The sequence below is a fragment of the Caretta caretta genome, chromosome 14, assembly GCF_965140235.1.
Source record: "Caretta caretta isolate rCarCar2 chromosome 14, rCarCar1.hap1, whole genome shotgun sequence".
Taxonomy (NCBI): Eukaryota; Metazoa; Chordata; order Testudines; family Cheloniidae; genus Caretta; species Caretta caretta.
Genome location: NC_134219.1, coordinates 22326231 through 22897392, shown reverse-complemented (window position 1 = coordinate 22897392; position 571162 = coordinate 22326231). Strand labels below are relative to the sequence as shown.

At 51.7% G+C, this 571162-nt stretch overlaps 7 protein-coding genes and 1 non-coding gene across 25 annotated transcripts in view; 6 read left to right on the top strand and 2 right to left on the bottom strand.

Moving 5' to 3' along the window:
- The window catches only part of STX8 (syntaxin 8), a 176156-nt gene extending 167326 nt beyond the window's left edge, over positions 1-8830 (bottom strand). For 2 of the 3 annotated variants that reach the window (XM_048817480.1, XM_048817478.1), the window contains exon 1: positions 8675-8830. In XM_048817480.1, coding sequence (XP_048673437.1) covers positions 8675-8691 — 17 coding nt within the window. In that variant the 5' untranslated portion in view covers positions 8692-8830. The remainder of the gene's footprint in view (positions 1-8674) is intronic. The other variant, XM_048817479.2, reaches the window with a different exon arrangement.
- Positions 8831-25885: 17055 nt separating this feature from the next.
- On the top strand, positions 25886-47379 carry LOC125621096 (TBC1 domain family member 24-like). Of its 2 annotated transcripts, none has more exons than XM_075119361.1 (7): positions 25886-25970; positions 30426-31461; positions 33366-33524; positions 41286-41349; positions 42455-42550; positions 44696-44978; positions 45729-47379. In XM_075119361.1, the coding sequence occupies exons 2-7, from the start codon at positions 30536-30538 to the stop codon at positions 45872-45874; spliced, it is 1674 nt and encodes a 557-aa protein (XP_074975462.1). In that variant the 5' UTR covers positions 25886-25970; positions 30426-30535; the 3' UTR covers positions 45875-47379. The 2 variants fall into 2 exon arrangements, with proteins under 2 accessions (XP_074975462.1, XP_048673527.1); XM_048817570.2 differs by having other exon boundaries at positions 25968-26142.
- A 4000-nt stretch (positions 47380-51379) lies between these two features.
- On the top strand, positions 51380-82657 carry CFAP52 (cilia and flagella associated protein 52). The gene is made up of 14 exons (XM_048817571.2): positions 51380-51512; positions 53720-53919; positions 55118-55254; positions 57689-57817; positions 60874-60973; positions 61315-61431; positions 71657-71757; positions 73011-73181; positions 77348-77496; positions 78177-78322; positions 79165-79316; positions 79777-79879; positions 80892-81003; positions 82118-82657. Exons 1-14 carry the CDS (start codon positions 51440-51442, stop codon positions 82291-82293), a joined length of 1866 nt encoding a protein of 621 aa, XP_048673528.1. The 5' UTR covers positions 51380-51439; the 3' UTR covers positions 82294-82657.
- Positions 82658-105924: 23267 nt separating this feature from the next.
- On the top strand, positions 105925-317864 carry USP43 (ubiquitin specific peptidase 43). The gene is made up of 15 exons (XM_048817556.2): positions 105925-106827; positions 138553-138693; positions 171951-172057; positions 224890-224982; positions 247043-247178; positions 247710-247854; positions 262952-263114; positions 269364-269475; positions 298681-298784; positions 307789-307866; positions 309037-309166; positions 309767-310115; positions 311360-311518; positions 313637-313795; positions 316129-317864. Exons 1-15 carry the CDS (start codon positions 106240-106242, stop codon positions 317247-317249), a joined length of 3585 nt encoding a protein of 1194 aa, XP_048673513.2. The 5' UTR covers positions 105925-106239; the 3' UTR covers positions 317250-317864.
- LOC125621906 (U6 spliceosomal RNA) lies at positions 166670-166774 on the top strand. Its single transcript, XR_007352618.1, has one exon. It is a non-coding gene; the product is annotated as a U6 spliceosomal RNA (small nuclear RNA).
- A 3039-nt stretch (positions 317865-320903) lies between the features above and the next one.
- Positions 320904-336353, top strand: LOC125621105 (testis-expressed protein 47-like). Of its 4 annotated transcripts, none has more exons than XM_048817586.2 (8): positions 320905-321068; positions 328323-328395; positions 329468-329571; positions 330486-330550; positions 331631-331835; positions 332155-332311; positions 335600-335633; positions 336085-336353. In XM_048817586.2, exons 1-8 carry the CDS (start codon positions 320952-320954, stop codon positions 336086-336088), a joined length of 759 nt encoding a protein of 252 aa, XP_048673543.2. In that variant the 5' UTR covers positions 320905-320951; the 3' UTR covers positions 336089-336353. The 4 variants fall into 4 exon arrangements, with proteins under 4 accessions (XP_048673544.2, XP_048673543.2, XP_048673542.2 ...); XM_048817585.2 differs by having other exon boundaries at positions 320906-321068; positions 335600-335656; XM_048817588.2 differs by lacking the exon at positions 320905-321068 and adding an exon at positions 323935-324339 and having other exon boundaries at positions 335600-335656.
- Positions 336354-345215: 8862 nt separating this feature from the next.
- Positions 345216-502781, bottom strand: ARHGAP44 (Rho GTPase activating protein 44). Of its 12 annotated transcripts, XM_048817562.2 has the most exons (24): positions 502435-502779; positions 408278-408317; positions 401334-401438; positions 400183-400259; positions 399231-399342; positions 397991-398067; positions 392013-392130; positions 384569-384649; positions 382846-382914; positions 382249-382330; positions 378668-378795; positions 375447-375558; positions 373072-373153; positions 370536-370616; positions 368193-368306; positions 365644-365735; positions 364531-364711; positions 362623-362640; positions 361316-361537; positions 358068-358508; positions 356762-356910; positions 353670-354047; positions 352140-352191; positions 347048-347169 (listed from the first exon to the last, which is right to left on the bottom strand). In XM_048817562.2, exons 1-23 carry the CDS (start codon positions 502485-502487, stop codon positions 352184-352186), a joined length of 2820 nt encoding a protein of 939 aa, XP_048673519.1. In that variant the 5' UTR covers positions 502488-502779; the 3' UTR covers positions 347048-347169; positions 352140-352183. The 12 variants fall into 12 exon arrangements, with proteins under 12 accessions (XP_048673521.1, XP_048673515.1, XP_048673516.1 ...); XM_048817564.2 differs by lacking the exon at positions 352140-352191 and having other exon boundaries at positions 345216-347169; positions 353994-354047; positions 502435-502781; XM_048817558.2 differs by lacking the exon at positions 352140-352191 and having other exon boundaries at positions 345216-347169; positions 502435-502774.
- Positions 502782-555351: 52570 nt separating this feature from the next.
- LOC125621101 (cytochrome P450 2G1-like) lies at positions 555352-565341 on the top strand. The gene is made up of 9 exons (XM_048817583.2): positions 555352-555528; positions 555777-555939; positions 556873-557022; positions 558495-558655; positions 559246-559422; positions 560198-560339; positions 561166-561353; positions 562177-562318; positions 564909-565341. Exons 1-9 carry the CDS (start codon positions 555352-555354, stop codon positions 565088-565090), a joined length of 1482 nt encoding a protein of 493 aa, XP_048673540.2. The 3' UTR covers positions 565091-565341.
- Positions 565342-571162: the final 5821 nt, after the last annotated feature.

Here is a 571162-nt window from a genome sequence, read left to right as displayed (position 1 = left end):
TTGCAAGCAGTTAGAATCACTAGAGATCCCAAGATACAGTGGGAAACACCCCACTGCCACAAGCCTCAGAGAGTTAGTTCATCAAATTACTAAAAGCAACCACCCTATTGCAGGGACACCAAACACCCATCCCCTCAGGGATTTCTAATGCACCCATCCCAGTGAGGACAGGACAGCACTGAATCCGTGCATGTTAAAGTCTCAGCAAGGGATTTAAATGAACAGTGTCAGGATGCTGTGCTATACAGATTCAGTAATGTGAGGTTGGCTAATCACAGGGACATGAAAACTTTGCTCAACCAAGGGCCACAGTGGTAGCTTGTGAGGAGAATCAGGCCTACACCTAATTTACATAAAACAAAGCAGACTGAAGCCTCTTTCATTGTCATGGAAATTTTACAGAGAGGGGATAGGTGCAAGCACTGGGTGAGCCATGCATCAAGGCGGCGCATCTCATACCCTTGGAAAACACAGACGCTGTAAGTCTAACACTGACGGCACAGGCACTCGCTATTTTTCCCCTTGTGGGTGCTCCACCCCCGTTACGCCCCAAGGCCCTGCCCCTGCTCCTCCCACGAGCCCCCACCCTCAGTCTGCCTCTTCCCATCCCTGCTCCGCCCCCTCCCCCACTCCACCTCTTGCCAAGGCCCCTCCCGCGAGCCCACCACTCACTCCTCTCCACCTCCCGCAAGCGCCTCCCGCCAGCCGAACAGCTGATCAGCAGCCAGCTCTGGGTCCCGCAGAACAGCTGCAGCGGCTAGCCACTGGGCCGGAACCACTGTGGCTGGTGGGTGCTGAGCATCCCCTATTTTTTTCCATGGGTGCTTGAGCTCCAGAGCACCCACAGAGTCAGAGCCTATGGCTGGGAGCATTTCCCATTACCGGTAGACAGACCTATGCTAGCTTTGCTCCAGCTGGTGCACAAAAGTTAGTTCTGTGGCTACAGCGGCTCAGGCTAGTCATTCAAGTAAATCACACTCAACCCCCGGGTACATATTTGGGTGGCTCGCCCTAGCTACAGCCTGTTCCGCCACAGCCACATGATTTTAGCACACTAACACATCTGTCTACTCCAGAGGTGGGCAAACTACAGCCCGCGGGACCCTCCTGCCCGGCCCCTGAGCTCCTGGCCCAGGAGGCTTGCCCCCGGCCCCTCCCCTGCTGTTCCCCCTCCCCCGCAGCCTCAGCTCACCGCACGGCCGGCACAATGCTCTGGGCGATGGGGCTGGGAGCTCCTAGGGCAGCGCAGCTGCAGAGCCCGGCCTGACCCGGTCTCTGTGCTGCCAGTGGCGTGGCTGGCTCCAGCCAGGCGGCTCAGCTGTAGAACCGCCAGCCACCAGTGCTCCAGGCAGCGCACTAAGGGGGCAGGGGGCGTTGGATAGAGGGCAGGGGAGTTGAATGGGGGCAGGGGTCCCAGAGGGCAGTCAGGAATGAGAGGAGGGGTTGGATGGGGCAGCAGAGGACAGGGAGTGGTGGATGTGGTAGGAGTCCCGGGGGGTTTGGATGGGGTCGGGGCAAACCTGGCTGTTTGGGGAGGCACAGTCTCCCCTAATAGGCCCTCCACACAATTTTGAAAACCTGATGTGGCCCTCAGACCAAAAAGTTTGCCTGCCCCTGGTCTACCCACACAGTGAAGCACAATCCCAGCTGCAGTGCTGAAGTCTCCAAGGGTAGCTGGGGGGGAGGGGGGGGACACGCTCCCACTGCAGAACTCTGAATGCATCCAATGAAGTGAGCTGTGGCTCACGAAAGCTTATGCTCATATAAATTTGTTAGTCTCCAAGGTGCCACAAGTCCTCCTTTTCTTTTTGTAGAACTCTGAGGACACCCTGGTTTCACGGGGTGCAAAAAGCCTTCACACTTTCCTCCAATCATTAAAGACACCCGTTGCTGACACAGAAGAAAGTCAATGATAGCCCCCAGCTAGTTATTTTGTTTGATATTTACAGTGCTGGTTTGCATTGTTGAGGCAGATAAGCCTTTGTTGAGCCCAAAGATACAGTTACAAAAATATAATGTAAAGTAAATTATACACTGACCAGTAGCCTTATGGTATGAGTCACCGATTCCTGCCATGACAATGCTAAAAAGCTAAGTTAGGAGTGAGTCACAGTAATAACTATTAATGTTAGCTCTTCTAATTTAAGAAAACACAGCAACACAGAGTCAGGGCTATTTTTTTTTTTTTTTTTTTTTTTTTTTTTAAAGATTATGGATGGTCCCATAGGGAAGGGGATCATTAAGAATTTTTACACATGTATCCTCATTCCTTCAAGCTAAGATGCATCTTGGGTGTGGCAATTATCGCATAATGAAATGAAGGCAGTCTGACAGGTTTGGTCACAGAGACCCCCTGGGATTGTCACCCAATGTGCTGAATTTACCTCTGAGCCCGTTTTGCCTGCCAGCTTGGAACTCCAGAACCCTGCCTTGTTGAGCCAGACATGCTAGCCTGCTGCAGCACAGACCCAGGGTCTGAACCATGTCCCCAAAGCTGCAGACTTTAACCAAAAACTGCTCAGCAAGTCACCTATCTTCAGCACCCAGACACCCACTTCCCAATGGGATCCAAACCCCAAATAAATCCGTTTTACTCTGTATAAAGCGTATACAGGGTAAACTCATAAATTGTCCGCCCTCTATAACACTGATAGAGAGATATGCACAGCTGTTTGCTCCCCCAGGTATTAATCACTTACTCTGGGTTTATCAATAAACAAAAGTGATTTTATTAAGTATAAAAAGTAGGATTTAAGTGGTTCCAAGTAATAACAGACAGAACAAAGTAAGTTACCAAGCAAAACAAAACAACACAACACAAGTCTAAGCCTAATATATTAAGAAACTGTTTACAGGTAAATCTCACCCTCAGAGATGTTCCAATAATCTTCTTTCACAGACTAATCTGGGCTCAATCCTTTCCCCAGTACAGTTCCTAGTTCCAGCAGGCATCTTAGGTGAAAAACAGGGGCTCTCTCATGACTGGGACCCCCTTTGTCCTGCTCCACCCCCTTTTATAACTTTGGCAAAGGCGGGAATCCTCTGTCTCTCTCTCTGGGCTCCCACCCCTCCTTCTAAATGGAAAAGCACCAGCTTTAAGATGGATTCCAGTATCAGGTGACATGTTCACATGTCCTCGGAGACCCCCTCCATTCTTCCAGGGATGGCCCACATGAATACAGTGGAGGCTTGCAGGTAAACAAAGCCATTTACAGTCAATTGTCCTAATCACTGGGAGCCATCAAGATTCTAAACTACCATTAATGGCCCACACTTTGCATGATTACAATAGGACCTCAGAGTCATACTTCATATTCCTAGTTTCAGATACAAGAATGATCCTATTTGTATGAATCTATGAACACACTCAGTAGATTATAAGCTTTGTAATGATACCTTACAAGAGACCTTTTGCATAAAGCATATTCCAGTTACATCATATTCACACTTATAAACATATTTTTATAAAGCATATGGACTGCAACGTCACAGGGGGCTCCATGCCGTAACTTGAAAAAGAAGTAAAGAGGGAAGGCCCCGCCTCAAAAGGTTAATCATGACTGGAAAGTACCCAGAGCAACTCTGTAATTAGCTAATTTACTTCAAAAGTCTAATTCCTGATTTATGGCATTTCTTTCTTGCCCATCACTAATATTAAAACTTTGCACATGTATTGCACTTTTCATTCAAGGAGCTCCGAGTACTATGAAAACATTCATAAATTTAGCTTCAAAACCTCCCCTGTTCCCACCTGTGAAGTATCCCTTGTCTTACTGTACAGATAAGGATGCAAATTATTGGGCTCAACACAGTGGTAGCTAGGTAACTTTTAATGGCCTACCATACCCCACGTGGTGTGACTAGACGATCTAATGGTCCCTTCTGCCCTGAATTCTATGAACCTATGAAATAAAGAAGCACAGAGTTGAAGGAATATGCCCAAAATCACCTTAAATCCATGGCAAAACTGAAAACACTAGACTCAGTCCTGTGCTTTAGCCTCAAGACCATCCTTCCACTCCATCAAATCTCTTTGCTGCTAGAAAACAGAAGTACCTTAAAAGTAAAGTAAGCAAAATCCAGTCCTCCATCGCCCCTGGCAGCCACACTGACTTTAGTACGTTTTGTGGTACAACGAAGGCCAGAAATTGGCTCTAGTGAATAGGACATTGGACTACCCTGAGCCCTGCCATTTACCCATTGTCTTCTACTGGCCAGTATACTTACACTCTGTGCCTCAGTTTCCCCATCTATAAACTGGGGATAGTGATGTTTTCTCTTTTGTAATGTGTTTTGAAATCTATGGCTAAAGTTGCTATAAGTGACAAGCATTATCATTCATTTTAAACATAAAAAGAGGAAAGGATGAGTCCATCACTCTCAATATCCTACTGCCTAAGTTGTTGACACCCTCTACTGTACAACTGCCTAGATTCCCCAGGAAACAAAGAGAAACAGAATAAAATAAATATTTTGCCATAAAAATTCTGCAGTGCAGAACTTCACAGGATTCTTTTTGTGCATAAGGAGCTAAAAGCTGAAGGAACTGTTTGAATAATATATCGACAACTATATTTTTCCATCATCTAAATCTTTTAAGTGTTTCAATTTAAATCCTTTTATTTGAAAAAAAAAAAAACCCACTCAGATGCACCTGTGACACTCTGTACCTGAGAGTGGCACCGTGGAATCCCCATATTCCCCATTGTCATATAATTATATGTTTTGTACAAAGTATGCCTTCTGAAGCATTTTAAAAGTCTTGATCTGTTGAACATTAATATCCTGTTGGATTGTATGTGCTATCATTGTATGGGAAGTTATGACGTTTTGCTACGAGTGTGTTACTGAAATATTTTGTGAGGTTAGGAACACCCACAACCAGCCTTCTAGGTACAACAAAGGAGTAGCAAGACCTGCTGATGGCCCATTAAAGGGAATCCAACTTTCCCAGAGGCCATCCCAGAAGACTTCTCAGACAGAACACATAGACAATGGAGACTGCTTGACCAATGGGGGCGAACCCTCGTGTGACAAGCATAGATCTTTCCAGCAAGCTATAAAAGAGGAGAAGTGACATCATCACTGGACCTCTCTTCCCATCTCACCCCCACCTCAACAGGTATCTGGAGGACAAAGACTTTGAACAGGGGAGGATGGTCCCAGACTGGAAAAAGAATCCCAGGATCTGAGGATCTGTAACCTGCTTGTACCATCTGTCAGGGTGTGACACTGCTTGATTCAAATCCTGTTTCGTTTGCAGAACTCAGACTTAATTTATTTTTATAACTTAAGTAACCAACTTTGATCTTTACGCTAGTTACTTATATTCACTTAAAATCTATCTTTCTGAACTTAATAAATCTGTTTTATATTTTACCTAAAATAGCGTGTTTTGGTTGAAGTGCTTGGGAAATCTCAGCTCAGTTTACAAATGCTAGTGTGTGTCCTCTCTACATTGATGGATGGGTGGACTCAGTAATGAACTTACACTGTCAGGCTTATGACCAGAGCAAGACGGTACAGTTCGAGGTGCAAGGCTAGAGAGCTGGGGGGGAATTTGCTGGAGCCTCTCTGTTATTGGTTCATGAGCGGCTGGCAAAGCATTCAAGTAACTCAGCTGGACGTGTCCCTGCCTATGGAGGTCTGTGTAAATGCAGTACCTGCCAGAGGTTTGATGTGGCTTAACAACAGCACCACAGCATAAGAGGGATACCCCAGGTTGATGAGACCAGGTTGCACCCCAGGAACCCCATCACAGTACCGTTATACCTAGAAGTTCAATAATAAAATTTAGTAATACCAATATATTTGCATGCTGATCTAAATATACTAAGTTTATAAAAGTAACTGATCAATAGTTTAAGACTAATCCAATAGACGAGACTAAATAGATGCAATTTGGGTGCCAAAAAAGCAAAAGTAAACTAAGTTATAGCCATGTACCTACTGCACAATTATACCGTTATATCTAGAAGTTCAATAATAAAATTTAGTAATACCAATATATTTGCATGCTGATCTAAATATACTAAGTTTATAAAAGTAACTGATCAATAGTTTAAGACTAATCCAATAGACGAGACTAAATAGATGCAATTTGGGTGCCAAAAAAGCAAAAGTAAACTAAGTTATAGCCATGTACCTACTGCACAATTATAAGAAGCACACACTATTAAATATTTAATACTCAATTTTCATTAACGGATTCACAGATTCCAAGGCTGTAATCATGAAAGATTCTTTGTTACACTGGTCATAGAATTTCCCCAAAATAATTCCTACAGCATATATTTTAGAAAAACATCCTGTCTTGATTTAAAAATGCTCAGTGACAGAGAATACACCACAACCCTTGGTAAATTGTTCAAATGATTAATTACACTCACTGTCAAAAATGTAAACCTCATTTAAAAATGTCTAGCTTCTAATTGCAGCCAATGGATCATGTTAGACTTATCTCTGCTAGATTGAAGAGCCCATTAAGTATTTGTTCCCCACATAGATATTTACAGACTGCAATCAAGCCACACCTTCTCTTTGTTAACCTTCTCTTTGTTAACCTAACTAGACTGAGCTCCTTGCGTCTATCACTATAAGGCATGTTTTCTAATCCTTTAACCATTCTCATGGCTCTTTTCTGAACCCTCTCCGATTTATCAACATCCTTCCTAAATTGTTAGCCACAGAACAGGACACAGTACTCCAGCAGTGGTTGCACCAGTGCCAAATATAGAGGGAAGGTAACTTCTCTACTCCTACTTGAGATTCCCTTGTTCATACATCCCAGGATTCCATTAGCTCTATTTGGCTACAGTGTCACATTGGGAGCTCATGTTCAGCTTATTACCATGACTATTCCCAAATCTTTTTCAGAGTCCCTGCTTCCCAGGATTGAGTCCCTATCCTCTAAGTATAGCCCGCATTCTTTGTTCCTTAGTGTATACATTTAGCTGTATTAAAACATATACTCTTTGCCCGCACCCAGTTTACCAAGGGATTCAAGTGGTCCTGAATCAGTGACCTGTCCTCTTCATTATTTACCACTCATACGATTTCAGTGCCATCTGCAAACTTTGTAAGTGATGACTTTATGTTTTCTTCCCGGTCATTGATAAAGATGTTAACTAGAGTAGGGCCAAGAACCGATCCCTGAGGGACCCCTTGGGAAACAGATCCACTTGCTGATTATTCCCCATTTACGGTTACATTTTGAGACCTATCAGTTAGCCAATTTTTAATCCATTCCTAGTCAAATACCTTACAGAACTCTATTACCTTTATCGATCAAACCTGAAACCTCATTCAAAAAGGTATCAAGTTAGTTTGACAAGATCTATTTTCCATAAACCTATGTAGATTTGCTTTAATTACAGTATCCTCCCTTAATTCTTCATTAACCAAGACTACCGAGGTACATACATTTTAACTAAACAGAGTTCCTAAAGAGAAAAGAAAAGGAGTACTTGTGGCACCTTAGAGACTAACCAATTTATCTGAGCATAAGCTTTCGTGAGCTACAGCTCACTTTTGCAAATACAGACTAACACGGCTGCTACTATGATTCCTAAAGAGAGCAACTTAAATAGAAATCACATATATAGAGAGACCATTATCTGATAGTCTAATAAGCAAGTAAGGCAAAGTGAAATGCTGTGAGCTTTACCTATAATAAAGTAAAATGGGAATAATAGCTACCTACCTATCACCCAGCACCAAGGTATTTAGTGGTTTTATTTTTTTGTAAAGTTGCTTAAAGAGGAAACTGCTGTATAGGAATTATGAACTGATATTTGTACTTAATCTTCCAAAGTTCTATTACATATATTTATAACAAACTTTTTTATATCTGCTGTTATCCTTTCATCACCCACAGAAATACACGATACCCATCCAACCAAGTCAACTGAACAATGCTAAGACCGTATATTTGTTTCAGTATTTTACACTACGCTTTTGTTTATGAACAGAAGCATCAGTCAGGATCCAAGTCTATTAAGTAAACGTCACCATGGACCTAAATGCTTGGGAGAGGTTGTTAGGAGGGCCAATAGTTTCAATTTTCCTTAAGAGCATTATGGGCCCAGTTTTCAAAAGAGCTCAGCCCCCAACCTACCTCCAACAGGATGAGTTCTTTTGAAAATCTGGCCCACCATGTGACTAAGGGGAAAGGTATAATGTTCACTGTGACCCGAATTCTGACTAGCCGTTCACTTCCCAAGGCGAACGCCTGCACTAACCAAACAGCCCCGACTTGGATAGGCAGCTCTTTGGGCGGTGGGGCGCATTTGTTCTGGGTTTGTACAGCACCTAGCGCAGGGGGTCCTGCTCTGGGACCGGGCCCCTGCAATAATACAGCCCCCTCCAAAAAAACCCGCCCTGACCCTGCCGGCAGCGCGGCCTGGGCGCTAGCTCCGGCAGCCCGGGGGCAAGGCCAGTGTCACGGACACCAAGCCTAGGAAGGGGGATGGGAGGAGAGGGGTCCCCCCAGGAAATCCGGGCCTGCCCCGTAAGGCCCCGCAGAGCCCGTCGGGGTGGGGGGGGGCGGATGTGGGGCTGTCCCCCCGGGGGTCTCTCCCCAGAGCTGGGGACCTGGCCTCGCTTCGCGGGGGGGCCGCAGGTGTCGCACACCAAAGGCTCGGGGGGGAGGGGGCGCGGCCCCCCACCCGCTCACCAGGGGTCCGGAGCCATCGCTGCGCCGCGGCCCGCCCCCGCTCTTCCGCCGGCCGGGGCTGCTGAGTCCGGAGCCGGGCTCCGGGCGCTTCCGGGCTAGGCCAGCTGACTACGGCGCGCGCAGGGACTCAGAACGGGACGGAGAGGAAGGCGATCTACATCCGGGTCCTGCCCGAGAGGAGGCGGCATCAGACAAGCCCTGCCCCTCAGGCAGCCAGGGGTGGGAGGCTGGTCGCATACCCCCGGCGGGGGGGGGGGGGGGGCTGCACCTGCCCTGGGAGGGCAGATCACACAACCCCCGGCGCGGGGGGCTTCACTGGGTCGCGGGGCGGGGGCCAGGTCACACAGGCAAGGGGCAGCGTCAGGCGTACCACCTTGTCGCAGCCACACAGGTGCCTCTTCTGTACATTTCTGCCTCCAGCTACCTGGTGCCGGTTAAACCGTGTCGCTTGTGTACTCCCACTGCATGCACCCGATGAAGTGGGCTGTAGCTCAGGAAAGCTTGCGCTCAAATAAATTGGTTAGTCTCCAAGGTGCCACAAGTCCTCCTGTTCTTTTTACTCCCCTACAGACACCAGGTGCCGAGGGGGCGCGGCTTACCAGCTGGCACCTGCAGCCTACTTTCCTTCTTCACTGGCATGAAACACAGAGAGGCAGCTGGCCTCGGGCCTGCTGCTAGGCTGTCACAGTCTTGTGTCCCAGATCCCCTCAGGGTCTGCCAGGTATAACGGTTCCTTTAAATCAGGTATTTTACACACCGCGCCATCTACTGGCCAAATAGTGCAATACAGTTTAACAATCCCTTATAGGCTGCCTGTATCCTAGGCTTTTTCTTTGTTGCTTCACTCCGTCAGCTCCCTTGATTGTAGCAATGTTGAAAGGGCTATGCTGGATGACCCTACTGGGCACTGTGTCATCTGGCCCCGTTCAGAGTTGGTCTGCACAACACAAAGCTTTGAAAATGCACTTGTCTTTGTCTACACTCTCTGTCCCACCATTGCCACAATCTCTGGAGCTGAACTGGGAGTGGAAAAATTTAGCAAAAAGTTCCTACTATCGACAAGTTTCAGAGTAGCAGCCGTGTTAGTCTGTATTCGCAAAAAGAAAAGGAGGACTTGTGGCACCTTAGAGACTAACCAATTTATTTGAGCATAAGCTTTCGTGAGCTACAGCTCACTTCATCGGATGCATAATGTGGAAAATACAGTGAGGAGATTTATGTACACACAGACCATGAAAAAATGGGTGTTTATCATACACAAGTGTAACACTGACAAGTGTTTATCATCGACAAGTGTAACACTTGGTCGGTGGTGGACAGGATCTAACTTGGGACCTCTGGAGCTTAGTACATGAGCTAAAAACCAGCTGGCTGTTAAGCAAACTCATTTTATCTTTCTCTCTAAGTGGTCTCAGTGCCACTACATTGGACAGAACTCCACACCCTGTAGGTGTGTGGGTTACACAAGCACTTAGAGATCATTTCATTTTTCATGTGATCCTGTAGCATGGGAGTTAGATGAAGTGATTGAGCTAACAGCCCTCAGGTTAAATGAGAACAGTTTGGGACAGTGAAACTAGACTAGTTAATTTCACATTTGATTTTAGCCCTTTTCACTGGCTGGTTCTCTTGAAGTGTCGTTCTTTCGTTCTTTCTTATATTTGTACCCATTGCTACAATAGCAGAGTATCTACCAAGAGTAAAAACTGATGACAATATTTCTTCCTTCCCTGCTGGCAAGAAGCAGGATTAAATTAGTTTTTAAGAGCAGGAGGGGACTAAAATATAAAAGCATGAGAGGGAGGAAAGCTTGGCTGAAGAAGTGAGGTTTGCATTTAGCCCCAGATGCCACAAGGTTAGTGGAGAAAAGCTTGAAAAGGTGACCCCCCCCCCCCCGAGGGCTCAAAAACCAGAAGGCAAATAAAAAGATTCCTTTCTTTTAATCTCATATTTTTTTAAACCATCTCAATAGTTTTGGCGGCCTGACTCATGGTATTTGAAGGCTTGGGATTGGCAGTCCTGGAGCTGCAGAGCGGGAATTGGTCTGTCAGGTAGCCAGGGCCCATATCAGGAGGGCTTCACATATTAGGACAGAGACCTTCAAGTGGACTCTGTGCTGAGTGAAGAATCAGCATAGACAGCAGCAAAGCAGGGAGATGCATGCCATTAACATGCAATGGCAAGCAGGTGGGCCACTTGCATTCTGAACGGGCTGGAGTTTCGCCAGGGCATAGGGCTCCATTCCTAAATACAGACATCTGCAACAGTCAAGCCTAGACATAATCGAAGTACAGATGCCTGAGTCAAACAGGCTGGGGCTAGGGGCACCATTTAGTAGGGGGGGCAGGGAATGGCTCTAGGGTCACCCCTCCTCCGAGTTTCATGGGGGGGTCTATTCACCCTAGCGCCAGACTGAACTCTTAACCTCAACAGCTTGACTGTGATATGTGATGAGTTTGGAAGCTGGGAGCAGCACAGCCTTTGTGGCAGGGAGTTTGTTTATAAACAAAAAGAAAAGGAGTACTTGTGGCACCTTAGAGACTAACCAATTTAGTCTCTAAGGTGCCACATGTACTCCTTTTCTTTTTGCGAAGAATACAGACTAACACGGCTGTTACTCTGAAACCTGTTTATAAACAGAGGCAGGGTGATTAAGATAACAAAAGGCTTATCATTAAAGTAAATTGATGATCCTGAAAGCACTGCCAGGCACTTCAGTTAAAAGATAGGAAACAAAGGGTAGGAATAAAAGGTGAGACTGGAGAGAGGTAAATAGTGGTGTCCGTCCCCCCCTCCGTCCCCCCCCCCCCCCCCGGTCTGTACTGGGCCCAGTCCTATTCAACATATTCATAAATGATCTGGAAAAAGGGGTACGCAGTGAGGTGGTAAAATTTGCAGATGATGCAAAATTACTCAAGACTGTTAAGTCCAAAGCAGACTGCGAAGAGTTACAAAGGGATCTCACAAAACTGGCAACACGAGGGTAGAACCAATTCAATGTTGATAAATGCAAAGTAATGCACTTGGCAAAATATAATCCCAACTGTACACACAAAATGATGGGGTCTAAATTAGTTGAACCCATAAAAAAGAGATCCTGGAGTCATTGTGGAGAGTTCTCTGAAAACACCTGCTCAATGTGCAGTGGCAATTTAAAAAGCAACAGAATGTTGGGAATCATTACGAAAGAGATAGATAATAAGAGAAAAATATTGTATTGCCTCTATATAAATACACGGTACACCAACATATTGACTAGTGCATGCAGATTTGGTTACCCCATCTCAAAAAAGATACATTGGATTTGGAAAAGGTACAGAGAAGGGCAACAGAAATTATTAGGGGTACAGAATACTTTCTGTATGAGGCGAGATTAAAAAGACAGGGACTTTACAGCTTGGAAAAGAAATGACTAAGGGGGGATATGAGAGAGGTCTATAAAATCATGAATGGTGTAGAAAAATGGAATAAGGAAACGTTATTTACTCCTTCACATAACACAAGAACTAGGGGTCACCAGAGGAAATTAATAGGCTGCAGATTTAAAACAAACCAAAAAAAGTATTTCTTCACAGTCAACATGTGGAACTCTTTGCCAGGGGATGTTGTGAAGGCCAAAACTGTAACAGGTTTCCAATAAGAACTAGATAAGTTCATGGAGGATAGGTCCAGCAATGGCTATTAGCCAGGATGGGCAGGGATCCAATACCATGTTCTGCATCTCCCTTGCCTTTGTTTGCCAGAAGCTGGGAGTGGGCAACAGGGCAACTTGATGATGACCTGTTCTGTTCATTCCCCCTGGGACACCTGACATTGGCCACTGTTGGAAGACAGGATGCTGGGCTAGGTGGACCATTGGTCTTATCCAGTATGGCCATTCTGATGTTCTTATATAGAACCCAGATGTATCTGCTCTCTGCTGTTTCCCACTAGACCCCACTCTCTTCCCAGAGCTGGGATAGAACCCAGGAGTCCCAACGGGGTCTCTCTCTCCACAGAGTTAGTAATAAAGTAAGAATATAAATTAAGATTTTAAACCTAACCAGTGTCCCTTAAGTGACTTGCCACAAGATGTCAGAACATGTTCTTAGAGCTGAGTGGGTCTAATATTTATTTAATTTTCTTTCTTTTATAAAGGAATTAGATACAGGGCTCCTGTCAGCTAATTGCTAAGTTATCTGCCAAAAAACTAGAGTTTTCAAGTGCCTAAGTAGCCCCAGGAATCCTGGTTAAAGTTGCCCTCCCCCCCACCAAAATCTGAAATGGCACAGCCTTCTGGCCAGCCACAGATGGGAGTGGGTGGCTTTGCACAGTGTACGTGCACGAAGCGGCAGTGTTTGTGTTGCAAACATTGCTAGGGCATGTTTATTTCTTTAATAAAGCTGTTTCCACTTCATTATTTTTTAATTTAATGGAAATACTCCTAACAAAACTTACTGATCTTTTTGTGTAAAAGGCCACCTTTCACCTGGCTCTTGGCCCTAGGGTTTGTGGAACAAATGTATCCATTTAATTGTTGCTTTTAAATTTATATGCTCCTATGTAATCTTCAAAAACTACTTTACATTAGATTGTAAGCGCTTGGGGGAAGAGACTGTCTCTTCTCAGCTATCTGTACAGCAATATAGCATGGGGAGTCCTGATGCTGTTTAGAGCTTCTGAATGCTATTATGATAATATAGAGAAACCTTCTTTTGTTCTGTTATAAAGGGGCAAATATAGGAAGAAGCAAAGAAACAGATAGAGGCAAATAAATGAGCAATTGTTCCATATTTATGTAATTTTTCAGGCTGTGTCCTTCAGTGAGTTGATAACGTCTAGTGTCTGACCGACTTACTGCTCTGAGTGGGAGAGTATGAATGTTCCAAGCTCTTTGAGGAAGTTCTGAATCCAGCATTTACAGAGCTGTGAAATAGGCTTTTATACTTGAAAGAATCAAGCTGTATTCCCCATATAAACAGTTACATCAATCGAAAGAACTACTGAAATCCCCTATTCATTACAGTGGCTTGGTCAGAGTCAGTGAAATAGATTTTACCAGTTAAGACGACTCTGCATGAGAGTAAGCATCCATGTGCAGACCGTGGTCCTTAATTGTTTGTGTGACATTACTCTTTTCTGTCAAACAGCTGCCATGTCCACCCCAGAGGTGGCTGCATTCAGTGACACTAAACTTATCACTACCTCATGGCCGTATTACTACCTCATCTCTAGATACAGGTTATGTTTATAAAATGGCGTGGCATCCTTTGAGATGAGAGGTGTGATAGGAAAGGTTATTTATTATTATTGTTACTATTAACTAAATAATGCTGGCTCAGATCATTTACAGTTGACCAGTTTTCTCCATATACCTCTGCACACCCCAGCAGGCCATGTGAGCACAAGGACGACCAGAGGTTACCAGCTTGGTCATGATGGATCGCAGCTTTAGATGGTCTTGTTTCTCTTTAAAATGCACATGCCTTGTAAAGGAGCACCGTTAGAGCTGGTGGGGAAAAATCCTTGTTGTGCTCAGCCCCAGCTCACAGTCACTCCTACCATGATGAATCTACATTGTATGTCTGTCAGTTTACAGAAGACCCCTATCTCCTGAAGCTCCTTGGAGGCAGGAATTGTGTCTTCCTCAGGGTGTTGTAGTGGGCTTCTTGGCTTCAGCCAGCCTGTCTCACCTTGATCCTATCACACAGGCAACAAGTTAATGTTTACTTGTTTGACCTCCTGATCTTATGATAATAATCTCCATTAATATAATATTTTGGCATCCAGGCCTGTAGGGCCTCTAAACAATGTACCACAAACAGTATTTGCAGAAGGGCAACACCTATTCAGCGACAGCTCCGTGAGCTGGCAAATCTTCTGACTTTGCCAGCTGACAGTCCCCTCACCCAACCATGCCCCTCCAGTTGTACTCTGTCTGTCTGTCTGTCTCTCTCTCTCTCTTTCTCACACACACACACAACACACACAAACACACTACTCTTTCTCGCTCTCTCTCTCTCTCTCTCACACACACACACACACACACACACACACACACACACACACAACACCCCTCCAGTCCCCCCCATTCCCTTCCCAAATCCCCCCAGCTTCTCTTCTGCAGGTCCTTAGCTGGTGCTCCATTTGTGAATTGCAGACCAGGCTGACACTGCTCTCTCTGCCCCCACAGCATACCCCGTGACAGTATTTCTCCTCCCACAAGGCCACATATTCTCCAATAACCATGCTCCCCAAGGTGTGCTCCTCTAGATTTGAAATGCATAGGTGTTTTGACCGGATATGGAGGGCACTGGCAGGGCTGGACTATGAGGAAGTCAGGACATAGCTGAATGTTGACATGATAAATATTTTGGATGTGGGTGCCCACTAGGGGGACATACATAGGCTAAGCCAAGTGAGCCTACACAGTAAAACGAGGCAGTTTTGCCAGGCCTTCTTAGAGCCAATTCCTTTCCAATCCGCTGGAGTCAAATAAGAATAAAGTGGGGAATTTATCATGCAAGATCTGCTAGGCACATTTTTCCCCCTGTACGATTGCTGCAAACATATCCAGATATTTATATATGGATTGATGCTCCAGAAGCTGCTGGGGGACATTGATAGCAATGCTTTATTGTCCTCATAATACCAGCTTATTATTGCAGTATTTCTGCAAGTTATGACAAAGAGATGTTTCCTGTCATCATATTTACAAACTCCCGGCAACTCCTGTTGCTCTCTGAGTAAATGTTGCTGCTTGGTGCTCATGCCTTTGCGGTCAGGTCCTGCTGTGTGCTCTGCACCTGACCCCACCTCACTCCACTGAATGAAAGTGATTGTGATGGGGGTGTCCACCCCACACAGGACTGGAAGGGATTAAGGTGGCCAGGTCGGCCTGTTAACTCCACAGGCTGCACTTGGAAGATGAGCCAGGGAACAAGGAATTGATTGCAAGCAGGCTTAGCTGGGCAAGAGGAGGCAAGGCCCATAAAGCCAGGAAGCTGGCAACAGATAGGGGCAGCCGTCACTCCCTGGGAGGAGGGTTTGGAGCTGCTATTCCCAGAGAAGGGCGGGGGAGAGCCAGGAGTGATAGGAAGCAATCTAGAGAAGGAGCAGTGAGGGTTGGGAGAGGAAAGCCCAGAACTGCAGGACTGGCACCCAGAGTAGAGAGCAGATCTGGGTTCCCCTACCAGCCACTGAGGGAGTGGCACCTGCAGCAGTGAATGGGAAAACTGCCTGGGGCTGCTGAAGGAAAGACTTTGATATACGCTGGAAGGAGGGAACGCTGAATGGCCTGGCCGGAGGATTGAGTCATGAAGAGGATGCTGCAGTTCTTGGAGTGAGAGAGGGACTACAGACCAGCGGCAGAGATGGAGTGATGGTGTACAGCCGTGGGAAGGGGCAACAACCCCCAGAGCGGCCAGGAGGAAGCGCCGGACTAGTGGTGAGTGGAGCACCCTGTGACAGTGATTCTCCTCCATAAACAGAGGAATGCTCCATCGCCCGTTTGATGCTGGCTGACCAGGTCACGCTACAGTGTATTCAGGTCAATTCACTTGTGTAGTTCAAGTAGTGGTTAGATGTATAAAAGTGTATTGGGTATTTAAACTTCATGAAAACTAATGGGATGTTCTTCACATTGTTTTCATTTGTGTTCTTGTATAATGTAATAGCAAACATTTACATTGTAAATACCCATGTAACAAAACAACTCACCAGACCTGGAGGAAGCTTTGGGGAATGCACGGCTGTTACTCTGAAACCTTTCTCAGAAGACAGGTTTCAGAGTAACAGCCGTGTTAGTCTGTATTCGCAAAAAGAAAAGGAGTACTTGTGGCACCTTAGAGACTAACCAATTTATTTGAGCATGAGCTTTCGTGAGCTACAGCTCACTTCATCGGATGCATACCACGGAAGAACACTTCAATCTCACTGGTCACGCAATCACAGACATGAAGGTCGCTATCTTAAAACAAAAAAACTTCAAATCCAGACTCCAGTGAGAAACTGCTGAATTGGAATTAATTTGCAAATTGGATACTATTAATTTAGGCTTAAATAGAGACTGGGAGTGGCTAAGTCATTATGCAAGGTAGCCTATTTCCTCTTGTTTTTTCCTACCCCCCCCCCAGATGTTCTGGTTTAACTTGGATTTAAACTTGGAGAGTGGTCAGTTTGGATGAGCTATTACCAGCAGGAGAGTGAGTTTGTGTGTGTATGGGGGTGGGGGGGATGTGAGAAAACCTGGATTTGTGCAGGAAATAGCCCAACTTGATTATCATGCACATTGTGTAAAGAGTTGTCACTTTGGATGGGCTATCACCAGCAGGAGAGTGAATTTGTGTGGGGGGGTGGAGGGTGAGAAAACCTGGATTTGTGCTGGAAATGGCCCAACCTGATGATCACTTTAGATAAGCTATTACCAGCAGGACAGTGGGGTGGGAGGAGGTATTGTTTCATATTCTCTGTGTGTATATATAAAGTCTGCTGCAGTTTCCACGGTATGCATCCGATGAAGTGAGCTGTAGCTCACGAAAGCTCATGCTCAAATAAATTGGTTAGTCTCTAAGGTGCCACAAGTCCTCCTTTTCTTTCTCAGAAGAGGCGCTAATTCCAAAGCAAATGGGTCATTGTGGTGATGACCTGAGATCAGAAACTCAAAGTGCATTCCTCACTCAACACCATCAAAGGAAAAACCCGTATGGGTAAAGACACTCTTGGCTGGCTCTCTGTGTAAAGGAGCTATAAATATGGATTCAAGAAATAATCCATCATCTCTGGACTGTTCGGATTCTAACAGGGCAGAATAACTGAACTAGAAGATGGACATCCCCAGAGTTATTCTGGGTAGTCCTGAGAGACTTTTGGAAAACTGGCAGTTTATTACATCACTGCTTTTACTACTTGGACTTACAAACTGTGACTCACCTGTTAATATATTTTACCTGTTTTATCCTCTCAATAACTCTCGTTTTCTTTTCTTAGCCTAATAAACCTATCATTAGTTTACTAAAGAATTAGCTGCCAGCATTGTCTTTGGTGTAAGATCTGGAGTACCTATTGATTTGGGGTGAGTGACTGGTCTCTTGGGACAAGGAGAAACCTGATGTGCTGTGATTTTGGGTTTAAGTGACCTTTTATCACAACATTCTGTTTGTCTGGGTGGCAAGATAGACTGGCGAGTCTAAAGGGATTGTCTGTGACTCCATGGTAAGACCTGGAGTTCACATTTTATTATCGGCTTGGTGAAATCTAATTATAGAACATACCACCAGTTTGGGATGTCTGCCCTTTTCTGACAGTCTGCCCTGAAATAATGACAGGTTTCAGAGTAGCAGCCATGTTAGTCTGTATTCACAAAAAGAAAAGGAGGACTTGTGGCACCTTAGAGACTAACCAATTTATTTGAGCATGAGCTTTCATGAGCTACAGCTCACTTCATCGGATGCGCCCGATGAAAGCTTATGCTCACGAAAACTTATGCTCAAATAAATTGGTTAGTCTCTAAGGTACCACAAGTCCTCCTTTTCTTTTTGCCCTGAAATAGGCACTCACAGTTGTGAGCCACTCCAGACAGTGTGACAAGTGGAACTCATGAGGTGAGAGCAGAAGAATGATGTCCTTGTGCACTCTGAGGTAAACTCTGCAGTCCTACCGGAGAGGGGAAAACTTAGCTAGGGTGACCTCTGGCCCCATACCGAATGTGGCAGGCTGCAGGGAGAGGAGAATGGCAGATCTGCAGCAACTGTAGTGACTTCAGAACAAGCTGCAGTAAGAGAACGGTATTGATCCTCAGAGATGCTCCTCAGGGTGTTTGAGGCACAACCCTATTTTGGGTTATGGGGTCAGATCCTGGACCTCCGTGGATTCACACCCGCTAAAGATGTACAGTGAAATCCTGGCTCCATGAAATAGTGACGAATACTCCCATTGATTTCAGTGGGCCAGAATTTCACCCCCATCTCTTTAAGGAATGCCCAGGCCTTGCTCCAGACCCCTGTACAAGGGTGAATTTCACCCTTAATCCTTCACCCTTACCTCCCAGCAAGGAAGGTAAACCAAAGACTAACTGAATTCTCTAAGTCCCTAACTACAGACTTTGATATTCACTGGTGGGGAAATGCATCCAAAGGGCTTAGGTGGAATTCACTGTGCAGACGTGGTTGTCTGGCTCACTGCCCCCAAAATGGACCCAGCTGAGGGGTCCTGTTCTCTGCACCTGCAAACTCTGTTTTAGACCATGTTCCTGTCGTCTAATAAACCTCTGTTTTACTGGCTGGCTGAGAGTCACGTCTGACTGCGGAGTTGGGGTGCAGGACCCTTTGGCTTCCCCAAGACCCCGCCTGGGCGGACTCGCTGGGGGAAGCGCACGGAGGGGCAGAGGATGCTGAATGCTCTGAGGTCAGACCCAGGAAGGTGGAAGCTGTGTGAACTGTGTGTCCTGAAGACAGGCTGCTCACAGAAAGGAAACTTCCCCAGAGTCCTGACTGGCTTCATAGGGAGCAGTTCCAGAGCATCGCCCAGGGACTCCGTGACAGGGGGTTTCAGGGGTGAGTGACAACAATGATTAAAGGCCTGAAAAAACTCTAATGGGATGAGGGATTGCAAAGATGGTGAATAAAAGGGGACATGACAGAGGTATACAAAATAGTGAGTGGCATGGAGAAAGGAGAGCAGGAACTTCTGTTTACCATTTCTCTCATAATAGAAGAATGGAATTGGAAGACAGCAAATATAAAACTTATTAAAGGAATTTCTTACAGAAAGCATAATTAGCCTGTAGAACTCAAAGCAGACTGCTAAGAATTACAAAAGGATCTCACAAAACTGCGTGATTGGGCAATAAAATGGCAGATTAAATTCAATGTTGATAAATGCACATACGAAAACATAATCCCAACTATACATACAAAATAATGGGGTCTAAATTAGCCGTTACCACTCCAGAGAGAGATCTGGCAGTCACTGTGGAGAGTTCTCTGAAAACATCCAGTCAAGGTGCAGCACAATCAAAAAAGCTAGCAGAATGTTAGGAACCATTAGGAAAGGGCTAGCTCATAAACCAGTAAATGTCATAGTGTGACTATATAAATCCATGGTATGTCAACATCTTGAATACTGCAGGCAGTTCTGGTCACCCCATCTCAAAAGAGATATATTAGAAATTGAAGAGGAGGTACAGAGAAGGGCAACAAAAAAAGCTTAGGGTTATGGAACAGCTTCCGTATGAGGAGAGATTAAAAAACGGGACTGTTCAATTTAGAAAACGAGACAACGAAGGGGGGATATGACAGAGGTCTGTAGAATTATGACTGGTGTGGAGAGAGTGAATAAGGAAGTGTTATTTATCCAGTCACATAACATTTGGGATAAGAAAAGCACAATCATAGATGTAAGCTACCTACCAAATGACTGTGCTTAAAGTGAAGCTTCTCCTATGGGCAGGTTATTAGATAATGATCCATTATGGGGCTTCTTGCACCTTCCCTTAAGCATGTGGTGCATGCTGGCAATTTCCTGCAGTATCCTCAATAAACTTTACTGAATTAAGCTAAACCTTATTGAATAAAGTTTAATATCTTTGGATCCATTGTATTAAAAATGTAGCTGTTTGTGTTCTCCTAGGATTGTAGGTAACTTTTCTAGGAGAGGTTTCAGAGTAGCAGCCGTGTTAGTCTGTATCCGCAAAAAGAAAAGGAGTACTTGTGGCACCTTAGAGACTAACCAATTTATTTGAGTATAGTGAGCTGTAGCTCACGAAAGCTTAGGCTCAAATAAATTTGTTAGTCTCTAAGGTGCCACAAGTACTCTTGTTCTTTTTTCTAGGAGAGTGACTAATGTAAACCTTGGGGGAAATGTTGGGAACTTCAAAGAACTGTTTGGTACAATACGTGTGAAATGGAAAATACAAATTCTCCCCTCTGAAGCCAGCCTTTTGAAGCTACATCTGGGGAGAGAGATCCATTGTCTACCAATTAGCTGCTTCTGGAAACTCCTGATCAAAGCCGCCCTCCCCCCAACTGTATAAAGGAAGGACTGAAATGTTCATGAGAGTGCTCATTCTCAGTTGTGGCTGTCATGAACCTATAAGCACAAGAGACCCCTGGAGGGGTGGGGGGCTGAAGTATTCATCTGCCAGAACCCATGGTGGAGACAGTAGGAGGGGTCTCTGCTAGACTTATTAGCATGCGGGTAGGTTCTCTTAGTGTCTTTAGTATGTTTTCTCTGTAGTGCATTTACCTATAGAATAAATGTGCTTGCAGAAGAAGTGGTGCATGGTAACTTACGACCGTGGCAATTGCACAGTTAACCACCCCTGAGGAGATAGGCAAAGCAGGCCTGCTCTGACATTGCTGGGGAAGTCGCAGTAGAATTGGGGCGCTGTGCCAGCTGGAGATATCCTGGTTAGAAGGGCATGAGACACATGACAGCCAGGGGAGCAAGAAGCCTGAGCGTGGGTGCCCTTACTGGACTATAGCAGGGGAATACAGATGCAGCAGTCTGAACTGTGACAGTGACCACTACCAGAGGCAGGATATCAAATGCAGGGCTGAGTAATTCTGGCAGTTCATTGGTCCTCTCATAGGTCTACGTCGGGAAAGAGAAAGCAGCGAGTGCCTTCCCACCTCTCAAGCCTCATGCCATACTAAATGAGAAAAGCAATGGACAGGGCTATTACCCCAAGTTGGCTTACACTCCCTCCCCACACACACTTCCAGCCCTAGTTTGTTATAAACCTCCTTGGATTATAAAGCTAATCAAACTGACCCTCAACCTGTGCACTTTGGTTCTCAACCTTTCCATGTCCACAAGGCCCAGCATGGCAAAAAAAAAAAAAATCAACCCACAACTACCCAACCCACGGGTCTTGCAGCTGCAAAGGCTCATGGGATTTAGGTCACCAAAGACACAATGGAAGGAGTTTGGGTGCAGTATGCTAAGCAGTTAGGGTTGCCAACTTTCTAATTGCACAAAACCAAACACCCTTGCCCCGCCTCCTGCCCTGTCCCCGCTAGCTACAGCTCCCCTCCCTCCATCACTCACTCTCTCTCACCCTCACTCACTTTCTCTGGCTGGGGCAGGTGGTTGGGGTGAGGGCTCCAGCTGAGGTGCGGGCTCTGGGGTGGGTGTGGGGATGAGGGAGCCTGCCTTAGCCCTGCTGACCAGACTTTTAACAGCCCAGTCAGCACCCCCTTTTCGACCAGGTGTTCTGTTGACAACCAGATGCCTGGCAATCCTAGAAGGAGTTCTGGGGGTAGGGCTGCTTCTGGACTGGGTGCTGGTTGTGGTTGCTTTCCCCCTCTCATGATGCTGCTCCTGGAGACAGTAAATCCTGCTCCACAGCCTCTAAAAGTGCTGCTTCCTCTGCCCTGGAACTGAGGGGGGTCTTCGGTGGGGTTGACAGCTTAGGGACAAAATCAGGGAGCGGGGTCAGGGCAGCAGCAGAAGCAGGAAGGAAATGGCTGCTTCCTTCTCCTCCCTAGCTCTGGCTGAGTTCGAGTGACTGCAGCATCCTGCCAATATTTTTTTCTCAACCCCGGGGTTGCAACCCACTGGGCGCCCTCCTCATGCCAGACTTGGGAGTCGCTCCCCCTGGGCTGAGAAACACTGGTATGCTCAGTGCCATTGACAGCAAAATAGCCTGTCCCGAGGCAGCCACTGGGCTCCACTAGCCTGTCCCTCCAAATTCTCTTTGCTTTCTTTACATGTCTGAATTCCTTGGCAAATGGGATGAAGACAGGTTTGATTCTTTTCTGTGCACATCTGACATGCAGTAACCATGAAACATTTATTGCGTTCAGCTGCACATCTCATCTGGAGGGAATGGGGTCTCTACATATTTAATTTTTTTCCATTAAAAACTCATGAAACAATGATCCCTTTCTCACAAGTCCCTAATCAGCTTCCATTTCCCACCTCCGGGTGGACTGTTTTGTTTCATCTAGAAGAAGGAAGGGAATCTTTCCCCCATCTCCTTCATGCTGGTTGTCAATGGTGCGGAAGAAAGTTGATGAAATGTCCTGATAGTGCCAAACAAGAGCAAGGCAGCAGGGGGCAATACATACCTAGAAAGAAAGCAGCATAGGACATTTCAGATGTACTTAGACTCTGACCATGGGTGAGCATGTGGTGTCTGCAGGTCTATAAAGAGAAATATAGGAGAATGAGACTAGTTCAGGATCTAGTCAAGCTGTATCCTCCCTGTACTGTTGTATGGCTGCGAAACATGAACACTACACCGCTCTGACTAAGCAAAGCTGGAGGCTTTACACACAGAATGCCAATGTTGTATATTGGGCATAAAGTGGAATGACTTCATCTGTAATGCAGATGTTTATGGTTGCTCCGATCTACAGACTATTGGGGCTATTGTCTGCAGATCGTGCCTTGCGCTTTTCAGCCATGTTGTGAGAATGCCGCACGACATTCCAGCGAATGCTGGTCTCCGGCTGGCTTGCAACATCTGGGATAAAATTCCACCAACCGAGGGGTGGAGGCGCCCCAGCAGACCTCCTATTACATGGGTTCATAAAGACTGCTCCAAGCTTGGACTCTTGGGCTGTCAAGCCCTTCCGCCGCACAGGAACAGACCAAATGGCGAATGATCGCTACATCTGACCATTTGGCTAAGCGTTGAAGAAGAAGACTAGTTAGGGAAAAGTGTACAGGAAATAAACAGAGCCTCAGGAGCCTGCTGCTATGAAAGGCTGGAGGTAAGGATTTAAGGCTCAGGAGAGAAGACCCCAAAATCTTTGGCAGAGTGCCTGAATGATGAGAGTGAAACCAAGTGCTGGCATGAAGAATAGAGGTCCAATATAAGACTGCTACCAGCAATGTATGAGGAGGGGTGGACTTCATTTGCCATTCTGAACAGCATTTCTTTAAGCTCTTAGAGGAAGTCCTTGAGATAAAAATAAGACACTTACAGAAACATCTGATCAGAGCATGACCTAAATACATTAGACAGATAGATAGACACTGCAAATTCAGGATTAAATGCGAAAGGAACAAAGAAGGAAAGATCAGCTGTTGCTGTCATTAGTGAATTAAGGTTACTTGAGTGAAGGATTTCTGTATTTTCAAAAATGTGACTTGCTTTTAAGTTTAACCTTAACTCTGAATTTCCTAGGTTTCTAATGTTTGTTTTTTGATCCTTTCCATGTTCTTGTCAAGTATTTTCCCCCTTTAAACTGTTGAGCTATACTCTTAACCTTAACAATGTTTTTTGAATATATGTAGAGTTTGGAATTCTGTAAAGCATTTTATGGCTTTATAAATCAATCAGTAATAACGTGAGCTGGAACAAACCGGAAAATGATAATGCATTGGAAATGTGCCTGGAATTACTATGCTTTTGTGCTTGTAATATAACAGCTGTTAGCACCTTCCAACATGAAAGGCCAGACTCTGGCACCCTTTCTCAAGCTGGGCAGTAACATGGCTACACTGGAAACTTCAAAGCGCTGTCGTGGGAACGCTCCCACGGCAGCGCTTTGAAGTGCAAGTGAGGTCGCTCGCGAGCGCTGGGAGACAGCTCTCCTAGCGCTCCTGGTAATCCACCTCCACAAGGGGATTAGCTCTGAGTGCTTGAAGCCTGTTTACACTAGCGCTTTAAAGCGCTCAGACTTGCTGCGCTGGGGGGGGGGGGGGGGGGTGATTTTTCATACCCCTGAGCCAGCAAGTTTGAGCGCTATAAAATGTAAGTGTAGCCAAGCCCTTACTCTGCAAATACCTTCAGCCCATTGAAATAATGGGATCTGTGCATGTGTTAAGTGACTACTTGGCATGACAGGTTTCAGAGGAACAGCCGTGTTAGTCTGTATTCACAAAAAGAAAAGGAGTACTTGTGGCACCTTAGAGACTAACCAATTTATTTGAGCATGAGCTTTCGTGAGCCACAGCTCACTTCATCACTTGGCATGAGTCAGGGTAGCACAATTATGCCTTAAGACACAGGACACAGTAAAGGGCAGGCATTGTGCTGCTCCAGGACAACCCCAGGGAAGGAATAATTCCCTCCTTGTTCCAGGGGATAGAATTGAGCATAAGGATTACACTGTATAGAACTGAGATGGAAAAGACCTACAAGGTCATCAGATCCGCCCTCTTCAGGGGCTGTGTACACTCAGGAGAGCAGAGGAGATATCAGATATTACCCTGGTACCAGAATCCTTAGCCCAAGGCCAAGCCAATGTGCAGGAACAGAGCCCGACAGCAGAAGTGGGTGAACCCCTTTTACTGATACTGGTGTTCCCTGGAGCGGTGAGAGTATTCTCTTGACATGAAGATAAAGGATCAATTCTCCACTGCCCTGCACCATGTGTGCTCGTTCACACCAGTACAAAGTGGGTGCTCCACAAGGGTGCAATGAGAATGGTAGCATCTTACACAGGTGTAAATGACTTTATAAGGTGCAGGGCAACAGAGCATTTGGCCCTGAGGAAAATGCTGTGGCAGTTCTTCTCCGAGGCCTTGCCCCAGCTAGGGCAAAACTGAATCCAAGGTAAACCCCACCCAGCTAATACGGCTTAAAGGTGTTCAGCTGCATTTACACTATGTCCCATGTGGTGTTTCAAATGAGGTTAGCTGACATGATTTTAAATAACACCTAATGTCCTTGTCTAGGCAAGGCCTCAATGGCCCCGGTGCACTTACTGACAAAGCGTTGCTTTCATGTTATTCAAGCCAGAATTGCATTTCAGCATGGGTCCTATTGATCAAAAGCTCCTCCCTCAGCTCAACAAAGCGGCACATCTGTAAGTGACTATAATTTTGTTTTTCCTCTTTGCATCCTTGCAACCTGCCGGTGAGCCACGTGACATTTGCTGTACACATGATTCTATTTCGGTCTTCAACAAGAACCAAACAGTCCAGCAGGAAGTGGCTGGAAATTATTTTTTTGTGTTTATGTTTCATCAGGTCAAGGACAGATAGTCACTAGAGGACACACATTGAGCAATCCCCACCCCCGCCTCTCTGTTTTGCACACGGCTCTAGTTTTCTGGTGACACTGAAGTAAGGAATAAATTGAAGAACAAGAAAATAAAGTTTACCCTTGGGGGAAAATGATTGGGTTTAATGATCCTGCTGCTGTTTCGATCATTATCTCTCCCTGTTGCTTATTTACATCCCATCCTGTCACTAGACACGAGGTCTGGGCTAGGAAGGGGCTGGTGGAACTTTTTAACAGCTCCACCCCTTGTATTGTTTACATCAAATAAGTGTTCGGGGCGGGTGGGGGTCGCTAACCCTACGAGGACTCAGGTGCAATAAATTCAGCGTGGGACCAAGCCCAGCGGAAGCTGCTTGCTAGGTGAGTTATAATTTCACACATAATCCCAGAGAGATGTTACAGGTTGGGCTGGGCCTGTCTGGCTCCCCAAGGGGTGCTGCAGAAGATTTCCTTTTGGATCAGCTGGGAGAGAGGAGCAGGTCCTACTTGGCCCTGGTGAGCTCAGGGGGAGGTGATATGGAAGCCACACAAGGTAAGGCCACTCCTGAGAGGGAGCCACGTCCTTCTAGACAGACAAGTACAGCAGCTGGTAGAGAACTGGTACAAAAAGGATGCATTTGATCTCTTTTAACCATGCGAGTGCTGCATTATGTGCGAGGTCTGTTGGGCCCGGCTAACCCCCCTCTAGTGCTCTGCCATGTTTCTGCTATGTTTCACTGCGATGCTGGCTTTATAGAGACACGCTGGTGCTTTGAAGGACGTGCTTCATTGCTAACAGGCTAAAATCAAGCAGAGATATTTTATAACAGGTATGGGTGAACTAGTCTGACCCAAATGAGAACCAAGGGAGTGGATGGCTCAAGGGACTGTAAATGGGAGACGGGGCTCTGCACCTCTAGGTCTCTGGCTTGGATCTATACTGACAGACAGAAATCTGGCTATCATCTGACAGTTGCTCAGTGACGTGTGTGAAATGAGTTGGTGGACCTCTGTCTAATCAAAATCAACACAACAGCCTATCACAATCTGCTCTTACTGTCCCCACAGAGTAGACCATGGAGACTGAACTCTCCTTTGCCCCAGGTCTGGGATGGGGCATACTGCTGGGAACGACTGGGTGCAATAGGACAGGGACGCTTGCACTACAGCTGCCCATGCTATACCCACTGAAGCCTGGTTAGTGGTCCCAACATTTCCATTTCCTCTTGTCACTGCACATCAGGGTTTCTGGCCAGTGACTAGGGCTGAAATGTTCATCTATTTTCCTGTGGCTAGCTGAGCACTGGGAAGTACTGGTGATCCAGAAGGGTCTGGTCTCATGAAACTCCCTCTGGAGCTTCCCAGCATTAGTTTGTTCTTGAATATAGATATATTGAATCAAAATAAACCTTGTGAGTTGAATATATCCTGCTCCTAAAATTACCGCCAGCCTTCAGTTATACTGTCTCTGTTGGAAGGACAGCGAACTCAGATTATATCATAGATTGGGTCCCATTTTCACTGGGAGCCATTACTCTACGTATGCTGGTTACATATTGGCTTGTGCTACTGTAGATGTCTTGAAAGGTAAACATTAGAAAATCTAGCATCCACACAAACAACCAGTGCCTGCTTTTGAGTAGAATTATACCTAAATTTGCTATACACTGCAATATAAGAGCAAAGCAGTCATGCATATAATCCCTATGGAAAAACCCACCCCCAGCCCAGAATGCACTGGAAGACTTGATATTTGGGGACAGCTGTTCCCCCTGCATGCATGTATTTGTACCAAGTGTCACCATTTTTGTGCATTATGAAATGCAAATGCTGCCGTTGGCCTGGTATATTATTCACAAGCTACATGTGTAAGATTAATAAGGAAATTGCTGACTACTCACAAGGGCAGAAAGCCAGCTAATTCTTTGGGTGGATTGGCCGGGGCAGAATTTCCTCTGGAGCGAGTTTTTAAAATCAGACTTTTCCATTTTTAAAGTCTCTGCTTCAGAATAGGTGTTTCTCCCACACTGAACCTATGAACCCACTGTCTTTCTTTCACCCACACACACCCTATTCAGTCCGAGTGGCTGTTTATATGGGAGATTGATCAGTACAGCAGTCAAACCTACAGCAGGTACAATTTGGACTGGAGTGGGAGTCTGTAGTCTTGTACACTTGCTGTACACATACACAGTCTGAAAGCAGCACATCCAGAACACACTTGGTGAATGCAGTATATTCCATACCAAAGACTCGTCCCTGCCACGGCTGGGCCCAGCCATTGTAAGTAGAGAATTAATGTGTTCTGCTAATCAACTATCCTTGCAATTAATAAATTTCTAGCGAAACTCATCCACCTGGAGTGCATTAGCATCCCATCATAGTTGAGCTCTCTTTACAGCTCTAGGGGAAATGTTTCACAAGGTTCTTCTCTGACGTGCTCATTTTTGGCCAGTCTCAGGGTTAGGATAAACAGATAGACACTGTATAAATTTGTTGAAATAAAGAACACATGGGGATCTCCTCAGATGAGTGATCCAGAGAGAGTTCCCTGCCTACAGGTGGCTTTTCCCCTCTTTTGGCTAATGCACAGATCCAGTGCAAAGCCAGACTCATGTGGATTTGAGACCTGTAGCAGGGAGGGAGGAAACGAGGGGCTTCCTTTCTAACATGAGGAGTTTTCCCCAAGATCTTGGTGATCTGTTCAAATTGAAGTTCAGGCTGGCTCCGGTGTAAAAGAAAAAAGACTCACGGACACCATGTTTACAAAATGCTGTGTATAAGCAGTAAACAGTGAACCAAATAACGACACACCTGAATAGGGGCAGAGAAGGACTCCTTTTCCAGCACCCCCTGTCCCCACATGTTCTCTCCTGAAGTGCCTGGAAGCAGAGCGCAGATTGGCAGGAGTTTCCAGCCTCAGAGTAGGACACAGTGACTTCTAGGTGCCAATAATTCAGGGATTCGTAGTCAGGTGTCAGGGTTCCTACAAGGCAGGACACTTTTCATGGGCTTCTGCGGGATTTAGGGGGAGAGGAAGCAGGCCATATAGTTTGGCCCCCTAGCAGGTTTTTGGTGGGTTTCACTCTGCTCCATTGATGCTGGTGGGGGCGCGTACATGACCCTGCATGGTGCCAGGCTCAGTGACAACACTCAGTCAACAATAAAGAATAACAAGCTGAATGAAAACTGTAGAGCATGTGGTTGAGCTGCCATTGTCGTGGAATCAATGTGGTCCAGTAACCTGCCTCTTGGCTGCTTAAAAGGTCCCTGGGAGGAGGCACCCACTGTGTATTGTATTTGATGGCAGTTCAATGCTGCTGCTGCTCCAGAGCAGGCTCTTTCCAGAGATCCGATGGGGTTCACAGACCAAAGCATGCACCTTTGGTGGCGAATTCCGCCCCCAGCTCAGAGCCTGATTACACAGAACCCCGAGCTGGGAAGGGAAGCCAAGAATCCTCTCCCAAACCATGAGCGACACCACAGTGATTTCAGCAGCTGCCACGATGGTCTCAGGATTGCAGTGGCTCTGGTTGCAATGCCCTGCTCCCACTGCCCTAGGGGGAATAGATGGTGGATAGGTAGGGTCCTCTCTGCCACCCCATCTCCCGAGCAAAGCTATATGCTCACTCCCAGAATGCCCTTCTCCACTGCTCTGTGGAACTGAGCAAGTCCTGCTGCGTTCAGGATCTTCCCTGGCTAAGAAGGCAGGAAGGAGAGTGTCGGGCGAGAAGGAGGAGGACTAACATTTCCTCCACACTTACTCAAGCATTATCCAACAATAGACTCTCTTTGGGGACCAGCAGCCAGGCCCCTAACTCTGAACGGGTCACCTGTCTGGTTTGAGCAAGCTGTACAGCCTATTGTTTGCACTCCTCTGCTTTTGCCTGGCTTTACGTCAGCAGCATTGCGATTTGGATCCAGAAGCTGCACAGCCTTAATTCAATCCATCTCTGGTAACATAAGCAGGGGATGGACTGGTCCAGTCTGCTTGAAAGCTCACAGCATCCTGAACTGTCTGGTACTGCATTTTTGCCCAACAGGGCACAATTCTTTAGTATTCCCCACCAGATAAAAATACAGCCATTCACCAGACACATGAAGAGGCGAGGTGGGAGAGGGGACTGGAGAGGAAGCTGTTAGTGTCTCTGAGTGGTACAGAATCTGCAACAGGCATGAGGTATATCCACTGTGATCTGAACTTGTAGCATATTGTTCTGTTCGATGGCCCAGCCAGTCCATCCCGTATACGCACCAAGTTTGATTTACCCCTGAGTGGCACAAATTATTAATTGCCTCAAAGTCAGAGTTTGAGAATTAAAATATTAACTTTTTTTAAATTAAGTTTTTAATGTACCTGCCATGCTGCTAAAGGTGCCAGGCACATCTAGGTAGAAGACACCTGGCATGCTGCTAAAAAGGCACCAGATACCCCCAGCACCAGGTACAGGTTCTCTCTATATCAGGTTTATTCAGGGGGGGCCGTTATTTCAGTGGGATATGAATCAATTATATTGGTTCAGAAGGTTCAGTAAACGAGCACCTGTGAAAAGGTGAAGATGATGAGAACTGCTCTAGTTCTCCAAAGACAATACAAGAACTTCCTGTTTTGGGCAGAGACATGTTCTTGCTATTTAAACACAAATAGGTTAACTCAGGCCTTAGCTGCAGCTGTCAGACAGAATTAAGCACTCTGGCAGATGGTGGTGAATCGTGTTGAATAAAGTGTCTATTCTATGGAAGAGCTCTGTGTAAGCGTGAAAGCTTGTCTCTTTCACCAACAGAAGTTGGTCTAATAACAGATATTACCTCACCTGCCTTGTCTTTGCTCTATAGGGCCAGCTGATTCTCCTCAAGTCCCAGTGCTGATCATCTCTGAGGCTGAGACTTGGGACATTGATGCATCCTCTTGCGTGGGTTGTGGAGAGTTTGTGGATTGGGATAAGATGCCCGAGTTGGATCAGCAGCCAAGCGCTCACAGTCAGAGTCTCACCCAAACCAGCAAAGAGCTTAAAAAGCTGGCAAGAGAAGGCCATTGGGCTACCAACCATGTGCTAAGAGCTCGGGCTTACCAGCAGATCATCCAGCACATCCCGTGCCGGCTTGTGACCCCCGACGCGCTGGTTTACAGGGATGTCACAAGCAGGCTGTTTGGAAAGCAGAGTGTGAGTTCCCACCCCTTGCCTGAATTCCTTGGAGGGTGCAGGATGCCCACTTACTGCCTGACTATGGAAGGTGTAACCGCCGTAAAGAAAATACTCATCTGCCTTGGCAACCTCTTCCCCGACATCACCTACAGCCCAATCCTCCCTGCTGTGGTGGCTTTGCTGCTGCACTACAGCGAAGATGAAGCTCAGTGCTTTGGGAATGTCTCTCGCCTCCTCGCTTGTAATGACTCCCATACCAGCTACATAGACCAGTCCTTCCTGGCTCACCAGGCCTCCTGTATGACTTTTGGGGATCTGGCCAACAAGCACTGCCCAGCAGCCCACAGATTAATAGCCAGCACCTCTGAGAATGTCTTTGAGGTCTATTCTGAATGGTTGGAGTGGATATTTGGTGACCTTCCATTTGATTATGCTATCCGCATACTTGATGTGTACCTGCTGGAGGGACAGAAAGTCCTCTACCGGATCGCTCTGGCCTTGCTGAGGCAACACAGGCTCTCGGTGACCTCCGGAGAACTGGAAGTGACCAATGTCAAGGGAGATCTGAAGGCTTTCGTGCAGAACATTAGGGAGCACATGACGGCTGACAAGCTCCTGGAGAGAGCCTTTGGTATTCGGCTGTTCTCCCGCAAGGAAATCTGGCTTCTTCAGATGGCCAACAGGAAAGCGCTGGCTGAGAAAGGCATAACTGTGGTGCAGCGCAGGTAGGACTGATTAATTCACCAGCGTAGCCAGGTGATGTTCCCCACTGCTACTATAAACTCCACCTGGGGAGAGATGGCCTTACAGATGCTTGACAGAGAATGGGAATGAACAGAAATTATACAAGTTGGGCCAAATTAATTCCTCTCTCCAATGCAATCTCTGCAGCTGCCTCAGAGACAAATTGTCACTGGAGTAACTAACTGCATGAGGGATGAGTGGCATTCAGAAAACAGCACTACTCACTGGTTCCCTTCTTTTTTGATAAGGGAAAGAAATTAAATAAAGGAGAAATTGCTGAATTGGGCCCTGCCTACACACACACACACATTGGCTGGCCTTGTTAACTAGAATATCTGATGAGCAGAAACCACATTTTTAACAGTAATGCTGGTGTTTGGAGACTTGCAGAGCCCTCCATGATGGAGAGTTGGAGCACGGAGTCAGAAAGAAGTGCCATCTGCACTGGGAAAGGAACTAAGCTTGAGCATTGGCCTGCTAAACCCAGGGTTGTGAGTTCAATCCTTGAGGGGGCCATTTAGGGATCTGGACCAACAATTGGGGATTGGTCCTGCTTTGAGCAGGGGGTTGGACTAGATGACCTCCTGAGGTCCCTTCCAACTCTGATATTCTATGACTCTATGACTGGGACAGCTGCAAGGGGCAGCCCAGTGGGTGTGGTTGGCATGGAAGGAGCAGACAGGAACAGGCAGTTGTGAAGCAAGTCACACACCCTGTGATGTTTCCCAGCTATGGAGAGACTGAGAATGATTCTTAGGGAAACAAACACAGAGCACCACAATGAATCCGAGATTCACAAAGTAACTAAGCACCACAAAATCAATGGATGGTGTCCCTGTTAAACAGAACCACCATTGCAATCAAGCAGCAGTCATGATTATTAAGTATCATAGCACTTAAATAAGTTTCCTGGGAGCATAGGTGTAGTTTGACTTCCATTTTTGGGGGAGCAGCTTCAGTCAGGCCAACAGGGCCACAAGTAGGTGGGGGGCGGGGAATTCCACACCCGCCCAAGGCTTGCAGTTTTGGGGGGGCAATGCCCCCTCTGTTCCCCACCTCCCCAAGCTATGCCCATGCCTGGGAGATGTCCCCAATTAAGCACATTTCCTGTGAAAGGGTCTCCTATTTAACCAGAGTGCACTGTACTAATATCAGTGAAGGGCTAAGGACATTGGTGCCTAGTACTGTGCTATGACAAACACACACAGCTCTGCCAGGGCTTCTCAGCCTGACCTGCAGCACTCTGCTATTCCAGCTGCTGACCCACATAGACCAGCTGATGCATCTTATACCCAACCTGCCAGTGCCATCCCGAGGCTGACCAGATAGCAAGTGAGAAAAATCAGGACAGGGGCAGGGGGTAATAGGCGCCGATATAAGACAAAGCCCAAAATATCAGGACTGTCCCTATAAAATTGGGACATCTGGTCATCCTAGCCATCCCTTCTGCCTGGCTTGGGACCCCACAGAGGTCTGCCAATGCTGCCCTCAGTCCCCATGCACAATCATGTGCTACTACATTAATGAGCATTTTGGCTGATTACTGTTAATCATGAAGATTGCAACAGCACGCAAGGGCTCCAGTCAGGATCAGGACCCCGTTGTGCGAGGTGGTGGACAAACAAAGAGGAAGAGATGGCCCCTGCCCCTGTGTAGCACCTAGCACAACGAGGCTCAAGATTGGGGTCCCAGCAGCTATTGCAATATTAATTTATTAACAACAGGGAGCTTCCAATCTAAAAGACACAAGAAAAGCTGAAGCACTGGGGACTAGGTTATTACGTAATAAGTGCGTGTGTTCGCCATTTTTTAGACACACCCCAGTCTTGAACTACTGAAAGTGAAGGTAGCTGTGCGCCGCTGAAATCTTTCCTCCCTCCCACAGGCAGCTGTTCCACCTGGCAATAGACATGCTGAATTTCAGCTCCGCCATCGTAACTGCTCAGGAGATGCGCATCGTGTGGTCCTGGATTCCCGAGCGATTCTCCTTATTCCCACCTGTCCTGTTATTCTCCACCTCAGAAAACGGATACAGCCTGCAAAGGTACAGGGACAACTGCAAAATTAGAGATAATGGACCAGATCCTCAGGTGATGTAAATAGGCATAGCCCAGTCACCGTCAATGGCACTACCCTGATTTACATCAGTGGAGGATCTGGCCCAACGTGTTTAGCCAAGGAAAGGAAATAATATCTGAGCAGGTTCCTAAGACAGATGGTCTGTTGGATGAACTTCCCTGAGGCCCATGGCATAGATAGCTTGACAAAGGTTTCTGTAGAGTCACTCCTTTCTAAATCTTAAACACACATATTCCATTTGATGGCTGTTTTACCTGAGGTGCAATGAGTTTGCTGGGTCTCAGTCCAATCCACTGGGGACAGGTGTCCACAGCACAAAACCACCATCACTCTCATCCTTGCTGGGGAGAGGCCAAGGACTGAATGGGCCATGAAGACTGAACTCAGTTCTCTCTCTCTAGAGATGGTCCCTCTAGGTCAAGGTTGAGGCATGTTAACAGGGGTTGTGTCTAGAGCTGTGAGTCCATGTATAAGGAATAAAAGCTCCCTTTGCCCTTGGAGCTTGTTAAGTATGAACTTTAGGAAAAAGCCTATCTTGCTCCTCCTTCCCTGAGCAAGCATGTACTGGGCACACCAATCCCCGGTCTCTGTTCTGCCCCCTCCATCCTTCCTGCAGAGGAAGTACAGTCTCATACACTAAACTGCTGTTTGCTTCATGTGGCTGTGGCTTCTGCTGAGCCCTCCCTAGCTGGCAGTGTTAGAGGACCGACACGCAGTGACCACAGTGACGAGCAGGGTGTAAATGCCTGGACAGACAGACAGGCAGTCAGACATTGCTCCTGCGCTCTGATCCAACTTATGGAAGCAGCACAGAGCAAATGGCAATTGGTGAACTTCACCGTCACCTCTCCAGTTTGAAAATTAGCAAATAGTTGAGCGCTAAATGGGCTCCCCAGCCCCAATCCAACATGCAGTGGAGCCAACTGTAATGGGCTTGTGAATGAGGATTTCCAACCCCTCCTCTCACTCCAGGGACAGCCGGTGCCCAGGCATTGATCATCCCCTCTTGCTCCTGCTCACATTTGTCTGCCAGGCTCAGAACTTGCTTTCCCGCCCCTTGGTCTGGGCAGATGCAGCGTATCCTAAGAACCAGAGAGGGAGCCTGCAGCACAGGATGCGAAGGCGGCAGCCTTCAGCGCATGGCAGGGAGCAGCACTGGAATGTCAGTTCACAGACATGGCACAGCTCCTGCCCCCACAGTGCTTCATAATCAAAGGCAGCTCCTACGTGTTCCTGGTTCTCAGAGGCGCCTTCTCTGGGGCAGAGGAGAAAGTAAAACACTGGGGCAGCCAAGCCCAAACGGAGATAGCCAAAGGGACCAGCTAGTTAGCAGCAGCTGCAGTACACGTGCTAGACAGGCACCGGGACTTAAACTGATCCTGCCATTGCTGAGTGCTTGCAAACAAAGTTGACTTAATTTAGCCCAGTCTTTCTTCCTTTCTTTCTCATGATTTTCCACCCCCCCCCCCCGCATCTTCCAATCCCTCTTCCTCCAAAGATCTTCAGTTACTGCCCCCTTCCGAAAATAATCATCTTCCCTGGAATAATCTCAGACTAGCTGACCCTTATGGTCCCGTCTAACCCTATGTATGATTCCCCCTCTACTCCACTCTGGGGCTTATGTAGACACAAGAGTTGCCTCAGGAGTGCTGACACTGACTTAGCTAAACCAATGTAACTACTGAGTGTGTGAGGTCACATTGCATTAGGGCCTGCACCGGTGCACCCCCTATTGCATTTGAAGCCATGGGTGAGATTTTCCAAAGCATTCAGTGCTGACCTAACTCTGCTGATGTCAGTACTTCCCTTGACTTGGAGTTAAGACAGTGCAGAATGCTTTTGAAACACCCACCCCATGCATCTACACAGCGTCAATTGCAGCACACCGCAGTATGGGTAGGCATCTCAGGATACCTTCCGCTGCTTCCCAGATCACAGCATTCAGAGCCAGTTTTGCAGCAGATGGTGTGGCTCCCTGATTGAGGACCCCATCGAACCCAAGTCCTGAGTGCCTGGGCTACGCGCACCACGTTTGCGATTCTAGCCAGGGCTCACAAGTGCTGGGCTTCTGGACTTGGGTTTTGTTTTTTGTTGTTTTTTTGGGGGGTGGGAACATGGTGGGATAAAAGGGCATTTAAAGACTTCTTTGGATAAAAGAAACCAAAGAATAATGACATGAGATGTGCAAACACTGACGTTGGAGCATTTGCTTCAGCTAAAACTGAGATGCCACTTTCATTAGCAACCCTTGTCTCATCTTAGACAGTCAGGCCACACTTACTTCTCAACACAGGACAGCTAAAGTAGAATATATTGTATACTTAGCAACCTTGACAAGGTTCCTCCAGTATCTTAAGGCACATATTGCTCCTTTGTACTTCTCTTTCCTTTCCCCTAAGTGTTTGCTACAAAAAGGTCATGCTTCTTCTTAACTGCATGTAGCGAGGCGTGCTTGTGAAATTATTTATTTATGCAGGTTTCACAGTTTAGACAAAAAGCAGACTGTGGCCTTCTGGCATTGGAGAGTTTGGCCACTGATCTCAGCAGGGTCCAGCCTTTTATTCTGATCTCTATTACAGTGGGGTAAACCAGGATTAACTGAGTCAAATGGGGTTACACCCCAGAAGAATGGCTGTAAAATCAGAGTCAGGCCTTGATTTTATACCCCTCCCTTTCCAGCAGGTGCTATTTTTATGCTCTACACCAAAACCCTGCTTAAATGGAATTAACATGTTCTACATCGCGCTCGCTGCTCCTCTCGTGTTTAGATCAGGCAGCCAACTCCAAAGGGAGGGGAGGCTCTCTGCATCAGCATACAGACACGGAGCTGATACTGTGCTCCTAAATGAGCCCTTGATTGATGGCAATGGGTTGGTTCTGGCTCCGACTCCGGTGCCTGTCCCCAGGCTGCAAATAACACGCAAAGGGCTGGGGAAGACTTCAGTGGATGCAGGGGCAGTGCAGGGCTAACATAATTGGTCCTCTGCCACCCACCCTCACTAATCCCAGCACAGAGGGCATGCTGGGGGCATGGAAGGGAAGTATATGCAGTGTCAGGACCCCAGCTATGGGGGCGCAGGTCAAGGCCAGAGCTTGGGTTGGAGAGGACTTGATAACATGGTCCAAGGCCAGTCTAGAGGGTCAAGGCCAGAAGCAGCAATCCATCATGCTCTGGGATCAGGTCAGAGTTGAGCGAGTCAGATGAAGTAGCATTAGTGGAATCAAGGCAGGGCGAGGCGTCAGGAGGGCAGCAGGGAAGTAGGAGTGAGGCCAGGTATCAGGGACAGCGACAGGGGCAGAGGCAGGGGCAGGAACCAGGCAAGGTATCAGGAGTACATAACAGAATCTGTTTTCAGCAGCAAGCCACAGATCCACCACAGACAGACGGCCTCCAGGTGTTTTCCCTAGGTCTTAAATAGTGCACCTGGGCCAATCAGGGAACGCATTTGGCTCCATCAGTCAGGACCTGTGTGGGCAGAACACCCAGTGCTGCTTGAACCAGTAGGGCTCACATGCTGCCATTCCCCGCTTTGCCAGAGCTGTTGAGCAGCAGCATGGACATGGCAGGAACCAGCAGGCCTGAGGGTCCAGACCTGCAGGTCCTCTCCTGTTATGGAGAATCTGTGCTGCAGTGCAGCCGCTCTGACTTACACGGGGGGCTGGGCTGGAATCCCAGAAGTCCCAAGGGGGCCTAAAGCCTCCAGACCGGAGCCGCTCAGAAACCACAGGGCAGAATCTGGCTCCAGGGGCACAAGGACTGCAGAATCTCAGGCTCATAACATTTAAGAAAAACATCCAGGTTAAAACAAAGCTTGCCCTGCAACCACACCACCCAGTTCGGTCTTTTCATTCTAAGCCTGGGAATCAAGGTTAGGTAGTGTGGCGAGATTTTATGTCTGGATTGAGCTGAACAATTATCCGCTTCGCTGAGCAAAACTTATGGCTTTAGCATATCCATCATATGGCGACTTCCTCAGTTACTACACCAACACACAAGTTGCTGGAGCTAAATGATGAACTGCTTCTGCCACTCCCCTTTTATGAGTTTGCACTGGCAGGCTGTTTAACGTAACAAGAGAGCAGCTATTGTTCTCCTCAATCTTTTACAGGTAGCTGTGGCTTTCTGTATTTGAAACAGGTTCTCTGAACCCCTAACCAAAGAGATCCTGGGCCAAGTGCTTCCCTACAAGATAAATCACATGGGTTCTGTCGAGGATGAGTAAAGCCCTTGGGTTGTAAATGCTAGTAGTGTAAAACTAGGGCACCTGATCCCCCACAATATACCACCACCACCTCCAGGATAGCAATGGAAACCCCTGTAAAACCCAGACAGGGAATTACACAAGCTGCGATCCACAGAGAGGAAGTGATGGGAAAAATGCAAGGAAGGACCATCTTATAATGGGGCCCTGGCCTTGGAGAAAGGGGGAGGGGCAACTCATCTGAAATCACGCTGTACAGAAGGAGCGAGAACACATCAATTCAATGTCTGTATCCATCAATGCAGCCCTGGTCATCAGTAGCTCTTACAGATCTAATGTGTAGAGTGACCAGACCAGCAAGTGTGAAAAATCGGGATGGGGTGAGGGGTAATAGATGCCTATATAAGAAAAAGTCCCCAAAATCAGGACTGTCCCTATAAAATTGGGACATCTGGTCACCCTACTAACGTTCCATCATGTGTGTTGGGCCTAACAATTCCAGGATCAGGGGTCCTTGCTACCTTATCTTGCAGTGCACAAAAATGGCTCCTGATCTAGAGGCTCACATAAGTATTCTGGAGCCCCCTCCTTCCTTGCTGCTCTCTCCCCTCATCCTCTGGCTGCTCTACTTCTCTCTCTCTCTCCTCCCAGTCCAGCTGGCAAAGAGACTCTCTTATTCTCCTCTCCTGAACCGGAACCCTTGCTCCTCCAGGTACATGCTGTGGTGAGGGCTTCTAAAGTCAGGACTGTTTCTGGCGCTGATGCGATTCCATTTGTGACCTTAACCGGTCTGTGGCTGTTTCCCCAGCTGAGAAATGGGGGTGACAATGAATGGGTGTAAAATGCTTTGAGGTGGAAGGTGCAATTCTACATACAGACCGAGCTCCCTTTTGCTGACCACCCCAGTGCAAAGGAAGGCAGGAAAAAACTCTCCTATTTTCCTACAGTGTAAGCAGGACAGGCAGCCAGGGGGCGGGGGGGAGGGGAGGGAGAGGAGAGGGCATCAGACATGGCTCAGAAGGGAAATCCAGTTACTGGGGAAGGGAAACCAAATGGCAAGGAAACTGCGGGCTGACAGCCACCATAATTGATGCTGCTGGGAAAGCGAGCAAACTGCTGGGACCCAGAGCACTTTGGGGAGAGGCTGGACACATCACATCCAATTTGCTGCCACATCAAGGGGCCAGACAGTGGAATGACAAGGGACTGTTCCACTCCCCTGCAGGGTCTGTAGCCCCATCTCTGTGAGCCCCTGTGAATGTGACGGAGATGGCGGCTCTCTAGAGAGCCCTGACTGCTGTAGAACCTGCCCAAATGCGTGATGGAGCAACAAATGCAGAATGGCAGAGGGCCGCTGATACCTAACACCCCTGTGGCAAGGAGCTAACAAGGGACTCTGGCTCAGTGCTCTAGAAGAAGGTGAACTCCCCCAACCCCATGGTCCTGCCAATCTGCCCTAACGGGAAAATCCCAGGGATCAGTTTAATCCTGTGCCAATGATCAGGAATCTCTGCAGTTAGACATCTGGGGACAGATAACTTCCTGTATCACCTCAGGTCTATCTCATCCAAGACCCTGCCTCCATCAATGGCCAACAGCTGATATTTGAGAAGGTGAAAAACCCTATGACACACCTAGTCGATAGTGCAGGAGGGGGAAATTCCCCCTGAACCCTTCTCGGGCCCAGCTGATGTCCTACAGCAGGAGATGTAATCACCTGAATTATATCACCATGCAGAGATACAGATGGCATTACTGGCTCAGGAATGAGGCATCTTCTCTCTATGATGTGGCAGTACGGCAGAATGAAGTGACCCAGGAGATGCCACAGCCTTTGCTAACCGTCTCCATTCTGCTGTAGCTCTCTCACTCGCTCACCCTCCACTCCACTGTGGTGGACCTGGGGACATCCGTTTCATGGCTACGGTAACCGGGTTAACCTGTACTTGTGAGTTCTCTGGCCCAGATCCTTGAAAGTATTTAGGCGCCTAACTCCCACTGAAATCATGGGGAATTAGGTGCCTAAATATCTTTGTGGATCTGGCCATTTGTGTCTCCTCTCTCCCAACCTGAGCCTCAGTGATACAGGTGGGACTGTCTGCCCCTGGTGATGCCATCTCTAGTGTCACACCCCTTCTGAGCAGCTGCTGTCCAGGAAATAGCTGCATTTTGACTGCTCTTTCTCAAAGACACGAGGTGGGTCTCAACCAGCTCCCACCACAACTGGGTCTGTTCTTCCCTTTAAACTTGGAACCACAGGGAATTTCACAGACTCAGATCTGAAGGCCAGAAGACAGCCGCCCTCCGCCCCCCACGTGGGTCTTTATTTAATTATATTCAGGAGCCAAGGTGCTTTGCAATGATTAAAAAAGGCACACATGGATCATGGATAAACTAGCCAAAACAAGGAAAAAGATGAGAGCAGCATGAGAAAAGAAAAGTCAAGAGACAGTTTGGAAGGAAATGTGGTAAAACGGAGATAAAAATAAGCAGTAATAGGGAGGGGACAACACAGGCCGTGGGGATTGGATTGGCTTGTCTGAGGCCTGCAATGTGCAGGACCAGCAATGGTGTCATTCAGCCTGTCCCTGAATCTCTGCACGGGACGTTGCCTCAGCCTCTGCCTTGCTTGTCCGTTTCATTAAGCAGTTAATAAATATCAGCCTGTCTGAACAATTGCATGTACTGCCAACAGCAGTGATTCCGCGAATTGCCCACCAATGGGAAAGCACGTTGCGATGCAGTGTACAAACCCCACGCTGGCCTGGAAAGGGTTAACAAGCTGCTGTGTAGTCAAGAAGCGCTGTCCCACTACAGTGGCAAGGGAGGGGCTAAAAGAGGAGAGCCCATTGGGGGGCTCTCTGGGTGGGAGAGCAGACCTCCAGCTCTCCCTCTATGAGTGTGATTCCCAGGTCCCACAGATGTGCCCACACCTAAGAATAGCAGCGTGTCCACAGCAGTATGGGTGGCAGCTTGGGCTAGTCGCCCACGTACCTACCCAGGGCGTCACTTCCCAGCTCAAATGCAACTGTACCCTATGAGAGAAGCTGAGCTGGGAGCCAGGAATTGACTAGAGACTGCTGCCTCCCCGACGGGCAGGTAGGCCTGTTGCAATGCTGTTGTCTTGGGTTTGCTACCAGTGACTAGTCTGTTGTTGCTGGGTAAGACAGCTGCAGGTGGGGCCCTGCCTGAAGGGAGCGACGGCCAGGTAAAATCCTTTTGTCTTTTGCACCTGATCTGGGACTCAGCAGTGTTTTTTGCGAGGCCAGGAGTGACCCTGTCACAATCATGTTCCAATACCTGAAGGAGTCAGGCAAAGAAGGACTTAGGAAGAAAAGTTAGACCACAGCCATGTGCTGGGTGTATTAATATATTTATATCCCACTTTGCAAAGGCCAGTAACGAGGAATGTGCCAACCCACTGGGCTCTCTACCCAATAACTCTAGGGTAAGCTGCCAAACCAGGTCTCTCTCTCATCAGTTTCAAACTCAAACCAATCCACTTTCTTTGTTGTCACCTGCAGGTTTTACTCATGCTGTGAAGGTTACGAACCAACAGTGCTGCTCATAAAAACGATGCAGGGGGAAGTAAGTATTTCCCAAACATTGAAGAGTGCTGTGAGTGTGTCCCAGTTTCTGACTGGTCTGGGGAGAAATGCATAGGAGGGCAGCCATATGCTGCACCAGCTTTGGTAAACAGAGGCTTGGAATGGGCGACAGGGAATGAATCACTTTATGGTTACCTGTTCAGTTTATTCCCTCTGGGGCACCTGCAATTGGCCACTGTTGGAAGACAGGATGCTGGGCTAGCTGGGCCTTGGTCTGACCCAGTATGGCTGTTCTTGTGTTCATACTTATTCGGGAATCAGGATAGTTATACTGGAATAACTGGGCTGTCCCATTGCCTTCTGTGGGTTTGCACCAACAGTACTGATTGGAACTTTGTAACCCACCCCACTGAAGATGTACAAGGAGGAAGAGATTCCATTCCCCTCTCCTATAGCTGGGCTGGCCCTGCAGGGCTAATAAGATTTAAAATTTATATTAGTCACTAAAACTAAAGTAGTGGCCCTGGATGCACATATGGGGCAGATCAGGTGAGTGAGAAGGGACCATTTTTACTTAGGCTCTGTCTACACTGGCACTTTCGTCGCTAAAACTTTTGTCGCTCATGGGTGTGAATGCCCCTCCCCACCTCTCCCGAACGACAAAAGTTTTAGTAACGAAAAGCACCGGTGTGGACAGCACTTTGTCGGTGGGAGCTGCACTCCCATCAACGAAGTTACTGCCCCTTGTTAGGGGTGGTTTTATTTTCTTGCCGGGAGAGAGCTCTCCCGGCGATAAAGAGCAGCCACCCGGCACACCTTACAACAGCCGTGGTACAGCTGTGCCATTGTAAGGCGTGCAGTGTAGACACAGCCTTAGTTTCCTTTCTGTGTAGAACTGCACTTTTGGGGAAAATGCTGCCCTCACAGCCACACAGGGGACCTCAGCTCTGATCTGCTGCTCTCGAAATTCCCACATGGGGCCCACAACAAGGTACTCAAAGGAATGTGTGTGTAAATCTACTTTTGCCACCCCGCCCTCACCCCTGCTCGCCAGCCTGTTGTTTTCAGGATTCACTCTTCGTATTGCTTTTCCTGCTGGACTGAGTTGTGAACTCCAAACTGTTCTTCTTACTCTCCCCTTCAAGGTGTGCGGTGCGTTCCTCTCTTCTGACTGGAATGAAAGGAAAAAGAGTGGGGGAAGGTCCAGCTTCTTTGGAACAGGGGAATGCTTTGTTTTCAGCGTAAGTCTGATTCTGTTTCCTGCTGTATCTTGTTTATGGTTTGTATATTTTAAGGGTTAGTTGCGGTTTTTGTTACCCCTTGCAGAATTCAGATAGCACAGCAGGCAGATACTAGAGACAATTCACCATGCTCCTCAGTCCTGATAGAAGAGAATGCAGGGGAACATAGAAATCCCTCTGTCAGGTCAGAGCCATCTTGCTCAGTATCTTCTCCATTCCATCCCTCTAGTCCATGCTTCTGGGTGCAATAAACCTTGCAGTGTAAGGTGCAGTGTAGCCTGTTGGAGCTGCAGCAGGCTCTCGCCAAACCAGGAGACCCTCAGTAGTACTGTGTCATGGTTACAGGGTTAGCAGCACCTCTGACCCCTCTTTGCATCCCCACAGGTGTCAGCCCTCGTGCCTTTACCTCTCCTGCGGCAGAATTCTCACAGTCTCAGACTAGCCCTGGACTATCAGGTTTCCCCAGCAGTCTACCTGGGTTCAGTGCCTGCAGTTCTTCCCTTTGGGAGCTGTGCTTAGTGGGGTATATAGTTACCAGATAGCCTGCTTACACCAGAGCAGCCTTCTTAAGCACAGGTCGGTTTAATCTTAACAGTAGGAATAAAACATAAAGAGCAAAAAGGGACTGTCAGAGAACAAAAGATCTGCAGGCATGTCTATCTTCCTGGAGCCCAGCCCTCTGCGATGGGAACTGAGGACAGTCTAGCTTCTTCACAGTGGCGGTGCTAGGCCACTGCAAACCATGCAACCACAGAGGACTCCGAAGCAGTGGGGGACCCTAAAGCTCAGACCAGCCTGTGAGGGCTTTTCATTTGGCCTGCCAGGTGTCCGCTACTCCCTCCTGCTCCCACTGGGGGCTCTGCTTTAAGGATGGCCCCACTACCCAGCTGTAGCTCCACCCAAGGCTCAGCATGGCTCCAGCACCTGCATTTACACCATGGTCCCACGCTGATCTGCCTCTGAACCCCCACCCTGGAGGATGCCCTGTAGCTGGGAGTGAAAGGGGCTATCTGACAGCCAGGGAGTGCAAGGGCCGGAGCTGCCAGGAGCCCAGAGCCAGCCGGAGCCAGGTAGCAGGACTCTCTTTACAGTGGCGCCCCAGTAGGGAACGGGAAGGAACAGCTGATGCCCAGTGAGCCAAGCAGAAGGCCCTTGCTGGCGGCTCTGGCCCTTTTCCCTCCCCTGGCCGGGCAGAGGGGATCGGGGAGGAGACTCAGATGTGGGTCTGCGCAGGGACACTGCAGCCTGGGAACAGGCAGGGGAGCCAGCTGCTGGGAGCCTAAGGCAGAGCCAGAGCTGAGTAACAGGACTGTCCAGACAGCAGAGCCCCCAGCTGGGAGCAGGAGCTGAGCACAGGCAGGGGAAGGTGGGGGACAGGACCAGCTCTGGAGGGAGTCACCCACTGCTTCCCTGGGCCTCTCCCAGCACCCTCACTGCCCCCATTTTCCTCCCAGTCCCAGAACGAAGCTTTGCAGGGGACCCCAGAGAACAAACACCACCATGGCTTCTTCAAACCCTCCACTGGGGGCCTGTGTGTGTGAGAACATCTTTTCAGCAGCAACTGCCTCCCGTCCCTAGAGAGAGTCTTTTAATCCAGCCAGAAGCCCTTTATCTTAATTTCCAAGACTCGGACTCCTGTCCCCTTGACAAACTGGTCTGGTGAGCTCAGCAGGGGATTGGAGGAAGACTATCAATGGGAATGGCTTTTGCATTATCCCTTCAGTGTTGGCAAATGGGTGGCTATCTGAAGTCATAGTACACTTTCCTGCCTATATGCAGTCAGCCTTGGCTTGAATTAACCTCATATTCAGACAGTAAGCCCCCATACAACAATCAGACAAAACCATATAGTATTCATGAATTGTTAACTGCCCCACTTCCCGCATGGAGCTGGAGGCCTTCCAGCCCAACCAGGAGATCTCCCCAGTGGTAACCCAACCATCCGACACTGTAGTGACATTTTTCAGAGTAACAGCCGTGTTAGACATTGGTGGAGTTTAGCACTAGTAAGCCCTAATGACCAGCCACCACTGATGGACCTACCTCTAATATCCACATGAACAGCCAACCAAACCACCCCACAGAACGTCAGCCGTAGCAGGATTTGGAAGGCTATGCCACCCATGTGTTGCTTTTGTTTTAAAGGTACGCCCTGAAATGGAGAGATACGAGTGGGTGTTCATCAAGAAACCAGAGCTGACCAAAGCAGTGCCACGCTCCCCATGCCAGCGCCTTCCTTCTCCCGCCTCCCCTGTCCTCAGCACACCTCCTCCCGATGGCCACTTAGCCAGTTCAAACCATCTGACTGTGCCCGTGTTGCAGAGGGCTAAAGGTCGCCTCTCCCCATACCTGGCAATCAGACACTTCCTCCTGCCTTCAAAAACAGCCTCCATGTTCATGTCTGGGACTCGGGAAGGAATCGTTATTGGTAACTATGCTACCATTACACACCCTCATACACTCCCAAGAGAATCCGCTGCCCCTGCCCCAAAGCACTGTGAGACAGACTGTGTAATTTACACACAGCCCTCAGAGGGATAGGATGGAGCTGCACCACTTTGCTCCAGAGAGCACAGCGGGAAGGTACATGCTAAACCATCCCTTGGGGCGGCAAAGAGTGCCCCACAGTTTGAAAACCATTGCCTGCCTCCTGCCAGGAGCCAGCGGATCAGAAGCTGGTGGGAGCTGCTTGGACCGCTTGGGCCTCTGGCTCTCCACGCTGTGGGAGCCGCGGGGTGCTGGCTGGCTGCCCGGCAGTTCTCTCTGCCCTGGTCCCTGAGCCAGGCCACCTCTGCACAGCCAGGTGCCCCTGGCACGGCTCCAAGTTGTACCCCTGATGTGCTTTTGCCTTTCCCCCAAAGAAGCCCAGCATCAGCTGGCCCCATGGAGCAGGCCCCTGCCCGCAGAGCCCAGCTGCCATGTGATCCTCCCCAAAGCCCTTGCTCGCCGCTGCCCTGGTGCTCCTGGTTCTGCTGCTGCTCCTCAGCCCAGAAGTGACGCATGGGGTGTTCACATGCCCCCCCGGAACCTTTAAATTGTGCCACCCCCCCCATCAAAAGTTACGCATCATCTCTGATAAGTGGCATGGTTAGGGTTCTTATCAGACAGGCCAGTCTCTCCATTCACCCATTAACCTGGTGACAGCAGGTTCCCAAAAGTTTCTGACCTTCTTTTGCAGGTGGTGGCGGAGGCCAAGCTCTGTACATTGATGCCGATCTCTACTATGGGAGAACAGAGCACTGCGAGACATTTGACAACCCTCCTCTCTGTCAAGAGAACTTCCAGGTGCAGCTCCTGGAAGTCTGGGGCTTTCAAAATGCCTAATCACCATGAAATCGCCGCTCCCTGTACCATATTAAGGAATGAGAGATTCCTCTCCACTACACAGGATACCATGGCTGGTGATGAGCCAGTTGCGATCAGATGACACACAGATGCCTGACTCTAATGGAGGGAGTCCGCACATGGGTTTCTCTTGCGGCTCTGAACCTCACTGCTGTTAGCCATTCTCCATATCTTCCCCCGCTGTCACAAGGCAGAGTTATATTATGGGAACTGCCATACTATAAATGTTTAATAATCATTAATAACAAAAGTCCAGAACCTTCACACACAAATCAAACCAAACCCCAAACTTTCTGAGGTTTGAAAAAATTGAGTTAATTTTTGAGGAGGGAGCAGGCTGGATTCGACAGTTTTCCTGTCTCTCTGTGTTCTTGGCTTCACTTTGAAGTGGAAATACCACAGACCTCATGGTATCTAGCACTGGGCTATGAATCTTGCTGGGACTTACAAGACCTCCATCCTGGTTCCAAGCCCAAAATGGTTTTTATAACCATGAGTGGAACCTATATCATCTTTGAGGATCGACAGTCACTATTAGAAGTGACACCTGTTAGTCCTCATATAACACAATACAAGTAGCCCTTATGTACAGCTACCATTGTTAGCAGTGGAAGTTGCCAGATAGTTACCATCAGACCTGTGCCCATTAATTTTCTGTACCATCTCTTAAAATGAAACCCATCAGGATAAACTGAAGGTGTCCTCAAATACCCACTAGGCTCTACTCCAGCCTGAATACTTATAACTTTGTAGTTGTGCATTTGCACTACACATGAATGCAGGCAGGTGATCTGCTTCTTGAGTGGACAGATAATGCAGGACAACAGCAGATCACAGTGGGCCTTTGGTATGAAAAGAGTTGGTGAACTCTGGGGATCAGGAGATTCCCTAGAGGGAATATTTTTGGCCAACCATCTCTACAGGCTTCAGACCCCTCAACATTTTCCATAATATCACGACACTTCAGTAAAAGGTTTGTCATAGGGTCAGAATTACTTTCTCACTCCACGAGGTATGGCTTTCAGGATCAGAGTTGCAACATGTCAATGGATCAGCCCAAGAAGGCACCCTGCCACTGCACCTGTTTTGTGGATAAAGAGAGGGCTTCAGTCCCCAGGACTGTCAATCACAGCACTAAATTAATCTAAAAATATGCAAATCCACAGTTATGTCATTTATTGCCAGCATAATATCTTATTATAAACCCCCCTCATTGGGATGTTTATACTCTCATGAAAATGTGTATTCAGAGAAAAGGCTTAGGATGGTAGTTGCAAGGATCTAAATAGTTAACACATCTAACAGTCTAATCTAACATCCCATAGTTATCAACATCAGGATAATAGGAAAGATGAAATATTAACATATACATGCTGACAGGCAGGATAAATACACTCAATGGGTTTTGGAACCTATGTGTAAACGATTTAGCTTGCAGAAGGAAAACATATTCAAAGCCCAAATACATTTTTCCATTTACAGTCTGATTTTTCTTGTGTTCATTTTCTCCAGCTATTCAGAGCAGAAGTAATCAATACCTCCAAGGGAAGCAGTCCCAGAAATGCTATGAGACAAGAAGAGGGAATGATAGCAAACTCACACACTAGTCAGCTATGCAGCCATGTGAATAATTAGCAATTACCTCTATTCTTCGGAATGCATCTTGTAAGATAAAAGATATGATGGGGCTTGAATCTCCACTCCCTCTCATCAATTTTATGCTAGTATAACTCCACTGAATGTGACAGATTTTAAACGTGAGAAACAGAATAGACTCAGAGCCTCAGTGTTTCAGACGAAGCAATGCGTGTAGATGTTCTGAGCAGGTCCTTTTGCGGATGCCATCGCATATTTCAACGGGGCTCACCTTTTTCCTACAAGCTTCCTATTTTGTCATCGCATGAGATCTGACAGTTATAAAAGTGAGGCATAAAGATCAGTGGTATCACTTCATGCCTTGCCTCTGGCTGAGACACTCTTTTTTACATTTGAGTTCTGCTAAGATTTTCCTAGTGTTTCCCTCTTTCCAAGGCCCCATGCCGGACCAGCCTGTCTCCATTAGGTTTCCCATCAGACTCCATCCTTTCCCAGGGGCTGAGTTCGCTGCCTCTATAGAAATCCTGACTCCCCCTTCTTAGCTCAAGACTCTTCTTACTTAGCTGTCCATCTTTGCTGTGCCTTTGTGTATTGCCTGGATCAAGATTCAGGGTATTTGATTGTAAAGGGGAACTGGGTCTCATCCAAAGTACCTAAAACACTTGAGACTTGAGGCCTCATTATTTGTCTTTGATGCAACAGCAAAGCCTGCCAACCTTTGTGATGCTGTATGTGCCGCATACCCAAGCCCTCTGCGGATTTCAGCTGTAAATCACAATAAATTATCAGGGTGATTATTACATTCAATTCCCATGATCTGCAGAGTGGTCTTTGTCACTTTTAAAATGTATTTATTATTTTACTTTCTTCTTTGCACTTTTATTCTCTTGCTGTGTAAAATTCAAAACAATGAAAGGAAAAAAAACATAAAGCAGTGCGGGCTGGGTGGCTCAAGGGCTTGGTAATGGGATATAAAGAGATCTTTCATCTACCTAAGGTACTTATCTGCCCCCTTCCCCATTACCATAGTATCTGAGCACTTCACAATCTTTTAATGTATTTATCCACACTGCAACTCTGTGAGATAGGGCAGTGCTATTATCCCCATTGTACAGATGGAGAACAGAGAGGCTAAGTAACTTGTCCAAGGTCACACTGGAAGTATGTGTCACAGCAGGGACCTGAAATCAACGCTCCCAAGTTCTAGGCTAGTGCCCTAACCACTGGATCATCCTTCATCTCTGTTGTGCTGTTACTTGACTACAGCTCAGGTCAGCAGAGCCGGAACTTTGCTGCTTCTTGGTGACCTATGTGAAATGAGGTGGTGGATCTCATTTCATTCTCCAGGGGACGGATAATCACATCACAAAACTGCTACAAGCACAACTGTCATTCTGTAATTCCCTTACTGACAGCCTTAACAGAGAAGCCTAGAATTAAAAGGGTCATTGGAGACTGAACACAACTGAGTTGTTCCTTCCACATTAGGGTAGACACATCGTAGGGTACCTATTTTTATCTAACAGGATTTCAAACATGTATAATAGGCCAAATTCACTACAGTGTAACTCCAAAGAATCCCATGGATTTACATCAGGGATGAATTTAGCCTAATTATTTTATTTTAATGTCCCATAATTACATATACCGATGGGGAGCTCTGGAAATATGCACATATTCCCTTGTTCCTTTCAATGCCCCAACATTTAAACATATGCATGAGCGGCACCACAGATATATGCATGTGATGAATCAGGAGTTCTGCACCTGTTTATTGCAAAGATAGTTTGATCAAGAAGGCTCTTTTCCATTTTCTTTTTATACTTTAACTTTATTTCAATAATCTAAAAAAACAAGAAAATTCAGGCAAATTTTGACATTAATTGACATTCAGGTTGGGAATTTAAACACAAACTGAGAATTCCCATAGCAACTGCAACTCAGTCACTTTATACATTCAAGTCAGGTCATGAATCTGACAGCACACAGCGTAATGCAAAATGCTGTATGTACAGGTGAGAAAGTAACAGTCTCTGTGGGAATAACAACTTTGCATTTTCTGACTTTTGTGCCTGTAAAAGTTCAACAATAATGCTGTATGGATGAGATTCATTAATGCAAAGGTACTTACACTACACTGATTTGCTTTTTAAATGGTACCCTTCTACACGTACAGCAGGACATGCTTATCATCCACATCTGAGGCAGGCACATATCTGTGACCCCTGTTTATCACACTGATCATAATAATCTCACTGTTATTTTGTGCTTCTGACATCTGCTTGAGCCAGCTATAGCCTCTTGTCTTTTACTTAGATTGTAAGCTCTTTGGGTCTGGGGCAGTCTTTTTGTTATGTCTGTACAGTGCCTAGTGCAATAGGATCCTATCTCTGGTGGAGGCCTCAGTGTGTTCCACAATACAAATAAATAATACTATCCTTATAACAAACAAACACACATCAAAAGGATTTAGAAGACAAAACTAATTCCCCAGGTGGGTTGCACAGATTCCTCATAAGAAAGCTTTCCTTTCATTGTACCAGGTAGAGCTGCCATATGAAAGTAGGGCAAGTAAACCAGCACTCTTAAAAAGTAGAACGTTTGGCTTCCCTGTCTTAGAAGAGGCAAAAAGTGGTGGCTTTGCTGAAAAGTAGGCCAATCCTACTAAACATAGGGTCTCTGCTTACCGTATCAGAGGGATAGGAGCCAGGTCAAATGGGAAATAAAATGAGGGAATAACTGGATAATTCTGGACCATTTCATTTACACACATTCGTTTTGCTTGATAATGAGGAAAAAAAGTGCCAAGGAATATATACTCTTGACTCTAAACCACACAGATCAGCAAAGTGGCTGGCAACTTTCAGAACTCCTGAGTGACACTGTGGGTGAATTGGTTAGCAACAGCTATATAAATATTTGATCCTAGCATTACTCTTTCAGAAGAAATCTAAAAATACAGAAAAATACACATTTCTCCATTTAGAGCTTCACTGCCATGTATCTCCAAAAACCAGAGAGAGAGAGAGAGAGCAGCAGAGCCTCAAGTTGGCTCCTGTCACAGCAACACTAGCAGCAGGCAATAGGGAACCAGGAGCTCTTTTCCTTAATGGTTCTGGCACTAGTGCCAACTTGCAATGTCCTGACTGGTGTGTGTCCCTTACTGCCCTCTGCTATGAGGTCTAATCAGGTATTTGATTGTCTAGCTCGCCAATGCTTTAGGGTTTAGGCCAACTAGCTATTTAGACTGATCCTGACCTGGTTCCGTTGAGATCAACCACTGGCATCTTCCAGCATATTCTGCACGCAGGATGCACCCTGGTGTGGGTCACCTCCAGGCAGGGTGCATCCCAGGGTGTGTGTGAGGGGGTGGGAGGGATGCTGGGACCCCTACAGGCAGGGCACACCCTGGCGTGGGGATGCCCAGTCCCTCCAAATGGGGTGCACCCTGGACCGAGGTTGGGGGACATGATGTCCCTCCAGGGGGGCACACCCTCAGCTGAGGTTGCGGGTCACTGTGGGGGTGCAGGAGGGGATGCCCGGTTCCTCCAGGCGGGGTGCACCCTGGAGCGGGGTTGGGGGATGCCGGATCCCTCCAGGCTGGCACACCCTTGGGATGGGGGAGCGGAAGCCTGGTCCCTCCGGGCAGGTTTGCATCCCAGGGAGCCTGCTGGTCTCTGGGGGCTGCACCCTGGATACCCAAACTGTGTTCATGGGGGATTGGGTTCACAGTAGGGTCATGACCTCTGCCCAGAACTCGACAGGGTGCTTTGGGGTCACGACCTTTGCCCTCCTGCTGCATCCCCTCCCTGCTCCTCTCCTCCGGGCCCAAACTGTGGTTCTGCGCATGTGCAGCCTTCGGGGGGGAGGGGTGTCTGGTGCGCAGGCGCGGTTTCCATAGCGCCGGGTGTACACAGCCACCGGCGGAGGGGAGCGAGGGGCCGCGCCATGGCGGGGGAGCCGGGACCCCAGAGTGACGCGCTGTGCGAGCTGGAGCTGCAGGCGGTCATCGGCTTCAACGGTACCGCGCCGGGCTGTGCCGGGCCGCTGTGGGGTGACCCTGCTGCCAGGGCGTCTCCATGGGGGGTTTGGGGAGATCTAGTGGGGAGGGCTGTATTGGGGGGCTGGGTGGGGGAGATCTAGTGGGGAGGGCTGTATTGGGGGGCTGGGTGGGGGGGTTGGGGAGATCTAATGGGGAGGGCTGTCTGAGGGGGCTGGGTGGGGGGGTTGGGGAGATCTAGTGGGGAGGGCTGTATTGGGGGGCTGGGTGGGGGAGATCTAGTGGGGAGGGCTGTATTGGGGGGCTGGGTGGGGGAGATCTAGTGGGGAGGGCTGTCTGAGGGGGCTGGGTGGGGGGGTTGGGGAGATCTAGTGGGGAGGGCTGTCTGAGGGGGCTGGGTGGGGGGGGTTGGGGAGATCTAGTGGGGAGGGCTGTCTGAGGGGGCTGGGTGGGGGGGTTGGGGAGATCTAGTGGGGAGGGCTGTCTGAGGGGGCTGGGTGGGGGGGGTTGGGGAGATCTAGTGGGGAGGGCTGTATGAGGGGGCTGGGTGGGGGGGTTGGGGAGATCTAGTGGGGAGGGCTGGGTTTGGTGCGGGGACCTGAGCTCAACTCATAATCTATTTCAATCTCTCATAAAAGGCCCCTCCCCCATCCCTGGGGAGTGGTGACCTTCCTCTGCGGGTCCAGCGTGTTTGAGGGCTATCTTGGGGTCCCATGCACACCCTGTTGCTCTCCTCCTGCCAGGTCCTCTCTCTGGACCCTGCCACTCCTTTTAACTGACTAAAAACATCTTTGCCTGGCAGAATTGCCTGCAGAGCAATGAAGTCACCCCACCTCCATCCGGCCTCACCTAGCCCCCCCCCCACCAGCCTGTTTTCTTCATCATCGCTCTTCGTCTTGGGTCTCGATTTTGTAACCTCAGGGCAGGGGTGCATCTCTTGCACCTGTCAGTAAAGTGGCACACCTGCCTGCTATGCTACATCAACAATAACATCTGGACTAGCGTGTGATCCTAGTGAAGATTATGTTCGTTTCCAGAGGAATGGCCATAGTTTCGGAATCCTGAGATCCAAAAATTTAAATCTAGTTCTTGTCCTTGCCTGTGTTCTGCATGGGTCTTTGGTGGATGCAACAGAATTCGTGCAGTTTACTGTGCATCTCCTGATGAGAATTTTAAAATTAAGCTTCCATGTGTGTGCTCTGCATGGATGTTAAAATCCCAAAGCACTTATCATAAGAGTAAGGGTTTGCCCTAGCTTCTTGTCCAAAACCTCCTCTCCCCACATTGTTGCACAGTGTGCCCATTATCTTCTAGGCTGCCCAGCTCTGTGCCCCAGAGGTGGATGCACTTTGATACTGGTGAAGGGTTATTACGTTTCCAGAACTCCTTTCATGGACCTTTACAAACTATAGACATTCAGGGATCCCTTTGCCAGCCCCCAAATGCATGTATCTAGCTCAGACGCATGAAGAACACGGGTAAGGCCAAGAACTGCATTTGAACTTTTGGTTCCATGGATTTCAAGGGAGAGCAAAGGAGAGGGTTTGTGTGACAGAGAGAGAAACATGGGGAAATATTGAAAGGGAGTGAGTGTAGGAAAAGGGAGGTGATAACTGAATGTGGGAGAGGGACTAAATGAAGAAGGGAGGGAACAAAGGGGTGATGGAGTCGATTGTACTTATCTGGCTCCCCTCATCATAGCATCTGAGCACCTCACAATCTTTAATGTATTTACCCTACTAACATCCCTGTGAGGCAGGGCAGTGCTATTATCCCCATTTTGCAGATGGGAAACTGAGGCACAGACCGCCTAAGTGAGTTGCCCAAGGTCACAAGGAAATGTGACAGAGCAGGGAATTGGACCCAAGTCTCCCAAGTCCAAGGCTAGTGTCCTAACCACTGGGCGAGCCTTCCTCCCTCTGGAATGAGGATGAGACTGTGGTCAGAGGTTATAAACCTGAGCTCTGGCAGCCATTCCACACATAGGAAAAAATGTAGTAGGAACATTGATCATGCTTTCCTGATTTAGAAGTTAAAGAATAACTCTCTTCTGAAAATTATGCTTTGGCCAAACGCAAGTTGTTCTTAGTCAGACATAAGTTATTGGGCTCAATATAGGGGTAATTGGGTGTAATTTAAGAGCCTGTGATATGATGATCTAATGATCCCTTCTGGCCTTAAAATCTGTGAATCTCTGAATTCTCTCTCTTACTCCCTTTCTGTTGTAGGGCATATACCTTCTGGTCTGATCTGCCATCCTGATCGGGAGCACTTTATCTATCCTCTGGGATGTACCATAATTATTCAAGGCCTGAACAACAACACACAAGCTTTCCTGCACGGCCACACTAACAATGTCTCCTGTGTTGCTGTGTCTCGGAGTGGATGTTATGTTGCTTCTGGACAGGTCACTTTCATGGGCTTCAAAGTGAGTAACATTTTTTAAATGATTACTTTAACTTTTGGGGAATTCTAATAATGACTTCGGGGTAAGTATCAAACTGAAATCTTCCTCCTCAGAGGACTGATCTTGCAGCCCTTAGTCTTGCGTGTAGTTCTGTTGACTTAATAGCACAAAGCCTGTGAGTAAAGGCTGTAGCAGCAGGCCCTGTTATTTTTAACTACATCGGGATAAGCTAACTGTATCGGAGCTGAGCTTTTGGCAGTGGGAGTTCTTGTTTTTTAAACAATAACTGAAGCTTTTGTTTTGAGCGGAAAAGTGCTAGAAGAAGAAAAGCATTTCAGGGGACTGGGAGGCATGGCTATAGTACTCTTAGAACTCCCTCCGAATTGCTATGTGATTTTAAGCAAGTCACTTAGGGTAAAATTTTCCAAAATACCTAAGTCCCATTTTCAAAAGTTAATTAGGCACCCACGTCCCATTAGGCTGCTAAATGTATAAATCACGTTTGAAAATGGGACTTGGGCTCCAGAGTCACTTAGGTGCTTTTGAGAATCCCACTAGGTGCCTAACTGCATGTTTAGACACCTAAGATCTTTGAAAATCTGGTCCTTCTTAGCCTTTTTCACGGGAATGAATGAATGAATTTAATTAATTAATTACTCTTTATAGGGCACCTTAAGATCCTTGTACGAAAGAGACAGTAGCACCTTGCAGTCTTTTAAAATGTCCAGTTTTGGACCTCTCAATCTTGTACACTGTCCCTCTTTATCCTGTTGTCCCTGATGTTACACTGACTCTAAAATGAAACACAGTCTTAAACTGGGAAGCCCTTCTTTTCTTTTGGGAAGTCTCTTAGACCAGGTCTACACAGTGATTTCCGCCAGCATCATGGTGTCAGTCAAGGGTGTGAAAAGGTAAGAGCCGCCCAATATAGTTGGGCTGACAGAAGCACCTAGTATAAAGCTGCCCTTTTGCCAGCATAGTGTATTTTGCTCATGGGGGGGTGGCTTTACTATAGTGGTACAAAGAGCAGCTTTGCTGGTATTATATGCCTGTGTTCCTATACTGGTAAAGCACTCCTAGTGTAGACATGGCCTTAGTGTGGCTAATCTGAAGAGTATTCATACAAATGGAGTCCAGGGCTGGAAAGAAGCCTAACTTAGAAGCACCTTTTGCATCTAAGAACCTGAGGATATTCTAACAAATGTTCTTTGGTCCCCAGGCAGATATAATTTTGTGGGACTACAAGAAGAGGGAGCTGCTTGCTCGGCTGTCACTTCACAAGGGGAAAATTGAAAAATTGGCGTTCTCTCCAAATGACCTTTACTTGGTGTCACTGGGAGGCCAGGACGACGGCAGGTAACAAGATTAAATTTTGAATCTCCCTCCTCCCCCATGAAAGAGGTCACATAAGCAGAGGGCCAGGTTAAAAGGAAACTTCCTGTGGCTGAGGACCAAATAAATGAAGGCAAAAATGCTGCTGGCAGCTTCCGCTCCTGCTATTGTGAGTTTGATTCCCAGCACAGCCCAAAATTCAGAGGGGAGTCGAAGCTGGTATACTGTGCACCTTCTCTCATATACAGTGTAATTCACGCTAATTTACATGTAGGCCCCTGACACATCACCTCTGAAACTTATTGCCTGAGTTTTAGGGAATCTGTTTGGCTTAACATATGGGCATGAAGAAGGTATAAATTACATCAGCGTAGGTTCACCTTTGAATTTGGCCCAGAGAGACTGTCAGGAGCACACTCACCTTCTCATCCCTCATGACAGAATTATTTGTCAGTCACATTCCCATGCAATGAGGGGAGCTGGCAGCTCCAGGTTTCTCTGCACATGGCTTCTGTCCTTGTCAGTCATTGGATAGGGCTTATACACCCAGTCATAAGTGCAGGGAAAAACATTCATGCCTTTAACGATGAGGTTCTCTGTGGAGCTATGCAATGGATTGAAAGCATGGGTCTTCTCATGGGAGTCGTATGTCTAAAACTGTGCATCTCTCCGCAGATATCCCCATCATTGAGTTCTGCCCTGGGCCATGTTACATCCCATCTAGTTTTTATTTGAAATATGCTGTTTATACTGTATGGTAAACTGAGCACACAAATAACAGAGGGAGACTTGAATACACGCAGGGCAATATATACTTTTTTTTAAACTGTGAGTTAATTGAGAAGAGGTGAAGGTGGAGGAATACTATTGTAGCACAGATGAGAAACAGACATAGGGCCCAGTCCTACAAACACTTATTACTGGGTGTAATGCTTACTACTAGGAGCAGCCCCATTGACTTCAATCAGGACTACTGTCCTTGGTGCTTACTGAGTGTTTGCATGGTTGGGCCCTATTTCAAGGCAAGTTGTGTGCGGCTCTGACTCCTGACTTGCATCATCTCTGCTACTCCACTCGTGGCCAGTCGAAAGCCGAAGACGTGAAATGATACGGTGTCTTTATGGTGGGCGTCACAGTTTCAGGGTAACTGCACCTGTATTTCCCCCTCCATGGTTCCTTGAGGGTACCCACTTAAAGGTTTCCAGCTTCCAGCCATCACCTCTCCTAGGCAGAGACCCATGTAGCACTCCCTTCTCACCAGGGTTTTTAAGGCTGCACATCTCTGTGATTTATACTGTCATATCCACAACAAGCGAGACTGCCTAAAAGACCAGCGCCTGCATTTTGCCTGCTCTCTGAGGGCTCTGACTAGTATATGACCAGCAGTTACAAGTTACAATACAGCTCCTTCTTAGCAGTTACCTTTATTCTTAAGGTGAAAGCATTACAGAGGAAATGTATTAAAACAATAAAAGAAACTATACACATACTAAAAAGCTTATCAGAGGTCACCCCAACTCCAAGCTAAAGGTTTTGGAAGGTTTTAGCCCTTCAAAACCCACAACTGGGTTTTCCCCATGATTACAAGTTAATTTGTCTTAGAACCAGAATGCTGGTCTTGAGTCAGTTTAAACTTGGGTTCTTTATCCAAAAGTCCTTTCTTTGTATGTTGGTCTCTGGAGAATCCAGTTTGAATCAGAATATGTGAGCATCCCCAGGAGGTGGTACCTGTCTGGAGGTATTATACCCTGAGTGATTTGCTTTAATCTTTCCCTGCTGTTTTCACTTCCTGGAGAGATCTGTAATGGGAGAACCTTACCTGTGATATTATATAAAAGCCACTGGGCTGTTGTGATTTTTTCTTCAGATGTTTTATACAGACAAGCCAGGTATCTTCCATCCAGGAGAAGAATGACAGTACATATAACGGAAGGCACAAAAGCCTTAAGAGAAGCTACAAAACAGTGACTACAGTGACCTTGACAGAAATATGACATTCTGGCTGAGGAGCAGTGGTAACCCTCCCTCTGTGGCATTCATACAGTGCCGGGTCCACAGTGATACATAACCCATTCATACGCTTAATACAATATGGTCTCCAAAAGATATTGCTGGAAGTTGTCCTATCTGTCACAATGGGGACAGGATGAGATCCATTAGATCAGTTTCTACTGACGACCTAAGACATGATTAAAATCTTGGCCAGCAGAGGTTAAAAGGCTAGTGCACAAACCCGTTAAGCTGCTTCATGAACAAGGGACATGAATTCCAATTCTATATATCTATGTACAAAAAGTGTGGGTGAAAGTTTTCCATAGTTATAATCTCTGAAAGTGGCCACAAACGTGGATTCATCTAGCAACGTGTTTGGGAAGATAGCCTCCCTCTATTGATTAGTGACATTTTCTTATGATTTAAACAAGTTGAAACTATTTTTTAAACCCTTCTTTCCCTGCAGCGTGGTTGTATGGAGCATAGCTAAGAGAGATCCCATCTGCGGCAGCCCTGCTTCAGCCCGTAGTGCTGGAAATGCTACTGTCCTGGCATTCTCCAACTGCAGAGACGAGGTGTTCGTTAGTGCTGGAAAGTAAGTCTTGTCTAGCCAACAGTAGAGAACTGTTGAGGGGGGAAAACCCACAAAGCTATTTCCTTCTGCAAAGACTGTTTACCTAGATGGAAGGAAAGTTAAGCAATGTGGAGTGTTAACGTTTTTTCCTATTATTGTCCAGGGGCCTATGAATATCCATCAGCTTGTCCCTTACAGGCATTTCTGCTTGTTCCACACAAAGTGTTTTCAAAGCAGTGCACAGGGAACTGATGCATGCAGTTCCGTTACTGATGGCAGGGGTTTGTATTCAGCACTCTCCATGCAGCAGTTAAAATATTTGCTTCCTAATGTTTACCCAAGAAGAGCAGTTGGTAAATGGCTCTGAACAATGGCATGTTAATGCAGGAGCAGTGACAGCTCAGAGATTGCTGGATTTTTTTCTTTACTGCATATCACAGCCAGTGAGGGTATCACCCCGTACGGTATAAGAGAGCCCTTTGATGCAAAACAGTCAGGTTTCCACATTTAAATATAGTATTACTTGTATATGGCTTGCTTTTCAAAGATGCTGGAGATCTGCATCTGCCATTGAAATCAATGGGAATTGTGGGTGCTTCTGAAAATGATGGCAATGGCACTCCAAGTGTGCTGACAGAACATAGGAAAGAGAGGGTCCCTGCTTGAAGCTCTCTCAGCCTAGATTTAGACACAGCGCTGCAAGTGATAACCAACGAAGGCAGACTGAGGAGGTTACAGATTTGCTTGTCAGTCTATCCACACATCTTGTTGGTGCTGATGGGTTTTTCAATTAGAAATTAGAGTTGGGTTTTTAAAATGTAGTGAGCACTAAATGCTCAGGGAACAAAGCATGCGTGATGAGGGGGAAATAGTACAGGAGTGGAGTGACATGAAGGGACTTGAGAATAGTGATCAGATGAGGGGTAGGGAAGGGAAGAGGTGCGAAGAAGCTGCAATTCCTTTTCAGTGGCACTGTGCTGTTTTATCACTGTAAATACTTCCAGCTCTGGTTCTACAGCCCCAGCCGGCTCTCTGGTTATACTATTCACTAGGAGGTTGAAACAGAGAAGTAAACTGCTCACTGTGACATATCCCTAGGCCCTGTGCTCTCTGCTTGTTACAGTGCCTTGGTGGTAGAACAATTCTCATTGACATCCTCATTCTTTCTTCACTTATGTAGTGGTCCTATGATCTGATCATAAGATAGTAGTAGATTCATAGACTCCTAGGCCAGAAGGGTCCACTGTGATCATCTGGTCTGACCTACTGTATAACGCAGGCCATAGAACTCCCTGCCCCCCCAAATTCCTAGACCAATATCTTTTAAAAAAACATCCAGTCTTGATTTAAAAATTGCTAGTGATGACGAATCCACTACAACCCTTGGTAAATTGTTCCAATCGTTAATTACCTTCCCTATTAAAAATGTACACTTTATTTCCAGTCTGTATTTGTCTAGCTTCTACTTCCAGCCATTGAATTGTGCTCTACTGGCTTGAAAGCCCATTGTCAAATATTGGTTCCCCATGTAGATTCTTATAGACTGTAATCCCATCATCCCTTAACCTTCTCTTTGTTAGGCTAAATCGATTGAGTTCCTGGAATCTGTCACTGTAAAGCAGGTTTTCTAGTCCTTTAATCATTCTCATGGCTCTTCTCTGAACCTGCTCCAATTTATCCACCACCTTTTCGATTTGTGGACACTAGAATAGGAGACAGTACTCTAGCAGCAGTTGCACTAGTGCCAAACACAGAGATAAAATAACTTCTCCACTTCTACTTGAGAGTTCCCTGTTTATGCATCCCAGGATCACAATAGCTCTTTTGGCCACAGCATAGCACTGCAAGCTCCTGTTCATCTGATTATCCACTACCCTGCCCAAATCTTTTTCGGAGTCCCTGCTTCCCTATAAGTATGGCCTCCATTCTTTGTTCTTGGGTGTATATGTAACCCACACACCTTCTGGGTGTGGTGCTCTGTCCCATCTAGTGACACTGAGGCCACTTAGCAAGATAAAATGAGTCTGCTGTACAGCCTTAGCTAACAGCCAGTTGGCTTTTAGCTCATGCTGTAGAGGCTTATGCACTGAGGTCCCAGGTTCGATCCTGCTCACTGACGACTGGGGTCTGTCACCGTTACATATCCATTTACATGTAACCGTTGTGACAGGGTCAGGCCAGGTGGCTACAGGAGAGTGATTTTTTTTTTTTTTTAACTCATGGAAAATTTACTAAAACATTATCAGAAGCAGCAACTCTTGATTACCGAAGTTCATTCTGATGTTCTAGATTGCTCGGTGTAAGTGACCTATCCTCCTCTTTATTTACCACTCCTGCAATTTTTGTGTCATTTAAGTTTTCTTCCAGGTCATTGATAAAAATGTTAAATAGTGTAGGACCAGAAACCAATTCCTGTGGGATCCCAGTGGAAACAGACTTGCTTGATGATGGTTCCCCGTAGAAGGAATGATGCTGGAGTCCTGTGCAAAAATAGTGTGTTCACATGTAATTAAAGACCATAATGCATCAGCACAAAAGGACTGAATTAAGGTTCATGGGTGTCTTTCATTCTGGCATTTCCTAACTTTTGAGTGCTTGAGTTTTCAATTTGAATGTTCTTTTAATGTAGTTTTTTATGGGTAATAAATAATATGGTGGCTCCTGTGTTGCTAGTGAAGTTACAGTACTAGAAAATAGTCTTGGATGCCGTGGACAGTCCCTTTCCTATTCTTCTCCAAAATAACCTGAGCCATCAGGGCCACACAGTGCATGTGTCTCTGAGTAATGGCAGGTGTCTAGGTCATTACATGTTCCCTAAGAGCATAGTTTATACTTCTACCAGATAACTTCTATTGCACCACTTACACCCATGTTGACTTATCAAGAACTAACCTTATAAAAAGGACAGGTTCCTTTTTTGCCTCTCTAAAATTGTACTTTTTTCCTTTCTATATTAAGAAGATTAGGGATCCCAGACAGAACATACTAAATGTCCTTTGTGAACACTGCTGTATTAGAAGGTCTCCGAGACTCCTGCATATATAAAATTGATTATGGTGTGTGTTCTTTTGCTACAGTGGGACTATTCGAGTATGGGAACTAGATCTACCAAATCGAAAAATCCGGCCAACAGAATGTCAAACAGGGCAGCTGAAAAGAGTAATCACATGTATTATGGTAAGTATTCTTCTGTGGAAACTATATAGCTAAGCAGACTTATGGGTGATCTAGACCATTTGTAATAATGTAGCAAGCTCTATCCTGTTGCATTTTTTCTCTTGGGAATCACTTTTCTGCTTATGAATGTTAACAAGATTTAGTTAGGAAAATGTCTTAACTTTCAACAGAGCTCTGGAACATTCTGTGTGTGTTTGAACATAAACTTTACCCACATCATCCCAAATAAAATCTGGGCAATATGCTGAAGTGAAGCCACTCAGACACCACAATCATGGGCATTGAATAAATGTCTAGACAGATGACCTGATCCTGATCTCCTTATTTAAACCTTCCCTCAGATGGCAGAAGATGATAGTTACTTCTATGTTGGCACTTCCAGTGGTGATATCCTGAAACTGTATATGAAAAGCAAACTAATGAGTGACTATGGACCTGTGAAGGAGAAGTTCAGCCTGGTGAGTGGCATCCCTCTGGGGCTTTTTCTAAGTAACTTTTGCTAACCCCAACTTCTCATGTAGCTTTTCTCCTGCCTCCCATGCTCCTCCTCTCTTTGTTAGTAACGACATGGGGACGTTTTCCCCTCCTTCTAAGAGAACCTCTGTCATAAACATACAGCTAAGGGTAGAATAAAATCCCTCCTGTACCTGTAAGGGGTTAAGAAGCTCAAATAACCTGGTTGGCACTTGACCAAAAGGACCAATAAGGAAAGCAGATACTTTCAAAGGGGGAGCGGGGGAGAGGTTTTGTTTGTGCTCTCTTTGTTGTTCTCTCTCAGGACAGAGAGAGGGACCAGGCAGGAAAAAAACATCTCCTAAAACCCTACCTGAAATAAGCATCTAAGATTATAAAAATTGTAAATAAAGGCAAGGAAATTAGTTAGATTATCTTTTGTTTTAGCTTGTGAATATTCCCTTTAATAGGAGGGAGGTTTATTCCTGTTTTTTGTAACTTTGAAGTTGCGCCTAGAGCGGGGGACTCTGTTTTAAATCTTTTTCTCACCCTGTAAAATTACCTTCCATCTTGATTTTACAGAGGTGCTTCTTTTACTTTTTTTCTTTATAATACAGTTCTTCTTTTAAGAACCTGATTGATTTTCAGTGTCCTAAAAATAAAGGGTCTGGTCTGTACTTTTATTAAAGGCAATTGGTTGGTATATTATTCTCAAGCCTCCCCAGGAAAAGGGGTGAAGAGGCTTGGGGGGATATTTTGGGGAAATAGGAACTTCAAGTGGTTCTTCTCCTGAATCTTTTTCTAAATCACTTGGTGGCAGCAATACTGTCCAAGGACAAGGAAAGGATTTGTGCCTTGGGGAAGTTTTTAACCTAAGCTGGTAGAAATAAGCTTAGGGGGTTTTTCATGCAGGTTCCCACATCTGTACCTCAGAGTTGGGAGGGAACCCTGACAACCTCCCTGAAGCCAATTCAGAAACTAATCCCAGTTCTGTGCCATTAGTTCCTTTTGAATGGTGTAATTGACGCAGAGCCTGAGTTCACTGGCTCAGCTCTGTTCAGCTTCATCTGGCTCAGCATCTGCTGACTCCCTGTGTATTCCAAAAGCTGGGTTTTATCCATAGCTCTTGTGCCATCATGCAGATTCCCTTATCAATTTCAATACAAGATGAAGGTATTATAATGCTCTTGATTTTTGCCATTGCATATTAAAAGCACCAAAGGAGTTTCATTTCACAAAGAAAGAAGAAGTCAGTTTTGGCAGATATTTCCTCCTCTGTGCTTAGCTCACAAGTACTTCCTTTAACCAAGGACTTCAGTAATATTGGATAGGACCTAAGAAGTAGGGATAACAAGATTAAATATAACAATTGCTGAATAGGTTGGATGTTGGGCAATGTTTGACATCTGAATTCAGCCAAATAATTGTCAGTGGGAGTGGGTCTTCAGCACACTTCCCCTGATATGATGTTAGCAGCAGCACTCTTCCTGTCCTGCTAACTGGCAAAATTGGGGGAAAGAGAGGAAAATAACTCTCCCACAAGCACGGTGTCCCCATCCTCACACCTCTCCTCTGGCCTAACAGGGAAAAGGAGAGACTATATCCCTTGGCCTCATCAGATAGAACAAGCACATTCTTTTATCCACCCAGTTTCTAGCAACATCCCAGAAGTGGAGGTAAAAGACCACCTTTCTCTGCCCTCAGAAATCCGCTCCGGATTAATGTGTGGTGGGAGGAGACTCCAGGGAGAATGGGGAGGAACTATTCTAGAGAAGAGTGCTGTAGAAAATGTCTATCAGTAAATGATGAAATGGGAACAGAGGCTGGTTTAAATCTTCTCCACTCCCATTGCCAGGATGGGGCAGGACCCTGTTGGGGGCGGGCATGATGTAACAGGGCTAGTAGTGCTGCCTACTATTGAGGTTGCCCAACATTTCCCAGCATAAGACCCGGTTTTCAGTTACTTATAATTTGCCAAGCTTTAAAACCATTTGGGCTGAAATTTTCCATGCTGCATTTCATTTAACTCACGTTGAATTTTTCTTTGGAAAATTTCAGGCAAACTGGTTCCGCTGTTTCCGAGAACAAAGCTGTGGGAAAATATGTTGTTTTGCCCAGCTTAAAATATTCTAGTGATCTTTTTTTGAAATGCTCTAGCGCCCCCATGCTATGGAGCAGGTACTTGAAATTTGGTAGGGGTGTGGCCTTTGTATCAGGGATTTGCCTTTTGCTGTTCCCATGAAAATCTGCCGAAATTTGTCAAAGTTATAAGCCTTTGAAAAATCACACTTCACACATGCTTAGGAGAGACTTGCTAGATTTTAACAGCTAAAATCTTGGAAGATTCCACCCTCACTGAGCATGTTTGAGCTTCTCACAGCTCCCAGTGCTGACTGGAGTACACATGCACTGTTCCCACAGAGCAACTGAACATGCTCCAGCCCAGGACTACAGGGACTCCCGGGGACTTTCCATATAATGGCTGCCCCCTGTTTCTGCAGGCTGGGTTGGGCTGGACATTGGACCTGAGAGCAGGAGCCTGGCTCTTCTGTGCTGTCAGTGTACTTGGGGCACTTTAAACGATGCGCCACCACGCACAGTGCTGTCTAGTGGTCAAGCAGGGGTTTCTGGCTCCCCCCTCCTGCACTGGGGTAGTAGGGGCTGGGCCTTTGAATAACCAAGGTCTGCTCCCATAGGCCTCTCATCTTAGGTGAAGGCCCCTGGTGTTGTCCTATCTGCTGGGTGGGGGTAGGGGAGCCCAGGTCCACCCACTCCACCGAGCTCCAGTCCAAGGCCCAACGGTGGGTGACTATAATCGACCTCTTGGGGTATCGGACCACTTCCTACCCCAGCCCCCACTGATAGTCCCAGGGTAAAGCCCTTCTCTTGAGTCTCTGACCTGCACACCTAGTCACTGTGCTCTTTTGTAGGTTCTCCTCTGGCCTGTGTAGTGCGACCGCAGGCAAGGTGCCTCTGGGGCAATACTTCGACTCTCAGAGCTCAGGGACACCATCTGCTCTCTTCCACTGCCTGCCTCCTTCGGAGCTGCTCTTCTCCCTTTCTAAAGCCCTGCCTGCAGCTTGTGCAGGCCCTGTAGGTGCGGCTGCCTGGGCCCAGAGTTGCACTTTAAGCCCTTGCTCTCCGGTGTGGGGTTTGTAAATCTCACCATAGGCAGGAACATCCTTTTTGTTCTGTGTTTGGAAAGCACCTAGCACCATGGTCCATGACTAGGGCTCCTAGGAACTCTGATAATACAGATAATAATAATAATTAATAATAGATGACCCCGCTGCTGGTACTCAGGCAGTGTGGAGGAAGCTGACTGATTTGAATTCAGAGGGGTCAAAAGTCAGAGGGAGAGAAAGGAATAGACTAGGAGAAGGAGTCTGGTGAGACAGGATCTGGAGGGCTGGGGAGAGAAACTGACTAGGAGTCAAAGGGGGAGAAACTGTGACTGGCTGGGCAAGGAGGCTGGGACTAGGAGCTGGACAGAGACTGGGACTTGGAGCCAGTGATAGAAATGAGGTGGGGCAGGAGAGGAAGCCAGTTGGCCGGGATGGAGAAACACTGAGATTGGATGAGGAGCTGGGGACTGGGAAAGGGACTGGTGGACCAGAGAGACTTGGACCGGGAGCCAGTGGGTGCGGGACAGGGGGGTCAGGGCAGGAGAGACAGATCTGACAAATAGCTGCAGTGCAAGGCAAGAATTGGGTCTAGTTGAACAAAAAGACTGGGACAAGCGTCTGGGGGTGGGGGGCGGAGACTGAGATTGGATGAGGAACCTGGAGAGGGAACTGGGACTTTCTGGGCAAGGAGAAGGGGGACAAGGAGTTGGGGTGTGAGGAGGGAGTTGGGCGTGGGAGGGTAGATTGGGGCTTTAACATTGAACACCAAGGGAAAGACTAGAGCTGGCTGGGCAAGAAGCCTGGGATGAGGAGACAGGTGGGGAAAAGGCAAAATGGGGAGAGGGATAGGTTAGAGGGGATGAGGCAGAAGGTGCCAGGCTTGGGGGAAATGGGCAGAAGAGTGTGTGACCACTAGAGAACACTCTTTTTCAAAGCTTGGAATGGAACCCAAGATTCCTGAGTATCACTACTCCTCTGCCGTCAACAAATATCCATGAAACCAACTGGCAAAGTGCATGTCTCATCTCACTATAGTGCTGGTCCACATAGAGGATGAGAACCTACTACTGCTATCAATTACTGCTAAAGCAATCACTCACTTCAGCAACTGTAAGTGCTCAGAACTTCTGCAAATCAGACCCCTGGATTTCAAGTAAGGACCCAGAAAATGGTGAACACACAATCAGTGACCACCTCTGTAAAGTTTGGTTTAAGAGACTTACCCAGCAGGACATCGGGACTCCATGGCAGGCACAGGAACAGAATTCATTTCCGCTGGGCAGCATTCAAGTGCCTTAAACATGAAACCATCCTTTATCTTCCTGCAGCCTCCTGCCTCCTACGTTACATGACTTCCAAGTTCTGCAACAAATGAGGCAGGGGTCCTACAGACAACAGCCCGGTTTACTACACACCCTTATTAATCCCCAGAACAGGTCAATCCTGTGCAAAACATAGCTGGGCGGGGGATTTATGCTAAACATGAACACTCTGGCTAGTACAGTTGTTCTTGGATTCTCTTTATTCATAGCTAGAAGACTTCTTATTGCTTCTCAATGTATGCCCAGAGGAGAGTGTAATATCGAAGGAATTCAAGCTATTCCTTAAATCTCTCTTGCAGAAATCTGAATGTATTTCTCTGTTGTGTCAGAATCCCTGAAATTCAGCAAGCAGCAAGAGAGGATATGCAGATGACAGTATTATCTGCACTGCTGCTCTGGGTGCAGAGGCAGTGCTGTCCCTGAAGGAAGCAAACCTTGTAGTTAAAGAGAAAAGGCGTGAGCAGCAAGGACGGTAACAAAAATCCAACAGCAAACTGGTAGAGGAAGCTATTAGGGGTACATTTTCCAAACTCTGCCTGAGCTGCTTCTGCAGAATAGGTGTGTACAGCTGCTACATGCACAAACTCTGCATTTGCTTGTGCAGAATTGGAAGTTACATGCACAGAACCTGCATATTTTGTGACCACAATTTGTTGGCCAAGAGGTAACAGTTGCATTCTTTATGTGCAGTTTAGGTTTATTAGGTCTCCGTTTTGGTGTCTGAAAGACAAAGTTGTTTAGTATTGTGTCTAGTAGGATGATAAAAGTAGTTCTGGACAGGTGGCTAGGCAATGCATTGCCTTGTGGTGATTCAAGTTCTGATCCTGAATTCTCTGGAACAATACACTTAGTCCATTTAGCTCAAGTAGCAATGGCCTGTATTTTTGGAGCTGTAGAAGCAGAGTTCTGGGACCTGGTTCTAAAAGCGTGCTATGGAAAGGCAACTGCTTCTCCATAGTAAAGGTTACAGTTAGAGTTCTCCGGTAAAGCTGAGCTTGACACCACCTTATAACAGCCCCCTCCTCAAAAAATAATGTGAGAAAAGTCCTCAGGCCTTGGCTTTTGTAGGGTTAAGTCTCACTGACAGCTAGGTTATCTCTTGAATAAATTAAGTATTCTTTGCAATTATGATACATAAATGCCTTCCTTTCTAAATATGAGCTAAGTTACTAATATTGCTTTATATCCCTCTATCTTTATATCTTTATAGCTACCTTTATATCCCCCTATCTGCCCAATATGGACCATAGGTAGATTTTACACTGGCTCATGTAAAATTTAAAGGTCAGGAACAGTAAAATGTTTCAGAAATTATTATTTTAATTTTAGACTTGCTTCTCTGGCTTTGAAACTGTCAGACAAAAGAGCTCCAATGGGGAGAGAATGTAGACTATAGTCTGTGATGGGTGTTTTTGACTTTTTTTATCATTTTCCTATGTGAGTTCATTGAAGAGCATAGTGATTGTCTGGTTTCACTCACATAGTTGGTGGTGAATTTAGTGCACTGGATGAGGGACACCATGTGTTGTGATAGGCATTTGTAGGATCCATGAATCTTGAAAAGTGTGTTGTAGGGGGTATTGATCATTGTAGCAGTGGAGATATGTCTGCAGATTTTGCTTCTGTTGTTCTGGAAGAGTCTGGTGCTGCTTTGATTTGAGTTGGTGTGTTCTCGTCTGTGGGGAGTTTGTTTCTGATGATGAGCTTGGAGAGGCTGGAGGATTGTTTGAAGGCCAGAAGTGGGATTCAGGAAAGATTTCAGGGTGGGGTCCTTGAGCATAGGTTGTCGTTATTTGATGATACCCCGTATGGGTTCAGGTGTGGGGTGGTAGGTGACAATTAGGTATTTGCAGTAAGGGAGGGGGTGTTATTTCTGTATTGAAGCAGGTTCTCTTGGGGTATTTGAGTGGCTCATTCCATGATGTGACCTACTTCTCTGGTGGAGTGTCCTTGTTTGGTAAAGACGATTAATGAGTTACTCTACCTTGAATGGTCCCTTACAATGCCTGCTAACTACTTATGCCAAACAATCTGTTCCACCTGGCACTTTGCTGTGACGCTAGGAGTAGCTTCCCCAGACCTGAAGAAGAGCTCTGTGTGGCTTGAAAGCTTGTCCCTCTCACCAACAGAAGTTGGTCCAATAAAAGACATTGCCTTACTCACCTTGTCTCTCACATATCCTGGGACCAACACGACTACAACTACACTACTTATTAGGTAGGCAGTGTAAGGATAATCAGGTTCTTCATTGTTCATCTCTTGGTATTTAAGTGCTTGGGTTTTATAAGCTATGATAGTAAAGTGCATTGCTTTCACTTGGCAACTTTTTTGAAACCAAGCTTTTCTGTATGGCTTTTTTTTTTTTAAAGGGTTTTCTGTAAAGACAGTAAATTCTGGACCTGTAAACACTACAAAAATTTTTATTCATATTTGTTTGAGGAATTGCAAGCTGGTTGCTCAGGTGTAAAGTGGGATGGGTGACTTGCAAGTACCTTTCTCGAAATTCCTGGAGTGTTTACATTGTTGAAAATCTATAAACAACTTGAAGGTGAAGAGCAGGCATTCACAGTGCACCAAAGAGGCCTGGAAGAGATGAGAATGGGACAAGGGAGAAAGTATCCTTATGGGGAAATAGGCATGCTTGAGTTGGTTTGAGATTTGTGTCTGTAATTACTGTACTTCAAGACAACAGTTTCTTAGGAGACTGTGTTTCATCTGCAAATGGCAGGATATAAAACAGTATTAATTGCATCATTAATATGAATTGCTTGGTGTTGTGAATTACAAGTGTAGATTATAAAACTGTTGGTTTACTTGCGGTAGTTCAAAGAACAGTCTTGACAGGAAAGAAGTCCGTTTACAAAAGCAAGGTTGAAATCAGACTGATGATGACACATCTAACCCTGTGTGTTCTGACCAGTTGAAGACCTGTGATTTTCAGTTTGTGATACCTGTTTCAATCCCAAATTAGGAAAATTAAACAGGATACCTAGAAAAATTAAAGCAGTATTGGGAGTGCCATAAAAACACAAATTTATTAGCAGGTAGTTGAGAGCTGTAATTATGTAAATTTTCTATCGTTTGTTTGATTTGTAATTCCACCACTTTCCATAATCCTAAACCCATTGGGTGTTTGAAATGGGAGGACTGTTACAGAAAAACACTGCAAAGTAATAGATCAAAAGCAAAGTTGATGGGTATCTGATAGCAGGACTCATAAAGAGCTGCTGACACCTCATAGAAAACTTGAAAAAACATTCTGTTTAGAACAGTTCTATTTCTAGATCATATTTTCTGGGTTTGTTTTCTTTGTTCTCATCATTTTCCTAACGCTAGTTAAATGAAAACAGGCTTCCTTCCTACTGTTTTTCTGTACTAGATGATAAAAACATCCCCTGTGTATGACATAATTTCCCACAATTACTCATGATGTCAGAGAATCATGATGTCAAGAGAGGGATAAATTAGTGGAGCAGATGGAAATAAAAAGAGAAAAAATGCAAAGAGGATAAAAATAGAAAAATGTAAATAACAGCGAAGACCCTTTTTCATGCAGATATGCTTAATAGTTTTGTTTTCTGAACGGATAAGTAATACAGCTAATCTGACATGCAGCAACCTCTATAGAGAATATTTTTAAAAAATATTCCATGAAACATAAGCAAGACTTTAAAATTAATACAGTTGATTCCACTCAATTAGACAACTGGACCAAAGCAGTCTTCCCAAACTCAACCTACTTTATGAATTGTACTATCATTCAGTCCCTAATGTCTGGATGCTGTTAAAGTTCCCCTCCTGGACCTGAACAGTTCAAATATGCTTTCTGTTTTCCTCTCTGGCTTGGCCTCCCCTCATAACTCCCACAGAACCTTAATCATTTCCACTCAAAGGACCTGCAAACTTGCTGTCTGTGGCCATACTGCCCTGAATGTGTCTGATCTTGGAAGCTAACCGGGGTTGGGCCTGATTAATATGTATAGAGGAGCTGGTCTGGGAATACCAGTACTGTAGGCTCAGACACAATAAATTATACAATCCTGCCAAACTCACGTGTTCAAAAACCATGAGATTGGCTTAAAGATTAGACCGTTTTAAAAAATGTTGGGTTCTTTTTATTTGCCTTCTGGGTTTTGACCTTTGAGAGTTCACATTTTCATGCGGTTTTCCCACAACGGTGAGTGTTAGAAAAGTACAGGTTTTTAAAATGAAAGTTGAGGTTCTCACGTAATCCCAAGGAGCTGGGGCTTTGAGGAAAAACACCAAATATTGTAAATATTGGTAATATCATAAGGGTTGGCAGATACATGCTCTGTGCTAAGTGATTCAGTGAAACACTGTAGAGGAGAGAAGGCAGAGGGAGACGGGAGGATATTGGCATTAACTGGTTTCTGCGGTAAGCTTCCAGAAACATGGTTGCACAAAACACAGCCACAGTAATACCACTTATAGGAGCTCTGAGTTGAAGTGATCCTAACTGACACATGCACTACATCCCTGAATGCAACAGTCAGGGACATGCATAAGGAAAAGCAGCGAGTGAGAGGGTAAAGAGGGCTTTGGGAACTAAACTGAATCCTATAAGTGTGAATGACAGGAATTGTAACAGCTGAAGATACTGCAGTATGGGCACTGTCCTGTTGGAGCTGGCAGATACCAGCCCACAATGGAGTTGTCCGCTCTCTTAGTGGACTGGAGATGACATGCTGGGAGCACACTTTTTGCATAGCAATAGAACTTAGTTCACAGTCCAGATTTTTGACAGCAAGAAAATGACCTCATTTAATAATGAGCCAGATCCTGACATCTTCACTCAGTTTTTACTCCCTCTTTACTGAGGTGAAAACTCTCACTAAAATTAGTGGGGATTTGCTGAGGATGGACATCAGGATTTGGACCAATACTAGTATTTTTCCTCTCTACAGCACCTTATTTCAGAGGATCTTGGAGATCTTTAGACATTAATAAACTCAGTGTCACAGCAGCCCAGATTACTCGCATTTGACAAGCAGGAAAACTGAGGCACAGAGAGCTGTGGACATACAGTAAAATCTGTATGTCCATCTTCTCTATGGACATACAGTAAAATCTGTGCCGGAGCTGGATACAGAACTGATTTCTTGACTCCCAGTCTGGTGCTTTCGCCAGTAGACAATGCTTCCTTTCTCTGACAGAGCAGTAGGTTCTTCTGTTGTCCTACCCCTTGTTAGCAGGTGTCGGACCCCTCTATTGAAATGCTGACTGCTTCCAGAGGGCTCTCAGTGATAGGAAGAGCTTGTTAACCCCACCGTCAATAAAGGGAGGTGGGAGTGGTCCTCTGGAGCCATAGGGTCTGGGACAGAGAGGCCGTGCAGAAAACCCGAAGCAGAGCTTTGGGGGAGAAAGCTTAGGCTGAGTTACCCTGTGTTGCTTCAACGCCAATAAAAGAATCATCCATGGAAGGATGCATGTATTCTGTGCTAGAATGGTTATCCATGGGTGTGCACGCTCAATCCTAGTCCCTTTGTATAGGATTAATGCTGTCATTACTTTCTTACTCTTTTTTAAAGTTTGTACACTAGCTGTTCATATACCTGTAGCTGATAAACGTTGTCTCCCTTTTCATTTTGGAAGGACCGCTTTTTAGCAGCGGAGTGGGGCAATTCTAATAAAGCAGCTCATGAGCAACATACGTGCCACCGCAGGGAGCATGACAAAGACTCTCTCTGATCTCTTCTGCATGGCAGCACCAGTAAAGCAGCTCTGCTTCCATACAATAGTGTGTTAATCCTGTTTTCTCATAGGGAGTCACAGCTTTGCTTTTGCTGAAGACAGGAGATTTAGTAGTCAGCACCGGAGGAGGGATTGTAGCTCTCTGTAAAGGATCAAACTACAAACTGATCAAGTGAGTTTGTAGATCAAAGCAGCAGGAGGGTGAGTGGTATTTCCACAGAGTGGCAACATAATGGGGCAGTAGTATTCGCTTTGCACGGCACACACTAACTTCCAGTGCTGAGGGTTTTTTAGTTAATGAATAAGAGAGAAATCTCAATGTATCAGTTTTCCAAACACAAGTAGACACTGTCAAAATGGACAGCATTTATCTTGCAGAATGAAATAGTGACCGATTGAAACATGATGAATGTTTTTATTGATTTATTTAGAAAACTTTGTACCAATGATTGTTATTCATTTTAAATGACCACATTTAGTTCTAAAGGCTTTGGGTCAGTTCCTAAACTGATCCAAAATTGACATAGCTCCATTAAGTCAATGAAATTACATCGATTTCACCAGCTGGAGGTCTGCACCCTTGAAATCTTTTTAAAAAAAAAAAAAGAAGAAGAAGAAGAAAAGTGGTTGAAGGCGGATGTTGGATGCCACTAGCTGTGTAGACAAGTGTATCAAAACTGTGTGCCTAAGTACTTTCAAAGCATTCCAGTGTGCATGGAAAACAGAGCTATGGGCAGTTTCCCACAAGCAACCTAGGTGTGCCCTTTTGATAACGTAGTCATATGTGATTTAAACTATGCCCCAAACATTGAATTCAAAATTGCCTAGAATACTCCTTGGGGTTATGCTAATTAAGTGCACCTCTAATAAGAGAGAAAACAAAGGCGTGTTTACACAATACCCCTGGTCGAACAGAGTGAGTGTGAGTGTGTGTGTGTGTATGTTTTCTCAATTCCTGCCAAATTTGGGATTGTTTACATGTGGAAGCTATTGTGAAATAAACTAGTCTGTGAATGTAAAGTGGAATAGGTATTCCGCACTAATTCCCCATGTTGATGTTCTTATTCTACACTGAGTGCTTTTGTGTGCGTTAGCTTAAATCCACTTCCAAAGGTATGTTAAGTGCAGAATAAGGGGATCCACACAGACGGCTAATGCAGAATATTCTGCCATAGCTATTACAGTTATTTTCCCATGTAGACAATCCCTAAAATACCAAGGATTGCATGAAGTGCAAACAAACATGGCTGAGAATGGCATGTTGGACTTGACAATGTTTCTGCCTGTTGATATCATGATCAATGTGGCACATGGGTAGGAGGAAGGTATACCAGCAGAAGCCAAACAAAAAACAAGGTGGGGAGGAGAGAGAGGCAAGAAAAATCAAGGTCCACATCAGTGCAAATTTCTGCTTTGTCTTAACAGGAAAATTCAAGTCCAAGGTGGCGTCACTTCCCTCACCCTCAGAGGTCAAGGTCACCAGTTCTTTGTAGGAACAGAAGAGTCCCAGATTTATCGCCTTAACTACAATGAGTTTAAAGAGGAGCTCATTGCCACCTGTCATAATGAAGCCATCCACGACATCATTTTTCCATCGTTAGTATGACTGGAAGGGAGCATTTTTGTTCTTGAAAAAGATGGGGTGGGGGAGCAAGCTGTCGATTTGATGAAGATATCTGTACAGCACCTTCTATGCAGAAGGTTCCCAAAGCCACACTGATTTACATATAACAAACTCTTCCTCCACCACTGAAATGCAGCCCCATCTGGTGTGGTAGTCAGCAGCAGTTCAGCTTGGGGAAGTGAAAAATAAGTTCTCCAACTGAATCTACATGGAGAATTTTAAGTAGGCAGACTGTAATTATGCAAATTCCAATTTGCATAAACACTGGTGTTAACACCCCTGCTCTTGGGAAAAGTGCTAGGAAATCCCTGGGCCATTCAGGCCCCGATTAATGTGAAACTTGAAATTTCATGTGTCTTCCAATGTTTCTTGCATTTACTGAGTTGAATGGGGTCTATACTTGCAGACATGGCTGCATTCCTGCTCTCTGATCCAGTGCCTAGAACAGGTTTCAGAGGGTTAGCCGTGTTAGTCTGTATCAGTAAAAACAATGAGTCCTTGTGGCACCTTCAAGAGTAACAAATATATTTGGGCATAAGCTTATGTGGGCTATAACCTACTTCATGCCTAGAACGTCATCTAATATTGACTAGCACTGTTGTCAGAACAGACTCTTTGGGTCTATCAACATCACTTGTAATTGTGTGTTTAACAATATGGCATGTTATATTAAATTCAGGACTCATGATGCATGGTGCTAACTTCACAGATGTGCCTTCTGTTCACATTCATCTCATGAACAGACAGGAAAATTCCTCTTTGCTGTGAATATTAGGATCATGACATTTCATAAAAGTGATAGCTCAGTCACTCGCTCTGCAAATGGAGGGTGGCATTTGATCCAGAGGGAGGTTTTGAGTTTTGGCATGCTGCTGTTGTGACATAAAGTGCCAAGTCCTATTGAGTTACAGCAAAACGTGTAGCATATAAAACAGAAATGCAAAAAGCCCTCCAACCCCTCACTTTACACCAGTGTACAGACCTGCACATCCAGGGCCATTCCTAGCCATTTTGGTGCCCTACGCAGCCCCCCAGGCCTCTGCGGGGAGGGGGGCAGGAGCAGGCTTGGGGGCAGGGGAGAAACCACCCCCCAGCACTCACTGGCAGAGCGGAGCAGCTTGGGGCTGGGTCGTTCCACTTCCTGCCGCCTGGTGATTGCAGAGCGGGCCTGACCCCACACTCACAGGGCAGCGGGAAGTGGAGTGACCCAGCCGCAACCCACTCCGCTCTGCTCCCCTAGCTCCCAGCCTTGGGATTTGGGGGCAGGGCGGAACCACCCCCCAACACTCACCGGCGTCGCGGCTGGGAGCCAGGGGAGCGGAGAGGGCTGGGGCCGGGTCGCTCTTACCACCGCCGGTGAGTGCAGGCCCAACCCCTGCTGCAACCCTCAGCGGAATGGGGGCAGGCCTGGAGCTGAGTTGCTCCATTTACTGTCCTCAGGGGAAGGGTTGGACTGGGGCGGAGCAGGGGCGAGGGCCATGGGGAAGAGGTGGAGAAGGGGCTGGAGCAGCATGCAGCTGTGTAGGACACCAGGAAATTTGGGGCTCCTGGTGCCCTACACAGCTGCATACTTTGCATATGGGTAGGGATGGCCCTGTGCACATCTCTAGCTTAATGGGTAAATCGTTTAGCACTTTGCAGTAATCTGATGCACTCCCTTGACTAACACATTGTGTGAAGAAGACATTCAGATGAGTGGGGTTTAGAGATCATGGTAGGACTCTATTACTACCTATACTTTGAAAATTACTTCTCTGTTATCTCCTTTTGAACAGTGCATCTCCCAGGCTTTGAAACCCAGACTTAAACTTGATTCTCTGGCCTGGCTTATTCCAAAATACTTCAACTGCTAATGTTATCCTGTTTTATAAAGCATCCAAGGATGCCTGGCTTGAAAGGAGTTCTACTTTGATGTGTCACTGTTTGTTTTCTCTGTCCTTCTGGTTCTTCTTGCTGGGTGTTGATGGGGATGTTGAACAAAAGGCATGTGATTGTGTCTCCGGCTGGCCTGGCCCCTTTAAGGGGAGTATGGTCCAGCCCATCTGTGGGTAATGGTCAGGCCTAATGAAGGAGCTGGCCCCTCTAAAGGTCAGCAGGGAAGCTCAGTGGTAAGGAAGTGAGGGAAAGCTGTTAGAGGCCTGGAAAGGCTCTGGCAGGAGCCCTAGGTGGGCTGAGGAGAAGGGAAGGCTCCCACGAGGGTTCCCTAGAAGAGAGGTGAGAACACAGGTGAAAGGCTGATTGAGAGTCGTTGAGTACACTGTAGCGAGCCCCGCTGGGTAAAAGACTTTCTGTTTGTTTTGAGACTATGGTTTAAACCTGTCTGAAGCTCAGGTGGGACAGAGAATGTTCTATATCCAGTAACTGTGACAGAGAAATAAAATGAAATAAAAAGGCAAAGTTGAGAAGAGAGAGGGCTGGACTGTAGCTTTGACTGGGAAGGAGTGGATCAGCAGCCAAGAGAGGGTGTTAGGGAGACAGTGACTCCTGACAGATTGCTTTCTAGATCTCACTCTACATCATCTCTGTGCGATGCACCGTTTGCTTATTTTTGTACATAACTAACATCCCACCTTATTGCATATGCACTTAATCTCATCACCAAAAATTGGGGTGCTTTAAAATAAGTGTTGCTTTCTTTTGAAAAGCCACTTGCTTGTTTTAAAGCATCTTACCCCTTTGTTTTGGTGATCTGGATATCCCTCTCTACCCAGACGAGGGTGACTGCCACCAGCATGGGCATGAGAACTCTTGTGACTTGCCCTCACTGAGGTGGAGACCAGTTCCCTTCCCTATCCCAAGAGTGTCTATAAACATTAGGATCCAGCAGACTCTCAAATGTAACTTCTCCCTCTTTTGGAATATCATGAGGCTTCTGACCGCACATCAGGTAGAAGGAAAAATGTGTAAATTCTTAAACACAACTAAAATCTTTTATACATTATTTTTGCTTTCCAGATAAATTGATCGGGTTTTATTCTGTGAACCTAAAAATGTGAAGGCTCGTGCCTCATTGTGAGATACACTTCAGCAGACTTTTGCAGCCTTGTCTAATTCTCCCAACAGTGTTCCTGGTCCATTAAGGGGGCTAAGAAATGCATCCTGACAACAAGGAGCCTGTCACTGGCACCTGATGTTAGTCCTGGGGAATCAACAAACCTTTCTTTTATCCAGCCCTCTTAATTTGGAAGCACTCATATTCTAATGTTTCTTATAGTATCTATGTAGCCAAATTTATCGTAAAGCTTAGGGCTGCAAATTTACACACACACAACCCAGGAAATTAACCTGTCAGTTCTTGTATCAATCTTCTCTGCACTGTACCTATTGAGGTATACATTTAATACCCTAACTAATGAAACTGTATTATATGCAAAATGTAAGTTGCTGTTGACAGAGAAATGTAACTTTTTCATTTCCAGACATTTGGTGCCCAGATGCACAATCTAAAAGTTGTGTTGCGGTAATACAAGGCAGATCTTCCTCTAGTGTTATTGGTCATAGCTTCGTTGACTTCAGTGACCATTTACATCTGCCAATGGTCTATGTATTTGATTTTCCATTTCCTCTTTGTTTGTTTAGGTTTTTTGGGAGAGAAAAAGGAAAACCTCCAGCTGCAGCATTTTAGAGCTGCAAAAGTGTGTTTTATGCACGCTGTGGATCTAAAATTCGACCATTCTGTAGATATTCAACATACGTAGCTATGACACTACCTGATTGTATTGTGCAAGGAATACTTAACAAAAAAAACTCTTGCCAGAGCAAACCCCACTGTTTTTTCTATTAGGGCTGGCTGTGCACAACATCTGAAGTTTCATCCTTTTTTAGTATATGTGGGCCAAAAAAAGTGATCATTCTATTTTAAAGCAAAAAGCTTTGAAATACGACTGTGGGGCTTACTTCCCATAAAATCATCTTTGAGGGGAGAGCAGGCTTGGAAAGTTTCATCCCAAAAGCAGAAAGTTAGGAGTGAAAAATGACAATGGTCCTTCCGCCTTAACTATGGTGTCCCCTACTGGAAAGGCTGTAGTTGAACATTAGTAACATCAGATAGTGAAGCAATGCCGGGGGAGTTAAGATTTAATGAGGAAACTGTTCCCCAACACTGGCCTTCAGTAGTTTGCTTCTCTACCTTCCCCAGGGGAACCTCTGACTTGTTTGCCACCTGCTCCAAGAATGACATCCGAGTGTGGCACACCCCAGAAAACAAGGAGCTCTTACGAATCACGATCCCCAATATGACCTGCCATGCCATAGACTTCATGAGAGACGGCAAGAGCATTATTTCAGGTAAAGATTGGGAAGCTCTGTGTTTAGATTCAGCCTCAAATTGCTGCCCGCTTTTAAGGAAGTAGGCTCTAATAGAATGGGGGGACGGACCAAAGCCTGGAATTGTTTCAACTAATTGCAGTGACCAAAAGGTTTCTCTTTATGGTCAGCCAAGTAAACCCTGCTCCACAGCTGCCAAACCCCAGGCAACATGGTGTGCGAGGAGGGCAGGATTTGGGGAGCATACATAGAGGGTGTGAACTCCGGCAACAGGTTAGCGTCCAGGTTTCTGGAGTTCCCATCACACTGTCGTGGGTTGAGGCTGAGGTGGGGTAAGGGTGTGGTGCACCTTTACGTATATTCCCTAGCCAGTGCCTTCTGCTGCATGGTAGCAGTGGAGCTACAGGAGTCCCCCTATTGAGAGTGATCGTGCTCCCCTCCATCATCACCAAAACCTTCTTCCCTAGGTAGAGGGAGTGAAATCTTCCCCTGCAGACTGGGACTATGGCTCTGTGTTCATATACTTGGCAGTGGGTTTGCTGGTAGCTAATAGGGGCATCAGTGTGAAGGAGGTTGTGGTTTTTGTGGGGGTTTTTTTTGTTTGTTTTTTAAAGAAGGGGGGCTTGGGGAGGGGCACAGGGAAGAGAACAATAATATAAAGAAAGTGACCTTCTGGGTGATCTGTTTCCATATTGCATCAGCGTGGAATGATGGGAAAATCCGTGCCTTCACACCAGAGACTGGCCGACTCATGTATGTGATTGACCATGCCCATAGCATGGGCGTGACAGCCATCGCTGCAACAAGTGACTGTAAAAGGATCATCAGTGGAGGAGGTGAAGGGCAGGTAATATGTGCCTAAAATCTCTCAGGGCTGACTCGTGCTGTTGCCGTTCTAACTAGTAACCACCTAGGCAGAACCTGAGCATCATTTTTGCTTGGCTCACTTAAGCACAAGGCTCAGTTACAAAATGTTAGTGTCTGCTGTAAGTAAATCTTCCCACTTGCTCATAGTGTGACATGGAGCCGTACCTTCTGATTACTCCTGGCATGCCAGGCGTAGTAAATCCTTCCAATGCTGAACATGCCTCTTAATCCCATTTGTCAGTCAAAAGAATAGGTATAGTCTGATTTGTAATAGAAGAGATTATTTGTAGAGGTATATTTTCACAATAGGAATATTGTCTGGTATTCTGAAAGCAGCAGAAGTCAAGGTTATAAATATAATCTATTATTGGCTCTGCAACCTAGACTGGCAACAAGAGTGACCAAAGTTGTGTTAGAAGGAAAATTGGTACTCAAGACAGGACCTGATCCTGCATCCTTTTAGCTGTACATTTGAGGCTAAATTAATCTCTGTTGTGGCTCCATGAGTGGTGAACTTGACTTTCAATCGACATTTTAATTCTGTTAAGGCCAAATCCTTGTAAAAATGAGGTAGACCAGAGTTTAGCCATAGACCTCAATGGGAGTGGGATTTGGTCCTGAGTTCAGGGATCTGTATTTCTGCCCTCACTCATCCCCAGAGAAATGGAAGCAATGCATGAAATGCAGCATCTCACTCAGCTCCATGCGCTGGAGATGCCATCAAATGCTTCAGGAGAAACCCCGAGCTCAGGAATCCCTTTTGGTTCAACTTTAGCTCAGTAAGGAGCATGCATTATGAAGGTGTTTGTGGCTGCTTTGCAGGTGAGGGTGTGGGAAATTGGTCAGAATACTCGCAAACTGGAGGAAGTTCTGAAGGAGCACATATCCGCTGTATCTTGCATCAAGATTAAGAAGAACAACCGGGAGTGTGTCACAGCCAGCATCGATGGAACGTGCATCATTTGGGATATTGTGTAAGGAGATCATTCCTCCTCAGCAGTACAGCACTTCTCAGCTACGCCAAGGCTCTGACCTTGCTAGGTTTTGGGTATCGGGTGTGCTTGTAAAGCTCTTGGCAGAGCCACCCCACACACAGGGTGCCCTGGGCAGCCAAAGTTCCCCTGAGCATGGGGTCCAGAAATGAAAGATTTTGCCACTATGATACCAGTCCCTGCTTTAAAAGGCCTTTTGTGAGGTAACCAAGGAGGCGCAGTTGGGAGAACAGACAGCATGGATAGCCTGTGGGAGGGTGTTCCCCTGATCAAATGAGTTCCACATTATCTGTACCTCATGAAACCCTATCCGCAGACCAGTATGTGATGGAGTGCTACCTGCAGGAGATGCCTCACACCCACAGTAGGTAAAGCTGTCTTAGGAAGAGAGAGATGAGTTTTGATAAGCTCTTGCTCAGGCTGCTTTGGGGGTATTTTTCAGACGTTTTATGAGGAATCAGATGATCCTGGCCAACACCTTGTTCCAGTGTGTGTGTTACCATCCGGAGGAGTTCCAGATAATCACCAGTGGAACAGACAGAAAGGTAGGCACAACTGCACGAAGTCATCTTGAAGTAGCTCAGAACCTCAGGGGACAGGACAGCAAGTCTTGTCACTGTCAGGGATTTCAGCTTCCAATCAGATCATGCCAGGCCCTTATCAAGCCAGTGTGGGCTTTCCCATGATAGAAAGGTGTGACAAAGCAGGACTGTTCTTAATGTTTCCTCTGAATATTGTGGGGGTGCCTCAGTTTCCCCTAGGCAGTTCTTAAGTATCTAGGGGGTGGGATAAGGGTATGATCGTTGCAGAGCCCTAGAGGGCAGGTGTGTGCAGGGGTCTGGACACAGAGAATGGCCAACACCCTGTTTCCTGGCAACTGGTGGCCTGGCCCTTCACCCCTGCAAGGTGAGAGCTAAAAAGTTGGAGAACAAAGGAATCAGGTGACCTCCTGGCCCGGGAAAGGGACAAAGCCCAGAGGAGGAGGGGCTGGAGAGAGTTTCAGTTGGAGGCTGGCTGTGGACATGGAGTGAAGTGCAGACGTGGTTGTCTGGCTCACTGCCCCCCAAAATGGACCCGGCTGAGGGGTCCTGTTCTTTGTACCTACAAGCTCTGTTTTAGACCATGTTCCTGTTGTCTAATAAACCTCTGTTTTACTGGCTGGTTGAGAGTCTGAGTGCAGAGTTGGGGTGCAGGACCCTCTGGCTTCCCCAGGACCCCGCCTGGGCGGACTCGCTGTGGAAAGCTCACGGAGGGGCAGAGGATGCTGAATGCTCTCAGGTCAGACCCAGGAAGGTGGAAGCTGTGTGTCCTGAAGACAGTCTGCTCATTGAAAGGAGACTTCCCCAGAGTCCCGACTGGCTTCATAGGGAGCAGTTCCAGAGCATCACCCGGGGACTCCGTGACAAAAGGCGGTTGTTGTATGGGAGAGAATTGGGCACTTCAGTAACTTACAGTTTAGGTTCACCACAGTCCAGGTTAACACTATCCTCCAGAAGCAGTGGAAATCTTCACACCGGTGCTGTACAAGTGATCTCTCATTTCTGATCTTGTTTCTAGATTGGATACTGGGAAATATTTGATGGTTCTGCAATCAGAAATTTGGAAGGCTCCCTGACTGGCTCTATTAATGGGATGGATATCACATCAGACGGGACTTACTTTGTTACAGGCAAGTAGGATGGCGGGGGTGGGGGGTGGGAAACAATGTAAAAGAACCCCCAGGAAGCAGAGGAAAAAATGTAAAGGACCTCAGAGGGATTAGGAAAGTGGGCAAGAAAGAACAAAATGAGATCCTGCAAATATGTCAAGAGGAAAAGAAAAGGAATCACTAAAGGGAAATACTTGGAAAGATACTATGGGCTTGATCCTGCAACACATTGAGCACCTTCAGCTCCCATTTAAATCATGGAATCTCCTTCCTTAGAAGTTTTTAAGGTCAGGCTTGACAAAGCCCTGGCTGGGATGATTTAATTGGGGATTGGTCCTGCTTTTGAGCAGGGGGTTGGACTAGATGACCTTCTGAGGTCCCTTCCAACCCTGATATTCTATGATTTGGAGATGGGGGCACTCAGCACTTCCCAGGATCAGGTCCTTAAAAACCAGTCTGTCATAGAGAAAGTATGGAGTTATTTTCAGCCCTGGTGAAACGCCATTGAATTCAGTGGAGTTGCACTAGGGATGAGTTTGATCCTTGGTCTTTCATGGCTTGTGGGAGCATCCGTTCTCCAGAAGCCTGGAAATCTCTCTGGTAATGTGGGAGTCCCTCTGGAGGGTTAAAAGTGGAGGATGACCCCCCGCTGGTTCTACAGCTGCCTGAATTAAGCACTGGTGCATTCATCCCTAGCCATTCTCACTCATCCTCTGAGCCTAACACTGGAGTGGCATGGGGGAGCCATGTGATTGGACAGGCATGTGGTGAAAGTTGCAGTTTATGTACTGGGACCATCTCCCTTAGGTTAACCTGTTAAATCAGCATTGAGAGGAAAATCTTGCTGAAGATTTGTAGTTTTGCTGGGTGGCTGTATCTCTGAATATAGCTTATTGGGTTCTGTCAGTGTAGGAGCCCATGCCAAGCACTGTGCTGGTCCCAGACACAGTCACTGGTTCTAGTGGGGAAAAAAGTCCTTTGCAACCACAATGCTCAGGACCTTGTATCGCACCCTTTTCCCATCTCAAAGCCAGGACATTCCTCTGCCTTTTCACCATGAACAAAAAGCGAGTGGCTCTTTCAGAAGCCCCACAGGCTCCATGTAACCATCTGTCCTCCCTTGTGTCCAACGCAGGTGGTGACGATCACCTAGTGAAGGTATGGGACTATAATGAGGGTGAGGTGACTCACGTCGGCATGGGTCACAGTGGCAGCATCACCCGACTCAGGATCTGCCCTGGGAATAAATACATTGTGAGCGTGAGCGCGGATGGTGCTATCCTGCGATGGAAATACCCACACTCCTCCTGATACCTGGCACAGAAGCTGCGAGGCCATATGCCACTTCTGAAAGCTTTGATCTTACAGCTGACACCACTTAAAACGATGCAAACATTCCTACTAATAGAGGAGACATTGTTTTTGTATTCGCTAGTATGAAATAACCAGGCCCTTCAGAGATCCTTTCTGGTGTCCAATAAGACTGATGGGCCTGACTTTCACAGGTGCTGAGCACTTGCAGCTCCCATTGACTCCACTAAAGTGGGGGGGCTCCTTCTTGCTCAAAGTCAGGCCCAGGCAGTTCTATGAGTGCTTGTGTTCTGTTGCTGTCTTCTGTCCAAATACCTTTCTAGATCTGTCTGTCTCCTTCACAATGAATCGCTTGTCATGTAAATATGGTCTTCTGTGTTCATTTTTAATTCCTTTGGTTCTGAATAAGCAAATAGCCTTTTCTGCTTCAACTCCGAAATGTAACTTACAGAGCAACTCGATTTCAGATTTTTAAAGCAAGATTTTCAAAGGTGCATGAGGCTTTGGGGTGCCTTATATTTCGGGGGCCCTACTTGACGCACCTCAAAGGGGCCTGATTTTCAGATATCTTCTAGAATGGTTGTCACTTGTGCTACAGTTAGATCAGGGTCCTTGGGCAGTGTGGGTGGGTGTGCACATGCTGGTTTTAAATCTCTAACACAAGCTCCTTTTGGTACAGAAACTCACCTGCTTAAATGTCTTCTCTGCTCTTGCTGGAATCCTGTGGGATGTGATTAAGTTGCTGAGTCCTGCCTCTTCTATTTCTGCAGACTCAAGGCTTGATGCTCTGCAGCGATAGCCACATTAGCAGGTTTTACCAGCTGTGCAGCAGTGTTCATCATGGCTTGTAGGACAGGATCAAACCTCCGGAATGTCAAAAGCTGGAAAGGAAGGAATCTAAACATGTGGGCTGCTGCCATGCAAATGGAAACAAAACCCAGTGAATGTACTGCTGAGCTGGCAGGCCTGGAGCCTGAAGGTCCTGTTCCCTCCAGGGCAGTAACAGCTTGGGCAGTAGCCGTGAGGGCTTCCCGTGCTGTCCTGGGTATCAATGGGTATCCGTTCTGGAGAGGTGATGGCAGGTCAGCCTATGAAATGTTTGGCCTCGTCTGTCAGTAAGTAAGGAGAACGCTTAGGGCCATTTGGGGTGAGGGTTTTGTGATATGGACACCTGTCCAATAGGCATTGTGGGGAGACCCATTTGCCTCATTTCGCAGAGACACCCACTGTCCATCAGAAGCTTCCAGCCCTCTAATGCCAGGTGGTGTGGAATTCAGCTAGCAAACCAGGAGCGAAAGGCTCTTCTCCCTGTAGCTGTCCATTTGCCCTCAGGTATGGAGCTGTAACATTGCACTCCTACGTTACCTTGCACCTACGGATCTCAGGGCACGCGCACTGCCCAAGCACTAGCTGACTCTCAGAACCCCATGAGGTAGCCCCATTTACAGAGGGGGGACACAGAGGCATACCATGGGGCAGTGACTTGGCTAGGGTCATGCACTGAGTCAGTGGAGAAGTGCAGATTAGACCCCAAGGAAGTAGGTTTCTGGGTCTGGGAGTGCTCTAACTGCTAGACTCTGTTTCCTTCTCTTTACAGAATGCAAGTAAAGCAAGGCTGCTCAGTGCCAGTTTCTTTAACCAGTGATGACCTGAACTGAAAGCTGTGAGCACAGTGCACGATCTACACCTAACCTGCATTGTGATGCTGCACCTGTTCAACTAAACTGGTGCAGCAGCGTTTTGTGTGGACACTCTTATATTGGCTTAGCTTGCCCCGTTAAAAAAGCTGTCTTTAAACCAATGTAGAGGGGCCATACACAAAGCTGCACTGGTTTAAATACATCAGTGCAACATCACACCTTTGTGACTCTGAGCGTAGATGAGCCTTGAGCGTTCTGCCCTCCATGCTGTAGTTCCTAGGTGCTAGCTCCATTCCAGCTATTTACACTCTGGTATTGTACCCAGCCCTGTGAACTCTGAGTTCTTGGGGCCCCAATGGCTGAGCTAGGCCTTAGCAGGCTCACCTAGTTTTTTCAAGCTGTGCTCCAGTACAACTCAGCAGCCCTGCTTCCTCCAGCACAGCCCTGCTCCTCCTAGCACATCTCCTGATGCTCTAAGTGCAGCGTGACCCCCACCATCATGTCCAGCTGTCCCAGGAGAGCCACTTGAGTTTTACAAATTGATCTGACCTACATGAATAATTCAACGCAGTCAACAGGCAGAGCAAACCCTTTGCAATTCCTGTACCAGGAGTCACGTTGTGTTTGGGAAACCTGATCTGTAGTCACAAATCCCCCCATTATGCATTTGCCTGGCAGCAGGCAGATTGTACTTCACGATCTGGATGTATTCATTACGCTACCGTTAGTCATGAGGAACACTGCTGTTAATAATGGAGATCTATAACACTCTTACATAAGAATCCCATTGTAATTCAGCCATTATAAATGTGCTATTACCATAAAGTGCTGTAGCAGTTCTGTGCCCCTCTACTCACTGTGGTAAAGGAAGCTAATGTTTCCCCAGCCACATCAACAAAAGCAAAAAGATGTCAGTGAACAGAATGGCTGCTGCATGCATATTCCATTCGTCCCTTACAACCACTTCCTATTTGCCAGGTTAACACATGCTTTCTGGGTAATTGCTTTTGCTATCATCAGCGGGAAACAAGGTCTTGGGCGGTGCAGAAATAGCATGGTGCTGTGGGTCTGATTCTCAGTTACACCAAGGCCCCTCTTACGCTGCTCTGGCAGTGAGAAGGGGCCTTACAGTGAGTGTGAGTTTCAGCCCCTATGCACTGTGTAAAGGGGCCTAAGGCCCAAGGTGGCGATTGTGAATTGTTTTAATGATGGCTAGAAAAGCCAAGAGTGGCATTCCGACAGTCACCTGTCATGTCTGACTCTCTGTGGTTAAATAGCTGATCTGGGGGTTATGGGGCTGGCCTAGAAGGCAAGAGAACTGGGTCCAGCTGCCAGTGATACGCAATGTGACACTGGGCAAGTCACTCATTTACACCAGCTGAACCTGCTCCTGAATCTCTGCCTCTGTTTCCCCATCTGTCAATGAGGCTAAATACTCATGTCAAGGTTCCTTCCCCACTCTGAACTCTAGGGTACAGATGTGGGGACCTGCATGAAAGACCCCCTAAGCTTATTTTTACCAGCTTATGTTAAAAGCTGCCACCACCAAAGTGTTACACAAAGAACAGGGGAAGTGCCCACTTGGAAACATGTCCCCCCCAGCACTACACCCTCTTTCTTGGGGAAGGCTTGATAAAAATCCTCACCAATTTGCATAGGTGAACACAGACCGAAACCATTGGATCTTAAGAACAATGAAAAAACAATCAGGTTCTTAAAAGAGAATTTTAATTAAAGGAAAAGTAAAAGAATCACCTCTGTAAAATCAGGATGGTAAATACCCTACAGGGTAATCAGATTCAAAACATAGAGAATCCCTCTAAGCAAAACCTTAAGTTACAAAAAGACGCAAAAACAGGAATATACATCCCATTCAGCACAACTTATTTTATCAGCCATTTAAACAAAACAGAATCTAACATATATCTAACTAGATTGCTTACAAACTCTTTACAGGAGTTCTGACCTACATTCCTGCTCTGGTCCCGGCAAAAGCATCATCCAGACAAAGAGAACCCTTTGTACCCCCCCCCCCCCGCTCCAGCTTTGAAAGTATCTTGTCTCCTCATTGGTCATTTTGGTTAGGTGCCAGCGAGGTTGTCTTAGCTTCTTAACCCTTTATAGGTGAAAGGGTTTTTCCTCTGGCCAGGAGGGACTTAAAGGTATTTACCCTTCCCTTTATATCTATGACAACTCACTTGCAGAGGCACAGGCCTGGGAGAGCTTTGAAGGGAAGCTTGTTTTTAAAGCCTTGTATAGTTCACTCAAGGAGCTTGGATCAGAGACATGCTTTACAGAGAATTCATAGATTTCAGGACCAGAAGGGACCACTGTGATCATCTAGTCTGATCTCCTGTGTAATGCAGGCCAGCGACCGGCCCTGAAAAAATTCTTAGAGCAGAGCTTTTAGAAGGCAAGTGATTGTTACTGAATTGTCCTATCCCTAATATGAATGCTTCTGAATATGGATTTTTAACATACTTTCCAGCTGCTGCCTCCTCTTGGTGTATCCTCAGCAACCCGGGGCACCTGTCTGCGCTGAATAACAACCACCCCATTGATCCCAAAGGGCTTTTGCAGCATATACACTTCACCCTCTGCTGCAGTGCAGCCATGCTTGGCCTGGAGGCAGCCAGCTGTGCACAGCAGAGGGAGGAAGGGAGGACCCTATTCTGATGCTCCAAGCCATGATATTCCCAGGCCTGCCCTACAGTGACTGGGGGGCAGGTCTTTGGTGAATCCAGCTTCAATGGCTCTTGCTAGAAAGGTGGTGACAGGCTTTACCTATCAATTGTTAGAAGATGCAGAGTCAGAGCAAATACACTGGAAGCCCCAGGGTTAAAGGACAGGGATTCGAGAGCCTGCTGTTAATGAAAAGCCTAGGTAATGAGATGCATCTTACCATGCATTGTAACTGGGGCAGGCTCACCTTATAGGCATTTCCCGCAGGAGCAGATTGCAGAGGGAAGAGCCTGCAAATGTGGGTCCAGTTTGTACATTGCTGAGTGGGTCCCTGGCCACTACATCTAGAACCACCTCTGGAGAAGCTGGATATAACTTAATGTCTCCATAGAGTAGACAGGACCTTGACTGTTTGCAGTCTTCTCATTCAAAAGACTCCAGTCAGTACCGGGTTTACAATGGCACCGTGGGGCCAGGCCCACCCATTACAACCCAAGGCAGTCTAGCACCCAGGCCTTGCTCTGTGAGTAGCTCCCAGCCAGCAGGTCCCGCTCACCTCTAGGGGGCGCACCACCGAGCAGCTGGGCTCCACCATACAGGTTGAACAGGGCTGCTGGCCATGGGGCTGATGAGGGGTCTACCCTGCTCCCCAGCCCGGCTCCAGCTCCAAGCAGTCTCTGCTGTCCACCACCTCTGGGGCCCACCTGCCTTCCCGGGGTCAAGCTGCCTGGGACCGGTGCAGAAGCTGGGCTGGTCTCGGCCAGTGTGGGGCGAGGATGGCAGCACCAGGAGCTCAGCTGGGCCCCAGCAGGCAAGTAGGTCCTGAGGGAGACTGGTCCGGGCAGGTCCTGCTCCTACTCTGACCTGGCTGATCTCACTGCTGCTGAGAGGCCAGAGTGATCCCCCACCCTGCGACTGGCCCCGGCCACACTGCTGGCTCAGCCCGGCAGATATGGTCACCTCCCAGCGTGGGGCTAGTGAGTGCAGCTGGGGGGCAGGGTGGGGGGGAGTGGGTCTCTGAGGGAAGTATGGGGGAGTAAGAGAGCGGGGGACAATTGAGGGTGAGGAAGATTAGTGTGTTTTGGGGTGCTGGACATAGAGAGGTGTGGGAGGTCTGTGTGTTGGGGCACTGAGCAGTGGGAGTCTGTGTGGGGCGCTGTGCAGTTGTGGTGGTGGGGCTGTGGTGGGGTGCTGAGCAATGGGGGGTCTCGTGGGTGGAGTGCCTAGGCCCTCCCCCAAGGGGAAGAGGCCCAGTGGCAGGGCAGGGCAGGCTAGTGTGTGTCTGGCAGCTGCCGGTTTCTAAACAGTGCCCCCGGCCGGCCCCTTGCTCTGGGAACCCTCCCCTTCCCCCTCCCCCGCCCCGCCCCCCGCACCATGGCCCCTTGGGGGCCCAGAAAAGGTTAGTCCAGCCCTGATTCCTGTACAGCATGTTTCATGGAACTCCTTTGCCTCCTTCAGCAGTATGAAGGGTTGAGTTAACCCTGCTGGGCTCCAGGGAGTCTGCGTATTTCAAACCTGATATCGAGACTATGAGCCTGTCCCCTCTGGCAAGAGTGTTTTTCATGCACAGTCCAGATACCCATGTTCCACTCAACGCATTGCTCAAAATGTCATTTTACTGATGAAAAACTCCCAGACCTGGTGCATTAGAGAAACCGCTGTGAACGAATGAATTAAAATAGAGATGTTTCTAATGCACAATCCAGATTCCCATGCTGCAGTGTGTGTGTGAACGAAGATTGGGCCTGCAGAGCTGTTTGATTTTGAACAGCTGCCAAACAGCTCTGAATGTCTAGTTGGAGGAGTGTAACGATTGGCTCTCCTTGGTGTTCGGTACAGCATACTGAGAGTTAACAATGTGAAAGCAGAATTTCTTTAGGGACACTGCAGTGGATTGGCTTCAAATGCTAGATTTAGGGTTGCCAGTTTTGTTGGAAGTATTCCTGGAGGTTTTATCACGTGACATAATCTTTAATTGAAGATTAATCTTTAATTCCTGGAAACTCCAGGACAATCCCAGAGGGCTGGCAACCCTACCTCTATCTAGCATCTGACTGCTTCCTAGTGCTGGGCATTAGCCAATGAAAACTACTAGCAAACTCAGCCTAAAGTCCCATTCAGTCTGGCCCCAGAAAGGAAGGATTGTCCAGTGATTAGGGCACTAGTTTAGGATTTGGGAGGCCTGAATTCAATTCCTTGCTCCATCACAAACTCTTTCTGAGACCTTGGGCAAGTTACTTAGCCTCTCTGTGCCTCAGTTTCCCATCTGTAAAATAGGGATAAAAGCACTGCCCTATTGCCTGGGTCAATAATGTTAACACTTGTGAGGTCCTGAGTGATGCCGTAATGGTGGCTATAGAACTGCTCCAGAGAGACATGGTTTAAGGACAGCCCCAGAAGAGAGAAAATTCCTTCAATCTCTCTTATGGCCTTGAGCATCCTTCCCATTTCCTCGTCAGCCTTCTCTCCCAGCATCCTAGCTCCAGCAGTGGAAGGCTGGACAGAGTTCCCAGAAATACCAGTTCTTGAGTCTGCCAAAAGGAGTTACTAGCGAGGGGCACAGAGCAATCTACACCCTGATCACGCTCTAGGCCTGCCTGGCTCAGAATCAAACTTACAGCCCCAAGCCCCTTTTTTATTTTGAATCATTTGTTGCTCATGGCTGCCGTGTAGACGCTTTTTCATAGGAAAAGTTCATGCTATTAAAGGGGGAAAATGAACAGCCTGGCAACACATCCCAGTCTCACTACCACGAGCAGCACCTCACCCTCCTCAAATCCAGCAACTCTCTGCTGCAGCTCCAGTGAACTTGATTTTAAAAGCACTCTCTGTGTCTCAGAAGGAGTAATTAGGCTTACACAGCCCAGCGAAGCTTTTAGTGCATGATCTAGCCTATATATCACAAGCCAATGACAGAAATGTAATAGAATGTGTTTGTTCCATCATACCAAATTACCGCTGATGCTGGATGGCAGCAGGTGAATGATTGACTTGTGTTCCTATTAAGTGTGTCCACTAGAGGGCAGTCGAGTGCTTTCCTAGCCCACCAGAAAAAGTTTAGGTCCTAGATTATATAAACAGACATAGAATTTAATGTAACTTGCTTTGCAAAAACCCATTTTATTTACTGTGGAAAATCCAGATGAACGACATGCCTGACGCATAAGACTGGTTGCCACTTCAGTCTTTCCAATGGATAGAAGCCCACGTGGACCAGGCCTGGCCGTATGCATGCCACGTTTGTGAGACTGTTGATCATGTCTTTAAAAGTGGGGGTGTTAAAAGATTCCTCCATCCCCTCTCACTCCTGGTGTAAATGGACCAGAACTTCCCCGGTCCTGCGCTTTGCCCCTTGCTGCCTCAACATCTCTATCATGGATCACAGCTTCTGAATTTGGAGGGGTTTATAGGCAAAAATAAGCTGGGAGATGCATGCTCTCTGAAGCAGTGCAGCCAAGAGCCATACATATTCATTAAAAACAAAGCAAAATTGCTGCAAACAACCTGCATAAGTTACTGCAGCTCAGGGGCAACAGTAAGTTATCTGCTGACCTTTCATGTTCAAAGCCAATGGAGCATATCCATTGCTGTTCATCAGCATGATGTGAGATCACTAGTCAAGCAGCCTTTACCTGCCTCCATGCTATTCATACAGACACTTATTCCGAGAAAGGCAGGACGCACACATTTTTAATACAGGCGCTAAATAACTGAGCTCGCGAGCTATCATTTCATTAGGATGAAGAGGTTTAATGGAAAGGAAGCTGGTGCAGGGTAGAGTTCCCTCTTTCTCTTTTGAATAATAAAAAATTGGGCTTTTAAAAAAATTGTTTTGTCAGTTCCCCCACCCCTTTCTCTCCCTCCCCCACCCCATAATGATACGATCATATTCTCAGCCCTCATTTCTCAGTAGGTCAGTACTAGAAATTTCCTTGCCACCATACAGATATTAGATTCATGCTAATATTTAATTCTTCCTTGTCTTATTTAAAAGGGAGATTTTGACTTCAGTGTGTTGGTTAGAGGCTTAAATTGCACTTGAATACATACCAATAATGCTTACCACCTATTTAGTGCCTTCCACCTTCAAAGCATTGTGCAAAGATTAGCTAGCTAATCTGCACAGCACTCCTGGAGCTAGGTAAGTAAGTAGAGATACACAGAGGTTAAATCCTTCTGAGCTGAGCCTCATTCCAAACACACCTTTGCTGATCATATTCCACATTCTCTTGCATGTTGAATGAGAAATCCTTATCATCATTCTTACCCACACATGAACAGTGCCAATAGACAGTTGGGAGCAATGTTCCCTCTAATTTTTGACAGGCTGTGTGTGCAAAAAATTTCTTCTGTGCAAACTATTGTGCTTCTGTGCAAATTTTTGTGCGTGCGGTGTTTCACACGCACACAGCTTAGAGGGAACAGTGGTTGGGAGATTGCATATTGGTAGAGAATTTCCACTCCGCTACACACATATACTAAGGAAATGCTTAAGTAAAAGCTCCTTGTCATACAGTAAAATCGTGTGTGTGTGTGTGTGAAGTGTATTTTTTTAAACCTTTATGATTTCACTAGGCCACCCAATAACAGATCTATGGCCTAGAGTATATTTCCCTGCTAAAAGGCAAATATCTATCTATCCCCATACACACCCCCTCTCTCCCCATGCCTCTATCTATCTATGTTTTTAGACCCAACATTGGTATCAGAAGCACGACAGCTGTTCATACAATGGGAGCAAAGAATTTTTTTAGAATACAAAAAGATATTTTCCCACCCTCTTTGTACTTGAAATTGTCTGGACCATTTTCCTCAGACTTTCTCCCCCAAATTTGCTTCCACTCTAAGACCTAAAAGGAGAAAAGGTAGGGCCTGAAAAGTCTGGGAAATGCCTTTGAGATGGGAAATGTTTGCACAACCTGAGCTGTAACACGGGCTTGGTGCTGCAGCTGTAATAAATCTTCAGTTTAATCCAAATAACAAGGCACGGAGTACACAGCTATTTTAGGAAGGGCAAAGATCACAAATAAAGTTCCTATTGAAAGGAAGATCATCATAGTAAGAATTTCTGACAGTCACCCTGCCATGAGAAATGATTGTTTCAGGTCATAAGTAATAGACATTACCTATGATAAAGGTGTAAGGCCGTGATCCTGTTATTGGATTCACGCAAGTGAACCGTTGTGCCCGTGTAGAATCCTGTGGATGCTAAGGGGGTTCCAAAAGGGTCTGCTCACATTCATTCGGTTGCCTAAGGCTTTAAAGCAGGGGCAGGCAAACTTTTTGGCTTCAGGGCCGCATTGGGTTTCAGAAATTGTATGGAGGGCCGGTTAGGGGAGGGGGTCGTGGCCCAGTCCCCGCCTCCTATCCGCCTCACCCCCGGGACTCCTGCCCCATCCAACCCCCCCATTTCCCTGACGGCCCCCCTGGGACCCCTGCCCCTAACTGCCCCCCTCTGCCCCATCCAACCCCTCCTCTCATTCCTGACTGCCCCCCCCGGGACCCCTGCCCCCATTCAACCCCCTGCTCCTGCCCTGACCCCTATCCACACCCCCGCCCTCTGACCACCACCCCGAACTCCCCTGCCCTCTATCCAACAGCCCCCCAACCCCGCTCCCTGCCCCCTAACCGCGCTGCCTGGAGCACCGGTGGCTGGTGGCTCTACAACCACGCCGCCCGGCTGGAGCTGGGCCACGCCGCCACCACCACTGTGCAGCACAGAGACCGGGTCTCTGCCCCAGGAGCTCCCAGCCCCACCACCCAGAGCGTTGTGCCGGTGGCGCGGTGAGCTGAGGCTGCGGGGCAGGGGGGACGGCAGGGGAGGGGCGGGGATTCGCCTTCCGGGCCAGGAGCTCAGGGGTCGGGCAGGACGGTCCCGTGGGCTGTAGCTTGCCCACCTCTGCTGTACAGGCTTGATCCTGGATTCAGAGAGCACTGAGGGCACTCAGCTTCCCAAAGGATCAGACTCTAAATCAGAGGTGGGCAAACTACGGCCCACAGGACCGTCCTGCCTGGCCCCTTTTTCCTGGCCCAGGAAGCTAGTCCCCGGCCCCTCCCCTGCTGTCCCCCTTCCCCCGCAGCCATGCTGCCAAGCGGGCAGTGCTCGGGGCTGCGCGCTCCTGCCGGGCAGCGCGGCAGCGTGTCTGGCTCCGGCCGGGCGGCCTGGCTGCTAGACATGCTGCTCTGAGCGGCATGGTAAGGGGGCCGGGGCCAAGGGGTTGGATAAGGGGCAGGTTCCCAGGGGGCAGTCGTGGGACAGGGAGCAGGGCGGTTGGATGGGGCGGAGGATCTGGGTGGTCAGGGGATGGGGAACATGGGGCAGTTGGATAGGGCAGAGGTTCGGGGGGCAGGGGACAGGGAACGGGGGGCTTAGATAGGGGGTGGGGTCCCGGGGGCGGTTAGGGGCAGTTGTCCTGGGAGGGGGTGGTCAGGGGACAAGGAGTGGAGGGGGTACTGAGGGGGGCAGGTAGGAGGCAGGAAGTGGGAGGGGTCGGATGGGGGCAGGGGCCAGGCTGTTCGGGGAGGCATAGCCTTCCCTACCCAGCCCTCCCCACAGTTTCACACCCTGATGTGGCCCTCGGACCAAAAAGTTTGCCCACCCCTGCTCTAAATTGCCAGCTCCCAGGCAAGGCCTGGACCCTCAGTGAATACTGGATGAGTTGTCCTCACCAGACAAAATGCAATAGCATAGTCATTCATTATTATGTAACATTTTATTTGTTAAGTGCAACAGTTTATTTGATCTTATACAAGGATCAAAAATAAAGATGGTTTCTGTCACACAGCTCTTATCACCTAGGGCTGGATCTTTCAAACTCTTTCTACAGGGCGTAGTGCTTACTCTTTAGGAGCTGTCCCCTTGTCTTTAATAGGGCTGCTCATGGTTCTAAGCACTGTGTCCGAGATCCTCCAAGGCATTTAGGTGCTTAACTTACATGGAAACCAATGGGAGTTAGGTGCCTAAATTCCTTGGAGGATCTGGGCCTATGCCCACTAGTAAGTGTTTTCAGGACTGGGACTTAAAAGACAGTCACAGCAAAGGTTAGACATACCAGGGAACCCAGAAGAAGGAGTAATTTACCTTTTTGATTTAAAAAAAATATATAAATTAACTTAATATCTTGTGGGAACTGCAAATTTAAAGTTACATTTTAAATAAGACAAGGAAGAATTAAATATGAGCATGAATCTAATATTTATACCATGGCGATTCCTACTGGATAGAGGAGCAATCCCATTTGTCTGGACTGTGCACATCACCCTTAACTCATAAGGTGTGCAGCTGTGGAGTGAAGCCCACACTGTATGGGCACTCAAAATGGATCTGACCTTAAAGATAAAGGTAAAAAACTTATCCGAATGTCAAACCATTGCCTGACCTGTGTTGCTGATAATTCTGGAGATTCTTAAATCTGACATTGTTGATCAAATGTACTTTTGATGCTGTTGGTTTATTTTCTGTACTCTGTTCCATGGAGGCAGAGACGCTGCTTCTAGTCAGTTTCACTATCAGGGTCTAGTCTGTGTTGCTTTCTCATTCTAATCAATTTTGCTTTCTGGTTCTAAGAAGTTTCACTCTCTGGGTCTAGTCAGTTTTGCTTTCTAGTTCTAGTCTTTCATTATCTGGTTCTACTCAGTTTTGCTTTCTGATTTAATCAATTCTGCTTTCTGGATCTAATCCCTTTCACTATCTGGTTCTACCCTGTTTCCCTTTCTAATTCTAGTTGCTTTTTAGTTCTAGTCAATTTCACTATTTGAGGCTCATCAAGTTTGGTTTCTGTTTCTAGTCATTTTCACTTTCTAGTTTCTGTCACTTTTGCTATCTGATACTCCTTGTGGGAGGCTGCTTTGTCAACCAAAAAAATCAAATTGTTTTCATTTAAATAAGCTAAAAGTCCTTGAAGACATTTCTAGCCATGTTAGGTTAGTGAAGTAAAAAGAATGGAGCACAGTAAGTTTAAGGCAAAATCTACCTTTGTTAAATAATTTAATTGAAAAATATCACAACATTCCTCGTATAAACTATTCAGTGAATGTTACTCACCCTGTTCTTGGGGACTTGGCCTAGTCAGACTTTTGTCTCAGGGTTTTCTACATGATTTTGAGGTCCCATCATTCCTATGATGAAATAAGACCTGGTCAGATTACATACCCTTCAGGACAGAGTATGTGATGCTGTGAGAAGTCCTGTGTGGTTCTTGGGGCTTAGCTTGACATGGGTATCTTTGGTGTGAAATCCTGGAGTGGCTTTTGGAAATTTAATTTATAAAATGGGTATTTTATGTAGTTAATTTTACCGAAGGGTTTCATTTATAAAGGAAAAGACCCTTCAGCCTCTAGGCTGCGTGGGTACTGATAGATGGGCTCTCCAGCCCCAGGGACATGACAAGCTTTGAAATAAGAGTCAGGATTGCCAGCCCAAACATTCAAAATCATGACTCCAGCCCTGAAAATCATGAGATTTTTGAAATGTGGGGTTCTTTCTGATTTCTGAACCTTTTGGGTGCAGTCAGGTCACCTTCCAAGCTTTTTGCAGCAACCCTGTGGGCTAAAAAAACACATTTTTTTTCTTTTCTTACTGAAAGCTGAGATTCTCATGTTACCATCATGGTTAGGAGCTGTGACGTTAAGCAAAGCGTCAGTTGTGGTGAGGCTTTATGATCAAATCCCGAGAGCAGGCCACACTGCAGCAGCCTCAGAGGTGGGATCTGAATCCAGCTTCCCCCAGAGTCCAAGGCTCAGCTCCAGGCCCACCTGACATCTGCTGTGTAGTGACCACCAGCCTCTCCCTTATAGGTGCTGTCTGTGTTACGCCGCTGCCCTGCTCTTTACTATTCTTATCCTCACAACACTCCTGGGAGGTAGGCGTTACTATCCCCATTTCATAGATGGGGAATGGAGGCCCAGACAGACTAAGTGACTTGCCCAAGGTCAGATAAGAAGTCTGTGGCAGAGCTGGAACTTCAACCCAGGTCTCCCAGCTCCCAGTCCCCTCCCTCCGTGATCTATTTTCTACTGATGGTACATGCAGTGCAGAATGATCTCTATGGGCTCTCCAGGGGTCAGACCTTGCAGTTCAGGATTGCCAGCCTTCCTAACTAGGCCCATCCCAGTCCCTGGACCCTGCCCCAACATGCACCACTCTTAGGAAGAGCTGAATCTTCATTAGCCAGGGCACAGCAGAGGCTGCACGGCTCCGTGGCTGCTCCCCTCTGACAGCAGCACTGATTGAGATGAATCATGGAGAGGAACCTCCCTCCTGACTGATGGGCTGGAGCCTGGGTGGTACAGAACACCCTCGGCTCTTCTGACTCCAGGAGTTAACGGGCACGTGGGACTGGACCCATCAGTAGTTCTCCTCCAGCTCATATCTAGCACTTTTCATTCATAGATCTCAAAGCACAAGAGATATCTTTTTGGGGGGTGGGGGGAATGCCCCTTCATGTCAGTCTCTCTGGGGAAAATTCAGTATCAAAAGGCCCAGCCTGGAACAAGGTGGCTGCTGTGGAGACCCCAGTGTTGGAGACTTGGACAGCTCCTTGGGAACCAGGCTGCTGGGTGAGGATTTCGTGGGGACCAAAGAGAAGGGGGCAGGAGAACAGCAGAGAGGGTGACCTGAGCAGAAAGCATCCCCTCCACTTAAATAACAGGGTCCTCTAATGACATCCCTCCCCCACTCCCCTCTCCTGTCACTGAGCTGGAGTGGCAGCATCCCAGCCGGGCACCTAGGGAACACAATGGACTGCGTTGGTGCTATTTCAGACACGCCAGATGGCATATTTCCTTCATGCTCCTGCACGGAGTGGCTTTTTGGACAGACCCCATTTGGGGAGTGGCCTTGTGACTTGGACCTGACGGCAGTCTCCTTATCTGGGTTTGCTGGGAGAGAGAATTTCAGGGGCTGGGGAGTCATCTCTGCAGGATCCAAGACCTCCTTCCATCCGCACCGTTTGGTTCTCACTCTCTCTGCACATTTTGCATTACCAGGTTGGGGTTGATCTTGCCTGAGAGAACATTTGGGTTTTTATAAAGTGCTCTGCCCTCTTTGCAAACCCACCCGGCACAGCTAAGGCCCAGAGAGTGACCTGACCCAGCAGACTGGCTGGAGACAAGCGGAGGGCACTGGATTAACCCAAAAGCTAGTTTTTTTGTAGTGCAGCCACATCAGATGACTTTGGCGGCTGCCGAGGCAGGATTCTCTTTCACTGCTCCGGGTCCTTATGTGGGACTGGTGCCCTTCACATGCTGTAGTGCCCACCCTATATGCCAGGGCACTGGGCTTCCCCCTCATGGCCACAAAAGACCCAGAAAGCATCTATGAGGATGAGAGATCCACATGCAGTTTTAAAACAGGTGTAGGCTGTGCTGCTGTTTGACTGCTTGGCACTCTGGGATCCTGGCCCACTATCCAAGATCAGGTCAGAATATCCAGTTGGGCCCTGTTCTGGAGTGCAGGCCTCCTCTCTGTGGGGTTTGTCCATCATGCCTTCCACGTAAAATCAACTGGCAAAGTCTTTAGTAGATCTCCTGGAGTCTCTGGTTCTTCTGTCCTTTCAGGCTGGAGAAACTCAGCTTGGGGGCTAGGCTTTGTTTATTTTTGTCCTGCTGACCTCTGTGGAAAATCTGTGCCCAGAGCACTTCCAGGCTCAGGCCCATCGTGGCCCTGGATTAGCGCCTTCCACCCACAAGGAGCTCAAAGCACTTCACAAAGATCAATGAGCGAAGCCTCCCCACCCCACTCTTGAAGGTTTATCTCCATTTCACAGATGGGGAAACTGAGGCACTTGCCCCAGGCGCCACACGAGTGAGACAGTGGCAGAGCTAGGAACAGAACCCAGATGTCTCAGATACGATTCCTGGGTTTTAACCACCCGGCTCACCTCTCCCTCAGTCTCCTGCCCCTTCCTTTGCAGCTCTCAGCAACCCCCATTGGGCCTTGTGGAACTACTCTGCTACCCACCACGGTGGGTCAGTGCAGCTACAAGACACCTGACTAGCCCAGGCTGCTCTGCTCCAGCCACAGCCCTGTCTTTAAACTGGAAGATATTATTGCAGAGCAACAGCTCTTCTCTACCTAGGGCTAAGAACAGCTTTCTGTTTAAAGATTGACTCTTCTAAGTGCTCTAAAATCTACACAGTTCCCCAGATTACCTTGAAATTTGGTGTGCTTCATGAGGTAGTGGAGTTTTGTTCATGTTCCAATTTGGGAACTGTTTGATCAAGGGGTTCCTGAGATATAGCCCCCTGAATAAAACAGCTTTTCCTAAAGTTGCGAGATTCTAGCAACCTTTTTTTGCTCACAACTTGAGATCAAACCAGGGCTCAGATTGTCACACCAGCAACTCCAGTGCTTGAGGGCTACCCCAACAGAGTGCATGGCCCCTTTGAGGGAAATCAGATTAAAACATTATTTGGAAAAGAGTTTGCTTCTCCAGTGAGGCTTGTCATGCATCTCCCCTGCATGCTCAGACAGAGGAGTTAACAGGATGGGTAGCCTCCAAACTTTTGTAACAGCTGGATAGCCCAAGGTCTTTTTGAACCCAAGTCACCCAGCTGGTGTCAGTTCAAGTCCTACCTGAGGCAGAAACATGGGAACAGCTGAGAGGAATATTATTACAATCAGTGGGAGATGGGGCGTGATTGTGGGGGAATGTAAAACATTTGTAAAGAAAAAATAGATGTGCACATTCTTGCTGACAGGAGGGGACATTTTAGGGGGTGGAGGAGGGAGGGAATAGGGGTGAGAGGGGCTTGGGGCTACATCAAGGGGAGAGGGATAAATGGTAGAGGTGATGAGAAGGGTGTGGGTCTCTGATGAGGGTGAAGGGTGGAGGGACACTGGGAAGGGGACATGAGGATGACTGGCAGAGGAACTTGGCTGTGGGGGGAGAGAATAGGGCAGGGCTAGATGTCAGCCTCACATTTTCCCCTTCTGTGTATGCCAGGAGTTGGGGGGGGGGGGCTGAGCCCTTCTCCCTACCCCCATGGGAGCTGGGGTCCCTGCCCCCCAGGGAATGTCTGTGCTCCTCTCCCTATGCCTATGTAAGCTGGAGGATGGGGGACCCTGCCTCACTCAAACAGAGCCGGCTCCCCTGACAGAATACCACACTTGTGAAATGTAACAATCACTTTGTCCCCTTTTACAGCCCTTCACACTGGCACAGAGCATCCAGCGCATTCCTCCGCCATTCAGTAAAGCTACACCTCAGGCTTGGTCTACACTTCAAATGTTGATTGGTGGAGCTGTGTTGCTCAGAGGCATAAAAAGGTGGAGACAGATTGATACATCACCAAACCCAACAGACTATGGTGTGAACAGTTCCCCTGCAGCGTCTTTGCCATCTCCTTCCCCCTCCGCTGTATCTTCCCAGTGATCGGTGTTATTTGTTGCAATGGGGCAGCCCCAGGAGTGGCCCAGGGACCCCTGGTGCCAGGAGCTGTGCAGTCACAGAACACATTGCCAGCCCCTGCCCCAAAGAGGTGGCAATCTCAGTAGGTTCCCCTCCCCTGCCTGCCTGGATTGGAAGGGTTTCTCCCACGCTGAGCACCCCGCTGGTTGCTGGACCAGGAGGAAGGAGACAAAATCCTGCAGAAGCTTGTGCTGGCCCCAACTCCTGCCCATGAATGCCACCGCCACGTTTAATCCTCATGTGTCTGGAGGATGGGACTTGACCCTGCCCTTCCCCTTCTCCCCAGAGCTAAGGAGCCCTGGCAGATCCTGCTGCCTCGGGGAAGCAGAACTGGGGCTGAGAACTCACCCTGGGTCACTTGAATTTTTAGGACAATTTTGCCACTCTGAATCCTGCTTGAGAGCATCTGGCCCAGCTCTCCTCAGACACAAAGGAAGGAGGGATGCCTGATGGGGAAGCAGGGAGAGTTATTTTTCAGGGCATGGGACCTGGGCCTCTCGTGGCCGTGCTGGGATAAAGCTGAGCACAGGCTGACACTGGGGGGGGCAGCTGCCTGGCGCAGAGCTTCACTGGGCTGCAGAACAGTCTCCCCAGGGAAGCGACCGGAGCCCCAGAGCTTGTGGTGTTTAACGTTAAACTGCCCAGTGGCGCTGGGAATTCACTGGGCAGTGCGCTCCTGCACCGGCAGAGAACAGGGCTGCATGGGCCCACACAGCCTGCCCCAGCTCGGAGTCGGTGAAAGCTTACTATGCATTTCAGGGCCCAGGCATGGTGGGACTGAAGATGTAGGAGAAAGTTACATAACTTTGCGTGGGAGGGGAGAGAGCGCTCCCTGGGGTCTGAAATATACAGGAAAAGTGATTCCATCGGACAGTGGTAGGATGGGAACCATGGTGGGGTGGTGGAAGGGAATTGTAATAGCTGATCAGGGCTGGGAGAGAGAAGGGGACCCCGCCAGGTTTAAAGCTCTCTCCTCACACAGACCCATTCCCCAGCTGTACCCCAGCATCAGTCGTTGCAGGATCTTCGGAGAAACGAAACGGGCACCTCTGCAACGCAGGCCTGGCTGGTTTCACGATCTGCTGGACACGCTGGGCAGGGTCACTGGCTTCCTACCCTGCTCAGTGCCTCGGACATGGCATCTCATTCAGGCTTGTTCGGGTGATGTGGGGAAAAAAAGAAAAAAAGTGGGGTTGTGGTTGTGGTGGGGGGGTGATAAGGTGAAAGCAGCAGCTGGGGAAGTGTTAAGAGCTCCGTGCCTATCACATGCCCAGATGGGGTATACAATGGAGAGGAAAGAGAGTGTGGGGGTGTGGTTTTCTTTCTGCCCCTGGCTGGTTAAGGCCTCTGGGGACTAGTGCAATGGCTGCTGCTCTGATCCACATAAATGTCTGCTCCTCTTTGGAATCCTGCTAAGCAGTTGCCTCAGTGATATCCTGTGGCAGTGGGTTCCACTAGTTAATTATTTCTGGTATGAAATCAAAAAGATTGCCCTGCATGCTGCTGGATGTTGTTACCATTGAATTTCATTGTGTGCCCTCTTGTTCTTTCATTATGGGATGGACCGCAGACTGAGTGACCTTCCCTGTGCCATGCCGTTAGACACCTCTCGCCTCTGCAGGGAGAGCGGCTTCAGCACCCAGGGGTGTGGTCCATGTGTTTTTGCCATCTAGCCCATTCCCAGCCGCCCCTGTGCCATGCGGATGACTCTGGCTACACAGAAAATCTGTGGGAAAATCTGAGGGCAACTACAAAAGAGGCTTCTGCAGCAACACATCAATGGCTTCATGTCTGGAGCCAGCGTCTGCTCCTCACACAATAGGTCGTTGTTAAGTGTGACATTTATTAGTCCTGTCTGCTTGGGAGAGGAAGAATGTTTCCATGCCTCCAGCCCTCATGAGCCCTTTAACCATGGGCTGCTGGCTTCTGTGCATCACTGTGTTACTGGACTGTCACATACACCAGTGGGGGAATAATGTCACCGCCAAAGACATGCCAGAATTTCACCTGCAGCCAGAGTCCACGCTCACACGCGCCTCTCTGCAATCAACTGTCAGCTGGTTCGTGCCTGCACGGAGAGCCAACAGACAGGCCGCTGAGTGGCAGCTGGTAGCTGACAGCTCGGTAATGAATCCCCCTGGGGTTCCTGACCTTGCACCCTTTGTGAGTTCCTCAGTCACCCATGCCTCACACAATACAGAGGAAGCATGACTCCGCTGCACCTGTGAACTTTTTACCCCTTTGGCTCAGCCTTTTTGTGGTTGTTGGTTAAGCAAACTTTTCAGTGTGTGTCTTGATTTTGCTTTGCACTGCTAATAAACATGGATGAGCAACCGGACAAGGAGTTAGCGCGGAGGCGGAGCCCAGGGTCTTGTCAGAGAGTAGGGCAGCTCTCCCTGAGAGGCTGGCACCAGGGTCCATTGTCACTAGGTGTGAAATCATGGCCTGTTGTCTCCAGATATGAAGCCCCTTAGATGCAGAGGAATCCCTATGGTTCTGCTATGGAGACTTGCGGGGGGTGAGGCAGTCTAGAAAGGGGCTATGCGCCCTGCCATGTGCTGTGGAATCAGGCCTGTGTGTCAGAGCGCTCCACATTAATGCATGTGTGATGCAACCCCTTGCGTGAGGTGTGGGCAATGGGGATTGAACCTGCGACCTCTGGAGCTTAAACATGAGCCACTATTGCCTGAGCTAAAAGGGCCATTCTGTTAGCCAAGACTCATCAACTACCATCTGTGTCCCAGAGTGCCACCTGGCAGGAGAGGGTGTTACACACTCCCCCGGCTATGGCATCTCATTTCAGAGGCCTACCCACCTCAAATCCCCCATAGATAGTAGCTGATGAGTATTTAGCAAGTTGATGAGTCTTTAGTAAGGCTGGACTGTTAATGTTGATTTTCAATAAGTCTTGGCGCACCAGGGAAGACTGAAAGAAAGCTGAGTGCACAACAATGGGACAGTATAGCCCTAAAGGGCCTGATCCTGTGTTATGGTCCCCCCACTCCCACAAAGAGAAGAACATGGCCTTTCACAGAGTCATAGGACTGGAAGGGACTTCCTAGGTTATTAAGTCCAGTTGCCTGCTATTGCAGCCAACACCATCATAAAATCCTGTTCAGAAACTTATCAAGCTGCGTCTTTGAACCAGTTGGATTGTTTGCCACCAGTCCTCCTTTTTGGAGGCTGTTCCAGAACCTCCCCCATCTGACGGTTAGAAATCTCCTTTCACTCTGCGTCACTTTTATTTCAGGTTAAGGAAAACAACGAGCAAAGGAAGAACAAATACACACAGAGAAAGCAAAGTGTGTGTGACTCCTCTGGAAAACTCTGCATCTGAAATGAAACACAAAGTGGAGGGGATGCCTCTGTGTCTAACAGTGCAGCATAGCGAGATCTCCTATCAGTTACATGGCTGCACACACCACAACCTGCAAGCCCACTGTACGTGGGAGTCCTATGGACTCCAAGGGAGCAGGGTTTGTAGTGCTGGGTGGGTCCACAGCTTGCGTAATTTTCTCTCTCTGGAGCAGGAACTGTCTCTTACAGTGTGTCTAACAGTGCCAACAATAGGGGCCTGATCTCAGCTGGGGCCACTGCAGTACTGCTCCCAGTAGCACAATAATGGTCCCAATGCACCCACTGGGGAAAGAGGTGGACTTATCCCCCAGTGTTGTACTTTCTTTTTGGTGTCTTGCTTACTGCATCTGCAGGAAATGGTCTAGTGCAGTGCTACTTAAAGTGGTGGTCCGCGAACCGGCGCCGGTCTGCGAGCCATCGGCTGCCGGTCTGTGCGCACACTGGAAAAAAAAATTACCAGTCCCCCACATCAGATAGCTTGAGAAGCACTGGACTAGTGCATTTCACTCCATTCCCCCCTGCCCCGCTTGTTACGTAGGTGAGTGCTGACCTTAGAGGCCGAAATGGCATGGCTGGCTGGGAGCGGTGGTTGTTAATCGCTGCTGTGCCATGGTGTAGCAGTCATAGTAACCTAGTGCCGAGGCTTTAGGGGTTTCTGTAAAGGAAAGTGGGTCCCAGGCTCTCACATGTATAGAAACATTGTCATGATTTTAAAAATATGACTCAAACCACCATTATTTTTTGTTGTTTGAAATTCAATCAATTCCCTCCGCATTTATGGTTAGGGGCTAGTCTGGGACTCAGAACACTGGGATTCAGTTCCTGGCTCTGCTCAGCTTGTGTGACTTTGGGCAAGTCACTTGGGCCCAGCTCCTCATTGAAAGCAGGAGGAGTTCAGCACCTCCATCCCTTTGAGGAGTTGGGCCTCAGTTCCCCTGCTGAACACCCTGCCCTGCCCTGCCCTGCTACACAGAGCTGTTGTAAGGCTAAATTTGTGAGTGCTGGAAACCAACAGCTGACCCTGCGCTCTGCTCATTTAAACACCAATTAGTTCCCCTCACCTGGACCTGATTGTGCCTCATTAGCAGATTAGCATGGGCTGGGGAGCATTAAAGCACTAACTAGGCCTTAGATGCAGAGGGGAGAAGGTGGCATAGGTAGGACATGCTGGGGAGAGAGGAAGGGTGGCAGAGCCAGAACTAAGAAGGCTTTGTGGGTGGAGAGATCTCTCCACTCCTTGGTGGAAGAGCTGTGGATGCTGCAAACCATGTGGTGTATGGGACAGCGAAGGTGGGGGGAAGAGCTCTGTAAATAAGCTACAGGGTGGTGGTTAACAAAAGGTCTCTGATCAGCCTGTGTTGGCAGAAGAGGGGAGCAAGACCTCACACTGTCACAGAATCCATCAAAGACTGTTAGTTTTGCAAATGCTATAGGGGGCCAGGCTGGTACCTAAGATGGGTAGAAGGCAGCAGGTAGTAGCTCTGGTGAATGAGCCCCTGAAAGTGAAACTGACTAGAAATAAAATAGAAATCGTCCTGTCCACCTTAGTGTCACTATGGGCAAAATAACCTGAACAGATTTCTGCATTCTCCTTGGTTGAGTCCTCTCCATGTTCTCAGTGAGATGGGTAGGATTATTTTTTCACAAAGAGGATTTTTATCTTGACAGAGCCCCTTTAAACGCACTCAGGCCAAACTAGCCCTTGTTGCAAACACCACTGCGGGTAATGAAACTACACCTGGGATGAATTTGGCCCAAAGCCCTCAGCAAGCATATGTGTTCCAGCAGAAAGTACAGAAGTTTACAGCAGAGCTTTATAGAAATGGCAAAAGCCAGGGGCCCTGCTCCATAGGGACCAAGGGATGGAATCTATCTACACCAGAGGTGAGCAAACTATGGCCCATGGGACCATCCTGCCCAGCCCTTGAGCAGCATGGTAAGGGGGTGGCAGTGGTGCGTTCGGCGGTAGGGGGGCATGGGGGGCAGTCTGTGGACAGGGAGCGGTTGGATGGGGAGGAGGTTCTGGGGTGGTTGGTTGGGAACGGGGGGGGGGTTAGATGGGAGTCCAAGGGGGCCTGTCGGGGTGGGGGTCAGTCAGGGGTCAAGGAGCAAGGGGGTTGGATGGGGGTGGGATCCCAGGGGGTGTGGTTTGGGGTGGGGGGTCCTGGCAGGGGGTGATCAGGGGACAAGGAGCGGGGGGGGGGTTGGATGGGTCTGAGGGGGGCAGTCAGGGGGTGGGAAGTAGGAAGGGGTGGATAGAGGGCGGGGACCAGGCTGTATGGGGGGCACAGCCTTCCCTACCTGGCCCTCCATACAGTATTGCATCCCGATGTGGCCCTTGGGCCAAAAAGTTTGCTCACCCCCATCTACAGTCTTTGCCTTGGTCCTTCGATTCCATTCCATAAACAGAGGAGATTATTATTTGTTGGATTTCAGGCCTTATCCCTACTAGGAAAATTGCACTGGTTTAACTAGATGGACTTAAACTCCTAATGTAGAGACACTTAAATCAGTGTAACCCCCCCGCTTAAATCAGATGACCATTTACTGACGCAAGCTGATGTAAGCGAGGGCTAAACTGGTCTGCAGGAGTGTAATTAGTGCTATGTCTATGCTTTTTTTGGGGGGGGGTGTGTAGGCTGTGTGTAGCTACGTGTCATAGTCAACAGGTGGCTGCATCCAGACTGCAAAGTGTAGCTACTTGTGCCAGCCAGTGACAGGCTCTGGCATGGGGGCGGGGGGCTCAGTCTTTCCCCACTGCCAAAGTCTTTCCCTGCAGGGGGAGGCCTGGCTCAAGGAGGAGAGAGCTGTATAGCGCATGCACTTGGGTACATACCCATACCCTTCTACTCATAAGCCATGCCCCACCATCTGCATTGCTGCTGAAACCCGTGCTGGGGGGCTGCCCCAGTACACGCTGCTGAAAGAAGCACGAAGTGTAGCTCTAACCTAGACTGGCACAACTTTTCTAGTGTGGCCTAGGCAGGCCTGAGATTCGGACGACAGGGGGAGGGCTGGGAGTAAACAGAGGGAGCTAGTGAAAACAAGGGAGAGGATGAGAAAACAAACGTGACAGCTGCTAGTCACCTTGCTGGAAGCTGCTCAGATACTAGGCGAGGAGCAGGGTGTAAGACCCGCCAGAGAACAGGCTGACCTAGAGCACCACTGTATTTTCCACTGCAGGCATCCGATGCAGTGAGCTGTAGGGAAAGCTTATGCTCAAATAAATCGGTTGGTCTCTAAGGAGCCACAAGTCCTCCTTTTCTTTTTGCGGATACAGACTAACAGGGCTGCCCCTCTGAAACCTGTCTTTAGAGCTGTCTGCTTGCCCTCCTCTCTTGTGGAGGGGAGTTCCGCAGTCACAGACCAGCTGCCTCTGGTCTCTGCCGGTGCCCGCCTGGCTCGCTTCCAGCAGCCTCCGAGCTGTTTACCTTGGGCTCGGGGTGGCTGCTGGGCAGTGCTACTTCCTCTTGGAAACACCTGACTCGGGCAGCCTCCCCACGCCCAGCCCTGGCAAAGCCCATCTCCAGGGCAGGCTCCAGCCAGTGCTGCTTCTCACCACCAGCAGCAGCAGCGTCTCGCCTGCGAAGAGCCGCTGCCCTCCCCCCCCCCCTTCTTCCCAACTAAACCAGGCTAATCAGATTCCAGCAGGGGGAGGAGCTGCCCCTTCGCACACCCCGAGCCAGCGGCTCCGGGACCCAGCGCCGCGCAGCATGCCCAGCATCCCCTCGGCCCGCGGGGCACCTGTCGGGGGCAGCTCGGCCGGCCCGCGGGCACCCAGCCGGCGCCGTGGGGCGCAGCGCGCAGGGGGAGGCAGGTGAATCAGGTGCCTGGCGGGCGAGCGGCGGGGCCAGGAGATGGGCGACCAGCCGCAGGCGGGGGGCAGGAGAGGGGCCAGCCCGCAGCCCCCCAAGGAGCGGCCGGGCAGGGGCACGGAGCCCCCCGGGCGGCGGCGGCGGCGGGGATCCCGGCGCAGACCCCTGCGCGCCCTGGGCAGCCTGGTCAGCCGCCTGCTGAAAACTTTGAGCGCCTTGTCGCACTTGGGAGGGGGGAGCCGCCGGGGGGGCGCGGAGCCGGAGGACGATGAGGGCGGGTTCCGGTGCCCCCCGGCCCCCCCGCCGGCCGGGCCCCCTGGGGCAGCCCCGCCGGAGGAGCAGGTCGGGGGAGGCAGCGGCTGGCCGGAGGCTCGGCGCTCCTGGAGCCCCCCGGGGGGCGCGGCGGAGGGGCGTCCCCCCGGGGTGCAGGGGCTGAAGAACCACGGCAACACGTGCTTCATGAACGCTGTGGTGCAGTGCCTGAGCAACACCGACCTGCTGGCCGAGTTCCTGGGCCTGGAGCGGTACCGGGCCCGCGGCGCGCCCGGAGAGGTCACCCAGCAGCTGGCAGCCCTGGTCCGGGCGCTCTGGACGCTGGACTACACCCCGCAGCTCTCTGTGGAGTTCAAGGTAGGATGGGGCACCCGGACCCCCAGCCACGGGCCGGGGCAAGGGGCACCTGTCAGGCTCACTGGGGTGGGTGCCTAACCATGGCCCAGTGCTCAGGGGCTGTGGGTGCGGGGCGCTTTAACCCTAACCTTAACGCTGCCCCCAAGCCAACCTTAACTCCATTTCCAATCTAGTGCTAATCAAAATCACACAGCGCAGTGGCATCCAGCCGACCAGCATGTGCGCCGGACTGATGCTGGTACTTCTAGTCCTCTCTCTATCTTTATTTACCTTAACAAGGAGTCACACTAGGGGTGCATCTCCACGCACCCCGTACCCTGTCACCCTAAGCCTCAGGTTTCGCAGTGCCAAGACCTTCTGAGCTAGAGGTATGCCAGCTGTGCTTGGTTGTGGGGTAGGAGGTGGGCTCAGTTTGGTAAGCAGGTGCAGCTGGCTGGGAGGCTGGGGGATGGCTGCATGCTATGGACAAGAGGCTATCTTAGTAGGAGAATGAGTTGAGTCTGTGGGCCAGATCCTGCTGTGGGCTACGCTGTGTGACTCCCCTGAAGATATACTGATGTAACTGAGGCCCCAGTCCTGTACCCTGTTCAGTGTGGACCCACCTGGTGTGGCGGAGCTCCAAAGCCTTCAGTGGGTTATGTGCTGGCCCAGGTGTGTGCCCTAGTGGAAAAAGTTGCAGAGTTTAGGCATGAGTGGAACAGCCGGTCCTGTGGGCCAGTCCTGTGAGCCCTTATTTGTGTGAGTGGTGATATCATCTGTTCGATAGGGGAGTAAATTTCTTGCAGTCTTCCTGAGCCTTAGTGTTTTCCATCTGTAAAATAGGGAGTGACACTGAACCACTTGTGTAGTGTGTTGAGATCCTCTGGGGAACAACAGTGCATAGACTGGAGAGAGCTAAGGGCAATGTGCCTAGCCCTGTGGCCTGATGCCCATGTGCCCAAGTACCCCAGCTCCTGCAGTATGTACCACCTGTCTCTCCCGTGGCACCGGCGTCAGATGAGGCTTCGTGGGAGCGCTCTCTGTGGCTAGGGTGTCACCTGGAAGCCCCAGTGCTAATCAGCAGGATTAGTGTTTGTAAAGCACTTTGAAGATGAAAATGGAATATTTATTATTAAGTAATTGCCAAGGCGCCCACCCACTCCCTGGCCCCCCAGCCCCACGCTGGTGAGAAGGCTGTCCAGCCGAGCCTGCCTGTACATGTGGGGCTAGAATCAGAGGCATCAGGAGGTGGGTTCTCACCTGCCAGGCTTCCCAGATCCTTCCCCACCTGGCAGCTGTGACAGCAGCTGCTCATGCTGAGCTAGTTCCTGTGTAGGTAGAATGAGCAGCCGTCTCTGGAGAGGCGCAGAAGAATTGTAACAACCCCATTTCCACCCACTCACCCCTTTACTGAGAGCACCGAGGAGCCTGCATGCCTCCCTCACTTAGGTAGTGGAGTAAGCTCCCTTTTCCCTGCCTCCTGTGCTGGCTGCCTTCGGGAGTGGCTGCTGGGTGCGGATTTTTAGTTCAGCCCTGCAATGGGATGAGCAGACTCCAGACACTCCCGTGATCTGTGAGAGAAGAATATGGAATCAGACTGGGAGCTACCCCGGGGCAGGACTGTGAATTGTCTGGTGGGATCCCATCTCCCTGCTTCCCTGCACACCTGTAATCTGGGCCTTTCACCAGAGGGCATTTTAGGGAGTGGAGGAGGCAGAGGCTGGGCTGGGGGCCTGGGGTAATGGGTGGCAAATGTTTGTTGTAGCTTTTATAGCATGCATCCTGCTATTGTAATAATGGGCACAATCTGCCTGTGTAAATCAGTGTAATGATGAGAGCCTCCCTCCCCAGATAGCTGCATTCCCAGGCAGGGAGGGAGGAAAAAAGTTCGCTCCTTAACTCTTAATTTCCTCCCCCGGGTGGTTATCTGCGTGTGACATCAATTTCCTCCCAATTTTTAATCTCCCTGGAAAATAAGATCTCCCGTGGGAATATGCAAGAGCTTGGAGGTTTTATGAGAGGCTGCAGAGCCCCACAATCTATTCATCCAAGTCCACAGCTCCTTTTATTTGAAGATCTCTCTGCTGGAGGTTGCGCTCTATGGTAATTCTGCTCCCTTTGCCCTATGGAGTTGCATGTAACCCTTGCATCAATTGGGGTTGTAAAGGTGTATTGAGAAGGTTGAGGGAGCCCTAAATTAAAGCACTTCAGGCCATAATCTGATGATTGTTGGAGTCACAAAGGACTTCCCTTCAAGGCACATCACATGGGACATTTTCATCCTCTGACTCATCAGGTACTGGCCACTGTCAGCAGCAGCCAGAGCAAATTTGAAGAGTCAGTTGTCTGATCCATCGCTTGGGCGAAGGCTGTATGTTACTAACTGAGATGAGCGTTCCTTTCCGTGCCGGCACAGCAGCCACTTCTAAAGATGTGAAATTGTTTTGTCTTCAGTTGCTTCCCCAATTGGAAAAGGCCCCAGTCCACACAGCTGACAAAGGAGAAACCCCAAGCAGAGCATTGTAACTTGAAGATCAGGCTCAGGAATGCTGGAGCATTTTTGTAGGCGGAGCCTTTATGGACACATGGATCTCCACCCACTAATATTTTGCAAGGAGTGAATTCTTCTGTCCAGAGCAGCCCTTTCCAAGCTGAATGTTTGCAGACCAGCCCCTAATTCTAATCACTATTCAGCATTTTTACAAAGAAGGGGTGATAGGGAAATTTTGTCCTGACCCAGCCAAAGGTGCTCCTAGCTCGCAGCCCTGTGCTGCTCTACAGGTGGTTGACTGGCGTTTGGGTCTGTTGGGGACAGCTGTGCCCATGAGTTGTAACGTGGAGCAGTGCTGGACTGCAGTGTGTGCCAGCACAGGCCTGGTTTTGTCTGCGGCACAGACTTGGCCCACGAGGCTGGGTTGCCATGTCGGTGCATCAGGACGCCACGGCGGTGCTGCTGGATGACCCCAGAATGCCAGCTCCTTGCCCCTGAGCCGTGTCCCAGGTCCAGGCAGTGGTACAGCATGATGGTGGCTCCTGGGCCGTGGCTCACAGGGTGGGGAGTGGCACGGATAAATCCTGTGCAGAGCAGGAGAGCGTTGGTGTGCAGAGGAGCCCAGCGTTCTTCAGAAAAACGACAGTCCCTCACTCCCCTTATTTGGCTGTATGCTCTGGAGGTGGCTGATGGTCAGAGCAGCAGGCTGGGAGGCAGGAGTTCTAGCTTCCATTCCTAATCCTTCCTTTGCATCAGTCTGTCACCTTGAGCAAGTCCCCTGATTCCTTTCCTGCATGCCTGTGCTGGGAACGGGGTCGGGAAGGCTAAGGAATATTGTAGCTATTGTGCATGGCAGGGCAGAGCCCAGCTCGCTCTCCATGCTGACAGCTCTCTGGTGTCTTAAGCAACTTTTCCGATTTCTATTCAGGCACAGCCTGTTGAAAGGTCCTGGGACGCGCTCCCTGCAGTTCTCAGCTTTTAACTTGAATACAGACCCACTAGAGCCGAACGTGAGCCCCAGAGGTCTGGTTCCAAACTTGCTCAGCAATGGGCGGGATTGGGAACCGGGGTTTTGCTCAGGCAGGACTCTGCCATGTCCACGCACCTTGGCCGATGACCAGCCTGTCAGCACGTTCCCGCCCAAGGAAAGTCGCCTCAAGCCCCCGATGTGAAAGCCAGGGCGTTTCGCCTCCCCAGCCGCGTACAAGATCTGACCAGCAGGGTGGATTTGGGTGTGATAACGTGCAGTAGCAGTGTGAACTGGCAGTGAACTTCAGGCTGTGTTTCTAGGAAACAGCACAGTGAGTAGCTGCGTGAGAGCGAGAGAATGAAGAGCCCTATTGAGAGCATCTCCCGGTGTCCCAGTCAATTTCACATTCCTGGCCAGCAAAATCTCCCCTTCTCCGGTTCCCGCGCGGCTACTAGAAGTTTGGGAGGGAGCAATGAGCCCCGTTGTGTGGCACACAGATAACTTGTTGTGTGAGCTGTTCTGAGAGGAATGCCCAGCAGGCCCCATGGTAACCCTACCTTGGGGAGCCACGCCTGGGAACGCGCAGAAGAGAGCCAGCTACATTCTAACTGAGCTGGCCATGCATAGCCCAGAGCCCATGGCAGGGGCGAGGCCGAGCGACTGCTCCACCTTGAATAGGCTCCACAAGGGAGTTCCTACAACAGCCCAAGTGAGTCCTGCGATGTTTCAGTGACTGGGACGTGAGCGGTTGTGCCTAGTGGTTGGAGCAGGAGCCAGGAATGGGAGTCCACCGGTCAGAGCCGATGTCAGGAGCCAGGGATTGGGGCTGAGGGCCAGGACCAGGTGACCTGGTGTGAGGCAAGGCAGGCTCCAGGGCAGGAGTAGAATTGGAACAAGGCAGCAGCAGGATCGGAACAAAGTGGGAGCAAAGCTGGGATAAAGCAGGCACAGAAGTTGTTGCAGCCAGGAGCGAATGAGGAGTTGCTGAACTGCTGCTGCTGGACTTAAGAGCTGGTCTCCTGCCTCTTCCAATCAAGCAGGTTGTAGCAGGCTGCCTGACTGGCTACACAGCCCAGCTGTGCTTGTTAGGTCGCCCAGAGACTGGCTCTGCAGGAATGTCTTCACTGCAATAAAAAACCCACAGCACCACCGCAGCTGACCCAGGTCAGCTGAGTCTCAGATCCTGGGCAGTGGGCTCAGGCCATGGGGCTAAAATGGCAGTGGAGATGTCTGGGCTCAGGCTGGAGCCTGGGCTCTGAGGCCCCGCAAGGCAGGAGGTGTCTACGCTGCCGTTCTTAGCCCTGCAGCCCCAAGCCCTGCGAGTCCAAATCAGCTGACCATGCTCTCGGACCCAGTGCTGCAGGTTTTTATTGCAGTGTAGACATAGCTTTGCTCCTGGCTGTCCATGCGGCAGGATTTTAGAGGGCAGGATGAATTATGAGTAACAAAAGAACCACCACTTCCAACCTTGCCAACCCCACTGCCTTGCCCATGTGGCTCTGCTGGGCTCTGGCCCCTCCCCAGTCCCCTCCCTCTTCTCCATCGCAAGCCTTCTGCTGTTTTTGCACAGCCCCATCCTCGGTTTGAGCTCCCTCCCACACCTGGGATCTCTTTGCTGAGCGCTGTAGCTCAGCCTCTGGAGACGCTTGCTCGGATAGAAATGATCAGACTGAAAGTTTCGGAACAGCTGCTCCCAGCAATTAACAGAGCTAGCAATTTCCAGCACTTGTGTAACTTCCCCAGCCCGCATTAGGCTGCTCAGCCTTTTTTATTTATTTTTTTTAAATTTCCCTTGGAAGCCACTTAAATAGTTGCTCAGCCCCCTCCTACCTTGGGTTCATCCCTGGCTGGAATACCCCCACACAGGCTGGCAAGGAATCGGGCAGCACCAGCCAGGGACGGTGCTGTGTAGCAGTTGGAACAAAGCTGTGCTCTGATCCTCACTCTCTGTGATCAAGTCGCTTGTCTAAGTCATGCCTCCAGCGAGGACGCTGGGTAACCGGCTCTCTGGGAGCCCGAGGCTGTGTGGGGAGCGGCGCTTTCCCAGGGAGAGAAATCATGCGGACGGAGGTATCCCCGCAGACTCGCGGCTGTCTTTCCCGCTCAGCGCTCCTGTGCCGCTTGCACAAATGGGCAGCAAAACGTTTTCTCGCAGAAGCCCTGGGGATTCCTGCAACACGTGGGAGCCCCGGTCGCTGCTTGCTGCCGGCTGGCTGAACGTACAGCACTGAATGCTTTTCTCCCTTAATGGGCTCATCCTGGCAGCTTGTTGAAAAGGCCGGCCGGGCTGAACTGGCCCATTCCGAGACCGCTCATCTCGTGATTTGTTTCTCCGAAGCTTTTCTGCGCCCCTTCTGTGGGCACTGTAGCGTTTCCAGCCTCGTGCTGCAGTCACTGGCCTTTCTTTTAATGCGTTCTGACATCCTTTCTCAGCAGCCAGCCAAGGGGACCCCTCACACGCACACTCACACTCACACTCACGCTTCAGGCCTCTGACTGCGTGGGCAGAGGAACATTAACGCTCACCCTAACACCCGCAGTGTTACTGGAGGGAAGGTGGCTTTAAGCAGGTAGGATGTTGTACTCTTAGGGCCTTCTCAGGTCGTAAGCCTGTAACCTCTGCATCCAGGAAAGGAAGGGGCCGAAAATACAGCAGAGCAGGAGCAGAGGCCGGGAGAGATCCCAGGGGTGGAACCTAGCACAGTGTCAGACTATGGAGTTACATAATAAAAGCTGCAGGGCTGGGATTTGCAAAGGAGCCTGGTGCCCAAATCCCATTGGAAGTTGAGTACTCAACTCCCAGAAGCTAAAGAGCAGCTGTAGGCAATTCAGGGCAAGGGGTGTATGGCCAGCACATTGCACAGGGGGCTCTAGTCTCCGGGCATTACTCTGATATTACTAAGAATAACACAATGTGTCCAGAAGCACAAACAGGTGGGCTGGAAAGCCTGGGAATGGGAGGGCACCTCACTGCCACGGGGCAATGGCTTACCCTGTGGGATAGTGAGTACCGGCCTGTGAACTCTACAGGGAGGACAGATGAGGTGCCGGAGGTGGGGGGCAGTGATATTCCTGATGATCCAACTAGGGAATATTTCCAAGTGGGGAGGTCCCCTGCTCAAACCTGTCCGGCCAGTGCCCTGAGTCACCGGGTGCAGACACCTGAGGGCATAGTATTGCTGGCTTCCATGTCATGACAACATCCTTCATTGCACAATGTTGAGGGAGCTCGAAGAGGCCACTAAAGCAGTGTGTGAACCACCTGCGTATAACCTGTCACATGTCCTAACAGGACAGCAGCCGGAGAGGTCGTTTCTCTCCCCTTTACGTGATTGGCTCTTGGACCAGCTCATTAGAGCACATGAGGGGGGATGCTCTGCTCGACTTGGGGTGATGTTTTCAAAAGGGCCTAAGTGACGTAGGAGCCTACATCACATTGAGAGCCAATGGGACTGTGGCACCTAAAGCACTTAGGCAATTTTGAAAAATTTGCCCTTATGTAGCACCCGGGAGTTGTTTCAAGGCGTAACTATAGTTGAGTCACAAATCACTAGCTGCAAGAAGAGTGACCCAGCCAGCAGGTGCTGCCTGGTGAGCCAAGTGGGTGCGGCTACACTTTTCTTCTTCAAAAAAATCAAATGCAGCTAAACCAGAGCATCGCCCTCGAAGGGATGCAGCCAGTTATTCAAACCCACAAACGTACGTCTCGGAATGGAGACAGGTGCTGGAGATCTCTCGCTGGCTGGCTGATCGTGTGGCCGCTTCCAGTTCCCAAATCGGCTCCTTCGGGAGCGGCCCATTCAGCTGCTGGGATGCACCCCTTGGAGCCCAGGTTCTGCTCTCTGGCGTTTGTCCATGTCGGTGACTGAGTGAGCCTGGGTTACTCCTGTCAGACCCGGCGTGCTGTCTGGTGGTCTGGGTGTCCTCGAGGAGCAGCCAGCATCCTTTGCTTTGGTTAATCTCATTTATACCTGCTGTCCTTCGTGGGGGTGGGGAGGTGTGTCAAATTCTGGGTGCTGGAGCTGTCAAGGCTAGAAAAGACTGTGAGGAAGTTCAGAGGGACCGGACAAAACCAGGGGACTGATCAGTTTGGTGGCAGGTAATATTCACTGTTGGAGCCAATGCGAGGTAAAGCAGCCAGAAAGGAATGATTTGAATTACCCAGACACCCTGAGCATTTCTAAACTAACTACAATCGCTGAGGGAAAAGAGGTGGAAGTCTCTGTGGGCTGTTCAATAAGGACGTCTGCTCAGTGGGCAGCAGCGGTAAATAAAACAGATTGTTAGGGTATATAAGGAATGGGACCGAGAATAATACAGAAGATCTGATTATCTGTTATAGCTGTAGTTCACCTTCTCCTGGGGTATGGTGTTCTGTTCTGGTCATCTCAAAGAGCAGATAGGAGAAACAGACAGAGATCAGAGTCAGGTAACGAAGTCTCTCCAAACCTTTAACCGTTTTCAGTATAAAAGGAATTGGGAAAGTTTGGCCTGTAGATGACTCAGAGGGGAGGTAATACAGCAATACAGAATAGCGAATGGCATGGAGAAGGGAGATCACTTGCTCCTGTTCATCCTTTCTTGTGTGATAAGAACAAAGGAATGTTCAAATAAAACAATTGTCCTGTGGAACTTGCTGCCACAAGATCTCACTGAGGATGACGACTTGGACGGAATTAAAAAAGGAGTAGCTATTTCTATGGAGAGTAAGAACATCTGCAGTGAAATTACAAAAGGTAAAAATATTACAGGCATATAAACCCTGCTAGCTCCGGGCAGAAGCCAGTCCCTGACAGGCTGGGGCCAGGAAGGGGCAGGTTAGTACACAATTGTCCATTGTGGGGATTGTTACCCCTTCCTCTGGCGAATCTGGCCACTGTCCCGGGGGGAGGGGGATACTGGACTGGATGGACCTGTGATCTGGCCATTCCTATGCTCCCGCTCGTCCTCTCTTGAGCGACCGCTGTGATCCTTTTCCTCTGAGGCATCTCTTCTGTATAACAGAGCTATTGACTGACTCCTGGGGCAGAAAGAGAGTGTTACCCAAAGCAGCAGTTGCCCAAGGGGTTGCGGTGTTGCACACTGGAGAGCAGGGCACAGGAGCGGGAGACAGGAGACCCGGGTTCTATTCTCAGCGCTGCCACTGACTCACAACCTGACCTTGGACAAGTCGCGTCCTTACTCGATGCCTCAGTTTCCCCACCTGTGAACTAGGGCTAGCATTCCTTACCAGCTGGACCAAGCTCTTGGAGGGTCCAAGAGGAAGAACACAATGGAGGGCAGGGCTATGCTAGTGCCTGAAGGCTAAGGCCAACAGTCCATGAATGGAGGGTTTGTGTTTACCTGGGGGCGGTTTACTGTGCTGTTGTTTCCCCAGGGCAGGTTTTGTCCCCTGCATGTGTGCTTCCTTCTGTGTGCAACATGCCATGGCTGCACAGTACCTGCCCCGTGATAGGGCGGCTGGGATCCCATCCACCCCCGGCTGCAGACGCTTGGGGTGTTGCTCGGCTGCAGGATCTGCTGGGCCACATAGTTGTAAATCCCATGGCTTCCCACAAGCGAAGGAACTGCCGTGGGTCATCGCTGGGGCACCAGGCAGAACATCTCTCTCTGTCGGGTCCCGTGGCCTTGGAGGCCGTGCAGCCAGCAGGAGTGGGCCCCTAGTGCGTGGTTCGTTGTATGTGTCTGTGGCCCGCAGGCAGAGCTGGGGATGGCAGCCGTGGGGTAGTACCCCATGCGTGTGATCTTACACACCTGTGTGGCCAGCAGTGCGGTCATCAGCAGCTTTCTGGCTGTTCTTGTCCTGCTGGTAGCAAAGCTTGGTTGTACGTCCCATTCCCCTCTCCGGGGTTACCTTCTGGGGGGTGTCAGAGGCATACGGAGGCCTGACCTCAGCCTGAACGTGGCTAGCAATCCTGCAGATGCTTCCCAAGCGGGACTAGACCCCAGCTGGCCCCTCACAGCAGTGCTGGCTCTGCAGGGCTCCCAGGTGCCGACACTATCTCTAGCCACTGGGATTGGCGGCTGTGCCGGGTGGATCAGCGGAGTAAGTGGGGGAGCTTTTCTGATCATAAAACGGTGACAACTCATGGCATGCATGTTGACATATGTGTCCAAACTGACACGTACCTCAGTTTGGGGCAGGGTGGATAAAAATCAATGATTTTTAAAAAAAAAAATCGGATTTTTTTAATGAAATGCTTTTTGAGAAAAAACTATGTAAAGATAGTTTTAATTAAGATCCATTATAGCTAAAAGATATCTCATCATGGAATAGGGATTATAAATTCTAATTCTATAGTGTGAGACAATATATTCATATAATGTTTAAGAAAGGTTTTGTAAATTAATTCCAATAGTTTGTGGATTAGGGACACAATCTTATGGGGTTCCAGGGGCTTCTGTATAGATTATTTAGGTTAATCTTTCTATCTACCCAATGGGTCTCAGTGCTCAGTCTAGAAGATACCATCAGGAGATACTTAGTTTTGCAGTTCTCAAACTGTGGATTTGTGTCTCCAGAGGGAACATGCTTGTTAACAGCAAAAATGTTTTAAAATAAATAAATAATATATAGAGGTGAGAAACACTATTGTCCCTCTGCAAATTTGTGTGCACAGAGTCAATCCCTTTGTACCTCTCTCTAAAAGTGCAAAGTTTTAAAAAGGTCAATGAATAGAAGATTGTTGGGGGCGGAATAGATCTGGACAAGGAGAAGAAGTCTGGAGATAAATGTGAGAAGCGAGGGACATAGGCTTGTTTTGTTAAAATAATATGTTTGCAGTTGAAGAAAAAAATCCAGAATACTTAAACTTGTTGTTTTAGTTAAATAAAACAATTTAAATGTCTGTCTGGTGGTGTTCTCCTTATACAGCATGGCAAGAAAATCCTCCAAATATTAATGATAGTTCGCCTCCCAATGACATCATAAATATCTGCTTCAATTACCTTTGGTAAATTAAATCACCAAATAATCATTCATTTTCTGATCTAGCTGTAAAACTAATCTGAAACGTTTTCAAAATAAATCACTGTTTAAAAATGCATAGTGTTTACCTTCTAAAAATGAAACCTACATCTCTGTCTCGGAGTTGTGAAGAATATGTAGTAAGGTTATAACAACCAACAAGATGCACTTTTATGTAGAAAACCATGATTAAATCGAGTCTTCCTGACTAGTGATTTAAATCAAATCCACTCTGGTTTGGGGGGTGCCTCCATATCCCCCCTGCGTAGTTCCAGTTGGATGTGGTATTATTCACTTCCTGCCTTTAATCCACTCAGCAGTGTCGCCATGTGGCTGTTAAACACCTGACATGACATGCAGCGCCCCAGAGCTGGCTGCATTTGAGTGTGTGTGTGTGGGGGGGGAAGGTAACCCTGGTCTGAATTATCTGCATAGCACTTGGGGCTATGTCGGGGTCCCTGGGGACAGGAAGCCCCGCAGAGATGGATGGAGGAGATTATTGGGTGTCTTCTTTGCACCTCCTGGCTGTCTGTCCGTCTGCAGGAGGATGAATTATGTTGAGGTGATTAAAGAACCGGTGTGGGGGCATGCCCCGCACAAAGAAACCACTCCCCTCCTGACAGAGGAAATGCCGTCCTTGCCCCACAGCAGGGTCCCTGGAGGCCATGGCTCAGAACAGGGAGTGCCCCAGTGATCAAACCTCTCTGGCGTGGGCTGGGGGGTCTAACTGCCCAGGCAGGGGGGTTGTCTCGCCAGGTTGCAGGAAAGGCCGGAGAGGCTGCTTATGCCAACCCCACCCAGCCCCAGGGAAGAACGTCAGAGCTGGGCACGGGTCCTGTTAGAACTGCCTGCATTGCTACAGGGAGAGGAGGAGCTCAGATCAGGAGAACACCCTCTTCCCCCTCACCTTCCCTTGAGATGGCCCCTGCAGCGCCCTGCGTTGGGCGTGAAACTGGTGGGGTGGGGTGGGGGCCAGGAGCCAGTTAGTCTGTGCCCTGTGTGCCAGGCAGTGTGGCTCTCAGGGCCCCAGGGAGGCAGGGGCTGGGGGATCCACAACTAGGCAGTTCCACTACCAGATCCTCCCCCGAGAAGGGTCTGGGTGCAAGGTCCCCATGGAGTAGTGTTGGGGGATGCCTTCCCCTTGCCCCCAATTCTGCACCTCTGTGCACCCCGGCTTGGTGTGGGCACTGGGATTTACCCTTAACCGAGGGGGTGGGAATTGCGCCTTCTGATCATGCTATTGACCAGCGGAGGAGGGGTGAAGGGCCCAGTCCTGGATGCCCTCTGGCTCCTTTGTGCAGGTTAGGGTGGCCCACAGGGGCTGGAGAACATCCCTGGTGTAGGGGGCCTCTGATGGCCCAGGGCAGAGCTGCCTCTCCTGGCTCCACCCCACACAGAAGTTGCCGGGTAGGGGGTGGGACAAGGGGCAGACAGGGAATAAACAGGGTAATGGGGCACCCCCTGGCCAGGCCTCTTTCTGCCCACGGCCATAGGAGCCAGACTGCCCTACTGGGAGCCGAACTGGCCCTTAGTAGCCCCTGAGTGGGGGGCGTTCTCCACTTCCCCATGGCTCGGCACTAGCGTAGGGGTACATCTGGCCCAGGGTACCTGCTGAGTGGCTCACAGACCCTCTCCCCATTCCAGTGGGCATGCGGGACTGATGTGGGGGACATGCCAGGGCTGTACCGAGTCGGAGGCAGGGCACAGCCCACCACTGAGGGGCTGCATGGCCAAGGGGCACAGCATTAGCTCTGCTGTGCCCTGCAGTCTATGGGACACTGGCTTTGCCACCCTGCAGCAGGGCGCTGGGCTCTCAGATCTGGGTGCCTGCCTCGGGCAGGAGCCAACAGCAGCTGCTGCAGAGGAAGGTGACTCCTGCCCTGCCCGCCTCCTGCATGGGGCTCGGCTCGCACCCTGCATGGGGGTCACTCTGCCTCCTACCAGTGGGGATTCTTGAGGGATTCCCCAGCCCCTCAGTAGACTCTGTTCTCTGGCTGCAGCGAGGTGCTGCTTTCCGGAGGGCTGCCAGGCCCCCAGGCTGTCTGGGCCTTGCCTGGAGTTTGAACAGGCTGATCCAGATGCTAGAGGCTCACGGCAGCACCAGCTGGGGCAGCTCAAGGAAGCGGTGACAATGCCCTTAGTTGTGCAGGGTCACTTCGTTCCGCTGGGAAGACCTGTACCCGCTGGCAAGCTGCGCTCTTCGTAGCCTCAGTCCGCGCGAGCGACTCGCATGGCCCTTCTTCCAGAAACTACGCCAGGTGGCCAGAGGAATGCACCTGGATCTGCCAGCCAGTGCTGACAGGTGAAACACAACAGGCGGGGCACTGGCCAGTGCAGAACAGGGAAGCAGAGAGAGGGTGTCGGTGCTCATATGGACAGGTGGTCAGGCTCTGCAAGGGGCATGTCTTTTTAACCCTTTGAATGTTGCCAGGTGCCAGGCACTGGTGTGATGCCGAGTGGAGTGCTGGGTGATTTCCAGGTAGCCGTTGATTTCCATGGGGGGGCTGCAGGCCAGCTGTGAAAGGGTTAAATGTAGCTGCCCATCTCGGTAGCTTCAACAGGTGTTGCCGCAACGAGCTGGCACCAAACCTGTCCTTGCCATGCGGGGGAGCCTTGGTCTGTATCTGCCCACTACCCAGGAGCTGGGGAGCATCAGCCATTCTCATGTCATTAATGGGGGACGGAATTCAGTGATTGGGAAGGGCAGACAGCACTGGCTGGAGCCCAGCCTAGGGTGGGGCTCTCTGCTCCCCCAGTACACAAACCGTGCAGTCCCAAGCTCCCGTGCTCCTCTGCCAGTGGGCCCCCATCCTGACCTGCTGGGTCTTGCTCCAGGCCTGGGTCCCACACAGGCAGCATCTGCTGCTATGCCAGCCCTAGCTCTGTCTGGAGCGGGAAACACCAATTGTCCACCCCGTGGGCAAACGGCGACTCAGATCAGCCCGCCCTCCTCATTGCGTCTGCCCTTGCGTTGTTTTGGCAGGGAACGAGCCCAGGGCTCCAGATGAAAGGCTCCCCCTTGTACAACACTGCAAATAGACCTTTACGAGCATTTCAGACAGCGGTGCCAGGCTGTTTCCGCTCCACAGAGCAACTCATAAGTGCTGCACAGTGAACCTCTGTTCCCTCCCTGCTCCCTGCCTGTTGTAGGGCCTTGGGCACCCTGGACTCGCCTCTGGATTCTTGCCGTGCCGCGGGACGCTGGCAAGAATGTTCAGAAGGACCTGCTCCTGACTGAGCACCAAAATGAGGGGCCAGGTTTTCCAAAGCGCTGCCGGGAGCTGAGCTGCTCTGAACATATGCAGCCCTTGGGAACAGAGCCCTTCTGCAAATATGGCCCCCAGGGCAGCAACCTGAGCCCAGGCTTCCATATCAAATCCTCATTGCTGTGAAACCTGTCATTGCTCTTTGTGAGCCACAGGCTGGGGGAGGATCTTGTACCTGAAGGGGAGGTGAAATTACAGGGAGATCTACACCGGTAGCCTGTCTCCATCTGTCACTGAGGCAGCAGGGGCTAAGGGCCCTAAACAGCCCCGGGGGAAGAGACTCTGATGCGATATAGCAGGCTAATGGCAGGGCACCTCGCCATGCTGGACTTTCCTGCTTGATCACCAGCGCCGCTCCCAAAGGCAGGGATGGCCAGGAAAGGGAATGAATAGTGTGAGGCGATGGTGGCGTGCAGAGCTCGGCTGCTGGAATGCAGTATCCTGCGTACAGCCCAACACAGTGGCAATGGCTCGCTCTCGCTTTTGAGAAGTCCATTAGTGACAAAAACTCATTCGGTATCCAAACCGGCTCCATTAAGGGGGGACCTGCAGGAAAGCATGCTTGAGTGAGTCTTAAGAAGGCAGTTATGTAAGATTTCCCCAGGGCTTTGCCTTTGGAAAAACTGTTCTGTTTTCTTCTTACTTTTCTGTTTCAGAGGTAAGTACGTTAGCAGGTCACCTCTTGATAACACTCCTACTGGAACAGCACCTCTGTTCTTCAAGTCCCCTTTTCGTTCAGCTGCTGATCCGGGGCCAGGTTCTGATCTCCGAGAGGTCAGATGCAAATCCGGAGTAGCTCCTCTTGAGTTGGGGCAGTTCCTCTGGATTGACACCCTGTGGGCAGCGAGTTCTGAATCTGGCCTGTGTTGCCCACTCTTAAGGTAACCCAGAGGCACCGTGGCACTGCATGCATAAACCCGCACTCTGCGTTTTGTTCTTCTTGTCGATGATTTGTGTGTAAGTTCAGTGCTGGTGAAAGCTGCTAGATGGACAGTTCTGCTGGCGAATATGGGAAGCGGTACTCCTTCCCTGCCCCTGCGCTGCCTAAAACCTGGAGAAGCTGGCACTGGGAACTAGGGCTGAGCGAATAATGGTTTGCTGGCACTTTAGAAAAATTGCGGGGAGAGGGGAAATCAAATGTTGAAAAACAAAATTCCAATCAGAGCATTTGGATAGCATCAAAACGAAACATCTCATTCCGACTTTCAGGCATTTTGACAAAAGCGAGCAAAGGGTAGGGGAGGACGAGGAGGTGCCTCCCTTAACCTTTACCCCCGTGGTTAGGATGTGGGACCCTGGTTCAGTTCTCCCCTCTGCCCTTTGAGGCAGGGGTTTCCCACGTTGTAAGCTGGGGCTGGAACCCCTGAACTGTGGGATATTCTGGAATTGGGCTTTCTCAGTCTCCTCTTGGAGCTGTTCCACTGTGGTTGAATAATATCATACTCAAGGCAGCGGGGCCTGGAACTTGGGTCCCCTACATGCAGGGTGAGTGCCCTAGCTAACCACTAGGCTAGAGAGCTGTTCTCCCTCCCTTTCACTGGTCCAATGACTCTCCATTGTCCAGTGGCACTGGAATATTTTTAGTAGTGGGGGTACTGAAAGCCAGCCCCCTTACCTCTGTCTGTCCTCCCCTCCCCCCTGCAGGCTGGGAGCAGGGCTGTGTCTCCGGGAGGGGGGACCTGGACAGGGGTAAGGTGGCCGAGGCCACAGCTGGGGGCAGGCACGGGGCCGGCGCCAGGACCCCACGTGGGGGGCCAAGAGCAGAGCCCCGGCTGTGGCGCGGGGCCCTGGGCATGGGGCCAATGGCCAGAGAGAGGGGCTGGCAGCTGGGGCCCCAGGAGCAAAGCCCGGGAGCAGAGGCCTGGGAGTGGCGGTGTGGCCAGTGGCCAGGACCCGAGCCCCAGGTGAGATGAGGGGGTTGGGGAGTGGAGTGTGGGCAGAGGGCTGGGAGCAGGGTATAGGCGTGCGAAACCCCTCCAGGTTTTATGCGCGGAGCCAGCAGCTGGGGCGCGGGGCTAGTGGCCCCGCATAAAACCTGGGGGTGCTGCAGCACCCCGACGCCATCGTCATTCACAGTGGCACTTCGGAACCATTTGTGATGACAGCCAGGAGACTAGCCGTGGGCACTTGTGGTGGTGGGGGAAGTTTATGATATGCACACGCCAGTTCCCGGTTCTGGCACTGATTTACTAGTCGCTGGTACGCTCCCAAAATCTCACGCGCTGCAAGAGTTTTCGAGATCCCTTCTACCTGCTCTTCCTGGGGTCGTTTTCCAAGTACCTTCCAGGCTCTGAAAGCTCCAGGTGCAGGCTCAGCTGCTCCCGCTTGGGTCCTTGAGGGTCAGCCTGAGCCATGACACAATCCGACCTGCTTGTTCCCAGTGCTGTGGGGAGCCATGCTGGAGCACAGCTTGTGGGACCCCTCATCGGTTGACAAAGCCCGTTTCCCTTGGTACCAGAACAGATCCTGCAGACCCCACAGGAGAATTTGTAGGATACATGTAGCCTCAGCGTGACCCCAATCCAGTGGCTGACAGGGACACAGTCAACTGGACTATTCTGATATTCATTAATATTTGGGGGGAAGGAGTCCCCTTTTCCAGCAGAGGCTCAGTTAAATAGAATGGATTGAATTTAAATTTTTTAATCCCCTGTAAAAAGCAGCATTTTAAAAGGTTTCTTTGCTTCCTTCTGGCTATTCAGAGGAGTCTGTACTGGGCCCAGTCCTATTCAACATATTCATAAATGATCTGGGAAAAGGGGTAAACAGTGAGGTGGCAAAATTTGCAGATAATACAAAACTATTCAAGATAGTTAAGTCCCAGGCAGCCTGCAAAGAGTTACAAAAGGATCTCTCAGAATTGGGTGACTGGGTAACAAAATGGCAGATGAAATTCAATGTTGATAAATGCAAAGTAATGCACATAGCAAAACATAATCCTAACTATACATATAAAATGATGGGGTCTAAATTAGCTGTTACCACTCAAGAAAGAAATCGTGGAGTCATTGTGGACGGTTCTCTGAAATCATCCACTCAGTGTGCAGCGGCAGTCAAAAAAGCGAACAGAATGTTGGGAATCGTTAAGAAAGGGATAGATAATAAGACAGAAAATATCATAGTGCCTCTATGTAAATCCTTTGTACGCCCACATCTTGAATACTGCGTGCAGATGTGGTCGCCCCATTTCTAAAAAAGATATATTGGAATTGGAAAAGGTTCAGAAAAGGGCAACAAAAAATATTAGGGATATGGAACAGCTACTCTGTGAGGAGAGATTAATCAGACTGGGACTTTTCAGCTTGGAAAAGAGACGACTGGGGGGAATATGATAGAGGTCTGTAAAATCATGACGGGTATGGAGAAGGTAGATAAGGAAGTGTTATTTACTCCTTACTCATAACACAAGAACTAGGGGTCACCAGATAAAATTAATAGGAAGCAGATTTAAAACAAACAAAAGGAAGTATTTTTTCACATAATGCACAGTCAACCTGTGGAATTCCTTGCCAGAAGATGTTGTGAAGGCCAAGACTATAACAGGGTTCAAAAAAGAACTAAATAAATTCATGGAGGATAGGTCCATCAGTGGCTATTAGCCAGGATGGTGTCCCTAGCCTCTTTTTTGCCAGAAGCTGGGAATGGGTGACAGGATGGATTACTGGGGCACCTGGCAACCTGCTGATTACTGGGGCACCTGGCATTGGCCACTGTTGGAAAACAGGATATTGGGCTAGATGGACCTTTGGTCTGACCCAGTACGGCCGTTCTTATGAAGGGTGCCTGGAACAATGGTGCCTTCTTACACAGCATGCTTGCCCCTGCGTGTGTGTAGGCTCAGAGCTGCTGCCTGCCAGGACCAAAGCAGCTCCGGCTATACTGTTGTTAACTCCTCTTAGCCCCTGCAGAGCTGGCTTGTCAATGGGAGGGGGCTGGAGTCTGTCCCTGCTTGGGCACCAGCAATGGAGTTGTCCCTGTGGTGCAGCCCCGAGCGCAACTGTCTGTGTCAGCCCCTGGAAGGCAGGGGGGCCGAGTCTGGAGACCAGGGGGCTGCGCTGGTGTCCATTGAACCCCGTAGTTAGCGTGAGTCAGTGGGGAGAAGGGACAGCTCAGCTCCCCAGGGCCAGACCACATTGGCAGCTGGGAGGGAAGGCTGGACTGAGGCTCAGGAGACCTGGCTTCAGTTACTGCCTTGGCCACAGCCTCCCTGCGTGACCCTGGGCAAGTCACTTAGTCGCTCTGTGCCTCAGGCCCCCCTCTGTCTCCTGGGGATGGTGACCCTTCCGTTCTCCCAGCTTGTGGCTAGCTGATGGGGAGCTCTCGGGGGCCGGGAACGTCTCACTCTGTGTATGTGCAGCGCCTAGCGCAGGGGGGCCCTGATCTCGATGGAGGCCTCCAGATGTTGCCATAATACAAATTGCATCCGAAAGGGCCCATTTGATGCACTCACTGATGGAGACTGGATGCAGGACCCCACACTGCCGTCCTGAGAGCGTCCTGCCCAGCAGAACTACGCTGTACCCATGCTCCCTTTGGGCCAGGTGTGGGCTGGAGTTGTGAGGCCTTGGAGTTGGCTTTTTCAGATTCCCACAGGCTCAGCGCGCTCCTGCTAGCAGGGCAGTGCTTGCAAACAATCCAGCAGCAAAGCACCTTCGTGGGAACAAGTGTTACAAACCCTAAAAATGGAGCAAAAAGAAAAGCAGCAGCAGCGAAGGGCCCAATCCTGCAAGCTACCCTGCATTGTGTCTGGTAGGGGCTCCCTGTGGCTGCCTGCACAGAACAGCCCACAGGATTGGGCCCCTAAATGCCTGGCATAAATGAACCCACTATAGTCTTTGCGGGAAAGTCCTGGCTGCTTGAATGCAGTAGCATGGACTTGCACAGGGCGTGCCGAGAGTGCTGCTTTGCTTTATGTTCCCAGGCAAGCTCACATTTAATCTGGATTTAATAGGACGGTGGTTGTATGGCTGGGAACGAATAGGTTTTTAATGATCAGCCCTCTGCTGCAGTTTTGCCACATGATGTAGATGGATAGCCAGAGGGCAGGTTTGTTAAAACTCAATAAATAGGTACGCCCGGCAAGTGCTCTTTGTTTAGCTCTGGGTCACCCCACAGTGAGGCTCTGAGCTTTCTGAGAAGTGTGTGGCGGGAGCTTCCTTCCCAGCAGAGCTGGGCTTCCTCTGACCCCCTGCTGCCCCGATCCCAATGCCATGGTCCAGGGAAAGTTCAGAGCAGACTCTGCAACCTTGGCTCCTCTCTAATGCACAGCGTTCCTGACCCCTGGCTGCGGATCTGTACAGAACCACGGTGCATTTCCCTGACGCGTCTATTCCCCTTCATAGAGTGATTATGAAATACACCCCCCTATCCAGGGAAAGTGCATTTGTCTTCGCTGGCAGCCCTGTTCTGAGAGCCCGAGCCCCCAGCAGTGTGTTCCGCGGAGAGAAAATTAATGTCTGACCCCATGGGCGGCCTTGGTGCTACCTCCCTCATTCATCTGCCATGTTAAACTGGGACCTACAGCTGGATTTAGCATTGCAAGGCCCTGCCTGAGCATCGGCTGGAGAGGCTAGGGGGCAACGGGGAAACACCCTGCACTTCATCCCAGGACTAACTAGCACGCTGAGGAAGGGATGGTCCAGGGGTTAGGATTCTAGCTGGAAACTGGCTTCAATTCCTTGCTCTGCCTCAGCCATCCTATGTCTCTGTGCCTCAGTTTCCATCTGGCCAATGGGGATAATAGCATGTCCCTACCTCACAGCGGGGTTGGGAGGATCAAAGCAGCACAAGATTGTGAGGCGCTCAGATGCTCTGGCGATGGGGGCCAGATAAGTACCAGGGATCAAAGGCTGGGATTTACCCTCCCATGTGAAGTAGGGTGGTGTCATTCTGTCCATTTGGGGAATGAGAAAACTGAGGCACAACGATGCAGGGGCTCGCCCAAGGTTGCAGAGTGAGTGGTAGCAGAGCTAGGAATGGAGCCCCAATCTCCTGAGTCCCAGCCCCGACTTATAGCCCCCAGGCCATCCCGCGGCAGGAAGGGATGCTCTGACAACACCCGAGGAACCGTCATTTCCTGTTGCCTGGTGAAGTTCACACATGAAGCATGACGCTTCTGTATTTATTGTGGAATGAAAATCAAGGCCTGGCCCCCCACCCATTCCTGCCAGCTGGGCAGAGGTGGGGGGATACTCACACGCACAGAACCCCCCCGCCATTTTAACTTCAGGCCGAAGTATATTTTAACGCAGGCCTTGAAAAGCAAGAAGAGAGCGAGAGCGAGCCCCTGGAGTTCCCAGCTGAGAGGCAGAGCTGCTGAGGGAAGCCCAGCCTGGCGGTCCAGCCTAACCGGAGCTTAGAATCTCCTTCAGGGCTGTTGGGAAAATACAAGGCATCAAAATCAGAGCCTTTGCTGCAGGAAACAGAAGCACCTTGGTGTTGTAGAAATGGCTGAAACTGATTCCCACAGTACAGCGGGACCTGGCCAATTCCCGCTGATGGCCGGGGTGAGTTTAGTGAATTAACGGCCATAGAAACCCAAGTCAAGGCGACTGATTCCCAGGAGACACTTTGTTCCCGTCCTTGGGCTGTTTGTTATCTGCATTCCCGTAGTGCCCAACTGTGGTCAGGGCCCCTGGGGCAGGTGCGGGATGTACACACTCCCAGTGAGAGGGAGTTGCTGCCCCAGGAGCTAACAGACAAACAGTGGAAGAAGGGAGATATTGGGATCCCCACTTTGCATATGGGGAACTGGGCCATCCAGGGCTCAGCACCCGCAGTCAGGGCCAGGTTCTCCATGTCCCCCTGGGACATGCACGACCGGATTTCCAAAGGTGCGTGGCACCCAACCTGCACCCAGCGTGCCAAGCTCCCTTACAGATCTGACCCCAGCAGTGGGTTAAAGGGGCCCTGTGAGATCTGGACTGGAGGGGATGGGAGGCAGATGGCAGCTCTGTCTGGAGGGATGGGGACTCCATATAGCTAGTGGGAAGGCAAATGGGCCCCATGGTCTGTCTCTTGAGCTCCGTGCAGCTGGTAGCTTCCTCCTGTTGATTCCTCTGTATTTGTTGCTGTCATTGAGGGCTCTTTACGGGTGTTGCTAGTGGAGGTCTCTGGGCGCTGTTGCTCTCCACTCCCAAGTTAACACTTTGGCCCTCTGGGATGCACCATTTTGCAGTGGTGGGGCAGTTGCCCCAGCTCTGTGATCTGCCTGCGTAGGGAGAGGACAGTTTGCACTGGACAGAGACAGATCAGAAACAAGCTCTTCCTCTCCATGGGATGGGAGCAGCTGTGAGGCACCCCTGGGCCAGTTCCCAAGCATCCCTGTGCCGCTGATCATGGGTGGCATGATGCTGAACGTGGCTTGTCCGGGCCCATGCCAAATGCTCAGCTGTGTTCAGTGCCATGCCAGTGTCCAGACATGGTATGATCTGGGGTGGGCAGCAGGCCATCGAGACACCACCCTTCGGAGGAGATTCATGCATTCCAAGGCCAGAAGGAACAACTGTGATCATCTGACACAGGCCAGAGAACTGCCCCAAACCAGGGTGATGAGCTAGGCTCCCTTCAGCCCAGTTCAGGGGCCTTCCAGTAGTTCCCTTCAGGAGAGAACAAGGGGATCAGTAGCTCTGCTATCCAGACCGGCATTCTCCCTCTGGGGGCCAAATCCCGACATCCTTATTCAGGGCAATAGCCTGAGTTGGGCGGTCAGGCACCTGGCAGGGCTGCTGCTGGGGGCGTAACTTGGCTCAGGGGATTGGGACTGGACCAGAGGTTCTGATCCAGCCCAGCCTGGTCCCTATAACGCCGGGGGACTGGCTGCGATGAGCTGGCCTGATCTGTGGTGGTGGACAGGGGGTGGGGCAGCGTACCCCAGGAGCAGGGAGACGGGCTCCCCCATTTGCCCCCTGGCTGGCAGCACTCTGTCCGTGTGTGCAGGGGACAGCGCCAGAGCAAGTGTTAGGAGCTCGCCCCCTTGCGGATACCCAGAGGCCTGCAGGGCTGTGAATCTGGCACTGTTCCCAGATTTAGGGAATGGCCTGGGACGACCGAGCCCCTCAGGACCAGGGCTGATGGCAGCCTCTCCCCTCTGCTGTGGGACCCGGGGCTGGACTCAGCCACCTGGAGAAGATGGAGCCGTGGGAGCCCCTGGGTGGGCACAGGGAGCGGGTGGGCACAGCTGGTGCTGGATCTGTGCTGCCGGGGTGTGAGAGCACACCGCTAGGGATTAGGGGCTGCTGAACCTGTTAGCCGCTCAGTGCTCTAATTAGGACAGGTTTCATTTCCGAGATGCTCTGGCCACTCAACTTCAATTTGCAGAGCTGCTGAGCAATGGGCCTCGCCAGGCGCTGAGCAGCCCGGGGCACGTCCCCGAGCTCACAGCTAAATTCAGCTCTGCTATTTATGGCTCAGGACAGCAGCAGCTTGATTCCTGCAGGGGCTGGGGCAAGGGACTGCACTGGGGTGGGGGCAAATAGCAGGGGCTAGCGGTGCCAGCGGCGAGGGGGTCCCAGTGATGGGGACCTGGTTCCTTAGCAGCTGGGTGTTACTGTCCCTTTTGAGGGGCCTAAGCAGGTGCGCTCAGACTGAAGTCAGCTCGGGGAGGTGGGGGGCAGGCTGGGTGGGCGCTCTTCATAGCCACCCTCCCCTTTCTGGTTGACTCAGCTGTGAGCTAATGCTGGCCCTGCCCCCCAACTCAGCTGGCCCTGGGGCACTGCCTCTCACAGGACCCCCCTGGCCGCGACCTCCAATGGGGTCTCCCAGTCTCTCCCTGGCCCCCCGGGGCACTATGTCCAGTGCATTATTGCACATACTTGAAATTGCCTCTGCACGCTGCGTTTGTCCCCCGTGCCCTCAGCTTGCCCACGGAGCAATCCCTGTGTGGCAGGAAGGCTCAGGCCTGGGCTGGCACTGGCAGCTGCTACGGTATCTGCTCCAGTGTGGGACCCCACTGCATCTCCCCCCACACCTCCTGGGAGGGGCTGGCAGGGGCAGGGTAGGGCCTTTAAGGATCCTCCCAAATTCTATCATGCCCACTTCCCCCTTGTGCTGTGTCTCCCCCACACACACTTCAGCCCGGCCTGGCTCACTTCCGGATCTGCCTAACCCTTGTCTCCATGGTGCTGTTGCTCTGCAAACCTGTTTTTCCGGCCCCGAGTAAAGATTAGGCCGCGGGCCAGCACAGACGGGCGTCCCATTGGCCGTGGGCCTGTGCGGGGACTGCTGGGCTGCTCCGAAGGGATGAGAGGGACAACGCCTCCAGCGAGGACCCCGGGGACTCTGCTTTCCCCTCCCCTGGCTACCAAGCAGCTGCTTTCCTGTATTCCAGCCCTGCCTGGCACCCTTCCCTGGCGAAGGCTAGTTAGGGCTGGAATCTGGGAGAGGCTTCTGGGTCCTGGCACAGGGACACAAAACCTTCCCCTCTTGGGCTGCAGTCGGAAGGAGCCAGCACCACTCAGAGCACCTGCTGGGTGTCAGTCCAGCTGCAGGCAGACGGGGCCCGTGTCACCCGTTGGCACTCGTTGCCAGTGCTGTCAGAAAGGTCACAGTTCTGTAACTCCCTTGCCAGGCAGCTGGGTCCCCCAGGAAACACAACAGCCTTGCACGAACTCCCTTAGAGGATCAGGGCGTAGGGCAGAATTGCACCCCTGTACTAATAGCCACTAATGCCTGCGTCACATCCTGGGCTGTCATAGCTATTCCCGCAGCTGGATCCATGTCATTCTCCTCCTCTTCGGGGTGGGGAAACTGAGGTACAAACTTGCCCAAGGTCATCCAGCCAGCGTGCGTCTGTGAGAGCTGGGAATCGACCCCCCTGCTCCTCTCTCCCAGGCTTGTGTCCTACCCTAGGACCATGCTGTCTCCCTGGGTGGCTGAGGGGCTCTGTGCTGTGGATGCCTGTGCAGGGGGGTTATATGGGATTTTGGGGTTGAAGGAGCTGCCAGTGAGGAATCTGTCGCCAGTGCTCTGCTGTCTTTGCAGAGGCCCGTGGGGAGAGCAAAGCAGGCTGCCTGTAAATAGGCTGCTTTCCGCCAGGCATTGGCAGCTCTCTAATTGATTTCTGGAGCAGCGTGGCAGCGTTTCCGCGCAGCTGTTTGTTTTTACAAGGCTGGCGTGTTGCTTTCCACTTGGCATGCACGCTCCCGCTTGTGCTTTTCCTGCAGATTCCCCAGCACTTAGCAGCCCGGCCTCAGGTCTTCGAGTGTTGCACTTAATGAGTGTAATGGTGTCTAGAAACTGGCTCAGTATGCAGCAATGTGTGTGAAGAGAGAGTTAGCCTCCAGGCACAGGCCAAATGGGATGGATGTGGCTGTAGGTCCTTCGGGCTTCCGTGAGAAAATTGATAGCTAGAGTTCCCCGTGGCCTGGAAGTTCCTGAAATTAAAGCCCAGACACTGGACGGAGAGCAGGATGGTCTAGTGGTTAAAGGATTGGCATGGGGCTTGGGAGATCTGGGTTTAGTTCCCAGCTCTGCCACAGATTGCTTGCACAACCTTAGTCATAGAATCATAGAATATCAGGGTTGGAAGGGACCTCAGGAGGTCATCTAGTCCAACCCCCTGCTCAAAGCAGGACCAATCCCCAAAGTCAAGTCACTTAATCTCTCTGGGGATAATGTTATTTCCTTAGTCAGTCTTGTCTGCTTTGGTTGGAAGCTGTGAGGGGCCAGGCCTGTCTCTCACTAGGTGTATGTGCCCACCCCGGGCGCTAGTGTCATGCTGCGAGCGAAGTATATGAACTCTTTAATCTATTGAGCATGTCTGCCCTGCATGGGGACTTGCCCTGCACTAAGGAGACACCCACCGGCCCTGCACTGCACTGACTAGACACCCACCAGCCCCCATGCACTGGTGGCGTGGAGTTTTTCTGGGGATCCTCTCTTCTTGGCTTGCTGTGCAGTCCTGGTCAGGAGCCTGGAAGGCTTTGTCTATCTACACTGCATTGTAAACCCAGGGCTGGGAGACTCGGCGTTTCCATGCTGCACTGTAAACCTGGGCTTACCATTGCTGGACCCGTGTCTCCCAGCCGTGTTAATGTGTCCACACTGCATCGCGTGGACCTTCTGCCTCAGGTCTTCAGTTAAACCTGTGTGCACACTGCATGGTGACAGGGCTTAGACCCGAGTCACAGCAGGACTCGGGCTCTGACACTCCCAGCAGGGTCCTGGGACCTGGGTCCTGAGTGCTCACTGACCCGAGTCAGGCTGATGTGCGTGTAGACAGAAGTGGGGTTTGGGCTCAAACATGAGTCAGAGTCCGGCTTAGTGTGCAGTGTGGACACACCCAAAGGAAACCCAGCTCAGCACATTGCAGACGCCATTAGAAGGCTGCACTTGTAATAAAACACATCTGGTAACAGAGACAATTATTTCCTTAACTATTCCCTTTATTGGCAAAGAGCAGCGAAGAACAGCCCAGCTTCCTGCATAAACCAGAGACCCTGCAGCCCCTCTGGAGTGCTGGCAATGACTCAGAGGCTTCATTTGCCCTGGAGCAGTGCAAACAACAGCCCTGAGATAAAAGTCAAACAGCTGGGATGTGCAAAGGGGCTCAGCTCCTTAGGGTATGTCTACACTACAGAATAAGGTCGAATTTATAGAAGTCGGTTTTTTAGAAATCGGTTTTATAAATTCGAGTGTGTGTGTCCCCACAGTAAATGCTCTAAGTGCATTAAGTGCATTAACTCGGCGGAGCGCTTCCACAGTACCGAGGCAAGCGTCGACTTCCGGAGCGTTGCACTGTGGGTAGCTATCCCACAGTTCCCGCAGTCTCCGCTGCCCATTGGAATTCTGGGTTGAGATCCCAATGCCTGATGGGGCTAAAACATTGTCGCGGGTGGTTCTGGGTACATATCGTCAGCCTCCCGTTCCCTCCCTCCCCCCGTGAAAGCAAGGGCAGACAATCATTTCGCGCCTTTTTTCCTGAGTTACCTGTGCAGACGCCATACCATGGCAAGCATGGAGCCCGCTCAGGTAACCGTCACCCTATGTCTCCTGGGTGCTGGCAGACGCGGTACGGCATTGCTACACAGTAGCAGCAACCCCTTGCCTTGTGGCAGCAGACGGTACAGTACGACTGGTAGCCGTCATCGTCATGTCTGAGGTGCTCCTGGTCGCCTCTGTGAGGTCGATCAGGAGCGCCTGGGCAGACATGGGCACAGGGACTAAATTTGGAGTGACTTGACCAGGTCATTCTCTTTAGTCCTGCAGTCAGTCCTATTGAACCGTCTTATGGTGAGCGGGCAGGCGATACGGACTGCTAGCAGTCGTGCTGTACCATCTTCTGCCGAGCAGTCATGAGATGTGGATGGCATGCAGTCCGTCTGCTGCCAGCCAAAGATGTAAAAGATAGATGGAGTGGGTCAAAACAAGAAATAGACCAGATTTGTTTTGTACTCATTTGCTTCCCCCCCCTCCCCTGTCTAGGGGACTCATTCTTCTAGATCACACTGCAGTCAAGGTGCAGCGAGGTAAATCTAGCCATGTATCAATCAGAGGCCAGGCTAACCTTCTTGCTCCAATAAGGACAATAACTTAGGTGCACCATTTCTTATTGGAACCCTCCGTGAAGTCCTGCCTGAAATACTCCTTGATGTAAAGCCACCCCCTTTGTTGATTTTAGCTCCCTGAAGCCAACCCTGTAAGCGCCCCTCCCAGCGTCAGAGCAATGGCAAACAATCGGGCATCTGAGAGTGCTGTCCAGAGCAGTCACAATGGAGCGCTCTGATGGGGCTAAAACATTGTCGCGGGTGGTTCTGGGTACGTGTCGTCAGGCCCCCGTTCCCTCCCTCCCTCCGTGAAAGCAAGGGCAGACAATCATTTCGCGCCTTTTTTCCTGAGTTACCTGTGCAGACGCCATACCACAGTAAGCATGGAGCCCGCTCAGGTAACCGTCACCCTATGTCTCCTGGGTGCTGGCAGACGCGGTACGGCTTTGCTGCACAGTAGCAGCAACCCCTTGCCTTCTGGCAGCAGACGGTGCAATACGACTGGTAGTCGTCCTCATCGTGTCCGAGGTGCTCCTGGCCGCGTCGGCTGGGAGCGCCTGGGCAGACATGGGCGCAGGGACTAAATTTGGAGTGACTTGACCAGGTCATTCTCTTTAGTCCTGCAGTCAGTCCTATTGAACCGTCTTATGGTGAGCAGGCAGGCGATACGGACTGCTAGCAGTCGTACTGTACCATCTTCTGCCAGGCAGGCAAGAGATGAGGATTGCTAGCAGTCGTATTGCACCATCTTCTGCCAGGCAGGCAAGAGATGGGGATGGCTAGCAGGCGTACTGTACCATCTTCTGCCAAGCAGCCATGAGATGTGGATGGCATGCAGTCCTTCTGCACCGTCTGCTGCCAGCCAAAGATGTAAAAGATAGATGGAGTGGGTCAAAACAAGAAATAGACCAGATTTGTTTTGTACTCATTTGCCTCCTCCCCTGTCTAGGGGACTCATTCCTCTAGGTCACACTGCAGTCACTCACAGAGAAGGTGCAGCGAGGTAAATCTAGCCATGTATCAATCAGAGGCCAGGCTAACCTCCTTGTTCCAATAACAACGATAACTTAGGTGCACCATTTCTTATTGGAACCCTCCGTGCAGTCCTGCCTGAAATACTCCTTGATGTACAGGCACCCCCTTTGTTGATTTTAGCTCCCTGAAGCCAACCCTGTAAGCCGTGTCGTCAGTCGCCCCTCCCTCCGTCAGAGCAACGGCAGACAATCGTTCCGCGCCTTTTTTCTGTGCGGACGCCATACCACGGCAAGCATGGAGCCCGCTCAGCTCACTTTGGCAATTAGGAGCACATTAACCACCACACGCATTATTCAGCAGTATATGCAGCACCAGAACATGGCAACGCGATACCGGGCGAGGAGGCGACGTCAGCGCGGTCCCGTGAGTGATCAGGACATGGACACAGATTTCTCTGAAAGCATGGGCCCTGACAATGCATGCATCATGGTGCTAATGGGGCAGGTTCATGCTGTGGAACGCCGATTCTGGGCTCGGGAAACAAGCACAGACTGGTGGGACCGCATAGTGTTGCAGGTCTGGGACGATTCCCAGTGGCTGCGAAACTTTCGCATGCGTAAGGGCACTTTCATGGAACTTTGTGACTTGCTTTCCCCTGTCCTGAAGCGCATGAATACCAAGATGAGAGCAGCCCTCACAGTTGAGAAGCGAGTGGCGATAGCCCTGTGGAAGCTTGCAACGCCAGACAGCTACCGGTCAGTTGGGAATCAATTTGGAGTGGGCAAATCTACTGTGGGGGCTGCTGTGATGCAAGTAGCCCACGCAATCAAAGATCTGCTGATATCAAGGGTAGTGACCCTGGGAAATGTGCAGGTCATAGTGGATGGCTTTGCTGCAATGGGATTCCCTAACTGTGGTGGGGCCATAGACGGAACCCATATCCCTATCTTGGCACCGGAGCACCAAGCCGCCGAGTACATAAACCGCAAGGGGTACTTTTCAATAGTGCTGCAAGCTCTGGTGGATCACAAGGGACGTTTCACCAACATCAACGTGGGATGGCCGGGAAAGGTGCATGATGCTCGCATCTTCAGGAACTCTGGTCTGTTTCAAAAGCTGCAGGAAGGGACTTTATTCCCAGACCAGAAAATAACTGTTGGGGATGTTGAAATGCCTATATGTATCCTTGGGGACCCAGCCTACCCCTTAATGCCATGGCTCATGAAGCCGTACACAGGCAGCCTGGACAGTGGTCAGGAGCTGTTCAACTACAGGCTGAGCAAGTGCAGAATGGTGGTAGAATGTGCATTTGGACGTTTAAAGGCGCGCTGGCGCAGTTTATTGACTCGCTTAGACCTCAGCGAAACCAATATTCCCACTGTTATTACTGCTTGCTGTGTGCTCCACAATATCTGTGAGAGTAAGGGGGAGACGTTTATGGCGGGGTGGGAGGTTGAGGCAAATCGCCTGGCTGCTGGTTACGCGCAGCCAGACACCAGGGCGGTTAGAAGAGCACAGGAGGGCGCGGTACGCATCAGAGAAGCTTTGAAAAACAGTTTCATGACTGGCCAGGCTACGGTGTAAAAGTTCTGTTTGTTTCTCCTTGATGAACCCCCCCGCCCCTTGGTTCACTCTACTTCCCTGTAAGCTAACCACCCTCCCCTCCTCCCTTTAATCATTGCTTGCAGAGCCAATAAAGTCATTGCTGCTTCACAGTCATGCATTCGTTATTCATTCATCACACAAATAGGGGGATGACTAGCAAGGTATCCCAGGAGGGGTGGTGGAGGAGGGAAGGAAAATGCCACACAGCACTTTAAGCACAGCACTTTAAAAGTTTACAACTTTAAAATTTATTGAATGACAGCCTTCTTTTTTTTGGGCAATCCTCTGTGGGGGAGTGGCTGGTTGGCCGGAGGCCTCCCCACCGTGTTCTTGGGCGTCTGGGTGAGGAGGCTATGGAACTTGGGGAGGAGGGCGGTTGGTTACAGAGGGGCTGCAGTGGCAGTCTGTGCTCCAGCTGCCTTTGCTGCAGCTCAACCATACACTGGAGCATACTGGTTTGGTCCTGCAGCAGCCTCAGCATTGAATCCTGCCTCCTCTCATCACGCTGCCGCCACCTTTGAGCTTCAGCCCTGTCTTCAGCCCTCCACTTACTCTCTTCAGCCCGCCACTTACTCTCTTCAGCCCTCCACCTCTCCTCCCGGTCATTTTGTGCTTTCCTGCACTCTGACATTATTTGCCTCCACGCATTCGTCTGTGCTCTGTCAGTGTGGGAGGACAGCATGAGCTCGGAGAACATTTCATCGCGAGTGCGTTTTTTTTTCTTTCTAAGCTTCACTAGCCTCTGGGAAGGAGAAGATCCTGTGATCATTGAAACACATGCAGCTGGTGGAGAAAAAAAAAGGGACAGCGGTATTTAAAAAGACACATTTTATAAAACAGTGGCTACACTCTTTCAGGGTAAACCTTGAAAGTTAACATTACATACATAGCACATGTGCTTTCGTTACAAGGTCGCATTTTGCCTCCTCCCACCGCGTGAACGGATTTTGGTTGAATGCCAGCAAACATACACTGCAATGCTTTGTTCTACAGTGATTCCCCAGTACGTGTTGCTGGCCTGGAGTGGTAAAGTGTCCTACCATGAAGGACGAAATAAGGCTGCCCTCCCCAGAAACCTTTTGCAAAGGCAGAACCGCAAATGCCAGGGCAAAGTAATCCTTTCACATGCTTGCTTTTAAACCATGTATAGCATTTTAAAAGGTACACTCACCAGAGGTCCCTTCTCCGCCTGCTGAGTCCAGGAGGCAGCCTTGGGTGGGTTCGGGGGGTACTGGCTCCAGGTCTAGGGTGAGAAACAGTTCCTGGCTGTCGGGAAAACCGGTTTCTCCGCTTGCTTGCTGTGAGCTATCTACAACCTCCTCCTCATCATCTTCTTCGTCCCCAAAACCTACTTCTGTATTGCCTCCATCTCCATTGAAGGAGTCAAACAACACGGCTGGGGTAGTGGTGGCTGAACCCCCTAAAATGGCATGCAGCTCATCATAGAAGCGGCATGTTTGGGGCTCTGACCCAGAGCGGCCGTTCGCCTCTCTGGTTTTCTGGTAGGCTTGCCTCAGCTCCTTCAGTTTCACGCGGCACTGCTTCGGGTCCCTGTTATGGCCTCTGTCCTTCATGCCCTGGGAGATTTTCAGAAAGGTTTTGGCATTTCGAAAACTGGAACGGAGTTCTGATAGCACGGATTCCTCTCCCCAAACAGCGATCAGATCCCGTACCTCCCGTTCAGTCCATGCTGGAGCTCTTTTGCGATTCTGGGACTCCATCATGGTCACCTCTGCTGATGAGCTCTGCATGGTCACCTGCAGCTTGCCACGCTGGCCAAACAGGAAATGAGATTCAAAAGTTCGCGGTTCTTTTCCTGTCTACCTGGCCAGTGCATCTGAGTTGAGAGCGCTGTCCAGAGCGGTCAGAATGGAGCACTCTGGGATAGCTCCCGGAGGCCAATACCATCGAATTGTGTCCACAGTACCCCAAAGTCGAGCCGGCAACGTCGATTTAAGCGCTAATCCACTTGTCAGGGGTGGAGTAAGGAAATCGATTTTAAGAGCCCTTTAAGTCGAAATAAAGGGCTTCATTGTGTGGACGGGTGCAGGTTTAAATCGATTTAACGCTGCTAAATTCGATCTAAAGTCCTAGTGTAGACCAGGGCTTAGAGGCTTAATCCAGGACCCTGAATTCCCTGTCTGTCGATTGCAAGCGATTGTTTAACCAGCTTAACAGTAGGGAAACTTCCATAGTAAATAGCACTTGTGGTAGCAAATGGACCCACTGTGCCAGACTCCCCTACATGGACTTTGGTGGAGTTACGCTAGGGAATAACCTGGCCCATTGACTCGCTGTCTTCTCTTCCCTTGCATGCAGGGCAGGCTGTTACCCTCCAGCAGCTAGAAACCCTAGCCAGAGGCGGGATGGGCAGGACCTGGGGACTGGTGATGGACCATGCAGCGCCTTGGCTGTAGATCAGTAGTCCAGCGTGGGCCTGGTCAAAACCACTCAGCTCTCTGATGGTCTCTGTGACCATCAGCTGTTGACTTTGGTGCTATCTCTTGGTGGCTGGGCATTCTGATCTGCGGGCCCCACCCCATGAGGTAGGATGCAGCGTCCCATGCCAGCAGCATTGGGGACCACGGTCTTTCTAGCAGGGCAAGGAAGAAACAATTCCATGGGAGAGGCAAGCAGGGTTCGGCAGGAACCCGAGCTGGAGCTGGGTGAGCCGGGAGTCTGGAGGAGCTTGGATTTCAGTCTGAACAATTCTGTGCCCCGCGCGGCCACAAACTCAGCGGGGAAGTGCCCCCTACAGGGTCACCAGCAAGGCTGCCTGGAGTGCAGAGGTCTCTCCTCCAACTCCTGGTTCTTCCCAGCCCCAGTTAGCGTGTGAGACATGCCAAGATCAGCCCAAGGTGATGTGGCTGCAGGAAGCGGGCCCATGGCATACTAATCAGCTGTGTGCCATCCCCCGTGAGCTCGCTTGTGTCCTGTCAGGTACCAAAGAGCTAATGCCAGTCCTCTGTCCTTCTCTTGTGTTGCAGAATATCGTCGCCAAGTATGGCGCTCAGTTCCGGGGGAACTCGCAGCACGACGCCCTGGAGTTCCTGCTCTGGTTGCTGGACAGAATGCACGAAGATCTGGGCTCCTCATCACCCAGCCAGAAGGCTAGGATAGCGGGCAAGGTCAGTGTCCTCTACCCTCCCCTGCCAGACGTCTCTGCACTCTCTCCCCAGGGCACTGCTGTTGTAAGGAGCTGGCTGGGGTGTATGTCTCACCACTGCTCTCTAGTGGATGGGATCAGAGCTGCTCAGCAGTGTGTCCTAGGCCCTGCACTGCTAACAGATTCTCACACAGTAAGAGCCTGCACCCTTGGGGCAGGGGAATCGGAGTAAAGTTCTGCGTGGCTGCTGTGTTAGAGCAGCACTGGGACAATGGCAAAGACCTGTAGGCTGAAGATAAACATGTCAAAGGCTGTGAGATGCTCAGGTACTGTGGTGAGGGGGGCCAGGTAGGAACCATGGGTAGATAGATGGGACCATGGATTTGGTACCCTCTTATCATGTCCCCCCACTCCTCCCACAGGATCCTCCTCAGCCAGTCCGAGGCTGGGGTGTTTTGCGGACACTGGGGAATAGTCTCGGTTTATGCCGTGACTCTTGGCGGGGGCGGGGGGAATTGGGGGTGAGAACATGGCTGATTGGCCCCTTTGCTGTTGGTATTTTCCTCCCGCCAGTGGAGGGACCTGTGCCCCGGGCCAAGCCTTTTCCCCGGACGGATCTGCTTGGTTGTGCCATTGCGGCGTGAGGGCAGTGAATGTCACCGCACCACCCGTGGGGAGCGGCTGCTGCCTGCAGAGGATAAAAGCCCGACTGCTGGTGCCAGTTAGCGCAGCTCCTCTTGTCGCCCTGGGCGCTTTCTCCAACCCGGGCTCCTGGGTTCTCTTCCCAGGGCGCTGGGTGTGTGCATGAGCCGGCGATCGTGGTGTTCGTGCCTGGGGCTTTGCTGCGACATATCGTGGAGCTTCTTTAGCTGGGGGAGAAGAGGCTTTCAGAGATTCTCAGGCCACAGGGGACCATTCTGGTTGCCTAGTCTGACCTCCGGCATGGTGGTGTCCATGCTGCCCCCAGCCAGCATTCGGGTCGGGGAGGGGCTGCATCAACACAGCACATGCAGATACTGCAAAGGGGCCCGTGTGCCTGCCGGGGGGCGGTGCAGCATCGCAGACACACAGTGAGTTCAGCGTGGGGCAGGGACAGGCCCGGCAGGGAGCAGTTCCCTTGTCACAACACACTGGCCTAGCCTATCGATGGTTATAGCCCTGCCCCTCTGTTCAGTCGCGCCCCCTGCTGCTGCAGCGCTCAGCAGATTTAACGAGGTTCCTCTGCCTTCATCTGGCCACGGCGCCCACACTGCGCCTTGCGCGGGCTGCAGGCCCCTCAGGAGGGCCCCTGACCCCGTTTCCATCCTTGGCTGGGCCTTGAATGGGGTTGCCAGGCTGGGTCCCGGAGAGAGACAATAGGGAAAGGCAGAGCTTTGAAAGCTGCTGCTCTCCCATTGTGTGCTCCGGCTTCGGGAGGCCAGGCAAGCAGCTGGGGCTGAATGGTGTCTGAGCTGGGGCTGAAAGGGGATGGCAAATAATGTGCTGCTTGTGATTCGCGGCACACAGCTGCTTGGCCGGCCCGCTGCCAGCGGCACATCCGCCTTCACGGGCACCCTGGCCTTAGGAGGGGTCCGGCTTTGGGCTGTTCCTCCCCCACCCATTCAGTCACCTCAGGGAGGCAGTGTCCTTTCAGATGGCGCTCAAATGCCAGGCACAGGGTTGGGCATCTGAAGGGGAAGACTGTGAAGTGGGGAAGTCTTGTCCAGTGGGTAGGGCACTAGCCTGTGAGTTGGGAGATCTGGGTTCAAGTCCCTGCTCTGCCCCAGACACTCAGTGTGATCGTCGGTAAGTCCCTTAACTTCCCTGTGCCTCAGTTTCCCATTTATGGAATAGGGATAATAGCACTGCCCTGCCTCGTGGGATAAACACCTCAATCCAATCCTGGTGCCCACATAACCCTGCCAGTGAATGCACCTCTTTCTTCACCTGCTGCTACTCCAGCTCTTGCCCTGTCCGGGAGCATGGCTCTTTTCTTCTACAGACCACTGGGATAAGGCTGAGCCCTGCCACACTTGTTTCACCTCTGGCCACACACTCTGCTCTGAAGCGTGGTCTCTAGCGAAGTGAGGCTGAGGCTAAGTGCCCAGCACAGGGTAGCCTGTCAGTGCTCGTGACCGGCAGGATCCCAGCCATGCTCGGTGCAGACATCTCCACTGCCCCCCATCCCCGGGGGGGACCAGCAATTAACGCGAGTTCCTGGGCAGCTTCATACAGGCTAATTCTGTGGGGCATTAAAGCCTGTGCCGCCCGGCTGCCATCTCTGAGTTTGCCAGTGCTCTCCTCCCTCCGGTGCTCCAGTGCCCATTGAAAACCCCAAAGTGCCCCGCCCAGCTTCTGGCAGCCAGAGGTTTAGGATTGGCCGGAGCATGGGATTACATCCCTGACCATCTGGCTAATGGTCATTGATAGACCTACTCACCATAAACTTATCCAGTTCTTTGTTGAACCCAGTTATAGTTTTGGCCTTCACAACATCCCCTGGCAATGAGTTCCACAGGTTGACTGTGTGTTGTGTGAAGAAGTATTTCCTCTTGTTTGTGTTAAACCTGCTGCCCATTTATTTCATTTGGTGACCCCTGGTTCTTGTGTTGTGTGAAGGGGTAAATAGCACTTCCTTATTCACTTTCTCCACACCAGTCATGATTTTATAGACCTCAAACATATCCCCCCTTAGTCGTCTCTTTTCCAAGCTGAAAAGCCCTAATCTTTTCAGTCTCTCCTCATATGGAAGCCATTCCATGCCCTTCTCTGAACCTTGTCCAGTTCCACTGTATCCTCTTTGAGATGGAGTGACCAAAACTGGACACAGTATTCCGGGGGTGGGTGCACCATGGATTTATGGAGTGGCATTATATTTTCTGTCTTATTTTCTATCCCTTTCTTAATAGTTCCTAGCCCTTTTGACTGCTGATACGGACTGAGCAGAAGTTTTCAGAGAACGATCCATGATGATTCCAAGATCTCCTTCTTGAGTGGCAAAAGTCAATTTAGACCTCATCATTATATCGGTCTAGTTGGAATAATTTTTTCCAATGTGCATTACTTTGCACCTATCAATGTTAAATTTCGTCTCCCATTTTGTTGCTCAGTCACCCAGTTTTGTGAGATCCCTTTGTAAGTCTTCGCAGCCAGCAAATGTGCCACTCTGTTGTTCACTCCCCTTTTCCAGCTTCTTAATGAACAGCACAGGACCCCGCACAGATCCTTGGGGGTTCCTGCTATTTACCTTTCTCCATTGTGAAAACTGTCCATTTATTCCTACCCTTGTTTCCTATCTTTTAGATCCAGAGAGGACCTTCCCTCTTATCCCATGACTACTTAGTTTACTTAAGACCCTTTGGCGAGGGATCTTTTCAAAGGCTTTCCGAAAGTCCAAGTACACTATGTTCACTGGGTCCCCCTTCTCCACACGCTGACTCCCTCAAAGAATTCTCACAGATTGGTGAGGCATACTTCCCTTTACAAAAGCTGTGTTAACTCTTCCCCAGCATATCGTGTTTATTTCGGTATTAGATAATTCTGTTCTTTGCTACAGTTTCTGCCAGTTTGCCCGTCCATTACAAGCTGTTTCCTCGCCGTGCGAGCCAGCACTTGCATCCTGCGCTCTGAAGAGGAACAGCCGCTCAGTCAAGCAGGGCCAATCCAGCCATCCCCTGCCTCCTAGCTCCCATGCGCTCCTCAGAGAGAGGATTACAGTTCAGCTCTCATCAGAATCTTGACCACCCGTGACAGTTGCCATCTCCTCCCGCCTGCAGCCCTCAGGGCGGGGGAGCACAGCATAACTCAGTGCCTCCCATTTCCATAGGGCCTGTCAACTCCAAGCGCTTTGCAAGCTCCGGCCAGGCTCTGATCTCACACCCGCTTTCCAGCTGTGTTTCTCTGCCGGCTTCGATGGGTAATTGCCAGTTCTTCTTTGAGTGCTGGTCCCTACGTGTACTCCACACAGGGGATATGCAGGCACGCCATGTGCCTGAGGCCAGGATGTTTTGCAAGCAGTGCCCGTTGGCCTGCACATGCTTGGATAGCGTTTTCCCCTTTTAATTCCCCACCTGCGGATTTCCCCCCCTGAGAAGTCTGGGATTATGCCCAGAGTCCTAGGGTTCATAAGAATGGCCATATGGAGTCAGATCAAAGGTCCATCTAGCCCAGTATCCTGTCTTCTGACAGTGGCCACTGCCAGGTGCCCCAGAGGGAATGAACAGAACAGGCAGTCATTGAGAGTCCATCCCCTGTCACCCATTCATCAGTCTCCCACCCCATACATCAGTCTCACAAAGCGGGCAGCGCCCCGCTGAGCATGAGCTTGGGAACAGAGGCTAAGACTGTTAAGCCAAAGGAGAAGGCTTGAGAGCAAGGGGCATGGCCATAGACAATAAGGACAAGCCATCTTCGTCTAAGTCTGTCCTGAAGAGAGAGGATCCCTCTCCAGGCCCATCAAAGTCAGGAGAGCTGGCACGCACGGGTGCTAAGGACTTAGACAGGAGAAGGACCCAGATTCGACAAGTCGGACATCAGCTCTGATGGTGAAGGCTCAGGATAAATTGCTCCTGGTGCTCCCATCCCTTCTACAGCTGCTGCTTCCACCCCAGGAGGGCGGAGAAGTGTAACTTTGTTCCATTCAAGAGAGGAGAGTTTTTGTTCTCTCACCCGCTGTCTAACTCACTGCTGGTGCAGGCGGCTACAGAGCAGTCCAAGCCCCTGCCCCACAAAGGCTGCTCCCTCTGATAGGGGGCAGAAGTCACTCAATCTTCTCTTCCACCTCCCTCCAGTTCCGGATCTCAAATGACGAGGCCCTCTTGGCCAAACCTGATTTTACTAGTTACACAAAGTGTATGGAATTTAAAGCCAAGCTCCCTCAAGAGGATGGGGCCCGTTTCCAGGCCTTAGTGGATGAGGGTAGATTGGTGGTCAAAACTTCCCTCTGAGTATTTTTGGCCCCTCCAGCATCCTTGGAGAGAGGGGCAGGAGTGGGGGGGTTCCCGTGCTGCATGTCCCCCACCCCATTCCTCTGGCTCGTGTTTAATACTATTTCACCGGGGCGCTATTCTTGCAGGGGTGTGAATCGCTGGAACTGTTGGCCCACTGCATTCCCCTGCAGCCGCAGTTCCCTGGAGCACGGCTTGGGCTCTGCTTGGGCCCAGCTCCCCCAGCTCAGCGCTGGGCTTTAGACAGCATTAGCAAGTTTCAGTAGCCCCTTTGCATGCAGCTGCCCCCCTCCCCCTCTTGGGCTGGGCCTTCCTCCTGCAAACAGGACCTCAGTGTGGGTGTATGGGGAGGCTGGAGTTCGGTATTCTCTCCTGCTCTCTGGATCTCAGTCCTGGCGTCCCTCTGTGTGGCCGTTGGGTTCTTAGCCCCTGCACTTTGGGGATGGCCCCTGGGCAACACCTGGCTGAACTCACCAGCTGCAATGGGTCCCCAGTCTCTAAGCACTAAGATCCTGGAGCTGGTGCTTGGGGCAAGCCTGCAGGGGCCAAGGGAATGGGAGCAGGAGGGGGCACGGTTCTTCCCATCTGGCTGCAGGAAGGGAGGGGAGCCATGCCACATATCCGAGAGCACTCCTGCTAGGGGTGCTGGGCAATCACGCCCTGCTCATCCCTAAACTCCTCCCCATGCTGGACCTCGTGGGGTCCACCCCTCCTGGGCAGGCTGCCTGTGTCCTCCTTCCCCACTCTGCTTCTACCCCCTCCGCTCTTCTCCGGTCAGAACCCAGAGGCTGGGGGTGGGAGTGGAGTTCCCTGTCCCTGTCCCTGAGGGGCAGGAGGCTGACAGCCCACGGGATGAGCTCCTGCTCGATTTCACGCTGATTGCAGGGAGGTAACACTGCTCCTGCTGGGAATGGCAGCGCGGGTGTCCGGGGCATTGCGGGGCCTCTGTCGTGTACTGAGCTCCCATTGGCACCCAGAGGTGGCACTGAGCCCGTCAGAGAGATCGTGGCGACCCCCTGGGAACTAGGGCTATCAGCGCAGTGGGGCGGGGGGAGGGGGGGATTGACTTGTTCAAGGGAGAGGGGCAGGAGATGAAGCCAGGCTGGGCCAAGCCATACGTGGATCTGGTGGTGTCTCGGCCTGGTTCCTAGTGCCCACCACGCACTTCCCTCCCCCCTTGTAGGCAGAGCAGGATCGAATGGCCCCCAGGGCCTGAGCTCTCCACTGGCCCTAGAGGACAGGGAGCAGCATGTGTGGGCGGAGGTTGCCCCACTGGGCAGGGTCGGGGATGAGCAGAGCCCCCTGTCTCCAGACCTGTCAGTCTGGCACCTTCCGCCAGCCCCAGCTTCACCAAGATCTTAAAGAAATCCAGTGGGCAGGGCATGGTGATTACAGGGCTCCCACGCAAGGGCAGGGCAGGGACCCTGCCCCCTTGTGGCCTGAGGGTGAGGGGGCAGCGGGCTCGATTCCCCAGGGGATGGGTTCCTTGGCTTTGTGGTTAGGCCGGAGCTGTGCTGGGCCAGGGCAGTGGGAAAGCCCTGGCTGCAGACCCGGTCCTGCTGGGCTCTGCCAGCAGAAGCAGCCAGTTCAGGAGTTGGGTGGTGAGCCCAGCCAGGCGGGAGAGGAGCAGGGCCGGGCTGCCCACCTCAGCTCGTCCTAATCCCTGCCTGCGTTTTGGCAGCGGGCTCTCTGGTTGGATCCCGTTTAACCAGTAGATTATCCCCTTTCCTGGGATCCTGAGACCCTCCCTCTGTGCACGTACACACAATGTCTCATCAGCCCGGCGTAGTCAAGGGGCCCCCTGGAGCCTCACCAGTGCCAGAGAAATCCCTGCCAAGGGACTCTGGCATTTGTAAAGTGAAACCCCTCCACCCATCTCGCCCCCTGCTCTCTCGGCTCCCAGAGGCACTCAACCCCACTGCGGATTTTCCCTGGCAGGGCTGGGCTGGGTGGTTCTGGGCTGGGAGACCTCCAGCATTATCCCAGCCCTGCAGCAAGTGCTGCTGGTGGTTAGTTTGTCGTGTCTCATCTCTCTGTGCTGATGCTGAAACAGTGCCCCTTTGTGGTCAGGGTGGTTTGTGTTCTTTGAAGATTCCTTGGCGACTTTTCTCCAGTTGAATGAACCCAGATCTCCAGAGTCCCATGCCGGCGCCGCACTCACCAGACTGTCCTCTTCCCTGGGCATGGCCCCTGGGGATGGGCTGACTGCGGGAGTTTTGCAGTGACACTGGGGAGCGTATACTGGGGACAGAGAGGCTGCTAAATTCTGAGAGTAGGGACCCCTGGACGCAGCAAGTCCTTCCCCAGCCTGCAGTGCCGACATGACCCATTTCCCTCTGTGGCCGGAACCAACCCAGCTCTGCCCGTGGCAGGGGCAGGAACAGAAGCCAGGAGTCCTGACTCCTAGGTCGCTGCTCTGGTGCCCTGGCTATGGGATCACACTTCCTGCCCAGCCTGCACCCCCTGGGAGGGACTGGGTCTGCTTTTGCACAAAGCCGGTCAGCCCTGTTCAGACTGCGCTTGGTGGTCTCTGCTCCCCACTGCCCAGCTCTGCCTGGCCCTGCAGACTGTAACTCCTCCAGGCAGAGCGTGGCGTTGAGGAGTGGCTGTCGCACCTCCAGGTGTGGGTAGCATAGCAGCACAGCCAAGCAGCTGTACCATCCGTCGCTAGGAGCTGCATCTCCCGGTCCCTTTGGTCTCCAGTCATCTGCAGTCACAGCAAGCCCCCAGCACTGGCCGCACTCCATTTCCAGCCATAGGAACACAAGGCCTGGCACAGCCTGCTTGGGGTGGTCGGAGCGTGCCCACTTATGGATCTGGGAGACAGCCGGGAATTCGCGTTAGATGGGCCGTGCTGCTGTTCTCACAGAGATGGGAGCATCCTGTTAGACCCTCTAGCCCCCTCCCTGGGGCAGTGCACAGCCATTCAGTACTGCACATTTACTGGGGCATTGCCCGATCTAGTTTTAAATGTGCCAGCACATGCCTAGGGATGCTCTGCACAGAGCTGGGGGTCAGAAAGGGTCCCAGCTGTGCAGCCTGACTTGTCCCTTTCTCCCCCACCTAGTTCCAGCCCCCTCAGGGCGCGCTCTTTAACACCTCCCCCACTTTGGCCGTGCACACCCTGGGCTCCGGGGGAGCTGAAGGCGCTCAGCATCTCTCAGGATTGGGCCGTAGATAAGTTGGAAATTTTTTGCTGAAACTGTTTTTGGTGGAAAACAGCAACGTGCCCAAACAGGGCGTTTTGCAGGAAAGGGGCGGTTTCCACAACGTTTTTGGCTCGGCAAAATGTCGGAAAGGAAAGTGTTCAAATTATTGTGACGTTCTGGAAATGAAAAGTTCTGGGTTTCCGGACCGGGTGAGAGGTGGGGGTGTGGTGTGGTGTGTGTGTGTGGTGGGGGTGATTCTCCTCTTTACACCACTCCAGGGGGCGCAATGGAGAGCACAAGCAGGGCCATGTCTTTAACTGCAGGGACAGGGAGGCAATCTCTGTCGTCGCTCTGTGCCCTCCTTCTCCATCTGCACAATGTGGTAATAGCATTGCCCTGCCTCAGCGGGGCATTGTGAGGATTAATGCATTACGGCGTGTGAGGTGTTCTGATACCAGGCCACTGGGGGCTGGAGAGGTACCTACAACAGATAACTAGAGAGAGACACACCTGGCAAAACAGCAGGTCGGGACTGAAATGCATCAGCAGAACTGTGCGGGCTCTGTGCCAGGGGGCACTGCAGATCAGCCGTGGCACAGCAGTGCAGGCTGGTGGAGCACCCATCCGTACCATGCATGGCTCCAGTCGTTTCCATCTGCTCCAAATCCTTCGGTGAAGGAACGGGAAACCCCCTTGATCACACTGACCGCTTGGTTCATTTCCCGGGGATCTGCAGTGGAAGTGGAATACGACGGCAGGTCGAACGCCAAAGGGATCAGGTAAAGCGAGATGGAGACCTGGTTCTGCCTCCCGCTGCTGTCTCAAGTCTCTCATCTCAGCGTCAGTTGCATGAAACTTTAAGGCATCAAAGGCGACAGCTGTCCTGAGAGCTTGTGCAGCAGGTACAGCTGCAGCTGCCGGGGGAAGGGAGCAGCAGATGAAAATTCTGCAGTGTGTATCAGGGCTGGGAAGGTGACAGTGCCCTCGCCCTGGGAGGAGAGAGTTCCCTCTCCAGTCGTGCCCAGCACATCGCAGGAAACCTCCAACAATGAGCCCATCTGCCCATAGCCAAGCTCTCCCCACTGGCCCAGGTAGGTCTGTTTCCCACCTGCCAACCCATCAGCAAGATGTGCTGTGAGCAGAGAGATGGAGCTGCTGGGGGGTCATTATAGCATCCTCTGTGCTGGCAGCAGCATCCAGCATGTGCAGCACATTGCAAATCCCTGCTCCACTGCAGTCAGTTCCCACGCCGGCTGGAGGATGGGCCCGGGCTTCATGGCCATCCAGAAGGCGGGGCAGATGGACCGAGACCAACCAAGTCTCCAGGGAGTCATCAACCTGCCTGCTTGTGTCCAGCTGAGCCGGAGCAGATTGTCAGTGCTGGCTTCTTAGGGGTTTTTTATATGAGGGCCTGCTCCTTCCCCTGCTGTTAAGTAGCTGCTGGGTTCTTCCCCAGAGGTGCCTGCACTTCAGGTGTATTTAATTTTCCTCCGTCCTTTGGGATTGTTCAAGAGGGAAGATAAAATTATGGAAATCAGAGAGTTGGCAGCCCCAGCCCCTACCTCAAGACAAACAGAGGTTGCAACCAGCAGCCAGTCTTGGGGATCCATTAACTTCCTCACAGAAATGAGCTGAAACCAGAGTCTCTGCCCTGAAATGTCAGGGCTGGGACGAGTGGCTCACACTGAAATCCCAGGACCTAAAACCCACTTCCCCTACAACTTTGGTCCCGGTTTGGATTCAGAAGGATCAGGGGCCTATATGAAATACTTTCAAGTCCATTAGTAACTAAGGAGAATGTTAGACAACATCTACAAGGGATAAACCTTTTGAAAGTAGCAGGCCCAGCACCCAAGAGTCCTAAAAGAGTTGGCTGAGGAGATCTCTGACTCGGTGATGTTAATTTCTATAAATCTTTGAATACCAGGGAAATTGCAGAAGACTGGAAGAGTGCTAATGTTTAGCCAATATTCAAAAAGGGCAAGTAGGACGACCCAGGTAACCATAGGCTGGTTAGCCTGACATCAGTAATTGGCAAAATAATGGAAGTGCTGGTAAGGGGATTCAGTGGATAAAGAATGAATGGCTAGGAAGACAATGACTGCAGTCAACATGGTCTTATGGAAAACAGATCTCGACAGACAAACCTGATTTCACTCTTTGAGGAGATTGCAAGTTTGGTTGATAAAGGTAACTGGGTAGATGTAAAATACTTAGACGTTAGTAAGGCATTTGACTTAGTACTGCACAGTATTCTGATTTAAAAAATAGCCCTCTACATTATCAATACAGCACATGTTAAATGGGTTAAGAACTGGCTAACTGATAGATCGCAAAAAGTGTAGTTCTTACTGGGGACTCCTCATTCAATGGGGATGTTTCAACTGGGGTTCTGCAGGGATCAGCAGAAGACCCAACATTACTAAAGATTTTCATCAATGACCTGGAAGTAAGTATAAAATCGCTCCGGATACAATCTGTGGCTGAGTAAATGATGAGGACAGGGCCATCATACAGAGCGATCTGGGTCGCTTGGTAAGCAGGGCCTGCTCAAACAAACGGCATTTTAATACAGACAAATACAAAGCACTACATCTAGGAGCAAGGAATGGAGGCAAAAGCCTGCAGAACGGGGGACTGGATCCTGGAACGCAAGGACTCTGAAAAAGATTGAGGGGTCACAGTGGACAGACAGCTCAACATGACCTCCCAGTGCAGTGTTCTGGCACAAAGGGTTAATGCGATCTTTGGAGGTGTAAACGGGCGTGGTGAGTAAGAAGAGCAGGGTGATTTTACCCCTGTGTATGGCATTGGTGAGACTGATGATGGAGCCTGCGGCCAGCTCTGGTGTCCATGTCTTAAAACGGATGTTGAAAAATTGGAGAGGGTGCAGAAAAGAGCCACAAAACTGATGTGAGCATAGGATAAAATGCCATGTAGTGAGAGACTTAAGGAATTTAATCTTTTTGTCTTATCAAGTGCGTGGGGCAGGACCAGAGGACCTCTTGAGAGCCCTTCCCACCCTACATTTCTGTGATGATCGAGAGGTGACTTGATTAGCATCATGGGGAGGGACCACCAGGTACGGAGGGGCTCTTTAGCCGAGCAGAGAAAGGCAGAACGAGAACCAAAGGCTGGAGACTGAAGCCAGACATGTTCCGATTAAAAAATCTCGTGCAATTGTTTAAAAGCGGAAGGATTAACCATTGGAACCAAGTGCCAAGGGAAGTGGTGGATGCTCAATCTCTTGATGACTTCCTATTAAGAGTGGGTGCCTTCCAGGAAGAGATGCGTTAGTCAAACCCAGCTCACTGGGCTCAATACAGGGGTAACTGGTTGAAATCTAATGGGCTGGAGATCAGAATTCAGACCCCTTCGCCTTATCTTCGATGACTCTGTGGGGTTGTGGCTGGAACCTCGTGAGAACAGCAACTCCCAGGAGATTTCCAGTGCTTGACATCTTGCTGATCTCAATGAGATTTCTGCCGTTGGGAGATCAAAATCTGGTGGGAACAGCTCACAGGATGTTGGCTTTGTCTAATCCAGAGACTGGCTGTCCTCGCGCATCCCAGCCTGACCCTCACCTGGATCGAGATCCTCTCACTGCTTCCCGGGCCCAGCAGAGAGGCAAATTCTAGCCAGGAAGATCAGTCAGAATCCAGCCCAGAGGCGCCTCATGAAATCAGGACACTCTCCAGCTTGGTTTATGTCCCCGAGTCCTTCTGCACTGATCCCTCTTTCCAGGTGTCATTCTCCGTGGGGAGCCCATTCATCCTATTGGACTTCCCCGCCCCATGCTTGAGGTACACTCACATTCTGTCCCTGTTTACAGCTTTCAACCTAAAAATGCTCTCTCTTTAGGACATGGTTAGCTCTTTAATGTCCCTAGCCAATGCCCGTTAGTGCCCAGGGGGTTGCACCAGGGATGAGTTTGGCCCTGGCTGTATCTCAGTACACCCGTTGCTCGTCACCCAGCGGTCTCTTCAACCATAGGACTCTTCCTGGACACCAGGGGACGGCACCCATCTCAGGTACAGGTGCCAACCGGGGATGGCGTTCCCAGTGGGCAGCTATGCTGCTCGTGCACCGGTTGGCTGTGGGGTAGGGGACACCACTGGCTAGTTAGTTGCTCAGGACTACGTGGCCTTTTTCCTATTTAGCCACATGTCAAGTGAGGCCGTATCAGTGTCTGTGGCTGTTGCTAGCCAATTGACAGCTCCAGGGCCTGCATTGGAATGAGAAGCTGCCAGGAACTCCAAGCAAACTTTAGCCCGGCATCTGTGGCATGAGCCATCCTGGGTGTCACTCGTGCGCTGTGCCCTAGATGCTCTGCCTGGTGCTGCCGGCGGCGAGACATCTGGGCCGTTATTGTCATGTCTTAGCGCTGAGCCCAGGGGAAAGAAATGCACCCTTCATGTTAAAACAGCTCCGGCATGTTTCTCTGCAAGAGAGCAGCTCTCCCTGTGCAGGGAGCAGCAGCACGAGACAGGGATGCTGCTAGCAGCATCCAGCTGAGCTGGCCTGCCCAGAGCTGCACTTTAAAACCCATTCCCCGCCCCCAGGCTGCTTACATCTTTAATGGAGCTGAGGTGCTCTGTGTGTGCTTATGCAAGTGTATCTGTCTGGGTGAATCCTGAGCTCTCCCTCTTCCTTTGCCTCTCTCCCCTGACAGCTGTCTCTCAAAATCAGACAGTTACTGCAAAGATAACTCACAATAATACTGGGTGAGTTACTGTTGCTGGGAATTTTGTCCAGAGGAGTGGTTGAAAAGGAGATGTTGTTGCAACTATAAAATCATGATGGGCATGGAGAAAATAAATAAATTATTCCTTCTCATACCACAAGAACTAGGGGTCACCCAATGCAATTAATAGGCAACAGGTTTAAAACAAGCAAAAAGGAAATATGTCTTCACACAACGCACAGTCAACCTGTGGAACTGCCAGAGGATGTTGTGAAGGCCAAGACTATAACAGGGTTCAAAAAAGAACTAGATAAGTTCCTGGAAGATAGGTCCATCAATGACAGGTTTCAGAGTAACAGCCGTGTTAGTCTGTATTCGCAAAAAGAAAAGGAGGACTTGTGGCACCTTAGAGACTAACCAATTTATTTGAGCATGAGCTTTCGTGAGCTACAGCTCACTTCATCGGATGCATACCGTGGAAACTGCAGCAGACTTTATATATACACAGAGAATATGAAACAATACCTCCTTCCACCCCACTGTCCTGCTGGTAATAGCTTATCTAAAGTGATCATCAAGTTGGGCCATTTCCAGCACAAATCCAGGTTCTCACCCTCCACCCCCCCACACAAATTCACTCTCCTGCTGGTGCTAGCCCATCCAAAGTGACAACTCTTTACATAATCAAGTCGGGCTATTTCCTGCACAAATCCATCAATGATTTTATCCATCAATGGCTATTATCCAGGATGGGCAGGGATGGTGTCCTTTGCTTCTGTTTGCCAGAAGCTGGGAATGTGAGACAGGGGATGGATCACTTGGGGATTACCTGTTCTGTCCATTGGCCACTGTCGGAAGACAGGATACTGGGCTACGTGGGCCTTTGGTCTGACCCAGTATGGCTGTTCTTATTTTTTTATGTTAAGTATTTACACTTTATTTCTGACCTCTCCATCCAAGAATCTTTCACTGTTTCCAGTAACCTGAGACACTGTTTCTCCTGTGACGTCACTGGATGGAGACCAGGATGACATTAGCAGGACGTTGCTCCTAATCTGAAGGTTGGAGTTTGGGATGGGTTGCATCCCACATGGGAACAGGGGAAACCTACAGACCCATGTGCCCATCTAGTCCAGTATCTGGCCTCTATCATCAGCCAGCAACAGATACTTCAGAGAAAGATGCAAGAACCCCCACAGTAAGCAGTTATGGAATAACCTGCTCACAAGCACAATTCCCTGCTGACCCCAATAGTCAGAGAATGATTAAAGCCCTGAAGCAGGAGGGCTTAGATCCCTTCCAAATAGCTCAATTTATTTTAGTATTGCCTATTGTCATGCTGGATACTCTTGTTATCATTGTCTAATTCCTTTCTCGGTGTTGCCTGAGCAACATCTGGCAGTGACTTCTGCCGGCCAATTGTCAGTTGTGTGAAAAAGCATTTTCTTGAATCTGTTTTAAGTTCACCGCCTTTCAATTTCACTGACTCTCCCTCGTCCCTTGTTCTTGGATTCTGACGCAGGCTGATGTCTAGGCTTGGCAGAATTTGATTTATTTTTATTATTATTTCAACTGATAATATCAGTGTTTATTTTTAAGCATTTTTTTCTATTTGTATTCATTTAAATTTTCGCAATTGTGGGAATAATGGTGGGGGGGGGTCAGATAATTATTTAATGATAGTAAATGTAGAGACTCAAAATAAAGCTTTGTAAATGATTAAAACACAAATTGGCAACCTCACATGTCCACATATACAGAGTAAATATCCTAAAATCAACAAATCGTACCCGTTTTTACTGTTCATTCACTCTCCTTTTGTAACAAGCCTAATTCAAAAGTCTAAATCATTGAACTTTGACTCTAATACGTTCACACAGGATTTTGCTTACATTGTCTGTCTGTAAATTTTGATGATTACCCTGGAAATGCTTTTTTGCCAGTTTGTGTGTGTCCTGTGAAATCGATGTTGTTTACTGACATATACCAATACAAACTGAATCCTTCCAAACCTAGTGATACCCTCCCCGAGCCTCTAGCCTTTCTAATCTTCTGTGGCTGAAGTGCCCTTGGTTTGTTACAGGTGTGCTTGGAGGTGACTGATCATTTCCACTATCCAGTTTGTTTCACCTTTTTGTCTGGCTTTTTGTCCTTGCATAGTGATTCCTGTGTTGGTTCCTTTACACAGCTGTTGAAAGTGCTCTTGCCCAATATTACAGCTCAGAACTCTTAAATCGTGTTACTTTTTCATTGGTTTAAATTCCTTCTAAACATGCCATTAGGAGCTGTAGCAGTTGCCTCCCTAGTTTGGAGTAGATTTCCCTCCTGCACATATAATGTGTCTATATTAGACACCCCATATCATAGTATCTGAGCCCCTCACAGTCATAAGGTATTTATCCTCCCCCTCCTGTGAGGCAGGGCAGGGCTGTTATCCTCTTTGTACAGATGGGGACCTGAGGCACAGAGGGACTAAGTGATTTGCCCAAGGTCACACAGGAAGTCTGTGGCAGAGCATAGAATTGAAGCCAGGTCTCTATTCCCAGGGCAGTGGTCTAACCACTGGACTGTCCTTCCTTTCTGATAATTTCTCTCTAAGCAGTGCCACTCCGGTGGGTGTGGGCAGGGGGTTAGGAGGTCTGGGATTGCTATTCTCTGGGTTAGGAAACACGCTCATTATCTTATTTTTATTGTGGTCTTAATACAATCTTTCTTAAACCATCTCTGCTTGGCTTTCTTTTCCCTTTTTTATTGGGTTCTCTTTAGTTCCACGGATGTCCTACTTAAAGAGTCCTTGGCAGCTGTGTTAAAAATGCTATTTAACTTTCCAAGCACTCGATTTATGCCACCAGATGTACGGCAGTGATTTTTTATTCAAGAAAGCATTGCTCATATTTCTATCCATTGGCTTTTCAGGATTCTGTTTTATTTTTCCTTCTGTCCCCTGGGTCCCTATAAATCTGACAGGAGGTTTATGGAGATTTGGGGAAGTATCATTTTTCACTACCCCTTGGTTTGATTTATTCATGCACGGAACAATTTGCTTGTGACCTGACAGCTGCGATTGAGATTTTACTATTAGTGCATCAATGTCTCTGCTAAGGAAAGCGGCTACTGCTTGCAATCAGATGTGTCTCTGCCTATAGAGTTACCTCTTACTCTCTGTCGGGCTGCACAGGCTCCGGTTGTTACACACAGTCACGCCTCTCTTGCTATTTGTTCTAGCACATTATCGTGATTCGTGCTCTGTTTTAATACCCGGGCACAGGAAAGGGACCGTTATCAAGCCTGCTCTGTTGTTTCTATGGGACTTGCCATTCTCTACGATTCAACAAAGTGCCGTAAGCCCATTTCATTGGGTCTCCTCACATGCTTAACTTTAAACTCATGCCAACTCAGCCTGGCATCTGAGAGTCAAGCTGGGTGTAGTGTTTAGGAATCGGGGAGTATCCAGTGGTGCTCACGGGGTTGTGCGTTTAGAAGCCTGTAGGAGCAGTGGTGTGGCTATGTAATGAGGTCTGGTGTGTTGTGTAGAGTTAGTAAACCCCATTATTCTGTCTCTGCTGTGCCCGGGTGGTTCCTTCATATTACCTTTGCATAAAAAGCAAATGACACAACATAGGGCTCTTTCCTCAACCTGCGTCACTGACTGTAAGAAATTCAGCCGCCTTGCTCAGGTGTCTCTGAGTGCTTCAGTTTGTCTGCCCAGGTGTACCTGATCTGAATGCGGGGCTGGAGTTTCAAAGGCGCTCAGCTCCCATTTAAGCAGTGTAGTAAAGTGGTCATCAAGGGGTTAAATGGGCTACTCACAGTAGTATGGGTTGGAGCCATGCTCCACCCTCCCTCACTCCCTGTTTAGGCAGTGGGAATTTCCAGTTCTCTCCCCTCAATGATGCAGTTAATAGAGCAGCGAGTTCCTAGCCTGCAGTCTGGTGAGCAAACAGGTTTGTTGTTGCACCTTTTACAAAAAGCAGGTTCTTCTCAGGTGTGCTCAGAGGTTTCTAGTCTGGCCTGGTTTTCGTTACACTTCACTTTGTTTCTCTCAGTTGCTCCCAGGGGTGCCGTTCTAATGATGGGTGCCCTTGGTTTGAGCAGCTGTTGGCATTTTAGGCCTTAAGTCATTTAACCCTGCTCAGAGCAGGTTGACAGGATGTATTGGTTCAGCTACTACCAGCAGTGTTGCCAGTCCTTGCGATTTTCTCATGAGTCTCATGACAGCTGGTATGTTTCTTAAAGTCCCAGCTCCTGGAGTCATGGGGTCGTTGGAGTATATTTCTCAGCTTGCATTAGAAAAGAGAGAGAGAGTTTCTAGCAGAAATAACTGTGGAGAAAAGTGTGAAAATCTGGAAGGGGAGTGAAAAGAGCTCAAAATATATATTTTATTTTTAAAAAACCTTGTGATTTTTAAGCAAATGAGGGGATTGTTGTGGCCTCATAGATGATTTGGGAACAGCTGGGGTTGGCGATGCTGTGCCAGTGGCCTCCAGGGCTTTGTATACACTGGAGCTCCAGCCACTGTGTCTAGCACCATCAGCGCGGCACCGGTGGTAGCCACGGTGGGCAATCTGCAGGGAGAAGGCTAGCGCGGAGGAGGCCTTTGTAGGCATTGCTGCTGACACACAAGATGGGACAGACTCTGGCTCCCTCTCCCTTGGCCAGGCCGGCTCTGTAGGGCTAGACATGTCCTTGCCACTGAAGTGGGCAGAGATCTCACTCTGATATTCCCTTGGGTGGGGGGGACGGTATTTTTTACACCCTCACTCTCTGCAGATAAGCAGCCCTTTAAGGATGTTCCGCAGTGCTTTTAAGAAGGTCCTTTCAGAGTAGGTGACCGATTCATTCTTGAGGAAACAAGGGGCATGCATGGAGCGCAGCAGAGAGGGCCACGCGCCTTCTCCTCTCCTCTCCCGCCCCGTGTATCCTTTCCTACTAGAAAGGGGCATAAATCTGATCTCGCTGCTTTGCACTTTGCCTGAATGATTGCACACGCATACACGTGTGAATATATGCGCATGCACACACGGGCACATGTGCACACACACATGGAAGAAATAGCTCCCGGCGGCTCCCCGGGGAGTAAGCCGGCAGGGTGGGGGAATAGCTTGGATTATGTAATAGGATCACATCTCGCCTTGTTCTGTTTTGAGCACGATCCTGTAGCTATCGTGTTTTGTTCTCTCAAGAGATTCCAGACACGGAGAGCCCTCGGCTCGTGCTGAGCCCTCCCTTTGTCCAACAGCAGGAGATAAGGCTGCTGAATACAGTTATGAGCCTTTGCGTTTCCAGCTTCAATTAGTGTACATGGTTCCCTGGGGTGAAGCAGGGTCTAGATGCATATTGCGGAGAGTTTTCTGCGTTCATGGGAGTGTGCCACATGGTGCCACATCTAGATCCAAATCCTGAGAAGGGCTCAGCTCCTGTAGCTTCATGAAGGCAGCACCTCTCAGGGTTTAGCACTGCCTGTGGCTTCCCAGGCGTCTCTGGGGGTTGGGTGGTAGGCGGCTGGCTGAATGGCTCTCCCTGCTGGGAACGCTTGGCTGGCCCCGTCCAACAGCCCTCGCTTGTGGGGAGGTCCCACTGGTGACTTGAGGATGGAGAGGATTCTCCCACACTCTGCTCAGCCGCATCTTGACCTCTGCCTTTTCAAGGCTGGTTGTGCTGGGAAACTAGTTCGCCCCCCGGCCACGGCCTGTTGCTTGGCCACTCTCCTCCCCACCTGGCTGATTCCTCTCCTGGCTCATTAATGTCAGTTTCATAAGGCCGGAAAGGACCATTAGCTTGTCTGGGCTGGCTTCCTGCTGGGCTCGGGCCCTAACATTCCTCCCTGACACCCCTCCACTGAGCCCGGTGAATTCAGTTAAACCAGAGCATCGTGATCCTCAGGAGACTAAACTGGTGTGTGCTGCAGCAGAGACCTCGGGGTGTTGATGCCTGAGGGTTCTGCAATGGCAGGGAGCAAATCAGGTCGGACGTGCCCTGGTGATCCTGGCAGGTGCGGGAGCGTCCCAAGCTGCAGATAAAGGCAGAAAAATCTGGTGTGTGAATAAGGCTCACCATCCGGCTGGCTCTTCCTCCAGTGATCTGTCCCACCCCCAGGAGGAAGCTGGGTTGGTCCCCAGACAGGCAGGCCTCAAGTATCCTGGCCTTGGAGGATCTGCAGAAGTCAGGGATGGCCACCCCAAGGGCCTGTGTCTCTGCACTGGGTTCTGACCCTTGCAGCCTCCTCTAGCTCCCTGGCAGCTGGCTCATGGAGCGGAGCTGCCAGGAAAGTCAGCCCAGTCTCCCCTCCCGCCCAGTTCCCCTCTAGGGCTGGAGAATTCACCTGTTGGGGAGGAAGTGGGCTGGTGAATGCTGATGAGACTTCTAAAGACCTAGCGGTTTGAGGAGGGGAGAGAATTAGTACCGCAACCCCACGGAGTCCCCACAGTGGGAGGCCGGGTGGGGGCGATGGTGCTGCCCTTGCCCAGAGCAATCAGGTCTAGTCCCTGTTGCCCACCAAGGCAGACCAGTATCCTGCCTGCCCATTACCAACAGAGAGGAGACACCTGACAGTTTCTTTGCCTCTGGCTCTGTGTGGAGCCGGGTTCTGGTGGGAGTCACACCCCTATGAATCAGGAGCGACTCTGTTCCAGCCAGTGCAGTGATGCTCCATTTACACTGATGGCACTTGGCCCTTAAACCTGCTGGGGAGCAGGATTCTCCCCACTAGGAATTTCTCCCCAGGGCCTGTGAGGGGCCTGCCACTTTCTCCCGGGGCTTGGATTGCTTCTGTGTGCTGACTGCTACAGGAATGAGGAGAGGAAGCAAGTGCGTAGGTGTGTCGCGGAAGGGATGGGCTAGAGACTAAAGGCCAGGGTGGGGCTGCAGGTGATCCGGGCACTGTGCCCAGTTTTGCCAGTGTGACTTTGAACCTTTCAGTATCAGCTGGCGAGCATGGTGAGGGCTTTGCATAGCAGAGGCTAAAGAAGGGCAAGGTGTTCGCAGGCTCAGGTGCAGCTGGAAGATATGAGCCCTCTTATCTCCCTCGGGGCTGTAGCTCCAGCCTCCTTCTCCTAGCGCAGATTCCTGGGCTTTCCTAGCATGCTGTTCCACCTCCCCGGACTCTCTCTTGGCTCGTCTCCTTTCCAGCTCCTCTGCTGACTGCGTTTGCTCAGAGCCGGGCAGCGGTTGATGACTTTCCCCTGAGAGCGTCTCATAGCCTTGCATCTCTCCCTTGTTTCAAACTTTTCCACTTGCAGAGCTTTGGAAGCCTGGCTCGTGGGTCTCTTCATGCTGCACTGCTGTTGGAGGGCCGTGCCAACCACCTGCCTTGTTTGCTGGAGAGCTTTATCTCTGTCTCACTGCCGTGAGCCAGGGCTGTCCCACAACAGCAGCTGTTTAATGTCTGCAGAGCGCTCGAACGAGCCGAGTGCCTCTCTTCTGGGTTTCAGAGGAACAGCCGTGTTAGTCTGTATTCGCAAAAAGAACAGGAGTACTTGTGGCACCTTAGAGACTAACCAATTTATTTGAGCATGAGCTTTCGTGAGCTACAGCTCACTTCATCAGATGTATACCGTGGAAACTGCAGCAGACTTTATATACACACAGAGAATATGAAACAATACCTCCTCCCACCCCAGCAGGAGAGTGAATTTGTGTGGGGGGGTGGAGGGTGAGAAAACCTGGATTTGTGCTGGAAATGGCCCACCTGTTGATCACTTTAGATAAGCTATTACCAGCAGGACAGTGGGGTGGGAGGAGGTATTGTTTCATATTCTCTGTGTGTATATAAAGTCTGCTGCAGTTTCCACGGTATACATCTGATGAAGTGAGCTGTAGCTCACGAAAGCTCATGCTCAAATAAATTGGTTAGTCTCTAAGGTGCCACAAGTACTCCTTTTCTCTTCTGGGTATTTTTAAACAAGCTGCGCGGAGTTTGGTGCCCGTGTCGAGATGCCCTGGGCTTGTTTGGAATCTGCTGCTATTCTTTGGGGCGTTAGCTGCATTCAGGGTCTCTGGGGTGCTTTGATGTTTGCAAAGCTGGAATTACTGCTGCTCCTTCGTGCTCTGTGCTCTTGGGCAAGTTGGGCCTGAGCACAAGAAATGCGGCCTCCCCTGCCATTGGCTACTGGTGGGACCCTGCCTCCCTGCTCATTCCTGATCCCTGTGTAAATTGCTCACCAGGCAAGTGCATGTGTAGTGTTAGCTTCATTCAGCCCAGTAATGGTATGTCCACCCTGCACACCAAGCCAGGCTCGGACTCAGGTTTGAGCTCAAGCCCTCCATCCATACACACACACATCAGTCTGACTCACATCACTGAGCACTGAGGACCCCAGAGCTAGAACCCTGCTAGGGGTGTGGGTCAGAGCCCAAGTCCTGCTGGGACTCAGGTCCAGGCCCTGTCATTCAGGCCGGTGGGTGGAAGGCTCCAGATGCTGTTCCCCCCCCTTTCCTGCCCCGAGCTTGCTAGTGCCCCTGTGCGGACAGCTCTGACCCAGCAGGGGAGATCACTGGTGAGGACGAGCAGGGCAGGGCCTCATGGCGAGATCACTAGGTGTTGGGAAGATGCTGGGCTGCTGAATCATTTTGTCACACGTCCTCCTGCCGAACAGGGCCAGGCAGGGAGTGAGGGGGGCATGCCAACGCTGAGGCTGGAGAGAGCATGCCAGGTCAGTAGCATACACGCACCAGCTCTCGGGCCTGCACAAGGAGCAGGGCTGTGCTTCTGGGAAGCTGTTGGGGATCCCAGCTGCCCGGTGAGAGATTTTTTCTCTGGGCATGGCCAGTTACACCATTAACCCATGCAAGTGCCTTTCCAAGAGGAGTTGCAAAGCCCCATGGCCTGAGACGCTTACAGCTGGACGGAACAATGGGGCCTGTGCTGCTCTGAGCCATCCAGCCCAGTTGCCTACTGGGGTGTTTCCACCTGTCACGTCTGTGATTCAATTCCCACTCCCCCGAGCAGTAGAGCACCTCCCCTGTGGTGGGGAGCAGGAAATGGGCTGCCCGCAGGGTGTTGACTCCTTACTTCCAACAGCTAAACTGCATTCAGAGATGCTGGAGATGCACAAAGCGGCGATCTGGTGACACTTCTCCACGGTAGCACTTGCAGTGGGTGCCCGAGGGAGGGTCTGTGATGGTCCGTGTGGGGGAGGTGATTGGGGCAATGGCCGGTGGGGCGGGAAGGTGTCTCTAGGACAGACTCCCTGGTAACATGTGCGTTGCACCCTGCCAGAATGCCTGCATAAGGAGCCAGACCAGGCGCTGCTGGGGGGTCGTCCCAGTGCCACCCTTGCCGGGGCTTTCCCAGTGTGGTCCAGGGAGCTGTGCCCACCAGCTGAGATGCTTTCCCCAGTGAACCCCGACCACCTTCTTTCACACATGCCCCCCATGTTCCCACCGGCCTCCTGCGGCATGTGTGAAAGATGCCTGTCCCTTTCCCACACAGACCGGGCCTCCCACCAGTGACAGGTGCCCACCCCAGGAACCTGCTCCCTGCGGTGTGCGGAAGGAGCTGCTCAGAGCTGTGTCTCTCTCCCTCACACACACAATTAAGCCAACCTGATCAGCCTTGGGGGCCTCGACTGAGTCTTTTGGACTCTATATGGAGGTGCCAATGGTACATAAGTGGGTTGCTTTCCAGAGGGTTGAGCAAGTAGTGCCCACTGAAGTTAGGGCTCTTCCCCCCTCCCCCCCCGATGCACTACATTGCTGAGTGGTTGAAGAGAAAATTAATTGGCACTTATCTCATGTTGCGAGCTCCCGGCTGGTGAAAGCGCAGCGCGAGCTATGAACTCCCAGTCTGGGGCTGCAGCCCAGGAGAGCTGTGCTCCCTGAATTGCTGGTGGAGACAGGACTGGAGGGAAAGCTCTGAAGCTTCTTTAAAGCAAGAATGCTGGGAAGGGAGGACGAGGTGGGAGAAGTGGAGGGGACCGGAGGTTAATACCGTAGGGGCTCAGTGCCCTCCTGCACTGTGCCAGCATCCTGCCAACTCCCCCAAGCAGGCCTAGGTCAGTGCTGCAGTGGTGGTCGTGACTCTTCCCTCTGAGTTGGTCCAGGACCACCTGTGCCAAACCCTGCCCGACCAGCAAGGTGCGTGGCCGTGGTGACCTGGGCCCAGAGAGCATGGGTGCTTTGGGTGTCTGCATGCTGCTGCAGCTGTAACGCTGCCCTGGCTGGGGGAAAGCTGAGACCTGCAGCTGGGTCAGATGCATCCTCGAAAGACCTCATCATTCATCCCCTTTAAGTACCCAGCTCGTTCGAGACAGCGGAGCAGCGAGGCAGATGGCAGAAGTCATTAGTCCTCTGCTTCTATCTTCCTTGGCCAGATTGTGCTGTCCTCTGGTCCCTTGGCACCCCCTCACCGCCAGGAGAGCTCTCTGCGTAAGCTCCAGTAATGGAAATCTGGTGGCGGGAGGCGGGGGGGAATGTGTCTTGGAACTTTGCTGTATATTTCAGCGGCATCTTTAATCATGTGAGGGGAGCCAGGAAACTCGGCCTGGTTTCTTCGTGTATAAGTAATCCTGCGGCGAGAGGGCAAAGGAAATGGAGAGATGTCGCAGCACGTGGGGATGAAACTGCCATGCCGGGCGAAGCGGGGTCAGAGGCTGTGGGACGAAGGGCTGCTGGCCCTTGGGGCTGGTGTTCGGAGGATCGGAATGTGGACAGTCGTTTGATTGCACAGGCGGAGTTTAGTACGAATAAATTGCTAAAGGCCACTTCAGTGAGGCAGCGTTGCTCAAGTTGGCAGAGCACAAGGCGAGGACTCAGGATCCCTGTGTTTTTTTCCCAGCTCTGCCACTGACCTGTTATGTGACCTTTGGCAAGTCTCTTTCCATGTGCACCTCATACCTTTGGTCTGTCTGGTCAGCTCTTCGGGGCAGGGCTGTCTGTCACACTGCATCTGTGCAGCCCCCAGCACCATGAGACTCCCTAGCCCAGTGGGGCCTCTCTGGAGGTGGGGGGTTGAAGCTCCCTATGACTGAGGGGCAGAGCGATAGGAGGGGAGCTGTTAGGGCTCTGGGGGAAGGAGGGGCAGTCAGCTCTAGGCTGGAAAAAGACTTCCTGACAGTTCATACTGCCGTTCCAATGTCACTTCCTCTGTGGTTGGTGCCCTGTGCTTTCCCCACCGCCCCCGCCAGCGGTTGGTGCCCTGTGCAGCTCCCTGCCCTGTCCTCTCCCCGCCCCCGGTGGCTGATGCACGGTCTCCTCCCCCTCCCCAAGGCTGGGTGTCTGCACCTGGACCTGCAGTGGCTCAAAGGTAGGATCAGGCTGGGCCAGTGAGTCCGACCTGCACCCTGGCACCTGGCCCGATCTCATGGGCCGCGTTGGCTGCTCCAGCTCCTCCTTTGGGTCCTGCTCTCACCTCTGCGAGATATTGTGGGGGACAGAAACATAGATCTGCCCCCCAGTATTTCCATGGTGAGGGAGCTAGCACCTCTCAGTTCCACCACCCCTGCCTCTAGGTGCTACAGTAGCACAAATAGCAACTGAAGGTGTTAGACCCGAACCCTTGGCTGGCTGTGAGAGGGTCACCCGTCCGTGATCTGCCCTGAATTGCCTCTCCACGTCTCGGTTGCTGCAGCGGTGTAACGCTAATGCTCTGACCTTTCCTCTGAGGCGCTCCAAGCTCCTAATGTGGACTCGCTAACACTCCTCTCAGTACCCGGGGGGGCGGTGAGGGATGTGGAGGGGTCTCGTCATCCACTGCCCCAATCCAGCTGTCCCTGGGGTGGAGCCCAGCTGCTGTTTAACGGCTTCACACCAGGACCAGTCAGGACCGGAAATGAAGAATGCTGCATCCATTTTTGCAGAATGTAGTTGGCCAGGTTGGGATTTCCCCAGAGCCCGGGAGTTCATCGCCTCACTCTTACGCAGAGGGGGATCTTCTGTGATCACAAGGGGCCACTTCTCATCCCAAACCCCTTCCAGCAGCACAGTGCCCCTGCCGCACACATTCGGCAGGAGGTCAGCACTGATTCCCGGGGCCGTGCCCTCTGGGGTTCCATGCTCGAACTGACCCAGCATGGCGTGGCAAGAGCTAATGGGACCTCAGCACAGGGTGGGATGTGCAGACCAGAGAAACCTGCCCTGCTGACTGTGATGCCCTGCCCTACTGAATGATGAAACGGAGCTCGGAGGGGCTGTGATGGGAGAGGATGGAGCTCCCGGGCGGGGAGCTGTTGCTGACTCTCATCTGCTGTGGATCAGTGCAGGAGGGTGGAGATAGTGGGTTCAATTTACTGGGTCAGAACTCCCTTGAAGTCCATGCAGGTGGCCAGGTAGAATCACCCTAAGCCTGGGCCCTGAGCCTCCTACCTGGCAGCGTGGGAAAAGCCTGCTCCTCTCCCCTACCAGGCCTGCTCCATCTTCCTACTTCTCCGTGGGATGGCTGATGTTTTACAGACTGGGGGGGATGGACTCCCAGCAGGTCCTGGGCATGGCGCATGGAGCTCCTGTCACCGCAGCCTGACTGGAACGTTGGCAGTGGTGGTGTAGTTGTGTCGGACCCAGGTGATTAGAGAGACAAGGTGGGTGAGGTAATCGCTTTTATTGGAGCAAATCCTGCTGGGGAGACACACTTTGGAGCCACGCAGAGCTGCCCTTGAACCCTCTCAGGCAGAGCTGTGTGTGGCTCAAAAGCGTCTCTTTCCCCAGCAGGAGCTGGTTCAATAAAAGGTATTTATTACCTCGCCTGCCTTCTGTGGAATGTGTCAGCCGGGCCCTGGCCGTGTTGCAGCTCGCCAGCTCCAGCCAGGGCAGGGTCTTCAGAGGGAGCCTTTGCCTCTGAGGATCCCCCCACATGACCCCGGTGCTGTGTGTTAGGGGAACAGCCCAGAGACCCCAGAGAGGCTGGGCCATACCCTGGAAGCAAAGGAGGAAGGGTGGCCTTGTGGTAGAGACTTAGGATGGGCAGTCAGGCGACCTGGGCTCCATTCCTGTCTTCGCCGTAGATTTGCTGTGCTCCCTCGTGCCTCTCCCAATACCCCTGAGGTTTGTGGGGCTGGGACGGAGTTGGAGAAGCCCTGATGTGTCTGGGGTCCCTGCCCAGTGGATTCCTGAACAGGCTGGCCCTGTTGGGCTGGTCAGTAGCCCTAACGATTACTGGTTGATACCTTACCTGCCACTGACCCGGCCCCAGTTTCTGACTCTGTGGGCCAGCAGGGCTGGATAGGTGTACGGAGGGGAGGGGAGGAGAGCGTGCTGTATAATGCACTGCAGCGAGACCCCACTGGCTGACGAAGGAGGGGGTGGATGGGCTCTTACGGACCCAGTCTCTGCTCCACTCCAGGGCTCAGGCTTATGGCCCTCATAAGGCAGGTCCAGCTACAGACAGACAGAAAAACAACTCCAGGCTCAGCCTTGGGAAACTCCACAGGCCCCACACACAGCCGTACGATGGTGGGCAGCTCGCAGAAAGCTCGCATGGACCGCCTGCTGTGTGTGCAGCACGGCCATGGCTTGCCTGGCATGGGTAGTCCAGTCTTCCCAGTTATAGCAACCCGGAGAACCAGCTACTCCCCTTTGCAGGAGCCCCTTGTCCTCCTCCCACCCCCTGACAAAGTCTCTGCTTCCTTTGCAGGGTCCCCCCTTTCGAGGCCGAGCTGCCAGGCCCTCCCCCCGCATGCCAAGGAGCCCTGGCTGCCAGCTCTTCAGGCCGCAGCCTGCTCTTTTCGATCTAATGAAGAGTTTAACCCCTTCCTGGGTCACCTCCCCCCATTGCAGGCCCCCCACCAATGGCTGACTGGAGTGAGATGAAATCCCTGCTTGACATCCCCTCAGGGAGCGCAGCGTTAGGAGAAGGAGCTGCGGCTTTAGCTCAGGGATGCATATGTGTGAGGTGCTCAGAAACAGGCCAGAGAGGAGAGGGGTCAGTATAAGCCCCTGGATGGACAGGCAGATAGAAATGGGCTGATGGCCCAGGGCTGGCCCCACTGCAGAAAGACCCGGCTCTCCTTCCAGCTCTGACAACGGCTTCCCCCTCCCGCCCCGTGTCTGAGCGGCTGCACGGGGAGCCGTGCCCAGAACACAGCCTATCTGTCACTGCCCGCACCTGGGTGCTCGCGAGTCACCTTGGCTGCCCTTCCCAGCTGTCAGAGTGTGGCTTTGTACAACGGTGTTCGCAGGCCTGGCCCTCCCGCTGGGGGAGACGTTAGCACCTCCTTGGGGTGCTGTTAACGAGAGCAGGTGGCGCAGTGGGTTGCTAGGCCAAAGTGACAGACTGGAGTCGCTGCTGGGTATCAGGCATCCCTCCAGAGCCGCTGCGGCTGCTCTCTGACAGCCCCTCAGCCTTCCTGAGAGCAGCCAGCTCTGGCAGTGCCATGCTGTCTTCATCCGGAGAGGCCCTTTCCTCCCTCCTACACGCAGCCCAGGTCCAGGCGGCTCATCCGAAAATGTTCCTCAGTAGCAAATTTCTTGATGGGATGGCAACACATCAAGGGCTTGATCTGCTGTGTCAAGCTGCTGTTGACTGCAGTTAGACTGCAGGGGCTCAGCATCCCTACAGCAAGTCACTCGCCCCCTTTGTGCCTCAGTCTCCCCAACTGTAAAGTGGGGACAAGGATACTGACCTCCTTTGTAAAGCACTTTGAAGTCTGTGGATGAAAGCGCTGTATCCGAGGTAGGTGCTTCTTCTTATTTTATTACTCTTATTAAGAATACCTATTGAATACCATAGCAAATACAATCTTTGTAGGTGCTGTATGTGTGGACAGCAAGACAGTGGTGTGGATATGTGGGATGGATGGGTAGACAGAGGGGTGCATATAGAGATCCATAGAATGAATGAACAGAGCCCCATCTGAATACACACACCTACTTATTCCCTACAATAACCCCCCATGTAGACATGCTCACCCTAAACATACTCCCTCCCCAGACAGACACCAGACATTCCCAGCCCACCCGCACTGACCTCCTCACACACAGAGAGAAATGCTCAGCTGTAACAAACACATGCCGGCGTCTTTGTGTTTGCCTGCAATGTGCCTAAATTGCTTCCCTCTGTGTAATTAACTGAAATTACTGATGCTGTCAGACAGTTATTACTAAGAGAATACAGTGTAATCTGGGAAGCCTAATATAACTCCTTCCTGTGGTAACTGACTGCCTGCTTCCCCAACCCCAGCTCTCATGTGTGACCTGTTGTCCCATTCCCGCTCTGTTTTAAAGGTCCCTTTTTTCTGGGCTGGGGCGGGGGGGAAACTGCAGGGCGTTCTCAGAAACGACCTCCATGCTTCTAATAGTGATATCTTAGCAGTGATATCCACAGACCTACCCTAAAATTGGAACAATACAGAGAAGATTAGCATGGCCCCTGTGCAAGGATGATACGCAAAGAGACAAGGGCAGAAACACAGGGACCGGCACCATCCAGCTGTCTGCCTGCAAGGAGAAGGACAAACAGACCCAGATGGACAGACATGGCCATTCTTAGGAGAAGAAAGATCAAACCATAGTACCACAGGTATCATCAGGCTGGATCAGAGCCGGGACACCAGATCCCACCTCCAGCTGCTCCTGCTTCAGAGGAAGGTGTCAGGACCCCACAGATAGGGGATAACCTGCTCCTCACATAGGTCATGTTAGCAGCAAGGAAAGAGAGGGAGAGCGATCCCCGCAAAGACCCAATGTGGAGCCTGTGTCCCCAGCTCCCTTTTGATCGTAATGGGGGCAAGGCGCATGGAGCCCTGGGAGATCATGTCCCGATGGAGTGAACATTCCCTGATGTGCCGTTTCCCCAGAGGGAGCCCCGCCCCACCGAGCCATCAGGCTGCCAGCATGGGGGATTCTAACAGACACTTCTCTTCCCGCCATCAGCTCCCGCCATCTGTTCCAGTCTCATCGCTGAAGCAAAAAGCCTATCACTGGCACTGGCAGTCTGAGAAGTGACTGGGATGGTGGGGAAGGTCTGGATCTGGGCTGGCAGGTGTCTCCTCCACTTCTCCACAAGTCAGGAGGGTGGCATGGAAGGAGGGAGGGTGCTGTTTCCAAGCCAAAGTCATGCCAGGCTTCCTGGTCCTTAGTGTGGTAGCCATGGAAGTGAAGGGAGCTGGCTGAGCTCAGCCATCCCCATCCTTCACATCCCCTTCTCCAGGGGACTGTGGGCACCAGTGTGGCGCGGTGTGAATCCCGTTCCTGCTTGCTGTAGAGGAGCCTGGTTCGGTTACACAGGAATGGAATGGAGGGCAGCAGCTGCTTAGTACTGGCCCTGCAGGGGGCGCTCTTCCAGCTGGTGTCTCTGAGCATCCTGGGGCATGGGGCTGGGGCATTCTCTATCAGAGCATCCCACACTGGGTGGGGTGCCCTGGGGTGAGACCAAGCCTACAAATTGACTCTGATTGTGAGCTCCGTTGTACAGAGTTCATGAATAACCTGTAATAACATGGAGCTGGAAAGTAGGTCAGGTTGTTTTCAATAATGAATGTTATGAACAGGTGCAGGAGAACCAGACAGAGATAAATTAGTCCAAACGAAAAAGGCCACACTGCTATGATTCAAGAACTATGCTGAAATCATGCTTAGAAAAGACAGAGAATGTGGGACCCGAAATTAATGAATTAAAATTTGCGTGTGGGATATTAGGGCTAATTGGTGGACAAAAGAACGAGGGGATGGGCTATACCACCCACTCCTTTTGTGGGTCCTTAAACAAAGAGACTTTTGGGGGGGAAATACAGGAAGACCAGACACAGGCTACTGGAGTGAGCTTCACCTTCGTGACTGCCAACCCCGCCGTCTCCTGGGCCCCGGTACCTTCATCATCCTTATACCGAGAGACGTCCTGACCAGACCGAGCTAGAGGGAGGGGCCCAAATGACATGGCTGCTCCTACCAGCTTCAGCTGACTCTCAGCCACCACTTGGGATGAAAGAGGATCGGACTGTTACAACAGCAGCAGCTCCAACCCTTCTCAACGATCTTCTCCCCTTTCTCCCAGAAGGACAGCGATTACAATCCTGCATCAGCACTGGCTCCGTGGGTGCTCCGGGACTAGAGCACCCATGGCAAAAACAAGAACCCACACCCTGATCAGCTGTTCAGTGGTGGGCGGGAGGCTGAGGGAGTGGGCGGAGTGGGGGAGGGAAGAGGCGGAGCAAGGGTGGGGCACGTTCAGAGGAAGGGGTGGAGCTAGGGTGGAAAGACGTGGGGCAGCAGGTGGGCCTTGAGGGAGGGAATAGGGCGGGGGCAGGGCCTCAGGGTGGAGTGGGGGTGGAGCACCCACCCGAAAAGAAGAAAGTCGGCATTTGTGCCATCCTGGCTTCCATCTAAGAAACTGTCAAGCAAGGAGGGTTTCCTTCTGAAACTCTCACCAGCTGAGGGAGACGGAAGAAGGGGTGCCATTGAAATGCAAGCCTGACTTCATACTTGACATTCCAAAGGCTTTCACTGGTTTCTCTTCTTTTCTTTATCTTCAGTACAAGGTTCAAAGGATGGTTAATGGTGCGTTTGCCATGGTGCCAAGGAAGCTGAGGTCTCTATACCAAACCTGGCACGTCGTAGAGCACTGTTTAATGTTGGACAGTGACTGGGTTATGTTAACGCCATTAGCTCCTGTGTTCCATCTAAATTACTGCGGTAGGCTCCTGCTGGTGTTTCTAAGGTACCCTATTGCCAGCCGCGGGCAGGGCTCAGCCCTTTGTCAGTATCAGTCTCCCCCTGGGGTTTGGTAGCTAGCCGCTGGTCTGGGTAGCACTGCTGGTGGTCTTGTAGACGGAGCTGCTGGCTCTCTGTCCAGCAGGGCAGTGAGAGGTTTTTGGAAGGAACTCCAGTCTGCGGTCAATTTCTTTCAATTTCTTTTGCAGATAGAGAAAGGAGAGCTGGCGCTCAGTGGGGCTTAACTCAGCCAACTGACAGACCTTTTTCTTCTTCTTTACTTTTCTCCCAGAAGCTGACAGGGCAGGTACTGTCCCTAATTCCAGTGTCTTTGTCAATTGCACCCTTGTTGGGGTGATTTGGATCTTCCTCTGTTTTGTTGCAATAACCTTCACTAGGTGAGCGGTACTAGCTGCTGTTACGTTGATGCAGAGACTGTAAATACAGAAGCAGTCACCTTAGGACCTGCTCTAGGAATTTTGTACAGGACCAGTGACAGAGATTTGTTTATCACATCTTCAGATGAAGTTGCAATCTGCTCTCCTTGCCTGGGTATTACAATTGGGAGGCACAATTAAGGACCCGATTGTTATTTCACCTGCAAATCTCCCCGGCAGGAAGTGTTGAGGAATTTGACTTTCCCATTGTTGCAGTGTGGGGTGCAAGGTGAAAAGTGCCACTATTAGGAAGGGATCATGTCCCCTTTCCTGCTGCTGTTCCTTCAGGACAGCCACACCCCCAAAACTCGCACTGCTTGGGGTATCGTAACTGAGCTAGCATGGGCGAGGGGTTCTAATAGGGAACTGGGGGGCAGAGCTCCTGGGTTCTGTCCCCAGATCTGTCAGTGACTCAATGTCTGTGACTATGAGCCAGTCACACTAATTGCTCTGTGCCTCAGTGTACCCCTCTGTAAAACTGGGGTGATTATATTTGTTGGGGTGCTGTAAAGAACTCTGAGATCTGTCTATGATAGGCATCAGGGAAATGCAGGGATGTATTTATTTATTTTGAAGTCCTTGCTTGTGAAGTGCTGCTGTCGCACTTGCCTTGGAGGCATGCACCCCAGGTGGTGTTTTTAGTTATTGTTCAGTTTCTGATCACTTACATGAGATTAATTCACACCTAGCACCATTTTCCGCTTGTACTTGCTGCACACGCAGCAGCCCTCATGCACACACAGCAGCCCTCGTGCACACACATACACAGACTCGTGTACCCACAGCAACCCTCATGCACAGAAATACACCCTCGTGCACACACAGCAACCCTCGTGCACACACACACACACACACTCATGGGCACACAGCAACCCTTGTGCACACAGACACACGTTCCCCAAACTCACTAACTTTCTTTCCCCCACTCCCCAACCCAGCTCTCTGGAGGGGCGTTTGAAAGCTGACAGCTGCTTGCCAACGAGCATCACATCCAGCAGGTTCCCAGGGAGTTGCGAGCCGCTGGTCCCCATGTAGCTTTGCATGTGGTAGGGGGGCTGAGCCTGCTCTGTGCCTGGCTGGCTGGTGGGTTTCTCTTGGTTGGATTCAGGGTGTGTTTTGCATTGCTGTCCCAGAGCTGCGGTGGTGCTGCTCTCCAATATCCGATCTCTCCTCTCCACTGAGCCATCTGATCTCACTACCTGTGTTTGCTTTCCCTGCGAGGGGACACGGGACCACGCCTAATAACTGCAAGCCGGCTGTGTGCGGTTCAGCAAGCAGCCACTCTATTGTCAGCGCCGATCGCTCATTCCTTTCAGAGATGCAGAGATTTTAAGGCCAGAAGGGAACTTGAGATCATCTAGTCCGACCTCCTGTATAGCACAGGCTCTTAAATTTCCCCACTTAGCCCTGGGCTGAGGCCAAGAGCTTGTGTTCGACTAACGCAGCTTCCAGAAAAGCCTCCGGTCCTGATCTGAAGTCAGCAAGAGATGGAGAATCCACCACTTGCCTTGGGAGTTTGTTCCAATGGTTAATCACCCGCCCTGGTAAAAAATTGCTCCTAATTTCCAGTTTGAGTTTGTCGGGCTTCAGCTTCCAGCCATTGGTGGTTCTGCCTTTTTCTGCTAGATTAAAGATCCCTTTAGTAGGTGTGTTTTCTCCCTGCGAAGGTCCTTAGACGCCATAAACAAGCCACCTCTCATCTTCTCTGTGAGAAGCTAAACAGATTGCTCTGTAAGTCTCTCGCTGCAGCCCTTGAATCATTTTCGTGGCTTTCTTTTGCCCCCTCTCCAATTTTTCAACATCCCTTTGAAAATGTGGAACCCAGTGTTGGGCGCGGTGTCCAGTGTTGGTCTCCCCAATGCCGTATCCAGCGATGAAATTGCCCCCTCCTCCTACTCACTGCTCCCCTGTCTGTACAGCCAGTATTTACCATTCAGGGTCTGTGGCTACTGTCGTGGCTGCTGGGGCTGAGGGCTGGGAAAAGGGACCGGGCTAGCTGAGGGCCTCTCCAGGCACGAAAGACAAGGGTGACTCTACTTAGAGTAACTCTACCAGACTGCCTGGGAGGGGAAAAGCTCTCTGCTCTCCAGCCTGGTTCCAGCCCCTTTCCCCACTCGTCTAGACCTGCCCCCATTCCCTCCCCACCCCCTACGGCCCCTGCTGCCCCATTACCCCAGACTTCGTGCCCTCCGCTCATCGGGAAGCAGATCTCTTGTTCCCCTCCCTGCTTTGGTCTGGCAGGGCTGCAGTCAGCGTGCTTAAGCCCTGGGGAGAGCCGTGGCCCATGCCCCTCTGTAGGGGTCCCACCCAGCTCTCCTCCCTGCACCCTGAGCTGTGGAGAAGCAGGGGTAGAGACGGGGGTGGAGGGGAAGATCTCCATCAGGAGGAATTGTGGACAGCCTCCGCCAAGGGAAGTGGGGTGGTGGGGGCAGGGGTGCCGCTGGGGGGAGTCGGGGGATTTTCAGCCGCTGTCCAATGTTTCCATAACCCCGTTTGTCTCTCTGCAGCCCCAGCCCAGTCTCGAGGAGAGCTGTGGCTCTGGCCACGCCCAGCCAGCCACCCAGCCTCCCAGCAGACAGAGCTTCGTGCAGAACCACTTCCAAGCACAGTACAGGTAAGTGGGGGACACGTCTGCCCCAGACAAATCTTCCTGTCCCATCCCTGCATTGCATCGGCCTCACCCCTGGTGTCAAGCTGAGCTGGGAGTGGGGCGGGGGGAGGTGGGAGGCGAGGGGCTGGGATCCAGACACTCCCTGCTGCACAGAAAAGGGACGTGGCACCTGTCCTTGCAGGACCCAGGCCATGTCGGCTGCCTGCCAGCTGCGTGGCACCTCCAGCGACATCATGCTGGGCATCAAAGATAAGTACCCGGGGGATGGGGGTGAAGCTCCTTGGGAGCCGAATGGAAATAGTTTGTGGCTTTACCTCTCTAGGAATAAAACCTGCAGCTGTAGGGAGAGGCCAGCCTGGCTGCCCTGTGGAGTGACTCTCCTGCTCTCTCTGCTGGTGCAAAGCGGGAGTAACCGCGGAGAGATACACAACGGGAAAGGAGTGCAACCCGTGCCCCACTGCCAGCTCTGCCTGCCTTGTGCTTCCTTGTCCTGCAGTACCCATACAGCATGCTTTCCCAGGCAGCAGCCGGGACATACACAGACACACGCATGCACACGCTGTCCCGTCTGACCGTGAGGACCCTCCCCGCCCCCATTTTTAAAGGCTAGTCAGAAAAATGGCTACAAAATGCCCCCTCCTGCCTCCCTCTTTGCGCCCCCCCATGGGGCTTCCCATCACCCCAGCTCACTTTAGTGAGCACAGAGCAGCTTTTCGCAGAGCCCAGCGCGCTGCAGGAGAGCAAGCTGCAGTCACACTCCAGCAGCTGAAACAGCAGCAGAGTCCCGGCTGCAGAGTCTCGCTTTGCAGTGCCGGTGTCAGAGGCAGAAGGTGCCAAGCTGGATTTCCAGGTCCTGGGGCTGATCAGTTAGGAGACCCCTTCCGGCTGGTGAATGGAGATAATGGAGAGAGAATCCTCAAGGGGCAGGGAGGTAGGGGGTGAAGAGAGTTCCCTGACAGTAGTGGCTCTTTAAACCCTGCCCCGTGTTTCCCATCTCTGCTGGGAGCGCACCAGGAATATTGAACTGGGAGAGCCCATGAGGAGGCTGTGAGGCTAACGCTTCCTGGTACTGCCAGTGACAACACCGGCCAGTACCTCCCTGGTACCTTCCATCCAGCCATCCCAAAGTGCATTACAGATTGCACAAGCCATGGAGACAGGAGTTACTTCGCCTGGCAGTGAAATGCAGCCACCTCTGCGGTGGAGCATGGCAGCTGTTTAACAGCCCACGGCATGGCTTGGTGGCAGTTTTGGACAGAGTCAGAAGACGATTATTGTACCCAACTGAAAGCTCAGGGGAATTTTTGGTAGGCAAAGTGTAACGACCCAGTCTGATATCTGACCCTCCCACCACTCCTAATCGTATTTAACGTCCGCACGTGGGCAGGGCCTGGGCTTTATATCGCATTGGAAAGGCGGCAGCAGCCCAGCGCCCCTTAGCACCATGCTTGTGCCTGGGGTTCGGTGCCGAATGAGAGGGCGGCGCACTCTCGACTGAATCACCAGCGCCTGCCAGAACCTGAGCTCGAGGGCTGGGTCTGGCCATTTCCTCTGAAGCAGTGTTATTTAGCTAGACGGCTTCACCCAGAACTCTCACAATCTGGCGCGCGTTTTGCCCTCCCTCCCGCCTGGGCGACACCCCTGCTGACCGTCAGATAGCCTGGGTGCGGTCTGTTTGTGGTGGACAGGGGGAAGCACAGTCTGGACAATCGACGATTAGTAGAAGGAGGCAGCAAGTTTTCCTCCAGACATCCAGCAGTGTGACATGCCTGGAGCCGAGGTTCTGTTTGCTGGTCCAGGGCGTACGGATATAAACTGGCCAGCACAAAGTTTGGACTTGAAATTAGACGAAGGATTCTAGCCATTAGAGGAGTGAAGTTCTGGAACAGTCTTCCAAGGGGAGCAGTGGAGGCAAAAGACATCTGGCTTCAAGACTAAGCTTGATAAGTTTATGGAGGAGATGGTGTGATGGGATAGCCTAATTTTGGCAATTCATTGATCTTTGACTATTAGCAGTAAATCGGCCCAATGGCCTGTGATGGGATGTTAGATGGGGTGGGATCTGAGTTACTAAAGAGAATTCTTTCTTGGGTGTCTGGCTGGTGAGTCATGCCCACACACTCAGGGTTTAGCTGATCGCCATATTTGGGATCGGGAAGGAATTTTCCTTCAGGGCAGACTGGCAGAGGCCCTGGGGTTTTTTTGCCTTCCTCTGCAGGTGAGGCACGGGTCACTTGCTGGAGGATTCTCTGCATCTTGAAGTCTTTAAACCATGATTTGGGGACTTCAATAGCTCAGACATAGATTAGGGGTTTGTTACAGGAGTGGGTGGGTGAGATTCTGTGGCCTGCGTTGTGCAGGAGGTCAGACTAGATGACCATAATGGTCCCTTCTGACCTTAAAATCTATGAATCTATCTATGAAATCTGAAACTGTTACAGCTTCCAGTCCAAGACCTGTTCTCAGAGCCAATCTTAACGCCCAGGTGTCTCAGCACATCCTGGCCAGGACAGGACGAGAAAGTCCTGAAGAACCTCAAGAACAGCCCAAATGTTAACAGCTGGTGCAACAGCAGGAAGCACGGATTTCCACATTGAAATGGCGGTTGCAGTGTCTGTTGACTTTAGAGGATTTCTGCTACAAACTCAATGGACACAACTGTGACGAAGCGGGACTGATCTTAATGTTTCCTCTGAATATTGTGGGGTGCCTCAGTTTCCCCTAGGCAGTTCTTAAGTATCTAGGTGGTGGGATAAGGGTGTATGATCGTTGCAGAGCCCTAGAGGCAGGTGTGTGCAGGGGTCTGGACACAGAGAATGGCCAACACCCTGTTTCCTGGCAACTGATGGCCTGGCCCTTCTCCCCTGCAAGGTGAGAGCTAAACGGTTGGAGAACAAAGGAATCAGGTTACCTCCTGGCCCGGGAAAGTGACAAAGCCCAGAGGAGGAGGGGCTGGAGAGAGTTTCAGTTTGAGGCTGGCTGCGGACGTGGAGTGAAGTGCAGATGTGGTTGTCTGGCTCACTGCCCCCCAGAATGGACCCAGCTGAGGGGTCCTGTTCTCTGTACCTACAAGCTCTGTTTTAGACCATGTTCCTATCCTCTAATAAACCTTCTGTTTTACTGGCTGGCTGAGAGTCACGTCTGACTGCGAAGTTGGGGTGCAGGACCCTCTGGCTTCCCCAGGACCCCGCCTGGGCGGACTCGCTGTGGGAAGCGCACGGAGGGGCAGAGGATGCTGAATGCTCCGAGATCAGACCCAGGAAGGTGGAAGTTGTGTGAGCTGTGTGTCCTGAAGACAGTCTGCTCACAGAAAGGAGATTTCCCCAGAGTCCCGACGGGCTTCGTAGGGAGCAGTTCCAGAGCATCGCCCCGGGGACTCCGTGACAACAACACCCGCTATTTCCTATTCAAAGTGGAGCCGTACTGCGGCCCGGTGAGCACAGAGACTAGCCTGCAGTAAGTGCCGGTAGTGGTAAAAAATAAGAACGATCAGCTTGGAATCCTCTGCACTAAATACATTCCCCGAGGGACTTCGGAAGGTGCATGAATCCACCTGCTATTGTGTCACTATGCAGCAAGGCTATCACAAAGGCATCCACTCCCCCCAGACTGCTAACACAGAATTATGCATGTCGGAGAGCTGGTGGCATTGAAGCTATTCCCGGAGTGAGGCTTAATAAGCGGCAACTTCACTGAGATATTTATGTGCTTTCCGCCATCACTGTGTGAATGTAAATTATCAGAAGGGCTGATCTGGAAATAAAATTAAAGACCCATTTAGGAATCAGATGGCAAAGATCTTCATAACAAGGAGTGATAGATGTGTCATAAGTGGAAATGTTGCACAGAAATAAAATTCTGGGGAGGTTTAGCTCTTTGGCCTGGACAATGCTTGGATGGGAGCCCTTCAAGCAAAACCCAATTGCTGCCAGATGTAGCCTTGGTCATTCTCTAAGTGGCGGTCTCCTGTAAGACCACACTGGACAAATAACTCCGTACTTGAAGTCATGAAATATGCTGTGGCTTTTTTGTGGTAGGAGATGGGATGTTAACTTTGGGGCTATAGGCATAGTCCTTCTGGCCACCTAAAATTCCTATTGTGTGTCAAATGGATATAGTTTTCTTCTTCACTTCCTTTTTTGAATGTTGGACAGTTGCCAGAGGTGGCTGCCCATCAGTGGTGAGTGCAGTGCTTTTGTTACATCTGAAGGAAGCAAAGGGTTGTTGCATTGTTCTGAGAGAACAGATATGAACACAGTGATTCTGCTCCAGCCAAACTCCATAGGAGAATAACAGCAAAAAGCTTGGGGTTAGCACAGTTGACTCTGTGAGCAGATAGATCAGGTAACACCTGCCCAGTAAGGATACAGTTGACGGGCATTAGCATACCTGGCTGCCGTATTCAGACTCTGGGAGTGCCAGCTGGGCGTCAGGTGATTAAGTGGTTGTGGTGGTAAAGTTATTCCTCGGCAATGTCACATCACAGTCTGCTCACAGGTGGATGGTAGCCTGGGCTGTGGGTGGGGGAGGGGGAGAAAGAGAGAGAGAATACAGAAACAAACTGGTTTATAAAACGTCAGCGTTGCCAAAGCATGTGCACAGAGTTTTGAACTCCTTTGTGAGTGCCAGAAGTCCCAGCGTGTATTGCGAGTACCCGGCACCATGCCAGGAAAATCCAACACCCTCTGCAAAGGGATTAAAAGCAAAGGAACCATTCAGCCAGGATGAGTTCCCATGTATTATTGTGGGTATAACTCAGTGACTTTACTTAGTTAATTACCTACTGCGTGTTCTATCATCCACACCGAGTCCCATTAGCCTGTGAGCTCTGAGAGGCAGAGACTGGGTCGTCCTTGGTGGTTTTTACAGCACCAGGTACCTTGACAGTGCTCAATAAATAATACACCATAGTTAATAAATAATCAGAGACAGTCGGTGCAAAGTATGATTGCTCTGTTATTCCGGGTGCTGGGGGAGTGGCATTTGCTGCTCAGTAGGAGGCACTATTCCCCCAGAGACAGACCTGGCCCAAAGTTGTTTACAAGGTCCCAGTGCAGCTGGAGATGGCATCTTTGAGATAAGGCATATGGCAGAGGTCCTGACCCCGTGTGCCCAGTAAAGATGCCCTGTCACTTTGACAAGGGTGGGATGAGAGCCTCATCGTCCTAGCCAAGTTCCAGACAGGCTGGGTAATTACATTCGCTTTTCCCCAAATTCCTGATCGCTTCCACTGGAAATAGGTTTCGGGCCAGATCCTCACAGGTTTTTAGGCACCTAACTCCCATTGAAATTGATGAGAGGTCAGTTCTAAATATCTTGGAGAATCTGGGCCTTCCCTTTCTTAGCTGTGGTGCAGGGTTTGCCATTGGCCTCTAAGCAGCGGCCTCGTTCCTCCCCAGAGATGATTAGCATCATGATTTGTATTTCCATAACGTGTAGGAGCCCAGAACACAAAGGCGCCAAAGAGCTGAGAGTTTGGGCTGCATTTCAGTGGTGGGTGAAGAGTTTCCTACACAGCTAGTTAGTGGCAAATCAAGGAGACGCTCAACACTTGTCTGCACACTGCTGTAGCAGACGGGGTGACGTTAAAGCGAGGCAGCTGCCCCAGCACACCTTTGCCTCAGTGATCTTTGGACGACAGGCATCAGGGCCAGGGGCTAGTGAATGGACATAGTATTTGTATCTGAATGGGTTGTCCAGACCCTAATGTTGTGTTCTGTGCTAAAGAAACAGCATTGCTGGCTGGTGATAGATTCTTGGAGATCTCTTTAAGCTCCGATTATTATCCCTGGTTGTTGTTATTGTGTAATGACCCGAACGCAGAAAACCAGTGTCATCCTCTTGGGGAGTTCGGAGCCCATAGGGTATGATTTGGGGTCTGGCTGTAGCCTCCATACGCGGCTGAAGATCAAGTGGGGATCTGATGGCCAGTGGGGAGGGCACTGCCTCTGATTTCCAAGCACATGGGTTCTGCAGGGTGGGGCTGGCTTGGGGTTGAACTGGCAGACAGATGTCACCATTAACAAGTCCGCGTGGCCAGCAGTTATGGCATGCTAGTACCTGTGATCAGTGCGCTTCCTCTGTACTTCGACTAGGAAAGAGCAGGGTTGTCATCTGAAGGGCTCGGAAAGGGCTTAGACAAGAACATGATTTTGAAAGCCCAGCATAGACAGGGCCTGTGGCAGCTGTAACGTGTTAGCTGATCTAGGTTTCCCCTTCGACCCTGTTAGCTTGCCCTGTCTACACAGGGACTTTCCAACAATCTCATTTTCACGAAAGACTGTTTTTCCTAAGCCAGGTCCATGCCACACAGGTTTCTTGGCAGGGGTGTAAAAAACCCACACGCTCCCAGCTGACATAGTTAGCAAAAACCCCAGTGTAGATGCAGCAATGCCAAGAGAAGAGGGCTTCTGTTGACACAGCTCAAGTCGTTCAGGACTGTTACTGGACCAGGAGAAAAACTGCTTCTCTTGGCAGAAGTTGCATCTACATTAGAGGGCTGGCAAAGCCCCCTAGTGGAGACCCGAGGGCTGACAGCTAACCTATTTATAAACCCCACTGTCTTTATCTATACTCTGTGCTAGGCTGTGTTTAAAAAGGTGTTAACTGGCATGTGCTAGAGTGGGCATGCTGCCCCCTCCTTACCCCATCCATGCCCCCCTCCATCCCCTAGCGCTGGGAGCAGGGCCATGGCTCTGGTACTGAGGACATGGACAAAGGTAAGGAGGCTGAGGCTGGGGCCACAGCTGCGGGCGGGCACGGAGCCCTGGGCTTGGGGCCAGCAGCCAGAATCCCACATGCAGGGCCAGGAGTTGATCCCTGGGGTCATGGCTGGCAGCTGGGACTCCGGGCACAGGGTCAGTAGCCAAGACCTGTGTGCGGGGCTGGAAACAGAGCCCTGGGGGCGAGGCTGGCAGCTGGGACCCCACGTGCAGGGCCAGGAGCAGAGCCCCGTGTAAAACCTGGAGGTGTTGCAGCAACCCCCATACCACAAGTTCCTGCACCTATGCATGTGCTTGCTAACATGTTTGCTAAACACCCTTCACTTTCCTAGTCTAGGCGGGGCCTCAGAGAGCCACGCCCCGTGTCTCCAAGACATCACTTGAATCTGTAATAGAGTAAAAATGGCTTAATGGTTTTGAAGGAGCATTATCTGGGCTGTTGATATAATCTGCTGCTGTATTAAGTCCTGCTGAAGCAAAGAGCTGTTGAAACACAGCACATGCTGTGCTCAGACAAATGGAAGATTTTATCGGTTGCGTCATAAAATCATAGCACCCTATTCATCTCCCATGTAATTAAAGTGACTAGAGTTCCATGTGGGATGGATTTGGTGTATATGAATTAGAGCTGGTAAGGGCCATCTGATTTCCCCTTCCCCATCAGCCAGGATCGCTCCCTGTGGTACCGGACAGATTTCCTAGTGCTTTATCAAGCCTGGTTTGAAATGGCTGGAGCTGTGGCTTTCACCGTGTGGATTCCACAGCGGAATCCACCTCACCCCCAGGAAGCGTGTCCAGATCCTCACACTACATTTTCATTGCACACTTCCCCCCACCCCCGCCCGGCACCTCCCAAAATAATTTCACTCCCTCTTGGGGGTTTTCTGCCTTCAGGTACTTGTAGACCCAGCCAGTTTCTGTAGCAGGGTGTGTGCAGCCAGAACAGAGCTGAGCATATAGAGATGGCTGGGCGGGCTGCTGCCATTCCATCACTTCAAGGAGCAGGAAAGAGAAGGTCTGGAGGTGCCAGCTATAGTCGGTTTTGTGGGACTCTGAGCGGCAGAGACTGGGATGTGGGCAGTCATGCCTAGTGGTTGGAGCAGGAGTCAGTGGCCAGGAATAGGAGACCAGGGTCAGAGATAAGGTCAGAAGTGCAGGGTCAGAGCTGGATTACCTGAAGTGAGGCAAGGTAGGGGCAAGGCTGGGAACAAGTAGGCACAGGAATTATCACAGCACCAGGCATATTTTGAGTGGCTGTTTGGCTTAGGAGCCAGTCTGCTGACTTGTACATCCAATAGGCCATGTAGCCAGTCAGGGAGCCTTCTACAGGTTAGGGTGCTCAGAGACTGGCCCTACAGCTGGCCCTGGTTCCGGACACCCAGAGAGAGCTGGGGACTGCAGACTGAGGTGGGATGTGGCTTAGCTAGATTTAAAAGTAGATGCAGGGCATGTTCCAGGACACCTGAGTGCTGATCCCAAAGCCAACTGAGGCTGTAACTCCAACAGCTGGAGCCCTGTCTCCCAGCCCCCTTCCACTACCCTTCACTCCCAAACATGAGGAGACAGATGTACAATCAGACTGAGAAGCACAGAACTACCTCTGGCTTTTGTACAGAACAGTCAGAGGAGTGTAACTGATGCATGCGTGCTGGGAAATAGACATTAAATCAATAGGATCAAAGTGGGAGAGGGACTGACCAACAGAGTGACCAGCAGAGCTGCTTCAGAACTTATCAGTCATGTCACCAATTTTAGGCAAAAAATAGCTTTTTTATTAAACAAACCTTTTCTGCAGGAAAAAAAATATCATTTCTGTTGAAAGTTTTTGGTTTTCCATCAGAAACCAAAACGTTACCAGTTTTTGAAAACCACTGGCAGGAGGGGAAAAGGGGAGAAAGTGGAAAAATGAAACATTTCTATGGAAAATCCATTTATTGATTGATTGATTTCAGTTTTTCGCTAAAAACACTTCCCATTACTCAGTCAGCTCTAATAACAAGTGTCCGGCTGGAGCAGGCCATTGCAGAGCTGCGATGCCCATGTTCTCCCTGGTCATTGGAAGGGCCTGTGGTCAGCTAGCCCATGGAACTGGTCATCCTCTGAGACATGGCTGCCCACTTCTAGCCTCTCCTCTCTGTCCTTTGTCAGATCAGGCCAGGTTTACTCTTCAGACGTTGGCTGGTCTGAAGAGTAAACTGGCCCCATGTTGCTTAGGGGGTTGATTTTTAAATATTTTTACTCCAGGAAAAGCCCTGGATGTAGATGCAGGCCATGTCTACACTAGGATTGCTTTTTTGGTATAGGAACCCTGGTATGCTATATTGGCAAAGCGCTCCTGGGGAGGATTTAGCTTATACCAGCAAAGCTGCACTTCTACCGGCGTAGCTTATTTCAGCCCACCCTCTCGCCCCCGAGTGAAACCAGTAAAAGCTTGGTTTTGCTGCTATAACTGCATCTACACTGGGGACTTCTACTGGCACAGCTGTGTCAGTCAGGGGTCACATCTCTTCACACCCCTGGCTGACAGAGCTATTCTGGCAGAAGTCTGTAGTGTAGACATGGCCACAGGCAGAAAAGTGCTTTTGCCGGTATAGCTGATTTCATTCTGAACTAGGATAAGCTGTCCCAGCAGGGCTCTGCCAGTGAAGCTCTATCTGCTTTGTAGCTGTGTAGTTAGGCTGGCAAACCCTGTGTAGTGCAAAATAGCCCTTAGATGCTTATCTTCTGTGGCTGCTCAGTCCTTAGGTTGCTGTCCTGTTAATAATAACAAAGATACTTTAGTGCTATGCAAACACTGCCTGCTGTGATTGCTCCCTGCTGCCCCCTGCTCAGGTGGGTCTGTGCATCATCCCTATTTGAAGGAGACGAAAGGAGCAATGACTTACCCAAGGCCCCAGGGACAGAGCTGAAGGTTCTTAGACTCTCATTCTCTAACCACTAGATCAAACTGCCTCACATAAGCATCTCCACTGTACCATGCAACTGTCTCCATGGCAACAGAGGATGGGTGACTAGAGCAGGGCAGAGGCTGCACTAGTGTATCTGTGAACATTTGCTCGACTTAAGGCTGGTAATTTATTTCATTCCTTATGTAGCAGGGGCACTGAGTGAGTCGTCAGCAGTTGGGATTGAACTGGGGACCTTGGGATCTTAATGCATGAGCCTTTATGTTGCCTGAGCGAAAAGACCCTGTTCCGTTTAGCCACAGTTGTAGTAGGCTTCTCGACCTCTATGTGGCCCCGCCACCACTAGAGGGAGACAAAGTGCCACGTGGTGTAAAAGTGGCCACCCGTGTAAACATTCATAGGACTCGTTCCCAAGCATCTTCCTGGAAAACGAGTCTTGTGAATACAAGTCAGCGCAGAGGTTCGTGCCACAAATGACTTAGTCAAATCTCTCTTCTGTTTGTTGCAAATTTCAGTCATCCAGTCAGGGAGCAGAAACAATACCATGTGACCTAGGTGACCAGTCATGCATGCAGTGCAGATGGCGAATACTGAAAACAGCTGATAATTTCATCATTTGTAAGAAGCTATGACCAAAATGTTGCGAAGTGGCCGATCTTGGGCCCGTCAAGTGTGCATGGGATGTCTTCCACCTCCCAAGATGCTGAGCACCCCCAGCACCTGGCAAATCCCACAGGACAGGCCCAAGTTGGGCCCCTCCAAAAGATGGAAGGGCAAAATCAGGGGCCACTTTTGCAAATTTGGACCCATGTCTGTCGGCAGATAGTTTTGCAAATGGGAAAAAGAGACTAAATGTATGGGAATGAATAATTCACTGCGCATAGTGTGCTCAGCTCTGACTGTGACACCATGGAACGCGTGAGCTGTGGCAACCGATTGTGTGGAGAAGTCCCAAGAAACAATAATAGTGATCAAAATAAAATGGGGGTGAGTAGTTCAAAGACCTCTGAGCAGTAGTAGGGTGGAAAGCCCTTCCGGGGGCACCAGCAGCATTTGGCAGATTCAGCTGGGGAAGCTGAAAAAAGGCTCAGATGCTGTGAAAGCACCATGGGAGCACATGGGACAGTCCCGGTTTTCGCCTCGGCTACACGTCCTGGTAGCTTTGTTTCCATCAGTGTATTTAGGGCCCTTCCAAATTCACGGTCCGTTTTGGTCAATTTCACGATCATAAGACTTTAAAAATAATTTTATCATAAAATAATCTTCATCATTTCAGATATTTAAATATGAAATGTTGTGGCGTTGTAACTGTAGGGGTCCTGACCCAAAACGGGTTGTGGGGGGGTCGCAAGGTTATTGTAGGGCGGTCATGGAATTGCCACCCTTACTTCTGCACTGCTGCTGGCAGCAGCACTGTCTTCAGAGCTGGGCGGCCAGAGAGCAGCAGCCACCCTTACTTCTGTCCTGCTGCCTTCCGAGCTGGGCCCTCAGCCAGCAGCCGCGCCTCTCTCCAGCCTCCCAACTCTGAAGGCAGCACAGAAGTAAGGGTGGAAATACCGTGAGCCTCCTACAATAACCTTGCAACTCCCGCAGCCCTCATTTGGGTTGGGAGCCCCAGTTTGAGAAACACTGGTCTCCCTCATGAAATCTGTATAGCATAGGGTAAACATACACAAAAGACCAGATTTCATGGTCCATGACACATTTTTCACAGCCGTGAATTTGGTAGGGCCCTAGGTATATTTCTAGAGGAAGCAAATCAACTTCAGGTTCTCTCCATCCGCAGGGGGACACTGTTGCTTTCAGGGGACTTGCACCAGGAATTTTTCTGGCCCCCTTTAGTTTGTGAAGTCTCTGGCTGTTGCCAGTTTCTTCCTCAGCTTACCCATTTAATAGCACAAGAAGCGGCGACTCCTGTTGATCAGGGAGAGGCAGCACAATTGCCCCCTGGGCAAGGCCGATGGCCTGATGGGAAATTGTCAAAGGCCTTTGGGTTCAAAATCGTACCCAGTTTTCCTCCCTCACTGGGCATATTGGAGAGAAGCACAAGCTTCCCTGCTGGATTCCATCCTGCCTTTCTCATTCTCAGCAGCAGCCCCCTGGAGTTAAGTTGGACTCATAGGGTGAAATCCTGATCCTGTGGGAGTTTTGCCATTGACTTCAATAGGGCCAGGATTTGATCCATAGAGTTCTTGGACCTCCAGTTCCTAGAGAAGACCAAGGTGTGACTGAGGGCTAGTCTACACTGAAAAGTTATGTTGGCCTAGCTATGGCTCTCGGGGTGTGAAAAATCCACCCCCTGAGAGACGTAGCAAAGACGATGTAACCCCTGGAGTAGACAGCGCTGGGCAGATGGAGGAATTCTAATGTGGACCTAGCTACCACCTCTCGGGGAGGTGGATTAACAGGTGCAGTACGGCAGCTATGGCCCTGCAGCATTTTAAGTGTAGACATAGCCTTAATAACGTGGAGGTCTTCTGTGTCGGCAGTCATTGTCTAGCTCTCTCCTGAAGCATGTATGCCCAGATTCCTCAATACCTTTGTGGCTCTGGGCCATGGTGTCTGTCTGTTCCCTTGAGTTACTATCAGGGGATGACGGCACTCCCTCCAGGAGTGCCCCTGCTGTTCTTGGCGACCTGCGGGCCATTGCAGAATGTGCTAGCATCTCACTGATCCCCCTGGCCAGCTAAGCCCTGGTCTACACTGGGGGAGGGGGGCGGAAATCAATCCAAGTTACGCAACTTCAGTTACCTGAATAACGTAGTTGAAGTTGACGTACTTGGATCGACTTACCGTGGTGTCTTCACCACGGTGAGTTGACTGCAGCTGCTCCCCCGTTGACTCTGCCTGCGCCTCTTGCGGAGCTGGAGTACAGGAGTCAACGGGAGAGCGCTTGGAGGTCAATTTATCGCTTCTAGACTAGACGCGATAAATCAATCCCCGCTGGATCAATCGCTGCCCGCTGATCCGGCGGATAGTTTAGACATACCCTTAGACACCCGAATCCTGACCCATATGCCACCCACAGGCCTTTTGTCACCTTGGTGCAGTCGGGGAGGGACATGCCTGGAATGCCAATCCCTCTCCAATTAATTCCTCTCAGTTTAGTAAGAAAGGGTGCTGTAATTTGCATTAGCCTATTGACTTGGATCTGTGCATCAAACCCAGGCTATCTGCAGAAAGATCTATTAGTTTGAAACACTGCTTCCCTCGGAGTTTGGGGGTCTGAAAGGTGATGGATAATTAAGGCTTGGACCGAAAAGGATTTTGATTGGCCTTTAATTTATTTTTTACCCCTCTTTTAAACAAGAAAGAGGAAAACGGCAAGAATGTAAAAAAAAGAAAAGAAAAGAAATCATGAGGTAAGCTGGTGATTGGCATTAAATATTCATACTGGCTGGCGCTTTGATGGAGGGCTTCCTTCAAGATGCTGTAGCCACGACAAAATGACTCTCTTTGTTAGGAGTTTTGCCTCTTGTAACTTAAAGGGAACCAGACGTCTCTGCTGTAGCCTGATTGTTTTGGAACCAGTGGCAACACTCATTATTCCCTTGTTTACTTCGTCAGCGGTGACCTGGCCAGGGAAAAGCAAAGTGCCTTTGTGCCTTTTTTGCTTCTTTATGATGGAGAAAGAAGGCCTGAAAAGTTGGGTTTGATCATTTTTATTTTAGTTTTTAAATTTCTTTCTTGTTTTACTTCAGAAATAATAGGAAAATATATATAATATATATTTGCTGGAGGTCTCATTGGAAGACCAGAGAACTAAGCAGGGAGTTTTCACAGCCTTGAACTGCAGCAGCAGGCAGAGGTGAATTGAATCTTTACCAAAGAGATCTTTTCTCCCAACCGTCTGTCAGCTGTTTGAGTTAAATAGCCGCTGACAAAAACAAATAACACATTTTAAACAGTCTGACTAATCGTCCTTTCTCCTCTCTAGTAATAATAATAATGAATTGTATTGCAGTGGGCATAGGGAGCCCAATCTTAGACCAGGACCCTGTTGTGTGAGGCGCTGTTCAAACACAGAACAAAAAGTCAGTCTTTTCTTGACAATCTGAGGATAAGAAGAGAGACATGAGATAGATACAGACCAAGGAAACAATAAGGCAGTAGTGGTCAGCATGACAGTCTGTGATATTAGCACACCCGCTTCCTAGCTCTTGTCAGATTTTCTGTTGGCCCACACAGGAAAGCGGAGTTTCGAGGAGGATAATGAGGTAGCTTTGGGCATGTTTCCAGAGAGCTCCCCCAACACGTGAGGGGCAGCCCGGAGAAAGCACGTAGGGCCTTGTTTGGAGACGCATTGATTGGGCTGGGGAAGTGGCGTCATGGGCCGATTGGAGGCAGGGGTTGACATCTTGGTGGCGTAGGAGAGATGACGAGGAGGAGTGGGTGAGGTGCGGAGGGCTCTGAAAGCTCTGGTTTCACTTCCATGGCTCGATCCAACACTGCTGAAGTCAATGGGAGTTTTGCCACTGATTTGGCTGGGCACACGATCCTGCTCATTGTCCTCCCAGCGCTTTAGGTCTGTTCATAGAGCCCCCCAGGGGAAACAGGATAGACAAAATCTGAATTTTTAATATAAAATCCAGGCTTCAGCCACCCTCCGTCCTTTCTAAACCCTGACTCGCTGGAGGGCCGAGTGTGTGACAGCTCCTGCAGCAATGAACCTCTGGGTTTGTGTAACTCCCTGAGTGCCCCCTGCTGGGGTAAAAACCACCTTGCTGGCATTTGAGTCCCACATGGCCGCCCTGACAGCTGAGGAGGGGGGTGTCTGTGGCACTCCTTGTGGTATTGCCCAGGCACTCGGGTTCGCTGCCCAGGGGATTCTGCAGAGCGCTAGGTCGGCAGTTCTGCTGGCAGCACTGAAAAATGAACTCTGCTGTGTGGCGTGTCCTTGGACTAGCCTGGTGCTGCTGCCACCACACACAGTGTCCTGGAGTCTGCAAATGCAGCGCTCATGTGCCGTGCAGAGCAGCCCTGGCACAGGCCAGCTGCAGCATCATGTTACAGCTGACTCAGTCCCGGGGCAGGGCAGGCGATTTATAGAGACACCCGAAGGACTTCTGGGGGAAGAGTCCCGTCATGGGATGCTTCGTTAGCTGGTCACCTTCCTCAGCCCGTGACGGAGTCTCTGCCGTAACCCGGATGTACAACCCAGGGTCCTGCTAGGTGGGCATTCTCTTCCAGCTGGGAGGAGGAGCAGGGAAGCTGGAGATGGGTACGGCGGGTGCTCATGACTTGTTAAATGGCAGAGACTGGCAAAGAGGACATCCCTGATGAAGGGCAAGGCAGCTGCGGCCACCTGCGATTTGATTCTCTCTCCAGCTTGGATGTAACAGAAAAGAAAAATCCTGCAAACACTGGTTAGCCGACCAAGAGGCCTCTGGCTGGTTTATGCTGACTTGAGGGTAATAAGTCTCATGTAGCATTTATCAGCCATGGTGCTGCTATCCACTGTTTACAGATGGGCAAACCGAGACAGCGTGACGAGTCCAAGGGCACCTAGTAGGGTTGCTAGGCGTCTGGTTTTTGATTGGAATGCCCAGTCGAAAAGGACCCTGGCAGCTCCGGTCAGCATGGCTGACCGAGCCGCTAAAAGTCCACTGGCTGCAGCAGCTGGCTCCACGTCTCTCCAGCTCCTAGGCAGAGGGGCAGCCAGCGGGACTCTGCACGCTACCCCCGCCTGCAGGCACCACCCCAAGCACTGGCTCCACAGCTCCCATTGGCCAGAAACAGCTACCAATAGAAGCTATGGGGGGGAGGGGGGCACCTGTGGGTGTGGGCAGCATATGAGAGCCCCCTGGCCGCCCCTGCACCTACAAGCCACCTGGAGAAACATGTTGCCACTTCCTGGGAGCCGCCTGAGGTCAGCACCACCTGGAGACCTCACCCCGAACCCCCTCCTGCACCCCAACCCCCTGCTCCAGCCCGGAACCACCTCCCTCACTCTGAACCCCTCGGCCCCACCCCTCAGCCCAGAGCCCCCTCCTGCACCTGAAACCCCTCATCTCTTGTCCCACCCCAGAGCCCACAGGGGGCAGGGCAAGGATGTTTGGTTTTCTGCAATCACAAAGTTGGCCACCCTAGCACACAGTGGCAGAGGCCAGACTAGAACCCAGGTCCCCTGAAGCCATGTCCAGTGCTTGAGCCACTACCCATAGCTCCCTGAACATGAGGCGAGGACAACGGAAGAGAAGAGGGAGAGGGGCCTCCCTTGGCTTAACCAGCTGCTGCTGTGGGGAGGCAGCATTGTCTGGAGTTAGAGCGCAGAGCTGGGGGCTCTGGCTCACACTCCTTTGCGCATCACCTTGGGCAAGTCACCAAAGTCCCTGCCTCACTTTCCCCATGTGTAGCTGGGAGACCTGCTTGCCTGCCCTTGGGCCCATTGGCTGGGAAGTGCTATGCGTGTGGGCCCAGCATTACTGCAGCAGGCATGCTGAGGGCTGGGGAGGGGATGCTGGTCCGGAGGAGCTACGGGCTGCGGATGCACTGGGTGTGTCGTCTTCACTGGCTCACGTAGGCAGAGTTGGCAAATGAGGCGAGTCCCCCTTTCCCAGCCATGTCTCCTGGGCCTGGCACGGGAGCGGAGCAGCAGCCAGCCCTGGGAAGGGGCAGTGGGTGCTGCTCTTTGAGTTCCCGTTTGTTATCCCCTGCACTCCTCGAGGGGCAGTTTACTGCAGCTGTGGCCTGGCGCACTTGCTGGAGGGCAGAGGGTGAGGTGGGTTCTGCAGGGCTGGGGTGGTACCTGTAGGATCCACAGCCTGTCCCTGGCTGCCCGAGTGGAGGGGCCCTGCAGTGGTCTGGTGGGCCCTGTAGCAGCGCCCTTGGCATCAGCTGCGGCAGAGCGGTGGGAGGAGCAGAGGCTCAGGAAGCCCAGGTGCGGTCGGCGCTGGAGTGGTGGGCAACCCTGGCAGCTCTCGTGTTCCCTGGTGACATCCCCGGGGCCCCTCTGTGGAGTTGCAGCCCAGGAATTCCCAGCTGCCTGGGGCATTTTCCCTCCTGGTCTCAGATCATGCACAGCATGGTCCCTGCATCTTCACTCCACTGTCCACGGGCTCGGGCCCAGCCCAGTGGCAGGCATGGCCCCACTCTCCCCGATCTCAGTGTAGGCAGGGCTCTGCACCCACTGGTCTGCCGCTTCCAGCAGCACCTGGGGATTGAGGCCCTGATAACAGAAAGGGGGAGTCGTATTGGCTAAATCCCAGCAGGACCTAAATCCTCCCTACCCTAGGTATGGCCCTGAGCCAGCCACTTCAATGACAACTCAGCCCTGAGGGATACACGGTATCGGTGGCACATGCCCTGTCCCTGGAAGGGAGAACCGCTCCAGGCGGGTGAGCTGCCAGCCACAGAACCTGGAGCCAGCTGCTAACCTTTCATACAGCTGCACTGTGCAATTTGTCAGCTGCTCTTCCCAGTACGGCCAGTGGGGAGAGGGAACGGCCGATCTCCTCCTGCCTTTCTCTCCCACTGGAGGCAGAGTTCTCCCTGCTCTCTCCCTGCCAGGGGCTGAGCGAGGGCTCAGCATTGTACAGCAATTGGCTCCTTGCTGAGTTCTGTCCCATCTTCCTGCTTAGAGGGCAGTTTGTCTTTCCCGGCAAGGGGGGTTTTAAAGCTTTTCCACAGATAATTTTCCCTTGAAGTGGTGGATCCACCCTGAAATGCACGTACCACTAGCAGCGATCTGCCCTTGCATGTGCCAGCGTCAGGTCAGGGCAAAATTAAGTGTGTCCCGCCATTTGTGGCTTTTGCTGAGCACTACCAGCAGAGCTAAGGCAGAGGGAATTGGAATCAGTTCTTTCTTGTGCATCATCAGCGGGCCTGTCACTTCCACCTGGGAGATAATGGGTTGTCCTGGTGGTGCTGAGCTTCTGATTTGGCTCCCAGAGTGTGGGTGAGGATGGACCCTAGTGTTAGCTGATTAATGCCCGCTGGCCAGCGTGTGAGAAGGAAAGGCCCTGGGCTGGCTCAGGTCCCAGGCTGGCTTGGCAGGGCTGGCAGATACAAAAGCATCTTTTGTAAGCTGAGCACATTCACTCTAGAGACAGACCATGCGACGGAGTCCCCGTTTCATAGGATCGCTCTGGAGGAGCCAGTGCAGGGAGCAGCGCCCATCAGTGAGGGAAGCGTTCACAGCAAGGAGAGTTGGCTCTGTTCGTGCTTGCTGGCTGGGCTGCTCTCATCGCTCCCATGCTGGTGGAGCGAACGCAATGTTGAGACTCAAAGGGCATCTGACCTGCCGCAGCGGGCAGCCCAGCAGTGGTGCCTTCTTCCTGACTGTGCATTGTGCCTGCATCAGATGCTTGTTACCTGCATGCAGCTGGGCTGTTTCACAGCAAGGGAGATACATGCTGTCTGCATACATCTGGGTTTAAACCTTAGCCCCAGTGAAATCAGTAAGAGCTTTGCCATTGATTCCACATTCCCTCCCCACCCGCCCTGCCTGGTGTCCTCAGCAGCAGTCACCTCCCATCCATGACCAGGAATGCTCTCAGGAGAGCACATCAGATCCCGACTCCTCCTCACACCCTCCCCTGTCACGTTCTTCTGTCAGCTCGCTGGATGCTTTTATTTTTGGCTCTAGGGTGTCCCTGCCCATCTCAACCTCCTTCTAGGTAATCTAATTTTCGACAGTCCCATTAACTCAACATCCTTCCTGCAGGACGATCTCATTAACAGCAGCTCTCCCTTCCACGGATCCCCAGAGATACAGAAATAGACCCCTGATAGGAACGAGGGTGACGACGGGTCTATTTCTGTGTCTCTGGGGATCAGAAAGTCCCATCGGCCCGGATAGCCACGCAGGGAAGCAAAGGTGGCTTGAGTTCATCACAGTGACCCTTTCAACTAGACTCATGGGAAGAGCTGATTTTTCAGTTCACTGACAGTTCTGAAAAACTGAAAACAAACACAAATATTTCGAGTCGATTCAGAACCAGAATTGTTGGAAGTTTTCAGTAAATCAAAAAGTCGAATAAAACTTTGTTTAGGGTTAGAGTGTTTTTCAATTTTTAATTTTTTTTTCAAATAAATTTGCAGGACATTTCAAAATGAAAAGTGGTTTCAAATTGAAAAAATTGAAACATTTTGTTTCAAAAATGTCAGAACAAAATATTTTGACCGTTTTGGAATTTTTCTGTTTTTGTTTTTTCCAGCATGAACAATTCAGTGAAACTGACACAAATTCACCAAACCTTTGGGTGTTGCCAAATCTGCATTTATGGCTGAAAAATGTTGTCCTGCTTTAGTTTGACCCCCACCACTACCCTCAGCCACATTCTCCTCTCACTGTAAACCTAAAGTAACTCTGGTGATTCCAGTGGAGTTACACTGAGTCAAGAGAGCCCCTCGCTACGGAGAGCTACCCCTTTATAGTATCCCGATTGCTCTTCCAAAGAGCCTTGCTTTGTCGTTATCATCTGGGAGGAGCCTAAAGCCACCAATGCTAGAGTCCCAGGATTGACACCTATTCTGAACCTTGTGGCTTCCCTTGAGGACTCTTGTTTTTGAGAGGAAGTCTAAGTAAATAGCACCTTGCTCACAAGTTTAAAGTCTTTCCTAAAGCGTCAGAGATTTCTGGGAAGGCTGACGTGGTTTGGCAAAGACCCACAGTTCTTGGATTTTCCCAACTCCTGTCTGAACTAGATTCAGTGAGGTCTGGACAGGTCTGAGGTTGAGGCTGAGTGCAGGTGGAGGAGGATGGGAGGGTGCCCCATATCAGATTCATAACTTGAGCCACTGCTAGATTATTAAGCAAGACATTTCCATACCCAAATCATAGCTTGTTTGGTGCTCAGTCATTGCTGTATTCTAGCCCAAGTCTCAGAAGGACGTACAGTAGGCAAGGCCCTTCATTTGTTTCAAATTTCCCAGGAATGTATCGGTGTTTATTACAAAAATTAGAAAATGGGTGAAAATCAGTAAAGAAAGTTAAGAGCAAAGTTTTCTGGGTAAATATCAGGGTTGATATTGGGGAATGGGGGCACAGAAAAAAAGTAGCACTAGAGAAAAGTAAGAGTATTGGAAATACAAGCAGTTTAATGCTGCAGTTTGTTTCATGAATTGTAAAGGACATACACGTGTGTGTGTGTCTTTCACTACATTGCCGTACTTTAATAGACAGCCTCATGTTTACACTTAGACCAATTGATTGTTAACATGAACACATCTTCCTAATGTCAGGGAGTACATTTTCTTACATAAACAGTATTTTCATGTACCTGAGTGGTCGAAAATTCAGGTGAATATTGGTAAAGCCTGAATACTGGCTTTTGTAAAACCTAGGGATTTTTCAGTACAAGTTGGTAAGAGCTGAAAACAAAGGGTCTTAACAGACCTTTCGCAGGAGAGCATTCATATGTGACAGTCTCGTGTGAGAAAGGAGACAAGGCGCAGCCTTGCGGTACGTGTTTCTGGAGTTGTACCTTTGACAGCGTGCTGGCATTTGGATGGAATAGGTTGTCACGGAGTTCCTGGGCGATGCTCTGGAACTGCTCCCCATGAAGTCAGTCAGGACTCTGGGGTAGTCGCCTTTCTGTGCGCAGCCTGTCTTCAGGACACACAGCTCACACAGCTTCCACCTTCCTGGGTCTGACCTCGGAGCATTCAGCATCCTCTGCCCCTCCGTGCGCTTCCCACAGCGAGTCCGCTCAGGCGGGGCTCCTGGGGAAGCCAGAGGGTCCTGCACCCCAACTTCGCAGTCAGACGTGACTCTCAGCCAGCCAGTAAAACAGAAGGTTTATTAGACGACAGGAACATGGTCTAAAACAGAGCTTGCAGGTGCAGAGAACGGGACCCCTCAGCTGGGTCCATTCTGGGGGGCAGTGAGCCAGACAACCACGTCTGCACTTCACTCCATGTCCCAGCCAGCCCCAAACTGAAAAACCCCTCCAGCCCCTCCTCCTCTGGGCTTTGTTCCTTTCCCGGGCCAGGAGGTCACCTGATTCCTTTGTTCTCCAACCCTTCAGCTCTCACCTTGCAGGGGGGGAAGGGCCCAGGCCATCAGTTGCCAGGAAACAGGGTGTCGGCCATTCTCTGTGTCCAGACTCCTGCACACACATGCCCTCTAGGGCACTGCAATGATCATACACCCTTACCCCACCACCTAGATACTTAAGAACTGCCTAGGGGAAACTGAGGCACCCCCACACTATTCAGAGGAAACATTAAGAACAGTCCCACTTCGTCACATCTCTCCCCCCTTCGAGATCGAACTGAGCGGGGTCACTTTAGCCGGTGACCTGGGGAAGTTCGAAGCCACCAACGTTCCCATGGATGCCCCAGCATCTCTCCCATTCCTTGGTAGGAGTTACACCAGGCCCTTCCAGTTTCACGCCCTCCCTTAGGTCAGGGGTGGTCGATAGCACTCGCAGGCCGCATGTGGGAAGGTTTATGCAGCCCATGCCCTTTGGCCACCCCAAGAATGTCTCCCCATTGACCATCACCTTCTACTCCCACTGGAGGTCCGGGGGGCCTGGCCCCAGGAAACTCCACACAGACATATAGGTTGGGGTCAGGAGTGGGAGCCTGTCCACATCCCCAACCACCTGGCTGACGGAGTCTATGGCCTTGGGACCCAGCAAGGGAGCTAGACACCGGGGCTTTTCCGCAGGGTCCCCTTGGTTCAAATCGCCAGCCTGCTCAAAGGCAGTGAGGTGGGCATCCACACACCCCCCCTCCTTAACCAGGGGCAGCAATTTAGTCTCGAGGTTCCCTGCGGAACTGGCCCCCCGGGATCTATCCCCACTCACCCCGGGGAGGTCCCCTAGGCCTCTCCGCCCCACCACCGCCAGTTCATGCTGCTGCTGCTTCTGCAGCTCTTTCTCGGGCTCTCGCTGTCTCCCACGGTCCTCTTGCTCTCTCAGACTCAGCTGCAATCCCGTCCGTCTTGATCCCCCGATGGGGAACCCGATCATGAAGACCCTCGTCTGGTCGGGGACAGGAGTCTTGGCGATGCCTGGCTCCCGCTTCAGCTGCTCCCAGATCCTGCTATAGCCCCAGTGGGGTCAGGAATCTGTTCCTTAGAGCGGTCATCCTCCTCCAGCTGCATGATTAACTCTGCTTTGGTGAACTTTCCAACGCTCAACCCTCTCTTTTTGCACAGGGTTACAATGTCCTTCTTAAGGAGACTGTGACAGGCCATCACTCCGCTCCCCCCAAGTTGTTGTGGACTCACAGGCCCGTGTGTTCTCAGCTCCCCACGGTTTCCAGGGAGAACCCCTAGTGTGCCAGCCCTTCTCGAGGTCACCCCCTCTTTGCCAGGGTCGAGCTGCAGACTCCTCCGCCCCTGAGACTGCTCACTGCAATCCCCAGGGGAACCCTGTTACTGCACAGTCCTTCTCGCTGGTCACACACTCCCAGGGGTTAACCGCCCCCCGAAACCGCTCCTTTCTGAGCCTTCAGCAGGCCTGGTCCTTGGCAATCCCCCTTCGTGTTACTGCTCCCCAGTCACTTACTGCAGGAAGCGCCATCCACGGGGTGCAGTACATCCCACCGCTGCCACCAGTTGTCACGGAGTTCCTGGGCGATGCTCTGGAACTGCTCCCCATGAAGTCAGTCAGGACTCTGGGGTAGTCGCCTTTCTGTGCGCAGCCTGTCTTCAGGACACACAGCTCACACAGCTTCCACCTTCCTGGGTCTGACCTCGGAGCATTCAGCATCCTCTGCCCCTCCGTGCGCTTCCCACAGCGAGTCCGCTCAGGCGGTGCTCCTGGGGAAGCCAGAGGGTCCTGCACCCCAACTTCGCAGTCAGACGTGACTCTCAGCCAGCCAGTAAAACAGAAGGTTTATTAGACGACAGGAACATGGTCTAAAACAGAGCTTGCAGGTGCAGAGAACGGGACCCCTCAGCTGGGTCCATTCTGGGGGGCAGTGAGCCAGACAACCACGTCTGCACTTCACTCCATGTCCCAGCCAGCCCCAAACTGAAAAACCCCTCCAGCCCCTCCTCCTCTGGGCTTTGTTCCTTTCCCGGGCCAGGAGGTCACCTGATTCCTTTGTTCTCCAACCCTTCAGCTCTCACCTTGCAGGGGGGGAAGGGCCCAGGCCATCAGTTGCCAGGAAACAGGGTGTCGGCCATTCTCTGTGTCCAGACTCCTGCACACACATGCCCTCTAGGGCACTGCAATGATCATACACCCTTACCCCACCACCTAGATACTTAAGAACTGCCTAGGGGAAACTGAGGCACCCCCACACTATTCAGAGGAAACATTAAGAACAGTCCCACTTCGTCACATCGGTGATAGCAACTTGGTTCGACCTGTGACACCCAGCTGGCCTCCCTGCAGTTTCAAAATAGATTCAGTCAGAGCAGGTGAATGTGCGTTGGCATGTCAGAGTCAGAAGCAGAGATTCAGAGTCAGAGAGAGGAAGGCTGGGCTAGTGGTTAGTGCAGCAGCCTAGGGCTTGGGAGATCCAGGCTCAGTTCCCTGCTCTGACACAGGCTTACTGTGTGACCATGGGCAAATCCGGAGTCTCTCTGTGCCTCAGCTCCCCATCAGATAACAGCCCCACCGACCTCAGAGGGAATTTTTTGAAAAGAAAAGTCATTTCGAACTGAAAAACTGAAACTTCATTTTGAAAATGTTCAATTTTGACCCTTTGTTTTTTCCCAATGTTTTTTCGAATCGGGAAAGTCACCGAAAGCGACCCTTTCCCGCCGACAGCCCTGCTGCTGACAAACCAGCACTGGGTGTTGAAAAAATGCTTTGTCAAAAACTCCCCTCCCAGCTCTAGTGTTCCCTTGATATTGCAGACGCCATAGGAATGGGCAACGGTTAGAGCGCGCCGCGGGGACGGCGCTGGGTGCGGGGAGAGGAGGCTGAGTGGAGGGGAGCTGGGGCGGGGTAACAGGATACATTGCTTTGGAAAGAGAGAGGAGCTGGTGATGTGGAACCCTCCGGTGACTCCAGCTCCAAGTGGTCATGGGGTGACATGTGTCACGAGGTGCTTCAGCCACTGCGGAGGGAGCTGGTTCCCCAGGTGTGCTACTGCTTCCCCCATCGTGTCACCGGGTCCTCGAGGGCCATGGGCTGGGCTTGCCAGGCAGCCTAGTGGTTAGTGCACAGTGCTTGGCCATCAGGAGAGGTGAATTCTAGTTCTAACCCCTCATGGGCCTGATCCTGGGGGGTGCTGAGCGCTTTGAGGGCAAAGGGCACTCAGCACCTTGCACAGGCTGAAGATGAGTCTCTTAAAGTCTCTGCCCGGGCCTCAGGTTCCTCAGATGGGGGGAGAGTGGCGCTTGTCCATCTCTCTTCAGCCCTTGGGGATACCTCGGCTCAAGGCCAGGTATTGCAGGGCGCGTGAGCCATCTGCAAAGCCTGTCAGCTCTCGCTTTCAAACCACGGCACCTTGAAGTGGGGCGTGCTCTGCGCCGATCTGTTGCTAGGCGATGCTCTGCGTGGTGTCCATCCGCCGGCCCCACCAGAATATCCTGTTTTGTCGAGAGGCCCTTCCTGCGAATGCTGAATGGAGATTAGCGGCACCTCAGCGGCTCTGCCGAGCGGGCTAATGCAAACTATAGGCAAACAGCGTAATTCCTACCCAGAGCTGGAGAGAGAGGACGCTCAGCAGCCAGTGCGCAGCGCGACCCCTCCCTCCGCGCACACAAGGAGCGGGGAAGCTGCTTTGCCTTTTTAGTCTAATGCCACCGGCAAGTCACAGGTCCCCCGGAGCTGCCCCAAGCCCAGCTTTACCCCGCAGTGCCAGGGCCCTTCTGGCAGACAAGGCCCGTTCGAGGCAGAACCATCGCTCACACATACTGTACGTGTGCACGGCAGAAATGCTCTGCCCCTAAAACCGCTGTGGCCAGACAGGCATGTGCTGCCTGATAGTGAATCCGCTCAAAGGTCATGGGCTCATAAGGGCGGCTTGGATGCGATCCGGCACTGGTTCCACTCCCCAGAGGCTCTGCAAACGGAGCAGAGAGGGAAGTTGCAATGGGAAGCAAAGGGCTGGACGGGAGATCATCCCCCATGCTTCTACGCATAAGCCAATCTCTAACTAATGGGGGTTGGGAGGGAACTTCCCCCAGGGGCATGTCACTGACTCCTGTAGGTGTTCTTGTAACTTCCTCTGAAGCAGCTGGTAAACAGGTCCCCAGCTGGCCCCATTGGTCTCAGCCAATGTGCAGTTGCAGGGTCCCAGGGTCTTCTAGTTGGATGGCACCTTTGCTTTGTAAAGGGGTAGGAGAAGCCTCGCCTCCAAGCTGGGTTGGCCTAGGCGGGCTCCCTGGGCAGTACGCTGGGTCTGTGTTGACAGTAGAATTTTTCTCTCTCTTTCACTCTACTCCAAGGTCACTCTCCTTTGCTTTCATTCTCTGGTTTCTCTCTCTCTTTCCCCCTCCATGCATGGCCCAAGCTGATCTTCAGAAGCGTTTTCCCTTTAAGTTGAAAAATATGCATCGGTTGCAATTACAGGATAAAAAGGGGAGTGACCTTGGCTAGTTTGATGAACCCTAGAACCCTCCCCAAATACTCTCACAAGCCTGGACGCCGTGAGTCTCCGCCACGCTCTCGGAATGAGATGTGAACACCGCGCAGCCACATTGGCTTTGGCTGCCATGCTATTTTTAGAACGGTGTAAGGTTTGGCGCTTGAAGGGTCCTGCAGTATAGACTGAGCTTGCTCCTCCCATCCCAAAGATGCTAAAGCATTCCACAAATTGATATGCAACCAGTATATACTTCATCCATCACTGAAATGCAGCTACCTCTAGCGTGGAGCACAGCAGCTATTTAACACACAACAACATTGCACAAAGACGCTGAGGGCCTAATACACCTCACAGTCACCAGCAGGGATTGAGCCCAGAACATTCAACATCAAAAGCACAAGCCCTGTCACTTGAGCTAAGGAGAAATGCCAATGGCTAAATAGCAGGCTGTTAGAGTTGCAAGGGCCAGCCACTAGATGGAGACAAAATCATTGGTACTAATCTAGCATATTGCAGTTACTCAGCAGCATGGGAAACGAAGTGGATAGCAAGGCGTTTTAATGAATCCGTAAACTCAAGTAAAGGCGATGCATAGACGGGGCATGTGGGGTCAAGTGCCCCCTCCCTGGTTTCTGCTTGGCATGCCCGTAGGGGAGGAGGGGGAAGGGAGCTATGTCCTTCTCCCACTGCGCCTCCCCCCGGCATGCTCGGCCCCTGTCCCTGGCAGCTGGGCCCGGGTGGGGAGCAGAAGGGGCGGGACCAGCCACTTCTCATTCTGGCTGCTCTGAGTTGCTGCTCTGTGCACCGATTTTCTAGACAACGGAAATGCAGTACATCTAATCTACCTGGATTTCAGTAAGGCATTTGTTACCATTTCAAATGGGAGATTATTAGTTGCATTGGAGAAGATGGGGGTTAATATGAGAATAGAAAGGTTCTGATAAAGGGGGAGACTACAAGGATCATACTGAAAGGTGAACTGTCAGGTGCGAGGGAGGTTACTAGTAGAGTTTCTCAAGGATCAGTCTTGGGACCACCTTATTTAACATTTTTATTAATGACCTTGGCACAAAAAGTGGGAGTGTGCTAATACAATTTGTGGATGACACAGAGTTGGGAGGTATTGCCAACATGGAGGAGGACCGGAATATCATGCAAGAAGATCTGGACAACCTTGAAAACTGGAGTAATAGAAATGGGATGAAATTTAATAGTGCAAACTGCAAGGTCATGCATTTAGGGACTAACAAGAAGAATTTTTTCTGTAAGCTGGGGACATATCAGTTGGAAATGACAGAGGAGGAGAAAGACCTGGCTGTATTGTTCGATTACAGGATGACTATGGGGCACTAATGTGATGTGGCCGTGAAAAAAGGCTATGATACCTCAGGCAAGGTATTTCCAGTAGAGATAAGGAACTGTTTAGTACCGTTATACAAGGCACTGGTGAGACTTCATCTGGAATACTCTGTGCAGTTCCGGTCTCCCATGTTTAAGAAAGATTAATTCAAATTAGAACAGGTGCAGAGAAGGGCTACTAGAATGATCTGAGTAATGGAAAACCTGCCTTATGAAAGGACACTTAAGGAGCTTGGCTTGTTTAGTCTAACAAAATGAAGGCTGAGGGGAGATAGGATTGCTCTCTATAAATACATTAGAGGGATACATACCAGGGAGGAAGAGGAGTTATTTAAGTTAACAGCCAGTGTTGGCACAAGAACAAATGGATATAAACTGGCCATTAAGTTTAGGCTTGAAATTAGGTGAAGGTTTCTAACCATCAGAGGAGTGAAGTCCTGGAACAGCCTTCCAAGGGGAGCAGTGGGGGCAAAAATCCTAACTGGCTTCAAGACTGAACTTGATAAGTTTATGGAGAGGATGGGACGATGAGGTTGCCTACAATGGCATGTGGCCCATCCGCGACTGCTATTAGCTAATATCCCCAACGGCCAGAGATGGGACCCTAGATGGGTAAGGCTTTGAGTTACTACAGAGAATTCTTTCCCAGGTGTCTGGCCAGTGGATCTCAGCCCACATGCTCATGGTCTAACCGATTGCTGTATTTGGGGTTGGGAAGGAATTTTCCCCAGGTCAGATCGGCAGAGACCGTGGGGGGGTTTCACCTTCAAGTGAAGTGTTCAGCGTGGGCCACTTGCTGGTTTGAACTAGAGTAAATGTTGGATTCTCTGTAACCTGGAGCCTTTAAATCAGGATTTGAGGACTTCAGTAACTCAGCCAGAGGTTAGGGGTCTGTTACAGGAGTTGTTGGGTGAGGTTCTGTGGCCATCGATGTGCAGGATGATGACCATGATCGTCCCTTCTGGCCTTAAAGCTTATGAGTCCTTGAGCACATTACAGCCACACAGCCGCCTGGGGCAGGAAGTGGATGGTACCACATGTGGTTGAAAAGGCCTGGGGATTTATAATGTTATAATGTAATCACCATTTCACCATTCACCATTTCACCAATGCTGAAAGGACTTGGAAAAGAGCAAAATGAACAAAATATGTACAGAATTCTACAATGACCTCTACTCCTCGCATGTCAATGTCCGACGTACATCGTCAAGGCAGCAGGTTACAGAAGAAGTTCCCAATGTTATGTGGGAAGAAATTGAATACGCAGTGCGTAACATAAAGAGAGGGCAAGAGTCCGGGAGTGGACAATGTTTAGACGGGAATATCTCAAAGCAGAGGAAGATATTCTCTTCAAACCATTGGCACAACAGTTCACCATCTACATCAATAGTAAGCGCGTTCCAGATGCATGGGAGAAATCGAAAACGATACTATTGATGAAGCAAGGTGATCCAGAAGAACTGAGCAACTACCGTCTGATCACACTCCTCTCACAAGTGTATAAAGTCTTCACCCGCATCATACTCAATCAGGTTAAGAAGGATCTTGAAATGCACAAAAGCAGAGAACAAGCTGGTTTCTGCGCAGGGTATTTGACAGTTGATCACATCCACTCAGTTTGGCAGCTCATTGGAAAACGCAAAGAATACAAAGTACCATTGTGCATTGCATTTGTCAACTACAAAAAGGCATTTGACTCGGTAGAGATTAACGCTGTATTCAACGCGCTCAATGAAATCAGAATCGACCCGAGGTACATTGACCTGCTGGAAGAAATGAACTGCAAATGCTCAACAGAGATAACATTATTCAATATTCCCTGCATCATTACTATATGCAGGGGAGTCAGACAAGGCGACACAATCTCACTGAAGCTGTTTGCAGCAGTACTGGAGTCACTGTTCAAGAAATTGAACTGGGAAGAAGGAATCAGAATTGATGGAGAACAGTTAACACGTCTTCTTTTCGCTGACAACTGTGTAATAGTGGCAAAGACACAGCAGAACTGGAGAACAAATTGCAGCAACTGCAAACACTTTCACATGATATCGGGTTGGAAGTGAACATGTTGAAGATGAAGTGGATGCGGAATGAGCATTGTGCAGAAGGAATCATCACTGTAAATGGGAAAGAAATCAAGGAGGCCGACAAATATATTTACCTGGGTCAGCAGCTGAGCAGAGACAACTCGTTCGAAGGGGAATGCAATAGGAGGTGAAAGGCGGGGTGGGCAAGTTTCAACCAAATAAAGACAAGGAGGACTTGTGGCACCTTAGAGACTAACCAATTTATTTGAGCATAAGCTTTCGTGAGCTACAGCTCACTTCATTGGATGCATACTGTGGAAACTGCAGAAGACATTATATACACAGAGACCAGGAAACAATACCTCCTCCCACCCCACTCTCCTGCTGGTAATAGCTTATCTAAAGTGATCACTCTCCTTACAATGTGTATGATAATCAAGTTGGGCCATTTCCAGCACAAATCCAGGTTTTCTCACCCTCTGCCCCTCCCACACACAAACTCACTCTCCTGCTGGTAATAGCCCATCCAAAGTGACCACTCTCTTTACAATGTGTATGATAATCAAGGTGGGCCTTTTCCAGCATAAATCCAGGTTTTCTCACCTCCCCCCCCCTCCAAAAACCACACACACAAACTCACTCTGTGAGTGGAAATGGAAAGAACATGCTCGCAACAAAATAGAATGGTGTGGCGTCGACATGCGTTCGTGGAGGGACAGACGAGGACAAGCTGGACAAAGGTGACAAAGGTGATAATGTAATCACAGCCAGTCTGTTACAGAATTTAGCCAGGCCTAACAAAACCTTTCCACTGGCCATTGACCTGCTGGAAGCAGCCTCCTTAGTGACTGCAGCGCTCATGGCCTCCGTTTACCATCAGATCTAGTAGAGAGCAGCTCCAGCATGCCCATGCCTGGCACAGGCTGACTTCAGAGAGAAGAGCGCCACCTATGGATTTTGTGCCATTGTTGTGAGAAAGACCTTCTGTGATGGTTCGTGGTCCTGCTCCAAGGCCTGACCTAGCCTTGCACTGCCTCACTTGCTTTTCAGTTGGAATATCGAAGAGGCTACAACATTGATACGGGAGGCAGCAGGAAAGAAGCATCTGATAGTAGAGGCAAGCTTTTCATGGGGACTTCAGGGTCCAACTCCTGCTGAAAGTGCTTTATGCCTTCCCCCTTCAGGGCTTTCCCACTGAAAGTGTCCCCCTGTATATGCAGGAGGAGGGCAAAGAGTGACAGGGGAGCTTTCTCCTTCCTATGGAGCGGTACCAGACTGGGCGGACCCTTGGTTGGACCCAGTATCTGGTCCCAGACTGGGCGGACCCTTGGTTGGACCCAGTATCTGGTCCCAGACTGGATGGACCCTTGGTTGGACCCGGTATCCAGTGCCAGATTGGGCGGACCATTGGTTGGACCCAGTATGTGGTCCCAGACTGAGCGGACCATTGGTTGGACCCAGTATCCAGTCCCAGACTGGATGGACCATTGGTTGGATTGGGTCGTTTTATTCCCATAGCATGGACCGTGCACTGCCAGGAGAACGATCCATCTAACACTCCTCAAGCATGGCAGGGCCATGGTGTCCTTGAGCTAGGATGCAGCAGTGAATGCCATGTCCCTGCCCTGTGCAGACCCCCTCTGGGAGGAGCTTTCAGAGCCCTGCAGAGAGCGGGGGTCACACACACCGCTCATTCGCCTTGGGGTGGGGGCATCACGCTCTCCACATTGAGGACCCATTCCCCGGCAGCGGAGTGTGCATCACCAGCCAGACGTATACGTGTCACGGCAACGCAGCGACTGTCACAGTGCAATCATCCATCTCGGAGATGTCTGCCTGCAGATAGACCCCGCTCTCAATTCTGAGCACAGCCTGGCTCCGCAGCACACGGTTCACCTTGGGTGAGAACACGAGAGAGCAATCCTAATGCATCCTCTCCCCTCCAGGCTCTCCTCCCACCACACAGCCAGCTCTGCCCTCCTGCCAGCGGTCCCTGAGCCAGGGCCACCATGCTCGCCTGCATGCGCTTCAGTCTCTAGCCAAGGGGCTCCTAATAAACTCTGGTCACTGGGAAAATGAGCTGCTGGAGCAGGTGGGGGCGCTGGATGCTCGAGCCTGGCCTGGCCCATCCGAGCAGCCTGGGGTTGTGTTGCCACACAGGGTGCAGCTGAGACTCCTGAACTTCTTCTGCTGGTGAGCAAAGCCAGATTCGAACCCCATGTCCAGCAGGTGAAAGGCTAATGGGTGGCTCGGTGCCCCCTGCTGCGTAACATGCGTCCGTGCGGGTTGCAGAAGAGAGGCTGGTGCAGTGGCTGTCAGAGCAGCTCAGCCCCAGACTTCAGAGCATTGCAACAGGGGTTCAGTTTCTCTCTCCATTGAGCTCGAACCCTGCACTGGTACCTGGGACCACGGCCTTACTGATGCTGGGACTGGTGTCCAGAGTACACCTGCTTTCCCGGCCAGGTCCTCTTTTAAATGCAGCAGTGCTCCTTGAGATTGGACAAATCTATATCCCATCCCCCACATGTGCACACAGACCTGTAGGCCCTGCTCTCGATCACATAGCAAAGGAAAGGTCAGGGTGGGGCTGAAGCAGATGTGTCCGCTGCTGTCACACATCCATGGTGGGCAAGTCCAGCCGCTTCTGCAAAAGGAAACATTTTGCTGTCCCGGGCTGATGGCAAAAGGAGGATTGGCAGGGCATGGCCTCTTGTCCAGGGGCTTTTCCAGACTCCAGGGCCGGGTGCCCTGCTGGTACCCAGCGCAGCTCCAGCGATGCCAATAGAGGTAGCTAAGGATCTGGCCCACGATGCCCAAAGCCATAGTATGTGTGTCACCACGGGAGAAGGAGCCGAGGTGCACGTATGGACTGCTCACAGGGATTTGGATCATTATCAAGGTGCTCAGCTACCAGGCAGATGGGTGGGGGATGGACGGACGGATGCCCCAGGCCATCTCAGTTCTGTGCAGCTTCTTCCCCTTTGTGCTTGCTCCTCTTTTTCTTCTCCCTCTGATGCCCGCGGGGAGAGGCCGAGGTCCCACGTGGTGCATGAGTGAAGCAGGCAGCTCAGGGATGGAGGGGAGGGAGCCATCAGCATGTCTTTTCCTGAGGCTAAATATGCACTCTGCCTGGAGTGGAGAACCCAAGGCTGCTGGCACTCACCCCATGGAGTTGGCTGCATTGGCACTCTCAGGGCATGGAGAAACCACTGAGAAGAGGCCATGCTCCTGCCTTTCTGTCTGGACTGATGCCCCCCACCCCACCGGAACCGGGGAGTGTATGGGTTTGAGACATTCCCTAGGGTACAATCTGGACTGTTGGACAGCTGTGTCCCCTCTGTTCTCCAAGTTGGGGTGCCTTTTACACTGCTTCACTGGGAGAGTCCCCACTCCTGATCTTCTCACACACAGCCTCCAGCATGCAAATTACCCCCAGCTATGCTGCAAGGATGCTTCTGCCGGCCAGGCTGCCATCCTTGAATTACACTGCAGAGTGACACCAGAAAATTCCCAGTCCTAGACTTGTCCCCGGAAATGTGCATCTTGTCCTGCCCAGCCCCGTCCTGGACAATACAAGCTCATAGAAAGTCTGTCATTTCATTAATAGAAAATGCTATTCACAAACCTTGTTTTCTCAATGGATTTCCCAAACACTTCACTCCAAACACACTGGCTTAGCTAAAGCAATAAAAGAAGTTTATTAACTACAAAAGATAGATTTTAAGTGATTCCAAGTAATGAGGCGTAAAAGTCAGAATTTGGTTACAAGAAAATAAGAAGTAAAACGCAAACTAAAACCTAGGGCCACGTCTGCACAAGCGAGCTTACAGCAGGACACCTGTACCAGTGCAGCAGCACTGCTGTAAGCTCGCTCGTGTAGCTGCTCTGTGCCAACGGGAGAGAGCTCTCACCCCCATGAGTGGCAGTCACTATGTTAGCGGGAGAAACTCTCCCACGGACATAGCACTGTGCACACTACCACTTATGCCAGCAAAACGTATGTCGCTCAGAGGGGTGTTTTTTCACACCCCTGCACGAGATAAATTATACAGACAAATGTGGTAGTGGAGACATGGCCTAACTTAACAAGCTAAGTGAACTTAAAGCAAAAGGGTCTCTCTCACCATATGTTCTTTTGCAGCCTTATTGGCTGGATGCTGTTCAACCAGGACCCCTTCTGCAGTCCAGTGCTCCTTTTCTCGTCCTCCAGGCATTGTGGATGTTGTGGGCAGAGAGAAGGGGAGGAGAGAGGTGATTTGCAGCCTCTGTTCCTCATTTTTATCTTTTCCTCCTCTTTGAGAACCATCTTCAGCTGGGGTTCAGGCGACAGCAAGTCTGTTTGCACAGGAACCCCCAGCTGTTCCATTGCCAAGACATAAATTCCTCACTCACACCCTTTTTCCTGCCAAAGAATGGCTGCTTAACTAGGTGATGGTCCATTTGATTGTGCTGACAGCTGGCTGAGGTGCTGGCTAGCCATTTAGCTCTGGGGAACTTATTTGAAGTTGTTTTCCTAGATTTGGAGCATGTCTTATACAGGAGAATTTTATAATTTTACATATGACGTTGCCACACACATTTTATCAGGACAATAAAGCTCAGCAGATTACGAGTTTTCCAGTGATACCTCACAAGGCATACTTTGTACAAAATGTATCATAGTCTTGTAAAAAGGATGAACATAAGGGTATAGACTGTCACAGGGTTTCAATGCCAACATACTTGGCTTTATGGGAAATCACCACCTCAGACCCACCAGGAATCCCACTGTGTGTGCCGGCTGCACTCAGTGTAGAAGGGGAGAGCTCCCCATCTCTGTGCAGCACTAAGTGCAATGGGGGAGAACTGCCAGTCTGTGGGCAGTGTTCAGTGTAATGGGGGAGAGCACCCCATCTGTATGCAATGCCCAGTGTAATGGGGGAGAGCACCCCATCTGTATGCAATGCCCAGTGCAATGGGGGAGAGCACCCCATCTGTATGCAGTGCTCAGTGCAATGGGGGAGAGCATCCCATCTGTGTGCAGTGCTCAGTGCTATGGGGGAGAGCACCCCGACTGTGTACAGTGCTCAGAGCTATGGGGGAGAGCACCCCATCTGTATGCAATGATCACTGTAATGGGGAGAGCACCCCGCCAGTTTGCTGTGCTCAGTGCAATGGGGGAGAGCACCGTGTCTGTGTACAGTGCTCAGTGCTATGGGGAGAGCCCCCTGTCTGTGTGCAGTGCTCAGTGCAGTGGGGGAGAGCCCCCCATCTGTATGCAGTGACCACTGTAAGGGGGACAGCACCCCCTCTGTGTGCAGTGCTCAGTGCAATGGGGGAGAGCCCCCTGTCTGTGTACAGTGTTCAGTGCAATGGGGGAGAGCCCCCTGTCTGTGTGCAGTGCTCAGTGCAATGGGGAAGAGCACCCCATCTGTATGCAGTGTTCAGTGCTATGGGGGAGAGCACCCCATCTGTATGCAATGATCACTGTAATGGGGAGAGCACCCCGCCAGTTTGCTGTGCTCAGTGCAATGGGGGAGAGCACCGTGTCTGTGTACAGTGCTCAGTGCTATAGGGAGAGCCCCCGTCTGTGAGTGCTCAGTGTAATGGGGGATGAGTCCCCTGGTATCTGCCGTGCTCACTGCGCTGGGGTATGTGACGCTAAAGCGGCTGGGCCTGGCTAGGGCCCAGTGCAGTGTCCTCCTGTCACAGGGAGCCGGGCTTTCCTGACATGAGGTGGTATTCTGCGCAGCAACCGTCCTGGCGACCTGACACAACAGGCTGGCTCTGCAGAAGAGCCTGTTGGGAGCTGCAGGCCCGGCTGAGCTGCTCTCCGCACCTGCCGCTCGCCGTGGGATGGAGAAGAGAAGGGGCGGGTCGCTCAGCCAGAGGCCAGCTCTGGCCCAGACGAACCATCCCTGTGGAGGGCAGCAGAGGGGAAAGTCACGGTACAGGCCGTGGGTGGGGAAGTGGCTCCAAGCAGGCAGCGCTCCATGCTGCAGAGCTGGAATCCAGAGCCACGCAGGGCACAGCACGGGGCTGCTCAGATCTGGGGCCACATCTAAATTCTGGGGGCCCCGTTCTGGCCCCCGTGTGACATGACGAGCTCCACTGGCTGTTACTTGGATGCTGCTGGGCCGGGGGAGTGGCTGGGCCCCAGGCTCCGAGCAGGCTGCGTGTGAGCAGCGGGCAGGGAGTGGGAGCTGTTCATGTGATGGATTGAGGCTTTCCTCACTTGCCCATTGATATGCTGAGATAATTGGGCCTCCCTAATGACGGCCAGAAATCAATCTGGCCGTTTATCAAGGTGGTTCTAATTATGGCCGCGTGTGGCTGTTGCCAGCGCACTCTGAGCTGGGCCGTGCTCCTGGCCAGTCCGGTGTCTCCTGTGTGGGGGGCAGAGGCTGGAGGTGCCAGGGCAGAGCCAGGGGTCCGAGTACCGACATTCCTGTGCAAAGCAGAGCCTGGCAGAGCTGGGCCATCTGCGGGTCGGGGTGTTTAGTCTCCACAGGGGCTGGCTGGTGTTGGGGGAGGGGGCTGGTTATGGGTCCTTTCGCTCTCCTAAGGTCACATCGACCCTGCGAAGAGCGACACTGCAGCTCGCTCTGGGGAGGGGCGAGAGCTTGGGCGTGATTCGTGCTGATAAGAGGGAACCGGCAGAAGTCATTACCTGTCTCGAGCGCCTCCCTGGCCGCGTGCCCTGGAGCCGGAGCAAACGCAGCATGGAGCGGTGTGTGTGTGTGCGTGCGTGTATGCATGCACCTGCTTCTATATGGGTGTTTGCATCCGTGTGTGTATGGGGGTGTGTGTGTGTGTGTTTGCATCCGTATATGTACTGGTGTGTGGCTGTGGGTGGGAGGGTCCGTTTCTGTGTACAGGGATTCCGTGGTGTAGGGCTGTGGGTGCACATGGGGAGGTGATTTCCCTGCAGCTCTGAAGTCACCAGGATCACACAAGAGCCGGGTGGGGGGGCCTGCCGGCCCCTGACGTGCACTGAGGACCTTGCCTCCCTCCCCTGTTTATCTTGCAGGCGGAGGCCTGGCGCTGATCAGGATCGTGCCTGGGTGTCTCGGTAATGCCTTCTGCTCGTTCCCATGTATCATACACCTCTCAGCCTGTCCTCGATCCTACACGCTGGCAGCCCCGGGCGCTCCCATTTACCCCCGCAGCACACGGGGAGCCCTCCCGTCTGCGAGGCAGGGGAGGAGGAGGCAGGGCAACTGAAGAGGACGGTGGAGGGGCCTAAGCATCAGGTGTGCAGCACATGGCCTGCGGGCTCCCTGGCTCCACATGCAGGCAGGGCTGGCTCTGCCCCCTGCCCTTTCCCTGGGATGCACTGGGGTCCATGCTCTCTGCGGGGCCTGCCTGCCTGCAAGGACAGCTGGGGCCTGGTTATGGGTGCAGGAGAGGGTGCCAGAAACAGCTGCCCTCTGTCCAGAGCCCAGCTTGTCCCAGTCCCTCTGCTCTTCTGGGCCCAGAGCCTGCTCCCTAGGAACGGGGGTAGGGTTACCACCTTTGAAATGCAAAAACCCCAGCACCATCCCCCAAGGTAAGCCTGCCACAACCCCACCCAAAGACAGCTCTGCCAATAGCCACATATCGGATCTAAAGAGAGAACATGTATTGATAAGATCACATGTCTCCTCCCTCCTGCGTAACTCAAACTCTCTCACCCACATGTGCGAGGCGCTTGCATGTTGGTGAGCAGACAGCTGCTGTATTTTTGATCTGTTGCCGCTTAAACTGCGGCAGTCAGAAAACAGCAGCATCTTTAGCTGGACACAGAAATGTTTGCCATTCGCTATCCCAGTTTAGTGTTAGAATCATGCAAATCTTTAGACCTACGGTAAAAAAAAACAGGCAAATTAAATTATTTTTCTGGCAACTGGCAAATCCATAAAAAACCTGGCCAGGCCGGTCAAATACCAGCCAGGTGGTTACCCTAAATGGGGTGGGGCTGGCGCCTTGTTCCCCTGCACGCTAGCCGGCTTCCCTGGGCAGTGAATCAGCCTCCTCTGTGCAGGGAGGAGCTCGGCGGGCCTCGTGCCCCCCAGGGCTGTCCCTGGGCAGCGTGTCTGTGCCCTGCCCACCAGGCAGGGGGGGCGCTGAAACCCTCTGGGTGTAGGACAGGCCACAAGGGGGCATTAGCTCCATGCCCGGCCAGGTAGTGCACGGCCCCAGGCGGCTGTGTCCTGGGGGAGCTGTTCCTGGCCAGCTGCAATTTCTACTGCTCCTGGGGACGGAAGGTGAGCTGTATGGGTAGGTGTAGGAGCAGCGGGAGCCTGGCGCTGCGTTGCCAGGAAGCAGAAACTCTCATTGTTCCCATGGTTAGAGCTCAGAGCTGCTAGCGAGCCGGGGAGGTTAAGCTGGTGGCAGCAGAGTCTGTGAGAGTGTCTCTAGCAGGACAAGGGCACTAAAGGGTGGGACCCTTGCGCACTTCAGAGCTTTGAGGAGAAGGTAGTCAGGTGTTTCTCTGTACTGGCCAAGCCCCCGGCAGACTGGTCTGGCAATCTCCTGGGAGCAGGCCAGAGGCCCAGGAGCTGCCTCTGGCAAAGGCTTGGATCTTCCCCAGCTCAGTTCCCAGCTCTTCTACAGACTCCGTGTGTGACCTTGGGCAAATCACTCAGTCTCTGGGCCCGTTGGAGGGTGAGCCTTGCACAGTGTCGCACGCTTCCCTTGGCCCTACATGCGTTCCCCCTCCTTTTGCACCTTGCCTCACACTTGAAAGGCCAGGGTGGCACAAGCAGAGAGTTCACCAGCCTGCTCTCTCAGAGGGACCACCCTGGTCCCTGATGTGAACGGAGTGCATGTACGGGCCCTGGCTTTGCTGGCCAACATTCCTCCCAGGTCAGCCCAACGAGCTGGAGTATCCTACGGCCTCTCTGCTCATTACACAGCCCCCTGAGAAGGGACCCAGCGGAGCTCTTCCCTGCCAAAGCCACGGCTCCGGCTCGAACGGGGTTCTACCAGCTCCGAGCACAACATTGAACCCAGGGTCCTTCAATCCCAAAGCGTCACTGTTCTCAGCGTCACAGGCCCAAAGCTGCTTTGGGACAGAGCCGGGAATCTGCGCGTGCCAGCACCGGCAGCGACAGGCACCCCGACTCAGGGACCCCAGCAGCAGGACAAGGCTGGACAGTGGAGAATTGCCGCTGGCTAAACGTCTGATCCCCAGGGATGGAGAACAAGGACCCCGCTCTGGAGAAGCGGCTGGGAAGGGCAGTCGAAGGCTTTGCTCGCATCCATCAGCTGCCAGCGCTTCCCAGTGGTACAGCAAGGCTGAGCGCACCTGAGCTAATGAACGAGGGGGGCAGGTCACCGATCACTGGCCAGTCCTGTAAGGAACATCTCCCTCCCCTCGCTGCAGTCTCAGCCAGTTCTGACACGGCCTCCCAACCCTGTGGCACAGGGTGGGAAGGCCAGGCTTGCCCCGGGGGTGGGGGGGTCTCTCTTACATGCTGGGCTTGCCAGTGATCCTCCCGCTACACTCCATGCATGCAATGAGACCGATGCTTCCCCATGGCTCAGAGCGCCTGAGCCGAGGATGCCAGACTGGGCCCAGGAAGGGTCACTTCTGCTTCTTGCCACGTCTCCACAGCCCTGTGACTGGTGACGTGTGTGTGGGGGAGGGGGGGCAGGCACCCTCTCCTCCCATTGATTCTCTGCTGTCCCAACCCGCCATCAGCATCCGGCTTCCTGCCTCCCAAGATTGGGCTCAGCGATCCCCCTCCGTGGTTCCCAAACGGCTCTGCCTTTTGAGTCATTGCTCTCCCTGCGCTTGCCCTGGCCCACACGGGCTCACACAGCATCACTCCCTGGTCTTTGGAGCCCCCCCTTCATCATCCCTTCAGCCCCCCTCTTGTCCAGGGCTGTGAGTTTGTTACCCAGCATTCCCAGTGAGGGCCTGGGCCAGCGCTCCACAAAGGAAACGCTCCAGAAGCCAGAGGTTTCCTGCTCCCCGGGGGGGAGTCAGGAGTCTGAGTCCCTCCCCACCCCAGCACTGTACGCCCTGGGTCAGCCCCAAACCTCGCACCTTGCTTTGTCACCAGTGCTGCTGCCCGTGGAACAGAGGGAATGTGGAGGGAATGTGGAGCCAGGTCTGAGCTCTCTCTCCCTTGGGTCCTTCTGGAGCAAGAGTCTGCAGCCTTGCCCAGTCCCTTTACTCCCCTTGACTGGCTTTCCTGGCAGGCCTTACAGGGAAAGCCAGCCTCTGTGCCAGGCCCCAGGCCTCTGCTCTTTCTGCCAGCCCCTGGCAGGTGCTGTTCACCCCCTCGCACACATGCAGGCCTGAGGGATGTGGCTGCTATATGCACGGGGGTCCCCAGCAGCACTGGCTTTTTGCTGGCATTTACAGAGCATAGCCCATCCCCCACCCCTGGCCCAGGGTGCACCCTTGACCAGAAGCCCCTCACCCATTTCAGACCCAAGGGTGCCCAATCCAGAGACAGGCTGGAGAACCTTTCCCCCACTGGAGGGCGAGCCTTGCGCACGTGTCCCCCTCCTTTTGCACTTTGGCCTCACACTTGAAAGGCCAGTATGGCACAGGCAGAGAGTTGGGCAACCAGTTCCCACCTTCGCCAGCCCTGCCCTAGGGTGACCAGGTGTCCGGTTTTCGGGAACACCCAGTCAAAAAGTGACCCTGGTGGCTCCGGTCAGCACCGCCGACTGGGCTGTTAGAAGTCTGATCGGCGGTGCTACGGCACTAGGGCAGGCTAGTCCCTACCTGTCCTGGCTCCATGCTGTGCCCCAGAAGCGGCCAGCAGGTCCAGCTCCTAGGCGGAGGCTGGGGGTGGGGTGGGCACAGGGCTCCGCGCACTGCCCCTGCCGCAAGCACTGGCTCCGCATTCCTATTGGCCGGGAACTGCAGCCAATGGGAGCTGAGGGAGCAGTGCCTGTGGGCGATAGCAGCGCATGGAGCCTCCTGGCCCCTCCACCTAGGAGCCGGACCTGCTGTCTGCTTCCAGGGCGCAGCACGGAGCCAGGACAGGTAGGGACTAGCCTACCTTAACCCCGCTGCACTGCTGACTGGGAGCTGCCTGAGGTAAGCCCGTGCCCCAACCCCCTGCCCCAGTATTGAGTCCCCCCCAAACCTGGAGCCCCCTCCCTCACCCTGAACCCTTCATCCCCGGTCCCAGCCCAGAGCCCACACCCCCAGCCCAGAGTCCGTACCCCCTCCCACACTCCAACCCCCTGCCTCAACCCGCAGTCCCCTCCCACATTCCGAATCCCTTGGCCCCACCCCCCAGCTGGGAGCCCCCTCCTGCACCTCATTCCCAGCCCCACCCCAGAGCCCACACCCCCAGACATAGCCCTTACCTCCCCTTGGCACCTCAACCCCCTGCCCCAACCCAAAGCCCCCTCCCACACTCTGAACCCCTCTGTCCCACCCCCCAGCCTGGAGCCCCCTCCTGCACCCCAAATCCCTCATCCCAGAGCTCACACCCCCAGCTGGAGCTCTCACCCCCTTCCGCACCCCTCAAACTCGGAGCCCCCTCCTTCACCCCAAACCCCTCATCCCGAGCCCCACCCCAGAGCCTGCACCCCCAGACGTAGCCCTCACCGCCCCCTAGCACCTCAACCCACTGCCCCAGCCCAAAGCCCACTCCCATACTCTGAACCCCTCTGCCCCACCCCCCAGCCTGGAGCCCCCTCCTGCACCCCAAACCCCTCATCCTAGAGCTCACTCCCCCAGCCGGAGCCCTCACCCCCTTCTGCACCCCAACCCACTTCCCCAGCCCGGAGCCCTGCACCTCTCATTTCCAGCCCCACCCCGGAGCCCTCATCCCCTCCTGCACCCTACCCTCCTGCCCCAGCCCAGTGAAAGTGAGTGAGGGTGGGGGAATGTAGTGAGCAGGGCGCAAGGCCTCAGGGAAGTGGGGCGGGGGGCTAGAGTGTTGGGTTTCATGCCATTAGAAAGTTGGCAACCCTACCCTGCTCCCTCAGAGGGATCTAGGGCAACCTGCTTTCAAACTGCAAAAACGGGATACATGCGGGAACCACGCCCTGTCTGTGGGCCCGTCCCCTTCTTGGCGCCCCCAGGTGGGGCCTTGGTGGTGGGGAGGAGGAGCAGGGGGTAGGGCCTCAGGCCCACCTCACCCTAGAGGGACCCCCCGGGTTCCCGGAGCGAATGGAGCGCCTGTGCTGGGCCTGGCTTTGCCGGCGGCCGTTCCTCCCAGCTCAGCCCAACATCGTGGTGTGCTACAGCCCCACTGCTCATTGCACGGCCCTCTGAGAAGGGACCCAGCCGAGGGGTTGCTCCTTCCCCTGTCTGCTCTGGAGCCGTGTGCAGATCTCCCCGCACCAGCCGCTCTTACGGAGCCAGGCTCTTTTGTTCTGTGACCCGATTCCATTTTTTAACAAACGATGTGAACAATCACCGGCCCGGCGCTAATTTCTCAGCTGTCTCCAGGGGCAGCCGGGGGCCTGGGAGACAAGCGAGACGGGAGTTCATTAACAGGGGGCCTGACAAAGCCGTCAGCACCACCGTGGGAAGGCTGGGCCAGGGTTCAATGCAGTGACATGTGAGGCAGGGAAGCCTGTTTCAGGGTGGCCCCAGGCTGTGACAGGTCTGGTTGGCGGAGCTGCGATGCAGGGAGCGGCGCACGCCGTTTGCCTGCAGGAAAGGGGGCCTCAGAATGGGGGTTACCCTCTTCTCTCTGCACCAGGGAACAACGGCTGCTCTATGGACCAGGGACGGGGAGAGCTGGGTTCAGTCCTCAGCCATGCCACAGACCTTGGGCCAGCGCTTCATCTCCTAGCCCCACAGGGCCTGGGCGGCTCAGTCCATCTGCAAGAGGGAGAGGCTGGGCTGCTACAGGATGGGAGCCCCCCCGGAAAGTCCATGGCAACAATGCCCACCTGGCAGTGGCATGGGGCTGGCACTCTTGCTGTGCACAGGGTCATGCCCTGCCCTTCTCAGCCAGAGGGTTAGCAGCAGCGTCTACCAGTCTGGGCAGCCCCCGACGCCTTCGTAGCTGCACATCTGAGTGGCAGGCCCAATTGGTACTACGTCAGGTCCCGGGCTCAGCGAGCACCACGTCAGACAGGCTGTGTAAACGGAGACAGCAGAAGCCGGGTCCTTGCAGCTCTGGTGCTGTCCCCTGGGCCCGTCTGGGAGGACTCCGAACAGGGGAGCCCAGGCTCTTCGCAGCCAGGGAGCGTGGGCCAGCGGCTAGGGTGCTAGTCCAGGCGGCATGAGCCCCAGGCTCTGTTCCTGGCTCTGCCTGCATGTCCTTAGGGCTCATCTGCACTTAAAACGCTGCCACTTCAGCTGCGGCAGAGACGGGAGAAATTCGTCCGTCGCCCTCGTGCTGTTTGCCCAGGGCCTTAGGTCAGTGTAACTGCCTTGCTCAGGGGAGAGGGGTTTGCATACCCCGGAGCGACGGCTGGGCTGATCTGATTTTCTAACGTGGCCCAACCCTTAGTCTCTCTAGTTTCCAAAGGTTTTTAGGCCTGCCCGTGCTCCTGCTGTGTGGGGCCATGCAGTGAAGAGGGACAGGTTCTCAGATCCTGCTGTGAAGGGGAATCAGGTGTCCGTTAGATTGTATTGATAATCTAGGGCTCTTCCTCCACTGAGAGCACGCCCCTGGCTGGGGGAGCCATCTCACTGCAGCAGAGATGTTCTGGGTCCCCCCCCAGCACCTTTTGCTGCATTCATTGTCCTGTCAGCATGGACTGGTGCATGGCAGCTCCTGTATGACCACTGGTAACTGCCTGTTCCTACTAATAGCAACACACAGACTATAGCATTTTCCAGCCATGAATCTCAAAGGAGAGAAGTGTCATTGGTCCTGTTTTACAGATGGGGAAACAGAGGCACAGAGCAGTGACGTGCCCAAGGTCACCCAGCAGGCCAGTGTCAGAGCCAGGAATAGGACACAGGTCTCCTGAGTCCCAGTCCAGTGTTCTAGCTGCCAGGCCATTCTGCTAGCAAGCAGGCTAGAGGTAAGCAGGGGCTGGCCACTGAGGAGGGGACCCAAGAGACGGTTAGGTATCGTACACCCTCCTGGCTCCACGGGGACCCAAGAGGTGGTTAGGTATCGTACACCCTCTTGGCTCCACGCAGAGGCAAGCCACAGTCCACCCCCTGTGGCCGACTTGACTCAGGCAGGATCTGGTCCCTGGTTCTGGGGTGGATGCTGAAGATGGAGAGTTTGCTGCAGAATCATTCGTGTGCTGCCTGCTCCTCAGCTCTGCCTGTCGAGTGATCTCACTTTCAGCCTTTAGCTTCTGCACTCCTTTGCTGCCTTCTTTAATTGCCTCCCCCCCCCACCCGCCCCGACCCACTGGTGGTCTAGTGAGCTGCCAGCCCCACAGGCTGCCTCCGTGCCGGTGCTGCATTTCCAGGCGATTTGATGATTTGTTCTGTGTGTCGTTAGCGGCGGGATTCCTGACAAAGCGCCCCGCGCTGTGTGCAGAAGCAGAAAGCAGCTGCCTTTGCTTTGGTCACCAAAGACAGCCTCCCCCTAGCTCTCGATTGTGCCGAGGGTATTGAAGCAGTCATCCTTGCTCTGATTTCCTGCCCTGTTCCTAGCAAGAAAGGCTGAGATGTTCCTTCTTTTCACTTACTCTGAAGAGCTGAGGCACTAAAATATCCAGGGGCAGCTGAATTCATTTACACCTTGTCACGGAGTCCCTGGGCGATGCTCTGGAACTGCTCCCCATGAAGCCAGTCAGGACTCTGGGGCAGTCGCCTTTCTGTGAGCAGCCTGTCTTCAGGACACACAGCTCACACAGCTTCCACCTTCCTGGGTCTGACCTCGGAGCATTCAGCATCCTCTGCCCCTCCGTGCGCTTCCCACAGCGAGTCCGCTCAGGCGGGGCTCCTGGGGAAGCCAGAGGGTCCTGCACCCCAACTTCGCAGTCAGACGTGACTCTCAGCCAGCCAGTAAAACAGAAGGTTTATTAGACGACAGGAACATGGTCTAACACAGAGCTTGCAGGTGCAGAGAACGGGACCCCTCAGCTGGGTCCATTTTGGGGGGTAGTGAGCCAGACAACCACGTCTGCACTTCACTCCATGTCCCAGCCAGCCCCAAACTGAAACTCCCTCCAGCCCCTCCTCCTCTGGGCTTTGTTCCTTTCCCGGGCCAGGTGGTCACCTGATTCCTTTGTTCTCCAACCCTTCAGCTCTCACCTTGCAGGGGGGGAAGGGCCCAGGCCATCAGTTGCCAGGAAACAGGGTGTCGGCCATTCTCTGTGTCCAGACTCCTGCACACACATGCCCTCTAGGGCTCTGCAATGATCATACACCCTTACTCCACCCCCTAGATACTTAAGAACTGCCTGGGGGAAACTGAGGCACCCCCACACTATTCAGAGGAAACATTAAGAACAGTCCCACTTCGTCACATCTCTCCCCCCTTCGAGATCGAACTGAGCGGGGTCACTTTAGCCGGTGACCTGGGGAAGTTCGAAGCCACCAACATTCCCATGGATGCCCCAGCATCTCTCCCATTCCTTGGTAGGAGTTACACCAGGCCCTTCCAGTTTCACGCCCTCCCTTAGGTCAGGGGTGGTCGATAGCACTTGCTGGCCGCATGTGGGAAGGTTTATGCAGCCCATGCCCTTTGGCCACCCCAAGAATGTCTCCCCATTGACCATCACCTTCTGCTCCCACTGGAGGTCCGGGGGGCCTGGCCCCAGGAAACTCCACACAGACATATAGGTTGGGGTCAGGAGTGGGAGCCTGTCCACATCCCCAACCATCTGGCTGACGGAGTCTAAGGCCTTGGGACCCAGCAAGGGAGCTAGACACCGGGGCTTTTCCGCAGGGTCCCCTTGGTTCAAATCGCCAGCCTGCTCAAAGGCAGTGAGGTGGGCATCCAAACCCCCCCCCTTAACCAGGGGCAGCAATTTAGTCTCGAGGTTCCCTGCGGAACTGGCCCCCCGGGGTCTATCCCCACTCACCCCTGAGGGGTCCCCTAGACCTCTCCGCTCCCCCACCGCCAGTTCATGCTGCTGCTGCTTCTGCAGCTCTTTCTCGGGCTCTCGCTGTCTCTCACAGTCCTCTTGCTCTCTCAGACTCAGCTCCAATCCCGTCCGTCTCGATCCCCCGATGGGGAACCCGATCGTGAAGACCCTCGTCTGGTCGGGGACAGGAGTCTTGGCGATGCCTGGCTCCCGCTTCAGCTGCTCCCAGATCCTGCTATAGCCCCAGTTGGGGTCAGGAATCTGTTCCTTAGAGCGGTCATCCTCCTCCAGCTGCACGATTAACTCTGCTTTGGTGCACTTTCCAACGCTCAACCCTCTCTTTTTGCACAGGGTTACAATGTCCTTCTTAAGGAGACGGTGACAGGCCATCACTCCGCTCCTCCCAAGTTGTTGTGGACTCACAGGCCTGTGTGTTCTCAGCTCCCCACGGTTTCCAGGGAGAACCCCTAGTGTGCCAGCCCTTCTCGAGGTCACCACCTCTTTGCCAGGGTCGAGCTGCAGACTCCTCCGCCCCTTGGACTGCTTGCTGCAATCCCCAGGGGAACCCTGCTACTGCACAGTCCTTCTCGCTGGTCACACACTCCCAGGGGTTAACCGCCCCCCGAAACCGCTCCTCTCTGAGCCTTCAGCAGGCCTAGTCCTCGGCAATCCCCCTTCGTGTTACTGCTCCCCAGTCACTTACTGCAGGAAGCGCCATCCACGGGGTGCAGTACATCCCACCGCTGCCACCAGTTGTCACGGAGTCCCTGGGCGATGCTCTGGAACTGCTCCCCATGAAGCCAGTCAGGACTCTGGGGCAGTCGCCTTTCTGTGAGCAGCCTGTCTTCAGGACACACAGCTCACACAGCTTCCACCTTCCTGGGTCTGACCTCGGAGCATTCAGCATCCTCTGCCCCTCCGTGCGCTTCCCACAGCGAGTCCGCTCAGGCGGGGCTCCTGGGGAAGCCAGAGGGTCCTGCACCCCAACTTCGCAGTCAGACGTGACTCTCAGCCAGCCAGTAAAACAGAAGGTTTATTAGACGACAGGAACATGGTCTAACACAGAGCTTGCAGGTGCAGAGAACGGGACCCCTCAGCTGGGTCCATTTTGGGGGGTAGTGAGCCAGACAACCACGTCTGCACTTCACTCCATGTCCCAGCCAGCCCCAAACTGAAACTCCCTCCAGCCCCTCCTCCTCTGGGCTTTGTTCCTTTCCCGGGCCAGGTGGTCACCTGATTCCTTTGTTCTCCAACCCTTCAGCTCTCACCTTGCAGGGGGGGAAGGGCCCAGGCCATCAGTTGCCAGGAAACAGGGTGTCGGCCATTCTCTGTGTCCAGACTCCTGCACACACATGCCCTCTAGGGCTCTGCAATGATCATACACCCTTACTCCACCCCCTAGATACTTAAGAACTGCCTGGGGGAAACTGAGGCACCCCCACACTATTCAGAGGAAACATTAAGAACAGTCCCACTTCGTCACACACCTCCCTCCCCCTTCTCGTTTTCTTTTTTAAAAGAACTCTACAGTGTGTGGGAAAGAGGCTGGATGGACTCTCTGAAAACAGATTGTCAGCCGTGGGGCAGGGACCATCTGCTTATTTGTTCTATGTGTCCAGCACCTAGCGCGAAAGGGTCCTGAAGCCCGCCTGGGCTCCTAGGTGCCGATACCACAAATAGTAAATAACAATAGCCAGGAAGAGTAGCAGTGCAAGCTTCCCCCCACCGCACATCCCTCAGCCCAGACCCAACGCAGCCACCTCTGGGGGGAGACAACAGCTCACAGGAACTGCTATGCTGGCTCAGATTGTCTAGTCCAATATCTTGTCTCTGAAAGAGGCCAGCACCAACAAACCCCATAGTGGGTAGTCGTGGGGTAATCTGCCCCCTGGGGATGTTTCCTCTGTTGCCCCTTGTACCGAAGCGAGGACTCACCGCTGTGGCACCTCCTGCTGGTTGTCTGGGAATTAGCTCTTTCCAGCCTCAGAGCACCCTCTGCTGGCCGGTGTCTTGCCTGCCGCTGGCCCCGTGTCCCTCCCGGACCCCGGTGCCTGTTTAGCTCAGGGTTCTGCCCTAGCAGTACCCCCACACTCTGGGTCTCCCCTCCCAGGGGAACCCCCAACCCTCTAAACCTACCTTGTCTCCATGGCTACTGCCAGTCGTCATCTAGCTCCTGCTCACTGGGGCAAACTGCAGTGTAATGGCTACTCATCATTGGCAAGGAGGTTAGGACGATGCTGCCTCTGCCCATTCCCAGGCTGCCCTCTGCAGCCCCAGTACCTTTCTGGGCCTTTACCAAGGCCTGCAGCCTGGGGGTTTACCAGGCTGGAGCTCCCCAGCTCCCTTTGCCCTTCCCCAGCACTGCTCCAGTTCAGGTACCTTGCTCCCAGGCAGCTAGCCCTTCCCACTCCAGGACTAGAGTGAGATTCCTACAGCTCCTGGCCCTCAGCCCTCTTATAGGGCCAGCTGTGCCCTGATTGAGCTGGCCACAGTGGTGGCTGCTTCCCCACTCAGCTTTTCCCAGCCACAGCCCTCTCCAGGGTTGCTTTTAACCCCTCTTTACTGGAGTGGGGCAGCCGCCCCACTACACCCCCCATCAGTGAACAGTTAGCCTGGGCCCTGGAGCAAATGGATGTTGTCATTGTCTGTACATGTGTCAGCTCCTGTTTGAAACCCTGCTGAGATCTTGACTTCCCGCACATCCAAGGGCAGGGAGTTCAGCAGGCTGTTGAGTGATCAAGCATTTCCAGGCATCGGTTCCGTACATCCTGCCTTTCACTCTCATTCACCACCCCCTTTGGGTTGTGCTGGTGTCAATAACACTGAAGGCAGCCCACAGGGCTGGGATCCATTTGGACCAGAGCCAGCAGAGGGGGTTGAAGCGCGGGGGTGGAGGTCACTACTTGCTCATGCTAAGGGATGACTAAGGTGGGATCTGGCTGCATACATGCAGTGGAAGGGTGTGAATGTGCGGCTGGAGGGGGATATTGAAGGCAACGCAGGGAGCGAGAGCCAGGAGTAAGGGGATAAAAGCCAGGGTTCTCCCCAGGCTACTGGGCCTTTGCCCGACAGGAGCACTGCTGAGTGCCCCCCAAATAAAGGGGCGACAAACTGTCTGGTGCTCCCCTGGCACACCCCTTCCTATGAGGCAGTGTGTGTTCCCCTCTGTGGCCGGCCAGCTCTGCCATCTTCTGAGGAGGCTGGTCCAGTGACTGGGACACAAGCCTGGGACTCGGGGTAACAGGCTTCCTGGGTAGCCTTGGGCAGTCACTTTGCCTCTTTCTGCCTCAGTTCCCCACCTGTATGCTGGGCGCATGGCACGGCACAGCCTTGCCCCCGGGGGGCTGTGGGGATGAGCACAGGGAAGGCTGAGGTGCTCAGTGATGGGACCAGGTAGACGGGCAGAGTGGCAGTCCGGGTCCTCGGTCAGGTTCGGGAACGGCGGGGCGATGCTAGGGGTCATTCGGCAGGGAGATGTCTGGCTGCGGGGAAGCAGCCTCTTTGCTGCTGCTTCTTCCTTACGTCAGTCCCGGCAGATGGGCCTGCTCCCCCCGCCGTGCTCTGTTCAGCGCCATCACCCACATGCTAACGGGTCTTCTTGGGTCGGCCTCTCCGTCCTTTGCCCAGGGCTGCGCGTTACACGAGCGACCCTTCGGAGCTGGCGTGCCCTCGCTGTCCTCTACGGGTGTCACTTGGAGCGTGTCTCTCATGTACACGTTCCTCACAGGGTCCTTCTCAACCTTCCCTGTTGTTCCATTCTGGGGAATGGGTCATTTGCTCACCTGGTTACTTTGTTCCCAATGCTCAGTGGCACACACTACACCTGGACGGACCCCCGCTATGTCGACCTTCCCTTTTCACCTTCCTGGCATCTTCCAGACTGCACCACTTCTCTCTCTCCAGCTGAGCCACACAGCCCCTTTGCTTGGGGCGTTTAATTAGACTGGGAGACATGCTGGAGTAGACAGGGTAGGGGGCCAAGTGTCTGGGTTAGATGAACACAGCTCTGTCCCTCTCTGGTGTGAGGATCCAGACGTGTCCTGACAAACCACCGTACACTCCCTGGTATACACTGCACTGGGGAGAGCGCTTGTTCGGACAGATGGCCGCATGGCACCGTGATGCCGCCACGCCCAAACGGCAGCATGGCAGAGTTAGCCAATCAGCAGGGCCTTCCCCATCAGACTTTTTTGGGCATGTCCAGTGTGGGTCTCAGATCCTCAGCAGGTGTGCGCACTGCAGGGTAACACATGAAGGCTGCAGTTCATGCAGAAGCCAACATCTGCACCTCGTTGCCTGCACGTCTGGCTGGAAATGCTCCACTGAGTATTAAGGGGAAATTGCATCTGCCTTGGTTTTTGGATTGAACATCTGCGCATGGCTACCTCCGGCTAATCCCTGTGCAATGAACTGGCTCTCGGTGCACAGAAATCATCTGGATACAAGGAAGATCCACAAGTGGCATGTGATGGTCAGGTCTTGACCTGTTCTCTCCTCCGTATGGCTTAACCCCATCTCCAAGCGCATACCAGAGCGCATGCAGATCTATTCAGCTGTGGCACTTTGGAGAGAGAGGTCTCTTTGATGCGAGGCTGCATTTTAACCTTGGGAAAGGCTGAGGTTGAAGCCAGGTTAAATAAATAAAAAATGGAGAAAAGCAAAGCTCTGGAAGCTTGAAGACCTGCAGATGTGACGTTCCCACAGCTCTCCTGCAAAATGTCTTGTGTGAGAAGCAACACACACCAAGCTCAGCCAGCCCAGGCCATCCCACACCGAGCCTCTCCGCCCCTCCCCAGCTATGCTGTGTGCCTTTCTGGCGTGGTCCTGCCTGGCACCAGGAACCACACCTCGCAGATGGCCAGAATAACTGTATCAAGCCTGTCTGCAGTGTGTGGCCCGTTCCCCAGCTCCAGCCCTGCAGCGCCGGCCTGTACAGAGATCTCCAGGCTTTGTGGCAGTGATACACCTCTTACAGGATCAGAGACGTGTATATCCGGAGAGCCTGTGTAGTGTTAATGAGCAGCTGGCGGAGATAAGCCATTGGTGTGACCTGGTGGGGTCACTCTGATGTTTCCACTGTGTGTTCAATGGATCGGGTGCAGACGGGTGGCGGGGCCTCTCTTCTGTTCGCAGCTGTGGAGGGAGCCGGCTGGTGCCTGGCCCAGCTTTGGCTCCAGATAAATAACCAGCGAGCATCACCTGATGCTAGCCAGCTGGTGCCACTCCACAGGTGGTTTGCTAACGACAGATGAATGGAGCAGCCAAGTGCAGAGGACACTGAGGGGAGCCCCTGAGATGGCTGACTGGAGAGTGGAGCCTGGGGAAATGGGGGAGCCGGGGCACCTGTAATGCGGGGCTGCTGCTGCACAACAACAAAGTGCCTCCGCAAAGAGGTACAGGGACAGACAGCACACTCTGGGCCTGCAGCATTTCTGTCCCGAGGCAGAGCTATCCCTGATCCCCTCTCCACCCTCTCCAGCTCCCTCCCCGCCGCAAACAGCAAGAGGAACGTGGTAAAGGACACAAAGTAGGCTGGCTGGAAACGGCGAATCCAAGCAGTGATCGGCAGTGAGCATCTTCACACCGGGACCCCAAGCCGAACACACACGGGCGCAGAGGAGAGAAGCAGTCACAGCGAGGGGAGATTGCTCAGCCTCGGATCACTGCCCTTCGTGCGGAACGCTCCGTTGTCGGTGGCGATCAAATGGAAAAGCGAAGCACGGCTGGGTGGGTTTCACTGCAGCGAATTCCAGAAAAGGAGGGTGGGGACCATCTGGCTGAAATTCTCTGCAGCCGGCTTCCAGTCTGGGGCTGCCAAAGAAGCAGATGGGGAAGCCGGCTGGACTGCAGATTTACTAGGCAGGTAACTGTAGGCTTAGACTGAGGCACGTAAACATGAAGAGCCACTCTACCTCCAGTGTAAACCCACTGCCATACAGCCTCAGGCGTACTGTATGCACACAGGTACACGCACACACACACGCCCCTCTCCTTCCCTGCACAACACCTGAATGCGTAGGCCAACTCACACACCACACACACATTCACCCACACCCAGTGTTACCATTCCATCTCCTGGGCCCATTCACCAGTGGGTTATTGTTGCGTTGATTCTGTGCCAGGGCAATCTGTGGGTGTATAGGGAGTTTGATGCCTTTCTGGGCCTCCTTGTGAGCTCAGGGCCCTACATTCTGCATTTCTACATGGCCCCATCACTTCCCAGTTCCATGGGCTCCTCCCACTGAGCTCAGGATGCCACCCCTGCAGAGGTGAAGGCTGAGCCCTGCCTCTCAGACACGATAGGCATGGCCCCCACCAGCTCCTGAGTGGCATGTGCTCCAGCAGGCCACTCATTAAAACATCCCTTGGGTGTTGGATAGGCTGCGCAGAGGGAAAGGGAGGGCAGCTGATAGGGGGCACCTGAGTCTCTTGGGGAGATGTAGGAGGCAGTTTGGGATTGTAGATTAAACACATCAGGTGGTACTTTGGCTAAAATGATCAGTAGTGAATAGCTAACACATGTGGTGTGGCATTAGGTTTCAGAGTTAACAGTCATTTGGGATGAATGGGCAGCCTATGGTGTCAGGCTGTCTGCAGACTCAGGAGCACAGTGCCTCACTGGTGACATTTTGAAGTATTTTTCTCAACCATGAGGGTCAGAAAGGTTTTTTAAATTTGAAAACTTAAGATTCGGGAACCCGAGGTGCGGGGGGGGTTGGGGAGGATCCTGCTGCGAATTCTGCAGCCCTGGCTTCCCAGAATCCCTGGGGCTTGACCCTCATCTGATTTGTAAAAAACATTCATAAAAATGACAGCTGTGTTGAGGAATGTAAGGTTGGAATAGCAGGGCGCTGCGGGTCAGGAGTGAGGAGCATCAGAAGAGCATGTGCCTGTCTCAGGACTGGAATAGCAGAGGGCTGTAGCCCAGACTGGGGTGGCTCAGCACAGCTGCATTTGGGGAGTGCAGGACAGGAGATGCAGGGGTGCTGAAGTCCTCCTTGGGGTGTTCTAGCAAAGCTGCATAGGGAAGCTACAGCCGACTGGCTATTCACACGAGACAGGGCAGGGCTCTGTCACACAAGTTCACATACGTGGACCATGGAAGGAAAGCCAACGATGGTTTGATGTTATTGGCTGGGATTTCCTGGAGTCCCTTAGAGCAACGTGTCAGGGAGCTGGTGATGACCCCTGGCACTGGCAGCCAGATGTTGCCGCTGTTGGTTCTCAGGGGCTGTGGAGTGTGGAGCTCCGGGGCAACACTGATGAGAAATGATCTAACTCCTCCCTGCTGGGGACAGAAGCGAAAGGAGCTGGATCTCCCTCTGCCCCCTTGTTGTATTGTGGACCTGGAGGCTTCCTCTGGAGGCTCTAGACAGGTTTCAGAGGAACAGCCGTGTTAGTCTGTATTCGCAGAAAGAAAAGGAGTACTTGTGGCACCTTGGAGACTAACCAATGTATTTGAGCATAAGCTTTCGTGAGCTACACTGAATGCATCCGATGCAGTGAGCTGTAGCTCACGAAAGCTTATGCTCAAATAAATTGGTTAGTTTCTAAGGTGCCACAAGTCCTTCTTTTCTTTCTGGAGGCTCTGTTCACTTGAGCCAATTGGCTAGCATAAGCTCTGCAGGCTCTCACACGATCGTCGCTCGGTCTGATTTCTGACGCTGCTTCTGCTGTTCCCAACCTAGCAGTCAAGCGAACGCTGCTGGCCCTCTAATGCTGTATGGTTCCTTTCAGGGGAGGAGCCATGAACCCCACCATGGGGAGGACTCTGCCTTTGGTAGCTTTCCTTCAGCCCCGTGGCCTAATACTCTGCCCTCTGCCATCTAGAGTCTGCTGAGTGTCCCCGGTGACCGGTCTGGCATCCTGCTAGTGTAGATAGTGGCCCACGGCATGAGATCTGAGTCAGGCTGCAAGAGGCATGACAGAAAGCGCAGCGCCTTGGATTTGTTTGTACCTGTGGCCATCTCAAGCCAGCTAGGCTTTTTGCGGCCTCCTCCCCGGTCTCAGGCAGGGAGACAGCACCAGGATTTGGGAAGAGAGGGATAGAAAAGTGGCAGAGATTAAAGGAAACCAGCCCGTTGCGTGGCAGGGCTCTGTGTCCAGGCCTCAGCATGGCTGGGGCCTAGTATGGTTGCTAATGGGAGCAGGAGGGGAGAGAGATATTACAAACCAGGGGATGAAACTGACCAAAGTCGGGAGTGGGCTGGTTATCAGGAGAAACTTCCTCTTGGTCCGATCCACAGATGTGGAAGGGGTGGAAACCCGATTGCCTAGGTGGCTTCAGTGCAGACTGTGCTGGAGAACACAGTGTCCACAGTGACAGTCCTGCACTGGAAGGTGAGTCACAGCCGGGAATCACAGAACTGGAGCTGTGCCCTCACCCGGGCAGAGGGATGCTGCCCCTGGTTGCTTTTTGCCCTGGGTGGGGTGCACCCTGGGTCAGATCTGCCCGTGTTTAATTTGACTGTGGTTTCTTATTTCATTTTTAGGTCCTCCTTGACCTGCCCGCACTGTCTGAAGCAGAGCAACACCTTTGACCCCTTCCTGTGTGTCTCGTTACCCATCCCCCTGCGCCAGACCAGGTACGTGAGCCTCTGCTCTGAGCTTGCACCTGGATTGGCCCCTGGGAAACATCTTCCATCCCCACGCCATCCCTCTCTTCCCCGCCCTGTCTCCTGTTTCCCGGCAGGGGGCCCTGCTAGCCTGTGACCCAGCGCAGTGTGCGGTGGGAGCCATGTGCTGTTTGCCTGTCCCTGTCCCTGGCAGGGGGCCCTGCTGCAGAAGGCATAGGTGCTGGAACTAGGGGTGGTGGGGGTGCTGCTGCACCCCTTGGTTTGAAATGGTTTCCATTATAAACAGGGTTTACAGTTGGGTTCAATGGCTCTCAGCCCCCCCACTATACGAATTGTTCCGGTGCCCCTGGCCGAAGGTGGGGCTGCTCGCTGTGGGGGAAGGGGGCTAGTATGGATGGGGTGTCGGGGGTCTGTCTCCGGGTTCCAATCACAGTGAGCTGGGCGGGTCCCATCGCAGTTGCTATTGGTCAGTCCACAGCCCAGACGCACCACGCTACTTGTCAATGTGGTGACCTAGGACTGGCAGAATGGGACAGCGAGGCTGGTGGAGGTTGAGCAGAGCTGTGTGTGTGGGGAGCCCAGGGCTGGGATATCAAGTGGCTGCGTGTCGGTGTGGAAGGAGCCCAGGGCTGGGATACCAAGGGCCTGCGGGTCAGGTCAGAAGTGAGGGGCACCGGTACAGCCGTGTGCATGAGCCCAGGGCTGGCATAGCAGGGGCTGTGGGTCGGGAGTGAGGGGCACCGGTACAGCTGTGTGCGTGAGCCCAGGGCTGGGCTAGTAGGGGGCTGCGGGTCGGGAATGAGGGGCACTGGCAGAGCTGTCGGGGGGAGCTCAGGACCGGGAGATCGGAGGATGATGACTGACATGCGCTGGCAAAGCTGCAGGGCAGACTGGCGGGTCCTTGGCTAGAGCTTGGCTTTCAATCAGGACTGAGGTTCATCGGCTGTGGTTGGGCCAGGGAAACACTTGCAAAGCTGCCCTCCCTTCACTGCCCTGCACTCCTGCTCTGTCACCCGAAGGGGGCATGGCAACAGCTGCGCGCGCCCCAGGCCCCAGCAGGGGGGTGGGACTTCTGACTGTAGGTGTTCGCCCATAAAACACTCCGATACCAAAAGAAAAAGTACTTGGTGTTTATCGAGTGAACACCGGAAATGGCTACTTGTAGTTACAGGTGGCAGGTGGTGCATTCTGCCGGGGAGATTCCTGAAGCACACGAACTGGCTGCACATTAATGGAGCTGCGCAGACCCTGCTGGTGCGCTCTAAAGGTTGCCTAGTGCGCTTTAACCCAGAGCCATTTGAAGCAGTCCTACATTAACGTGCACCAGGGAACGTTACCAAGAGACACTCAGTACAGCACATACAAAGGAAAGCCCCCCTGCCATTTTTGGACAGCTGCATAAAACTCAAAATTTGCTAAAAAATACCCCCCCCCCAATGAAATTAATAAACCCTTAAAACCAAACGCCCTCCATGGGGGGCAGAGGCAGCTCTGCAGTCGCCATTCTGCCCCCTGCTTTAGCCAGCACTGGGCTCTGCAACCTCGAATAGAGAGGTTCTGTTACGGGAGGTCAGCCCATTATTCGCACAGGGCAGCTTTCGTTCCAGCTCCTTCATCTGTATTTCTAGAAACTCAGCTGCTCTTTCTCCGGCTTGGGCAACACCAAGCAAGGAGTAGCCACCAGGGTGTTTGAAAAGGTGCAAACCTGCAAAGGAAGGAAGGAAAGAAAATGAGACTTTTTATTGTGATTGGTGACAGCAAAACAACCATTTTCTTACCCGTCAAATCCTCCTTTGCATTCTGAACTAGCAGCCGGTTCCTACAGATCGGCTGCCCGCATGCTGGCTCATTAGGACACAGATCACCAGCTCCTGTGATATCATTTCTCAGACCCGAGGTCTTGCAGATGAGAGCTGAGGCCGTCCACCTGACAGGATTTACTCTTCCAAAGAGCTGTTTTCACACTTTGCAATCGATAATAGATGCTGGTGCGAACAGCAGCGTCAGCGCTGAACTGAGAGACGTGTCTGGTAACAATTCCCGCAGCAGGAAGTGTGTTTGGCAAGCGTTTGCGCTGAACGTGCCTCCCGGTCTCATTGGAGCTGCGACGTTAACATGCAACTAGTCGCAAAAACCGACAGCGGGAGGAAACACTTGTCCCTGTTTGTCTGGTAGGTTCTGTTCTGTCTCTGGTTGCACAACACCCAGCACAACAGGGCTCCCTCTGCGTGCCGGCAGCGCATGGGGCTAGTGCGGTACACTCCAGGGGGACAGTACTGCTCTGCACCCACAAACCTGCCCTCCAGCCCTGCCTGAGGGACCTTTACAGGGTGCTGGGGGAAGAGGCAGAAGGAGAATCAGGCAGCTGAGCGTAAGCTCGGAGCAAGGGGCAGCATGGAGTCGTAACGTGGTCCTTGGTTCCCCTCTTGCTCCCGGGGCAGTCGCCTCGTACCAGGCGCAGAAGATACTTTCCCCTCCGCACTGGGTCTGCTGCGCTGGCCAGTGTGCGTGGCTGCACATGCCTGTGGGGGGTGGGTGTGCGTGAGCACATTGTGCAGTCAAGTCTCCACCCAGCTGTGGGGGGAGGAGGGGTGGAGTAGCGGCTACCTTTACACGGGGGAGAAGGGGCCACAGACGCTTTCCTACCAGCCTGTGCGGCTGCGGAGCCAAGGTCTTGGCTGGCTCCCAGGTGCCCGGCCCCACCTCTGCAGAGAAGCCTGGAGGCGGTGGTTCAGGTCTGTCCCAGTCTAACCCCTCAGCAGCACCATGCGGGACAGGTACAGCAGCTGGAGGGCACTGCCCGGAGATTTAGCAGCTGTCTGGGGTTATTTGTCCCGTCCCTCCCCGGGTAAAAGCAGCCTGTGAGGTCCCATCATAGGGCAGAAGGGGCTGTTAGATCCTGGCCTGACCCCCTGCAGAGCACACGCCACAGGATTTCACCGTTACCTCTGCAGGTAGCCCAGTCACTTGCCTCAGGCCAGCGCGTCTCTTCCAGAACAGCAGCCAGCCTTCCTGTGGAGACCGCGAGAGACGGGAGAATCCACCTCTTCCCTCAGCACTGGGGTCTGGTGGGAAATCACCCCACTCTGCTCAGAATGGTTTCTGATGAGATCAGGAGCTTTGCCTCCCCCTGGTGGCTCCAAGTCATGAGTCAGCCCCCCAAAAATCATGAGAGAGGCTTCAAAACCTTGCGTGTGTAACCAGAAATACATCTGAGGGTTGTTTGTGTGACTGGCTGGCTTTGGAGCCGTGAAGTCGCACCCAGGCCAAGTTTCAGCTTTTCTCCAAAGGCTAAGGACTAAAAAAAAATTTTAAATCCAAGCTGAAATTCTCCTCTCTCCCCAGGACTCCAGGAGCTGGGGCTTTAAGAAAATCCCTGTTAGTGAGAGAATTGGCAACACGGCATCACAGGAAAATTGCAACAAATAACATTTTAAAACCTCTCTAAGAAAGATTTAAAATAGGGACTAAGGGCACCGTTTTAATGACTGTTACCACAGGCTCTCCCAGGCTTAGAAAGAAGGATTGCAGGGCCCTGAAACACAAACAAGGTCCCGTCTGCAGCAACCCAAAGCTCCCATTGCTTGCGCTGTGGATCCCTGGGACAGCATTTATTAACAGAACTTGTATCACAGCCGCATCTGGAGGCTTCAAACAAGATCAGAACCTCATGCTGGGCACTGTGCAGACCCAGAGCGAGGCAGTGTGTGTGCTCCAGAGAGCTCTGATAAGACACAGAGAGGCTGAGAGGGGAAACTGAGGCACAGAGACTTGTTTGAAGTCACACAGTAGGTCACTGGCTGAACCATGTCTCCTGAGTCCTGGTCCATTAGCTCACCCTGCCTCTTAAACTGGAACCTCTCCCCAATCCGGACTGAGCACAGCCCGCCCTGGGGCCTGGGAGGTTACGGGGGGTGGCTGGGGGGAAATGTCTCTGCTGGGTTGATCCAAATTCTGCAGAAGGTGGTGGCTGTGTGAAGCTGCCCTGAGCTTAGGGAGTCAGGGGCAGTCCTGGCCCAGGTGGGTTAGTGGGCCCAGTCCCAGCACATGTGGGCAGCCCCAGTTGGCAAGGAACCTAGTGTGTCAATAATGCCAGCTGGGTCTTGCATGAGCTTACCAAAGGCAGGCGTTGTGACGATGTGACTCAGCAGGGAGGGGGGAGTGTTGACCTGGGAATGTGCCCTGGGGATGGGAGACCTGAGAGCCTGTCACCTGAGCCAGGAGGGGGAGGGGGAGGTGACACCTCTGCCCAGGAATGTGAACAGAGGCTGCAGCAGGGAACCTGCGGGGTGAGTTTAGTTGGCAGTTTTGGAGGCTGGGGGGAGGAACACAGGGAACCCCAGGGCTGGGGTCTAAGCTCCCTGCTCCCCCAGAAGGACGTGATTGAGGGGTCCTGGTTGTACCCACAAGCTCTGTTGTGGACTGTGTTCCTGTTGTCCAATAAACCTTCTGTTTTACTGGCTGGCTGAGAGTCTCAGTGGATCCCAGGAAGAGGGGTGCAGGGCCTGGACTCCCCCACACTCCGTGACAACTGGTGGCAGCGGTGGGATCTACTGCACCCCGTGAACGGCGCTTCCTGCAGTAAGTGACTGGGGAACAGTAAAACGAAGGGGAATTGACGGGGACCAGGCGTGCTGAAGATTCAGAGACGGTTTCGGGGGGCGGTTAACCCCTGGGAATGTGTGACCAGAGAGAAAGACTTTTGCAGTAACAGGGTCCCCCGGGGGATTGCAGCGAGCAGTCCCAGGGGCGGAGGAGTCTGCAGCTCGACCCTGGCAAAGAGGTGGTGACCTCAAGAAGGACTGGCACACTAAGGGCTTTTCCTGGAAACCGTGGGAAGCTGCCCGGCCTGCGAGTGGCCAGCAGGGAGATGTACGCTAAACGCCTTAAGAGTGACCTGGTGGAGCTGTGCAGGCAGAGGGGGCTGCGCATCGGGAGGTCCACCAAGGAACAACTGATTGCCCAGTTGGAGGAGAGGGATCGCTTGGAGGACCCGATCCCTATCCCTGAGGGGAGCCGCCCGGCAGACGCAGCGTGGGCCCTGGGGCCTGACCGGGCTGGGAGGGGTCAGACTGCTGCCGAGGACATCCCGAGACCCTTCCTACCTATGTCTGGGGGAGGGGTTGGGGGAAGCCCAGCGAATACCGAGGGCACCCTGACCCCAGCACCCAGCAGGGGATCCTCCCGGCGGAGCTCCCCATCCCTGGAGCGGAGGCGGCTGGAATGGGAGAGGGAGATGAAAATGAGGGAGCTGGAGGATCATGAAAAACAACGTCAACATGAGCAGGAGGAGAAGGAGAAACAACGTCAACATGAGCGTCAGGAGAAGGAGAGGGAGCGTCAGGAGAAGGAGAGGGAGCGTCAGGAGAAGGAGAGGGAGCGCCAGGAGAAGGAGAAACAAAGACAGCACGAACTGGAGCTGGCCAGGCTGAAGAGCAGTGGGGCCCCGGCTGTGGTGAGTGAGGGGGGACCCAAGACTGCAAGGAACTTTGATAAGTGCTTCCTGGCCCAGCGTAAGGAGGGGGAGGACATAGATAGCTTCCTGACGGCCTTTGAGAATGCCTGTGAGCTGCACAGGGTTGACCCTGCAGACAGGCTCCAGTTTCTCACCCCCTTACTGGACCCCAAAGCCGTGGAGGTGTACAGCCGGATGACAGGGCCGGAGGCAGGGGACTATGAACTGTTCAAACAGGCCCTGCTCCGTGAGTTTGGGCTGACCCCCGAGATGTACCGGAGAAGGTTCCGGAGTCAGCGTAAAACGCCTGAGGTCACCTACCTACAACTGGCCAACCGGATGCAGGGGTATGCCCGCAAGTGGACAGCGGGGGCCCGAGCTAAAGAGGACCTGCTTGACCTAATTGTACTGGAGCAGCTGTATGAACAGTGCCCTTCCGACCTGAGGCTGTGGTTGGTGGACAAAAAGCTCGAGAACCCCCAGCACGCAGGGCAGCTGGCCGACGAGTTTGTGAACAGTCGGTCAGGGGGTAGCCGGGAGGAGTCCCAAAAGAACAGGCCCCCCCCGATGCAGAGAGAGAGTCACCAGGGGGCCTCCCAGCGGGGAAATAGGGAGAACCCCCTCCCCAGGGGAACGCCTGGCGTCGGGCCCCTCCGACCCGCTCGAGGGGACCAATGTGACCTGAGCTGCTATCACTGTGGCCAGAGAGGCCACGTACGGTCCCAGTGCCCTGGGCTCAGGGACAAGCTGAGCAGACCCAACCTACCCAGGGTTAACTGGGTAGGGACCCAGCTGGACGAGGGGCAGACGACTCAGGCAAGGGGGGCTGCCAGTTTACCACCTGCCCCGGAGGGAAGAGTACCCCAGGCCAGCTCCACCAGAGGGCTGGAGGCTCTGGACTCAGGGCGCTCAGTTTACAGGGTGGGCGCGGGGCTGTCCCTCCGGAGAGAGTGCCTTGTTCCCCTGGAGGTGGATGGGAGGAAGGTCAATGGATACTGGGATACGGGTGCGGAGGTGACGCTGGCCCGGCCCGAGGTGGTGGCCCCAGATCGGGTGGTGCCCAACACCTACCTGACCCTGACAGGGGTGGGTGGGACCCCATTTAAGGTGCCCGTGGCAAGGGTACACCTGAAATGGGGGGCCAAGGAGGGCCACAAGGATGTGGGGGTACACCACCATTTGCCCACTGAAGTTTTGATGGGGGGAGACCTAGAGGACTGGCCAAGCAAGCCCCAGACCGCCCTGGTTGTGACCCGTAGCCAGAGCCGGCGAGGGCCACTGCTCCCTGACCTCGGGGAGGGTACCGCACCGGAGGCGCGGGACCCTACCCTGGTGGGAAGGGAGGGCCGAGGGGCACGGCTCAGAGAGGCTGAGGCCTCAGACCTGGCCACTGAGGGGGAACCGGTCCCCATCCCTTCCCCAGCTGCTGAGTTCCAGGCCGAGTTGAGGAAAGATCCCTCCTTGCGGAAGCTCAGGGACCTGGCCGACCTCAGGGTGGTACGGACCATGAGGAGAGGCTGCCAGGAGAGGTTCCTGTGGGAGAAGGGGTTCCTATACCGAGAATGGGCTCCCACAAGGGAAGTAGAGTCCTGTGGGATCAGGAGGCAGCTGGTGGTCCCCCAGAAGTATCGCCGCAAGCTCCTGTACCTGGCCCATGACATCCCCCTCGCAGGGCACCAGGGAATCCGGCGCACCCGGCAGAGGTTGCTACAGAACTTTTACTGGCCCGGGGTCTTTACCACGGTCCGGCAGTATTGCCGATCCTGTGACCCCTGTCAGAGGGTGGGGAAGGCCCGGGACAAGGGGAAAGCGGCTTTGAGACCTTTGCCCATCATAGAGGAGCCTTTCCAGAAGGTGGCCATGGACATCGTGGGGCCTCTCAGCAGGACGACCCGGTCGGGGAAGAAATACATTCTGGTGGTGGTAGATTTTGCCACCCGCTACCCCGAGGCAGTGCCCTTAGCTTCCATTGAAGCAGACACCGTGGCCGATGCGCTCCTGACCATTTTCAGCCGAGTGGGGTTCCCCAAGGAAGTCTTGACAGACCAAGGCTCCAACTTCATGTCGGCCCTGCTCCGGTGCTTGTGGGAGAAATGTGGGGTCCGGCACGACTGGGCCTCAGCTTATCACCCCCAGTCCAACGGGCTGGTGGAGAGGTTTAACGGGACGCTAAAGATGATGCTGAAAACCTTTATGAACCAGCACCCACAGGATTGGGACAAGTACTTACCTCACCTGCTGTTCGCGTACAGGGAGGTGCCACAGGAGTCTACCGGATTTTCGCCTTTCGAACTGTTATATGGAAGGAGGGTGAGGGGCCCCCTGGACCTGATGAGAGACGAGTGGGAGGGGAAGGCCACTCCCGATGGAGAGTCAGTGGTGGAGTATGTCCTGATCTTCCGAGAGAGACTGGCTGAACTCATGGGCCTGGCCAGGGAGAATCTGGCCAGAGCCCAGAAGAAGCAGAAGGTCTGGTATGACCGCACGGCAAGGGCCCGTGCCTACGCCACCGGGGATCCGGTGATGGTTCTCATCCCAGTGAGAAAGAACAAACTACAGGCCGCCTGGGAGGGCCCTTTCAAGGTCGTCAAGCAGCTCAATGAGGTAAACTATGTGGTGGAGCTGTCGAACCGGGCGCACCACCGCCGGGTGTACCATGTGAATATGATGAAGCCATATTATGCCAGGGGGAATGTGGTGTTGGCCGTGTGTGGACAGTGGGAAGAGCAGGGAGATGACCCTTTAGTGGATCTATTCCCTGGGACTAGAGCTGGTTCCCCCCTGGAAACAATTCCCCTCTCGGATCAGCTAACCCCTGCCCAGCAAGATGAGGTCAGGGAGGTGCTGCATCCGTACCGACAGCTGTTTTCCAACCAGCCTGGACGCACTAATCTGACTGTCCACCGGGTGCAGACAGGGTCGCACCCGCCGATAAGATGCTCCCCCTTCCGAGTCACAGGGAAAACTGCTCAGGACCTGGAAAGAGAGGTCCGGGACATGCTGGCTTTGGGGGTGATCCAGCCATCTGCCAGCCCTTGGGCCTCGCCGGTGGTGCTGGTCCCCAAAAAGGATGGGTCGGTCCGGTTCTGTGTGGACTATCGGAAGCTCAATGCCATCACTGTATCGGATGCCTACCCCATGCCCAGGCCGGACGAGCTCCTAGACAAGCTGGGAGGAGCTCGGTACCTCACCACCATGGACCTTACAAAGGGCTACTGGCAAGTGCCGCTGGATGCAGATGCCCGGCTGAAATCGGCCTTTATCACCCCTCTGGGGCTCTATGAGTTCCTGACCCTGCCTTTCGGCCTCAAGGGAGCGCCGGCCACCTTCCAGCGCCTAGTGGACCAGCTCCTGAGGGGGATGGAGAGTTTTGCCGTGGCGTATATTGATGACATCTGTGTCTTTAGCCAGACCTGGGAGGACCACGTGTCCCAGGTTAGACAAGTGCTGGACCGACTCCAGGGGGCTGGGCTGACTGTAAAAGCGGAGAAGTGCAAGGTGGGGATGGCGGAAGTGTCTTACCTGGGCCATCGGGTGGGGAGCGGCCGCCTAAAGCCGGAACCAGCCAAGGTGGAGGTGATCAGAGACTGGCCCGCTCCCCACACCAAAAAGCAGGTCCAAGCCTTTATTGGGATGGCAGGATGTGACGAAGTGGGACTGTTCTTAATGTTTCCTCTGAATAGTGTGGGGGTGCCTCAGTTTCCCCTAGGCAGATCTTAAGTATCAGGGGGTGGGGTAAGGGTGTTTGATCATTGCAGAGCCCTAGAGGGCAGGTGTGTGCAGGAGTCTGGACACAGAGAATGGCCGACACCCTGTTTCCTGGCAACTGATGGCCTGGGCCCTTCCCCCCCTGCCAGGTGAGAGCTAAAGGGTTGGAGAACAAAGGAATCAGGTGACCTCCTGGCCCGGGAAAGGGACAAAGCCCAGAGGAGGAGGGGCTGGAGGGAGTTTCAGTTTGGGGCTGGCTGGGACATGGAGTGAAGTGCAGACGTGGTTGTCTGGCTCACTGCCCCCCAAAATGGACCCAGCTGAGGGGTCCCATTCTCTGCACCTGCAAGCTCTGTTTTAGACCATGTTCCTGTCGTCTAATAAACCTTCTGTTTTACTGGCTGGCTGAGAGTCACGTCTGACTGCGAAGTTGGGGTGCAGGACCCTCTGGCTTCCCCAGGAGCCCCGCCTGAGCGGACTCGCAGTGGGAAGCGCACGGAGGGGCAGAGGATGCTGAATGCTCCGAGGTCAGACCCAGGAAGGTGGAAGCTGTGTGAGCTGTGTGTCCTGAAGACAGGCTGCTCACAGAAAGGCGACTGCCCCAGAGTCCTGACTGGCTTCATGGGGAGCAGTTCCAGAGCATCGCCCAGGGACTCCGTGACAACTGGTGGCAGCGGTGGGATGTACTGCACCCCGTGGATGGTGCTTCCTGCAGTAAGTGACTGGGGAGCAGTAACACGAAGGGGGATTGCCGAGGACTAGGCCTGCTGAAGGCTCAGAGAGGAGCGGTTTCGGGGGGCGGTTAACCCCTGGGAGTGTGTGACCAGCGAGAAGGACTGTGCAGTAGCAGGGTTCCCCTGGGGATTGCAGCAAGCAGTCCAAGGGGCGGAGGAGTCTGCAGCTCGACCCTGGCAAAGAGGTGGTGACCTCGAGAAGGGCTGGCACACTAGGGGTTCTCCCTGAAAACCGTGGGGAGCTGAGAACACACGGGCCTGTGAGTCCACAACAACTTGGGAGGAGCGGAGTGATGGCCTGTCACCGTCTCCTTAAGAAGGACATTGTAACCCTGTGCAGAAAGAGAGGGTTGAGCGTTGGAAAGTTCACCAAGCAGAGTTAATCGTGCAGCTGGAGGAGGATGATCGCTCTAAGGAACAGATTCCTGACCCCAACTGGGGCTATAGCAGGATCTGGGAGCAGCTGAAGCGGGAGCCAGGCATCGCCAAGACTCCTGTCCCCGACCAGACGGGGGTCTTCACGATCGGGTTCCCCATCGGGGGATCGAGACGGACGGGATTGGAGCTGAGTCTGAGAGAGCAAGAGGACTGTGAGAGACAGCGAGAGCCCGAGAAAGAGCTGCAGAAGCAGCAGCAGCATGAACTGGCGGTGGGGGAGCGGAGAGGCCTAGGGGACCCCTCAGGGATGAGTGGGGATAGACCCCGGGGGGCCAGTTCCGCAGGGAACCTCGAGACTAAATTGCTGCCCCTGGTTAAGGAGGGGGGGGGGTGTGGATGCCCACCTCACTGCCTTTGAGCAGGCTGGCGATTTGAACCAAGGGGACCCTGCGGAAAAGCCCCGGTGTCTAGCTCCCTTGCTGGGTCCCAAGGCCATAGACTCCGTCAGCCAGATGGTTGGGGATGTGGACAGGCTCCCACTCCTGACCCCAACCTATATGTCTGTGTGGAGTTTCCTGGGGCCAGGCCCCCCGGACCTCCAGTGGGAGCAGAAGGTGATGGTCAATGGGGAGACATTCTTGGGGTGGCCAAAGGGCATGGGCTGCATAAACCTTCCCACATGCGGCCTGCGAGTGCTATCGACCACCCCTGACCTAAGGGAGGGCGTGAAACTGGAAGGGCCTGGTGTAACTCCTACCAAGGAATGGGAGAGATGCTGGGGCATCCATGGGAATGTTGGTGGCTTCGAACTTCCCCAGGTCACCGGCTAAAGTGACCCCGCTCAGTTCGATCTCGAAGGGGGGAGAGATGTGACGAAGTGGGACTGTTCTTAATGTTTCCTCTGAATAGTGTGGGGGTGCCTCAGTTTCCCCTAGGCAGATCTTAAGTATCAGGGGGTGGGGTAAGGGTGTTTGATCATTGCAGAGCCCTAGAGGGCAGGTGTGTGCAGGAGTCTGGACACAGAGAATGGCCGACACCCTGTTTCCTGGCAACTGATGGCCTGGGCCCTTCCCCCCCTGCCAGGTGAGAGCTAAAGGGTTGGAGAACAAAGGAATCAGGTGACCTCCTGGCCCGGGAAAGGGACAAAGCCCAGAGGAGGAGGGGCTGGAGGGAGTTTCAGTTTGGGGCTGGCTGGGACATGGAGTGAAGTGCAGACGTGGTTGTCTGGCTCACTGCCCCCCAAAATGGACCCAGCTGAGGGGTCCCATTCTCTGCACCTGCAAGCTCTGTTTTAGACCATGTTCCTGTCGTCTAATAAACCTTCTGTTTTACTGGCTGGCTGAGAGTCACGTCTGACTGCGAAGTTGGGGTGCAGGACCCTCTGGCTTCCCCAGGAGCCCCGCCTGAGCGGACTCGCAGTGGGAAGCGCACGGAGGGGCAGAGGATGCTGAATGCTCCGAGGTCAGACCCAGGAAGGTGGAAGCTGTGTGAGCTGTGTGTCCTGAAGACAGGCTGCTCACAGAAAGGCGACTGCCCCAGAGTCCTGACTGGCTTCATGGGGAGCAGTTCCAGAGCATCGCCCAGGGACTCCGTGACACAGGATACTACCGAAGATTTGTGCCTCACTTTAGCGCCATAGCCACCCCCATCACTGAGCTATGCAAGAAGGGGAAGCCAGACAAGGTGGTCTGGACCGATCAGTGCCAGGAGGCTTTCCGGGCGCTGAAGGAGGCTCTGGTCAGTGGCCCAGTTCTGGCAAACCCAGACTTTGACAAGCCCTTTGTGGTGTTCACCGACGCCTCCGACACGGGACTGGGGGCGGTGTTAATGCAGGAGGATGAAAAGGGGGAGAGACACCCCATCGTGTACCTGAGCAAGAAGTTGCTACCCCGGGAGCAACACTACGCGGCCATCGAGAAGGAGTGCCTGGCCATGGTGTGGGCCCTCAAGAAACTAGAGCCCTATCTCTTCGGGCGGCACTTCACCGTGTACACCGACCACTCGCCCCTGACCTGGCTGCACCAGATGAAAGGAGCCAACGCCAAGCTCCTGAGATGGAGCCTGCTCCTGCAGGATTACGACATGGACGTGGTCCACGTGAAGGGAAGTGCCAACCTGATAGCGGATGCGCTGTCCCGGAGAGGGGGCCCCGAACTTCCCCAGGTCACTGGTCACAGTGACCCCGCTCAGTTCAGTCTCGAAGGGGGGAGAGATGTGACGATGTGACTCAGCAGGGAGGGGGGAGTGTTGACCTGGGAATGTGCCCTGGGGATGGGAGACCTGAGAGCCTGTCACCTGAGCCAGGAGGGGGAGGGGGAGGTGACACCTCTGCCCAGGAATGTGAACAGAGGCTGCAGCAGGGAACCTGCGGGGTGAGTTTAGTTGGCAGTTTTGGAGGCTGGGGGGAGGAACACAGGGAACCCCAGGGCTGGGGTCTAAGCTCCCTGCTCCCCCAGAAGGACGTGATTGAGGGGTCCTGGTTGTACCCACAAGCTCTGTTGTGGACTGTGTTCCTGTTGTCCAATAAACCTTCTGTTTTACTGGCTGGCTGAGAGTCTCAGTGGATCCCAGGAAGAGGGGTGCAGGGCCTGGACTCCCCCACACTCAGTGACAGGCGTAAATGCCAGTAGGGTTGTGAGTGTACAGCAGAGCTGTGTGTGTGTGTGTACGCACGCCTGCGCAGGCAGAGACGTGTGGGTGTGCAGTGAGTGTGCGTACACAGGCAGCAGGGCTGTGTGTGCGCGCGCAGGACGGGGGATGAAGTGCGGAAAGTGCTTGTAATGTTCGCGGACTCATCCCAACCTTGCTGCCACCAGCGGCTCAAACTGGCTGTTTCTGGGGAGGGAGTCGGTCAGCTCCTCCTGCTGGGCACTGGGGCACAGCACTGCACAGGCTAAGCCCCTGGCTGCTTAGTCTGGGGTTCCTTTAAGACCCACAGTCGCCCAGTCTTTTACACACTTGTAACGAGGCTGGTTCTGGCGGGACCCAACTGAGAGTGCCAATTCAGGGTAACTTGCTTCAAGCAGGGCAGTTACAGCCCAAGGCTGGGGTTCTGTGCACACCAAGGCAAACCAGACCAGCCAGACAGAGAAGACTTTGGTCTCACCCCACTGGCTAACCACAAGTCACACAAGCAATTCCCTGAGACACCCCAGTTTCCCAGTATCCCCACCAGTGCCACTCGTTATGGGGACAAATGGTTATGAAAACCAATACCCCAGTAAAAGAAAAAAGGTTCTCTCGATCCCAAAGGACCAAGCCCCAGACCCAGGTCAATATACAAATCAGATCTTACCCACAAATCACGCTGTTGCCAATCCTTTAGAATCTAAAATCTACAGGTTTATTCATAAAAGGAAAAGATACAGATGAGAGCTAGAATTGGTTAACTGGAATCAGTTACATACAGTAATGGCAAAGTTCTTGGTTCAGGCTTGCAGCAGAGGTGGAATAAACTGCAGGTTCACATCAAGTCTCTGGAGAACATCCACAGGTGGGACGGGTCTTTCAGTCCTTGGTTCAAAGCTTCAGTGTAGCAAAGTCCCTCCAGAGGTAAGAAGCAGGATTGAAGACAAGATGGAGGAGCTGCAGCAGCTTTTTATATTCTCTTGCTGTGTGATCTTTCTTTCTTGGTCCCAAAGACAAGCTGTCCGTCACACAGCCTGGAAAAACCTCAGAGCTCTGTCCATCGGCATGTCCCTGCACACCTTGCTGAGTCCCAAGGCATGTCTGCCTTCTCTCAGTGGGCCAGTTGTATAGCTGATGGTCCTTAAGGGGCCATCAAGCAGGCTAGGCAGAGATGACACCAACTTGTCTGGGGTGTCCCCCAGAAGCATAGCATAAGTTTGAATACAAACAGTATAGAGCCAATATTCATAACTTCAACTATAAAAATGATACACACATATAGACAGCATAATCATAACCAGCAAACCATAACCTTGTCTTAGACACCTCATTTGACCTCCTTTATATAAGATTTGGTGCCACTACAGGACCTTGGTTGCAACCATGTTCTATACAGTCCCAGTTCAAATCAATAACGTCACAGCACTGTTTGCTTGCTCTGGTACTATTCCTTTGGGCAGTAACTCTCCCATGCTCTGCTGCACAGCTTGGCTTCTGCAAATTGATACTATCATTGTTCCACTAGGGGCTTCACTGACAGATTTAAATACTTTATAAACCCCTGTGGTGGAATGTACAGGGCCCAGCCTCATCCCTCATTGCCAAGCAGCTTCGCTGTGGTAAGTGATTCATTTCCTTGGCTCACTAAATATTGCTCATTGGCTATGAGTCCTGAGGTTTGACATTTTGGAGGAGGGGTGGGGGAATCCCACCGGAGGGTCTGATCCAAAAGCTAAAAGGATTTGTTCCTGCGGACTACAACATCCCGTATCTCTCTGTGTGCGTTCCGGGAGGGGAACTCAGGGGCTGTCGCTGGCGACCTCTCAGCCCAGCACTGAACACAGGGAGGGGGAGTTCCCAGCCTGCAGGGTGGTCTGAACACTGTGCCGATATAGATAGATGGATGGATGGGGAGAGTGTGTCCTGGGATAGACAGGTAGGTGGTGGTGTAGGTAGATAAATAGATAGATCGGGAGGGGTGTGTGTTGGGATGGATAGAGGGGGAGGGAGTGTATCGTGATGGATAGATGTGGAGGGGGTGTATTGGGCTGCATAGATCTGGAGGGAGGTGTATTGGCCTGGATAGAATGGGAGGGAGGTGTATTGGGATGGATAGATGGGGAGGGGGTGTTTTGGGATGGATAGAGGGGGATGGGGGTATTAGGATGGATAGATCTGGAGGGAGGTGTATCACGATGGATAGATGGGGAGGGGGATGCATCGGGAAGGATAGATGGGGAGGGGGTGTTTTGGGATAGATAGATCTGGAAGGAGGTGTATTGGGATGGATAGGTGGGGAGAAGGTGTATTGGGATGGATAGATGGGGAGGGAGGTGTATTGGAATGGATAGATGGGGAGGGGGTATATTGGGCTGGATAACTAGCTAGATGTTTCTGGGAATAGATGGAAAGGCAAACGGGTGTTTGTGTGGATAGATAGAGAGGTGAGACCGTGTTACAGAACTGAGACCATCTTTGTGCTCCCCTCTACCCTGCTCACCTAGCTCTATTCAGGGGATCAGCCTGGGTATCAAAATGGGCAGCCCCTGCTGCCTGGCGCACTCCCTGGTCACCACTGGCAACCCTGGGATACTGCCTGGCTTAAGGGATACGGGGCCTGTCAGCTCTGGGGAGTGGGCTCCCCTGAGGACTCCCAGCCCCCCGCCATTCGGAGCAGGGGACTGAAAGGCTGCTCTCGGAGCAGGAGCAGAGCACAGGGGCATAGGCAGCCAGTGTCCCAGGACAGACTTGGGAGGTCAGTGGGAGAAGGAGGATAGGCTAGCGGTTAGGGTGTTAGCCAGGGATTTGGGAGACCTGGGTGCAAATCTCTGCTCAGTAATAGACCTTCCTGTGTGTCCTGGAGCAAGTCACCTGCTCTCTTGGTGTCTCCTTTCCCCCAGCTGTACAATGGGGATAACACGGCTGCAACGCTGTGGGGTGGGTGAAGACCGTGAGGTGCTCTCGGGCTTTGGTAGTGGGGGCCTGCAAGCTGGATGTGCACGCCTTGGATTGCACCAGGGACCCAGTGCAGCTGGCAGCTCATGGGCTCTGTGCATTCCTGGCGCCTACGTCTCTGCCAGCGAAGCCCCCGCTTGAGTTCGGCCCCTGGCAGTTGGCTGCGTTTTGACCAGTTTGGCGCTGAGCTTGTGGAGGGGGCGGGGACAACCAATGGAGACCGTGGCTGTATTGACAGAGAGCTGCCTATCTGCCATGCCGAGCGCTGCCTCGAGTGTTATCTCCCGCCGCACAGTGAAGGCTCTGTCCACTGAGGGCTGTCCCGGGAGCTGGCACTGGTGGTGTCAGCCCCCGGATGATAAACCTGCTCATTCAGCTTAAAGGGTAAGGAACAATGCAGCGGCAGCACGGCGCAGACAGACAGCAGAGAGCACGGACATGTCTCCCGGGGCAGAGCGGGAGGGGACGCTCTATTTCACTCTCGCCAGGCAAATGCCACAGCAGTGCTATGGTGTGACGATGTGACGCAGCAGGGAGGGGGGAGTGTTGACCTGGGAATGTGCCCTGGGGATGGGAGACCTGAGAGCCTGTCACCTGAGCCAGGAGGGGGAGGGGGAAGTGATGCCTCTGCCCAGGATGAAGTGAGCTGTAGCTCACGAAAGCTTATGCTCAAATAAATTGGTTAGTCTCTAAGGTGCCACAAGTACTCCTTTTCTTTTTGCGAATACAGACTAACACGGCTGCTACTCTGAAACCTGCCCAGGAATGTGAACAGAGGCTGCAGAAGGGAGCCTGCTGGTGGGGTTTAGTTTTTTGTCCACCAACCACAGCCTCAGGTCGGAAGGGCACTGTTCATACAAAAAGAAAAGGAGTACTTGTGGCACCTTAGAGACTAACCAACTCATTTGAGCATAAGCTTTCGTGAGCTACAGCTCACTTCATTGGATGCATACTTTGGAAAGTGTAGAAGATCTCTGAAAACTGTTCATACAGTTGCTCCAGTACGATTAGGTCAAGCAGGTCCTCTTTAGCTTGGGCCTCAGCTGTCCACTTGCGGGCATACCCCTGCATTCGGTTGACCAGTTGTAGGTATGTGACCTCAGGCGTTTTACACTGACTCCAGAACCTTCTCCGGTACATCTCGGGGGTCAGCCCAAACTCACGGAGCAGGGCCTGTTTGAACAGTTCTTAGTCCCCTGCCTCCACCCCTGTCATTCGGCTGTACACCTCCACGGCTTTGGGGTCCAGTAAGGGGGTGAGAAACTGGAGCCTGTCTGCAGGGTCAACCCTGTGCATCTCACAGGCATTCTCAAAGGCCATCAGGAAGCTATCTATGTCCTCCCCCTCCTTCCACTGGGCCAGGAAGCACTTATCAAAGCTCCTTGCAGTCTTGGGTCCCCCCTCACTCACCGCAGCCGGGGCCCCACTGCTCCTCATCCTGGCCAGCTCCAGTTCATGCTGTCTTTGTTTCTTCTTCTCCTGACGTTCCCTCTCCTTCTCCTCCTGCTCATGCTTACGTTGCCTCTCCTCCTGACGTTCCCGCTCCTTCTCTTATTTTTCACGATCCTCCAGCTCCCTCATTTTCATCTCCCTCTCCCATTCCAGCCGCATCTGCTCCAAGGATGGGGAGCTCCGCTGGGAGGATCCCCTGCTGGCTGCCGGGGTCAGGGTGCCCTCGGTATTCGCTGGGCTTCCCCCAACCCCTCCCCTAGGCATAGGTAGGAAGGGTCTTGGGATGTCCTTGGCAGCAGTCTGACCCCTCCCAGCCGGGTCAGGCCCCAGGCCCACGCTGCATCCACTGGGCGGCTTTTCTCAGGGACAGGGATCGGGTCATCCAAGCGATCCCTCTCCTCCAACTGGGCAATCAACTGTTCCTTGGTGGACCTCCCAATGCGCAGCCCCCTCTGCCTGCACAGCTCCACCAGGTCGCTCTTAAGGCATTTAGCGTACATCTCCCTGCTGGCCACTCGGTTTTCTACGGTTTCCAGGAAAAACCCCTAGTGTGCCAGTCCTTCTTGAGGTCACCACCTCTTTGCCAGGGTCGAGCTGCAGACTCCTACGCCCCTGGGACCGCTCGCTGCAATCACCCCGGGGACCCTGTTACTGCAAAAGTCCTTCTCTCTGGTCACACACTCCCAGGGGTTAACCGCCCCCTGAAACCGTCTCTCTCTGAATCTTCAGCATGCCTGGTCCCTGTCAATCCCCCTTCGTTTTATTGTTCCCCAGCCACTTACTGCAGGAAGCGCCGTTCACGGGGTGCAGCACATCCCACCGCTACCACCAGTTGTCACGGAGTGTGGGAGAGTCCAGGCCCTGCACCCCTCTTCCTGGGATTCACTGAGACTCTCAGTCAGCCAGAAGGTTTATTGGACAACAGGAACACAGTCCAAAACAGAGGTTGTGGATACAACCAGGACCCCTCAGTCAAGTCCTTCTGGGGGAGCAGGGAGCTTAGACCCCAGCCCTGGGGTTCCCTGCGTTCCTCCACCCAGCCCCAAACTGAAAACTAAACCCCCCCAGCAGGCTCCCTTCTGCAGCCTCTGTTCACATTCCTGGGCAGAGGCGTTACCTCCCCCTCCCACTCCTGGCTCAGGTGACAGGCTCTCAGGTCTCCCATCCCCAGGGCACATTCCCAGGTCAACACTCCCCCTCCCTGCTGCCTCACATCCTTATGGTCAGCCTGCCTCAGCTAAATGAAATGTCAGTGCTGCACTTAGGGGATGTGCTGGAGAGAAGCAGCTCACCTGCCTGCGAGGCAGGGCTGCGCCCGGGACTGGGAGAGCTGGGAAATGCATGAAAGGCAGGCTGGGAGAAGGTGTGTGGTAAGAGCCGGCGAGGGCTCCGAGTGTGACCTCCTCCTGGGCACTGAACCCGCTCTGTGCCTGGCACCAGTCTGCGGTGAAGAGCTGATCTGGCTTCTTCATTCCCTCGGGAGCGGGCCAAGCTGGGGGAGACATGGGGGTGCTTTGGCTGGCCGTCCCCGGGGTGGAGCTTGGCAGCTGAGGGCTCCTACCTAGGGCTTCTGGGCGAGTCCTGGTCTGGCTGGCTTTGGCCTCAGGCAGGGCCCACATGTTGGTGCATGTGTTGTGAAGCATCCAGGCTGGTGCTGTCCTGGCTCAGCCGCCAGAAGCTCGTGAGGTGTTAACAGAGCAGCTGCCACGAAAGGTCTGTCTTCACTGTGGAGTTAGCCTGGGTGTTGCCCCTAAGCCCTCTCTGCCCACACACCACCGCCTCTCACTCCAGTGTAGAAATGCTTCCAACCAGGGCTAGCTGTCCCGGCTGGGGGTGGGTGGGATCCCACATGCTGCTTTCACTGGAGCTGGGAATCCTCTCTCCACTTTGCAGTGAGGACCCAGGGTAAATCCCTCAAATGCAGTTGCTGCCATTCCCCAGGGGGGCCACGACAGGCAGGTTCTCCCACAGTCCCCTGGGAAAGACGCAGAGAGCAGCTCCACTCGCTGCAGCCCAGCGGACCAAGGCGCGTGCCCCCAGAAGTCCTAGCGGCACACACGGGTGAGCGCGGTGCGGTCAGGGCACAGTAACTGGGACAGGGCGTTGCAGTGGGGCTGCTCCTCACCTCCGGGCTGGGCCAACGCAGGGGCTCCCACCCGGTGCAGTGCAGACATCCCCTGGGGGAGCAGAGGAGGTGGGGCTGCCTGCATGGACTCCGAGGGCATTTCTCTCTTACTGACAGGCACTGCACCGAGTGCCTTGCAGAGCAGATCTAAGGTCGCGTTGTCTCACTCCTGAGGCTGCAGTGCAGCACGGCTGTGTGGGGAGGCACCGCGGAGAGCCGGGAAACGACACCAAGAGGTTCGGGGGCTGGGATTCTCCCGATGAGGGATGGCTGCCCCGGCCCGCAGCTCTTGCTGCGCTGAAGATCAGAGCCTGCTGGGAGCAGGTCGAGGGCAGACACTGACCCGGGGCGAGCAGTGCGTGCTGGGAAAGTGCCCGGCTCAGCCCTCGGCTGGCCTCTGTAGTTCACACGTCTCTCTCTGCTGGGCGGCAGAGCAAAGGGAACAGCACCAAGAGCCATGTGGTAGGACTCCTACCCGTGTCAGCTCCTGGAGCGCTGAGGGGGCGTCCGGGCACCCACCTCCACATCTCCCTTAGCAAAGGACAGGGCCTGGGGCTTGGGCGGGGGAGGCAGAGGGTGAGGAGCTTGCCCGGGACAAGGGGCAGAAGGATCAGGTGACCTTTGGGGTTGGAGGTGACCCTGGGGCTGGGTAGCTGAGGGGTGAGCTTGGCGGGAGGGAGAGGTGAAGTTGGGTGTTGCAATGGGGCGCTCAGGAAGTGCAGGGTGTGGGGAAATTGGGGCTGGACAGTCTGGGGGTGCTGACTAGGGGGAGGGGTAGGAGCGCAGGAGAGACAGTGTGAGTGCACTGGCATTTCCCCTTTGAAGATCTGGGTTCAAACCCAGCTCAGCATCCCAGTGAAATGCATCTGGCTGTCTCAGCCCAGCTCCAGGAGCCATTTGCCAGCCTCCCTAGGCCACGGGTCTCCCACCTAAGGACAGAGCCCTCGCCCAGTGACAAGGCTTTTTCTAGCCACACGCAAAGGGAAATGCCCCACAGGCCAACGTCTCCTCCCAAGCTTCCTTCTCTGGAGCACCCACTGCCCCGTGAATGCCCTGCACAGACCCCCACCAGGACCCGGCCCCTCACTCGGGGCAACAGTCACCCCCATGCACAGGGGCCTCCGCAGCATGTCCACCCTGGCCTGAGGGGCCGTGGTGCAACACAACGTTTTGAAAACCTGACCTGTGAGAAAGGTTAAAACAACGGGGCATGTTTGGTCTGAAGAAAAGGAGACTGAGGGGGGACCTCAGACGAGTCTTCAAATATGCCAAGGGGGCTGTTCTGAAAAGAGCAGGGCCCCATTGTTCTCCATGCCTGCTGACGGGAGGACAAGCAGTAATGGGCTTAATCTGCAGCAAGGGAGAATTAGGTTACATATTAGGGAAAACTTTCTAATTCTAAGGGCAGTTAAGCTCTGGAACAGGCGCCCAAGGGAGGTTGTGGAATCCCACTCATTGGAGCTTTTCAAGAGCAGGTCGGACAAACCCCTGTCAGGGATGGCCTGGGGTTATTTGGCCCCGCCTCAGCACAGGGAGATGTGCGAGGTGACCTCCCAAAGTCCCTGCCAGCCCCACATTTCTGTGTTTTACCTTTGTTCTGGCTTTACCATGAAAGGGCCGGCGCTATCCCATGATGCTCTGTAGCTGTGGATGCAGCAGGGCTATCGAGCGCTGGCTGCCCTGATGGGAGGCCTTTGCCATCCACAGCCAGAGCATGAGCAAGGCCCAGGCTTTGGGAGCTACCGCTGGGTTGTAATAAACCACACCCTAAACAGACCTACATGATAGGGTGCCTCCCATAGCCCTTCGCTTGCCAGAATTCCTAGTCAGATGCTCCCCTGTGTGCAGCCCCGACGCAGTGGTAGAGCAATGGGAAATGCTTGTGATGTGGGAAAAGTGTATTGGATGCTGTCCTGGAGCAGTCCCCTCATGACACAGCGTGCCCGCAGGGCCATACCACCCTCGCCTTCCTTTGGCTGCTCCCAAGTCCCGTGTCCACAGCAGTGCAGCGCTCCTACCGCAGTATCCCCCTACCTGGGCCCAAGTTATTTAGCCTTAATAAAGCCCACAGGTCCAAACCCTGCCCCTGGGTTAAGGGATTGCTCAACCCTCATGCCTGGGGCTGTGCAATGGGTCAAGCCTGCTTTGCCAGCCCACCAGCTCTGGGTTCCGGTTCTGCTTCGCAGCACCTCTTCTCCAAAGCGGGGTGTATCCCATCCCCAGCGTGTCTGCTGCACCCTTAAACTCCTGTTTCCTTAAAGGGGCTGTTTCATAGACAAGCCCCACTGCTCCTTAAAGGGGCCAGACCACAGACCATGATGTTAAACGTTATGGGGTAATTCTGCCCCAGTGCAGGCTCCGGCAGCTGGGGGCAGGTGCTCAGTGGAGGGCAAAGCCGAGCCCCATATGTTTGTGGCCCTTACGGTGGGACTCGGTGCTGAGGTGTGTTCCCAGGTTGGCGCTCAGCTGTCTGCACTCATCACTGCCTGCACGGGGTTGGGAACATACGACGCATCCTAATTTGCAGCCAGAACAAGAGCTCGGGTTCCCTGGGGCACAGACAGTCCAAGGGGAAGGCCCCCCATTAGTTGCTTATTGGCCCTTCTGCTGCCCATCTGCTCCTCTGTTTTTCAGGCCCTTGAATGTCACCTTAGTCTTCCAGTCCAAGAGCCAGCGGTTCCTGCGGATAGGCTTAGCGGTGCCCCTCTTCAGCACCGTGGCGACCCTCAGGGCAATGGTGGCAGAAGAAGGCAAAATCACCCCCGATCAGGTGAGTCGGGGCCAGACCCTCCCTCCCACTGTCCCAAGCCTGGAGCAGCCAGGTGGCCAGCTACGCCCCCTGCCGAGCGCACTCCTGGCGGCATTGGGGGTGCCCGCTCCGGCCAGGCAGGGCTCACATGGCAAGGAAGGGGCCCCCCCCCTTTGTCTCAGCCACTCTGGTGCAGGGACTCACTGCGCTGTGCCACAAATGCCAGGTGGCATCGCTGCACCAGGCGGCAGGGTGTGAATGGAACCCCCTGGTGAGTGTGTTTCACAGGTGGTATGGGTGTGTTACAACCCTGTCAGCCTGGCTCCCAGCTGTAGCAGCTCGTGTCTTAGCTCCGGAGGCCCCCCGTGGGCCCATCCACGTTCACTGCATTGAGCTGCTGTGTGGAGGCCCCTGGCAGCCCTGAGACCCCTTAGTGGTTCTGCAGGCTCAAGGCTCTCCAGATGCAGGAGAGACCGTGGCCACAGGGCGGGTTTCTCCTCAACTCCTGTACGGGAGGGAGACGGGGTCGCTGACCATTCCCCTGCGCTGCAGGTGATCCTGGCGGAGCTGTCCCCCAGCGGGTTCCAGCGCTCCTTCCACGACGAGGAGGATCTGAATGCCATCGCGGAGGGCGACAGCATCTATGCCTTCCAGGCCCCGATGCCCTTCACCAGAGGCAGCTCGTCCCGGCTCTCAGGTACCAGACTGCATTCGGGTTCATTCCTTGCAGGCAGGTGGGAACGTGCACAAGGTAAAAGCCTTGTGAGGCTCTTCTGAGCCTTGGCGGGAGGTTGACTGACTGTAGCTCTGCAGCTTTAATGAGCAGAAATTGACGTGGGATTTACTCCACTCTCCCCGGGACTGAATCCCTGGAGACAGCTCCCCCTGCCCCTCCCAATATGCATCTGTCCCAGCTTCTGGTCGTACCCAGGAAACAATTACGCAGGCTGAGCCCAAACCACTGAGCTGAGGGAATGTCAGGGTACCTCGTCTGATGGCCTATTAACAACAGATGGCCCCTGTTTAAAGGCACGGGGCATTTTAGACTGAACGCGCGTGGAACAGAATCTCTCCTGACACAGCCAGACCAGCTGCCCATGAGGGTATCTCACAATGTGTGAGACACAGGAAGGAAGGTGCAGCTACAGCTCTGGGCTGGGACGCAGGAGATCTGAGGTCAGTTCGAGCTCAGTCACAGGCTCCTTGGGGCAGTCACTCAATTTTCTGGGGATAACGATGCTTTCTGGGGATAACGATGCTTAATTCTGGGGGGGGGGGGGCAAGGACCCCGTCCTGCGTGTGCAGCGCCCAGCGCAATGGGGCCCTGACCTGCCACATACACAATGATTTCACCCTGATCTTTAAAGCGCTGCGCTGCCCTCTCTCTGTGCTTTGATTTAGGGTGCACTCAGTGCCGGGGGCACAACCGGCTGAGCCTGTGCGATGCAGTGCCGCGGCCTGTTCACAGCTTGCTTGTCCTCGTGGACAAACACCCAACTCCTAATGCTGCCATTTCCCCGCCACCGGCACTGCAGAGTTGCCAGCTGAATGGCCAGGAGCTTAGGGACCATCTCCCTTGCCAGAGGGCAGGGCTAAGGAGCCATGAGGGTCGGGGAACAGGCTCTGTCACCACCTGAGCTGTGTGCCTGCTGCAGGCACAGCCAGAGGATGTCAGCCTCACGGACGTCCGAGATGCAGAAGACCTCTCTGGTCATTGGGTCCTGGGGGCCTGGCAGGATTCTGTGTCTGGCCTCTTTCACAGGCCCTGCATTGAGCTCATTCAGAAAGAGGAGGCTATGCCAGCGAATCGTCCCCAGGACAGCCTGATGCACAGCCCCTAGTGCAGCCCTCAGAACGCAGGTGGGTTGCATTTCTCTTGCAGGGCGGGAGACTGGACCACCCTCAGCACCAGTTGCAGGTGTGCAGGTCTGCCCATCCCCCAGGTTTGCAGATGAGAGTTCTAGGACCCAGTGTGAGCCATGCACCCACCCTCCCTTCATCCGAGTCCTCCAACACTTCCTCTAATAACTCTTTGCCCTTCCCTAGCACGGTCTCCCGCACGGTCTCCCACACAGCCAGTGCCAGGGGCTGCTGTCCTTACCCACCCTGGCCAGCACCCTGCTGGTGCAATGGGACCCACTAAGCAGCACCCTATTCCTGCAATAGCACCCACTAAGCCCCAGGGGATTATCTGGGGAGCAGGGTGCTAGTCAATGGGAGTAAACGCATCCAAATCCCGCCCTGTGTGGGAGGGGCAAGTATCGTTAGCCCTCCCCTGGGAGTCATAGACCCTGGCTCCAAAGAGCACTGTCATTCCAGGTGCAAACATGGTTCGAAACCTCAAAATGGTTTGCGAAATGGGCGAGTAGTTTTCTGGCCAGCCCGGTGAACCTGCCTCTCCCAGGTGGAGGTGCCCAGCCAGGCCGGAGTGCGCGGGGGCAGGGAGAAGAACCGGAGTGACCGAGCGGCATGCCCAGATTGCCTACGGAGCTGTAGAGGCAGCAGCCTGCTTAATGCTGCTCTGAGAGGTGCTGCCCCCCTGGGTGTCAATGCACCTGGACCCGCCAGTTTGCTCAGAGCCACATCCGTCCACTCGGGGACTAAGGAAACACCAAAAGGCTCTGGCTTAAATTCTGGCCTCAGTTATGCCCATGCAGCTCTGCTGGCAGGGAAGGGGGTGCATGGGGGTGGGCTGAGGAGAGAACTGGGCCCCTAACGTTCCCTAACAGCAGCTCTTCAGAAGGCCAGACTGACAAGTCTTGGTGATGGTTCCAGAGGGAGTCTCAGAGAGTTCTGGGCTTTGGAGACTTCTCTGACCCCCTGGGAAGTATCCAGCCCTCGTTGCTCTGCAGCTGGCTTCCTCGTGGGATTTCCAGGTGGCGTCCAGCTTGGCTGGTGCTTAGGCCCCTCGGCTCCAGGAAGTGCAGAGGGAGCCGTGAAAGTGAGACCGAGCGAAAAGTGAAGCGAACGTTTTCAAACCCAGAGAGAGGTTCAGCTCGACCTGCGGGTGGACGGTCGGGTCGGCCCTTGCAGGATTTGCCCTTCCTCAGTTAGGACGGGCCACAGGGCTGGGGTGCAACCTGCAGTGTGGCAGACTTCGGGGGAGCCTCTGTCTATGGGATGCACAGAGACAGCTCTAGGAAGGCAGGGAGAGACGATTCTGAGACCTGGCTCCCCTAGCTCATGACTTCAGGCAGAGGGCTCCTTGCTTGCTGTCTGGAGGAGGGTTTGGGATGCAGAGCTGTGTGGCTCAGAATCCCTGAGAGCTGCAGAGAAATCCTGGGGCCACCTGCCACAGAGCTAACTTCATGGTGCCCAGAGGTAAAGCAGTATCCCTCCAGCACAGCACCAGCTTCAGGGGAATCCTGGGGGTGGAGGCCACTGCCCATCACGCTGTTCCTGACCCAGCTTCACCCCTCCAGCTAACAATAATGGGCGTTTCAAAGGAAAGCGTCACGTACGATGTCCTAGTATCATGCTCATTGGCAAGGCTTATGCTGGTAATTGGACCCCAGGACTCCCCTTAATGGTGACTTAATTAGAGGCCAGCTGGTGTTCAGTAAACGTTAGCCTAAGTACTCATGGCATCTGGGCAGGGTGTGACGAAGTGGGCCTGTTCTTAATGTTTCCTCTGAATAGTGTGGGGGTGCCTCAGTTTCCCCTATGCAGTTCTTAAGTATCTAGGTGGTGGGGTAAGGGTGTATGATCATTGCAGAGCCCTAGAGGGCAGGTGTGTGCAGGGATCTGGACACAGAGAATGGCCGACACCCTGTTTCCTGGCAACTGATGGCCTGGGCCCTTCCCCCCCTGCAAGGTGAGAGCTGAAGGGTTGGAGAACAAAGGAATCAGGTGACCACCTGGCCCGGGAAAGGAACAAAGCCCAGAGGAGGAGGGGCTGGGGGGGTTTTTCAGTTTGGGGCTGGCTGGGACATGGAGTGAAGTGCAGACGTGGTTGTCTGGCTCACTGCCCCCCAGAATGGGCCCAGCTGAGGGATCCCGTTCTCTGCACCTGCAAGCTCTGTGTTAGACCATGTTCCTGTCGTCTAATAAACCTTCTGTTTTACTGGCTGGGTGAGAGTCACGTCTGACTGCGAAGTTGGGGTGCAGGACCCTCTGGCTTCCCCAGGAGCCCCGCCTGAGCGGACTCGCTGTGGGAAGCGCACGGAGGGGCAGAGGATGCTGAATGCTCCGAGGTCAGACCCAGGAAGGTGGAAGCTGAGTGAGCTGCGTGTCCTGAAGACAGGCTGCTCACAGAAAGGCGACTGCCCCAGAGTCCTGACTGGCTTCATGGGGAGCAGTTCCAGATCATCGCCCAGGGACTCCGTGACAACTGGTGTCAGAAGTGGGATGTACTGCACCCCGTGGATGGTGCTTCCTGCAGTAAGTGACTGGGGAGCAGTAACACGAAGGGGGATTGCCGAGGACCAGGCCTGCTGAAGGCTCAGAGAGGAGCGGTTTCGGGGGGCGGTTAACCCCTGGGAGTGTGTGACCAGCGAGAAGGATTGTGCAGTAACAGGGTTCCCCTGGGGACTGCAGCGAGCAGTCCAAGGGGCGGAGGAGTCTGCAGCTCGACCCTGGCAAAGAGGTGGTGACCTCGAGAAGGGCTGGCACACTAGGGGTTCTCCCTGGAAACCGTGGGGAGCTGAGAGCACACGGGCCTGTGAGTCCACAACAACTTGGGAGGAGCGGAGTGATGGCCTGTCACCGTCTCCTTAAGAAGGACATTGTAACCCTGTGCAGAAAGAGAGGGTTGAGCGTTGGAAAGTTCACCAAAGCAGAGTTAATCGTGCAGCTGGAGGAGGATGATCGCTCTAAGGAACAGATTCCTGACCCCAACTGGGGCTATAGCAGGATCTGGGAGCAGCTGGAGCGGGAGCCAGGCATCGCCAAGACTCCTGTCCCCGACCAGACGGGGGTCTTCACGATCGGGTTCCCCATCGGGGGATCGAGACGGACGGGATTGGAGCGGAGTCTGAGAGAGCAAGAGGACCGTGGGAGACAGCGAGAGCCCGAGAAAGAGCTGCAGAAGCAGCAGCAGGATGAACTGGCGGTGGTGGGGCGGAGAGGCCGAGGGGACCTCCCCGGGGTGAGTGGGGATAGATCCCGGGGGGCCAGTTCTGCAGGGAACCTCGAGACTAAATTGCTGCCCCTAGTTAAGGGGGGGGGGTGTGGATGCCCACCTCACTGCCTTTGAGCAGGCTGGAGATCTGAACCAGGGGGACCCTGCGGAAAAGCCCCGGTGTCTAGCTCCCTTGCTGGGTCCCAAGGCCACAGACTCCATCAGCCAGATGGGTGGGGAGGTGGACAGGCTCCCACTCCTGACCCCAACCTATATGTCTGTGTGGAGTTCCCTGGGGTCAGGCCCCTCGGACCCCCAGTGGGAGCGGAAGGGGATGGTCAATGGGGAGACATTCCTGGGGTGGCGAGATCCTGGGACAGAGAGAACTGGTGTCAGACCCTGGGTGGTGCAGCCTCAGAGGCTGAGGGCCTGTGTGAGCTGGGTGAGGGTCCCAGGGACGAAGCCCCTCGCCCTGCCTATGGCCCAGATCCCTGTGCAGACCCAGGAGGGGTGGGGCTGGCTGGCCGTTGGGGTGCCCCAGGACACCAGCTGCGAGACCCTGTTGTGGGGTGACTGTGTCTCTTTGGGACAGGATCCAGGCCCTGCTCCTGTAACTGCCGAGGGTTTGAATTTGAATCCAGGGAACCAATCGGTGGAGAGGGAAATGGTCAGTGAAAATGCAGATGACCTGGCTGGCAGCAGGGAGGAGCCGCTAGGCTCAGGCTACCTGCCTGCCTGTAACCAGACCCCTGGGACTCGGTGGGACAGAGAGATGCTCCCTGCCCCCTTGCACACCAGACTGGGGACTCTCGCTGGCTCTGATGCAGTGAGGAAAGCAGTGGCCTGCCCCCACTGGGACAGCAAGGGCAGTGCTGAGCACAGTGGGAGCTGAGACCCCAGCTGAGTGGGGGGAGACACAGGCAGGGCAGGGGATCTGTGGGGAGTGGCAAGGTGCTTGGTAAGGGAAGTGTGGATGAGCCTAGGCAGCCTTGTGAGGTGATGGCTGTGTCCAGTCAGCAGGGTGGGAAGGCGAGGAGAGTGGAAGATGAGAGTCCCTGGACCTTACCTGTTAGCTGGGTGGAGAATTGGGACAGTGAAGGAAATGGGTCTCTCTGTCAGGGGTATTGACTTGCCTATGGAGGGAGCTACCCTGATCTCCAAGCAGTTGTCTGTGACCAGCCTTGTGTGCTGGGACAAAGGGAATGAGATCCCAACCTGTGTGTCTGGTAAAGGAGAAAGTGTGTCCGGCTCTTCTTGGTCTGTGGAGCAGACAGAAGGGGCCTTTCAGCCTGTGATGGTTGAGGGTCATGCAGTTGTCTCAGAGCTGGTTCTGGATTCAGCTAAAGCCCAGGAAGGGAAGGGTCCTAAGTTTCTGTCTGCTCGGGAGAATGGCCCTGTAACTAGGTCGCATCCAGTTAGGGTCTATGTAAAATCCCCGAGACCAGACAATTCTGGTGCTTGTATTTTGCCTGTTGCTAGTGTGTTGTTGGAAAGGGTGTAGCAACTCTGTCTAATCAGGGTGAGATCCTAGCCAGGGCACAAGGAGAGCAGGAAGGTGATGTGATTGTGGAACCTACTGAGGGTGTGGAAACCTGTAGCAAGAAGGAAAAGATTCCTGAACTTGTGTGTGGCAAAGGGAAGGAGAATGCTTCTAACCTTTTATCTAGGAAGTCTGTAAGTTTGCATGAAAGGGGATTGTGTAGGAATCCGCCTGATGGGCCAGAGGTGATTCTGGATGTAAGGGAGACCCAGAAAGAGTCTGTAGTTGCTCAGGAAAGTGTTCCCCTAGAGCAAGCCCTAGGTAAAGAGGGTAAGAGCAGAATTTCTGGGAGGGGGTGAATTGTTGCATAGAAAAGCCCTCGGGAAAGGAATCCTCATGGAGTCTTTGCAAGCAGTTTACTGCCACTGAAGGGTGTGAAAGTGATTTAATCAAGAAAGTTTAAGTTCCTAACAGCCAGAAATTTTCTGTTGTGAATGGATCCACTGACTTTCCTGTTGAAAGATCCAGTGTGGATAGCTTTGAGAAGGTCTCAGATGGAGTGAAAGCTGTTAAGAAAGGTATACCGTCCTATAACCAAGTGGCTGTGGTTGGCCAGCTTGTTGGGGAGACAAGGTTGTTGGGAAAGGGATGTCTCCATGCTAGTTCTGTAAGTGAACAGTATGTGGCCCAGGTCAAGATGGGGGCCCTTAACCAAGAGAGCCCGAATTGCAGCCCTCCAGACTGGAGCTCTGGGAGAAAACCCAATCCCAGTTTGACCCCCTGGGGTTTTGGGGTGGCCAAAGGGCATGGGCTGCAGAAACCTTCCCACATGCAGCCTGCTAGTGCTATCGACCACCCCCGACCTAAGGGAGGGCGTGAAACTGGAAGGGCCTGGTGTAACTCCTACCAAGGAACGGGAGAGATGCTGGGGCATCCATGGGAACATTGGTGGCTTCAAACTTCCCCAGGTCACCGGGTAAAGTGACCCCGCTCAGTTCGATCTCGAAGGGGGGAGAGATGTGACGAAGTGGGCCTGTTCTTAATGTTTCCTCTGAATAGTGTGGGGGTGCCTCAGTTTCCCCTATGCAGTTCTTAAGTATCTAGGTGGTGGGGTAAGGGTGTATGATCATTGCAGAGCCCTAGAGGGCAGGTGTGTGCAGGGATCTGGACACAGAGAATGGCCGACACCCTGTTTCCTGGCAACTGATGGCCTGGGCCCTTCCCCCCCTGCAAGGTGAGAGCTGAAGGGTTGGAGAACAAAGGAATCAGGTGACCACCTGGCCCGGGAAAGGAACAAAGCCCAGAGGAGGAGGGGCTGGGGGGGTTTTTCAGTTTGGGGCTGGCTGGGACATGGAGTGAAGTGCAGACGTGGTTGTCTGGCTCACTGCCCCCCAGAATGGGCCCAGCTGAGGGATCCCGTTCTCTGCACCTGCAAGCTCTGTGTTAGACCATGTTCCTGTCGTCTAATAAACCTTCTGTTTTACTGGCTGGGTGAGAGTCACGTCTGACTGCGAAGTTGGGGTGCAGGACCCTCTGGCTTCCCCAGGAGCCCCGCCTGAGCGGACTCGCTGTGGGAAGCGCACGGAGGGGCAGAGGATGCTGAATGCTCCGAGGTCAGACCCAGGAAGGTGGAAGCTGAGTGAGCTGCGTGTCCTGAAGACAGGCTGCTCACAGAAAGGCGACTGCCCCAGAGTCCTGACTGGCTTCATGGGGAGCAGTTCCAGATCATCGCCCAGGGACTCCGTGACACAGGGTGTGTGGAATGTCTTCTCATTCAGATGCCACCCGCGTTCAGATTAGCTGCCACCAGGGCTATTGCAGCTGCTTGGTGCCGGAATGAGCTGCGCTGCCGCTTGGAGTGGGCCGTGGGCATCCTGGAACTGATGAAGTAAGAACCGACCCAACCGTGGCACCAAATGAAATTTGACTGTTTGAAGTTCAGAAAACACCCCCCGCCCCAATTCTGTTTCACTTTCACTGCCCCTCTGCATGTCCTGCGTGTGCCTGGAAACACATGATCCAAAACTTGGCAAGAAAGGAGCAGCTCGCAGTGCTGCCCAGAAGCAGGACGCTTGTAAAATCTCCACAGGGAATGTGTTCAATTTTCCAGATTTCCGGGGAACAGGTGGCAGCCAGACTCCTGATTGCTTCTCCAGGCTCCATCCCCAGGCATAGGAGGTTCCCGTACCCCAGGCAGGGTGCTTTGAGGTCCCCACCTCGGGCCTGGGCTGAGTCTGAGTCCAAGCAGAAGGCACCTAACACAAGTGGAAGTTGCTGTCCTAGAGAATGTTCCCTGAGTACTAGCCGCAGGCAAAGGCCTGAACAAAGCAATTCCTGCAGCAGCCCCATCAATAATAGATCTAGCCTAATGGAGCTTGTTGGTCTAATTCTTCCTTCCCCGGCAGCCCCCTGGGGAGCAGTGTTTTCAGGTTCCCCAGGAAAGTGCCAAGCGTGTTTCAGAACCGTATAAGGCACATGTGCAGCTGCATCAGGGCACGGCGTCTCTGGCACCAGGACTGGGCTGAGAAGGGAAATCTCCCTCCTGGAGCTAACGCCGAGGAGTATAAAAATACCAGAGCTCCTTCTCCGGCCAAGGATGACACAGCCTGGGGCCGGTGAACAAGGCGGCCGGGGGGACATGGCTTTGCATCCTTTCATGTCACGCAGTATTAACTGCTGAGCTGATTCTCTTCAAGCAGAGCACTGGTGAGGTCTGAGACATGATGAGCAATCGGGCCCTTCTCTTGTTAGGGAGCTCAGCCCTGCAGCAGAAAGCACCAGGTCATGGGTCCAGGATAGCTGCAGGACTTCATCTTTCCTGATAGCCTTTTTTAGAGGCCCCTCACTGTGCTATCTGGGCACCTCATGTGCATTTATAGAGCCCCTCCTCCCCACCGTGAGGTGGGGCGGGTGGGGGGGGAGGAGGGTATCAGAGCCCCGTTTCACAGACAGGGAACTGAGGCTCAGGGGATGTGCCCAAGGTCGCCCGAGGCAGAGCTAGGAATTAGAACCCAGATCTCCTGAGGTCCCTCTCTGGCAGGCTTACTGGGCCTGTCCGAGGAGTGACAACAGGCAAATAGCATGGGGAGGCAGGAAAGCTGTGCTCTGCCCAAGCCAAGGCTGTGGGGAAGGAGGCCTGTTCCTCTCCCCAGGTTCGCAGCCTGGAGTCCGGTCTGCTCTCTGCAGTACAAGAGCAGGACATGTCCCCCTGGCAGTGTGGCCGGTCTGTGGTGGGGAGATGCCCCCCAGGGCTGATGACTCGGGAGCAGTCCTGATATGGCCCCTCCCCAGGCCGGGACGTTGGACCAGAGTGCGGAGCCGCTACCACAGCCTGCCCCCCGCTGAGCTGTGGGGGGTGGGCAGTAAGTGGGCAGGCATCAGCAGCACCCGGCCCTGCCACGGCCCCTCTCCCTGGGGGTCTGCTGTTCTCCTGTGTGGGCCTCAGACACACAGAACCCGCCAGCCGGCCATGACGTCCCCAGCACGCTGGAGAGGGACTCAGTGCCCCTGCCAGTTGGTGGCAGGCGGGAGCTGCTGGTGGTTCTTTGCTCTGGCAGCAGCTGGGGGCACTTCCCAGTCACACCTGTTTGTCCCCTTCCCTTTGTAGTTTGGCCCAGTTGGGCAGCTCCTTCAGCAGCCTGGCCTCCAGGGGTCTGAGCCCTCCCAGCTCTCGCTGCAGCTGGGCATGGCCCAGGGATTGGTGCCAGGTTTCCCCTCCCTTTCATCCCAGGGCAGTGCTGGTCAGAAATAGCCCTCAGGTGGGCCAGGCAGCTGTGAGGAGGAACGGCCGTGGCTGGTGCTGGGAGGTGGGAGCTGAGACCATCTGTTCCTTTGACGGGCTCTTACCTAGGCTTATGCCTCCCTTGAAGGCTGTGGCCATCTATCACGTCCCTCCCAGGTGCGTGTGGATGAGCCCGCCACTGAAAATAGCTGCAGGACGAGTGGTGGTAGGGGCAGTGAGGCTCCATCACTGTTCTGGCCTGTTATTAAGATCTATAACCCAGCAATCGCAGCATGAGGCCGCTGGGAAATAGACTTTTCTCCTGCAGCTCAGCCTTCCCTTCCCGGCCAGCTGCGTTCCTCGCCCCGAGCACCAAGATCCTGGCAGTGAGGCACCCAGCTGGGGGAAGGCAGCCTTGGGGCACATCCCCTGCAAGCCCCAGTTCTTGTTTTTAAGCTCTTTTGACATGATTCTGCTCCCATGAGTGATCTCCAACTACTGTGGGCAGGGAAGAGAGCCCCCACAGACCCCAAGGCTGTCCCAGCCCTGGGCTCCCTTCACACAGCTCTGCCATGCCCCTCACTCCCACCCCACAGGCCCCGTAGCTATCCCAGCCCTGGGCTCCCCTCACACAGCTCTGCCGATGCCCCGCACTCCCGACCAACAGCCCCAGCTACTGTCCCAGCCCTGGACTCACTCACTCACCCATAGCTCTGCCGGGGCCCCTCAATCCCCATCTGCAACCCTTTGCTATTTCCGCCCTGGGCTCCCCCTGCCCAGCAATGATGGTGCTCCTCAATCCTGATCTGCGGCCTTCATGGCTATTCCAGGGGCATGCATTAGCACACGTACATGCTGTAAGGGGTGCTATAAACATTCCCAGGACGAAATGCCCGATACCTACAACTTCCTTGGCTTGAATTCCAGGCTGTGGAGACAAATGGCTCAATAAGGCAAATGCAGGAAGACATCCTGCTTCCCTGGGGCCCTGCCTGGGTCCCAATCCCGGGGAACCCTCCTAGCGAGGCCTTTCAGCGAGGCACTGGCTTGGGGAGCTGCAGGTGAGTGTTCCTGTGGTGTGCAGTGCTCAGCTGAGGGCCATTTGAACTGGGTGGGGTGTTCTGGTTCATTGTCTGTTGTCCTGTGCTGTTAAACAGCTGCCATGCGGCAGGCCAGAAGGAGCTGCATTTCAGCAGTGCGGGAAGCGATTAGTGGGTTTGTGAGGTCACTGTATACATTAATACTCAGCACTTATCAAGGCCACAGATCTCACAGTGGGCAAGTATCGTTATTCCCATTTTACAGAGGGGGAAACTGAGGCACAAAGCAGGCAAGTGACAAAGGTCCCATGGCCAGGCTGTGGATAGAACATGACTCCCTGTGTGGCACCTATGCTGTGAGTGGGGCAGCTCGGGTGAGTAAGGCTTACAGGATCACGTCCGGTTTTCTCCAGGCTGGCTTTACGGGAACAAGCTTGGAGCTGCAGGGGCTTCTCAAAGTGGAGGCAAAATGTGGAGCAAAGCAACCTGCTCTGGAGGAGACTGAGGAGGAGACAGAGAACAGCCCGGCGCTGAGGGCCCAGGGGCCTTGCTGAATTAACTGAGCTTGGTGCAACCTCTCAGTGCTCTGCGCAATTCTGACAGCCTGACCGTGCCGGCACATGGGTCAGTAGACGGTATTTCAAGGTACAAGGCTTAGCGTGGATTGTCCCCAAGGCAGCAGCTTCTCCTGGCTCTTGATTGATATCCATAAATATTTAATGTCCAGAAGTTAGCATCAAGCCGTGACGCTGAGAGTTGGGCTCTGGCCGCTATGCGATCCTGGCATTCCCCAGCCTCAGCAACCGGGGCCGCCTCGGCCTCTGCAAAGCACCTCAGTACCGGGACTGGAAGGGCACCAGATAGACCGGCTGGCTCTGTGGAAATGGAAACATTGCGCTGGGTGTTAAACGTGTCGGAGCGTCTCCCCAAACAAGTTTGTTTCATATTCTGGTGCAGAGGCACATTGTCCCGAGTGACGTTTGGTGGGCGAGGAGTGGGGCAGGACGAGCAGGGTGGGGTTTGTGATTGGCAGGGTGATTGGGAAGGACGAGTCGGTTGGTGGTGGCAGGGGAAACCCAAGTGCAATGCACGTGCTGGACCGTTTACCTGACAACTCTGCCGATGCCCCTCACTCCTGACCTGCAGCCCTCCTGCTGTTCCAGCTCTGGGCTCCCTAACTTCAAGTGCTGCCTGTGAGCACAAATCCTAACCCCGCTGCCCCCCATCCCACCTTCAATCCTGGGCTCCCCTCCCACCCAGCCAATACCTCTCAACACTGCAGAGATTTCTCGGACAGCCCAGAATGTGTCCCGTCATCGCCCTTCAGAAATGAGCCCGTGCCACCAGGGGCCTTCCCCAGTAAGGGGCTGCCCGGACCCTGGCTAGGGAATGGAGCATGCCTGGCCCCTCTTGCTTTGCCAGTACCCCTCAGCCCATGCCTGGCTCTGCTTCCGTCTGCTGTGCTCTGTGGCACATCAGGGATGGGGACAGATCTGCACAAAGGACCTGGTTGAAGTGACTGGATTAATTTCCCTCAAGGGCTGGTTTCTCCTCATCCGGTGCAGGGAGGAATCATCATAACTCTAAGGGCTGGCCTGGAGCCCTGGGGCCTGAGGGATGCTTCCCCTCAAGGGTGGGCTTGTCTGTTCCCTTGGTGTGTCCAACAGGGGGGCAGCTGCACGCTGCAGGCAGGGCTCCCGAAGCAGCTGGGCTGGTGCAGAAGGATGCTTGAGAGCACAAGCCCACCCTGGCCAGCCCCCACCCTCTCCCCATGTGCACCCGTCAGGGCAGCCTGCCCCGTGTTGCCCCAGGCCCCTGCCTGCTGCCCAGCTGGAGCGAGTCTGGGCCTGGATCTTCCACAAGCCAGGGGCACTCAGCCCTCACAGCAAGTCCCCTGGGTGAATAATGATCATTATTAGTAGCAGTCGGGTGTAAGGCGGCAGCTCCAGGGATCATCCAACAGCTCTTCTCAGCATCCAGATGTTGATCGCTTCCATTCGTCCCTGACATCAGGGGAAGCCAAGCTCCAAATCCCATCAGGTCTAGCCTGGCAAGGGGCAGCTGTGCACATCTGGAGATGGGGTCTGGAGCACACATCTGGCCCAGTAGGATCCAGTGGCCCTGTCTGTGTGGCACGTGGTTGGGATGGGGCCAGAGAGTGCAATGCAGGGAGCAGAGACAGGCCCCAGAGCGGGGCCCGGAAGGTCTCTACGGCCATTTCACCCTAAACACGCAGGTCAGTGTCAGGCTGTAGCCTCTGCCAGCTGGATCACGGGGTTTCAGGTAAAACAGTGGAGGGTATGAGGAGTGAGCGGGTGAGGGGCAGCACTGGCTGCAGGGAAATGCAGCCCCGACTTTCCACACATCTCTGTGGTTGCTGCACCTCAGTCCGATCTTGCAGCTCCACCCCACCGTTCTCATTTAGTCCTCTCACACACAGCTCTGCCAGGGCCCCTGAGTCCTGCACCGCTGTGCAGCCCCCTTGTTCCCCAGTCTGCCCCCACCCTGCTTTGTCAATGCGCCGTACTCCAACATTGCCGCAGCTGTTCCAGCCCTGGCACCTCCCGTGTCGCCTGCCAAGCACGCCCAAGTGCTGTGCAGCAACCCCTCCCTTAGGGACTTGAATCGAGGGCTCAGCCCATTGTGACCTGCCAACCGAGGTGGTGTCTGGAGATGAGAGCCTGGTGCATTGACCCGCTGTACCCCTCTAGGCCCCACACTCCCCCACCCCCCCGTGCTGTGCCCGTGCCCTGTTGGCTCAAGTACCTTGGTGTTACTCTTCCCTACAGCTCGTTTCTTGCTTTGCCAGATCTGCCGGGGCTCCATCTGAGTTCCTCGGAGTGCGATCAGTGCTCGGTTCTTGTAACAGTTCCCGTGTCAAGGGGCTCGGCCGCAGGTTTGCGAAGCAGAGGAGGGGCTGGTTGTAGCTGGAAGCCGTCCGAGCAGTGCCTGGTTCAGATGCATTGGCCTTTTGGACTCTGCCTGCCGGCAGATCTCAAGGCAGCGCTCGGCTGGGCTGGTGGGGGCAGCGGCAGGGCAGGGACCTGTCGGTGGGATTGGAAGGGGGGCTGGCACTCAAGGGCAGAATGGAGCAGGGGGGGAATAAAATGTGGACCCTGGAGAAAGCAGCAGCCCAGGAAGGTTTGCACCAGCGCATCCGGCTCTTCGGGGGAGGCGCCAGGGGCGTGACGGTATCAGAGTGTGTGGGGGGGGAGCAGGTGGCATCCAGTCTCCTGTTCTCTGCCAGGGCTGTGTGTGCGCCCAGGGCTCGTCCTCATTCTGCCTGGCATCACTCGGCCGAGTGTCACCCTGTGGCATGTGGTTCAGGGGGGGTTGACATTCGGGTGACACCCAGGATGGGCCAGCTGGGTTCTTGTGCCTGTCCCTGCTCTCCCCCATCCCCGCCAGCCCCCAAAGTCCTTGTGCTCTGTGCCCATCGGAGGAGAGCTGATTGCCTGCTGCTGAGTGCAAAAGGGGCAGTGGGCGAACCACACGGTTAAACCACTGACCACTCCCAGCCCCGCCACGGTCAGTCCCCACTGTGGTTTCTAGTTTGTGGGGAGTGGCTCTGCAGGGAGAAGGGGGAAAGAACAGCAAAGAGCCCAGGAAGGAGACAAATTCTGCGTGGCTAAAACTCCACCTGCACTGATCAGACATCAGAACCGGAGCTAGTCTCATGCTTCAGGTGCCAGGCTGTTGGGTGGTGGGGGGTGAAACCTCAGGCTGTCAGGAAATCTGGTTCCGCAGCCTCCGCCTGTGTAATTCTGGGCGATGCGGCGTGCGGCCAGACAAGCCTGGCAGTGATTAATTACCTCTCCATGCTAACTGAGAGTCCTGGCATGGGAAAGCGTCAGAGGAGATGGAGCGTACGGCACTGGGAGCTGGGGCACGTGGCAGCCCAGCTGCACGGAGAATCTCCTGCTCTCTCCCAACCGTACGGAGACTGGTTAATTGCCCAGCCCGGATTGTAAGAAGGTCGGGAGATGGCAGGTGCTCCGTGGGCTGGGCCATGCCCTTCTTGCCAGCCGCGCACCCTGCAAATGGATCAGTGCTCAGCCGGGGACTCCTTCTGATTCCTCTTGCCCGCGGTGGTGCAGGAAAGTAGTCTTACTCAGTGGATTTATCCGTCAGGGCAGGAGGAAATGTACAGGCCCTAAGCTGGTCACCAATGCCTCACAGACTGGTGAGGAGCAGGGGAGCCCAGCGCACAGCCAGGCCTGGTGGACCGGATCTCCCCAGTGTGCAGTCTTGGCAGAGGGAGGAGGAGCCACCGGCGGGCTCCTGAGTCATGCGGCCTGCCTGAGGCAGCATGTCATTGGCCCTCCATGGTCACCGGCCTGCCAGGAGTTCACTGCCCCGCTCTCTTTGGGGTAACAAGTCGGTAACTGTCCCCTGCTCAGTGCTTCCATACGTGCCCCCTGCAGCGTGCGATGCCGGAGCCCTGGCTCGGGGATTCATTCTCTGCCCTCTTGCTCTTGTATTTCTCCTCTACAGGCTGCCCCCTCAGCCTTCCATCTTCCCCCAACTCTTCCGATCCCGAAGGCCAGCGACTGCCCCATGCCGGGGCCATGTCCTCGGAGTTCTTGCACCATGGTGGAGGTGGAAGAGTGCTGCTTCTCCTCTGCAACACAGCAGGGACGGGACTGCAAGCTGCCAGGTATGTCGCTTTGCCTCCATTATATGCTGGGGAATGTGCCTATCATGCAGTTCGGTGCACGCATTGTGCAGCCGGGAGTGCAAACCGGAGGGTGCAATTGCAAATTCATTATGGTTCAACGTGCACTTGCCCAAATCCACACGGAGAAGCTCCTGCTGGCTTCTCCGGGATCCATTGTGTTACCACGCTGGATGCCTCATGGCACCCGTCTCCTTGGGATGGAGCGGGCAAGCCATGGCCGAGTCGCTGAATCTCTTGTCTAGTGGTTAGAGCACTGTCCTGGGGCTCCAGAGACCTGGAGGGTGTGGGGGGTCTATTCCTGTCTCTGCCACTGGCCTACTGGGTGGACTTGGGTAAGTCACTTCACCTCTGTGTGCCTCAGTTTCCCCTTCTGTAATATGGGGATAATGCCACTGGCCTCCTTTGAGAGCGGCTGCTGACAATCATTATATAAGAGCTAGCTGCTGGGGTTGTTGTTGTTATTGTTATTATTATTAACGAAGCACCAGGAATGGTAGGTGCTTGATTGAACCTCTTGGGTCTGCAGAACTGATCTTGAAATCTTGTGCCAGTGAGCCCACTCCCTTTTGTCAGAGCCACTCCCCCCGCTTCTTGCACTTAAGCTGTTGCCCCGCGTAGCCCCCGTGGCTGGGCTGAGCTGGGTTGAGCTGCCAATGCTGAGAGGCAGGGGAAGCAGAACAGACAGGCTGCCTGCATGGGACAAGGAGCCTGGCTCAGGACAGGAACCACAGACTGCCCGAGGCCCTGGGCAGCAGGAGAGCATGCCAGGCCCTGGGTGGTGGGACTGCAGACCGGAAATGGGGGTCAGCATTGCCAGTCATTGCAGCTGGGACTTGTCTGGGGGGTGGAGGGCCAGATCAGTCTGATCGCCAAAGAAGAGAGTGGGGAAACTGAGGCAGAGCTGCTGCAATACTCTATCTGGCCATGAGGGGGCTCTGTGCCCCCCTCACTCGGGGACAAGGACTCCGTCCCAGCCTCTCCTCCTCCAGCAACATAAAGCCATTTACCGAGTACCTTGTCTGATCCCTCTGATCCCTGTTCTCCTGGGCCCAGCCACGCTGGGGCTCTGTTCTCCTCTCTCCATGCGCAGGGGCAGGGATGCTCACAGATGCCGCCGGTTCAGGACCCTGCCTGGCCTCTCAATCCTCCTTCCAAAGACAGCTCAGAGGAGGGAAGCCGCTGCCCCCTCCCACTCTCCTGGGGGCAGAGCTGTCGCTGAGAGCCCATCTGAGCTCTCGGAGGGCCGTGCCAGTCACAGGGCATCTCAGTCTCTCCCTGCCCGGGCCGGGGGTGGGGTTGTCAGGGTATGTGTATGGGGGGAGGGCTGGAGGAAAAGTCACAGGCCCCCCTTGCCTCCACATCTCTGAGATGATGCCACATTGGCCGTCTCGTGGGGCATCGCTCCCTGGAACGGCCCAGAACCAGAGTGGGGCAGAGGGCATAGGAGTGCAGCAGGGCACTCAGAGGGCAGACAGGCAGCAGCCCACATCTCACTGGGGATCCTTCCCACCCCTTGTCAGCGGCTGTGGGTCGGGAATGTTAATGCCATTGGCAGCACTCGTCCAGCCCCTTCAGCGGAGCATCCCCACGGGCCCTGGGCCTCGCACTGGCGGGAGGTTGGCCAGCTGTCCGCGTAGGGAAGGAAACCGAGTCAGGGAGGGCTGGAGCCATGTGCACGAGGTCCCACAAGCGGCCTTGTCTGTCCAGTGTTGAGTGTTAACCTTCCCGCTGGCAGGGACGGGGGGAGCCCGGTGCTTCCCCAGCGCTTTTCACAGCCTGCATTTCAGTGATGCTTTGCCTGACCTTCACAGGGGCCCTGTGTCCCAGAGGGCTGTATGGTAGGTCAGCATGGCCCCTGGCTAGCTGGGGTCGTGCCAGCAGCAAGCTGCTCGTCGGATGCCCCAGGGGCCGGTGGCCATTGTGGCAGCTGGAGCCATACAGCCGAGGAGGCTCAGTGTAATAGCTCCCATGCCAATGCCTCTGGCACCCCGACACAGCCCCCGCAGAGCTGGGAGCCACATGCTGGGGTCACAGATGTGACACACTGACCATGCCCACCCCGAGCCGGGGCCTTCCCCGCAGCTATGGCAGGCGTGTGAGGTGAACGCGGTGGGTACAGCCCTGGCCATGTGCTGTCGGGGCTGTTCTGTCACAGATCACCCGCTGGAGGAGCTGATGGGCATTGCATGTGTGCGTGTTGGGGGGAGGACTGGGTTGTCCTTCCTTGGGTCTCTTCTCTGTTTCATGCACCTGCTGGGCCCAATTCGCCCTGGGCATAAGCATGGTGCCCCCACCTGGCTTTCTTGGGTGGGAGCCAGCTCCTGGCAGGGCTGAACTGGCAGGGCTGAACTGGAGCCAGGAGGTGTATGAATCCGTGAGGGTCCAGGAATTTGTTTCTCCCGTGGCTGGGTTATTCCTTTTCTCACTCTTGCTCTGAACTTTCTGGGACTCTGGTTTTGCTCTGTCCTCTTCGCTGACTCTGCACTCGGCTGGGACTTTATCCCAGCATCGGGTGTGTCTCCTCTCATGTGCTGTGGCTGTTGTGTGGTACTCCCTCAGCCCATGTGTCAGGATAAAGGGCAGAGGGAATTGTAGGCACATGTCTGCTTTTTCCTTGCTGCTCCTGCAGTGCAGGCTGCCTTTTCGGATGCAGCCTGGATTTGCTGACAAACTTTAGTTATTTATTGGTTTATTTTGATGGCTGAAATGGTGGCATCTGTGTAAACCAGGGGTGGGCAAATTTTTTGACTTGAGGGCCACATCTGGGAATAGAAATTGTATGGCGGGTCATGAATGCTCACAAAATTGGGATTGGGCTGTGGAAGGGGGTAAGGGCTCTGGTTGGGGGTGCGGGCTCCAGGGTGGGGCCAGAAATGAGGAGTTCAGGGTGCAGGAGGGGGCTCCAGGCTGGGGCAGGGGAATGGGGTGCAGGTAGGGGGGGTGAGGGCTCCAGCTGGGGGACCATGCGGCTGCTTCCGGGAGCCATGTGGAGCGGCCCCTTACCTTGCTCCTCGGCTGGAGCTCTGGAGCAGGGCCATGAGGCTTCTTCCAAGAGCCACGTGGAGCCCCCAACCCTGCTCCTCGGCTGGAGTGCCGGAGCGGAGCAAGCCCCAGACCCAGCTTCCCTGTGGGAGCTCAAGGGCCGAATTAAAACAGCTGGTGAGCCAGATCTGGTCCACTGGCCGTTTTTTACCCACCGCTGGTGTAAACGATTGAAGAATGCTCCAGAATTGGGATTTGTCTGGGTTGGATGAGTGTTATTTTAATAGCCACACCTAGCTCTTGCTTAGCCCTCTACAGCTGTAAGTGCTGTACAGAGGAGAGTAAGTATCGCTAAGCCCATTTTATGGATGGGGAACTGAGGCACAGACTGGGGCGTGATTTGCACGGGATCGTGCAGTAAGTCATGGCTGGGAATGAGACCCAAGAGTCCTGCATCCTACCCACGTGGCTGTGCTGCCTTCTCAGAGAACTTAGCCTGACTCACAATCGCCCATGTTTTAGGAAAGTCCACAATTTGTGACCGACCCCAGCCCTTATAAGGGGTTGAACCAAAACCCAGGATCCGAAGTCTACAGCTCGACGCCGTATCTGTGTTCCAACGAGCTGTTCTGGGCCCTTTCTTGTGTGTCAGATACATAGCGTGAGTGTCAATAAAGAGACAATAGTGAGTCTGGTCAGTTAGAACGAGTGTTTTCGATGGTTGTTCCTGGCTGCTCTGGGAGTAGAGTGACATGCACGGCCAGGCATGTGCAGAGGAGTGATGGAGAGACAGAGGCAGGTATGGTATATACAGCTACTGGGGTGTGTCTGTCCGGAGACACAAACAGAAGCACGGGTTTTGTGTAACTCTGGCAATATCAGCCCCGCCACACCTTCTCCCATGCCTGCTCGTCCGAGCTGGGACTTCCCTGGGAACAGCGCAGGAAGCAGAGCTCTGTAACTGTTGTGACTCCTGTGAACTGTACATTGAATTATTCCCCAAGGACACTGCTGGGACAGGAAGCCATTTTGTGTTCAGCTGGGTGCAGAGCATGCCAGAGGAGATGCACACAGCATGCTTTCTGATGGGCTCTGTCCTCCCTTGGTTTGCTTTCCCCTTAATGGAAACTCAGAGTCGTTCTGGCAACAGGCAGCTATTTGCTCGTTGCTCAGGCAGGATCCTTGTAAACGGGCTCTCTGGATTGCCAGCGCCAGCAGCTCCCACAAGAACAGTCTCAATGCTTCTGCTCCAAGTTGCTCCTGGAAATGGGAAACCTGGAGGACTGTGGGCATAAGCGAGAGCTGAACTGATCAATGGGGCCTCAGGCAAGGTTGGGTTTGAGCCCTGGGCCAGGTTCTCCTCAGCTCCTGTCTGACCCACCCCTCTTTGCCCATCCTGAGTCTGGCAGGCAGGTGAGAAGCAACATTGCCTAAAGTCCAAGCTGGGAGCTTGGCTATTCAGTGGGTCAGTCAGTGATGCAGTGGGGGTGGGGGCCATAGCACCTGCCCCATCAATGCCTCCCTGTGCTGGCTGTGAGCGTCACCAGGAAAGATTTCTTAGCACCAAAAACGGCCCAGCAATGAAAACATGATCTAGCAGAGAATGGTCTCCTGGCCCTTCCCATCTCCAGCAGCCAGGATCCTACCCTGGCATCCTCCTGTTAGGGGCTGCCAGCTCTCCAGACACGTTAGCAATACCCCTGACTTTCAGAGGCCTCTCATGCATGCACAGACTCCTCCATTGATTCACGTCGTGTCATTGCACCCACCCCGTGCTGGGTGGGGTCTGCGAACACAGCGTTCGGTCCCCGGGGCCGGGCCGAGTGCAGGGGTTTGGATCCATCGGTTGGTTCCCTGCTCGATGGAGAACACAGTGGCTCAGTCCGGAACAGGCCTCTGCCTCCCCCTTCCTGAGCCCAGGCCGAGCCTGCTTGATATCTCTGGAAAGGAAGACGCCGGAACAAGTGGGCAATGAAGCAGAAGCTGGGGCTTGTTGGAAGTGATTTTCTTTCTGTTGCTTGGCCCAGCAGCTGGGCTGTCATTAAGCCCGGAGAAAGCAGGCATTCTGGCACGCTAATTGCTTCCTCTGGATGGGGCAGGGCTCCAGGGAGGGGAACAGAAGGTGGTGCTGCTCCTGGAATCCCTGTGCTGGGTCTTCTGGTCAAGCTGGGCCATTCGGCCCCCGGTGACGCTAAGCCCAGCCCATATTTCTTTTCCTTTCAAGCTGGTTCTCGGGCCGAGGGGGGGAGCGGCTCAGCGTGCCCTGCTAGGAGCTCTGACACAGACCGCTGGCTGGCGGGCCGCCATCAGCTGGTAATGAATTCGCATTTCACATCACAAATCCCATTAAATACCGTTCTGTGTGTGCTCGAAGCAGCTAGTAAAACATTATCGCCTGGGAAATGGCTTGTCATGCACTGCGCTTTATAGAGTGCAATTGAGTGGGAAGCACTTACACTTCACCCAGACGGGCCCAGTGTGGGTGTGAGCCCTGCTGTCCCAGCAGCCGTGGCCAGGCGAGCCACTTCCTACCCACTCCAGCCTCATCCTGGGGCTCATCTCCTCTTGGCTGCTGCCCTGCGCTCGTGCACCCTAGGCTGCATAGCTCAGCACTTGCTGAAGTCCCCAGTGAGCCTGGGGCAGAGCAGCAGCCCCATGAGGCCGGGTAACCTCCCTCAGGGCGTGAATGGTGCCGAATGCTTTAAAAAAAGGTGCAAGAAACTCCCCAGTGGATGGCTGTGGGAACCCCAGAAATGCCCTATTTGTGCCACCTTGTCTTGAATGTTGCAACGATCGCCAAGTAATGGGTGGTTTTCAGAAGGTAGTGGATGGATGGATGGATGGATGGATGGATGGAGCAAAATAACAGGTGCCCGGACTCCTGGGTTCCATTTCAGGATCTTCCATTGACTCCTTGTGTGCATGCTGTCGCTCTGTCTGCATTTATCCCTCTGACGAATGGAGGCAGTAATTCAGGTACCCAGTGCTGTGCTCTGACTGCTAGGCAGTGCTTTCTCTCTGCATGGCTGTGTGCTTTGGGGCTCCCTTCTCTCAGACCAGCTAGAGCCCCTAGGACGTATCCTAGCACACCGGGGGCTTTCACCCCTGAACAGGAGAGGGGATGGCCAGAGACGCCTGAGAGGCTCAGTGAGGGGTGGTTGCCCATTAAGGAGATGGCTCCTGCCCGGATTGGCCAGTGATTTCTTTTCTAGCGCAGTCTCCAACCTGCTGTCTGTGGCTTTCCAGGTTTGGCCCCCCGCTGCTGACGAGAGAAGACAGAGCCATCTCATGGGAGCAGCTCCAGCAGAGTATCCTCAGCAAGATACGCTACCTGTTAAGGAGTGAGGCTCAGGTGCAGGTCAGTCCATTGCCCTGCTTTGGGTGTGTTGATGCCAGTCGGGACGGGGAGAGGGTGGGACCTGCTCACATCTGGGCACTGCCTGAGCTAGTGGCTAAGGAGCAGCGCCCACCAGAAGCTCCCGGCATGCTGTAGGGAAAGGGAACCTGCCTGGGGAGAAGCGTTCCCAACCCCCTTCTAACGAATCTCCTGCATTTCGATCCCAACTCTCCTCTCCAACATGTCACTCGGGAGGAGTTTGACTCGCCAGGCCGGATGCTGTTCTTACGTCGGTGTAAATCCGGAGGAACCCATTGGTAGCAGGAGAGTTTCTCTAGACTTACACAGGTGGAGATTCATGGATTCCAGGGCCAGAAGGGACCATCGTGATCCATCTAGTCTGGCCCCCTGTGTCACAAAGGCCATGGGACCGCCCCAAATAATTCCCAGAGCAGAACTTTTAGAAAAACATCCGCTCTTGAGTGCAAAATAGTCAGGGATGGAGACTCCACCCTGACCCTTGGTAAATTGTTCCAACGGGTAATTGCTCTCACCATTACAAATGTGGCCATGCGGCTCTCAGAGGGTACTCTGCCATCGTGCATGCGTGCAATAGATAAAACAACCAAAGAGCAGGTGCCATTAGCCCTAACTCCCCCGATCCTTCGCACCAGTTTCTAAGCCTGTTTTCATAGCCCAAGAGCTTTCTGTGGGGGCTAAAATTTTCCATTCTTGCTGATTGTTTGGGCAAAGTTCCTCGGCCGTGTCTATGTTCTGGGCAAGTGGGGGCTGGGAATGGGAGAAGTTATTTTCTCATATAGAAAAAAAAATTGCAACCTTACACAGAGGGAACGTCCCAACCCAGCCACCCCGCTTGTGAGAGCTTCATCCCAGCAGAACCGGGTGCGGTGGGAGCTGAAACCAGGGGGAAATCGCCTGATTTCCTATTTCCTTACAGACTCGCAGTGGGTTTGCTTGGAACATTTTGCTGACAATCACTGACATGTTGAACACATGTTCCAGGTTCTGAACAACCCTGGTGCCTGAATTTATGGTGTAGTGCGGGACAATCTTTGTAGCCCCAGTGTGAAATCAGACTACACCAGGCAATTTTGGCTGAGTTTTGCTCTGAGAATTACCGGGGGGGGGGGGGGGGGGGGGGTTAATCTGAAATTCAGTGCTTACAAACGGCAGAAAAGGACCTGGGGATTACAGTGAACGAGAAGCTGGATATGAGACAACAGTGTGCCCTTGTTCCCAAGAAGGCTAAAGGCATATTGGGCTGCATTAGTAGGAGCATTGCCAGCAGATCGAGGGATGTGATTATTCCCCTCTGTTCGGCATTGGTGAGGCCACATCTGGAGTATTGCGTCCAGTTTTGGGCCCCCCACTACAGAAAAGATGTGGATACATTGGAAAGAGTCCAGCAGATGGCAACAAAAATTATTAGGGGGCTGGGGCACATGACTTATGAGGAGAGGCTGAGGGAACTGGGCTCATTTAGTCTGCAGAAGAGAAGAGTGAGGGGGGATTTGATAGCAGCCTTCAACTACCTGAAGGTGGGTTCCAAAGAGGATGGAGCTAAGCTGTTCTCAGTGGTAGAGGAGGACAGAACAAGGAGCAATGGTCTCAAGTTGCAGTGTGGGGAGGTGTAGGTAGGATATTAGGAAAAACTATTTCACTAGGAGGGTGGTGAAGCACCGGAATGGGTTACCTAGGGAAGTGACTTCCACCCACATCTACTCCCCTGGCTTGTGAAATAGGAAGTGCAACATTACGTGCCATGTAAGTTTTTATTAGCTGTGGAAACGCAGACACAATCTCTAAGGTGGCTGTGGCTAGATTATAAACTTTTGATCTATTTATTAAAGCATTAGAAACCCGCTCCCGGGGGGAAAGATGAATTTTAAATGTTACATTAATTTTTGTGCCTGTTAATCTCCTTTCATATTTGTTCCAAGTGGATAGCATTTTAATTAAATTATAGCTTATTAAATCATCATCGGAACCCAGGAGGGACCCAACATCACATTCCTGTGCAAAATGAAGATTGATTATTGCATCCAACTCCAAAGTGGCCTGTAGATGCTTTGCTGAGTTTATTCCCAATATGAAGAGGGCTGGGGAAGAGCTCAGATGAAAATCTCTAAATCCAACTTTGGGCCTTTTGATCTGGGTAGTTTTTGAAGTTGGACTTGGTCATAATAGTTTTATTTCCCCACAAGCAAGCAGGAGACTTTTCCAGATCCATGCCCCAGAGCTAGCAAAGGGAGCCTTGACTTATTCCTTTGGCTTTGTACACACTGGACTGGAACCCTGGGCTGCTAGGGCAGAAAGGCAAAAGTGCTATAAGCCACAGTCTGCACAGGTACAGTTTGAAAGCAGGGTACGCTGGACTGGTACAAATCACGGCACTGATGGAGCTCCCCCCTCAGGGCAGGGCTGGATGTCATGCAGGTAAAACAGCTCAGCCGGGTCTTCTCCACAGCTCCCCCCAACTCCCCACAGGCTAGCACTGCTGAGCTCTGCCCCCTGAGGGTGCCCCTGGCTGAGATACTGTACATGCACGTGGGTGGCTGGCCCTTCCTGCTGCCCATGCTGCACCCTGTTTTTAGCTCTCTGTCTCGATGGGGGCCAGCACCGGTTTGTGTCCTCATGCTGGGAATTATGCCCCCCATGTGGATGTACCCCTATCCCGCATGCCCTGCCTGTGGGCTCGTGGAGCAGGGCCCCCGAAATGACAGACCTGAAAATCCCCAACGATGCAATCAGCCAGGTCTGTTTGATCTGGGGAGAGCTCCTCTTGGGGCATGGAACCACTGGTGTTGCCTGGCCTCTCACAGCCTGGTGTAACACCAGAACAAGTCAAGGGACCTCAGTGGGCTGACACCGGGGGTCGTTCTCACTGAATAGCTTTGGTTACCCATTGGCAGCGGGTTGGATAGACTCTCAGACTTTAAGGCCAGAAGGGACCATCACGATCACTTAGTCTTACCTCCTGCACATCGCAGGCAACAGAACATCACCCACCCACTCCTGTAACAGAGCCCAACCTCTGGCGGAGTTACTGAAGACCCCAAGTTACAGAGAATTCACTATTTACACTAGTTCAAACCAGTGAGTGACTCGTGCCCCATGTTGCAGAGGAAGCTGGTAACTACAGGTGCCACCACCTCTGTACTGAGCAGAATTCGGACACGGGTGAATTGAGCCCAGAGTCTATATGGTGCCGCTCATCTATCCCTGCGCAGGTCTAGGTGTGATCAAACCAGATCCTAGGAGCCGCTAGCATTCCCGTACCCCTCTGACTTCTACAGCATAGTATGTGTGCTGCGATTGCAAGCGGCGGCTGGAAATCCTCAGGCAGACAGCCTCCCAGATCAAACCCAGCAAGTGTTAACTTTTCAGAACCCGAGGTACAGGAAAAATCAATCAAGACCTTGGCCAAACGCTCTATTTTCTGCCCATCAGCCCTATTGGCTTCCACTCCATTGAGATTGCACAGGGTTATGCCAGAACTGTTTTGTCTCCCACCCGGCTACCAAGACCCTTCTTAAGAACAGGAAAAAATGCATTGATTTTTCTGACTCTAGGATTTCCCATAGATCCATCATGCCTTCTGAAGAAAATGAAAGCCTCCCATAATGCACCTAACCAATTGTGCAGTGCAGCATGGTGTGTGTGTGTGTGCGGGGGATGGGGACAAAAAATTCCTTCCTGACCACTGGGGCAATCAACTGGTGCCCTGAAGCATGAGATCACCTTTTCCCTATCTTAGCACATAACGGCAAACACTGATATTGTCTATGACACTTGCCAGGCTCTATCTGTTCGAACCAGCCTCTTTAGTTGACTCTGATCTGTAGCAGCAGTGAAAGCCTTTTAGTAGTTCTAAACTAGACTGGCTACTAATTCCAACAAGTGGCTTCATATTATGGGAAGCACAAACAGACAGGCCTGTTTGCTTTCCTCTGTACCCCTCCTGGCTGTAAATATGGCTGCTGAGTCCCTTTTCTGCTCAGCCCTTTACATTGTGCTGAGCGGCAGTGCAACTCAGCGGCTATCCCCCCCGGTGTCGCTGGTAGCCGCGGTACCTTTGCAAACACTGCAGGCCTTGGGCGGTGCCTTGTGCCGTGGGTTCAGTGCTGCCGGCCCACCTCAGTGCTCTCCGAGTGGAAGGCAAGTCTTTTCTGTGCGCTGACTGCCTTCCCCACGGAAACACCAGCAGTTCCTCTCAGCCGGGTAATGGAGAGAACCAAGGGAGCCGTCCTGCCACTGCTTTCCCTGAAATAGTCAGGGATGTTCCCCACCAAGCTGGTGTCTGTGGGAAGTTGCCTGGGCCAAGCCAGGCTGGCTTGCCAGCTCCAATGGTTAGGATTTTTCGGGTTTGTGGCCCACGAAGCATTAATGAACTGGTTTGCCCAGGCCAGCACAGGCTGAAATGAGACAGTGAGCTGGAGGACCCTGTCCTCTAGGGTGACCAGATGTCTCGTTTTTAAAGGGACAGTCCCATTTTTTGGGACCTTTTCTTATAGAGGCGCCTATTACCCCCCATCCCCTGTCCCGTTTTTTCACAGTTGCTATCTGGTCAGCCTAGTGCCCTCCCTTACAGGGCTTTCAGCAGCCTTTTCTCTGGTCAGTGTGCTGGCTTGGGCGCATTCAAGGGAGGGAACTTGGAGTAATGGAAGGGTTCATCTGGAAACAGCAAGCTCATGAGCCAGCAGCAGTGAGCAGAGCAGACCTACCCTGCTTTGAGAGGGGGCAAAGCAGGGGTGCCAGTTAGCAGGGGCCAGCTGCCCCTCAGTTTTGCACCACAGCAAAGTGTAAACAGGCAAAGGAAGCGCTTCTCCGCGCTCTCCCTGGGGGGAACCTGAAGCCCTGAGTTGTGGTCTGAGTTGGCACAGGGCTGTCCCCGAGGAACTGGACCAGCATCTCCCGAGCTCCAGGAAATGTTTCCCTGGCAGTGTCGGCTGCTCCATGCCCGGCAGCAGGAGAGCTGACCCCCCCTGCCAGCCCCCACAGCCAGCAGCAGCAGCGCTTGCAGCCCTGGGACCAGAGCGGTAACCATAGCACTTCACATGGGTAAACAGCTCCCGGGTGCCGAGCTGATAGGATGAGAGCCAGGAGAGAGCAGTGTCTGGCTAGACTTGGCGGAGGGGAGACCTGATGAGTCTCCCCCACAAAGCAGAGCAGTTTTATTGTCAGTGTAACAGCCAGTGCTGCCCTTAGACGTTTCAGTTGCTCCTGGTGGAAATCAGAGGAAGTTATTGTACGTAGCTCTGCTACTCAATCAGACAATAAACTTTTTCTTTCTTGAATTAGTCTGTGGACCCGTGGGACATTTTTTTTAACAATTCATGGAGAGCTCATAGTCTGCCAGGTTGTTACAGCCTTGGAACCGGTCTCTTTACTAACTTCCTTGATACATGAGTATGTCCTTGAAGTGACATTGTTTAGAGAGCACAGTTTCTTCATAACATTTAAGATGTATTGTGTCATATTATGTTTTCATTAAGGCACGGTTGAGAATCATCCAGTTGGGTCATTGTAGATACATACTCAGGGTTTCTGTAATACATTATTGAACTGAACAGTTTCCAGAGGCTTTTAGATCAATCGTTTGTAAATGCAAGTTCCATTTTTAAATTTGTTTTTATGTTTTGAATCTTTGCACCTTTGGTACCTTGAACTGAAGTGTGGTTTTGTGTTGTGGAAATATCAGATAAATAGATTATGATGTTTAAGACTTTATTTCTAATTACTGAGTAACTTAATAGGAAAAGAAAACACATTGCCATTGGAAAAAGGTGATAATATTTTTTATCTAATGGAAATACACCTTCAGGTGTCTTAGAGCTGATAGGAAACCCACATTGGCCAATCTGTTGTAATATTTTCTTTCCAATTATCACTTTAAAATCTTTTCACCTTTCCTTTTTTTTTAAATTAGCGCCAAAACGAATTTCTTCTCTAATTTGTTAGTTATTCCATATTTTAGAGGAATGTTTATGGGGAAACTCAACTACTTTAGACTTAATAACTTTTTAATGAGAAATGAGATATACAAATTAAGAGTGCATATATTTGCTTGCTTATAATTTTCCAGAAGGTAATATAAATGAAAATAAAAAAGTATGTGGGTGTTCGAGGGTGATTGGTGTGATGTTGTAAGGACAGTGATGTTGAGCAAATATTCAGCATGAATTTTACTTAATGGTTAAAGTTATTAGTTCTTGTTTTAAGGCTCCAAAACTGATATAGGAAAGTAAATGCAAAGTAATGCACTTTGGAAAACATAATCCCAACTAGAAAAGGAGTACTTGTGGCACCGTAGAGACTAACCAATTTATTTGAGCATAAGCTTTCGTGACCTTATGCTCAAATAAATTGGTTAGTCTCTAAGGTGCCACAAGTACTCCTTTTCTTTTTGCGCATACAGACTATCACGGCTGTTACTCATAATCCCAACTATGCATACAAAATGATCCAGTCTTAATTAGCTGTTACCACTCAAGAAAGAGATTGTAGAGTCATTGTGGATAGTGCTCTGGAAACATCCGCTCAATGTGCAGCGGCAGTCAAAAAAGCGAACAGAATGTTGGGAACTATTAAGAAAAGGATAAGTAATGAGACAGAAAATATCAGAATGCCTCTATATAAATCCATGGTACACCCACATCTTGAATACTGTGTGCAGATCTGGTTGCCCAAACTCAAAAAATATATATTTGAATTGGAAAAGGTACAGAAAAGGGCAACAAAAATGATTAGGAGTGTTAGGGTTCCCTCCCCACTTTGAACTTTAGGGTACAGATGTGGGGACCCGCATGAAAGACCCCCTAAGCTTATTTTTACCAGCTTAGGTTAAAAACTTCCCCAAGGCACAAATTCTTCCTTGTTCTTGGATGGGTACAGCTGCCACCACCAAGTGAGTTAGACAGAGATTTAGGGAAAGGACCACTTGGAGTTTCTGTTTTCCTAAAATATCCCCCCAAGCCCTTTCACCCCCTTTTTTGGGGAGGCTTGAGAATAATTTACCAACCAAATAGGTAAACCAGATTTTTAAAAAACAGAACTTTATTATAAGGGGAAAAAAGTAAAAGAAGCACCTTTGTAAAATTAGGATGGAAGGTAACTTTACAGGGTAATTAGATTTAAAACACAGAAGATTCCCCTTCAGGCAAAACTTTAAAGTTACAAAAAAACAGGGATAAACCTCCCTTTTAGCACAGGGAAAATATACAAGCTAAAAACAAAAGATAATTTAACGTGCCTTGCCTTATTTACTTACTTTTTTTGCAATATTGAGACTTATTTTAGGATGATTTTAGGAAAAGGAGTTTTTTCACCTGATGCTTTTTTGCTTCCGCAGAGAACACAGAAACAAAGAGCACAAACAAAGCCTTCCCCCCCACTCCCATTTGAAAGTATTTTTCCCCCGCATTGGTCCTTTTGGTCAGGTGCCAACCAGGTTATTTGAGCTTCTTAACCCCTTACAGGTAAGGAGGAATTTTAGGCTACCCTTAACTGTATGGTTATGACAAGGGGTATGGAACAGCTTCTGTATGAGGAGAAATTAAAAAGACGGGGACAACTTGGAAAAGCGATGATTAAGGGGGGGTAATGATAGAGGTCTATAAAATCTTTACTGGTGTGGAGAAAGTGAATAAGTAAATGTGATTTACTCCTTTATATAACAGAAGAATCAGGGGTCACGCAACAAAATTAATAGGCAGCAGGTTTAAAACAATGTCTTTAGACAGCGCACATTCAACCTGTGGAACTCATTGCCAGGGGATGTTGTGAAGGCCAAGACTATAACAGGGTTCAAAAAAGAACTAGATAAGTTCCTGGAGGATAGGCCCATCAATGCCTATTAGCCAGGATGGTCAGGGATGCAACCCCATGCTCTGGGTGTCCCTTGCCTCTGTTTGCCAGAAGCTGGGGGTGGACAACAAGGGATGGATCACTCGATGATTACTTGTTCTGTTCATTCCCTCTGAAGCACCTGGCATTGGCCACTGTTGGAAGACAGGATCCTGGGCTAGATGGACCTTTGGTCTGACCCAGTGTATTCTTATGATACCTCAAGATTTGGAATTGGGAATATCTTGCTGTATTATCTCCTGAGTGTTCTACATTTACATATAAACTTAAAATATGACATTAATTGGTGTTTGTATATCTTTTTTATTTCTTTATATAGGAATTAGATACGATGCTCCTGTCAGCTAATTTCTAAGTTATTATCTGAAAAAAAAACCCTAGAGTTTTCAGGTGCCTAAATAGCCTAAATCCCACACCCCCTCAAAAAAAATCTGAAATGGCGCCCCGGGGCAGATAACCACTCGGGGGGTCCTTGTCCCTTTCCATAGGAAGGAGTGGTGGAGCCATAAACTAACATACCCACTGGCCAGTGTGTGTTCTCTGCCCGCACTCTGGATATTTGATCCAGTGAGGAGGTGAGGCTGCCATAGCTGGCTGCTATGTGATGTGAGCCTTTAACTCAAGGTGGGAGCTGATGCTTTTAGCTCTAGAGGTCACAACCAAGATGGCCACCACGCAGTGCTCTAAGGGCAGACGGGCTGGCAGAGGGGGCCGCGCTGGGCTGCTGTGACCTTCTGAACTGCACTGAAGGGACACAGTGCTGCAGAGAGGCAGCGTCAGCCTCCGGCTGCTTGTTAACAGAGAGCAGCTGATCTCGAGGTGGTGGGGAAACAAGTGCTCTGCCAGGACTCAGCCAGACTGCCACTCGGGATTCCAGAGAGGCTGCAAAGCAGAGATGGGGTCCCTCTTGCTAATCGCTGCCCTAGGATAGGGAGACAGGTCTTATTGCTAAAATGAGGGACTGAGAGTTAGGATGCCTGGCTCTGTTCTCAGTTTGGCTACTGACTTGCTTGGGCAACTCAATGCCTCTGTGCCTCAGTTTCCCTGTGTGAAATATGGGCAAAGTAATGCTTACCAGCCTCACAGCTTGAGTGGGCTGTAAAAGATAATTAGTGCTGCTTTAGCGCATGGAAATCCTCTGATGAAAGGCCCCTAGGTAACAATGGTATTATTCTTGTGACGCATCCGTAGCCACCGAGGAATTTCACAGACAACACTGTGTTGCTTGGAACTTCACGACAGCTACAGGGAGAGAACTCAGACCCTCCAAGAGCATAGCTCCTGCTACCACTTGAGCTAAAGGAGAATCTCCGTTTGCAGCTATCAATACAGGGCCTATGGCACAGAGCAAGCAGTTCTGATCTCATCAAGTAGAGTGCGGGAGATGGCAATCGTTACCTCTAAATACACACACTAGCCAGTTCATTACAGTGCTGCCGGATGACCTAGAGCAGACCCCAGTGCCCACAGGTAGCACAGCCTTCCCCGAACAAATTCACACAAACCTAAGGAAGATAAACTCCCCTAATAAAACACCCCCAGCTCTGTCAGACCAGGTGGCTGGCTGAGCAGGCAGCAATTACAGGAGCCTTCAGAGGATGACAGTCAGAGGTAACTGTTTGCAATAGCTTCCCCTGCTCTCCGAGAGCAGAGTCCTCCAGGGATGTCTCCTTATGGGCAGCAAAGATAGCAAAAGACAGCCCACAGCACCGTCCCAGCTAAGTGCTTTGCCCACCTTGCCTAGTGAGGCCAATGTCCCGGGGAGATGGCAGGGCCTCTTCCTCCTGACTGGTGAAAGGAGGAGCTGGTTTTGTTTTAAGGCGGGGTAATGTGCTTGGACCCATGCTGCAGCGCTCCAGTCCCTATGGCCAGTCGCAGGGGGCGTTTCAATTTGCTGGGGTTGGTCCAGGCCCATCCCTGGAGTCATAGATTTTAGGGCCAGAAGAGACCAGTGTGATCTCTGACCTCCTGCATAGCACAGGCATCCAATCATCTCTGCCTCCAGCCCATTGTCAGAGACTGGGACATGGGCGGTTGTGCCTAGTGGTCAGGGCAGGAGTCAGGCCTAGTAGTTGGAGCAGGAGTCGGTAGCCAGGAATCGGAGCCCAGGGTCAGAGGCCAGTGCTAAGGGTCAGCGCCTAAGTCAGGAATGGGAGCCAAAGGTCAGAGCTGGGCAAGGCAGGAGAAAGCCGGGGAACAAGCAGGAATTATCACAGCCGTGGGCAAATGCTATGAGCAGCTGCTGAACCGTGGCTAGGCTTGAGAGCCAGTCTACTGACTTTATTCACCAGTCCGGCGATGGAGCCAGTCGGGCAGCCTGCTGCAGGCCAGCTGCGCTCGTTAGGTTGCCAGAGACCAGCTCTGTTGCACCTGATCCTTGCCACCCATCGCTCCTGGGTGAGCTATGCAAATCATTTACGAAGACACCCAGTGATGAAGGCCCCAAGTGACAGAGAACCCACCATGTCCTGGGGTACGTTGTTCTTGCAAACAACCAGGAATAGATCACCCTGGTGGGGATGGGAGCATAGGGAGACACCTGAGCTGTCTCTCCCAGCCCCCCGCTGCCAGAGCCAGGCCCTGCCTGCCTCAGGGATGTGCCAGGCACACATAGATGCCCATGCCTAGTGTGAAATTGCACACTGCCTCCTGCAGCAGGCCTCTCAGCAGGAGCCTGAGAGATGGATCCATTTCGCTAGATTGTCACGCCTGCAGCTGCAGCTTCTTTACACGTGTTCACCTTGGTGGCTGCAGAAGGCTGGAGCCAGCGATGGCATGAGAACGCGTGGCTGGGGGTGCTGTGAGGCTGCCGTGCCCCAGGGTCTGATGGTAGACTCATTTATGAGGCGAGGGCCTACGGGAGATTGTGCCGGCTGCACACAGCAAGCGTCCCGCTTTGCAGTAATTAGTAATGTCATTAATAAATAACGTCTGGGATTTATAGAGCACCCTGCACCTGAGAGAACCCACGGCTGTGCACTGCTGCTGTGGCTGTTATTAGCTTAGTCTGCAGTGAGCTCCGTAATAGTAACCACACTTGTCACATGGGAAGAGAGGATCCCTGCCCTGAGGGTATAACAATCTAAGAGCGCTACAACAGGGATTGCCTCAAAACCTCCCCTCCAACAGGTAGTGCTGCTGGGAGAAGGAACGTGGGTTCTGCTACACACCATTGCAGAAGGCTTGTTAAGAGAGGCAGGCTCTGGAAAGTGAGAGGACCTAGGGTGTGGGCTGAGCTGTCCTGAAGGTGGAGCCACAGGAGCAGCCAAACATAGGGAGAAGGTTTGAGATGAAAATGACGTTGCCTGATTGGTAATTTTCATGTTGATGAAGACAACCCGCAGGGAGGGGGGCAAGGTTTGACTCCGTACTGGGGGTGGTTTAGCTGATCTCTAAAAGCTGTTCTCACTTGTTTAAATCATTGAAGGCTGGCAGGGTCAGGCCAAAGTTAGCCATGCGGGTACACCAGAGATCCAGCATATGTCTACACTGCAGGCAGAGGGAGGTGGGATTGCAGCACATGTGGGCCTACCCACGCTGGCTTTGTTCTAGCGAGATTGAATAACAATAGTGAAGCCATGGCATTACGGCTAGCCGGTCGAGTACTCAGGGTCTCAAGCAGGATAGGCTTAGATCTCAAAGGTATTTAGGCGCCTAACTCCCACTGGACTCAATAGGATACCTTTCAAGATCTGGGCCTAACTAACCCTCGTAACAGCCCTGCAAGATGGGGAAACAGCAATGACGTTACTAGCCCAAGGCTACGGGTGGGACTTGGCCAGAGAGCTAGGATTCGGACGCTAGTGGTTAGGTCTCATCTGCCTGTCAAAGGGAGAGCGTCACAAGATCTGGGTAGAGTCTGGTGGTTTTCTAATGCTATGTGAAAATTTCCAGGGCAAGATGGAACTTCTGCTTTGTCAAGATTGTCTGTCCCAGCAGCATCTATAGTGCAGGGGGGCAAAATCCTCACCGAGGAACTACAGACCTCTACACCCGCAGTCCATCCTGGGTGGGTTAAAAACCCACCCTCTGCAGTACGTCCTTTCAAGGGTACTGGGCTCATTTCTAAATCTAGGGCAACACTCCGACCTTGGTTACACCGTTGTCGCCGAGAGCAGGAGCTAGCTCCCACCGGGATAATGATTTGGGCTCCCAAGCAGTTTGATTCTCTTTTCTTTTAGAGAGGCAGGGTTGCCTAGTAGAGAGAGCTCTGGGATTTCTGTATACTATTCCCAGCTCAGGCACTGGCCTGCTGGGTGGCCTTGTGTGAATCTCTGTACGGCTCTGTGCCTCAGTTTCCCCACCTGTCAGCTGTAATGAGAAGTCCTTTGTGAAGCACTTTGAGATCTACTGGTGCAAAGCTCTGTATAAGAGGTTGGCATCATTTTCCTTTTGCTTTAAAAAAAATCATGAGTTCTCCTTTCAGTTTAACCAGTGTTGTTTTTCGGGTTTTAAAAAAAAGAACAGAATCATAGAATATAAGGGTTGGAAGGGACCCCAGAAGGTCATCTAGTCCAACCCCCTGCTCGAAGCAGGACCAATTCCCAGTTAAATCATCCCAGCCAGGGCTTTGTCAAGCCTGACCTTAAAAACCTCTAAGGAAGGAGATTCTACCACCTCCCTAGGTAACGCATTCCAGTGTTTCACCACCCTCTTAGTGAAAAAGTTTTTCCTAATATCCAACCTAAACCTCCCTCACTGCAACTTGAGACCATTACTCCTCGTTCTGTCATCTGCTACCATTGAGAACAGTCTAGAGCCATCCTCTTTGGAACCCCCTTTCAGGTAGTTGGAAGCAGCTATCAAATCCCCCCTCATTCTTCTCTTCTGCAGGCTAAACAATCCCAGCTCCCTCAGCCTCTCCTCATAACTCATGTGTTCCAGACCCCTAATCATTTTTGTTGCCCTTCGCTGGACTCTCTCCAATTTATCCACATCCTTCTTGAAGTGTGGGGCCCAAAACTGGACACAGTACTCCAGATGAGGCCTCACCAATGTCGAATAGAGGGGAACGATCACGTCCCTCGATCTGCTCGCTATGCCCCTACTTATACATCCCAAAATGCCATTGGCCTTCTTGGCAACAAGGGCACACTGCTGACTCATATCCAGCTTCTCGTCCACTGTCACCCCTAGGTCCTTTTCCGCAGAACTGCTGCCTAGCCATGAGTGACCAGAGGTATCAGCTCAGCACAGACAGTGTTTTGGGTGGAGGAGCAGGGCCTGAAGAGCCCCGTGCAGTTTCCTAAATGTGTTTATTTTCCTCTGCAGTTTTTCTGCGGTTCTCACGTAAGGCCAGAAGCCCCGTTTCAATCATTTCTGAGCCAGCCTGAGTATTTTTCAATTCTACCTTTGGGAGCCCACCGAACGAAGAGCTTTTAACTCCCACTACACTTTCTGCTCTGCAGAATCCCAGCCCGCAGACACAGGAGGGCAGTAATCAGGGAGGGATTCCAGTGCTTAGGGGGCATTGATTCAGCAGCTGGTGCTAAATTAATGCCCGTTACCGTTCGTTACACTGTAGCTGGAGGTTAATGCACCTAGCTCAGGAATGCTAAGGGAGGAAAGAAAGGTGAGTTCTAAAGCCAAAGTGCAGAGTTAGTAACCCTCACGTTTTAACCCCTCGGTTGTGCTTTCTATGCCATCAGCCTGGTCACACAAGCCAGCACATCAGCTCCTCTATCGCCCCCACCCTATGTCACTAGTGCCTGCAAGTAGAACGGGGCGACATTTTTCAACCCGACGGTTGGTGGAAAATGCAGATTCGGCGTCACCGAAACATTTCCTGAGTTTGTGTCAATTTGGCCAAATGTTTCAGTGAAAAAAACCCAACGCCTAAGAATGATGAAAAAATCCAAACGTTTCATTTTGACGTGTTCGAAAACAAACGGTTCCGTTTTTTGACGGAAACAGCTTTTCTTTCCGAATTCCCCTTAATTTTATTTTTAAAACATTTTAAAATGTAAAGAAAAGCTGTAATCTCAAGGAGACCTTTAGTTTGACCCAAAACAATTTTTTTTTTACTTAACTTATAATGTAAACAGACAAGACAGATAAATGGTGGGAGGAGAAACTGAGGCACAGAGCATGGCAGTCACTTGCCCAAGGTCACCCAGCAGACCAGTGGCAGAGCTGGCAATAGAAGCCAGGTCTCCTGAGGCCCGGTCCGGGCCAGTGCTGGGAGTAACAGGAGGGTACCGGAGCGTGGGATCTGGGAGTCAGGTGGGGGCGGAAGCCCTGTCCCGTTGCTGGGGAGCCCGCGAGTGTAAGTAATTACATCAACGCTGTCTAGCATCCGTGAGTGTCAGGCAGCAAACCCGAGGGATACCTGAGGAGAGCCCCAGCCTCTGCCTGCTGTGCAGCCCCTGGCTCCAGCAGGCCTGGCCCCAGCATCCTGGCCAGCGGGAGCCGGGGTGACCTTGCAGCCCTGGAGGGCTCAGGCTGGTAACACGGTCCTGTGTCACTCGCTGCTTGCTACAGCGTGAGTGAGGCCTTTTCAGTTGGAGAGGATTGCAGTGAATGACAAGTCAGCCAGCGAAGGGGCGGTTTGCAAACAGACACATCCGGGGTCTGGCCCCCGTGCCCATGCAGCTCGCTCACTGCCCCCTGCAACACTCCAACAGAGTGGCATGGAGGAGGGCAGCAAGCGGCACCACACTACCCTCCTGGGGTCCGCCAAGAAGGGCTGCCTCCTGGATGCTCTGAGTCAGAGCCCCTCCGGACAGGGGCAGTGGGGCCGTGCTGTCTGGATGTATCCTCTGCCCCAGGCAATGGGAGAGTGTGACTGTGAGTGCTTTGCTCCACTGCGGCCTCCCGAGTACCCCAGGTGGACGTGGCTCTTGTAACTCAAGTGCCTCCCAGCTACTGCTGTTGGCTCCATCGTTCCAGGCATGGAGGGATTCAGGCTTCTCGTAAAGCTCTCTTGTGACGGGGCCTCCACCACTTCCCTGGGCAGACTCTGGCCAGCTGAGCTCACCGAGGAAGTGCTTCACTGCCAGTCAGCCAAAATGCTCCTTAATGCCCCTCCCAGCTATTCGCTGGAGTGCTGCCTGGACGCACTCCTCTCTTTCTCTGGTGTCGAATGGGGGTCCAGGCATGGCCTCCCTGCACAGGAGGCTGGGAGGAGAAACACCCTCCAGAGGGTGAGGTGCCCTGACACTCCGGTGAGGGGGGGCTGCAGCAGTGTGGGTCACCCCTTACGGCCAGCAGGGCTGAGGCCAGCCAGCCCTGATTGCAGAATGAGCCACAGCTGGGAGAGATCAGCGTAACTGTCCCGTAAAGGGCAGCAGGAGGCTGCAGTGGGAAGCACATGAGAGCTGGCTGGCCCACTGCAGGGGCTGGAGAAGTGCCCAACAATGTGTTTATTAACACAACCCCCTGCAATCAGTGCCAAGGGTAGGAATCCATCCCACAGTCCGGTATTCACCTTCTTGGCGCAAGGCAAGGACATCAGGGCTGTCTTTAAACTGTGTGGGGTGCTGGCATGATGTCATCGGGTCCGGCTGGACAGCAGCTCTGCAGAGAGACATGGGCCATTCTTCTTGGCCAGGGTGAAGGAAAGGGTTAACCATGGACCCATGTCCCTAATCAGCATCTGCTCCTTGGTGAGACAAGTAAGAGGAATTTCATAGATTGTAAGGCCAGAAGGGGCCATTAGATCATCTCTGGCCTACTGTGCAGCACACGCCGGAGAACCTCACCCCATCCATCCTGATACAGTCCAGTGCACGCACACGTTACCTTTTACACACACAGCCCAGCGGAGTCGGCTTCCAAGCTGGCTGCAGGACAAGCGCCCTAGCACGGATTTGAAATACAGCCCCGGGGCTATTTTAATCCTCTATTTAAAACGACAAAAGAAAAGCAGAGATGCAAGGAGAGGAACTGATGCCAGGAGAGGTGACCTAGAGGGAGCGGTGCAATGGGGCACCGTTATTCCGCCAGGGCCTCCGTGGGTGAGAATTATCCATGTACTAATGCAGGGCCAGCCCAGGGAGCGGTGGGCAAACCCCTGAAGGTTGGATGCTTGCTCTGCACGGCTGGGCTGGGCTCACGGGACAAGGCTGTCTGGCTGTGCGGCTGCTTATGGGCAGTGTGCCGGTCTCTCAAGAAGATCCCCTTTGTCGTGACGTTTGGGCAGCTCTGTTTCCCATAGGAACCCGGAAGGGCACAGGCAGCCGAGGGAATGCAAGCTGATTAGGGAGGATATAATCCAGCCCTGGGAAAGACTCCTGTGTGGCTGGAGATTTGGGCTGAGGGTCGACTGGACCCAAAACCCAGGGGACAGCTGATTGTTCAGAGAACGGTGTAAAACGTCATGAGCTGTGGGTCACCGGGAAGATTACCAGGGCCTCTGGGCAGCCCTCGCCTGCCCCCTCCCTCTGCATCCTCTCTGATTCTCTTCACACCCTTCTTCCCTCCATTCTCCTTCGCTTCTGCTCCTCTCCCTTCAGCCATGCAATTGCTCAGGGCAGAGGCTTGTCAGAGAGGACGCAAGGTTGATTAACCTTTGTAATTCGCCTCCCCCCTTCACCAGCTCCCAGCCAGATGGAAGTCGGCGAGTGAGCAGCAGGAAAGGCGTGTTGTTAATGAAGTGCCAGCAAGCGGCCGATGGCAAAGCTGTCAACGCCTGCCAGCCGCACGCTGCTTTCGAGGGCTGGGAGCTGCATAGGGCTCACCGCTGGGATTTGGCAGCGCTCCTCAGACAGATGGCATGGAAGAGCGGGCAGGCATGCAAAAGGGATTGGCAGCAGGGCTGCGGGAATGCAGGAGGTGGGAGAGGATAGGATCTGTCTCCCCTCACGCTTGGCTGACCTTCTGCTGGTGACTGGTTAAAGGCCCCTTCAGAACTCGCGTCCTCGAGTGACATATAGACTGGCTGCTTTAAGACAGATACGCTCTTCTGCTGTGGGAAAGGGGCGGTCTGCAGCTCGGGAGGCAGGGGCCAGCCGCAGTGACTTCGGTGCAGTCCCTGCTGGAATGGAGGGACCCCAGCGACCTCGAACAATTAATTGCTAGATGGGAAGGATGGCCTTGTAGTTAAGGTACTGAGCTGGGACTTGGGGGACTCCCTGGGCTGTCTGCCTGGCCCTTGTCGCATGTGACCGTGGACAAATCCCTTCGGCCCAGGGAGTTAGTTGCCTACGTACTTCAAGGATCTGGGCCTTAGTCTGTCTGTTCTTAATTTCCCATCTGTGTGATGAGGACAGTAACACCCCTTCTCTTGCCCTTGTCTCTGGGCCAGAGCCTGTCTCTTGCTGCGTGCCCAGTGCTGTGGGGTCCTGATCTCAGATGGGGCCTCGAGGTGCTACTGGACTAGAAATAACAGAGGAAAACACACACCGGGAGTCCTGACTAGTGGCAGCGATGTAGCGGGCACTGCTGGATGTGGGGTTCCTGGCGCTTGCCATGCACAGACTGTTCATGCAAACCAAGGGCTGGGGAACTGCAATGTACTGCCCCTGCTATTCTCACTGCCCATCCAGATGAGCAGGAGCGTCTGCCAGTGCTAAGTGTCCCCTGGGCCCCCATCTTTGGGATAAGGCTGGGGAGAGGGGAATTTCCCTGCAGCAATCCCAGTCTTCATCCTGAGGGGGTGAGAGATCAGGATGTGCCGGAAACCCCCTGTCCCATGGGGCAAGTGGCAGGAGATGGGGCAGAGGTGTGGAGCAGGGCCTTGGAGCCCAGGACAAGGCATTTGAGCTTGATAGACAAGACAGCAGGGAGCCAGCAGGGGAAGCAAAGGTGTGTGTGGGGGGTGACGGTGGTGAAGAAGACAATCTTGGGGTGGCATTTTGGGCAGCCTGGTTGGGGCCCGTAGTGGGTATTGGGAAGAACAGATAGGAGAAGGCTGCAGTAGCCCAGGCGGGGGCGAGTGGGGGTCAATGGCTTAGCCACCAAGACACATGGGGAGATGCCAGTTCCCTACAATACCCACTGCTGGGGATTCACGTGTGGAGGCTGGTGTTAGGGGGTTATTCCTTCACCCACTTCCCTGGTCCTTCTCGCATGAACAGAGAGCAACAATACCCGAAGTCCAAAGGTGCAAACAATTTGATGTTTATTGGGGTGAACTTCCAGCAAGCATGATTCCAGTTTCTTTCCTTAGTGTCCCCCTTCCCAGCTCTGACACCACAGAGGCTTACCTGTGTCCCTGTTCTCATTTCCCCCTTTAGCTAAATATGATTCCAATTTCCCCACCCCCATTCCCTGTTCCCATTTCCCCCCCACGCACCCACCCCCTCCCTCACTTCCTGATTGACTGCAGACTATATAGTAAAACTTATATGCCATCATGTGCCAGCAATGCCCCTCTGCCATGTACATTGGTCAAACTGAACAGTCTACGTAAAAGAATAAATGGACACAAATCAGATGTCAAGAATTATAACATTCATAAACCAGTAGGAGAACACTTCAATCTCTCTGGTCACGCGATTACAGACATGAAAGTTGCAATATTACAACAGAAAAACTTCAAATCCAGACTCCAGCGAGAGACTGCTGAATTGGAATTCATTTGCAAATTGGATACAATTAGCTTAGGCTTGAATAGAGACTGGGAGTGGCTAAGTCATTATGCAAGGTAACCTATTTCCCCTTGTTTTCCAACCCCCCCCCCCCCCCAACGTTTTTGTTAAACCCTTGATTTGTGCTGGAAATGGCCCACCTTGATTATCATACACATTGTAAGGAGAGTGGTCACTTTAGATAAGCTATTACCAGCAGGAGAGTGGGGTGGGGGCAGGTATTTTTTCATGCTTTGTGTGTATAAAAAGATCTTCTACACTTTCCACAGTATGCATCCAATGAAGTGAGCTGTAGCTCATGAAAGCTTATGCTCAAATAAATTGGTTAGTCTCTAAGGTGCCACAAGTACTCCTTTTCTTTTTGCGAATACAGACTAACATGGCTGTTACTCTGAAACCCATAGTAAAACTTGAGTTCTGCTTAGCTATACCTTAACCAATCATTTTACTGAAATTTAACGAACCAATCCTAACATAGTGTAACATGATTATTTAACCAATTATATCCTACCACCTTAATTAGTTTACACCCAGCAAAATTAATTATACAGCAGACAGAAATAATCACAGACCCAGACAGAGATTATACAGACAAACAATGGGGAAATGGATACTACAGTGATAGAACAAACACAGAAATGAGGATTTCACATCCCAGCTATTGATAAGTGAGTCCTTGCCAGACAGGATGCTATCAAACTAAGTTTCCTTTTACATCTTCTAGGCACTTCCCTTTTTCTGGAGGTGATAGGCACCATCAGGACAGGATTGTATTCCTAACAGCGCAATAGCATCTTCTTTCAATGTGACTAGTTTGGAATGTGAGGATGTGACCAGTTGCTTCCCAGCTTATTGCTGTGTCTGTTGCTTAGCCAAAGGCCTTAGCCTAAGAACAGGGCCTCAGACTGTCACAGTAAGAGAAGGACCTTACACTGGCAGACAGTGATTTTGATTTTTCCTTTTATACCTCTAACTAACCAAGTGATAAGAATACACCTAAATTCTTAGAGTATAGGCCTTTACAGACAGGCCTGAATATCTATATCCTAACAGCTGGTATGCAACCCCCACAGGTAAATACCATGGGGGCCACAGCGCAATGGCTGGCAGGGGGCTGTGGGCTATGCAAAGTCATTGGGGCTCATCTCATGTGGGGGTTGGGCTGCAAAAGATCACCCCATATCTCTGAGGGTCTAGTCCCCCTAACTCCTGGGGTTTTGCCGTCCTGTGGAAATCCATGCACTGCCCCCTCTAAGTCCAGAGATGTCCAGGGCACTTCTCTGGCCCCATTGCCATAGCAACTGAGCTGCTCACAATCTTTAATGTACTTCTCTTCACCGCACCCCTGTACGGCTGGACAGTGCAACTATCCCCGCTCTTCAGGTGGGAAACTGAGGCACAGAGTGACTAACCGACCTGGCTATAGTCAGACAGGAAATTCTACCCAGGTCTCCTGTGCCCCAGACTAGTGCTGTAACTGCTGAACCATCCTTCCTCTGATCCCATTCCCCTACTATTGCTCCAGCTTTGTTTCAGGTGAAACAAAGCCTTCTCCCCAGGCAGGAGCAGAACACAGTGTGCTCCGACGCAGGCCAAGTGCCACATTCCTAGCTGGCTGCCCCGGGAAGTCGTCCAGCAGCACAGGTCCAGCCCATGTGCCCTTAGCTGGCTGACATCTGCTCTAGTTACGGGCAGGAATTTGGGGAAAGCCATGTATTTCTGAGCTGCACTATACGCCGAATCCTGTCGGAGCCCTCTCTGCCTCAGGCTCATACATATTCATGCTGGCACAGCGTGAGTCTTTGAATATTCACATCCTGGCCAGGGAGGGGGGAAGCTTCTTACTTTCTTTCCATACAGTTTGCTTGTTGGGAGAACGGGACCTTCCTGGTGCCCTCGATGAGGGCAGGGCAACCTTGCCCGATCCACCAGCAACGCAGCAGTTGGCATCTGAGTTACAGCAAAGTCCTCCCTAACACAAGGGCTTTGTCATGCATAGGAATGTAGCGCTGGCGACAGGCGTCGGACTGAAGGCCTCTTGTCAGCCCCAGCTCTGGCACAGCACGGGCAGTGGCAGGGCAAAGAGCCACACGACTCCGCTGCTCGGTGCTCGCGGGTGCCCCTTCGCCATGCCCAATGAGCTACTGTTTGCCTGAGAGTCCCTGCTGGCTCAGTGCATTGCAGAGTCAGACGCCAGTCATAGAGCTTGGCTCCCAAACATCAGAGCAAGTTAGAGCCTTCAGAGCCTGGTTCTCCCCTCACACCAGTGCCACTCCGGATTTACACCAGGGTGAGCGAGTCAGACCCCTCAGCTGTGTTGACCTGGAAGCAGGTGAAGCTTGGCCATACCAGGACAGTCCAATCTGTTTCAAAAGATGCCTGCCTGTTAGTCAGGATTTAGCACAAGCCATGTGGTTTTTAAGTGGCTGGGACTTTCCTAGCCGTCTCATGAGATGTCCGAGCCAAAGGCATTCGGCTGCATTCAGAGATACATGGAACATTTCGGCGTGTGTCCAGCACTAAGCCGGGTGGAGCTATCGCAGGCCATGAATGAGCCGTCTGTCTTCTGGAGCGTCTCTCTCAGGGGATGTTGGAAAAGTCGAGGGGGGAGATCTCTGCAGGAGGCTCCCGCTGCCCCAGCCAGAGCTGGCTGAACGATGGAAAAAGAGTCGCTAATAAACAGGCCGACTTGGCCTCCCTGGCATCAGCAGGGTCGTATTCGCCATTATTCACTGGGACTTGGCCAATCCACCGGATCCTGGCTCCCTTCCTCTGCCATACCTCAGAGGCCCTGAATTAGCCCGTTGCATGGACGATGAAGGCCGTTTCCCTCATGCTGGGCTCCCTCTGTCTCAAGAAAGCAGGGCTGCCGGGTGGCTGGGCTGCTGCTGATGGATGGTGGGTGTCTTTGATCATCTCTAATCTGTGTCATTGTTTGAAATCGGGCTCTTCCATCTCCTCCTGTGGAGCTGGAGAACCGATCTGTCACGCGGTGCCTCGAGGCTGCCTGGCTCTGGTGCTGCGTATGCTGAAAATCAAGCCAGTGCCTGGCCGCTTCCTGCTGACTGGTGCGTGCCAGGGAAACAGGCCGGGGTATTTTCTGAAGCGCCTGGATCCTCTTGCGGGGCAGAGCGCCAGATAATGTCCTGGGGCAGGAGCATGGGTCATCGTCATAGTAACCGTGTGCACAAGGACGAGTGAACCAGTCCGGCTGGAACAAGAACTTCCACCCAGACCAGCATGCGAGACAGACTGAAGGGGCAGTGACACCAGCTGCCATTTTTCATGGGCACCTTGGCACTCAGATTCAAAGGCTGGGGCCAGCAGCTCACAGAGCCCCATAGCACGGGTGCTTCTCAGTGGGGGCTCTCTCCACTGGAGTGAGAAAGGAAGGATGTGCCAGTACGTAGGATAACTCCCCCACCCCCATTTCTGACCAGATCTAATGATTCGTTATTGGTATTAAATCAGTGTCTGGAGGCTGCAGTCTGGATCAGGGCCACATTGTGCTCTGTTCTGTACAAACACTCGCGCCCTGCCCTGAAGAGCTCACAATACTCAGCCGCACCAAATGTTGGCCACTGGCCCAAAGGGGAATGACAGTTGGCGTGAGAGGGGCCCATTGCTATATCTTCCCCCATTAGATCTCAGCTCATTTCCCCCTTCTTGGGCTGGTCTGATCGTCGGGTGCTAGGGACAGTGGAACCATGAGAGAAATACGTCACCTTCTGAAGGGGTGGAGCTGGCCGTCTCTCTGACTGAGGACTGAGTGCTCAAGCATGGCATTACTGGTTCTCAGCCTGTGCTGGGTAGATTCTGGGAGGAGCTTTGCTGTTTCCCGGTTTAGACTTTCCCACCTTCCCTTTCCCTATGTGAAAGCCCCATGTATGTCTGTCCCTCTACAGCTTGTACTGTACGTCCTCAGGCCTTCTGCTTCTCCAGTCCTGATCTTCTTTCTCTGTCTCTGTCTCTGAGCCTTTCCTCCACAAAACCTTTCCTTTGCACCATTGGCAGACGCCCTCTCTAGTAGATCCAGAACCAAGGATTTTTTGTGTTCTGTGGGGAGATATAGCAAATGGCCTTGTTGGATCCAGGAGGGTCCAGCTTCAAATCCTCCTCGGTCTGGTCGGGAACAGCGCCTTTCACGCCTTACCCAGACCAGGGACAGATTCATTCCAGGAAATGCAGCTCAAGTCCCATTAACCTTATTTTGCTGTTTTTTCTGCATAGGTTCCTGCCTCGCTTCATTTCTCTGTGCACCCATTTCTCCGTGTGTAAAATGTGGATGGCACCAAGCCCCAGGGATCCTTGATAGAAGGGGCTTGCAAAATCCTGGGTAATATTAACGTCAGGGAAAGGTTCCATTCTTTAGTGCAACAGTGAAGATTTGGCAGCCGTTTCTCTCTCCCGCCACCCTCAGATCGGCACCCACATCCCATAATTCCCTGCTGCATATACCTGAGCCATGACTGGGCAGACCAAGGGAGACTCTAGTCTTCCCAGGGCATACATGGGACTGCCGAGGTGCCTTGGGCTTTGTGCAGAAGGGGGAATTTCAGCCTAGTGACCTAGGCAGAGATGAGATTGGCACCTCTGGGAACTAGGCCATTTAGGTAGGCGCCTAAATATGGACCTAGTTACCTGCCTCAGTGACTTGCCTGTGGTCGCAACGGAAAAGGGCAGAGCTTTCCTGTATCTCTCCTGCAAGACCAGCCTTCACCTTAGCAGTGTCCCTCTACATCTGCTTTGTCTCTGCACATTTCTCCTGGGGGGCTAGGTAGCGGTAAGTGGAAGAGGATGTGGTTCTGTTTGCAGTTTACCCCTCCTTCGCATGCGGACTTGTCCTCTGTTTAGTGCAGGTGCGGAGCGATAGACTGGGTTACACACTACTCGCTCTGCCAGGGAGACAGTCTATTCGATCTCTCTCTGCTGGTTCGTTTCCTTCATCTAATAGAAAAGCTATTCAGATATTCAGACTGAAAGTACCTGGGGAAAGTGTAACATGGTCACTGCATCTGGACAGGACTGTCCCATTCACAGCCTGCTTGGGCAGAGGGAACCCGCCCCTTGGTTTTTTCGGACCTTGCTAAAGTAGCTCCTTGTGCAAACCTGCAGTGCGCGAGCTGTGGGAGTCCGACGCCTCGTGTGCTGTGGATGGGAGCTAGTACTGTGGCATTCATGCCCACGGGCAGGATAAGTTCTCTGTGCATGGCTGGGCATGCTAACCAGACCCTTCTTTTACTGTCATTAGCTCCCATGTGTGCTTGTGCCTGTCAGGTATTCAGAGCAGCAACCGCTAGCGTGTGAGCCGACCTCATGCACTGTGAGCCGTAATCATGCACTGGTCTCACTTGTATCCTGTTCCCATCTCCCTGGGTGTTCTCTGCTTGCCAGAGTGGCCTCTCCGGACATACACGCAAACTGTGAGCCAGCAAGGACCTTCCACAATGGCTGTAGGCAACTTTGCCTTCTGGAGTTTGTCTATGGGGTTCTTCACGAATCCTGGAGGATGCTCTGCTAACTAACACGGCCCCTCCCCATGCAAAGACGATCCAGTACAGCTTCTGTGAGATATGCCCACCCGCCCGCTGGGGGATGTGATTGCTTTGATCGAGCTAGTGCCGAAAAATAGCAGCATGGGGGGTGGCACGGGCTCCATGCCCATACCTAGGCTCTGGGATGGGATCACCCTTGGGTGAGTAGTCCAGGCTGCCACAGCCACACAGCTCTTTTTAGCGCACTGGCTCAAGCAGAGCTAGCGTGTGTCTGTCTGCCCAAGCTGGGAATGACAGCACCCGGCTGCTGTGTAGACGTGCCCCCAGTTCCTGCACGGAAGGCTTTTAGGGCTTGGAATGAGCCGTGGAGCTTCTCTCGGGCTCTTTATGGTTTCTGGGGGACGCATCTGTTATAAAGAACCTTCTCCAGTCTGGTTAACTAAGCAGCATGTGCTGGAAGGATACAGAGCCAGATCCTCCACCCGCGGACATCGGCACAGCTCCGCTGGAGTCAATGGGTTAAGGAGGATCTGGCCCATGACGTGTGGAGAATTTGGTCAGGTCAGACCCCTGTGTGCTGGGATAGAGCAGGCAGCGTCCCTACAATACAGCCGAGCAGGTGCTTTCAGTGATAAAGGAGCCTTTCCATTTGCTATAAGCTCCTGGCTGGGTTCTGTGCGGGACCTTGCAAGCTATTAAAAGGTGAGAATTGGATTCTTCCCCCCCCCCTTTGAAGCCAGTGGGGCTACACTGGCATCGCTGAGAGCAGACTGTGTCTCATACCGTCCAAAGCGTGGCTTTTGACCCAACGCATTGATCGTGCTACGAGGCGCTATTTTTACTGCCACAAATCTGGGCGCGGGGGATGGAATGGTAAGTCTCCCGCCTCGGTTCCCAGAGGGAATGCGGGAGGCAGATAACAGCACACACTGTTCACATTGTATGTGTCAGTGTCTGGTACAAACATTAGCGAATTAACCCTCAGAACTACCTGCTGAAGAGGGTCACTAGTGCCATTCCTGTCTCAGTGATGGGGCCGGTTTTGTTCAATATCTTCATAAATGATCTGGAGGATGGTGCGGATTGCACCCTCAGCAAGTTTGCAGATGACACTAAACTGGGAGGAGTGGTAGATAAGCTGGAGGGTAGGGATAGGATACAGAGGGGACCTAGACAAATTGGAGGATTGGGCCGAAAGAAATCTGATGAGGTTCAACAAGGACAAGTGCAGAGTCCTGCACTTAGGACAGAAGAATCCAATGCACAGCTACAGACTAGGGACCGAATGGCTCGGCAGCAGTTCTGCAGAAAAGGACCTAGGGGTTACAGTGGACGAGAAGTTGGATATGAGTCAACAGTGTGCCCTTGTTGCCAAGAAGGCCAATGGCATTTTGGGATGTATAAGTAGGGGCATTGCCAACAGATCAAGGCACGTGATTGTTCCCCTCTATTCGACATTGGTGAGGCCTCATCTGGAGTACTGTGTCCAGTTTTGGACCCCACACTACAAGAAGGATGTGGAAAAATTGGAAAGAGTCCAGCGGAGGGCAACAAAAATGATTAGGGGTCTGGAACACATGACTTATGAGGAGAGGCTGAGGGAACTGGGATTGTTTAGTCTGCGGAAGAGAAGAATGAGGGGGGATTTGATAGCTGCTTTCAACTACCTGAAAGGGGGTTCCAAAGAGGATGGCTCTAGACTGTTCTCAGTGGTAGCAGATGACAGAACAAGGAGTAATGGTCTCAAGTTGCAGTGGGGGAGATTTAGGTTGGATATTAGGAAAAACTTTTTCACTAGGAGGGTGGTGAACCACTGGAATGCGTTACCTAGGGAGGTGGTGGAATCTCCTTCCCTAGAAGTTTTTAAGGTCAGGCTTGACAAAGCCCTGGCTGGGATGATTTAGTCGGAGATCGGTCCTGATTTGATCAGGGGGTTGGACTAGATGACCTCCTGAGGTCCCTTCCAACCCTGATTGTCAGAAATATAAAGGGAAGGGTAAACCCCTTTAAAATTCCTCCTGGCCAGAGGAAAAATCCTCTCACCTGTAAAGGGTTAAGAAGCTAAAGGTAACCTCGCTGGCACCTGACCAAAATGACCAATGAGGAGACAAGATACTTTCAAAAGCTGGGAGGAGGGAGAGAAGCAAAGGGTCTGTGTCTGTCTGTATGCTGCTTTTGCGGGGCATAGACCAGGAATGGAGTCTTAGAACTTTAGTAAGTAATCTAGCTAGGTACGTGTTTGATTATGATTTCTTTAAATGGCTGAGAAAAGAACTGTGCTGAATAGAATGACTATTCCTGTTTGTGTGTCTTTTTTGTAACTTAAGGTTTTGCCTAGAGGGATTCTCTATGTTTTGAATCTAATAACCCTGTAAGGTATCTACCATCCTGATTTTACAGAGGGGATTTCTTTACTTCTATTAAAAGTCTTCTTGTAAGAAAACTGAATGCTTTTTCATTGTTCTCAGATCCAAGGGTTTGGGTCTGTGGTCACCTATGCAAATTGGTGAGGATTTTTACCAAACCTTTCCCAGGAAGTGGGGTGCAAGGGTTGGGAGGATTTTGGGGGGAAAGACGTGTCCAAACTACGTTTCCCAGTAAAGCCAGTTAGAGTTTGGTGGTGGCAGTGGAGATCCAGGGACAAAGGATAAAATTAATCTGTACCTTGGGGAAGTTTTAACCTAAGCTGGTGAAAGTAAGCTTAGGAGGTTTTCATGCAGGTCCCCACATCTGTACCCTAGAGTTCAGAGTGGGGGAAGAACCTTGACACTGATATTCTATGAAACTGAGGCACCTGGAAACTGTGCCTCATTTTCCTCCTCAATAAAATGGAGAGCGTGAGCCGTGCCTCCCAGAGGGTTGTGAGAGTGAAATCCTTGCGTGTTTGCGAGTGCTTTGAGATCCTGGCAAGGAAGGTGTGGTTTGATTGCTCCCTCTTTTCACACCCAGGAACGGCTGTGCTGACACAGGGAGCTGGGCTGCGTGGCTGGGGCGTGCGCTGTCTCTCTCTAATGCATGTTTAGAGGAATGTGAGATTACAAGCTGAATATTGTCACCCTAATGGATTCGTTTTGTCCCCACCTCGGCTCTCATTACAGTCCCTGTCAAAAGGATGCGGGGCCAGCCGGCGGCGGGTAATGAAAGCTGGGATGGATTGGCTAATGAAACGCCGAGAGAGCTCGTCCTCATGACAAAACATCATCACCCGGGGAGGGAGATGGCCCCAGATGAATCCGCTCGCGTGACAATGGGGAAACTGTAAGCGGCGCAGGGGGAAGGGCTGCAAAATACACCGCTGAGCCAGGCCTGCCCCAAGACACCACGAGTGGGGGCGCTGTAGAATCCATCTGGGGGCCCATCTGGCTGAGCACGTGGCTTTGGGCACCTGCTCCAGCTCCGCTGTTTGTGGGCCCCTGCCGGGTGATGGCTGTCCCAGCTGTATTCCAGTAGCATCCAGAGGTCCCAGCTGAGCCAGGGGCTGTACAGACACACAGCCACAGTCCCTGCCCGGAGGAGCTTCCAGGGGAAACAGATTCAGCCATGCCTGAGATCACAGGACTGGGATCCAAGTCTCCTGGATCCCATCCTAGTGCCTAGCCAACAGTCCCCATTAGCTTATATGCATACTGGGATGGGAGGAGCCACCTTGTGTTTGGCCCATTTTCCAAGTGACTTTAGGACTGGTGAGCAATGCCAGGCTGGCCCAAAGCAGCAAGTTAGGTGGGAGAGACTCTGTGTCTCATTGTCCAGTCCCTAGCTTCATCCACTGCCACCTGGGCACTGCCATTGCTTCACCTTCTTACCCCACACCAGCTCAAGTTCACTTCCCTAGTCCAGCCCTGCCCATGGCAAGACTCCCGCTGATTCCAGTGAGCCCAGATTCCAGCTGAGCTGGAGTCACTTGTTAACCTGGCGAGTTTTCCCATGAAGGGGATTTCAGAGCCCAGACTGGGGCTGCAGGGCCAGAGACCGGGGTGAGCGCTGATCGTTCCATCTCTGCTCAGCAGAGGCTCAGGGGTTGTTGTGGGTCGGGAGTGAGGAGCATTGGCAGATCTGTCTTGAGAGTCCTAGGGTGGGAGCAGTTCAGAGTGCTCGGGGTTGTCAGTGAGAGGCATTGGCAGAGCTGTGGCGGGGGGCCCACGGCTCCTGTCGGCGAGAGTGCAGGAGAATTTACAGGGGGGCACAAGAGTGAAATCCAGGAGCAACTGTCGCTCGGTGTTGAGGTGCGCTGGCCCACGTGGGGAGGGGCCCTGGGCTAACTAGCAGGCGGGGCTGCAGGGCAGCCCGGAGCGATGCTAGCAGAGGGGTGTGAGAAGCTTGCATAGCAGCTGCGTGTATTTACAGCCATTCAGCCCCTGCCCTCCCCACAACAGGAGAGCCGGTGGCGTCCATGTGTTTGAAATCCTCCAACAATTGTCAGTTGCTTCAGCCAGCTGGATTAGCACAGACGAAGCACACGAATTCCCATGCAGCTGGGCGGTGAGTGCGCGCACTCAGACTTAGCAGATCACCGAGTTCAATCCCCCAGCTGCACGGGACTTCCAAAATGCGGCACGAGTGAGCCCTGGGGCAGCTGAGGATGAGCAGCCCGGGGACACCAGGGATTTTTTTTCTGGACATTGATTTTCCGTGACGGTGAGGGTACGGGGTGTTTGCCTGTGCCAAGGGCAGGCCCTGGGGGTACAATAATGGCTCCATGTTAATACAGAGAGGCAGCCTGGAGACATCCAATCCCAGCATGCAGTGTGCCTTCTCGATCCATGCAGCGGCTTGCAGGAATCAGGCCATTAACCTGGTGCCTCCTGGCCCTGTTTGATCCTGAGTGAGTCCCTGACTCCCCCAGTGTGCTGTGTCAGCCAGAGACGCCAGGCTACACTTCCTCTGAAATATGGCATAGCAGTTCGCTGGCAAAGATTGTGCTCCTCCCCAGTGGCAGCCGCATTTCTCCTGTGGTCTGGCAAGTGCTTTGAGAGGGAAGGTGCCGTATAAATAAAGGTAGGTTGGAGAGGCTGGCCAAAGAGGGGCCCCATGGCCCCCGAGACCAACCGGGGTTGTCTCGCAGCTGGTTCTCTGGGCAGGGCATCCTTTTGGGGCATCTCTTCTGGGGCTGCTCTTTCATTAGTGGCACCCCATGCGTCTCCTCTTCGCCGCCTGCGTGCCACACATCTCACTGCCCTGTATTGTCCCCAGGTACCTCCTGTTCCCACTCAGCCCCCTGGCCCTTTGTCAGCCCTGGTGCCAGGTGCTGGCCCCTTGGGATCAGAGATCCACCTGCCAACCCAGGGATTCTCACCCTTGGGGCTTCTCTTTTGCAGGGCGTGGGAGACCTGTTCCGGGTGCGGGTTGCCGGGGGCTCTGTGGCATGCAGCTACCTCTCCCCTCAGGACAGCAGGCCGCTCTACCACCCCGCTGTTGACAGGTAAGAGACCTCGCCCGCCAGGATGGGGCATAGGAGCGGCTGCCTGAGTGGGGATGGGTCTGGAGCCCTCACTGTCTCCTCCCTGCATGAGCCTGGCTGCTGATTCCTGAGCCAGACATTCTCCCAGCCCCAGCAGTGTCCCCTGGTAACATGAGGAGCAGGGTGCACTCCTCGGTTACCCCCTGCCATGGGGGAAGCCACGGGCCTACTTTTGTTTCGAGACCCTGGGCTGTGGGGCCAAAGAGGGAGTAGCCAGGGCCAGGCCTAGGGAGCTGAGGGATCATAACCAGGGCCAGGCCTAGGGGGCTGAGGAACACTGGCCTTGGCTAGGCCTAGGTTTCACAGAAAGTGATACATGCAGAATACCCTTTGCTGCTCCCCAACCAGTGCTGGGCTTTCCCCTCCAGCAGCACCTGCTACCACATGCCTCCTCACCTGAGGCCTGTGCCGAGCTCCTAGCAGGCATCCGATGAGCACTGTGGAAGTGTCACTAACAGGCACTCCATCGGGTGGATGACATTTATTTAACAGCTGCGGTTTCTTCTTTCTGAGAGATGTTTCATTTCCCACCGCGTAATGTCACCAGCTGGCCAGGGCATAGGTGAGAGCACTGCCCTCCTCTGGATGCAATCAGAACTGCTCAGCTGTGTGTCATAGGCCCCGGACTGCTAGGTGTTCATAAAGATTCTCCTGTAGCTGGACTGCAGGGTCTGTGCTGCGGGAAGGAGCAGGATCCAGTTTCCATTCCTGCTGCCCCTGTAAAGCCGTGAGTGGCCATGGCGTGCAGCATGGTTAGGCCCCTGAAGGCCCCTCTGGGCGTGGATTTGTTATGGTGTTCATCTGGAAGCATTTCTTGCTGTCTTTGCTTTGTGGCAAAGCAAATACTGCCTTTGGCTCCTTCCGCAGTCAGTGCTCCACTGACGCCCTGGAGGCTGCTGGCGCTCTCAGTCTGGGCTCAGGACTTAAGTCCCTCACCGTGGCTAGGGCTTGTCCTCAGTGGAAACCCCAGTCCTGCTCCTTGCTGGCCCCACCTGATGGGAGCAGCAGCCGGCCTGGGAGACCCACTGTCAGCCCCTCCAGCAGCAGGGCCCCTTTGCTGGGACACTTGCCCCATGTGTCTGAGGAGATTCATTGTGGCGGCACCAGCCTGCTCCCGTCAGGCCCTTGCCTGCGCTCGCTGCCTGGGAGAGCCAGCCCCATCACCGTGCTGCCTGTCTGTGATGACCCCCCATGGGGGTCAGCAGTTGCCGTCTGACGGGAGAGTGGCGTCATGGGGAGCTGTGGAAGCAAACTGGGGTCTAAAGGCTGATGTAGCAGCGTGGCAGTGCGCATTAGGAGTTACACACCCGAGCAGGGCTCAGGAGAGTTGTGGCCTTTCCCTGGGTCGGCCACTGTCTCCCCAGGTGACTGTGAACTAGTTACTTCAGCTTGCTGCCACAGTTTCCCATTCCGGATGGGGGTTAATAATGCTGCCCCATATTTGTAAAGCACTTTTAGATCTACAGGCAAAAAACGCCATGTAAGTGATCAGCACTATCACTTGTAAGCTGTTCCCATTCTGTGCTCAGGTAGGGCACTGGTCAGTTTCATGCTATTTCTAGTCAGTTTCCCTTCCCAGTTTCCATGCCCTAGCCTGCTGGGGCTGCTGGGGCTGGATCCCTGGTGCGGCGGGGCCAGGCTCCAAACTCTGCTCCTTGGAACGTTGTTTTAACAATAACATCACGGCCCCCGCCCTGCTCATATCCCGCCTGCTCAGCACCCACCCCTGGGCTTGGACGGCCAGTGGAGCTCAGTTCCCACGTAGGCACCTAAATAAGTGGCCAGGGTTTGGGAGCACTCTGCATGTTGAGCTCTTTTGAGGACGTGGCCATAAGTGTCACCAGCGGAGCTGCTGGGTGCTGAACGTGCCTGGAAACCTGGCCGGTTGCTTCCCCTGTCCCCTTTAGGTCGCTAGTGGTTGGCAGTGTCCCTTTAGCGGGCGGGGACAAGGCAGCGTGAATTCTGTGACAGCAGGGAGCCCTAGCACCCAGCACTGGGCAGCTCCCCCACTGCCCCCAGGACATTTTGGGAGCTGGTTTCTCCTATCTGCTTAGCTCTGCACAAAATGTGGGGATGGAGGTAACTGGCCTCAGCTCCTCATCCTGAAATCAGCGCCCACTGGGAAGTGCCTGCATAAGGCTGCTGCCTGAAGCAGGCACTGAATCAGCGGGCTGGCTGTTATTGATGGTCCCTGCTAAACTGCAGTGGGTTCTTGTCCTCCCTGCAGGCACGAATTAAGCAGGGAGAAATTGCTGCTGTGTCCCGTACCTGCCTCACTCTGCCTATAAATATACTGTGACGGGCATCAGCATCCTGGGGAGGAGAGGTCAGGCAGACGGCTGAAGCGATGCTGCCCCGAGTTTCAGCACCATTCCTCCACTCCAGCATAGCTCTTTATTTCTTCTATGACTTGCTTGTTCCAGGTGAACTTTTATACTTGGCTTGGCAGCTGGGATGGCCAGCCAGGATTTGTGGTCCCAGTGGGGATCCCTCTGCAGCTACTGCAGCACACACAACACGGCACCAGCACTGACAGACAAGCTCTTCGCTGGCTAGCGTAGGGAGGGTGGCAACTATGATCCACTGGGGCACAGGAATTAATGCTGCCACTGGGTCACTTGGTGTCATTGGGCAGTGTACAATGATTCTGTCGCACTCGTGCCTTTGCACCACTGCATTCTCAAGGGATCCTGTTGCACTAGTGTATGTGCACCACTGTATTCAGGAATGTTCCTGTCACACTAGTGCCTTTGCACCACTGTATTCAGGAGTAATCCTGTCACACTAGTGCCATTGCACTGCTGTATTCTCAAGTGATCCTGTCACACTAGTGCCTTTGCACTGCTGCATTCTCAGTGGACCTTGTCACACTAGTGCCTTTGTACTGCTGCATTCTTGAGTGATCCTGTCACACTAGTGCCTTTGCACTGCTGCATTCTCAGTGGACCTTGTCACACTAGTGCCTTTGTACTGCTGCATTCTTGAGTGATCCTGTCACACTAGTGCCTTTGCACCATTGTATCTTGAGTGATCCTGTCGCACTAGTTCTCTCTCACCAGTGCCCTCATGCAGGGTGTTTGGAGCTCCTCTAGCACCTCCCCCTGCAGCCCACAGAACATTTGGAAATGGGCCCATGGATTATGAATGCCTCCCTCCTCCTGACTCAGGTTCTGTCCCCGATACAGTTCAGCTGGAGTCTCTTCGGAAGAGGGGTGCAGGTTTGGTGCTGGCAGCATGTGCTGGTCGCGTGCAAGCTGGCTTGGGGATTGTAATCACAGTCGCTAGCAGCCCGGCAGGGGGTTGCTGTCTGGCTGCAGGGGTGGTGGAGCCGCACTCCAGCCGAACGGGAGAAGGGATCAGAGGGGGACGTGGCGGACGAGTCTTTTGGTGGGAAATCCAAACGAGGCAAATCTCAGTTCTCTGGCTAAGCCCCAGGGAGTGCAGTGCAGCAGTGTAGTGAGGCGCCAAGGGCCCCCTCCTGACCTTGCCGAGTGCCCAGTGCACCCGAGCTGGGTCTGGCAATGCACACTGGCCTCCAGCAGCAGGACAAGCAGGCAGGGATGTGTGTATCAATGGAGATCAGGCCCCATGTGCTAGGAGCTGCACACGAAACCTACAGAGAGACGGTCCCTGCCCCACAGTCTAAACCAGCAGGGTAGACCCGGGAAGGACCATTATTCCCATAGTATGGCTGCAGAAAGGGGCTCCAGAGAGCTGACATGACTTGCCCCAGTTGAGACAGAGGCAGGAATTGGATCCTGTTCTCCTGAGGCCTAGCCCAGAGCCTCAGCCACGAGACCTGCCTTCCCCTCTGGACAAGTTGCCTGCTTGCCCCCACTACTCAGGTGGTTTCCTCCTTGGCTCCCTGCAGCCAGTTACAGCCATCCAACCCATGGCTGCTCTTGCCTTGCAGGGCCGCATGTAGCAGCTATCCACCCTAGGCACTGCCGGGACACTGAGGCAAGCGGCTATTTTGCACTTGGGACGAGCCATGCTTCCTTGTCTGGCAGCCCTGTCTAGCTCTCCATGTCTAATGTGCCCATCACCATGGCATCTGTGCCTCGTCAGTGTCAGGCCAGGCTTCCCTCTGCGTGCTGTGCCTCAGTGGCCCCACCCAAGGAGACGGGCATTGTGCAGCCTTGTCCCCATGGTGGAACCAGGCTGAGAACAGGCAGGACTCATGTGTGCTAGGGAGAGGCATGCGCTCTCCGGGATGTGGGGAGCAGGGGACTCATGCAGCAGGGCCCTGTCTTGGGGGTGCTCGGGTCTGGGGAGCTGTTCCTAAGGGATTTCAGAGATCAGCCCACCCACGCCCTGTGTCATGCTCAGTGGCAGAGCCAGGGTGTGCAGGCCGGGGCTGATGGGGGGTGGGCTGGAGATCACCCAGCAGCAGCAGCTCCTGTCCCGTGGGGCTGGGGCCTGCTCTGAGCACTATGACACTGCTCGTGGGGTCATGGCACCGCTCAGGTTTGGCCTGGCTCCCGCCATCATGACAGGGGGCGGACGGGCCACATTTGAGTGAGAAGAAAAGGAGTACTTGTGGCACCTTAGAGACTAACCAATTTATTTGAGCATGAGCTTTCGTGAGCTACAGCTCACTTCATCGGATGCATACTGTGGAAACTGCAGCAGACATTATATACACACAGAGATCATGAAACAATACCTCCTCCCACCCCACTGTCCTTTGGATGAGCTATTACCAGCAGGAGAGTGAGTTTGTGTGTGTATGGGAGTGGGGGGGTGAGAAAACCTGGATTTGTGCTGGAAATGGCCCACCTTGATTATCATGCACATTGTAGGGAGAGTGGTCACTTTGGATGAGCCACCACCAGCAGGATAGTGAGTCCGTGTGTGTGGTTTTTGGAGGGGGGTGAGGGGGTGAGAGAACCCGGACCCGTGCAGGAAACGGCCCACCCTGACTATCATGCACATTGTGAAGAGAGTTGTCACTTTGGATGGGCCACCACCAGCAGGAGAGCGAGTCCGCGTGGGGGGGGGTGGAGGGCGAGAAAACCCGGATCCGAGCTGGAAAGGGCCCAACCCGATGACCACCCTAGACAAGCCACCACCAGCAGGACAGCTGGGTGGGAGGAGGCATACCGTGGAAACTGCGGCGGACATTGTATGCGCACAGAGATCGTGGGGCAGTGCCTCCTCCCACCCCGCTGTCCTGCTGGTGGTGGCTTGTCTAGGGTGGTCATCGGGTTGGGCCCTTTCCAGCCCTGCCCCCTCCTGGCCCTGCCGCTGGCTCAGGACCGCTGGAGCGGCTGGCAGGTGTGAGGGGTGTCACTGTCGCTTGCGAGGGCTGGGCAAGCTGAGGGGAGTGGATTTCAGAGGCTCCGCTCCCCTTTTCCGTGTTGAACACCCTGCGTGCAAACTCCATCGGTCTCCTCCAGGTGCGGCCACAGGGCACGCAGGGGACCAGCCCGGCTGCATGGGGCTAGTGCTCGGGCACCTGCTCAGTCTGCTCCTGACAACAGGATGTGGGAGCAAACCTCCGTCGCCCCCAGAGGACCCGCTCGCCCCGCCGGCTCCCACTTGGATGATGGAGCAAGCTGCTTGTCTGGGAGGAGTCTGCCACCTGCTGACCTTTCTGGGGATTACACTGCAGCCTCTAATTCCCTGCCAGGGCTGCACTGTGATTCGGGGGCTGTAAGTGGGATGGCTCCACAGCTCTGCTCCCTGCCTCCTCTCTGCCCCGTCACAGCAGCTGGGAGCCTGTCCTGAGGATGGGGCACAGTCCTTTAGCTCGCTGAGCACTGACATAGGCACGGACCAGGGCTCCCCCGCACCCCGTTTGCTCCGGGCATTCTCATCTGCTCAGCCGCAGCAGCAGGTCACACAGCCGTGCCGGACCGGGGCCCAGCGGAGAAGACAGGATGGCTGCCTGCTGACCCCGGCTCCCGTGCCCTGCGGAAGTCGTCTCCCCAGTGCATCACTGCCTGCCTGGCCTTCGCGGAGACCCCCCCGGCTTCTCCCAGTAGAAGGGATCCGGCTGCATATTTATAAACTACCCCCCTTGCTGATTCGTCCCATCTGAGCCAGAGGGATAATAATAATTATTCATTATTATTGGTACCATGGGTGTGCCTAAGAGCCCCATCCCGGAGCAGGACTCTGTCGCGCCAGGTGCTCCACAAAAGCACCACAAAAAGCCTGTCCCCACCCCAGAGAGCTGACAGTGCAAGGAAGCTGTGGCTCTCGCTGAACGACAGCTCTGTGGATCTCTCCCGAGAGCCCGTCTCTTCTCCCTCTTCATGTGTCTTTCCCTGGCACTTCGTCTGAACGCATCCATCTTCCGTGACTCTTCTTCACATTAATGTACACTGAAGCAGTGCCAGTAACTTACAAACATGGTCCCTGCCTCCAAGCCCTGGCAGTCTGGCAGCAATCCATGGGGAGAGAGGGTTTGGGCATCGGCTGCCCTGGTGGCCAACGCAGGATGGGTGTGGGGATGGATAGATGGATATAGGCAGAAGGGAGGAGGGTTTGATTCAGGCAGGAGTTGGGGGCAGCACTGCAGGCAAGGAGAGCAGTGTGAGAGCAGGCACAAAGCCAAGCCAACACACAAAGTGAGGGGAGAGGACAGGGGCCCCGTGGTGTGTTGAGGACTCTGTTGGAATTGCATGCTATCACTTTAAGAGCTGGGTGGAGAGGAAGTTCCTGATCCTGCTTGCAGGCTAGGGGGCTCTGCAGGGAAATCAGCCATCCAAGTCAATCTGGGAAGAGCCAGCCTAGAACAAGGTGGGTGAATGGAGCCTCAGTGCCTTCGGGAGCAGCCTGCTTTGTCTCTCTCTGGTTTTGGTCACTGGGTGTTATTGGTCTGGATTCTAAGAAATACAGTCGCTTTACAGGGCAACCTTCCAGCAGGGGCATTTGGGGGTTTTATCTAACATCTCTGTGCATGCTGGAAGACCACAGGCAAGGCGTAGGGAGTGGGAGGAGCCCAGGGGCCATGCAAGTGGTGACGTCGGGCTAGGCGATACCCAGCATGCAGTTCCCGTGCAGCACCGTGGTGGTCCCGCAGTGCTATACTGGGTTGTGTGACAGAGCTGTCTGAAGCGATGTGGGGTGGGGGCCAGTGAGAGGGGGACTCAGGAGACCTGGGTTCGAGTCCCAGCTCCGATCTGTTGGGTGACCCTAGCCATAAGCTTGGAAAGATTAGATTGTTATCAGTAAATGTTGGTAACAGTTGCGTTCGCTGGACACACACAAATTGACAAATAAAGGATTGAATTGTACAGATGGGCAGAGAAAGAAAACACTACTGGAGAATGTATTCACGTTCGATCTAGGGAGTTTCCTTTGTATACCTTGACAGGTGATGTGCAAAGTGCCAAGGGGTTTGTACTGACCCCCGAGGTCAGGGTGTTGCTGGGACAGCTCCTTAAAGAGGCAGCACCTTGGAGATGATCATCTGTCTCCGAGCAGGCTGGGGGCCTGGCGTCTATGGCTGGGAACCCGCCCCTCAGCTTCCCAGAGATGGTGCCAGCAGAGCAGATGTCTGGGCGGTTGGCGGTGTGCGGAGTCCCTTTGCTGCGGCAGTCTCCAGTCTGCCATGGGGTGGGGAGAGGGTGACCAGGTGTCTGGTTTTCGACTGGAACACCTGGTCGAAAAGGGACCCTGGCAGCTCAGGTCAGCACCGCCGACTGGGCCGTTAGAAGTCTAGTCAGTGGTGCCAAGGCAGGCTAGTCCCTAACTGTCCTGGCACCGCATTGCGCACCAGCAGGTCCGGCTCCTAGGCGGGGTTGGGCACGGGGCTCTGCACGCTGCCCCCACCCCGAGCACCATCTCTGCACTCCCATTGGTCAGTTCCCGGCCAATGGGAGATGGGGGGGCGGTGCCTGTGGGCGAGAGCGGCGGGTGGAGCCTTCTGGCCCCCTTATCTAGGGCCCAGACCTGCTGGCTGCTTCTGGTGCACACGCAGCGCAGTGCCAGGACAGGGAGGCAGCCTGCCTTAGCCCCGCTGTGCCGCTAACCAGGAGCTCGAGCCCAGCCCCAGCCCTGACCCCTCCTAACCCAGAGCCCCCGCCTGCACCCCAAACCCCTCATCCCTGGCCCCAGCCCAGAGCCCACACCCCCCCTGAACCCCAACCCCCTGCACCAGCCCAGAGCCCCCTCCCATACCCTGAACCCCTCATCCTCAGCCCCAGCCGAGAGCCCTCACCCCCTTCTGCAGTCCAACCCCCTGCCTCAACCCACAGCCCCCTTCCGCACTACGAATCCCTCAGCCTCACCTCCCCAGCCTGGAGCCCCCTCCTGCACCCCAAACCCCTCATCCGCAGCCCCACCCCAGAGCCCGCATCCCCAACCAGAGCCCTCACCCCCTCCCCCTCCTGCAGCCCAACCCCCTGCCCCAGCCCACAGAAAGTGAGTGACGGTGGGGGAGAGTGAGCCACTGAGGGAGGGGGAATGTAGTGAGCGGAGATGGGGGCTTGGGAGCAGGCTGGGCTCGGCTCTTCGGTTTTGTGTGACTAGAAAGTTGGCAACCCTAGGTGGGGATGGGACTTCGGGGAAGTCACAGGTTGCTGCTAACAAGCCATGGCGCTGGTCAGGGCAAGGGGGCTGACTGGGAAGGGAAGGGTGGCTCTGTGCCCTGCTCCGTGCCCTACGGAGCTGCCTGCAGGTTCTCACATGATGGCTGCACAGCCTGGGGGAGGAACAGAGAACCTGCTGCCAGACAGCACCTGTAGCTGCCTGAGGCCTGCCGGCCTGGGCCGCTTTCCTGCCTCATGCCCCACCAGCGTGGGGAAGATGGTGGGTGAGGGGTGGTGCCCGGTCTTGCCCTCCGGCACCCAAGGGGCTCTGGGAAGTCTCTGCTCTCTCGTGAAGGATCAACCCTTACTAGCAGGGTCAATATGGCAACCCTCAGGCTTCTCTTTGGGCATGGGCTGGCAGCTGCGACCTGTACTGTGCCCCAGGGCAAGGCCCCTCCCGCTAACCCCTGGCCTTGTCCCGGCAGAGCGCTGCAGTTCGGCGGCCCGGGCAGCCCCCACCATGTGAAGCTGGTGGTGGAGTGGGACCCGAACACCAAAGAACGGTGAGTCCTCAGGGCCGTGGAGAGTAGCCGGGGCACAGCCTGGGACCCAGAGGCAGCATGTCTGTCTCGGTGCCACGGGCTGGGGTCAGAGACTCAGGGTCAACACAGCTGGAAGAAAACCTCTAGGTTCCCCTTACGTTTCTCATCAATGTTTGGCCCGTAGCCACCTGGTGGCCTCAGGCCGAGGACCTGGTCTCTGTATTTCACCCAACAGAATCAGAACCAACTCATTGGGCTCTTCGGTGTCTTATTCATTAATGGTCCAAGCCTTGACGGCCTTAGAATACCCCCCACGGAAGGAAAAGTCTGAGTGGGACTGTCCCCATCGTCCTGCTGGGAATTCTCCCCGAGTGAGGACATCAGGATCTGGCCTGCTAAGAATCACTTGCCTGTGTCTCCCCCATCAGACAGCAGGGTTAGCGGAGAGTGGTTTGCACAGGACAGAGAGGGTCCATGCACTCTGCGTTTAACAACAGCAGAGCACCTTCAATGGAGCAATGCTGGATTTGCACTGAAGAGCGTGGAATAGCTGGCTCTAGGAACTGGGATGGCACTTCATCCTGATAGACGGCTGAGTGCCCAACAGCGCCTGTGACACCAGTGGGGTTGCCGGTGCTCAGCATGTGTGACGATCCAGCCACTTGGTTAGGTGCCGAAATACAGAGTTGGAGCCAAGGTTTTCAAGCACGGGGAGTGATTTTGGGGGGCCCAACGTGAGACCCCTCAAAGGGGGCTGAGTTTCAGGGTGGCATCTAGGTAGTATCTAATAATCCGGCCCCTTTAAGGCATCTCAGGTTGGGGCCCACAAATCACTGGCACTTGTGAATATCTTGGCCTGGGTGCCTGACTTCAAGCCCCGATACTGGACAGCATTGGCCACTAGGGAGAGAACTGCTTTGCCTTTACTAGAAGCCCACCTCTGTCAGACAACCAACATGCCAATCCCTTAACTGGTCACTTAGAATGGATCTTACAATAACTCAACCTGTGGAACTCACTGCCTCAGGATAGGGAGGCAAATACCACAGGCTGGTTTGGGAAAGAGCAGGACAGTTGCTGTCTGCTGTCATGCTGAGTCAAGGTGATTGGAGACCCTGCCCATGGATGGTACTGCCCAGATGCCATCATGTGAGTACTGCCTCTCTCCAACCTCCTCTCCTGCCTTTGCAGCCTGTTTGGCAGCATCCAGGAGGAGGTGGTGCAGGACACCGAGAGCGTCCGGCTGCAGCAGCAGGCCCATCAGCAGCAGCACAGCTGCACCCTGGATGAGTGCTTCCAGCTCTACACCAAGGAGGAGCAGGTACATGCCATGGGGGGCAGGGTCTGGTCCTGTACCCTGGGCCTTTGTGCTGGGGCATCTGGGGCAATGGAGCTGGCGGGGTAGGGACGGGTGCTGGGCTGACAGCAGAGTACCCCAGGGCACCGCCCTGGATGTTCTCAGTGTGTGGCACATGGGGCCCATTGATTGGCTTTAGCCCTGACCTGCCCAGCCCAGCCTCAGTGCTTTGGCCCCACGCCTGGCTCCTAGCTCGCCCTGACTCCAGGGGGCCAAGCCAAGGGGCCAGGGGGAGGGGGGGAGTGACAGACAGGCAGAACCCACATGGCAGGCGTCCAGCTGCCCAGCTGGGGCTGACAGGAGAACAGGAACAAAGGGAAGGGAGAGCCCGACGCCCTGCGAGGGGAACCCCAGCTTTCCTCTCTGAGCCCAAGCCAGGGCAGGCAGGCACTGGGGACTGTGCTTCCCCCCTGCCCAGATCACTGGACAAATCCTGCTGGAGGGATGGCGCAGCCGCACCAGGTGCCCAGTGTCCTCCCCCTGGGCACAGGGGCATGGCCAGGCCAGTTGCTGGGGCCACACTAACCCTAGCCTTGCCTGGGGCATGGTGTCTTGTGTCCCCAGCTGGCCCCCGACGACGCCTGGAGGTGCCCCCACTGCCAGGTTCTGCAGCAGGGCATGGTGAAGCTGAGCCTGTGGACGCTGCCCGACATCCTCATCATCCACCTGAAGAGGTTCCGCCAGGTGGGCGAGCGCCGGACCAAGCTCTCCACCCTCGTCCGCTTCCCCCTCCGTGGCCTCAACATGGCCCCCCACGTGGCCAAGAGGAGCCAGGCCGGGACGCAGGCTCTGGGCCCGTGGGCAACATGGAAGCAGCCGCCACACCTCCACGAGAGCTCCCAGCTCGACTCCCTCTATGACCTGTACGCCGTCTGCAACCACCACGGCAGCATGCAGGGCGGGCACTACACCGGTGAGTGCACCAGGGCACCGTGCAGGGCGGGCACGTCGCTGGTGAGTGCACCAGGGCACCGTGCAGGGCGGGCACGTCACTGGTGAGTGCACCAGGGCACCGTGCAGGGCGGGCACTACACCGGTGAGTGCACCAGGGCACCGTGCAGGGCGGGCACGTCGCTGGTGAGTGCACCAGGGCACCATGCGGGGCGGGCACTACATGAGTGAGTGCACCAGGGCGTCGTGTGGGACGGACACCACACGGGTGAGTGCACCAGGGCGCTGTGCAGGGCGGGCACTACATGAGTGAGTGCACCAGGGCGTCGTGTGGGATGGACACCACACGGGCGAGTGCACCAGGGCACCGTGCAGGGCGGGCACGTTGCTGGTGAGTGCACCAGGGCGCCGTGCAGGGCGGGCACTACACCGGTGAGTGCACCAGGGCACCGTGCAGGGCGGGCACGTTGCTGGTGAGTGCACCAGGGCACCGTGCGGGGCGGGCACTACACCGGCGAGTGCACCAGGGCACCGTGCAGGGCGGGCACGTCTCTGGTGAGTGCACCAGGGCACCGTGCGGGACGGACACCACACGGGTGAGTGCACCAGGGCGCTGTGCAGGGCAGGGACTATATGGGTGAGTGCACCAGGGCACCGTGCAGGGCGGGCACGTCACTGGTGAGTGCACCAGGGCGTCGTGCGGGACGGACACCACACGGGTGAGTGCACCAGGGCGCTGTGCAGGGCAGGGACTATATGGGTGAGTGCACCAGGGCACCGTGCAGGGCGGGCACGTCACTGGTGAGTGCACCAGGGCGTCGTGCGGGACGGACACCACACGGGTGAGTTGGTACTAACCCCGAGTCGGAACTAACCAATGCCACAGTCTGGTGCTAGGGGGCGCTGTGCAGCTGGAGGCACGTGGTTTGAGCTGGGGAAGGACACTGGAAGTCCAGACTGGTTGCAGTGATTGAACTTCTGGGGCGACACTACCTGTGGAGGGCCTTGGAGCAGCTGGGCTGGCCAAGCCCTTGCTGGCGAATTGCCTTCTGCCTGCCTGCCTGCCTCTCGCTGTGGTTTCAGTCCCCGGGCCGGGCAGGTGGGCAGACTCCAGCCAGACGGGCCCCGCTGGTGATGCAGGCTGATGGGATTCCACCCTGGCGGGGCTGGACTGAACCCCAAGCCCGGCGCCCCCGGGGCCCCATCTCCGCCCCTCGTGGGGTTCATGGGCTCCCTTCCTCAGCACAGCTGTGCTCTCTGCCCCAGCCTACTGCAGGAACGCCCTGGACGGCCGCTGGTACAGCTACGATGACAGCACCGTGGAGCCGGTCCTGGAGGACGAGGTCAGCACCCGGGGCGCCTACATCCTCTTCTACCAGCGAATGAACGTCATCCCCAGCTGGTCGGCCAGCAACTCCCTGAAAGGTGGGCCTGCGCCCCTGCCTTCCTCGCTCATCCACAGGGAAGTGCTGCTGAGGGGAACCCAGGCCTGGCTTGTGGGCTCCCAGAGCCACTCAGGGCCGGCTCCAGGCAAAAGAAAGACCCCTGGCTCCCTGGGAGGAACGTCCTCAGCAGAGTTGTTCCAGGGGCTGCTTCGGTGCGAGCGCTGGGGGGGCAGAGCCTGGCTCGTCGCTAGCCCATTCGCCCCCGGGAAGGGTGCCTGCCCTGCCGGCCGGGGGCGACTGTGCGCGGGGAGCCGTCTGCGATGGCTTTCCTCGAGCTAGCATAGGTAACAAGAGCGGCGGAGACCCGGGGCCGTGCCCGCTGGTCACGAACCGCTGGCCATGTGGTGCACTGCCGTTGTCACCCGTGTCAGCGAGGTGAAAGCTGGTGTGGCTGTGGCTACACATGCTGCATCAAACCCTCCTGCTCCGTGTAGACGTCCCCGGGGGCGGGGCGGGGCGGGGCGGGGCGGGGCGGGGCGGGGCGTGTGGAAATCACAGCCATGGCACCAGCAGGCCAACCCACCCCCCGCATTCGGCCTAGGTGTCTGGGACAAGTACGGTGCCGAGTCTCATCCATAGACTGCCCCATCAGAGGGGTCCCTGGGGCCCGTCCCCGCTGGGCTCCGCGGGGCCAGCACCGTGACACCGTCCTGGCTTTAACACGATTAGCCGGCAGCTGAATTCTGCTGAGCCGCTCCGGTGTGGAGTAGCCAGGAGAGGGAAAGCACAACACACCCGGGCGGTTCGCTGAATGCTCTGGCTCTTTCGCACGCCCACGCTCCATCGCAAAGCACAAGGGCACACACATTGGCACAATCACAAAGCACGTGGACACATCTGCACACACAGTCACAAAGCACGTGCGCACACATCTGCACCCACACACAAAATCACACCCACGCACACACCCCCACACAGTGACAAAGCACAATCACACCCCCACCCACCTCCGGGCCTGCAAAGGTGCAGAGTACACACACTGACATGGGCACATGGATGCTCACACACACAACCATAAAGCGCACACACATTCTCTCTCTCTCTCTCTCTCTCTCACACACACACCCCCACACACACCCCCTCCTGAGAGACGTGCGCTGTAGTTTGACAGAGGCTGTATTTGCTCTGGGATCCTTGCCAATTACTAGTCTATTGTGGCATGTTAATTGCGCTCTCCTATTTGTGCTGCCACCCTGTGGCTGCTGCTTGTAACTGCACCCCATGGCACATACCCATTTTATGTATTATTACCAGCAGTCACTGAGCTTAGGTGCTTTGGTTTTGGGGTGCCCGAGAGGAGACGCCGAGGCACTGAGAATCCACAGCTCCATGGGCCTCATTCAGAGCTGCAGGGGAAATGACGCCCTCCGTGCCTCAGGCTGGGCTTCCAACTCTCCAGCCCATTTTGGAGACATCGGCTGGGATGAGAGCTAGCTCCTGGCTGCCTGTCTCCCGGAAGTGGGTATGGCCACCGGCGCCAAGGAACGAGGCCGGAACGGACAGGCTGGCTGCCCACAAGAGCCTGGTGGGACTCGCTGCTTGGAGCATGGGTCAGATCCGTGCTGCCCAGGCCCTGGTCAGGGTCCCACTGGCCTCTGGGGCAGGGATGGGACCAACTTCCCCTGACTCTGGCTGGGCCAGCACAGTTATACAATGGCTATTGTGTGCCCTCTACTGCAACTTGCTCCAAAATGCAACTAAACAGCCACGTTGACACCGGGCTACCTAACCTGGGGCCTGGGCCTGTCCAGTGGCACCTCTCCATGCAGATCTCTCCTTCCCCAGCATCATCATTCCCCCGCCAGATGGCTCCCTGGGGATCCCTGCATGAGGGGTGCATGGCGGGGGAGAGGGCCCACTCTGCACCTCCAGAGGGGACCAGGGAGGAAAGTTCTTGCAGCTGTTCACTAGCCAGGGAGGCCCTGGGGAGCTGTAGGCTGTAGCTGTGGACAGCTCCATCCCAGTGATTGCTCATTGCCACGGCAGGGGGACAGGGGCTGGAGCTGGCTGCTTTGCGTGTTTGGTGCCACCCCCAGTGCCCCATTGGGTCTGTGCCCTGGTAACACAGCTCCCGCGGCTGTCTGGGTTCCTCCTGCAGGCTCCACCAGCTCCTCTATGTCAGATCACTGGCTTGCGCGGCTCAGCGGGAGCAGCAAGAGGGAGAGCCTGGTGTCCCGGAGCTCCACGGCCTGCCCCTCCCTCCTGAAGGCCCCCGACTCGCCCGTCTTCCTCGACACCGCAACCAGCCAAGAGAAAGGTCTGTGGTATTACTGTGCCTGACTCCGGAGCAATGAATCCCGGGTGGGGCAGCCAGTGCTCTGCCCTGCCAGTGGAGGCCCCCCTCCCCTCCCGCAGGGCTCCATCGGGTCACAGAGCAGGATTCAGCCCCGAGGGCTTCGCAGCATGGGAGTCGGGCAGAGTCTGGGCCATGCCAGCCGGAGCCAGGGCAATCGGCTTGCTGGCACTGGGGAAGGGCCTGAGGGGAAGGGGGCACCGTGCAGAGTGCTGGGCGGGCGGGTGTCAGGCCGTGTCTGGACACTACAAGGTATTTTGAGCCCTGGGGTCAGTTTGTTTCCCTCCAGAGGCTCTTTCCCCAGTAACCCCCTGCACGGCCTGGCTGGGTCAGCTAGTCTCGGCTTGGCCTCACAGCCCGAGAGGGTCTTCTGGAGGGGAGCCCAGCCCAGCGGCTGGGGAAGCGCGGCCCATTCACTGGGGCGGCACAGAAGAAGGGGCAGTCGTGGAAGGAGCGGGCCAGCAGGACAGCAAGGCTGGCGGTATGGGACGGGGTAAGGGAATGGGCCAGAGCAGTGGGGGAGAGGAAGCACCCTGCAGGTGGCAAGATGGGTCACAAGCAGGTTCACAGGGAGCTGGGTGGGGGCCAGGCGAACTTTCTGCTTTGGGCATTTCAGTGCCACTAGCCCCCAGGAATCCTGGATCAGGCTCCAAAACACCCCAAGTGTGGGTTAAAAGGCAGGGGTAGGGACCCAGGCCAAGCTGGCGGGCTCCATTTATTCACCCAAGGAGGGGGATCAGGAGCCTTGAGGGGCCTCATTTTCTAGCTTCCCCCACCCCCAAATTCCCTCATCCCCGAGGCTTGGCCGCACTTGGCAACCAACGTGAGCCAGGAATCTCGGAGCCAACACGCTCCTGGCGCACCCGGGGTTAACTTCTGCCACGCAGTCCCGCACCCAGCCCACACGGCCCCTTGCAGGACTAGCTCCACTGCAAGCTGAAAACAGCCCCCCCGCGGCCTGCCCCACGGGCGGATGCCAGGGCTCTAGCCCTGCCCATTAGGGGCTGTGCTCCTCCACATGGCGGGACGGGTCCATCCAGCTGAACGTCCCTGCGGTGCACCACCTGCTGGTCGAATGCACCAGTTACAGCTGGCCAAAGTGCCCTGGCCCGCATCCCCTATGCTGCCCAATGTGCTGGTGGATTTCAGTGGCGCATGGGGCCAGGAGAGGCAGTATTCGGAATTGGCCATTCAGCTGGTTCTTGGGCCCTGGCCCTCATCGTTAGTATGTCCCCGGCCCCAGTGCGCTAGGTGCTGGACATTCAGTGAGAGACAGGCCCCCGCCCAAATGGAAGGGACTAGACGGACAAAGTCCGGAGGAGAAAGAGAAGCAGGACGTGACTTACCCAAGGTCACACTAGGAGAAGAACTAGGGTTGCCAGGTGTCTGGTTTTTGACCGTCAAAAAGGGACCCTGGCGGCTCCAGTCAGCACCGCTGACCTGGCTGTTAAAAGTCTGGTTGGTGGCACAGCTGGGACCCGGGGCTAAGGCAGGCTTCCTGCCTGCCCTGGCTCCGTGTGGCTCCCAAAAGTAGCCATCAGGACCCAGTGGCCGCTAGGCTCCGCAGCTCCCATTAGCCGGGAACCACAACCAACGGGGGCTGCAGGGGTGGCACCTGCGGGTGCGAGGGCAGCATGCAGAGCCTTCCTGGCCGCCCATGCGCCTAGGGGCTGCAGGTACCTGGCAGCCGCTTCCTGAGAGCAGCAGTAAGTGCCTCGGGACCCTGCATCTCCTCCCGCACCCAACCCCCTACCCCAGCCTGGAGTCCCGTCCCACATCCAAACTCCCTCCTGGAGCCCGCACCCTGCCCCCCCCAACATCCCAACCCCTTCCCCCGCTCTGAGCCCCCTCCTGCACCCCAAGCCCTCATCCACAGCCCCACCTCAGAGCCCACACCCCCCAGCCGGAGCCCACACACCCCCGTCCCACACCCCAACCGTCTGCCCCAGCCTGGTGAAAGTGAGTGAGGGTGGAGGAGCGCGACAGAGGGAGCGGGGGATGAAGCGAGCGGGGGCAGGGGCTCAGGGAAGGGGTGGGACAGGGGTGTTTAGTTTTGTGCGATTAAAAAGTTGCAACTCTGACTAGAACCCAGCTCACCTGATTCACTGGCCAAAGTCCCTAGCTACTAGCCCACACTGCTGGCCAAATCCTGCCCTTGGCCACTCCTGGGCAACTCCAGCGGCACTGGTGGGAGCTGCGCCCAGCCCGAGCTGGCCCTGGATGCCCCTTGCGGGGCAGCACGCGGCTCTGCTCTGCTCTTGGGGACTCCCACCAACCTGCCTGTGTTTCTCTTGCAGGAGGCTTTGAGTCGAGGCCCCTGGTGCGCGGCATTCAGGGGCGCAGCGTCAGCATGAAAGTGTCCCCCACCAAGCCCAAGCTGGGGGCCACCAAGCCAGTGCCCCTCCGGTGGTCCTTTGCAGCCAGAGACAGGCCACAGGCTGCATCTGGGGAGCTAGTGGAGTACCTGGAGTCTGGGCGCAGGCCCCGGTACACCAACGAGTCCATCGTCCCCCTCATGACAGGGGGCAGCGAGAACACCCCAGTGCCGGCGAGGCCTCCGCTGAACCCAGCTGCGACTGGGAAGGACCAAGGGACTGGCGGGGCCGGAAGGGCGAGTGGGAATTCCCAAGGTGCTGTGGGGGGTGCTGCAGAGAGCCACGGCAAAGCACCCCCGGCCACCGAGATGGCCGGGACCCTGAAGAGGAGCAGCAAACCAAAGGAGGAGGCAGGCCAGCCACAGAGAACATCCAAGAAGCTAGAACTTCCCGTCAACCCAGGGGGACCCCGGAGCGCTGAGGAGCCAAAGAGCAACGGGAGCAAAGGGAGCTCCAATGGGGCGGCCCACGCAGGCACCCTGCCCCACCCACACCGCTCGCTGAGGGCCAGAGGGGCTCTGGGCAGGGATGAGGACCATGACCAAAGAACCCCCGCCAAGGCTGGGGAGCATGGCAGGGACAGGGACCCTGAGGCCGAGAGGCAGCCGGAAGGGAAGTTCACCATCTTCAGGGCTGGCTTCCTGAAGAAGGAGCCCAAGCGGCCTGGCGAGTCGGAGCTGCCCCATGCCTCGGAGCCGGCCATGGGCTCCTCCCGGACATCACTCTCCAACGGCACCCTGAGTGTCATCAGCGAGGGCAGGGTCAACGGCATGCTGGGCCGGCGGGGCAAGGAGGGCCAGGCCAACGGCAGGATCAGCCGGTCCGAGGTGGACATCAAGCGCTCGCAGAGCTCCGCCAGCATCCACAGCAAGGCCGACTGGGTGCTGCGCAGGTCGGCCTCCCTCTACAAGAACGGCGGCGGCAGCCACCAGCACAGCCACAGCGTGCCGCTGGAGAAGGCGGCCTATGGCACCTTGCAGAGGGTCAAGTACCACACGGCCTCCCTGGGCAGGAAGAAACCAGTGCCTGAATCCAGCTTCTAACCCGGATCGGCCGGGCACTGGAGAATGAGCGCGGCTGCTACTATGAGCCAGGGCAGCCAGGGTTGGAGGAAGGAAATGGACAATCCCAGCGGGAGGCTGCAAGGGGCTGTGATGTCCACTGAGGCCGCGTTGGTTTGATCTCTGGGCTCCCGAGTCCCACTGGGGCTGGGTCCTGTTCTTCTGCCCTAGGATTGCTAAGGGAGCTGTCTCCTGCCGCGCCCCAGATGCCTGGTCTCCCTCAAGTGTGTAGGAAAGGGGGCTCCTTGCACAAGCCATGCCTTAATAGGACGGCGCCCAGTGCAGGGCTGCTGAGAGCGGGGGCGGGGGACGAGCAGCAGGGAGAGCAGAGGAAGAGTATTTATTCTATACGCAGAGAGAGTTTTAATCACACAGCGTCAACGACGCTTTTTGTTTTGTAAAAGGCGACTATTTTTCGTACCAAGGACGGGATGGTGCTGGGGATGGGGATGGGGATGGGGAAGGGGATCATTTATGCACCAAGCTCTATGCAATAATAAAGTCTTCTACTGAGCTTTTGTATGTGGGGGCCTGGCTGGCCGCACACGCTGGGGTTTTGCAGAGCTTTCTATTAAAGCCGTGTCAAACGAGCACCAAGCTGGGGACTTTGGGCTGTGGCTCCTGTGGGGAGAGAGACCCGCGGGGTGGGGGTGGGGGGCCCTCGGGCGGTGGGGGGGGGGCGAATGTCTGTCTGCTTCTTGGGCTGACGCTGCCCGGGTCAGGGAGTTCCTGCACTCCGGAGATTGTCGAGTAAACCCTCAAAGCCTGACTCTCCACTGCCCCGTACGCCCTGCGCCCCTTGTCACTGACCCCCCCACCCAGCGCCTGTGCCCTGTGTGTCACTGAAATGCCCCTAGCACCCTGTACCCCTTGTCACTGACCCCCCCAGCACCCTGCATCCCCTGTCATTGCCCCCCCCCCAGAGCCGGGCCCCTTGTCACTGACCCCCCCTGCGCCCCAGACCCTGTGTGTCACTGTCTGTTGGCCCCCACATGCCGTGTGACTGGCCCAATGTCCCATGGCTCACTGAGCCCAGTGCACAGGGCGTGTGGACGATCCCGTTGGTGATTTACACCCTGTGGGCACTGGGCTGAATGACACCCCAAGGGGCAGGGCCACGGAGACACACTCACAGGGTCTTGCACCCTGGCTGGCGCTTGCCCGAGCACAGGGTGGCTAGCCCAGCAGCTGGCTGGATAAGGGCCTGAGGATGAGTCACGTTATGGAGCCAGGGCCCGCTGGGGTCTGTATCTGAGGTGCTGCCAAAGGCGGGGCAGGGAGAGCTCAAGGCCAGGCAGGCAGCACTGCCCCAGGCATAGCCTCGTTCAGTTCGGGGGCTCTGGGGGGAGCAAGGGCAGCAGACTGGCCGTCATAGGCCCACAGGGACGGGCACAGGCGCTTTGCTGGAGTGACACTTTGTGCCCCAAGCTGAATGCCAGGCCCTGGCAAGGCCTCTGGAGTCACCTGCTCTGCTCTCCAGCTGGCCTCAGCTTCGCCCGTCAGCCCACAGGGTGCAGCTGGAGGCCCCCCCCAGTCCTGTCCCCAGGGTCTCACTGCACTGGCAGGACCCAGCGCTAAGCATCCGGCCCTGCGTCTGTCTCCGGGAAAGGCCTGAGAAGAGGGAGGACAAACAGTCCTGCTCCCCACTCCTGGGCTGAGCGCTCCTCAAAGCCAGGCTGCCCCAGCTCTATGGGGACCAGCGGCAAGGGGGCAGGGGGCTGACTAAGGGGCTAGCTGGGCATCCAGACAGAGGGTGACCCTGGCTCAGCCAGCTCAGGACTGCCCTTGCATGGGTCAGGGAGCGATGGGGTTTGGAAGGTGGGGATGGATGGGGGGGATCAGGGAGAGATGGGGGTAGGCAGGGGATGGCTTGGGGGGCTCCGGGAGTGATTGAGGTGAGGGCAGGCAGGGGATGGATGGGGGGGCTCAGGGAGCGATGGGGGTTTGGGGGCTGGAGGGCAGGAAGGGGATGGATGGAGGGGCTCAGGGAGTGATGGGGGTTGGACGGGGGGCAGGAAGGGGATGGATTGGGAGGCTCAGGGAGCGATGGGGGATGAATAGGGTAGGCAGGGGGTGGCTTGGGGTGCTCAGGGAGTGAGAGGTTGGGGACAGGCAGGTGATAGATGGGGGTCTCAGGGAGCTTTGGGGGTGGGAGCAAGCAGGGGATGGAAAGGGGCTCAAGGAGCAATGGGGGTTGGAAGGTGGGGGCAGGCAGGGGATGGCTGGAGGGGCTCAGGGAGCGATGGGGGTTGGAGGGGGGCAGGCAGGGGATGGAGGGGGGCTTGGGGGGGGTGGAGGCAGGCAGGGGATGGATGGGGGGCTCAGGGAGCGATGGGGGGTGGAGGGGGGCAGGCAGGGGATGGATGGGGGGGCTCAGGGAGCGATGCGGGTTTGGGGGATGAAGGGCAGGCAGAGGATGGATGGAGGGGCTCAGGGAGCGATGGGGGTTGGACGGAGGGCAGGCAGGGGATGGAGGGGGGGGTTGGACGGGGGCAGTCAGGACATGGCGGGGGCTCAGGGAGCGAGCGGGGAGTTGGGGGTTGTGACAGCTTTAGCTCGGTTTTGAATTCTGGGGGTTATTTTATAAGGGAAGTAGCCACCCAGCGTGTGCAGGCCAGCCTGGCGGAGGCAATGGGTGGCACCGGTAGGCGAACGGTTCGCGTCCCGCAGAGTCTCAGCACGTCCCTTGGAGGAGTGTGTGTTCTGGGCAGGGCGGTGGGCTGGTCGCCTTTGGCCACACTGCGCTGTCTTTACGGCAGAGAGGTACGCCTGGCACTTGATGGAGGGTTTGGGCTGGGCCCTAATTCCTGGGCCAGTTGCAGCCACAGCCTCGGGCTGGTCTCTGGGACACTCTGTCTCCCGCCTGGACAAGCTTGGTCCCTGTGGACAAGGTCCACGGTGCCGGGGGGGGGGCTGGTAATGGCATCCAGCCCTGCTTAGCTCTAGGGTGGGCAGTTTGAGGTCAGTGCAGGGCAGCCGTGACTAAAAGCCATAACCAGCTGCAGGCTGTCTGGGGCGCAGCGAGCACTGGTTCTTAGCCCCTATTTACTGCCGCCTCTGAGTGCATCCTGCCCTCTCATGTGTGTGGCCGCCCTGTCAGCTAGCGCAGTGCGATCCCCATTGGGCAGGCAGGGGGACACAGATTAAGTGACTTCCCCAAGCCCCTAGGGACAGTCTGTGACGGCGCCAGAAACTGACCCCAGCTTTGCTCCAGTCCCATTAGCTCCCTAACCCCTGGGCCAGGCCGGCTGGGCAGAGAGGCCAAGGTTCCCACGGGCGCTGAAGCCTGATCTAACCCTAGCAGTGAGCAGGGCTGCAGCACAAGGGTGGGGGAGCCTGCCTAGGCACTGCCCCTGCTGCGCAAAGGATGGGTGGCTCCCCAGGGCCATCAGACAGACACAACTTTTCCTTTAAACTAAAATGCCTCACGGGGATTTATTTTTACCCACATGCTGCACTGCACCCCGGCCATCCCGCCCCTGATGGGAAAGGGTCCCCTGGATGGCCGTGGGCTTTGGCCCGGTCCCGGTCCCTGTGCCCTGCATTCCCCTTCGAACAGCGAGGCATGCAACCCATCATTGGCACGGTGCCACCAGGCTGCAGTGGGCGGGCCCTTGGCAAAGCTCCCCAGACCCCCTTTGTTATCATGACACAGTCACTAAGCAACGGCCGCAGGTTGCAGCCATGGCATCCAGGCCAAAGCGAGCCTCGAGCATGGAGTCCGAGCCGGAGGAGTTTGCTTTCAAGGCCAGGATCTCGGTGTATGGGCTGGCGCAGGAGCAGCAGAAGGCGATCCGAAAGGTTTGCATGTAGCCGGCAGGGGTGGAGGGGCGGGGGAATTCTTCACTGGGTCTGAGCCATCCCTGTCCCTCGGCTCAGCCCCGCTGCACCCCGCTGCTGGGCTCTTCGACGGGGGGAGGGGGACTTTTGCAGGACCTGCCTCTGCTTTAAAAACCATTCTGTGTGTGTGTGTGTGTGGCCAATGCCCGGCAGTGCAGCCACAGGTCCACAGCACGGGGGTGTAAACAGCCAGCTGGGCCTGTTTGGAGTGAAGTTCAGGTAAACGGGATGGTTCTGGCCTGCATGTAAGGCCAGCGCAGGCTGTGGTGGGACACGCACTCCCCCCAGAATCACTCTGATGGCGCCTCCTTGCACAGCAGCAGGTCAGGGTCCTAGGAAAGCAGGGAACCGCCCCCATGGGATGTGAAGGTCTCTGTAGCCTCCAAACTAAAAGGTCTGTGCTGGCCTCGTAGAGGGAGAAAAACCCGAGTGAGCAACAGGGACTGCAACACATGCTGAGAAATACCATGCAGGACACTCGCACCCCCCTGTATTGTAATGACACGAGTCCCCCAGCTGTTCCCAGGGCAGTGACCAAATGCTGCAGATCTGATCTCATGCCAAGGAGCGGACCAGCTGCCAGGCCCTGCACGCCTCAACGAGGCCATCAAAAGCTGGGCTGTTAATTCAGAACAGGATGTATTCAAGGAAAAGACATTTTATCCAATCACGTTACAATATGCAGATGAATGGCGGTGGGAGAAGGTAGGTGGTGATTGGCTGATGTGCCTCTGATGTCACATTCCAGTGGGAAGGGGGCAGGCAAGGGAATGGGTGATTGGTCAACTCACCTCTGACATCATATTACAGTCCAATGGGGAGAGGGAAGGGTGATGATTGGTTGATTTACCTTGTGACATCATCACCCCACCAACTGACAATAAGCTTTTCATAGGGTGGCAGCAAAGGGGCCAGAGACTGAGGGAAGGGTGAAAGCAACATGGGTCATGCCCAGCCAGGAGTACTGGCTGATCTAGGGGCAGTGCCCATGTGCTCTAAATGCGGGATCCAACCAGCCTCCAGTGGCTGAAAGAAGGCTGCTGGCGTGGAGAAAATAAATAAGGAAATGTTATTTACTCCTTCACATAACAAAAGAATCAGGATCATCTAATGACATTAATAGGCAGCAGGTTTAAAACAAACAAAAGGAAGTATTTCTTCATACAATGCAGTCACTCTGTGGAACTCACTGCTAGAGGATGTTGTGAAGGCCAAGATTATAACAGGGTTCAAAAAAGAACTAGATAAGTTCCTGGAGGATAAGTCCAGCAATAGCTATTAGCCAGGGTGGGCAGGGACCCAACCCCATGCTCTGGGTGTCTCTAAACCTCTGACTGCCAGAAGCTGGGACTGGACAACAGGGGATGGGTCACTTGATAATTGCCCTGTTCTGGTCATTACCTGTGAAGCATCTGGCCTTGGCTACTGTGCTAGGAATGCATCCCCCTTGGCAAGCAGCGGCTGCATTAACTTTCCTGCCTGCCCCTTCCTCCAGCACGGAGCCCCATGGACCAGGTGCTGGGTCAGTGGTGTTGTGGTAAAATGACAGGCGGTTAAACTGCCCTCAGCAAAATTCCACATTCCCCAGCCGCGGAACAGGCAGACTCGGGTTACCCTGGCCTACTCCACTGTGCTGAGGCAGCTCACGGAAGGGAAGTCCCTGCCAATGCAGCCCTGGCCCAGGAGGCACCGTTGGGCCGCTGAAGCTGGCGCAGAGGCCCAAGAGCTCTGCTGAGCTGGATGCAGGGGAAGTTTGAGGGCTGATCCCTTGGCTTCTTTCCTGGCGGTGGAAGGGTCAGACTCCGCCCCGGAGTGAAGATTTTGGAGGAAGCCCCCCCAGAGCTCCCATCGTGGAGGAAACCCTTGGACGCCAAGGGCCTGGGGGCCAGGGCCAAGGGCTGCGGGGACAAAGTGTCTCCCCTTTAGGGACTGTGCTGCAGCCTGAGGGGCCCCAAGAGCTTCGCAGCAGAGGGAATGAGATAGGCCAAGTTGCACAGCCTGTGGGGTCTGGAACACAACGCCGCGCCCGGTGCCTGGCATGCAGCCCCTTCTGAGCCAGATCCACGGAGGCCACGGTACAGCCCCGGCTCGGCAGGTCTGCACAACCACTTGGTGCACAGCAAGCTGGGGCGCAGACCTGCAGCCTGCCCGGGTGGGCCCAGCTGCCGCATGCTCAGCGCTCCCTGGCCCACTCTGATGTCCTGCGGTTTGACTCAGTGGGAGCTCCGCTGAATGCATCTGATGCAGTGAGCTGTAGCTCACGAAAGCTTATGTTCAAATAAATCGGTTAGTCTCTAAGGTGCCACAAGTCCTCCTTTTCTTTTTGCGAATACAGACTAACACGGCTGTTACTCTGAAACCTGGGAGCTCAATGTCATCCTGACCGACCCAGGTAGCCCTAATGTAGCCGAAAGGCAGGGACCCTTCCTTCCCCCTAACCCACCCCAACTCCCCTGCCCTTCGAACTCCTGAGCCGGCCACTTGAAAGGGAAATCTGCAAGCTGCGCTCAATGAGGAGCCAGCCCAAGCTCCTGTAACTCACCAGGGCTGCCCAGGCTGCGGGGTCTGCCACTGCCCAGCCCCCCAGCCTTCACCTGCGAATTAAAGCATGGTGCTCAAGAGGCAGCGATAAAAACACCTGCTAGGGAACAGAGCTAGGTGTGGCCATACCCCCTGCACCTTACCCGGCAGGCAGCTCAGCTAAGAGCCCCAGCTGTCACAAAGCCCTTGGCGTCCCAGAACCTTTCAAAGGATCTCTACATGCCACGTGTTGCCTGAGCAACCGCGGCTCCCTGCCAGCTAATGCCCACAGAAAATGCCAGCAAACAATGCAGACAAAAGGGATAAACGTAAGGGCCCGGGCTCTGCTGCTAAGACACCGAAAACCTTTTGTCAACTCGCAGCTGCTGCCTAGCCAAAGTCTTGCCTTGCTCCCAGCCAGTGTGACTGGGACTCCAGGCTGTGGTACTTGGTCAGCGCCCGCGTCTCTCTGCACTGTGACCTCCAGGCAGCAAGAGCTGGTTTCGAAGAGGCCAAGCAGCAATTCTGGATGAGCCTTGAGGGCCGTTAGTGCTTTCTCTGTGCAGCCAGAGGACAGGAGCGAGGGGGGGGCATGGCTGGTCGGGAGAAATCGGGGCAGACGAAACGGAAGGAGTCGCCACAGGAGAGGGTCCGGACAAATCTCCTTCAGCACGTGCTCAGCAGGCGGGCCCCCCATGCCAAGGAGGATACGGTCAGTGTCTCCTGCTCTCCGCTCCCCCTGGAGCACATGGGGTGGGGACGGACTGGGATACAGGCAGAGCTAGGTCGGCAGCCAGGCCACACAGCTGTGGGGAGGGTGGCGCAATGTGGTCTCAGTAAACTCCCCACATCAGGGCTTCAATCTTCCTTTTACCGGCACAGGCTGCAGATCCTAGAGCGTTTCAGCCTATTCACAGGGGCATGGTTGGAGTCCATCGGCCCTGCTCCTTTCGCCAGGCTGTAACTGGGTGAGGAGAGGCCCATGCTGTGGTAACCCACACACCTTCTGGGTGTGGGGTTCTGTCCCATCTAGTGGCATGGAGACCACTTGGAGAGAGGGACAAAATGAGTCTGCTCTACAGCCTTAGCTAACAGGCAGTTGGCTTTTAGCTCCTAGGGTTGAGGCTCATGCACTAAGCTCCATAGGCCCCCAGTTCGAGCCCGCCCGCCGACGACCAGGGGTCTGTCATTGTTACGCTGTCACCGAGCCCCTGACTTGGGTAACTTTGCTATGTCACTAGGGCTTTGGAGTTTTTCCACTCAGTCATGCCCAGATCCACAAGGGTGTTTAGGCTCCTACCGTCCATTGATTTCAGCTGGAGGATCTGTGTCTAGAAACTCCGAATCCTCCAAACCCTGCAGCTCCTGTCAGCTCTTGTTCCTAAAGCCTGTAACTAACTGCACAGACCAGCTTCTGACACTCTTCCTCATGCTCTGTAGTAGTTGCATCAAAGTCAATGAGCTACTCGGGGAGTAAGAGGCAGAGGAGTAACAGCAGAACCTGGCCTCTACAAATAGCAGGTTATTTCTGACTACATGAGGGCTGCCTGGATAGTAGCTCTGGCAGTTTTTCTGACTGGCATCCAAACAAGCCTCTTTCAGATCCCCTTTCCCAGTTCATGCTGTGTTTCTGTCACCTCCCAAAGGGTGCAGAAAATGTTTGGTAGCTCAGGGAAGCTTCAGTTTTACAGGCCTTTAAATAGGCAGAGAAATCACAATCCCCTTGTGGGTTAGCCCTGGCCATTTTCAAGGGCGAGATGGCAAATCAAATCACCATCAACCATTCCAAAAGGGACTGTTTTCATTTCCCCAATGCAAAGCAACTGCGCAGTGTGGTCCGGGTACAACAAGGGGTGCACAGGAAAAGCAAGCGTGGACAGGAAATCCGTTAGTCCAGCATCACTAACTGCGTGCTACGTCTTATCAAGGCAACAATCCAGCACAGCATGTGTGAGATCAGCTCTCTTGGGAAGAAAATCACTAGCTAAGGGCTGCTGTTGGACTGGGACATAGGATATCTGGATTCAGCTCCTGGCTCTGCCGTTGACTCCCGGGGTGAGCCTTTGGCACATTAGTTAGGTTGAGATTTTCAGAGCTGACTGGGGAACAGACACCTCTGGGGTCACCTCCCGTTCAGTGGCTCAGTCCCTGAGTCATTGCTGAGCACCTCAACCTTATGGCTCTGGGGAACTGAAGCACATCTGTAGAACAGGAATAACGCCACTTCCTGGGTCCCCTTGTGTGGTTAGACTGTAAACTCGCTGGGGCAGGGGGAGTCTCTCACTTTGGGTATATTCAGCGCCTAGCACCAGGGGACTCCACCCTTGATCAGGGGTCTCTAAGTACCACTGTAATGCAAAGAGCACTATTCTCGCTCATCTCACAGCATCTCTATTTCAATTCAGCCATTCCAAAAAGGAATCAACTGAAATTTACCTTTTCCATAATTTTCAGTGTACACAAGTCAACCCCCTTCACCACCAAGTCACCTTCCCCCGATGGGGGAAACTTTAATGTTCTGAGACAGGTGCGTCTAGCCACGAGCTTCCCCAGGCTCTGAATGCGCCCTGGGATCTTTCCATTTCTGCCTGTCTCCTTTCCCAGGAGAAGGTGCTTGCCAGAAATGTCAGCAGAAGCCCTCAGGGGTGGTTTTGTTGCAAACTCTCCGCTCTTTCCAGACACAGGAGGAATGGCCAGTTTTGTCAGATGCTGCTGAGTGCCCCTCAACTCGCACCAGGAGCCTGGACCCGAGGATCCTCATGGATTAGTTATAGAACAAATCAAACTCAATGATCCTAGCTCAGGAGTGGGCAAACTTTTTGGTCTGAGGGCCACATCTGGGTGGGGAAATTGTATGCAGAGGGTTGGGGTGCGGGAGGGAGCGCGGTGTGCAGGAATGGGCTCAGGGCAAGGGATTGGGGCAGAGGAGGGGTGCAGGGTGTATGAGGCGGCTCAGGGCAGGGGTGCAGGAGAGGTGCAGACTGTGGGAGGGAGCTCAGGGCAGGGGGTTGGGGTGCAGGAGGGGTGTGGGGTGCAACAGAGGGCTCAGGGCAGGGAGTTGGGGGTGCAGGGTGCAGCAGGGGGCTCAGGGCAGGGAGTTGCGGGGCGGAGTGCTAGAAAGGTTCAGGGTGCAGACTCCGGCCCGGCGCCACCTACCTAAAGTGGCTCCGGGGTGGCAGTAGCGCGCACCGGGGCCAGGGCAGGCTCCCTCCATGCCTGCCCTGGCCCCATGCCGCACCGCTCCGGGAAGCAGCCAGTACTATGTCCCTGCACGGCCCCTGGGGGAGGGGGGGAACAGGGCTCACCCTTGCCACTCCTCCAGGTACCTCCCCCGAAGCTCCCATTGGCCACGGTTCCCCGTTTCTGGCCAATGGGAGCTGCGGGGGGGGCGGTGCCTGGAGGCAAGGGCAACACATGGAGCCCTCTGCCCCCACCCCCCGGGCCCCAGGGATGTGGCGCCGGCCACTTCTGAGAGCAGCGCGGGGCCTGCAGCACCACGGGGGGCAATCCTGCAGGCCGGATCCAAAGCCCTGAGGGGCCAGATCCGGCCTGTGGGCCGTAGTTTGACCACCCCTGTCCTAGCTGTCCATCCAGATGCACATAGACAAAGGCGTGGTTCAGAGCACAGCACCTCTGTTCTCTGCTGGGGAAATTCACACTGGTGCAGCACTGCCCGCCCTTTGCTCAGGGTCCTCCTGCACGAGTTGAGTGCTGGGGAAAGGCACTGGCCCACTTGATCCCCATGAGATGGAAATCTCACAGGAGAGGAACAGGGCAACCTACCTTCCCACAGTGCCAGCGGCCCCCGACCCGCATACTCCAGCCAGGAACCCAGCGGGGCACCGCTTCCTGGGATGAAAGGTGTGTGCTGATCCTCCAGCCCGCCTGGTGAGATGCCAGGGAGGGGGACGCATTTGTTGTCTGGACACATTCCAAGCTATCGTAGGAGTTCCCACATGGTTTCCATGGGGATGCTGCCCTGGGAGCCCAATGCTTTGGACGGTTGCAGAGGAGCTGGCCTGGGTCCTATGAAACCGACCAAGTAGTCCCTCCTCGTCTTAGGGGAGAGGCCCATTTGGGAGGTAGGCCGGGCATTGGAAGGAGCGGGGGTCAATTCATTTGTAAGTACGGTGACCAGATGTTCCAATTTTGGGGGCTGTTTCTTATATAGGCACCTATTTCCCCCCCACCCCCATCCCCATTTTTTACACTTGCTATCTAGTCACCCTATTTGTAAATGTCTTCCCCGCGACACTGCAAACCAATCCAGGGCCACGCGCTCATCTGACCATCCTGTCCCATTGCACTGGTTGGGTGTGTATCTGGGTGCACGTGTCCCAGAGAAGAGGAGCACAGAGTGGGCAGCCTTAGGATCAGAAGGGACGTCTTAGCTCCCTGAGTCCATCCCCTGCTACTACACGTCCCCAGGCGCAAGCTCCCATGCCATTTACAACACGTGTGCCAGTAGAACAGGCACCCGTGGCTCTAAAACACCAGCCTAGGATGGCTCGTTGTAACATTAAGAATCAAGAGGGTGGGCGGCACAAAGTCCAGCCGCCACCGAACTCAGCACCAGAGCCCTCCTTTACACCATCTCAGTGCCTCGTGCGGATAGCCCTCCCCTTCCCCCTGGTGCTGGCAGCAACCTCCCTTCACAGGGCCTGAACTATGGCTGGCCTCTCTCTTCCCTTCCAGAAATTGCTTCTGCACAGACTGGTATTTCTGGCTAAGATCTCCCCGGAGCTGGCCGACAAACAGGATTTAGCAGGTAAGCATCTCACCCTGTTTCTTCAGTAGCCACATCTGTGGAGGGCAGAGGGTCCTGAAATGGAACAAGGGCCATGCACACACTAGCGCCTGGCCACGCACTGCGTTGCAGTGTCTGGCCAGCGCCGCCTAAGACCAAACGGCTACGCGACACGCTGTGTTTGAGACACTGTCGTATGGACCTCTCCAGAACACTGCTCACTTTCTCCATGGGGTTGGGAAGCTGTGCTGGAGAAGGGAGGACACGGCTCCCTACCCACCCTTCTGTGTATGACCCTGCGCTCCCAGCACAGCCATGGTGGAATGACAGCGATGAGGGTTCTCCATGTGCAGAGTTACCTGCTGGGTTGCTGTTGCTGGGATGGGATCTCCCAGAGCAGCAGGTGTCAGAGTTAGCACCCCATTGAGATGCATGGGACACTCGTAGCATCTCAGGCTCAGGCTGCTGTCATCCATAATCAGGTCACATTTGTGGGCTAGAAAAATGATTATTTCTCTTTTAAAGGCCAGGTTGGAGTCTACTGTCAGTCCATGGGGACGGGGGGAGGGCCCTGGGCTCAGGGCCATCATGCTCCTGCCTCACTGTGGCCCTGCCAGAGGGCAGTGTGCATTGAGAGCCCAGGCTGGGCGCTCAGGTACCCAGGGAAGGATGGCTTGAGCCACACTGCAGACATGGCTGCTGTTGTGCAAGCTGGTGGGGCTCTGGCCCCCGTCGCTGGGAGATCCGATTCCAGGCCCCCAGTGTGGGGAGGGCGATATGCAGCCTCCCAGGAGAACATGGAGATGTCAACATGCATGATCCTGGTTTGCAACCAGCCCCAGGCCGCTCAGGAGTTCCCATTCTGACTGCTGGAGGCTGCTATGCCAGGGGTGCTCTGAGCGGGGCGGGGCCCTGGGGCTGTGCCGCACAGGGGTCCCTTCCCCTTTACAGTGCACTGGGCGGGGGGCAAGGGCACGAGGGATCCTGCAGCCTGGAGAAGGAGGCAGCTGCAGGAGCCCGGGGCTGGCCGCACTAGCCTGGGGGTGGGGGGCATCAGCCAGCAAACGCTGTGTGCGCTCTGGATTCTCCTTAGGGTACTGGCACCTCCTCTTCCTGAGTCTGCAGCGCTACTACCAGGGCGAGGGGGTCACGGGCCTCCTGCTGCTCTACCCCACCTACCTGGTGCACACCCTAGAGGTACGGGGAACGGAGGGCATGGGGCCAGTCAGCCTGCGACTGCATGGGAACGTCAAAGAAAGGGATCGGAAACCGGGAGAGCGCCCAAGGGGTTGCGAGACGGCTTGGGATTGCCCTTCACAGGCTGCACCGAGCTCTGCTCCCCAGCCCCGTTCCTTCCCCCCTCCCCCCATGTCACCCTACGTGAAACACCCAGCACCCCGTCTCCCCCTCCCTCCCTCCCAAGCAGTCACCCTGCAATCAGCCTGGCTGAGGCGGAGTGTAGCAACAGGACAGAGAATAGCTGTGGAGGGTGGGAAGCAAGAGCTAGAACCCCCCAAACTTCACTGGAAAACCACTGCTCTTGTCCCCGCTCCAGACCCCCATCTTCCCCCGCCCCAGGATCAAAGGGCCCATCCCCCACCCCGGCCTCGCCCCTCATCCCCTCTAGTCCCCTAATCAAAGGACCCATTCCCCATCCCAGGCCTCACCCCCAACACCAGAATCTAAGGGTCTATCTCCCTCTGCAACCCAACAATGTGAGGGCCCATCCCCCAGCCTTGCCCCCTAACCCCACAATCGAAGGTCCTCAAACCTAGCTCACCACCCCACATGTAAGAACAGCAGGGCTGACTCCCCCAGGCCAGAATTTGAGCGCCCCATGCCCACCCCCCCTTTTAGCAGCTCACTGTGCTGCCTTGCCCTGAATTCCTCCTGCCCCCAAGCCTGGCAGCTGCAGCTGGCATGTTCTGGCCGAGCTGGGCTAGCAGCGTGGGCAGATTCAATTGTGCCCTCTCACACTTGCACCAGTCAGGTCCACACATCCTTGCCAGCGTGCTCGGATGCTCCATCCCATCACCCGGGGTGCAGCCCTGGGCGTCTGTCAAGACGTGACCAGGGGGTTTGCACAGCTAACGAGGTTGCTCTTCTTTCAGGCCTCCAGCGAGGTGCTTTACTCCGTCCTGAGGGACCTGCGAGACATGCAGCCCCAGAAGCACAGGTGAGGGCTGGCCAGCCAGTAGCTGGAGGGTTTTCAGCTGCCACAGTTCAGCGTCTTTCACCAAACCCCAGAGTGCACATGACCGAGGACGGTGGCGGCTGGGCTGTGTGCGGGGATCGAACCTGCGATTGGCTGGGAGGCAGCAGCCGACTAATCCAATAGAACAAGAGCCAGAGGCTGGAAATTGAAGCTAGGCAAATTCAGACTGAGAATAAGGAATCCGTTTTTAACAGGGAGAGTAATTAATCCCTGGGACAATTTACCAAGGGCCGTGGTGGATTCTCCCTCACTGGCAAGTTTTCAGATCAAGAGTGGATGTTTTCCTGTAAGATCTGCTCTAGGAATTTGAGCGAGGCGGGAGGGCGTTTCTCTGGCCTGTGTTATACAGGAGGTTAGGCTAGATCATCACCATGGTCCCATTTGGCCTGGGAATCTATGAATCTCTGCACATCGTTACCAGGTACAACCAGGAGAGGGAGCTGCAGCCACAGCTCTGTGGACTCGGTGCACCCCGGTGGGAAGCATGGCTCCGGGCAGAGGCTACCAGCGTCCAGCTGAGGGGAAGATGGGAGTGCCACGGCTCAGATGCTGGCTGGCGCCCTCGATAGGGGAAAGGGGAAATTGGAGGGTCAGTGTCAACCTGCCGCCAGGTTAATTAGCGTATTGAGCTCTCTGGCTCCCCCTGCAGATGAAAAGGGGTAACAGAGGTGTTCCTACCTGCCGCCAGGTGTTTGCTTTAGAGCTGGGTGGAAAATGGTTTTGTAGCTGTGGAAAATTTAGACAAAAAGTTAAAAAACAAAAAGGCAACTTTTTGTTGAAACAACATCATCTTTGGGTGAAAGCCAGGCACAGTCTAAATGGAGGGGAACAGACGTACTGGTGTGAGCACCTTCTTACCAGCCTAGCTGTGTCCACACCAGGGGGTGGCACTGTTTTAGCAATGCTAGGCTAGCGTGGCACCATCTTTGCACGTAACAAGGCCTCAGTAGGCAGGTAGCGACCCTCCTGTTAACCCCAGGGGGTGACAGACCCCTCTCTTGCTGTGAGAGGGAACTGATCCACTACCCTGTCCCGTCCCAGGGCCCTCATTCTGGAGCCCAAGATCCTGGTGCTGTCCCACAACATTCCTTCCCGGCTCTTCCAGCAGTGGAGCTACAAGGTGCTGGACGTGCCCAGCAGGCATCTGGGCTACAACACCTTGCGCGAGGAGCCAATTGAGACCATCATTGGCGAGTGCCTGGCAATGCTCCTGAAACTGGGGGAGCACCTGCTGAAATACCCCAAGGTAAGGGCCAGGAGGCACTGCTAGCGCCCCCTAATGCGGGTGGGCAGCTTGCCGGGGTCTGTTGCGCCCCATCTCTAGCCAAATCTTTGGGATGCCCCCACATACAGGGTGTTGCTGCCTTTGGAATTATAGGCCCTTGCTGACCTGTCCAGCCACCTTCAATTCCATCGTCTACAGCAGGAGTGGCCCGGCTCGCAGCAGGTGGGCATGCGTGGTGGGCATCGGAACGGTCAGTCGAGTTCTCCCGATGGCTGCAGGAGGTGTGATTTTCCTCTGGCATTGAGTGGCTGAGGGCTTTCTTTTCTCTTCTGATTTCCAGAGCTCCCCAAACCTCCCCGATGCCGTTCTGGAGAAGGTCCCCAACTTAATTATTTCCCAGGACACCATCTGCCACCTCCTGGAGTGCCGGGAGCTCCTGAGCCCTGCACAGTTCCTGCAGACCTACGATTCTCCCTTGAACGTCGTCATGGACTCAGGTATGTTCCTGCGTGCCGCGGGCTGCATGCACAGTGCAGGGATGCACATGACTTGTGTCCAGGGGCTCAAAGCTTGTTCACCGCCAGCAGCATTGTGACTGTGAACTGTCCCCTGGATGTAGGGAAATCAGAACCAGCCTCTGTGGGATGGAAACAGCCCTATGAGCTCAGTTCCAGAGTTTGTTCATCTCTGCCTCGGCACTTGGATGCAGCAGGGACTGGGGCTGCAGAAGGACGGTGACAGATTTCCAGTGCAAGGGGCAGAGAGCATTTCTTGCATTGCAGGTTTCATCGTGATCTTTCTCTCCCCCAAGTTGTCTAGTGACTTTTACAGAGCACTGGCCCGCTGGGCTTAGTGCCAAGCTGGGCTTAGTTCTGTTGCACACTCCTGGCCAGGTGACAGAGCAGGTTCCCTTCCTGGGCTGCAGGGTCCAAGCCATTGCAGGGCAGCGGGGGCTGAGGGCAGCACAGCTGGACTGGGACTTGCCGGGATCCCTCTCTGTCCCAGCTCTCAGCCTGGTGCAGGGACTGTAAGGCAGGAGCGTGCTGCTCCTCAGCTGGTTCGGTCCCTGGTGCGGGATAGCGCAGCGGCGAGGACTGCTCTACCTTGGGCCACTGCACTACCAGAGGGAGCTGGTCAAAGCTGCAAGTGGGAACTGGGCACTGAAATGCCCTTTGCCTTTGAGGCTCTGCCATGCCCATCCCCACCCAAGGAGATATTTGGGGCAGAGGAACAAGCTGGCCATGCCCCCTCCTGCCTTCACATGCCATGTGGGGCTGGGGGCTCTCATGGGCTATACTGGCTCAGCACACCCCCCCCCAACCCCCTTCTAAGCTAGAGGTATGCTGTGTGCTAGGGGAGCTTTGGGGATGCTTTGCAGGTACTTGCCATTGGCTCCAGAGTGGGCACAAGGCAAGCAGGAATTAGCCTCTTGGGTTCCAGGCCTGCTGAGATTGCACCTTCCACCGGTGCTAAATGGAGATTGCAAAACCCAGACCAAAACCCAAAGCCAGCTTAGAGCAGGTCCCCTGGCTCTGCCCTGGGCCCACATGGCTCCTTCCATGGGGGCTGCAGCATCTTAGCCAGTCTTCTCCAGGTTTTCCGCTCCACAGGGTGAATTCCTTGGATGCCCCTGGAGAGCCCTTGCAGGTGCGAGCGCTGGCGAGCTTAGGGTCAGGCGCAGCTGTGCTCATCCTGGCTGGTGAGCGGCGGGCATTGCCGTGTGGTTATGGACGTGACACCACACGCTGCCTGGCTGCTCGCTGCCATAGTGCAAACCCAAAGCGCTGCACAAGCTGATGCGACGAGCCCAGGGATGGAGCTGGGATTTCTTCTGGGGATCAGCGGCATGGAGCTAGCTCATAAGCTGCTCAGGGTGGGAACTGTCTCTCTCACCATGTGTCTGTCCAGCACAGCGGGGTGAGGGGTGCGGGGCAACTCGCCTCATTGCATTTTGGACAGCAGCTCTCTGGCACCAGCTGATGAGTCCCTCCCTCCAATGTGTTTTCTGATGCTTCCACGAGAGGGTGTCGTCTGCAAAGGTTTCAGTGGGAACTGGAGTGGGGACCCAGGGATGATCAGACCCTGCATGCAGACTCCGCTGCTTGATCCCGGAGAGAGCCTTTTCCAGAGGCAGCTGTTTGGGAGAACAGCAGCCAAGGGCATGCCTGAGCCCTGGGCTTTCCCCTGGGGAGTGCTGTGTGTACAGGCAGAGGGAGGGAACGGAGCTGAGATCTGCCAGGCAGAGCTGGTGACGAGGCCCAGGAAGGCCTCTCCCCGCCCCGGGCAGGAGTGTTATTATTTGTATTGCCCAAATGCCTCCGATTCCCAGTCATGGGCCAGGCCCTTCCAGCATTCTGTTGTCCAGTGCCAGGCCGGTATGGGCAATCCACCCCACCCAGGGGAGGCTGTTCCACAGGACTGTAATAGCTAGGAAACTTTCCCTGATGTTCAGCCTAAATCGGCCTTGCCTTAGATTCATTCCCCCCCCAGACCCTTCCTCTGCTAAATAACGCCTCCCCCGCACTGCTGCAGCCCTCCTTTGGCCAGGGTGAGCCAAGCATGCCTGGAGGCTGGGGCAGTAACTTGGCCAGTGCCCTGGGGCACACTGAGAATACAGGTACATTGTCCCCTATGCAGAAATCCACAGAGGGAATGAGATTCTGACTGACTGGGGGACGGGTTTTGTACCTCCGGCGTAAGGGAGGAAAGGAGGGAGCTGTTGCATAATGGGCCCAGCTCTTCAGCGGGAGAGGGGCCCGCGCTCACTGTCACTGGGGCGTCTGGGCAGCTGGGTTGTGGCTGGTGCCATACTGTTAGGATCGAGGCCGCTGTGCAGTTTGGACTGGACCAGTCCCATCGGTTGGGGCATTGGGCCATATCCTGCTCACTTACAACTGGTGTAAATCAGGAGTCGTTCCTGTCATGTCAATGCTGTTCCTACATCATGCTCTGGAAGGCAGAGGAGAAGCTGGGCCCTTTCTTTCACAGATTCCACGGCCAGAAGGAACCAGAGTGATTCTCTAGTCTGACGGTCTGTGTAACGCAGGCCAGAGAACGCCCTGAATTAATTCCGGTTTGAACTAGAGCAGAGCTTTTAGAGACACAGTCAATCCTGATTTAAACATGTTCAGGGATGAAGAATCCACCGCACCCCGTGGTAAATTGTCCCAGTGGTTAATTACCCTCACTGGTAAAACTTTACACCTTATTTCCAGCCTGTATTTGTCTAGCTTCAACTTCCAGCAGTTGGATTGTGCCAGACCTTTCTCTGCTAGATTGAAGAGCCCAGTATTAAATACTTGCTATGCCTGCAGATATTTATAGACTGTGATCAAGTCACCCATTAACCTTCTCTCTGTTAAATTAAATAGATCCAGCTCCTTGGGTCTTTCACTATAAGGCAGGTTTTCTGATCCTTTAATCATTCTCGTGGCTCTTCTCTGAGCCCTCTCCAATTTAACAACATCCCTCTTGAATTATGGGCACCAGAACTGGACACAGGACTCCAGCTGTGGTTGCACCAGAGCTTATAGCTCAGACACAAACGTTCTGGTCCCAGGTTTGGGAGCAGCAGGGAAGGAGTAGGGGACTGATGGGAAATAAAGTGTTGTTCCGTCAAAGCTGAAGGGGCACTGCTGTGAGGAAGTTCACAGCTGTTCATGTTCCAAAAAAAGATGAGTTTTCTGCATCCATAACCAGTGTGTGATAGTCAAGGAGAAACCCGGAAGGGGTGGGCTTTAAGCAGAGTCCAAGCTGTGATTACATCTAGTTCCTTTTGCTTAAAGGGCACGTGTTTGGAAGTGAGAACCCGTATGCTGTGTAAGTTTCTTTGCAACCCAAAGGTACAGTAAGCTGTTCATTGGGACATGCATGTTGGGCTTTGCATGATGCTTTTCAGTGCATGCTCATGCAGGGTCACAGGCCGCCCTGCCCTGTAGATGTTGATAGAACCTCAGCTGAAATAAAACCCACCTTGCCTAACCAGCGCTGTAGAAACCCCTTCCCCTTTCAGTCATGCTAACAGCTCATTTCACCTGGCTGTGAGTTTCACATGTTCACAGTCCATTGCCTGCCCTGTCAATGTCTGTTTAAATGCTGGCTGCTTCCAGGTCTCTGCAGTGATCAAAGGTTCACAGGAATGTGCAGTCATGTGCCTCAAAGCAAAAACAATGTTTTTTCCTCTTGTATCAGCCGATGCCTGAAATGCTCCACTAACACAGCTCAGTGTCTGCAGCGCACTCTCCTGAGATGCGACAATTCTGTTTTACAGGTAGGCCCAGGAGGAGCCTGGTGTGATTTCGCGAGTTGCAAGCAGCTAATCTCAACAGCTCATTCCAAGTTTGTTCAATTACATTTTTTGCACCAGCAAGAAATGAAAAAGAAATCATGCACACCCCCATTGTTATTGATGCGGTTGGGAACGGCTGCAGAAGTTGGGAGTCTGGAATATGGTTATCGTTCCATAAGATGGTTATGTTTCATAAGAATATGGTTATGTTTCATAAGATCAGTTTCTTAAACATTTCAGTGCAAAACTCATGGGATAGTGAATTCTTCACACGAACTACTAACCCCTTGTTAGATTTCCGGGTTTTCAAATGAGCCCATGGGCCTGAGGCCCTGGCTCGCCATGGGAGGCGAGCACCTAACTCCATTAAGCTCGTTGGAGCAGAGAATTGTCTCTTACTGTGTGCGTCTGTAGCACCTAGCCCAACAGACAGTGCCTAGACTCTACCGCCATATAAACAAGAGAATCATGGCCTGGGGGCGAAGGAAGAAATCAGCAATTACCGACACTGAGCAGTGCACTCAACCCTTCTACGCCTATTTCCAGAGCATGTAACAAACACTAATCAATCCTCCCTATCACCCCCATTGTAGAAATGGGGAAACTGAGGCACACAGCAGGTAACTGACTTGCACAGGTCCCCCACAGAACCAGTGCCAAAGTTGCAGGAAAGAACCCAGGTCTCCTGAGCCCTGTCCTTGGCTCTAACAACCAGACTCTCCTGCCACCCATTAGCGAGGGGGCAGCTGCAACCCGCCATGGTTTATACAAATTAAGGGCCTGATCTAAAACTCACTGGAGTCAAGGGAGAGCCCAAAGTGCATCCTTGGGCCCTGTCCTGTCCCCATGGCTCCAGCAACCCGCAGCCTACCAGTGGCTTGGGAGGGGGTGTTTGCGTCCTCCTCCCTGAAGTCTGGCTCTGTTTCCCAGCCTCCTCTCTGTGCTCCCGTGCCCAGGACACTGCAAAGCTGTGTGTGTTTGCACTGACCACAGCAAGCAGGCAGGGCCAGCATGTCGCTCCTCAGCCAGGGAGGGGCAGAGCTGGATGGGGAGCAGTGGAACATACACGCTGCCCTTCAAAGCGAGCAGATTGCCCTAGAAATGCAGGGGAATGGCTGCAGCCATGACACTGCTCAGCCCCCTCCAGTGCAGTCAGCAGAGCCCTGCCCTGTGGGGAAAGCTCTGGTTCTGGTGTCTTGGGTTCATGGAGTCCAGTGAGCCCCCAAACCAAACCACCTGAGTCAGGAGACACCAACGGAGACCAGCCGAGAGGGCGTCTGTCCCCGAGCCATCCCCAGAGATGGGGGTGGGCGGTGGAGCTGCTGGCTCGGGCCTGGGGCAAGCTGCTGCAGTCTGGTGGGTGCGATGGGCCGGGGATCTCTGCCCCGTCCCTAGCGCATGAATAGCTCCAGTACATAGCAGTCTCAGCAGAGGCCAAGGGCCGACTGGGTCATGGAGCCTGAATCTCCCGCTTGTCCCTAGAGGCAGAGGCGGATTAAGATTTACTGGGGCACTGGGCACAAAGAACATTTGGGCCCCCCACACCTGGGGCCCCCCAAATTGGCCGGGGTCCCAGGGGCCCCTCCCTGGAGGCGATGCCTCCGAACCAGGAGTGAGACACAGGAGGCTATGGCACATGGGGAGATTTGCTCCTGGCCATGCTGCCTCCGTTGTGTGGGTGGCGTGGCCAGCCAGCCCCTTTAATGGAAACCAAGCAGAGCCTTCAATCCCCTCTCCTGTTCCTTACTAGGATTGCCTTGTTCCTAATCTCCCCGATGCCTGAGAGCCGCGGAGAATTGCCACCCAGTGAGGTCCTTCCGTGGCTCCCCTCATCTGGAGTCTGAGCCCCTCACAGGCACTAAGGAATGTGAGGGAGGGCAGGGCTATTCTCTCCCTGGTCGGACGGGCAGCCAAGGCACAGAGCAGGATTTCGGCACCACGGTCCCATTGATTTCAGTTAGAGATAGATGCCCAAGACCTTTGGGGATCCGCGCCTACGTGACTCACCCAGGGGTCTATGGCAGAGCCGGGGCTAGCTCTCCTCCACTCCTCTGCCCCTCGACCAGCCCTCCTTTTCCATGCACAAAAAACGAAGCCAGCAGCAGTTTCCCAGTCGGATCTCCAGCTTCTCGCTGGTGTTCTGATGGTCTCTTTCCCCTCTCCCCCTTTCCAGAGCGTGTGTGGCCACTGCCCGGGAAGGTGAAGCTGGACGCCATGAGCTCATGAATGGAAAGGAATCGGGGCCCATGGACGTGTGGGGCACAGCTGAGATGGGAGGGTTGTGAGCAGCAGCCCAGGCACTGCTGTGGCCCACAGCTAGTCATGCAGTGCTCAGGTGTGGCTGATCTCAGCCCGCAATCGTGGGAAACATCCAAGAGCAGCATGGGAGAGTGGCCGGAGGAGCCTGCCTATCACCAGTGGAATTACGGGCTCAGATGGACAAATGGGTTTAACTGTAATTATATGGGGATTAACTGGCCACTGATTATCTGTCTGTGATACAGGTACAGCACTCACTGAGCTCCGGTCCTACAGTGTGTGTTAGTGGGGGGGGGGGGGGGGGGGGGGCTGTACCAGACTGCTATTTCAGGGTCTGATAGACTGGCTCCATCAGTGCGGCCTGGGAGATGCGCAGCCCGGCAGAGCTGGGACGGCCCTGCAGGTCCCAGCGCTCATCAGTTCATTTCATTTTGCTCCTGCTCTGGCAGCCATCAGCAATGGTCCGGGTTGTCCCCTTGTGGCAAGTGGCAGGAGCTGGAGGAACAGCTGTGTTGATGGTTCCTCTTTATGCAGGTGTGAGCAAGCCCTGGTCTCCTGGGCCTGTGGTGTAGCTTCCTGACAGCAAGAAGCCACCCCATGCATCCACGCAGCAGGGAGTCAGAGCCAGCAGACGTCCAGGAAGAACCCAGCTGGTGTGCACAGGATGCTGCATGGAGCAGAGCAATGTTATGCATGCAAACACAGGCCAATGTTCGCAGCAGTTGGTGCTAGGTCACTGCCATGCACGCTGTAAGGTACCTAATGCACATGGGCAGCACTGCCCCCGGCCAGATGGCATCGCTAGGATTCATATAGCACCACGGTTGTGTGTGACACTTTAGAGACAGGTAAGGAGACAGAGTCCTTGCTCCAAGCTTATTCACGCATCATACAGCACGGCAGTGATCAGAGAGCGGAAACCACGGGGACAGCACGACACCACTTCCAGGGGAGAGACGGCCCCAGGGGTTCACTGTGTCCTTGTCTTATCACTCTTTCCCATAGGTCAGAGTGGGAGCGGAGGGCAGAGGCAGGCTGGGGGAGGGAAAGGGTGGGTGGGTGAGTGATCTTTCCCAAGGGCTGGCCCTCCAAAGCCTGGGACTTCCCTTTTGCTTACCCAATGCTGATCAGGCGTTGGAGGGCCAGCCCTTGGGAAAGTGCACCCACCTGCACCGGAATGGCCCCCTTCAGGAGCTGGGAGCGTGGACACAGGGTAATGACCTTTGGGTCACTGGAGTCACATGCCCAAAAAGCATGGAACTGCTGCCTAGCTAGCTGGTGTTTGTACGTATCTCAGACAGAGAGCACCAGCAGGGCACAGAAGCGCGGCAGTCTCATGCGCTGGATGTGTGGACACATCTGCTCCACTGCAACCCTCAGGCAGAGGGTTGGGGGAAGTGCGGGGCTGCTTCCCATTCCAGAGGAGGATGCAGGGGCGAGGAGTCTCTACCCAGCCCTGATAGCTGGCTCCGAGGTCTGACGCACCCGCCACAAAGAGGCCACCGTCCACACCCTGCTTACAGGCACATTTCTTCCTGCTGCCGGTTTGTTTTGGTCTCCCTTGATGGTGTGTGACCCGCTGGGGAGAGTGGGCTGCAAACCTCACTCTGTGCCGACGCACAGGGATCACGGCCCCCCAGTGCCAGAGCCCTCTCTTTGTCCGCAGCCGCTCCCAGGCTTTTAGCTCTGTAGGTCCCCGGGACAAGCCCTGCATGGTGGCCAACCCCAGTACTCTGGCTGAAGCTCGCCTGGCACAGCGACAGCCGAGAGATGCCCGTGGGCTCGCCCTAGCTCCTGCCAATGCCTCTGGCTGGACGGGACCCTGCCAACGATTTGTGTAAAGCCCCAGTGACAACACCGAGAGCAGAGCCCCAGAGAGACGCAGCACCTTTCCCACGTTCACCCTACGCCTCAGAGCAAAGCACCGTTTGCAGCTGACTGCTTCTCCATGGCCCGGGGAGCCAGGAGGCTGACTGGTTCCTAGGGAACAGCGCCCACACCACATCCCAAACCCCCTGCCCAAGGGGTACTCGGCCCCCCCGCTGGCAGGCTCGGCAGAGGGCAAGGAGCAAATGGGCCCTGCAGTGAGGGCAGCATGCACCGTGGGGTGGGGAGTCTGCCAGGTCCTGGGCTGGCACATGGCCTGGGCAGTTGTCCTGCTGCTCCCATAGTATCCGGGAGCTGGGATACGGCCTTCGCTCTGCAGGGCTGACAGTCCAGCACCCATGGTCCAGCCCCACAATGCTGAGGACACAGGAGGGTCTTGGGCTCCAGAGCTCTCCAGCCAATGGCACTTACAGGGGGTTCATTTATGTATGAGCAGTAGCTGCATATTCATCCCAGCCCCACTGCACATCCGCTGCGCAGCACGGCTTGGGACGGGGCCAGGGGGAACCACCCCGATGCGTTCTTCCCCTAGCACAGCCCTGAGCCCCTGCAGCACTCGCTACTGGGCTGCTGGCTGGGTCCGGTAAGGGTCTCAGCCTGAGCAAAAGCCCATTCGACTCCCAGCCTCTGATGACATGCAAGGGACTGACACCAGGCATGTGCCATGCTGACCGCCAGGGAGCAACGGCACCAGTCAGCTGAGCCTCAGGGCATGGATGCCAGGGGCAGCACAGGGGAGGTAAGCAACAGGGAGGGCTCAGAACAGCTGCAGCATGGCAAAGGGGCTGGAGCAGGCTGCAGAAAGAACAGACAGAGCAGATCCAAGATAGCATAAATCAGGGCAGCCTCAGCAGAGTTCGTGTGGGGGACGGATCCATGTCAAATCCTACCACACGGTGATCCGGGGCAGGGACTCTTTTTTCGGCTCATCTGTTTTGCAGGAAGGCAGCGTCCTCTCAAGATGCTCAGCACCATCAACTTCCAGCCAAATGTTCACCCATTTTTCTTTGCTGTACTGACAATGTTAGTTAGTCCTGGAAACGGAAAGAAAACTGCCCGCATGGCCCCTGTGGTTGGGGTGTCTTAGTCCTCAATTTGTTTATCCTCATAGCCACCCTATGAGGCAAGGGAGAGGTTTGATCCCCACCCCAGCTAGAACTGGGCAGAAAGATAAACAGTGGTATGCTGCCAAGCTCCACCCACAAGCCAAGCTCCGCCCTCTTGACAGGCCAAAGTGAAACACCACTCTCAGCAGATGGCGCAGAACTTCACAGTATGTGTGCGCAGGCTCAGGTTACCTTCCGTGGGGTTCAGATTCACACTCCCCCGCCCCGTGAGGCTGAATTGAGGCCTGGGCACAATGGGAGCATGTGCCCAGAGCCCCGGCTCCCAGATGTGGGGATGGCAATTGCAGCTTTCATTAAAATAAAACATTTCTGGCCTTCATCATTGCGAAGCAAAGTTCCAAAATGCAACCTGAGAGTAATCAATGCAACGACGTCTGCCTGAGTCTGCAGAGAGCCTGCAGCAGAGGACAGATCAGGATACATTAGTGTCAGGGAGGAAGCTGTTGGTCCCACACCCACCAGCAGAGCAGACTTGGCCTTTGTTATTCTGGGGCAGAGAGGCTGGCTGCCTGGGGGAGCAGGTGGTGGTGGTATGGCCCACTGGGCTCAAAGGACTTGCCTTTGGTGAAGCTCAAATACCCCCAGGGCCTAGCTCTCCCCTTCTGGTTTTCAGTTCCATGAATGGGGTGGGGCTACAAGAAGTGGTTGTATCTCCCAAACACCCCCCACTAGTGGCACCAAAGGAGACCAGGCAGATCTGTAACCCACCCTCTTCTTTCTTATGTGCAATGAAATAGTCAACAACGCTGCCATTCAAATGAGCATCATGGGGCATCTGGGTGAACTCCCCACACCACTGCAGGGGGCAGTTCAGGCTCTCAGCAGATCCTGGCAGACATCACTGCATCAGAGACCTTTGGTGTGGCCTGGTACCCCACCAGTCCTGATCCCCATTTGACAGGTGGGAAAGTGAGGCACAGAGACAGCAGAAGGACTCCCCATGGTTAGGGAGACAGGTAGAGCCCGAATGGGAACCCAGCTATTAACTACATCTCAGTCCAGTGCCTTATGCACTAGCCCAGACTTCTCTGGTTCTTGTCTGTGCAACATTTGACAGAAAACCACAGGAGTTCCCCTTCAAATAAACTGCACATGACCAGACTCTGAGGAGCTACCAGAGTACAGATAATAAACAGTAATAATAATTTAACTCTTACTAAGGATCCAGATCAGATATAAACATCCCTACCGCCAGACGCTGCCAGACAACATAATATTTCTTTGCATTGGAGGCTCTGGAAAATAAATGCAGAACTTTGAACTACCAAGTACTGGGTCTGGAAGAGAGATCAGAGAATTCTCATTGTTTTACCTGGTTTTATTGGGAGACAGTTTCAAAGTGAAGTCTGACCCACTTTTGTCAACAGAAGAGGCCGTTTGTCTGGGGCTAAAACATCACTGGAGCCAGCCAGGCAGTGAAGAGAGAGATGGCAGACAGACTGGGTTGTGTTTCACTCTGGGACTGATTGGAATCAGATTAAAAAAACAGGCAAGAGTCCGTGCCCTAGATCAGCAGATCTAACGCTCCCAGGTTTGGCGAAGGAAACACAAGAGAGTTTGCCTTTGAGAGGAGCAATTCGGGAGCTAAACAGCATCATTTCTTTGTTTCTGGGTCAATTTTAGGTGCTGTTAGAAGTTCCTGGTTAGGATGAAGAAGAAACATGTTCGTGTCTAAGGCACCAATCCTGCAAACATTTATGGATGCGCTTAACTTTGGAATCCATGGGACTACTCAGCTGAGCAAAGTTATGACTCCCTGCAAGTGTCTGGAGGCTCGGAGCCTGCAGCCGTGGTTTCCTTCTGCACCCGCCGAGCTTAGCTACATGCCAATTCATGCCCAGATTCAGAAAAGCATGTAAAGTTTAAACCCGTGAATGTTTTATATGCTGACCTTAGTGACTGTGGACATGATCGTGCTCCACTGCAACCAAGGGGCGGGGTTTCCACTGAATTGCATGGGAGCAAATCAGACCCTGAAATAAGTCTGTGCTGCTTTTTACCCCGTTAGCCCTGCAGAGTCAGCCCAATTACAGGAGAGGGGGCTGGAGCCAGATCCTCCACGTACATCAGCAAAACTGAGTTTCAAGAAGTTCCATCTGTGCAAACCCACACAGGGCAGGGTCCTCCCCCCGTACGGGATCCCAGAGCTCAGGCCCCAGCCCAATCATCTTCTACACTGTAACTGCATTGCCCCGCAACTCAAGTCAGCTAACCCTGCCCTTGCAGTGCCCGAGGATATAATTTGACTTTGCAGGGCTTTTAGTACTGGGGATGATTCACAGATTTCAAGGTCAGAAGGGACTACTGTGCCATGGAGTTTAAGCTAAATAGATTGAGCTCCTTGAGTCTATCACTGTAAGGCAGATTTTCTAGTCCTTTAATCATTCTCATGGCTCCTCTCTGACCCCTCTCCAACTTATCAACATCTTTCCTGAATTGTGGGCACCAGAACTGGACACAGGATTCCAGCAGTGGTCACACCAGTGTCAAATACAGAGGTGAAATAATCTCTCTACTCCTATGTGAGACTCTCTTTTTTATGCATCCTAGGATCACATTAGCTCTTTTGGTCATAGCATCACACTAGGAGCTCATGCTCAGCTGGTTATCCACCACGACCCCCAAATCTTTTTCAGAGTCACTGCTTCCCAGGACAGAGTCCCCCATCCTGTAGGTATAGCCTCCATTCTTTGTTCCTAGATGAATACATTTACATTTAGCCGTATTAAAACACATATTGTTTGCTTGAGCCCAGCCTACCAAATGATCTTCATTGCTCTGGATCAGTGACCTGCCCTCTTCATTATTTACCACTCTCCCAATTTTTATCACAACTGCAAACTTTATCAGTGATGATTTTATGTTTTCTTCTAGGTCATTCATAAAAATGTTAAATACCACAAGGCCAAGAACCAATCCCTGCAAGACCCCACTGGAAACTGACAAACTCAGTGCTAACTCTGCTTACACTTACATTTTGGGACCTATCAGTTAGCCAACTTTTAATGCAGTTAAAGGGTGCCATATAAATTTTTTATCATTCTAGTTTTTTACTCAGAAATGTCTTGTGGTACCCAGTCAAATGCCTCACAGAAGAGTAAGTATAATACATCAACACTATTACCTTTATCAACCAAACTTGTAATCTCATTAACAAAAATAAATCAAAATAGTTTGAGAGGATCTGTTTTCCATGTTGTTCAAGAAGGAAAGAGGCCAGCTTGACTTTCAGCTCCCAAGCGGAGTTTGCACAGCTGGCTGGTAGGAAAGCCCAGCATTTTACATGCAAACTGCACAGATTTGCTCTAGGGAGAGAGAGAGAGAGAAAGAAAGTCACCCTGGATCCCGCAGGCTGTTTTTGCAGTGTGGCTTTGCAAAGAAGTGCACCACTTTGCGGGGAAGGGGGAGTGAAGAGGGAAGGGGGTGTTTCTCTAGAACCGCACTTGAAGTGGTACAGGCCTAATGGATGTTGTCTTTCTGTTCTGTGTTTGCTCAGATTGAACTCTGCCCTGGCCAATGTTCTTGTGAGAACTGGCCCCCCAAAAGACACCCAGCTGAGCCACCAACACAAGTCTGGGTGTCCTCTTGATGAGTGCCGGAGACTCCATGAATTCCACTACAGACTTGGTTATCACGATTGATTTTACAGAGAAGATACCCAGATACCACGGTGATGGGCTGCAGCATAAACCCCTGAGAATGACAAGGTTTTTTCACAGATGAATAGTCATCTGATCCTTCTACAACCTTCCCTCCTCCCCACCTCCTTGGCAAAACAAACTGCTAAAGGCACAGCGAGACCTGCATTAGAGGCTACATAAAAGGGTTCAGCAGACAACATCAGTTGATTCTATTTTAATGAGAACACTCTTCAGGGAGAGTTGGGGGCAGGGTGGCGTGGGGAGTTAAGCGTGCAGCTTCTTTAAAGAAGCTGCTCAGGGTGTTGATATTTCAAGTCAGAGTGAGAGACACAAACGTGCAGTCCTTCTGGAGGAACTGCTGAAAATACAAGAAGTTGACCATGTTCGAGGAGAAGAACCCCAGTTTTACCAACAGTTTTGACAGCAATTTGCACATTTATTTCAGGTGATTTTGCACTACACCCCCGGCCCCCACCCCGTGTCCCCATTACAGTTTGGGTGATGAGTTGCACTTATGACCTGTGCAAAAAGCTGTAACATCGTAACTTGCAAATACGGCTGTGAGAGAATATTTCTTTATACATTTATACTGGATCCGGGGATGCTAAGCATTTCAATTTACATTGGTACACCAATTCAGATGGAATGGCTCAAATAAAACCAATATATATATATAGATCTATTTATATATACAAATATATAATATATATATATATCTATGCAGACAGATATATATATATATATCTATCTTTCAAAAGGATAAAAGGTTAAATTTGTCTTTGCATGCACCACCAAAACCTCTGCTCCACACCACCCGAACAAAAGAGTTAACTAAGGCCCAGCGCTGAGTAAACTGTAATCAGGTCCCTGGTAACATGTCCCTGTCGTCAGTTTCGCCCTCCCCTCTCCTTGCAGACACTGATGCAGGAATATGTGACACAGGGTGTGGGGGGGAGATGAGGAAGTTGCGCTGGTGAGAAGTGAGCTGGAAAGGCAAGGTCACCTGGGCCACATCTCACCTTCTAAAGCACGGTTAGGGGGACACAGCATGAGCACATTATTGCTATTCAAAGCATGGCCTTGCTCTCCAGCACAAACTGGTGCCGTTCACACCAACGGGGCTCACGCCTCCCTTGCCAGTGGCAGGCACATCCATGCCACTCCCAACTGCCTGCCGCAGTCCCAAGAAGAACAGTCACACTTGGTTCCTCGCCAAATCTCTGGCCGCGGTTCAGACAGGAAATCGTTCCCCGGCCAACAACAAGGAGTCAAGCCAACAACGAAAGGGAAAAAAGCCAGGGTGAGGTATTTGGGAACAATGAGATGTGGTTCAGATCCCACTGGGGCAAACACTCTCCTGGAGACCACCCTGCAGGTGTCACCCTAAAACGGTCATTTTGGCAGACAGTCTGGAAAACAACAGGCTTTTAAGGGTTAAAGAGGACACCTCTCCCATGGCAGCCTTCCTGCAGGGGATGGAGACAGCATCGGCATCATTGACGGCACAGCAGCGCATCTGGAAAAGCAATGGGCCACCAGGCGCGTATTTCACCAGCTACCAGGCAAGGGGATGCTGGTGGAACCCAACGAGCCGAACCCACTGGGCACCATTACTGCAGTGACCACCCTGCCTCCCTCCCCCAAACTGAAGAGCAATGGGGAATTTGTGTTGGGGGGGGCGGGGAGGGGGGTTGGGGTTATTTTTGGAATAGGGCTGAAAGCTTGAAAGGGGAATACTTAGGCACCAAGTCAAAAGGCAAAGTTTGGATAAGGCGAAACAAACCCATGGAAATAAATAATCGAAACTGCCCCAGAAATGCATTTTGCCATGGAGACAGGCTGTCCCTGTTTGCTGCAAGTCACACATGTCCATCCAGCCAGTTCACACCAGTAGCTGGCGAATGGAGCCCCGACTGAGAGCAAACCCCGCCATGGCAAGGTCTCCGGACCGTAGTGGTTATGAGATCACATGTATGTACAAGAGAGTCAATGCGGGAAGGGGACGCTATGTCATAGGGCGGTGCTTTCCGATTCTTCCTCTTCCGAATCGACTTTCCCTGCCACGGAATGTCTCTGGGTTTGTTCCAGTGGATCTCCGTGGAGTGCAGGATCAACCTCAATGTGTATAGAAGGAACATCAAAGTGGACGAGATCTGCAATTGGGCACAGAAAGGCAGAGGTAAGAGGCTGCTCCGGGTGAACCCGCGCTAAGACGGACAGATGAGATCAGCAAAAAGGAGCTTGGGAGGTGCTGCTTTTTCTTAGCGGCAAAAACGGTTCTCAGGCTAGTACACTTAATGTCAGAGAACAGGGATGTCATAATAAAGTCTTGGCTGGCACCTTCTATCGTTTTCACTTCCTCTCCTGAGGCCTGGGTGCCTCCGTCGCAGCAGCCAGCCTCTCTCTCATTCTGGTCACGAGCACCACAGGTCTGCTAGGACTCAGCACAAGTGCTGAGCCCAGTGGCTTTCCAAAACACGGGGCAGAAACTGGCACCTCCTACTGCCCCTTGTTTTTGTTTCGGACCCTTAGTCTTTGCAGACTCGCCTTAGTCCCTTTCAATCCTTTCCCAGTGTAGACATTACAGTTGAAAACGCTATGGAGCCATCTAGCCTACCCCACTATGGGAATACAGGATTGATCCCGCGAGGACACTCTCTATTGCCTTGTCTAGTCGTGAATGTCTCCAGGGCAGGACTTGGACAGTAGATCTCACACTCAAGGAGCTATCACCTCTCATGTACTGATGGCTACGTCCTAAACCTCACCCCATCCTCCCTTTCAAACCTGCCAATATTCAGCCCCTTCATCTTTCCTCCTTGGGCAGGAGAGATTGCTTGCGGGGCGGAGGGAAGACACGAAAGGATATTAAACTCACTCTCCCAAATACGCAGCCACCTCATTAGCTGAGTCCTTTCCAGCTGCCAAATGCAAATACCGCAATTACCACATTAGCCACCAAGGCCAGCCCCATTCCATGCATTCACCCTTTTCCAGTCTCATAGGGAAACGAGTGACACACACGAGGCCCGTTTGAGGATGGGGTGTGCATAGGCGTGTGGCCAGACAGGTACGTGGACTGGCCTTTGGGGAAGGGTCAAGGGGCCATCAATGCAGGTTTCAAATATAGTAAGTTATTCTGCTTCGGCGGGGCGGGGGGCGCTTCTGGGACTTCCCCCCTCCCCATTTTACCCCTTTGTCCCCCTCAAGCAGCCTACATTGAGCCAATCTGCTCTTCTAGCTGCCCCGACAGGAAGAGCAGCTAGGGAGATACAGACGCAGAGGGTGCTGCGTCCGTGGCATGGCAGGTCCTTGCAGCCCAGGGAACGAAGAGCAGAGCTCAGTCCTCCACACCGCAGAGCGAGCTGGCTGCACCCACGCCACATGGATTTCCACAGACCAGCAGCTGGCCCATGGCCTGGTGGGCTCCAGCTCTGGACACTTGTGTGGAGGCTGTGTGTCTCTCTCACACACACACACACACACACACTCTCTCTCTCTCTCTCTCTCACACACACAGTCTTTCACACTCACCTCCCAACACATACTTGTATTGTGGTGGTTGTTACTTCTTCATGCTTCTTTCAAAGTGTGTCATTTTAGCTTTTTGACTGGTCTGTGCATTTCATAATTTTTATTTCTCTTATGCTTCCATTTAATTCTTTGAGTAGTGAGTTCTAAAATGCTCAGCCTGTCCTGGCTGGAGTAATTATCCCTATGGTAACTTTTTAAATACACACATTATATCTAAGTTTTTTGTTTCTGCCAGTGGCGCACATCCACACACACCTTGATATTGGTGCACATAACAAAATTCAGTCCGCACAAGGATGGAAAAAATTAGAGGGAACATTGTTAGTAACCCTTCGAATGCTGGCCAGGCGGGCGGCACTTCATACCTTCAGGGGAGGGGATGGGGGGGGGTTGTGGCCAGAGGGAGGCAGAGCTGGACAGGGGCCTCCTGGGTAGAGTCAGTCTTGGTCCAACTTGCCTCTCCCTGCCTGGCAACTCTCCCCCTGCCCCTGTGCTACTCTGAGCCCCACTTCACACCAAGAGGAAGGAAAGGTGGGTCACCTCGGTGGAAACAGCCAGGGACAGGCACAGCCTGCCATGGAGCCAGGCCATGGCTCTGGGCTGAAGGTGAATCAGGCAGGCGAATGGGGGGCAGGCAGCTCTTCACCTGTGCATGGGAGGGACGTTTTTGGACCTATGGGTGGCTAGTGGGAAGGGTCACACTGAGCATGGGTCCAGAGGAGGCTGGGGCCTGCGGGAGGGAAAGATTGGAGAAACAGGCGCTGGGTTTTCTGAGCTCCTACTCCTCAGCCTGGAGCCCTGAGGAGGAGCAAACTCAAGTCCTGGAGTTAAAGAGTTAAAAAAGAAACCCCACGCAATATGTAGGCCTTGGCACAGATGGAGATCTGGAGAGAGAGCACTCCAAGCCCTGCATAAGCCTGCCTGGTAGAGAGCAGAGGATCCCAGCTGAGATTTGCTGTGTGGGCCTGGAAGCAGAGTTTGGCCCACAGGGGTTATGACTGGCAAATGCCACGGGCACAGTACCCGCTCTCAGACCCATATGGTTTGCTCCGGGGATGTGCGGCCCAGAGGGACGGGACGGTGGGACAACACCCACACCTCCTCTCCCCTTCCGCAACACTTTATATGAAGATTTATGCTCATTTTATACCAGGGGCCAAATTCTGCTCTTGCCAACACTAGGGCAACCCTGCTGACTTCCCTGAGCTTGCACCACCAGAAATTTGCCCCCAGATTTTTATATTCCTTTCCCACCGTCACTGGTCCATTGTTCCTAGTGACCACACAAGCGCCCCTTGCCAACAGGAATACAGCTTGCCTGGCGCAGCCTTAAACATGGGAGTGGGCCCACGTTTTCAGGAGTGCAACTAATGCCTCTTGGGGGCATCAGCATTATCCAGAGCCTGCAGCGTGGATGTGTAACCAGGGAGGCGTGTTTAGAACCACAGAGCTGTAGGGCTAGCAGGGACCTCGAGAAGTCACCTAGCAAGCCCCCTGCGCTAAGGCTGGGCCATTTGTCCATGGGATGATCTCTTCCCTGATGCCAAACGAGCAGCTGCAGATATTGGACCATTTTGCATATCTGGCCAGCGGGACTAGGGGTACAGCTGGCTCACACGATGTGAGGGGATCTATATTTTAGCTGCTTTGGATAGGGTTACCAGGTGTCCGGTATTTGACTGGAAAGTCCAGTTGAAAAGGGGACCAGGCAGCGTCCGGTCAGACGAACTGACCGGACACCAAAAGTCTGGTTACAGCAGTGGCGTGGGGAAGGCGCTGGGTCATCAACCTGCACTAGCCCTTGCTTGGCCGGGGCTGCCTCCTACCTGCATCTCTTGGGCAGGCTCTGCATCAGGCTGCAGCTGCCATTTCAGCCCCAGAGCAGAGGGAAGAGGGGTGTGAACGGGGTGGGGCCTCAAGGGAAGAGGCAGAGCAAGCGTGGGGCCTGGGAGAAGAGGTGGAGCAAGGGCAGGGGATTGGGGAGCAGGGCCTCAGGGAGGCAGGGAAGGGGCGGGGGGTCCAGTTTTCAGATATTAAGCAGTTTTAATTTTTGAAATAAAGAGGCCTAATTGTCATGTGTATTTGAAATAAGCTCACTGCTAACCAGCGTTGTGAGATTGTTTCCATCAGACTAAGGTTCTGCAGCATGTAATGGGAAGACTTTGAGGAAACCCCTGCTGGAAAAATAAAGGGGAAGATCATAGCAAACCAGGGTGTGTTGTCATGACTACAGCCTGTGAAATGGCTACTTACGGTTTGTCTAGACTAGAGTTTTTGTGCCCATTTCCATATAAGTTAGCTAACAGCCTTGCAAATGTTAGTCTAGATGCTCTAGTAATGCTTGGCCTTGCCCATGGCTGGACCCTGAGATAAACCACTAATATCTGAGCCCTGGGACAAGCGTTTGTGGAGGGACTGGACTAGTATTTACAAACACGTTAGCTAACTTGAGCTAAATGGCAATCAATTAACTTGTGTGGAAACAGGAGCAAAAATTCTAGCCTTGACAGCCCCTTAGGGCTTGTCTTCAGAGCAGTGTTAGCTCAAGTTAGCTGTACTCAAGTTATCTTAGCTCTAGCGAGAGCAGCCACACCTTGGAGCTGCCCAGGGTGGCTGGATTAGCACCACAGAATAGCTTTGTTCCCACTGTGTTACTAGCTGGAGCACCTACGCATCCCCCGACAGGCTAGCTAGCTTGAGTCCAAAGCATGCCTAGGTGGAGTGAGAGATTTTTGGTTGGTTAGATTTTCTAACACCACGGTGGAGACCAGCCTGTGGACACACGCTCATCCAGTTCACATGCCATCAGAACGTGCAGGGCATCCGTTGGTGCACCGTGGAGGCCCACTGACGTGCTGGCCCTGTGCGTGCAGGTGGAGTTATACTGGTGGGGCACTGCAGTGACTTACAGTGGCTGTTTTTATCAACTGGGCTGCTCAGCCTAACAGTCCCATACCATGTGCCTAGCATGCAAGCCTCATTCGTCGCCTAGGACACTGAGCTTTTAAAGCTACAGCGCATTAGCATGAGGCTATTCGTTTGTTTTATCGGCACGCATTTCCAGAGCGCTCCTGGTCAGAGTAAATAAGCACCACCTAGTGATGCCAAATATCCCCAGGAAACATACCATCGGCATCAATACCCAATCAAGGCAATTAAGAGCGGCAATATCATGACATCCCTTCTGAAAAACAATACATGAAATGGAAGAGGGAGAAATTATTCATACGGGTCAGTTCTAAGCCATGGTTGGGAGGTGAAAAGAGAGGAGGGGAAGGTTAGGAGCTGGTCACAGGATTGTTTTCATTTACTGATTTCAATATATAAAGGGGGCAGGAACAAAGGCCAGCGGTTCCAGGAAGCAAAAGGAACAAGTTTACTAATAAGGTAATTATTGGTGAACTTGTGATACGGTCACAGTCCCAAGAAGCCATGCAATTCCGGTTCAGCGAGCCCCATGCAAAGGCCAAAGAGAGCGAGATGGAATTAGTGGTGAATCTGACGCAACAGCCAGCTGCTGGAGGTCAGTCTAGGGGGTTAGCTTTTCAAGTGCCAGAGGAGGGAGGTTTGCATGGGAACTCCAGCTTACCCTGAGAATCCCCCTCACACCTATCCAATATTGCATCACTCGCCTCAAACAGCTGCAAGGACACAATCATAGGATTGGGAGAAAGGAAACAAAAATAAGCAGCAACAAGGAGACAAGAACACAACAGAAACACGGTTCAGAGAATTGTGGCTGTCAAGTCATAAAACAGAACATAGAATACATTACAGTATAAAGAAACTAGCTTCCGAAACCTGCATGGAGAGAACTCAGACACAAACCAATCTGCCATTCCTATTTACCATCGCCTGCTCTGCAATCCTGGAGTACTAGGGGGGCATTTGTATTATTTCCCTTGTGAATCCTTTGAGCACAACCCAGCAGATCAGGACTGGATTGGCTGGGCCACAGATGCTGTTCTACAAGTAAAGGAGTCAGTGGACATGCAAGAGTATCACTGAAATACTCTCTCTCTCATGAACTGTCAAGAGTAGAAAGATCCACTACACATCAATGGAAAGCTACGATTCCCATGTTTCCAACCATGTAGAACGTGTTTCTAGTCATTAGGGGTCATGAGATATACCTCAAAATGAGGACCAGTCTCTCAGAGGAGGCAAAAGGACACCAGATAGGCCTACATGCTGTCGCCATGCTAAGGTCCTTGGGCCAGTTTGCCTTCCACTATATGCTATACTTCTATATCAACTTTCCCACCTATCTGGAGGTCTCAGGGGATGCCTCAAAGTAACTCCTAGAGAGAGAGAGAGAGAGAGAGAGAGATGTGTGTGTGTGTGTGTGTGTGTGTGTGTGTTTGTTTGTTTGTTTGTTTGTTTCTAAAAAACCGAGAGAGCCAACTGTAAGACTTACCAAAGGCTGTTGCGAGGGCTCAACCTGCAGTGTGGAGAAGATCCCACCAGATGGGTCACAACAAAAGCCTGCATGGCTTTGAAATCTATTCTGCAGCCTCCGTGAACAGAGCACCCGAGCCAGCTAGCACAAGTCCTGTCTGCTGCACTCCAGGGCTTGATGGCGGCACCAAGGGTTCACTAAGGACCCTCAGCCTGTGGGGTGGCTGCCAACACAGCACGTGGTAGAAGAGAGCTGTGTTTTCATACACAGGTGTTTGACCGTTTAAATTCTGCCTCACTGCCAGGGCAGGTTTTACCCTCAGGTATTTGCCTTCTCAGCGATCGCCCCTCTAAGGAAGCCCGGATTCAGAGGGGGGATGCAGAGATGTAAGAGTTGAAACTTGTCCCCATCACTCCTTAAAATAAAAGCACCTTAAAGACCCTGCATATTGGCCCTGGATCCAAACACCCAGGAGCACGTTTCCATTGGCCCAACGGCGTCAGATTTTGCACTGACTCCCTTTGTAGTGCCTGCAGCACAGTGGACCCTGGCATCCCCATGCTCATCCCCTCAGCCCACGATAACACCGACTCGTCGGATAACTGATGCCACCGAGACTCGCTGGTGGGGCGACAAACTAGCTGAAGGCATTCGCCTCTTCCCTCGCTGTACCCTGCAAGGCATCTGATCAAAGCTCTAGGGAGCGAACGGCTCGGTTACCTGTGGACATGCTTTCCCCGGGGGACATGTCATCTAGCAGGGTGTGGTCCATGGACTGCGGGCTAGCGCCGGTCAGGCTTGCTGTGGGAGGCTGTGGTGGTGGCAGCGTGGGCCTCTGCCTTGGCTTAGGGGTGGGTCGAGACTTGGTTAAAGTGCTCGTCAGGGAAGGAGGAGAAGACAGGGAAGGAGCAGCAGCTGGGGAGAGCTGGCCTGAGGCCAGTGAGTAGCCGTGTGGGTAATTCAGTCCATAGGGTGAAGGGGTGCTCGGAGGGGTGGGAGACAGGCTGACGGGGGATGGCTGCCCCGTGGACTGGTCGGACATACCGCCTGACTGGCCGTAGGGCACCTTGGGTGGGATTGGAGCCAGCTTCTTTGAAACTGTGGAAGACAAAAAGAGACAGAGATGCCATTAAGTGAAGCACAGGGTCCTTAGCACTTCTTATACCTATCTGATGTTACAACTCCTGCATGTGAGAAGCTGGGCTCTCCTGCTCTGGTGCTGCAATACACCCAGGCGCTGCGTGCGATTACTCTGCAAATCACACACATAGGTAACCTGGACTAGAACCCTCATCCTACAGCTCCAACCCCTCTGGCTGCTCCTAGCCAAGCTAAAGGCACGATCCCTTATCTTCTCCATGGACCAGATTGTAGAACCCCTCCTTATTCATAGCCACAAAGACAGCCTGTTACACTAGGGAAAGGTCACCAAGAGCCAGGCTGGACGCCAGTTACAAAGCACCATATCTGCCAACGGTTGCAGCTGTGCCTGCAAAACAGATCCTTACATGTGCAAATGCACCTGTCCTGTACGCATTCTCAGGAAAACACTGTCCTCGCTATATGCACCAGGGATCCAAGTGGAGAGCTTTGCCCTTTGCATCTACCGAGATTTGTGGCTGTCAGAATATTCTTGATCATTTCAAGATGGCACCTGGGAGGGGCATAAGGGGCTTGTGCTTAAATAGCCCCTGTGAGATGGGAACCAGCATGTAACAGGGACCATGGTGGATGTGCCAAACACAGTGGAACAAGGGATCATACTCATGAACATTGAATTAAAGTCAACCCAGGAGCAAAGGGATGCGAACTCCAGCCTGTCTCCCATGCCTCACAGCTCCACTTCCCAGCAAAATGACTTTGTGAGGCAGGCCTTGCCAATGTCCTGCAGGGACTATTCACTTAATCAAGCAGATGATATTAGCCATGAACAAACTCCTTGGGTCTCTCTGGTGAGAGCTGTGCATCCATGGGCTCACTCCTGCCCTCCAGTCAGGTAGGAGCTTCCCGCGCAAGTGTGCAGCCTCGTCAGTTTCTGAGGTCTGTGGAGATGTGTTTTGGAAGACAGAGGGAAGGTGTGATATTCACATGGCAGCACTGGGAGTGCGTTTTCACATGAGGCCACTCCGCCTCTATGTGGCAATGGATGATGGGGAGGGAAGGCAGAACTCTAGGAGCTGAAAGCTCCATTGACCAAGGTACTGAGTGTGCTTTTGTTAAGACATATTGGGCAAAATTTTCAAAAGTCCCGAAGTGACTTAGGAGTCTAAGTCCCATTTTCAAAAGTGATTTAGGCACTTAGGAGCCCAAGTCTCACTGGAAGGCTCGTCAGTACCTGAGTCCATTTGGAATATCCCACCAGGCGCCTAGCTACATATTTAAGCAGCTAAATACCTTTCAAAATCTGGCCCTCGGGTGCTTTTGAAAATTTTACCCGTTGTCTATTAACCAACCTCCAAAGGTTCTGAGGGGTGGTTTGCACGAGTACTCAGACATTTGGAGGCTTCTCTGACCCACATTGTAATTATCCCAGTGTCTGGGGTCCACCCAGACAGGGCAGCTTAGGGATTTGATGAGAACTGGTGAGATGTAATTCCTGCTTCTGGGTGGGAATTCTCAGCAGCCCCTGCGGAGCATCTGTAGCTTTCATTTGAGCAAACAAACAAAGAAGTCTGTGGTTGCAATGAGAACTCTCAAATACAAAGCAAGTGTAACCAACCTATCACGTCTTCCTCAGCTCCAGCAGTCAGTGGCAAGCTCATTTCCCTGACATAAAGATGGTGATCATGGGAGATCTCCACAGCATTTAATTTAGCAACAGCCTTCATCAAATCAAGACCCAACATGGTTTTCATATGAGTCTTATCATGAGCCAGATCCTCAGCTGGTGTAAATCAATGTAGCCCTGTTGACTAAATCGAGCTAACTGACTGACACCAGCCCAGGATCTGGCCCAGACCAAATTGTAATTGTCCTATTGACAGGAGTCTTCGGCCTAGTCTACACACAAACTTCTGCTAGCACAGCTCAGTCAGCCAGGGCATGAGGTGTGCGATCCCTGACCAACCGAGCTGTGCCACGCAGTTGCACCAACACAACTGCACTTTTACCAGCAAAGCATGCATGCGTGTGTTTGTGTGTGCGCGTGTTACAGTGTATCCACACTCGGAGTGCTTTGCCTGTATAGATACACCGGCAAAGGGCTTCTACCAGAGAGCTGGCCTTCCTCACCTCCACGCAGGGCCATCGCTGGAAGAAATCCAGCACTAGGCAAGTAGGGTGCATGCAAATGCCAGATGGTCATATGATTAGTCCTTCTGTGAGCTGGACAGTGTGGAGATCCAGACACATGAAAGACCACCTTTGCAGGCACCAGGAAAACATACCTTCAAATCCCTGAGACAGTAATGGCCCCACCGGACAATCTGCGCCCACGCACACACAGAATGCCGTGCTAGAGGGCACGACCCACGCCTGGCTGAGTGTGCACGAAGCTTGCTACTTGATTACACTCATCATCTTATCATAGAAATCATAGAATATCAGGGTTGGAAGGGACCCCAGAAGGTCATCTAGTCCAACCCCCTGCTCGAAGCAGGACCAATTCCCAGTTAAATCATCCCAGCCAGGGCTTTGTCAAGCCTGACCTTAAAAACCTCTAAGGAAGGAGATTCTACCACCTTCCTAGGTAACGCATTCCAGTGTTTCACCACCCTCTTAGTGAAAAAGTTTTTCCTAATATCCGATCTAAACCTCTCCCACTGCATCTTGTACCAGTTACATTAAGCCTGGCCTGGGAAGGCAGCAAATACCTTTGCGCAGCGTGTGAGGGCTCTGCTCCGTGGACAGCTGCTGAGTGGGACTGGCCACCTGCTGCATGCTCCCACATGGGGCCACATGACCGGAGCCTGGGCTGCCTTTCTGCCCAGACACGGGCGACAGCTCCTTGGTTTTTAAAGTACTGTAAAGAAACAAACAGGAACAAGGAGGAAAACATGTAAGTCCCTTTGTTTTGAAGCCACCCCATGGACCTCCCTCTGCCCCATAGCCCAGGGTCACTTGGCTCACACTCCTCGCACTCTGGTCTGTTTTCCGGCATGCAGGCCTCGCTAAGAGCCGCCGTTCGCACTGGCAAAGCCAACCCCCTTCCCGACAGAAGGTGCTTCCAGAGACGCGCTACACATTGGACTCAAGACATGCGTACGTCTTTTCAAGCAGGCGGAGCACAATGAGAGCATGAAGCGATGCTGCAGCCCTCCTAGTCGCATGGCATACAGCTGAGACAGAGCAGAACAAAACCCCTTCCCTTCCCCACAAACGGCTGCTCCTCCAGAGGGAGCTCTGTTTGCTAAGAAGTGCTCTAGGAATTATTTGGAGGCAGTTCTCTGGCCTATGTGATACAGGAGGCTGGAGGACCTGATCCCAAGGGATGCTGCTGGCCTTGGAGTCAATGCATCTAAGAACTTGTCGTGGGGATTGGTTTTGGGTTTGTTTTTTTTTAAAGCTTCCTACTCAAGTCCATTTCTTAATCCCCAGCTATGGCGCTCACTTGCAATGGCCAAGAAATGGATAGAGGGGTCCAGGCCACTTAGCAGCAAAGAACCTCTGGACAAGGCAGCATAGCAAGCGATATAACGGCTCACCAGGATTCCTTGGGTGAGCAACTGCAAGCTGCCCGGGCCAGGTAGCAGCCATTCACAGCCTGCACTGCAGAGGCGGCTAACCCCACTGGCTCACGAGGGCACCGCTGGGTCAAGGGAGCTGCTCTGGATCAACAGCGGTATGACCTGGCCTGTGACGCTCATTTTACTTTGATTCCTTGCTTCGTGGTTCTGTCACGGGTGGGGGAAGGGCTGGCCCTGCACCCCTGCTCTGTGGGAAACAGGCTGGGACACGATGGGAAGGTGGCAGTGCCTGGCAGAGCGCCCCGTCCGCCCCCTTCACGAGCTGCCCAGAGCCGACCCATGCAATGGCAGCTTCTCGGGGCGAGAAGGCTCAGCCTGGGCCATGGGGCCTGTCCCTGCCCGGTGGCTGTCGCCGCAGTGCACGGCGAGCCGACGGCTCTGAACCCTTTGCCGCGCACATGGCCCTTTCATCCTCAAACACACAGGTATTTACCTAGTCAGGCCGGCTCCTCTGTCGCTGGCGCAGCCGACCCAGGGGGGAGAGGCTGACATAAGGGAGAGGTAGGGAGCGCCAGGTGGGTCTGGTTTGGCTAAGACAAGTGGGGGTTTGATGGAGAGGGTGGAGAGATTAGTTTCGAGAGCATGCGATTCGGTGAGGGAGCTCTGCTTGGGGAGGTGCAGGAAGCAAGGCTTCGGGTTCGAGTTAATGTCAAGCGGCTGAGGGCTGGGAGAGGAGGAGGAGGAGGAGGAGGAGCGGGGAGGCAGAGTTTGGCTGTGCCCCGACCACCGGTAGGGTGGCAAGGGGGCCTCGGGCCGAGCCTGGGGGTGGTAATAGCGGAGGTGCTGATAGCAAGGGTAAGGGGGGGGCCTGTCGTCCTCGGGGGAAGGGTAGTGGTAACAGGAGTCCAACCAACTAGACGACACATCATCCGTGCTGCAAAATGTCCAAACAGACAGACAGACAAAAACAAGAGCAGAAGTGTTGGTACAGGGAGAAACCCACCCGGAGCGGCGAGGCTGGCAGAGAAGCAAAGAAGAGTAACAACAACAACAACAAAGACCGCCACAAGAAACACTGAGCCCAGAGTCTGCCGCAGGGGGGCGGGACCGGGGGGGCAGAGCAGTGGGTCCCAGCCTCCTGGGGTGACGGCCCTGGGGCTGGGGTCTGAGCTCGCTTACACGGGTCAATGGACTCATTGCGCCACTGAAACCTGCAGAGTGTCAGCTTTACTCTGGGGAAGCGGAGGCCAGAGTTTGGCCCTAAGGCTGCAGCCTGTGCCCACCGTCACCCTTCTGTGGCCCTGGGGGGCTCGAACCTGACCCAGTCGTGGCCGCACTCTGGCTTTACAACTGCACAAGCCACCCGAGGGCCACACAAGGCCAGGGTGCTCACGGCTGAACAGGAGGCGGGCCGAGGCTCTTCACTGGGGCCTAGCTCAGCAGGGCATCATAACAGGAGGGAAGGGTAGCCCAGGGTGCCAGTCACAAAGCCTGAAGCACCAAGGGCACAGCCTGGGGCTGGGAGCCACTGATCTAGAGAACGGCAAGGCAGGAGTGGCAAAGAGAGGGCCCAAGCCAGGGAGTATAGTCAGAATAGCAGGGCATTGTGCCAAAATGGAAGGCCAGGCAAGTGTCAAAGGGTCTGCAGTGGTGATGCCCTAAAGGGCGACACCTAAACTCCCTTTCCAAACTCCTGAACATGCATTCACTGGGTAAAGGAGAGCCCTCCCCAGGGGGAGCGTGGAACGCTTTCTAATGCCGTTGCATGTCTTTCATGTTATAGGGGTCTGCTTCTCGGCCCTGTTCCTCTCCCTCCGCCTGGCCCCTGGATCCGCATCGCCCCATTTGATCTCTGTTTAGCACAACACCAGTCTATAAAGAAAGGGCGCCAGGAGGGAGGCAGGACACGATGGAAGTGGAAAGAGAGCACATGGCAAGATTTCCCACCCACAGGGATGGAAGTGCCCTCCGTGTGTCTCCTGCAGAGGCTGGCTCTCAGGGAGGGGAGGGGAACAGACTTACATAGTCCTGGGAACTGAGGCTAATGCTGTAACATCTGCATAAAGTCAGGCAGAAAGGACACTGACATGTGAGAAAGGCGTCTAAGCAGGGTCAGGGAATAAGAAAACGAACACATTCAGATTATGACAGGAGCAGGTGCAACGTACCAGCTGGGAGATACACTGTGACACAAGACAGGCGAACGCAGACAGTGGAACTAGGGGCCATGGGACTTGTGGGTCGTGGCTATTCAACACAACGATAGGAGCTAACGAGTGAGCGAGCCGTGGCAGGCTCTGGTCTCTGTTACAGCAGTGTACATCCAGAGTAACTCCACTGCAATGAACAAGGCTGCTCCAGATTTACATCGATGTAACAGAGATCAGGTTCTGGCCCTTCATGTGCAAGTGTTTAATAATTTACCAAACAACTGATGGGGAAGAAATGCTGTCAACAGGTGCACAGAAATCGGAGCAAAATCCAGGTCTGGAGCAGATGAGCATCTGCACAAGGACAGTTGATTTTTTTGGTGCTTTCAGTCACTGAGTCAGGGTGGCTCATGTTAAGAGATGGGGTCTGTGTAAGCTCTCCACCTGACAGCCAGGGCTCATCACAAATCTCTCTGGCACATATGCTGAGCTGGCTGGGTGCTGGGAAGCCCCCTGGAATGCAGCACATTAGAAGCTAACTTCCATACTTGCAGGAAGCACAGATTGGAAGCACGAAGGAGTCACATCGGCCCCACTCCCTGCGCAGGCAGGTGACTGCACCTGACAGCCTCACTTGTTTTCCGGCTGCCCGCCGGGAAGCAGTGTGTGAATCCCCCAACACAAAATAAATCCGGGGCCTTCTGAGAGAGGCACTGGAAGTGAACGTTCCCTCTCCGTGGGAGGATGTTCTAGTCAGGAATGAGCTTGGGGAAAGACATTTCAGGGCTAAGCACATTTGCAAAGGAGGTTCCGAAACTGGCTGCAAAATTTGCTCACAGTCATCCAGCTTTTTTCCAGGTGCACAATCTGCACCCAAGTGTGCAAAGGGGGTGGGGTGGGAGGGGGAGAGACACAGGATGGCTAGAAGAGCACAAGGTGCTGGTGTAATTTAGAGTGTGCTTGTGCTTGGCCCACATAGTGTAACAGACCCCAAAAGGAGTGCCTGCATCATCTTCCTTCCAGCCAGCGGAATGGGGTGATGTGGGGGATCGGTCTGGCCAAGGAATGCCCGTTTGTGGGAGACCAGCGGGAATGGCAGGAAGGACTGAGAAAACTGAAAGGCAGGGCCAATGAAACAGACCGCTAGGTTAACACTACCTGCTCCCACATGACAGCCTGAAGCCTGTCTCCTGCTCTCCCAGCCACGGGAGTGCTCCATAGGGGACTCCTAGCACAGCGCCCTCTGTGGGTGAGGTGCATGAACTGCGAGCGCAGAATCTCCATCAGATTTGCAGCGTGGATAAGGGAGGATTTGCCCTGAGCATCCAGTCTCTGCTTTTGCAAAAACGTCTGTCTTTCCAGCCAGCCTGGAAATGGAATTTTCCAGCAGCACTTCCGCCGAGGCTGCTCAGGGATTTTCCTGGCTGCTGGGCGGTCACCGTTTGGGATTATTTTGTGCCTGGGTTCACACACACCAGAAAGCAGAAGCGTGAAATCAAAAGGGCACATGCAGGTGAGCAGGAGCTAGGCGTGTTTACAAAGGCCACGTAAAGCAGCAGCGGCAGCTGCAGTCGCTGCCGCCTGGACTTACCTTGTCCGTTCGGCTCCTGGCTGGAAGCCGAAGCTAGTTGGAGTAGGGGAGGGAGTAGCTGAAATATCAAGAGATTGCTCAGGAATTGGTGACTGAGGAGTAGCAGCGAGATCGGAAGGCGGCGCGGGGGGCTGCATGGCAGGCGGGGTGGAGGACGCTTTTCGAACTATGGTGGTGCCTCTGCGGGCCACCCAAGATGTGTCCATCACCCTGACGCCCATGCTGAGTGGGGGAACACAAAGACACTCCCTTACCATCTCGGAAGTAAGGTTCAGAGCAAAGAAATAAAGCACAGATTGCAGCAAGAGGGGAGAAAAAACATTTCTCTACATCCAGTTTGGTAAAGCTTATTCAGATCCTGGCAGCCTTCCTTCCAGAGAGCACCAGTGCAGCCCAACGGCTCCTCGTGAAACACTGGGACACAAGACTGGTGCAGGACCCTCAGTGGAGGATTGGCCTAACCTGTTTCGGAAGAGATCCAGTTCTGGCCCTTTAAAAAATTCTCTTATACTGGGGAACCCCACTGCTCTTCAGTGGAATTCAACTTGCAGGGCAGCAGGGGTTGTAGAGGGTCAGAACTGTCCTGGAAGAACTGTGTAGGTAGGTTCCAAACATGCCTTCGTTGTCAGTGGCATTGCCCGGAGGCTCCATTGGTCAGGATCAAAGTTAGGGCTTGGCTATTGGCTCAGGCCCCCTCCCAACCCTGCAGAGAGCAATAGTGTCACCAGAAGAGAGATTGCTACCAAAGTAACAACTTGCCCGAGATCTTGTTGGTTTTGCTCAGAAGCTGCTGCGGCCCATCACAACCTTTGGGAAGGTGAGGACGGCTGTGCAAGCAGCCCTGTTGTAGTGTGTGGCAAAAGTTTTCACTACAAAGGTGGCAGTGGGAAATGGCCGCCCTGCTGTGAGGTCTTTCCAAACAGCCACAAACTTGAGTGGGCCATTAGAAGCCAAAATGAATAGGAGAGCATTCCGGGTAGTGACGCTGTTGTATTCCTCCCAGCTGGAGAAGCTTCCTGTTGAATCACTCCAAAAGAGGACGTGAGCCCTTATTTCTTCCTAAAGTTATGAAAGTGCAATGGACTTTTAAGGCAATTGCACTAATCGGACCAAATTGGGCATGGGCTTACACCCCATGAAACCGATCCACCGGGGGAGAAACCAGCTCAGAATTTGCCTCCTGACATCACTAAATGTTGAAAAACCAGCGTTTTGGCTTCCTCACTGCCTACTGGAACAGCTCTGGCTTGGTGTTCAGAACACAGGTGGCCTGAAAAGGGTCCAGTGGCTACTAGAGGATACCGTACCTTTGGATTTTCCTAAGGCTGCATGGACAGAAACATACAAGTATTAGTGTAAAAGAAAACTAAGGCTAAAAGCTTCCATCGGGTATAGCAACTGTTGTTTGGACAGGAGTTTAGAGGGCCAAGGTAACACTGTAAGGAGGACAGGTCTTTGAATCCTGGTTACGGCAGGAGGAGGACAAGCAGATTGTTCAATGGAAAAGGAGGCGTTGGAAGAAACTTCAGAGGATTCTGCAAACACAAGACGGTTTTGCTCAGTGGATGGGAACTTTTGGTAAGTGCAAAATGTGTGGGAGGGAGACGGGGCTGTGTGCAAGTGGGGAGGGAGGGAGAGAAGTTGTTCTTTAAGATGTTTCAGGTTTGATTTTTGTCTCTGGTGGGTGAGACCCTGCACACCGGGGGGCTTGGAAAGTTGAGATTCAGGGATCCCCGACTGCCTGCGGTGGTGGAGAATCCTGACTCGTAGGCTGCTGTCATCCAGGCAGGCAGCAGCCTGCCTCTCCAGTATGGCTGCTGCTAACTCACAACTCCAACGGGCAGCCCCTTGTGCACATTCATCCGCCTCCATCCCGCTCCTTGAGGGCTCTGGGCCATATTCCCAATCTGATTCAGCATGCGTGCCCTTTCTGCTCCAATTCCACCCACTCTCCTGGGCTTGCGCTGCACCGTGTGCACAGGGAAATGCAAATGCTGCCCAGAGATTTGCAGAGGGACCGGGGTGCATGCCAACGGAGCTGGCCAATTCAGCTGTCACACAGCTGGGCTGTTTTCCTCACCAGATACACTAAAGCTGGGATGGTGGCTTGCTAGTGGTTAGACCGAGAGATTCGGGGGAGGAGTCGGGACTCCTGGGATCTCTTCCCAGCTCTGTCGCTGACTTGACATGGCCCAACTGACTTCATGTCATTCATCCTTCTGTAAGGGGGGGAGGGGGAGTAAAACACTTGCCCATCCTCACTGGGAAACGTACAAATTAATTAATTGTTAGGAAGTGCTTAGGTATGATCAAGTGCAAAGAATCCCCATCATGGAACATTCACACTGCGGTAGCCCCTGGAGACCTACCAGGGCAGGTCCATTTAGAGACCCATAGCTTCGGGGGGCTGGCCTGGACATTTACTTAGTATTCACTGTTCCCTCACCCCCCAAGGGCACTGCCCAACTCCTTCCCAAACCTGAACCTGCAGTGACTTCCTCAGGCCAGACATGTGGTCTCAGTGACATGGGTACGGCCTGCGGCGGGCTAGGGATGGACTCTGTGTTTCTCTAGGGTTTGCGCATCAGTGCATAGGAACTCTTAACAACTAGCAAGGCAGGACAATGGCTTCCTTAAAAGGCTCTGCTGAGCAGGCTGGGGATCCCTGGTCTTGGCTGAGCTAGACCCAAACGCCTGGCTTGCGTCTCTCACACCCCAGTGATGAAAACTCATCCTAACAATTCATGGCAGGCCCGCTTCCCACTGAACACCCTCTGCTCCCACTCCGGCGCCTCCAAGCCAGCTCCTTGCAGGACGAGGGCTCGGGAGCACTGCCCACTTAGTGGGCTCTCCAGAGACTCCTGCCCCAACCCTTCATCTCTGGGTGGAGCTTGACTCTCCAATGTGACTTCCTTCAGGCTGGGGTGGGGGTGTAGGTGGGGGAGGGGAAATGGCTCTGCTCCCATCTAAAATGGCCCAAAGGCAGCTGATCAGACAGGGTGGAGGGGTCAGGAGCAGGGGAGGGTGGGAGTGACAAGGCAGCGAGGCATCCGAGCTCACCAGTGCGGAGGCTACAGGATACGGTGCCCATGGCCCCCCTGTCCCAAGCAGATCTCCCAGCCAAGGCTATGTCAGGCGCGGCCTCTTCTGGCTCATACAACTGTAACAGACTTACACCAAAACCAAACCCTGGCAACGAAGCGAAGAGGCCCTACCCATCCTTTTTGTAAAACTCCAGCATCATGTTGTCCGTGGCCACGCTGAGGGGGCGCCGGGCCTGGTCGTGCTGCTTGCGGTCGGAGTGGTCCATGTCAGGGGAGGGCATGGAGCTGTAGTTGGCGTTGTGGTTGACGTGCATGGGGCTGCCGTAGTTCCCGGTCACGTTGAATTCAATGTCTGGTCGGGGAAGCAAGAGGGTACAGTGTTGTTCGGGGGCATCTCCTTGCGGCCAGACTAGGCAGAGGGCTCTGGGCAGTGAGGGGTTATCGCTGTTATTTCTAGTCTGAGTCGTGCCTAGGAGCACGCCCGTGGGCCAGGACCCATTGTGCCAGGCTCTGTACAGACACAGAACCCTTCCCACTGCCAGCAGCACCAGGGAGCCTGCTGATGGGGTGGGAGGAGTGACTGGGAACACGGACGAGCCTTGTGGGCAGCCAGCCGCTGACTCCATGAGGGATAGGGACTATAAGCCATCAGGTAAGGAGCTAGAGGGGAGAGATGGCTGGAGTGGGCCGGAGGAGCAGTGAGGGTCTCTCTCTAGCTCCACAGACGTGTCTCACTGGGGGCTGGGCTGGAGTGAAGCCACCTTGCGCTCCATCCTGGATTCTGTCTGAGGTAACTTGGCCTTCCGGGGCCATGGAGCACAGGGGGCTTGTGGGGCCAAGCAGGAAGAACCCCCTCCTAAGCCACCAGAGCTGTGGAGTCGGAGGGCAGAGCTGGGGCAGGTGCAGGCCTGGCGGCCCCACAGCCCAAATCACAGAGCAGGTCGGGCGCAGTGACAGCGCACAGCTCTCTCTACAAGGCCCCAGCCTACCCCGGGGCGAGAGAGGGCCATCTGCAGGGCCTGCCCCACACAGCTTCCGGCCCCTCTGCCCAGCAGTGCCAGTGGCCGCAGCAGGTTTTCTGGAGTCAGTGCCTGGTCACCAGGAAGTGGATGGAGACCGTCCAGGCCTTTTCCCATTCACTGGCCTCCAAGCCGGTTTGTGGAATGGATGCTTGTGTCCCCCATCCCCTCAGGCTCAGCGCTGGCGGGCCGGCTCCATTATGTTCCCTCCCCACGCCAATACCTGGGCAAGCACGCAGCGCTCGGCGGGAGACGCACGGCCTACCTCCGGGGAAGAACCAGTCGGCGTGCTGGATGAGGGGCTCGATAATCCCCACGATCTGCAGAGACACTGTCGTCATCATCTCCGTGATGTTTCTGCAACACACGGGGGGCGGCAGCAGCAGCTCAGCACCGGTGATGGCTGGGGCTCACAGACGCGATGGTTGAAAGCGCTGGCCGAAGCCAACACATGCCACATCTGACGTGGTCCCCCTGCTCTTCCAACGCGGCTCTGCTAGTGCCTGGCAATTCCCTTGCTAGTCCAGTGGGACCCTCCAGCCAGCCTGGTATTACAGACCTGCGCCCTCCCACAGCTCTGCCGATGCTCCTCAGTTCTCCCCTGCAGCTTCGTCCCGCCCCCCCAGCTTTTCCAGTTCTCAGCAGGTCTGCAAATGCCTGGAGAGGCAGCCCCAGGAGCGCACTAACCCATTGCCTCCCCTCCCTCGTCTCGCTACCCTCCCTTTACCTTGCTAATCTAAAGCGCTTCTCTCAGGCGCTAGATGCTTTTAAATGAACACATCACATCTGATGTTGCTTTCTAACGAGTGTGACATTTCTGGGATGGATCCTCAGCTGCCGTAGATCAGCAGAGCTCCACTGTACTGCTGCTACTCCCAGCTGAGAACCTGGCCCATCATTTCCACTAGTTTCCTATATTTTTACCAACATGACACTTTGACCCACGGGGTAATTCTATGCAGCAGGACATTAGCCACAGCGTAGGGACATCGCCGTCACGGCAAGAACAGTGGTCAGCTTATGGATCATGTTATTAAAGGAGACTGAACCCAACTGTGCATTCGTTTATGGCGTCAATTCCTTTTCCTCTGAGCACCATTAGCTCCAAAGCTGCAGGGCTATGCTCCAGGAGCAACTGAGCATGCAGCAAGCAGGGATACGGGCTCACGTGGTTCTACTGCAATCAGGGCATCTCCAAGAACAGATTGCACAGCGGCTTCCCCAGCCTGCTGCCCTTGGAAGCATGGACTGTAATTAAGCCTCCAGTTTCTTGATTTAACCATAAAGAAGGAATTAGGCCAACACAAAAGAAGGGATGGTTGGATGCTTGCCTGACTCCATGGCTTCTGGGCTGCTGCTGCGTATTAGCCTTCCACTGACCTCTGATGTCAGGAGGCCATGGCCTGTTCGCCAGCTCTGCTGCTGCCTTTTACCCAGACGTGCCTGCCAGGTTTGGCAACTCCGCAGCCGCTGTGCTCCAGTGGGGAGCCACAGCTGCATTCTGGGGATCTGAGTGTGCCCCGCTTGCTCTGTTTAGCAGCACAGCAGCTGCTTTCTACCCTGGGTGCACTCCATCACTCTCACCGCACCCCAGAAAGGCATGCTGGGAAATACTCCCAATAGCACCCAGACAGCTGGTCGCTTTCACTTCCAGGCTGGAAAGAGGCCCTTCAGAACTGATACAGAGCCCTGGCCTACTCTTAAAATGTGGATCGACCTAGCTACACTGCACAGGGCTGCGAAAAGGTCACACTGTGAGTGCCTTAGTTAAGCTGACTTAACCCAAGGTGCAGACGTGGTTCAGTCGACAGAAGAATTGCCGCTTGGGGAGGTGGATTAACTACACTGATGGAAAAAGCCTTTTTGTCCACGTAGGAAGCAGCTACACTCTGGCGCTGGGGTGCCCGTCTGCAGACATGCCCGATGTCAGACAGTAAATAGGGTAACACCAGGCATAGCAGCCAGGTAGCCAATGGTTAGAAAATTAACCCAGCCCTGTGACAAGTCGAGGCCCTAACACAGCCATTATGACGATGTTCTCACGTGTCTAGCACCTTCCACCTCAAAGGAACCAGGAGAACTTTCAGGGATTGATTTACACAGGACCCGTGATTTTGCTCCTTCCAATTCTCTCCTTTCACCTCCCTACTTCTGCCTCTGTCTATGCTGCCCCCGACACACGGGGCAGTCTGATTGTCCTCACAAGCCCAGAACCCCCTCTTCTCCTCGCCCCTGGAAACCCACCTCTTCATCCAACCCACTCTTCCTTCCTTCTCAGATTAAACTCTCCCCCTTCACCCTCCCTCCGCTGGAACGGCCACTTGTGCCTCACGTTAGCGTGCCTTGCCGTTAGACTGTCAAGCTCTATGGGGCAGGGGATGTGCTTTCACCTATGGTCCTAGCTAAGTTTAGGGAAAGGATTTTAAAAAAAAACACACCATACTGAAGTGGCCTGATTTCCAGAAGTGCTGAGCACCCACAGCTCCCACTGACTTCAGCAGGAATTGTGGATGCTCAGCTAAGGAGCCAGTGGGGCTGAAGGAGAACAGCAACAGAAGCAGCAACCACCAGTTCACCCGTCTCACCCACCCCTGGGAGCTGCTCTAGCCTGCTTTCCCCAGTACTTGTGTGACAACCGCCATCTCAGCCAGCACGCTGGGGAGTGAACTGGGGACCTCCAGAGCTAAAAGCCTGAGCTGCTACAGCTTGAGCAAAAATGTCAAGGGTCCCTAGCAGGGGCTGTAACAGACACATATCCCCTGTGGATTGGGCACCGAGGGGACCCTGTTACATGCACCAGTGGACTCCACTTACCCTTCTGTTTGAGGCCAGAGGAGGTTGGGGCCCAGCACTATCGCCACGTTGCTTGGTGTCATTTTGTTAGCATCCTGGTATTCTGTTAGCTTTGCTAGGAATTTGATCAGGTACCTGGCAGAGGCGATCAAGAGGCAGAGGGTGAGGCTGGAGTGTCACCTGGGCCTGTGGGATGCAGCGCATGTTCCCCACAACTGCCTTCCTCTGCACCCGACATTCACAGCAAAACCATGCACCGAATGCAGGTTATTCCCTGAGTCGAGGTGCCTCGGCCTCTCTCTTTCGAGGTAGCTTCCAGGTCAATACTTCAGTGAGTGCCGCAAACCACCATGAAATCAACATCCTTGCACTGCCAACCATTCAGCGTCCTTCCTCTGAGAGGCTCGAAGTGGCTCTCAAACATGCAGGAAGCCTCACAATCCCATTGTGATTTGTCCCAGGTCATCCCGTGAGTCTGGGGCAGAGCTGGGGAGAGAATCCAGGGTCCCAGCTCTCAGCCTCCCTCTCTAACCACCACCAGTTCCCTTCTGTAAGGCTAGGGAAGAGGCTTTGTGGCTAGCTACAAAGCCTGATTGATTTTCATTGCTAAGAACATAAAGGTTGACGATCAGATCATGCCCGGGGTCTCAGCACTTGGTAACAAACGAAATCCAGCAGGAAATCCTATCCTATTCAGGGGCTAACGGTTAAATCCTAGCAGCTGATATACCCGCCCTGGAAGTGCCCTTTTCCCAAAGCCTGGGCAACCGGCACTGTGCAGCGTGCCCCAAAGGCTGGCAGATTCAGAGGATGGTGGCTCACAGGGGGGAAAGCAAATTTCTGTGTCGAGAGCATGGACATCTCTACAGTCAACAGTCACCTTGTCCTGATCTAGGGGGAACTGCCCAACAACTGCCTGGAGTTCCAGTTTACAGGGTTTTCCTCATTAATCACTGTATCTCCTAGTGTAAAGTAAGGCAGGGATTTTCAAAGGGGCCTAAGGGAGTTAGGTGCCCAAATCCTATTGAAATCCAATTGGAGTTGGGTGCCACACTCCCTGGAAAATCCCCAGTGAAATATCTTACAACACGGGAGAGAAGGTACCTTTTTCACTTTGTGGCAGGTGTCCCCAGTCTCAATGCCCCTGTGACCTGTGAAGGGTTGCTTGGGCCTGCGGCCCTGATCTGGGACTCCCCCCCACCCCATCCCCTGTGCTGCTAGCTCCATGGGTACTAGGAGAGGAGGGCTCAACCCATATTAAAAGGCAAGTGGCCCAAAGTGCAGGGTCTACGGCCAGCACAGGAGAGCAGGGTGAAGAAGCCCTGGCATTATGATCCTGGGCAGACTGAGAAATTGGTCTCCACTGCCCATCCCCCTTCTCCCACAGGCCAGGAAAGGCGAGAGGGCACAGGTGGGAGCTAGCCCCCGCACTCCTGCGGTGATCTGCCTGCCGTCCTCCCATGGAAAGTCAGTTTGGTGCTTTTCCACCATGATTAAGTTCAGTTCACAAGCAGGCTGGATGAGGGGGCGAGGGGGCCCTACGATCCTCCCCCGCCACAGACCTTCGTGCTCATTACTGGGATGTGGCGGGACATGAGCCCTGGGCCCGCTCTGGGAGCATTCAGGCTCTGACCTAAGTGGCTAACTTTACTTGAGCCCCACTCCCAACAAGGTGCAGCTCCCCCTCTCTCAGCATCTGAAAGTGCAGGGACCAGAACAGATCCCCTGGGGACCAGACAGGCTCCCTGCTTATTGCAGCAGTGCTCGCTAGGGGACGTGCTGAAAGCCCCAACTTCAAGGGGAGCTGAGAGCTCAACTGCCTGCAGGGTGGGGCCTGTATTGCTAAGCATGCAGAGATCCCACTGACATTAGTGGGCATTAGGCAGGCGCCTGAGGAGGGAAAAGCTCCCACCCTCCCGCTAAGGCCTTGTTTACACAAGAAAATGACACCAGTTTAACTGAAGTTGGTTTTTAGACCGATTAGTTACCACAGTGCAAACGGTGGTGTGGGCAACAGCCGCCAGCTTGGCCTACACCCCGGGGAGTGTGCTCGTGACCTCCAGAGCTAAAAGCACAAGCTGCTACAGGCTGAGCCACAGCTCCCTTCCTGGGGCTGTAATGGACTCATATCCTCTGAGGACTGGGCACAGCGGGGGGACCCAGAACACCGGCTCGCCAGTGGGCATGGGATGCTCTTATTAACTGACTTAAGTTAAACCAAAATAAGGCTGGTTCAAAGCACACTGTGAGAGTCTCCACACAGCCTTTGGCACCAGTTTAATAAAACTGGTTTAAAAATTACACCTGAAGTGAAATCACTGGCTACTCTGCATGTAGACCCAGCCCTCTGCCCCATACGCTCACCTGATGTTGTTGTAGTTGGCCTTGGGCAGTTTTTCGCAGGCATTCCAAAGGGCCTGCAGCCTCTTGTCTTGGTCCTGGATGCTAGGAAGGAAGTGTAGTTTGGGATTAGTTGGTCAGTTCGCCACACGGCTGGGCCACTCGCTTCGCTGAGTGCTCAGCAGTTGAGAAGAGATGAGGCCCCAGATCCAAACGCCCAGAGAACTGGGGCGCATCTGAAATCTGAACCGGGATCCTGAGTTTGCAAACGGCTCTTGCCATTTAAGTCAGAGCCAGCTCCTCCAGATTTGAACGCTCCCAGCCTGGGGGCATCCAGTGCAGAGAGCGAGTGCGAATGTTGGTGCCTTGCTTTTATTATTTATTTCGGGTGCTTAGAGAGAAACTTCAGGCCTGCATGGTACCATTAGAGACTGAGAGTGTAGCTGGAAGGCCTCCAGCCCACCAACTCAACCAGACCCCTGCCCTCCTCAGGAGGGAATGCATGATTACAGTGGCTGGCTGGTCAGATGCCCAAGACTGGTGCATTTCTGCATTTGCTGCGAATACAGAGATGCCCCTTTCAGATGTTGAAGGAGAGAGCAGTCCAAAAACGAATGCAAGGTCCTGACTGTCCACCACAGTTCAGCCCTGTCTCTGAAGGAGGTACCAAGTTTGTGAGCACGTTTGCTGAGTGCGAGTGAGTCCTTCAGAGGGGCAATGGTGCTACCATGCATGACCAGAGCCCTGGCTCTGAACTGATCCGATCCAAGCTGGGGGAGGCCAGGTTTTCCCAGTGGCTCAGGTACCAGTACCCCCTCCACAAAGGGAACGAATCCCTTTGCACTTTGCTCCAGGGCCCAGAGAGTTTCTATGACAAGGGCAATCTGCTTTCAGTTCAAGACCCTACTTCCCATCCCCTACACAAAACACAGAGGCCGGCTGCAAGGCAATCCCCAAGACAGTACTGCAGAGGCTGTGTACAGACGGAGACTGAAGTGGATGGAAGGAAACAGTATAGAAATATCTCTGTTGATCTGGGCCTGATTTATCCTTAATCTATCTCTGATCCATGCACACATCACCCCAATTATGTGGACACGTCACGGGGAGGGTCTAGCTAGCTACCTCTGGGCTTGTCCACATGGCAAGTTACTGTGTGGCAAGGCAGGGGGTCCCGTGAGGATGCAGCGAGAGTGCAGTGCGAAGCCTGGAGGACAGCCTGATGTACTGCACTTTCGAGTAGCAGCAAGCAGAAGGTTGCCATGTAGATAAGCGCTTGGGTGCTTATCCGGTCACCATTACTGAACTGAGCGCCTCATAAACTTTGATGTATTCTCCTCTGAGCCCCACTCTGAGGCAGAGCAGTGCTGTCATCTCCATCTCATAGATGTGGAACTGAACACATAGAGGCTAAGTGACTAGCCCAAGATCATACAGGAAATCGGTGGCAGAGCAAGGGATACCAGAGTTCAGATCCAGCCTCAGGCTGGTACCTGGCCACTAGACCATCCTTCCTCTGGAAGTTTCACATCCCTCAGTCACACTGGTACCAGCTCCACAGCCATGGAGACCTCACCTGTATTTTCACATCCATCCCCTTGCAGAGCTAGATTACCATCAGCCCCACTACACAGGATTCAGAGGGAGTCCATATAAGCCTCTAAAGAAAAACTCTTCGCTACCCAAAAATTCCACGACTTTAAGGCCTGACATCTTGCCCTTTCAGAGCTAGACATGCACGCTGCCTCTCCCAGCAGGAATCTCACCTTCCGAATGGGCTAAAGCACCTGTTTCTAGCGCTGCAGGGACTCTGAATGCCAAGCTCTAAAGCTCTGACACTTTAAGCCGCTCCAGGACTCCAGCTTGCCCGTCCTCGTCCTTGAGCGGGGGCAATTTTGGGAAAAGTTCCACATTTGGGGGCCAAAGGTGAAAACATCAGGAGTGATTTGAAGCTGCTGAGGCATCTGGGATGTGAGAGGAAGCCCAGGGCTGCTTTAGCTAGAGGCAGATTTCTGGGAGAAGCTACACAGCTCTGCAGACCGATCTACACGGGGTATGAACTGCAGTGAGCTCGAACACGTAGCGCTCTAACTGAACGCCGCAGACCCTGCTGGTGCCTACTTTGTGCTGACGTCATCCTGTTTCAAACAGGACTCTATTAATGCACGCTAGGTACCTTTCAGTTTGCACCAGGAGGGTCTACACGGGACGGCTAGAGTGCTACAGGTTTGAGTGCTCTGCAATTCGCTCTCCTGTAGACGGGCCTGTGACGCTGCCGGGCGCAGCACACTGACGTTTTGCCCTGGGCTTCAGATTGTCTTGAGCAGTCTCTGGGTGAACCCTGGAGAGCCGGATTGGCAGGGGCAGAGAACAGGTGAGAGGTCGAAGGTACATGACAAAGTCATTCAGCAGGCGGCTCTGCAATTCCCAGCGTGGAAGATGCCTCTCTGTATGTAGAACGCATTTCAGCCCCGCTTACTCCAGCACTTTTGATTGCTCATTGTGGGTGGTGAGGAAGAAGATGAGGCCAAGGACAAAGGAAAGTGCGTTTGGGACTCACTTGGAAGCTTGAATCCATTCGTCATAGAGCTCAAAGGTCATGAGAGGCTCTGGAAGCTCTCGGAGATAGGACTTCAGCGCCCCTAGGAGACAGAAGGGAACACTGGCCAGTCAGTACCAAAGTAGGACGCTTTCCTGGGTTGAAGGGTAAGGATCTTGGCTGGTCTCTGGGCATGGGACTTTAGCCCCTTCAATGAAGCGCAAAGGCCAGGCTGTATGTTCTGCCCAGCAGCCTCATTAATGTGATTTCAATCAAAGCCAAGAAAACCAGTTAACATCCTAATAATCTTGTCAAACATTCGCCATTTCTGTTGTTCTCACTCTGCCCCGTGACATTGGACTGAGCAGCATCCCTGGCTTCAATGGGAGCAAGATCAGACCCACATTTCATTGAGGAACAAATCCTGCAAAGCACTGAGGGACTGCCCTGCAACTGCCATTACTGCTGCCTAGGGTGCTCAGAACCTCCCAAGATCAGGTCTGGAAAGAGAAGGGAAACCACCTTGGATCAAGAAAGGAACATCATCTTAACGCTGTGGAAGCGTGCGACTGTCACAACACTCCACGGTATCTCACCATACGGACCTATGGCATTTTCAAAAGCGGCAAATGGGATGCGAGCGCCCAGGTCTCCTTAAAATTGATGGGAATTTGGAGTCCAAATCATCCAGGTGTCTTTGAAAAACTTGGCCTCAAAGCCCACCAGGGACACAAATACAAAAAGTTTTATCCAAACCAAATCAATATTTAGCAAGCCAGTAAGGAGGGGGCCTCATTCAAAAACCCTCTTGTTCACCGACAGAATTGGTAACAACCAGGTTGGAAACTCAGTTACAAAAGAATAAAAAACTATCTAATTATCGATCCGCCCATCCCACACTCGTCACCATGTTTTCGGAGCGTCTCATGGTTATTACAATTGTATTTGAGTTGCTTTAGCTTGACCGGTAACTTGGCTAAATAGAATAAGCACAGTGTGTGTACTAGCATTTAGATTTATTTTTTTAAATGTAACATTTACTGGCAAATCTGTTCATCACAATAAATCAGGGTAAGTCTGAACCTGGGGATTCGTCAACGATTCTGACCAAAACTATTTTTTCGTCCTCAACTGCAATGAACAGGACCGTAGACAAGCACAGAAAATAGAGACCGCTAGAATAGTTTGACGAATGTCTCCAGGGGAAACTGAAGATTTAGAAGCACTGACATTAGTAGGTATAATTTATATATGTATTTAGTGTTTAAGGAGAGGACAAATTTTATTTCCAAACTGGCATCAAACAAATCCACAATTTTTCCTATTCCTTCTTAATGCCCAATATGGTTACATTTATACTTCTCAATTTGTTTTTCATACATTTGTTATATTTTTAAAGTGAAGAGATAATGAACCAAAGTTTATTCCTGCATTGTTGTAAATTGGATGTAACTCCAGAATAGTTATTCCAGAATTTACAGTAGCATAAGAGCACAATTTGGTCCATTCATTCAGTTAAAGCATAACACAATTGTTTTACACTACCTATGTCTAGAGTTAAATCAGTACTTGATGTTAACAGATTGATAAGGCTCCTCAACGATTCTAATTTTCTCCTCAATCTTAGAATTGAACAGGGCAATAGAGTTCAGACTCTTTGTTAATAACTTTCCTCTAGTGAACAGGTCACTCAAAAAACTATATAACGAAACACCAAAAGACTCTTCCCTAGCAGACTGAGTTTTAACCCTTATGGGAGGCCCCTACAGAAGGGCCCTGCCTCTTTACTTGTTGCCCAGAAATGACAGCAGCAGATCACAAATGCATAGTTGCATGGGACAGTAATACAGCTTGGAGGAAAATGGGTTTTCCATTTCAGGGGTCGTTCTCCCATTTCAAAATTTTTTCCATTCTGAAATGGGAGAACCCCCTCTCCCCCAAATTTCCAAATTTTCCTATGAAACAAAATTCTGGAAAAGAAATTGTTTCAGCTCAAAAAGTTTCATTTTGATTAAATTGAAACTGTTTGCTTCAATTTCGGCTTTTTAACCATCATTTTTTTAAAAAACAGAAACAAAAAGTCATTTCAAAATGGCCAATCAAAAAGCTGCATCCTGACTGCGTCAGAAAGCTCCACTCTGCTTTTTTACTAAACAAAATGTCATCAGAAGCGACACATTTCCACAAACACATGTTGCTTTCAATGAGTTCGCACTTTCGGATGGAGAAATGATTCCGCTGGAAAACTTCCCACCGAGTTCAGGCAATAGGACTTCCCACTGCACAGGCTGAGTCCAGTACAGCGTGCGCATTGCTTGGAGATCCTCCACTGGAAGAGGATCATCTAGAGTAGCACATAATCTTGTTACCAAAGCCTAGGTGGCAATGCCCTTTACCTGCAATGGCATGGGGGTCTGCTGAATACTCCTGCACGTCCACCACGCAGCAGTCAAGAGCCGCCTTGAGCTTCTTTAACTTGGATGCAGAAGGAGCCACCCTGAAGAGACCCTTCGGGCAAAGGAGACAGGAGAGACGTCAGCCCCAGCAGGAAACTCCTAAAATCATGGCAGCAGCAGAACACAGCGCCCCGAGGGCACGGGCCCCAGAGTGACCCGGGTGCCAGCTTGAAACCCAGCCTAGGGATCATGTTCTGACCTAGCGATGTAACGTTGGATGCGGTTTATTAGGAAATCACTGATGTAGGAAGCGTGGGAATCCCTGTAACTCACCTGACTTACACACACAACAAAAGTGAGGTTTAGGGTTAGATCCTCAGCTGCTGTAAATCAATATCTATGGAGCAATTCCAGCTGGGGGCCTGGCTCATGGGGCCTAGAAACTACGGAACTGGGCAGATTAGACATGGTGCGAGGAGTGTCTTTGTGGAACAGCCCTTTGATACTCCATACATCTGTGCCCTGGGCCACTTCAAGTCACACCTGCTCCCTTTGCCGACACAAACAAGCTTGTACTCCTGGTAGCCCCAGCAAGGCAATGTATCAGCTGCCATCTTGGCCAACCAGGGATCTCCAGCGCTAAAGTCTGTACATCAAGAGCCATGGTCTCTAGCTGACAGCTGTAAGACTCGCATTCCCCCTGGATCAGGCTAAGATGGGGACCCATTACACATACTGACCAGTGGTTACGCTGACAGCTATTGGGGAGCGAGGGGGTGTCTGTTCTGACCCCAGCGTGACCAGCAGCGGCATCAGCGTCTTTGTTAATGGTGATGGTGCCAAAGGCAGGGGGTCCCGAACTGTGGTATGCGCACCACTGGGGATATGCGAGACATCTCTGGGCGGTACACGGGAGAAATTGTGTAATGGTGGATTTTACTTAGTTACCTTATTTATTGCATTTTCATAATAGGCAACTCAGACAAAGCTTTAAAACTCCATGGGAATTTATTATATACAATATGGTAGTTAATTTACTTCAAGATGTACCAGTGAGAACACAGAGACACAGTCGTACAGAGCCCTCATCTCCAGTCACCGTACAGAGTGAGTTCAATTGCCCAGCAACTGCCCAGTCTAACTGAGCTCATAACTTAGTCAGGGTTGGGGGTTTTTCGGTTGCATACATTGCACTATAACTATATCCGTGCGTAACAGTGAAATATCAGCAGATGGCTAAAGACAGGTAGTGTTAACAGGAACACACAAAGTATCAGTGATGAGAAGAGCAGGGATATGCGACCAACTAGTAGATCTGGAAAGGGGGTACACAATAAGAAAAGTTTGGGAACTTCTGATCTATATGGATGGATGAACTGCTCGAGAGAAAGGATGAAGCAACCCAAAGTTTTTCTCCCAAATCAAACTACCCTGGAGATTACAAACAGATTTGTCAATTCTTTTTTAAGTTTGTTTTTCAATTTTTCAGGGCTGGTCTTCACGTACATTGAAGACGCTTTAGCAAAGACGCTCCTGTGCCGACAGGAGAGCTTCTCCCATCAGCATGGTTAATTCACCTCCCTGAGAGGCAGTAGCTATGTTGACCGGAGAAGCTCTCCTGCCGAAATAGCGCTGTCTACACAGGTTGGTGTGTCACTCAGGGGTGTGTATTTTTCACACTCCTGAGCGACATAGTTATACTGATATAGGGCTGTAGCGTAGACCTGGCCCCAGTTGCACTTCTCAATCCTGGCAAGGCCTGGAAGCACCAAAACACAGAGCAAAGCTGCTTCTTTGAATCTTTTTTTTTTTTTTTCCAGCTAATGATCAGGTGCGTGCAGTCTCAGGAGATTCCCAGCTCAACTTTCTAGATCAAAGGGTCTGAGTATTTCCAACAAGGTCTGAAGAAACATCTGGGCTCTTCGTTGCTTCTTTGAACCTGCAGGGGGTTGTCCATCATTCGTTATTTCCTAGTCTCTGTGTAATGAAGAGGGACGGTTATCTCCATATTTATAAGCTCTGTCTCTACCATGTGAATGCAATAAAAAGGACTGCAACAGTTCCATGTGCACATGAGTCCTGCAGAACATGCTCCAATCCCTGCTGTGTCTAAATCATCTTTCCTGATTTTCTACTCTCATTTCAAGGCAAGGAAAAAGAAAACGTTTTGCCTATGTGGTTCTGAACTGGAACATGCTTTCTTCAGGCAAGGAATTACTTAGGTCTCAAAGCCACTGATAAATACTGAGACCAACTGCCCTAGGAATCACGCAGGACTGTGCTAACAGAGTGAGCTGGTCTAAGGGAGACAGGTCAAAGAAAAGCAACAGACTCCAAACACAAACCAGGAGTTAGACGTGTTAGCAGCTCTGTTCAGTCAGCCAGCTGCTCTCCTTATGCTACTGGATGCGGCTTCACGGAGCAGCAGGGTGCTCCCTTACCTCCCCCTGCCATATGAAAGGGTGTTTCTCTGGGTGGCAGGCTTCCAAGCAAATGAAACCTCACACAGAGCAGGCTGGGCTCACCCCTGGTGTAGATCAGGAGTGACGCCATTGAATTCGGTGGACTTGAAGTGATCCGAGAGGAGAATTGGGTCCAAATAAATGTAAACTACACCACGTTACCACTTGCACTCCCTGTGCTCCTTACACCGCTCTAAACGGTGCCTCTGAATTTGGACCAGAGGCCTCCATGGCAACTGCACCTCTTTATAACATGACCGAATTTGGCCCGTCTTAGGAAGCATGGTCTATTTTAGTAGCAGCCTTGCTCTATACCAAAGGGACACAGTGGGGGACCCAGGACCCAATTCTGCCAGCGTATCTCCAGGGACCTCAGTGGGGCTGCTCCCAATTTACACCAGGTGCATCCAAGACCAGTCAAGCCAGAATCTGGTTTCCAAGGAGGCTCATTCACAGATTGAGAAGAGGCTGCAGTGTTTGCTCTCCCAGCTGAACCAAAGGCTGGGCACAAGAACTGAAGGAGGGGGTTTGCCTCAAGATTTCCAGGGCCTGCCCCAGGATTTTGCAATTGGAGGGTTTGGAAATACCAGACAGTCTAGCGCGGTGTTTCAATGGGGGAATAAAGGAGGGGGCTTTTCAGAGGGTCAGAGGTTTTAAGGGCAGCAGGGATCTTTATGACCGTTGTGCTCAGAGGGGAGAAAAGCCGGAGAGTATCTGTGTCTGGAATGAAGCCGCCCAGCTCGGGGGCTCCCGACTCACCTCCTCCTGCATTCCGCACTCCAGCAGCATGGTGACACAGGCCTCGATGGGGAAGGCGATCTCCCGCCCGCTGACGGCCAGGTGCTCCTCCAGGGGCTTCCCGAAGGAGGGCTTCTCGATCCAGGCTTCTGTGACACGGATCCGCAGAGCGGGCAGGAGGGAGAGGAACCCGTGCTGGGTTAGGGGAGCGCATTCACCCGCTGGGGAAGCTGCGCGGGTTCCCAGCCCCCCACCATCTCCTGTGGCAGCCACATCTCTGCCAGTTAGGGAGCTCCCTTGGCAGTGAGGTTTCAGGGCTGTGCATCCCCACATCCCACGTTTCTGTGTGTCTGTGTGTGTGCACACGCGCAGGGGACTAATGCACGTCCGGGACGCATCTATATCCAGGTCTAGGTGAGCCAGGGCGTGCGATCCCCCCAGTGTCCCCCCCTTGTATTGCTTCTTCAATGCCCCATGCTGATGCTTGACCCTCCCCCAGCACTGCTGGGGCCAGCCATTGTGGGGTTAGCAATGGAACCCCGGGCTAGCCCTGCTCTTGGGCACCAAGCAGGCTGCTCCTGAGCCCCGGCTGGCTGAAGGCGCGACAGCATGGATCTGAACGCTGAGCCCCCATGTGGCCAGCAGGCCAGACCACACCCAGCCTCACCCCCCGATGCCTGCCTGAAAGCCTCCCTAATTAGAATAGAATATCACGGTTGGAAGGGACCTCATGAGGTCATCTAGTCCAACCCCCTGCTCAAAGCAGGACCAACCCCAATTTTTGCCCCAGATCCCTAAATGGCCCCCCTCAAGGATTGAACTCACAACCCTGGGTTTAGCAGGCCAATGCTCAAACCACTAAGCTATCCCTCAACACTGCTATTGCTCTGGACAGCATGGGGTCTATGGACTGGCAGGGAGCGCCGAGAGGAGCTGCACATGGAACAGCAGGTATGCATTGTGCATGGCGTCCCGTGTCGTCCCCCCTCCCCCTCCCCCCCCCCCCCAGCTCCCTTAATGCCCCTCAATCTTGTCCCGGAGCATCCCCAGCCAATCCAGTCCTGGGCCTCCCTCGGCTGACCAGGGTCTGCCAATCGTGCTACGTGGTGGAGTGTGAGACCTGTCACACTCAATTCACTAGTGACCTGAGTTATTACTTCGACTCGAGTCTCCAGAGGCAGGAGGGCAAAATGCATCCACTCACTGCATGGCTAAACTTCAAACTGGGCTTCTACTGGCATAAACGCTGCCAGGGCTCCCGGGGTGGAAAATCCCCAGGGGACAAGATTACCATGGTGCATTGTGGTTGCAATGTATCTTAATCCAAAGATGAGGGGTGGATCTTTAAGGGCCAGTGCAGCCCTCTGATGAGCAGCTCTGACTGGGACGGGGGCCCACTTGCTATTCTAACTCTTAGCTTTTGTGTATTCAATATACCAGGGGAGGCCAAACTGTGGCTTGCAGAGCCCTCCATGACTCCCCATTCTCCACCCACCAGACTGGGAGGAGGAGCTTGGGATTTCTGCCCTGCAGCGGAATGGTGGGGATCGGGGCTCCTGCCTAGAGGGCGGGGATCCTAGGGGCATCAGCCCCGCGGGAGTTGCCTGCCAGGGCTCAGGGATTCAGCCCCACTCTTGATGAAGCCCCATGTCATGGCAAGTGCCTCCCACAGGGCTGAAGCCCCTAGCCCCACCACATTACTGCAGGGCAGAAGCCCTGAGCCTTGGCATGTGCATCCGGCTCTTGAACTTCTGAAGATTATCGTATGTGGCTCGGAGGGTCAGTAAGTTTGGCCACCCCTGCAATATACTTATAGGGGGTGGCAGGAGTAATTTACAGGCAGCAGTTCCCAAAAGGGGAAATAAAGCTGCAGCTGCATGGGGTTGCTCCTGGGAACAAGAGCACCACTCGAGCTGTTTGCATGACTGCTAGCGGGCATTGGCCTGATAGCTACAGGACCGCTGCTTTAAAAGGGGGGGAAATAACACTGCTTTAAAAGGTGGCAGGTTCTAAGTGCCCAGGAGATCTTGTAGAGTGGAATTGCGAAGTCCTGAGTATGCAGCCTGCAGCCATAAACAGATCAGCCCACAGCTGCTTAGGACTGAGCATTCCAGGGTTTGTTTTCTTTAGCAGAGAGAGAAAGAGACAGACACTTTCCTGTATCTGTATTTCTGGGCAGGCTGAGGAATTCCTTTCCATTGTTAAGGGGGGCAGTTAGAAGCAATCCCAGCCTGGCTGATCAGCCAGTCCCAAGGGCCCTCTGAATTCTCTCCTACTTAATGTCCGGAAGCATGAGCGCGAGAGTGCATGAGCACGTGTGTACACACACGCGTGCAGGGCAAAACGTATGCTCACAAGGCTGTGTGCGTGTACAGCTGTGGACGTGTGTGTGTGAGTGTGTGTGCAAGAGGCTTTGCGTGCATGTGTCGGAGGGTGCATAACTGTGGATGGATGGATGCATCCGTGTCACTCAGTTTCCACACTGGGGAATGGGGAGGGAAGAAATCCACCTCCTTTCGGGGAGGTCAGGAATCTGCATGGCCTGTGCACATGACACAAGGGAAAGGTTATTTCCCCCAAGGAAATCCAACAGCAAGAGACTCCCCTCTTTAAATTCTAATAAGTGCTGCACACTGGGCCATGTGTTAACTGAAAGAATGAGGGGAAAGCCTAGTTGGGTGGCCCAGTTAGACTAGGTTTCCTTCTGCTCCCCATGCCCTAGAGCCTGAGTTCCCCTTCATTCTGGCTCCGTTTGATCTCAAGCCCATGGGGCTGATGGACAGCCAGACCAGACACAGTTGGCAGTGGGAGGAGGAGAGGACTGGCGTGGGTGCAACCTGCCTGAATGAGCCAGGACTCAGAAGAGTTTGCAAGCAGGAGAGAACCTGATGGGCCCAGGGTTAGAGAAGAGATGAGCTCAGTGGAGGGAGGTGCAATTGGCAATGGCCGGTAAGCGTGTGGAGGAGAAGATCTGGGTTTCAGTGGGGGCAATCGATCCCATGTGGGGGTGGGGAGGAGAGGCGAGTCACTGTTCTGTGGGCGAGGGACAGCGGAGTTGCTGAAAAGCCATTGTAAGATGAGTGGATTGAAGGCGGGACAGTGCACAGGCCAGAGTCGCTGCTGGAGAGGGGGCTGTAGTGGCTGCAGGGCACTGATTGTGTTTGCTGGGGCCGGGGGAATGACTTGGAGGCTAGAGGAGGAACTGTTGGAGAACTGATTGCGACAGTTTAAGGGAAAGCGACCCTGCTGAGGAGGGTTTTGTCCAGGAGTGGGGTGACTTGGGGAGATGATGGGGAATTTCCTCCCCAGTAAATCAGCGCTGAGCAGGGTGGGTAGAACTGCTTCTGACTTGGGGGGAGGGGGGGGGGCACACTCTGTGAGATAGCCTCACTACTGAGAGCCCCTGCTCCACCCTATCCAGAATTCTGCCTCTGGTGGTGAGCAAAAACTGATGATTCAAGGAAAGGGGACAGACAGCACCTATGGGTACAGTGCAATGCTGGACATGGGGGGCTCTCTCATCATGCCCTCTGCTAATCAGCTGGGGCCCCAAGCTCCAATCCATTTTAGCTTAGCATACCGTCAATTAAGAAAACACTTACCCTGCTGTGCTTTTATCTGAGGCAACACGTTCTGTAAAAGTGCTAATGACTTCCTATGGTATTCTGCTTGCACTTCTATTAACTGGGGAAAAGACAAGGGAAAGATAATGTTGAAGTGAAAAGAAAACGGTACAGAGTTTAGGCATAGAAGTTTCTGGTTATCACGGAATAAGGTACAGATTATCAAGGGGTGCGAAATTTGGTTTAGGAGCTGGTGGCGTAAGGAATACATAATCTGCAATCTCCCCAATTGGGGGTAAAAGTTTAACCAGTCAAAGTACAGACACTGAGATATGGGGGTATGTTGTCCATATAATGGCTATGTTCAGGTGTGGAGTATAATGAGCGGATACGACAATGGGGATGGATCTACCCTCATTTGGTGGGATTTAATGTTCAGTGAGTTTATGGTTCCAGTTCATACGGTCCAGTGGAAAAAGCCTCTCAGTCCCTTTCTCACTGCTGTAGGAACCATGGGGCACTTGGGTAGGGGTTGGAGGAGGGGTGTTAACAACCGGTCTCTTGCCCAGACACAGTGAGACAGCATGCACAAGGGAAGGACACAGACAGAAAAGCCCAATCCCCACTGGCACTTACAGTTTGGAAGTAGTTTGCATAGTCTATTTCTTTGGCCACGAAATTGTACATGTCAGCCGAGAGCTGGTCCTATGGAGAGCACAGAATTAGCAAGAAGTAAACCACACAAAATCAAACCACCCTGACCAGCAATTGCAATCATTTACAGGTGGATCAGGCTCGAAGGCTGGCACACAGGGTCAGAGATGCTTGCAGGACGGTGCTGCACGTTGCTGGGATTGCACCACCTTTGCAGGGCCACCTGGAAATGACACAGACCTTATGGTGCATTTGATCCTGGCTGCTGGGAACATGGACAGTGAAACACAGACTCGGGGGGAGGGAATATATACAGATCTGGCATTAGCAATCCTGCGTGGCTCAGCTTTCGTTACTAGTCCGAGTACAAGATGGGGAGGCAAACGCTGCAGGATTTGCAGAACAGAAATAAAACACCTCATTCAGAGCAAGAAACTTCCCCCCTTAGATCCATAAGGTGGATCTAGAATCCGATATTCTGCTCCACAGGGAATTCCATACACATCAAGAGAGCAGAATGTCGTGGGAACTCCACAGATGTTGGGAGAGCAGGATATCAGTGCCTAGATGGAACTGAAAGGGATAATTGTGCCTTGAATGGTGATGCATCCAAGATCTGAGATGCTGCAAAGTTTGGAGGTTTTCCCCTGCCTTTGGTTTTGGAAAGAATCTTGCTATATAAAAACAACCAACACACTGGGCCAAATTCAGACCCGATGTAAATGGGTATAACCCCACTGACTTCCATGGCTGGTTACACCCAGGTCTGAGTTTGACTCAGGAGTAGCAGACATGAGGAAAATGAGGGACTTGCCCACCTAAAACCTTTTGAGATCTCTGGTGGCTTTTCCCGATTTCTCAACCACTGACGGTCAAAATATGCCACCTTAGCATACACGTGGCAACTGCAGAGCCCTCAGTACCCACCACACCCCAATCTGACTCTGCTCCCTGTAAATCTACACAAAGGGCTATGCTACGTACTATTCTATCCTCAGCGCCAATGGGGCAGTCACTATGTGTGTGTGGGCATGTTCCAACCCCAGACGTGGATGTACATGCATACATCTGCACGCAGAGCTGCCCACTGGGCGCACATAAAGGGATAAAAGCTTTGCAGGTTCTCTTTAGGTGCCCATTGCATTCAACAAGGGTCCCATGGGTACTTTGTAAGGGTACTGCCTGTGGAATTCCTGAAGCAGGTTTGTCCAGGAGGTTGTTCTCCACACAAGTGCCATAGAGGGGGTTCAGCAGTTTCATTGAGTAGGGAGGAAGGAAAGCAGAGTTAGATAGCACAGCAGGTTAGGGCCAGCACCCCGTTTTTGAACATCTGGGTTCAAATCCTGCTGGTGTCACAAGTGAAATGGTTGGGTCTTTGCTGGGTCTCTGTAAAATTAGCACAGCTGGCAGCTTCTGCTCACAAGAGACCCAGGACTATGGGAACATCAGGTGGGGTGCGTGTGGTTGTTTGCAAATCTAGATTATGTGACACAGCTGCATTTGTCAGAAGCATGCACAGAAGCTACTGGATCTATTGGCTCCACATTTCCAGGGGTATATTCCTGCCCCTGCCCCCCAATTTAATATTTCCCACCCCCATCCCTCCAACCCCCGCTCCCCCAAAGTCCAGTGGTAAACAGAACATGTGAGCCCAGGGAATGGAGACCCCCCACCAAGGAGCTAAATGCTACCATCAGAAATATACCTTCAACAGCTCAGCATCTGAGCCTCTCCAATTGGCAATCTTAGGATGGTCAGTGATGCCCTGTGTGTGGCCCTTGTTGGTCTTGTGGGAAGAGGAAGAAGAGCAATTTGGTTGTTTTATTGTCACATCATGAATTTTGTTAAACACGAATGGCAAACAGTTGAAGTGCAAACGTAAGAGAAAAGTGTGGGGGACACGCCCCTCTCGTTTCGCTGGGACAGGAAAGTGTGTTTTAAAAAAGGAGAAAATATCTGAAAGTTAACAAGGGGATATGGCAAAGGGGACTTTGGGCATATCTCTGTGTGTGTAAGTTCCGTTATCCTAAAGGAACGCGTGAGGACAACAAAGGGGAATGGTCAGGACATGGGGAGATGGGTGCAGAGAGGGCATGGGAGGAGCAGCTGGAGTCAGAACCAGACATGGGGATGGAGAGTCAAGGCATGAAGACAAGAATGGAGATGGGCATGGAGGCAGAGACGGAGCCGATGACAGTGAAGGTCGAAAACGGGGTGGATGTGCAAGGAGAGGAGGTGGTGAAGGTGGAGATGGAAACAGCCTTTTTCTGAGAAAAACCCATTTGCTTCTCCCACCTGCAGAACAGAGGATCCTGGGCCTTGTATCAGACTGGGGGAAAACATGGGGAAACTTCCTTACCAAGGCTCACTAATTGTGGCGAATGAGTCAGTGCCCTGTAAAGAGTGAGGTTCTGAGGATCTGCTGGTGATGGCAGAATGGAATAACTCTTCACCTCTGAAGATCTGGGTTCAAACCCTGCACTAACCATAGTTCACACATGGAGGTCTGGTTCTTTTTGGAAGGGCTCAGGGGGAATTGTCTCACTCGAGCCCCTGCCTGTCCACATTATGAAGCCACTGCACAAAATGCAATAATTCAGCACAAGTGCCAGTCTCTGTTCATGAGAGACCTTGGCGCAGGTGTATTTGCAGAGGTCCAGGATAGCAGGGGGAGGGAGGGCTGCAGTGCACTAGCAGAGCTGTGAGGGAGACCCTGGACTGGAATAGCAGAGGGGGGTGCAGGTCAGGATTCATGTGGGTGAGTGGAAAGTTTTAACAGTCCCTGCCCAGACTATGCCAGGCAAGGACCAGTGGCATGATTCGCTCCCACTTATTTGTGCTATATTTACTTACAGGTTTTAAAAAAGCAAGACATTTCATGAGGTTTTATTGCCCCCATCTCAAGAATGGCAGTCACCACTAACCCTTTCCTGGATCCTACCCCCCTGCCATGTCAGGACAGTCAACAGGAGGCTATTGCCTTGTGATTTAGCTGTAATGTATGGTTCTCCTTTTCACTACAAACACCCTTTGCCGTGTTATGACTGATCCCGAATGGAGAAGGCCAACTGACCTGGTTGATTTCAGATATTGTGGAGAATCCTTTTTTAAATAAGCTCTAGGATAGTTATGCCAGCAACAAACTAAAACAGCAGTATAAGTAAATGACATTTCTCCCCAACCTATATTCGTAATAAACATTTCCTGGATGGCTTTGCCTACGGACACTCATGGCTAAGTGGCAATGCGCCCTGCCTTCCAGCTTCAGGTCGGACACACACAAATCCCTAATGAAAATAAAGCAGACCTTTGGCCATAAACACAAGCCAGGGGGTGGAAACAGGGCATGTGAGGGTACGCAAGGCAGTTGGGCTTTTATGGTTGTGTGTTAGGGATAATCAGGAACAGCCCTCTGTGTCTTTACTTCATCATTGTAGCTCCACCCTGACTCAAACAAAGCTCAGCACATGGATGGATAGATTAGACAGACAGACAGAAGTGTCATTCCACTATGGCAGACAAAATATTGCAAAATTCATTGCTTTTGCACATTCAAACAAGTGCCCCTTATCCCGCCAATATGCATGCGCTTAACTTTATAGCGGAAGTAATCCCACCAATTCCAATGGCTCCTCATCATAGTGAAGTTAAACAGATGCATGAGTGTTTGCAGGATTGGGGCCATAGTCATGTTAATGCAGAAAACCATGTTTAAGTAACAATGCTACTAATTCAGCTCCCTACCGGTACAATTCTTAGGCTGAGAGAGGAGAAGCAGGTCACTGACTATTTCAAAGAGACAAACTTTAGAATGAATCTAACCACACCCAGAAATGACAAACTAGTGTTAAGTGTTGAAAGGAGCATGACAGTCTATGCCAATGTCAATTCTGATACTCAGCTCAAAAAACGGACTTTATATGGAATAAAATAAATTTACCCTGCACAACAGGAGCTTTGGAGGAGAAGAAAAGAAGAATAGACCCATGCACAAAAACCCTGGATGCAAAGCTGTAAACACACACACACACACACTCTCTCTCTCCCCCCCTTCCCTCTCTTTTGAGATTATGATTAGCCACCAATCTGCAACAAACTGTTCCTAAGCAGGATGGTTTGAAGCAGCGTCTGATTAGTCAAATGCCGCGTGTTCCCTAAGGGATGCATTGCATGTAACCTAAATGTGCTGCTTTTTTCGCTCTCTGTTTGGTTATTTTTGTCTGAGTGGTTCATTAAATATATACAGCCCATTATTGCTCAAACCAGTAATGGGCAGCACTTATTCAGTAAAGTACCTCTATGTTGGAGTGGGAAGGTACAATTTCTAGCTCAAGCAGACATACTCACACTACCTCTGATCGAGACAGCGCACTAAAAACAGAAGCATAGCTGTGGCAGCACGAGGAGCTAGCCACCCGAGCAGGTACCAAAGGTCTCGGACAGGACTGTCTCGGGGCGGCTAGCCCCTCCTGCGTGTTGTGCAGCTGTGGCTACATTTTATTTTTAGCACGCCATCTTAATCAGAGTTAGTGAGGGTACGTCTCCTTGAGTTGGGAATTACGCCTGCAGCTCAAAGCTTGGACATACCTTAAGACTCTTTCATAGTTTGTAATATGCTGTATTGTTGTAGCCATGTTGGTCCCAGGATATTAGACAGACAAGGTGGGGGAGGTAATATCTTTTATTGGACCAACTTCTGTCATCTGCGTAAGCTTTATACAGGGTAAAACAGATTTATTTAGGGTTTGGACCCCATTGGGAGTTGGGCATCTGAGTGTTAAAGACAGGCACGCTTCTGTAAGCTGCTCTTAGTTAAGCCTACAGCTGTTAGGGGACGTGGTTCAGATCTGGGTCTGGGTTTGCACCAGGCTAGCGGGTCTGGCTCAAACCAGGCAGGGCACTGAAGTCCTAAGCTGACAAGGCAGGAAAGCAGGGGCACAAGTAGTCTTGGTACACCAGTTGGCAACCCCCAGGGGGTTTCTGGGATCCAACCCGTGACAGTGACATTTCTCATAAAAATGTTTAAAACATTTTGACCAGCTGTAGTATATTATATATCAAATTAAATATACACCTAGTGAGTTGCAAATTGCTTGTACTCAGAAAAGATACTTTAGAACTGGAAAAGGTGCAGAGAAGGACAACAAAAATGGTTAGGGGTATGGAACAGCTGCCATATGAATAGAGATGAAAAAGACTGGGACTTTTCAGCTTGGAAAAGAGACGACTAAGGGGGGTATGATCATAGAATCATAGAAACATTAGGTTGGAAGAGACCTCAGGAGGTCATCTAGTCCAACCCCCTGCTCAAAGCAGGACCAACACCAGCTAAATCATCCCAGCCAGGGCTTTGCCAAACCAGGCCTTAAAAACCTCTAAGGATGGCTTCCACCACCTCCCTAGGTAACCTATTCCAGTGCTTCACCATCGCCTAGTGAAATAGTGTTTCCTAATATCCAGCCTAGACCTCCCTCACTGCAACTTGAGACCATTTCTCCTTGTTCTATCATCTGCCACCACTGAAAACAGCCTAGCTCCATCCTCTTTAGAACCCCCCTTCAGGTAGTTGAAGGCTGCTATCAAATCCCCCCTCACTCTTCTCTTCTGCAGACTAAATAAACCCAGTTCCCTCAGCCTCTCCTCATAAATCATGTGCCCCACCCCCTATCATTTTTGTTGCCCTCTGCTGGACTCTCTCCAATTTGTCCACATCCTTTCTGTAGTGGGGGGCCCAAAACTGGACGCAATACTCCAGATGTGGGCTCACCCAGTGCCAAACAGAGGGGAATAATCACTTCCTTCGATCTGCTAGCAATGCTTCTACTAATGCAGCCCAATATGCCGTTAGCCTTCTCGGTAACAAGGGCACACTGTTGTCTCATATCCAGCTTCTCGTCCACTGTAATCCCCAGGTCCTTTTCTGCAGAACTGCCGCTTAGACAGCCAGTCCCCAGTCTGTAGCAGTGCATGAGATTCTTCCGTCCTAAGTGCAGGACTTTGCACTTGTCCTTGTTGAACCTCATCAGATTTCTTTTGGCCCAGTCCTCCAATTTGTCTAGGTCACTCTGGACCCTATCCCTACACTCCAGTGTATCTACCTCTCCCACCAGCTTAGCGTCATCCACGAACTTGCTGAGCGTGCAATCCATCCCATCATCCAGATCATTAATAAAGATGTTGAACAAAACTGGCCCCAGGACCAACCCCTGGGGCACTCTGCTTGATACCGGCTGCCAACTAGACACAGAGCTGTTGATCACTACCCATTGAGCCCGACGATCTAGCCAACTTCTTTAACTTACTGGCAAGAATACTGTGGGAGACCGTTACCAAAAGCTTTGTAATGGTCTCCCACAGTATTCTTGCCAGTCAAGATATATCACGTCCACCGTTTTCCCCTGATCCATAGAGCCAGTTATCTTATCATAGAAGGCAATCAGATTGGTCAGGCATGACTTGCCCTTGGTGAATCCATGTTGACTGTTCCTGATCATCTTCCTCTCCTCCAAGTGCTTCAAAATGGATTCCTTGAGGACCTGCTCCATGATTTTTCTGGGGACTGAGGTGAGGCTGTAGTTCCCCAGATTCTCCTTCTTCCCTTTTTTTAAAGATGGGCACTATATTTGCCTTTTACCAATCATCTGGGACCTCCCCAGATCTCCACGAGTTTTCAAAGATAATGGCCAATGGCTCTGCAATCACATCTGCCAACTCCCTCAGAACCCTCAGATCCAGATTCATGGACTTGTGCTTGTCCAGCTTTTCTAAATAATCCTTAACCTGTTCTTTCACCACTGAGGGCTGCTCACCTCCTCCTCATACTGTGCTGCCCAGTGCAGCAGTCTGGGAGCTGACCTTATCTGTGAAGACCAAGGCAAAAAAAGCATTGAGTACTTCAGCTTTTTCCATATTGTCTGTCACTAGGTTGCCTCCCCCATTCAGTAAGGGTCCCACACTTTCCCTGACCTTCTTCTTGTTGCTGTAGAAACCTTTCTTGTTACCCCTCACATCCCTTGCTAGCTACAACTCAGTTGTGCTTTGGCCTTCCAGATTACATCCCTGCATGCTCGAACAATATATTTATACTCCTCCCTAGTCATCTGTCCAAGTTTCCTCTTCTTGTGAGCTTCCTTTTTGTGTTTATGATAGAGGTCTATAAAATCACGACTGGTGTGGAAAAAAGGAAATGTTATTTACCACTTCACATAACACAAGGAACAGGGGTTGCCCAATAAAATCAATAAGCAGCAGGTTTAAAACAAACAAAAGGAAATACTTCTTTCTACAATGCTTAGTCCACCTGTGGAACTTGTTGCCAGGATGGTCAAGGATGCAACTCCGTGCTCTGGGTGTGCCTAGCCTCTGTTTGCCAGAATTGGGACTGGATGACAGGGGATGGATCACTCAATAATTGCCCTGTTCTGTTCATTCCCTCTGAAGCACCTGGCATCAGCCACTATCAGAAGACAGGATACTGGGCTAGATGGACCACTGGTTTGACTCAGTATGGCTGTTCTTACGGAGTAGTCTGTTAGACTGGTTTGGAATTCCTGAATACGTACAGTCACATCCTATAAAACCACATGAGTTAGTGCACAAACAGGTAGGGAATAGATTTTCAAGAGAGCTCAGTGCTTAAAGGTGCTTTAGGTGCTTAAATGGAATGGCCAGATTTCGGAAGTACTCACAAAAACTGGCTTCAGCTGTGGGAGCTAAGCACTTTTTAAAATCTAGCTCAAAATATACATACTAATACTTTGAAATCTTAAGCAGAAGGCAACAGAGAAGCACAAAGCAACTTACAATAGTAGGTCTTTCATAGCACCCTTAATCAGTAGATCACAAAGCAATTTACAAAGGAGGTCAGTATTATTTCCATTATACAGATGGGGAAACTGAAGCATAGGGAGGCAAAGTGACTTGTCCAAGGTCACCCAGCAGGCCCTCAGCAGAGCCAGGAATAGAACCTAGGTCTTCTGAGCTCCAGTCTAGTGCTCTCCCACTACGCAACACGATCTCCCTCTTCATGAGGGAAGTCCCACATTATGCTAAGAGGCAAACTGTCATTTATTTCTATTTAGTAGAAGATGTTTGGGTAACAGAATCTGTATTTTACAGATGGGGAAACTGAGGCACAAAGCAGGGGTGTGATTTGGCCAGTCTCTCACAACCAGTCTGCAGCAGAGAAGAGCCCACGACCCAGATCTGCTAACTCTTGGTCCTATGCTCTAACCACTAAACCGTGCCTCCTCTTGCACGTCAGTATATTAGGGTTCAACATACTACCGGTGCTGAATTTTGCAACAGTCCCCTGCCATAGTCCCCTAGGATGGAGGATACCTGGAAGAGTTTGCTTTGCAGCCCCAAACACTGCCAGATGGAGCTGGGATGTGGAAGGGCAAAGGGAGGAGAGGACATCCTTTCTTCAGTCATTGGTTTTCATCCACACTGGCTTATCAAACGAACAAACTGGAGGAAAGTGCTGGTTACCTCTTGGGGCTTGGGCACTTCACATACTGTGCTACTGCGGCTCACAATGCAATACCACACCCTGGCACCTGCTAATTACCTGGGCATGACACGGGAGGGCAGAAGCTGCTCACCAGCTCTCAGAGTTGTTAGCTTAGAGTTCTCCCCAACCTGGGGGAGGAGAGGGTCAGGGAGAGCCCACCTCAAACTGTGTGAGATCAAGGCAGAGAGGGTCAGGAAGCAGGTATGCCCTTAGGCTGTATGGGAGGCAGGGGGAAGGTGAAGGGAGCGAGTGGGGGGGGTCTCTCCCCAGGCTGCAGAGGATAGGTCTCACCTGGTGTAGCAGGAGGGTGATTGAGGGGCTCTGAAGTGGTGAGAGAGACAGGTTTCCTCTCCCTGCACCAGCAACTCCTCCTGGCAAAGGGTGAGGATTCCTGGCAGGGCTGTGGCAGGGAGCCTGAGACAAAGGCCGCTGACGCTGCCTATTGGGCACGGGGGGTCGACGGGGACTTCTGGGAACAGCAGGCCTTCATTGGCGTCACTCTCCCACACCTGTGCCCGGCTTGCCAGCATAGGCCTGCAACTCCCAGCCCCGAATTCCCCAACCCATATAAACCTTCTCCCATTCACTGGGCATTGATGGACTGCACAGCTGTGAGATAAGAGAGAGTGAGAAGTACCCTGCAAATCTCCACTCTGTTCGCCGCTTCCTCCATCTCTTCCCTGAGAGCATCCGCTTTGGCACCCAACGGCTGCAGGTTGCTCGACAAACCTGACGACTTCGCCGACTGCTGCCACCTGAGAGGGGACGCAATGGAACTGGCGTCAGCAACGGATGGAAGAGCTGCCTGGCAAAGGGAACGGCCATGCCAGGGACTCAACCATGTAGGCTTAGGTGCATCCTGACCGTAACCACTTAGCTCAAGATGGCATGTGGCAGACAAGGACCTGTGGTCTCCGTGGCCCGCCCCGGTACATTAAAAAGCCAGGTGGCTCCTCTCTGCTCCAGTATGTGCCAGTTAGGCCTGGCATGAGGTCAGTTAACATACTGGCTATTCTCTGGCCCGCCAGCAATGAGGGCCGAGTTACTTCTCAAAGGAGTTGAGCAAGTGATGTGTCCCAGAGGTTGGGTTGACCCAGCCTGAAAACAATCTCCTAGAAGATACAGGGGTGATTTAAATTAACCTTTCAATATTGTTTCAAAGAAAAAGCAGTTTCTAAAAGGCAAAAATCAGAGATTTCATAGATTCACAGCCAGAAGGGGCCATTCTGATCATCTAGTCTGACCTCCTGCATGATACAGGCCATGCAACTTTCCTGATGTAGATACCTATAGACTATTTTCAAATCACCCCTAACCTGCTCTTTGTTAGCTAAATAGATTGAGTTCCTTGAGTCTATCACTATAAGGTCTATTTTCCAATCCTTTAACATTCTTACGGCTCTTCTCTGAACCCTCTCCAATTTATCAGCATCATCCTTGAATTGTGGGCACCAGAACTGGATACAATATTCCACGAGCAGCTGCGCTGGTACTAAATATGGAGGTGATATAACCTCCCTACTCCTACTCGAGATTCTCCTGCATACATACCCAAGGGTCGCATTAGCCCTTTTTGACAGTGTTACAGTTCGGGCACATGTGCAGCTGACTATCCACCCTGACCCCTAAGTCTTCTTCAGAGTCCTTGCTTCCCAGGGTAGAGTCCCCCATCCTGTACCTATGGCCCGCATTCTTTGTTTCTAAATATAGGACCTTCCATTTGGCTGTACCACATTATTTGCTTGCACCCAGTTTACCAAGAGATTCTGGTCTCCTCGTATCAGTGACCTGTCCTCTTCATTGTCCACCCTCCCCCAATCTACATGTCACCAGCAAACTTTATCATGAACAATTTTATATGTTCCGACAAAAATATTAAAACAGCGCAAGGCCAAGAACTGATCCTTGTGGGATTCCAGTAGAAATGGAGCCACTTGATGACGATTCCCCATTTACAGTTACATTTTGAGACTTATCAGTTAACCAGTTTTTAATCCATTTAACGTACGCCATACACACGCTAGGCTCTTAATGAAAATGTCAAGCCGTACCAAGTCCAATGCCACACAGAAGTCTGGGGCCATGTCTACATTCAGCACAGCTAGGGCATTGTATTTATGCTGCTGGTGCACTATAGTGTGGATGCATCTATGGTGACAGAAGGGGTTTTTTTCTCGCTGTAGGTAATCCACCTCTCCGAGCGGTAGCAGCTAGGTTGACAGAAGCATTCTTCCACTGATCCAGCACATCTACACCCGAGCTTACGTCAGCATAGCTATGGAGCGCCTGCAACACAGCTATGCTGATCAAAATTTTAAAGGTCGACTAGTCCTAAGTATCAACACTATTACTAAGGATTTGATTCTGTCACAGAGGTCACGGATTCTGAGACTTTCTGGGACTTCTTCTGCAGCAGCAGGGCTGGAGCAGCTGTCAGCCCTGGGCCCATCAAAGCAGTAACCCCAGGGCTTAAGCAGAAGATGGGGTTGTGTCAGCACCCCTGGGGTTGGAGCAGCGGTGGTCAGCCCATGCTGCAGGAGCAGCTGCAGGGCCAGAGCAGTTGGCCGGAGGTTGGCCCTGGGGCTGAAACAGCTGCAGGGGTTGGATCAGCCCCCCTGGGGCTGGAGCAGCTGCCTGAGGTCAGCCCCTGGCAGTGCGCCCCCGCAGCGTATTTTTGGTAAAAGGCAGGGAGAGGTCATGGGCTTCTGTGATTTTTTGTTTATCGCCTGTGACCTGCCCCTGACTTTCCTAAAAATACCTGTGATAAAGGTGACAGTTCAGGTTAAGATTCTATCAGCCCAATTTGTAATCTCATCAAAAAATGCTCTGAAGTTAGTTTGACAAGATCTATTTTCCATAAGCCCATATCGATCAGCATTTATTACATTCACCTCTTTTAATTCTTAATGAATCAAGTCCTGTATCAACCATTCTATAATTTCGCCTCAGATCAACGTCCAGCTGACAGTCCCGCACCCCTCTGACGAGTTGCAATCTAAGCCACCATCTACATGGCCAAGGACGCAAAAGGATCATCATCAAGAGATATTTGCAAAGAAAGAGCTCTGGCAAGCCAGAATTTCACCATCGACAGGCAGAAGAACAGAATGGGAGATGTACTGGCAGGCTACCCTTGGGAGCAAGGTCTCCGAAGTCGTCTGTCTATGGAGAGAGAAGCTGCATGCAGCCTCTCACCCTACAGTAACTCCTCCCTTAATGTAGTCCCGGTTATTCGTTGTTATGTTGCTGATCAGTTAGAGAACGTGCTTGTTCAAAGTTGTGCAATGCTCCCTCATAACGTTGTTTGGCAGCCGCCTGATTTGTCCACTGCTTGCAGAAAGAGCAGCCCGAGCTGGTGGGGGCTTGGAACGAGGGTGGGCCGGCAGCTCCCCCATCAGCTCCCCGCTCCCCTAAGTTCCCTGTGGGGCAGCCGCCCAGCAGGCTATCAACTGCTGGACAGTTCAGCTGTCCCTCCCTGCACTGCCGTGTGCAGCTCCTACCCTCTGCCTTGGAGCTGCTCCTGGGAGCCTCCTGCTTGCTGTGCAGGGAGGGAAAGAGGGATGCTAATGTCAGGGGGTCCCCTGCCCCCCACTCCTTTACCCCATCTCCACAGAGCAGGGCGGGGGACGGCACACACGACATGACAGGGCTCAGGACAGAGAGAGCTTTCAGACAGCACCTGCTGTCTCAACTTGCTGATCTACTTAAAAAGGCAGGTTTCAGAGTAGCAGCCGTGTTAGTCTATATCCGCAAAAAGGAAAGGAGGACTTGTGGCACCTTAGAGACTAACAAATTTATTTGAGCATAAGCTTTCGTGAGCTACAGCTCACTTCATCGGATGCATGCAGTGGAAAATACAGTGGGGAGATTTATATACACAGAGAACATGAAACAATGGGTGTTACCATACTCACTGTAACGACAGTGATCACATAAGGTGAGCTATTACCAGCAGGAGAGCGAGTGGGGAGGGAAAAACCTTTTGTAGTGATAATCAAGGTGGGCCATTTCCAGCAGTTGACAAGAACTTCTGAGGAATAGCGGGGCAGTGGGGGAATAAACATGGGGAAATAGTTTTACTTTGTGTAATGACCCATCCACTCCCAGTCTTTATTCAAGCCTAAGTTAATTGTATCCAGTTTGCAAATTAATTCCAATTCAGCAGTCTCTCGTTGGAGTCTGTTTTTGAAGTTTTTTTGTTGAAGAATTGCCACTTTTAGGTCTGTAAAAAGGCAGTGTACTTAGAGTGGGGTCAGAGTACTTAAAGGGGCAATGCGCATCTCTCTCACACACACACACACGGTGTGTGTCTCTGTCTCTCTCTGTCATGCAATCTCCCCTCCCTCCATTCATGCTGTCTTGTAGAGTGAGGCTACATTAACAACGTGTTACTCTTGAGGGCTCAGCCGAGTGCTTGTTCATCATTTAGCAGAAAGGCATTCCCTGAGAAATATCTCACCCTGGATTCACTTAACATCGTTTCACTTAAAGTAGCATTTTTCAAGAACATAACTACAACGTTAAATGAAGAGTTATTGTATTTCTATGCTGTTCAGGTTCTTCCACCACCCACATCACCTTAGTAGCTGAGCACCTTCCCGTGGTACATTAAGTGACGTGACTAACGCCTGTCACGTGTGGTTTGTTCTCTCTCTCACCCTCCCCTCCTCCCCCATGGGAGAATTGTAGGGCTTTGTTGTGGTACGGTCTTGTTTTGGGGTTTGCCTGTTTATATGTACACACTGCTCTGTCTTTACATTGCAGAAGGCAGGCAGAAGTGCACTGGACATTTGGAACTGAAGGTGGAGAGGTTTGTGATGGTCCTTAGTTCTTTGTCCTAGTTCGTTCTAGACCTGGTGGAGGTTCCAGGGATGCTCTGGACTATTCCAGCACGTTTCAAAAACATCTAGTTTGAAATAAAAATAAAACTATGATAGGCTGGGGTGGGAGGTTCCAGAGAAGAGTCTGAAGAGAAAGATCCCGTTTTGGAAAGGAGGATTTAAAAAAAAAAAAAAAGTTTTCACATTTTCCTGTAGCCCCCTGAACAAAACCTCCTCACCAGCCTGCTCGTCTGACGGACAGCAAACAGAAAGTGACCTGATCAGGATCACTGAAAGCTGGGTAGGGAACAAGCCTTTCTATTTGCTTTGCGATGTGCCTAGCACACCTCTCAGGGCGACAATAAATAACAACCTGCATAAAAGGGGAACAATAAACTACAATTTGTTAAAAAATATTGCATTCTTAATAATGGACAGCATTTGCAAATAACGTACTGGAGTAATTTTTTTAAATAGGATTTTTATGTGGTTAGCATCCTTTTAAAATCCAGCCACATCAAATTTCTCATCAACCTGCTCTCTTTTTATTTAAAAAAAAAAAAAGTTGAAAAAAAATCACCTCCGGAAAACTCCAGACTCAGGCAAAATGTGTTTCTGCTCATAGTATAACCTCCTGGAAAGATAGGTTTCTGATGGAACATGCTGGCCCATCCACACCTCTGGCTGTGCTAGCTAGGGCTTAGCAACGCTCCAATAAAGCGGTAGGAGTCTACTTTGCGACGAATCCCTGCCTGGCTATGCAAGGCCTCACCAAAATGGAGAAGAACCAGACTTGTGCAACAAACAAATAATGCCGTTTTGAAGACAGCGTGCAAGGAAAGGAATCTGCATATTTTTCAGATGGAAACTGAAATGCTGGCTCATTGCTTAACCTGATTCCAGGGCATTTGCTGGTGGCCTGACATGGACCCATTGACTGCACCTGTCATTCACCGGGACAGATCGACAGCCCCTGCCAGGTACTCCTAGTGGTTATAACACACGGTGGGGCAGGACAGCTGGGCACGGCTAGTGCATTGGAATGATGCATGTGAACACACCCAACGCTAACGGAGACTCCAAAGCAACCTTCTCAACTGTTCTACAAATTAAGATGAAGTAAACAGACACATAAAAATAAACTCCTCAGTAGAGTGATCATGATGGAAAATCGATACTAACTGGTCCTAAGTAAAGTGGAATCCCCCACACCATACTCCCCCATAGGCGTCTTTAGACAGAAAATCAAAAATACTCTGTGTGGTAAAAGCTGAGCCAGGCTGATGGGACGGATTCAGGCTGGATCTGATAGGTTTAACGGCAGAGACTGACCTGTCAATGCATCCTGATTGTTTTATTTAGCTCTGGAGGCCTAGATAGAATGAGGTGGTGAGCGTCTCAGTCCTCTGTCACCTCACCAAATCCACCGATAGGCACGGCACCCATTGGGGCACCTGCTTGGCTCTCTCAGCTGATGGGCCAAGGAGTGAATGGGTGACACAGACTGAAACACATGGTCATTGTGGGCCAAGACTGAGGCCCAGTGGTGGGGTGACATGGAAGAAACATGCACCACTGCTGCCTAAACTATCCATGCTGTCTGGACAAACAAAGCACTTCTCGCTTCGGAGCTGTCAATCCACTGCTCTGAAATCAGCCGTAATTCACTCGGGAACATTTCTTAAAAACTACAGAAGTTGCTTCGAAAATCATTTTTCCAAAGTCATTGAAAGAGGAAAACCGGCTGGACAGCAAAGCCAGCTGGAGGGAGACAAACCGAGACGATGCTTCCTACCTTGTCCGTGAGGAATCCATGTCCAGGACTAATTTTGCTAAATGCTTCCTCTGTTTTTGGATATTTGGGATTTCCACCTGCAGCAAGGAGACAAAACACCACAGCTGGAGCGCGGGCTGCCGCTGTCAACCGCCCAGAGCAGGCGCTCCCAACCTCGTGGGGCGACTGCACCTGTCCACAAGGGAAGACCTTTGCCGCCCCAGCCACTGCTCAGTGCCTCCCGTTCAATTGGTCACACATTGACCCCCAATGCGGGCAGCCTGCCAGTCATGGTGAGACTGGCATGCTCACGGGAGGCTCTGCCACTGGGGTCTGCCCCCACTCGGAAAAGTGAGACAATGAAATCAGAGTAAAACAGGTTCCCAGTTCTATGCTCTATTCACCATTCATTTGTTGGAATGGCTCTTTGGGATGCAGAACCCTTGCAAGAAGAACTGCGCAGATGCACTGTAGAATCAGGGGCATTTTGCACGCGTCTGTCTGCCTGGCTTGCCGGAGATGTAAAGCCACAGTAGCAGCCGCATTTCACTGAGCAGCCCAGGCTCCCTGGCAGAGCACAGGGGAGCACTTGCAAAAATGCCCTGAATTAACAATTACAAAAAAGGCAAGTTGAAGGCCCCCGTCCCTCACCCCCATAACCGTGACCTAAGGCTGCCTAGAACAGCACAAGTGCCTTTGCAGACCAGGAAGGCGAGATGGGCAGTGTCAGCACACAGAGATCCAGCACAAAGACTTGTTGTTCCAGGCCTGATCTGTAATTCATTCCATGCATGGGATGCCTATTGAAGCCACCAAGAGTTCTGTATATGCTAGGCTCTTAGGATCGGGCTGCAAGGTAGAGATAGGGAGCCTAGATCCCTCATCAAAAAGCCCTTTGGAGAATGTGTACCACTAGCTGGGAACCCCAGCCTAGGACACAAGGAAGAATCCTAATGAGCGGCAGTGAAAAAAAGCGAACAGAATGTTGGGAATCATTAGGAAAGGGATAGATAATAAGACAGAAAATATGGTATTGCCTCTATATAAATCCACAGTATGCCCACATCTTGAATACTGAGGGCAGATGTAGTCACCCCATCTCAAAAAAGCATGTGGAACCCCACCCTGAAAGGCACCGCTGAAGGGGAGTGACTCCATTCAGCAGAGCTCATCACCGCTGCTCCATGCACCGGCCAGAGGGGTCGGTGTCGCACACCTTGCCAGCCCTGCTGCTGGCTCTCAGCGCCTCGATCCCCCTTACCTCAGCTAGCACAAACAGAGGCTCGATCACATCCCGTTCTACTTCCAGCTCGAAATGGATGAGCTCCTGGGCTAGTTTATCCTCCGCCTCGCCGCATAGTTTGAGCATCTTCCTGCAGAAGGGAAGAGATGGGAGAGACACGGCGTGAAAACCCAACTCCAGTGCCCCCCCACCCCATGTGCACTCACACGAGCTGTGCAACTGAGACATTAAGAAATGCAACTTGGCGGCTTGTGCACCACAGGGATGGGACTGGACGCAAGGGCGCTCGCTGACATTTTCTGCGTGAATGCACTGGCCTGCAGACAAAGGCATGGCAGGATGAGAGCGAGGCCTTGTGCCACACGCCTCAGCCAGCTCTGGGGCAGGGGGTGAAGGGCAGCAATACCCAATAGGGGTGTCATTCATGGTCTTCAGTGTAGATGGTTAAGGGTCACCCGACAGGCATCCCTGGGGGTTGAGGGAGTGGAGGACACCCTGTGTGACTGGGGGTAGAAAGACAGGACAGGAGGCAGCATCCCTTCTAGGAAGGTTGTAGAGACACCCAAGGGTGTACCATGACCTGTCAGGGGGTGGGTCAGCAGGGTGGGAGCAGGAAGAGCCATGGCCTGCAGGTTTCTGGGACTCTAGTCTCCCTCTGCAGGTATGGTTGCCCCTTCGAAGCCTGCTGGAGGGGAGAAGAGCCTAGCCAGAGGCTGTCCCCCTCTGCCCCACCCCCACATCAAGGGGGGGCAGTGGGACTGGACAGGGAGTGAGCAGAAACAGCCCATGAGGGCGCTGCTCGCCTGCCGCTCATCAACCCCCGCACTGCAGCCAGGAGAAGCCTGGGGAGCCAGCCTGCTTTGCTAGCATTTCATACCCACTTTGCAAGGCTGTCAGCCATGAGGCAAGTAGCCAGGAAGGGGAGAGCCTGGAGCATGCAGTGGACCACAGTCTACTTAGAGCTTCTTACCCCAGTAGAGAGTCGTCCCCTAAAATGGCGGAGCCTTCCGTTAAGCACTGGGCCAGTGTCGTCAAAGGTAACTTTTTCTGCAAAGGAAGCATGCTGGGCATGAATGACTGTCCAACGGAGAGCAGGATTCTCACATGGCCTGCAATCTGAGATTCAATTCTAATGCCACCTCCGGGTGGGCAGGGAGGGGCTGGGCTACAGAGACCAGGACTAGTTTGGGGGGTGCGTGCCCATTCCTGGTGCAAGGGTCTCTCAGCTCCCTGCCTTGGCCTGGCTGGTTAGCAGGCCAGTGAGGAGCCCACACAGCCTGAAGGCTGCAGGACAAGACAACTGCTCGCATCTTAAACGGTGCAGCAAAGACGTATGAAAGAACCAGCCCCCAGCCAACGCCCCCATGACCCCGGCACCCTGGGGATGTGTGAGCTGGGACCGAGCACTGAGGTTCATGGTCCAGGCCCATCCCAACCACCCAGCCCTACGGGGAGCACTAATGCTGCCGATGCATTACCCAACAGGCTCTGGTTTAGTACCTAAATCTGACCTCCGACCCCATGCTCTGCAGGGACGTGGCTGCCCATGGTCACACAGCTGCCATGGGAGGGAAGCGCCCCCCACAGGAAGGCGAGAGAGCTGCAGGCAAAGCTCCCCAGCCCTCATCCTGCCCCAAACACACACAGGTTTGGCAGAGAGCAGGCAATGGAGGAGAATAGGCTAGTCCCGGTGACGTTTGACAGGAGGAAGCTCTGCTGATGGCATTTCACTTCTGCTTCACTCAGCATTCTCCCTCCCACTCTCTCTGGCCTGCGTCCCTGATGCCGGTGGAGAAAAAGCAAAGATGAAGTCAGTCTGCAATCACACAGCAGAGAGTGGCAGCTTGACATGCAGGCAGAGCTCGGCAGGGATTCACACCCAGCTGAATGATTTAATACACACACACCCTATGGGCCAGATACATTCCAACGCATGCTGTGCGACCCCTCTCCCCACAGCCAACTTAAGGTCATAGAAATATATGGAGGATTGATTCATTTACACATGCATTAAAAAGACTTTTCAGTTTTCTACAGACTCCCTCTAGAGCCTGAGCCCTGACACATCCCGTGCTTAACATCTGGCTGCTTACAGCCCAAATTCTTAACTCAGCCACTTACTGAGCGCTTGTCAGCATCCACGCCTTGCTGCCCCTGCAGACAGGCTGTCAGTTTCTTGTGAGTGCTGTGGGAGACCTGCTTCACCAACTCCAACCGCTTCTCCACCTGCAGATGGACGGACACAGTTGGCCGCACATCAAAGCAACAGCTGCCAGCGCACCAGCTGTGAAAAACAATCCGAGGACAGCTGTCCCTTCCCCACCTGTCTCTCGTCCCACAGACAGAACGTTGCCCCTTGAAGCCCGCCGCCGTGACCCTGAGCACAGCTCCCCACTTCAAAGAAAGAGACTGCGCTAGACCTTATGAAGTCGTATGTCCCGTTGTTCCTTACGAGACACATGGTGCAGCATCGGTGCCATAACGTGCACCGAGAGCAGCTTTTGCGGGGGTTTTGTGCAAGGAAATTGTAAGCAGGATTGAGAATTGGGCTCACTGCTGCTGCTCCTGGTTACACATTTACTTCCTAAGGGGGTATTTATTGATGCACAGTCATTCGCAGACTGTATTGTTCAGTTCATTCACACAAATTAATGCAACCTTTTAATAATATAGGAAATAAGTGTTCAGGGATAAGACAGAACATTCCATGTAATTTACATCGGACATTTATATAGTATTTTAATCCTAATGGATCCCAAAACACTGCTACAGGCTGTACAGAGAGGGATCACTTAGCACTCATGGAAATGCAGCCACCTCTGGAGTAGAGCCCAGCACCTGTGTAACACCACACAATCCCTATTGTATCATTTAGGACAGGAGAGGGAAGTTTAGATAATCAGAATGTAGTTTCCCAAAACAGAATTTGGCCATGACATGAGGAATCCGTTACTGTTTGGGCTCTTAATAAAGGGTGATTAACCTTTGGAACAAACTGTCAAGGAAAGTGATGGACTCTTCAGCTCCTGGAGTCTTCACATCCAGAGTGGATGCTCTGGTCAGACACAAGTTTTTGGACTCTTAGCCTTGTGCTATCCAGGAGGCCAGACTCGATGGTTTAATGGTCCCTCAAAATCTATGAATCTAAATGACCACAAGAGGTGACAACCTCTATACTACGCCTCATCCAGAAGATGGCGTGACTGCCCAGATTCCGGAACAGCTGAGATGAGAGAGGCAGAGGAGAGACCATGGTGACAGAACTATGTAGAGAGATCAGGTAAAAGACTGGGAGACGTTGCCAGTGCTTACTCTCTGCTCTTCTATTCCATTCCACAACAACACCTCTATCATCTCACTTGTGTGTGAATTTCCACACAGGTTTGTATTTGAAGCAGATACTGTTGGAAGGGGGGCAATGGGAGCAAACACCTGACAAACAACACATTCACTTTAAATATTTCTCTGATCCAAAAAGCTATGCCTCCTAGAAAGGAAGGGAACCCCAACAAACTAAAGGCAGTCCCAGAGAATTTGAATCGCATCCCTGGGTCCCCCATTAGCAACTCCAGGGCAGCATTTGCTATCTAGCTCAGATCCAGATAGGGCTCCTGTTACCACAGAAACAAGGCCCTTCACTTTCAGTTTGCATTTGGTTTCAAATTTCCCAGAAATGTATCAGTGTTTATTATGAAATTTAAAAAAAAACAGGTTAAAATCAGTGCAAAAAATTAACTTCACAGTTTTCTGGGTAAATATTGGGGTTGATACAGAGAGAGAGAAGAGAAAAGAGTATAAAAGAGAGAAAAGTCAGTGTATTGAAAGTAAAAGCAATTTAATGCTGTGGTTTATTTAGTAACATGTACATTAACAGTACATACAAACACGCACACTCATGCCTCTGTGTGTGTGTCTTCCACTACACTGCCTTAGTTTAATAGACAGCCTCACATTTGCACACAGACTAACTTATTATTAACATGAACATCTGCCTACTAAAAACAATGAGGAGTCCAGTGGAAGCTTAAAGACTAACAGATTTATTTGGGCATAAACTTTCGTGGGTAAAAAAACCCCCAAGCCCAAATAAATCTGTTAGTTTTTAAGGTGCCACCGGACTCCTCGTTGATTTTGTGGATACAGACTAACACGGTGACCCCTCCGATATCTGCCTAATGTAATACATGGGGTTACAGCTTGTGCTCTTTGTTCCCCAGGAGAGGCAGGTGAGGCTATGGAGCTTTCTGTTTCTCCCAATATCTTGCTGGGGAGCAGCTGAGAGTCAAGCTGAAGACTGGCATGTGAGGCCCCGGCTCCGACACACTGAAAACGTTATCTGAACACTCAGCAAGGTAATTTACTAAATATAAGTAAACAAGAACTTTTGAAAACTGAAGTTTGGTGGCTCTGGGAAAATGTGAAGTGGGGCAGAACGATCAAAATCTCGGAAAACAACATGGAAAAAGTAACTTTCTTCATCTCTTGGGCATTAGGGAAAGTGCTGCAACTCCAGAGACACCAGCAGGCCTACGGGATTTAAAGGAAAGAGTTCAATTTGAGCATCTGGGTGGAAGCAGAGGGTTGGGAGGATAGTTTGAGGATAGACTGCTCTACATAAGCCCATGGATCATCACTCTACAAACTCTTCATGGAAAATGCATTGCTGTGCAGCTATCGTAACCTTCATCCCGGCTCAATACAGAGATGGGGTCCTGGTTGGGGATGGTGCATGTGTGTTGGAAGGGAGGTTCCAGATATTATATTCAGGAGGTAGGTACGGTGCACATAAGTGCATGTTGGAAGGGAGGTACTAGATATTACATTAAGGAAGAAAGTGGATGCACTGTTCCTCATTCTCTCTTGGGATAGTCACCTAAGAAGAAAATTAGATCTTTGGATAAACTGGAATGGAGGCTTTCATTATTTTCTCTGCAAAATTGCATGCCACTCTTGAAAGGTACAAAAATCCCCACCCCCTACCCTATTGAGGCCAAACTCTGCTCTCACCAGTGCCAGCATAAAGCCAGTTAACACCACAGACGTCTATGGACTTAATCCAACTTTATATTGGTGTAACTGAGAACAGAATTTGGTCTTTAAATGTCAGATTAGCCTGCAAGATTCCCAAAGATCTAACAGCCTCCAAAGAGGATCTGGACTCTGCCAAGAATTTCTCTATTTCTGGTTGTGATGAGAAACAATGTGCATGTGAAGCACGTTCATCTAGCATCCAGCTCCCTCTTCAGGTCTAGGAGTCCCTGCATGAACTTCAGTGTGACCTGGATCAGGGCCCTAGAGTCAATGTGAACTGGATGTATTGACACTGGCTGATGGTTGTAGGATGAGAGAGCTTCAGCTTTCTATGAGTAAAACGGGGCCGTGTTCCATGGGCTGTATCTGCTGGCTGTAAACAGCTGCCTCCCCTCTCAGCAAACCTGAGGAACTGTTTACAATGAGAAGGGAGAACCATTTCCCTTTGCTCATAGCTCTCCCTTTTGGTTTGGATTTGGTTCTAGGTGGCACAGGGAAGGCACACGGACTAAAATATAGAATTGGTCTAGTGGTTAGAGCACTAGCCTAGAACTTGGGTTCAATGCCTGGCTCTGCCACTGACTTCCTGCGTGACGTTGGGCAAGTCACTTAACCTGTCTGCGCCTCAGTTTCCCCATCTGAAAAATACGTAGAACAACACTTCCTGGAATCCACCTCATAGACAGGTTCTGAGGCATGGAAAGATATTCTAAAAGTGCTTTGAGAGCCTGTGATAAATGTGGGAATTTTGGTAATATTTTTATGATTCCTGTGCATGCCTCATTTTACCAGTGGGCTTTGTATTGCTGTGCACTGAGCGTAAAGGGAAGGGACAAGGTGTGGGACTCACACAGCTGCCTGGCTGGAAACCAGAGTCATTAACACATGGAGTAAAGGCTACACAAGTGCATGGAGGATCCAGAAGAGACAATGGAGACCCCAGTGGCCAGGACATTCACACCTTGTGACTAACATCTGAGAAAAAGGAGCTTCCCCACATCCTCCCACCTTCCCTGCAGGGAAGTGGAGCAAAGGCGCCTAGCTGGAGAACAAGGGGAAAGGAGCGAGATGGCTAGCTCATCTCTCAGAGGGTATGGCTACACAGCACTTAAACACCCAGTGGGGCTGTAAAACTGCGGTATAGACATTCAGATTCAGGCTGGAGTCCAGGCTCTGGGATCCTCCCCCATCATGTGGTTCCAGAGTTCAGGGTACAGCCTGAGCCCAAATGTCTACACTGCAATTTTACAGCCTCAGAACTGACCCAGGCTGGCCCGGGGGGCGGTGTTAATTGCTATGCAGACATACCCAGAGACATGGGACTCTTACCTGGGACAAAGAAAGGAGGGGAGATGGTTCCTACAGCAGCATGGCTATAACTAGCGTGGACTGTGCCCTAACCTTTGCTGGTCTGTGCTAACCAAAGAACTCCCAGATTCTCTGACCCGGAGACTAATCTCTACCTTGTTTTGAAAAGACTGCCTGGTGTCAGTGCAAATACCCCCTGAGAGCACTGCACTCCGACGAGATAAAGAACAAGGTCTGGTCTACACTAGAGCCCTGTATCGGTATAAATACAGCGCTCACGGGTGTGAAAAATCCACCCCCCTGTGTGACATAGTTATACCAGCCTAACCCCTGTGTAGACAGCGCTGTGTCTCCCGTTGACATAGCTATGGCCTCTCAGGGCGGGGGATTAACTACGCCGACGGGAGAGCTCTCTCCCATCGGCTTAGAGCGTTTCCATTAAAGTGCTACAGCAGCACAGCTGCACCGATCCAGCATTTTAAGTGTAGACGTGCCCCAAGCCTCCCACAGGAGTGTGGCCTGGCTGGACTCGCTGCAGGGAGCCATGGATACTGTCTGACAGGGAAGGCTGGCACCCGAAGACCCAGTTTTGGAGTGGTCCTGCCCTGTGGAACTGTGTGGCTCCTGGGGTCTGGCACACTAACAGGGTCACGCCCAAGGGACTGGCTCCGGACTGGGGCAGAGACCGGATCCTGTGGATCCGCGACAGATCCTAAAAGGAAATGGGCTATAAAAGGGTAAAGCATGTTGGATTTCTCCAAACCACTTGGAAACACTCCCAGGCAAAGGCCTCGGTTACTCCTTTAAGCTGACTCAGTCACATGCGTCTCCTGAGCAAAGAATGCCACGCACACAGCAGTGAATTTTGCAGGAAAGTTTCATGCCATAGATTTTTCCTTCACACGACTCAGCAGAGGACGGAACTGTTGACATGCACAGGGCGCTCGGACCATTGTTAAGCAATAGTCCCAAATGACACAGGTCAGTGCACCCGTGTACTAAGGGGCACACACGTTCTCTCACTTCCACCTTGCACTTTCCTACTTCTTCATCACCTGAAAAACTGAGATGGCTTGTGTGTGTAGCGATGTGATTAGAAGAGGAAGTGATGGCATCTCCAGGAACACTTGGAAAAACACTTTTAACCGTTTCTAAAGAAATTCCTGTGTAGACATTATCTGTTTCTTTTCCCTTTAACAACAGGAACATGTCTGTAGAAGTGGCATCATTGTTTCTCAAGAGTTTGACTTCTTCCTTGTGGAGATGTTTCTTGTCAGACAAAAGAGATTGGTGTATGAACACGGTACAAATGCTCAGAGAAGATTAGATAGATGCAATATAAAAGCCAGGGAATTTACTCCTGTGTTTGTAAACTCTTTGGGCCAGGAATCATCTCTTTTAGGTTTGTACAGCACCTAGCACAATGGGATTCCAACCTATGATGTGGGAGCCTCTCCGCCCCCCCCTCCCACACTACTGTAACATGAAAAGTAAACCGAATGACATGCTGCAAGCAGTAATATTGCTGTTGACACAAAAATAAAGCCTCAAGTTTCAGTGTGGTCTAAAGTTACCTCTGCTGGAATCCTCTCAAACCATCCCCATCCCGTAGCCACACTTCTGTGAGCCAGGCATACGCTTGCATACTCGTCGTCAATAGCCCAGTTAGTAGCACTGTCACTTTCATCAAGGCACATCCCATTGCAATGCGTTAGGATAGGTTTTATTCCCTCTGCTCTCATTAACCAGTCTTCAACAACAACCCACATACACAGAATGTGGAAGTGTGCAGAATGCACATCGAACAAAATTCTCCCAATGCAGGGAGTGGGGCTGGCATTTTATATTACTCTATTAACAGCACGTGAACAGCAGAGACATCTTATCGAGCCTTATGACCCCAGCATCAGTGCTAATGCCATGCAAGATGCTAGGTGGGATTTCCAAAAGTGCTCAAGCGTTGGCTTAACTTGGTTTCTATGCAAGTCAACAGCACCATTGACTCAAGTGGGAGCAGAGTTAGGTCAGCGGCGAACGCCTCTGAAAACTCTATTTCCTTTTAGAATGTGAAACGAAAATCCACATCACCAAACTGAGCGAAGCCCGCGAACCCACAACAGAACAACATGCAGCTGATTCAACCCGGTTTGTGCATAAAGGCAACAAATACAGCTGCAAACAGGGCAGGCAGGATTGGTTACTGTCATCTTGAAAAAAGTAAAGGAGGACTTGTGGCACCTTAGAGACTAACAAATTTATCTGAGCATAAGCTTTCTTGAGCTACAGCTCACTTCATCGGATGCTTCATCTTGAAGCTGACCTTTGAAGCAGTCCTTGATCTGATTGTACATGACCTGACTCCAACCTTGAGAGCAAATGCTTTGTGCCCGTATAGGGAGACGAATGAGCAGTCTTCCAACCAGCGTGCATTGCAGAGAGATGCGCTTTACTCCAGCAGAGCTCCCCCTACAATCAGCTATGGAATGGGGAGTAAAATGAGCCCTCCCGCTTGCTAGTGATGGGTTTGTCCCAGAGAGACTATATAACCAGTACAAGGTCACACCTTAAATCTATTCAAGCTGTGGACTTAAATCCAGGCCTCCCAAGTCCTAGGCTAGTGCCCTAACCACCAGACAAGCCTGCCTCTCTGCGGGGGGGAAATCTAGACCTCCTTAAGCAGGTCTCAGACTGTGGTCGCCAGCTGTCAGGAAAGAGAGTCAATTTACCTGCAAGAGATCTTCACTCAGGACTTCTGTTTTTTCAGCTCTACAAGGGGGAAAAAAAGTGTTAGTTGCGATGCAGACAAAAAAAAAAAATTAAAAAAAAAAATTGATAACTAGCTACAAACCCAGGTGGCATCCCACCCAGAGACATCCACATGATGCATGCAGGGGTCAGGCTTTGGAGAGCACCCGGACACATGTGGAGCTGCCCTGTAACGATTTATGAATACCGTGAATTGGCCTGGTTATTGGGCTGTTCACTGTATATTGGGTTAAATCAACAAGGCTGTTGGGAAAAGAAGCAATGGGAAACAAGAGATTAAGATAAGCCACCCCACAGTAAAGTAGGATATGTCCGAACTGCCGTCATTCCATACAACCCGCCTCAGAAAAATCCTCCGTATCTTTTGGCCCAGAACAATCTCAACCCAAGATCTATTGACACAATGCAGCCAAGAGGATCTGAGCACCATCCTTGCCACGAGGCACTGGAGATGGAATAGCCACGTGCTTCGGATGGAAACTGATTTAATCAGCAGAGTAGCAATAAGATGGACACCTGAAGGCAAGCGAAAACAAGGCCGCCCGAAAACAACATGGAGGAGAGCTGTGGAAGCCGAGCTGAAAAACCTGGGGCACAGCTGGGGAACCACTGAAAGACTTTCCAGAAACAGACAGGAGTGGAGGAGCTTCGTCGCTGCCCTAAACGCCAGAGGTGTAATGGGAACATGATGATGACCCCACAGTAAACACCTGAGGGCTGTTACAGGACAATGGCAGAGCCACTGGCTCTGAGGGCTCTGTCTTGACCTTCTGGACCAGTTTGGACAAGCAGGGCCAAAGCCTAGGAACTGACCAGGAGAAGGGATCTCTGACTGGACAAAACAAGGCTCTCTTTCCATGGAGGGTAGCTGTTGGAGAGCATTTTGGGAAAGAGTGACACAGGCACCTCCTATGGGGTCTGAAGCGGCTGGACCTGCGGGGATGGGAGGTGTATAGGTAAGAGAAACATGCATGGTGACTGCTTATTGTTTTAAGATCTTTGTCTCTAAATGCTCTATCAACACTGTGGTTCATGCAGGCTGTCCAGTCACTGTACTGACCATGGTCACAGACTCCTGAAGGGAAGGGCTGCACGTGCCTGAATGCAGGCAGACCCGCTGGGTAAGCCTGGCTGATTCACAGGGTCTGGTAGCCCAGGGTCTGGTCTGAGGGTGGGAGATTCGCATGATTCCAGCCCAGAAGACAGAAAGGCCTGACATCTGAGGACGTGCACTGAGATACCAGAGGGTGACAGAGGAGCAGCTCACCCGATAACCATGACAAGTGCTACCCTGGAAACCACAGCTGAATCCCGTGTTTGGTGGGACACCCTAAGCAATGCAGCAGAGTAGCCAGCTGTGCTGTATAGAACAAGCCACTGATCCCTACCTGGGGAAATCCAGCCTGCTACCTACTGTGTGCAACAGTCCCAGTAACCCAGATTTATCACTTTTGCTTCCTTGTCTCCTGGGCCCCCCAAGAGGCTGCGGGCTGTATTTCTGCTGCACCGGAGTCCGACTAAGGCGAGTGATATCTGCACGTCTTTTTAGGGGAGGAAATGGGAAACACTTGAACACAACACTCCAACCTCCCTTTCTTTACAGGCTGAGCTAAAACACAGCTCCGAACACACCAAAGAGCTTGAAGGAACTCTTGATGGGCCCATTCTGAGGTCACAGAATGGAGCCGAGCTGTCTTGGGAAGAATGATTCTGACTCATGGAGGCAGCAAAGCAGCTAGCTTGATCTCCAGAGTGTCATTGGCTCAGGCTAGAGGAAAGTGCCAAGCCCAGAGATACCTGATATTACCTTGACACTGTAAAGCTCCTTTCATGGGAGAACGTCAAAGCCCTTTTAAAACCATTGATGATTAAGCCCCCTGGCAAGATAAAGTATTTCCCCATTTTGCAGATGGGGAAACTGAGGCACAGAGACTCATCCAAGGTCCCAAAGCAAGTTAGTTGCATAGCACAAGCTGGGTTGTGCCAGCATTATTCCCTTGCCCCTCAAAACAGCTCTTCCAAAACACCCACCTCCGTGCACTAATAGAGAAGGGTTGGCGGATATTCCCCTGCATGCTGATAAATACCAGGACTGCTGGAATTTATCTTCTACATTTGCTCAGAATCTGCATTCCCTTGGCCTACAGCACAGTTCTGTAAAAAACAAACGTGGTAAACCACAGCGGTGTGTGGTTCCTCGCTCAAACCTGCATAGGGAGCGCCCGGGAACCATGGCAGGGAAGAAGAATGCAGAATCCCTGGGCTGAAATCAGCCTTGCTAAACCCTATTTCCCTTTGCTACTGCTCATGGGTGGCCTGCAGGAAAGGAGTTGGTGAGCTTCCATCAGGCCTCCACATGCCATGATAGCAGTTTGCACTGTGGGGCATCTCAGCGGGAAGGACAAACATTGAGTCACACCTCATCACTAGAGAGGACCCCATAGACGGAGGCAGTTTGGAAGGGCAGCAGATGCCCTGCCCATGCCATAGCGGTCTTGAGCTCAAACAGAGGGAGGCCAAAATTCAGCCACTTCACCATCACTAAGCTCAATATTCAAAAGAGAACAAGCCCCCCGTAGGCTGCTGGCCTGTCTCCCCTGCCCAGGCAGAGCTAGTGCCACATCAAGTCTGTGCAAGTCCTTCCTTCAGGACACAGCTTACACTTCCAACACAACAAATCTACTCCCCCGACCACCGCGGGCTGCAGGGGCTCCTTCCCCTCCTCCGGGGCCTGTCCCAGGAGCCAACGTCCTCCCTGCAACTCTTCCTTCAGCTCAGCCCATCAGGCCTTTGTAGAAATCACCTGACCTCTTCCCAGCTAGGTCTGATAATCCCCTACCAGGCCCAAACGCTTCGACCCCAAATATGGAGATGAATTAAACCCAGAGCAGGTCAGTAAGACACACCAGCCGACACCTGGGAAAGAATTCTCTGTAGTAACTCAGAGTTCTCCCCAGCTAGTGTCCCATCTCCAGCCTTTGGGGATATTTACTGCTAGCAGTCACAGACTGGCTACATGCCATCGGAGGCAGTCTCATCATATCATCCCCTCCATAACCATATCCAGTTCAGTCCTGAAGCCAGTTTGGTTTTTTGCCCCCACTGCTCCCCTTGGGAGGCTATTCCAGAACTTCACTCCTCTGATGGTTAGAAACCTTCGTCTAATTTCAAACCTAAACTTGTTGGTGGCCAGTTTATATCCATTTGTTCTGGTGTCCACATTGGTGCTTACCTTAAATAACGCCCCTCCCACCCTAGTATTTATCCCTCTGATGTATTTAGAGAGAGCAATCCTATCTCCCCATAACCTTCATTTGGCTAGGCTAAACATGCCAAGCTCCTTGAGTCTCTTCTCATAAGGCAGGTTTTCCATTCCTTGGATCATCGTAACAGCCCTTCTCTCAACCTGTTCCAGTTTGAATTAATCTTTCTTAAACATGGGAGACCAGAATTGCACACAGTATTCCAGATAAGGTCTCACCAGCGCCTTGTACAATGTTCATAATACTTCCTTATCTCTAGTGGAAAGATCTAGCATGATGCATCCTAGGACTACATTAGCCTTTTTCACGGCTGCATCACATTGGCAGCTCACAGTCATCCTGTAAATACAATACAGCCAGGTCTTTCTCCTGCTCTCTCGCTTCCAACTGATACATCCCCAGCTTACAGCACAAATTCTTCTTGTTGGTCCCTAAGTCCATGCATTAGCATTTTGCACTATTTAATTTCATCCCATTTCTATTACTCCAGTTTTCAAGGTCCTCCAAATCTTCTTGTATGACAGTCTGGTCCTCCTCCATGTCAGCAACGCCTCCTAACTGTGTCATCCGCAAGTTTTATTCGCACTCTCCCACTTTTTGTGCCAAGGTCATGAACGAAAACATTAAGTAAGATTGGTCTGCAAGCTTTATCAGTGATGATTTTATGTTTTCCTTCCAGGTCATTGATAAAAATGTTAAAGACCACAGGGACTAGAAACACACCAGCTCAATGATTCCCCATTTACAATTATGGTTTGAGACCTATCAGCCAGTTTTTATTCTGTTTAATACGTGCCATTTTTATTTTATATCGTTCTAGTTTTGTAATCAGTGTTGTGTGGCACTAAGTCAAAGGCCGTACGTAAGCCCATTATATCAACTCTATTACCTTTAACCCACCAACCAAAACAGTGTTTACTCTTTTCTACTGTCCTTCTGCCTGTCTTAAGACAGCTTGCTGTGTGTTGCTTTCCCTTCAACTGCACAGAGCTAAGAGCTGAGTTTCATTGCAAGCCAGGGCTGTCTCTTATTAACCACTCCTTTAAGTACAAGAGAAGGCAATTTAACCCACCCCGTGGCTTTAAACATTTACCCCTTCACATAACAGAAGAACCAGGGACAATTAATTTAATAGGCAGCAAGTTTAAAACAAACAAAGGGAAATATTTCTTCACACAACGCACAATCAACCTGTGGAACTCGTAGCCAGGGGATGCTGTGAAGGCCAAAAGTATAACTGGGTTCAAAAATGAATTAGATATGTTGGAGAATAGGTTCATCAATAGCTATTAGCCAAGAAGGTTAGGGATGCACCCACATTCTCTCGGTGTTCCTAAGCCTCTGATTGCTGGAAGCAGAGACTGGAAAACAGGGGGTGGATCACTCGACAAGTTACCCTATTCTGTTCATTCCCTATGAAGCATCTGGCATTGGCCACTGAAGGCGGACAAGGATATTGGGCTAGATGGACCATTGGTCTGACCCAGTATGGCCATTCTTATGGCCCTCGTATCTGAATGAGGATCTTCTCAGAATATGAAACACCCCACATAAAGCTTATTTTAGTTAATTCAGGGTTCGGCAAATGCACTCATCAATAGGGTGAAAGAATTTGTGAGTGGGGCTTAGCTAGCAGAAGCAACGGGATTTAAGCTTTGTTGAAAAAAATATATATAAAAAAGGTCTGATTCTGATCTAGCTGCCACTGTTTTCACAGACTTCCCGATTCACACCAATGAAGGAAGATTCAGGTCCTAAGTGTGTAGTCCTCACAAGGAAACCCTTCCAAATGTGGCCCAGCGCAGTGCTGTTTTCCTGAGCCTGCAGACTGTCGGACATAAGAGATTTCAATGGTCTCCATTCATCTCAACAGCAGGTTAGCGCTGAAAAGTCTGCCCCTTCACCTCAAGCTTTACCTCTCCCAACTGCTATATATCTGCTAAACCCACCCTTCGTCAGCTCTCCCCAAACCGTAGAGCAGGGATTGGCAACCTTTGGCACGCGGCCTGTCAAGGAAATCCGCTGGCGGGCCGGGACCATTTTTACCTGCAGCATCCGCAGGTTGGCCGATCACAGCTCCCACTGGCCACGGTTTCCCATTCCATGCCAATGGGGCTGCGGGAAGCAGCATGTGCCGAGGGATGTGCTAGCCGCCACTCCCCACAGCCCCCATTGGCCTGGAATGGTAAGCCGCAGCCAGTGGGAGCTACAGTCAGCCAAACCTGCGGACGCTGCAGGTAAACAAACCGTCCCGGCCCACCAGCGGATTTCCCTGATGGCTGCGTGCCAAAGATTGCCGATCCCTGCCCTAGAGCCATGTCATACTTTGGTGGTGGGAAGGTTAAATGCCCTGGTAACACACTGGACCAGAGTGGGAAAACTACGGCCCGCAGGCCACATCTGGCCCGCGGGACCCTCCTGTCCGGCCCCTGAGCTCCTGGCCCAGGAGGCGAGCCCTCGGCCCCTCCCCTACTGTTCCCCCGGCACAACGCTCTGGGTAACGGGGCTGCGAGCTCTTGCCAGGCAGTGCAGCTGCAGAGCCACAGCCCGACCCGGTGCTCTGTGCTGCGCGGTGGCATGGCTGGCTCCAGCCGGGCAGCACGGCTGCCTGTCCTGGTGCTCCAGGCAGTGCCGCGGTAAGGGGGCAGGGGAGATTGGGGTGGTGGTCAGGGGGCAGGGATGTGGATGGGGTCGGGGCGGTCACAGGGCGGGGAACAGGGGGGTTGAATGGGGGCAGGGGCCCGGGGGGGGCAGTCAAGAAGGAGGAGGGGGTTGGATGGGGCGGCGGGAGGCAGTCAGGGGCAGAGAGTCCAGGGGCAGTCAGGGGACAGGAAGAGTGGATGGGGGCCGGGCCATGCCTGGCTGTTTAGGGGAAGCACAGCCTCCCCTAACCGGCCCTCCATACAATTTTGAAAACCCGATGTGGCCCTCAGGCCAAAAACTTTGCCCACCCCTGCACTGGACGATTCGTCAAGGGCTGAATTAATTTATGGCTCCCTGAACAGTTTTCAAAGAAAAAAGAAACATTTGCCTCTGCAAGGACACTGCAGAACAACACGCAGCCGCTGCTCACACCAGCTGCTAAGTCAGCAGCTGGCTCCCAAGTTCTGAACACGAGCAGGACGGCTGATTCGCCAGGTATCCCCCGGGGTTTACTGCTACTGAGCCTTCTGACAAGTACGTCACCACTGCATTTTCCGTCTTGTGGCACTGATTATGGGACTGGAACCTTTGAGACAATCTCCCAGCTCTCGGCTAACACGGTGCAGAGATCTGCAGGCTCCTAGCTCGGGATACTTATCCCTGGGCTTTATTACCAGCCAGTGAGGCATTCAGTGCTATGCAAGATGCAAATAAAAAGCGCCCCTGTCCTATAAAGCTTACAGGCTAAGGGACAGGCCTGGAGAAGTAAGCAGGACAGAAGAAACCCGGACTTCGATGCATTTATCCTCACCCATTCTCTCTGCCTTCCCAGGGATGATGTCAGGGTGACTCAGTGGGTTGGGGTTGATGCAGAAGTGTCTCTGCTGGTGGGACCTGAATGGGAAGGCTGGGGCGTGACCCTTTGGGGTGGGGAAGCGAAAGGAAACTTACGAGAGGCAGAAGAAAGCTGTGAAGCAGCAGCGCCTTTGCCACCATGTCCCAGTGTGCAACAAAACGAGACAGCGCTTCAAGCCGGGGGCCCACCCAGCCACCCACCTGCCACTCGCTAGAGAAGCACGCTGAGCTTTCTCAGCAATGGGGCCCTTTTGCTCGGCGGGTCGCCATGTGTCAGTTTGATTTTGCAAACACACCGTCCAGGACTTGGACGCCTCTGATGCTGCGTCTGATTCACAGAGCACAACCTGACAGCTCCAGACGAGCCCGCCATTACAGTCAGTGTGTCGGTGTTAGGAGAAGAGGCGAGGCCATCCAATGGTTTGGGTCATGCTAGCTGCAACTGGCGAAAAGGTTCCTTACCTTTGGGGACTGCAGATACCCTCAAAACCTCTAACCATGCTGTAAGTATCAGAGATATATTAATACCTTGGGAATGCATCTGTGTATGTTCCCCACCTGATATTCCGTATAGCAAAGAATGGAAAACGTATATAAAAGAGTGGACTATGCACTTAGCCTGAACCTGAAAAATGAAGCACTCCCCAGCTGGAACAAACAGTCAGCTACCACCCGGAACAATCTTCTTCATTTGTTTGACAGTGCCCCAAACAGGTGCTTTACAGAACAAAGCAAAGCACACAGCCGCTAGCGGGAAGAGCTTATGCTTTAACTGCAGATGTGTTACAGTGGGTGGGGTGTAACAGACAATTGGTGGAATGTGGCAGGAGGAAGGACATTCAGAAAGATTGAGCTTATTCAGTCTTGGCAAGCGCACGTTCCATTCCACTGCATGCACATTAGAGACATGCGAGTACTTAAAGGGGGTGAATTATATTAGAATTGGAAAAGGTTCAGAAAAGGGCAACAAAAATTATTAGGGGTATGAAACGGCTGCCATATGAGGAAAGATTAATAAGACTGGGACTTTTCAGCTTGGAAAAGAGACGACAAAGGGGGGATATGATAGAGGTCTATAAAATCATGACTGGTGTGGTGAAAGTAAATAAGGAAGTGTTATTTAACTAGGGGTCACCAAATGACATTAATAGGCAGCAGGTTTAAAACAAACAAAAGGAAGTAATTTTTCACACAATGCAGTGTCAACCTATGGAACTCCTTGCCAGAGGATGTTGTGAAGGCCAAGACTATAACAGGGTTCAAAAAAGAACTAGATGAGTTCATGGAGGATAGGTCTATCAATGGCTATTAGCCAGGATGAGCAAGGATGGTGTCCCTAGCCTCTGTTTGCCAAAAGCTGGGAATGGGTGACAGGGGATGGATCACTTGATGATTACCTGTTCTGTTCATTCCCTCTGGGGCACCTGGCAGTGGCCACTGTTGGAAGACAGGATGCTGGGCTAGATGGACCTTTGGTCTGAGCCAGTATGGCCACTGTAATGTTCTGATGTTAATAGAAGAGGCAGTGTGTCATAGTGGATAGAACACTGGGACTCTGGAGACCTGGGTCTATTCCTGGTTCTGCCACTGGCTTGCTGAGTGACCTTGGGCAGGTCACTGCCCCTCCCTGTGCCTCAGTTTCCCCATCTGTAAAAATGGGAATAATGACACCAACCCTCTTTGTAAAACACTTTGGATACTACAGATGAACCTCACAATAAAAGAGCTGGGATTACTGTTATCATCAGTGATGGGGTATCTGTGCTACCCTGGAGAGGTGCAGGGCTAATGTATTCTTGATCCCAGGCAAGGATCCTGCAGTTGGACCTGTGTGTGTGCACAGGAAGCCATCCACATGGATCCTGTTGCAGGACTGAGGCTCTAATCGCCTCCCCAACCAATGTGGTTTCATCATTGTGCTGGGGTCTGACCCCTGGGCTCGCTCTGAGGCTTGTGGGATCAGCTTTTCCCCACTAAATTACCATCACCCATCGTGTTATTAATCCCACAGTTATAACCATTGAACCCCAGCGCAAAAGAAACATTTGGTTCACGAAGCTGTAAATGACCCATGTATTTGTGCCCGATTGTCTTATAAACAATGGATGAGAAAGGCCTGAAAAGTGCTCCCTCGATATAGGTATTTCCCTGGCTCCTTTTATATGTAAAGGAATTTTCGAAGAATCAGGTGATTTTGAAGAATGCTGCCTTTTTTAGGGAGGGGGGCTCTATTTCAGGAACCCCTTCCTCAAATGACCTCACACTTGGACCACTAATCTTACCCCACCTCTGTATGAGGCACAGCAAGTTTAAAGACGATCCAAACCAGCATGCAGTTTTGAGAGCACTTACAACCGTCATCTTTAAAACAGTAGGCGACTCCCAACTACAATACACAGAGCTCCAGGGTGCAGCGGGTCAGAAAACGGGGAAAAGAAAATGTGAGCAGAAGTTTTCTGATGAAAACGTGTCCCATCATCAGAAACTTTCTTCAGCCAGTTTTACTCCAGGCCCGGCTATTTCAAGAAGGCCTCTCTCTTTAGGAACATATGAAGCTGAAAGGGTAACCGGCCACAGCTCTGCCTCCCGCTGTGGGAGCAGGATAGCTGGGCAGGAAGGGATGTGCGGTGGCTACACAGCTCGGCGCCCCTTCTGACAAACGAGCAGAGGAAGAGCAGGAGGCAGAGTCCAGGCGCCCGGTGAGTCATGCACAGTAACCTACTCAAGTCATACTTGAGTCCTTCCTTCACCTCCATCGTGTTATTGTCTTCAAACAATGAGCTACGTGCTCAGAGGCGCTTTCCCCACCGCAGCACGACAGCCAGTCATCAGGGGAAGCTGCGATGTTAAAAGGCAAGTGAGCAAGGTGGGTTTAGGCACGATGGATACAGTAAATACAAACAACCATCCTGGCGCAGCACTTCTGAGGCTCCCCATTTTAGAAGTAGGGAATCTCCCCTCCCCTGAGGGGATTTAATCTCCGTTTTACAGGTGGGGAAACTGAGGCACAGAAGTTAAGTGACCTACCAACCATCACACAGCGGGTCAGAGGCAAGGCTGGGAACAGAACCCAGGAGTCTATCTAACCAATAGATAAACACCCTCTTGCTTCTGAACATTAATCCTAGTAACCCACCGAGTGCTGTCCCTCAGAGGGCTGTTCTTTTTCAGGCATGGGGTGGAGACCCTCAGGGCTCATTCAGGGAATGCCACAGAGTCCTGAAGGTGCCACCTGATTGGCAAGGAAAGGGTTAATCCCTTTATTTGCTGCATGACAGGAAAGGTTTGATGGCACGTCTACACTACGGGTGCTGCAGCACCGTCATGACGCTGTGTGGTACAGACACATCTCCCAGTGACGGAAGGGGCTTCTCCATCGATGGAGGTAATCCTCCTCCCCGAGCGGCAGGAGCGAGGTCAACATTCTTCCATCCACATAGCCGCGTCTGTGCTGGGGGTCAGGTTGGCTTACCCACAGTGCTGGGGGTTGGGAATTTTTCAAGCCCCTGAGCAAGGCAGCTCGGTCGAGCTAAATAGTAAGTGTAGACCTGGGCTAAGCATGCTGCGGTAAGAGGGCTCCTCACAGCCACTCTGAGCCCAGACGTACAGAAACTGCTATAGGAGGACAGGTAACTAGGTTAATCTGCTTTTCCAGGCACGGCATAGACCCTCTACTCTCTGGCCCCCTCCCCTGCTTCCCACCCACACCAACCCTGGCGCCTTCTGACTGCGATGTTCCACGTGCAGCCACTGTTGGGCTTTGGGGGGGTGGCACGTCCACACTGTGTCAAACCCAGATCTATGGGAGCCAGGTTTGTGGACTTGGTGTTTCCAAGCCCATGCTTGAGCATCCGCACTGCATGGTAAATCTGGGCTTACGACTGCTGGGCCCGGGTCCCCCAGCTGTGCCAACACACCCACATTGCACTACGCAGACCTCCTGGCTCGGGCCTGCAGCATGACCTGCATCCATACGGCACAATGATAGAGCTGGACCAAAGTTGTAGCAGGACTCAGGCTCTGACCACACCCCTAGCAGGGTCCTAGGACCTGGGTCCTCAGTGCTCGCTGACTCGAGTCAGACTGATGTGTGTCTGGACAGACCGGGGCTTGGGCTCCAAACTGAGTCAGAGCCCAGCTTACTGTGCAGTGCAGATGGACCCTTAGGACAATAAGCTGGACTGCGTTCACACTAGGCTTGCTGTGGTGTCACTCCTGTAGAGCATCCATGGGAGAGACACAAGTAAAGTCCTTGAGAGCAGCCTCTCCCCGGCCCCACTTGGAACTGAGGAAGGAATATTTGTTCTCCTAATAGGAAGTGAGGATTCTTGGTCCGGCGGTCTCAGCCCTGGCTGTCTTAGGTACTTGTATGGACCTCGCCTTGCTGTGGTACCTGAGCATCTCACAATTTTTAATGCTCCTGTGCGATATGGCAGGGCTATTGTGCCTCAGTTGTCCATCTGTCCAGTGGGGATAGACAGACTAAGCTATTTGGCCAAGGAACAGGGAATTGACCCTGCATTTCCCACGTCCCAAGCTAGCACCTTAACCACTGGCAACCCTTTCCCCTGGCTGTGCCTACACTAATCTTTTTCAGGCCAAAGGTCAAAATTTGACCTACTTTCCATTTGTCCCTATATCTGCTTGCAAGGCCCATGTGATTCTTTCCACTTAATTCATTTTATGACCATATGTTTCAATAATGCTGCTCTTTCTACCCCTTTCTAGCCCTGGGCGCAATCCAAACCCTATTGAGGCTGATGGAAAGGTTCACAGCGACTTCATTGGGCTTTGGACCGTGGTTTCTTACCAGAATTCATCAGTGACCTCGGAGAGTGGCACGCCAACGTGCCTGGAAGGAGCCTGCCCAGACAGCTGTGAGCCAAGGCACAAGAGAGACCCTCCGGTTAGAAGCCGAATTGTGAGCACTTGTGGGGAAACAAGCGTTGCTAAGGGAACTGATTTTCATTTCAAACTCCTCCAGGTGGAGGTTTACAAATAAAGAGAGGATACAAAATTTTTAAAGTATCTTGACGGTGCCCACTCTGCATCTGGATGTCACATCTGCACTGCACTTGCCACCCCTGGAAAACTAGCAGCCGGTGGAGATGTTAGCTGGCAACAGAAGGAAACAAAACTAGCCAATTCTTCCCCTTTCTCGGCGCCATCCCCACAAGCAGAAAGCAGCGTGCTCTCTATTGATCTGCCTGTCTCTAGGTGCCTATATGACGCTCAGCGCTGGAGAATGCCAGCGCCTCTCCTCCCTGTGTGTGTTGGTAGGCAACTAACAGCAGTCAGCAACAGGGCAGTATAACCCCTCATTGCGTTTGTAAGTCAATGGAACACAAAGGCAGTTGACATACACTCGGGAACGGCCAGCTGTGGTGAAAGGTGACTGTATAGCCTCTGAGAGTCCGGAACCAGGTCAGGTTCAGGAACAAACAGCAATCTGGACTTTCCCACTGAAAGGCAAGAGGACTTGTGATCCAAAGTTCCTTGGGTGTTTTTCAAAAACCTCACCCTTTGATGTTAAGATGATGTGATTCACAGGGCAGCATGGACTGTATGTCTGAGTCATACAGATCACCTAGCCTGGTGTTCGGACACGGAGCTGATAGAAGGACTGCCTGTTGGGGCAGATTTCCTCTTGTTCTTCCCTAATTAGGTGTGTTACACTGGGGGCGTTAAGCTGGAATTCAGGCAAGACACTGGAATTTAGTGGTTACATTTTGCACAAAATTCCCACTGTAGTTTCAATTCTTCAGCACCTGTCATAAATTGCTACCCAGCTTTTCTGGACTCTGTTAAACTACTGCTGTTTTGCACCCCAGAGGTAGCTGGAGAAGCAATTCCTACATATAATTTGTACGTCAGTTTATACAGTCATGTGGGCAAATGGCTCTCTCTAAAACGTAAGCCGGTGAAGTCAGTGGTTGTTGAATTTGGAGACATTAATGTAAATTCCAAATCAACTGAACTTCTACACCTTGCCGGGCTTGGAAGTTATTTGCACCACGAATGAACTATATTCTTTGCAGTTTTATCCATCTTGCATCATATTTTGGCTCTCTCCAGTTCCTTTACTGAGAGTTCCATCCTACTCAATAGGCTAATGCGGGACAGGATAATCTCAGAAGCAAGCAACTGACCTAATAAAACCCTTTGGAATTCGGTTCACACAAGGGCAAGAGCTGAGACGAGTTTGCTGTGCTCAGTTCTTATGTGCCCTGCTTCTCGGGCCAAACTAACCCCATGCATTTTGACCAGGCTGCTTGTCCCTGCCCAAGAGGGCCAGGAATCAACTCCACACTGACAGGTAACCCTTGTCTTCATAAAAAGGAAAAACACTAATTCGCTTTGAACTCTAACAGCATCCATCTCTGGATACGCCAGAGCACCCCAAACACTAATACATTCAGGCACACATCTTGCAGCAAGGTCGGCGTGTGTCCCTATTTTACAGACAGGGAAAGTGAGGCACGGAATTCAGTGATTAGTCTGGGCTGTGCAGGGAATCCAGGAGGGAACAGGGCACAGAGGCGGGGACTTCTAAAGAAGCCTTTAAAGAAGATACGCACTGCACTCCCATTGAAATTCAATGGGATTTGAGCAGCTGACTCCCTTAGGCTGCTTTGAATTCCCCACCCAGATTGGCTGATTCAAAGTCTCAGCCACAAGACGATCTTTCTACCTCTCCACCACCTTCAGGATCCCACATCAACAACAGGCAGTGTCTGCACCCTAAATGTTTGCAAGTAACTGCCTAGGTTCCCTCCTCCACTTCCCAGCCAGAGGGTGCTTTCAAGACGAATTCTACTCCTGCTGTGAAAAAGTTGCTCAGAGGGACTTCACGAGCTACGAGTGCAACAGGTTTCAGAGGAACAGCCGTGTTAGTCTGTATTCGCAAAAAGAAAAGGAGTACTTGTGGCACCTTAGAGACTAACCAATTTATTTGAGCATGAGCTTTCATGAGCTAAAGCTCACTTCATCGGATGCATACCGTGGAAACTGCAGCAGACATTATATACACACAGAGATCATGAAACAATACCTCCTCCCACCCCACTGTCCTGCTGGTAATAGCTTATCTAAAGTGATCATCAAGTTGGGCCATTTCCAGCACAAATCCAGGTTTTCTCACCCTCCACCCCCCCACACACAAACTCACTCTCCTGCTGGTAATAGCCCATCCAAAGAGACAACTCTCTTCACAATGTGCATGATAATCAAGGTGGGCCATTTCCAGCACAAATCCAGGCTCTCTCACCCGCCCCCCCCCTTTTCCCGGGGACACACACACACACACACAAACTCACTCTCCTGCTGGCAATAGCTCATCCAAACTGACCACTCTCCAAGTTTAAATCCAAGTTTAACCAGAACGTCTGGGGGGGGGGGGGGTAGGAAAAAACAAGGGGAAATAGCCACTCCCAGTCTCTATTTAAGCCTAAATTAATAGTATCCAATTTGCAAATGAATTCCAATTCAGCAGTTTCTCGTTGGAGTCTGGATTTGAAGTTTTTTTGTTTTAAGATAGCGACCTTCATGTCTGTGATTGCGTGACCAGAGAGATTGAAGTGTTCTCCGACTGGTTTATGAATGTTATTATTCTTGACATCTGATTTGTGTCCATTTATTCTTTTACGTAGAGACTGCCCAGTTTGACCAATGTAAATGGCAGAGGGGCATTGCTGGCACATGATGGCATATATCACATTGGTGGATGTGCAGGTGAACGAGTCTCTGATAGTGTGGCTGATATTATTAGGCCCTGTGATGGTGTCTCCTGAATAGATATGTGGACACAGTTGGCAACGGGCTTTGTTGCAAGGATAAGTTCCTGGGTTAGTGGTTCTGTTGTGTGGTATGTGGTTGTTGGTGAGTATTTGCTTCAGGTTGCGGGGCTGTCTGTAGGCAAGGACTGGCCTGTCTCCCAAGATTTGTGAGAGTGTTGGGTCATCCTTTAGGATAGGTTGTAGATCCTTAATAATGCATTGGCGGGGTTTTAGTTGGGGGCTGAAGGTGACAGCTAGTGGCGTTCTGTTATTTTCTTTGTTAGGCCTGTCCTGTAGTAGGTGACAGCCATAAAAATGTTGGCATAATGTGGGGCCATGCGGGTACCCATAGCAGTGCCGCTGATCTGAAGGTATACATTGTCCCCAAATGTAAAATAGTTATGGGTAAGGACAAAGTCACAAAGTTCAGCCACCAGGTTAGCCGTGACATTATCGGGGATAGTGTTCTTGACGGCTTGTAGTCCATCTTTGTGTGGAATGTTGGTGTAGAGGGCTTCTACATCCATAGTGGCCAGGATTTATGGCTGATTTAGAACAACGCTTCCTCAGTTCTCGTCCCCTAAAGCCCCTACTCTACTTGCGCTATATTGATGACATCTTCATCATCTGGACCCATGGAAAAGAAGCCCTTGAGGAATTCCACCATGATTTCAACAACTTCCATCCCACCATCAACCTCAGCCTGGTCCAGTCCACACAAGAGATCCACTTCCTGGACACTACAGTGCTAATAAACAATGGTCACATAAACACCACCCTATACCGGAAACCTACTGACCGCTATTCCTACCTACATGTCTCCAGCTTTCACCCTGACCACACCACACGATCCATCGTCTACAGCCAAGCTCTGCGATACAACTGCATTTGCTCCAATCCCTCAGACAGAGACAAACACCTACAAGATCTTCGTCAAGCTTTCTTACAACTACAATACCCACCTGCGGAAGTGAAGAAACAGATTGATAGAGCCAGAAGAGTTCCCAGAAGTCACCTACTACAGGACAGGCCTAACAAAGAAAATAACAGAACGCCACTAGCCGTCACCTTCAGCCCCCAACTAAAACCCCTCCAACGCATTATTAAGGATCTACAACCTATCCTAAAGGATGACCCAACACTCTCACAAATCTTGGGAGACAGGCCAGTCCTTGCCTACAGACAGCCCCGCAACCTGAAGCAAATACTCACCAACAACCACATACCACACAACAGAACCACTAACCCAGGAACTTATCCTTGCAACAAAGCCCGTTGCCAACTGTGTCCACATATCTATTCAGGGGACACCATCACAGGGCCTAATAACATCAGCCACACTATCAGAGACTCGTTCACCTGCACATCCACCAATGTGATATATGCCATCATGTGCCAGCAATGCCCCTCTGCCATTTACATTGGTCAAACTGGACAGTCTCTACGTAAAAGAATAAATGGACACAAATCAGATGTCAAGAATAATAACATTCATAAACCAGTCGGAGAACACTTCAATCTCTCTGGTCACGCAATCACAGACATGAAGGTCGCTATCTTAAAACAAAAAAACTTCAAATCCAGACTCCAGCGAGAAACTGCTGAATTGGAATTCATTTGCAAATTGGATACTATTAATTTAGGCTTAAATAGAGACTGGGAGTGGCTAAGTCATTATGCAAGGTAGCCTATTTCCCCTTGTTTTTTCCTACCCCCCCCCCCAGACGTTCTGGTTAAACTTGGATTTAAACTTGAAGAGTGGTCAGTTTGGATGAGCTATTGCCAGCAGGAGAGTGAGTTTGTGTGTGTGTGTGTGTCCCCGGGAAAAGGGGGGGGCGGGTGAGAGAGCCTGGATTTGTGCTGGAAATGGCCCACCTTGATTATCATGCACATTGTGAAGAGAAGCAAAAAGAAAAGGAGTACTTGTGGCACCTTAGAGACTAACCAATTTATTTGAGCATGAGCTTTCGTGAGCTACAGCTCACTTCATCAGATGTTTACCGTGGAAACTGCAGCAGACTTTATATACATATATATATAAAGTCTGCTGCAGTTTCCACGGTAAACATCTGATGAAGTGAGCTGTAGCTCACGAAAGCTCATGCTCAAATAAATTGGTTAGTCTCTAAGGTGCCACAAGTACTCCTTTTCTTTTTGCGAATACAGACTAACACGGCTGTTCCTCTGAAACCTGTCATTGTGAAGAGAGTTGTCACTTTGGATGGGCTATTACCAGCAGGAGAGTGAGTTTGTGTGTGGGGGGGTGGAGGGTGAGAAAACCTGGATTTGTGCTGGAAATGGCCCAACTTGATGATCACTTTAGATAAGCTATTACCAGCAGGACAGTGGGGTGGGAGGAGGTATTGTTTCATGATCTCTGTGTGTATATAATGTCTGCTGCAGTTTCCACGGTATGCATCCGATGAAGTGAGCTTTAGCTCATGAAAGCTCATGCTCAAATAAATTGGTTAGTCTCTAAGGTGCCACAAGTACTCCTTTTCTGAGTGCAACAGGCTCATCCAACGCTCCCTGTGTTGGGGAAAGACTCAACTCTGGCTGAAGAGACACAGATGTTTGAAATCAAGCCTTGATAGGGGAAGGGGAAAACAGCCAGCTGCTATATGGTATTTTACAATGTCCCTGCTATCCCTGAGCCTGATTCTGCTGAGCCTGGGTTCCTGATCCTGCAATGGGAGGTCCACATGCAAAAAAACCACGAAAACCTAGATTTGGAGGATCTGGACTGAGCAATCGGGTAATTCACCTTGTAAGTCCATTTCCCTCCAGGCTTGCATGGCAGCACAGGGAAATAACACTGCAGTTCCCAGGAAAATTCTGTGAACTCAGAGAGGCCCATGATATTTTCCCAGGCAATTCCCCTCTACTCCTCAAACTGAGATCTGTCTCTTCCCAGCAGGAAAAGCTGCTTCGACTGGGTACTACCCCCTCCCAGCAAGCAATGGAAAACCCAAGAGATGTTTTGCTGATCATCTGTGCAGTTTTTGCTTCCTCTCCATTGCCATCCTCCTCCCTCATTTAGCATTCAGCACACAGCCCACACCCTACCAGCCTGCATGCATTACCAACACTTCAAGTGCTGCAAAAATCACAGCCAAAGAGCGGCTCATCCTTAAATGACTTTATAAGAGGGAGAGAGAGGCAGAAGTCAGACGGCCCTGCTATCCAAGGGCAAAGTTGGGCATTTGAAAAGTGCCTTGTCTGAAAGCGTATTGTGTGTCTGGGCCAATTAGAACAGAATACAGCAAAGCTAAAAATAATATTGCAATATATCTGATGTATGGGCGTACACACATACACACACACACACACACACACACGGCCTGATCTGAAAAGGAGCAGACTTCCAATGGGAGCTGAGCGTGTTCAGCACCTTTGAGAAGAAAAAACAGGAATTGGTTTGTGTATGCATATTTAAATTATATAATTTTTACACAGAGGAAATATATTCATTGGGTAAATTTCCTGGGCAAATACATTCACTGCACATTCGCACAGTGTATCGCACGCTGATGGCCGTGTCACCTGCCCAATCTCCCCCGGACTTCAAACGCTCCAAGAAAACTGCTCTGGGCACAGGCAAGGCCTGAGCGACAGCTGATTTAGACATGAACATGCCATGGTTTTAAGGTCTTATACCATGGCCCTGCAAAGCTAAAAATGGGAGCGTTATCCCATTGGGAAGCTGAAAGCTCTGATCTTCCCGATAGCAGACACTGTGCTCACTTCTAGCCGTGGCAGGCCCAGATAGATCCTTTGTGAGTATAAAAAAGGGTATTTTGGATCACTTGTTTACATTGTCCCCTTTTGAGTCCTGCATGGTCAGACTCCTGGTAACCAAAGTAACTGGCTTCACAGGCAAGGGCAGAGAAGAAAATATACATGGACATTTTTTAAAGTACCCCCCAAAATGTTACTAAAATAGCTTTTCTGAAACTTACAGGGACCACGTAGAATGGGGTGATTTACTACCATTCATTTCCCAGTGTTCACAATGTGCCAGGGACAGACGAGTGAAGTCTCACCCCAGCCAGGCCGATGCTCCGAGTAGCACAGCCATCCCAAATCTATGCTGATAACACCTTCATGCCGTACTGTCCTCTGTACTGCTAAAATACACCTGGCTTCTCAAAGGGGCCTCTCACTGGGCTACCTATCCTTGTGCTGTGTGTGTGTGCGTGCGTATCTTTAATGTCAACTCCCACCTCGGATAGCCCCAGGACACCAGCCTCCATTGCCCACTCCTTACATCTTCCATCAGGCTCCCCCGCATGCTGCCCCTTAGGGCCATCCCTAGCCATTTTGGTGCCCTATGCACCCCCCCTAGCACAATGGGGTCCTGCTCTGTGACTGGGCTCCCAAATGATATGGTAATAAAATAATAAATAATGATTAATTCTCCCCACACCTGTGATATAAGAATCATGCCAACTTTATGGATGGGGAAACTTAAGCGAACAGGCTAAGTGACTTGCCCCAAACCACACAACAAGACAATAGCAGAGTTAGGAACGGGACTCGAGCGCCTAGACTGCCCATCGCCTGATCTAACCACTACTAGATCAGCCTCCTCCTGTACTCATTGCCAGAATGGTTTGCTAGCAGAGAGCGTGTTTTAATCTCTCATGACTGTAGCACGAGTCCCGTTATATTTGGTGTTGTTCTTAAAGTCCCAGCTCTGGAAGGCATTTGGGTAAGAAAGCATTGCAGCCTTTAATTTCTTTTTTCCAGGAAGTTTCTCATTCTCCTTGATGTGGAGAAAAATCTGATAATGTGCCCTACGTGCACCCTAATGACTCAAAATAACAGAAGGGAAACAAAAACAAAAAAACCTAGATCTCTAAAGTTATTGCTTTTTAAAAGATCTCGTGAGTTTTAAGCCAATCTCGTGATTTTGGCAGCCTAGCTCAGATGATTTCTGAGTGGTCAAGGTTGACAATACTTGTAGATCTCTCTCTCTTTCTCTGTAAATATAAAACATGTGCTAAATTATATTCTGCATTTTGGAAACAGAAGTAGACCTTTAAAACAGGAGAAGTAAATCTGCTCTTGCTCTTTCATGAAGTAAGCTCACTGTCAGAAAAGATCCAGAATCTAAATGGCTTTCACACACAGCAACCAGCCAGACGAGTACATCCACATTCACCACCATGACTGCCAAATTACAGGATATTTAATCAGGTTAGGGAGAGCGCCAACAAATAATGTAGCTAAAAAAGGAAAGCTGCAAAGCATTACAGGGAAAAATATGCAAAGTCTATTAATGTCACTGCAACACTGACTGAATGATAGCAAGTTTTAGGGTCGCTATGGATGGCCAGAGCCATTGTAATGTATGTACAGCTATTATAAGTGGCATATATAAATTCCATGTATGCAAGAGCAAGTTTCTAGACAAGGCATGTTATCCACTGTGTGTTGATAATGCAAATCTATTTTCACTCTGCATTGTTTTGTAACACCCTCTTAGTATGTTTTTCGCCAGCTGGTTTTTGCCCTTCATTTCTCAAGGGCTGAATTTTATTGCATCTGTCCTGTTGCAAGGACCAGGCTGGCTCTCTTTGATTTACTTCTCTTCCTGTGTATTAGCACCGGTGAGGAGGTCAGCGGGATCAGGTACGCTGCCAGTTACGCACTAAAACAGCAGGTGGTGCTCACACATTGCAACAGCGCTAAGAAAACAGCGTCACTCAGAGAGAGCTGGACCAATTTATTAGTGCGATTGTATGATGGGGATGTTTGTGATGGAAGGGGACAGGGCTCAGCAGCCCTGGGGCTGACTTCTGGTTTATGTCTTATGTTCAGCCAGCCACCAGATAGTCACCGGACATTAGGAGCATTCAGAACAAAGTCAGCTCCTTGCATGGCACCAAGAGGTAACTCACACAGGCCTTTGAAGGCTTTCGCCTCTGCAGCACTGGGTTCAAAGTTTCAGAACAATCCTGCTATTTCCTTCTATGCCCTGCAACAACAGGACTGTGGACTGCTGCTCTTCAGCGATGCACGCTTGCAGGAGCACGGAGGTACCAAACTCAGCTAATGTCACCCAGCCCAGGTTCGGGAACAACTTGAGCACACCTATCCCAAGTTTTTGCCACCCAACAGGGGCCAGGTTTGGGTTTATAGTTGCCACGTGAGACACTGGGGGTTTCAGCCGAGTTTGGCTTTGAGAGATCAGGGCCTTCAGAACCCCAAACTGGGGATGGAGGGAGGACAGGTTTTAAGACATTAGGAAACCTATTCCCAGCCCCATCACAACCTTCCTGTGGGACCGCCAGCCACTCGCTTAGGCTCAAATTTCCAAAGAGCATCCAAAAGTGTGCAGCTTAAGCCCCCTTGGGTTGGATTTTCAGAGGTGCTGAGCACCTGCAGCTCCAACTGAAGTTATGGGAGCTGCCGGGCTCAGCACCTCTGAAAAGACAGGTCACAGGAGTCTCAGAAAGGGCACCGAGAAGTCATGGAAACTTTCAGAAATTTTGGCCTTTAAATCCTGTCTCCATTTTCCCCATCTGTAAAATGGGGATAACAGTGAGAGTAACCTACTGCAGTTCCTGAATTCCTGGCATGGTGAGGCTGAGTTCACAACTGTTTGTGAGGGATTTGGGTGCTACAGGGATGCAGTGGGCAGGCTAGCTTAGAGGGTACCTACCAAAGGCCTGGACTGTAGCCACTGGCAGAAGGTTGTGTGCAGAAGTTTGCAGTGTCTGCTTGCACTGTGCCATGTTCTTTGTTGTTTGTATTTCACGCTCGTGAGCATTGCAAATTCCCCTCACAGACTCCTCCCCACAGCTCCTCTTTCCATCATCTTCCTGGGGCGTGCGATAATTGTGATATTTTTCAGGGGACAATTATTCCAGCTAAGGGTGAAATTGGCACAGGGACCATTTCTCATCTCCCACCCCTTCCCAAGAGGGGCTATTTTTAATCAGGGAATTTCTTGCTGGCGAAAGGTGCCCATCTGACAGCTCCAGAGGCCAAAGTCTTTGATTCATCCACAGAACAGGGGAAGCGAGGGAGTGGCCTTCCTAACACGGTGTCCTCCCCACCCTACCCCCAAACAGTCCCTCAAGACCCCACCATGCCTCTATGCAGCCCTGGAGCGAGCAGGGAGCTCAGTCTTCATGACTCCTTCAGAGCGTGGCATCTCTGCTGGAGAGGACCACGAAGGGGATGCGATGCAATGCAAGGCTGCGATCTGCACAGCTGGCACATCCGGGAATTGGACTGAAATCACCCCACTAGCCCCCAAAGCACCGTTAGGCACAGAGCCGTGGTCCCTGCTACGGACATGGCCACATTCGAGTCTGTGACATAGAAGCGTTCGGCTCCATGCCCATCTGCCATACCAGGGTGCTCTCACTTTTTCCCCATAGGTGGACCAAGTTAAAATCCATAGATTGCCTTATGGGCAGCTTCATTCCCATTCAGTCATCTAATATCCCTTTAGCAACTAAAGCAATAGCTTCTGCGGAAAATATATGCATCTTACACACAAATATACAGTGTACACGCACCTACTCACCCACATATATAGAAACACACCATAGAGTACAGCACTTAGAGCTTCTTTAAATGTGATTTAGCAGCTGGACACAAGAGGAGCCAGCATTACGTGACCACCAAGCACTCCACTCGCTAGGATCTTACAGCCAATGATACTGGGTTACACTCAGGTTTCATTCTGCTTAATTTAGCAGGAGAATTCGTTCAGTCTCAGAACATATGTACAATTCGCAAGACAACACCTCGGCTAGTTTTCCCCTACACCACGTACCAGATCGCACATTTCTCCTCTTCTCTAAGAGAGTGAAGAACTTCCAGAACGTCACCCCCTTTTTCTTGTTACCATGATTGAGAGAACACCAGGAAAACGAGAACAAATTCTCCCCAGGGTTATTTTTTCAGGGGAATCAGAGGGGAAAAAATCCTTGCCCGATTACGTTAATCCAGGGTCGCATTAGAACCTGGTGTTGCTAATACAAAAAGAAAAATGCCATTATAGGCATTATGTTGCTATCATCTCAGATGTAAGTTAATGCAATTTGCTAGAAAACCGAATGTCTCCTCTCCTGCCATCTGGCACAGACAGCTACATCTCTTCCCCTTTGTGTTCCTCTCTCATCCTAGGCAAAGCATCTCTTTCAGATACCAGGAGTAAGTTCCTCCTCAAGGGCAGCCTGGCCTTCTCTGACAACATGCACCTTCTGGAGATCTTCACTAGAACGTGACTCGTGGCCTGCTCTCATTACCATGTCCAAGATGCTCCGAACCGCACAGCAGCAGCGTCCCAGCCTGGCTAGGCTGCGGGATGTCGCTCCTCATTTCAGAAACTAAGCTTGCCCCAGTCCACTCATGCTGCTAGCCTAAAGCACCCTGCCACCTCCCTCCCTTCCACCCAATGGAGACCTGGTGGGGAACCATCTCACTTTCTACCCTGCACTGGTCACTGCACGTACTTTCGAGCCACAATGGAGTCACAAGCTGGTGACCTGTGAGTATGACTCTGTGCAGGTTTGCTAGATCGGGGCTTGTGGTACGAGTTCCCCGGCGGGCGCTGTGCAGGTTGACTGAACAAGAGGGGTTATATCTTTATTTATGGGTTGGGTGAGTTTAGTAGCGGTGAGCCATACTGGACTCACCGCCCTGGAGCCTAGTCCCCTCTATGCACCAGTCAGGGGCTGCCAGGTACTGGCAGTCAGAGCTTCCCCCATTGTCCTTCCAGCATAGGGGACTCTAGAGGGAAGGAGATAAGACAGTCTGAGGATTCTCTGCCAATGCGCAGCACTGGTCACCTGGAATCATGCACGTCATGGCTTGGTTTATCTATTGCCATGTATAAAAACGCTGCCATTCAAGTGCTCTGTGCTCAGACGTACTCGCAATAAACCCATAACAGCGATCAGGATCAATGCCCAGCCCACGGACACCTCCCACGTCCACCAAAACCATCTAACACTCTTCTACCACCATACGCATCAACCCCACTGTCCTCCCAGCCCGAGGGGGAGCCTGGGAGGAAAAACAGACACTGCCCTGCCAGCATCTGAAGATCCCAAAGACAACTGGGCATCAGCAAAGAACTAATGAGGGACTCACATTCAAGCCCGGACTGGGGACTCTCTGCTTTTAGATCCCTGGTGGCTAACTCAGAGGGCTATTAACTCCAGCACCTCCCGCTGCCTGGTGCGTCAAGCGTTAGCAACGAAACCAGCTGTCCACAAGGACTGGATTGGCTGAAGTGCTCCCCAGGAGGAGCTGGCATTGCCTGGCACATCCTCAGCAGGCAAACATCAGACTGATAGCAATTCCCAGAGACCTTTCCATCCCAATTCCCCTTGTGTCCAGTTACTTCGCATTCACAAGTGCCACAGAGGATAAAACGTTTACATGGCTTCTTCATGGCTCCAGCAAAGTGTGGATCAGAACCCGCCTTCTAGCCCAGGCAGCGGGAGCGAAGGCATCTGGTAAAGAGCAGAGATGACAGATGCACAGAATTAAAAGTGAGCACAGGGTTGGGGGGAGGGAGAAGAGAGTTGAGAATGAGCCATCTTGACATGCCTGCCAAGGCGTTCCAGCAAACCCACAGAAAACAATGTTTAGCAGTAAAATAAACATAGCCAGGATGCTTCTGGTGCTGCAAACGCGCTCATTTCAGGAGAGGAAGAAAGAAAATCCCAGCAAATATCAGGAGAGAGGTGGAGAGCTTGGAGTGCATGTGCTTAGTGTGTTAAAATCGTGGCCGCTTCGCAATCTCTCCCAGCGCTGCTGCAAGCGCGGTGCTGCGCAGCGAGTGGAATAGAGAGGCTGGCGCGATCTGCGCTGAGAGGTCTTTCGGAGTTCAAGAAGATTTTCAAACGCGGCCGTGAATAAAGCTCACAAAAGCAGCCGGAGGATGGAGTTTGTTTTGCACCGGCCTAGCCCCTGGGGAAAGGCGTATCCTGACCCGGCTCTCTGCTGGTAGGTGGAGGGAGGGTCCCAGGGGCTACGCCGGGTGTTGATTTTAGTTCACGTACAGTTTTGCTAACTGGGATGACCTGAGACCCCCATCGGGGTTTAAGTGTTGCATGGAACAATCGCACTAATCTCACTCCAGCCAGAGAATGCAGAATGGTCACGAGCAAATTTGTAAATGCCGGCAGCTAAGCTGTTCTGGCTATGTTTGTCTGCAAGCCGGCTACGCGAGCTGAGCCACCGGTGCGAACAGCGCTGTAGCTCTGCCCTTTGCACATGCAGCTACCCGTTCAAGGCAGGGAAATGGCCGTTCTCCTGCTCGACGGTGGGTGCTGCCCACAGATCCTCTGCAAGTGCCACATGTGATAGTTCAGCCCTCAAGCTGAAACAGCAGCAAGCTCCATGGAGCAGAGACAATTCCTGAGCACTTTAGAGCAACCAGGTTTCTTAAAGTGCCAGTTTATGTTGAAAGGTGACATGGTAAAGATGGGGTCCCGGGACTCCATGTCCATTAGCACTTGATGTCTGCAAGCTCAAACCTGCCCTGTTTACCGGATTTTTTTTCTCCTAACTGCCAGCCCGGCAGTCTCCCCACAGATCATTCCTCCGCACACGTCATCACTTGTAGAGAAAGTTCTGCAAGCGGCATGAAGCCCTGTGCAGCCCCCAGAGCAGTCCTTAGACATGCACAGGTGGATCCGGCTGGAATGGAGGTAACAGTTCTGTTCCTGAGGCGCCCGAAGGGCTAGGGTCCAGACCTGGACGGAAGGGGCCCTGCAGGGCTCACAGGAGTCAAGGGCAGTGAAGTTCCTTTTCTCACTGAACTCAGCATCTCTGCTGAGCAAGACGGGGCTATTTTAACACTCACTGGCGGAGAGCCGCAGTCGAAGGCAATAGGCCTTAAAGGCAGGTAACATGCCCTGCCCGTGGCAAGAGAGGCAGCTCCTTCCTGCTCCTTGGCAGAGCCAGACTGATTATTCCACCCCCTAAAAAGAGCCCAGCACCAGCTTCAGTAGGGACAGCACAGGAACGGTCACCTGGGCGCAATCCACAGCCCTCTGGCCGGTAAACAGCATTCCCTTCACCAGCGCTCCATGGACCAACAGCAGCCAGAGCTCGGGCCCTGGCCTTCGCCTTGACGTTAGGCCTGAGTGCCATTTTCATTTGACCAAGGCAATCCAATCCACCGCCTTGCAAGATCAGAGGAAGGGCGTCCGAGCAGATGGGTCCAGAACTAAACGGCTGGTAATATCAGTGAATGGTCTGCTCACCACTGGTCTGTGAGAGTCCCAAGCAACAAGCCTTATACCGTATTTTACAGACTGAACAAGATCTTGGCCTATCTAGCTCAGTGCTCCCATGCTCTGGGCTACCACGCCCTGTGTATCCACCGTGCTTACCCAGGAGATCCGACAGGGTTTGGTACCTGTGGTTCTTCCCTTCAGGAGTCTGTGACCAGCAGGTACGTAGAATCAGAGAAATGTGGGGCAGGAAAGAACCTCAAGAGGTCATCCAGTCCAGCCCCCTGTGCCAAGGCAGCACCAAGTAAATCCAGACCGTCCCTGACAGGTGTGTTTCCAACCTGTTCTTAAAAACCTCCAATGCTGTGGATTCCACAGCCTCCCTTGGACGCCTGTTCCAGAGCTTAGCACCCTTAGAGACAGAAAGTTTTTTCCTAATATCTAACCTAAATCTCCCTTGCTGCAGATTAAGCCCATTACTGCTTGTCCACCCTTCAGTGGGCTTGGAGAACAATGGGGCCCTGTTCGCTTTACAAGTGTAAGGATCCCTGGGACTAGAACCCAGGTCTGTGGTGGCTGGGAGAGCTGACATTCCCCTATCACCAGCAAGAGGCCACGCAGAATCCCATCCAAGGAGGACTGTGAAGATTAGGCGCCGCAGGAAACACTTCTCGAAGGGTGCAGAGCAACAGCTCCCTGCGACCACCTGGTCAGCCCACGCTCACCATTTAAGTGTGGAGGGTGACCCACGAAGTTGTCTGGGCAGCCTGCTGTGACTCCAGGCCTCCCCTCGCTTTCTGACCTCCAGGATCCAACCCTGACTCATGCCTCCTCGTTCCAGCCTGGTAACTACCTCTTATCTCCGGCCATTGACACTGGGTCTTGTGATTACTCTGATCCCTACTCACTGACTGCTGCCTCGTGGCTGTCCTTGACTTGTAGATACCAGCCCAGCCATGACCTCTAGGCAAGACTGCCTATGCCCCGGACCCTTACAACAACAACGCTTAACGTATCTGAGGACTATTATCAGGCCTCCCCCCTCAGTCTTCTTTTCTCAAGACTAAAGATGCCCAGTTGTTTTAACCTCTCTCACAGATCAGGTTTTCTAAACCTTTTCTCATTTTTGTTGCTCTCCTCTGGCCTCTCTCCAGTTTGTCCACATCTTTCCAAAACTGTAGAGCCCAAAACTGGACAGAGTACTCCAGCTGAGGCCTCACCAGTGCCGAGTAAAGCGGGACAATTACCTCCTGTGTCTTACATACTAAACTCCTGGTAATACACAGCAGAACGTGAGCCTTTCTCGCAACTGCGTCACATTGTTGACTCATATTCAATGTGTGATCCACTATAACCTTCAAATCCTTTTCAGCAGTACTACCACATAGCCAAGTATGCCTCAGTTTGTAGTTGTGCATTTGGTTTTTCCTTGCTAAGTGCAGTATTTGGCACCTGTGTTTACTGAATTTCATCTGGTTGATTTCAAAACAATTCTCTAATTTGTCAAGGTCCTTTTGAATTCTAATCCTGTCCTCCAAAGTGCCTGCACCACCGCCCAGCTTGGTGTCATCCTCAGATTTTATAAGCACACTCTCCTCTCCATTATCCAAGTCATTAACAGAAATATTGAATCATACTGGACCCAGGACTGACCCCTGCGGAAGCTCACCACATACGCCCTCCCAGTTTGACAGCGAACCACTGAGTACTCTGAGTCTGGTCTTTCAACCACTTGTGCACCCACCTTACAGTAATTTCATCCAGACCACATTTCCCTAGTTTGCTTACGAGAATGTCATGTGGGACCATGTCAAAAGCTTTACTAAAATCAAGACGTATCACAGCTACGGTTTCCCCCTTTGGACTAGGCCAGTAACCTTGTCAAAGAAGGGAATTAGGTTGGTTTAACAGGATTTGTTCTTGACAAATCCATGCTGGTTAATCCTTATAAACCTATTATTCTCTAGTTGCTCACAAATTGATTGTTTGTGTTTTATTTCCAGTCACTGTTTTGCCTTCCCTCTTATTTTTCCAACAGCCCCAATTAAAGTAAACCACCATATTCATATGGTGAACACCCCAGTAACCTGGTCAACACACAGTATTCAGAAACTATTACAGAGCAGCTCCATGTCCATCATACTCTTCTACGGAATGGAGAATAAGCACACACTAGACCCACAATAGGGAGATTTATGGCATGGGATCAGCCTCAAAGATTTATCTTCCAGACAAGCCATCAGGGGTACACTGGGAGTAGAGCACTCTGTTGCTCTGCCGAGTAGGCTAGTTGGCTTTGATGTGCCCATTCCTCCATGATCTTAAGGTCACGCTTGACAGAGCCCTTGCTGGGATGATTTAGTTGGGGACTGGTCCTGCTTTGAGCAGGGGATTGGACTAGATGCCCTCCTGAGGTCCCTTCCAACCCTGATATTCTGTGATTCTATCTTGTCTTGGTCATTTTACCGATGGAGTCTTTGCTGAGCAATCCATCAACCCTGCATTGGCCATCCAATGTTGCTCTCCTAGAAAGCGAAGTATTGCATGGACCAATTCCTCTCAAGGATTTTGGCACGGCCTTCAGGAAATCAAACCTATGAGTGGTGGACTTCTGGTTTCTCGACTTTGGGGACCCAAAAGAGATCTGGAGCTATTTCACTCCTCCTGCCTGGAGTACAGAAACATGCAGGCAATTACCCCCTCTCCCAAAAGCAATGGAACATGGCTGATTTACAAGCAGGGAGCTAGTAGCAGATCAAAGAGACTAACTCTGTTCCAGAAATATCGTGTATCCCAAAACGCTGGGTATGGATGGAAAATAGCAATGCCCGTACATGCTGAGGTGTTCACCCCACACCACCCTGAAGGGTTAAGGTGGCTCAGAAAGGGCTAATTAACATAGTAGGCTGCACATGGGGGAGACACAGGCTTGACTGACAAGCATCAAATGGACATGGAACCCATCTGGGCAGGAGTAGGCGGGACCTGTGTAAAGCCAGGAAGGGAAAGCAGAAGAGGACGGGAGGTCTGCAGGCACTCTCTGGGCCTAGTAAGGAGAAAAGGAGGAAACCTGGGGCGGGGGGAGAAGAACACAGATCCTTTTGGATCCTGAAGGAAGGGGCTTACCCAGAGGGTGGCGGAGAAGGAAGCCTACAGAGGGCGGAGTAGGAAGAAGCCCAGGGAAACGGCAGCAAGGTTGAGACGGTGCAGACCTTGGGTGAAGACTGTAGGGTCCCTGAGCTGGAACCCGGAATAGCGTATGGGCCCGGGTTCCTCTACTGCCCACTGGGAAAGTGGCACAGTCTTGAGTTGGAAGACTGCCTGGAATGGCACCTGGACACCTGGTGCAGGGAGACTCTGTTACCCCAGAAGGAGAAAACCATACAGGGACCTGGCCAGAGGGCCAAGCCACAAAGAGAAGGCACTGCGACTCCTAGAGAACAAGCGGGGCCGCGGCACGAGTGACCAAAGAAAGGGGGCATCAGACCGGGCAGAACTAATCCCCAGACGCACCCACAAAGGGGCGCCCCAGCGGTGAGCGTACCCCATTACTAGAAGTTAGTCATTCTAGATGGGATTTTCAAAGGGATGGATGGGAGTTAGGCGTTAAATCCTAATGAACATCAATGGGATCTGAGTGCCTAACTCTCATGGGCCCCTTTGAAAACCCCAGTCTCAAATTGGATGTCCTAAAACGCTTCTTTCCCCCCAGGAAAGAGAGAAAAGGAGGCCAGGAACAGGGCACCCGACGCAGCTCCAAGCACAATTATCTCAGCCAGCATCTCCCCCGCCCTGCCAGGCGCTTCTTGAATAAAGCAATCCCTTCGACACGGAACGCAGCACACACGAGAGGCTAATGCCGCCACCGCGAAGGTGCAGACGCTGATGCAGTCTGGCAAGAAGGTCAAGCTGATGCATTGGGTTTGGCGAGGAGGAAACATGGACGGGCAGACACGGAATAGGAGGTGACCTTTTCGTCGCTAGAGGGAGAGCCGCGCGGCTCAGAAGTTCCTCAGCCTCGCTCTCTGCAAAGTGTTTGCTGGAAGCTGTATAAAAGTAGAGGGCGAAAAATAAAGCACGTATTACGGATTTAGTACATCTGTGCATGCACCTCACTGTCTCCTGCCACCCAAATCTCCCGGGGAGCACTCCGCTCCCCAAAGGTGTTCGGACAATGGTGCTGGGACCACTCCCCTCCTCTCTCCAGCGGTCGCCAAGCATGGAGAGAAAGTGCCGCAATTCACAGTGGCTCTGCCTTGCTCTTCTCATGCAATCCTGCTCTGCAGGACTCTGAGCAGATATTTGAGAGCAGAGACAACATATCACTCCAAATGGCTTCCTTCCCATACAACATCCATCTTCGCAAGCAAGGACCCTGATTACGCAAGGGGCAAAGGCACTGGCTATCAGACAGCATCCTCTCTTGCAATGGTAATTGTCATCGCAGACAAAAGCTGGCATTTATTCTTTCCATACAACTGAAGCGGCTTCTATTAAAAACAAATTAAAATGCTGGCTATTCTCTTGTTTATTTCATTTTGCAAATTCAAAAGAAATCAAACTGGAATGGCATTTGTTTCCCCCCAGAAGAATATATTGTTCCAATTTGTCTCCCGGCACAGCAGCTGCCGTTGCCAGGCTGCGGTCTTTGTTGCTACGGGGGTTTTAAATGTGTCTGTGAGAATTTCATTAGTTAGTTAAACATGCCTCTGGTATTCTGCTGTGCTGTATTCTTGCTGTGAGTCACTCATGATTAGCAGCAACGGTCCAAAACAACACAGCTTATAATAGTGTCAGTGCAATGTTTGGGCAATTAGTGGAGAATTCAGTAAGGATACATACGTGTGCATTGAGATTACACACACAATCACACATGCAGTTTATGCATATGGAGGTCACATCCAAGTGATCAATGCAATTTATCACCCAGCTCTAGAATTTTTTGCCCACCACTCTGCCCACTGAGCCATCTCCCCTGAGACTGATTCGGACATCCCCACACACCCAAGTACCTTCAAACAGCAGGGTTTAAATAAAAAAACAAAACAAAACCCTGTCTTTCTTCCCCTGGCCCACGACACATGGAACTTTCCCCTCAAAACTACAGTGGCTCGTTAAGGACTGACAGCCGGCAACCGGGGAGGACTAGAAACGGGAGCTTTATCCCATTGGAGGGGAAGATGTCAACTCTGGCAATGCCCCAAAACACTTGGAGAGCCTCTGGCATGAAGGAGCTGGGCTTGTCCAGCCTAGCAGAATGACTGCTGAGGGGTGCTCCGACTGTTCTCTCCAGATACATCCAGGGGTAGACACCATGCAGAGTGGCGAGCTAGTGAAGTTAACGAACAGCACTGGCAGAAGAACAAATGGAGGTAAATTGGCCCTGAATCAATGCAGGCTGGAAATGAGAAGAAGGTTTCTAATGGTCAGAGGTGTGAGGTTCAGGAACAGCCTCCCCACGGGCAGCGTGGAAGCAAACAACCTGACAAACTTCAAGATGGTTCTGAATGGGATTGTAAAATGGGGCTGCCTGCAATAGCAGGGGAATGGACTCAAAGACCCGAGAGGTCCCTTCTGATCTTTTGTTTCTGTTTCTAGCCCTGAGAAGTCCCATGTTACTGGCTCTTGTAGTGGCTAGAGAAGCTAGTGCTGTGGCTCCCTGTTGTGTAGGGGTAACATTTTTCCAAAACACCTAAGTGATTTAGGAGCCTAAGTCCCATTTTCAGGCACATAGAAGTTCAAGTGACTTTGAAAATGGGATTTAGGCTCTTAAGCAATTTAGGCACTTTTGAAAATGCCACCCAAGGCAATCTATTCTAATTAGTGTGTAGGGAAGCTGTTTGGGAGCATTTCAGTGGTGTGTGAAATGTAGCATATGCAAGGAATCGTACCTATCCACAGCAGGGTGGGCTCTCCCTGTTCCAAACTGAGATCCCTTTTTCCTTACTGACTCTACCCCCTCTCCCTTCCACTAGCTTGGTCCTCACCATGATACCCTCCCCTTGAGCCAGGCAGCGTGGTCAGGACCCCTAGGCTAAGAACCCTTGATCATTGGCGCCAATCACTGGTATCCAGGCACTGCTGTAGACTGAGAGGATCCAGCTGACCACACCCTTGCTACAATTAAGTCCTGCCCTACCAGCACACAGAGCATGAGACTTGGGATCCTGGCCACAGCATACAACCTGCATTTGCTCTCACTGATGGGAACATGAAGAGAAACCTCTAAATGGGCAAAACCCTGGGATCCAGCCACATCCTAGAAACAGACAAGATACGCAAAGTGGATGGCACAATATCTCCTATGGAAGCTCATACAGGCTTGCTCCCCCACCTCCCCCATTTCCTGTACTCCAGCTCTTAGCTTTTAACAAGCTTCTTTGAGCTAAGATGCTCAGGTCTTGCACAGAAAGAAACCAGCCAGACGTGATGCAAATGGATGCTGATTGCCTTAACAGTCCCCGACAGCAGCAGGGAGGAGGAGAACTGGATGGTTGTTTCTCCACAAACCCTGACCTGACTGTATCTGATTCGCTGCTTAATTATTTTTATTCCTCCCAACTCCAGCAACGAGAGCAGCCAGCGTCCTTTGTGCAGCCCTCCCCCTCCCCGGCTTTATAACCCACCCTGCTGCCAAAGCCCCAGTTAGCAGATCTCTTCCCTTGGAACCCCTGATGCTACCCCTTTAATTAATGAGGGCCCCCACCCAGGGCAGCCAGGCTCAAACCAGAGAGAGATGCTGAGCAGAGGAGTGGTTACAGCAGATTGAAACAGCAGGGGCTCTCTCCCTGTGCCAGCTAGGAGGATGGGGGAAGAGGAGAGAGCGCTGAGAGATGGGGGGCCGGGTTCTACGAACAGCTGTGCTTCTCTCCACTTACCCTTCCTTCAACCACAGCGAAGAGCAGCACAGGGCCACTGGGCCAGGCCTTTCCCTGCTGGTTTGGTGCAGGCAGGAGTTTTGAAGGCAAAGCTGAGCTGTGCAGACTCTGCACCCAGCCCTCGCTTTCCAGCACCGTTGCCAGCACTGCAGTATCACCTGCGCCAAGCATTCACAACTCATGATCCAGCCCCCCCCCCCCCCAACAATCAGGAGAGCTGCTTAAAAATCGTGACATTTTATTTTCAAAATTGGGGATTTCTTTATTTGCACTCTGGTTTCTGAGCCACTGGCTCACACTCAGGTCACGTCTTCTCTGCAGCCTGGAAGGACAGAGACGTCTTTTTGTTTAATGAAAGCTAAGGATCTCAGCTGATCTCATGAGTCCAGGAGATGGGACTTGAATCAAAACACTAAATATCATGAGAGTTGCTATCAAACTGCAGGGGATGGTATCACGGCCAGGAGAGTGGCTCGTTAATAATAATAATTTTCAGAAAGATGTGGACAAATTGGAGAGAATCCAGAGGAGAGCAACAAAAAGGCTAAAAGGTTCAGAAAACCTGACCAATGGGGAAAGGTTAAAACAACTGGGCATGTTTAGTCTTGAGAAAAGATGACCGAGGGGGTACTGAATAATGGTCTTCAACTGTGTTAAGGGCTGTTACAAAGAGGAGAGTGAATACTTGTTCTCCATGTGTACTGAAGGCAGGACAAGAAGTAATGGGCAGCAAGGGAGATTTAGGTCAGATATTAGGAAAAACTTTCTAACTCTAAGGGTAGCTAAGCTCTGGAACAGGCTCCCAAGGGAGGTTGTGGAATCCCACTCACTGGAGGTTTTAAGATTGGGTTGGACAAACAGCTGTCAGGGAAGGTCTGGGTTCACTTGGTCCTGCCTCAGTGCAGGTGGCTGGACTAGATGATGTCTCGAGGTCCCCTCCAGCCCTATGTTTCTAGGATTCTATTGTTGTATTGCAATAGCCCCTAGCAGCCCGTCGTGGCCCAGAACTCTACTGGGCTAGGTGCTGTACAAACAGAACCAAAAGACAGTCCTGCTACTGCCTCTGCATGTGGTTTAAAGAAGGCTGGGACCTGCACTCTCTCTGCTTCTCTACCTTGGCTCCCCCTGCCCCCTTCCCCTCCCATCACTAGAGAAAGCACAGTGAAGCAGCTTTCAGAGTAGCAGCCGTGTTAGTCTGTATTCGCAAAAAGAAAAGGAGGACTTCTTTTCTTTTCACAGTGAAGCAGCTTTCCTTCTGCTGCCAGAGCAGAGCTGTCCTGCCTGGTGCCTGCCCCAACACCCTGTGGGTTGGGACCATGACATGAATGGACTGTTGCCTGCTTATATTAGAATCAGGGCAACAGGGGCCACTTTCTAGCTCCCTGACCAGCCAGAGGCCTGACAAAGATAGAGCCTGAAGGGTTAATAAATCAGGTGCTTGCAGTGAGGAGGAAGCAGTGGCCTCGGAAAGCATATCCTATTACAGCTCAGAGGCTAGGCAGCCTGGTTACTTCCCTTGGTAGATTGCGCTGGGTTTGCTGCTCCTTCTCCAGCACCCACCTTGGTCTGGGCCTCCCTCGGAAGAGGCTGCAGCCTCCCCAGAGAGAGCAGACAGTGGGGCTGAGAAGCACAGAGACGGACGCAGCCAAGGACATATGCCCCTCTCCTTCCCAAGCACCTTGTGGGGGCCTCTTGCACGCACTGCAGTTGGGTGGAGGGTGTTACACAGCCCACTCTGTGCTTAATCCACAGTTACAAGGTGGCAGGATAGCACCCCCCTACCCTACTCCCAAGTGAAAAGAGACTACCCTATGCTCTCTCATGCTCCACTAGAAGGTAGGGGGAGTGGCAGGAAGGCACATTCATGCCTGCTTGCTGGGGGGCCCATCACGGGAGGATTAATGACTAGTTAATTAGTTGCACGTAGTTGCAATTGTTCTGGAAACTTAGGGGAAAGCGACACACCCCATCCTGCTGAGGTGCTCCGGCATTCTGGCAGCACACATGTCCCGCTAGGCCACTGACAGCAAAAATGGCTTTTCCTTGGTAAGGAGATTCACCAGGGGCTGTAGGAAACTGCTTGCAACTGTGAGCAGAGTTCCCACTGAGTTAGCACTGAACTGACACCCCACAACGGCCATAGGGGGTGCTGCTCTGCTGGAGTCCATTTTTCAGACATGACTTCAAACCCAAGGTCTTGGCCAATCCTAATAATTACAAATCCTATGACATTGGTTGCAAGAGTAGGGGTCAGCTCTGGTGACCTGGCCTAAATTCCAACTCCAGGTACATGCCGATAGCCTAAACTCCCCCCGAAGGCCCAGGGGTATCCAACACCTTTCTTCATCTCTTGTCCTAAATGATCACGCAGCATTCCTGCACTAGTAAACAGCTGTCATGTTCCACCCCAGAGGTAGCTGCACTTCACTGGTGGATAAAGCAATTCTAGAACTGTTTTCACTGCTGCAGAGCTTTTTGAGGGGAAAAGTGCTACATAAAAGGTCTGTCATTATTACTGTTCTACTTAAGAACGTTCGGCTGCATTTCACTTAAGGGCAATATCAGCTGAATTCAACATATCTGCTATGGGGGGGCTACATCTTTCCCTCGTTTGGAGTCCATACCCTGCCCTGGCATGGGAACCGACTCTAGCAGGTCTTTTTCCATCATTATCATGCTAAGAAAAGGCTCCCAACAAAAGCTGGGCAAGTGGTAGCCTTAGACTGAGATCCTGGCATCCCTTCAAATCTCTCATTAAACCCTAGGTAATAACTAAGAAAACAACCCTCCCACCTGACTCAGCGTAGTGTCCCATGACCCTTTGGCCTAGGTTCTGGGACCCTCCTGACCCTGGAAGTGTGATAATGCTCTAACAATAAATACAGGATATTCCCCTCCCTTCTTGTTGTCCAGTTGTCTGGGATCATCCTTCCCCATCGGCTGGGAAAATCCCTGCAGCTGGAATCCAGCACCTTTTACCCACTGGGAAAGGTCAGAGCATTCATTTGTTGCAGGGTTGTTCCCCACATGCTCCTCATTTATATATGGCTGATGATTAAAATAAGAATAAAACTCAATCCAGAGAACTTGATTTAAACCAAACATGGAGACTGCTGTGCAGTATCCCCAGCTGTGCCTGCGAGTCACTCTGTGAAATCTAGGGCCAAATTCTGAAGTCTGTCCTTCGTTTTTACTCAGCCAGAGTTTGCCTGAATAAAGGAACGTAATATTTGGCTCCTAGTTTACATCACTATTTACGGCATGCACATGTATGGGTCTTTCTGTGCCATAAGGAAGGAAGAAATAAATTAATAATAATCATGCTAACCATGTATTCCTTTGTTTACTTTTTGTATTTTACTCACAAAGAAACAAAACTGGTCAGTTTCCCTTTTGTTTCTAGTCAGTTTCACTTTCTGCTTTGTCACATTAGCACAGGGCTGTTGAAGGTGGGCTCCAACCACCTCAGTGCAGGATGTTTAAAAAAAAAAAATGTTATAATTGGCTTTTTTGGAAGGAAAAAAAAAGTCAGGAAACCATTCCTGTCTTCGTTACTTGTGTAAACCTAACTGCCGTGTGTGCATTTATCATCTAAATCTAGCTGGCTACGTTCTTCTAACTAAAAACGTACAGTGACCTGGGTGCAGAACATTTCCTGGAGATTATTCACAGGCTGCGTGGAGTCGATGGGCTAGGATGTAACCAAGGGACTCAGGCCAGCCATCAATCATAAGGAAATATTTCACACTCTTAATTGTTAAATCCCACCCCCAAATTGTTAAATTAGAAATGAAAGCTTTCCAAAGCAGCCAGGAAGCTGTACTGATCATTTTGGGCATGACAGCGCTTCCCAAGGTGTCTGCTCTTAAAAGATGTGATTAAAAATATATATTCTATTAATCCGACATTGAGTAATATGAAAAGTGCATTCAGCACACGTTTTATAAACACTGTATTCTGCTGGTAGGACAGGATGAAAGTTCTGTGTTGTCACCTACACTCATTATTTGCAGGGTCTAAAACGTACCAACGTTACCAACAAACAGCAAGTCATCTGCTGCTCTGAAGCTCTGTGCTAAAGGCTCGGTGCTCTGAAGTGATACTGCAGTGCAGGAGCCAGTTACCCAGCGACAACGCCATTCCAACCAGCACACCACTGGGGATAAAAATACAGCGGCCTTTAACCCTGTGAGGACAGGGCCACAGCTAGTGCAGAGACAGAGGAAGATATACCAAAGCCTCTGCCATCTACTAGATCCTGACTTTGAACCTAATGCTGAGGGGTCTGCTTTTCAGGCTCCTCAGAGTCAGACATTTCTGAAAAGTGCAAATCCAGGATCATTTTGCTTCCTCTGCAGGGACTTTACCAGTCAACTCCCTCCCTCCTGTGGAAAAAACACTATGTGGTTATGTAATTAAAGACTAACATAATGCACACGCACAAGGGGGACGAATTAAGGATGCACAGGCACTCTTAATTCTGGCATTTCCTAACCTTTGAATGCTTGATGTCCTGCCCTTTTAACATCGTTGATTTGTGGGTAACAGATAAACAAGGTGTTGGGCTCCAGGCCAGTCAACCTAAGTTCACTTAATTCTCTTTGACAGATTTGATATCAACTGTTCTCTGCTCCATTCACTCATTACTTCCTCCTCACTCTGATTGGAAAGGCACTGAGCACTCTAACCCCGCTGACGTCAACGGATCCTTGCAGAAGCTAGCCCCTAACAGGGTAAAAAGTCGCTATTTTGCTTTAGGAAGCAAAACCGTCCACTCGTTAGTGGCACCTTTACCATCTCCACGGTTCTTAGGTATCCAATGACCTGCTAAATAACCTCTTGCTTCACATCTGCAGCTAACAGGCAGCACTGCTTGAAGCCATCCACAAGACATGCTGATTTATGGGTGTGACATTCAGCACTGGGAACTGGTGGAAATGTACAAGGTTCTGGCTGCCAAGGGCAGATCAGGAGAGATGGAAATAAGATGACAGGTTTCAGAGGAACAGCCGTGTTAGTCTGTATTCGCAAAAAGAAAAGGAGTACTTGTGGCACCTTAGAGACTAACGAATTTATTTGAGCATGAGCTTTCGTGAGCTACAGCTCACTTCATCAGATGTTTACCGTGGAAACTGCAGCAGACTTTATATACACACAGAGAATATGAAACAATACCTCCTCCCACCCCACTGTCCTGCTGGTAATAGCTTATCTAAAGTGATCAACAGGTGGGCCATTTCCAGCACAAATCCAGGTTTTCTCACCCTCCACCCCCCACACAAATTCACTCTCCTGCTGGTGCTAGCCCATCCAAAGTGACAACTCTTTGCATAATCAAGTCGGGCTATTTCCTGCATAGATCAAGGTTTTCTCACATCCCCCCCACCCCCATACACACACAAACTCACTCTCCTGCTGGTAATAGCTCATCTAAACTGACCACTCTCCAAGTTTAAATCCAAGTTAAACCAGAACATCTTGGGGGGGGGGGGGGGGTAGGAAAAACAAGAAGAAACAGGCTACCTTGCATAATGACTTAGCCACTCCCAGTCTCTATTTAAGCCTAAATTAATAGTATCCAATTTGCAAATGAATTCCAATTCAGCAGTTTCTCGCTGGAGTCTGGATTTGAAGTTTTTTTGTTTTAAGATAGCGACCTTCATGTCTGTGATTGCGTGACCAGAGAGATTGAAGTGTTCTCCGACTGGTTTATGAATGTTATAATTCTTGACATCTGATTTGTGTCCATTTATTCTTTTACGTAGAGACTGTCCAGTTTGACCGATGTACATGGCAGAGGGGCATTGCTGGCACATGATGGCATATATCACATTGGTGGATGTGCAGGTGAACGAGCCTCTGATAGTGTGGCTGATGTTATTAGGCCCTGTGATGGTGTCCCCTGAATAGATATGTGGGCACAATTGGCAACGGGCTTTGTTGCAAGGATAAGTTCCTGGGTTAGTGGTTCTGTTGTGTGGTATGTGGTTGTTGGTGAGTATTTGCTTCAGATTGCGGGGCTGTCTGTAGGCAAGGACTGGCCTGTCTCCCAAGACTTGTGAGAGTGTTGGGTCATCCTTTAGGATAGGTTGTAGATCCTTAATAATGCGTTGGAGGGGTTTTAGTTGGGGGCTGAAGGTGACCGCTAGTGGCGTTCTGTTATTTTCTTTGTTAGGCCTGTCCTGTAGTAGGTAACTTCTGGGAACTCTTCTGGCTCTATCAATCTGTTTCTTTACTTCTGCAGGTGGGTATTGTAGTTGTAAGAAAGCTTGACAGAGATCTTGTAGGTGTTTGTCTCTGTCTGAGGGGTTGGAGCAAATGCGGTTGTATCGCAGAGCTTGGCTGTAGACGATGGATCGTGTGGTGTGGTCAGGGTGAAAGCTGGAGGCATGCAGGTAGGAATAGCGGTCAGTAGGTTTCCGGTATAGGGTGGTGTTTATGTGGCCATTGTTTATTAGCACTGTAGTGTCCAGGAAGTGGATCTCTTGTGTGGACTGGACCAGGCTGAGGTTGGTGGTGGGATGGAAATTGTTGAAATCGTGGTGGAATTCCTCAAGAGCTTCTTTTCCATGGGTCCAGATGATGAAGATGTCATCAATATAGCGCAAGTAGAGTAGGGGCTTTAGGGGACGAGAGCTGAGGAAGCGTTGTTCTAAATCAGCCATAAAAATGTTGGCATACTGTGGGGCCATGCGGGTACCCATAGCAGTGCCGCTGATCTGAAGGTATACATTGTCCCCAAATGTGAAATAGTTATGGGTAAGGACAAAGTCACAAAGTTCAGCCACCAGGTTAGCCGTGACATTATCGGGGATAGTGTTCTTGACGGCTTGTAGTCCATCTTTGTGTGGAATGTTGGTGTAGAGGGCTTCTACATCCATAGTAGCCAGGATGGTGTTTTCAGGAAGATCACCGATGGATTGAAGTTTCCTCAGGAAGTCAGTGGTGTCTCGAAGGTAGCTGGGAGTGCTGGTAGCGTAGGGCCTGAGGAGGGAGTCTACATAGCCAGACAATCCTGCTGTCAGGGTGCCAATGCCTGAGATGATGGGGCGCCCAGGATTTCCAGGTTTATGGATCTTGGGTAGTAGATAGAATATCCCAGGTCGGGGTTCCAGGGGTGTGTCTGTGCGGATTTGATCTTGTGCTTTTTCAGGAAGTTTCTTGAGCAAATGCTGTAGTTGCTTTTGGTAACTCTCAGTGGGATCATAGGGTAATGGCTTGTAGAAACTCGTGTTGGAGAGCTGCCGAGCAGCCTCTTGTTCATATTCCGACCTATTCATGATGACAACAGCACCTCCTTTGTCAGCCTTTTTGATTATGATGTCAGAGTTGTTTCTGAGGCTGTGGATGGCATTGCGTTCCGCATGGCTGAGGTTATGGGGCAAGACAAACACCTACAAGATCTCTGTCAAGCTTTCTTACAACTACAATACCCACCTGCAGAAGTAAAGAAACAGATTGATAGAGCCAGAAGAGTTCCCAGAAGTTACCTACTACAGGACAGGCCTAACAAAGAAAATAACAGAACGCCACTAGCGGTCACCTTCAGCCCCCAACTAAAACCCCTCCAACGCATTATTAAGGATCTACAACCTATCCTAAAGGATGACCCAACACTCTCACAAGTCTTGGGAGACAGGCCAGTCCTTGCCTACAGACAGCCCCGCAATCTGAAGCAAATACTCACCAACAACCACATACCACACAACAGAACCACTAACCCAGGAACTTATCCTTGCAACAAAGCCCGTTGCCAATTGTGCCCACATATCTATTCAGGGGACACCATCACAGGGCCTAATAACATCAGCCACACTATCAGAGGCTCGTTCACCTGCACATCCACCAATGTGATATATGCCATCATGTGCCAGCAATGCCCCTCTGCCATGTACATCGGTCAAACTGGACAGTCTCTACGTAAAAGAATAAATGGACACAAATCAGATGTCAAGAATTATAACATTCATAAACCAGTCGGAGAACACTTCAATCTCTCTGGTCACGCAATCACAGACATGAAGGTCGCTATCTTAAAACAAAAAAACTTCAAATCCAGACTCCAGCGAGAAACTGCTGAATTGGAATTCATTTGCAAATTGGATACTATTAATTTAGGCTTAAATAGAGACTGGGAGTGGCTAAGTCATTATGCAAGGTAGCCTGTTTCTTCTTGTTTTTCCTACCCCCCCCCCCCCCCCCAGATGTTCTGGTTTAACTTGGATTTAAACTTGGAGAGTGGTCAGTTTAGATGAGCTATTACCAGCAGGAGAGTGAGTTTGTGTGTGTATGGGGGTGGGGGGGATGTGAGAAAACCTTGATCTATGCAGGAAATAGCCCGACTTGATTATGCAAAGAGTTGTCACTTTGGATGGGCTAGCACCAGCAGGAGAGTGAATTTGTGTGGGGGGTGGAGGGTGAGAAAACCTGGATTTGTGCTGGAAATGGCCCACCTGTTGATCACTTTAGATAAGCTATTACCAGCAGGACAGTGGGGTGGGAGGAGGTATTGTTTCATATTCTCTGTGTGTATATAAAGTCTGCTGCAGTTTCCACGGTAAACATCTGATGAAGTGAGCTGTAGCTCACGAAAGCTCATGCTCAAATAAATTCGTTAGTCTCTAAGGTGCCACAAGTACTCCTTTTCTTTTTGGAAATAAGATGGAAGAGGCCAGAAGTGATCAAAGCAGGAGGGAGAGGGGACACAGGTAGGGAGGGGCTCAGAAGGTAACAGACATAAAACCACCTCTGCTCTCAGCCTGCTATAGTGACGGGTCTTGTTAACTGCTGGGGAGTTACTGTTGCACGTGCTCAGAATGAACTCTCCATCCACCTATGGGGAGTTGAAGTTGCATGGGGAAAGAGAGGACAGAAAGGAAACTGGTGTCGATCCAAGAGTTTATATCTGCATCTCAAGTGCAGATGGCCAGAGGCAAAGACGGCAGCCCTGCCTTGGAAAAGGATGCATAATGCAGCGAGGAGCAGCCGAGGTTTACCACAAAGGAGCAGGAGGCGTCCGCAGGGTCAGTATATCAGAGAGAGAAAAGTACAGATAAGATGTTTAATAGTCACAAGCCAGAAAATGTGATGGTTATTGTCGTGTCAGCTGCCAAGGAAACTCACCCCCAATGTACACCCCAAAGGGTTTTTCCAGAAGGGAAAACAAAAGCCAGTTTGGCTATCTGGGGGGAACCTCTGCTGGGTGTGAAAGTCCCAGGCCCACCTGGTGAGTGGGCTCAACAGCAGCTTAAAGGGTGACCAGACCCTCCCAGGGAGCGACCAGCAGTCCAGACTGTGGGTCTGACCGATGAGGCCACTGACAGAGATTGCTTCCAGCTACCGAGATGGACTGCAGGTAAATGACACCCATTTTATGATGCGTTCATCCTTTATAACAAAACCCATTTCACTCGGTGTTTCCTGGATCCTTTCAATGATTCATCTCCTCAGGATTCTTCATTTAAGCCCGGCCGACCCTTTTTTACCTAGTTTCGTATGCAGCCCAAACAGGTGTTCATCAGGTGTCACACCTGGTGATTCGGCAAGGGAGTCACCGTCCATGGCAAATTCCTCCATGGTGCACAACTCTCCTGGGAGTCAAGAGAGATCGGAGAAGAGTTCAGAACACACCAGTTATCCCGCATGCTTGTCTGAAGTAATGGAGGATGAAGCTATGGTAAAGGAATCTAAGCGAGGTTAGAAGTCATTGCTTATTTACAAGAGGCAGAGTGCTTGGGCACAGGATTTCTAACTCAGGGGGATGGCCCACCAGGATGCCCTTTGTTTCCACCCTCCACACAACATCCCTCAAACCTGGCATCTCAGTGACCTTCCTATTTTAGTCAAGGAGGGCAACATGTGTCTCCCTCTGGATCACTCAATGCAACTGGCCAGCCAGTAGGGGCACTGAAGAGCCAAGGAAGGCGTCCCTTTCACCAACTTATGCCCCGGGGAACGGACTTTTCTGCAGCCACCCCTACCCCTACTGGCCTGAGACGGGGCATGCCGGGACTTGAACTCCAAACCTGCTCAGCCTTCTGGTTGGGTCTAAGGTACAGGCATCCAGGAGGAGCAGATGGCTGGACTCGAAAGGAGACTTTATAGGGAAACTCTCTCCCCTGTGGGATGTGGGGTCTCTGCTCCCCCTGTCTGCTGGCAGCCCGATGGCTCCACCTGGCATCTTTATGGCATTTTCTAAGGTGCTGAGCAAAAACATCTCCAGGAAAGTCAACGGGAGCAGGGGCTCAACACCACTGCAAGACCAGGCTACTCAACCTTCTGTGCCTCAGTTTCCCTCTTACACTTAGCTCACAGGAGGGTGTTATGAAGCTCAAGTAACTCACACCTGCGAAAAGCTTTGAGAGCCGAAGATGAAAGGGGCTTGGGAAGGGGAGATATCACTATACAGCTGGCAGGGCTCATCAGTACACAAGAAAGAGGGCGAAGCCAGATGCTATGAACAAGCACCTCTTGTTCTGTTCACAACGGAGTCTAGGGCACTGGAATTTGTTCTGATCAGCAGGTAGCCCCGATAAGGCTGCCACCCGGAGCTAAAGAACAGGATCATTCGCTAATTGCATTATTTTTAGCCTAACGAGGTGCTGGAGAGTTTGAAGAATTATGGTTTTAAATGTAGGTACTTCTGCTGTTCTGGTCAGATGGGGTTGCAGCCCCCACCAACACAGTGCCCAGAGGCGGGCACGGGTGGGGGGGGGCAGTTTATTATTACCCAGCATGTCCCGTGACCATGGCTTGGGGATTTGCACATGGGCTTTGCTTTGTCTGACGCAGCTGAGCGATTCAAGTCCCCCCCGCGTGGCACGGACGAAGCGGTTGCTCAGCTAGTGGGACAAGACACAGCAGCGCCCGTCTGGAATCGAACCCGCACTCCCATGACCCGCCTAATCCTCGGCCGCACCAGCAGGAACACAGCGGGCACGTTTTCTGAAATGAAACTCATCTCCTGCGCCGTTGCGAGGGCAGGCGAGAGAATCCCAGCTCACCGGGAACAGGAGGGGCCGAGCAGGCCTTGGGAATGAGAACGCAACGTTTACGACTGTAAACCCGGTATCACGGCCAATCCGAGCCTGCTGCTGTGACGTGGGGGCTCGTGTCGGGCACCGCTCCTAAAATATCTGAGCCATGACCTGCTCCAGCGCCCGGGGGCGAACGATGCTTCCCAGAGCGGGACAGAATGTCATCCTGCTTCCCAGTCAGCCTAAGCAAGAGAGACAAGATGTCACTACCGCTAGATCAGGATGGGAATAGTCATTCTCCCAGAGAGGGGGCAGGAGAGGGACTAGCCATAGGAGACAGCAATAAACACATGCCCAAACGGCTCCCAGTGCGGGCTCCATCCAGTATTTAGGTTTTATCAACTAAAAAGAAAAGGAGTACTTGTGGCACCTTAGAGACTAACCAATTTATTTGAGCGTAAGCTTTCGTGAGCTACAGCTCACTTCATCTGATGCATAAAAGTGGAAAATACAGAAGATGTTTTTATACACACAAATCATGAAAAAATGGGTGTTAATCACTACAAAAGGTTTTCTCTCCCCCCACCCCACTCTCCTGCTGGTAGTAGCTTATGTAAAGTGATCACTCTCCTTACAATGTGTATGATAATCAAGGTGGGCCATTTCCAGCACACAAAAAAACCTGGATTTGTGCTGGAAATGGCCCACCTTGATTATCTTACACATTGTAAGGAGAGTGATCACTTTAGATAAGCTATTACCAGCAGGAGAGTAGGGTGGGGGGAGAGAAAACCTTTTATAGTGATAAACACCCATTTTTTCATGGTTTGTGTGTATAAAAACATCTTCTGTATTTTCCACAGTATGCATCCGATGAAGTGAGCTGTAGCTCACGAAAGCTTACGCTCAAATAAATTGGTTAGTCTCTAAGGTGCCACAAGTACTCCTGTTCTTTTTTGCAAATACAGACTAACACGGCTGTTACTCTGAAACCTGTTCTATCAACTGTGGTTTAACCTTGCTGGTAGCATCAGAGAGGGCGCGAATGTAGGCAGATGGGGAACCATCAGCTGCCTCGCCCGCACAGGTGGTACCTCCCGGCTGGGGGCCACAGGCAGCTCAGCGTGAGGAGCCGGCACTGCCCCTCACTGGTTCTGGTCTCCAGGACATTGTCAGCTCAGCCCTTTTCTCCAGGATCTGCAGCCACCTGAAAGAGCTGCCCAGAAGAGAGTGCTTAGCTCCCTGCTGTTCTCAACCAGTCAGACATGCCAGGATCCCCCTCCCTCTACAACGGCGAGTCCTCTCTCACTTCAGCCCACACAGTTTCTCCTCTCCAACATCCCCAAGCCCTCCTCAGCTGCCCCCAGTCCCACTCAGCAAACCCACATCCGCGTTCTGATCACGCCTCACTCCCGTGTGGCACCCACCTTACCCCCTCCCCAGTCAATCCATCCAAAAGGCTGCCACCCAGCACCCTGCAGCCCTGACCACTGCCAGCCTCCGCTCAGATCTGCTCTTGGGCCCCTGCCTTCCTCTTCAATCTCAACCTCAAATTCCTGCCCACCTGCTTCCAGATGGCCTCTCGGCTCTAGCTTCTTCCCTCCACGCTTCAGGATAGCCTCCTTATCCTAGTGTCAGCACCAGGCCTGCTGCCCACATGGTGCCCCAGAACAGAATTTCCCTCCTGACACAGTGACCTGCTACTGAACCCTCCCCACCTGGCCCCTACTTCAAATCCGAGCTGGTCTAACCCCATGAGATGCCATTCATCTGTTCTCCAAACAGCAGCATGGTTCAGTGCACATGCCATTCACCTGATCACACAGCGCCACTCTGCTCAAAAAGACTTCTTCCCCCAGAAGGCTGATGGAGCCCTAGCCCTCCCCTCCGAAAAGAGTTTGAGGTGATGAGAGCAAAACCTTCAGCCCAGTATCTATCTCTGGAGTAAATAAATGCAACCCAAACAACTGCCAGAGACGTGCTCACCTTCACTGCCCTGTAGGATGGCCAGATAGCAAGGGTGAAAAATCGGGACGGGGGTGGGAGGTAATAGGCACCTATATAAGACAAAGCCTCAAATATCGGGATTGTCCCTATAAAATCGGGACATCTGGTCACCCTACTGCCCATTCACACCATCTCCGGCTGCACCGGGAGCCTGTATTTCTGCGCAGTCCCTCTGACCCTGTCATATAGCTACTAGTGGGTGTGCTGCGTACTCCCACTGACTCCAGTTGGGTTGCGCCTGGTAGGAAGCATTAGGTCAGGAATCACCTAAATGGACCTCACCGAGATCAGAGCCCTGCTGTGCTAGGGGCTGCATGTACACATAGCAAATCACAGGCCTTGCTCAGAAGAGCTTACCGTAAGGGCGGGGAAATGAGAAGAGGTGCTGAGAAGGGCTAGTAGGATAATCAGGGCAATGGGGAGCCTACGGGGCTATGATACAGACATGTCAGGGGGTAAACACCAGGGAGGGAGAAGAGCTAGTTAAGCTAGAGGCCAGTGCTGGCACAAGAACAGATGGGGATAAACTGGCCATGAATAAATGGAGGCTGGAACATTTCTAACCATCAGAGGAGGGAGATCCCAGAAGTGCACTACGTTGCCTCGTGGTCACAGGCGTCCAGGGCCCCAGGCACTGCCCCACCTGCCTCGTGGTCACAGGTACTTGCACCAGCAAGGCTTTACACCACAAGCACCTTGGGGCCGGGACGCATCTCTAGAGCTCCTACCACACTGTTTCCTTTGGCTCAGCAATCTAAGGATACAAACACTATGACAATGGTTTAATCCCTTTATATGGTAGGATGTAGGACAGCCCAGCCATGTCCCCCTCCAGGCTAGCAGACCCGATCCCTGAGTGACTAGCCATAATGACCCATCAGAACAGCTGATCGAGGGATGTGCTAGATTCCCCATCACTCGGCATCGCTAAATCTAGACCTTTCTAAAAGACATGCCCTAGTTCAGCCACATGTTGTGCTGGAGGCAGGAATAACCGAGATGAAATCTCTGAACTGTGTTATGCAGGAGTTCAGGCTAGAGAACCACAATGGTCCCTTCTGGCCTTAAAAGCTATAAATCTACGGCAGGTAACATTTTCGAGCCCCGGGTGCGAACACAGCAAATGTTCTCTTGTAATCTGACAACTGCATTAGTGCTACATTTTCATCCTGGCAAATGGAAACACTCTTCAGAAGCAGGCAACCTGGTACCAAGCTACCACGGTCCATGGACGATTAGAGTGTTGGGAGATTGCGTAGTATTTATTTGTAAATCAAATTAATTTGCTTGATTGGTGTTGATTTCTTCTGGCAGCAATTAATTAGTTATCACTGAAGCTGGTGCCAACCAAATTGGTGCTGCAGTCCTGGCTCATTTGGTTTTCATTCTGTGTATTAATTTTCCTTTCCACCCCCCCACCCCCTGCAATGTCTGCTTGGAACACAAGTGTCTGTGGATGATGACTGAGGATGATAATTGCTTAGATCTGCACAGAGTGAGGCAGCTCTGGAATGAAAACATTCATAAAAAAAACACAACAGAAAAAGAAAATGAAGATATCCGTATTTCAGAGCTATTTACCCAAAGAGGCTCAAGTTATCTGCAAGCCTCTGGTTTTTTAGGCACTCATTACCCCTGATTTTAAATTGGTGTGAACTGAAGGTTGGCCAGGCTAAGGGATGGGTCCAAAGTTACACAGGGGTTAGTAGCTTGGGAAGCAGTTGAACATGGAACTGTGCTTCCTCTCGGTTGGCTAGAGCAGACATGACAGACGTCACCCTTCAAAATTTTAGATTAGATTTTACAGAAGCGTGATCAGTGGCTGCTGATCTCTCTCCCTCTCTGTATGTGTAGCCCACTGGTGACTGTGACACTGTGCTGGATCAACGGAGGATAGGAATCTGTCACAGCCCCACCCAGGGAGCCCTGGCTCTTTAGCTCAGGCTGTAGCAGTTCATGGCTCTCGCTTTACGAGCCCCCGGTTCAATCCCCTGAGCATCAGCCGGCCATCACACTTGCTTCCATGTCTTAGTGACATTTGCGCAAAGAAAAGCGGCCAAATTAATTCCACTGGAGTTACCCTAGGGATGAGTGGGAACCAGGACGGTTGCTCCTTAGGATCTGTCTGCTTCACCTGCTGATTCTTCCCCACCTGAAATCAGCATGCTCTGTTGGGCTGTGATCCAAAGCCCTCTGAAGTCAACAGAGAAACTCCTTCCCCCGGCAACAGTAAACAACATCCTACAGGACTGCATGCCCAGAAGAGGCTCCCAGGCCACATCCTGTAATATTTCACTATGCAACCCCACGGCTAGGGACTTAACATTTTAGTGCCGTGCATTAAGGGAGAAACCAAATGCTTTCCCTTGTGATGGAGAAAGGGGATCAGCAACATAGATCAGGAGATAGCAAGGAGAGCTGTGTATTGGGCATGCATTAAATTCTGGATACATCAGCATCGATACAATCTCTGCACCATCATTTTTAAGTAAATCAGAAGCAGGAAGCCTGCTAAACAACCAGTGGGGCCACTGGATGACCAAGGTGCTAAAGGAGCACTCAAGGGAGATAAGGCCATTGCGGAGAAACTAAATGAATTCTTTGCATCGGTCTTCACGGTTGAGGATGTGAGGGAGATTCCCAAACCTAAGCAATTTTTTTTAGGTGACAAATCTGAGGAACTGTCCCAGATTGAGGTGTCATTAGAGGAGGTTTTGGAACAAATTGATAAACTAAACAGTAATAAGTCACCAGGACCAGATGATATTCACCCAAGAGTTCTGAAGAAACTCAGATGTGAAATTGCAGGACTACTAACTGTAGTCTGTAACCTATCATTTAAATCAGCTTCTGTTCCAAATGACTGGAGGATAGCTAATATGATGCCAATTTTAAAAAGGGCTCTAGAGGTGACCCCGGCAATTACAGGCCGGTAAGCCTGACTTCAGTACCAGGCAAACTGGTTGAAACTATAGTAAAGAACAAAATTATCAGACACATAGATGAACATAATTTGCTGGGGAATAGTCAACATGGTTTTTGTAAAGGGAAATCATGCCTCACCAATCTACTAGAATTCTTTGAGGGGATCAATAAGCATGTGGACAAGGGGGACCCAGTGGATATAGTGTATTAGATTTTCAGAAAGCCTTTGACAAGGTCCCTCACCAAAGGCTCTTAAGCAAAGTAAGCTATCATGGGATAAGAGGGAAGGTCCTCTCATGGACTGGTAATTGGTTAAAAGATAGGAAACAAAGGGTAGGAATAAATAGTCAGTTCTCAGAATGGAGAGAGGTAAATAGTGGAACTGTACTGGGCCCAGTCCTATTCAACATATTCATAAATGATCTGGAAAAAGGGGTAAACAGTGAGGTGGCAAAATTTGCAAATGATACAAAACTACTCAAGATAGTTAAGTCCCAAGCAGAGTGCGAAGAGCTACAAAAGGCTCTCTCAAAACTGGGTGACTGGGCAACAAAATGGCCGATGAAATTCAGTGTTGATAAATGCAAAGTAATGCACATTGGGAAACATAATCCCAACTATACATATAAAATGATGGGATCTAAATTAGCTGTTATCACTCAAGAAAGAGTTTGTGGAGTCATTGTGGATAGTTCTCTGAAAACATTCACTCAATGTGAAGCAGCAGTCAAAAAAGCGAACAGAACATTGGGAATCATTAAGAAAGGGATAGATAGTAAGACAGAAAATATCATATTGTCTCTATATAAATCCAAGGTATGCCCACATCTTGAATACTGCAAGCAGATGTGGTCGCCCCATCTCAATAAAAATATACTGGACTTGGAAAAGGTTCAGAAAAGGGTAACAACAATGATTAGGGGTATGGAACGGCTGCCATATGGGGACAGATTAATAAAACTGGGACTTTTCAGCTTGGAAAAGAGATGACTAAGAAGGGATATGATAGAGGTCTATAAAATCATGACTGGTGTGGAGAAAGTAAATAAGGAAGTGTTATTTACTCCTTCTCATAACATAAGAACTAGGGGTCACCAAATGAAATTAATAGGCAGCAGGTTTAAAACAAACAAAAGGAAGTATTTTTTCACACAACGCACATTCAACCTGTGGAACTCTTTGCCAGAGGATGTTGTGAAGGTCAAGACTATAATAGGGTTCAAAAAAGAACTAGATAAATTCATGGAGGACAGGTCCATCAATGGCTATTAGCCAAGTTGGGCAGAGATGGTTTCCCTAGCCTCTGTTTGCCAGGAGCTGGAAATGGGTGACAGGGGATGGATCACTTGATGACTGCCTGTTCTGTTCATTCCCTTGGGGACACCTGGCATTGGCCACTGTCAGAAGACAGGATACTGGGCTGATGGACCTTTGGTGTGACTCAGTGTGGCCATTCTTATGTAAGGGGTGTTAGTGTAATGGACAATCAGGCCTGAAAACTCCAGCTGGGTTTCCACCTTCTGTCATACCCCCCACATACACGGTTTTGAACAACAAACCGAAATACATATTCTAAATCTGAGTCACATTTGATCAGTCATTCTCTGCTGTTCCCAGGATGTGTCAGGAAGGTGCTGATCTCTCCAGGATTTGCAGTATGAGGGGAGCGTGGGATTAAAGGACTCAGATTCCCAATTGGACCCTTGCACAGGTAACTCCAGAGGCTTCATGGTTTTTCTGGGAAGGACGGATCTCTCTCTCTCTCATTTATTCACCAACATTTTGAAACCTCCAAAGTGACACAATTCTTGTTGTCAGGCCAGCCCTACTACAGAGGCATTTTTAGCCATCTTTAATGGGCTAAGTGTTTCCCCCTTTTTGAGAGCGTCACTCAGACCCTCTGCCTTTGCTCTTCATCCCGTCCCCCGTCCCTCCTCCCACCTGCTCTCTCTCAGCTGCAAACAAGGAGAGCAGCCAGCACCATGTGACCAGCACGCTCTCCACGGACCACAGCGTGGGAACCTCCAGGCTACACAGAGCGACTGTGCTGGCAAGACAACACAGGCGGACGTGACAGCCCGGCCTGGACAACACCCGCTCACCATCACATGTATACAGCCCCGACTCCCAGCTCGCACCAGGCTTAGAATAAATGGGCAAGGGGCTAAAGCCAAACCCAGGCAAGCCAGAGGAGATGCGGATTAAAACAGCTCCCTCTCCCAAACCACGAGAGCAGCTGCCTTCACATTGTTAAATGGGTCTGAGGCCGAGGAGACCTCCTGTAGAGGCAAGGGCTGCAAAAAACTCCCCATTCCGCCTCTGGCCAGTGGAAGACTGTTCTACCCTATTGGACTGAGACCCGGCTGTAGCGATCCCCCCATTTCTCTACCTGCACAGCATCCGTAATTCCCTCCAACTAGACACAAAGCCACCCACCCAGGTAAAGCTCCTGCTGGTACAAATCACAGCTTCCATCCCACCTGCCTCGCAACGCAGGACACCGCACCCCTGCTGCTCTGCCCTCTGCACTGACTCTGCAGAAGGAAGAGACATGCTCCAGGTCTCTGTCTAAAGCAGGGGCAGGCAAACTTTTTGGCCCAAGGGCCACATCGAGGTTGCGAAATGGTATGGAGGGCCGGGTAGAGAAGGTGGTGCCTCCGCCCTATCCGCCCCCCCCCACGTCCCGCCCCCTGACTGCCCCCCTCAGAACCTCCGACCGATCCAACACCCCCTGCTCCTTGTCCCTTGACCCCCCCCCCAGGAATCCTGCCCCTAACCGCCCCCCTGGGACTCCACCCCCATCCAACCCCCCCTGCTCCCTGTCCCCTGACTGCCCCAACCCCTATCCACACCCCCTACCCCTGACAGGCCCCCCCGAACTCCCAACCCATTCAACCCCCCCACTCCTTGTCCCCTGACCGCCCCCTCCCGGGACCCCTGTCCCTAACTGCCCCTCCCCAGGACCCTACCCCCTATCCAATCCCTCCTGCTCCCTGTCCCTCCCCCAGAACGCTCCGACCCCCCGGGACCCCACCCTGCTCCCTGTCTCCTGACTGCCCCATCCAACTGTCCCCTGACTGCCCCCCCGGACCTCCTGTCCCTTATCCAACCCCGCCCCCTCCCCCCACCCTTACCATGCCACTCAGAGCAGCAGGACAGGCTTATTGGAAAGCCTGGGAGGTGGGTGGGCGCAAGCTGCTCTGCCCATGCAGCGGCGTGGCTGCAGGGGTGGGGGGACAGCGGGGAGGGACCGGGGGCTAGCCTCCCTGGCCGGGAGTTCAGGGGCCTGGTAGGATGGTCCCGTGGGCTGGATGTGGCCCGTGGGCTGTAGTTTGCCCACCTCTGGTCTAAAGCATCCAAGCCCTCTACGGGACCGAGACCACCTCTCCCTCCAATCATAGTGACATTCTACTAGGACCATCCCACTGTGCAGTGCAGAACCCGTGTGGGGACTGGGCCCAGGTCCTGGGACTCACCCTCCCCCGCCCATCAAGAGAGGAGAGACCCCAGAATACCCGGTGCTCACAATTACACGCAAAGCTGGTTTTCTTCCCTCCCTCGCCTTTCCCCACAATAACAAGCACAGCTGAATACATCCATGTGCACACATCTAGAACAGATCTCTACACTTGCATTAGCACACACACCCGCACTACTTTACATTTACCGCACATGTGTTCCACACAAGCAAACAATTCCTGCTAGGGGAAAGGGAGATTTATTGATATTTTGATTTCCGATTTCATAACCTCATGAGGTGCTCGGATACCCCGGTGATGGGCACAATATAAAACCATGGGGGACAGATTAGATGATACAAGTGGGTGCCAGTTTATTCCCCATCACTGGGCTTTTGCTCTCTTTATTTTCAGCATGACACACAGTAAATCTAGTGGGGGGAAGGGCATCTTCTGCTCCTTGTCATAAATTAAAACTGCAGCAGGAACCGGTTTACTTGAGTCAGCTCCCACAAAGCATGCATGAGAGTTAGCCTGAAAACCCTCGACACTACCCGCGTTTGGAGGCCTCCAGGCTGCAGAGGCTCTTGTTAAAGAACAAGGAGGGATCTGGCACAGGCTGCAGAAAAATAGCCCTTATAAAGGAGTCCGTCTGTGACCCAGGCTGTGAAACTCCATGGCCAGAGCTCCCTTCCCCCATGGGCATGGGCAGCACCCTCCCAGTAATGCCAATGGGAAGGACTCAGCCCCCTACTTGCCCTGTTAGATCAGCACTGGGAACAGCCAGTTAGTGCTGATGGGAGGTGAGCTGTGAAAGCCTCCACCCCCTCTGTGCCTCAGCTGGATTTTATCAGCCTTTCATGATCTACTTTGCCATTTCTACCGCTTTACCTTTCAGTCCTTTCCTACTGCATGCAGGCGATGCCCCTGTTGGCTAGACATGGCCTGGGGCCTGAATGCATTGCTCTCTTATCTTGTGTGTGAATGGGAATGTTGTGAATCCACCCCCCACTCCCACCCCAACCTTGATGGGGTCAGTAAAACAGCTCCAGAGCTCAATAGCACACTTAGAGCTCCATCTTCACCATTTGCCTTTTGAGTGTGAGGAGGGGGATCTCAATCTCTCTGTGATCTAGTGGAGAGGGCACTGGAATGGGAACCAGGAGACCCGGAGTCTGTTCCTGGTTCAGCCACAGCCTGCAGTGTGACCTTGGGCATGTCACTTTCACCTCTCAGTTTCCCTTCTTATTACTAGTCCACAAAACAGGGGTTGGGGGGCAAGGACTATTTATCACGGGTCTGGAAATAGCCTACGGTGTGAAAGTCAGAGCTGGATAATTTCGAGCTCATGAAACCTTATCACTAATGAAGGAGTAAAGGAATGTACAAACCAGGAAACCTGACCAGCTTCTACTAGGTTCCTCAGCAAAGTATTCTGAGATCTCTGGTAGGTTTTGTATACTTGAAAATGTCTAAAAAAGTGAAGCTTCCAGGTAGACACTCCTTACAAGACTGTTTGAAGGTTAGATCATAGGAAGAAAAATGTTTACTTCCCAGGACACTGGGGGTCCTGATCTCAATACAGTAATAATAAGATCTGGGGCGGGTGTTGCTCCGCTCTGGGTACAGCAAAACAGCCCAGCCTAGGAGTTCTCCCCATTGACTTCAGTGGTACAGGTCCAAACCCTAGGGGCAGTCATGAGAAACCAAGCAGCAGTACTCACGTGTGTACCTGCATATGTATTTTTTCTATTGATACGGAGTGTTCCAAGTACGGCCAATCCTGGCTCGCTCAATAACCGGTTTAAGGGCCACCCCTCTATTTTACATTCTGGCAAACAGAGGACAATCGCAGGTTGTTTTGTTAAACCCACAGTCAGAATAGCTCTGACAGCAGGGGATGTTTTTTCCCTGTGTATTTATCCCACACCTAACAGCCCACATGGAATTACTCTAATAGAACGTTACATTCTCTGGCTCCAGCATGTACAGTACGTGTGTGCAATTATTTAGCAATGATGTCTGATGCAATGCTGGTCATGCTGTCAGATACAGCAGTCTGATCTCTTGAAGGACGCAGTGGAGAAATAACAGGTTTCAGAGTAGCAGCTGTGTTAGTCTGTATTCGCAAAAAAGAAAAGGAGGACTTGTGGCACCTTAGAGACTAACAAATTTATTTGAGCATAAGCTTTCGTGAGCTACAGCTCACTTCATCGGATGCATTCAGTGGAGAAATATTGCATGTAAATATTTTAGTACGAATGTGTGCTGTTATTGTCGTGTTAAGATTGCTATTTGCAACACCCAAATGTAAGGAAAGGCAACAATTAAGGTTAGCCTCATAAACTTGCCTACGTTGTACATTTAGGATCCAATTTTGCACTCTTACACGCATGAGTAACTTCTGCTGAAGTCCCTGTGCGTGCGGAACCAAGGGTAGAACTGAGCCCACGGTATGTCAACATAACCAGTGATCTAAAATGCTCAGCAGGGGGATTTTCAAAGCAGCTGAGGAAGTTCGGATGCCAACTCCCAATTAAATGCTTCATGGGAAACTGGGCAACCAAATAGCTTAGTCAGCTTTGAAAGATCTCATCAATTATGTGTAACGCAGACGAGTTAAGGTTGGACAGCGCCTAGCACAACAGGGCCCTGCCCCGTGACCGGAGCCCCTCGGTGCTACAGCAGTACCCAAATAATAATACAAGAACTTTCCTTTCTGCGTTTCCCGACTGTTGACTTACAAACGGTAACCTTAATATTGCCATACACAACATTCCCATTCACACACATGGGAGGAAAGAGTAATGCAGTCGGGCCCTACAATTGGATCCATGGGGACAAACCCTTACAACAATGCAGAGCCTATTCAAATGGCAAAAGGCTCTCTAAGAACCTGTGGGACTAGAACAGGAGACCATCTGGGCCTCCAGTGTTTCCGCGTTACCAGTGAAAGCCTAGGCTGGGTTTCCGCACGAGGACCCTGTGAAGCTAGACACTGCAGGAAGTACCGCCCAGCAAGGCCTGAGTGGCAGCCTCCCACAGCCCACTGATTGGCCCATGCTGGTATATAAACCAGGAAGCCATCATGGGGAGCTGTCTGAGCAACAACCCAGACACCTGCTTGCTTCTGCTCCAGACCTAGCCTTACTGAAGATCCTAGACATCAGCTTCTGACCCCAGTTCATCCCTGACTCTGCTACACGCCTGCTGTCTGTATCCTGGTGCCTGCTCCTGACTCCCAGGTATCCTGATCTGGCTCAACCCTGACCCCCCTATGGGAACTGACCAGGGCACACAGTTCGCCCCCAGCCCAGCCCTGACAGGCTTCCTCTCCCTTGGATCCAGCTGCAGACTCAAGGCCTATGTTCGCTACAGAATTCACTCTGTCCTTTCACAGCCGTATAGTCCGAAAAGCCCAACTCCAAAACTAAAGTTTGCCCAGGTTTGGGACTACCTAGAGAAACAGCAGTGCAAAACCAAATTTTCCATTAATTTGATAACTTTTTTTCTTTTGCCTTACAAACTGATCTGGAGTTCATCCTCACTAGGTGCTAGCCCCCTGGAGAGCCTCACCTCGTGGAGTTCAGCTGATTTTGAGTTATATGCATGCAAAAAAAAAAAAGAGAGAGAGAGAGAGAGAGAACAAAATTAAAAAACAAGTCACCAAAATATTCTAACAAACAAAAACCGCTTCAACAGGAATTTCTGCCAATGTTACAACCAAGGAGATCGAAACGGAAGGCTCGGTCTAACTGACCCTAGCTTTCGCTACCAAGGAGATGCTATAATGCATGCATGCTCATACAATGATCCCCAAGCACACATGATGGGGGACTCAGAAGGAATGGCATCCTTCTCCCTTCTCCGTGTGGGAAGAAGCTATGGGAAGAAGAAAAGAAATTCCAAGATCCCACAACACTCCTCATTGTTATTCGTTTTCCTGTACTGCCCAGATGTCCCAACTGAGATTGGGGCCTCACTGTGCTAAGTGCTGTAAATTACACATAGCGAGCAAGAGAGTGTCCCTGCTTGGAAGCGCATATGATCTAACCAACTAAAAGGGTGGAAGGGAAACCAGGCACAGAGCAGGGAAGTGACATGACTAAGGTAACGGAGCAGGTCAAAGGCAGAGCCACTCTCCTGACCACCAGGCCGGTGCACCAACCACTAGACAATGCTGCTTCAAGGGGCATGAATGGAACACTGGACTGAGAGCAAGGAGAGGCTTCCAAGGCATGTCAAGGCTTAGCATGATGACTTCATGGCTCCCTGCAATGCTGTTAGAGGAAAGATACTTGTCAGCTCTTGGAAGTTGAGCAGCAACAATAGCTAGGCTCCCTCTGCTCCCATCCCCACTCCTCTCCTCTTCCCTGCTTCCAGGTTATCTCGTCTCTGCTGGCGCAAGAGCCTTCTCCTCCACTGCTCCCAACACCCAAAATAGCTTCTTGTCTCGCCACCCATTTCAAATCCCATGTGAAAATACAATCATTCCCAAACCCCTTGTTCCTTTCTCCCTTGGCTGCTCCCTGGCCCTGTTCAATTTTATACAGCTTTTATCTAATTCTGTAAATATTTCAGTGCTATTACATTATTTAATTCCACAGCGCTGGATACTGCAAATGTCTCACGCCACTTTTCCATGCACAGTTTGTGCCCTGTGGTGAAGCGCACAGAATGGGAAAAGTGCTAAGCGTTCCATTATTAAAAAGCCTCTGAAGCAGGGTGCGACACTGGAGGATGCGGCATGTAGACAAAGCGACGTGCCCGGTCTGCATGCTCCAATATAGACTGGACACGCCAAGGGCCCAGCATGGGACAGGGTTTAATCAACAAATCAAGGATCCACTGGGGTCACTGCGTACATCAAGATGCACTTTCCCATTATGTGCACAGCACCCAGCAGCATGCTGGGCACTTTGGCCCTGCTCGGTTTCCCTTTCCCGTGGTGATTTAGTCCCCTGGGGCTATTTTCCCTTTGGGACTTGTCTATACTAAAAGTGCTACAGCAGTGCAACTGCACCGATGCAGCTGGGCCGCTGGAGTGCATCTGGTGAAGACGCTCTATGCTGATGGAAGAGAGCTCTCCCGTCAGTGTAACAACTGGTGCTTAGGTCGGTGTAACTTGTGTCGCGCGGGGGGGGGGGGGGGGGATGGATTAGTCACACGCCGAGTGACGTAAGGTATATCAAAGTAAGCTCTAGGTTAGACCAAGCCATAGTTTAGTAAAATGGAAGCTAAATACGGTCCATCCCTTGTTCTGCTTTAACCCCTTCTACTACCATCAAGAGTCCAGGATCCCGTGCAGCCCCCTTCATTTCTACCTACCTGCCCCAGGATTTTATCCTGCCACCCATCACTATAGTACAGGGGTGGGCAAGCTTTTTGGCCTGAGGGCCACATCGGGGTTCTGAAACTGTATGGAGGGCCGGGTAGGGAAGGCTATGCCTCCCCAAACAGCCTGGCCCTGGACCCCTACCCGCCCCCTCCCAGCCCCCCTCAGAACCCCCAACCCATCCAACCCCCTCCGCTCCTTGTCCCCTGACCACCCCCTCCCGGGACCCCCCGCCCCTAACCGCCCCCCCGGGACCCTCCCCATGTCCCCTGAATGCCCCAACCCCTATCTACACCCCTGCCCTCCGGGACTCCCATGCCTATCCAACCCCCCCTGTTCCCCATCCCTTGACTGCCCCCCGGACCCTCTGCACCTTATCCAACCCCCCCACTCCTCGCCCCCTTACCATGCTGCTCAGAGCATCAGGACTGGTAGCTGCGCCACCCAGAGTGCTGGTGGCACTGCGAGCTGAGGCTGCGGGGGAGGGGGGACAGCAGGGGAGGGGCTGGGGGCTAGCCTCCCCGTCCAGGAGCTCAAGAGCCAGGCAGGACAGTCCCGTGGGTCGGATGTGGTCCGCGGGCCGTAGTTTGCCCACCTCTGCTATAGTATCTCAGCACCTTCTACATAAAGTCAATAGCAAAGTCCCTAGCAGATTTCATGGAGTTTTCACACCTAGAATCCAAGTTGCTGGAGGTTTTTAAGAACAAATTAGACAAATAGCTGCCAGAGATGGTCCAGGTTTACTTGGTCCTGCCTCCACACCGGCAGGATCCATGATCCTACTTCTCCTTTCAGTCACCTTCCCCCTTTTCCTCCCCTCCCCCTGCACCATGGCATGCATGTCACACCGCACACTTGCTTCAAACCCCCATCAATGTCTAACAGGTAGGACCAGGCCCCAGTGTGACCGCACTAAGGGGCTGGGTGTTCAGAGGGGCTCTCAGCTGTGGCTGAGTGCTCAGCACCTCTGGGAATCAGGCTAGCGATTTGGGATTTTTAAAGGGGCCTAAGACAATTAGGCTCAAAGTTTCCTATTGAAAGCCAATGGGGTGTTGGGTGCCTAAGTCACTTAATGCTTCAGGAAACGTCACCCCACTGCAGGAGGAGGTTTGTGCTTGAAACTGCTGAGTGGGTGGATGCCAAGCACCTTTGTAAACACAGACCTGGCATATTTGACAATTTCAGGCTAGACCCTTAAGCAGACAGTCCAGCTGCTCAGCCATTCTGAAATCCTGCTGCTGCCAGGGCCTTTATCCTCAGCCCAGATTATTCTCAGCCTTGCTGCATGTACAATCAGGCAGAGGGGAGGAGAGGGGTTATTTCCCCCACTACAAATTAGCTTCTCCTGAGCTTTGCCAAGCCAGCACAGAGCCATCCATATCAGGAAATAGAGCAGCTCGCTTTGCCACTCTTTGGAGGATGGGGCTCTGTATTTCAGCAGTGGGAACGGAAGGAGACAAGGAAGAGAGCAAGTAGCTACTGAATATTTGCAGTAATTGGCTCCTTAACCCCTCAGGCACCTTGCCCTCTATTCCCCACCCAGAGCCACCCAGCCAGGGAAGCTGAAGGACAATCTCTGAGAGCAAACCCCCATTGTGCGTTGTTGTTCACTGCGCAAGGCACTATACAAAGCCACAAAATACGCTGTACAAAGCCACAAAAGGCAGCCTTTACCCAGAGGAACTTGCAGTCTAAGCATAGAGGGGACCGCGCGCACTGGGAAGCCTGGAGGGGGGAAAACACCCCAATTTTTCCTCACCCCATTCATTTTAATAATTAAAATTCTTGCTGATTTACTTGTGGGCAGGACAGAAGGGGTGAGTTGGCGAGGGGGGTCTGAATGCAGAAAGGGGAGCACACTGGACTAGGGAGGGCATGTTAGGCACAGGGGCTGGTATGGGTAAATGTTCCCTTTTCACCCACTTCTGGCCAATACACAGACCATTTGATCCAGGCTGACAGCAGCATCTCACCTCAGCAGGGAGAGATGGGTAAGGAGGGTGGCAAGAGGGTTTTGTGGCTCTACAACACCTTGCATCCAAGGATTGCCAAGCAAAGCCCTGGGGGTGTGCGTCCGTTTAGAACTCTATGTTGAGCTAACCCATCCCCCCGGCCAAGGAGGGCTGGCCTCTCCGTAACCCAGGGGTGTGCCCAATCCACAGAGTCTGCTACTGCCCCAGCTATGGAGCCCCGCTGCAGCTCAGGCTTTGACCTGTGGAGGTCCCCGGTTCGATCCTTGGGCTGTCATGTCTCCTCTCTCCAAAACCCACCAATGCTGCGCCTGTCTTAACCAGACAGGAGCTAGTCCCATGGCTCGTCCTCTTGCAAGGCCTGACTGCTGCCAGCAGAGGGACAGCAGGACCGAGGTACCGAGCCAGGCCTAGGAACAGGCCTCTCCGAATAGAGGAGCACTAAGGGGAAGTTAGAGCACCGTTCTGCCCTGCGCACACAGACCCCAAGGGCAGCCATGGAGTTAAAAGGGGAACTAGTGATAGTTCGAGCAGTGGATGAAGACAAAGGGTCTTACACCTAACCCTAGCACCAAGCGTTCAGCTGCCCTTTCTTAGTCAGGCATGGCTGAGTGGGTATAGGGCATCTGTCCGTTAACGCCTGGTCACTGGGGCGTTAGTCCAGCACTAGCCCTAGCGAGCAAAGCCCAGCCTGTAACTGAGCAGAAAGGGCCTTCGCACTGAAAGGAGGCCAAGCTACAGCTCTTCTGAAGTGGTGGTTAAGCAGCAAGGGTTTGATCAGTAGGATCGATCATCATGGGCTTCAGAGGATCCAGGAGAGCTGGAAGTAAGCTTCAGACTCTCTTTCCCCTCCCCAAACGCTTAGCGGACTCCTCGAGCTGCAACTAGCCCATTTCCCGTGTGATCAAAGCAACACGTCCCACGCCAGCAGTGCTATGGACAGCGGGGACACGTCCCGTTCCAAGTTAAAGCTTGGGTCACAAAACGGAAACTCATTCTGCAATAAAAGAAGCTCCGGGCCCCGAACTGGAATTCTGCACAATGGGGATCAGAGAAACACCTGGGGCTTTCCAGGGTCAATTTCCCAGCCCACAGACATGCAATTTGAAACGGCTATCGGAATGCCCCACGGATCGGAGGGTGCTCAAACCTCATGGAGACCCGCAGAGCAGAATGCAGAGGAAAGAGAACATCGCAACAATTCCTGAGCAAGTGCTCTGTCCGCCTCACCCACGCTACACTTCTCATGAGCTACTTACACCTCCAAGAGCTACCATAAGTATTTTAGGAATGAAAAGGTCTGTGACCTGTGGGGGAGGGCAGAACGCCACAGTTTGGCGCTCTGTCCCCATCTGTTTCACTGCGAGCTGCCCAGATGCATTTCCGTTTTCTTTCAAAACAATTGCAAGAAAAAAAAACAGGCAGGCTGCCTGCATGGGGGGGGGGGGGGAAGGAGGAGGGGCGTGCATGTGGAGGGAGACCAATGCCATCTTCAGAGGGGAGGGGAAAGGAGGGTGACCGGCTCCAAAAGGGCAAGTAGGCTGTTGGCTTGTGGGGCTAACAGAGAGGTTTGCCCCACAGGGCTCCAATCTCAGCTGGAAATAGTGTACTATGAATATTACAATACCAGTGTCCTGCCTAGAGCCAGGGCGAACAGCCGATGCGACAGGAGAAGGTGTAAAATGCCCCTAATGCTCAAGGAAACACAGGGTCAGGACATGCTGGGCTTGTTTATGAATGAACTGCCCCCACAGTGATACTGTGGATGTTTGAGACATTGTGGCTCTGGTCATTCAGTCAGATAAATTTAGACTGGAAATAAGGAGTAAATTATGAACGGTGAGAGTAACTGACCACTGGAACAATTTACCAAGAGTCGTGCTGAATTCTCCATCACTGACCATTTTTACATCAGGACTGGATGTTTTTCTAACAGATTTGCTCTGGAAATTATTTTGGGGCAGTTCCCTGGCCTGTGTTACTCAGGAGGTCAGACTAGATGATCACAATGGTCCCTTCTGGCCTTGGAAACCATGAATCTACAAAGTCTCTCCCCACACAGGGCTGTGCAATAAAACAAACAACCCTAGATTTAAGCATACCAAGGCCTAAAACTTACATTGCAAGCAAACGCAAATATTCACAACTGTTTTATTCTGCCTGTTAGGTACTGCCTGCACCTCTAGGGGGCGCTGCCTTCCTCCCAGAGGTGCTGGAACAATTTTTATAGTGGGGGTGCTGAGAACCTTTGAACCAAACTGTAAACCCTGTATATAATGGAAATCGCTTCAAGCCTGGGGGTGCTGCAGCACCCCCTGCACCCCTAGTTCCAACACCTATACAGCCTCCCATCCCCACTTTCTCATCTCTGTAGGCGCAAGAGACAGTGCTGGATGCAACTCCCTCCAGATCCCATGGCCGTCCCTGCTGGACCCTCCTCCATGTCCTAGCATCACTGTCCTCCCCGCCAGACCAGGAGTACAAGACCGAGTAGGAGAAGCAAAGTGGCATTGCCAGCAAGGGACACCCCAGCCCAGGCCCAACCAATGTACCTTCATAAGGAATATTTACTTAGTGCAAGGCAATGGGCAGTTTAGAAGTAAATCACAGTAAATTTTTTGCCCTTGTGGAGCACCTTGCACCTGAGGATCTCAAAGAACTTTGCAAATATTACATGAATTACTTCTCTCACACACCCACGCCCCTTTCCCTCTGCAGGCAGCATCACTACCCCCATGATACAGATGGGAAAACTGAGGCACAGATTAACATCCACATTTTCAACAAAAAAAACCCCTAATTTGGGATGCTTCAGTTTACAGATGCCCAACTGGGGCCCACCTAACCACCCACCGCTCCACACCATGTCACTGTCAATGGCTGCTACCAGGCTCAGCTCCCCTGGGGAAAAAAAATCTGACCCTGGGCATCTGAACCTTAGCAGCCAAAAATGAAGTACCTCAAATGAGCAGAGATTTTAAAACACTGGCCGTAGCAATGTGCATGCAGGGAGTCCGTAAAGGAGCCCAGGTTAGAACCCAGCAGTCTGTGGCTGCTAGCACCCTGCTAAAATCCACTAGAGAGACCACCTGGCCTCTGTACTGCAGATGTGGGCTGGGAGCCAGTGGACGAGGTGGGTGGATGAGGGGGAAGGTTTGGGTGCAGAAGGCTTCCCATGGCCACAGAAGTAGGAGCTGAAAATATAAATGAGACCTTACTGTGCAGTGAAATACACTGGGCCTCCTGCTCAGCCTGAGGGCAGCGAATACTAACACACACACACACACACTCTCACGCACACACCCTTTTTAAATGGAAGACACTGCCAGTGGGCGTTTCTAAGGTGCCAAGCACCCTGTGACTTCAGTTGAGGTCCCAGGTGGGTAACCTCCAAGCACAAGCCCTAGAATTCCATTGGTCCCTTGACTGGCGCAGCCCATCTGCTGACAGCCTGGGTCTGAGCGTTCCCAGGCACTTTGGGGAGGAGGAGAACATGCTGTGGCCTTGTTTTCCTAACGTTAGGCGGGGCTCTGCTACGGATGTTTCTCTTCTCTCTGCGGGAGGCCGTCGGCCTTGCTAAGACGAGGTCACTTCGAATGGTGACAACTTGAGATGAATAAAGAACAAAGCCAGGTCCCATTTGTTTTCCCTGTTGACCAAATCTGCTACAGCCTTGCCACAGAGGGCTGGATAAGCCCGCCGCGTCTTCTTGATGCGCTGTGGAACGAGAGAAAGGCTAGCGATGGCATCCAAGTCCAACGATTTCGGAAATCCACGTGTACGAGCTCTGGATGCTGGCTGATAGTATGAAGCTGTTGCTCTGAAAACGGCTGTATCGTTAATGCCTCTCTGCCTGTATATCCACCATTGCAGACAGGGCCTGCAGCAAGTACACACCAGGCTGAGCACAATGGGGAATGCGTAACTTCAACAACTGTGGTTTGACCGGACAACAGTTATGCTCAGGAGGTGGCCAACGCTTGGAAACCAGTTCATTGAAGTTCATCTGCTGAGGAGTTAGGGATGTGGAGCAGGGGAAAGTTACCCAGCAGGATAGAAGAGAGAAGTGACTAAGCAGGAGGTGATAAAAGGATTCACAGAGAGCAAGAGACACACTCGCACACATGAAGTTTGGGCAGGAGAGGGGACTAGGACAGGCCAAAGCCAAAGTAGCTGAGCAGGGGGAGAAAGCTCCATATTTTGGCCCACAAGCAATGCACTGCAACAAAAGGATGCTGGACGAATACTAACCCCAGCCCAGAGCATGCTCTAGAGCGGCGAGGGAACAGCAGAGGGTTTATGACGTTTGAATAGATCTGTGCATTTTGTGTGTGATTCAGCAAAGAGCAATAGTGCTGTAGAACTCTGCACAATGTGTCTGTGTGTTTATGCTACACCCACCACACGGCCCCCTGAAGAGGGAAGCCAGCAGACTCTGGATGGAGCTCCGAGAAAGGGAGTGTTTAAGCTATGGGGGAGTCTAAGAGGCCAGCACTGGTTCCAGGGGCTGGGCAGGGGACTACACAGTCTAAGCTCTCAGGACAGGGTGCTAGACAGAGGGTCTTCACCCCAAGAGTGCACTCGGGGACCCCAAGACTGGGGCAGTGTCTGGGCCCTGTACAGACTCCAGAGGCTTAAAACATCTGGGATCCAGTGGGTGGATTCCCCTCACAGTACCCTGGGAAGTGGCCAAGAGAGCGTGCTCGGTCAGTCCAGTGACACCGATACCCACACAGTGACCCAGTGCTTCCTCCACCTAAGGCCTTTAGCTTCCCCCCACAACACAGCATCCCTAGGTTCTAACACCTCTGGTCGTACGAGAGCTGGCGTTGAGCACGCCATGGCACCAAGTCTGCTTAGAGTCACCCCGCACACCTCAGTCGTAAGCAGGTGTGACTCCACTGGAGCCAATGGAGGTGTTGGAATCTGCCCCCAAGACCCCAACACAAACCACTGCTTTGCAAAGCACCAAGCTTGGCGTTCCTAGGCCTGAACACGCCTTTCAGCAGGGAAGGCACTAGGGATTAGAGCAAATATCTACAGTATGAACTACTGCTCGACTCCCAGGCGGAGATGACTGAGTCGTGCGTGTCCAGCAAGACACAGATGGAGCCGTCATCACTACTTCTCTCTGTAACGCACAATAGCAAACGGACTAGGTATTAATAAAGGACAGATGTGGCGTTGCCCCAGCGCCAAGTTTTCTGCAAGCTGCATTCCCACAAGGGCTTGTCTAGATGAACAGTTAGTGTGCGGCAAGCTGGGCCATCAATCTACCCGACACTGCCGTGCACTGACTGTCCGTATGGACCCTGCTTCCACACAGTAAAAGCTCCCTAGGGCACTTTGATCTACTCCCATTTCAACGCAGCGTGGATCAAAGCACACAAAGGTACTGTTTGTGCACCTTAGTGTGGGGTATATTTACCCTCCAGCTTGCTGCACATTAATTGTGCACAAAGACAAGTCCTATGGCTCAAGCACATTCACATCAAGCAAACCAGATTTGCCAAGAGCTGGCACTTTGCTAACAGAATATTTTGAAAAATGATCCCTTTCCTTTGCTCTACATTTATTGCTGCTCTTCAGCTTCCAAAGGGTGGAAGTCCCGGGCACCTTGATACATGGGTTCCGCTTCTGTCAGAGCCTTCTCTGAGATGCACTTTTGTAATTTCACAGTGACATGTGTCAGCAGATCAGAGCTACAGCAGACTGCAGCCAGCCTAGCTCTCTGGAAGCAAACTGCATAGTACTAACCCACTTGTCCTTCAAGAACCCAGCACTCCCCCTGCCCACTCAGGGCCCCAGAAACATCCACCATCTGAAAACAAAATACATTTTGTGTGCAAGCCACCCAGCCCCACACAGCTGGGAAGCTGGGACTCAAACCCTGGATCTCCAGCACCAAACTCTGGCCTCCACCTGAGCTAAAGGAGAACTCCAATAGCAAACAGCAGTAGAAGATCTTCTATCCTATGTGTCGGCCAGCCACGAGAAGCTACATCACGGTTCATCTATACACACCCAGAGGGTCTATTACATCTGATTCTGCAACCCTTACAAATGCAGGATTGAAGTCACCAAGGCTGTCCCACTCACCACACCCTGTACAGAAACCCCGTGTCAATAGCACCACCAGGCCATCCCTATAGCGAACCAGCATCAACCAGGCTGTAAAAAGTAAACAAGAATGGGCCAAATTGACTCCAGTGTTACTGAGGGGACAATCTACAATAGCTACAGTAGCGCCAAGGGGGCTGCTCTGAATTTGCACCTGTGCTACAGAGATGGGTGAGCAGGGAGCTCCATGCTGCTGCAGCGTCCAGCTACAGGGAGCAGGACGCATGCGGGGAAAGCCAGAACCACCACCCCCGGACAAGTCTGATCAGAACCTTGAGTTAAATCCTCTCTTCTCCCCGAGGGCTGGACACATGCCTTATTTCCAAGTAGCTGCACAAGGTTAATCTGGGGATTCACTGCAAGAAAAGCAGGCATCTGAGAAAGGGCCAGAGCTCAGCTCCTGCTCCCTGCATGGCCCTCGCTGCTCAGAACAGGGGCATTTCCTTTTCCTCCAGCAGGCTGCTTGCGCTGGCTGGCTGGCTGGCTGCTCCCTCTGAAGTCACACACCTCTTTGATTTGGTGGCCAGAGGCTGGCTGTGGGAACAGGGGAAGGCCTGGCTTCCTCTGGAAAAGGCCACTCGATTACAACAGGAAAACCTGATTCAGCGCTGTACAGAGGGGATCCACAGGGCTTAGTGGGGGTTCCTTCCCTTCCCCCTCACCCAATCCCCCCTTCCCCAGCTTTCACAGCTGTAAAACACAGACAGGGAATCTCCCTGCCTTGGCTCAGACACCTCCCACCAGCCTTTGCAATGGTTAGACAAAAACCCCAGGGCTTTGCCACCCATGCCAATGGCTATCATTTCAAGGGATGACCCAACCCCTCACAGCCAACGCCAGGCTAGGAACCCTCTGGAGTCAAAGCAGGGATGTGAAAATGGGCACAGCAAAGACTAAAAGGCTGGCCCCCAAACTGCCCCTCCTTTTCTCATCCCCCTTCCCCATCTGACCTAGAAAGGGGTCTGTCGAGATCTGCAGTTATTAAACAGCTGCACATCCATTTAACAAGCAGGAACCCAGCAGCCAGGTCTCTGCCCCACCAGATATGGGTCACCTGGTGTGTCCACCTTCCTCCCATCACCAAGATCCAGGTTATTTCTTGCCCAGGTGGGGCTGGAATTCCAAAGGCATCTTCTGAGAAACGCACCCCAGCTTCCAGGGGACTGAATCTCCTCTAAAAGTATACAATCGAGGAAGGAAATGGGGATTTCCTCTGAACTCGGTTCCTTCAGCTTTGGGGGGCCAGCATGGGAGGGGTTAAATGAACGCTAGTGATTGCGAACAATGCTGGACTGGCAGCCACGGAGACAAACCTTTCTAGACATCTGGTCAGGATGGTCCAACACCTATAGCAATGGGAGATCAGGGGTCTATTCCCAGCTCTTCCACTCACCTGCCATGTGAAATTAATCACGTCACACTATTTGTGCCTCAGTTTCCTCTCCCCACATTTGCCTCATCTATTTAGACGCAAGCTCTTTGGGTTAGGAACTCTCTTGTGCATGTGTACATAGCTCCTAGCACACTGGGGACCTGATCTTGGTAGAGTCCTCCAACTACAATTAAGAGAAGAAATATAGAAATAATAATAGTGCAGAGGTGCTACAGTCGGTGGCGGCTTGGAGGTTTCCCACCAAAAGGCCTCAGAACATCCAGAGGAGCTGTCTCTCTGCAGCCAGTTTTCTCTTTGGCCTCTCTGCTGAGAGTGACAGCCAGGGACTGCCGAACGCAAGGCTGAGTATTGCAAGATGGGCGCTTTTGTTATTTGCGCCCATCCAAAATTTGTCATCAAATCTCCCCCACCCACAAATGAAAAATGGCTTTTCGACCAAAACAAAACAAAAAATGGTTGAAATTGTGTGTGTAAAAATAATGAAAATTTTCAAGACCACCCCCTTCTCCACTTTCCCATTGGAATAAAGGGGGGGGGGGGGAGAGGAAGAGAAAATAGTAGAGTTTTCATTTAATTGAAAAAACAACAAAACTCCACAAACTTCCTCCCCCCCCCCCCAATAAAACAAAATGTTTTCATTTCATTCCATTTCTCTTGCAGAGAAGATGTTCCACCATCAATCATTGATGACAGCACTTCATGGGCACCGTTCGGATAGAAGGCCACCACTACGCTAGGTGCTGTACACACATAGGACAAGAATCTCCACCCAAATGAGCTTCCAACCAGGAACTGCACTGAGGCCACCAATAATTGTACATTTAAGGGTTTGTCTGCACAGGGCAACTGACTGGACAGCTACTGCAGGATACCCCTCCATAGGGATACTCTATTCTGAATTAAAAATGATTCTATGCCAGAATAATTATTCTGCTTTGGAAGGGAACTGAAGCGAAACCAAATTAAGGGTACTTTTATTCCAAATCAGAGTGTCCGTACAGGGCTTAATCCAGTTTAACTAATCCAGTATAAACTCACTCTGGGTTAAACTTCCCCATGCACACAAACCCTAAAAGTAGGAGAGAGAGATGGAGTCAGGGCTGATGTACGGGGCTAGACAGCTTGTCCCTGTCAGGCATGCAGCCTGCACAGCTCAAAGGAGCAATCAGAGTTTCAATGATACGTGCATTTTTGCAACATTGCTAACATGGGTGCACTTCTGGCCAAGCCTTTAACGGGCTGCATGTGGTGCTGGGATCACACGGCCAGGCTCTTCTGCGTAGGCTTTCACACAGAGACGCAGCATGGGGAAGAGGAGCCCTTTTGCTTTGTGATGGGAGGGAGACCCATTGGGTTTGGCTTCCCTTCTCCAGGGCTCACGTGGTCCTTTGGCAGGAGACGCACGGACAGGAACACGGACGCACGGACAGGAGACGCACGGACAGGAACATGTCGTTCCAAGAAGGAGGTTACCCACTGGGACAATTCCAGCTGAGAACCTGGTCCTCAGCCACCGCCGAGGGGAAAGGCAGGCGAGATGCGTTCGAAAGGCTAACGACGTGTGTTTGTGCGTTCGTCCCGTTGGCGCTCGGCAGCGATCACCAAAACCAGCGCCAGGCAATCAACAGTAACCAGCCCCAAGTGACCCATCCCAGAAGCGCCGCTGCGCTCTGAAAGCTGGCGTCCCGCTGCGCTCTGAAAGCTGGCACTGCCTCAGCCGACCAGACAGCTCCCTTGCTGCGACCTGCGTTGGCCCCTTCCTCTCCATTTGCTGGGGCAGGGAGGAGCGTGATTCTCAGGACCCTCAGAGAGGTTAGGCAGGAGGCATCTCTCGGCCTGAGCCTCTGGTTAACCACAGGAAAGCTGCTCTCCCTGCTTCCCATCATGGGGGCTTTGCTGGGGGGAGCCCATCTGCTGACTTGTGCTCCCTGTGCCTCCAGATCAAACTAAAAGCAGTGAAACCCCGGGGGGTGGCTCGGAGCCATGAAACACTGCATGGCAGGTGTCATAAATATAAAGGGAAGGGTAACCACCTTTCTGTATACAGTGCTATAAAATTCCTCCTGGTCAGGGGCAAAGTCCTTTTACCTGTAAAGGATTAAGAAGCTCAGGTAACCTGGCTGGCACCTGACCCAAAATGACCAATGAGGGGACAAGATACTTTCAAATCTGGAGGTGGGGGAAAAGGCTTTTGTCTATCTGTCTGATACCTTTGCTGGGAACAGATCAAGGATGCAAGCCCTCCAACTCCTGTAAAGTTAGTAAATAATCTAGCTAGAAAATGCATTAGGTTTTCTTTGTTTTGACTTGTGAAATTCGCTGTGCTGGAGGAAATGTGTATTCCTGTTTTTGTGTCTTTTTGTAACTTAAGGTTTTGCCTAGAGGGATTCTCTGTGTTCTGAATCTGACTGCCTGTAGGATTATCTTCCATTCTGATCTTACAGAGTTGTTCTCTTATCTTTTTTTGTTCTTCTAATAAAGTTCTGTTTTTTTAAGAATCTGTGAGTTTTTTGGGTCTTAAAAATCCAAGGCTGGTTTGTGCTCATCTTGTTTATTCTCAAGACTCCCCAGGAAAGGGGGTGTAAGGGCTTGGGGGGATATTTTGGGGCAATAGGAACTCGAAGTGGTCCTTTCCCTGATTGTTTGTTAAATCACTTGGTGGTGGCAGTGTTTACCTAATCCAAGGGCAAAGACTTTGTGCCTTGGGGAAGTTTTAACCTAAGCTGGTAGAAATAAGCTTAGGGGGTCTCTCATGTGGGTCCCCACATCTGTACCCTAGAGTTCAGAGTGGGGAAGGAACCCGGACAGCAGGACAGACAGAACCTGCCATTTCCCAGCCCACAAAACAGAGCCTCAATGAGCCTCTAGTTAACATGAACACGGATGCCCAGTGTACTGGAAAGCGTGGGGCTGATGGGCGGGTGGTGCCATCACAGTGTATGAACAATCTGGACTTTCCCACAGCTGCTCAGAACCATATGGGTCTTTTGAGGGTGGTATATAAGGAATTTGGCTCCCTGATCCCCCTATTAGCCACTTTTTACCTCCCCCCACACAACAGCACTCTGGCTGGGGAGGTCTGGACACCTCATTTCATGCATTGTTAGTCCCCCCTCAAGGAACCGGCAATAGATACTGTAAATTATTGGCACGCAATCCAGCTGCACTTACCGGGTGGGGTGTAGTTGTACTGAATGGTGGCAAGGTTAATTAGAGCAGTTTGGCAGAGCTGGGATTGTGAAATGAGGGCATGTGGGGGGACCGTGCCCCTCGGGGAAAGGGGTGGTGAGCCCCTCTCCCTAACCTCCGTGTGCGTGATCAAAGGAACGAGGGGCATGCATCCCTTGAGAGACGCAGTGCGCCTTGCTGCACCACTGTGACGCCAAGGGTGTGTCAGTAGCAGGGCGCAGGGGAGCAGTTTGGGGGAGATGAGTGTGGGAGTTATGAAGGGTCAGTGAGAGCAGAGTGAGGTGGCACCGTGGAGGGGCTGTAAAAGGAAGCAGATGCAGGGGTCTCCCAGGAGCAGGCTGCGTGTCTGAGTGGAGGGCAGGTGCAGGTAACTACGAGAGCAGAGTGCGAGCATGCTTATGGGACACTGGGGCAGTTCAGTTGTGCGGGCTGCGCCTTTGCTCTGTATTCCCTGCTGTTCACAAGGTGGAGTTTGCTGCACCCAACATCCTGGAAGGGCCCAAGAAACCCGCAGGCAACGTTCACTCTGGGGCAACCACCTCTTTTGCCACTTGTGCAAGAGCCTCACAACCCTCTGCACAGCAGGGAGGAATTGTCTCCATTGCACAGGTAGGGCGACTGAGGCACAGAGTAAGGTCACCCAGTGACCGAGCTGGGAAAAGAACCCAGGAGCCCTCGCCCAGGCTTAGCCACTAGAGCCCCTTGCCCCCCAGCTCCCTGCAGAGCCAACCAGAGCGGGAAAGGAACTGTTAAACTAACGCTCTGACGCGCCAATCACAACAGAATGGCCCAGAGCCCGAAGGGAGAATTCCCGCTGACTCCTGCTGTTTCCACAGCCTGCGCCTTTCCTAGGGGGTTCTTTTACTCGCCGATGGGAGTGAGGCCCCAGTGAAAGAGCAAGCAGATGAAAACACCCTGCACATGAGCACCGGAACTGGAGCCCGTGACGTAAAATCCACCTCCCTCTGCAAATGGCTTTCACTATGGTTTCCTTCCATGAATTATTAAGAGGGATGATTTATTTAAAGGAGCAGCCGTGTGTTCCTTGATGCGTGCAGCTCTTGGCAAAGCAACTACCGCAGGGCCAGAGCACCATGCAAGCATGTGTGACTGTAACATGAATATCCATGATGTGGCTGCGAAGGCCCCGGCTGGTGCAAGATATTAGGACATACCAGAAGGCAAGAGGGAAGGATGGAAGGTGGTGGGAATGGCAGGAGAGAGAAAAGCCAAGGAGCAGCAGAGCTGCTCTCCAGCATGCGGCACCCACCTTTGGTGCCACCACGGCGCTCAGGGCTTGAAAAGCCATGGTGCCCTTTATTTCCAAAAGCAGTGAGACCGGTTTGAGACTCCATGCATCCTTCGGCCCAAAGACTCAGCACAGTAACTGCCCTGTCCCACCTACCCGCAGCAGTCGCAAAAAGCCTTCAGCTCCCCTTTGTTCTGATTTTGTTCATATTTTAGTTCTGATTTTGAAGCACGAGTTTGAGCTGCAAAGACAACTGCCCCTCATGACTGCACGAATCAGCCTCTGTATCTGAATCACCTCCGGTGGCTGGACTGTCACAGCCAAGGCTCTCTGTCCATTGGCTCGGCAGAGCTGAGGCAGCTATGGGAGAGGGAACCAGAGGGTATGTCTATACTACCCCCGCAGCTGCCCCATACCAGCTGACTCAGACTCAGGGGCTGTTTAACTGCAGTGTAGAGGTTTGGGTTCTCGGACCCTCCCAGCTTGCAGGGTCCTAGAGCCCGGATGCCAGCTTGAGCCCAAACATCTATCTACCCCTCAAGGAAACAGCCCCTTAGCCCACCCAAGTCAGTTGACATGGGCCAGCCGCAGGTGTCTAATTGCAGCATAGACATACCCAGTCTGTTCTGCCTCATGCATCATCAGCCAAGACAGCATTAAGTTCAACTGCAGAATCTTTATTTTAGAGTAGCAGCCGTGTTAGCCTGTATCCGCAAAAAGAAAAGGAGGACTTGTGGCACCTTAGAAACTAACCAATTTATTTGAGCATAAGCTTTCATGAGCTACAGCTCACTTCATCGGATGCATTCAGTATAGCTCACGAAAGCTTATGCTCAAATAAATTGGTTAGTTTCTAAGGTGCCACAAGTCCTCCTTTTCTTTTTGCAACTATAGACTAACATGGCTGCTACTCTGAAACCTGTGTTAGTCCAGTTTCACATCGATATAACTACTGATTTCACTGAGGTTTTGTGGATGTAAACCCAGAGTAACAGAGTGAAGAATCAGACCCTTAGTGTATAAACTGAGCAGATCTGGAGTCACAGAGAAACATGGGATTCCTGAATTCCAGCTTTACAGTCACTTACCTGGCTATGACCACACTTAAAAAAGGTCGAAACCTAGCAGTTCCTTAAAACACCATTCTCTCTATTATAAATACTTATTGCTAGCAGGATTGTTTTCCTCTTAGTAGCTTCCTTCTAGTCTCTCTGTCTCTACTACAACTGGGAATTGGTTTCAGCTAAACCAAAATAAGCCGTTCTTCACCTGACATTAACCGTTCACCCAGTGGCTAGCTCCGGTTTTAAAACCCATTTGAGGTAAACTGATACAACCTTCCCATGTAGACAAGGCCTTGCTATTAGGGGTATGGGGAATGGGTCAAAGTGATGTTCTTGAAGGTCCCGATCCTGGCAGGCTAGGCGCATTCTCAGCTTCCCTGGACTCCAATAGGAATTGAAAGCACTCAGGTCCCTGCAAGGCTGGGCCCAGAATGACAGAGAAGGTGAAAGGTTATCTGCAGTACCTGGGCTGTAACAGGCCTTTGTTCGGGCCACTCGGCTGGCTGGCTTCCCAGGTGGCCTTTCTCCTCCCTCTTCTGACATCCATTCGCCTTAACAGACAATGCACCTTGTAAAAGGAGCCCCCCCCCCACTCTGCGCCCGCTGCCAGGTAAATGACTGTTGCTATTTCAGAGTGACAAACACGTGATCCCCAAAGCACACTAGTGACACAGAACCCTCCCACGCACGCATTTCCAATCTGTTTCACAGTCCAGCTTCAAGGGACACACAGTTGCCTAAATCAAAATGTCCAGCCTTTCCCCGAACGTCCCATGAGCACTAGCAAACGGGAGGCTACAGAAACCACACTGCTCGAGCCAGGCGGGAGAGGCAGCTGGCTGGCACCATTCAGGTGCAGAGGTACTGGAGAAAACCACTGGTGGCATCGAAAAAGGGAAAATACCAGGGCACTTCCTGATCCCCTGAGCCTGGTGTGAGCAGATCTCCTGCTCTTGCTCTCTGACCTGCAGTCATTGCAGGTCAGCACCTATGGAACCGGTGCTATTTTCCAGAGTCTTAAGCGCTCCACGGGCTCAGCAATTTCCGCCACAGCCCCGCCCAGAGCCATTCACGTCCGCTGCTCGCTGACTTCAATGACGGCTGGAAGTAAAACTGCCCTTGCCTGGTGGGCAGGGTAAGGAACAGCTCCAGTCCTTGCCCTGATGCAGTCCAGGGGCTGCTGTCTGAGGCCATTTCCCCAAAAGTGCTCTATCACATTCAGATGGTCTGTCCTTCCCTCGAGGCCCCGAGTACTCAGCTCCCGCCTGCATCTCTGACATCCCCTCCGCTCCGCCAAGGATCTCAGCCACACCTCTTCTATCTCCTCCTCCATCCCGTTCCCCATGCTGCCCAGCATGGTTGGAGAACTCTCCCAGAACCTGCCAGGCAGACCGACCCCCCAGCCTCATCCAACCCTCCTTTCTGCTGCAAAGAGTCCAAGGAATCAGCTAGTTACAATACTAAATGTAAAGAACCCGTGTTCGCTTCAAAGCCTGCACAAACCAAGCCTCAGACTGAGCTTGTCTCTGCCATCCCAGCAAACCTTTCCCCACCCCCCTCTGCTGCGCCATCACCGCTGGCTGCTGAATTACATGCACATTTGCAGTTGTAAAGCTCCTCTGGGCGGGAAGCAGGTCACACTGCCTGTCCTGCGTGACTCCAAGCACACCTTTGGGCACTGCACACATGACATCCATTCCATCTGCACACTGGCCCAAGACACAACCCATTAGCTGGAGCCAGTGAGGACACACACTTTGAATGAGCAGCCGGTGCTTTTATATTCAGCATAGGCTAGAAACAGTCTTTTGATCCTCACTTGGACTGTCTGCGATTGAAGCAAAGGGTGCGTTAGCTTGGGGTGCTTTTCTTGTCCTCTGAGCATTTCGTCTGTCCTGGCCAGCCCATCAGCACAAACATGCCTTTCTTCGAGGCCTTTGAGTTCTCAATGTGCAGGGAGTGGAGGGGTGTCTATTACTGTGCTCTAATCCAGTGGTTCTCAACCAAGGATAAGCGTACCTCTGGGGGTCTGCAGAGGTCTTCCGGGGGTACATCAACTCATCTGGATATTTGCCTGGGTTAACAACAAGCTACATAAAAAGCACTAGCAAAGTCAGTACAAACTAAAATGGCATACAGACAATGACTTGTTTAGACTGCTCTATATACTATCCACTGAAATGCAAGTACAATAGTTATAGTCCAATTGATTTATTTTATAATTATATGGTAAACAGAAGAAAGTCAGCAACTGTTCAGTGATAGTGTGCTGTGACACTTTTGTATTTTTATGTCGGATTTTGTAAGCATGTAGTTTTCCAGTGAGGTGAAACCTGGGGGTACGCAGGACAAATCAGACTCCTGACTGGGGTACAATAATCTGGAAAGGTTGAGAGCCACTGCACTAATCTACCTCTTAACCCCAACACCCTCCTCTAACCCCCTCTGAGCCACTCGCTCCTGTACTTAGCCGTTTGCACCAGCAGAATTATGCTCAGTGCGTTGAGTGCTCTGCAAAGTCAGGTCAGATTCTAGCAGCAGTTTCTGGGAAGCATCGTTTTCTGAAACCCTGGTGACAAGCACATTCCTGGCATGGTCCCGTTTACCCTCCCCATATTCACAAATGTCTGAGTATTCTCACAAATTCACGGCAAGAGCCTCTGTTGTCTCCCTGGGGTTTGGGTTCCAGCACCGCGGGAGCTCATGATTTATGTTCAATTGGGGGACAAAACACTCCTCTTCCCTCTCCATTAATATTTCATCACCAGTTTTGTCACTGTCACTGTATAAAGGAGGATTAAAATCCGTCCCACCTTCCTTCCCAGGGAAACAAGGGAACAAACCCACCTCCCTGTTCTCAGTCAGCTTTGCACCTACCCTTTCGGCAGGAAGCCCCAGTTCAAACAAGGTCAACCACTTGAATGGCTGAAATCAAGGGCCAGGATTTGGGGGGAGACATGGGGGGTGCCCAGCATTTTCCATAAATGAACCAGGCTTCTTTAAGGTGCTACAAACTGGGCACCAGAAAAATGGAGAGACCCAAGATCAATGGTCACTTTTGAAAAATCCCAACAAAAGCCTCTGGTCATTACATTTTTCAACCCCACCTTGATCTTCTGCCCTTGTTTCTTATTAGGCAAAGTCTACATCCAAACCATGGAGAACAAAACCAGTGCAGCCACATGGAGTATACTCTACCTGATTTAATGACAAGTAACCCATTGCTTTTGTGAAAGAGCTTGAGTCTAGATCTGCTGGGATGCTGGCGCTCTCGGAAAACAACCGATAATTCACACAGGAACAATAATTCGCACAGGAACGCCAGGGTCCCCTCCATTCCTTGGGACGTTACCATACAGTTTAGATGCAGGGCAGGGATCCAAGAGTGCTGGTCAAGAAGGATGGAAAAAATGCGTGGAAAGATTCCCCCCTTTCCCAAGCCTCTCACCCATAGAGACCAACTCCATGGGTACTCGGTGGCTCACACATGCACAGAAAAAAAAAACGGGGGTGCTCAGCACCCACCAGACACAGCTGTTTGGCGAGGCCGCTGACCAGCTGTTTGGCAGCTGGCAGGAGGCGCTCCCGGGACAGCAGTGAGCAGGCTTCTGTGGAGGGGGAGGAGCAGGGATGGGAAGAGGTGGAACAAGGGCAGGGCCTTGGGGGAAGGAGCAGGGTGGGGATAGGGCCTTGGGGCAAAGCACGGGTGGAGCAGACACCCGGAAAAATAGAATTCAGCACCTGAACTCTCACCCTTAAAATTAAAAAAGTAGTTAACCATTGGAACAATGTATCAAGGGTCATGGTGGATTCTCCATCACTGGCAATTTTTCAATCAAGATTGGATGTTTTCCTAAAGATCTGCTCTAGAAATTATTCTGGGGCAGTTCTCTGTGTTGTACAGGAGCTCAGACTAGCTGATCACAATGGTTCCTTCTGGCCTTGGAATCTGTGAATCTTAAAAAATAAATTCATGACTGCCTGCTGGGACATTTGGAGACCCAGAAATGCCAGTTTTCATAAAATTGTAAAGTGCCCATTTTCTGATTCACTGAAAACAAATTAATTCACATTCAAAAAAATTTTTGGAAGTTTCTGGGGGGTTATTTTTGCCTAAAGATAGGACAATCCAAGTAAGACCCACCATGGAATTGTGCAAGTTTTCCTAGTATCTGCTACTAACTCGATATCAGTGTGATCCAAAGGAAAAAGAAGAACAAACATAAGCACAGACGCCAGAAAGACCAATAAAGTCATCAAGGCAGAGCTAAACAGAGCAATGGAAATAAAACATTTTATAGAGAGCATCTGCAAAGCACTTTACAGCCACTGAGCCTCACCATCCCTTCCTTCCCCACAATGCAGAGTGCAAACATGATCACCATTTCACAGCTCTGAGCCCTGGTCTACACTAGGACTTTAGGTCGAATTTAGCAGCATTAAATCGATGTAAACCTGCACCCGTCCACACGATGAAGCCCTTTATTTCGACTTAAAGGGCTCTTAAAATCGATTTCCTTACTCCACCCCTGACAAGTGGATTAGCGCTTAAATCGGCCTTGCCGGGTCGAATTTGGGGTACTGTGGACACAATTCGACGGTACTGGCCTCCGGGAGCTATCCCAGAGTGCTCCATTGTGACCGCTCTGGACAGCACTCTCAACTCAGATGCACTGGCCAGGTAGACAGGAAAAGAACCGTGAACTTTTGAATCTCGTTTCCTGTTTGGCCAGCGTGGCAAGCTGCAGGTGACCATGCAGAGCTCATCAGCACAGGTGATCATGATGGAGTCCCAGAATCGCAAAAGAGCTCCAGCATGGACCGAACGGGAGGTACGGGATCTGATCGCTGTTTGGGGAGAGGAATCCGTGCTATCAGAACTCCGTTCCAGTTTTCAAAATGCCAAAACCTTTGTCAAAATCTCCCAGGGCATGAAGGACAGAGGCCATAACAGGGACCCGAAGCAGTGCCGCGTGAAACTGAAGGAGCTGAGGCAAGCCTACCAGAAAACCAGAGAGGCGAACGGCCGCTCCGGGTCAGAGCCCCAAACATGCCGCTTCTATGATGAGCTGCATGCCATTTTAGGGGGTTCAGCCACCACTACCCCAGCCGTGTTGTCTGACTCCTTCAATGGAGATGGAGGCAATACGGAAGCAGGTTTTGGGGACGAAGAAGAAGATGATGATGATGAGGTTGTAGATAGCTCACAGCAAGCAAGCGGAGAAACCGGTTTTCCCGACAGCCAGGAACTGTTTCTCACCCTGGACCTGGAGCCAGTACCCCACGAACCCACCCAAGGCTGCCTTCTGGACCCAGCAGGCGGAGAAGGGACCTCCGGTGAGTGTACCTTTTAAAATACTATACATGGTTTAAAAGCAAGCATGTGAAAGGATTAATTTGCCCTGGCATTCGCGGCTCTCCTGGATGTACTCCCAAAGCCTTTGCAAAAGGTTTCTGGGGAGGGCAGCCTTATTGCGTCCTTCATGGTAGGACACTTTACCACTCCAGGCCAGTAACATATACTCGGGAATCATTGTACAACAAAGCATTGCAGTGTATGTTTGCTGGCGTTCAAACAACATCCGTTCTTTATCTCTCTTTGTTATCCTCAGGAGAGTGAGATATAATTCATGGTCACCTGGTTGAAATAGAGTGCTTTTCTTCAGGGGACACTCAGAGAAGCCCATTCCTGCTGGGCTGTTTGCCTGTGGCTGAACAGAAATGTTCCCCGCTGTTAGCCACAGGGGGGGGGGGAGGTTGAGGGGGTAGCCATGCGGTGGGGGGAGGCAAAATGCGACCTTGTAACGAAAGCACATGTGCTATGTATGTAATGTTAACAGCAAGGTTTACTCTGAAAGAGTGTAGCCACTGTTTTATAAAATGTGTCTTTTTAAATACCGCTGTCCCTTTTTTTTTCTCCACCAGCTGCATGTGTTTCAATGATCACAGGATCTTCTCCTTCCCAGAGGCTAGTGAAGCTTAGAAAGAAAAAAAAACGCACTCGCAATGAAATGTTCTCCGAGCTCATGCTGTCCTCCCGCACTGACAGAGCACAGACGAATGCGTGGAGGCAAATAATGTCAGAGTGCATGAAAGCACAAAATGACCGGGAGGAGAGGTGGTGGGCTGAAGAAAGTAAGTGGTGGGCTGAAGACAGGGCTGAAGCTCAAATGTGGCGGCAGCGTGATAAGAGGAGGCAGGATTCAATGCTGAGGCTGCTGGAGGACCAAACCAGTATGCTCCAGTGTATGGTTGAGCTGCAGCAAAGGCAGCTGGAGCACAGACTGCCACTACAGCCCCTGTGTAACCAACTGCCCTCCTCCCCAAGTTCCATAGCCTCCTCACCCAGACGCCCAAGAACGCGGTGGGGGGGCCACCGGCCAACCAGCCACTCCGCCACAGAGGATTGCCCAAAAAACAGAAGGCTGGCATTCAATAAATTTTAAAGTTGTAAACTTTTAAAGTGCTGTGTGGCATTTTCCTTCCCTCCTCCACCACCCCTCCTGGGCTACATTGGTAGTCATCCCCCTATTTGTGTGATGAATGAATAAAGAATGCATGAATGTGAAGCAACAATGACTTTATTGCCCCTGCAAGCGGTGATTGAAGGGAGGAGGGGAGGGTGGTTAGCTTACAGGGAAGTAGAGTGAACCAAGGGGCGGGGGGTTTCATCAAGGAGAAACAAACAGAACTTTCACACCGTAGCCTGGCCAGTCATGAAACTGGTTTTCAAAGCTTCTCTGATGTGTACCGCGCCCTCCTGTGCTCTTCTAACCGCCCTGGTGTCTGGCTGCGCGTAACTAGCAGCCAGGCAATTTGCCTCAACCTCCCACCCCGCCATAAACGTCTCCCCCTTACTCTCACAGATATTGTGGAGCACACAGCAAGCAGTAATAACAGTGGGAATATTGGTTTTGCTGAGGTCTAAGCGAGTCAGTAAACTGCGCCAGCGCGCCTTTAAACATCCAAATGCACATTCTACCACCATTCTGCACTTGCTCAGCCTGTAGTTAAACAGCTCATGACTACTGTCCAGGCTGCCTGTGTACGGCTTCATGAGCCATGGCATTAAGGGGTAGGCTGGGTCCCCAAGGATAACTATAGGCATTTCAACATCCCCAACAGTTATTTTCTGGTCTGGGAATAAAGTCCCTTCCTGCAGCTTTTGAAACAGACCAGAGTTCCTGAAGATGCGAGCGTCATGTACCTTTCCCGGCCATCCCACGTTTGATGTTGGTGAAACGTCCCTTGTGATCCACCAGAGCTTGCAGCACTATTGAAAAGTACCCCTTGCGGTTTATGTACTCGGCGGCTTGGTGCTCCGGTGCCAAGATAGGGATATGGGTTCCGTCTATGGCCCCACCACAGTTAGGGAATCCCATTGCAGCAAAGCCATCCACTATGACCTGCACATTTCCCAGGGTCACTACCCTTGATATCAGCAGATCTTTGATTGCGTGGGCTATTTGCATCACAGCAGCCCCCACAGTAGATTTGCCCACTCCTCAAATTGATTCCCAACTGACCGGTAGCTGTCTGGCATTGCAAGCTTCCACAGGGCTATCGCCACTCGCTTCTCAACTGTGAGGGCTGCTCTCATCTTGGTATTCATGCACCTCAGGGCAGGGGAAAGCAAGTCACAAAGTTCCATGAAAGTGTCCTTACGCATGCGAAAGTTTCGCAGCCACTGGGAATCGTCCCAGACCTGCAACACTATGAGGTCCCACCAGTCTGTGCTTGTTTCCCGAGCCCAGAATCGGCGTTCCACAGCATGAACCTGCCCCCTTAGCACCATGATGCATGCATTGGCAGGGCCCATGCTTTCAGAGAAATCTGTGTCCATGTCCTGATCACTCACGTGACCGCGCTGACGTTGCCTCCTCGCCCGGTATTGCTTTGCCAGGTTCTGGTGCTGCATATACTGCTGGATAATGCGTTGTGTTTAATGTGCTCCTAATTGCCAAAGTGAGCTGAGCGGCCTCCAGGCTTGCCTTGGTATGGCGTCCGCACAGAAAAAAGGCGCGGAACGATTGTCTGCCGTTTCTCTGACGCAGGGAGGGGCGACTGACGACATGACTTACAGGGTTGGCTTCAGGGAGCTAAAATCAACAAAGGGGGTGGCTTTACATCAAGGAGTATTTCAGGCAGGACTTCACGGAGGGTTCCAATAAGAAATGGTGCACCTAAGTAATTGTTCTTATTGGAACAAGGAGGTTAGCCTGGCCTCTGATTGATACATGGCTAGATTTACCTCGCTGCACCCTCTCTGTGAGTGACTGCAGTGTGACCTAGAGGAATGAGTCCCCTAGACGGGGGTGGGGGGGAAGCAAATGAATGCAAAACAAATCTGGTCTATTTCTTATTTTGATCCACTCCATCTATCTTTTACATCTTTGGCTGGCAGCAGACGGTGCAGAAGGACTGCATGCCATCCACATCTCATGGCTGCTCGGCAGAAGATGGTACAGTACGACTGCTAGCCATCCTCATCTCTTGCCTGCCTGGCAGAAGATGGTACAGTACGATTGCCAGCAATCCGTATCGCCTGCCTGTTCACCATAAGACGGTTCAACAGGACTGACTGCAGGACTAAAGAGAATGACCTGGTCAAGTCACTCCAAATTTAGTCCCTGCGCCCAGGTCTGCCCAGGCGCTCCCAGCCGACGTGGCCAGGAGCACCTCGGACACGACAAGAATGACTACCAGTCGTACTGCACCGTCTGCTGCCAGAAGGCAATGGGTTGCTGCTACTGTGCAGCAATGCCATACCGCGTCTGCCAGCACCCAGGAGACATAGGGTGACAGTTACCTGAGCGGGCTCCATGCTTGCCGTGGTATGGTGTCTGCACAGGTAACTCAGGAAAAAAGGCGCAAAACGATTGTCTGCCCTTGCTTTCACGGAGGGAGGGAGGGAAGGGGGGCCTGACGATATGTACCCAGAACCACCCACGACAATGTTTTAGCCCCATCAGGCATTGGGATCTCAACCCAGAACCTTCCGGAGACTGCGGGAACTGTGGGATAGCTATCCACAGTGCAATGCTCCGGAAGTCGACGCTTGCCTCGGTACTGTGGAAGCGCTCCGCCGAGTTAATGCACTTAATGCACTTAGAGCATTTTCTGTGGGGACACACACACTCGAATATATAAAACCGATTTCTAAAAAACCGACTTCTATAAATTCGACCTTATTCCATAGTGTAGACATACCCTGAGAGGTTAAGGACACACAGCAAGTAAGCGTCGGAGACAGGATTTGAACCCAGAATTCCTGACCCCGGGTTGTATGATTTAACCATTAAACCAATGCTCTCTATGGCTTATCACTTTTTTTTTTAATGGGATGCCTTAAAAAGGGGCTGTTCCGAACACAATTATTTAGGTAAGGATTTAATGCACTAGGCCACCAAGCTGCAGTAACCCTAATGAGCAGAGAGGAGAATTCTGTTATTGTTTTAAGACCAGCTCAGTCCCAGTAATCCTCCAAAGTTAATAATAATGGCATGCTACAATAATCAAGACACTTAAGTGTCTCCAAGAGCGGCAGACACCGACGCAAGTGATGTTTAGCAGAAAGGAAGGGTGGGCTAGTTAAACCTGAAGACTGGAGGCACAGATGAACACAATAATATGTCCAGGAGGGGAAAACTTTCAACACTGAACACAGGTAATGAATTCCCACTGAGAGTGACTAATGACTGCTAGGGAACTGTAGTAGTGGGGTCTTGGGATTTTAGCAGAGAACCTGTCCTGGTAGCCAGATGAGCAACACATCACCAGAGGCAGGTTTCTTAGGCTCCACTCATCCTGAGTGTAAAGAAGAACAGAAGAAACAGGTCCCCCTATGGTAGGGAAGGCAGGTTTTCCAGGGAATTCGTTACCAACCATAACAGAAGTAGGGAGAGTACATTTACCAGCCAGATGAAATGCAGCACCCTTGAAAAACCAGGAAAACTATCAAAAACAACAGCTGGGTATAATCACTTGTGGGCAAGGCAGATGTTTGGGGGAGCTGGTAAAGGCCTTTCACCTGCAGGTCACCGGGTCAAACGCAGCCCAGAATGCAGGTACGCCATGATGGGCATTGCTGAGTGGGAGACGATGCCCTTACACCATGGCTGGCTCTAACAGCAGGAGTCGTCGTTAACTCCCCACGCGTGCCACATTCATCCAGCTCATGAAGCACGACTGCCCCCAGAACTCAGCCCTGGTCTGTCCCTTCCATTCGTTTCCCCCCTCGGGCTGAGCGCCCCTTCCTGATCCTGCTAGGCCGATACCCTCTGCTCAGACCATGCCCACGCAACAAACTTGAGCCTCCCCACCCCCCAGCAACATGAACAAACAAGAATGGAGAACACTCTGAAGCCTGCCGGGCCGTCGGACATCCCACAGGGGCTGAACAGCTCTTTGCCAGAATGGCCGCTCTTTTACAGGGGGAGGTTGTTGGCCTTTCACTCAAACCGCAACCTGGGGAGCCAGCAGACTGCTTTGCATTTGGTTCCTACCCTCTGACCTGTCTGGGTTGGCTGGCCCTACCAGCTGTCAGAACTCCCCCTGGCATGGCTCTCCGGATCACTGGAGCACACAAGCCTTCCCGGAGCAGTCCCCAGGGAAGGGAACAGGAGACAGTGGCGTGTAAAACAATCTAGACTAGCTCTGCAGGAGTTTCGAGATGCATTAGCTTCGCCTGCAGCTTGGCCCCACGCCCTGCCCTGCGTATTGCCATTCGAGTTCAAGGGACCTACTCACATGAGTAGAGTTACTTATGTGCACAGGAGCCTGCAGGATCGAGCTCCAACTGGAAGCACCTGTCTTCATGCTGGCTATGCCCTGGATATTTTACTGTTGACTCTGCCCAAACAACAGTAATTCCCCTGCTTGCTGACAGAATTAGCAAGGGACTCTCTCGCTGCATCTGTGCAGCCTCAGGACCTTCAAGGCTATCTGAGCTGCTGTCGTTTGGTCCATTACTTTCTTTGCTTTCCGTAGCAGATTTGACTTGGATTCCTTCAGCATGTGGATTAGCTTTTCTCGCTTATGATAGTCTCTCTACTAGAGGATTAGCAAATGCATTTGAAGGCTGCAGGCAAAGGAAAAAATGGAGTTGGAATCCAGCTCTCCCTCCCCCAAACCAGCTCATTTCACTGCCAAAGGGTCCACAGGAAACAGACAATGTGTGATCTGGAGTTTATAATGCATCAGATTAGGTCCTGTTTCCTTCTTCCCCGATGGACGACATATCTCCAGTGCCATAAACTCTGGGGTGCCTGAGGAGTCCATCCAAGGCGCTTGGCACCATTCCCGATGGACTCTGGACTGAGGCTAGGTGGGCCCAAGTTACAGCACCTTCACTGCAGCATGTCAATTGCCATTGAGAACGTTCCGGATATTTGCTAACACAGCTGCCATCATTTCACAGAAACAAGTCTCGCAGGGGCAGCCGTTCCTGGATCGGCCACAAAACGGGCCAATTCTCAGGGCGGGGGCCACTTCCCCCCATTTGTTTGGGCCCAAATTTATTAAGGGAATATAAAATAAAATAAAATTTAAAATAAAAATAAAATGATACACACTGGCCAGATACCCCAACAAAAACCTGGAGTAACTCCCCCGAAGTCAATGGTGTTGCCAGATCTTGGGTTGCGCGGGTGTAACCCAGAGGTCAGTTTAGCCCTCTAACTCCTGGGATGTTCTGAAATTTGTCGGCATCTCATTTGTATCTGCTGGATGACGACCTTGACCCAATTCCAAAGGAACTAAGAGAAAGAATCCAAAATATTCCAAGAGGCCCAGATCCAAGGTTTGGATTCAAGCCTCTCCAAGGGTTTCAACAAACATTTAGGGCCTGGATCACTCCCTGGGTTTTGGGGTGGTAAATCTGTCAGCATAGAGAACACAGCTTATGCAAGCAGCTCACGCCATCTCTGCTCTGCCCAGGGTCCAGACCAAGCCATTGCAGTGGGCAAGGCTGGCCAGAGAGGGGTCAGGCCAGGCTGGTAGGGAGGTACATGGATTCAGCATCTTTCCAGGGTAGCGCTCCTCTGCAGCTCCGCCTTGATTTAAAACTGGCAGAATTGCCCAGGGAGGGATCAGTACTGCCCCCTGCCCTGCCCTGGAGCTGAATTCTGTCTCCATCACAGCTGCTCCCAGAGGGCGAATCTAGCCCCTGATTTTAATAGGAATCTCCCCTGCATTTGCAAATTGCCCCTAGAGCTTTTGGGGCCAAGCAGCCAGCACAGCAGCTGAATTTGGTTCCCAGCGCAGTCAACGAGAAGCATCCATCCCCTTAGGATGGCACTTTTGGATAGGACCACTGCACACAAAATTACCCCTTGTGCTGATCTGATATCGGCTCACAGCGACACCACTTGTAACTAGTGGGATGGACCCTGGAGGAACTAAGAAAGATGATTCCTGCCTGAGTCATCTGGGAAGACAGATAGGCTCTGCAGCTAGCAAGGGAGAGCGGAGCTCTGTTCTTTCTCCCTGCCTGAAGCCATTGCATCTACCACACAGCGCTTCAAAGGGGACAACAAAGGGCAGAGTGGCTTAGGTTGGAAATGGAGGATTTTTAAAAGAGCATAAAAGGAGCCCTGCCCAGCAAGGAGATTAAGAAGATTATTGAAAATTACTATTATTATTATACTGTAATAGCACCTAGAGACCTTTGCACCAAAGAACTTAACATCTAAGATCCCCATTTCATGAAAGCACTTTAGCACATTCTCAGATTTAAGTATCTGCTTAAGTATATGCTTCAGCTATGTCCTGAACTGGGCCTAGGTAAAGAACTTACAATCTTCACGTCAACATTTCTGCACGTGCTTACCTAAGCAACTGTCAAGGTTCCTTCCCCACTCTGAACTCTAGGGTACAGATGTGGGAACCCACAGGAAAGGCCCCCTAAGCTTATTCTTACCAGTTTAGGTTAAAAACTTCCCCACGGTAAAACTTTGCCTTGGCCTTGAACAGTATACTGCCACCACCAAGCGTTTTAAACAAAGAACAGGGAAAGAGACCACTTGGAGACGTCTTTCCCCAAAATATCCCCCCAAGCCCTACACCCCCTTTCCTGGAGAAGGCTTGATAATAATCCTCACCAATTTGTACAGGTGAACACAGACCCAAACCCTTGGATCTCAAGAACAATGAAAAATTAATCAGATTCTTAAAAGAAGAATTTAATTAAAGAAAAGGTAAAAGAATCCCCTCTGTAAAATCAGGATGGAAAATACTTTACAGCGTATTCAGATTCAAAACACAGAGGATCCCTGTCTGGGCAAAACCTTAAAGTTACAGAAAACAGGAATAAACCTCCCTCTTAACACAGGGAAAATTCACATAAAACAAAAGATAAACTAATCTGCCTTGCCTGGCTTACCTATACTGGTTGCAATATTGGAGACTTGGATTAGGATGGGTTGGAGAAGATGGATTTCTGTCTGGCCTCTCTCAGTCCCAAGAGAGAACAAAAATGTAAACAAAGAGCACAAACAAAAGCCATTCCCCCTCCAAGATTCGAAAGTATCTGGTTCTCTTATTGGTCCTTTGGGTCAGGTGCCAGTCAGATGAGCTGAGCTTCTTAACCCTTTACAGGTAACAGGATGTTGCCTCTGGCCAGGAGGGATTTTATAGCACTGTATACAGAAAGGTGGTTACCCTTCCCTTTATATTTATGACACCATCCGAGCAGGGCCATCAACTTCAAATGAGCTCACTCAGCTGCTTTAGCACCTAAGCATACGCAGGATCACGGCCTCGGCACTGGAATCTAATGCATGTCTCTTGCAATGCTGCACACCCAAACATAACAACCCTCTGCTAGTGAATGAGGCTGGATGAAGTGCAAAACAAGTTAAAACTGCTGCCTCTCACTTTGTGTTTGTCCAGCGCCTAGCACAATAGGAACCTGATCTCAGTTAGGGCCAGCAGGTGCTATTGTAATAAATAATAAAACCGTCAACTGTCTGAACACATTTCATTAACTAACGTTACAGGTGACAGCTGAGCCACTGTAACCAAGGGAGAGTAAAAAAAAACATTTTTCCCCTCTCCATTTTCAGTTTGTTTCCACTGGGCATTTGGCAGCACTACTGTATTGTCAGTTTCGCCTTTTTCTCACATGGTGAGTCAGTTGCTTCTACTGTTCGTGCAGGTCTTTCATGCAGCAACCAAGGAGAGGAAGACATTTGTAAGGAAAAGAGAACTGTGAAAGCACAAGAATTGGCAGGGGCCTTCGGGGACAGGTGTGAAACCTGAGACGACTTGGAAACATTTTTTAAGTGACTACATCTCAAGCTGACAAGCATCCTTTTGAACAGAACAATGCCTTTCCAGCGAGTCCTGTGCCCCAAGGAGCTCTCCCTCTCATGGCTGCTTCTATGGTCTTTTGCTGGCTTTTTGCATCCCCCGGCCACAACACAGAGAGCTTGCCAAACAATCCCGCAGCCTTTGCATTTGCAATCGGGAACCCCTCCGACCACATGGCTTAGCCCTGCTCAGGCTTTGCCATGCAGCCCACAGCCTTGGGCAGTAACCTCCTATTGTTTCTAGCCATCATTATGTAAAAGGACTTAATTGCTCCTTCCCCTTTAGTCTAAAAGAAGGGAGCTTAGCACACCCCCAACAAGGTCAGTGATTGTCTAATGACCAAAGACCCACCTGATGGCGGCCAGTAACACTTTCCAATGCACTACTATTATTTAAAAGGGCCTCATATAAAAGACTTGCATATCAGAGCAAAAAAGTACAAGTGCATTTAATTTAATCTATTTACTGTTGAATGAGCTGAACTGGAAAATTTCATTTGTTTTCCCTAGCAAGGGTGGAAGCCGAAACCATCAGCTTCTGCAGAAGAATACAAACTGCCATTTAACAAAATGAATGCCTCTAAGACTCAGGGTTATGAAACTGATCTTCCAAATCGAAGCACATAAATCGATGCAGTGCTGTCTGCCAGAGTCTGCAGGCAACCTTTCTGGCTCTACTGCTGTCCCTACACTTTCCCAAGTTGCAGCAGAGTGAAATTGACAAAGCTCAGGTCAGTTTCCCGGCAGCACCATTCAGAACCCTCAGGGCACAGCCAAGTGGTGAGGAATCATGGCAGTTTCACACTGCAGCTGCTAGGGAAAGGTTTATGCAGCAGCAGAAGCTGGAGTAATTCTGATACTGGCAGGCCCATTTCACACCTCTATTACAGTTTCTGTTTTTAACTCCTATGCTAAAAAGCAGCCACTAGCATGAACTGTCGTGCACATTTTGATGCAAATCCACCAGAGCTAAGCTCCTAATACAGATGATCCTTTATTGCCTTTATTTCCTTTAAATCCTACGTGGGGGAAGGAATTGCCAGTCTTCTGGAAAGATTAAATTGTTTTCTGGGACAAACGTTCCTCAAAAGACCTGAATCAAATTAAACCGGCTTCTTCCAGGATATTATCCTTCCCCCTTAAAGCAGCCAATACATATTTAAAGGAACAGTGGGGAGCAGCCATACAGATGTCTGCATCTGTTTCAGAACGTGGCCCAGAGACCTGCTGTTATCTGTGAGCATGACTCCCATCCCTGAAGATGGGAGTCGGGGGAAGGATACCTTGGAAATGAGATTTTGGGGTGGGTGAGGCAGTAAGGCACCTTGGATCCAAAGAGACAAGCAACCAGTGGATTAAATGCAAATCATTTGTTCCTTGTGAGTTAACTGCCCTGGGGAAACATACAAACAAATAATCCACCGTGTCTTTTTTGTTTATTATGCTATATTCACTGCTGAGTGGCAATGTCTGCTCAGTGCACAGCAGCAGTGGGGAAGCCAAATAAAATGCTTGGCTGCATTTGGAAAAGAGGAGAGAGAGAGAGACAACATGGAAACGTATATCAGTGCCTTGGGGTAACTGCAGGGCACACACACGCCTTGAATAGCATGGCCTGCGTGGGCCCCACTCATCTCAGCGAGGGCAAGAAAAAAGTTCCTTTAAAAGGGATAAGGGTTAGGCAGGCGTGACGCCCACCCAGAGCATTCTGGGAATGCCATGATATGGGACACCTCTTAAGCCAGGTCTACACTACAGACCTATATTGGTTTAAGTACGTCGCTCAGGGGTGTGAAAAATCTACCCCCCTGCGAGACACAGTTCTACCAACCTAGCCCCCCCCATCCCGGGTAAACAGGGCTATCGTCAGGAGAGCTTCTCCCATCCACATAGTTACCTCCCTCTCAGGGAGGTGGGTTAACTACGCCAATGGGAGAAGCCCTCCTATCAGTGTAGGAGCATCTCCACTAAAGCACTCCAGCAGTGCAGTTGTGTCGCTGTCATGCTGGATGTGAAGCCAAGCCCTTAGTGCCCACACAGCAGGCTTACAGCGACAGACTCCAGGTTTCTGAGGCCAGACACCCAGCACCAGAACGTGTAGCCTCTTTGCCTGGAGAACCCTGGGTACTGCTCTCTGACTGAGCTTGGGTTTGTGGCACCATTTTTTAACCACAGAGCATTGGGTCAGGCTCATTTTGACATGCCTCTGGCCTGGAGGAAGAGAGAGAGACCCTCCCTATGTCAAAATATCCCTTAGCCTAGTGGAAGGTGCACTGAGCTGGAAGCCAGGATACCATGAATTCAAGTCTCACCAGCTCCACCCATTGCTGTTCATATTTACCTGCACTTCACCCCCCTTCACACCTTGTACATCCGCCTTAGGAATCAGCTGAGTATTAGCCACCTCAAAAATAAGGGAACTGAAATGTTACACAAGTTCATTGTAATGACCAGGCCCCTGATAACAGCAGCCCCTACTCACAGCCACTACTCTCAGCCACACACTCTCTCTCAGAAAGAAGCTGCCAAATATATGTACTTGGGTGTGTCGTCTGAAACCACTGTTCTGTCCACAGGACCGGGCTATCTTCCCAAAGCCAGGAACGGAGCCCAGCATTCCTGACCCTGCTCTGATCACTAGAGTACACTCCCCCTCCAGAACTGGGAATACCACCCAAGTCCTAACTGGCCATTGTACCGCTGTCTAGCAAATAGCTGTGTAACTCCTTGGCAAATCTCTATGAAGTGCCTCCATAATAATCACTTAGGAGTGAGAGCCCCAGCTGGTGTAGATCAGCTCCACTGAAGCCAATGGAGCTAAGCCGATTTACCCCAGCTGGGAATTTATCTGCCCCACTACTTCTGTACTGATTTTGGTCTGAAAAGATCCTAGAGCAGATTACAAATTATGTACATGCTACTAAGATGCAGCGTCTCTAGGGTGAAGCAGAACAACAACGAGGGGAAAGGGGAAAAACCCGGCTATTACAAACCGCGTCATGGGATCGTTACAGACAAATGAAAGCAAGTGACTTATGTTGGGGACACGATCCACAGAGAAAGAAGGCTGTTACTTCGTGACAGCTGTTTGCTGTGGGAGGGGCTGGTGAGTTTCAGTCCCGATATCGCCAAAGCCCTCCTACAACAGACAGGAACTGGCAACCTCAGCACTGAGACCCGGGGTTAGATGGATGAACAGCTCTCCCTCCAGCTCAGCGGCCCCTCCCGTTCAGATGCATTGCAGGAAGCTCACCCGGCTGCAACCTACACTGGACCTGTGTGAGGACATCACCTCTTCGGGACAATCCTTTACTCAGCACCACATTTAGTGATCATTAAACAGAAGTTCCAACCTCCATCCATTCCTCAGCCACGGTAGTCAACCCCGTTCTGACCACTGCCAAGTCCCTTTCACCTGCAGCCCCCCTCCAGCACGGCTCTCCACGTGGCCATACCAAGCCCTGCTTGCTCTCCCAGACAGCACTGACGAACCTCCTCATGGGACCGCTTCCGAATGTGCTGCTCCCCAGGTCTGTGCCTCAGCCATCGCCTCGTATCCCAGCACCTGGGTCTGCTACCACATGCCCCACCCATCCCGCTCCCATGGAAATCCATGGCAGGACTTGTGGACTTCAAAGGGAGCAGAACCAAATCGCATGCACACCTCTGGCATGTCTCAGTGCCAGGCCTAGAGAGGGCAGTTCTCTCGCTCCCCTTTGTTATACCTAATGACATTAAAAAATTGACAAAATTCATTCCAATAGTTGCCTATTTATTTATTAAAACTGATGGCTCCAAAAATCAATACACATGACTAAATAACCTCTGTTTTCCTGGTTCTTGAACTTCTGGCCACCCCACAGTATTTTGGCCAATAGCATAGCAGGATTCAATAGAGAATTAGACACCTATATGAATGCTGAGACTATCCATGCTAGGATTAGACAACATACCAAAGAGACTGGCTGAGAGATACAAACACTCATAGGCTTGGCGCATAAGCCAACCGTTAACTGACCAGGGGCGGGAAGAGATTTCCTCTGAAGAATCACATACTGGTCACTGTCGGATACAGGATGCGGGCTTGATGTGGATGCAATTCATACGTTCCTAGGACAGAAGGCTCTCAGCAAATGAGTAAAGCAAGCACCCTGCAGAGCGACGCTAGGACCAAGCCATCTGTTTAGGGAGGGCCAGGACCCCACATACTCACACTGCAAAAGAGATGGAACAGTGATTTAGCTCTGCTCCAGCTGAGGTCCCAGAAGTACATGCCTTCAAATCAGCACACACTTTGTTCACCAGCTATCTCAGCAAGCCGCCTGGCTTCCAACAGCTGGCTCCACATGTGCAGTAGGTTATCGGTCAGGATTCCAGATTCCACAGAGCAAGTGTCTCAGCGGGGTCTGCTCGACTCACAGTTCAGATCCAGAGGCTGGCATAGTTACAATGGTAAATCCAGTCTTGCCAACTCCTGTGATTTTATCCCCAGCCTCGTGACAGCTGATGCTCTTTGCAAAGTTTCAGCTTCTGGAGCCAGGTGATGATGTAAGAACCTCAACTTCCATTGAAACAAAGAAGGATGTTTCTAGCCCTCGTGGCTGTGGAGAAAAGCCAGAAACATGATCCCCAAAGGCTCTGAAACCAGAAGGGAAATACCCCCAAAGTGAGAAACATCTCATGACTTTTCAGGCACTCTCATGATTCCTAAACACTTGGGGCGGGTAGTGCTGTAAACCCCCCCTCACACACATCCCCACCCCCACCGAGCATCTGATGCTGCTTGCTATACTATCTCACTCTCGTTGAGAGCACGCCTCAAAAGTCACCTCTCCCCTCTAGCCCAGCTTCACCGCAGCCTTCACTCTGGACAGTGCGCCTAATCGTCATCTGATCACTTGAGAACTACACTAAGCAACAGGCAGATGTGACAAGTGCATCGTAAGATCCTTCCCTGCTGTTCCCTGCCACGCTCCTCAGGCCCTTCCTGTGCAACGGCTAATTTAAGACCTGATCCCTTTAATGACATCAATGCCGGTGGATCCGAATGCCCCTGCAGAAACCCATCTACTTCAGGGGCCCCTCTGTGCAGCACTCACTGCACGATCCAGACCTGAGATCGTAAGCGCCTTGGGGCAGGGAATCTATCGTTTCTTCTCTGCAAAGTGCCATGCAGTTTTATAGTGCAACAGCAACTCAAACCAGGGCCGATGCAATCCCGCGCTGTGCATGGTGAAGGTCTAACAGAGGACCCGTTCAGTCCCCCTCCTCCAAAAGCAAAAAGAAATAAAAATGACATCATTGCGAGTCTGAGCTGATTGGATTTTTCTTGGGATTTCAAACCTTGCATCCGACAGCCCTTGAGTAAGGTCCATGTTTTGTGAGTTGGGTGCACAGCACCTAGCACAAAGGGGCCCCAAGCACTGACTGGGGCCACTGCTCGGTGTGATCTGGTGTCATAGAAAGTGAGGCACTTAAGCATGAGTGCAAGTTCCATCCTGAATCAGAGCATGTGGCAAGACAGCATCGCATCGCATCCCAGAGCTGCATAGCAAACGCCATAAAAACAACAAACCTCCGTGAGCTAATGCAAAACAGAGCAGTCACAGGGGCCGGGTTACCAGAGGCCGCCAGGGTCACTCTGTTTGTGGTTGTGAACTGCACAGATGCAAAAGCAGAGACATGACACCCCAACAGATCGCTCGGAATGGTGAACTCCGTTTTGGGCAGCTTACAAGTGTGACGTGAACTGAGCCGATTCACGGGCTTGTTATTTTCAAGACCATCACTCCAATGGTTAGAAAGCGTATGAGATTCTGACAACAACAGGTTAGAAGCCAAAATACGCTGCCCTGGGGATGCATTTTCTGGGTTATAACGTTCCACAAAATCCACCCAGCCGCCCTCCCCTTCCATTGCCCCTGCACCTCTCTGACAGTTAAAAGAACTTGTTTAATTAGAGAAAGAAATCTCTCCCCCTTTCTCTCTATATAGACAGCCATTGCAAAATCTTGGAGAATTATACAACAATAAACCAAACCATGTCTTTGGACACAGTCCCAGATAGCACATCAGATCACGCAGAGTATTCCCGATGTTCCCAAGCTCCATCCAATCCTAGCAAGCATAACCCTAGGGATGGGCGTAGGACAACCAATCGAGATCCTATCTGACGGTGAGGCATCCCCCAAGCCCAAACTGACTTCGATGGGATCCATCTGCATAGAGCTCATTGCAGAATCAGGACCAACCCTGCCAGCTCCATCCAGGCACCAGCCAACCGGATTCAGCCTGAGATGAGTTCAGTGTCAAAGCCAAAACCCGGAGAAACTGATACGGGGTCTGCAATAGTCCAAGAACGACATCCAGTCATCAAAGAAACAGAACAATGTTCATCCCCACAGTGGAGTTTAACTGGCACCACAAAGAGCCTCCTTAATCAATCAGTCCAGGTGGATAGGACTGGACCAGGCCTGGCCACAACACAACATAGCTGACGCTCTATTCCCATCATGGCACAACCGGAGGGCAAAAACCAAATGTAACCAAAACCAGCGTCTGGCTTCTTTGTGCCTTTTAGCAGTGGCACCATCTTTGGGGAGCGTCACTAAAGCCCCGATCTGGCCACAGCTGTGCATGCCCACCCCCCACAGAGCCCCATTTCACTGCAGGATCGGGGCCTGACTCCAGAGTCCAAAGCAAACTTCACTGGCTGGCCGGGTTGTGCCCTGTTTACCGCTGGGCTCTTGCCTGCTGCCAGCATCTCTCTCCCTTCCCAGCCTTTCCAACACCTGCTCTAACCTCCTCTCTAGCCCCTGCGAACTCCTACTGCCGCTGACCCCCTCAGGAAGGCCAGGCGAGTGGGAGCCCAGCGAGAGGCTGCCAGCAGAGATCTCACCCTCCAGGAAACGCCACGGAGGAATAAAGGACGGGGCACGCCAGTGAATACGCAGGGACAGCCATCCAGGTGAGGCGCATCTGGAAAAATCCACCGCACCGATACCATAACCCGAGCCAGCAGGCTCCTAACACAACCCGTCAGGCCAAGGAGCAGCCTGACAAGGTACACGGCACCCACTGCGCAGGGTACCGATGGGCACTGCACAGCCCCAGCCTGTGTCCAGCCCCAGCAGCAGCTTGCCTGGGGGGTATCCGAGGAATAAGACGGTAACACAGAGAGAAGCCAAGCGATTGACTGGGGGATTTCCCGGGGGGAAGGAGGCTGGGTAGGGAGGGGGGAAATACACACAGGTCTGGGAGCTGCGAGGCCACTTGCCCCGCCAGAGAGAGTTAGCAAATACCTGGCAGGGACGCAAGCCGAGCAGGGCGCCCCGATCCCACGGGGAGGGGCGCGGCACGCAGCGGGAGGAAGGGCCCCTGGCTGGGAAGTGACCGGACACACGAGTAGGGGGGGCAGGGGTTCCCCAGGCTGCTGCCCCCCACCCGCAGCAGGGCCCCGGTTCGGTCCCGCTCCCCTCCCCGCCGGGCCGCCCCTTACCTGCCCACGGTCTGGTTGGCGAGCTGCCGCATGCGGTTGAATTGCTTCTTCATCTCGGCAGCGAGCCGGGGGCCGGAGCGATCCGCGAGCAGCCGGGCGGTTACATGGCTCCCGACGGGAGAGCGGCGGCTCGGGCGCTGCGGCTGCGGCTGCGGCGGCGGCGGCGGGCGGAGCGGGCAGCCTGGGGCCGGCAGCGTCTCACCGCCCCCATCCCGGCCGCGCTGCGATGCTCCCGGGCGGCGGCGGCAGCTCCCACCCCCTGCTCAGCGCATCCTGCGGCATGGAGCTGGCGCGGCTCCGCGCCCCTCCTGCTCCCACCTTCGCGTCGCCCCTGCAGGCTGCTGAGCGCCTCGCCGGGGCAATGGCGGCTGCTACTGCGGCTGCTGGCCCGGCCCGGCTCGGCCCGGCCCGGGGGCTCTGGGAGATGTAGTTCGGCGCCTCTCACCCCGTCCCAAGCCGGCCGCAAGGGGGCGCGCTGCAGAGGGGTAATTAGCAATTACCGCCCCTCTCTCCGTGTCACCGCAGTGAGGGCCCAAGCCAAGCGCCCAGCAGACTGGGGAAGGGATCCCTGCCCAGCAAAGGGCCCTGCCACTCCCCCCAGGGCAAACATTCTGCTGCCTGCAGCATCCCCCCCAAGCCTCTGAAAGACCTGAGTGGGACAGGGACCCGAGGCCCAGAGATCAGCAGGCTGGGTCTGGGGAATGCTCTGCCCCCAAAGCAGTGACACAACCTGGGGACTCCTTCTCCCTAGGTCTTCACTTTCCCTGTTTGGCTGGTTGGGGAGCAGATGGGGTTTTGTGCGTTCAATTCAAAGGCAAGCCTTTAATATGTTAAAAGTTGCAGAATTCACCTTATTTATCTATGTCCATACATGCCAATCTATTTTATAGACATGTGGGACTGGAAGGAACCTCGAGAGGTCATCTAGTCCAGTCCCCTGCACTCATGGCAGGACTAAGTATTATCTAGACCATCCCTGGCAGGAGTTTGTCTAACTTGCTCTTAAAAATCTCCAATGATGGAGATTCTGCAACCTCCCTTGGCAATTTATTCCAGTGCTTAATCACCCTGACAGGAAGTTTTTTGTAATGTCCAACCTAAACCATCCTTGCTGCAATTTAAGTCCAGTGCTTCTTGTCCTATCCTCAGAGGTTAAGGAGAACAATTTTTCTCCCTCCTCTTGATAATCTTTTATGTACTTGAAAACTGTTATCATGTCTCCTCTTGATCTTCTCTACAGTCTAAACAAACCCATTTTTTTCAGCTTTACCTCATAGGTCCTGTTTTCTAGATCTTTAATCATTTTTGTTGCACTTCTCTGGACTTTCTCCAATTTGTCCGCATCTTGGACACGTGGCACCCCGAAACGGGACACAATACTCCAGTTGAGGCCTAATCAGTGTGGAGTAGAGCGGAAGAATTACTTCTCGTGTCTTGCTTACAATACTCCTGCTAATACATCCCAGAATGATGTTTGCTTTTTATTGCAATGGTGTTTCACTGTTCACTCACATTTAGCTTGTGATCTACTATGACCCCCAGATCCCTTTCCGCAGTACTCCTTCCTAGGCAGTCATTTCCCATTTTGTACGTGTGCAACTGATTGTTCCTTCCTGGAGTACTTTGCATTTGTCCTTACTGAATTTCATCCTATTTACTTCACACCATTTCTCAGTACGTAGTCCCTTTGTGGCAGGTGGTCAGAGCTCGGCGACACCATCAGAGAGCTTATCTTGGGCAAGCCTCAGAAAATCACCATCAAGCCCACGACATCAGGACTGTGCAGACAGCCAGCATTTCCACCCGCAAAAATGGTATGAAATGATGTTATGTTTGTGCAAGCCTTCTACAGGACTGTGAAGACTGCACTGAAACCAGCTTAGCATCTTCGCAGGGCACACGTATGCGTTTCAGCTTGGTCCAGTGGCTAGCTGTCTCGGGAGAGCAAGCCTGGTGCTCTGGAACAGCTCCGAATGAAGTTCCAACAGGACCCCTTGTCGTGTGACACCCCTCAGAGCATACTCTCACTAGGGCAAGCCTCCTTCCCTTCAGCGCCTCCTGGGTCTGACCTCAGGGCATTCAACACCCCTGTTTCATGCCATGAGCTCCCCGCAGTGAATCCATCTGGATGGGACACCCGGGGAAGCATTATATGCCCCAAAGGGCCATGCACCCCAACTTAGCAGTCAGCAGTGATTCCCAGACAGTGGTGTAAAACAGAAGGGTTTATTAGTCATCCGGAACACAGCGTAGAGCAGATCTTGTTAGCACACAAAGTAGGAACATTTAGTAAAGTCCATCTTGGGGAGACCCAGAGCCGTGAGCTCTCCCCCTGAGTCCCAAACCTGGAGACTGCCCAGCTTCCAGCAGCCCACCCTCAGTCATGCCCATTTGCATGTCCTCCATCTCAGGCAAACTGGTCACCTCGCCTCCACCTCTCTCTCTGTTCTCCAACTCCTCCAGCTGGCTCTTGCAAAGGATGGGCCCCAGTCATTAGTTGCCAAGATACAGTGTGTCAGGCCACTGTCTGGGCCAAGAGAGCTAGACAGCCATCACACCTGCCCTCTAGGGGTCGCTGCAACAACTACACACCCTTGTCCCACCACCTAGATACTTGTACAACACATAGGGGAAACTGAGGCACACACAGTACTCATGCAAAACATTAAGAACATTCCCGCTTCGTCACACTAGTGCACTGAACTAAGAACCAGGAGACTTGGGTTCTAGTCACAGCTCTGTCATTTACCTGCTCTGTGACCATGGGCCAATAACTCTATGCTTCAGTTTCCCCATCTGTGAAGTGAGACCAACCCTCCCTTGGGATCTGTGGCTGAAAAACAGTCTATGAGAGGCTGGTATTGTTGTTATCTCCAGGAGTCAAAGCCCCTGCAGCCTCCATTGAAATCAAGGGGAGTTTTAGGTACTCAGCTATTGTGATGTAGGCTATTGTGTGCACTTAATAGATTACAACTGACAGCAGAGCCGAGCCCACTGAATAGGTCTTTGTCATATTAGACACTTGAAGAGGTGCAATCATTTTGAATTTTACATATTTGCTTTTTTTTTTATTTTAAATACATCCCAGCTCACCACTAGGAAATCAGAAGACACAATGCAGTAGCTTGCAATTTTTGTTGTCCCCGAATTACCACAATGCTCCATCTACTGGTCAGCAAGTGCTATGCACAGGGCTGAGCTAACGGTGAAGGATTCTGATGCATAAACAAAGATGCCTGGGCCTCATAACAAACTGGGGAAGGGTTGCTAAATTGTTTAAAAAACTAATTAACCCCCCCCCCCCAGCCATGTTTATTTCAGCTCTTTGGAAACTCAGGAGAAAAATTAATGTTTGCCTGATGGAAAAAGCCAGGAAATTCCGTGCTAAGGGTAAAGCTCTGTCCTCAACTCATCTTGCTGAGTTAGCTACTGCAGCCCATTTACTGATATGTTAATGCCTACAGATCTTGAGATCTGTAGGGGGCAGTGTGGTGAGTTAAGGATCATAGAATATCAGGGTTGGAAGGGACCTCAGGAGGTCATCTAGTCCAACCCCCTGTTCAAAGCAGGACCAATCCCCAATTTTTGCCCCAGATCCCAAATGGCCCCCTCAAGGATTGAACTCACAACCCTGGGTTTAGCAGGCCAATGCTCACACCACTGAGCTATCCCTCTCCCCATGTAGCACCCTGTTTCAATGTGAGTTTCTCCTCTCTTTCCTAGGTCTGATTTGAGGACAGTCAGGCTTGTGGGGAAGAGGATTTGGAAAAATTGGATCTGCTTTTCTCCTGACATTTGTTTGCAAAATCTGTAGGATTTTTATAGGATTTATTTTTTCTCCAAAACATTTGTTTCCGGTTGGAGAATCACTACCAGTAAGCCAGTGTTTATGACCATAACAAACCACTGTGTGCAGCCGTGCAGCCATAAACACTACCAGTAACAATAACAAACCAGTGTCTTCACTCAGTTTACAGGCCCAATCCTTCAAGCACCTACATGACAAAACCAGCTCCCGTTGACTGTTTAATGGAGGTCTAGGTGCGGCGTGTTTACAGGATCAGGACTTTCATGAGCAACCCTACACTAACTGAACTGGTGGTATGTTGGAAAGGAAGCAGGTTTTTTCAGTTATTTGCTAGGAAGAGTGTGAAACATCACAAATAGATATGTTCAGTGACTTTAGCACTCAGGGAAAGTAGCAGGCTGGTAGCTGTGGGGAAGAAATAGCATTAACAATGAATAGTACTAATGGGCCTAATTTAGCACTGGTGTATGAGACGCAACCGATTTTGACTGAATGGTTCTTGCTCATGCCAAGGCTGTGTTAGGCCCAGAAACTGACACCAGTCTAGCACTTTTCATCCCACAATGCTTTGCAACCAACACTAGCACAGCATGGAGCTTTCACAGGAAGTAAAAGCTACAGTTGAGGCCCTGATCCTACCCCAGGATCTGCTAGCTTGGAGCCCTACACCCCTGGGGAAATCCAGCAAGACTCTGCATAAACACAGGGGCCAAGGATAGTGGATCTTGATACAAGACCAAGCCCTAAGGATGCAACTCAACTGCCATTTTAATCCCTTGTTTTTACTCACTGGGAGATATTTAAGCAATTTCCCTTTTGGGAGGAAACTTTCCAAACTTGGTCTCAGCCCAAGAATGAATACGTATGTATGTGTATGTGTGTAAGATCTGTCTTAGATCCATTCAGGAAATACACAACTGGGGATATAACTATACTTTAGTCCCATTTTTCCACTGTTGTTGTTATTTGTAGTAAAGTAGCACCTACATGTCCCATTGTGCTAGGCGCTGTACAAATGCAGAGTATGAGACGATCCCTGCTCTAAAGAGTTTACAACCAAAGGCCTCAATCCTGCAAAGACTTACGCAGGTGCTGAACTTTCTGCACTACTGAAGTCAAGTGTGTGCACAAGCCTTTGCAGGACCTGGGCCTACATAGACAAGACAAAAGGTGGGAGAAAGGAAATGGAGACAGTGGAGCTGTGCAGAGGAACTGGCCCGTGGACATCAAAAGAGCACAGCATGGTGGAGAAGAGACTAATTTAGCTGGGGCTCTCAATGAAGGTGCCAGATGGATGGGGATACCTGTTCCCTGGGAACTGAAATGAGCCCAACAAGCCACTGAAAAGCAAACTGGCCCCAGGAAAACCACACATGGAAGACTGTGAGATGTCCAACACAGCCCTGCTGATTGAATCTGGGTCCCAGCTGACCTTCAGCTGGGTTGGGGCTAACTGCTCTACAGGCTGTAGAATCAGTTGCAAGCAAAGGCAGCAGCTGATTTCACAAGATACACAGCAATATCAGCCAGGTACCAGAAAACAGCTCCCAGCCCCACCGCCTGGAGTCATGAGAGATTTGATAGAGTTTCAGAATAACAGCCGTGTTAGTCTGTATTCGCAAAAAGAAAAGGAGTACTTGTGGCACCTTAGAGACTAACCAATTTATTTGAGCATAAGCTTTCGTGAGCTACAGCTCACTTCGTCGGATGCATACTGTGGAAAGTGTAGAAGATCTTTTTATACACACAAAGCATGAAAAAATACCTCCTCCCACCCCACTCTCCTCCTGGTAATAGTTTATCTAAAGTGATCACTCTCCTTACAATGTGTATGATAATCAAGTTGGGCCATTTCCAACACAAATCCAGGTTTTCTCCCACCCCCCACCCCCACAAACCCACTCTCCTGTTGGTAATAGCTTATCTAAAGTGACCACTCTCCTTACAATGTGTATGATAATCAAGGTGGGCCATTTCCAGCACAAATCCAGGGTTTAACAAGAATGTTTGGGGGGGGGGTAGGAAAAAACAAGGGGAAATAGGTTACCTTGCATAATGACTTAGCCACTCCCAGTCTCTATTCAAGCCTAAGTTAATTGTATCCAATTTGCAAATGAATTGCAATTCAGCAGTCTCTCGCTGGAGTCTGGATTTGAAGTTTTTTTGTTGTAATATCGCAACTTTCATGTCTGTAATCGCGTGACCAGAGAAATTGAAGTGTTCTCCGACTGGTTTATGAATGTTATAATTCTTGACATCTGATTTGTGTCCATTTATTCTTTTACGTAGAGACTGTCCAGTTTGACCAATGCACATGGCAGAGGGGCATGGTAACAACAATCCTTGCAACAAAGCCCGTTGCCAACTGTGCCCACATATCTATTCAGGGGACACCATCACAGGGCCTAATAACATCAGCCACACTATCAGAGGCTCGTTCACCTGCACATCCACCAATGTGATATATGCCATCATGTGCCAGCAATGCCCCTCTGCCATGTACATTGGTAAAACTGGACAGTCTCTACGTAAAAGAATAAATGGACACAAATCAGATGTCAAGAATTATAACATTCATAAACCAGTCGGAGAACACTTCAATCTCTCTGGTCACGCGATTACAGACATGAAAGTTGCGATATTACAACAAAAAAACTTCAAATCCGGACTCCAGCGAGAGACTGCTGAATTGCAATTCATTTGCAAATTGGATACAATTAACTTAGGCTTGAATAGAGACTGGGAGTGGCTAAGTCATTATGCAAGGTAACCTATTTCCCCTTGTTTTTCCTACCCCCCCGCCCTCCTCAGACGTTCTTGTTAAACCCTGGATTTGTGCTGGAAATGGCCCACCTTGATTATCATACACATTGTAAGGAGAGTGGTCACTTTAGATAAACTATTACCAGGAGGAGAGTGGGGTGGGAGGAGGTATTTTTTCATGCTTTGTGTGTATAAATTTGGGGGAGGGATAGCTCAGTGGTTTGAGCATTGGCCTGCTAAACCCACGGTTGTGAGTTCAATCCTTGAGGGGGCCATTTAGGGATCTGGGGCAAAAATTGGGGATTGGTCCTGCTTCAAGCAGGGGGTTGGACTAGATGACCTCCTGAGGTCCCTTCCAACCCTAACCTTCTATGATTCTATAAGTGAGCTGTAGCTCACGAAAGCTTATGCTCAAATAAATTGGTTAGTCTCTAAGGCGCCACAAGTCCTCCTTTTCTTTTTGATAAGAGTTTGTTTTTCTATCGAAACCTTATTCACGCGTCCTGTTGCCCCTGCGCCTGGCATTCCCAGCGGCGTGTTTGCAATGGCACACACACTGGGCTAGATCCTCAGTGGAGCTCCAGCCCCCTGTGTGTACCCGGCACGGCTGACTTACGGAAGACTACGCTCCTGTCCTCGGAGCCAACGGATTGCATGCTAAATGCTAAAGGGATCCCAGGAGCCCCGGTGCCCCTGGTCCAGCCCCAGCGTCTCTGTTACATGCGGTGACCATTTAAAGCCCTTTCTGAATTAATCAGCAGCTTCCCTGCTACTCTCTCCTGTAATCGCTGTTCATTTCGGATGCGCAATTGTTGCATAGCACACAACCAATAGATTCTTTTGTCTAATGTTCTCTTCATCTGGTGTCATTATAGCTCCTCAGACATTTCTATTGGCAGAGGCTGGGCGGAGCAGGCAGCCAGACAGGGTAGGTGAGAGTTGAATTTGGGGGCATTACCAGACTCGGGGTCAGGGGAAGGAGCATGCATGTCACAAGTCTCGTCCGGAATGCTCCTTTGACTCTCATCATCCTGTAATGGCCCAAATGGCACTTACTCTGCTGCTAGCGATGGTATTCTGGGCCATCGTTGTAGGGTACTACAGTATTGTGGGCCAGTACTGTCGGATACTGCAGTATTCTTTTGAATAAGGGAAATAACAGCACATGTTAATGCACATATCCGTGCTGGTTTCAGATGGAGCCAAGGGGTCTGTTTAGTGTAGCGAAGCCCTCTGGGGCCGCTGCTATACCATCCCTTATGCCCCACTGCTATATCAGTCACTGTGCCCATCCCCTCTGCTATACCATGCACCATACCCATCTGGGAGTGTGTACTGGGAGGGGGGAAGTTTGTGTGTGTATGATTTGGGTGCTCCTTGCTCTAGAGTCCCCACTACAGGCCCCATCCTGCCCTGGGAGAAGCCATTGACTTCAGCGTGAATAGGATCAGTCAGGCAGCCCTTAGCTCAGGCTGCTTGCCAGGCGTAGGCGTATCAGAACTCATTCCAAAAAAACCCTGCCTGGGTGTTTCTATTCTGGATCTTCCCAAATGTTAGTTTGCTAGTTCGTTTCCTCTTCCCCTCTGCCGATGCGGAGAAAGCCAGTGTCAGCAAGGAGCCGGCAGCTCTCCCAGCCTCTCCCTGGCGCCTGGCACAGGCAGATAAGGAGCCACACATTTCAGAGCCATGGTTATTCTCTCGGGTGTGCTTGATGCTAGGTATAGCACTGGCAAAGGAGGAGTGAGGGCTGAGATCAGGCCCTGGGATTATGGATGGAGCAGGTATGGTGCGGCAGAGGCAGAAATATGGAAATCCCTCCACTGCATATAAGTATGCACTGAATTAAACTCTTCCTCCCCTTCTGAGAGGGCACTTGTGTTACGCTTGTGGGGACTTATACTCCGGCAAATGCTCATTGCCACAATCCCTGCTTTGAAATTGGGGGTGTTTTAAATTGCAACATCCAACACTCTTATACTTGAGAATGCTGCCCATGCCCTGCTGAAAACGATCTGTGAAGAAACAATGGAGGACCTTCATTGCTAGCAGCATTAGAGTGTCAAGACCTCCCTGTCTAAGATGGGAGCCCTCTTTTGCCAGGCACTGTGTCTGCATATCCCCTGTCCTTAACAGCTTACAAACCAAACAGACAAGGGATGGGAGTGGGAACAGAGAAATGAAGTGACTTGCCAAAGGTCACATAATAGATTAGTATCAGAGCTGGCAGTAGACTAAAGGTCCCCAGTGTCATGGTCTAACCACGGGCCCATGCTGCCCACTTGTAGTACATGCTTTCTGTGTTCCTTTCCCTCTGACTTCCAGGGCCAGAGCCATTTGTAGGAACCGAGAACCCCTGTCATGAAGAGCTCATCTGCTGCTTATTCCACACTGGAGAGTCTGGATGGGACATCCTCACCTTGAGGCAGTCTGGGTGTCCCAGACAGCAGGAGCATCTTGCCAGCCTGTTTTCATGGCCGAGTTCCTAGTAATAAAGCATGGGCTTGTAAGCTCTTTGGGCTGGGACTGTCTGTATATTCTATTTGTGTACAGCACATGGCACCCTGGGGCCTCAATCCCCGATTGCTACCTCTAGGTGCTATGCTGATTCACAACCCTCACACCCTTCCTTGCTGTTTGCAAAAGGGAAAGTAGCAACCAGGCATACGCTATGAAGGGGCATCTGCCACAACCACAGCAGTCATGAAAACATCTCTCATTTCTCACCAGGCATCTGCAGGTCTCTGATGCACAATGGGACGTCATTGGCGGAGACATGAGAAAGCCCTGGGACTAAATTTTTCCTTTGATCAAAAAGCTCGGCCACTCTTGCGATTATCTGGCATCTGTTCCCGTCTCCTGCAAGGGGAATTTCCACAGTGAGTATGACAGGCTGGCTGCATGGACAAGGAATCCAGTTAGACTGACTCCTGTATTGTCTCCTTCCTTTCATTATCCATGGAGCTGCCAGACCATGCCCTCCAGCACAGACAACTGCAGTATGAGCCACAGGGGAAGGAAATCCACCTGCTAGAGTGTAGAACTGATCAATGAAATGGTTTTTAATTGTTCACTTTATTAATATAACTTCATAAGCAAAGTTATATGAATGAAACAACATTCATTCATAAAACCCCAATAACTGGCTAATTGAGTTTCACTTTCAATCCAATTGCTGCTTAAATCGCTGAAACTTGCACTGTTTCAACATTGTAACTTCTGCTCACTGTTTGTAACTCAAACTCTATTTTAACTTGTCCCAAACTCCATTTTAAAATGCTCTCTCCATTTTGTAAAAGCTTGCTGCAAAACCTTCATTTCTGCAAAACCCTGCTGTAATCTTATTAGCGTAGTTTAGATGTGTGAATGAGGTATGGATGGATGATGGAATCAACCTCTGGCCCCAGCCTGTCCTGATGAAATAAAGTGTAAACAACAACGGCTGAAGATGCAGACAAGAGCCCTGACAAAGCAAGAGGAGTCCACCCTAAAAAGAAAAGAACAAAAGCACAATTGAAGAAACATCAAAGCCAGTCATGTCTGCAATTGACAGGTGATCAATCACACCAAACCCAGAAGCAGCATGACACAGCAAGACCTATAGACTCTGGATTCAAACTAAAGCCTACAAAAAGGATGGGTGAGATGGCAGACTTTGGAGGGTAACATCCTGCTGCCAACATGGAAGGGCATTGGTGCACGCCCAAAAGAGACCCAGCCCCTCCTTGTGCCTGGCTTTCCTGGCCAGTTAGCCGCCACAAGCTACGAACTCAAGCTACATTCAGGACTGGTAACTAGATAGCAGCTGCACAACATTGGGGGTGGGGGGGAGGTGGTACACATAGGTATTAGATATTAGTTATTAGTCTTAAATCAAATTGTGTTATAATAAATGTGACATCTTGTCTTGTCCCCTGAAACGATCCTGTGTAGTTTTGTCGGCATGACAAGAGGAGAATCCCAGGCTATCTATGGCATTTATCTGGTCCACGTTTCCAGGTACCTTAGCACCACTCACTCTTTAATGTGTTTGTCCTCACTCACCCGGTAAGACAGGGCAGTGCTGTTACCCACACAGTACAGAGGGGGAACTGAAGCCTGGAGAGACTCAGGCCACATCTACTCCTGGAGGTTGGGGTGTGGTTCCCAGATCACTTAGCCATGCTCGCACGAGCTCTCATCTGAGCTAGCGCATTAAAAAGCCAACGTAGCAATGGGAGCACCTAGCCCGAGTACAAACCCACCTAGCCCCGTGGGGAGGTCCTCTGGGTGGCCAGCCTGTGCCACTGGGGCTACCCTACTCTTAAGCCTGCGAGCTCAGATGAGGGTATGTCTCTGCAACTGAGGACTCACACCCCTAGTGGGGACACAGCTTGAGGGACTGACTCCAGGTCTCACACATCTGTTACACAGCAGGGAATTGAACCTGGTTTTCCCAAGCTCCAGGCTAGGGCACTAACGACCGGCCAGTTTTCCTTGCCTAGTTTGCCCTCCTTAGCCCATCGTTGGAGGAGGCACTTGGATACCAGAAGCAGACCATGGAAAGGTGGCTGCCTGGGGTAGCAGCATCAGGAGTAAAGCTGGGCTTTTTTTTTTTTTTTTTTGGCAAATAGTAAAGTCACTGAAAAATGCTTTGTTGGAGATACCGAAACTATTTAGAGAAGCGGCTGGGTTAGTCTATATCCACAAAAAGAAAAGGGGGCTTGTGGCACCTTAGAGACTAACAAATTTATTTGAGCATAAGCTTATATTGGTATGTGATGTATGCCATTATGTGCCAACAATGCCCCTCTGCCATGTACATTGGCCAAACCGGACAGTCTCTACGTAAAAGAATAAATGGACACAAATCAGACATCAAAAATTATAACATTCAAAAACCAGTTGGAGAATACTTCAATCTCTCTGGTCACTCGATTAAAGATCTAAAAGTCGCAATTCTTCAACAAAAAAACCTTCAAATCCAGACTCCAACGAGAGACTGCTGAACTGGAATTAATTTGCAAACTGGATACAATTAACTTAGGCTTGAATAAAGACTGGGAGTGGATGTGTCATTACACAAAGTAAAACTATTTCCCCATGTTTATTTCTGCCCCCTACTATTCCTCTCACGTTCTTGTCAACTGCTGGAAATGGCCCATCTTGATTATCACTACAAAAGGGTTTTTTTTCCCTCTCCTGCTGGTAATAGCTCACCTTAACTGATCACTCTAGTTACAGTGTGTATGGTAACACCCATTGTTTCATGTTCTCTGTGTATATAAATCTCCCCACTATATTTTCCACTGCATGCATCTGATGAAGCGAGCTGTGGCTCATGAAAGGTTATGCTCAAATAAATTTTTTAGTCTCTAAGGTGCCACAAGTCCTCCTTTTCTTTTTGCAAAACTATTTACAAATTAGACTTCATGGGAAATTTTTTTTAGAAGACATCCAAACGGTTTGTAAATGTTTCCATTTTTCATTTTGCAATGATGTTTTGTGGGTAACTTGAGCTAGATTTAACAACTTCCTCCCCCTCAAAAGGTGAAAAATCACACAAAAAACTAAACGAAAAACTGAAAAAAAATACCCTGCATTTTGGATTGAAAAACACCCTGAAAACAAAACAAAAAATGAAAATAAAAAAAATCATTTGGTTTTTGGTTTTGTTTTGGGTATTTTTTTGGATCCAAAACTAATTTTTTTTCGGTGTTTCATTTTGACAAAAAAAAAAAAAAACACCACAAAAAGTTCAATTTTGCTTCAAAACAGACCAACATTTTTCCCCTCCCCTCCCCAGATTTTTCCCTTTGGCTCCTAGACTAAAATATCAGTTATTCACTCAGTTCCAGAAGCAGCTTGCGGGGTGGGGGGTGGTCCTGGGTTCAGCTGGACTCCCAGAAATCATGAGCCCAAGGGTGCAAAACCAGGCAAACATACGCTCCTCCCAGCCTGATGCAGACGGGAGCCCCTGTGTGGGGGACCACGGAAGGGCGGGGAGCAAACCCACCCTTTACTCACCCTGCAGTGACATCTCCCTCCCGTCCCACAGGACTGGGCCTAGCTCCTGGATCCAGGGGCTGAGACAGTGTGACTGGGGTCGCAGCACCACTCGGCATTGTGATGTAAGAGCTGACGGGCCAAACCTGAACGGAGCTGCAACCCTGTGTGCCGGGTCTCAACAGCCGGAGCTGGGCACAGCCCCGTGGGACAGGACTTGGCCACTGCGAGGGTGAGAGTAGAGGCAAGCTCGGTCTCCAGCCTCCTCCCCCACCTCTGGGGTGTCTCTCCGCACCAGGCTGGGATTAGAGTTGAAGTGCCGGGGCTTGCAGATGATGGGTGCCCATCGGCAGTTCTGTGTCTTGCACCCATCGAATCAGGAGGCTACATCTGCCCTGCTCAGGATCTCCAGCTTGGCTGAACTCTCCTGGGTCAGCTCTGGCTCCTATTACTGGGAATCCAGCCAGTTCTGGGTGCTAAGCATGGCTGGAATGTCATTGTGGCAGAAGGCTGCAGGTTATGGGTCACTCTGTCCCACGGTACGGTCAGGAAATGAACACTCATAGTTTGTGCTTGTCCTCATGCCTCCCATCTGAGGATCTCAATGCATTTTATCAACATTAGCAAACTGAGCCTGCCATGCGGCCTGCCGTGGGGTCGGGAAGGATCATTTTCCCCTAGAGCTGGCTGAAATGGTTTATTCCAAACTGTTTTTTGAAGGGGGGTGGGTGGGGGAGGCTTTTTTAAAAACAAAATTTTTGTGGCAATTTTTTCATTCTTTGATTTTTCTACAACAACAAAAAAACCACTGAAAACCCAAACAGTCTTCCAGTTTTACAGTCTTGTTCTCCCCTCCCCCCTTTCTTTTTTCTTTTCAAGACAGAAAAAAAAGTAATAAGGGGGAGAAGGAAAAACAAAAAAGGGGGATCAAAAAAATCAGAGCATTCCAACCTTTTTCACAGAAGCCCATTTCCCACCCAGCTCGAATTGTCTCCATTTCGCAATGGGGAAACTGAAGCATACACAGGGCCGAATCCTTAGCTGGCGTAAATCAGCATTGCTCCACTGGCTTCAACAGAGCTGACTCTCACTCATATTCCCTGGGGATCTCCGGCAGAGCCAGGAATCAAACCCAGATCTTCCATCTCTGACTCAGGTGTTTTCCCCTAGCCCAGGGGGTTTCTGGTCACGGAAGTGGGAATGCCTAGCTCCTGGCCCTATAGGAGTCTAGGCGTACATCTTTACAACCAATCAACGGGGTGAGTGCCAAGACAATTCAGGGCTTAGCAATCAGCTACAGAGCCTTTCATCTTTAGATTGCATCCATATGTCTGCACCACAGTGCACCAAATGCTGGTACAGTCTGACAGCTGGTGAGGAACCTTTCCAGCTGGAGAAGGTGGATTTTCTCTCTTCCAGCCTTAGTGAATAATTGTCAACCCCACAAAAGCTAAGGCTATGGCCACAGCCACAGCCACTGTGAACTCGCTCCCTCGTGGGCAGCCTCAGCCAGGAGGCCGATGACTGAATACATCACAGACTGAGCTCCCTTCCATCCCCAAAGGGGTCACGCTCGAGGCATATTGGTGGGGGGGGCTGCATCCCAAGAGTGACTGTGAGGGGCCTTGGCAGAGCAGTGGCGGGGCCAGGGCTGGGGAGGGGAAGAGCTGGTGCAGGCACAAACTTGCATCTTTCTGCACTGCTGCAAAGCCCATGAAGCCATTGAAAGGCTCCTGTTGACTTCACCGTGCTTAGCATTTGGTCCTACGACCCGCTGAGATCCCTGCAATTCATCAGCCCTACAGTCACCCACCAGCATCTGCAAGGAAGCAGGATGTAGATCTTGAGCACAAGGCTGGGGAAAACCCAATAATCCCAAGTGCAAATGGGATCCCAGGTTAAAAATGCTGCCAGTCCCCAGGCTGGCGCTCTGGCATCGCCACTGGGCTCGGTCTGCTTCACCCCAGCCAAGGCAGGGCTTTGGGAGGCAAAGAGGGAGAGCGAGAGGACATCACACTCCTCTGACTCTGTACAATGGAAACAGGCCTGGAGCCGAGAGCGGACTGCTTGGCCCTCAGCCTGGGTTTGGATGGGTAGCGTTAACCCATAGATTGCTCAAGGCAGGTGGGGTTACCCAGCAATTTGCTCTCCCCTGCAATGAAGCATGAATAGGTGGTGGAGGCTCCCTTCAGTCACTCCTGAGCCGAGAACCAAAACTGCCTGATCTCTCCCCTTGCTGTGCCACTCAGAGGTGATGCTCAGTGCTTCTTAGTGGCTCCCTCTCTCAGGGGCGGGGTAACAGCATCCATCCCGGCTGCTATGTTCCAAGTGGGGTAGGGGTTTGAATACCCAGATCTTGTTCAAATGAATGGGAAATTGAGTGTTTAAATTCTCTGGGTGACTTTGCAGACCTCAGCTAACAAACATACTCTCTGAGATTTGGCTTGCTTCCAGTAGAAGCATTTTTGCTTCTCCAGGCTTCTCTCACTACCAGGACATCGGTGTTGTAACTTTATTTGTATTTCCTCCTATCTCCTCATTCTAGTTTGTCTAAATTCACCATGAAAAACATGTAGATGGAGAATGATGCTACTCTGATGTCAATCAACAAAAAGGAGGGTCTGTCTTAGGATGATACATTTTGTTTTGTACCAAGGGAACATTTAGAATCTCACCTGTCATCAGCCAAAGTTGCAGAATTCATTTAATTTCCTCTCACTGCTAACGGGAACACGCTGAATCTTGTGTTTTTCATTCTATGGCAAAGGGAGAATTGTGTGCATGCGTAAAACCATCCCGTGACCTATTTCAATGCAGTGTCCGTGGATTCTTTTTATTAACAGGAATCAGGGTGCTGGACAATTCTGGTTTATGGTTCTGGCCATGTTACTCTTCAATGGATCATTGGATAAAGTTAGTAGTTCCCACTGGGAAAGGAAGGTCAATATCCGTGCCACTTGAGCAAATACTGTCCAGGGAAAGCCAGTGGGGGACTCAATAATGAGGTGGACGAACTAGCTTAGCTAAGAGCATTCGTAATACAGTGTAAAGTCTGCTAGCTTGAATCCAGCTCAGGTCAGCAATGACCAGAAGCCCATGTGGTTTGGTAGCCTATGTGAAACATGTTAGTGATCACAGACTACGTCCTAGAAGATACAGATGTCTCCACCACAGATCTTGCACTACAGCTGGTACTAACTGGAACCTTGTTGGCAATTGTCTCAATAGAGAGCTCAAGATCTGGCTGAGCATTCTCCATCCAGCATGTGGTCTCTCTGGGTTGAGGGGCAGGTGCAGTGTTGGAGTGATTAGCAGGAACTGCCTGTTCTAGGGATAAATAAAGGACTTCATCTCCTGGGCTACCTCTCCCCAGCCACTGAATACCATGTGCAATTAAAAAAAATAAAATCATAGGACACAGTGGGAAAAACTCCTTCGATGGCAGACTGCATTACCTGCTAGTGAAAACATGTTCTTGCTTGTATTCCAGTGGAGGGTCCCCCATTCCTGCTGCAGCCAGAGGACTCCCCTTCCCTTCCTCACACTATAATCATACCAGAGCAGTTTCAATGCATGTGCCATGGTAGTGCTAAACAAAGGGAGGGGCCAGTAGTCCTGGCATGAGGTGGGCACTGTGCCAATTGCCCTGTGTACCCCAGTCCTGCAGCACCCCAACGGTTCTCTCACAGGCTCTCTGCTGAGCTGGCCTGGCATGGAGGGTTTTCTGAGATACACACCAAAGTAAGGTGGGATCCACCAACCACATTTTCCTTTGGAATCTAACCTGTAGTTGAATGTAGGCTCCCTGTATGACAGGCTATGGCTATACCCCCACTGTGCGGCTATGCTCCTTGTTTGTGCTCTGTGTCACACGCTTCCAGAGGCCAACGCTAGCCATATCGGAACTCGCGGGGTACGCCTCCTGCTAGAGGCCTGGGCTGCTTCGGAGCCCGTCATGCTGACCTGTTAGCAACAAGGAGGGGGCTGAGACAGGGGGCTCAGGCTGGGAAATCAGCAGCAAAGTGGCCACAGGTTAATGAAGGACTCATCCCTTGTTAGGGGTGCAGCATGGTCTGGTGAGTGAAGCGCAGGCGTGGAGGTCGTGAGTCCTGGATCTATTGCTGTGTGGACGTGGGCAAGTTACCGCCCCTCTCTGTGCCTCAGTTTCCTTTTGCCCATGTGCTCTCTTTAGGTTGTGAACTCGGCAGAGCAGGGCCTGCCTCTTGCTGTGTGTATGCACAGAGCCCTGCACTCAGCAGGGTCCTGCTAGTGCATGTCTCTCATTCCCAAGAACAATGGTCCTGCCCCAAAACAAGAGTGAAAGGAAGAGAAGAGGCAGAATCCCACCTCTCCTTTTCTGCACGGATGGCAAATAGCCCCCCTTCTTTAGGAAGCTGCCTGCCCTGCCCACATGCACAGCCTCATTCCCAAGGATGTTCCTTGCTGCTGTCTGCATAACCAAACCTTCTTGCCCCCTCCCCGACAAACACCTTCATCAGAGCAGCATCTCCTCCCAAGCCCCAGGGTGCGTGCTCCAAGCGACGGGGCTGTAGTTGGGGGTGTGTGGGGTCTTATTCAGCTCTCCAGGAGGAAGGTTAGCGGCTGCAAAGGCAATGCTGGGACCCAAGGAGCAGACGATAAGCTAGCGGCTCTCCCGGAGGTTGATAACTGAGAGAACAAAGCTCACTCCCATAAGAGCTTTAATCATATTTCCTTGTTTTCAGTTCCAGAAGACAGAGATCAAGCCGTTGTGTAAGAGGTGCAGGGGATGAGGGGGCAGGCATGATCCCCTGCCGGAGAAAAGGGAAGGCAGCTTCACAGAGATTTACAATTAGCCAGCTCTGCTGACATTACACTAGCCTGCAGATTAATGCCGGAGAAAGTGCCTGCTTTTTCACTAGCGCCCTGTCCGCTGACATGGCTCACAGCTGTATTTCCCCCCGGCATAAGTGTGCGTTGGACACACCTGCCGTGCGAGCGCCGGGAATCAGAGCCGCTTTGCTATGCTGCAGTGACTCTGTCTCCTGCCTGGCTTCACCACCTGATTAACTCTGACAGTGTGGAGCCCGCCCCTGCAAGACCCAGCCTTTAGACTAGCCTCCCCGGGCTCCTCCACTCTCTGCCCCATCACCCGCTCAGTGGGCCTCACAAGCCAGGCCTGTAACGCCGCCGCCTGCCCTTCCGTGGGCTGCAAAGGCCAATATAAAAAGCTAAACATCAAACCCAGCTGTGTCCGGGGGCAGGGGAATTCTGTGCCCCAAGTACGAGGGTCTCAGAGGGGGGTGCTCCGAGCTGTGTCACTGCTCCAGTTCTCAGTACAGAAGGGTTAACAGCTCAGCAGCAGAGGAAAGCCAGGTTGGTGGTTTGGGTGCTAATGCAGAGCTTGGGAGACCAGTGTTCAGTTCCCTGCTCTAAGGCCAGCTCTGTGTGTGACTGGGAGGAAAGCACTTCACATCTCCGTGCCTCAGTATCGGGCAGATAAAAGCATTGCCCTGCTCCCCAGAGGAGCCGTGAGGCTAAAAGTATTAAAGATGGGGAGATGCTCAGACACCTGGGCGATGGGGGCCAGATTAGAACCACAGAGAAGTAGGTGTGAGCCCAGGACTGACGCAGAGAGGGGATGGGCAGGGGCAAAGCTTTACAAAGTGACTTGGCCTTTTGCCAGCCCCTGGGCCTGATTCTCCACTGCTCCAGTCTCACAGTGTGTGATACCATTGAAAGCAGAGGCAAACGCCAGGCCTCCAGGGCCATCCCTTTTATACGGAACACCTCCAGGATGGCAGAGGGCGTCTGGTATTTCTCAGGTCGGCAGGTCCCCACTTAGGGCTTCATAGCTTCCAACCAGCTCCGCTCAGACACCAGTAGGACGGCCGTGCAGACTCCGGCAGGCGTGGGCCCTGAGTGCATAATAAGACGGCAGCCCCTTCCGGCGCTTGCTTGTTTCCAGGAGGTCCCCATGTAGGGCTGAGGCCATGCAGGGGATGTATGCCCTGCTGCCCTGAGGATACACAGACCCCTCCAGGCCCCAGGGCTGTATCTTGCATGGCACCTTTCACCAGCACTACATCCACTTTAAAACACCATCCAACAACACGCCTGGCCTCGGCTAGCGTAAGAGCCCTTGGGCCACAGCAGGGAGTTCTCGAGCAGAACTGGAGCTCGGGGCAGCTTGTCTCGAGCTGGCAGCGAAGGCCAGGGGGCTGGCGTGAGTCTCTACTCACCATACCCTGCTGGTGGCAGACGAGCTGCATGTGAGCTGACATTTCAGCTGCCCCTGTCTAAAGCCCCGCTCTTGCAACTTAGTCCCTACGTGCAACTTAGTCCCTACGCATCTGCACACAGCCCCGGGGTGGGGTGGGGGGCAGCCACCCATGCAGAGTAATTTGCACGTTCAGGGCTTCAATCCTCCAGTGCCCTTCAGCTTCCCATGCCAGTGTCCTCGCTTTGGTGGGGCTGCTTGATTGAAGGGTCCCAAGTGTATTCGCTCACACTGACTGTGCGGGGGAAGTCGGTGAGTTAAGATGGAGCATGACACGCAGCGTTCCTGTGTGTGCAAGTACTACACACATTCACCCTCGCACAACCCCATGCAAAACCTCCCCACGGCACCATGAAGCTGGGTTAATGCAGCCAGGGCATTGTCCGAAACAAAAGCCAGCTCTGGCTGCCAGAGGACTCAGCTCCTATCTTTATCAGCAGACAGACGTCTTTCAGTGCCCTGACTTCTTCCTATGGGAGTGTCAATTATTTTGGCTCTCTGGGCAATAAGGAAGCAAGAAAGCAATAAATTCCCAAACCAGAGTGCTCCCAATCACGCAGCCAGACCCAGACAACTGCGCAGCTTTCTTCCCCTCTCCTCCTCAGCAGCATATGTCTGATGTGCTCACTTCAATATAGCTCCTGCCGCTGTAACACAAAAGCCACCCACCCGAAGAGAGCGGAGCTCCAGCAGAGCCACTCCATGTGTCTACCTGGCCGGACAGCGTGGATGCAAAACAGCCCGTGGCAGTGCCCATGGCACAGAACTGGCTGCAATTTGATCGCCTTCCTTTCACTGCAGTTTGGAGCCATCTCTGGAGCGCCCGGTGGAAATGGGCTGGCTTTGTACGCCGCGCACAGGGGCAACACTTCAGTTTGAAGAGCCTGCTTCTCCAGGACTCCCCTGGCTTGGGGGACGGCTGGAGGGCAGAGGGCTGAAGTGGCTTTCTGCCCCCTGTTGCTCTGGGGCTTCGCAGGGGTCTGCCTGGCCTCTTGGTGGAAGACAGAGCACGGTCAGCACTGCTATAATGGACACTCTTCCTTCTCCGGGCCAGGGCAATGGAGAACAGCTGCAGGGCTGCCTGCTCCAGCTATGACTCTGATCCGCCACCAGTGTCAGGGACAGTCTAGGACACACATGCAGGGTCTTTGCTGAGTGAAGTGCCCGTGCCAGAGCCCTTTCTGCTCACTGCAAGGCTCCGCTGTGCTCCCAGTGCAACCTAAAGGGGCCTCAGTGTCACCACAAGCCGGCCCCAAGGCCGGATTCTGATTCCTAGCAGAGATACAGGAAAGGATAGCTGGAAACTCCAGTGTCCGGAATGCTCCCAGCTTCCTGCCTGTTATTGCCCAAGAGGCTGAAAAGCACAGCTCCCTTCTGCAGGCACGTTCCCGCCCGTACAGACGCCCAGAGCAGCAGGCATCATGGTGGGGGCTGCCAAGAATTCCTGGCTTGGACCCCAGAGCCCCCTACAAAGGGCATGTCAATAAAAGGCAGCACCAGGTACAGAGCAAGGCCCAATTTAGCTCTCTTCGATGTCAACGGGAGACTTCCAGGGGAGATGGTTCAGGCTCAAAGCCTGGCAATCATGAACAGCTGGAAACCAAGAGTTTGAAGGGACTCTGGCCAGTGTTCTCTCCAGCAGCCTCCACCCCTCCTTCCCCGGCAGGCACATGGCTTTTCCAGAGATGCGATGCCTGTCCTTTAAGATGGGCTAACGCACAGGCTGGGGATTACTAGTCTGGCCTGCCAGCTGGCTTGGATCTGGATCCCCTGTTCCCCTAGCAATGGGCTGGTGGCACTCCCAGCCCAGGGGGAGCAGGGAGGGAGTGCTGGTGGAGTCATGGAGCTGATGGAGTCCAGAAAAGCATCCTGCTTGGCTGGAAGGATGGAATCTGGCACGCAGTACCCTGGGGATGGGAGGAAGTGTGCTGTAGTGGTTAGTGTCAGCTACTGGAAGTCAGGACGCCTGGGTTCTCTTCCTAGTTTTGCCTCAGAGCCATTGTGTGACTTTGGGATATTCACACAGGGCTGGTGGAAATGGGTTTCCCGTCATTGGGGGTCAACAGAGCTATGTTCATTTGTAACAGGTGAGGTACTAGCCCTTAACCTCTCCATGCCATTGTCCCCATCAGCATCACATGACTCAAAAGGGTGTGGGGAGGCTCCAGTAACATTGCAAAGGGCTTTGAGATCCTCAACTGCCAGGTGACGCCCAAGGGCAGCTCATGATGTCGGTGAGTTGCACGGCTTTATCGTGGTTGGATGGCTGCAGCTGTAGGTAGCAACGCTGTGGCTGACGGCGGCACTGCTAAGGAATGGGCCTGTTCAGAGCACTGCCGGGGAGTTGAAACCTACCCCCAATTACACCATCCACAAGCAGAAACCGACCAGCCCCAGCAGAAATCAAGAGGCAGCGCCCCACGCCGAACAAACCCCATTTGATTGAAGCCTGCTGTTCAACGGGGCAGATGGCCACAGGTCACTGGTCCAGCCCCTATGTTCAGAGCTCACCCCCACGGGATGGCTGTTTGGCCTCCTGTGGGAAACGTGTCAGCGGGCTCAGGCCGGGGTGAAGTGGTCTAGCAGGGGGCAGTACAGCTTCCCCATCCCAGGTAGCGAGTAGGGTCAGGGGCCTGAGAGTCAGGACAGTTGCCTCTCGTCCCAACTGACCCTGATTTGCTGTGTGACCTCGAGCCAGTTGTTTCACTCCCTCTTACTGAAGCTGGAAAATGCTCACCCAGCTCAGGAACAAGGCCCAAGGCTGAGATCCTTTGGTGACAAGCTACACAGGAGACTGGTGTGACGCATCCCCATGGGTCTGTTACAGCCCCAGCTTGAGACCCTGGTGCCTTTACCTCCAGAGGGCCCCAGCTCCAGCCCTGGTGGGCCGACCAGCCCATTAGTGTTCCTACAGCCGCCAGCAAGTTGCTTCTCCATGCAATCCTGCCCAGCGCTAGTACAATACTGTTCCCACCCTGACAGCCCTGCTGGTGGGGCACACACAGCAGAGATTATTGTTATTGTATCACCCTTCATAGTACGGTAGCACCCAGGGCCCCAGCCAAGAGGAGGGCTCCATAGCACTAGGCACTGTACAAGCACGAAGTCCCCACACCGAGGAGTTCACAGTCTAGAGAGCCCGGAGCAGGGCTGGAGAATGAACTATCATCCCCCAATTTGCAGCTGGGGAACTGAAACCCAGAGAGAGATTAAGTGACTCTCCCAAGGTCACACAGCGTCGGTGTAGACCCACATCTACCATGTCACCACCCAGTGCCTTAGCTCCAGGCCCACGCTACAGCTAATGGTACACCCATCCAATAGCAGGAGAGCTGAGTGAATGGCTCAAGAGGCAGGGAAGCTGCCAGGTCAGCCATGGCGGGACAGAGTCCAGGGGCAGCTTGGCACGAATTGGGAGAGAGGGCTTCACTTCCCATCCCCCCAAGCAGGCAGACAAAGAGCTGTGGAAGCCTACGGGAAAGGAGGCCCTGAGCAGTGACACTTGCAGGGCAACTTCTTGGGCCTGAGTCCCCATTGCCCTGAGCCTTGTGCAGCCACGTACAGCAGCACAGAGAGGACTGGTTTAGTAGGGTGCCTGCCACGTGCACAGCTGTCAGTGCAAACTCCTAAAGGTACTTGGGCTTCTAATTCACCTGGATTCCAAAGGCAGTTAGAAGCCAATGTGCCTTGGCAGTCTAGGCCGAGGTGTTTGGCTGGGAGAACTGATATCAACTTCCCCTGGCTAGTTCCTACAGGGACAGGTGTCCAGATCAGAAACAAACCCACCATCTCCGCTGGCTCCTGTGTGGGCAGTGCCAGCAGGCGTGCCATAGGCTGAACTCCCCTCTCACCCTCCAGGGTGGGTCTGTACGGCCATGGGGATGTGCCCTGTCTGTGCCATAACTAGTGTCCAGCCTTTGCTCTTGGGGCAGAGACCTTTCACCAGCAATCAGGTAACTTAGAAGAAAAAAGAAGATGGAGCTAGCAGCACCGTGCTAAGGATCCTTCAGCCAGGTCCAGGCCCGCATCACATGGCTCTGATCTTTCCAGCCAAGCCTAGTGTTCTTGGCGCCAGCTTCATGGGGACTTTTGACACAGTCTGGAATGAATTCATGTGTCACATGCATTTTCCAGACTCAAGGCCTGACCTCACTGTCAGACACCAGTGGCTGCCCTCATGCAGGTAGGATGGCTGCCCTCGGGCACCGAACCAATCTGCTTTGGCCAGCATCCTGTAGGCAAGGGTTTGTGGTCACAGCTAGGCTCTCAGCCCAGGCTCCAGCTGCCTCTTGCCGGGAAAGCTGAGGAGACCGAGGGCTAGATCTCAACCACGCACACGCACCCCCAGCCACCCGGCAGTAATAGCGAGAAGGTTAAAATGCCAGCACGGGCTGCACCAGAGCACGAAGCATTTAGAATCAGAACCTTCAAGAGAAGAACCTTCATTTCACGGCAAGTCTCTTTTCTAGGGGGGTTTAAAGGATTTTTCAAATAAGCTCCCCTTCCCTGCACAGATCTATTGACCCCAGCAGTGAAGGGGGTGGGGGGAAGAAATGGTTCCTATTTGCATCTCAAAGCACCTCAAACCTGGGGCTGGATTCCTACCACCAGGATCTGAGCCATTCCCACTGGAAGCAGTAGGAGCTACCTGTATCCTACTGCAGGAGAATAGGGTCTCTAAAAGGTTGGTGATCTAGGTGATTCCTAAGTCCCCAGCCCTATTAAAACATTGTGGGGGTGGGGCAGTATCATCACCCCATTTCCCCCTGTAAGAGCCTCATATCCTGTGATCTGCCCTGTGGTCAAGGGGGATGGATACAGCCTGTCAACAAAGCTTTCAATGAAGACCAGTCGCTGGAAAGCAGTGCAAGGTGTTCCCCTACCCATCGGGGGCTGTACTGGCCCCCCACTCTGCCGAAGCCCCACACTGTGTCCTGCTAACTAACACCCTGGGCCTGGCTCTGGTCCCTTGGTCCCATTCCATGGGCTGGCAAGCTGCTGCAATTGCCCCCTGGGTATTCCCCATGCACCAGGGTTTGGGGATGGCACACAGCCAACAGGGCTAGTTCTCTGCTAAGCCCCTCCTGGCCTCCAGCTCACAGCTGATGGCAGCAGGGGGCTGAGGTTTACCTGTCACTGCGACGTCCGGCACAGTCAGGAGTGTGGCATGGCAACGGGCTGGGAATCCTGAGCGGCTGCGGATCTGTGCCGATATGAGGGGGCCATTTAGGGATCTGGGGCAAAAATTGGGGTTTGGCCCTGCTTTGAGCAAGGGGTTGGACTAGATGACCTCCTGAGGTCCCTTCCACCCCTGATATTCTATATGGAACCTCCTGAGGAGATGCTTGACCACTGACAGCGCTCACTGCAAGATCCTCCCCTTTGGCAAAGTATTTCCAAAGTATAATGATGATAATCTAGCAATAACGTAACTCCTCCAAGCTGCAGGTGCTCGCTCTCCTTAGCCCAGGCAGAAGCAGCCAAGCTCTGAGGGAAGCTGCGTCACCTTCACTTGCCTTTGAGCCTCAGCACGGTCAGGCGGTCGTGCACAGCATTGAGGCCTTACGGCCTGCTACCCTGTCTGCCTGTGCTCCTTCCCCTTTTAATGCCCTGCTCCCGCTTTCATGCTTGTTTAGCCATGAGAGAGACAGCACTTGGAGTGCAGTAAACCCCCACACCCCCTCTGGTCTGTCTGCAAACCTCCCGCCCCAACAACCGCTGAGCAAACAGCAATTCAACTTTGCAGCTCTTTCTAAAGATACCGGGCCCAGTTCTGGAGTTCCCGGTGGTCCTGCCAGCTGGCTGTGCCAGCACTTAGGGCCTGCAAAGCTGGTGGCTCTCCCAGTGAGGGCTTTCCCAGTGGCACAGAGCCAACACAGCAGCTCTGGGAGTCCCATCTTTCTGCTGCGGGTGTAATGGTGAGCTGAGAGCAGGGGTGTGGCCAGGGCTGCTCCATGGGCTCCAGTTACTGGCTCGCTCCACAGACCAGGAGGGGCAGAGGTGGTGGGAAGCCCCCTGTGCGTGCTGAGCTCAGCTTGGCCGCAGCAGAGAATTGAGGTCACTGGACCGACTTCTTCCCTGCCTCGACTCACCATTTACACCTGTGCAAACGCTACCCAATCAGCATCCCTGACCCATGCCGGCGATAGCCCTTTACACCCGGCTGTAAATACCCGCACTAGGCCCAGGCCAGCGGGAAGCCTTTGCCTTACTCTCTTGGTCCTTTAAAATAAAAAAAAGTCAGCCACATGTCTAGTTGTTAGAGTAAAGGCCAGCAAGTCTATTTCCTTGGTTTAATTCCTGGCTTTGCTACTGACTGGGGGGTGGGAATCTCCATATCCCCATCTCTAGCCTGAGGATGACAATGCTCACTGTCCTTGCAGTGGAAGTCTGAGGCTTAATTTATTAATGCCCATGAAGGGTTAATTTATCCATGCTTGGAAAGACCTTTCCACCTTCAGCTACAAAGTGGGCGGGGGGGGGGGGGGGGCGGGAATGCAGGTTCTTTAGTACTTTAAAATTGCTTTACAGATATCATTTTATGGAACCTCACACACACACACCCCCACCCCCCGTGAGGAAGGCCACATATTGTCCGTCCCATTTCACAAATGGGGGTAATGAAGTTCAGAAAACTGCCTATGGTCACCCTGGAACCCAGTATCTCTGAACAGCCCCTCCTCTACCCATTAACCCATGCTCCCTCCCTTAAGCTCACTGTATTCTAACCAGACATTTTCCTCCTGGCTAGGAGTCTTTAAGCAGGCTCTGACGCACCTTTCCTTCTACTAGCAGCATGAGTCCAAGTGCTATTTTTTCCCCCTTTGGAAATTTGCATATTTTAATGAGTTTTTTAGATGTGATAATTACACGTATGAAGAAAGAAAAATTAACAGAGTCAATAAGCAGGCACTTGAATAATAATTCGGTGTGTTTACACAACATGCAGCTGTATTCACACAAAGGAGGAGTGGGGAGAGATTTTTTCCCCCACTTGTAGAACCTGGGTAGCTGCCATGAATATTTAGTGACTAATTATCCCAGGCCTGGTGAACTGGGAGAGGACTAGAGTGGTGCAGAGAACAATATTCTGCCTTTCAATAGCCTCTTCCATCCAGGGCTCTCCAAGTATCGGACACATTAGCTAAGCCTCAGAACACCCCGCTCAGGTTGGTGCCACTAGCCCCCTTTTTAAAGAAAAGGAAAGGGCCTAGTGTCACAGCACAAAACCCTCCCTCTCCAAGCATTCCTGGGAGAGACATTGGGTTGCATCAGGCTCACTCTTAGATTTTTGGTATGTCCTTATTCCAGTTGAGCTGGGAGCTAGAATGTAACCTTTTATTTAATCTCTGGTAAGCAGCTAGAGGTCCCACATAACATCAGGACCCCATTGGGCTGGTCACTTTATAGAGGAGGCAGAGGAAGAATGGATTATCATCCTCATTTTACAGACAGGGATCTAAGGCCAAAAGCGAGACAAAGTGATCTGGCCAAGATCACCCAGCCAGGACTTCACCTTGCAGCTCCTGAAACCAAGTCTACTGCCTGAGCCACAAACCCAGCCTCTCTCTGGAGGGGATGACAAAGTCCCTCCTCTGCTTTGGTAGGTCATGCGCTTATTGGCGGATTTGCTTGCCTCAGAGATTCACGGTAACCCTCAGTTTGGCCACTCTTGCTAGTGGCTCAAACCTGCCGTCCACTCAGCTAACCTCATCACTGACCAGCATGGGGGAAACGGAGAACAATCCCTGCAGTCTCTGTGTCCCACCTAGTGGGTCAGGGACAGGGCAGATCCCTTTCCAATTTAGGCCTTCCCTTCTGGTGTTTCTCACAGACCAGGTCAACTCCTCTTGTGTCCGATCAGGAGTTGGGGGGAAGGGGGGGAACCCAGGCCCCCCCTCTACACCAGGTTCCAGCCCAGGGCCCTGTGGATAGCAGCTGTCCACAATGTTCCCTGTATCAGCTGCGTGACAGCTACAACTCCCTGGACTACTTCCCCATAGCCTTCCCCCCAGCACCTTCTTTATCCTCATTGCAGGATCTTCCTCCTGAAGCTTGATCACACTTGAACTCTTCACTCCTCCAGCAGCACACCTTCTCACTCCCTGGTCCTGGTGCACCCCCCTACTAACTGATAGGAGTTCCTTTTTAAACCAGGCATCCTGATTAGCCTGCCTGCCATAACTGAATCTAGAAAGTTCTTAATTGGCTCCAGGTGTCTTGATTAGCTTGCCTGTCTTAATTGGTTCTGGCAGGTTCCTGATTGCTCTAGGGCAGCCCCTGCCCTGGTCACTCAGGGAACAGAAAACTGTTCATCCAGTGGCCAATATATTTGCCTTCGACCAGACTCCTGTGTCCCACTGGTCTGGGGCTGTCACACTCTGTACCAGAGTGGTGAAGCTGTGACAGCACGGGCTGTACAAGCTCATCCAGAACTGTGGGTGATTACTTGGGCTCATTACTGAGGCTTCGCTGCTCTAGCTGTCTTTGATCTAGCTAGCTTGGGTGTCTAAAGCAGCTGCAATCACCCCCCCCCCCCGCCCCCACCAGGACTGGAGTACAGATGTTCCCTAGGTGGGCCGTGCTTCCAGGAGAATTATGGGAGGCGATTCATGCTGCTGCAGCACGAACAAAACAGAGGTGCTATGTATGGTGAGCCTTGTGAGGGGATAAATGTGCCAGCTCCTAGTGCTCAGAACTGGCTCTTTTGAAGCCGCTAGGTAAAATAAACTGGTCTCCCCTAGGCAGGGTCAGCCTGATGTCATGGACAGAGACAGCAAGAAGAGTCAAGGTAAAAAAACAATAAAAAAAAGATTAATCACATTTTTGAACTCCAGTTAAGATTTGAGTCGGTGGGGGCAGGGGGAGAAGAATACATTTTAGCTGGTTCTTAGCTTACGCAAGCTAGTTGGGAGATTCCTGTTTACATCGAATTTGGAATACCGCAGTGAACTGTTTGAAGACTATTTGCCACTACTGCCCTCTACTGGATGGGCCCAGACATTCAACTGTGTGTCATAGGCCCAATACTAATAAATAAGGGAGAGTTTCTCTCTTAGCTCATGGGGTAATAGAGACCTAGGCTCATGGGACAAGGGGATTGGAGTTCTCTCCCCAGTGTTGCTGTAGAGTTTGAATGGCCATGGGGGGGCTTGAATTTTCAACAGGTAACACCAGCATTTATTCCCCCAGGGTTTGTTCTTTATTACCATAGCAAGGCTAGTCCTGCAAGGCATATGTGTTCCTGGTGAGGTGCTGAGGGTCCCTCATTCCCAGGGAGGTGGCTCTGTATCTCAGAGGAGATCTCCACACTTGGCAGGATTGCTATACCACTCCCGTTTGCTTAGGAGTGGTATTTCTAAAGTGCCTGCCGTCCGGAGAGCTAGGGACCCAATTCAGCCGCACTGAGCATTACGCACAGCAATGAGCGTTTGCAGCGTTGGTGTCCTAATAGCCAGGCATGAGTCCCGATCCTGTAAACAGAACTGCACGAATGTCCCATTGCCTTTAATAGGCCTCTGTGCAGCATGGAGGTTCAGCACGTGTGGATCTGTTTTCAGGATCAGATTCACTACTATGGAGAAAGTATAAACAGTCTAGGAGCTGTCCTACTCCCAGGGAGTGAGTGCCTTGTCTGCACATTACCTGTGGCTCTTCTTATCCCTCAAGTGATATTTAAATAAATAAATAATATAAAAAAATTGAATTTCCCTTCTCAGCGAACTTTCATTAACAACTATAGAAATTTTTTTGACTGCTGAAGGGAAACAGACACATGCCGACATTCCCTGATTAAAATCTTCCCCTTCCAAGGCTGTTAATGACCACAGGATTATTGTCAGCATCTGTGATTGTTTCCCAAAACTCTGCCAATCCCCTGCTATTCAGTACAAACAGAAATCCCTTCCTGTTCTTTTTGCATTCTGCCTCCTAGAATTAAGCAGATGTCTAGAAAGACAGAAGGAAACCTCTGTAGTAGAGGACACCACCGCCACCAAAAAGCCCAAATGATATTCAGGGGAAATGTATTTTGCAACCTGGTTTTTCAAAGTCCTGTATAAATTTGGTGCTAACGATAGTGAGGAACTGAGGTCACTGGCTAGAATAAGACACAGGGCCAGATTCTGCTCAGTGTAAATCTGGGGTAACTCCAGTGGCTCCACACATGGGAACAGCATTTGGAGCATAATGCAGACTGCTGCTGTCCAAGCTTCCTTCACATTTCCAACGCACATCTATTCTAACCTGCAGAACCCTCCTATCATTATACTCTTGGCCTCCCCTTGTCTCCCCAGCACTACTAAGGCACCTGAATCCTTATTAACAGCAGCCCCTGCTATTCCACTGCTGGTCTTCGCCCACTCGCCAGCTCTGCTAATGTGCCTCAGTCCTTTCTTGCAACACCCCTGCTACTCCAGGCCCATTCACCCCGCAACAGTTCTGCTAATGCACCTTTGGTTTGACCTTCAGCTGTGCTATTATTCCAGCTAATTCAATACAATAAACTCTATTGGGATGAGAAGAGATTGAAGGGCTGCTAGGGTTAAATAAAGTACAATCAAGGATGGGGATTGCAGAGGAGAGGAAAGTTTCTGGGTTTACTTAGAGAACAACTGTGCTGATTCATGTGGCAGGCAGATATTCATTGGGACACGATATACCCACCACCACCACCTGCTCATTCAATCTGCACTTTGGATTGACAGCAGGGATTTGACTCCATTGGCTGATCTGTGATCTCATCTAGATATGCTGGAGGGTAGGGATAGAGTCCAGAGTGACCTAGACAAATTGGAGGATTGGGCCAAAAGATAAGGTTCAACAAGGACAAATGCAGAGTCCTGCATTTAGGAAGGAAGAATCCCATGCACCGCTACAGGCTGGGGACTGACTGGCTAAACAGCAGTTCTGCAGAAAAGCCCTGGGGATTACAGTGTACGAGAAGCTGGATATGAGTCAGCAGTGTGCCCTTGTAGCCAAGAAGGCCAACGACATATTGGGCTGATTAGTAGGAGCATTGCCAGCAGATCGAGGAAAGTGATTATTCCCCTCTATTCAGCACTGGTGAGGCCACACCTGGAGTATTGTGTCCAGTTTTGGTCCCCCCACTACAGAAAGGATGTGGACAAATTGGAGAGAGACCAGCGGAGGGCAATGAAAATAATTAGCGGGCTGGGGCACGTGACTTACAAGGAGAGGCGGAGGGAACTGGGCTTATTTAGTCTGCAGAAGAGAAGAGTGAGGGGGGATTTGATAGCAGCCTTTAACTACCTGAAGGGGGGTTCCAAAGAGGATGGAGCTAGGCTGTTCTCAGTGGTGGCAGATGACAGAACAAGGAGTAATGGTCTCAAGTTGCAGTGGGGGATGTCTAGGTTGGATATTAGGAAACACTATTTCACTGGGAGGATGGTGAAGTACTGGAATAGGTTACCTAGGGAGGTGGTGGAATCTTCATCCTTAGAGGTTTTTAAGGCCCGGCTTGACAAAGCCCTGGCTGGGATGATTTAGTTGGTGTTGGTCCTGCTTTGAGCAGGGGGTTGGACTAGATGACCTCCTGAGGTCTCTTCCAACCATAATGTTCTATGATTCTATGATACCCCAGTTTTATGCCAGTCTTACTCCATTGACTTCAGTGACATTGCAGCCACTTTATACTGGTGTGAGTGAGAGCAAATCAGTCCCCTCCTGTGCAGCGTTGGGTTCCCACAGACGCCCCGCAGTCCCCTGGATTGGCTTTAATAAGAATTCAATTCTTTTATGAAAATTAACTTCAGGACCAATCCGGCTAGATCTGGATAATGCTGGTCTCCCCCATTTGCAATTCATGACAAAATCCGCAGACCCCCTCCTGTTTGATTTACAGGCAATACGTTTCCATTAGCAAAGTGCAGAGGTCAACAGGGAAAGGGCCCAGCAAAGTTACCGTAAATATCAAAACACCCGCTGTCTTCAGTGGGAGCAAGATGAGGCTCAAAGCGGTCCCAGAAGCTGCTGCTTTGTTTCATGATTGTTGCCCTTGTGCCTTGGCCTTTGTCTTACAAGCAGTGCCAGTTGAAAGCCTTTCGTTTATTGCTGGCTCCCAAGTTGGGAGAGATGGAGCACTCAGAGGGCTAGATCCTGAGCTAGGCTGGTTTACACCAGTGGGGGACCTGGCCTAGAATTCCCAGCAATGCTTCTGTTTAAAAGCCATTTGGGTAAAGAATTGGAAATCTCTACTAAGGATCAGAGGCAGGCGGGAAAAACACATCAACCCCAAGGGGCTGTAGCAGTGACCTAGGAAATGCTCTGGGGATCTCTCAGCCTTTTGCTTACAAAAGCTGTCTTGTACAACCCTATTTTAAACAAATTAGCAAAAGAAACTATAATAAGATCAATTAGAGAAGGAGATTCCTCATTGCTGAACAGACAGAGTGATGGCAAGAAAGGAATGGAATAGTTCTTATTGGAGCCAGATCTCTCCATCAGGTGGCTTCACGAAGGGACAGATATGAATAATTACTCTTTGTCCATTAAGGACTAGGCTGTGACTACACTGGACTGGCATCAAGAGAGCTGGGATCTATCCCCGGCTTGGTTGCAGTGGAACCTTGGGCAAGTAATTTATAGAATCATAGAATATCAGGGTTGGAAGGGACCTCAGGAGGTCACCTAGTCCAACCCCCTGCTCAAAGCAGGACCAATCCCCAACTAAATCAGGGCTTTGTCAAGCCTGACCTTAAAAACTTCTAAGGAAGGAGATTCCATCACCTCCCTAGGTAACGCATTCCAATGTTTCACCACCCTCCTAGTGAAAAAGTTTTTCCTAATATCCAACCTAAACATCCCCCACTGCAACTTGAGACCATTACTCCTTGTTCTGTCATCTGCTACCACTGAGAACTGTCTAGATCCATCCTCTTTGGAACCCCCTTTCAGGTAGTTGAAAGCAGCTATCGAAAATCCCCCCTCATTCTTCTCTTCCGCAGACTAAACAATCCCAGTTCCCTCAGCCTCTCCTCATAAGTCATGTGTTCCAGTCCCCTAATCATTTTTGTTGCTCTCCGCTGGACGTTTTCCAATTTTTCCACATCCTTCTTGTAGTGTGGGGCCCAAAACTGGACACAGTACTCCAGATGAGGCCTCACCAATGTCGAATAGAGGGGATCGATCACGTCCCTCGATCTGCTGGCAGTGCCCCTACTTATACATCCCAAAATGCCATTGGCCTTCTTGGCAACAACAGCACACTGTTGACTCATATCCAGCTGTAAAGAGTTCGTAAGCAATCTAGTTAGATATGCGTTAGATTCTGTTTTGTTTAAATGGCTGATAAAATAAGTTGTGCTCAATGGAATGTATATTCCTGTTTTTGTGTCTTTTTGTAACTTAAGGTTTTGCCTAGAGGGATTCTCTATGTTTTGAATCTGATTACCCTGTAAGGTATTTACCATCCTGATTTTACAGAGGTGATTCTTTTACTTTTTCTTCAATTAAAATTCTTCTTTTAAGAACCTGATTGCTTTTTCCTTGTTCTTAAGATCCAAGGGTTTGGGTCTGTGTTCACCTATGCAAATTGATGAGGATTTTTATCAAGCCTTCCCCAGGAAAGGGGGTGTAGGGCTTGGGGGGATTTTGGGGGGGGAGGTGGGAAGACGTTTCCAAGTGGGCTCTTTCCCGGTTATATTTATTAGACGCTTGGTGGTGGCAGCAATAAAGTCCAAGGACAAAAGGTAAAATAGTTTGTACCTTGGGGAAGTTTTAACCTAAGTTGGTAAAAATAAGTTTTGGGAGTTTTTCATGCAGGTCCCCACATCTGTACCCTAGAGTTTGGAGTGGGGAAGGAACTTTGACAGTTCCGAACAACTTCTTTCTTCACAGAGGGCTGGTCACCTCCTCCCCATGCTGTGCTGCCCAGTGCAGCAGTCTGGGAGCGGACCTTGTTCGTGAAGACAGAGGCAAAAAAACCCCATTGAGTACATTAGCTTTTTCCACAGCCTCTGTCACTAGGTTGCCTCCCTCATTCAGTAAGGGGCCCAGACTTTCCTTGACTTTCTTCTTGTTGCTAACATACCTGAAGAAACCCTTCCTGTTACTCTTAACATCTCTTGCTAGCTGCACCTCCAGGTGTGATTTGGCCTTCCTGATTTCACTCCTGCATGCCCGAGCAATATTTTTATACTCTTCCCTGGTCATTTGTCCAATCTTCCACTTCTTGTAAGCTTCTTTTTTGAATTTAAGATCAGCAAGGATTTTACTGTTAAGCCAAGCTGGTCGCCTGCCATATTTACTATTCTTTCTACACATCGGGATGGTTTGTCCCTGTAACCTCAATAAGGATTCTTTAAAATACAGCCAGCTCTCCTGGACTCCTTTCCCCCTCATGTTATTCTCCCAGGGGATCCCATCAGTTTCGTGAGGTTGTCAAAGTCTGCTTTTCTGAAGTCCAGGGTCCATATTCTGCTGCTCTCCTTTCTTCCCTGTGTCAGGATCCTGAACTCGACCATCTCATGGTCACTGCCTCCCAAGTTCCCATCCACTTTTGCTTCCCCTACTAATACTTCCTGGTTTGTGAGCAGCAAGTGAAGAAGAGCTCTGCCCCTAGTTGGTTCCTCCAGCACTTGCACCAGGAAATTGTCCCCTACACTTTCCAAAAACTTCCTGGATTGTCTGTGCACTGCTGTATTGCTCTCCCAGCAGATATCAGGGTGATTGAAGTCTCCCATAAGAACCAGAGCCTGCGATCTAGTAACTTCCGTGAGTTGCCGGAAGAAAGCCTCGTCCACCTCATCCCCCTGGTCCGGTGGTCTATAGCAGACTCCCACCACGACATCACCCTTGTTGCTCACACTTCTAAACTTAATCCAGAGACACTCAGGTTTTTCTGCAGTTTCATACTGGAGCTCTGAGCAGTCATACTGATCTCTTACATACAATGCAACACCCCCACCTTTTCTGCCCTGCCTGTCCTTCCTGAACAGTAAATATCCATCCATGATAGTACTCCAGTCATGTGAGTTATCCCACCAAATCTCTGTAATTCCAATCACTTCATAATTCCTTGACTGTGCCAGGACTTCCAGTTCTCCCTGCTTGTTTCCATTTGTGTACAGGCACTTGACATAACCTCCCTGTGCCTCAGTTTCCCCTATTTGTAAAGTGGGGATAACATGAAGCACTTTGAGATCTACTGATAAGAGTTCGGTATTATCAAACTGAGACACGGGCCTTGCTGTGCCCCTGCTTTCTCCTTCCCCAGAGCAGGTGGGTGGGGATGATCTGGGAACAGGGAGACCCTTAGTTCCCCCTGGCCCTTCAGTGGCCACTGCAGCAGAGGCAGTGCACAGGGGATGGGGATACTGATTTGCTGCTGCAGGCCAGTGGTAAATTACTTCCCCCTTGGAGCGAGGGGGAAACAGGGCAGGAACGGATGGTCCCAGGGTGGATTAGTTATGCACTGCCCCTTGCCCGGGGCTCTGTCCTTGAGACACAGTCTAGCCCCAAATAATCACGGAGTGGATAAGGGCTGCCAAAGGCAAAAAGCAACATGGACTTTCTCCGTGAGGATTTGCCACCAGATTTTCAAAAGCAGCTACTGATTTTTGGTGCCTCAGCTCTGGGAGGTGAATGGGGCGGGGCACAAAAATGGAGGCCTTCAAAATCAGAGGGCACTTTGGAAAGCCTGGCTGCACATATTTACCGAAGTTGGGAAAGTTGTTTCTAAGAACTCTCCAGTTGTGTACCAGCTGCAGTGTCACACTGGGAGGCACGCACACCTTGCTCTCTTTCTGTCATTCGCACCCATTGTTCCCCACCCCCCATCTAAATTAAAAGCCACTCAAGGCACATGATTGCTCTTTGCATGTGGAAACACAACATGCAGTTGCCATGTTCCTCCCCCATAAACTACAGCTGGGGGCTGAAAGCAGATGGCCCGATTCCCAGGCAAAATATTAACATGAATTAAAGATCACCAAATGCTAATACTAACTACAATCACAGCCAGCCTCCAAGATGGATGATTCATCCAAGGAGCTGCAGTCAGTGAAGCAGCCAAGCAGCAAGCGAAGGACCATGACTCTGCTCCCTGGGATGGAAAAGACCCTGGCTAATGGATAATAAAAATGAAATCCACCAAGATCCACATATACAAGTTAACAGACTCAAGTACCACTGCTGGCTAGTGGGCAAAAAGTACATGTTCACTGCAGCCTTAACTCAGACTCTCACCTGGGAGTTGCCCCAGCCTCTCTCTGTTCACACACAAAATCCTCTCACCAGAGGTTAGTGGTGCTTTCATCCCAGGCTAGCTGGCCAGGTTGGGAGTGGGTTACAACCCGGGTGCTACTTTCACTCAAGTTATGTCTACACTTATGGCTCCAGTGCTGATGCTCCTCCAATGCCCTCTCACAACTCCCCTCCCCACAAGCCTAGGACAGACAAATTCTCCCACAGTTCAGTGGGAAAGAATCAGAGAAGCTCAGCTCATTGCAATACTAAGAACCATGGGATGTGCCCCCAGAAGTCTTAGCAACTCAGAGAGGGGAGCGCAGCACCAGTCACTTGGGTAGGGCTTTTGTGTGTGGCTACTCACACCCAGGATGGGCTACCTCTGGTGCCAACACCTATGCTAGCTCTGCAGTGAGGATATAGCTTCAGTAATGGCTGTATTGAGCCCAACAAGTGCTTCACTAAAGCAAATCCCTAAAGGATAAAGGGGTTACCAGCACTGGAGGACATGATTAGAATTCAAAACGACCTGGACAAATTGGTCTGAAATCAACAAGATGAAATTCAGTGACGATAAGGGCAAAGTATTTCACTTAGGAAGGGGGAAAAAAAATCAAATGCACAACTACAAAATGGAGAATAACTGGCTGGGTGTTCGGGCTGTGAAAAAGGACCTGCAGGTTAGAGTGGATCACAAATTGAATGTGAGTTAACAGTGTGACGCAGTTGCAAAAAAGGCTAATATTCTGGGGCGTTATATGTAAGGCATGGGAGATAATTGTTCTGTTGTAGTCAGCACTGGTGAGGCCTCACCTGGAGTCCTGTGGCCAGCTCTGGGCGCTACGCTTCAGGAAAGATGTGGACTAACTGGAGAGAGTCCAGAGGAGAGTGACGACAATGATAAAAGGTTTAGAAAACCTGACTTATGAGGAAAGGTTAAAAAAACCTGGGCGTTTAGTCTCGAGAAAAGATGACTGAGGGGGGACCTTAGAACAGTCTTCAAATATGTTACATGCTATTGCAAAGAGAATTGATCAATTGTTCTCCGTGTCCACTAAAGGTAGGACAAGAAATGTGCAGCAAGGGGGGTTTAGGTCAGATATTAGGAAAAGCTTTTTAAATAAAGGGGCAGTTAAGCTCTAGAACAGGCTGCCAAGGGAGGTTGTGGAGTCCCCGTCATTGGAGGTTTATAAGAACAGGTTGGACAAACACCTGTCAGGGATTGACTAGGTTTGCTGGGTCCTGCCTCAGTGCAGGGGTTGGACTTGACGACCTCTTGAGGTCCCTTCCAGCCCTACTGTGCTATGATTCTATCCTTCCAGGAAGGCATCCAGTCTTGGCACTATTTCCAGCCTATGCAAGTGTTTGAACCCAACACGATCCATACGTGAAACAACAATCATACCTCTATGCCAACAAGCCACTCCTATTCCATACCTCTCCCTGAAGGTTAAATCCCACTGCCCATCAATAGTCTATCTAGGGTCACTGTGTAAAATGTCTTCAGGAGGCTGATCGAAGAGAGAATCCACACGCGGCTTAATGGGACTAAACTACTGAGAGCTGGGGGGTGGATGGAAAAAAAACAAAAACCCATGGACGTAGGAGAGAGGAGATGGTGCTTCAGAGTCATCCCCTCAACAGATGACGTTGGAAAGTCCGGTGGGGTAGACCAGATAGATTTGCATTCTTGAGTGGGTTAAAAAAAAAATTGTCTGAACATTTTACAGCCAAACATGTTTAAAAAAAAACAAAACACCTTGGTTAATATTTGCCAGGTTTCTGACAAAAAGTTGGAACCAGTTTTTTTAAAAATTGGGGTCTGGTAAAAAAAAAAAAATTTAAAAAAGCAGGCTTTGAAAAAGGAACATTTTTACCTTTCAGAAGTGAACATCCCTCCCCCACGCCCTCGGTTGTTTTGGGTTTGTTGGGGAAATAAAACATTTTCATGGGAAATTTACGGGGGGGGGGGGGGGGGGAACCCAACAGATTTTAAAACAATTTGCCCTGAAAAACAGTTGGTATGTTTTGACCAGCTCTAGTCAATTCCAGGTGCAATTCCCCCCTGGGCAGAAGAATGGGAAAAAAATTACTCACTACAGATGCTTGTCACATCATACAGTGCATCATTAGGAGGCACCTAGGTACTGTGGTAATATGCATGGCATGAAAACCTAGTAGGAACAGCAGAGAATCCCTAGCTGAGGGACGAGCACTTCATATAATTCATTCATTCTGATCTAACCACACTACTACTACATAGCTCTTGCATAGCACTTTTGTATCATAAATAGCATAATGCAATTATAATAAATCCATGGTACGCCCACACCTCCAACACTACATGCAGTTCTGGTTGCCCCAGCTCAAAAAAGATATTAGAATGGGAAAAGGACAACAAAAATGATTAAGGGTATGGAACAGCTTCCATCTGAGGAAAGATTAAAAAGAATGGGATTTTTTACTTTGGAAATGAGACGTCTAAGGGGGCATATGATAAAGGTCTACAAAATCACGAATGGTGCAGAGAAAAAGTGTTATTTACCCCTTCACATAACACAAGAACCAGGAGTCACCCAATGACATTAATAGGCAGCAGATTTAAAACAAACAAGAGGAAGTATTTCTTCACACAGCACACAGTCAACCTGTGGAAGTCATTGCTAGAGGATGTTGTGAAGGCCAAAACTATAACTGAGTTTAAAAAAAAAGTTCATGGACTCATCGCTATTAGCCAGGATGGTCAGGAACCCAACCCCTTGCTCCAGGTGTCCCTGACCTCTGACTGCTAGAAGCTGGGAGTGGACAACAGGGCATGAATCACTTGATAATTCCCCTGTTCTGTTCATTCCTTCTGAAGCCTGGCATTGGCCACTGTCAGAAGACAGGGCTAGACAGACATTTGGTCTGACCCAATATGGCCGTTCTTATGTTCATCAGTAGATTTTTAAGGCACTTTACAAAGGAAGTCAGTATCACTATCCCCATTTTACAGATGGGGAAACTGAGGCACAAAGCAGTGACGTGAATTGGCCAAAGTCACCCAGCAGGCCAGTGGCAGAGCTAAAAACAGGTCTTCTGAATCCTGGTCTAATGCTCTACCCACTAGGCCAATTTTCTGGAGTTTTCACTAAAGTGAGCCTTAGGATTAGAACATTCAGGGCTTTGGACAGCTGCTGAGCACGGAATGTGCGTGGGATATACTCGCGCAGTGCAAAATGGATGTTCTTAAAGGCTAAATCGATATAAAAAGATTCCAGGATGGTCACTCTGTGTATCAGTCAGAAGCCTAAAATATCTGCAGAGCCAGCGTGAAGCAATGGAAGCAGGCACAAGCATGGCTGAGAGCTCTTTGCATTCAATCACCAGATTGAATCAACAGTGGAATTCATGGTCTGCTACTGTCCACTTTTTATGTTCTGAGCCATTTTGACTTCACCAATTATCCGCCTGTGGCATGCAGCTACAGCAAAGCATGTGTCTATGCCAGGGGTGGCCAAATTATGGCTTGTGAGCCACATGTGGCTCTTTTACTGTTAAAGTGAGGCTTGTGGAACCATTCACACCTCCCTCCTTTCTCCACCTACCAGACTGGGAGGGGAGCTCAGGACGTCTGCCTTGCTGTGGGGTGGTGGAGTAGGGTCTCTCGCCCAGCAGGAAGGGGGTTCTCAGGGCTTCAGCACTGCAGGGCGCACCTGCTGGGGCTGGAGTGCAGGAGCGGGGCTGAAACCCGTCCACTGTATGTCAGGACAGACAAGACCCCTGCATAGTCTGTAAGCTCTCAGAAGGGAGGGCTCAGCACTCCAGTGCATCCTGGCCTGGGGAGCGTTCTCTTTCCGACCCTGGGGGCAGAGAGATGTCTAGGGCCCCAAATTCCCTGCTGAAGGGAAAGGAGCTTCCAGCGGATGGATGGACAATCTGTTTTCCTTTTCCTCCCTACAGGCATCACCCCAGGTACATGGCCTTCGGGGGATGGTTCTTTTCAAGAAACACTCCTTAGAGACAGAAAGAGAGACCCCATGGCCTCCCCTTGAGCTCTTGCAGGCCCTGGAAAAGAGCCAGAGAACCGCACCGCCTTTGAGAAGTACATCCAGCCTTGCCTGGCCAAGCTGGGAGGCAGCACCCTGCTCATGGTGGTGGCGCCTCTCTCCGTGATCACCGGCCCCTTGGGCCAGCACTGGAACATGGACTGTCGCTGGGGATCGTGATAGCAGTTTTGGGGAAAATAAGGTAAGGGGCACATAAGGGCTCTTGTCCTTTCTTCTGCGGACAGGGCTGGAGCTTAGATACAGCGGTAGTGGGTGCATGATACACAGGCAGCTAGAGCCACCATCTAGCACCCCGGGTGCTCTCCTAGGCCCTGGCCCTGCAGAGTCTCCACTTCTAACTCATGAGAGCTGATCACACGCAGAACACGAAGCACAGCCTACGCGTTTGCAGGATCCTGGCCTTAGCGGGATCAGTGGAAATCAGTGCTGAGCTCTCCTGCACCACGGTGCTAGCCTGGCAGCCACAAGGCAAGGACACATGGTTTGCCACCTCTTGCACCTAGCAGGCTGTAACCCAGCATATCACACTGGGACATTAGAGGGGAATAGGGCAGGGTGGGGTGGGGTGGGTTTATGCCTTTCCCTATCCATGGTTCACAAGCCACAAAAGGAATTGGTGGGAGGTAACTAGAACATTGCCTCCTTCAGGGGATTTTTCAGTGTGCAAGGACTCAGGCCCTTTCTGCTGCCCTACTGGATAATGGGGACTGAGTACAGGGCCAGGGCCAGCAGCACTCTGCTGAGCTCAGCTTGCACCAGCTGAGGATCTGACCCCAGGGGCCCTGCAGGAGTCAGTGTGACACCACCAAAATGTTTGGAGAGGTAGGAGCCTACCTGGGAGCCCTGGGCGTGACAGGAGTTTGGTAGCACCGGACGGTGGAGCTTGTCCAAGCGTTGCTTGGACGCTGTCTGATGCGGAGGAATTGGTGCTATGACATCACGGCGGGGCAGGCCCTTGCTCATGGAAACCTGCGTGCATTGAGGAAGGCAGTGTTAGAACGGCCATTTCTGGGGGGACAGAGAGCGCGTGGCTCTTCAGCGAAATCAGCAGAGGGGGCCATCGTGCCAACCTCGCTTCTCTCCAATGCTCACCGGTACCCCTTCCAGTTTGCAGGGTGAGAGTGCATCTGGTGCAAGTGAAAGGGACCAGGCTGACAACCCTGCCAGAACCTGTCCTCCACGTACATGACAGTGCCAGACTGACCCTACAGTTCCAGGGGGCTCGCCTCCAGGAAGGGAGCTCAGTTTCTCCCCATGCCTTGGTCTGTCTGCTGAGATAGCAGCGAGGGGGCAACCAGCACCATTGTGCCCCGCCCCACTCTCCATGAAGAGCTGCGGGGAGACCCACCGACATGCGCCCATGCCCTGAGAGTCTCCTTGACATCAGTGGGCTTTGAATCAGGCCCTAGACACAACCAAAGAGCGAGCAACTTCGCATTGCTACTGTCCTGGGTTGGATACAGACTTAAAGGAGAGGGCTCCACTCCAGAACCAGCACATCCCCATCTATAGTCAGGAGCAGCCCCGGCCATTTTGTTACACCCCCAGCGGTGAAAGAAACAAAACAAAACAGTGGGCCAATGCAAAAACAGCCAGCCAATCAGAGCTGAGGAAAAAAGACACTGGGCAGCACTGTGCCCTCTGGAGGGTGGTGTCCAGGGTGATCACCCCTAGAACTGGCCCTGTCTATAATATAATTTCTTGGTGTACAGCAGTATTGAGACTCTGTGCATAATGACCATTCAAACCAAACAAGGACTAAGTCCTGGTTTCTCCCAGATCTGGGATGCGTAGCTGCCCAGGACCTATGGCAGGATCCAGTGAGGTCCTTTCCTCTCTGTTACCAGGTACACAACTGACCCCTTTCCTTTTGCAGTGGAGGCCACTTCAACCCAGCTGTTGGCTCCTACAGCAAATGTAGACAGGGTTTTCCCTTTTTCTCCTAGTCCTCTACTGGCTCTGCCAGCAGGAGTACTGGGAGCCCTTTTGTCCAGGGTATGTGGAAAACCCCAAAATACCCGTAGCATGGGTGCATATGACACACACAGCTGCTAGCTGGAGGCTTACACCAATCACAGACTATGTCCCTGCACGTGTTGCGGAGGGGGAGAGACCAGGAGACCCTGGCATGGGGGACCCTCCCCCCAAGTTAGGAAAGCACTGGAGTTATTGAAACAAAACTGCTTGAAACACCCATGCGCTTGAGAGGCAGCTTCAGTTCTCCAACACCAGAGTGAGAGGGCCGGGTAAGTACCCTAGATATGAGCCCCTGGACCAACTCACCAGGTACTGCACCAAATAAAGCACCTAACAGCAGCAAAACTTCCCTCCTTTGGTTTATTTAAGCAGAAACAAGCCTATAGAAATCAAAAAGCTCCTTCCCAGCCCCCCTTATAGGAACCTACCTTCTCCCTGAGTGGCTTGTTGGCAGCAGGTGGCCAGCAGGCTATCACTTGATCCCTGGCCTCAGATCCATCACCTAGGAGGAATTAATTAGTCACAGGTGGGTCTAACCCACCTGTCTTAAAGTTACACTACATTGTGGGACAGCATTAATGACAAGGTCCAGCCCAGTCCAATTTGGGAGATCTCCCCAAATCCATAGAAGAAACTGATGGAGCTCACTTAAAACTGGGCCAAACAGTCATAATAATTTGATTATTTTGGCCTCATTATCTGTTTGCAAATCGTCCATGAGCACACTGGGGGTTTCTCCAATTTATTCCTCATTTGAAGTGACTCTCCAGTTAAATTCTTCTAATAATTCATGGTCTCTAGATAGTTTGCAAACAGTATTTGAAACATGAAGTGTATTGATTTGTGAGGGACATAGGTAGTGATTTAGGGACAGAGCTAAGGATCTCTGAGATACTTCACTGAATGATCTTTGGCCCTTGGGGAGAATGTTGGGACCCTTGCTATAATTTTACAGGAAAAGCCAGCTCTGTGGCTCAATATACAAAGGTATTTAGGCTCTAAATTTCCATGGATTTCAGTAGAAGTTAGGAGCCTAAATACCTTTGTGGATCTGGGCCTATATCCTTTCATAGGATATCGGGGTGGAAGGGACCTTAGGAGGTCATCTAGTCCAACCCCCCTGCTCAAATCCCCAATTTTTGGCCCAGATCCCTAAATGGCCCCCTCAAGGATTGAACTTACAACCCTGGGTTTAGCAGGCCAATGCTCAAACCACTGAGCTATCCCTCATGGATTTTATTACAAGTTAATAAAAATCAAACTTGAAATCAACTAAACGCCTCACTAAAGCGAACGACTATAACCTTTACTAGCCTCCTTAAGCATTAAGCAACCCAATCACAAATCAAAATGACAACGAGAATAGAGTTAACAACTCAACAAGTGGACAATGATATGGAATGAAGACAGTTGACCAAATCAGTGGAGGACACAATTTTCCAAATGCATGCTTGCAAACTGGACACCAGGGGGCAGAGAAACCCAACTTTAGTTGCTTCAGCATTCTGCTGTCAAGTTAATTGTAGGGGGGTGAACCCGAGAATTTGCTGCCATGTGTTTGCTTTGCTTTTTGTTTCCGGCCCCATGGAGAATGAGCGGGATTAAGGATTTGTTATAGTGATGGGTCCTTGCTCGCAGGCTGCATTGTCCATGTTCAGCTGCCCTTTCCATAGCACTAAGGATCAGCTGTCCCTACCAGGGCATAGCACTGACCTTTAGCGTGCCAGGACCTGTCTCCCCTGTGTGGCCCTGGCATCTTCCATACATGACAGGACCCCGGTTTTCTTTTGGGGACTACATGCCCCTTCCAATCAGCCTGAATGGGGCAACCAAGTCCTTCCAATGCCCCAGCCAGCAAAGCTGAGGCTCCCCCACCTCCGGCCAGCCTCTGGAGCAAAAGGCTAAGGTGGTCACTCAAAGGGAGCTCCCGGCAAAGGCTGAGCTAAGCCTAGTAGAACGAGCCTTGTACCGTCTTTTCTCTCCGGGGTCCGGCTGGGGGAGCAGAGTGTGATGATGGAGGATGTTTTCTCCAACCGGACCAGAGGAGCTGCACTGTGCAGGAAGGCAGCATGGTGGCCACGGCTGTAGACACAGAACTGACGCTCTCATCTCTCCCCATCTTCACCGTCCGGATGGGAGCCCTGGCTGAGCACAGCAAGATCCAGGGCCGGCCCACAACATTTTGGCACCTGAGGCGGGGAGCTCAAATGATGCCCCCATACCCCCTCGCTTGGGCCAAAACATTGAAAGGTCTCAATTCTGCTTTCTTCCTGTTCTACTCCTCTCATGGTACTGCTCTGCTACCTACCCCAATGAAGGAGAACTAACAACTTAAAATGCCTTGTTCAAAAATTTTAAGTAACAACTTAACTTTCAAACACCTGAACAGCAAATGTAACTTTTCTTGTCTGCATAGTAAACACTGGCATTTTTATGTTTGAATAATCAAAGTGGTGCTTTCCATGCCTTCTTGGTTGCAAAGATTTGAACTGCTTCCTGAAGGTCCACAGTCTGGGCCAGCTCATGCTCTGTTGAGATGGTTGCAAGGCCGACCAGCCTCTCCTGTGTCATTGTGGAGCGTAGAAGTTTTTTTTATTAACTTCAGCTTGGAGAAGCTGCATTCTCCACTGGCAACAGTTACAGGAAGTGTTAGAAGCATGCGCAGAGCAACAAAAGCATTTGGAAAGAGGGTGGTCATCTTATTTGTGCACATATATTCCAGAACAGCCTTTAGAATTGATCTTGCTGAAATGTATCTTGAAAGGGCTTTCAGTTCATCACCTAAATCGCTCGCATCAGTATCGAGCATGTCATCATGTGTCAACACAGTCTCTAGTGCCCTGCATTGCTGGTGTAGGTCTTCTTCAGGTATAGTGAGGAATTTTGGAATATCATACAACATCCCAAATATACTGCTGTGTTCCCTGAGCTGCATGAAACATTCTTCAACTGACTGTATTGCACAATCTAGCACCTGGTTAAAGAATTCAACTTTGAATTGCTGTCTGGGGTCTCTTATGGGATTATTCTGTGCCTCATAATCAAAATGTCTTCTTCTTTGGTGACTCCTGTATTCATGGATGGGTGGGAAAATGCTTCAGTGTGAAGTTCCTCTGCCAATTTTTGTGCACTCTTCAGAACGTTTTGAAATCCCTCATCTGACCTGTAAGACTGTAGTGTGACAAAGTTTCTCCTCTACCTTGGTGGGTCTTGCGCTTATTGGCGGATTTGCTCACCTTGGAGCTTCACGGCAGCCCTCAGTTTGACCGTTTTCGTGAACCCACAGTCCAGGTCAACTCCTCCTGTGTCTGACCAGGAGTTGGGAGGTTTTGGGGGAACCCGGGCCCGCCCTCTACTCGGGGTTCCAGCCCAGGGCCCTGTGGAAGGCAGCTGTCTAGAGTGCCTCCTGGAACAGCTGTGCAACAGCTACAACTCCCTGGGCTACTTCCCCATGGCCTCCTCCCAACACCTTCTTTATCCTCACCATAGGACCTTCCTCCTGGTGTCTGATAATGCTTGTACATCTCAGTCCTCCAACAGTCCGCGTTCTTACTCTCAACTCCTAGTGCCTCTTGCTCCCAGCTCCTTACACACGAACCACAAACTGAAGTGAGCTCCTTTTTAAACCCAGGTGCCCTGATTAGCCTGCCTTAATTTATTCTAGCAGCTTCTCGATTGGCTGCAGGTGTTCTAATCAGCCTGTCTGTCTTAATTGTCTCCAGAAGGTTCCTGATTGTTCTGGAACCTTCCCTGTTAGCTTACCCAGGGAAAAGGGACCTACTTAACCTGGGGCTAATATATCTGCCTTCTATTACTCTCCTGTAGCCATCTGGCCTGACCCTGTCACAGTAGGTATGATTTTGCTTTGTCCAATTGTTCCATTGCTCCAGATATATCAAAGTCAACACCCTTGGAGTCTCTTGCTTACAAAATTTATTTCAAACAGAATGTCATGCCACTACACTAAGCCACACAGAAATCTGAAGTTATGTATGTTTCTGGTGATTCCATTTCCCTCTGTCACTGTTCTCCCACAGACAGTTCCTGTGATAGCATTACCCTCCATAATGGCAACTATGGCATTATCTATCTTCCCAGTTTGCTGTTTGATAGGCTTTATCGCCTCCACTCAACTTTCCCATCTTGTGGCACTCAGTGGTTTCAGTGTCAGAGAGGATGTTCCCAGATGTTGCTTCAAAATTTGCCATCAATGAGTTGATGCAGAAAAAAATACACAGATGGTTTGAATTACATTAATTCAGCAGCCTCACTAGAAGCTGATGCTGCATCACTGATCACCAAGTTCAATGAATGAGAACTGCATGGGACAAAAAAAGCTCAAGGGTTTAACTCTCGGATCCGTGTCTGCACTCCTCTGTTCTTTCCTCTCATGTTGGCACCATTATCGTAGCCTTGACCTCTCATGTCAGCTATCGTAATTCCCGTATCTTCCAGCTTTTTAAGAAGCACATTTTTCATACCAGCTCCTGTAGTATCATCAATGTCAATAAATTCTAGGTTTCAGAGTAGCAGCATTGTTAGTCTGTATTCGCAAAAAGAAAAGGAGTACTTGTGGCACCTTAGAGACTAACCAATTTATTTGAGCATAAGCTTTCATGAGCTACAGCTCACTTCATTGGATGCATTCAGTGTAGCTCACGAAAGCTTATGCTCAAATAAATTTGTTAGTCTCTAAGGTGCCACAAGTACTCCTTTTCTTTTTGCAAATAAATTCTAGAAAATGCTCTCTGACCGTCACCACTGGAGGGATATTTTCACTAGGTTCTGTTGTTGTCACAAAATGCACCATTAAAGTCATTTATTCTGTATGGCTGATGTCAGGTGTGCAGTCCAGAATAACAGAGTAATATCTTGCTGACTTCAGATCTGCCACAATCTTCTGTTTGACTTTTGTTGCCAGTAACTGTATGATCTCATTTTGAATTGCTTTTCCAAGGTAGTGGTGTGTGTACATTTCTTGGGTGGGACCTTAGAGACTAACAAATTTATTTGAGCATAAGCTTTCGTGGCCCACAAAAGCTTATGCTCAAATAAATTTGTTAGTCTCTAAAGTGCCACAAGTACTCCTGTTCTTTTTGCAGATACAGACTAACACGGCTGCTACTCTGAAACATTTCTTGGGTGGTGACTCTTCTTGGATGCTCCTGGAGTACAGCATCAAACTTAGCCATCAGCTCCACAATTTTAAGGAAGTTTCCATTGTTTGGCACATACAGCTGATCTGAAGTGCCACACAGTGGTAGGTTTTGGGTAGCAAGCATTCTCACAATGGCAATGAGCCTTTTTAGAACATTTTGCCAGTAAAGAGACTCTTATGCAATCTTCTCTCGATGCTGATCATCTATGGTGGCCTTTAACCTTAGTCTCATCTCAAGCTCTTTCCACCTATGGAATGCTCTCTGGTGATATGCTGCCTTCTTGTGGCATGCCAGATTTCTAGCCAGATTTTTCCAGTCCTTTTTTCCTGTAGAACCTAATGTGGCTGGAACATTAGACTGGAAGAGTTTTCAACAAAAACAGTATGCAGCATTCTGGGTTTTTGAGTACATAAGCCATGGCCTCTCCACTTTGTGACCATTGGGGATTTCACGCCAGTAATGTGTTGGATGGAAACTTCTATTTTCATTGTCTGTGGGGAACATGAAGTTTTTCACTTGCTGTGACCCATGGAGTACAAGGAAGTCCCACAGACTACTGCTCAAGTGGGTCCACAGTCCTGGATCATCTAGATTAAGGAACTAAACTCAGCAACAGCTGTTCCTTGCGCCTCCACCACACTCTTCTCTGATCTACACTTTTCTTCAGCAATGTGCATGGTTACATCCATTTGAGATGGAGATATAGATGCTGCAGTAGCTGCCAGGTCACCTGCACTCTGACTAACTGGAAGATCAGGCATCTCCTCACCATTCACATCCTCACTGGGGCCAGAAGGCTCACCATGAACATTTGTGTCTATGTTTCTCAGGAGAGCTCCTTCCTGCTTAGATAGAAAGCAAAGGAAGCTTTTCTTTCTTTTTCTGAATGTTGCCCCAGAGGGGCGTTTTCTTCTTTCACTCATGACTGCTGTTCTGTGCCAGCTATAGTGGCTCTCAACACTCAGTTGAAGGGGACACATAAGCAGGCTGGTAGCAGGGCCTGAGTGAGGGAAGATATCAGTGTCTTAAGGGCCTAACTGGCTCCTACTACTTCAGTTGACTGCCTGCCTGTTCTCCTCACGTGGGTTCGGGGAAGCAGCAGGAAACAGGAAGCTCCCTGAGAAGCTGGTGTTAATCAGTCCAGGCTCCTGGGGGTGCTAGAGAGGTACATAAGAGGCTCCTCCTCCTCTCTCTCCCTGCAGCTCCTGCTGCTTTCTGCTATTCCCTCTCACCTTTTCTCCTGCCTGCCTATTATGTCTCTTGTGCCCTCCTTCCTCCAGCACAGCACTCCACCATCTCTGTGCATCTAGAGCAGAGAGAATACACATGCACCAGCAGCAGACACAATTTCTATACTCTGGGTCCTGGTGGAGCTCCCCCACAGTCTGGCACCTGAGGCAGCCGCCTCAGTTTACCTCATGGTAAGGGCAGCCCTGGCAAGACCCAGTTGGTTCCATTCTGCATCGGCTTCGCCCTCACCACAGCCATATTGGTCAGATAAGCGTAGATCACTCCTCCCTGCTCCCCCGCTGTGGGGAAGGGGGTAGGACTGCCCATGAGCCCAATCAAAGAACGTGCACCCTGGCTGGGTAAGTAGGACTTCAGGATTAGAGCGAATGTCTTCTTCTGAATGAACATTTCTGGTACCAAATTATCCAGTGGACATCATTTTAGCACTTGGGTTTTTTTGCATCCTGGAAAATTCTTTTGATTTTAGTCCATTTTATAGATTAAAAGTGAAGGGAAGATGCTTATAGCAAACGATCAATTAATAATTTAAAAGGATGAAGCTAAAACCTTCCCACCACTGTAAATAAATCCTTGCTGTCTAGTTTTATGAACTCTTCAAATTCAAGATAAAGTCAAATTGGGGATCTTTTGATTGCGCTATTTTGTTAATAAAAATACTGTTTTACTTTTTTTTTTAATTATGATTTATTAGGGCACTGGTGATGTTAATTTTTTTCAAAACATTATGATGTATTACTGAAAGAGAATGATATTGAAATATTATCCAAGCTAATGTATGCACCCATAAAGTTTGGGATCTGGTCAATTTGGGATTTATTAGGTGGTATGGGCAGAGCTCAGACAGGTCCACTAGCTGGATGTGTCTGAGCTCTGCCTAGAAGAGAGGGAATTTCACACTGGAGTTAACTTGAAAAAACACATTTTTACTGTGATTAGACTACTTGGCTGATCACTTTACTATTTATTTGTATTGTGGAAGTACCAAGGAGCCCTAGTCAAGGCCTAGGACCCCAGTGTGCTAGGAGCTATACAAACACAGAGCATTAAGACAGTCCCTGCCCCACAGAGCTAAATACTTTCTGTATTTATTTGCTTGCCCTCTGCCAAAACCAAACAAAACGTGGTGCAAGATGCTAGAGAATTCACTCCTCAGCCAGTATAAATCACCACAGTCCCACTGCAGTCTATGGAGCTACGTTGATTTACATCACCTGAGGATCTGGCCTAATGATGCCCCAATCGATCCCTGTGACACAGGGTGTGGGTGTGGAGCCAGAGCTAGGTTCTGGAGATGCAGTGAGGGAGGGTAGGGGGCACTGAGATTTGACGCTTTGGAACAGCGCAGGTTTCAGCCTGTGGTGCTTGGAGAGCTCCAGCCTTTGCCAAAGGCCAGGAGTCTGGAGCAGAGACGTACAGTGTAACCCACTGGTGAACGTCTGCTGTGTCCCCCTCTGTGCAGTGGATGTGAGCCTGCCACATCCCACCTCAGGAATGTTGGCTCTTTAGCTGATGCGTTTAGGCCTGGAAGTCCCTGGTTCAATCCCCAGTGCATCAGACATGATGGTGATGGCTGTCCTATACACAAGGACCAATCCAAAGTGGGTAATTAAGCCTCTCTCTGAGAGTATTAAATAGACACAGATTAACAGTGAACGGGTGCTTGGATACGAGGTGCTGTCACTCATTTGTCATGACAGGCCCTTGGGTGACTTGTTGATGCTCCTCGCTGACACCAGGAAGTGCTTATTACTCACTTCTCAGGCATGAGGTGACACTCTCCTCTCTTCTCCCTTGATGAAAACTAGTGTATTCCAATAGGGGGACATGAAGCTCAAACGCCCACAGGCTCCATCTCCCCACTCTTCTCGGAGCTGGGTCTGAGCTACTCATGCTTTACATTTGTTGCAATGGTCCTGGCTCTCACTGCAGCGGTAAAGCAGATGCAGAGGGCAGATGGCAAACTGCCCAGTGCACATCTGAGCTCCAGGTGAGGAAAGAACTGCTCCTGCAGCCATCTGGCTGCAGGGTGACCAACCCCAACCATACATACCCCTGTCCTCCAAAACAATGGGATTTTAAAGACAATAAATGTGGAGTTCTTTATATTTCCCTTCTGGTTTTTGAGACTCTAGAAAACACATGGGTCCTGCTTTCCAGCTTTTCTTTGCTACCACGAGGGCAAGAAATGTACTTTTAAAAAAACCGAAAACTAAAAGTCTCACCAAATCCCATGACTCCAGAAGCTGGGGCTTTAGGAAAATCACCAAATATTGGCTTGTTTAGTCTTGAGAAAAGAAGATGGATGGGAGACAATATAACAGTTTCCAAATTTGCTATGGGCTGTAATAAAGAGGATGGGGATCAATTGTTCTCTATGTCCACCGAAGGTAGAACAAGAAGTAATGGGCTTAATCTGCAGCAAGGGAGAATTAGGTCAGATATTAGGGTTAAACTCTGGAACAGGCACCCAAGGGAGGTTGTGGAATCCCCGCCACTGAAGGTTTTTAAGAGCGGGTTGGACAAACCCATGTCAGGGATGGTCTAGGATTACTTGGTCCTGCCTCAGTGCAGGGAGCTGGCCTTGCTGACCTCTTGCGGTCCCTTCCAGCCTTACAGTGCTATGATTCTATGACTATGAGACTCATGATCAAATTGCGAGAGCCAGCAACACTATGGTGAGTTCATTTTCATCTGAGTCCCCTGTAGCTGCATGAATGAGCCCGAGCTGGCATGACTCTCAGCAGGCGACGCTCACAATCAATCCCCCAAACTGACCACAACCAGAACTGCTCCCCCCCCCCCCCCACACACACACACATAGGGGAGCAGCACTTTCACAGAAAGGAGGCCGCGATCAGCTTGCCCCCTCCACAAAGGCTGCCTGGGCATCAATTCCTGAAGGGCCCCAAACTCCAAACAATCACAGTGCCAGCTGGCAATGGTGGGTTAAAAAGCGCAAAATACCTTGGGAAAGCATTGCCACCCACCCCCTCCCGCCCCTCAGCCCGCCAGCCAGGTGGTTTGCATCACCACCACTGCAATTATCTTCTGCCTGCTCCCTGGATTCGGTACGTGGTGGGTAACGTTTTTTTGCACAAGACAGTTCATATGTACAGGAATGTGTGTGCTCATGCGGTTAGTCACGGCAAACAGCCGGGGGCCAGATACTCCCTGGTGCTACTGCCCCTTTGCAGGGCTACTGAGGGGGTTGCACAGCAACACTGGGACAACCAGTGATGCCTAGGACACGGAGGAAAACTACTATCCATCCACTGCCACCTTTTATTGAGTGATGTTCCCACGGAAAGTGGAATTTGAATGAAATCTCTGTAACGCAGCAGTAAACTTGGTGATGCTTCTTACTGCAGAGGACTGTCGTTACATATATATATATATATGTACTATAGCAGCAGCTAGAGGTCCCATCATGCTAGGTGCTCTACATACACGCAGTAAGAGACAGTCCCTGACCCCAGGAACCTGCCGTCTAAACAGACAAAGGAAGGATTGGGAGTGAAGCCCAGAGCAACTGAATAACTCACCCCAGTGACTGTGGCAGAGCCAGGAACTGATCCCAGATGTCCTGAGTCTTATCTCAGTGCCTGAGCCCCTAGACCATTCTCACATTTGCTGCGTGTCACGGAAATGACTGTGCCCAGTAAGCACAATTGCACTAGCACCCTCCGCAGCAGGGCAGAGCGGTTCTCCTAACTGTGCTGCCCCCACGTCAGGGGACAGGTGGTCGAAATGATCCACAATCGCTCTGCGATGAGCACGAAACCTCCGATCGAAACAAAACGTTTCAGTGTTCTCCACTTTTTCATTTTGGCTCAGTTCAACATTAATCGGTGTCCCCTGAGCAGCTATGATGCCTCATAGGAGTTGTAGTTTGAGTGCCTCATGCCCCCATTCTCTTCAACTGGCTGGATTCCACAGCAAGACAACACTTCCCATGATGCAAGGTGGTCACACAACTCCCACAATGCACTGCACCACAGTATAGCATGGGAGATGGAGTCCAGCCTGGGAGTCCAGCCTATAGAGGCAAATGGGGACATGAGGTAACCAAACTACAATTCCCATGAGGCAATATGGCAGCTCAGGCAGACATATTAATGTCAAACTGTTCTAAATTGATACAGTTCAATTCTCTTTGACAAACTGGAATATTTTTGTCAGTGTTCAAGCACAAGAAGAAAGTCAGAGCCAAGACAGTGCAACATTCAGGCTTTTTTTCCTTCCTCTCCGTGCACTGTCCTGTCCCATCAAGCACTCCCTGAAAGTAGAATTCGCTAGGTTCCTAGAATAATGACAGGTTTCAGAGGAACAGCCGTGTTAGTCTGTATTCGCAAAAAGAAAAGGAGTACTTGTGGCACCTTAGAGACTAACCAATTTATTTGAGCATGAGCTTACCCTATACATATGCATGCTATCATACTATATAGCCCCCTATTGGGAAGCTATCGATCATAACAAGTTTGATTCGAGGTTGACCCCACCCAAAACAAAATATTTAGTTTCAATTTTCCCAATGGGAATTAAAAAAAGAAAATTCAGCAACACTGAAATTTTCCCACGGAAAAATGTTGATTTTTCGCAATTTACTTTTTCCATATATATATAAAATCCCGCAATGTGATGGAAAACTCCTGACCAGCTCTAGGGGCAACACCAAATCTAGTTAATTTCAAGGAATGGGCTCCAAGCAGTTTCAGGTGTGGCCCCAGCCCCTGACCACTCTACCAGCTGTTGTGGCTTAACAATCTCATTTTCCTATTTTGACAAATGGCTTTCTCTCCCCTGTGACTGTGCCAGAGATTCATAAAAACAAGAGGGGCAACGCCTAACTAAGGCTCTGATCCTGCAATGGGATAAGTATAGGCAATTCTTTGCACTACTGCAGATTCCTACTCAGGACAGCCCACACGGTCCTTTTGGCAGGGTTGGGGCCTTGCTGATAACACAGGGAACGTGGTGAAACTGACTATATGCAAAGCAGAGCAAACGGAAAAACCAACAAACCAAGAGACGGGGCCAGAGGTGGGGGGCATGTTTATCTCCATGCTCTCTCGGTTAGAGACATCTTGTTCTGCATAGCAACAATTGGGAAACCTTTTTGAACAAACGGTTTCTGCTGGTGTCCGTTCCAGTGCGGAAGTGTTCAATTAGTCACACACATAAGACAACAGCATCTTTGTGTCACTGACCCTTAGAAGGGGAGATAAAGGGTCAGAGACAAAGATGTGATAAAAAATGACATTAAATAACCTCATGTAGACACAGGACAGTGTGTCACTGGAGGGGACAGAGACACCTAGGAAGAGGGTGCTATATATAGAGAAGCTGGAGAGCAGATCTGGGCACCTCTCTACTCATCAGTGGAGTGCAGCATTTCATCCAGCCTTTCTGGCAAGCGAAAACAGTTCCTTTGCTGCCCTTCTGTGCGGGAGGTGACAGACAAGGATGGATGCTGGAGTGGCTGGGATCCTGAGTCTCTTTTTAATCCTCTCCATCATATGCTTCATGTTTTGGAAAAACAACCAGAAACGAGGCCAGCTCCCTCCAGGACCAGACCCGTGGTTCCTTCTGGGCAACCTGTGGCAGAAAGATGTTCTGCCCCTGCACAAATCCTACCAGAAGGTAAGGGACTTCCTTGCGGGCTAGTCTCACATTCCTGGCCTTGGGATGCCCTTGGTAAGTTGTTCCAAAGGCTAGGTACACTCTCAAATGTAGGCCTTAGTTCTCCATCTATCTGTGCCCAGTTGTTTGTCACAGATCTTCCCCAGTATTCGAAATCCCACCTTTATCTCTGCTTTATGGCTCTTGTAGAGAGCGCCAGCGATTTCAGTTTAGCTGATTAACTGAGCCCTCTGTACCTCTGCCCCCAGCTCTGCAAGAAGTATGGCCCAGTGTTCACCATCTGGCTTGGACCAAAAGCAGCTGTGGTACTCTGTGGGTACGAGGCGGTGAGAGACGCTTTGGTGGGTCACGCCGAGGAATTTGGTGGACGTGCCGCCATTGCCATTCATGAGAGAGTGACAGACGGATACGGTGGGTGTTTGGGTCTCTTCTCTTCTAGGTTATTTTATTGCGCCTTGGCTTTGTGGTGAAGTCCCTGACTGCAGAGGTCTGAGAAGAGAGTGGATGAAAGCCCTAGACAAGAAAGGCTGGTCTAGTGGTTAGGGGATTTGCCTGCACCTTGGAAGATGTGGGGTCAATTCGTTGCTCTGACACAGAATTCTTATGCACCCTTGGGCGACTCACTTAGTCTCTCTGTGCCTCAGTTCCCCATCTGTACAATGGGGATAATAGCCCTGCCCTGCCTCACAAGGGTGTTAGGAGGATAAATACATTGAAGATTGTGAAATGTTCAGATAACAGGGTAATGAGGACCAAATGCATACCTACAGAAAACAGCAGTCCCCAAGGGTGTGGCATTACCCCACCACTTTTGCAAGGGCCAAAGGAGAGCTAGTCAAAAAATACCATTCTAAGAAAGTTTACAGGAGTTGATTTCATTCTGTTGGGCTTGAAATGGTCTTTTTCACAATTTTTCATGGCGTTTTTTCACCAGGTTTTCCGTAAATGAAAAATTTCCATAACTATTTTAAATAAAAAATGTGAACAATTTTGTTAACCTCAACAATTTTTCACAAAGGAAGCTGCTTTCACTATATGTGGATTCTGGCACGTTACATAAAATCATAGCCATCTTAAACTGGAGGTATTTATTAAATAAATCAGCTAAAAACTATAGACCCAAACAAACAGACTTCCACACAGGTTGAGTTCCAGCTTTGTCACCCTTATTTACTAGGGACCACATCCTGTCTGGAATTTTGTATAGCATACCCTAGAGACATCTACTTGCTGAATGATATGCTGTCCATAGTTAATTTTCCAGAATTTCTGGACTCTTTGTCTCTAGTAACCTGCTGTGGGTTTTGGCAGTCAAATGATAGATTTTTAACTGCATCTTTTTAGGGCTCATTACTGGCAGTGAGAAGAAATGGAGAGAGCTCCGCAGGTTCACAATCGCTACGCTGCGGGATTTTGGGATGGGGAAGAAGACAATGGCGCAGCGGGTGCAGGAGGAGGCTCAGTATTTGGTGGAGGCGGTGGCAAACATGGAAGGTAATTTGAACCCTGTTCATTTTAATGTGCTGATATAAATAGAAGATATAGAATAACCTTGTTGTCTCAAGAAGCAACTCATATACGTAAATGGGAGAGATCTTTATAGGAACAGGGACCTACAGCCTTATCTTAAATGATTAAGGGCCTGCTGGAAAGCCCTTTGGAATCAATGGAAAGATTCCAGGGCTCTAAGCCAAGCTTTTGGGCCCAGATCCTCCAAGCTACTTAGGAGACTAACTCCTGTTTAAACTCCTAAATACCTTTGAGGACCTGAGCCTTAGCATCTCTCCCTTCCTTCCTGACGACCTGCTTCTGTCAAATAGTCAGTGCATCACCGAGCCTGGATGTAGACAGGGTAGCACAAATGCACCCAGCACAGTTATTGCGGGAGAGACTGGGGATGGACCCTGTAGCTTTTGCCCACAAATCGGTTTGATATTGGGTAACTCTCATAGAACGGTGCAAAAGGGAAAAAAAATCTGAAGCTAAATTTCACAAGGCGACAGCTGTAAGAATAACACATTTCACTCTAGAAAATAAGCTTAGTCTCTAAGGTGCCACAAGTACTCCTTTTCTTTTTGCGGATACAGACTAACACGGCTGCTACTCTGAAACATTTCACTCTGAGTCCCAGCCCCTGAATGCACTTCCACCTAAAGGGCTAGGAACCGTGAAGACCCTGCAAAGTGTTCCTAGGTTCCACTGGATGATGTGTTTTTCCACATCCATAGAGCAAACTGATACTTTCATCCAGAATGATCTTTAGTTTGGGTGCTCCCTTAATCTAAAATAAGAGAGATCAAAAGTGTAGTGTCTCCATTAGAGAGAGAGAGAGAGCGCACAGTATGTGCATCTCCTTTAACAATCTGCACTGAGTTCTGAGAACAAAAATGGTGGCTGAGCTCTCCACAGAGGAAGAGAGCTTAGAAATTTACAGCACAAATAAAAACAGAAGAGTTATATAGCTAAATATGCCACGTGCTGGACTGTAATGGATAGGTGAATGGGTTCCATCCTTCCTCCCCGCTAGAAGAAGCGGAAAGACAAAGCAGGTTTTCTGTGAAGATCCAGAGGTGAGAAAGGGACCTCCTAGATGCCAGCAAAGGCGAGGAAGCCTTCTGGACCCCAAGCTCAGAAGATTATGGGTGGAGTATTTATCGGGCACTCCTAAAGATCCTGAGGTGTGGAGGGGGTAGGAGATCTGTGCCCCTTCTCAGTCTCACCCTGCAGGTAGGGGTGAATGGGGCCAGGGAAGTGAGTGAGTCATTGGACCTTTCCCTGGACGGCGACTCTTTATCTCGGTATTTTTTAGATTAAAAGGGTTCCATCCAGGGGCTAATTGCAGTGATGGGAAAGAAGCACATTATGTTTACAGGGGCAGGGAGGAACTCGGCTGTGAACAAACCAGAGATGCATGTTGCATTTGACTCTATTCGTTGTGCTCTCCCTTGCCTCCATGGATGCCGCAGGTGAGGCGTTCGATCCCATGTCCAGAATCAGGCATGCTGTTTCTAACGTGGTTTGCGCTGTTGTCTTTGGGAGTCGTTTCAGCTACGAAGACAAGGCCTTTCTGGAGCTGTTGGGCATGATGGGGAACTACTCCCATTATTTCATGTCTCCCTTTGCACAGGTATGTATCAGCACCTCCCCTCTGAGCCCATGGGGCGCCTTCCCTTTGAGCCCGTGGGGCGCCTCCCCATTCTGATACATCTCCCCGTTCAGTTCAAAGGGAAGGCAGTGGAAAAACTCTCCTTAACATCAATAGCAGCTGGACTGATCCAAAGCCTTCTGCAGTTAATGGAGAGACTCACTGACTTCAAGAGTTTTGGACCAGACACGTAGGCCCTGATTCAGGGAAGCAACCCTCTTCAATGCACATGCTTCAGTGGTGCCCTGAATCAGGGCCATGAAGAGCATTTTCCCACTTCCAGCCCTGCTATGCATCAGCTGGCCCTGTGCAGTCCCAGGCCAAAATCTTCCAAAATGGCCACTGAGTTTGATGGGGCCTTCATTTTTACTGGCCACTTTTGGAAACGCAGCTGTCCAAGGTGTGGCCGGTCGGACTGAGGTGTTGTCACCCATGGATCAGGGCTGGAACCACATGTGACTCCACATGTGAGAGAAATGATCAAGCCCTGCCACCACATCTTGGAGGTTGGGGGGGATGAGAGAGGTGCACCCACGATCTCAGAACAGCCCTATCACATCTCTTGTTCCCAGGTGTACAACACCTTTTCTGGCATCATGTGTTACCTGCCGGGACCACACAACAAGGTCTTCACTGAAAGTGAGAAGCTGAAGAACTTCATCCGAAAAAGGATTGACTCTCACAAGTGGACCCTGGATCCAAGCTGTCCCCGGGACTACATTGACTGTTTCCTTATCAAGTCAGAGAAGGTATAGCAGGGCCTGAATGCCTTGGGGCTATTTCTAACTAATGACAGTACAAGAAGGGACCCCATTCAATGGGTGTGTATAACATTGCATTCAGACCTAAGTGCTGGCTGATCAGCACGTTAGGGATTAATAGATGACAGGGACACCAGAATCCCAGCCTGGCCTCGTATCTCCAGCTCAGCCAGTAAACTGAGACTGGTTGCTAGAGCAATAGCAGACTGCCAATCAAGGGCTCTGCTATGAGTCTGGCCGGCTCTGAGGCTTACCTAAGCAGCATCTTGGTCTGGCAGCTAAAGCTGGGACTTAGGTGATCATGGGTTCTCTTCTCATCTCGGCCACTGACTGCCTGTGAGACCTTGGGAAATTCACTTTCCTGCTGTTTGTTATTCTGTAAAACGTCAGGAATAATTCCTATGCCCCAGGCTCATGGTGAGGCTTAGCTGCCATTCCCAAAGCACTCTGTGATCATAAGACAAAAGTTGCTCCTCGCGAGCTAAGTGACCTGTGTATTTTCTAGAACTATCTGGGGAGGTGGATGCGGCTCAGGGCTATGAAACGCCGAGGACCCCAGGTAGTGCTGAGGGCAAGGCGAATCCCAAGGCATGCCAGAATCCAACAAAGCTGCTGTTCACAACCAAATGAACCCCTGTCTTTACTGCCTAGAGCTCTGGATGGGAACCAAACTCCCGTCGCAGGCATGCTGTGCAGCCTGGGGATGATTTTACAGCTGTCACTTTCTTTAAATCCACCAACCCACCCCTCTATCTGTTTCCAGGAAACGAGCACGTCAGGGAATGTATTCAGCAGTGAAAACCTGCTCATGGCAGTGTTTGACCTCTTTGGCGCTGGGACAATGAGCATAGTCAATGCCCTGTTGTTCTTCCTCCTGGTGATGGCAAAGTTCCCACAAATTCAAGGTACAAAGAACCGGGGGGTTGGGGGGGTGTTCCTCTTCAGTGGCTTTAAGCCATGATGCAGCAAGAGGACTGATTCAGATTCTCTCCCTCTGAGTGTGCTCAGCTGAAGTGCCCTACGAGATAAGAACAGAACAGTAGGTCCTCTTCAACACTGCCCAAGGGCCCCTGTGCCGTGAGGGGCTTGTGCACAGATCTCTGCTGGATCAGACCCGTCAAACACACACCCACACACACGACGGGACGGTCCGGGTACTGTACAGGGTCTAGTCGCAGTTCACCCATCTTTCTTCACACCCTGCCTGAGCAGGTTACACTGACTGAGTCAGGGTGGGTGCCCATGGCATGCTCCGCAATACGTGGCTACCAGGGGACAGGCTAACCAGACAGAGGCTGAACCAGGGCTTTGCGTTTCCTGGTGCCTGTTCGGGAATGTCTCTGCACTACAGTCGGAGGTGCTTGCAGCCCAGGCTGGCAAACTCACACTAGTTTTAATCTAGTTAGTGCAGCTAAAAATAGCAGTGAAGACACAGCAGCATGGGCTAGCAACATGAGCATGGACCCAGGGGTGCTTGGAAAGCCCCTGCCACTGCCTCTTCTTTGCCATTTTTAGCTGTATTAACTGGATTAAAGCTAGCGTGGGTCGGCCTACCTGGCTGCAATCTCACCTCTGACTGCCATGTAGACATACCCTCAGGGGCTAAAACCAGGCCTTTCACTCCTGTTAGGCTGCTCTGTGTTTAATCTCCAAGCTCACTCACAGCGAAGGCAAGGGGAGGTCAGTGCAGCAGCCTTACAAAGCGACAGCTCTGAGTCTAATCCTTTGCAGCCAGAGTCCAGCAGGAGATCGAGAAGGTGGTGGGGGCGATCCACGCCCCAGGCATGGAGGACCGGGTGAGGATGCCGTACACCAACGCGGTGATCCATGAGATGCAGCGCAGCCAGAGTGGGCAGATCGAGAACTTCCCCCGGGCAGTGACTCGGCGCACAGAGTTCTGGGGCTACACCATCCCCCAGGTGCAATACTGTAACTCCTCAGGATATTCTCAGGGGAGGGCGAGCCTTGGACTAGAGCTGCATCCCCCCCCCCCTTCCCCCGAATTGTTTGCTTGTTTGTAAAGGTCTTGGCTCTTTCCCAGTCTCTGGCAGCGCCACACTTTTCAGCACAGTGGAGCAAAGGGTGGTGACTCTCGCAACTGAGGCTGCTCCTAGTTCGCGGCGAGTGTGATTCCACCTGCTTTGGGTTCTGATGATCTGAACTCATCTCTCCCCCTTGCTCCAGCCGGGCCTGCCTTTCTCCCCAGGGCAGGGAGCTGCTAGACTGACAGCCTGTGTGATGCTGGAATGTGCTCCTCCCTTGATCTCCTGGAACCTCTAGCCATGCTGTAAAGCCCATCTGTTCCCCAAGCATGTGGAGTGAGGGTGGGCTGCAGGCCTGGGCTCATGTGACTTTCCTGTGTCCAGGTGGGTGGGGCAGCCCTGTCTTAATCTTTAAGGGGTCAGCATCCTGAGCTTAGCATAGGCACCTCCTGGGGTTTTTATAAATCTAAAATAAGTAATTCCTGGCCTGGTCTCAATTTCCTGCGACACAGCTCTGGCTCCAAGCCAGCCCTGTGCAGAGGGGCTACACAACAACGAAGATCCACTTAAACCTTCCCTGAATGGGACGTCAGTGGTTACTTGCCTTGGCCCCTTTGCAGACTGATTATTTACCGTCTGTGCATGACCAGACTTTCCGGCTATCTCCATTGCAGGCTGCTTCTCCGCTGATAATCAAGTTAATCCATTACCGTATTTAACGTCTGCTTTTCCTGTCTCCTTCTATCCTATATCTTTACAGGGCACAGCTGTTATTCCAGTGTTCGGGTCTGTGCATTCAGACCCAAAGTACTGGGAGACTCCAGAAGAGTTTAACCCAGGTCATTTCTTGGACGAGAAGGGGAAATTTAGGCCAAATGAGGCCTTTATGCCTTTCTCTGCAGGTAAAGTCTGGGATTTACAAAGGTCTCTGGCTGCTTTTTGCTCTATAATGAGAATGTGTCAATGGCCTGACTCCTGCTCCCAGCAAAGTCAACAGCAAAATGCCCATCTGAGTCTGTCTTCATTGCAGAGTTAACTCAGCCTCTTCCCCAGGCATTGTCCCTAACCCCTCTCCTGTCCACACACAACACCCACTCACTCAAGTGTAATGATGCTTTCAACCCTGGCTAGCTGGCCCAGCTCAGTTTATAGGCTAGCACTCTGGTGCTGCTTTCACTCAGGCTGGTAACCTGCCCACTTTGCAATGAGGAGGCAGGTTAAATCACTAGAGTGCTGGTGGTCCCCCAGGGCCTTCCCACAATTCCCCTGTGTGTTTGGAAGGATGGACAAGCTCACCCACAAGTTACTGGGAAAGAATTACAGAGCAGCTCAGCTCACTGCAGCACCATGGGATGTGCCCCCAAAATCCTAGCAACTCACACAGGGGAGCATAGCACAAGTGAGAACAGAGCAACTCAGGTAGGGATTTTCACACCCAGGCAAGGCTAACCTGGGTGCCGATCACCGATGCTAACTCTGCAATCAAGTCATACGCTAAGGAGAGTAGGATGGGAGTTCTTAAGGTATTTCTACACTGCAATATATGCCCAGGGTACAAACACAGGCTCAAGCTTACCCCCCTTTCCGTCTACACACAACTCATGCAAACCCAGGGCTTAGACCTCACAGGAGTGCAGGGTTTGAGCCTGAGTCAAGCCGGGACCCGGGGTCCAAGCTCTGCAGTGTAGACACAGCCACACTGGATTCGTGCTTTGGGAGTCCACCATAAGTATCCCGTGACCAACTTCCTTTGTCCTCTGGACAGTCAAGTTTGGTGGACAAATTTTCCCATGCTGCACCTCAAACAAAGGGCTACATTTTGGCCACATTTTGAGAGGGCGCTAGGAAGTCTCAGACCTGGGTGGTTGGACTTAGGCCCGCATAATGCAGTGGAAATGGTGGAGCCCCAGTTTGGGACCCAGGGTTCAGCAATTCCTAACCTTGGGTTACATATGTGTGTAGATGCTCAAGTCGTAGGTTAACAAGCCCAGGGTCTGCTAACTCGAGTTCTACTAATCCTAGGCTTACACTGCAGTGCAGACATACCCAGGAAGTGCTTTTCAACCTGGCCTATGCACCGATTCTGAAGGATTAAATGGGACTGAAGTGGTGCATGAGCCTTGTGTTGGCTCCTTTGCAGAGGGCTGAATTTCACCATGATCACTGCTTGTAATGTTTCAGAGGAGCAGCCGTGTTAGTCTGTATTCGCAAAAAGAAAAGGAGGACTTGTGGCACCTTAGAGACTAACCAATTTATCTGAGCATAAGCTTTCGAGAGCTACAGCTCACTTCATCGGATTCAGTGGACTGAATGCATCCGATGAAGTGAGCTGTAGCTCACGAAAGCTTATGCTCAAATAAATTTGTTAGTCTCTAAGGTGCCACAAGTCCTCCTTTTCTTTTTGCTTGTAATGAGCATTCCACTGTAGGGTAGGACAATTATGTTCCCAAAGCCACTTCCAGCTGGCGTTGAGATGTTCAGCCGTAGGGATCAGATTGCAAATGACTGTATGTGGTGGTTCAGAGGAAAGAATTTCACACTTGTCTGGATGCCGCTCATCTGCAGATAAGCAATGCTTGGGGAGGGCTGATTTTAGCATATGGAAACTACACATACTCAGGGGGATGCTCTGTTCCCCTTGAGTGGTGGCAGAACCATTTAGGTAGTTTGATGAGGCTACTACAACATTACCTAACAGAGCTGAATCTTTTAGCTCAGATAGCAGCTTATGCTTTTAGACCCTGAGGCTGCAAGTGCAATTCCAACTCCCAGTGATCCCACGAGGGGCGCAGTTTTGTAAGTGTCACTGGTTTTGGCATTCCATGCCGAGCACAACTCATTCGGTCTTTGCAAATTAGATATTTTGGGTGGGATTTTCAGAAGTGCCTGAGGGAGTTAGAGGCACAAGCCCCATTGAAAGTCAATGGGAGTTAGGCACCTCACTCAGATGCATTTGAAAATCTCTCCCCTTGTTTCTGGGAGTGTCAGATTTGGGATGCTCCTGGTTTCATTTGGAGAGATTATTTGGGTGGCATGATCAGGTTGGTCAAAGTGGGGATTTGCCCAAGTCTGTCCTTGTAACAGGATTCCATTCTGCTCAGATCTCACAGAAATCTCTCTTTGATCATGGCAAAAGATAGATAAATAAATACTCCCATCGCCCAGTTATACAGCAAACTAGCGGTAGAGCTGTGTGTGGAAGCCCGGAATTCGGGTTTTCTTGTTTGTCTGTGAGGCTTCAATGATCTTTCGATAAAGAACAGCTGTGGGGGCCCTGAATTATTGTTCACACAGCATAGGAGGAAAGACCTTTGGCCATTAAAGTAACATGTGGTTGTGCTTTGCCCTGAGCTGTTTGTTTGGGTAGAGAGTAGGTTGGTGGAACCCATGTCTTTTGAACTCAAGAGAAAGACTCGTATTGACTTCAGTAGGTGTTGGATCATGCCTTTAGCCTGTTTCTGTCTGTCTGCCTCACTTCCTTTTCTTTCCCAGGAAAGCGGATGTGCCCAGGGGAGGGGCTGGCCCGGATGGAGCTGTTTCTCTTCTTTAGCACACTGCTACAGAACTTCACCTTCAAACTAGCGACTGATCCCCAAGAGATGGACATATTATCTCTGTGGATGGACTACCAGAACAAGGGGCCATACAGCAAATTCCATGTCATCAGGCGCTAAGCATCTGCCCGGGCTTGCGAGCAGGAAGGGAGAGAATTGGTTAAAATATTCACAGCACTTGGGATGAACTGGGCTGGAGCAATGAGAATGCAGAGGAAACATCCACTGTATGCTCACAACTGATTGCTGAGAGCAAGGGTGGTTAAAGTGTTGGACTGGGGCTTAGAAAATCGGGGTTCAGTTCCCAGCTCTGACACAGACTCCGTGTGTGACCTTGGGCATGTCACTTAATCTCTCTGTGCCTCAGTGGCCCATTTATAAAATGCGGATGACAATAATACTGCTGTTCTCCCACCCTGTGTCTGTCTTTTCTACTTAGACGTAATGGCAACTGTCTCTCTTGCTAAATGTTTGTACAGCATCTAGCACAATGGGATCCAAATTTTGGCTGGGGCCTTTACACCTTACTGTACCAGAAATAATACTAGTCACCCCTGGATTGTCACGTTAGTGTACCCTGTTCATTGTTTGAAATCAAAAACAGTGCAAAATGAATTCCCTTCACTGCCCCTGTCTACTGCAAACACCCCTTGGGGGAGGCGGGTGATTGTACAGGAAAAAGAAGATTTAAAAGTAAAATACAAGCTTTAAAACTGCACTAGCAGGATGGGGTTTTTAGTTTCAATGGGTGCAATTTTCTAAGTCAGTCAGTGACTTAGGCTCTTAAGTTCCATTTTCAAAAGTGATTTAGATACTAAGAAGCCTAGAGTCCTAGGCTCCTAAGGGTGAGATTTCCAAAAGTGCTTAGTTAGGTGCCTCACTCCCATTGCAAGTCTATGGGAATTAGGCACCTGGGTCATTTAGGCATGTTTGAACTTTTTACTCCACATCTTTAAAGACATGCTCGAGGCCATGTAACTAGCAGGGAGAATTGTTAATAAAAACACCCCTGGTAAATATTCACACACACACACACACACTTGTCAGTATAATAATTTGTCAATAGGCTGGGATTTTCCCACAGCAGAACATACCGGTATTCATGTAAAATTCTCCCCAGTGCCAGAGCCTCCTGGGGGGGGCAAGTGGGGCAATTTGCCCGAGGCCCCGGGCACTGCAGGGGCCCCCACGAGAATATCTGAAGTCTGAGATAGGGAAGGGGCCAGTAGTGTAGCTAGGGGGGGAGCGGGGCAGTGGCTGCTCTCCCGCTGAGCACAAGTGGCGCCTTTTACATTTTTTGGCGCCTTTTTAGTTTTTACTCACCCGGCGGCGCTCCAGGTCTTCGGTGGCGTTGCGGCCGGAGCGAGTGAAGGACCCGCCGCTGATGTGCCGCCAAAGACCCAGAGCACTGCCAGGGGAGTACAAGCGGCTGGCACCCTTTTTTATGTCCGCTTCCCCTGTCCGCTCCACCTGGCTACACCTCTGGAAGGGGCTCCCGAAATTGCTTTGCCCCAGGCCCCCTGAATCCTCTGGGCGGCCCTGCTCAGTCTTGAGGGCTCGTGTGAGGCCTTCCACGCCCCCTTGGCACTGGGCTGAAGTTCATCCACAATGCAGACCCAGGACATTTTCAAAAGGATTCTCTGCTCCTTGAAGTCTTTAAACCATGATTTGAGGACTTCAATAGCACAGATGTAGGTGAGAGGTTTTTCGCAGGAGTGGGTGGGTGAAATTCGGTGGCCTGCATTGTGCAGGAGGTCAGACTAGATGATCATAATGGTCCCTTCTGACCTAAACATCTATGAAAAGCAGCCTCTAATTTTGGGTGCCCAGCTCACCAGTGTAAGGGAGAGGAGGGCCAGGCCCAGGTCCTCCTAAGTCCTGGACTGGACTGGGTCGTCATGAGAGGGGCTGCTGGCTCTGCTGCAGATACACATTTGTGACTGCCCACTCAATCCCCCTTTGACCCTCAGATCCGCTGTGTCACTAGCTCTTCTCCTTTGTACTGGGAGGGTGAGTTGGACCTACCTGTGAGGAAGGATGGAGGTTTGCGATGCTGGGCCCTTGGCGAAGGTGGGGTCACCAGTGTGCCAGGTGGGGACACATCATTGATCTCTCTGCAACAACAACAAAAGAGACTCCGAATGAGAGACGTCAGTCATTTTTTCACCCATAATTATACCTAAAGCTGCATTAATGGAATTTCTCTGGCAAAGGGGAGTCCAGCGCAAACAGAGAAAGGGATAAAACTACGGTTTTCAAAAGGGGCTTGCGATTTGGGTGTCTGTCTGAGGCACCATGGGCCAGATGCTCAGAAATGCTGAGCACCCAAAGCTCCAGCTGAAGTCAATGAGGGACTGAACTCATGTCCCACTGCTTCCTGCCGTTGTTTGCACTTTCGTTAGAGAGGAGAAAATCGACAGCTCCCAGTGAATTCTGGAGAAGGGATGCTTTGGAAGTTAAAGCATGGACTGGAACTCCGGAGAGCTGGCTTCAATCCCTGTGCACCAGGGATCAGGACCTGCAGCAGAGGCAGGCTCTTGGCAACCCAATGAGCACAGCAGGCCTGCAGCAAGATGCCTGATTGACTGTACCACCTGACTGGTCAGGAAAGGCTGCTGGCTGGTTGGCTCTTAAGCACAGCAGCAGCTCTCTGGCTGCTCAGTGTGTTCATATCTGTGCTGCGATCCTCCCAGCGTCTGCCACTTTTCCTCTGCTCCTGTCTTGCTCCAGCCCTGCTCCTAGTCCTGTTCTTACTTTGTTCCCCTGTCTTGCTCTTCACCTTGCTCCTGGTTCCAGCTTCCTCGCTCTGACCCGGGTTCCTGATCCCAACTCTGGCCCTTGGCTTGGCTATTAGTTCCTGGTTCCAGCTCTGATTCCTAGCATGGCTGCTGGTTCCTGACTCCAGCCCTGACCTTTGGTTTGGATCCGCTTCCCTGGCTCCTGCTCCACCCAGCAGGCCTGACTGTCCACAGCCTGGTATGTGACCTCCTTGGGCAAGTCACTTCATCTTTCACCAAACCTCAGTTCCCCACCCATGCGATGGGGATAGTAAGACTTCCTTCTCCCCCACACCGTGTGTTAGGTCCATTTAGACTGTAAACTCTTTGGGGCAGAGACTGCCTCCTACTATGTATTTGTCCAGGAATTAGCCCAATCTCAGCTGGGGCATCTTGGTGCTACCACAATCGAGTGGAGGAGGAAACTGTTAGAGTTTATCTGGTGTTTTTCCTCAGTGCTTTTAATTTTCAAACAAACCTTTTTCTACTAAGACGCACACTGTAACCCAACCCTTCTGTGACGGGTTCGGTCACAGAGACCCCGTTGGAATGGTCACCTGATGTGCTGAGACTACCTCTGAACCCATTTTCCCTGCCAGCTTGGGACTTCAGAACCCTGCCTTGTTGAGCCAGAGACGCTAACCTGCTGCAACACAGACCCAGGGTCTGAACCATGTCCCCAGAGCCGCAGACTTAACTGAAAACAGCTTAGCGAGTCCAGCTTCCAATGGGATCCAAACCCCAAATAAATCCGTTTTACTCTGTATAAAGCTTATACAGGGTAAACTGATAAATTGTCCGCTCTCTATAACACTGATAGAGGGATATGAACAGCTGTTTGCTTCCCCAGGTATTAATCACTTCTCTGGGTTAATTAATAAACAAAAGTGATTTTATTGAGTATAAAAAGTAGGATTTAAGTGGTTTCAAGTAATAACAGACAGAACAAAGTAAGTTACCAAGCAAAATAAAACAAAACACACAAGTCTAAGCCTAATACATTAAGAAACTGATTACAGGTAAATCTCACCCTCAGAGATGTTCCAATAAGCTTCTTTCACAGACTGGACTCCTTCCTAGTCTGGGCCCAATCCTTTCCCCTGGTACAATCCTTGTTAGTTCCAGCTCAGGTGTTAACTAGGGGATTTCTTCATGACTGGCCTGCACGTATGCAGTGGAGACTTGCAGGTAAACAGAGCCATCTACAGTCAATTGTCCTAGACAATTGGAGCCATCAAGATTCTAAACCACCATTCATGGCGCACACTTTGCATAATTACAATAGGACCTCAGAGTTATGCTGAATATTCCTAGTTTCAGATACAAGAATGATACATTCATACAAATAGGATGAACACACTCAGTAGATTATAAACTTTGTAATCATACCTTACAAGAGATCTTTTGCATAAAGCATATTCCAGTTACATCATATTCACACTTATAAACATACTTTTAGAAAGCATTATGGAGTGCAGTGTCACACCTTCCATCTCTGGGGTGAGAGAAGGAGCCAGGTGGCCTCATTCTTGCTTTGGTCGAGATGCACCAGGATCTCGGGATCCACCCGAGTGAAGGGTGAGCAGCAAAGTCCAATGGGGGCAGCTGGGAGACTGAAGTGGAAAAGAGGAACCAGCGCCTGAGGCTTTCGCCTGAAAAATTGCCACTGACAATTTTTAAATCAAGACTGGACTTTTTTCTGAAAGCTCTGCTCTGAGAATTACTTTGGGGAAGTTCTAGGCCTGCATTACACCGGTCACACTAGATGATCACAACAATCCTTTCTGGAATCTATGAAAGTCAGGGGTTGGAATGCCAATGATCTAAACAATGATAGAAATGGGAGGAAAGTTTGTAGTTGAAATGACGGAACTGTGGGTTGATTGGTTAATTCTAATGGAATGAGGCTGCTGCCCCATCTTGGACGTTGTTGATCTTGGGGTCCCTAAAATGGGAGCAGGGGGATGGGTGGACTGGAAGGAGCAAACTTCACCATAATGGCTGCCACCCCGGCCATCTCCTGGGACCCCAGGATCCACCATTATACCACTGGGCCTTCATTATCTTGGTCCTAAAAGGCCTCCTGACCAGAGTAAGCTGGAGAGGGGGATCCAAATGACATGACCACCTGCACCAGTTTTGACTAAATTCAGAACCACACCTGGAACATGAGCCTTGGCTTACCTGCTGTCACTCGCTCCCTACTGTGTCATTGTCCTTCCCCACTCTCTCCTCTTCCTTATCTCTCTCCTTCTGCCTTTGTCTAATAAGACTTCAGCTGAGTTAGCCAAGACTCCATCTTTTGCAACACCGCTGTAAGCCTGTAGGCATAAAGACAGCTAAAAGCAATGCTTTAAACAGCCTGACTCTGGTACAAGGTTGCCAGGTCTTGGAGCTGCTGAGACCATGTGCTGGGCCTGTGTTTCTCCAGCAGCAAGGCTGCAAGTGAAAGTCAGCACCAGACACAGAAGCTGTCTTTTCTCTAATCGATTTTATTTTCTCTCCCATTTTGTGTTTCATCTTAAAAGGAGATAGGATTGGACTCTAACAACGCTCTAGCCCTTCTATACTATCCTTTTCTCTTTCCCCGCCCAAAGGTCAGTTAATACAACCTTTAATAACACCGAAAAGGCTGTCAAGCATGGGTTTCTCCCAATAAAACCTCTACACAGTTAAAGGGAAAGAGAAAAAGGAGTATTGTTACAACAAAACCCTTACTTAACACTTTATATTTCAAATGCTTCAACAGTTTTTCCTTCTTTGTCTGGGTCTTTAATAAAAGGTTTAAAATATTTTAAATGATGGTCATTACACTGGGAGTTGCCTTGCTGGCAATAACTTGACACAGAATCCCAGACCACACTGAATTGTTTAATGTTGGAACAGTGAACACAGATTTCATTAACATCTTACCCCTTGTTGAGCTCAAGACACGCCCTTTACCAACACAAGATCAAATTGACTTCAGAGGGGCTACTCACATGATTTAAACTTAAGCACATCTTTAGGTGACTTCTGATTTGGGGCCATCGCATGTGTTGCCCAGCTATTTGAGAGCACTGCTTTATGCATTCTGGAGGCAGGAGGCCCATTCGTATTTCATGCATTTATAGTTTTCAAATGATTATCCTTTTTTTTTTTTAATTAAGGAAACTTTTTGTTGCAAAACTTTACTTTTTTTCTTTTTAAATTGAGGGCACAACAGTCACCTGTACACAATGCTTTGGATTGCCAGTTTCAGGCTAAAACCCATCAATCCCAATAAAAAGCTTTCAAAACAAAACCTCAAGAATATAATAATTACATGAGATATATGCCCCCCAAACACCTGTATCAAAACTATGCAGAAAAAAAATCCTGCTTCTTATCTTCCCTTTTTGGATCTAATTGCCAGGACTACGCAACTTTTGAGGGG

Coding starts and splice junctions, on each gene's coding strand:
- LOC125621096 (XM_048817570.2), top strand. CDS start 26,004: ATGTTACAGGTTGGGCTGGGCCTGTCTGGCTCCCCAAGGGGTGCTGCA. Junction 31,462..33,365: donor ATAACTGTGGTGCAGCGCAG/GTAGGACTGATT, acceptor TCCCTCCCACAG/GCAGCTGTTCCACCTGGCAA. Junction 42,551..44,695: donor GGGAATGCTTTGTTTTCAGC/GTAAGTCTGATT, acceptor TTTGTTTTAAAG/GTACGCCCTGAAATGGAGAG.
- CFAP52 (XM_048817571.2), top strand. CDS start 51,440: ATGGCGGGGGAGCCGGGACCCCAGAGTGACGCGCTGTGCGAGCTGGAG. Junction 78,323..79,164: donor GTGGAGGAGGTGAAGGGCAG/GTAATATGTGCC, acceptor GCTGCTTTGCAG/GTGAGGGTGTGGGAAATTGG. Junction 79,317..79,776: donor TGCATCATTTGGGATATTGT/GTAAGGAGATCA, acceptor GGTATTTTTCAG/ACGTTTTATGAGGAATCAGA.
- USP43 (XM_048817556.2), top strand. CDS start 106,240: ATGGGCGACCAGCCGCAGGCGGGGGGCAGGAGAGGGGCCAGCCCGCAG. Junction 224,983..247,042: donor ATCCCCCTGCGCCAGACCAG/GTACGTGAGCCT, acceptor TCTGTTTTTCAG/GCCCTTGAATGTCACCTTAG. Junction 310,116..311,359: donor GCAGGGCGGGCACTACACCG/GTGAGTGCACCA, acceptor TCTCTGCCCCAG/CCTACTGCAGGAACGCCCTG.
- LOC125621105 (XM_048817588.2), top strand. CDS start 324,220: ATGGCTGGTCGGGAGAAATCGGGGCAGACGAAACGGAAGGAGTCGCCA. Junction 328,396..329,467: donor CGACAAACAGGATTTAGCAG/GTAAGCATCTCA, acceptor GATTCTCCTTAG/GGTACTGGCACCTCCTCTTC. Junction 331,836..332,154: donor ACCTGCTGAAATACCCCAAG/GTAAGGGCCAGG, acceptor TCTGATTTCCAG/AGCTCCCCAAACCTCCCCGA.
- ARHGAP44 (XM_048817558.2), bottom strand. CDS start 502,487: ATGAAGAAGCAATTCAACCGCATGCGGCAGCTCGCCAACCAGACCGTG. Junction 373,154..375,446: donor AGACCCCCATGCCATTGCAG/GTAAAGGGCATT, acceptor TCTGTCTCCTAG/GGGCGCTGAAGTCCTATCTC. Junction 365,736..368,192: donor CTCTGGCCTCAAACAGAAGG/GTAAGTGGAGTC, acceptor CGTGTGTTGCAG/AAACATCACGGAGATGATGA.
- LOC125621101 (XM_048817583.2), top strand. CDS start 555,352: ATGGATGCTGGAGTGGCTGGGATCCTGAGTCTCTTTTTAATCCTCTCC. Junction 555,529..555,776: donor TGCACAAATCCTACCAGAAG/GTAAGGGACTTC, acceptor CTCTGCCCCCAG/CTCTGCAAGAAGTATGGCCC. Junction 555,940..556,872: donor GAGAGTGACAGACGGATACG/GTGGGTGTTTGG, acceptor GCATCTTTTTAG/GGCTCATTACTGGCAGTGAG.